This window comes from Canis lupus, chromosome 3 (genome assembly GCF_003254725.2).
Source record: "Canis lupus dingo isolate Sandy chromosome 3, ASM325472v2, whole genome shotgun sequence".
NCBI lineage: Eukaryota > Metazoa > Chordata > Mammalia > Carnivora > Canidae > Canis > Canis lupus.
Window position 1 is genome coordinate 80,153,573 of NC_064245.1, and position 576,716 is coordinate 80,730,288.

Here is a 576,716-nt window from a genome sequence, read left to right on the forward strand (position 1 = left end):
TAAATGAGGAGAATTCTTTCCCTTGTCACTCTGCTAAATCATGCAAAATGTTTTGATTGGTACATTAGCTAGCAGGGGAAAAGTGTGAATATTGGCAGAACTTTGTGTTCAGTTTTTATTCAATCTGAGAACAATTCAATAAAAGTAAAATACTTCATACATGGCTCATCTAATAGTTTTTTTCACCTTCTATTGCAAGTATTACGGGAATTTTGTGATGAAACTTATAAAACATTTGTAAACCATAATGTGTGCTATAAATGTAATGTACTGTTGTGCTAAGTCAAGCTTCTAAGTAATTCGATGAAATTCTTCCAACGAATCAGAATTGGTAGAATAATGAGACCTAAGTCTTGGAAGAAATGCGTGCAACTTTTGTTGGCCTGCTTCCTGTCTACCTTCTTTCTAAATGTATCACTGTGTTTTTACATGTTTGAGGTTTTTAAAAGAATATATTTTTAACCTAAGAATGCAATTTTAGAGTAGAGATAAATATATATTTGTCAAATCTAAATAGAAAATTTAAAACAAGAATACATAGTGATTTCATCTTATGTACTGTTCCACTGACTTAAGTACTGATGTTTGGTTCTCACCATTAGAAATGCAGAAAGCCAAATGAATGCACATATCATTTGTTCACCTCATTACAACTTGCAGCAGACTTTCTCACCATAATTCACTCTTAATTCCTTCTTCAGAGAAGGAAGGCTGCCAGCCACAATCAATTTACAAAGATATCTTTAAGAAAGAATATGCCATTCTATATAAAGTATGTTGGATTTTCATCCAAGGGAGAGGAAAAAACAGAGAAACTTCCATGCAAGGATCTTCAGAATGCCTATTTTCCCACATAGGTAGGTGTTAGCAGTGCTGTTGGGAGATGAGACAAAAATTCCACGGAATCTATTAGTACATGTAGAAAGTATTTTCTTCTCTTAAGTCTCTGAGTTGTATAAAAGAAGATAATTGACCTGTTTGAATAGATAAGATTAAATAAATAAAGAAGATGGCCATTACAATTATGGATATAATCTGATAACAAAGAGTAAGCATATATATATATGTTGGTTGATGGAAAAATATAAAAAGTGGAGAAAGTTTAACTAATGAAAAAAATGAGTATGGTAAAAACTCTATTTTTTGCTTCAAATTTTTTCTCTACATCTCACATGATATAAGGCTTTTTTATGTCTCTAATGTTTCTGTATTCAGCACTATTTTAGATTAAAAACAAACACTTTCTTAACAGAGATACATTTTGACTTAAATTAGTTTTGCCTGAAATGTAAAATTTCTCTAGATAACACATGAATAAATCAATCTTTATATTAACGATGAGAAGTTCTTCTACTGCCCACTTAACATGTAAAAGCCAGCTAGGTAACTATCTTAGGAATTATTTTGATGAAACTGAAGTATCCAAGTTCTATTTTGTTAAAAAGCAAAGTAAGATGACAGCTATGCACGGTGTCCTCTAAATCAACAATTGCTGCAGCATTATCTTCTCTACTCCATCTTAATTTAGCAGAAATCAAAGGATTTTAAATCAAACTGGTACATGCATCCTTCACTTCTCGTCCAATCAAAACTGAATTACCTGTCAACAGAGAAGTACGCTTACAAGTGTGAAACCATTTGACCATGTTATATTTTAATTTGCAGAGACAAAAATGACAAGCAATTTATTTACATAAAACTGTACAAAAGCAAATTAAATTATGTAAAGTATTTCATAAATAGTTGGACGAGTGTTTAATACATTTCGCCATGTTTAGCATAGTTGCGTGCATAGTGACTCATAATAAACGATGATAAATTGTTCTCTGCTTCACTATCAACATCCAAGTAGCAGAACAATAGTCAATGATTAACATTACAAACAGATCAGATCGTACCACATTGAATGCAAGTGCTTAAAATGTAGGAAAAGTTGTCTGAAAGTAAACCCTAGGTAGCTAAAAGAATGAGGCCTTCCTCCAGATGTTGTATCTACCTCTGCCTCAGTCACAACTGACCAGCTTTAGAATATTCTTGATCATCTCCACTGTCCCCCCCCTCCCAAGGACACATTGCATATTTATCATGGATACAATAAAACTAAAACTACTTGGGTCTTCAGCTTTCTCAGGCCTGTGTTTAGGATGGCTTGATTCTTGGCGGTTTCTTCTGGTCTGTGTGCTATTTTATTTTCCTATAAGAGAGCTTCCTAGGGTAGCCTTTCAGCCAGACATCTTCAGTACCATCTTAGTTTCTCTTCCCATAAAAATAATGCCTCCCTTGTTTTCTGAAACTCAGGCAGCAGGCCAGTCAGAAACCATACAGAAGTGATATCTGGAGGTTCCGAATGAGCATTAGATTTTAGACTGAAGCTACAGACGTACACATAAATTTTAATACACATAAATTTATATAGTTACTCATTAATTTATAAATGTGCCCTAATGTATAATGCATGCAAAGTTCACTTGAGAGTCTTGTGTACAGAAAACAAGTATGGTTTATATACTGTACAACCAAAATGAAACAGCAGCTAAAGGAAAAATAACAACGAAGAAGAAAGAAAGAATAGAAATTCGAAATCAATATTTGACCTTGCAAAATGGACTGATTTCACCCCTGATAATCTCTCTCTGTGCTACTATTACAATAAATGCTTTAGCCTTCTCGTCAGAATTCAGCAGCCCATGTTAATGCCTTAGTTTTGTTTTATGAATGAACGATATTTAAGACTGGTCCATTATCTGAGTTTGTCAGAAGGCAAATTTTTAATATATTATTTATTATCTTCAGAAAATAAACATGGATAAATATACAGGATCAAAAAAGTTGGGAATAGCCCATTTTCCCTCATTGTCCAAACCCAACAACCGTTTTTTTTTACCATAACAACAGGTATAAAAGGCACAGTTGCTTGTTTTGCATTCACTCATTTATTTTTTTTGTTTCTTTTTATTGATTTTTTTCAAAAGCACTCTATATATGGAGTGGCACCAGATTTAGCCTATTCAAAATAAAAGTCATACAAACACAAAATATATTTCTGTGTCATGCCAGCTCATTATATAATAAACATGTTATGAGAGCTAATTCTACTAGAATTACTGAGAATACTTACAGTACACTGAATTTTATTCTTTCACACCCATTTTAGTTCTAAAGAGAGGCTCACGAGTTAAATGACAATGACATGGCTGTCTTGAATGTGGTGCAAACGTCATTGGGGAATGTGGATCCAATTAATCCGAAGGTCCAGTATGACCCGTATTAGCTTTCTAGACAACGAAAGGGTTTTAAGATAGAGTGAAATGAGCTATCTAATGGTTTCAAGTGTCTCATGAAAGAAAGAAAAAAAATGCATTAAAAAAAGTTTTTTGAACACCTGTGTTATGCAATTGAGTATTTGCTTTGTAACGTGCAAGAAAAAATATGTATACATTTCATAAGTATCTTTAGAAGCATTTTGTCTTAATAAGTACTTACAGATTATACAAGGCAGAACTGCTTTAATGCAGTTTCCTAACAAAGTACTAGAATTGCATCTTTCCATCGTGTAAATAATAATCAAACATAACCATGTTCAATTATTGATATTTTAGTCCAATGTTTTCGTTTCAATTACATATCTTCTTTCATCCTAACTATTCTACGTAAACTAACATCAAAATGAAAACTCCATTTAAGAAAGAGCAGAAGGAAATGACCCCGAAAGAGTAGCCCACCAAACAGAGAAGTGGTTTTCAAAGATAAACATTTTGTTGACCTACAGTGAGTTTACAACCTCTTGTCCAGGCTGCTTCACCTTATAGTCTAAGAAATTCTGTAAAGAATAAAACTATCCAAAGCTACATTATTTCTACAGTTTGCTAGAGAGCCATCAGGCTATGTCTTAACCAGGTTGCAAACATTCAGTGTTGGGAACATTTGCTCTTTTCCCCTGTTATCCCCTATTCTGTCCCTGGATTGTCACTTTTGTCTGAATGTCCCAGCTCAGTTTCCAATTATGTAAAATCATCCTGTATAGAACAAATGACCCAAGATCTGCATATTCTGGTTTTTTTTTTTACACTGAAAAAACTGCATATTTTCCCACTTTGAGATGTACATACAAGGAGACATATCACTACCCAGAACTCATTTCTTTCATGTTCCATCTGGATTCGTTTTTAAGACATATTAAATAATGTTCAAAATCACATAGGTGACTGATCAATTAGGATGTCACCTTGTTTCAATGTTGTGAGTCTTGAAGTAGTGCTATATTGCACAGCATTCAGAATTAATGCACTTGTGTTATACAGAAGGGTGCGTTAGACACATAAATACAATTGGTAATTTGAAATGTAAATCATAAGACCAGCAAGCATAACCTGAATTCTAAGATGATAATAGTGATCGTAACTTAAAAGACGGTATGCCAACATACACTTCTTTCCCTACGTTCCCACAAATATGATTTTTACGAGTAGAATCTTCCCTGATAATATTTTTTTGAAACTAAACTTGAACCTCAACTAATTGCCTACTATAATACCAAAAATACATCACTTTAGTTTTTCATTTTCTGAGCTTTCAAAGAAAATCCATTTTAAAAGAGAATGCAGGTTTTCGGGTATAGATACAATGTAAAATAAGCTAGTGTTTGTGTATTTCTGTGTGTGCGTGGGTTCAGTTGCTTCTGTTACTTAATGGATTTCCACGTCAAGACCAAATTTGCTTCATGATTTCCCTGATCTGCGGTGTGATCTTTGGCCTTTTAATGACACAATTGTTCCAGTTAGTTGGTAACAGCGGTGCTGTTCTGAAAATATATATATATAATTTTTACAAGTTATAATTTGTGTAATTGATACATGTGGTCAATATTTTGTGTATACTAAGAATATTGGATGAATGTATGGGATTGAAGTTGATACCCCTGTCTTGAAAAGAACAATGTATGCCAATTTGGGACAGCAATCTCCAACTGGGTATTGTCCAGCTGGCAGTCTTTGCTAGAATATTAAAGCTGTGAGAGTCTCAATATTCTTCTTATAGAGTCCCCCTTAATAAGAACTGTACCTTTTCAGGGACTCTATCATTTTGGGGGGAGATTGCCTTTCATGGTGATTAATCATATTCTGATGGTATATCTGAAATACATTTACCTGATCTGGCTTTTTTTGGAGGGGGGTTTGTGGGTTTTTTTAACCAGCCGGATGGCATTCGAAAGAAATCAAAGTGACTAAATCATGCTTCAGCTTAGGGATAATGAGAGTGTGTTGTGTTCTGCTAATCAGGCTTGTTACCATGAAAGAAACTTGCAACCATCTTTTTTTTTTTTTTTTTTTTTTTCTCCTTGGAAGGGGATGGGGAAGAGGGATAGCGGGTGTCGGGAATAATCAGTGAGGGGGTTCAACATGCAAGTAACAAGGATGGTTTCTACATTGTACATTACAATCAGGCTAACAGTATCACTAAAGGCCTGATCTGGAGGCAGAAGTGGCAGGCAAAGCTTTGTCTCTTTGGTAGCCCCCTCTTTTGATTAAACGGTTTTTCTTTGTAAGGTTTTTTGCCCCTTATTCTCCTCATACATGAAAAGAACTTTGCTGTTCTTCTTTATAGCCTACAGGTAAACTTCTCTTCTAGTGAGAGTATTGACAGGAGATGGCTTGTATTCCCCCGTTTTTGTAAGGGGAATATCCTCAGGGTTGGCTTCCTCATTTTTGCTGAAACTAGCTGCACTGAAGGTCTCATAGGACGAGGTCAACTTTTTGTTCAGGAGGTTTCTGTTGCGGTCACCCATGATGGCAGCCTCGCCATTGGCCAGCTTTTCCTGGCTTCCTCGTTCATCAACAGGCATGAAAGTGGAGAGTTTGGGCTGGCTCTTCTTCCTCTCTGGAGAAGTGCGGACTGGCATCCAGCAGGAGTCTGAGTGGCCATATTCATCACACTCACGGGTACACTTCCCAGTCAGGGCTACATCTGGAAGAGGTCTTGAATCTGAAATTCAAGGAGAAGGAGATGTTAAAGTTGGACATTCTGCAACAGGCTGTCCTGATTTTTCTGAAATTGGAAGGAGGGGATATATATATATATATATAAAATATAATATAATATAAAATTTATCATATTATTTTCCTTTTATCAACACCCCAAAGTTCATCATGCCCATAGAACTTTTTCTTATTTCATATTCTATAAAGATAAGGTTTTGCAAAAACATCAAATATTGTGGAAAGAGAGGAATGAACAAATGAATACACTTAAGCATGTAGAAGACAGGTACATATGCATTTGTTACAGGACAGGGACGTGTGTCTATTCTCAAGTAGAAATAAAGCGCATATGTATATTTGTCTGGGTATAAATTTTTCCACATGCATAAGAAAAGTTATTAAATCCAAATAGATAATTTTCTGTATTTATAAATTATCCCAGAAATCGTGTACTTTTGCCAATTGGATTCCTTCCTGCTTATACATTATTCATGGAATGCAAATATGCAAAACCTTATATTTAAAATACATTCTAAAACATCAGGGTGACTCAGAAGTAGGATCTAAATTGACAGCACGTCATGTGGTAAAAAAGTAAAAAAAGCAAAGTACAAATAGGTTATGGGCGTGAACATACTAGCAATATCATCACGTACCCCACCCTAGCCCACACCCACCTCCCACCCACATGTCAAATGACCTAATATGTGCTGTAGAATAATCCCTTAAATGTTCGCATAGAAATATACTTGCCAACATGTTCGCTGAATAGGAATATTATGTGAAATGCAATGTATTGGGTAAATGCAGTCAAGCTCCTAAAGTTTTGATGAAATAGCATGTAGTCCTAATTAATGTTGGTGCCTAGTGGAATGGGAAATATCTTCTGTTACTATGAAGCTAAGTCATATTTAGAGAGTGCTTAGGAATCAGGATAACAGATGAAAATTAAGAATTACCTGTATATGTAAGTAAAATCGTTAATATGCATCTGTCTTTGGAGAAGAGGTATGTATTTTCTTGCTACTACAATTTTTTTTTTAACAGACTTTGTTTTTACTTGAAAAAGAGAGAGAGAGAATAACCTCTGGGGTTTTATTTAATATGTTTTGTAGTCTATTTTATTGCCAAACAGAAGAACATAATATGACTGTGCTCCAATTTACATCGTATGGCATATATATAAATATATATATATATATATTTTTTTTATAAGGCTTTGGATGTAAAAGACTGACAAATTTTAACTTCTGTAAATAAAGTCACAATGACGTAATCAGTGAGATTTGTCTATACATAATCCTGGGTAGATTTGGATTAAAACACAAGAAGGGGTTATTTAAATTATCCCTCAAATATTTATACACTCTGCTTTTGTCTTAACACACTTTCCTCTGTACTTTAACATAACATTCCTATTTTGGTTATCATTTGTATAGGCTATTTCAGGAGTTTTTCTCTACCAAATCTCCTAAATTAAGGCAGTCCAATGCATACCATTTTTTCCTGCCGTGATGGATAACTGAAATATTGATATTTGTCAGCCCATTGATTTTTGAACCACCATGGCCTGAGATTTGTATGCAGTGAGCGGAGAGTACAGTGAGGAAATACCAGTGTACTTCATAGGAAATCTAGAATGACTTCTTTTGCCCAAAGGTAAAATGCAAAGATAATTATTTATTGTAGTGCACGTGTTGTGCTGCTATCTGACTTCTAAGTGGGAAGACCTTATCTATTTTATCATCAAAAGAAAAAAGGCACTTTTTATTCATTTTTTATGCCAAATTCCCTTTGTGTTTTCCAACACATATTTTAGATGCATTTAAAAAATCAAACTATTGGCAGATTTTATGAATGATTTTTGTAATCTGGTTAGTCTAAATGAGCAGAATGTGAGTTCTTTTGGGAATATTTTCTATCTAGGGATACTCACTTATTTGAAACTGACCTAAATGTCTTGAACAGGAAAAACCCTTATAGAAATGCAAAGTGCAAGATCAGACCTATTTACTCCAAATATTCCTTTTTTTTCCCCATTGCTTTAACAAGTTCAAACTTTTTTGTTTTTTTTTTCTCATGTGATAGTGCTTATCAAAGACACAAAGAAATAATCAGGACTAAAGGTATCAAAATAGGAAAGATCCCTTTGAATGCGGTTGTCATTCCCTGCAGAAAAGATCCAGAATGTTCTCCAATCATCTGAGTTTACTCAAGGCTCACACAATGTGTCAGTTCACGTACACAGTGACTTACAAATTCCCTGATTTTCAGGGATTAATTTGTGTTTCCAGTTTCAAATGTGTAGCATTTTGTCTTTCCTTTGTTTGAGATGCATCTAGAGACAGCTCAGAGAACTGTGTGATATGCAAACAACTCTTCTTACCTGTTGTTTTACTTGTGTACCTGAACTCTGTGTAGCTCATGAGAGATTATATTTCTTTAGATTGATTCAATTTCTCATCAGCTAGAAGTGAGAGACTCTTCAATTTCTTCCCTCAGCCCTTACTTCATAGTCTAGATTATCTCCTGCTAAAATCGGTTTCCTCTTACTGCTTTTAACAAAAGACAACTTGTCTTCTCTGCCATCAGCCACATGTTGGCTGCCACGTCTCTATCCAAGAAGCATGACTTTTAATAAGGATCTCCCATCATTTCCAAAGTCAAACACTTGATTGGGGACCACAGTGGAAGTTGACAAGCCTAATTGGCTTAGACATGTTGCAGTGTTTGTCATCAGATTTAGAAAATAATCAAGAAAGGCTATAAGAGATTCATCACGAGCAATCAAAACTTCCAATCTTGATGACTCAAATGAATCCTCAAAAGAAATGCCAATGATTAACAAATGCAATTTGTATTATGATGCAATTTATTAAGGGAAGGCATGAGTGGAATAGTATTTTTCTGTGTTCTAAATTTTATTTTAATTATGCAAGTCTATTTTTTAACACAAAAGTTATAAAGGGTCTTAAAGAATCATCAAAGACACTACTTTCTCCCTTTCATAAAAAAACAAACAAACAAACAAAAACAACAACAAAAAACCCTCTTTATATGTCTTATTTGGTGGAATTATAGAGCAATTCCAGACCCTGGGATCAACTAGTAACCCTTCGTAGTCTTTCAGTCTTTCACTGAAGATATGGTCTTGATATCAAAGAACATTATTTCATGCTTTAGTTTAGTACTATTTCTTTAAATTTGGACCTGAGTGAAGAAGATTTACTCAATGCTTCTTGTCAGTTGGCATTGAGTAAATCAATAAAAAGTGAAATACTCTATATCAAAATATGGTGGTGTTCTCTATCAGCATTTTCCACAATAAAATCAGTTCCTTTGAGCCCTCCTGCATACCTCCCTGCTTAATAACATCACAGCTTGAGAAGACTGGATGTAGAAATGGTATTCATTAGACCCTATGGCTCCTTTAGCATTACTTGGAGAGTTCTAGTTTTGCTATTTACTAGACCCATTACATCTGTTTGGAGAGTAAAGTCCTTTCTTATACATAGAGTCAGTTTCCTTCTGAAAAAACAGTCTTAAGCCATCATAATGGCAAACTATTTTAGAACAATTTATATAACAAGAAAGTACTTTCCCACACTCATTGCTTTTACTTATCATCTCAGCCAAAGAGAAAGGAGGATGGCAGCCATGGGGGGTCCAGCCTGCGGGAGAGCTGAGGCCAAAGAGTAAGTGTTTTGACTTTCACTTTAGTGTTTCTCATAACACTACAATGCTCCTTCTTAAAATGTAACAGCTGAGTGGTTAGAGGTCAATTACTGCTACCCAAGGCCATAAGAAAGAGTAGAATTACCAAAGGAAGAAAAAAAAAAAAGTGTCTGAGCAGCACAGTGGATAGATGCTGCCAAAATCACAAATTTTTACCACTTAATGCCAGCAATGGTGTAACCTCCTTACATTTTCTAACGCGTAGGAAATGATAACAGATTCAAGAATTCCAGCTCTTTCTCTGAAAAGTGTTATTTGTCCTAACTGGGCTCGGTGGATGAGTTGGTTGCAGAAGATGCTGGTGCAGTAACTTCAACAAGAGGTGACAGACAGACAATATGTGAAATCATCAGAAGTAACAAGGAAAGCTTAGGTTTATGCAGGCATTTCGTGTCTCCAGAAGCTGTCCTATACATTTCAGAAACTGTTACAGACATCTTTATTACAGAAGAGAACTGAATGGTTGAGACTTTTGAAAAGACAGCTCTGCACCAGGAAGGATTCTCACATGCTGAGTTACCCATTCTGCCGGAATCCTGGACACCCACTCTACTCCAGGCCCGTGCCTGGGGGCTGAAGATGCAAGGTTATTTTCATCCCTTAAGAGAAGGCTTGAAAATGTTGCATTTAGTTTTAAAATATTTCCAATGAGTTTTTTTTAAAGCTCAGATATGTCATGCTATATGCATAGTTTGCATATTTGTTTAACATAAGAATTACTTTATTCTCTGGCCATGTGATAAATGAGTAATTGGTCAATGTGTAGATGGTCACACAATTTGTTCTTTACATGCAAACAATGGGATTTTTTTTTTTTTTGAAGATTTCATTTATTTATTCATGAGAGACACAGAAAGACAGAGAAGCAGAGACATAGGGAGAAGCAGGCTCCGTGCAAGGAGCCTGATGTGAGACTCAATCCCAGACCCTGGGATCACACCCTGAGCCAAAGGCAAACACTCAACTGCTGAGCCACCCAGGCATCCCAAGCAATAGGATATTTTTAACATTACTTGAGAAAATTCTACAGTGAAAAATTGTGTTATTCTCTCCTTTTGGAGAGAAAAAAAAAAAAAAACAACACATACAGGTACCTTGTGCTTTTCCTTCTTTTTAAAGTATTTAGTCTTCTCTTTGCATGTCTTGACTTTCTGTAATATGAAGATTTATTTTCCTAAAGGCAAGCCTAAACTATGGTGTAATTTGGTGGACAAAGAAAAAGGGTTTACAAAAGGATTAACAAGAAAAAAGAAAGACAATTGGCAATGGTTTTCCAACAAATATCTTAACTTTACCTTTACTTTCTTAATCCAAATGAAAATATCTTTTTTACTCAAGTGATTAAAGTGCTTTATTTTAAAATAGCTGTCAGAAAATGTTTTACTTTTGCTTTATCTAATATAACTAAGAGCAAATAATTAAATAAACCCTTTACTGGAAAATTGTTACTGAAGCAAATAAAGACTGGTGTAAGGGGATGAAATCCAAAAGGTGTTTTAGACTTTTTTTTTTTTTTTATGTAAATAACCTAAAGATCCCTGCCTTTTTGCCTGTTTGGGGAAGTTGGAAAAACTAGAAAGGCAAGCACATAACAGATAATAGAGAAAGTAGGAATCACTGATGCAAACAAGCAGTTTGCAATCCTTTAAGTATTTGATTACTCTTTGGAAGATGGGAAGATTTATAGTTATGTAAGTGTCACCTAGGGCTCCAGGAAAGGGCTCAATATTTCTAAAATCACTTGACTCAACTAAATTAGAAAAGGACATAAGAATGGCGCATGCACCCAGCCCTAACTTGAGTCTTACCAATGCCACTCCTAAGCAAGTCCTGATGAGACAGTGACTTTGTGAAAAGAGGAGATTTGAGGTCTCAACGTTGTTGAGTGTGATTCTGGGTACATCCTATACAAGCTCTATGACTTTGGATATAATTTCTCTGAGCCTCAAGATCCTCCTATGTGAGATAACAATCCCTACTCCCTTATACGTCATACGGAGGTAAGGATTACATTGTAAGGGATAAAAGAATTAATATATAAATAATACTTATTATGATATGCTATAGATGTTTGGTAAACAGTAGGCCATAGCCCCTGAAGATATTTAAGGAGGTAGATATACATATTTATTTTACCCCTGAAGTCTTCTATAAGTGAAATGTGTATTATTTAGGGAAATAAGCTCAAGAGCTAGGCTTCTTGGTTTCAAATCCTAATTTTGTCACTTTAGTGGGTATATAATTGTGAATGAGTTACTTGATTGATTTAAATTACCTCATCTGTATAAGAGGTATGAGAATAAATTAGCTTTTTAGGATTATTGTAAGGATTAAGTGTGTTCATGCAGGTAAAGTATTTGTAAAGATTCTAGACACACACTAGCCCTCAATAAATATTAGCTACTTCAGGTATGCCATTCCCCACCCACAACTGGGTCATCAAAAAAGCTTTGAAAACCAAAGTGTTTTTTTTTTTTTCCCATGAATTTATATCCCTGGCATTCAATACAAAACTGCTCGTCATCTTTATCTCATGTAGCGTAAATATTTATGTTTTACTGTAGAAATAGAGTGTTTCATCAAGGGCACTTCAGAATCTTAGATTTTTTAAAACAATGTATGATACATGCATGATATTGCCTTTTTTAACATATGGAGGACTCGGAATTTTGAGACATATTTGGCTAAAAGGTTTTCAGATACGTTATTATGGAATTAATACTGAACATCAGCCAAAACGGTGTGAATTCTGAGTTACTTTTCAGTAGTACTAACAGCTTTATGCTGACAGACTGCAGTATCCCAGAGTTACCATTTACTTAGGAAAATACACAGGTTGTTATATCATGTATATTCAATGTCAGGTACTTATTTATTAATACTTTTTTAGGGAAGATGCACTGAGGGGGGCACTTGACGGGATGAGCACTGGGTGTTATTCTGTATGTTGGCAATTGAACACCAGTAAAAAATAAATTTATTATTAAAAAAAAAGGGAAGATGTAATCAAAATGCGTCATTATGGTTGTTCAAAACTAAAGAGGAAATGCTCTATTATTTGCAGTTATCTTTACAACCTGAACAGATCAACCTCACAATGAATTGTTTTCTTTTGAAAGAGATTTACTCCTAAAATACTGGTTGTGAGCTTGCTACCTTGCTTTGCTTGCATGGGTCACAAAATAAGAAAGACCTCCATTTTTAAGATAAGCCAAAAATTAGCAATAAACTAATCTAAGACTAAGAGGTTAAAATAAAGAAAAACAACAAATAATAGCGTAAACATCTAAAATTCAGCATACCCTTCATACATTGGAAATAATGAAACAGAAAGTCATTCAGCAAATGAGCTCTGCAGATTTCATGATGTATGCACATGATTGTGTCAAATTGTGATTCAAGACCAGAAATTCCTCCAATCTCCTTATTCACACTCCTTTGGAATGTGACATCACTGTCCCTATATGATGTAGATTCCATCTCTGTTCCTCTTGAAGATGGGCCAGTTTTGATGATTAGAATGTGACAGAAGTAATAATGAGCTATTTCCACACCAGGTTTCAAGAAGTCCAGCAACTTTCTTTGCATTTGTCCTTGGAACTTGGCCATCTCTACCCCAAGAGAAACCACAATCTAGCTTCTTTGAAGATGAAATTTGAAAAAAAAAAAAAAAAAAAAAAAAAACTCGGCTGTCTCAGCAGAACCTATCCCCAGGTAAGCTCTATTCATTCTCCAGGCAAATGCAGCCTCATGAGCAGGAGAACCACGCAGCCAATCCGCAGAAATGTGAGCCAATCCAAAGAAATAAATCTTTGTTGTTTGAAGCACCAAAATTATGTTTATTTGTTTGTTTTTGTTTCTCTGTGGGGGGAGAGAGTTCATCAATGCAATGATGAATCTCTGAGATAATGATCATAGATTTATTATATTATCTGCTGTAAGTAGCCTGAAGTCTGGGAATAATATACGTTACTTCCTTTATGTTTTCTTATCATGAGTAACCAACTGACCAATATTGCTGAAAGTATAACTCTGCCAAAGAACATTTTCAGAGATGTAAGCACATTTAATTAACAAGTTCAAGCTGAGGGCTACTATAGAAAGCTCTGGGAATTTTGGGTCTGCAATTACAGGATTTCACTGCATTTTATACCTAGGAGTGTTCCAGTTTAAGCTGGCATGCCAAGACAATATTAAAATGTTTAAACATGTTTGAAAGCATCAGCAACTTTTCCCCGTATTAGGCTAAACTCAGTTAAACAGCGATTGAATGTAGCTCAAGAAGCATTTACTGCCCTGCGGCTTAGACCACTGTCATTCTGAATGTGGCATTATCATCTACGGTGAAGACTGTGCATGCCATGTTTCAAGCAGTCTTGCTGAATCAACTCAAACATGAATCTGCTGGTTGGCACATGAAAACCGCACTACAGCAGAAAAATGTATGGTGACTGCTTCGGAGTGATCAATTTATGCACATCAGAGATGTAGTTTCACTTTGATTTCTCTCTTCACACGTGAAAATTGGAGGTGGTAGAGTTTAAGGGAGTGTTAGGGAGCAGAGTGGAAAGACAGGAAGGAAAAGGCTGGAAATGAGATGTCCCAATATTGATCAAAAGAGTTCATAAAACCCAGGAAAAGATTAAGGGCATTTATTTCACAAAGTAGCAATTGATTATTCCACTGAAACCCAATTTTAGTTTTTCAGCCATTTATTGCTTATCTTCCACTGCAAAAATCCTATGTTTCATAATTTTTCTTCTAGTCTCTTGGATTTTCGTATATTAGAAATTATTTACTTTGGGTGTCATAGGCTTCAATAATCAGATGAAAACTAGGAATATTACCTCCTTCCATAAATGTAGAAATGTACCCCCCAGAATTGCATAAAGTTTCAGTGAGGTTCAAGATACCTGAGTTAGAGTCACAGTCTACTGCCAGCCTCCTGGTGGGTGGGAGAGAGAGGATCTATTTTTATACTTGACTTTTTTCCCCCTTTGAGTTCAGCCAAGAGTTGAGATATATTTAACAATGTGACATGCGTCTTCAAAAAATAAAAATTATAGACAGTAAATAAATTACCATTCCAACCTGACAGAAACATTTAAAACAAAAACAAATAATGAAACATTTAGAAATAAGGAAAATAATTGAGGTTTGATTATGTTAATACGTTAATATTTTAGGTTGGTTGTGAAAATGTTCACATCTAAAAGCCTCAATAATTTATAAGGCTTTATATACAGAGTAAAGTAATTTTGGGGCTGGATTTAAGTGATTGCTGATCACCGGTTGGAAAATGTGTCCTTTCCTAAAATCTTTATTCAAAGTTTGCTTCAAATCGGTCTCTTGGATTGCCAGCCACCAGATCCTCATTCACTTACCAGAAGATGGGAAGTGAATTCTTATTATGAAGATTTATAGGGATCCCTGGTGGCACGCAGCGGTTTGGCGCCTGCCTTTGGCCCAGGGCGCAATCCTGGAGACCTGGGATCGAGTCCCACATCGGGCTCCCTGCATGGAGCCTGCTTCTCCCTCTGCCTCTGTCTCTGCGCCTCTCTCTCTCTCTCTGTGACATCATAAATAAATAAAAATTAAAAAAAAAAGAAAATTTATACAAAAGCAATAATGATCCAGATGAGTTTTCTTTTTTTTCAAGTTAATGAAAAGTGTTAGCCACTTTATATTGGTTTTATTGTAAAGTGTGACATGAGTAACATGAGAAAGAGTTGCAAGCATCAACTTAGAGTCATTTTCCATTTTCTGGTCTAAAGTCTTCGGTTTTCATAATTAACCATAAAGTTGTAGAATCTGGTACGCTTGAGTGGCTTAAGGTTGAGCATCTGCTGTCGACTCAGGGCATGATCCCGGGGTCCTGGGATGAGTCCCACATCAGGCTTCCTGCAGGGAGCCTGCTTCTCCCCCTGCCTGTGTCTCTGCCTCTCTCTGTGTGTCTCTCATGAATAAGTAAATTAAATATATATATTTTTAAGTTGTAGAGGATATTCTACAATAAATATTAATACTGTCTTTAGGAATGTATTTTTATTCTAAAAATAGTATATAAAGCTCTAGTAACTATTCAAATATCACCCTTAGATTGTGTTCTTAAAGGCAGTGTTCATTTTATCTTTGCTTCCCCACATAATTCTATATAAATAAAGAAATTTTAAAAAATTGAAAAAGTCCACTAAGGGATATAATTTTCTCAAACTTTCATCCAACATGAACCACAACAAGCATTTTTTGTAAGTAAGTGAGAAATTAACAAATAATTCCTGCAATAAGGAGCTGGCACTAAATATTTAAATACTTAATGCAAGTATGGTATATATTAAAACAAATTAACTCAGTATGTGGTAATGTCTTAAGTTAGAAGAGCATCACGATAGTGGCTATAATGAAATAGAAGATATTTCTGAGTATTTTTTTGTCTTATTTTTTTGAGAAGTCTAAAATAAACTATATTAAAGCTCAAATCATGTATGAAGTAAAACTATAATGTAATGTGATTACTTTTGGCACAGGGGCAAATTGTAGCAATTTAAATTTACTGGAGCAATATAATTAATTTTTTTAATGTGGCACAAAACCATAGTACCCATGCATTTTTCTTCCTCAATGTAGTAACCTTGAGGAACTATGCAATTATTCTAATGATATGGCCATTTCCAAATGTATTCTCAAACTCTGTGCTTAGGATTACTTATTGAAATATTTCACAAGTCAGACAGAAAAGCTCGTCCGACTGGAAGTACTTCTTTAATAACAGCTCTGTTGTAACAGAATCTCATTAGTTACTGTGCTTTGGGACAAAGACCAAAAGGTCCTCCTTTGTGTTCCTTACTAAGGAAGTTTTCACAAAAAACTTTGTTTCGCCGTACTATTGAGAGATGAGGTTCTGAAAGCTTTTAGCAGGAGCTGAAAAACCATTTATGGGGCGAGTTTTAAAACAGCTGGAATGCTGGCTCCTTACTCTGGTCAATAAGTTGATCAGTTGAATCTAAATTTGGCAATCACAATTAGGACCAAAAGAGGGTTGAACAGCCTGAAAGTGCAGAGCAGGTAAATAAAAGGCAAGAGGAGGAAGAAAATGTTCTCTGATGATTAGCAAACAGGACTCAAAGAGCAGGGAATCAATGGAGTAACACTAGATCAGTTTGCTTCATTGATTTTTGCTGCTCATTGAAATGTTTTCCTTTATTTACTTCCTCTTTCTTGAAGAGTGGCAAAGTCTCACTGTTGAACCTCCCCCTGGAGCCTGTGATTGGCAGAAAGGCAAGCCCTGGAGAGCCTCTCCTATCTGCACTATAGCTTTGAATCCACTATTCGAGGATTCAGAGGCACTTCTAATGCTCGGTGTGACACTGGAAGAGCCACCCTGCATAGCTCTCTGTGGTGGGCAGAGCAAAGGCTCCCTCCAAGAACTCTACATCATAATCCCCATGTTATCATAATGACGTGAAAGCATTAGCTTACAGGAGGGTAGGGGAATTAAGGTTTCAGATGGCTTTGAGGTTGCCAATATTTTAAACAGGGGGATTTTAGGGAGTTAGGATACAAACCAAGGAATGTGAGCAAGCTTTAGAACCTTGAAAAGGCGAGGTAACAGATTCTCCCTCCAGCCTCCAGAAAGGAATGTAACCCTCTTGAGACTGATTTTAGCTCGTGAAGACCCACTGTCAAACCTCTGACCTACAGAACTGTAAGAGGATATTTCTTTGTTTTTCTAAGACACTCAATTTGTAGTACCTGGTTACAGTTTCAAGAAGAACTTAATACACACTCCCACCTATTTTCTGGCTAGAGTAAGGACAGTGTAGGATTGATGTATTTGACCCTTTCCAGCCATATCTCACCCACAAAAGGAAATAGAACGGAAGATTTTTGATTTGCAAAGTTTTTGCTGACTCACGTTTACCTAAACTTTGAGCATCTGCTCAACGAAATCCCATTTCTTCTTTGTCCAGGAAAGTACTAAGAACTCACTTTTTTTGAATGACCACTTCCTCTTGCTCCATCCCACAGTGCTAGCTGTCTCTGGGATCATTACCTGAGAGACACTTTAAGTCATTCTGTATTTGGGTGGTGTGATTCCCAAAAACAGAAAGACAGAAAGGGAGAGACAGAGAGAGAGGGGGAGAGAGAGAGAGAGAGAGAGAGAGAGAGAGAGAGCACTTGGCATAACATTGAAGAAGGAGAGGCAGGTACTAGGGCACAACCCTAAAAGGGGTTTCATCAGATTTATGGAGCTTTTGTGACTTCCTGACATTTATTACTTAAGTGTCATTTTTGTGCATGGTTTTGTGTTTGTGTAGCCTGCTTCACTCCTAGTGGGTCTAATAAACATGTCTAATAAAAAAAAATCTTTACCATTATTTTAAGCACAGTAAGTACAGTAACAAGTCTCTCCCTAGTTGAAAACCTTCTTCTGTAAATTTCAGTATACATTTCCAATTCCACGTTTTTGTGTTGTTGTTGTTGTTGTTGTTGTTGTTATTGTTGTTTTTCCACAGAAGGCCCTTCAGATCTGGATCCTGTCTACCTCTTGTCCTTAATCTCTTTCCATTCTTATTTGCTCCCATTTGCCACTTCAACAGACCTAATGGAGTTGCCAATTCCGGAAAGCCTCTTGCTTCTCCATGTGTTCATGATATTAATGATATTAATGTGTTGTGTCTTCTATTAATCCTTGCCTTGTCACCCATCTACCCTAAACTAAACCATTCAAAATACAGTTCCAATATGTCTCCTTTGAGATTTCTTCTAACTAGCCTAATTGTGATTTCTCTTGATTTCTTCTCAATGTAATTGGCCAATCAGAAAAGGTGAAGGGATTCTTCTTTATTTGATATTTGCAGATCTGAATAGACTTCTCTACTATTCACTCTCCTTATCTCCTTTTAGGGCCTGTTTCTCCAGCTGAGATTTGTTTTCTAACAGAGCATTGTAGTTGATTGAAATAATCCATGTATATATTTTTATAGAACAAAATGGAGGCTTCATGCTCAATCTGGGGCAGGGTGGTGGGTTCGGTGGCGGCAGTAGTAGGTGCAAAGACTGAGTCTAATGGGAAAATCCTTTTCTTTTTTTTTTTTTTTAATGGGAAAATCCTATACTTACTGGTCACAAGGCTCCATATGAAAGAATTTGTTAAGCTTCTTTGCTAATGGATGGTGGCTATTTTAGAGTACTTTAGTGCTGCCAGGACCTCTGGCTGGCAGTTATACAAATCTTTCAATAATAAACTTGGAAAATAAAATATATGTTTGGCTTATACACAACTTATATCATAAATGACTATTTTCAAAACAAGGAGTCATGACTCCTTGTTTGAATGGTATTCTCTGTGATAGCAAAACTGAAAAGCAGAAGGTTCTCTTCTGTTATTCTTGTAATGTGGGTGTATTTTAATAAGAACAATTGTAGGCAGTGTGCCAACCTATTTTAGTTCAACAAATTTTATTTGCCATTTAGTAGCAGGCTGATGGGTACATTTTAAGAAGGTAAGATCATAGGGAATTAAGACAAGTACTTTTCTAACTGAAGACCATGATTCACTAGTTTGTGCTTGAACTCATCCAGGGAGTTATAATCTGTTACATCATGCTCACATTAGTTTGTGAAGATTTTGTTACAGCTTTTTATATGAGTATAGATATTTATATGTATATACTCAGTCTTATAAAAAGTGGGATTTTTATTTTAGATCACACTGGAAATGATCGTAAGTCTATAATTTAAATCTATCACATGGAAGTGTGTGTATTCTTGCCTATTCCTGAGTAAGCTATATATTATATGATATCTAATACAAAATACAATTTTAATGTGCACGCAATGTCATGTGAATTTTAAATTGTGCTTTTAACTGTTGTTCAAATGATACTTCAGAAAAGTTTTATCCTTATTAAAAAGGAATTCAGATGATTCAAAAAATAGGAGTTATTCACATCCTCAATAACCACTTCAAGAAATCTACTGTAAATACAGTTTCTTACCTTGAGACGTTCTGAATTTACAGTTAATTCCCTAGATTCCAATTTTCCAGAATTATGTGTAATTGTGATGAGCTTTCTCATAATTCACTTAAATCCTTTGATAGACTTTGATTTATTTCAATCAGCAAAATGGCAACAGACCCTTTCGAAAAGGAGGACTTAATGTGACTTCTTAAAGTCATATCGACATTAAGATGTAGGACACATTTAAGCTGTCTAATTGTACTGCTGGTCTAATGCCTAAGAATTAATCTGTCACAATGTCAAATTACATACATTTAGGCTTTTTTTTTTTTTTTTTTTACTAAAATGTGTCTGCACTTAACAAACTCCTAGTGTAAAAAATTCATGAGTGCAATTAGAATGTCATGTCTTCTGCAGATGACTTAAGAAAAGCATGAATCAGAGCTTAACAGTCCAACATAATTTCATAGTTAATCGTGGTGAAATTATGGTACTGCAACAACTCAAAGGCAATACAGTGAGATTAGCAGACAGTGACGATCAGCTATTTATCCCCACCATCTGCTGTGCATGCTTGTTACTTAAGTCTTTTTCCCCCAATGTTTTCAGTTTTGACTTTGCCAGCAGTGGGCATCACATAGGAAAACAGGTTTCATGGTGCAAACAGATTTTCCCATGTGTTCAATGAATTAGCTTCACTGGCTGTTCTGCAGCTCTCGGGCAGAGAAGGCTGGCTGGAGGGAATTAATTTTAGAAAGCTTTTGTGTACTGGCCAGTGTCTTGTACAACTCAAATGAATATTTCTCTATAAGAAACAAAAAAGATAAAACTACAAGTATTGGAACAATGAAAATCATCACTCTAACATGTGCTTTGGGAGCTTCCTTTAAATGATGTACTTAAAATTTATGTGTACCGTATTAACCATTTCATTATATTCTGTAAGTACTTAAGTGAATCATGTGATGGGAATCTTGCTAATTTGTCAGCCTTCTCTGTTCTGCAAATAAGCTAAGGATTAGTGGAACTAGGGCTTGTTATGGTAGGACAGAGGAACTCTGAAAATTCTAAGAAGGAGAGAAAATAAAAGACAAACTTTACTGAACAAGGCTGGCGTGAAGGTTACAGGTCCCACTAGTGGGGTTACGTAACGTGCAAAAGTGTATTCATTCATGCAAAATATTTTGATATTCCGTGCACTATTCTAAAACCGTCCATCTATTAATTCATTCTCTTCTCACAGCAGCCCCGTGGGAAAGGTTGTATATTACTCTATGTTACAGGTGAGGTAACTGAGGCACAGGGAAGTTAAGTGAGTTACCCAAGAGTCTGCATCTAGTGAGTGATAGAATGAGGTTGCAAACCCAGGCAGTCCGACCCCAGAGCTGTGCTCTCACTCACTGTACCATATTATCCCTAAATAATAACACCCAGACACTCATGTCATGTGCTAGGAAAAGAAATCATCTTTGTCTAAGCTGAATTAAAGCAGAAAAGCACTCTCTGTACAGAAGAAAGTTAGAAAAAATAGTGTCCCTGAATGTCAGATATAGCCAGAACCTCAACAGTCTTAACCTGAAATAAGGGGGACATTTTGAGTTTAGACAGGTAGAGAGGTGAAAACTCAAAAAGCATGTGTGGGTGGAAGTTCTAGGGCCAGAATGACATCGGATAGAATGTGTTCTCTTGGGGTTTTCTCTCTCAGTTGGTCTTCGAGATGAAGAGTTTTGTGTCCAAGTCAAAATAAGGAGACTAAATTACGGTGTTGGAAAAAGCCTCAAACTTCTATTATTAAAACCATATTCAGCTAAGAAAAAGTTTCATCTTCATAATACAGGTCTATTTTGAATTCTGCAAGATAGAAAAACACCTCAATTATGAGGTTTCAGATCATTGTCATTCCAGAGACAGTAAAACCATGTTTGGAAACCACAGTGTGCTGGGATGAACTTCTGAGAACGGGAGATGCAGAACCACTCCTTGGTGAATTGAATGTGAGAAGTCGAAATAAATGCTTTCACAACAGAAAAAAAGAAGTGTGGACAGTTATTCTGGCAAACAAAGCACCAAAGAGTTTATGTAGGATGTATTAATCACAATTGGGTTGGTTAAATTGGGAAAGAAATACTGACTGTATTGATTTCTTAAGAGAAAATGAACACAAGGCAATACTTGAAGTATACTTATCCAAGTTGATTCCCTGTATTAATTAGGGAATCATAGTGGTTAATATCCAAATTTTCAGCTTATTGGGGGAATATATAGCTGCAACCTGTGAAGCTGAGATTTAATCTCTAGAAATGGGGAAAAGCTGTGTAAATTAGAAGATAATGCAAATGCAGTAAAAAGAGTGGTAACTTTAAGAACACTTATATACCTTGTACTTTTTTATAATTGTATCTTGGAGATTAAAAACCAGGGAATCATGCACTGTGTAAACCTTTATTTTCACTCTGTGAAGACCTTTACTTTCACTTCTCTTCATTGGATATAATCAATGAATCAGACTGATTAACACACTGGGATCTGAGCAAAGGTAGCCTGATTTGAGTCCACATTCTCTCATTTACCCATAGTGTAACCTTGAGCAAGTTACTTAACTCTGAGTCTATTTTATTGGGTTGTTTTGATAATTAAATTTTCTAATGCATGTTAAGTGCTTGGTGTGATGATCTATATATAGAAGCACTTGATATATTTTTCTACCATTACTGCTACTATTGGCCTAACTGCTATTCCAGTTTCTTTTCCACACATACATTTGAATGATAGAATATTGATTCTAAATTATTGAAAATTATTATTTTTACTCAATATCCTCTCTGCTTGGCATAAACTTAAAAAGTCAAAATCTTACATTTTTAGAATATTTACCAATTAAGTACAGATAAACAAGTTTTCACACATAAATAGTTACAGATTCATGTCTTTGCATCATAGGTTATAGTGCCAAATACATATCTTAAAACAAAGCCCCAATAAATTTAAAATTATTTAAATTAATGAGTATTAAAATGCATACTACAAAAAGCTTAGAAGAAGAAATGCAAAGTAATTTAATTTCAAAGATTAGGTGTACCTAAGTTAATGATTTTTCTGACAGCATTGTATTTTATAATTACTAGCTGTTCAAAGTTAACTGAAACTTAATCTATTGTGAGTCGCAGGTATATAATAATAAAGGCTATAAATAATAATTAGTACTCTGTCATTTACTTAACTAGGTATAATCTCTCATTTCCCCTAAAGAAACAATTTTCACATAATTACTGTTTTGTACAAAATCACATTTTTTTACTGCTTAAATTCTATTTTTTTTCTATGGGGACATAAGAAAATGGTAAAATTGAGAAATTTAAAAAGTGTATACTTTCAACACAGTATAATATCTAGCCCATTACTTGGGTGGCTTTATAAGCATTAAAAATAATTTAATCTAAAGAATCTTTAAACAGATTAGAAAGTATAAAAGGTGCAGAATTCCAGTTAATGTGCATTAAATTATCTTCAAAAAGAGGGGGGAAAAGTTAAGAAACGGCTTTCTGCTTTGCATATTAACTAGCCTAAATAATGCAGAGCTTAAGTGCAAAAGCAAGAGAATTTAAAAGGGAAAACAAATATCTTGAGACAACTTGTCTTTTAAAGTAACTGTCAAGGAGAACTTGCCTCTCTGAATAAAAGTGAGCAATGACTTAAGGGATTCATTTATCCTTTAGGGTGTATTAAGGAGTGTCATTTAACTATTAAAAATGTTGTCCAGTCAAAATAAGGACTAATTATCTGCTCATGATATGCCTATATGGCTTCCAAAGGACACACTGGGGATTTGGTATGATTAAATGCATTTTGAATTGCAGTCAGGTTGAGGATTCAGAATAAGTTGATCTGAGAAGTATGACTAGTCATACATTATTCATGAATATGGGAAACTAGTAAAATAAAATATTCTGCTTATGGTGTGTCCAGATAGGGCTAAATATTTCAAAATAGTCAGCATCAGACTGGATTTATCTTCTCTGAATTAAAAACAAAACAAAACAAAAACAAAATCTTTTGAGTAATTAGAGAATCAGATGTAATAATGATCATATTGAATATTTAACCCCAGGGCTACCAACCAGGAGAAGTACTATAAACTTTTTCCTTCTGGGAAAGTTATAATTAAATCTGCTATCTTGTGGATAACTAAAGAGATCCCCCCGCTTTTTTTTCTTCTACAAAATAGAAGTACGTAGAGGTGAATCACCAAGCAAGCCATTGTCACTAGGCTAGATTAGATTATTTTAAACTAAGTTGGAGTAACTGAAAACAAAAGAGTTTTTATGAGAGATATATGTTTTTTTCCCTCCCCTGACCATTGTTGCAAAGTATTCAATGGCATTCCTATTTGGAGTTTGGGAGTGTTTTTCTCTCTATATAAAAAACTAATAACAAATACAAATTCTCCATTAGTAATTATATTTCCCTGACTGTATTGAAAAGATACAGGGACATAAAAAGTCTATGAGATAAATTATTTCAAATGGCTAAGCATCCACAAAATATTAATTATATTGCTGCTTGTTGCAAATTGAGATATCAGTATTATATAAATTATTCTTAAATCAATTATTTAAAAAATTTTTACAATCTTTAACATGATAGCCCTTCTAATTTGTTCCTTTACAATTAAGGAAACAAATTATAGTCATGGATACTTCTCTTCTACTCTTCCTTCCTTCCTAGTGCTATTCTATTATGTTTAATTTTTTTTTTTTTTTTTTTTTTTGCCTGCTAGTTCCTATACACTGCCTTCTCTGCTCAAAATCTATCTGCTGAGTGAAGTAAGTCAATCGGAGAAGGACAAACAGTGTATGTTCTCATTCATTTGAAAGGGAATATAAGGGAAGGGAGAAGAAATGTGTGGGAAATATCAGAAAGGGAGACAGAACATAAAGACTCCTGACTCTGGGAAATGAACTAGAGGTGGTGGAAGGGGAGGAGGGTGGGGGGTGGGGGTGAGTGGGTGACGGGCACTGAGGGGGACACTTGACAGGATGAGCACTGGGAGTTATTCTGTATGTTGGTAAATTGAACACCAATAAAAAATTAATTTATTAAAAAAAAATTTATCTTTCTGGGACTCCAGGATCATGCTCTGGGCCAAAAGGAGGCGCTCAACCACTGAGCTACCCAGAAGTCCCTCAAAATTTGTCTTAAATGAACATTTTATTCAACCTGAGTTGAGTGTGGTTAGAGATACCTTTTTTTTTTTTTTTTTTTCTTATAGCACCTGGATGTGAAAATAAGGACAAAGGACATAACAGCCCAAAAGAGGTCTCTTTGCTTTAATATGGTCTTGTGAATAGTGACCATGTGCTGATTGTACTTGGCATACCAATGTTCATTAAGATAAATAGCTAAGCTGTTATTATGAATGGCAGGCATTTATCCATGCAGTGGCAAGGATAGCTGTGGACGCACAAGGCCATATTAAGTGTAAGCTACCAACATAATAGGAATTGATTTATTAGTGCCTGGCATAATTTAGGGCATCTTTCTTACTGAGTGAGAAGAGAAAAGAGCAAGTGTCATTGTGTCCATTTCCCAGATGTTAAAAGTAAGAAACAACTGCTAAGGGATTTGTCAGAAGAAAAAAGGAAATCTAGAAAGTGAAAGAGGTATAAAGAATTGACTAAGCTAGTAAACATCTGCTTTCTTATCACTCATTCTATGAGCATATACAAGCTAATTGACACACTGAAAAAATAAACATGACTCTGTGCCTCAAATTCTTAGGTAGATGCAATAAGAAGTTTTCAATATATATGTGCTTGAGAAAGGAAAAGGTAGGAGTAAGGGAAGAAAGGCTGAATCCTCATTTTGTCATCTATTTTCTCTATTCCCTCCTTTATACCTAACTAGTTTTCAGTGAACATATGGTAACTACAACATAGAGACTGAAAAAATACAAAAAAAGAAAAAAAAACAATTAAAAAAAGACTGAAAAAAAGAAAAATGGTGGAAAGTTAGGGAAGAAAAAGCAGAAGTGATAAAAAAATGAAGGTACACATGGAACGAGGCAAGAGGGAGGAAGGTGGGAGAGTAAAGTGGAAGGAAAGAAAGGATGGAAAGAAAAGGAGAAAAGAATATGAGGTAAGGAGGAAGGAAATAGAAGGCAAAAAACAGGAAAAATAAAAGAGAAACATAATGAGTCTCAGCTTGATGTGTGACTTGTGGAAGAATTTATATTTACATTAACATGATACAGATTTTCAGCTCTGTTTTGAGGTATAGGGTGAGGATTCATTATCAATATTGACTCTCACTGGTCATTGATTTATGACAAATTAATCTTGATTAGAGCCACAAGAAGCTCCATTAGAGCCAGAACTCCCCTTCCTTCCTATGTGTCCGGGCAGGCTGGAACATAAGGCTGAAATACAATTTAAAAAATGACTCTACAGGATATTAGCACATCGGCATGAAAAATAACAGAGAATGAATGAGTTGATCAATCATTTCCTATTATGAACAAAGAAAATGTACAAAAGCCTATGAAATGAATCTAAAGCTGGTACATGGTAGACAAGTTAATAAAAAACTATGGCCCAGCAAGAAACAAAAACACCGTATTACGAGAAAAAAAAGTGTAGATCAATGATGCAGAACCGTGGAACATTTTGTATTACCTACTCTTAACTTCAAAAATATTTTAGTATGACTCTTAACCGTTCAAAAAAGAAGAGTAAGCTAACAGGAGCTGTTAAATATAGAGAGAGATTTGCATTTTTTTCCTTTCATTTCTGTTTGATTCTTGAGGATCCAATCTAGAATTTTCTGGATGTTTTAACTATTTTGTTTTTTTGTTTTGTTTTTACTATGGTATAGAACATACACTTTAAGTTCTGTTTAATTTTAGTGTTTTACATATTTTAAGTAAATATCACTATTGATCAGAAGGTCCTCACCCCCTTTACCTTTAGTTCTTGTTCATTTGCACCATCAGTACCCAAATTATGGCTTTCATTTAAGGGCAGAACCACCAAAAACAGATTTTAAATTGGACACTACTCAGGTTGTTGACATCCTGTTCTTTTTTTTTTTTTTAAACTAACCATTAAACCTGCTTTCAACTAAAATCCTTTTTAAACTAGAAATATGATGGATTAGCTTCCCAGGAAGGAAAAACTTCCAAATGACTTGGCTAGGCAGAGGCATATATTTTAGAACAACATTAAAAAATGTTATTTGAGAATTGTTTAATGTTCCAAAAGAAGTACAACTAATGACCTAAAATTAGTAGAGAATTTAGAATGTTCCCAGTGGCTGATTTCAATTCCCTTTCAAAGTAAATCTGAGTGCTATAATGACAGCAGAGCTCTTATCATAATTTACACAAGCTTTGCTACTTTCTTGCAATGCTGGACATGGATTTAAAAGAGAATGATGGGTTTGTATAAGTTTTTGAGGGGTCATCTGACATAAAGGCAGGATTTTACAGTAATTTATTCAACAAATAGTCAGTTGGTATTCCCTACCAATGGATTGTGGGGTTAATTTAAACATGGATCCTGCCTTTAGGGTACAGAGCATCTAAAAAAGGGAGACAAGTACATAAGTAACTTTAATCTTTTTAGAAAGCCAAGACTTCCATAAAAGAAATACAATAAGTTATGTGAAATGTAAAGGAAGAATAAAATTTAGCTTTCGTCATTGAGCCTGTCATTAGAAATGGCAACGCTGGTTCACAAAGTCCCTACGTACTCTTCCCATCAGAGGCTGACCTCTACTTCCACATCCTTCCAAATATCATTACCCAGTATTGGATGAAAGATGAAACCTTTTTTCCATCCCTGAATATGGTGAAAGGGAATTTATTTCTTGTAAATTTCAGCCAATTATCTCCATCTGTCATTCTATTCTATAGAGAAACAGATATAGCTTCATCCAAACTGGAAAATTTGTGTTTTTAGCAATATTATAATGATGCTAATATACTTGCAGGAAAAAAAAAATACCATATTGGCTTGATAAATAACCTTCCTAGAAAATCACTTGGCACATTTTAGGTACATGATGAACAGTTGTGGGATACATGAATTACTGGCTACTAAAATATTAACTGTGTCTCAGCATCATAATACTTATTGCTCTATTAAATGCTTCAAATATGTACAGGAATCTTGAATGTTTTTTATGAAAAGCTCAGAGCCTTTAATGGAGCTTGAGGAAATGGAGCTAGCACCAGTTGGTGAACTGAGTTGGAATCTATGGCAGCATGTGAGAGTCTAACCCAGGTTAGTTCATTTACTGAATTTTTACTCAAGACAGACTCCAAAGTACCTTTAACTTTTTTCTAGTTGGCTAAAAATTAAAACACAATTTAGAAAACATGAGATACAATTTACAGATTTTCAGTCAGAATGCCATATAATTTATGGTGTCATTGATGCTTACACTTACCTCGGTTTACATATTTTACAATTGTATTAAGGCTCACTCTCCCCCCCCCCATTTTATCCTACATAGCCTCCTGTCTTCAACTTTCATTTGAAACTTTACTGAGAGAAAAGAGTAAGGGGCAAGATTTATCCAGGGATGACAAAGTCATCAAGAATGGAGTTTCTAAAGCAGCCTCATAAGTGACTTGAGCAAACCATGGTGCCGATGCCATGACAATGCTACATTAGGGTTTAAGACACAAACTATGTCCACCCCAGTTCTCTCACATGCGGAGTGATGACATCAATACAGCCTAGCTAAAGCTTTCGGTACATTGGTAGGCTTTCATGATAAGTTTCTATGAAACACAAGATGCTCATAAAAGTAGTGTTTTGACGAACAAGGGATAGTGGAAAGGGAGGTGGGCGGGGGGTTGGGGTGACTGGGTGATGGGCATTGAGGGTGACACTTGATGGGATGAGCACTGAGTGATATGCTATATGTTGGCAAATTGAACTCCAATTAAAAAAAGAAAAGTAGTGTTTTGGTTACTGCCTATAACAGCCAGGAAAGTCTATAAACAGTGTTTATGGACCTTTCTATAACCAAACCGACTTTTGATAAACCAAAGATGTCTCATGCTTTTCCACAGAATTACTACTGTAAGGGTAGTAAATACAATAATGCCTGCAGGGTTTCAAAAAACATGGTAAAAAAAAAAAAAAAAAAAAAAAACATGGGAGGATGCAAGAGATTTTGAGCACAAGACGGACTGTCCCAGGGTCTGAGGCACTTACTTATAAGAGGGGTTAGACATCTTAAGATCATTCCAGTTTCCTCTACTGACCAGGCCTGGTCTTATAAAAACCTTTTGAAACTGCATTTAGAGAGGGATTTTTATATATTCTGCTTCCAGGAATAAGAGAATGAAGAGTTGTCACATCATTCTTTTTTCTAGGTTCTTTGTAAATAAAAGTATTTGGGGGAAGAGAAAGCGAGAGAAGCCATTAAACTATACCTAAGGCATTTGGATACAATGGAGGTATTTCTTATGCATTTTGCAAGAAAAAGAATAAATGTGAATTCAATAGTGATAACAGACTGAATTCTCTGAGCTGGCAAAATGTATATTTTAAACTGATTTTCTGTTGTGTGAGATCCAATTACTTTTGTTAAACTGCTTTAAAATTCAATATCACTTCCTCCTATCCATGATGATTAGAAGGAAGGAAAGCACAGAATATGTATTTTTCAAGAATTCTTCTCCTAGTTATTCAAGTCATAATAAAGAATCCATTATATTATACCGGCGTAATTATTTAGAGTAAAATGTAAGAAAAACAAGAATCCTACAGTTTTTCAGGCAGTGAATGAATGTAGCTTATACAACATGAGAAACATTTAAAAACAAAACTCATGAGATGATCACACTAGCCTTAGAAAATTAAGAAACGAGCAGAAAATAACAAATTCATACCAAAGATCAGTATGTATTTCAAAAACAAAACTGGGAAGTTATCATGTCAATCATCTTACCAAACTGCTTTTTCTTTCTCAGCTGAATATCTTAAGGGAAATAAAGATTATCCCTAATAATAATACAGCAAAAATTCAGAGGATTGATAATACTACTTAGCACACTTTAAAAAATCATTCCCTACCCCAAAAAATCATCAAAATATACTGTTTGTTCATAAGCTTCTTTGAGTTCTTTGTTCAATACATTCAATTCTGCTAAATTCAAACTAAACATGACAACTTAATTTGTGATGTGCTATTTATTTTGTACTATCTTATGCCGTGTATGGTGTGTCTCCTGTTTGTAGATTTTCAGTAAGTGAAAGTGGAGGAGGGAAAGAAAGGGGTCAGAACGGACAGCAAAACTGAATCAGTGCATCCCATGCCAATGAAGTAATGAAAAACCGCACTGTTCTTACAGTGGCAATAATGAATATAAATAGACAAAGGGCGTTGAATAGCTACTGGGAAAAAAAGAATGAAGCATCCATTTCAAGAAAGAACCTTTTTCTGCCATCACAGATAGCTTTGTGGACTGGCTAAATTAGGATGCCATATAACCATTTCATGCTTTAAGAGAAGTCTTTGAAAGACAGCTCTCACATATTTTTTTTATGTAAAGAATCTGATTTAATAATAGGAATTTTGCTTGTTGTCAGTCGTACATGTTCAAGTCTCTCTTTCTCTCTCTCTCCCCTCCCTTCTGACCCTCCCTCCTTTTCTCCCTGTTCCTTCCTTTCTGATTTTAGTAAGGAGTGAGTGTGTGTGGTGTGCATGTGTATGTGCATGTGTGTATGTTTGAGGTGGCTGAGTTAGAGATGAACACTGCCAAAATAAATCCACTACTTTTATGCTTTCATTGTGAAATTTCATGGGAGGCCTCAAAACAAGCCCAATTTTGTACTATCAGAAGAGTATTTTGAGCACAGATTGTGGATGATATATAGGCCAATATCTATATTATGATAATTTTACCTAGAAGGCAGTGTCTCAATAGATTCTGGACACTTTAACTTAGAGCAATAGACTGATTTATTATTTACCCACAGATGCCTCACAAATATGTAATAATTCTTCAGTTAAATGTCAACAGTAGTAGTATATTTGTAATTATATTACGTGATTTCTGTTGACTAGGAATATTTTTAGTTGAGAAATGAAGACAGAATAATATGAAAACCATTTCAATGGTAGGTGTATGTACTAAAAAATGTCTAAGTTGAAACTTTTTAAATTTTCGGTAAGTTAAGTGACAACAAAATAAGAATATGGCAGATCGTGACTAAGAGTTATTTTGTGATTTTGCAAAATGTCTCATAGTCATGTAGTCAAAACTCAATACATAAAATATCCTGTTTTATTTCTGAAAACATATTAAAAATAATCCTTGAAACCCTGCAAATGAAAATAAACTTATTAAAAATTTATTAATATGTGACACATTGTACAATTTTGGATTTGCTTCTGCAGTATAATACTATAAATGGATAATTTACAGGATCAGCAATACAAGATGCTAAATGCTTAGCTCCCTCTTGTTAAAAAAAATAATAATAAGTTAATTTATGTAGAAGAGGAGGAAAAAATGTGTGACATAGTCCTTGGGATGAGGATTTATTCTGGCTAAATAAAGTTTTTAAGACATAATATGCAAGCATCACTACAATTAAAATAAAACAAAATATATTTAACATTAATAATACAAATAATCTGATTGTCTTTTAACAGAAAGTCAACTGAAAAGATTCCTTCAGCTTGCCACGTGACTTTGCTGATGTACAATTGATTCACTCTGAAGAAGGAATATATAGAGAGAGTTATCAAATATTCCATATAAAAATAGAACTTCTAGAATTTATTTATATCAGAAATATTAGACAACAGACTTGCTAATGAAATGCTGGACAAAAAAAAAGCAGTCATAATTTGAAAAAAAGTGATTTATGACAACTCAAAAATTTTCTAAAAAACAATTTCTGAATGCAGACAAAAGAAGGTCAATTTTAATACTAAATAGCATTTTTGCTCACAATGCTAGACCTGTTTGCTTAAAAAAGAAGAAAAAGGGGAGTATAAAGGAAAACCTGAAAAAAATAAATCCGCTTTCATCTAAACAGGATCTGAGCAATTATACTGAAATTCATGTAGTGTAAAGAATAGGAGTCCTAGACAGTAAATCTGACTATTATCCCAAATAGCATAATTATCTTCTCTCTACTAAATACTCTATGATCTTTTCAAAAGGATGGGCAGAGGGACTAATTCTCTGTAGTTATGCAAATCCCGCCTAGAAAGAACACTATCGATAATAGCCATAGGTCAGTTTATTTCAAGATAATATACCAGGTGCCCACATTGTCAAAATACCTGCATTATAATTCCAATCCAGTTGCTGTTTTTAATTATGAAGCTCTTCTCAACAGGAAACAATCCCACAGAGAACTGAAACAATTTATTTTAAATACTGTAAACAACAGAGAGGCTCTGCTTCATGGATTTGAGATTCCTGTTCACCCTGAGAGCTCACAGCATGTTATACCAACTGAACATACAATATTGATAAAGATAGATTCTCATTTCAAAATGTTTTGCCTCATGAAAGACCTTAAGTAGAGACTGAAATGGCTCTTATTCTTAGTAGTAATTACAAATATTATATTGTTCTTTGCTGTCCTAATAATAGTTTTCATGGAAATACAAACCATTGTATCAATCAAATACATCATAATACATACATAAAACATCAATCCTACCTCTTTGGTACATGAAGTCCAAGGAAAATATTTGGATAAGAAAGAACGCAGAACACAAGCCTTCAAAACTGTGAATAACTAATTTTTAGAATAATGAAATGTCTCTTAAGTTTCCCATACCACATACAAGCAACAAAACCTTATCTGCTTAAAAAAACAAACAAACAAACAAAAACCTTATCTGCTTAAGGAAAGATAGGTAAGATCATCAAACCTAATCGGTTTAGTCAACTGAGGGAAGTTTTCCATTGTTTCTTGCAGGTTAGTATACGAAAAGGCAGACAAATTGGATTTAAAGAAACTGCAGAAAAATAAAGATCACAGTTAATTAGCATTTGTCCCCATTCTGACTTCCAGAATTTACAAGAACAATAGTCATACAATGCTGATTGCCAGTCATGGTTTTAAATGTTTCATTATTAACTCATTTAATTTTTTATCCTCATTTTAGGGATGAGTCCCTACAAGGTTAAGTCAATTGCCCAGATAGCTGTGCTAGTAAACGCCCAAGCCCACGTTTGTACTCAGCCTATCTTCTGAGTGTATGACGTACAAAGAATAAAGTTGAAGGCGTTAGGGCATAAGAGAAAAATACATAAAAATCATCGCATCGCCCTTTGCAGGAATGACATGATACTGGCGCAATTCTGAGCTAATTATAAGGGACATTAAGTTTGGGAAGTGTCTTATCTTCCACTACTTGCTCCCAGAGTGTCTACAACACAGAATTGCTTATTGTTGTTAGAATATATCATGTTTTACATTTCTGTGCCTCCTGGAGGAGTTATTGTGATTCTTGTTTGTCTATTTTATAATAGGTGGAGGCCATGTCCACACATGAAAATTTGGAAAAAATACCCACATTATTTAAAATAGTAAATTACTAGAAAATGTACTGAAAATTACAACGTATGCATTCGTTCATATCTAAGGTATGTTGAGAATATTTGTTTGTAACTTGTAAGAATAAGTTAATATTTAAGAATAAATATAAACCATATATTTTTGGGATTGAATATGAAATCACAAATATACTAAAACTAAACCTCAACCACAGTAGAGTAGAGCAAAAGAGATTCTATGATATCTGTAATGCAAGTCTCAATATGGAATTCTGTCCATAAGTGTAGAGTTAAATTTAACAATGATTTTAAACATACAATGGCAACATTTCCTATATTAATGTAAAGACCCTTAGATAAAAGTTGTTTTTGGTGTTCTAAGCTTTAGGGTTTGTTCTCTCGTATCCAAAGACATGAACTACTTAGTCAAAAGAAAAAAAAAAATCCTTCAACAATATCTTTTGCGGTATACATGTGTTGAAAAGCTACTTTTAAGTCATTCAGCTTAATCAGCAAAACTCATTTTGTGTCTAATGGAACTTCACATCTTGTAGATTTCATAATTGAACAAATAAAACCTTTGCAGATGCTTTTCAGGAAAAGATGAGAAAGTGTAAGGGTTGCCAACAAGTCATTAACACAATCCAAAACTTGCAAGAAGGTATCAGACATACGATTAGCCTTTTCTTCTCTTTCCACTAAACAACCTAACTGAACTGAATAAACACATTCTATACTCCATATTTCTTGTTCAAATTTCCAGACATGGTAAACTTCAATGGCAGTAGAGAGTCACTAATTGAAGTTAATCTTGGTCACACATAAATGTCTGGCATCAGTTTTCTTGGCAAGAAAATACTAAATAATTAACAACAAACGACCGGTTTCATAAGTGGTTATTTGTAAGGGGAGGCAGTATATTGTGGATTGTGAGAGTGTTTTCACTTTGGAGCCAGAGAGTCTGTATTGGAATGTTGGAATCATAGTTCTGTCAATAAGATTTGTGGCCTTGGAATATTTTTAATATTTTGCCTCGGTTTCCTCAGCTGCAAGTTGTACTAAAAATAATACCTAGCTCCCACGGTTGCTGTGAATACTAAACGAAATAAATAATACACAAAACAAAGAGCAAGCACAGGCAGCCAGGCATGTTTTATATATTCAGAAAACAATGCAATTCTGACACTATCCTCTGATATTATATCTATATTCTTCATTTCTAATAAATAATATTGATCCTTTAGCTGGACATACCTTTGGGCACCAGTAAGGTTATCTTTTTTTTTTTTTTTTTTTTTTTTAGGTTATCTTGAAGATAAAAATTTTAGAATGGCTATCAGTGAGTATGAGGTAAGAGTGTAATGGAATCTGTGATTTATAGAGAATTGGATTTATGAATCTATCACTTACATTAACAGTATCAGGTAAAGCACTGAATGTTCCTACCAATGGCCATATCTGTGTGAATGGCAGAGTACTCATATCTATATTTAGTAACACATATTTAAGAAAAAAATACACGTCTTCCATGGTTTAAACTATGGAACTATCAATTTGGTTAGGATTTTCAGAGATAAGTCCCTGAAATTGTTCTACTTGAGAAGCACACAAGAGTAACCATGTATTTTTCCTGCCCTCTGCATTTAAAACAAATAAGTATAACATCTGTTCATGATAAAAACTGCCAATAAAGCTCATATGTGTCAAACCTAACATCATACTGACAACTAACATCATACTAAGCTAACATCATACTGAATGGTAAAAAAAAATGAACACTTTCCCTCTAACATCAGGAATAATACAAGGGCGTCCACTCTCACCACTTTAATTCAGCACAGTCCTGATGGCTATAGCCATAGCAATCAGACAAGAAAAAGAAATAAAAGACATCCAAACTGGTATGGAAGAAGTAAAACTGTCTCTATTTGCAGTTGACGTAAAATTATATAGAGAAAATGCTAAAGATTCCATCAAAAAACAATTAGAATTAATAAATGAACTCAGTAAAGTTAGAAGATACAAAATCAGTATAGATATCTTTTGCATTTCTTTTTTTAAAAGATTTTATTTATTTATTCATGAGAGACACAGAGAGGTAGACACAGACAGAGGGAGAAGCAGGCTTCCCACAGAAAGCCTGATGCGGGACTCGATCCTGGGACTCTGGGATCACACCCTGAGCTGAAGGCAGATGTGCAATCACTGAGACACTCAAGGCATCCCATCTTTTGCATTTCTATACACTAATAACAGACTAGCAAAAAAGAGAAATTAAGAAAACAATCCCATTTATAACTGTACCATAAAGAATAAAATATGTAGGAATAAACTTAACAGAGGAGTTTAAAGACCTATACTCTGAAAACTATAAAACACTGATGAAAGAATTAAAGCAGCCACAAACAAATGAAAAGATATTTTATGCTCATGAGTTGGAAGATTTACTATGGCTAAAATGTGCAATTACCCAAAGCAATCCACAGTCAATGCAATTCCTATCAAAATACCAATGGCATTTTTCAAAGAACTAGAATAAATAATCCTAAAATTGGTATGGAATCACAAAAGACGCTGTAATAGCCAAAGCAATATTGGGAAAGAGTAACAAAGCTAGAGGTATCACAATTCCAGATTTTAAAGTGTAGTACAAAGCTATAGTAATCAAAACAGCATGGTACTGGCACAAAAATAGACACATAGATCAATGGAACAGGATAGCGAGCTCAAAATTAAATCCACGCCTATATAGTTAATCTATGACAGCAATGACAAAAAGAGGCAAGAATATCCAATGGGGAATAAAGAGTCTTTTCAATAAATAATATTGGGAAAACTGGACGGGTATATGCCAAAAAACAAAACTGGACCACTTTCTTACATCATATACAAAAACAAACTCTAAGTAGATTAAAGACTTAAATATGAGACCCGAAACCATAAAATTCCTAAGAGAAAATGGAGGCAGTAATCTCTTGGACATTGCCTTAGCAATGCATTTATAGATAAGTATCCCCAGGTAAAGGAAACAAACCATGAGCGACTCCTAACTTTGGGAAACAAACAAAGGGTTGCAGAAGGAGAGGGGGGCGGGGGGGATGGTACTATAACTTATACACTGTTGGTGGGAATCTAAGTAGGTAGAGGCACTCAGAAACTAAATGGGTGTCATACTACATGTTGGCAAATTGAATTTAAATAAAATGTATATTAATAACACCCACAGTGGGATATCACCTTATACCTGTCAGAATGTCTAGTATCAAAAAAAGACAAGAACAAGTATGGATGAAGATGTGGAGAAAAGGGAACCCTATACACTTTTGATGGGAATGCAAACTGGTTCAACCCACTGTGTACAAAAGTATGGAGACTCCTCAAAATATTAAAAAATAGAAGCATCATACTATCCAGTTATTCTGTTACTGGGTATTTACCCAAACAAAACAAAACGAAACAAAACACTAATTCGAAAAGATACAGGCATCCTTATGTTTACTGCAGCATTATTTACAATAGTCTAGATGTGGAAGCAACCTAAGCATCCACTTATACACGAATGGATAAAGAAGTGATAAATATATAATTAATATATATGTTAATATATATTAATATTAGTCAACTATAAGTAAGAACTAGATTTTACCATTTGTAACAACATGGATGGACCTGAAGGGGATTATACTAAGTGATAGAAGTCAGATAAGGAAAGACAAATACCATGTGATTTCACTTGTATGTGGAATCCAAATACGCACAACAACAAATGAACAAACAAAAAAACAGAAAGAGACCCATAAATACAGAGATCAAAATGGTGATTGCCAGAGAATAGGGGAGTGGCAAATGGGCAAAAATGGGTGAAGGGTATTACAAATACAGTTTTCTAGTTGTGGAATGAACAAGCCATGGCATAAAAGATACAACATGGGAAATATAGTCAATGATAGTGTAACATCATTGTATGATGACAGATGGTAGCTACTCTTGTGACCACAGTATAATGCACAGAGTTATGGAATCAGGATGCTGTGCACCTAAAGTTAATGTATGTAACACTGTGTGTCAAATATACTTCAATTAAAAAAAATGACAAGAGACAACAAGTGCTGGTAGGTATGTGAAGAAAAGAGAACTCGGTGATCCCTGGGTGGCGCAGCTGTTTGGCGCCTGCCTTTGGCCCAGGGCACGATGTCGGAGACCCGGGATCGAATCCCACACTGGGCTCCCCGTGCATGGAGCCTGCTTCTCCCTCTGCCTGTGTCTCTGCCTCTCTCTCTCTCTCTGTGACTATCATAAAAAAAAAATAAATAAATAAAAAAAATTAAAAAAAAAGAAAGAGAACTCTTGTACACTGTTGGTGGGAATCTAAGTTGGTAGAGGCACTCAGAAACTAAATGGATGTGCCTCAAAAAATTAAAAATATGGTCCAACAATTCCACTTCTGGATGTATGTCCAAAGGAAATGAAATCACTAGCTCAAAGCCACAACTACACGCCTATGTTCATCACAGCCTTATTTTCAGTAGACAAGACATGGAAATAACCTAAGTTTCTATCCGCAGATGAATGAGTAAGGTAATTATGATATATATATACACATGGAATACTCAGCCATTAAAAAAAGAAGGGAATTACTGCCGTTTGCGACAACATAGATGAAAGTTAAAGGCTTTATACTAAGTGAAATAAATCAGACAGAGAAAGACAAATACTATACAATCTCATTTGTACGTGGAATCTAAATAAAAAAATAATGATGAACTCATAAAAACAGAACAAATTGGTTGTCAGAGAAGAGAGAGTGGAAAGTGGAGGAAATGGGTGAAGATGGTCAAAAGGTACAAACTTCAGGGGGTGCGTGACTTGCTTTCAGCTCAGGTCCTGATCTAAGGATCATGAGATCGAGCCCAGCATCAGGCTCTGTGCTCCACATGGAGTCTCCTTGGAATTCTCTCTCCCTCTCCCTCTGCCCCTACGCCCTGCACACACACTCTCTCTCTCTCAATCTCTCTCTCTCTCTCTCAAATAAATAAATAAATCTTAAAAAAAATGGTACAGGCTTCTAGTTATAAGGTTAATAAGTTATAGGGATGTAATGTACATCATAGTGACTATAGTTTGTAATACCTTATTGTACATTTGAAACTTGTTTAAAAAGTAGATATTAAAAGAAAAAATATATATATAACTGTGCAAAGTGAGAGATATTAGCTAAGCTTACTGCAGTAATAATTTCACATTACATATATATCAAATGATTGTATTATATGCCTTAAACATATTCAATGTTATGTATCAATTATATCCCAATTATATTGGAAAAATGCTAATTATAGAAGTACTCTATAGAATTATAGCAATGAAATACATTTAAATCTAGAGGTAGGAAGGAGCTAATAATATTCATTACAGTATTTTTACCTTTAAATAAATAAATAAATTTCCATCTTGTAAAATTTTAACAAATTTGATCTTACGTCCTTGATAAATTTGCTGGTTTTGTGGCCCATTATTTCTTGCTTTTTTGTTTGTTTGTTTGTTTGTTTTATGTGGAAAAAAGAATTGAAACTGACAATCCTATATCAATAAAAGTGGTTAAAGAGATTCCTAAAGCAGATTTATCAATGATTCTTTTTGTATGGTCTTCATGTGAAATTGCTAAAGTAGCCATGACTTTCTGCTCTGCCCTCCTGGGTACCCATCCCTATTTTGCAATGTGCAACTTCTCCCATCACATTGTGGTCTACTTCCCCACACTTTAAATCAGGTCTGACCTTGGAACTTGCTGTAGTCAATGAAACAGGGTGGGAGCAACCCTGCAATGTATCCAATCTTGGGTGTTCCTGCTCTTGTTGTATTTCTGCCATGCCATGAAAATAAGCCTGAGCTAGCCTATTGGGATAGAGTTGCCCTGTTGTCCTAGCAGAGAAAAATGGAAGATTCCAGCCGAGGTCAGCAAAGCAACCCCCAGGCAACCCACAGTGAACCACAGGAGCAGACTGAGCCCCACCAATGACAGCTCACCATGGCCCAACTGCTGATAAATGCTGATTAACTTAAGCTACCCAAGTCTTGGGTTGGTTTGTCATTTAACAACAACAATAACAGACTGTCAGCATCTTCTCTCCACACTTTATTCTTTCTCGTTATGTGACTAATATATAGAATGCTCAGCATGCAATTGTGAGGAAAGTGAATGAATCAATCAATATTTACTAAGACATTCTATCTATAATTTATTGCACAGTTACTTTGTGCCAGAAATATTTCAAACATTTTACATGAATTATCTTAATTTCCTGCCCAGTAAAAATAGCAACCGTGAGCCCTTTTCTGGCTATGAGGTTGGTGCTTATGCAATCACAAAAATAGGGTTTGTCTCTCGTGAAATTTTTACTGAGGATGGTGGACATCTATTGGCATAAACACTGAATCACTGAATTAGCAGTTAACTTAGTTAAGAGGATTATTCAATGACTTGGCACCCTTTCCCCCTCTCTCTTTCATATAATTAGAGAGTGTATTTTTTACTGGATGCCTTATGTTACAGTCTTCTGTGGTAGTAGCTCTATGTTTAGAACATCAGTATATATCCACTTAATTCTACATTTTTCTCATTAGTAACTTTTTTCAGAAGTCTCCAATACCCTGGATTTAATATGTAAAAAGAAAAGTTTAGTTTTTAGCAGGATAGAACATAGAAGTAGAGTGAATATTTACTGACTTCATACTATAAATATGACTGTGATCTCTTCTAGGCTTTGAGATTAAGATAATTTTAAAATATGTTTTCCTTTGGCTGACATCGGTAATATAGAAATTTCCCTTTCTGTAGTTTTATTTGGAAATATATATTTATGTTAGACTTTTACCTTAAATGCTGGTTCATTTTGCTAGCATAAAAACTAGTGTTTTTTTTTTTTTTTTTGGTTGTCCCATAAGTGAATTTAATAGCAGCTGCTAATATAAATTCTTTGTTAAGCTCTTCCATGCAAAGGCATTTTACATATATTTAATTATAAATACATACAAAATTCCTTTGAGAAAGGTAATTTCATGCCCATTTTAAGGAATATAAATTTCTTATTCAAGTTAACATAAGAAAAAAAGCCTAGAAAGTCTTTAATTTTACTGACTTCAAAGACTATATTTTTCCCACTGGATTATAAACTACTTTTAGTTCTCACCATTAAGAACTGTGAACTTTTAAAAATATATATTGATATGGAATCTATTACCCCAAAGCCCAGAGTAAAACTGAAGCAAAGAAAAAGATTAGAAACTCTAGTCTCAGATGCCTAGCTCAGTGGTACCTGACTCAGAGGAATATTATACTGACATCTCTTATCATTTTGACTGATGTCCTGTTTCTGTCTCAGAAGAAAAGAACATTTTCCTTCCCCTGTCATCTGTGCAAGCTAAAGCAGGCAGGAGATTGCTTTTGACTCATTCTAATTATCAAAACTGCTTTCTCACTCTCATTACATGGCTTTGGTCTCTCTGCTGAACTACATTGCTTCAGCGATTTTGTATGCCAGTTAATGGGCCTTCTATCACATATACTTGTATCGCTCTTACCCGATTCATTGTGAAATATTAAAAAAAGTGCAAATGCAAAATGCATCTCTACTGCCATTTAGACTTCAATTTACATTCTATCACCCATGTATTCATGCCATTACTTGTATACTTTAGTGCTTCATTATAAAAAATTGTCTGGGTAATTTTATCAGATATAGATATAGTTATAGATACTGCTTTAAGAATATATATAGATTATCAATAGGGTTAAGTTTTGCAAAGAGGAATATTATAGAAGAACAATTTGCAAACTAAAAAGAGAAAAGGAATATAGAAAATAAGTAAACGATATTAGTTTTCTGTACTATACATAGTTATCTTAAGCGAATAACTATACAAAAGCTATGAGAAATTACAATTACAAGTAGGATGAAAACGTTGAAGGAGTAAGAAAACCATAATGGATTACTAAGGAGAGGCTGGAATGGTCATCCTGAATTAAACATCTTAATCTATTGACTAATGTCAAGGATGAAATCCATACTCTATCATAAATGACACTGCATGCCACTTCTGAAAAGCGAATACTATTCTAAGCGGGCCCTATTTCTGAATTAGTAGGATAAGTCTACATGAGGTCGCTTAAACAAGAATGTGGCCATTCTACCCACTATCTTTTTTTCTTCTATTACAAATAATTTCATGATAACGGATGTGAAATAAATAGTCACACTCTGGCTTTCTGGGACCAGGAAGTATGGTTAATAATGTTAAATAGGAAGTATTATAGCATTCATATTTTAGCCCAAAGGCAGATCCACTTTTAGCCTGGATCCCAATCAGGAAGTGATTCTTCTGTCTAAAGTAGCAGAGTATAAAACCTTTTTTTCATCAACAGAGGACACAGGGAAGTCTCACTTCATCAAACTCAGAAGGCTCCATGCATACAGCAAGAGAAGCTCTCTATTCCATGTGTGATATGTACCTGGTGGCTAGCATACTGCAGAGACTAAAGAAAGACAAGCAGATCTTTCATAGAAGCACTAGAAAGATCCTGTGTTTTCAGGGAATTTTTGCACAGTCATTTTTGCACAGTCATTTTTGCACAGTCATTTTTATATTTCTGATAAAAATGTCGAACATTTCTGCAAATAATGTTAAGGGTTTGACTCCAGAAGGCCACTTCCCAGCACAGAACAAGATCAGAGAAGGTGGGAAGAGGAGGGACATGCAACAACCTCAGGAAAACAAGGATTCCCCGCTGGACTGGCAAATGGTGGGTTGCCTTAAGCAAATGTGGTGAAGTTTTGTGTTTGTTTGTATTAACTAGTTTCCATCTTAACATAAAATCAAGGGATCCCTGGGTGGCGCAGCGGTTTGGCGCCTGCCTTTGGCCCAGGGCGCGATCTTGGAGACCTGGAATCGAATCCCACGTCGGGCTCCCGGTGCATGGGGCCTGCTTCTCCCTCTGCCTATGTCTCTGCCTCTCTCTCTCTCTCTGTGTGACTATCATAAATAAATAAAAATTAAAAAAAAATAAAACTTAAAAAGAAATAAAGAAGTATCTTTATAAAAGAAAAAACATAAAATCAACATAATACTTCTACCACATTTCATTAGAAGTACTAAAAATCTATATTCCAGGCTTGTGCTTAAATCCATAGAATGAACTCTGTAATTCTCTATTAATAATCTTTAGAGCACCAAGTTTAATACACACACACACACACACATTATAGGTAGTGTTATCAAAAGAATTCTGGAATAGCGAACCCCCCCTTTTCCTTTTTCATCACAATTAAGGTTGCTGCTCCCCAGAGTGACTAGAGTAAGTTTCTAGAACAAGCACCTCCAGAGAATATAGTCCTAACAGGAATATTCCTGCCAGGGAGTTTCTCACTCTTTTACTTAACAGTTCTCATGCATATTTGAGTGGTTTCTAGGAAGTTCTCTTGTTATATCTCTGACTTATACCCAGGCAGATTTTAACATAGCCATCCTTGATTTTATGAGTCACCCATATGCATTATTTTAAATATAATATTTTATTATAGTCATTCATATGAGCCAGATTTAAAACCTAAGTTGTTGTTGTAAACCTCATAAAGTAATTGTTATAAGACTGGGTTATTAGCTTTATATGAAAAGTGCTATTTATACATAAAGTGATACATGAATTATGACGATTATTCAGTTAGAGCACCTAGTGCAATTCAAAGCTAGGTTTCCCATTGGACTCTGCCCACGAGCAACTTCATTTCCCATCCCACTTTGTATATGAAAGTGGACATTGTTCTTTGGGCCAAAATGAAACTCTTTTCCATGTTATTAAGTACCACAAACTGCTATCTTTGAAATATCTACAAAATACCCTAGATCTCTCAAGGTACACTGGTATCTTTATATTAAGGAGCTTGTCTCACCTTCTCACCACCTCCCCCTGCCAAATTTCGCCAACCCAGCTCTGCATACAACTCTGACTTCCCTTTAGGTTGGCGCAATTCTTGTTTGAGCTGGCACTAATCGATCAATACGCTCATACTTCAGCTGTTCAAGCAGCAGCTAACCAGGCAGCCACAACAAACACAATCCTGGCAGCTCCTAATGTGTGTCTCTGCCTGTAATTCAGATGCTGTTTGCAAAGAGTTTACATGTAGACCACGTCGCTCTTAGAAAGCTCAGTGCTAGGATTTTCAACAGAAAGCTTATTAGGCACACAGTCCTGCAAATTAAATCATTATAAGTAGTTGCTCAAAATAGTTTGGGAAGACAGAGTGCATGGTAATGTATTTTTACACATAAAGACTAACATTTTCTCGGACAAGACCAATGCTATAGCAAATGATAACATTCTGGCAAGAAGCATTGAGCATTGATTCAATTAAGTAGTATATCATTTACCTATAAGAACAAACTGATTTCTTCCCAATTTAAATCACGGAAGTTGAGGACATAAGATGTGCGTATGAGACAAATAGATTTTTCCCCCACTTGTTATAAATGTTTTTTGGTGGAAAATATAATTTAGTGCAATTAAAAATGAATGTATCATCTGTAAACCTCATGTACAGTTCATTTTGTAGAGCGAGAACTCTCTTTGAGCATATTCAATACACAGTCACTACTCCAGGTCCTGTAATGGTAGACGTATAAGTAGAATTTGATGTTTGCACTGGAAGAGCTTATAATATACCAGATAACACGAATATTGAGAAACTGTAAAAGCACAAGGCCCTATACTATAGGAGCCATATCTGAGGGAGGTTTTTCACCTAAAGAGTTGACATTTAATCTGGATTTCGAAATGATCCGCTTTTACCTACTAAGGAGTGGGTGAGGGGTGATGAAAGCACTCCAGTAAATGGAGCAGCACAAGTTAACGCACGCAGACATGAAATGATATCCTGTATTTGAGGTCCTTAACGTGGTCCAGATGGATAGTTCAGATTATAGGAAGGAATAAGTTTAGAAGGGAATGTAGTTAAGGTTCTTTACTTCTATGCTAGTGCTAACCCCAATGCTTCTAAGTCACTAATGTTTCTAAATATGTAGCATGTGGTATGATGAAATAGATTTTGGGAAGAACATTCTTACTTCACAGAGAAGAAGAGGTTGGAACAGCTAAGAGGAAACTCTAGTAATTCAGGTAAGAGAGTGTTGGCAGCACAGCTGGAAAGGAACAGGAGATTGGAAAAACATTTTTGAAGATAGAAATTGGAAACATAGAGAGTAAAGTAGAATAAAGAGTCAAAGAAGACTTTAAATCAAACAGTTTTTTTGAAAGTAAAGGAATGGTGGGGTGCCACGGTGGCTCAGTGGGTTAAGGGTTAAGTGGCTGACTTTTGATTTCGGCTCAGGTCATGATTTCAGGGTCCTGGGATCAAGCCCTGCGTAGGGCTCTGAGCTCAGCAGGCAGTCTGCTTGAGGCTTCTCTCTCTCTCCCTCTCCTTATGCCCCTACCCCCCAAATTAATAAATATATATTTTTTAAAAAGTGAAAAAATGGTAATATGTTAATGGTATTTAACTGGTACAGAATTGAAAGGACTATACAACATTTTCTCCAAAAGAAAAAAATAATATTCACCGTTATCTAAATTTTCTAATTATAGAAATATTACAAAAATATGAGAAAATGGATGTGCAAAATAACATTATATTTCTCAAGTGATGTAATTATCAAAAGGTAAAGGTCATTGATCTGGCGATTAGTCATACGCCTCATAAGGAGACCTTTATTATAGCTAATATTAAATATTTCACCATGAAGATTGTATTGTGGACTTTTTTTTCTGTCTGCCACATGATGATACAAATATAAGCATCAAATTAAAAAATAAACTTATCCCCAAACATTAACAAACCTCCAGTGATTATACATTATCCAAATTAAATCAGATTTTTATTAGATAATTCTATGTACTACATAATGGATAAAAAGTCTGTATTATTGAATGTGAATAATCTAGATCTCATGATAACTAAATTATATCTCTAAAAGGCAGATTGCCATTATTACTTCTAATATTTAAAATCCAATAAAGTCACAGGAAAATGAAAATCATATGCTCAAATTATGTATAAAGATACACACATGTGGCTTTGTGTGTGATACCAGACTATCACTCTAATATCCTTTTCACAAGCCCTTTTCACTTTGCTTTTGATTACAAAAGTTTTTCCTCATTATTCTACTTTCAGAGTCAATCTTCAACATCCCGAATGCTGATGCTCCCAGGAATGTCGCCTTTTCCTGTTAATCTCCATAGCCCCAGAGAGGCTAGCAAAATAAAGCCTTTCATTTCTACGTTTTGCACTTGACTTGGCTTAGACTGATACCAGGTGACATTATTACTTTGGGTTTCAGATGTTTAGGGAAGAGGAGAGTAAACTAAAGGATAAAATTATCATTTCAAAGTGGCTACATTTGGGGGCCACCATACCTACCAGTTTTCATTTAAGGTAACGACTCTTAAGGATGGTGACTATTGCTAGAATTCTCACCGTCTCATTACATTTTTAAATAATTCTCTGTGACTGGCAGATATGAAAACATTAATAGGGCTTGAGAAACGCTCCACAGGGGTAATATTTAAGTTATTAGGGTCAGAGCCAAGAGAAGTTTCTCATGCATAAAGAGATGAGTTTGTTACTACAAAGTATTCCTACCATGTCCTTTCATTTGTAATGGAGAATTATGGTTGGTTCATCCATATTTTACTGGGCGAGCGTACAGATGCAATGTGCACACACAGGGACCATCTCATATATCTTCGAATCGTTCAATATGCTTTGCAGGGCCTTGCATTTATAAAAAGTATGCTCGATGCATTTATGTAATATGCTCGGTTTTTAAATATTTCACTTGAAGGAGAGATTTAAAGGTCAATGCTTACTCTGCTAAGATTGGACTTTTCATACTTAGAAATAATACCCCAACATGCAGAAATTCAACACTCACATATCGTTAGGAATCTAAATGATAACAAAGAGTAGTAGGATTTCCAGAACACCTAAACATATAAGATTTAAGGCACTTGCACTTCAGCAGACTTGACAGTTGTTAACTGCTTTTCCCATGCATGCTTATTACAAAGAGGAAAGAAAAATGGGTTTAGTTGTGCCACACACACACACACACACACACACACACGCTTCCCCCAAATCTTCTCACTAAAATGCATGAATACCTGAATTATACTTACAAGTATAATTTAAAGTGATGCCTAGAATAAGTTCTCTGAAAAATCTTTTTTTATTAAAAATATCATTTTAGATATAGCAGTTCAAAACCCAGTACATAATTAAATACATATGATGGATTTTACTGAGTGCTTAATGCATGTAAAATTTCCTTTGACAATTCAAATTTAAACTCACTTTAGTTCTTATAAATCTTGCAAGAGTATAATTGACTTAACATTTTTTTCCAAAACAGCTAATACATTACTTTCATTTCTATCTGGATTTTCATACAAATGAGAAGGAGAAATGGGGGAAAAAAAAAAAAAGCTACCTGCTAATAATCAACAGAGAAGCAGCTTGGGAAAACCAAACGCATTTTTTTCTCCTCTCCTGTGCAGTCTTTTGTACAAGGTTTTGGTGATTTTGAATATGATTCATTACAACCAACACAGTAAATAGGGTAAAATTAATTTTAGAGTTGCAAATATTCTGATAGGAATCTGCAGAGAGAACGCCTCAGGCAGAAATTAACAATTTTTCTCTGGAGATTATGAAACCAATTTTCCACATGCCAAAGATATAAGTAAATGCATGTGCAGAACTATCTAGATAAAAGACTGTTTTTCTGTAACTTTAAGTACAAACAATTTATATTAGGCCATGTTCTATTTCCCTGACTCATCCACTCACGACTTGAACTGAAATGGAAAAAGCAGGGAAGAGGGAACCAGAGGATGAGACCCATTTCTGTTGCTTCTCCAGAAACTTGAATTAGCCAGTGTTATTTCTCTACAGCTCGAAGTCTCTCCAACGCATGGATAAAGTAGATTATCCCTAAAGTATCCAGGAGCTCGAAAAGTCTGCTTCTGGCTTCCAGTGCTAACCATATGAGAAAGCACCAGTCTCTTGCCTGATGACAACCTGTTTTCTATCAGGATTTCCCCAGCAGCTATACTTCAGAAACCAAGAGTGAATGTATCACATACTCAAGTAAAAGAATCATATGATAGTACATTTCATCTGGGATTGATTAGCTCCTCTCAGTCCTACTGAAGTTCTTTGCCTACAGAAATGCTTAGCCTTTTATTTACATTTTTGTTTGATAACTGACGTAACTCACCTCCCACTCCTGCTCTCCAAACCTGTTTCAGCCCACTCATCTCCTTACTGCACCCTGTATATCAGCCGCACCATTCTTCTTTGACAAACTATCCATCAAAACCTACTGTCGACCCTCAGTTACAATTTTTATCTTCTCCTTGGGGCCTTTTTTTGAACTAAAGCAATCTGAGCTATTACTTGATCAAACTTCAAGCTGTAATATGTATGAATTTGTGTGCATTTGTAGGGCAGTTGTGGTGGTATTAGGGTATCTCCACAGCATAGCAGTGAGAACCATAGTTAGCCATCTTCCTTCCTTCCTTCCTTCCTTCCTTCCTTCCTTCCTTCCTTCCTTCCTTCCTTCCTCCCTCCCTCCCTCCCTCCCTCCCTCCCTCCCTCCCTCCCTTCCTTCCTTCCTTCCTTCCTTCCTTCCTTCCTTCCTTCCTTCCTTCCTTCCTTCCTTCCTTCCTTCCTTTCTTCCTTCCTTCCTTCCTTCCTTCCTTCCTTCCTTCCTTCCTTCCTTCCTTCCTTCCTTCCTTCCTTTTCTTCCTTCCTTCCTCCCTTTGTTTCATCCAGCATTTACCTTGGTCTTATCATGATACAGGCACAGGATTAAACACTATTAGTGTAAAGATGAATCCATCACATTCCCTTCCCACAAGAAGGGACAGGTACATGTCGAAATAATTACGATACGTTACTACAAATGCTAACAGAGACATGGGCCAAGTAACCTTTTTATATTTGGGGTTATCAGTCAGTTTGGTGAGTGAAAGCATGAATTTAGGAAGGTAAAAAACAAAAACAAAAACAAAAACAAAAGCAAACACCTGTCTACCCTACTCACTAGCTGTTCAGTGTCGAAGAAGTTTCTTAGCTTCTTAGGTGCTCATCTTCTCCACAGGTGAAATATGGAAAATAATATTCTCTTCCTCAGCCTTTAGTAAGAGCCAAACAGATCTTGAGGGCAAAGCCTCTCATCCTCATCCGTTATCATTAATTAACCCTAACACATATCTTGCATGTATGGATACCTAATAAATACTTGAACACTTTACTACTTAGGATACATACATGTCTTTGCAAGTTTCCTTGACATTTTTCTGAGTGTGTGATCTGCCCATCTGACCAAGGCAAACAGCGTTAGGCAGATTCCCTCTGCAGACACATGCTGCCTGAATAAAGGAAATCTGCTTCACCCAGAAGGCAGGCTGAGTTCAACTCAGACTCACAATATAGGGAAATAGTAATTTCACCTTTGCCTCTCTCAGGCTGCATAACTAATGTAATATCTATGCCATGTAATGGAGTAGTCCAGCATTATCAAGACAATGCCCACGGCAAATGAAATAGTTACCTCTCTGTGTGGATTAGGGACAGAATTGTGTTCTCCTCTAATTGATATATTGCAGCCCTAACCTCCAACATGACTGCACTTAGAGGTGCTTCCTTTAAGGAGATCATTAAAGTTAAGTGAGTCATAAGAGTAGGGTCTAATCAATCAGGCTGATATCCTTCTAAGAAGAGAAAGAGCCACCAGGAGTGTAGTGCACATGCCCAGACAGAGGCCGTGTGAGGACGCAGGGAGAAGGCAGCCGTCTGCAAGCCAGAGAAAGAGGCCTCAGGAGAAGCCAAATCTTCGAACAGCTTGATCTGGGACTTCCAGCCTCCAGAACTGGGAGAAAACAAATTTCTGTTGTAAAAGCCACTCGGTCTGTGGTATTTTGTGATGGTGGCCACAGCCAACTAATACAGTCCGTATTAAAATACGGACCAGATATGTTTCACGCTAATCTATTCTATTTTAGAGGCAGGTCAGACTGCTAGAACCCAGGTTAACTTTCCTGATAACCAAAGCAAGAAAGAGAAGCAACATTTACATGCTACCTACCTGTGAGGTAAGTTTGCAATAATCATAAAGCTAACGTGACCAAACTGATGTGCACAAGGGAAGCAGTCCGGTATCAGACCCCCCTGCTGTGACCACAGCACCCTCGCTCCCACCAGTTCCTGCAAGGTAAGCTTTGTGGGTCTGGAAAGACTGGTCAACCTCTTTGAGTCCTTGCAGACTAAGAGTAAAAGTGCTTGCACCGTGGAGTTATTAGGAAGATGAGAAATAATGTATATAAGCTGGTAAACACCAGGTGCTCAATATAGGATAATGATTATTATGTGGTGTTTTCTAAATGCTGAGTCAAGTGGTGCTACAAATACGTTTCACAAAAATAGCCTATGATTAAGCCTGACTTTTTCCAGTGGTCAGTTATGAGAGCTAGAAACTGAAACACCCCCAGAGATGATAATAGAGTTTAAATGTGGGAACAGGAAAGCTAACTGGTGTCCCTAGCCTGCTCAAGCAGTGGGCAGTGACATCACTGTGTAGGGGAATCAGCAGCTGCTGGAGGATAAATCCAAGATCTTGATTCATTTTTATTTCCCCTGCGTAAATGGGCAAAGAAGCAAGCCTAGGGTTACCTAAAGAGAAGTTTATGAAGAATTTGGGGTTACAGTTCTACTCTCAAACACATCCCTTTAGGATAATCCATGGTCTGGAAGACTTTTCCTAGAAAATCATTCATTTGAATTAAAAATTACATTATCTTAAAATATAAATTTCCTTAGTTGGAGAAAATAATGGTGCCCTATACCTTCAGTAGAGAATTTTTGCCCCAGTTTAAAAGAAATCTATTTCATTATTAAGAAAAAAGCAAGTACTTACAGTTAACATTTGAAAAGGGGAAAAATATACATATAAAGGTCACAGGACCTAGCCTGCCTTTGAACAAGGCCAGCAGTTTTCTTCTTATACTTTTATTATACTTCCTGAATTTATCAGGTAGATAACAACTTGAACATAAATTCATTAAGCCTCACTAGGGAAATTATAGGGGAAAAAAAGACCAATTATATATTTTTGGAGAAAAAGAAACACTCATAGCCACACAATCAGCTCCTATGCATTACTTGAGAAAATAAGTTTGTTTTTAGTTCTTTAAAGATAGAAATATTTCACTGTGTGATAGTATAAAAACTGGCAGGCACATATCATCTATATGACATAGTTTAGTGGATGGCAGGATAAGAGACTTGGGAAAATTTGCTTTATCTAAAACAAAAGCTACATCATAGTGGTATAAAATTCTTTCCATTCCCTTTTCCCTCTCTAATGGAAAAGCACATTCATAGATACGTTGACCAAAAAACCGACTGATAGAAAAAAATTAATGTATTTAGTTTTTTATTAATATTTTCACAGTGATCAATTGTACACTTGAGAGAGAGAGTATACTTATGTTTTTTGGGGGTGGGGGATGGGAGTAGAAGTTGTTTTTTTCTTCTAGGGCACAATAAACTCAATAACAAATTTTATGACCCAAAGAGAGCAAGAACCATAGAATCTACTCATCTGGATTGCTCATTTCCTCACACTGACAAATGTCTAATGTTTGAGGCAAGCAACATGTCTCTGGTTGTGTTTTACATTGAGAAAAGGTTTTCCTTGTCCATATGTCATTTTATGCTTGAAAGCATGAGATTTGATTCCTCCTACACCATCACCTAAACTTTTGCCATGAAATGATCTGTTTTTCTATTCTAGATATAGATTTGAAACTCACCCTCCTGAGGCTGTAAATCCCACAGGTTGATTATATGCTACAAAAAGAAATTCTAAATCTGCTACCCTTTAATTTAATTGAGTGTGTCTACTATTACCCTGCATTTTGGGACAAGGTGAAAAGGAAGTTCTTCTCTGGGTCCTTTTTATATTTCTCAATTACTTCCTAATTTTTTTTCCTCCAGAGGAAGTGATCCAACTTTCTATTTTCATGTAAGCTTGATCACACCCCCCTTCTATATTCGAAAGGTGACTCAAATCTTAGAAAAAGGTAAATGCAAAATATATTTCCTTGAATATTTAAACTAAATACATTCCAAATAGCAGAAATAATTCTATCTGCCTGTCCCAAACTTCTCATAGCAGGAGATCAATTTTATACAATGCAAATAACTGAGAATATTTTAGGACCTAGAGAGCATCTTTTGCATGATTGGCCTTTGTTGCATGCTATGTATATATTATTAGATAAGTTATGTAATGTAATATTTAAATACTTATTAGGGGGTTGAAATGTTAGGCAGGTTATTTCCATACAACAGTTTTCTATTTATCCTGGGTCACCAGCACCATGTAAAATGGAGCATCCAATGATGGGAGCACCATAGGAAGACTGCTTCAAGCTTAATGAGGTAAGAATGTAAAATATCCTGCTTAAAGCTAACAAAGCAGCAATATATTGGTAAATGGTCAAGTATGAGACAATCATTCTATAATAATTATTAGAAAAAATACCAAACAGAGGAAGGTTACAAATTAAGAGAAAATTTCCTAAACACTACAGTAGTGTACAGAGCTTCTTATTTTTTTTCTACTTTAATGCATATTTTCCCCTTGCACAAAATCTGTGGATGGGTTCACTCCCAAGCCTCAACCCACCAGTACTTGGCTCTCTGTCAAGATGAGGCTTTTTTTTTTTTTTTTTTTACCTTTGGAAGATATTTTTATATTTTGGATATTTTTAGCAAATACTTATTTTTTGATGATTTTAATAAATATTTATACTGAAGTCAACCTTTAAAAAAATCAGAATGAATGATTTCTTATAATGCCCCATCGCAAAACAGGCCTAGACAAAAGACACCAACCGAAGTTACTTTGGAAGACAGAACAAGTACAGATAGAAGAAGTATAGAACAAGATGAGCTACTCCCATCCTCTTTGGTTCCTATCCTTAATCATCCTCAGATTCAATACTCTAGGGTTAAGGTGAGGGTGGCAGGGAGGGACTCACTAGACCAAAGAAATGTAATTTAAGCTCGGTACAAAATCTACCATGGGACTAATCCTTATAACCATAATTAATAGCCTAAGATAAAAAGAAAGAAAATGGCATCGGGGGATATTTAAAGCTAAAGCTTCAACCATAAAAATACCCTGCCTATTAGCTCTATAATTCAGTTCTTTATTATATCTCTGGCTTTCATACAGGTCAAGGTCTTTCTTGTGTCCGAAAATACCTAACTACTGGATTTGATTTTTCACCTCAAAGCTACATCTTCACTCGAAAGATTACTAGTTTGGCTCTTACTATTTAAGATCAAGGATCCTGTTTCTTCAAATCATAAAGGAACTATATGGCAAATTGACATTTGATGCTAACTCTGAGTAACTTGTCCCCGAAGCACAATGTTTTTGGTAAAATTGATCATAAAACTTAACTTGAATTTTTGGAGGATTTAAAGGAAAATGTGCATTGGTGGCAGACAATGTTTTGGAGGAGCCCGCCTTCAGCTGAACCATGCATTTGTTGTTGTTGTTTGTGTGTTCCTTATCAGTGGTATTTGGATGAAAGGCAGGAATTTCGCTAATGCTCTCTGCAGTTCCATTTGCCTCTAACAGACTCTGTGAAACTGCTCCCAGTCCCACTGCTGGTTGTGGCTTGCTGATTTGCTTCTGTTTATCAGAAATGCTTTCTGTTATCTCAGTATGACCTGTTTGTGATTCTTCAGTGTAAAGTAAAACATTTCTTACCAAGGAAAATGCACATTTTTCCTCATAATCCGTGGTGAAGATTTTTCAGTCTTTAAGACATGACTTGCCGATTTTGTAGCCTTTCATGGATTTGTTTTAACATGTACTTACATAATGGCTGGCAAAACGATGGTCATGCAGCCATCTCTCTTTTTAATGCAAAATCTAAATGGACTGGTTCAGCTCTGTTTCAGGATGCCCGGGATGTTTCTATGCTAGAGATCATTGCAGATATCTGCACAGGTTCAAATATTTGGTACTGCAGATCAAATTAGCTTTGATGACTTTATTTACCAAGAGATTTTCTACAGAGTGGAACTATCCTCTCATTTTCTCTTTGGCAATGGTAATTTACCAATGGTTTTCACATTCATTATTTCACTCAACCATTCTTAAAGCATTAAAGAGGCAGATATTATGATCACTATTTTGAGAATGCGGAAATTGTGCAGGTGGAAGTTACAGGATGTCCCCCCTAAAGGGGTGGCAAATATAAGCCTCAAATTCACATCTTCTAAAGACACACCCACCATAAGTGGGGGAAAAAAGAATGGAAGCGGGAAATTCATTTACAATTCCAGTTATTAGGTGCAGATAAACCCAAACGACTAATAAAGATTTATAAACACCTTCTATATGGTCTTGAGATCTTTTGTTTACAATAGGATTTTAATGTTAAAATTAAATCCCATTTAATCTTCACAACCTCGGGAGGAGGGAGGGAGGGACTCTTTGGCTCACACTGTGGCCTTTCAAAGTCTCAGAAGTATAACTCATCCAAAATCACACAGTTATTAACTTGGTTATAGGAGGAATCAGAGATGAATCACAGTGTAGTGGCTGTATCTGCAGTGATGCTTTTAAGAAAAGCTTATGTTTGAAATGTGAAGTTAAATGATTTCTCTTCCAACTAGTATACAGATAGAAATTTCACTACATCTTGCAATTTCATCTTTATAACTTCCAAAGGAATCTGTAGAAGACAAAAAGTTTTGCCATGTGGCTCAGGAAAATTCTAGCTCTGTAGAGTAATGTACCATCTCAAGAGATGAGCTTGGTGATGGATGCTTTTAAGGAACACAAAGATTTGGGACAAGCCTGAAATCATTTTCTCCAGACCAAATTTCACTGAGCATCTGTTTTGTTTTGTGTTTTTAACAAAAGTGATACAAATAGTACAAATAGTACTACATGTCTTTTGACTATTACTCAGAGTAAGAGGGAAGCAAGCAGTGCCACAAGGACACCTTCATAAATTTAATTAAATGAATATAATGAAATAGATCTTCCTGAAATTTTTAGTTGTCACAAAGCTCTTATTCTAAGAGGTGCAGAATAATTCCTTGAAGTTTATAGCAAAAGACCATTCCATCCTGGCTGAAAATCAGGGAAGTAAGAATTCTGTGGGAAGTAAGAATACAGCACCCAAGTGCCTGTCACTGGGCCACAAATTCCCCACTGTACATTATCCCTTGGTGGAATGACACAGAAGAAACCACACTTAAAAGATGGGTGGGACAGCCTACTTCAAAGCTCTGAAACGGAGATGTGTGTCTTCACACACACACACACACACACACACACACACATTTGCACAAGAGAAGGACCAAATACTTTTCCCCCTATAAAGACAAAATTAGGCAGTGAAACTGAACGAGCCACTGATGGAAAGTGGAAGTTGCTTCCACACATTTCCATTCCTATTTGGTGACAGAAATAGAAAAAAAAAAATAGCTTGAGTGGGAATCTGTTTGGGACATCATCTGCGTGGACCTGGAGAGGTATGGAAAGGTCAGTGGAATTGGCATTAAGGAATCTGGTTCCTCTCTTGGTCTCTAGTTTACTCAACTTATTTATAAAATGAACCATGCACAATCAGAGGCTCCTAAATTGTGTCTATGGGTTGCCTGGCTTAATGGAAATTCCTGGAAAGGTATGCAGAATTGTACAAAACCGTGATTCTAGGCAAACATGTACTTTTCCAATGAAAAGGTCTTTACCCATGGTAATATTCACAGAGTGTCTCGTAACTCAAATCAGTTAAGAACCACTAAACTAGATGATCTGTTAGGGCCCTTTTAACAATGTTGTTCTCTGATTTGAATACAACAAATGGTTTCAAAGAAGTGTAACCAAATGTTTCTGGAAAACAGAAATGTTACCACCGCTGATAGATTAGAACCCAATCCAAAACATACCTCGTTTGCAGCTTTTTCTAATCCACTTTTTTTTCTTCAATGTCTCTCCCTATGAAATTCTTCTAGTTTCATTTATTATTTCATCTTCCTATCTAACAAAGATGAAGATCTGACATTTGCCTTTTTATATTTATTTGGAAAAGGATAATCTCATTTCTTAGAGATACAGAAATATGTATATTTTAGAGTGTGTATCTACGGAAAATATTTGTACATCACTTTTTTTTATTCATAAAGAAACCTTATTGCACATCAACATTGTACCAAGCATTCTAAGAACATGGAATTAGGCAGTTTCTCATAATGTGAAGTATGCAGAAAATTTGAACACGTGCATGGGGAAAGAATAGTAACTCCATCAGGCAAGAGATTACTGAAACGACCACCGGAATGGAAATCATAGTACTTCAGATTGAGCCTGATTATAATTTCACAATTCAACCATTATAAATACTTCTAATTTTTCATTTCCTTTAATCATGCAAGCATTTAGCTACACTCTTTAATTATATACATCCAGAATCTCACTCTCTGTGTTGCTAAATTGTGAAATTCTTCTTGAGTTAAGTGGAAACTTTATTCACGAATGTGTAAGTGGAACTTTATATATATATATATATAATATATAAATATATATTATATATTATATACATTATATAATTATAATTATATATTATGTTTTTGGTTGAGTAAACCTTCCTCAAAATGATTGTGAGAATAAATGGGAGTTTAACCAGGATATAAAGTTATCTTTTTCATCAAACTCATTGTTATTTTTTCATTTTAGTAATATTTATTTTTTTAATGTTTTTAAAGATTTATTTATTCATGAGAGACAGAGAGAGAGAGAGAGGCAGAGACACTGGCAGAGGGAGAAGAAGGAGCCCGACGTGGGACTCAATCCTGGGTCTTCAGGATCAGGCCCTGGGCTGAAGGTGGTGCTAAACCGCTGAGCCACGCAGGCTGCCCTCATTTTAGTAATATTTAATACTAGAATTCATTCAAAATACAGACCATCAACCAATTACTGATTAATAAATGCTTGAAAAATCACTGTGAAGCTACATGTTAAATAGAATGACGATAATCTGTTTTCATACAATAATCTATTTTCATATCCTTAATCTCAACAAGCTGAATTTAAGTTATTTTTAATTTAAAAAATATTTTCTGTAACTATTTTTCTATTTTTTTCTGCATAATCCAAAATAGTTGAAATCCATAAGCATATATATAAAGGACATTTAGAGATTTGAAATTATTTTCAGGTAAGCAATAAGCTAAATAATGTACATTTTAAGTGTACTTTAAATTATGCTTTGATATCTCCATTGGTATTCTTAATATGTTTGATGCAACTATCGGTGAGTGTAGGCATTTAATTATTTCCCACCGGTGGGTCATAACCCATCAGCAAACTCAGAAAGTTGCCTTCAGACTTTGGTGACAGGATATAATAACGGCATGTCCAGATTTTTTTCTAGAAAATAAGAGTTTAAAAAAATGAAAGCTAGAAATGAATGTTGAAAATTACCAATCATAATCTCATTGAATATTTTCAATATTCAATTTTGAATTGAATTGATATTAAGTGATAAACTCTAATAATGCTACTTGTCAAGTATATTTTAAAAGATTTTTTTTTAACTGAACGAACTTTGGATTCTTAAACATTTTGATATATCATGAGCTTTGCGGAGGCATAAAAGTAGATCTAGATAACACTTCTCAGAGATAGTCTCAAAAGGAGACATGGAGCTAATTTTTTATTTAAGCATTCATCAATGGATTCGGAACAGAAAATAGGAAAGAATGGATGTGCAAATAGAATGTTTCTCATCAATTTGTCAGCCTCGAAGACTAAAAAATAACCTCATATACCAATGTAGATGTTCTAGAGGGAAAAAAAAAAACTTTCTTGGCAGCCTTAGAGTATATATCCACTTTAGGGTAACTGTAAATATTCTTCCTGTTTGAATTACTTTTTTAGAATTTGTTAGCATTTAGATTAAAGACAGCTTTCAGGAATCCTTCCTCGCCCTCCCCCATAAAGGCTTTCAGAACAATGCGCACATTTAATGCTTGCACACATCAAGGACCCTCCTCTTGTTAGGCACATTTGGCATAAGTTCAAGGACGTGAATAAACTGTGAACTGGCAGGTTCCTCCTCAGGGCTGGTTCTTGGCCTGCACTTGGCATTTAGCCACTCAAATCAAAGGAGAGAAAGGGTGATGACTCGTGGTTTGCATATGTACATGACATCTGAGTCAGGTGTTTTTTAATCACATCTTTAGGGGTAATTATTAGGTCAAATTACACTTGACAAGCAGCTCTAAAATCTTACTAAGTTATCTCAGGCCTGCAAAAGAAAATTAGCTCACTTTACTCAACAAAAAATGCATGAAAGCTAAAATGCTGAGCTCATTAACATAGCCGCTTTTAGGATCTTCCCTTATTGTGAGACCCTGATAGTTAGTTGATGGTTCTCTGAAATATAATGTTACTTCTCCATTAGCTAAAATTACTATTCAAAGAGCATCATTAAGTAGAATTATGGGGAAAAATGAAAATCGTTATAGGGAGCTTCTGTAAATTGCTTTAAAGAGATCCTCAAGTAAGAAAACATATCCAAATATGTCACTATTCTAAATTTAACCTTAATATTTCCATACTGGGAGTCGAAGAATGTGAAAACACAGTTATGATTTAAGCTGTTTTCTGATATTTCATACACAGCATTCAATACAGCACCTAGCAGTACAGAGATTAATTTGTAATCCTACTCAACTTCACACACCAGTAATGCCAAGAAAGGGGAAAAAAAAAAGAAAAAATTTTCTTGGCATTTCATATTTTGGTAAAGTAGCCAAAAAATCCTTAAATTGTTAAAATAGCAGGGTGGCCTTTAAAAGACATATATTTTTTTCTGTATTTATTACAAATTATTTTTCTGTTCCTAAAATACATTATATTGTGTTCCATATAAAGTATACCATTCTTACAGTTTAAACTATAAAAATAGTATTTTGAGGACATGGTCCAATTATAATTACTAGCATAATTTTGCCAACTTTTGCCAACAACATGATGTCACTACAGTGTGGTCATTTTCCGTGTAAGAGGTGATGAATGACCAGGAACTCCTTTATCTAAAGCAAACAAGTGGTACCCTTAGCTGTTTTCTGGCTGAGTCAGAATTACAAGATAACGTATCTGAAATAGTTCCAAAATGTAGTGCAAATGCACCATATTAGGAAGTAAAGATAGAATACTTAAAGTGTAAGATATTTGGGGGTGTTACACATGATAGTGTATCATGTAACTAAAATAGGTAGTGGAGCAAAAAGCCATATTTTAATATTATCATTGAAATCATTTAGGGTTCTGGAAGCTTTCCCTACACCTTACTTGGTAGGTGAGAAGAATTATGACTACTTATTTTCAAAAGTTGACATTTCATAAGTCGATCACATCGAAAAGATGTCAGACATGGGTACAGAGATTCTAAGGGAGCAGATGTGCTTTTTTGTTACCCTCTTTAACAAATATGCCTTTTAAAGGATTCAGCAATAAGGTTTTAAGTCAAATTGCAATGTAAGATGTTCTTTTCATTGCTAATTTGGGGAATTATCCCTGATAGCCCCGTCTCATGTCTTTTTTTAACTAGCAATGGTTGAAATTATAAAGATCATCAAATAATGACTCCTTCAAGAAACATAAAAAGAGAGAGAAGGTATAAATGTTAAACACGAAACAAAATTTATGGCATGTATAATATATAAAGGAAGGTTCGGGGAAAATCAAGAATAAGTCCCTCAATATTCTTTAAGTGGTTGTTTTTTTTTAATCTGAATTCACCTAAATAACCCCGCTGATTTGGGGTTGCTTGTGATCCATTAACAGAGAGGCACTAACAGGAATTCTTAAAGTCATAGGCATCTCTCAAAATTATGAAGCGTATGTGCTTTTCTGTTAGATCTCTCTACATAAATAATAACCGGGCACTGCCCCAATAGATATTCTGTCCAAGTATGAAGACAAACAACCTCATTATAAATATATGGTCTGCTATGGACCTAAAAATAATACATTTCATATACACTACACATTATAAGGATACCATGGCTTTTTGAAAGGTGGTTAGGAGCACAGCATCTGAAGAGGGATGGGTTCAAATCAATTTACTAACTGAGCAACTTCGGCATTTTGCCTAGAACTTCTGCCTCAGTTTCTTTACAGAAACAGTTGGGATCCTAACTGCATCCACTTCTTAGAATTGTTTTGAGAATTAAATGAGTTTATACATATTAAAGTGCTAAAAGGGGAGTTTTTATTAGATCACCCACCATCTGAGTTCCTCCATCGACTAATCATTGAGCACCTGCTATATGTTAATAATCATTGGCGCTTAATAGCAATCGATGATGCTCCAGGAAACTGAAGGGAAATACAGAAAAAAAAAAAAAAGCGTATAATCGTTTGAATGAAAAAAAAGTGATAAGAAATTCTGAATTAATCAACATTGTAGTCTCTTTCACATTGATTTTTAACTTTTTTTCCATAGGTCTAGTTAAAGGAATCAGGGTCCTTTCATTAACATCTGTACATCCACTGTTCTTTCTCCTGCCATGTTTCTATCTGCTGTTCTATTCCACTTCTCACTAGCATAGGTCATTCCACATCAACAGTCATCGATCTCTAGAAGCCAGGTCACTTCCCTAACAGAGATGCGGGCTCATTCTAGCAAGGGAAAATTTGATATAGATAGATAGATAGATAGATAGATAGATAGATAGATATGAGTCTTTTTTTCCCTAAGAGTACCAGATTCAAATATAAGGCATAGAATTGTGTCTGAATTTTACCTTAAGGACAACTATCATTCATCGATCTTTTTTTAATATAAATCCTCCCATTGAATATTACGCAGCCACCATTCCATTATCTTTATACAGCATAATGAGTGACAGGGAGCACAATGAATTCTGAGTGAATAAAGGTGCAGACACCACATATGGCAAAAAGATTCTGATCTAGCCATGGCTAGTAGTTGACATACTGATTTAGAAATTATTTGAACAGGGTGACTACCTGCCGTACATTTATTTACTACCAGCATCACAAACCCTGCCATGTAATTAATCACGCTCTGCACTAGCAGTAAGGAAGTCTGCTCCCCACAATGCAGTGAACAGTTATTTGCTTCTCTCACACTTGGCGTTTCTGCAACCCTATTGTGATTTTGTTTCCAGAAAGACTTCTGTCCCTGCTGTTTGGGGAAATGTATCTATAATGTCTTGATCCAAGAATTTCATATTCAACAGATGGTATTCTTGGCTATATGTTCATTGTGCTTTCTCTGAGCAGAGCTGAGGGCTTAATATTGCTTGTTTTCTGCCAATCATCTCTTAGCCTACAAATGAATTTTGATCAAATCTGTATTATTCCTTGTGCTTTAGCTCTGACCCTTCTGGAATTCTGATCTCTAGCGTGAACTAGGAAGATAGCATTCTAATTTTTATAAGAATGTATTATTCTATGGTCCTGTCTTAAAAGATATGCTTAGAATTATAGGTTTTATAGGCACAGATAAAAATATATGTTTACTTACAGAGACAGAAACATATACACATGAATATACACATGAATAGTCCTACAAGGACTATTTTTTCCTGAAAGTTAAATGTTCTCAACTATTTTTCTATATGCAAACAATACTATATATATATATATATATATATATATATATAGGGAATTGAATATATATATATATATTCAATCTTGAAAACCAAAGCAAGATGCTTATTATGCATGGCATTGTATTTAGGATTAAGCATCCCTTTTTTAACCTACAAATCCCTGTGAGTATGGACAATATGTCTGTATATATAATGGCAGGAAGTAGAGACCTACACATATACACACTGAAGGAGAAAACAGACTTCTTAAAAATACCTGTGGGAGATCATCATCTGAAAAGTCTTTTGAAATGTTCCAGGTCAAGAATTTTTTTTTTTTTTGCAGCAATTTTAATTTACTTACTTAGAACCAATAAAAGCAATTCTCCTCTGCATTCTTCCTTCATACCTCTGGATGTTAAAAGACGAATGAATGGCAGGAGAAAATGATGGGCACAGTATAGGCTTTGCAGAAAGCAGAAACTCAAACTTCATTCATTTTTCTGCCTCATCTAACAAGCTTCCACAAGGCTACAACAGAAAGATTCTATTTTTCCAAACAAAGCAAAGCCAAGAGTGAACTGGATTAACTGATTCAAAAGCCTTCAGTTTCCTGATGCTTTCCTAGCTGGCAAAATCCACTATTTTTCTTTTCAACTTACTTTTTTTTTTTTTTTTTTAACTTTCTGGCATTCTTTAAAGAATATCTTCCTGTTAGGTATTAAATCTGCTATCAGCAGATTTGACATGGTCATCTGAAGACAAAAGCCTGTGATTTCTTAGTGAAGTGGGAAAGATGAAAAACAGCATCGGACAGGTAGGCTTGTCACAATACATTTTTGACTTTATAATCAATTTAGCAGTTGCCAAGTCAAGATATTACATTAATGCTTGTAGCCATCAATTGTATAATTAGAAAAGTTGATGAAAATGCCCTACACTTGTTTACAGGAAACCCAATGATTGCGTTCAACCACAATGCTAACTTCTCTATTAACACAGCTCCATGATAATACACTTAACTAATTTCACATCTCAGGCTATTGATGCAGGGAAATTAAATTCCTGTCCCTGTAAATGGATCTATCATATTATTTCTCAACTTTTAAATATTTCCCTGCAATCTGCCTACATATTCATTATTGGAAACCAAATGGAGGCTTTTTTCCCTCATTAGTATTTTATGTACCTCTGATATAGGCAGCTCAGCTTCAGTCTACTCATGTCAGAGAGTGTAGTGGTATTTCTTAATAGCCTGAATCAAAACTATGCATGAAACCTTTAGATAGAGTTCCTGGATAATTTTATTCTTTGAGTATAATAAATATAATGAATAGAGTAAATGGCAAAACTATTGGTTCAGAGCACAGTATATGTAATAAATGATTATGGATTTTTCACATGTACTGTTATTTAATTTCCACCTACGATTTTTAAAGAAAAATATTCATGACATTAGATATTTCCTTTTTATTATTTCAGCATCTCTGAATAAGGCTGGGGAAGACAATGCTACAAGCAAAAGATGCCGCATCAATTCCCTCTGTATTACTTAATAAATTAAAGGCAGTCACAGTTTGACACAGCTGACTTCTTTGATGAGGTCAAGGACTTAGAGATTGAGCCCCGCCCTGCCCCACTGCTGAGAAATGAGCATATTGAAGACAGGTTGGAGTGCTCTTAGAGACACTGCAGTCTCTCTCCTTAATCCTGCTGGAACATTTACAACATCGCGGGATGTCTCCTTTGAATGTCAAGATTAAGAACGTAATCCTTTAAAATTTGGCTCAGACACACACAAAAGTGAAGTTCGGTCCTTCACTTTATAAAAAGGCTGGCAAAAAGATACTCTATAGGTAACTTTCAAGGAAAAGAGGATTTTGAAAGCAAAACAATTCAAGTGGTGTGTCAGAAAGGTAAAAATGACTTAATTTAAATCGTCTTTCTGAAAATTGATTATAACAAGTTATATAGATCATATCTACATTGTGCAAAAGATGTCACAAGATGAAGAATAGTTTCTAAATACCAATCATATGTTCTATTGAAACTAAACTAAAACTAAATTCTGCTACTGCAAGATGTGTTACAAGACTTGTATATTTGCTGTTTTAAAGGCTCTTTCTCATCAGTATCTACCAAACATTCAGACACTCACACTTTCAGTTCCAGGTTTAATTCCATCTAAAAATTAGTAAATATCTGAATTATGTTAGGTATGGCTGGACAAATCCTTATTTTACCGTATTTCATGTATATAATCAGAATAAAACCTATGTTTTATAGTTGGGGAAAAATAATTGTAATGTATAGTGTTTCTTTTTTTTTTTAATTTATAGTGTTTCATATGCACTTTTAGTAACTGGTTCTCCCCTTAGGCTAGTTTTAATCATGGTTACAACTTTGAGTTTTGATAATATTGATTTGTTAGCACAGGAAATTCGTTCTAAGCTTGGACTTTGTTTAGTCTAGAAATAATGTGGATTATTTAAGACTTGCATCTCAAGTCCAAGACTTTCAAAGATAGTTCAGTTAGTTTTACCTACTACTCTGTATCTATTCTCCCAGTTTCCATAAATTCACTCTTAATTAAAATAAAAGGAAAGTAAAAAGTGAGTTCTTAAGTTTTTTTTTAAAGAGATTTGTTACAAAGCTATCTGATTGTTCTGACCTTTTTTTTTTTTTTTTTTTTTTTTTTAAATAAGAAGTTGGGGAATGGGAAAAATGAACCTTGGTAACATTCTTGAGATAAGCTCACATAATCTCAGCTATCTTGGCCAAAAATCATATAAGGAAACTCAAAATAATAATGTTGCAATATTGAAAGAGACAGAAATATGAGCCATTGTAGAGGTGTATCACTGGCACTTTTAGTGAGGTTCTAAGCAAAAGAAACCTAAGGGCCATATTAAGAAACTATTGTATTATAATGCTTCCAAATCTATCACATTTCCACTTATAAAATAGCATATAAAATATCAAAACATATAAATATACATAAGGGCTTCTTCATATAATTAAATGATCAAGTGATCAAATAATATGAGTTTCAGTAGTACATTTTCAACTCACTAATGACTTCTCACACTAATTTTCTTTTATTTATAATTAAAATATAATGGGTATTGTCATTTTTAAGTAATCATGAAATTCTAATAGTTTCATCATATTACCTATATTAGTATCTTTAAAAATCAAATTAATTAGTCAAAGATGGGCCAGAGATGAAATACTCTAGTTAAACACTTTCTAAGCACGATAAAAAATATCTATAGATTTTTGGGAAAGAAAGGTAAAGTCAGGTGACACTTCACAACTTGAACATTTAACAGTATTCTTTAATGAGTCTTTATCCAGTTATATATAAATGTTTCCAAATAATTATAGGATTTTTGGAATGCACTATGCAAGAAAGGACAAGGTACTTCTTACACAATGCTTACTCTTAAAACTTTTTTATACGATATTTTCTTTGTATTCTATTCTTTTTCCTCATCCTTTTGTATTCTTTTAATAATCATTCCTTTTTCTGGCAACATGTAACATCCTCTCTTCTATTTCTAGGTTCATTCTTTTTTTTAAGATTTCATTTTATTTGAGAGAGAGAGCATGGAGTGAGAGAGAGAACACAAGCAGAGGTGAGGGGCAGAGGCACAAGCAGACTCCTTGCTGAGAAGTGAGCCCAATGTGGGGCTTGATCTCAGGACCCTGAGATCATGACCTAAGCCAAAGGCAGACACTTAATCGAATGAGCCACCTAGGTGCCCTAGGTTCACTCATTTTAGCTGCAGTAGAATATTACATTGTATGAATCCACCCAAATGCACTAATCTAGATTTCCTTTTTTTTTTTTTTTTTAATTTTTTAGATAGAGGGAGAACACATGTGAGGTGGAAGGCAGGGGCAGAGGGAGAGAGAGAGGAAGAGATACAATCCCAAGCAGGCTCCCCAGTGAGCATAGAGCCCAGCACGGGGCTCAGTCTCAGGGCCCCGAGATCATCACCTGAGCCAAAATCAAGAGTCCCATGCTTAACCGACTGAGCTACCCAGGTGCCCCAAATGTACTGATCTAAGTTTCTGATAATGGACATTTGACTTATTTCCAAAGTTGTAGTTCACATTCCTGGGCATATCTCAATGCGTTAATGCCTAGGAGATTTTCCAAGGTCTATCTAGGATAAGAATTAGTGTGTGATAGGCTATGGATATCTTGAATTTTACTATCTATTGTCAAGTTTTTCTCTAATGTGATTCTATAAAATTGAACTCCAAACTGTTATTTGTCAAACAAATAGTATTTCTCCACATCTTCATCGTGCTCGTGGTATTACCTACATATTAGCCTTCTTTGGATTTTGATCGTTGTGAAATAGTATTTGAATATAGTTTCAATCAACCTTGACTTGATCACTAGTGAGACGGAGTCTCTTTCCACATTTATTGGCTATTTAAATATCTTCTCACATCAACTGCTATTTTGTCTAGTTTTAACAGTTGATTAATACATCTCAGTTTTGCACATATCTTTTCTCATCCTCTGTGGCATTCTTTTTTCACTCAGCTTATGGAGAAATTTAATTGTATCGAAATTTCTAATATTAATGAGGTCAAATTTATTAGAAACTTTCTTTGCAGCTTGTGCTTTTAGTGTCTTGTTTGAAAATAAAATTGTCATTCTGAGGTCATGTTTTCCATTGTAAGCTATAAGTTTTTCAGGTTTGTCCTTAAATGCAGGTCTTTAATGTACTCAGAATCTATTTTGTGAATTCTCTGAGGTAGAGTTCTATCAAACACTCCCACCCCCAATTTTCCTAGGATCATTTATTGGAGTCAGTAGATCATTATTATCCACTGACATCTAATATAGACATCCATCAAAGATCTTGAAGATTCGATTCCAGGACACCGCAATAGAGCGAGTCAAATGCATTTTTTTGGTTTCTCAGTACATACAAAGTTATATTTACACTGTACTGCAATCTATTAAATGTGCAATAGCTTTGTGTCTAAAAAACTCCCCCATATGTATACCTCTGTTAGAAGAAATACTTTATTGCTAAAAAATGGCTAACCATCATCTGAGCTTTCACAGAGTCATCATCGTCTTGCCTTGATGTTGATGGCTGCTGACTGTTCAGGGCGGTGGCTGCTGAAGGTTGGGGTGGCTGTGGCAAGTTCTTAGAGTAACACAACTATGAAATCTGTCATATCAATTGATCCTTCCTTTCATGAAAACTATCTCTGTAGCATACTGCTTGATGCTGTTTGCTAGCATTTCACCCACAGTGGAACTTTTTTCATAATTGGAGTCAGTCCTCTCAAACCTTATCCCTGCTTTATCAACTAAGTTTATATAATACTTTACATCTTTTTTTTTTTTTTTGTCATTTCCACAGTCTTCACAACATCTTCGTCAGGTGTAGATTCATTTCAAGAAACTATTTTCTTTGTTCATCCATAAGAAGGAACTCCTCCTCATCCTTTCAAGCTTTATCATGAGATGGCAGCAATTCAGTCACTCCTATCTTCAGGCTCCACTTCTCATTCTAGTTGTTTTGCTGTTTCCACAACATCTGTAGTTACTTCCTCCACTGACATTTTGAGCCCCTCAAAGTCATCCATGAGGGCTGGAATCACCTTCTTCCAAACTCCTGTGAATGTCACTACTTTGGCCTCTTTCCCTGAAACATGAATGTTCTTAATGGCATCTAACATGGTGAATTATTTCCAGAGGTTTTCAATTCACCTTGCCCAGATCCATCTGATGAATCACTATCTATAGCACCCATATGAAACATATTTCTGAAATAAAAAGAGTTGAAAGTTAAAATGACTCCATGATCCATGGGTTTCAGAATGGATATTTTGTTAGCACATGAACATGAAAACAATAATCCTGTTGTACATCTCCAACAGAGCTCTTCGATGACCAGATACTCTGTCAGTGAGCAGTCATATTTTGAAAGGAATCTATTTTTTTTTTTCCTGGGGAGTAGTTTTCAACAGAACTTAAAATATTCAGCAAACTATGTTGTAACCATGTGCTGTCATCTAGGCTTTGTTGTTCATTTACAGAGCATAGGTAGAGTGGATTTAGCATCATTCTTAAGGGCCTAGGATTTTCATAATAGTAGATGAACACTGGCTTCAGCTGAAGGTCACCAGCTGCATTAGCCCCTGACAAAAGAGCCAGACTGTCCTTTGAAGTTTTGACTTCTTTCTAACTATGAAAATCCTAGATGGTATCTTCTTCCAAAGGATGGCTGGTTTGTCTACATTGAAAATCTGTTACCGTTACAGCCACCTTAATGAATTCTCTTAGTGAGGTCTTCTGCAGCTTCTGCATAAACACTTTTTACTTCATCTTGCACTTTTATGTTATGAGATAAAAACCTATGTTTTAGGTCTCTTTCCTAAACCCCATGAACCAACTTCTGCTAACTGCAAGCTTTTATCTGAGCTTCCTCACCTCTCTCAGTCTTCACAGAATTGAAGAGAGTTAGGGCTTTGCTCTGGATTAGGTTTTGGTTTAAAAGAATGTTGTGGCTAGTTTGATCTTCTATCCAGACTTCTAGAGCTTTCTCTATACAGCAATAAGTCTGTTTTGCTTTGGTATCATTTGTGTGTTCACTAGAGTAGTGCTTTTAATTTCTTTCAAGAAATTTTTCTTTGCATTTATAATTTGGTGAATTGTTTGACACAGAAGGCCAACCTTTCAGCCTGTCTTGGCTTTTGATGGGCCTTCCTCATGAAGCTTAATCATTTCTAGTTTTTGATTGAAAATGAGTAATTTTTGACTCTTCCTTTCACTTGAACACTTAGAGGCATTATAAGATTATTATTTTTTCTTAAAGATTTTTTTTTTTTTTTATTCATTTGAAAGAGACAGAGTGAGCAAGAGCATGGCAGGGGGTAGGGTCAGAGGGAGGAGGAGAAACAGACTCCCCGCTGAGCAGGTGCCCAATGTAGGGCTTAATCCAAGGACCTGAGCTGAAGATAGAGGCTTAAACAACTGAACCACTCATGTGCCCTGAGTCATTGTAAGATTAATTGGCTACTTTCAATACTGTTGTGTCTCAGGGAATAGGGAGGCCTCAGGAGAGGGAAAGGGACTAAGGAATGGCCAGTTGGTGGAGCAGTCTGCTCCACCACACACAACATACATACAATATATACACAAATACACATGTTTATTGATTAAGTTTGCCATCTTATATCTGAGTGTTTCCTCCGATCACCATATTTGTTTTTAAGATTTATGCTGGCAAGTCTTGGACCTTTTAATCCTAACTAAATTTGGGGACTGGATTGTCAAATTATCTGACACATACATTCAAGTGTTTTATTGCTTTATATTTAAAAAAATTCCTTCGAGAAGAATTGTCTTGAGCATGGCAGATGTTCAAAGTTGAATCTATTGTAGCATCTTTCATTAATTCCACATTAGCTCTCTTGCTGGATCCCTGTCTTTCTACAACTACTATGATATAAGTAACACATCCTTTCTTTCCCATTTCTACATCTGGCCTTAGCCACTAGTCTTCCAGGGTGGTACAGATTCTTACTCTGTAATATTCCATCATTTGGACCCTTGTTGAACAGAAGTAAAAACAGACACAAGCCAGCTCTCTTTTCCTTATGCTTCACATCTAATTCTTGGGATTATTTATGTTTAACCTAAACAACTTTGGGATGCAGGTTGATCCTAAATCAGCCACCTCATTTTAATTCTTCCATCAAAGCAGCTTGTTGGCTCTTCTCTCTTGTTCTGCAGATTTCTGTCTAGGACTCAGCCAGTGGACAACATGCCTTCTACATATCAGGGTCATAATATCAAATTCTCCAAATAGGATCATTAAAGACTTTCTTTTGGGGCTTCTCAGCATATAGAATGTGTTTCCTTATCAATTCCACTTTAGAGGGTAGATAAGAAGCCCATATGTTATCAGGTCTCACCAGAGCTAGCTTGTAACAAGTCTGTACCATACCACAATTCTCTTTCAAACCTTTTTCATAAACATGTCATGGCAAAGGATATTCATAGACAGGCAATAAATCATTTTGAATGTTTCCTTTGAAAATTTGTAATTGATTTGTCTACTGCTCTCTTTGGTATCTGGTATCTGTTGTCTCTGCAACTCATTCAAATCTTATAATTTAACATTTTTTTCCCAAAAGTCTTGCATAATGGCATTACATTTATATGTATGTAAATGCAATATATATATGTCAACAGATTAGTATATATAGATATAGATAGATAACATTTTTAATCATTACATTTTCTTTTACTTTTGCACAAATAGTGACCTCTAACAAGATTTATTGAAGCAGTGATAATGAGCATTTTTGGCCACTTTCAAATTTTAAAAGAATTCTTTCAATGTTTCAGCACCAAATATAATATTTCATAAGGATTAAGGAAATTCCTTTTTATTCCTAGTTTGCCAAAATTTTGTTTGACATAAATGAGAGATGTTTCATTATGTCTTGATATGATCATTATTTTCTCCTCCTTTAATCTCTTAATGTGATGAATTACATTAATAGACAATTGGTGTAATAATGTTGCATACTAGATCACCCTTAATGTTTTAGATCATCATAAAGTAGTATCTCTAGTATTAACTGTGTTGAAATGCTGATAAAGTGCAATTTTGGCTTTTTCCTTTGGCATATAAATAGTTTGAGAAAATAAGAATAAAATGTATCTTATTTGTTTGCATAAAGCATAGGACTCTATATAAATATAAAGATACATAAGCCAATTTAGGTGTGAAAACATTCATGCTAGCAATATATTTTAGGTAGTACCACTGCTTCAAATTAATTTCTTATTTGTGTTTTAAGAAAGTGGAAAGAAACAAGTTTCTATCTTTAAGATTTTCCTTTAGAAAATCTTTCTTTATGAAAGAAACATTTTTAAAGGTATTTCTTATTTATACTAATAGGCCACAAAAAGCAATTAAATAAAATATGAATTAAAACAATCCTTTTTGACTACCACCAAATCCTTTTGGTGCTACCACCAAAAGTTAACATATTGTATCCTGGATGTAGGATTAATTGACATAATTTATTACATAGTGAGACAGTTGGTAACATGAACTTGTTGATGAGTACGCCAGAGGTGATCCCTCAGACATACTGTGTCACAACAGATACCTTCATTCCACTCCATTCTAAGAGCTTTAAAAACAGCATGGCTTTCAGGCTTCAGCTTACACAGGGACAAGCAAAATAACTGCCTTAGTAGACTAAATTATATATGCCAAATATTATTTGCCTGCATTTAACCTTGTGGAGATTTTAGAGATACAAATATTCCTATGAGGTCAAAACACACATTGGAACACACACACTTAATTTCACACCTATGCAACTAAGCCAGGGCTTGCTGGAGTATGTGGCAACCCTTTGAGTTTAAACCTCTTTGCATTTTGCTCCTGGGATACATGGAGGTGAATCGAAAAAAAAAAATTATGAAAAAGTGGAGTTGTGAAACTGAAGCTCATTAAAATAGCTAAAGACAGAAAGAAAAGAAGGAGGGAATGGAGGAAGGAAACTTTGGATATAAAAAGCTATTGACAAGTATTAGTCCTCATTGAATTTAATGTAGTTACAGATGCCTCTGCTCCTGAGACACAACAGGGCCCAAATCGAGACAGTCAGACACTGACTTTTGCTCACTCTTGTGAAAGAGCAACCGTTACCTAAAGAGAAACAGAGTTGGCCACCTGCCCTGAAGTTCTCCAGCCATAATCCAGATCTCCGGTTCACAATCTCAGTGCCTGGCTCAATTACCTATGAATCTTTAATGCAATATGCATAACTCAGATATAAAGAATCCAAATCTTCATTTAGGTTATACATGTTTTACTTTAATTTGTGAGGGAAGATGCTATCAAGGCAGAAATGAAGACTCTGTGAGACTAAGAGACATACACGCCCAGAGTCCAAGCTGGCCAGGTAGCAGAACAAGCTGTGTGATCTCAGCTACTTTCTCCTTTTATTTACTCTTAATCTCTAGCTATTTCTAACCTAGCACACTGCTGATCTATAAACAGCACTATATCATCGCTATAATTAGTATCACCCCATGTAAAAGGAGCATTTCCAGGCAAATGCAAAGGTCTTATGCATGATTATAGAACAGAACTGAGTAAATCAAACTAAAGCAACAAGAATAATAAAAGCTTGTTGATGACAACATATTGTTACAAGGGGATGTACATAACAAATACGATGCCATCACTTTTATCCACATCTGTCTCTGTTTGTGAGAAAGGGCGAGGTCCGAACAGTCATATAATTTCTTTTATGCAGGCTCCCTTTCAAAGTCTTTTTTGGTAGAGCCTTAATAAGTAGTCTGCAGAAGAGAAGGACATGGTTGATTACATACTAGAGCAGGAGGAGAAGAAGAAAGGCTACTAATGTTTCCTCCTAATTCCTATTAATTTTCGTGGTACAAATGATGAGCAATGTACCGGTAGGAATAAATCTCATATGTAGTAGAGTGGCATGGCTAGGCCACTGAAATAGATGAAACTTTTTACCAAACAACCTTTGCACAGTATATAAAGTAGTGAGGTATAAATTGTTCTTTTTAGCCAAACCAAAAAACACTGTACTCATTGTCATTAATATCATCTTTGAAAATAGTGATCTAAGTATATGGGAATGCCATATGTTCATTCATTTAACTGAACACCTACTGTCCTAGCCCCTCAGAAAACAGTCATGAGCTAGATGGGCAAGTTACTTTTGTCATAATTTGCAATCTAGAGTGTATGTTGGAGAGGGGACATGGGAGGAGTGGGGGTTAGAATAAATGTAAATAAATGTATAAATAAGGAGATAAATGGAAAGGTTTCGAATAATAGGGGTGATGTCGTTGAGGATGGCTAAGTCTTTGGAGTTGGGGACTGTAGCTAATTTAGAATAGATGGCCAGGGTGGTGGTCTTTGGGCTAGGATCTTAAAGACAAAATAGTCATGTGCATCTTTGGAAAAAGAATTGGGCAGTAGAAATGGCAAGTGCAAAGAGCCTGGGGTGCTGAGCTTGATGTATTATAGGAATACACAGAAAGGTAAGTTGGCTGGAATACGAAGAGCCCAGGAGAGAGTAAAAAAAATGAAATCAGGAGTTTTCAGGGTACTTGGTCATCTATAAAACATGGCTAGGTATTTAGATGTCTTTCTCAAAGATATAGATTGGAAATTTGGTACAAAGAATTTGAAAATACATTGAAAAGGGTTTCAATTTAAATATATTTAAATGTTTATGTAAATATATATATAAACTTATATTTATATATATATTTATATATACCAAATACTATATTTTGTTCTATAAGATAATATATGCAAACAGTGAGACAGTCCCTCCACGTAAGCACTGTATTTCATTAAGTATTGAGTTTGATATGAGGTGGGACAGAGGTCAGAGAAACTATTATTTTACTATGTATAGCAGATGTGCTTCTTTTTAGATTCCTATATTCAGAGGGCTTATCTTTCATCTGGCCATTGAATTGCTTATGACTTTTAATGAGTTATTATCTTTTCAGGTACTCTGTTCTTGAAATTAAGAGGCTCATTTCAGACTGAGTAAATAGTGATGAAGCAATTGGGCTAACAGGATAGCAGATGAATACTTCAATTCTTTTTAATGATTGACACATTATAAACTTGACCTAAGATATCAGTATAATGTAGAAGGTACTAGATGTCAGTGGGCTGGTTCACAGTTACGCTGTGTTTTTGTCTATGTATGCTATAAATCAGCACTCACTAGTGGTGATAAAATTCAGCTAAGGTCTTGCACTTCTCTACTCAAATTCTTGTAAAGACTGTAGGGCTATGGAATAAAGTCCAATCCCTTAAGCACAGCACTCAAGCCTTCCATCTGGACCAATTATGCCCTTCTATACTTGCTTTCATTTACAAATATTTACTCTATCTGCTTTGTCAATTCATCTTACACTCCCTATCCACCCTAATATTTACATACCCTTCAGGATCCAGGCCAAATGTCTGCTTCTCAGTCAAATTTTTCCTAATTCTCTCAAGTAGATTTAGTTGATGCATGTGTTTTACTCCTACTATACTCTGTGAAGGCTCCAATTGAAGAATTTATGACATTTTCTTGTAATTGTCTGTTTTTATTTCCATACCTCACAATAAAGAATTATTCCCTCTTGGACAGGCATTACATTTTAGTCACTCTTTTCTGCTTTTTAAGTTTTTATTTAAATTCCAGTTAGTTAACATACAGGTTAATATTAGTTTCAGGTGTACAACTTAACGCTTCAACACTTACACACAATACCTGGTGCTCATCACAAGTGCCTTTAATCCCCATCATCCATTGAACCTCTAACCCCACTCCTCCAATCTCATAACCATCAACTTCTCGATAATTAAGATCTGTTTCTTGGTTTGCCTCTCTTTCGCCCTCCATAATTAAAATAAAAAGCTTTTGCACAGTGAAGGAAACAACCAACAAAATTAAAAGGCAACTTACAGAAGATATTTGCAAATGACATATCTGATAAATGGTTAGTATCCAAAATTCATGAAGAAATTATAAAACTCAACACCCAAAAAATAAATAATCCATATAAAAAGTGGCAGATGACATGAACAGATATTTCTCCAAATACATACACATGGCCAAAAGACCCACGAAAAAATGCTCAATGTCACTCATCATCAGGGAAATAAATATCAAAACTACAATGAGATACTACATCATACCTGTCAGGATGGCTAAAATCAACAACTCAGGAAACAACAGATGTTGGCAAAGATGTGGAGAAAGAGGAACAAGTAAGAGGTTATACTGTTGGTAGGAATGAAAACTGGTGCCACCACCCCGGAAAACAGTATGGAGTTTCCTCAAAAAGTTAAAACTAGAACTACCCTATAACCCAGCAATTGCACTACCAGGTATTTATCCAAAGGATGCAAACATAAAGATTCAAAGGAGCGTGTACACCCCGATATTCATAGCAGTATTATCAATAATAACCAAATTATGGAAAGAGCCCAAGTGTCCATCAACTGATGAATGGATAAAGAAGATACGGTATACATATAATGGAATATTACTCAGCCAGCAAAAAAAAAAAAAATCTTGCCATTTGCAACAACAGGGATGGAGCTAGAGAGTATTATGCTAAACGAAATAAGTCAGTCACAGAAAGACAAATATCATGATTTCACTCATATGTGAAATTTAACAAAGCAAATGTTCACTTTTTTTCTGAATTTATTGTTAGTGCTATGCCAGTGACTAACTCATTGTAGAAACTCAATGACTTAAATGGATGACTGAAGGAATGGATGGAATGCTTGTCAGCTTATATTTGATTCAACCCCCTAATGTGTAGCATGATTAAGGTAAAACTACTCCCTGAAATGGCTTCAGATTTCTAGCCTTTGTGGTTTCACTCAATGCTGTTCCCTTTTTCTTTCTTTCTTTCTTTTTTTTCTTTTGTTTGTTTTTGGTTTTGGTTTTGGTTTTGGTTTTCTTTTTAGATTTTATTTATTTATTCATGAGAGACACACAGAGAGAGAGGCTGAGACATAGGCAGAGGGAGAAGCAGGCTCCCTGAGGGGATCCTGATGCGGGACTCAATCCCAGGACCCCAGGATCATGACCAGAGCCAAAGGCAGACTCTCAACCATGAGCCACCCAGGTGCCCCATCCTGTTCCCTTTTCTTATAGTTGCCTCCTTCCACTAACAACACTTCCTGTTAAGTCTTACACATTTTCCAAAACCCTTCTGCAATGGTTACTCCTCCACAAAGCCTCTCCTGGCTCCTAATCCAAGTGCCATCCCTCCCTCCTCTGTATTCCTTCACACATTGTGGGCACTTCCTTTGTTTTTTATCTTTTTCTACATTGTTCTGTTTACGTTAGATCCTTGTTCTTTGTGCACAAGTATGTACACTTGCATGTAATTATAAGCTTTTCAAATGAGCTCATATGTGATGTTCTTTATGCCACTCTCTTGCATGCATAGGAGTACATATCTTAGGCAGTGCAGCAGCAAAACTCAGCAAAGAATAACTGATGTAGTAATATATTTTACCCTGTCTGCATTTTTTTCCAAATAGGTTTCACATCTTATTTCTGCCAGCAAAAATCTTCACTGCTTTGGGATTTTATTTGTTTAAAGGATTTCCTAGAATTCTATACCATTTTTTTGTTGCTGTTGTTGTTGTTGTTGTTTTTTAATCTAGAGGTGTGCTAATGTGCCTCCATATGTGTGTTTTTGGTTGTTCCAATACTATCTTCCAAAGAAAAGTAGCTTTGTTACATTTCTAAACTTAGAAGAACCAAGATAGTAAAAGTGAGTCACAGCTCTGACACTAGTTTAGAACGAAAAGTAGTTATTTATATGAGCTAATCTAAAAGTAATAACAACCAAAGAAAGTGTTCTCCCTTTTTTTGGAATACACAGGACTGAAGATATCCTATTATGGGCATCCACTATTAATTACAGAATTTCTTTTACACTGCAGGAAACCATCTTTCTACATTCTGTATTATTTTGTGTTTTAAAAGAGCAAAGAGAAAAAAAAAAAAAAACAGTTCACTTAATATGACAATCCTAAGTGAAAGGTGAGGGATTTATGCCTGGGAAGATAATGGAAGTATGTTCTCACAAAATCAGAGCAAAGACTCTGCAGATGAACCAAGGTGGGTGGGATAAATGCAATGAATTGAGCCCTCGCTGCAGACTTACCCCATTATTTTAGCACTAATGAATTGATTTGTCAAACATCAAAAGCCGAAAGAATAGAACTGAAATTTATCCACATTTGCTAAAACCTTCAAATCTTTTCTGTAATTCCAAAGTGTCATTCTGATAGGGCGCTCTGGGGAAAGATGTGTTCAGCACTATGCAGTTCATACACGCTACCTCCCAGAAAAACACACCATATATCCTACCAGTAATTTTTTCTTCCTGGTGAATAACTGATTTTCTTTCATATGCACACAAATAATCTTGTTTGTAAATAAACAGTCACATAGGTACACAGTAAGCACAGAAGAATGTAAAACGTAGCTCCAGAGAGCTGATGAATTTTCAGCTTTGGGGAGAATAAAGGCCTCACAGTGAATTAATGCTATGCATTTTCTCTATATATTTTTCCTCCACCACAGACATTTAAAAAAGAATCTGTTAAAGACTATTCTACCTATGAATGAGTTTTGAATTACCTTTGCTCCTGTCAAAGCCCATTTATCAACCTGACAGTGTGAGTCTCTAAAAGCAAATAAGGGCAAGAAGGGGCCCTGCACTCTTGCCTTGGCAGAATGAAGCTTCTTTTCCACAAGGGAAAGGCATCCTAGAGACAGCTGTAGTATTTTATACAAACTCAGCAAAACAGTACATAATGTCTTTTTTTGGGAGCACTCTATATAAATTGTGTCTGATATGATTCCAACCTTGCAGTAGTGCATTAACAAATACATGCATTTGTGCATCTCCACGATCTAGCGCTCTCAGTTTTAAAATTGAAAGGTCAGAAGAAAAACAAAACTTACTCTGTTTTCTACATGGTAACTTCTGATTACAATTATCAGAGTATATTTGACATTTTTATGTATGGTCTCATAGTTTTTATAGAGAAACTCAAAATGACGTGATTTGGTATTATTCAAGAAATATTTTTTTACAGGCTACAGTGATTTTAAAATTCTGATCAGGTCCATGGAGGCCTACGTTTAACACAATGGTCATTTCGTTAATACAAAATGGTTTGCTTGAGCAAATGCCTACATATAAACATTCAACATCTCCACACAGATGTCTGTATTTTATTAGCCAATGTCCTTGAGAACATATCTATGTAACTCGAGCAACTCCCTTTTCACTAATGGAGTGGAACGTTGTAGAGAGAATTCTATTAAACAAAAAGTCAGTCTTATTATTGGATCTTGCTGGATCAATGATGCTAAAAACATTACCCAACCAGTTTGAAAAGTATTCATCGTCAGATGTCTGCCTAAATAATTATGGCCGTTTTGTTTAAATGAAATAACTCAAAAATTATACTGTTAAGTGATTTTGTGTGTTGGCCAATCGATAAATCATACTACAGGTCAAGTGAACTCTTGAGAACCCAGAGGGGGAATTGGTGGTACATAAAAAGCATTCATTTTCACACATGCGTGCGTATTTCCCACTTTTCCTAGAATTCACTTTGTATCATTTCTGTCTTCAATGGAAAGGAAAATTCACTTTAGGCTTGGGCTACTTTTACCTTTTTAAATTAAAATCTGACTAGATCAGTTCAGTTTCAGACCGAAAACCAGTTCAGTTACCTTAAGTATTCCAATGATAGAGTCAGAGTATTGGGGCCATGAAAGACTACTCCGTAATGTTTCAGTTTCAGGTGGCCAAACCTCAGAAATTCAGCTCAGAGCTGATTTGCTGAGAGAATTGCCCACTGAAAATAAACTAAAATCGAGGAAATGTGATATTAATTTATATTCTTAGAAAATACACAAAATGCTTGAAGGGGATCAAAGTTATAAACCTCTCATTGTAAATTAAATAAGGTATGGGAATGTAATATGCAGCATGGTAACTATAATTAATAACACTGTATTGCATATTTGCAAGATGCTAAGAGAATAGATCTTAAAAGTTCTCACCACAAGGAAAAAAAATGTATCTATGTGGTGATGGAGGTTAACTAGCCTCATTGTGCTCATCATTTTGCAATATATACAAACACCTAATCACTATGTTCTACACCTGAAACTAATATAATATGTCATTTATACAACAACAACAACAACAACAACAAAAACGGAAAGAAAGAAGAAACAATGACAGAAGAACAAATACACCCTCCCGAAAAATAGCTAATGCTATCTCATTGACAGATATAAAGAGTTAACATGAATATAACCTTGACAAAAATATTAGAGGAGCCCCTGGTGGCTCAGTCAGTTGAGTGACTCTTGATTTCAGCTCAGGTCATGATCTCAGGGTCCTGAGATCAAGACCTGAGTCATACTCCATGCTCAGCAGGGAGTCTGCTTCTCCCTCTACCCCTCTTCTTGCTCTCTCTCCCTTAAACAAATCTTTAAACAAAATTAGAAAAAAAAAATGCCCACTTGACAGATGGCCCAATAAGAAAAATATCCTTGCCTTTTATTCACTTAGAGTTTTCAAGTTTAAGGAGACTTTAGTATAGATAAGGAGACTTTAGTATAATAATATCTAAATTTTATTGTCACTTGCTTGGCAAACTATGCAAAAATAAGAGGTTATTCTATAAGAATTCAAATCTTTAAGGTATCATTTTTAAGGAAATATATTGCAACATTATTTTTGCTTTCCTTAAACATTTTTTTATGATACATATAAAATGATGCACATTTCTTCTGAGATTTAACTGCTAATTTTTTGCTTTAAAAAAAAATCTTTCAAATTATCATTGAGAATGCCCTAAATTCCATGTGAAGGGAAGGTGTTTTCACAAAGAAACCTGAGGCAGGAGGTACCATGGAGACTTGCTTATTTCAGCAAAGTTAATGAATTGGGAGAAGTTTTGAACCTCAGGTTGAACTAAAGGAAGTGAGTCCGCCACTGTTCAGTATTTCTGAATCAGAAGGGCCTCTTCTGCAACAATTGGCAGAGGGCCGCCTTATGGTTAAAGCAAACTCCTTTTTTTTTTAGAAGTTCCCATTTATCCCTAAAAATAAAGACCGAGGAGGAAACAGTAGAGTATTTTCAAGGCATTTCTGTTGTGAGTTCAGCCTTCAGTGCAGACATAACAGCTATTTCGATTTGTAAAAATGCACACATACTAAGAAGTTACACGTACTTAAAAGAGGTCATCTTTTCTGTTGCCCCAACATTTCTAGGACTAAGTCAAGAAGTATCTGGAACCATACTTAAAAACAAATGTTATTCACTGAATTATAGGCCTTATGTCTGTTCTGGAAATAGTAGCATGGCCAGTGTAATTACGGCTTCTATGAGTCATGGAGGCTGCTCTAGGCACTGTTCGTCCTATTTATACTCTAGCCCCAGGACAAATATTCAAAAGTTAAGGAAACGATGACAAAGAACTATGTCAGGTAGAGTTCAATGGCCACAACCTCCTTTCTTGTAACTCCAACGAATCTTAAGTATCCCAACAGATAGGTTAGGGAGACATTCTGTCTCCCTGGAAGCCCTCAGTAGTTATGAGGGGACATGCAGATAGGTCACAGATTCGTTTGAGGTATGACCTTGCTGGGCTATTATAGAGAATTGGATCCTACTGAAAAATTTGGCCATAGCAATTTTCTCTACAGCAAAATAATTCACTTCACAAGAGAAGTGTCAGATTATTGAATTCTTTGTGCTGAAATGTGCAGTGTACAAGGGTGTATATATTGGACCCTACAAGCAAAATACAGTTCCTATACATTCTGTCTGCTTTCAGCTTATAAGTCATCTTGCTGTGTGGAAATTTTTATACACCAACAATGTATTAGTTGAATGTCTCTTAATATTTTTCTCTTTTCTCTTCAGTTAATAGAATCAAAGGAAAGAAAGAAGACCAAAATTATGAGACTTGTAGTTTCAAAAATAGGAAAAAAAAATCAAGTCCCATTTGCCCATAAGACAAAACTAGCAATACATTTGGAATGTCCTGTCTCCATATTCAGTCTCTCTGTAAGTAAGTATATGTGGCCTGTATCAAATGTACGCTCATGGAAAGAAAAGACTATTATTAAAACTGTCATGAACAATTAGATCATTAAAGAGTGGATAACAAATACTGAAAAGCTTCTTTTGGTGTAAGAGAGATCGTGAGGCTTAAAATATTCTTTCTTTCAGAATGGAAGGGTATTTTTGCTGTTCTCATTATTTCATTGTATGTGTTATTTATTTCTAACAATTTAATATCTTTTGCTGTGGACAATCTTCTATTATATCTTAGAATGAACTTATCAAGATTCCCCACAGATCTTAAAAGGAAGAAGCCTGTTTGTTCTATTGAATTTTTCTAAAAAGGCATTGTAAGCCCATCAAAGAATGAATTAACCTGGTGATATAACGAAAGCTTAGCAAACATTATTTTATTCCGCACTCATTTCATATGCTTACATTTCTTTCTGTTCCCTGATCATATTTCATTAGTGGTCCCGTCACTATTTTTCTCTCACTCTCTATGTCCCTTTAGCCAATATTTATGGACACTATGCAAAGTACGGGAATATCTGCAATAAGTCAATGGAGGCACAAACTAACAACTATTCTCAGTTTTCCGAGAAAGAAATTGAGTCTCAACAATCTAAAGTCCTTCCTCACAAGGCAGGTATACAACAGAGCCCAGACTGAAATCCTGGGTCTTCTCATTCCAATTACAGACATTGTATCCCAGGGATGACATTTCTCCAAATTAGACTTTGAGAGTCCAGTCTGTTGAACTGAAATAGAACTTAGAGATCACAGGAAAAATCATTCCCAAATCTTGTTGTGCATCTAAATCGCTGTGCAGTAAGTAAAACCCCACAGGTTCTTGGGCACTGGTCCTAAATTCAGATTCCTCTGGAGTGGGGTGGACCTGTGGTGTTTATGGCATCTTGAACATGCTTCACTGAGGAATCCATGCACAGTGGATTTGCAAAGCATGAATGTCCTCTGGGTCTTTATTTAGAGATGAGATGACTGACACTAGTGACTGTGATGATGAGATGGAGAAAGCCCAGGCTTCTGACCCTCATATCAATCTTTTACTCCATCATGGGCAGCAACTAGTTCTTGTGCGTAGTGACTGTCCCTGGGGTTTGCAGAATTGTGATTTTATTTCTCTTGTGTTGCCTTTAGTCATTTTTCTTTAGGAAATTGTGAATGAAGTTAAGGCATTTGTTGGGAGATACCTGCCTAAAATTGTTCATACAACACTGTGCTTTTGCTATTCTTATTTTTGTTAAAGGAAATGGACGGATTGAACCTTTGTAAAAAAAATAAATAATACCACAGATGGTACTCTCCATATGGGAAAGCATATTTGGGTTGTTAAGAAGTGTGTCAGTGGCCTGACCAGAACATATTAAACCCCATTTAAAATCAAATTTCAAGTCAAAGCACCTTTAAAGAACAATTGCAGAGTGAAATTCCAAAGGGGGAGTGCACAAAACAGGTTAATAGAGCCCATTAGAAGGTGTTTGAGACACTGTTACATTTTGAGAGTGTTCCTTTGGTGAGTGAGAATGGCTAATAATGATACCCAAGCTAATTTCCCACTTGAATTCTCAGTTTGTTTATATGCCTATATTAAATATGAAGAGAAAAATTAAAGGAATGTGAATTTTCTGAATGCTTTTTAGTGTCTGGGCAGAGAAAAATCAGACTGTAAATCTTTGGTGGGGGGGTGATAGTTTATGAGTACATTCATCTCTTCATGGAATAGATCATTAATACTACATTATAGGACTCTTCATATTTAAAAAAATATTTAAGCCACACTAGCTCTAAGCCCTTCCTTTAACATGGAAGAAATGGAGCATTTCCTTCTAATTATTTGCAGGTATCATCTCCTAAATTAGATAGTGAATCTTAAGGAAAAATAGCCCCATGTCACATTGCACTGTAGTATCACAGCCCCTCAAGTGGTGAATTACTTGAATTAGATGTGAATATTCACTGAGCGAACAATACGGCTGTTCGGCCACTGGATATTGGTCAATAGTTAGCATGGTTTTTCTGAGAATAGAAGAAACACTCACATAGGAGATAGAACTCTCAGGAGCCCTATCTTCATCACCATATATGGTGAATCTCCCAGTTTCACCTCCTATCATCAGTGGAACTCTTTTTTTTTTTTTTTCTTGTTTTTATTTTTTTTTTAATTGGTGTTCAATTTGCCAACATACAGAATAACCCCCAGTGACCGTCACCCATTCACTCCCACCCCCCGCCCTCCTCCCTTTCTACCACCCCGGAACTCTGTTTTTAACTCTGATATTGTATCGCACAATCAAAAGTGTCCTGACATAAAGTAATTTTTGTTTTTCCAGTTTCAGAAGATTCCACAGCCATAGGAGATTTCTGTTAATAGTATGATGAACCTTAGTGGGTAATAATAGCTGTTAATTCCACCTTGATAGACTTTTCCATTTTCTTAAGAGTTCAAAAGATAAAGAAGCAGAAGCAAAGAAAATAAGGCAAATTGCATGCGATTACAAGGACAGATCTTCAGTGACTTACTACTCTGTATCTGCTGATTCGTTTAATAATCATTTGTCACACCCCTATCGTATGCATGGTTTTGCTTCCAACGCCACATATGTTCTAAAGGCCTAACCAACATACTGCACGTCACATTGCCTCTCCCGCTGCCCGCGACATGCTTTGTAATTGGAGAAGCATTAATTTTACCCTGAATGTGATCTCTTAGCAACAGGTAAGTGAAGGAAAAGAAAGTTGAAAATTGCAACCCTGACTCCAAACTACAAAGTGAAGACAATTTTCTGTAAAGTCCATTTAATTTAAAATCTCTTTTCTGCCTCTCAGACAGCCTTACCACTAAGCACTGCTATTAAAGTGTTGCTCATTCCACCTCACCAAGAATTGCTCTCCTGGTTGTTACAATGACTCAGAGCCAAGTACACTACACTGAACTGCCACATGGATCTTATATTTATTGCCAATATGCAGGGGGAAGGATGAGACTAAGTCAAATGTCTAGTGTTCTTGCATTGCTAGAGGAAAATAATAACACACCGGGTTTACACAACGTCCCTCAAAGAGGTGTCCTACTTCCTCGCAAAAGCACCCTGGGGTGATAAAATACATTACCGCACTATTTGACAAATGAAATTCTAAATTAAAAATCTTTAACGACCACAGTCAAAATCAAAGTAAGTCAACTTGAGAACTGTAATCAAAAGGTAATTATCTTAATTAATGTCAGTGTGAGTCATTCACAATAGACAAGGAGGAAAAAAAGCTATGAAATAATATGTAAACTGAGCTTCTAATCGTGTTCATATCATTGGTGTATATGAGACTACAGGGACATGTGCCAACGTTACAAGTTGATATCTCTGTGTGATTGGAGGGAAGGTGACTTTTTGTTTTTGTTTTTTTTTTTTTTTATTTTTTTTGGAAGGTGGCTTTTTGAACACACGTTTCCAAATTGTCCTTATTATATATGTAATTCTATTGTAATAAAGTAGGAAGTAACAATCATCATAGAAGGGCTTGTCTTAAATGTGGAAAAGGGGCAGAAACACAATTTAATCTGATTTTCTTCTATTGATGACTTACATGTCTTGGTACATCACACCCTAACTTTTCATTTTGAAAACAGTACTAATACTTATTACATGGCCCAAAACATACTGTTGGGCCTTTTTACCGGCTGCTTGATACATAGTATACTGTAGTCGTCACATTAAAAACAAAAGCAAAGAAAGACATCTTAAACTGTTTTGATCTTTCAATACATTTTTATAGACTTCCTGCCAGAACAACATCAAGCTTGATAGTAATATACACTTTTCAATTGGAACTGGGTTGAATCTCTTCTCCAGTTACTACCAGCTATTTGATTTGGGGCAAATTCCTAAGAGATTCAGTTTCTTCATATATAAAATTTAGACATTTATTTACAAAAGAAACCTATACTCCCTGAGTTGTCATGATGTATAAAAGAGATAACATATGGGAACTGCTTAGTTCACTATCCAACTTATATCCAATGAACTTATATGTTCATTAAGTAGTAGATATCATTATACTCTCTAGAGTGGGAGAATCAATTTAAATAATGAACATAATACTTTGAATATCTAATCTTTTGTCATGAAGGAGGAAACACCATTCTTTAAAATCAATTATCCATCACTTGAATATAAGCATTGCCCTTAATTTGTGGTCTTTTAGCAGTTACTTACGCTGAGAATCAGTTTGCTCAACTATGAAGTTGAAAAAAAATACCTATTTCATTTGAGCAGTTTTGGAATAATAATAATAATGCTAATAACTACTATTATATATTGAGTCCTAATAATGTGTTAGGCCCTAGATTAAACACTGTACACATTGTAGCATATTCAGTTCTTGCAAAATCTTTGCAAATTATTTTGAGGAATAAATCCCTAGGGGTTAAATATAGGAGAACCACATGAATCTAGTGGAGTAATTGGCTGGTATAAGAAAACAAGAAATATTATGTACCTGCTTGAATTATACTATCTTCTAAATATCTAAATAAGCCTTTTGAAAGAAAAGATATACATATATACTTCCTGCCATTACAGTGATCTACAGAGTCCACAGCTGTGATAAATGTTTTGAATAAGTGAATACATTCACAAGTGAGAGAACTAATGAGTGAATAATAATGTGTTTAGTGGTATCTGAATTTTCAATTAGCTTTAAGATTTGTAGGCTCACCAAGGTCTTTCTTTTTAAAATTGCATTTTTTAAAAGATTTTTTTTATTTATTCATGAGAGACACACACAGAGAGGCAGAGACATAGGCAGAAGGAGACGCAGCCTCCACGCAGGGAGCCCAATGTGGGACCCAAGCCCGAGATTTCAGGATCACGCCCTGGTCAGAAGGCAGGTGCCAAACCACTGAGTCACCGAGGTGCCCCTAAAATTGCATTTTAATCTTTGTTCTCTCAGTTTCATGTTAGACATCCATTAAGGATTAACTCAACAAATATATATAATTATACACATACACATACTCTCTATATGAATATACCATACAGGGTATATAAGTTATATGCAGCCTCAAATTTTATGCAAAAATAACAACCTATCAAATAACACTTGATAGTTACTTCAATATTGTATGAAAACATGATTTTTTTAAAAATTTTTGCTTAAAGCCTCCCTGGTACTTCATACCGATCAAAAGTGCTCACACACACACACACACACACACACACACAAATCAGGTTTCACGGGACGTACACATAGAAACACAAAATTACATTTTGTATGGCCCTGTGGCATTTTGACAAAATGGTCCTGAAAAGAATATGAAGAAAGAGTATGAGGAGAGGATCATGAATGTAGAAAGAAATTGTTTTTATTGATTTTCATTGGCAGTACAGTTCATAACATGAGGACTAAATTTATGAAATCAGTTGATTTGGCAGTGAGAAGCAGGCTACCTTTACGACTCAAAAGTTTGGCTCTCATATCCTTGTGATTATTAATTTCTGACTCTCAGGCCTGTTTCTGATGTCCAAGTGATAAGAACCAGGATAAAATAACGGATACTAGGTATTTTAAATGAACAAGAAAACTATTATTTTTTAGAAACATCCTGTACCAAGATCTTAGAATCTATATTGGTTCTTTTATATATTATTTAATTTTTTCCCATACAATGCTACCCTGTTACAACAATAAAAATTTGACTTGGAAACCTAGAGATAAAATGTAATATCCTTAATGCATTCAGATTTATCCTATTGTTCTAGGATGCACTCCATTTTTTTTAAATGTTGGAAATTATACAGTTCTAATAGATGGTTATCACACTGCCATTGGCTTTTGGTTTTCTGATAACTTTACAAAAGCCAAATTTCAGATACCATCTTTAATATAACAAATAAGAGTAACACACAAACTATATGAGAATCTGAAACGATTTGTAAGGATTGTTTCTTTGGATGTTAAACAGTTGCAGAATCCACTGTTACTCTCCCTTGTGTATGGTTCTATTTCCATTTGCTTTCTGACACATTATTAAATGCAATCATAAAGCAGAGTGTTTCCTGGAGCAGAAGAGAAGCAGAGGGAAATTATGTTACTCAGAATATCCTAAATTCAATAAACAAACTCTCTGTGTATATGCACAACCAATTTAACCATGTTGACTCAATTGGTCAATCAATTCTAATTTAAAGCAAAGGTCAGCTCAGTCAAACCAGCAATCAATTCAAAGAAAATCAGTAAAAACTTTCACTTTCAATTTGTGTGCTTTGACTATTACAGGTGATGCAATTACTTACTGTACAAAAGAAGAAAAAAAAAACACTCTAATTATGTAATACTGAGTTTTAAGGTTAGTGAGTTTTAGATTTGTTTTGTAAAAGATTCTTTTTACTCCTTCTTGTCTCAGGAGATATAGATATATAGATATGTACATATATTATATTTAATATCACTGCAATATTATATATATATTATTTTACTGCAAAAGAAAAATTAATTCAAGTGCAAGGAGACATACTGACCTTTGAGAAAAATCTGGATAAGTTTTATAATGAAAGAAAACAAGTATGGTTTTATATTTTCTGATCTCAGATTTTATATTTTCTAATAGTTACAGTCTCAGACAAAGAAAGATAAGATCTGTTAGGGAAAAAATAACCCTCTAACAGAAAATAAAACCTATAATCTTTGGATTTTTGCGTCATCATATCACTGTCTGAATACCATTTACAATATATGATTTAAAAAAAAATCAAATAAGCAAGTAAAAAAAATTCATTACATGAAACTTATATGATTTTAAAAAATCATCGAATAAGCAAGTAAAAAAAAATTCATATTGGTCAGAGACAAACCTAATGCACCTGTTACCACCAGTTAGCTTCTGCTAAAATAGATTTATAATAAAATCACAAATATGCAGTCTAGGGGATACAACAAATACATAAAACACAAACTTGCAAGATAACATGAAAACTGTAACTTAATGCCTTCTTGGAAACTATGCATGTTTTAAAAATTTACGTTCCATAGAAATCAACCTGACAATAAATGAGTATCAGTGAAGAGCACAGGCATGTTCTTTCAAAGAAGTTTGTACTGTGACATGGTTACTGCCTGGACTTACGTCTGGACAGAAATCAAGATTTCCTCTTTTTTTTTTTTCTAAGTAGGATCCATGTTATGCATGGATCCCAACATGGAGCTTGAACTCGCCACCCTAAGATTGACACCTAAGTTGAGATCAAGAGTCAGATGTTTAACTGAGCAACCCAGGCGCCACCCGCCCCCCCCAAGATTTCCTCTTTTAAGTGCCATACACTTGAGCGAGGCATTTAACAGCCTGTCTTGTTTTCCTGAGAATATGAAAACTTTCCCTAAATTTGTAGTGATCTTTAAGCAAAAATAATGTGTGCCATGTACTTATTTCAGAGAATGTTTTAAAATTGTCATTCAATAAAGGATAGCTATTATCATTAATGGGACATTATGTAAGTTAAATAAATCAACAGTTTATTAACATGAAGGAGAGCTCTTGTTCTTCTAAGAAAACCATAATGAAAAATACTAATTAAAAAATTATAATCAGATTATAAGACGAAATTACACATTAGCCTTCAAATATGCTGACATTGAATATTTTTAGGTTTTGGAGATGGTATGAAATGCTTGGCCCTTGGGGAGTTTTTAAAACTTAAGGCATATGGAGAGTATTAAAAATATGCTAAGAATTAGCTTAAGTAGATGGCAAAGACTTGGTAAAACAAGCTCTGGCATATATCCAATAACAAATCATAAAAACTGTCCTCTCAAGGGACTTTAATTAAATGTTTGGCCACTAAGGGCTATCCAAACAATATGGCATTACACAAGACAAAACCATTTAAGAACCTAATGGTACTGAGAGTTCTTTGGAGATTCAAGAAGTAGGGGTTTCTTTGAAAATTAAATGCTAGCAAAAGTATAATTAAGTGACCTTGAATAAATTAACTCTCTGTGGGTGGGCTCTTGGTTATTTAAATGTTAAGGGAAATAATTTATTATCATAAGAAAATATCTAGTCCCATAACCAAGTTTGGAACCTGTGCATCCACAAAAAAAATCTACATTTTATCTCTAAATCTGAGCAAAGGCAAACTGAACTTGCTAGCAGATAGGGTGGATTTATTCTTGACAGAATTTAGCCTAACCAGTACAAACCCTTAAGGAGTCCTTTGAAAAAATTAAAAAAAGATTGTATTTGTTTATTCATGAGAGACACAGAGAAAGAGGCAGAGACACAGGCAGAAGGAGAAGCAGGCTCCCTCAGAGGGGAGGGAGGGCCTGATGCAGGACTCCATCCCAAGACCCTGGGATTATGACATGAGCCGAAGGCAGATGCTCAACTACTGAGCCACCCAGGTGCCCCTTAAGTACTCCTTTTAATGGAAATTAACACAATCCCTACATTTTTTGGTCCCATATGCCTGACCACACGCATGTGCTGTTATGATCACAGAAAGGCAAGCTGATTGTCGCATTCATTATGCCTGAATAATTGTGTAGTTAAGTTTTTTTGCCTTGCAATTCCTCAATCTCTTCAATTTCTAGAAGAAACCTAGTATAAATGATCTCAAAGGTTATATTCAGCTCAATATATTATACATGTAGGAAAATACTAGCTTCCATAGTAAATATGCAGAATGATGTTCATGTAAATCCATGAGGATTATGTTATTTTATTGTATATTCAAAAAACTGTTCCATTTATATTGTTTTAAGAACAGACTACTTAAGTTTTGAAAGTCATATGGATGCTAATTGTGCTCAAGGACTCATGGGACATTTCTTCTCGGATTGAAGATTTCCATCAAAATTGATTGCCATTTCAAGTTAATTCAAATATATATAACCGTAGACTTCTAAAATAAAAATGAAAGCAAGCAAATACGAAAATGGTCTTAAAGAATAATGGCATGATATGTAAAGTCAAGACAAACATCTCAATTTTCAAGAATAAATTCTGAGAGAAATTTGAAATGTTTCCTAATCATTGCACTCCTCTGTGTAAGAGAAATTGTTTCACTTTCTATTGATTCTTGTACCAGGGCCTATGTTATTTGCCCAATAAAAATGGAACAAAAGTTCTCAGTCTGCAGCAAGTTACATGTGGCAGTGAGTATCAGGCCACAAATAGCTTCACAATTCTGTGCATCACTGCCTCTGTTGATTCTTCTACTTGAATTTGCTTATTCTATTGTCCCCCCTTGGAATGACTGTATCTAGACTCCTCTACTCAAAGACTCTATCATTATCTGAAGCACATTTGTCTATATGAGAGAGTATTTATTAGGTTTGCCACTAGATTGCCAGCACAGTTGGTGCGAAAGGCTGCCAGGCAATTAACTTCATTCAGTAATTTTCAAAAATATGACCTAGATTATAATAAAGTCTTTTACCTCCTTAATTAAAGCACTTGTCAGATTATATTTATTGTCCTCAGGAAGGTCATTAAAATAAAAGCAATAAAAATTTATAAAATCATCTTTGTAACTAAATGTCATATATCATTTACTTCTCAGGTAAAGGCATTCTGCTTAATGAGATGATGGTTATCCATTTGCATATTGGATTTATAAGTTTTTGGTTAAAATTTGTTTTGAAGGACTGGCACAGGTAAATGATATCTAGCAAAAAAATTAATATTACTTACACAACCATCAACACTATTTGGGATGAACTCCAAAGAACCTGACTGTTGGGAATATTCTATGAAACAGAATAGATCAAAACAAATACAGTAATAACTCTTTAAGTGAAAATTACATAATTTCTTGCTGCAGGTATATGTCTCTTATGGAATTAATTTGTGGAAGTTTTTCTGTCTTTTTTTTTGTCGTTTTTTTTTTTTCTGTGTGTGTGTGGGGAGGGGTGGGTGGAGGGGATTTCTGCTGTGTCACAGCAAGCTAAAATTTCCTTTAGTGCTCCTATACAAAAATGTTCAGTGCTGCAAATTCTTGTTTCATGACAGATTCTTGTTCATAATCTTACTGCCTTCAGTTATCAAAATTCATTTATTTAGGTATTTAAATCCTAATAATTTCCTGTGAGTATTTACTAGATTTCTCTCTTCTTTAACTACTTTCATCTTTTCTATGATTCTTAGGGGTATTTAGAAAATTTAATTTTCGGGGGTGCACCTCACTTCTGAGTGTAAGGACCCTTCCAATGGTGTTCATAGACTTCACCATTCTGATTCTATTTGTGTTTTCAGTAGGTACTGAGTAGGTACTTCCTAAAAAAAAGAAAAAAAAAAAAGAATGGATGGAGAAATAACTGGTTGCAGTGATGGATATATATATATATATATATATATATATATATATATATATACAAGTGAATTTACTAATGTGACTTTTTCATACAAGAATTCTTCTAAACTGGGATCCCTGGGTGGCGCAGCGGTTTGGCGCCTGCCTTTGGCCCAGGGCGCGATCCTGGAGACCCAGGATCGAATCCCACATCGGGCTCCCGGTGCATGGAGCCTGCTTCTCCCTCTGCTTGTGTCTCTGCGCCTCTCTCTCTCTCTCTGTGACTATCATAAATAAATAAAAATTAAAAAAAAAAAAAAGAATTCTTCTAAACCAAGCAAAAATTTTAAATGGTGGATTTTTTCTGATTGTTTTAGTTTTCTTTTAGAGTATGTGTTGTTACTTTGGTAGTTGAATTCAGTGACAGCATTGAATTTCCACAGAGCAAACTGGCCTGTGGACTTCACATCAGAGGTGAAGGTGTATCATCAGAGCTGAACTCACAGACTCATCAGCAAAGTTTTATTTGCTGATATATTTGCCATCAACACAGAGGAGCTAATATATGTTTATGAGTAGAAATTCATGCAATTAACCCCTGAATGCCTGGGTTCTCTCTGAATCAGTACTGTTAAAAATGACAATGTTTATTCACATTTGGCTGTGCTTTTATAAACGGGCTTAACCAGAGACCAAACTCATTATTAAATAACTTTTTTTGTAAATACTAAATTTTTCAAAAATAAGCAAATTCTTAATATATAAATAGATAAATTGGGATAAACATTTATAAGGTTTATCTCATTTGGATTTTTGGTTAATGGACAGAAAGTTAAAAAAATGTCACAGATATTGAATAGAAACACCTAATGTCTGTAAAGATGAAGATGACATCTAAAATCTGCATGAAATACATGTCTCCTCTTTCCACTTGAGCTCAGGTATATTCCAAGTGGGTGAATTATCTCCAAATAGAGTCCCAGTGATCACTAACATGAAAAATTAAGTGGAAATCTAACTTTCTTTTATAAACAAGACACAACAAAAACATTGGATATCCTCTTCATCTCAAATTCGTCTACCTTAAAAATAATGTGAAATTTGCAACTGAGTAAACACATCTTTTTGATTCATTATTTCATTAGTTCATTTAGAGGATGCATTCTTATCCTCAAAGAAAAAACACTAGTGACTATAACTTAGTTCTAAAATGTGAAAATTATATTACAATGCTCTGCCAATAATTTGTCTAGTGTTTCCTCTTTAACAAAGGTAAGGAGGTGCCTCTTGTACTTAAAGAAAATTATATTTATATTATATTCTTAACATTGTAAGGCTCAACTCTAGGACCTGATATGAATCCCGATGTTTACTGAGGAAATGAAACAGTTGCCATTTGAGATTTTTAAGAATGTGCTACTGTTCAAAGCCATTGCAGTCCATAATTAGATATTTAAAAACCTATCATCAACCAAAGATTTTTTTTTCAGCCTCAAAATATACAGCTCTATAGAAGACATCTTAAAAATAAGTATTTGTAAATTTTGAGTTTAGTATCTCAATTAGAATATACTAATTTCTCTGAAATTAAAAAAAATTAACAAAGAAAATGCTTTATGCACCTGAAAAATATTGTGTCTAAAATCAAAGCTAACACTCTTTTATTTATTTATTTTTTTTTTTTGTGGGAGGAAGGTATAAAAACAATATTTCACTTGAAGAAGAATCACACAAAGGAAGAAATTAAAAATATCAGTTAAGGAGAAAAGTAGCAAAAATGTGAATTCAAAATTAGTGGGTTTCTATGTCAAATCCATATTTGCTACTATGAAATATGTGTTTTGTTATTCATATGTTTCCATGGCATCTAGGGACAAAACATGTAGAGATACTTCCATATTTAATAGTAAGAAAAATAGCCAATATAAGACACTGATAGAAGTAAAATTATGGCAGGTTTATAGAAACATTTGATAAATACCTTACACTCCACATTTTAAAAAATAGATAAAAATGTTAAATAATAAACATAACAGAAAATATTCAAATGAATTGCAGATGTAAAGAGAAATCTGCAGATAAATTAGCTTAATTGGATCAACAAAAAGGCACTGAGGGACATATCAGTCCAGATGCACCCATCTGGCACCTTTCACCATTCTGCTTTGCTGATATAATGGCAACTAAATAGAATCTTTAGTCTTGCTGATCTAATGGCATTCAAATTATTTCCTTTATGTCAATCAAGCTTCGTTTTTCTGTTATTTTCTTATCTCCTTACACAGAACAGTGGCACTGAACATTTTAAAAATATATTCGAAGCACGGGACCTCGATATTTATAAAGCAAATCAGCTCCTTACAAAGTTGATTTAAACTTTGGTTTAAACTAGAAGTCTCTCTCACTTTTTCAAATTTCTACCCATTACAAGAGGTCAGTCTGTATCACCTTGCTTCTTGTAACTTCAGCTGTAAGATTAATAACCATCAACACTTTTTTGGACATATTAACCTGAACATGTTTATCTTCACTCCTCATAGAAGTTAAATTTACTGTGGCTATTTTCATTTTGCATGTTGCTCCCAAGAAATCGTGTTTTGATTGTTGGATCAAAAGCTGTTCTAGTGTTCTTTCGGTTCCAGGTGAAGATTTTATTATCAGTACCGCTGAAAGTAATTTCAAATAACGAGTACATTTTAATTGGACAACCTATTATTTTTTAAAATACATTTCACTTAATGGCTCAGAGGGGGATCAACAAAATTATAAAATGTATCTACCAACTCTTAGGGAATGAAATTCATTTGTAGGGACGGAACATGCTTACATGGCAGTGGGATAGTCATAGTCGGTAGGTGACAAACAGCAAGTAAGTGTTAACCTACAGAGGGCCATTAAATTAAAATAAAAAGAGAGTGCAGTGGCTTGAGGAAAGCAGGGAAATACCTCCAGAAGGTTAAGAAATCAAACTGGATTTTGACATATACAAAGGATCCAAGTCTGTAGTGTCGAGAGGATGGTGTAGGATGGGGAAAGATCAGGAATGAATGCAATGAAGCAAAAGAAGAGTTATGACTGGAGGACAGGTTAGAGTTTGGAAAGATAGGCTGGGAGAGTCCGAAGGACTACATACACGATGGGGATTGCACAGCACCCATGAGTGAAGGACTTTGGTAAGGAGTTGCTCTGTGAAATGGCAATCGGTATGCTGAGTTGGGAAACTGAGAGGAGGGGGTTGTAGGGAGGCTACCTGGGGGACTCTGAAAGAATACATGTGGTCATCGGGCATTGAAGGGCATGAGATAAAACAGAGTGTGTGGCTTCCTTTTGGCTCTTACCAAACATATCTAGTTTTTAGAATCTATAAAGAAAACCATAAATTGCCAATAGAAAAAGTTTCTTAACTGTTGCAAAGCAAGGGATCTGACAAATGATTTAAAAAAAAAAAAAGCTATTAAAGCTCTCCTAAAAATATAACTCAATTCCTGAGGAATAGATAACAATCAAAACATAGTATTGACTACTTAAAAGGAAAAAAAAAGTTGAGGTAGAAGAGGAGAAAAATCATTAAATATAAATAATTATGAAATATTTATCTTTATTCTTAAGGGACATAGTTTGATGATATTATTTTCATTTTTTTTCTTTTCCTTTAGAAGAGCCTGAAACTGAGTCTAATACAAGGGATCACTATGATAAGCCACACAGTCAGTTGCTAGCATCATCAGAAGCTCATCATATTCAACAATGTTTACAGTGTGATGGTAACAAAGGCCCCTTTGTAATTGCATTATATATAGATTTTTCAGAATCACTCGTGCTTGTTATGGTTTTCTGATTCCTGGTTACCTAATATATATTTTTGTTTCTTGAAGAGCCTTTTTATATCTGGCAGAGTGACTTGAGGCAAAGAATAGAATATTGGGACTCTATGTCCTTCAGGAAAAAAATATATGTAATTTAAGTATTTTATTAACAAAATGGTTTTTAGATTGAATTCATTGCATTATTATCTACTATCTCTCAATAAAGGCAAAAAAAAAAAAAACACGAACAAACAAGAAACTCATCTACATTGCAAACTCCAAGGCAATAGTCTATGAAATTCTTGATGTTCAAAAGTACAGTGATAAATTCCTTTGTGTAGTTCTGAAATGTTTAGTGGTGAGGATGATATTGCTACTCAAAGGTCGATGCTACTGAGCGTAGAAGGAATTCTGTATCAGTTTAACAAAAACTCAAAATATTGGTCCTGGGATGAGGGCAAGGAAAAGACACTGTTGATCAAGCTAAGGTTGATAAGGGACTGGCATGAGGACACTTTCCCTCCTACACCAATCCAACACTTCTCTAGTGTCTTAAACACAAAACTGGCAGTTGTATTCAGTACCAAGGCACAAAATTCCATTAACTTCCTACTAGTATATAAAACAATAACCTTCACACTTAGTTTATATATTTGTTGAATTAACAGTCATCTCTTTATAGGAAACCATAGAAAACCGTGTACTAGGATACCACTGATAAGCCAATTAATGTCATAATAGTAAAATACAAGCATCGCAGAACTAGAGGTCATCGGTTTTCTGCTGAAAATATATCACATGAATGAAATTTCATGGCTCCTGTCCCCCTCATCGCCCCCCCCCACTCCAGACACAAACCAATACTATAGTTTTATAACAATCAGATCTGCTCCTACTTAGGACAATAAGTAAGATTTTTCTTTAGAGGACTGTGTACCCGATGAGGTGTCAACTCAAGGCTGCTATTTTTGTGCAGTGAAGGTTTAAGTTCTGCTGCTATGCAGGAAAAACATGTGATTTAGTGCTGTTTCATTGTACTTGTTAAGAATTAAATTTAAAACAAAGGCCTTTATCTCCAGGCTTTATTTAATATCTAGATTAAGAAATAGAATCACATTCTAGTATAATTCTGGGATGGCAACTTAACAATATGAGAAAAAATAGGAAAGAAGACCACATATAAAATTCAGGGATTATTGCATGCTGGCTAAAAATTAGATCACTCATCTCTCACTTCAATATGCTCCAGCAAGGCACTCATATAGCTTTGGGACTCTGTCTTCAATACATATGGTTCATTCATTAATTCATCATATGTTGATTGTTGAACCCTCAAGAGACAAACTCCTGGAGTACAGGAATTGGGGATGCACAGATGCATAAGACACAATCTCTGTCTTCAAGAAACTCACAGCTCAGGTGGAGAGACAGTCATGTAAACAAATCATTATAATAGAGTGAGACGTGCTGACAGATGCTTGTACAATAGGTCTGTGATGATAGACAAGGCACATTTGCTTGGGGACTCAAGAAGCCTGAAACGGAATAGTGGAGTGTGAGCAATATTTTGAAGAAAGAATTAGAGTTTCCAAGGCCAGGTTCAATAAAAATCAATGAAAGAAAATGATAAATAGTTAGATGAACTAAGTGACCAAGGTTCGGTGCGAGTCACAAAAAAATATCCAGCCTGAAATATAATAATCGGGTGAATAATAAAGGAAGGGGACGTGAAGGCAAAAGACTTGGCCATAAATGCAGGATGGTGAAGTGGCCCTGGAAAATTTATATAGCCCCATTTTCACTTTCTAACATGTAGATTAAATATTTGGATGCACAGGGTTCCTGAGGAAAGTATATGAATCTGTTCTGTGAGTTCTGAAGCACCTTACAAATGTTATTTACCTAATTAGACTCAATTTTGTCTAGTGAGTGTTAGAAGCCATGGTCACTTAATTATGAAGATGTGCTTCTTAGAAACAGCAAGGCCAAGAGGCAAATTTCACAATTCTCTTTTAACATAAGTATTATTTCAGTAAAACATGAGGGTCACAAAGTAACGTCTCTTCATATTATGTTATTGCCATTAATACTTGTGAAGCTAATTAATTCTTGAACAAGAGCAATTCAGGATAAAGCGTGGATCACGTTTAGGAGATATCATTTACAACCAAGTAGCACCTGAACAGATTATCATCCCTGCAATCTAATTTGGTACATATATTTTTCTTTTTCCCGGACTTTTATTTTATTTATGATCTTATGCCTTTGTAAGCACAATTATTGTATCATGTGAAAATTATTTTTTTATGCTTACTCCTACCCATATACAGTCAGTATAACAAATAATAACACTGTAGTCTACCTGACGGAGAGCAAGAGTGACAAAATCAACACCCAATTCCATATTCTATTCTAGAAATAGAATATTTCTAGAAGATATTTCTTGAAACTGATGCACAATGAATCTGACACAAACCCAGCATTTGGCAAGAGCCTGCCTGAGGGTACTTTTCTCTGTCTCCATCTTCCTGAAACATACTCTTGAAGCCACATCGGAGACTGAACAAGAGAACTTCAAGAGAAAATGTTGAGCACCTAGTGTCACAGCCAGAGGTGGTCCCTCACGGTAAGTATGGATTTATAGACCAATGTAGTAGGGATTTGTTGTGGTTTTGCTGCCGGCAACCACTTCCCCTATTTTTAGGATGAATACACTATTCGCTGTCAGATTTTAGCCCATGCTGTTTCTGTGGGGTTAGTTCCATCCCGAGTTCTTAGGTAGACACCGGACTCAGGCCTAAACCACCCAGAAGAATAGCACTTTCTGCCATTCATGTGAGGGGTTCAGGTAGGTCCATGCGGCCCTGTTGGGGACAGTGGGACTGTGCTGGAAGGCTACAGGTACTGTTTGAATTGCAGAATGAAATGATTTGTCTGAGGATGGAAACAGAGACCAAGAGATGGACAGTCAAGGAGGGCCCTAGGGACCACATTTGACCATATATATCCAGTTGAGCGAGGTCAAATTCCAAACTTTTCAGATACATAAGATGATGAACTTCCATGCGATTGAAGCTAATTTGGGTCAGTTTTCTGTCACTTACAACTCAATTAACAGGTACACTCAAAATTGACAATTTAGGTTCTAACCCTGTTACAAGCAAGAACAACAAAATACGTTTTTTTTTGTTTGTTTGTTTTTTGTTTGTTTGTTTGTTTTTGTTTTTTTTCTTGACGGTACCTTCCCTGGCTACCCTGAATTGTCTGAGGCCCTCTTGTGTCTCCACAGCTGGCTCCTCCCAACTGCAAGCCCATTCAAAGGCCATCTCCAAATTGCTTCATCCTGTGCTGACAACGAGTGATGCTTATCCATAACTGGTCTTTCATGTGACCTGACTCAGAGTTACTCATTTTTCCTTTTAGTTTGCTTGCCTTGAAGCCCCTTTCAAGTGGCAATAAAAAAAAATATGCTTTTAAATTATACCCACGCCTGCTTTTCCATTTCTAGTTTAAAGATGTATTATAGGGATCCCTGGGTGGCGCAGCGGTTTAGCGCCTGCCTTTGGCCCAGGGCGCGATCCTGGAGACCCGGGATCGAATCCCACGTTGGGCTCCCAGTGCATGGAGCCTGCTTCTCCCTCTGCCTGTGTCTCTGCCTCTCTCTCTCTCTCTGTGACTATCATAAATAAACAAAAATTAAAAAAAATAAAGATGTATTATAGCATGTCCTCATTGTTGTCTCTCCTCTCACTAGTATTTTTGTTCTCAAAGGGTATTTTGTCTTTTTACCTCGTGGAGCTCTGTTAGGACAACATTCCGGTATGGCGTTTTTTACTAGATCTTTTGGAAGAAAAGCTTACAATGGGTTAAGTGCATTTCCTTTGTTGAGTGTCACCAGCAGTCTTACTTAAGGAATTAAGCTTATCCTTGTTTCTCTTTCTCAACGGCACCAGTGGGATGCTTTCTTCTGAAAAACTGAGTCTCCGGCATATGAAAACATCAACTATTTGTAGTAAAAGCTTGAGGCTTCTGACGATGTTTGCGGGCATCCCATATAAGCTCACTGGGTTGGAATTAACAGGTCTTTTCCTTACATAAGTGAACAGAAAGTCTACAAAGTAATTCTCTGCTAATCAGAGAAAATTAGTCTTGGATTCTACTGACATGGAAAGATTCTAACTGGCATCAAGCCTAAGGACTAGTAATAATTGTATTGCTATGGATTAGAAAGTCTCACTATGTATATTCCTTCAGAAGATGTAATCTTTATTAAAAATAGAATAACTGAGTTATACCCAATATTGTAATACTTTGATTATCAGCATGCTTTTGGACTTGATGAATATACACTTTCCTAACTGGAGACTCAGCTGTAGTTAAAAAAGGCCAGAAACATTTTCCATTAATACCCCAATTTTCAAAACTCCTGAGATATTCTTTTACCTGTCATTTAATGGTGTTTAGTAATTAGCAATAGTTTTGTTATACAGCTATTTATTTAAAAATGTGTTTATTAAGCACCCATTACTACCACCAATCTTGAACTGAATAGTATAAATACAATTATGTGAAAGGGAAAGATAGGGTCCCATTCCTTATGGAACACACATTTCCAGAAATGCTCACACAGATAATTGCCTAAAGTTTAGAGGAGTTCAAATACTATGCAACTATATTTATTATTGTTAAAATACATAAGCAAGTCACAAATCACCTATGCTGATGAAACTTTAAAAATGTTAATTGGAGTAGTTTAAATATTTTACAATTAAAAATAAATAAATATTTTACAATTTTGTCAACAAATTTGGGTGGGAGGAATTCATCTGAATGGTTTTTGACTGAGATAGAGTAAGTGGTGTTTCCCACCACATCAGGCATGATGGTATAGTCCTAATCAAGCATGAAGAACCCAAAGCATCAGAGTAAATCATTAAAGAGGGATGGCTAAAAGCAGGAAAAAAACAAAGTCTTATTTACTCTTCCTTCATAGCGCTGACAATCCCTGACTCTAGAAAACCTGGGGAAAAAAACACAAAACAAATATGGGGTTGTGGTGCCACTTCTTTGAAAGCAAGATTTGTCTCAAATATAAACTAACATGTAAAATATGGGCCAGAATGAAAACCCTATATATTAAAAGATATTCAAGTGAAACAAAATATTACATCAATATGTAATATAGAAATATATAATAAAATAATTAAAATAATTGAAGAACACTACACATATTAAATTGAACAGACTTTCTATTGAATGGGAACCTACCACTTGTCTAAGAAAGTCTCTTGGGTTAGTTCTGAGTGCAGAAATAAGTACCAGCCTTAAGGAAAGAAATGATCAAAAATGAATGAAGTGTAGGTAAAGACATCTGACACATTTGCCTTTACAAATATGAGACATTCAATTAAGTACAACTAATTTAGAACTTGATAAAACAACGTTGTTTTCCAAATGTAGAAATGATGAACTCATAAAAGAGGCTCTGAAATCAATCAGCCATCCAATCAATCAATACATTAACTGAGCAGTCTCACTTCTCAATTGTAGGGCACTTCTCTTTCGATATAGATGAGTGCATTTTGAGAAGTGAATTTCCAGAAAGGAGAAATGACAATTGTTTGACTCCTTTGGAGAAATAGAAATTAGATAATTGGGGAAAGGCAGAGACAGTTCTTCTATGACAGTGAGCATTTGTCCAAAAGATGCAGCTGTATATGCCCCACGATTTGTAATCCCGAAATTAAAAAAAGAAAAAAAAATGTAAGCGATGACCAAGGTTTGAGAGCACTGGTTTGCATTTTGAAGTTTATAAATTGGCAATCATGTTCTAGGATAGTGAACAGATGCAGGGGAGATTGGCTTATGAATATTTGCCCTCAACAACAGCTGAGGAGAAACCCACGTGAAGTGATTCATTAGTTTAATCTTCAAGAACATTTCGAGTCCATTTCATCTGGTTTTTAAAACTGTTGTAATGTAGTATTTGTATAATCAGAGAACAAAAAAGTTTCGACAATTTGAAGATTAAGCATATCTTTTTAATTTTAAGTGTATCAGCTAACTCTAAACCATTAAAATCTGACTATCCACATTCTGTCAAAAGCTAATATAAACAAGCATTATTGTGTACAGAAAGTTATAGCAGCAACTGTAATCCTTTCATTCTTTATCTCTTTTTATCAATTATTAAATAAACAATCTATGTCTGTGCTTATAAATTTATGTTGGATTTATAATGTATGAATTTATAGCTGTTTCTGTGCAAAACTAAAAGTTATGTTAGAATTTTCTCCCTATTATATACCATTTGTAAAGGAAATACTGTATTGTGATGGATATAATTTAAACATAAATAATTTCAAAATGTTTAATATTTTATGCTTTGGAATACATAATTCCCAAGGGGTTGGTTTGCTTTTTAAATAACTACATCTAAGTCATTTTAGAACAAAATCTCCACAAAACTGTGTGCGTACGTACATATATATACAGTTATATATACATCATATATATAGTATATACATAGTATACATGTGATGTGTATGTACTTTTAGAAATGTCTTCAAAACTTGAGAATATTTTAAGTCTATGCCTAAGTAATTAAAAGCACTGTATAATAGTTTGAAAAAATAATCAGCCATTTCAATATTGAGACTAACAACACTTTACACAAATCACAAGCTTGATTTGAGTTATGGTAAGGGCAGTGGAGAACCTTTTAAAATATATGATATTGATGAAATTAGCTTAATACAGTACAAATATAACTCATGTAATCCTCATAACAACCCAAAGAGGAGTCATTTGACTATATTCACATTCTCTAAATAGTGGTGCTACTATTTAAACACAAGAAGTCTGATTCCAGAGTCAAGCATGGCATGTGTATACGTATTACGGAAAGTAAAATCGTTTACAAGCTACATCCTAATAGAAAAGTGGGGAAAAAATCAATGTTAAGTGGGAATGTTTCAAAAGTACCTTATGAAGCAGGCCTACACTGGACTATTTATTCTAGTAAACCCTCAAATTTCATAAACAGAACTGAACTACCTAACCCATATCAATTTCACAAATAAATAGAAAAGGTACGCAGAATACACTTTTTGATTAGTTGATAGTTAAGATTTAAATAGTCTTCACTATCTTGATAGGTTGAACGATCTACAAAATGTCACCAATAAAAAGCCAGTCAAAAGTTTCTAACTTATTGATACACAAGTTCGCCTATGATATGTAATAATGGATAGACTGGGGTGGCTATAGATGGAAGGATCGTGTCTGATGTATAGGATACAACATTGCATTTTAGATAGAAATAGATTAAAATCACTCTTCAAGTATTGCAAGGGGTCTTATCAATAAAAGATACACATTATAAACTATATAAAACAGGTGATAGTGCCCTCTTGAGGACACTACTGAAATCTGACACCGGCTACCTATTCAAGAATTCTCCAAGTAAATCGACATTCTTTTCTATATCATGGAATTGCTGCCTTTTGTTCTTTCCATTTTAAGATTATACAGCACAATGAAAGAACTGCTCACACTGGTTCTTCAAACTTTTCATCAAAAACCAGACTTTGTAACACTCACTATCAAATTTAATGCACGGATACAGATGGTATAGTTTTCATTTCCATAACTATAGGAAAGGTACATTGGAATAATTGAACATAGAGAGAGCAGTATGTCTCAGTACTGAGGATTTCAACCAAAAATGTTTTATCAAATATCCACGCTAAAAATGTTAGCAAATCAGGGACTGTATGCAACTAAAGATTCCAAATATGTTACTTGTATTTGCCTGCGATTCTGTTTATCATGCTATGATTTCTAACAGGAAGAAGGTAACAGCCAGTGTGAATGTTTTGTGAAACTCTTAGTTCTTTGGTCTAGATTTTCTATGCCTCCTGCATAGGAAGTGAGTGTACCGCGGCTCTCCATATTGTTGCCTGGACACACACACACACATACATACACACACAATACTGTTCTTCCCTAAATCTGGTATCATAGAAGGTTTACAATCAAAATACAAATACAAATGAAATAACTTTGGAGTAATCTAAAAAAAAACTGCAAAGAAAAAAGAGAAAACAAAAAATAAAAAGCAGTCTCAGATGTATCAGAAATACAGGGATTTAGAGATTCCATTGCGGGGAAAGTATCAGAAATTAAGAAGCAGGGAAAGAAACTCTAAAATTCAAGTGGATCTTCTTTCTTAAAGTCACCGCAATTCCTGTGTGTCACCTGTTCTAGAACAATTTCATAAAATGCGTGCAAATTACATGTCAATCATTTGTAAACTGGCTTACTTCCTGAAAAATCTAGATCTTTACCCAGATTTCTTCTAGGCCTTGGAAGAGATATGAAAGAGGTGAAAGCTAAACCAATATGCTTGGGAGGAACTCATTCTCCAAACCTCGGTAGCTGGGCATCAAACCTGAGGCAAAGAAGCTAAAGGCCAAAAAGCCACTGTGTTTTCTCTGTTCATTGAATTTCAATGCTGGAAAATTGCTCCAAGCTCATTAAAAAAAGCCAATTTATTATCTTAGAGATTCTTTTATTATCATGTCTTAAAACAGCAAATTATATTGCTAGGAACACTAACATATTTTTATGGTTTCACCACTTAGTATTAGGAATTACTCAATAGTTTACAAATATGGTAGTACTTCATTATCTTGGGTTTAATAAATGATTATTATATTTTAAAATCCAGATAAAAGGGATCCCTGGGTGGCGCAGCGGTTTGGCGTCTGCCTTTGGCCCAGGGCGCGATCCTGGGGACCCGGGATCGAATCCCACATCGGGCTCCCTGCATGGAGCCCGCTTCTCCCTCTGCCTGTGTCTCTGCCTCTCTCTCTCTCTCTCTGTGACTATCATGAATAAATAAATAAAAAATCTTAAAAAAAAAAAAAAAAAGTGTTCCCTTTAAAAAAAAAAAAATAAAATAAAATCCAGATAAAATACATAAAATTGAGAGTCTATGGCCCCCTAGCCTAAGGAAACATAAAAATATCAAACAACAAAATATGGAACAAGTATCTTGATAGTTTTTTTTTTTTTAATTTATATGTTTGGGCTGCTGCTAATTAAATTAAGAAAACAAATGAGAAGAGAGGTAACATGATATATTTTTGCCACATACTTCCTATTTTTATAGAAATGTGGGATGTGAGATTGATAATATATTGATTTTTAAAAGTGCAGTGTTTAAATGTTGGTCAGTAGAATTATACCTTTTGGCTTTTCTCTGCACAGCCTTGAACAAAAATTCTGGAATCCTGAGAACATCCGATCTTCTGCACAACCTGCTAATTTCTTGCCACTCCTAAAATATGGAATCTGTTCTAGTCCATGAATCTTCTCATTATTTTGTCTCAATGACAGGCACTACTATTATTATTTACTTACTTACCTATTTATTTCTTTATTTAAGTAGGCAGAAATTGTCTATTAACGAACATGCAACTTTCAGGCCTGGTTTCAATAGAAACTGCATCTTCTTTCCTTCCCCTGATCAGTAGACATCCTGAAAGAAATGTAAACTTCATCCCACAATCTCCATCTTCTCATGTCTCATACAATTTTAAGCTCTTTACCCTTTGACCTTTGCCTTATCATTGCCAGAGTTGTTCCCTTGAAGGTTTACAAGGATCTACTTTATAAATTCAATAGTTAAAAAAAAAAATAAATTAAAAAAAAAAAAAAATAAATAAATAAATTCAATAGTTGTTCGAGTCTCATCCCCTCTTAATCTCCTGAAAATATTGAAAGAGATGAAAAATCCTTGGCCTTCATGACATCATAGTTTCCTGATTTTCCTTCTTTGAGTATTCCTCTTGCACCAGCGCCCATCTCTACCCACCGGACACATACTCTAAGCTTAATTCTTCTCTGTAATATTTCTTCTGTTCTCTATAATCATCATTTTAGCAATGCTATAGCTTCAAACACTGCTTCCATGAAGAGGGTTTGCATATCTATATTTCTAAGGTATCTTTTGAAATTTTTAACAATATTTTTTAATTAATTAATTAATTAATTAATTACTTTGACACAGAGAGAAAGCATGAGCTGGAGTAGGAGCAGAAAGAGGGAGAAGGAGAGGCACACTTCCCGCTGAGCAGGGAGCCTGACCTGGGGCTCCATCCCAGGACCCTAAGATCCCCACCTAAGCCAAAGGCAGATGGCTTAAGAGACTGAACCACCCAGGTGCCCCTCTAAAGGTATCTTTGTCTTAGATTTTAATTCATTATTCCCCATCCTTTCCCTATTCTTCTGATGATCTGTCTCTGCTTACAACATGCAACATACATGTTGTTACATGTTACAACACACCTCAAATATTATATCAAAAGTTAAATACATCAAATGCTTCCATAAATCAGCCCTCTATTTCCTGTTCTTTTTTTTTTTTTTTTCTTCCTGTTCTTGAAATGTTTTAAAGGCCATCAAAACACCAAGAATTTTCTTGGAAATTTCCCTTTAATTTGTCATTCTCAGATGAGCTATCCTATTTTGTCCATGGTATGTTTTTTACTACCTGTCTCATATGTAATTTCCTCTTACCTTGTTACTGTTTCATAGTCTTCCCTGTGTTCTTCCAGAAATATTATAATACCTTCTAAATAGCCTTCCTTCTCATGTTTTTCTTCACTCCACTCTATTTCGTCTATTATGGGTGTCAGATTAGTCTTTCTAAAGCTGAGAAATGTACAACAACCTGCTATTGCATATAAGTTAAAGTCCAGTTGTCTTTAAGCTGACATACAAGATCTTGTATAATCGGCCCCATTTTACATTTTCAATATTTTGTATGTCCTGCGATCATGCAAAATGTAATATCCGTTGACACAAGTTCAGTGTTTTCCTTTCACCTTTGTTCATCTTTCCAAGCTTCCCCTGACTATTGCAATGCCCTTCTCAATGTTCACCTATCCTAATTCTGTTTTTGTCTTGTTTTGTTTTTTTCCTGCAGGTGAATGCCACGTACGCTATGAAAACATGTTTAATTCCTGCCGTAAAAGACAATGCAAGTTACTCACACTACTTTAAGCATTGCACAGTAAGTTTTTTCTGTGCATGTTTTATTGAAAGCAATCTCATTTTTCTGTTATCCATAACTGCATATTATCCGTGCTTTTCTTATGGCAGTTATTACACTTTGCTGAGCATCACATTTATTTTTCTGTGGTTTTCTCTCCCGATAGAATAAAATCCTTGAATCAACATCCATATATTCTCTTTCTTCAATGCTTAGTGTAATGCTCCAAAGAAAATAGACTTGGAATTAATTTACAAGTCTCTACTTATTTGAAACAAACTGCATAAACTACTAATAAATATGATACACACATACATGTATGTGTATATATATATGTGCACCTATATTTACATACATATGATGGTTTTGATGAATTACCGCAACATTGTTCATTGAAAAAGTCAAATATGCTTCATGTCAGTGTAATTAACAGTCTTCAATGCAATATACAAAGATTGAAAGGAAATTAGACACTTCTGTTGGGAAAAGACTTATTACTCTTACTCTAAGAATTTAATGATTACCAGGGAAAGCATTGCTAGGCTTTGCATTCTTCTGTTCCTACCTAAAAACAGAGAAGAGAGAAAATGACAATCACTCAAAAATATATGAGTAGAAAAGAAGCCTTGCAACACTTACACATATTCAAATGCTATGAATAACTGAACACTCTACCTTTCTACATTACTGAGAGAAGCCTGCACACTTAGCTGGTGGAAACCTCCGAGCCCTAACTCACTAAACAGTCTGTTGATCAGAAATGCTAAAAAAAAAAAAAAGAAAGAAAGAAAGAAAGAAATGCTAGTGTCTAGTTGCAGTGAAAATGCTGCCTGGTTACGCATGATCACCTTTTGGATTAACTTTCCTATACTCCCCTTGCTACCATTTGTCCCACACAACTCTTGAAGGAAAAAAAAAATAAAGACTTCCACAAACAGAAAGCTTTTATATTCTTGGTTTATTTTTATGCCCCAGGGATGGCATTTATTTATTCTTTAGAAATATTAAAATATGCATTTATAAAGCAGAATTACCTTTCAAGAAATAGCTCAAATCACTCCTGGGCATTTCTACATCTTCTTCAACATGAAGAGCCACATTGCTTGGGTTAAAAAGCTGCAGAAGCGAATTGGAACTGCTTGTCGAGGGGAAATTTTCCTGCCCTAGTGAAAATGCGAGTAACTAACAAAGCAATGCCAACTGAAGCAATGGTCCTCTTGGGGGCAATTCTCTTCTTTGCAGGACTGTTCCATGCAAGGGCCTGACTGACTGGACTTTAACTTATATGCTATGCTATATTTCTTCTGGGATTTTCCTAGAATCACATGGCTTCCAGTACTCAAGACTCCATGAATTGATTTTCACTAGTGAGGTTAAAAATTGTAGCTGTGATAATTAGCAGTGACTGGATTTCAACATGTTAAAGAAGGAGCTTGCTCTCAAAATGCCCTAAGTAGGAGAAAGTGACGTGAAGAAAAATAAAGTACTGGTGTCTGAATACTAAGTCAATGTTCTGCTAGAATATTGTCATCACTCCTAAAGCACACCCAGAAGAATAACCAAACAAACCATAGTAATCTTAGCTAGATAGTCCCATGCACTAGGTAATCCCCTTGTGAAGAAACACATTTCAGAAGCAAATGTATATTGCATCTTCTTTCAGCAGCATTTGATTTTAGAATTTCATCCTACCAGTCATATAAATGGATGAGCAAACACAAAGCAAATTCCCCACAGAGTTGTTGTTCCTAACTTGTTTAGCATTATGGAACTTCAAACGTTTAATCATGGATATTATAACGTGAGCCCTGTTAAATGGAAGTCCATACTACCAAAAATCTCTCTTGAGGTTTTCCTTTCTCAGAAAAGTGGAGATATTCTTTCCAACCTCACTCCTTATCCCATGTGCTTTTCTGGTCCAGGGATATATTCATATCACACATGTTATCCAAATGATGACTCGGGAAAAATGCTTTTCCTTACTAAGTGGTATATAATTTAGTTTCTCTTCATTTGACTTTTCTTTTCTTTTTTTTTTTTTAAAAGATTTTATTCATTTATTCAGGAGAGACACAGAAAGAGAGACAGAGACATAGGCAGAGGGAGAAGCAGGCTCCCTGCAGGGAGCCTGATGTGAGCACTCGATCCCAGGACCAGGGATCACGACCTGAGCCAAAGGCAGTCACTCAACCACTGAACCACCCAGGTGCCACTGACTTTTCTTTTCCAAACCAAAAAAATATACAGGAAGCTATTTATCTGGGCAATTTGTGTGTTTAATGACAGTAGTTTAACCTAAGTGATTCAGATTATGAGAATATTACCAAATTTTGAGGACGATAGAGCATGAGATGATAAAGACCTACCTAATGAATTGCTGAATGGCTACACTGTTTGCCTTGTTTTGGTTTGGCCTACTTAACTCAAGAAACATTTCAGTTTGGGATTAAAGGGGTATATGCTCTATGCACTCAAGTGAAGCACTTGGTCATTTTTTCAATTAATTCAATATACCAAAGTGACTTGAACTAAAGTGATTTAAATAAAGATACAGGTACAAATTTTAAGTGAATATATTTTTATAGCAAAAGGCAATTAAAAAGCATTCTTTCTTTTTATGAATGCCATACACAATTTCTTTAGTGAAAAAAAAACCAAACAGTTTACATAAGTATGCTTCCATTTACCCAAAGTTCCACAACAGGAGAACAGATACAACTTGTAGATGGTAATAAAACTTACAATAGTGACTGTTAAGATTGGTGAGAGACCTGTGGAGAGGGACGGAGGGGAGACTGCAAAGAGGCCGTAAAAAACTCCCTGAGGTGATAGAAATATTCTTTTTTTTTAAGATTTTATTTATTTTTTTAATGTTTTTTTTTATTTTTTTTATTTATTTATGATAGTCACAGAGAGAGAAAGAGAGGGAGAGAGGCAGAGACATAGGCAGAGGGAGAAGCAGGCTCCATGCACCAGGACCCCGACGTGGGATTCGATCCCAGATCTCTAGGATCACGCCCTGGGCCAAAGGCAGGTGCTAAACCGCTGCGCCACCCAGGGATCCCCAAGATTTTATTTATTTATTCATAGAGACACAGCTAGAGAGAGAGAGGCAGAGACACAGGCAGAGGGAGAAGCAGGCACCATGCAGGGAGCCTGATGTGGGACTCGATCCCAGGTCACCAGGATCACACCCCGGGCTGCAGGCGGCGCTAAACCGCTGCGCCACCGGGGCTGCCCTGATAGAAATATTCTGTATCTTAATTGACTGGTGGTTATATGGTATGTGTATTTGTCAAAACTCACCAAGACATACAATAAAAAAAATCTGTGCATTTCGTTGTATGTTATGCAAATTACAACTTAATAAACCTGATTTATTAAAAAAAAAAATCCAGCCCTGGCCATTTGCTGTCCTGATACTGAAGGCAAAACCATATAATACTAGAACCCTTTTGGAAGCTCTGCATATATCTAAGCCAATGATTTTTAAACTGAGTGCAGATTCTAGGTTAGAGGATCATGACCTTAGTCTGCAACCCCTTGCAGACCTGTCTGTTGGCTCCTGCATTAATGTATGTACCTATCCTGCTTTGAGGATAATCATCCGACTGTTGCTTCTAATTTACTTTCTTTGCTTAAAAGGAAATGTGGCTGAATTTTCTCTTTCTTTCTTTCTTTCTTTCTTTCTTTCTTTCTTTCTTTCTTTCTTTCTTTCTTTCTTGTTAGGAAGTATGCTTACATACACACACACACACACACACACACACACACCCCAATCAGCAAAACATGTAGAAAAAAAATAAGCCTTTCAATTACTCTTCTAACAAAGATTGCACAGAGTCAAGGACTTCTTTTATGTTGTCTCAGAAATAAGACTAAGGGTCAGAATGTGGAAGGCAAAGAGGAGGTAAATTTGGGTCTGTCGAGAAGAGACATCAGAGCTATAAGCTGTGGACAACAGATTATCCTCCTTCAAGACATGTCCCCTCTTCCCATGGGGGAAGAGCCTTCAACTGGCCCTCAGACTTTAAAGGCTATAATGTTCACAACCAGAGAAAGTTGTGACGAACTCTCAAATATCCTCATACTTTCACAAAATATAGTGACCTCTAAAAAACTGAAGACAAATGCTAAATTGACTTTATGATTTTGCTGCTTCAAACCACACTGAGTACAAGAGCTAGTATCTGCTGATCTTTAGGATCACTGATCCACAGGGAAATGTTATCAAGGTTTTGAGGTAATACTACTCTTGAAAGTTAATATGTGTTTTGCTCTTATGAGCAGGTGCTGTTCTAAGTACTTGGTATGTAGTATCTAATATTTTTCTTTGCAAAAACTGTACGTAGTAGTTTACTCTGATCGTTCGTAAATAACACACAAGGAGTATGCAACTCAGAGACATTAAGTAGTTTATCCCCGGTTTAACAGGAGATCTGTGGTGGAGCTGGGATTTAAAATGTATGGGCCCTGAATACTGTGTAAGAGTATACATAGGAACATTGTTAGTTATAGCAAAAAAGTGGAATAATTCTAATGTCTGTCAATAGAAAAGTTGATAAATTCTCACATAGGCCTTCAATGATATGTGACCCACAACTGAAAATCAGTGAACCACAGCTAGCTACCCTTAACAACATGGATTAATATCACAAAAAAAAAAAAAATTTCTGAAAAAAAAATTCTGGTGTGTAAATCAAGTCATAGAAGAATATGTAAAAAAAGAATATGTAAAGTATGATAACATCTATATGCAATTCATATGTGGAAAATGTAAAACAATGTTTATGGATGTAACTATTTGTTAAAATTATAATGAAAAATATGAAATCTATAAATATTATCTTTTTCCATATTGTAATTTCTTATTCCATCCCAAATAGCCCCTCGGCTAGCTTTGTGTTCATTTTGCTTATATGTAAGACTTTCATCACTAAGAAAGAAATGATATTTGTTATTTTCATCTCTTATTTTATGATTCAAAGAGTATATTTTAATGAATGTTTAGGAATGAGTAACATGAGTGATAATTACAGTAAAATTTTAACAAACTATCAGAAATTAAGCATGTGGGACAATGTTTAAAAACGGTATGTGCCAAGTTCCTTTGTTAGTGTCAAAGCCTGAGATAGAATGATTTAGTAGACATCAGTTTGCTCTAAATCTTTCCCCAGGGTCAAGTAGTTTAGTTAAATCCTTGAGAACTCCCTTCTTTTCCATATCTTATAATTTAGTCTCTACAGCTAGATCTCTGCTTTGACCATATTTCCAGAATGGCAGGTCCAAGCCTTGCTCTCAGAAGTCTTGGCCTGGGCCCCAACCATCTGCTGCCAGACATGACTGAATCCATTTACTTGCTTCCCCAAATTCTGAATATTGCTTGTTGCCATCTACTTCTGTGAATGAAATCTGATCATCAGCTAAGAAACACATGTCACCCTGTTTAAGTCACTGTCTCCTTTTATCAATACACTATCATGATATTATAGTCCATCTAAGTTTCTACCATTTAAAGCAAAATCTACACTGCGAATGCAGGGCATATAGCAGAGAAATGGTGGGAAAAGTGACAACTGCCTAAATACTCTCTGAAGAGCACTCTTCAACAGTTCTTCTAGAAAAGAAGCAATAAGCAAGAGAAAAGTATTGCATTCCATATGAGAAGGTAGAAATATTCCCAACTAATGACAGCTCTAGGTAGTTTTTTAAGAGCATTTCTTCAGTCATTTAATTAACCAGCATTTAGAGACTCTTGAATGTTTTAATCATTAAAAGTTCTGAGATGAATAACACTAGGCCCATTCTCTCAAGGTGCTCATTAATAATTACATGAGAGGAATAACGTGGAACTTGGCTAGAACTGCCATGAAAGTATGAACACAGCACAGTGAAGACCTGGGGAGATCCCTTCCAGGAGAGTTTGTGATATCTAAGCTGAATCATGAATAATACCAACAGTGGCAATAAAACTTGCAAATAATTGCTAACTAGTATTTGTCAATAATTAAGTCAAATAATTTTTAAATATGATTTAATTCCCAAATGATTTTAAGGTTGCATTGTTATTCCCAATATGCAGGTGAAGAAAGTGAGTTTCAGAGATCAAGTAAGAGTTTTCAAGGATGGAAAACAGGGTTTGGGATGGCGCAGAGAAGGAGTTTGCAACAAGGAAGAAAATGGCGCCAAGATAATTAAGGACTAACTAAAGTTAATTCAAAATGAGAGGGATGACGTAGGGGATGAGAGGTAAAGATGCAATGAGTACAGAATTTTAAAAGTCTAATTTTGAGTTGCTACGGCAGGCGAGTGTTTTGCATGTAATTCATTATAGAGAAATATTTTTAATGAAAGAATGAGTATTACATGGTTTGCTTCCTAACTCAATTTTCTTCTTTATAATTTAACAAATTTAATATATATTAAAATGTTAGTTTCAAAGTCTTTTGGAGATGGAATCTACTACTATTGTTACACTTTAAGTACTATGATTTCTTGCTTCTAAGTTAAGTAAAAAAGACCAAATGCTATGGAGGAAAATACTGATTAAGGGGTCATTTCAATTAAAACCATAATATCACACTGCACATATTGATGCCAAAGATATTTGTAATACCTTATAAATAGTCCATCTTAGTACTTCCTAAGGCTTTTGCTCAACTTCAAGGAATGAAAAAAAAACATATCAATCCAGATAGCACTTTCCCTCACAGTAAAAAATTCAAAGGCAAAAGTCCACTTAACAACTTTTATGTATCTATGCCAAGGAAACACTTATCACTATCATAAACATTTCACTAAATATGCCAAAAATAATTACTCACAAATATTTTAAGATCATCTGTATGCCCCCAAAAATGCTTCCACACCCTCAAGGAAATTTTAAGAAAATACATCTCAAGATAATAAGCTGCTTCTCATTTTCCTCTATTAAATGATTAGGTGATGTCAGATACTGGTCACTTAGTCCCTTAATTACAAGGCAGCATCACCATTTGGGGAATTCTAGTCTAATGTCATGCTCACCTAAAAGTAATTTGCATGGCAGCTGCTCTTTGGCTCTGTGGATGACATCAGCCACTGCAGAAACAGAGGGGGGTGGTGTCATTAGGAAGCATAGATGTTCTCTGAGGTCATAGTGAATTGATGCTACAGAATAAGCTAAGGACAAGCACATCTCTTACTGGAAGGGATGCGATCACCATGTTTTCTGCCACAGGAGACACAGATTCCTAAAGAACCTCATCGATCACTTAAGGAAAAGTGACCTGAATTCTAATTTTCTTCTCCAAGTATCTGCTTTGAAATATCAGAAAAGCTGTTGATTCTCTATGGCCCAGCCTCCCTGTCTGAGTTGAGGATACAATCTCCCACATTGCAAGGGTGTAATTAATTAAGGTGTAAGCATTTTCCAACCTGTGGATGAAGGTAACAGGTGCAAATTACCATTTGAAAGAGTGATTCATGTCACCAAGACTAAATGCTGACTAGGGAGGCTTAAATCAACCCTATTTGAAGTTCTATTATTTTTTAAATGCTGACAGAGAATTCACACTTACATACCGCATTGCACAGATAAGATATGCTCCCTGCCCTCTGGGTCTGCCATTTCAGTGAAACAGATGGTGAGATTACAGGATGAATGTGGAAGCAATGGGCAGGGAAATGACGATAGATTTTTACAACCCTAAAAAAGTCCGGGAATAGCATTACCAGTAGGTAAATGAGACTTAGATAATGGCAATTTCTAAATTCAGATGTTTATCTGCATTTTTGAAAAGGCACTGAGCAGCGAGGCTTCAGTCGCCCTCATTCTAAAAATGTGTTTTTAAAATAGACATCATCGCTCATGCGGATATTTAGAATAAAATGTGAAAGTCAAATACCTAAATGTTTTAATGCACACAATTGTCGTTTACATCATAACCGTTGTTAACATATATTACTAATGGTGAGTAATTATTTCCCTTCTTAATTAAGTAACTCTGTTTCATCCCTGAGGTTGATTACGAGGGGAGGTAATTTTCTGGGAAGAGATGCATTTTAATGCAGTACCTTTGAAGTCCAGGTGTCCAATCTGGTGTGAAAAAGGGAAGGAATAGGATGAGAAAGGGAAGGCATGGAGCATTATGGTAAATTGGGACAACTGATGAAAAAGAAAGGAATTCCCTTAAACTGTAAAGATGTCCTTTACAAAAAAGGAAGACATATTCAATAGGCTTCTAAGGGGAAGGCTTGAAAACTCAATTGAAGTAGAACAGAGACTTAAAAGTCACACTTTGAGGAGGGAGAAATTGATTAGGATGAGGACTACCAGGGCAATAGAGTGGAGTTGGGTTTTTGCTGGATGGGATAAACCTAGACAGGTTTTAATATAAAAGAAACAGAGCTACAGAAAAGCTAGCAGCTGGATATGAGAGTGGCTATAAAAGAGGAGGTGAGACCTCTAGGAAGCATAGACTGTGGGAACAAAGGATTGGATAAAAAAAATTGCAAAACATAAAGGGCCGAAATTAATGCCTATGATTGTTAAATTGACGATGCACATAAGGGGGGATAGATGAATCAAAGGAACTGTAGAAAGTTTAAGATCTCATATAGAGTTTTTGAAGCAGATGTAGATTCCAGCAGTATAACACGATGAAATTCAACGGAGCATCCACAGCAAATTCTACAGCAAAAATAATCCACTCTGCTGTGTCTCCCATTCCATGGTCCTTTTCTACTCTATTTCTATTTTTTAAATAAAACATGCTGAAACAGGGGCAGCCCAGGTGGCTCAGTGGTTTGGTGCCACCTTCAGCCCAGGGCCTGATCCTGGAGATCTGGGATTGAGTCCCATGTCAGGCTCCCTGCATGGAGCCTGCTTCTCCCTCTGCCTGTGTCTCTGCCTCTCTCTCTCTTTCTCTATCTCTCTCTATTTTTCTCATGAATAAATAAATAAAATCTTTTTAAAAAATAAATAAATAAGCATAAACATGCTGAAACATTACTTGTATTATCAGAGTAAAGAGTCTCCAATCTTAGTATTTTTTTTTCTCAGCACTGTTGTAAAAGACATAACTATGAGCAATATTTCATAGCTCTATTATTAGGTTGCTTCACATGGTCTGATAGATCTATTAGTGATGCATGTTGTTTGAGTTATCATCATCTGAGGCCCATCACTAATACATTCAGTTACAAACACATTTCTGTTGGCTTTCCACAGCATCAAGTTGAAAAATAACTAAGTGAAAGGGGACTAATGAAACTTCAATATCATTATTTTGCATTTAATGTTTACACTTTGCATTTTTGGGAAACTGCCTTTTGAAAAAAAAAAAAAAACAGATAACATCACTTTAAATTATTTATTCTGTAAACATTTCTGAATGTCTATGAACACTAGCTATTAAATTAACCATGCTTCCTATCTTCCAGAGAAGACAAGAGAGAGGAATTTCAAAGGAAAATAATAAATACTATTATGCAAATAAATATCTAAAAAGGCACAATCTTGTTGATAGGAAGCATATAATCTATTTGTTATTTATTACTGTCTATTCTTTTATTACTGTCTATTATGTAGAGTCTAAGATAAAACATTTTATCTTTTTTTAACATTGTATTATTTTTTAACATTTATTAATTTTATGGCAAAATTTAGATCTTTCAATCTCATTTAAAAAGTAGATTGTTTCAACATTTAAATTTTAGTTTTAAAATAATTTATTTTGATTTAATAATATGTATGAAGATAAATGTTCAAAATGACATGTATTATTTCCTAAATCTCATCATACTTATATATTGATAAAAGTCATTCTGTTTTTTGAAAGAGAATATGGGCCATATGAGAACTTTCTAGATATATGATATTATATATAATATACACATGCATAATTCTATAATTAGAGGCCAAGCCATTTAAGAAGACTGTACATCTGATAAAAAGTTTCTCTGATCTTCAGAGACTATTTATCATAATTTGACACATACAGATAATCATGAACAAATAATTTTACTAAGGCGGATATGGTAAAGCTTTTTTTTTTTTTAAGTTAATTGGAAATGAAACAAGTAACTATACATTTTATCTTGGTTCTTTAGAGATTGAGCAACAAAACTAGTTAGCCCTGTATAGATACTACACACTACTTATGTATAATTAAAATAATCATGAAAATGTTATAAAAAACAATTAAATATTTAAGAGAAGAAAGTCATGCCACAATCATGAAAGTCTTAAGTTAGATTTCTAGTATGTATCTGAGGAAACAATCTCTTCTTCGTAAATAATTTTGAAGGAAACTGGCACATAATATCAGTATTTTTCCAAGGAGGTATTTGACCATGTTTCCAAATGCCTTGTTAATTCTTTACACTAAGAAAGGAAGAAATATTTGAAAATAATGAAGTCTATTGAATATTGGAAATCATATTTAAAAAATAATGACAGATAATATTTTGCATTCTATCAGATGTGAAACATTTTCATCAGTGGTGCTGGAAGACCAAGAACTAAGAAATTGAAATGCTTTAATCTGGCATCAAGTTTGTTCACATCTGGTAGTAAGGAACCTTCCCGGACTTCACTTACCTTAAACTATACATACAGTCTACACTTCAGGCAAACTAGACCACTTGTGATTTCCCAAAGTTCCTAGTCCTACTACCTGGGATGTTCTTTATCCCAGGGTTCTCAATCTCAGGATATTGAGAATTTGGACCTGGTCATTTTTTCTGGTTGGGGGGCTGTCTTATGAATGATAGGATGTTTAGTAGCATTCTTGACCTCTACTCATTAAATGCCATGTGCAATACTCCCAGTCGTCACACACAAAAATGTCTCTAGACCTTGCCAAATATTCCTTATGGGAGGGGAGAATGTGGGTCAAAACTGCCTCCTGGTAGTAATCACTGCTTAATCCCTTGGTACATACTTATTAAATCTTAACCATCCTTCTCCTTCCAGACCAAGATCAAATATGGTTTTCCCATCCTCCTTATACTACCTCCCACTTGTACCTTATTCTAACTTTCCCATTCTGCCTTATGTTACAAGTATTTATGTACAAATCTTATCTACATCATTAGAACAACATCTGGTTGAATGTTGGGATCACACATTTTTTTCCTTGGTACCTCCTAGGAAGCGATTTCAGAATAAGGCCCTATACCTCGTAACTGCTGAAAAATTGTTGAGCATTTATTCTATAGCAGTCAATATTATTATCACCAAAATATTCTGAGCCTCTATGTCACTGTCTGTACCCTAATGTTTTTTAATTTTTTAATTTTCTTTAGTAAAGCAAAAAAGTTTATTAAGCAGAGATACAGAGAAAGCTCTTAGAAGTAAGAGGAGTCCCGGCAGGATTGCAACTGAGGGCTTTTATAGGAAACTGACCAGGGAATGTACCATAGATTTTGAAAAAGCAGAACATTATTAATATTAACCAATCTAAAGAATGGTACAGGGAAATTCTATTCCTTTTTTTTTTTTTTTTTTCTTAAAACTGGAGAGTAAGTCATTGCTGTTGAATTCAGTAATGGTCTTGTGTCTTTTCTCTGCAGATAAAGTTCATTACTAAACAAATTAGCTTTTCAATTACTGCTGCTAAGCCATAAGTAATTGGAATTCACTGAAACTTTCATAGTCTTTTTTTCCAGTTGTTCTTTTCTAAGCACCAACAATTTAAAATAAGATGAAATTATGCTGCTCATGATTAAAAATATATATATATGAATAAAAAATGAAACATGGCTTTTAGCCTGAAGACAAATAATTTCGATAACAAACTTCATTTTCTTTTCTTTCTCTCTTTTCTCTTTTCTTTCTAAGTCTGTGGTTAAGCCTGGTTAGTGCTTGGATAGATTTCTTAAATACAGAACTTTGGCTTATGATAGGTCGTAGACCAGATAACTCATTTCTTGCTCTATTATTTGTGAAGAAACAACATCCTAGGACTAAGATCTAGGCAATTGCTGAAATCAGGTTAAAGGGGGAAGACAGAGAATGAATGAAGTTTTGAATCAAATGGAAATTGAAAGGTTAGGTAAGTCTTTTTTAAAACAAATGAAGGAACCAGAAGAGGGATGTTTTCAGCCCCCTCCCTCTATGGACATTGACACAGGTGAAGGACGAGTGGTTTCCAGGTTCTCTAGCCCCAGGTGAGAGCCCCAAGGAAGACAAAGCAATTTGAGCATACAATGAAGGATTGCTGGTAAAATACAAGTCTGGGGTTTTACAGAACAAGTGAGTACAATCAGCAATCTTGCCATTAACTACCCACCTCACACATGCCCAAGGAAGACTCAGTTTATCCTCATAGTCACAGCCACTTTTACTAAATTTCAGTTTGCCACTCAGATTGGGTCTTTGGGGGAGCTGATTCATTCATGACTAGACAACAAAGCTTTTCTTTTTTTTTTTCAAGAGTTAGTATAACCTACCCCTGGTATAGTAGTTACCTTTGTATTGTATTGTTTTGTTTCAAAACTACTTTCTTATTAGTCTTTGTTTCTCTTTCTTTATTCTCTTAAACTACCTGGATACCAAAATCTGCTTACACCAAGATATGACTCCAAGGCGCTAAGTTCTTGTACTTGAATCCAAGCCCAGTTCTTATCTGCTATCAGACCTATCTGCCTTCCTGGGGTTTCCAAGTTTTGCCTAGGTTCCGCATCCCAGCATTGTACTGATTTATTGGAATTCTGAACCACGTCATATGGAACATAATAGAAATTAAGAGTGGCAGATCTTACGTGCAAACCCAAATATACCTGAATTCAAAGTTCTCTATAAACTTCCTTGCTACAGCTAGGAACCAAGTCTTGTAATACTAAGAGCCTTGTAATACCCAAGGGCTGCTATGTTCTCCCAATAATGCTGGAGTTGTGTCCCCTCAAGACCCCCAGCTATGCTTGCAGATATCAAGTCTTCACACAGCACCCAGGATCCACCCTAGTCAAAGGAACTTCCTGTAGATTCCATTGGCTCCCATCTCTGGAGATCTCACCAGATGTCTGGATGTCTAGGACACTGCTGACCCTGTTTTCATATTTAAGACACACAATCTTCAGAAGACTACCATTTTTACTTTATGATCAGTTAATGATATGTTAATTAAAATAGGCATAGCATTTCTACACCAAAAAAATTGACTTGCATGCTTTTACTTTTGGTAAAGTTGTTTTTTCCTGGTCACAAAAACACCAGTGATTAAAAGCAAAATGAATTAGCTAGGCCTTCAAAATCAAAGATATATTTAATATTTGCTACATTTCAGAGGGTAGAAGATAAAATTTTGTAATCATCTATGAAAATTACTGCCACCTGTACCAAATTACAACATTTCTGCAGACTTGCTTAATTAGCTGTTCTGGGCATAGTCAATTATCAAAATAAATCAAAGCCACACAACCAGTTTGGGGTTGCTTCTGATCACCAGCGTAGTTATGTTTTGTGACATAAGGATTTTTTCTATTTTTTCCACACCCATTACACTTCCCAAATCTTCAGATTATTCTTGAATAAGCTGTCTTAGCTTCTTTTTTTGCAAGATTAGCGCATTTCTCAATTTTATTTATCTCATGTGTTTTCTATTATGAAGAACTGTAGTTGAAGTAAGGCTAAAATTAAAACATGCCAGTTAGACAACTCTATTATTAATCCTAAATTTGGGGTAATTATGAAATGAAATATTTATCTTCCTCTCTTCTTATTTAAAAGAAATTTTCACATTTAAATAATCAAATTTGAGTGTGATGTACTGCAAGAGCATTGAAACAAAGAAACAAACAGGGTTTTTAAAGACTCCCCTTAAACTCTTTTACTCCAAGAATGTCTCTATGTATAACACTACGTATGATATCAAATTTTTATGTGTCCTAATATACTCGCCATGTTAGTGGACATTATGTTAACCTACTCAAAGTCAATATCCTACAATATAAATAATTTGGCTGGACAAAGAATACTGTCTAGAGTACTTCTCTTATACTTTAAAAGAAAAAAATTAAATCAATACTAAAAGGAATAAAAGATATAAAAGATTATGGCCATTATTATATCACCTAAATATAAAAAGAGTCACTATACCTAAAATTCAATTGGATAATTTAATTTCCACAGGAAATTCAAGCATTTCTTCAGTTAAATTGAATCAAGGTAATGAAACACCAATAAAGAATAATCAGGATTGATACAAAGCAAGTTTGGTAACAATGCAAAAAGTTGTAATGGAGCTTACAGTCAGAGCCATGGTCACCTTAATAATACACTTTAATGAATGGAAATACATATATATATAAATAACATACATTTATAGTGAATGTATATACATATATGTATTTATATATATATATACATTCATATATATTCATATTTATAAATGTAAACCTAGGGGATTTTTCAGAATTTTTAAAAAGAATAATATAGAATACAGTAAAGAATAGTGTAGGATACTATATCAACACCCAAGTAACCAAGGTGTTTGATGGAATGCAAAGCAAAATTTTCTTCACACAGAATATAATGCCTATTTGTGAGAAGGTCCCAAAGACGCTCAAGTGGCAATAAAGGATTAATTTAGTTACTTCAAGACTCAGCAGAGAGGCTCTGAGCATTGAATCTGGAAAAGATAACTGCATCTTAAGGGTCAGCAAAGCTAGGGCTGGGTGTCGTATGGCAAATCATGCAAGTTCTGTGTGACTTGGGTCGAGGATTGCAGCACCATAATCACATTAGCTTCGCCTTTTTAAAAAAGCTTAGGGATTAGCTGCTTACTCTCACTTTTATTTAATATTCAGTAATTTGAAGCTCTTGTGAGAAGGCCATCAGGCAGATTACTTTTATTAATTAACCAAATTGCAAATCAGCCCAAACCAATCAGCTCTGTGGCATCACTGAATGCATTTTTTTTAAAACACTGTGGACGTGCAACATCAGGCCAAGAAGTGAGAACACAAATCCACAGGTGTGTGTGTGTGTTTGTTATGTGTGCATGTATGTGTTTTTACTTCTCCCCCCACCCCTCAAAAAAGAAGCCAAATAATGCAACATATTTTCCCGGTGGAAATAAGAGGTGTTACAAGTATCAGCAATGTGTAGAGACTTTTTAATTCTGTGGGATGCCAAGGTAGCAGAATGTTGTGTCCCAAAGAAAGAAAACGAGGCAGGCAGCACGGCACGTATGCTAATACATATTTGCTCACAGACACATGCACTTAGAGCTTTAAAGGGAATACATAAAAATTATGCTGCAGACAATGTCTTTATACGAATTTATCATAGCATCTGTCAGTTCCATAATATGTTCATAAAACGAGGAACACGTGTCTTAACAGCATGCTCACTTTGGTGTGCCCACCGCGGTTATCTCGACTTCTCTTGCTGCTAAGCCTGGCTGTTGGCTTTCAGATCATAGCCTGAGGAATTCTTGTTCCTGCACTTTCACATCAAAATGAGAAGTTTAAATTTAAATATATCAAGGGTACGACTTGAACAAAGTAGAGGAGGATACAACTGTACTTGGAAAGCAAATTCCCACAAAATGGCTAGGATTAGGAACAAGAAGACTCTCCCGCAGGACCGGGCATAAAGGGAAATAGCAAATATTTTGGTACAGCCAAGTCAATGACACCTCAATGCTACTTGGATTTTCAATAATGTCAGTGTATGACACGTCACATAACAGTGCTTGATAGACTACTTCATATATACTATTGCCTTCAACTGTATGAATTTCTAGAAACCTGTATACATTCACAAGAGGTTGTCTAAGAATATCTGTAGCTCACCTGTTAAACACCATTATTTTTTTGGAGTGTATGGCGTGAAAACTTTTAGCATGCTTCCCAAAGATTTTAGCAGATGAAAGATTTGGGGAATATTCAGATTTTCAGTGGTGCCACAGAATATATTGTTGTTTTACTTAAAGACTGGACTTCCAAAATCCAACTATAGGGAATCCCCGGGTGGCTCAGCGGTTTAGCGCCTGCCTTTGGCCCAGGGCGTGATCCTGGAGTCCCGGGATCGAGTCCCATGTCAGGCTCCCTGCATGAAGCCTGCTTCTCCCTCCTCCTGTGTCTCTGCCTCTCTCTCTCTCTCTCTCTCTCTCTCTGTCTATGATAAATAAATAAATAAATCTTTAAAAAAAAAAACAAAAAACAAAATCCAACTATAATTAAAATTCACTGGGTTTACAATCTATGAAATTATGGGGAAAATGTATCTTAATTTATCTGGGAAATAATGACTTAAAAATACATATTTGGGGCTGTATATTATTGCAGGAATAGAGACATTTAGATATTTTCTATTACATAGTAGGCGAATGAAAACATTTCTCCCTCATTCATCTGCTAACGTGCTAATCTAATAATTAGGAAATAAGTCATCCACTACCAAAACAATCTTATAGATTTGCTTGGTATTAAAGAACAATACGACACTAAATCCTAGCTAAATGGGATCAAAACATTTCAGCTGAATGACAAGCAAACAAAAATTCCTCCAAATCCTTATATTCTTTGCCAGAGTCGAGATTTCTTCCAACTCTTTTTTTTAATAAAAGATTTTATTTATTTATTCATGAGAGACACAGAGATAGAGAGAGAGATAGAGAGAGAGAGAGACAGGCAGAGGGAGAAGCAGGCTCCACGTAGGGAGCCCAATGAGGGACTCGATCCCAGGACTCCAGGATCCCAGGACTCCAGGATCATGCCCTGGGTCTAAGGCAGGCGCTAAACCGCTGAGCCACCCAGGGATCCCCACTTCCAACTCTTACTAGAACTACATTGAGAAACAAGTCACCCTTCTAGTGCTGTTTGCACGCTAATAGCCATTTCATTTAGCTTCTCATGGCTGAATATTAAGGGCAGATGCTATGCAAGATGTTAAATGCAATGTGTCCTGTATGTGAGGCATTTTCTCTGAAAATTCTGTGAAATTTATGTTACACTCTTTCCTTGGATACCTCTTGACAGAAAAATGTTCTCAAATTGTGTATTTCATTAAACTGCCCTCCCCAAAGGACAAGATACTATCAGCATCATAAATAATTTTTTAGCAAAATTATTTATTATATAACAAGATCTATAATCACAGAAAGCCAAAGTACCTACTAGAATTTTCTTAATAATTATTGAGTAAAAGCACATATCCTTCCTCTGAGTAATATTGCTTTGGTGGAAAAAAAATATTGCTTTGGGATAGTTTCAAGGCCTAAATGCTTTAAGAGAGTCCAGAAAGTAAGAAATATATGTGATAAGATGGAAAGAGTACAAATATTTTACTCACATAGGTTTGGATTCTGGTACTGACTCTGATATTTACTGGTGTCATGATCTTGGGTTATAAAGTTCTCCTAAGCCTCAGATTCTGTTTCTTAAACAAGAATAACATGAATAATTATAAAAACTATAATTTATTGAGGAGAACCTAATATGTTTCAGCACTATATTCAGTGCTGTGCATAATAGACTCGAGTTTTTTCAATAAGCCTGTTAAATAGGTATTATTATCCTATGTTTTTAAACAGATGTTGAAACTGAAGCTAAGAGGAAAAAGGAAACTAAAATATAAACAATATCTACCTAGCAGGTTTTTTTCAAATTTTAAAGGAAATTATGTTTTTTATTCAATGACTGATAGTGCCCCCTCCTCCAAAAAAGTACATGCCCTTCAAATATTACTTTTCACAGTTCTCCACACCACTCCAATTTTCTGCAGTTTATCTCTCCTAAAACATAGAACTTTCCTCTTCAACTGACCACCCATCCACACCGCAGAAATTATCATTTCAAAGTTTTAATGGTCTTCTTACTGACAAGCATCAATCCATGCTCTGTCCAAATGGACACCAAGGTCTACAAAGCTACTGACAGGGCTTCCCTTTAAGCCATGCCTCATTACATTCTGTGACCTTGATTTCTAAGACATTATCCTTGCTGGGTTTAGAACTCTCTGCCTTTTATATGTCTCTGAGTATTTCTTCTGTACCCGCCTCCTGCTAAATCCCATGTACGATTCCTAAGAGTTTTGCTTTGGATTCAGTCTTTTGTTACTGTAATCTAAGGCAGAGAAAACCTGTAGCATATATTTCACACATGGCCATTCTTCTGTAATTCCAAAAAAAAAAGGGGGGGGAGGGAAAGAAGGCAGGAAGGCAGGAAAGAAGGAAGGAAGGAAGGAAGGAAGGAAGGAAGGAAGGAAGGAAGGAAGGAAGGAAGGAAGGAAGGAAGGAAGAAAAAAAAAAAAAAAGAGCCTTGTGAAAGTAGGCAAGCAATAGAATGTGAAATTACTCCAGAACGCCTTTGTCCTTATACTGTTTTGGTTTGTTTCTTGCACACATACATATTATTTCACTTACTCCAAGCAGCAGACCTGCAAATTAGGAATTCTCCTCAGTTTTATTTAAGAGTAATTTTAGGCTGAGAAAAAGAAATGTTGAAATATACGGTTAATTTATGATAGAGCTGGCATTTGATCCTGATCTGTCCCCTAAACTCTTACTCTTGCCAATTCTCTTAGAAGCGGGAAGGTGAGATGTCAGGATAAGAATAGAGATGATGAAACATACACTATGTGCAGGAGCCTCATCTGAGTTCCATGGTCTGTTTTTACAATGGTCAGAGCATTTTGAACCATGGCCAGCTTCCATGCAATCAGTGACTCTGGCCTTGCCAATAATCAAGTCTAAATGTGAGAGTCCAAGACTCTACTACTTCTGACTGCAACAGCCTGATCAGTTCACTCTCTCCTGTTAGACCTTGATCTCACCACCCAACCCGCTGTCTCCTTAAATTTGTACGTGTTATGCTAACATTTCCTAAATTTTGTTCCAATGTCTGTTGCCAAACTCTCTACTTTCTGATTTGCATTTGCTTTGCCTTACTGACTCAAGCCCTCTGTTCTAAGCAAAGATGTTTGACATTATTTTCCTGATCATCTTACTTTCATTTCCTTGTCACTTCAAACTTATATTTTCTCTCAAATGTTTTTTTCCCTTTATCTTCCCAGCCTTTTATTTCTTTTTAAATCTTTTTAAAACTTAATTAATTGAAACTTAATTAAAACTTTTTAAATCTTAATTGATTCTCTTCATTCTCCTTATCATATTCATCATGTCTACTTTGCACCACACCTTATGGTGCTTATATGTTATTTCTACTACTTTTGAAAGGCAAGGTCCAAGTTTGATTCCGTATTGTATTTCTCTCAGGGCCTAACGTGATAGCTTATGCCTAAATTTGCAGGCAATACTTACCTAAATATATAGATAAATTAAGTATTTACATGTCACCTTCTGAGAAAAATTAAGCTTATGAATGGAAGAGAATTGAAAAATTCCACTTCTCAAACTGACAAACTATAGATCTATTTAAAGATTAAATATTTGGATTGCAATCACTTTAAACATCCAGGTGGTCTACCTTTGATCCAAGAGTGTGTTTTTATGAAATAAACACATAAGAAACATACAAAATATTCAGTCATGCGTTATTCTTAATGTATTCTTCTACTTTCCCACCATGCTTCAGAAAATGTTTTGCTTCATTACCTAAATAGATTTAATTATATAGTAAGCAAAATTATGTACAATAAAACTAAACACTAGGAATTTTAGAGCTTATAGTGTGAATTTTCAAAGTCATTACGTACTCTACCATTAGAAATAATCAGACATCAACTGTGTAAAATCACAAAATCTCTGCAGTGCCAAGAATACCCTTATCAGTAAAGCTAGGAGTTATTTTCCATGCAGAACACATAAGACCTGTAAAAATTATTATTAATACCCAAAATGCACCTGAAACAATCAGTTGTAAGCAGAGTCTGTCACTACAGAAAATCAAAGACTTGTTGCTATTAACTATTAAGAAGCCTTCCCAATTTAAACAGTGGCTTCATAAAAGGTAATTCAAAGGAAATGTTCTGTATTTCATATCTTTATATAAAAATAATTATCCCCCAAACATCAATTAAACAAAATAAAACATGTGAGATTCCTAATCCAAGACCCATGCACTTTATAATTTTAAAACAACTAGAGATATACTTCATAAAATTAAAAATGTTTTTTTTAATTTTGTGTTTATTTCCTTAAAAAAAAAAGTAAATAACTTTCTCAAAGAATTTTCTTTTATGATAGCAACTAATTAGATGCTCACCCAACCATTTTTTTTTTTTTCCTCTTCCAGGGCTCCAGACTAGATCATATGTCCCCACTTCCCTTGAAATCAGACATGGGCATATGGTTGACTGGCTAACGAGATGGGGGGCCTAGAGATGTGTGCCATTTCCAGAACTGACCCATTAAAAAAAAAAAAAAGCAAGGGTGCTGCTTCTCTTCTCTTTCCTTATCTCCTTGAGGAATAAAAAAGGACTAAGATCTTCAGGGAGGCTGGAACTACATGATGGAGAGAGCCTGGGTCTCTAAACCCACTGAAAAGCCACTCCCAGAATATCAGCAATTATTATGTAAACAAAGAATGAATGTCTATTGGGTTAAATCCCTAAATAGTGGGACTGTTTAATACAACAGTTAATCTATGTTGACCACTAAAACTTCAGAAATGCTTTTCAAAGGCATGCAGTTTTCTTATTTGATGAGGATTTTTTTCCTAGTCCATTCTGATTGTAGATAATTTCCTGAAGAATGTCTGAAAGGGGAATGGGCAAATTACAGGTTTTTGTTTGAGCTGCAATGGATCTAGTATATGTTAGTCATGCATTTCCCTAGAGGCTGCATGAGTCCACTTAGGAAAACAATTCAAAGTGTCTTAATGAATTATAAGGAATGACATCTAATTCTCTGGGCCTTGTGCCATTGGACCCCTTGCTCATGCCCAATACTTGTCACACAAAACTGGCAAATTTACATCGAGATTTTGTTTTTCTTTTGCCATGCATGGTTTTATCAGTACAGCTTGATTAAATGTGTGTGAGATGTTTGTTGTTCCCTGCATTTCTCAGAATCATTTTCTATTGAGTTAATTTATTATTAAATGTAGCCTTTCTAGATAAATAATGTTTTCGAAGAACGCAAATACCATCCTTGAATCCTACCATTCAGAAGGCAAGATAAAGGAAAGGAGGAGGGGGAGGAGGAAAAAACCCAATCAATTTGGATGAGAATATTTGCACACTATCAGTGGGTAAAAATCAATGTGAATCCTAGTCAAACATAGATTTCACAGTGGGAATATATACAGCCCGCATTCCTCAAACAAATGGTTAGCGCTGCTGTGAACGACTGTAATGAGGCCCAGATTACATCTGTATTAAAGCGGACAGAGTCCTACTGTTAATTTACTAAACCAAGACTGCTGGGGTCTTACAGGTGGTGCCACTTTATAGCCGATAGAAAATGTAGCTTCTGATTCCACACCTCCTCTGCAAACCTGAAGTATTTCTCGGCCCTTTCATTGCTATCTTTGTTCTAAAAGGTAGCCCTGGAAGCTGGAGAGAGAGCTCAAGGGCCATGGCCAGCTGCAGTGCCTCCCAAGTTCACTGTTAAATGATGAAATGGAGCTTGATTTCCCATAGCACCTTTGGAAGCTACTTTAATATCCATAGATAGTGTAGTTCCCGAATGAGAAGATCCGCAAATAAGAGAGTCCATTCATTCTGATGTGTGTTTGGACCCTCTGAGGAATGTCACTGTTGATGCTCACATTTGGTCAGTTTTTACCACGTTGAAATAACGATGTAGATTCAGAATTAACTTCCTTCTTGTTTGTGTTTTTGGGATGCACAGAACCAATGAGGCTTTGGGAGCCTATTTATAGTGTTTTTACATGTAGACAACATATATCATTCTTCTTTTTCTTTTTTCTTTTTTTATAAGAGAGAAAGAGAGAGGTTATGTGGGGGGGCAGAGGGAGGGGGACAGAGAATTTTAAGCAGGCTCCACACCTAGTGGAGCCTGATTTGGGGCTTGTTCTGAAGACACTGAGATCATCGCCTGAACCAAAATCAAGAATTAGACTCTTAACTGACTGAGCCACCCAGGTACCCCAACTTTTACCTTTCTTCTTTATGTTTCTTTTTAAATCTTTATTTATTTATTTTTTAAAGTTTTATTTAAGTAATATTTACACCTCACATGGGTAAATATTTACACCTCACATGACCCTGAGATCAAGAGCCTCCTGCTCTTCCGACCAAGCCAGCCAGATGCCCCACTTTTCTTCTTTTTAAGTCAGCACCAAGCTGGAGGTGCCTGGGTGGCTCAGTTGATGAGTATGGACTTTTGATTACAGCTCAGGTAATGATCTCAGGGTCCTGACACTGGGCATCACTGGACTCTGGGCTCAGTGGGGAGTCTGCTTGAGATTTTCTCTCTCCCTCTACACCCACACTAAAATAAATAAATAAATCTTTAAAAATTTAATTATCTCTGATTTTAATAATACATTATATCATATTGTTTACCAAACCATCATCAAGATGAACAATACTTTTCTGGTTATAAATACAATCTGTTCTCACTATTGAAATGTCAAACACCACCGAAAGTGTTTTCAAAGTGAAAATTATCAGAAATCCAACTCCCCATAGAGGTCCTATTAAACTTTAGGTAAATAGTCTTCCAGAACTCCTCCTGCCATTACCTTAGTTTAACTTTTCTCCTGCTGCACATCCACCTTCATTTTTCCTTCTCTTGTCAGGAGCTCAAGCTCCCTGTTCCTAGCATACCATACGCTATTCTTCTAGGCACTTATCAAAATTTTACTCTTAAGTTAAATTGTGTTGTGTACGTGTGAGAAACATATGTTCTTCTAGTTAACTCTGGGCTCCACAAAAGCAGAAGCCCTCATTTATCTTCTGGTACAAAACACACACTGTCCACTTTTTCCCCAAATTTTTATTTAAATTCTAGTTAGTTAACACACAGTGTAATATTGTTTTCAGGAGTAAAATTTAGTGATTCATCACTTAGGTATAAGACCCGGTGCTCATCACAAGTTCCCTCCTTAATTTCCATCACTCATTTAGCCCATCCCGACCCACTTCTCTCCATCAACTCTGTTTACAAAACATATTATTTGATACAAAGTAGAATTCAATAAATATTTTTAATGACTATATTAATGAAATATAATTAGTTGTCTTTTTAAAATTGTTAAAATTTTTTATGTCAATAAATACAACTCCAGCAAAATTTAAGATTGTATAATTCATTTGTGGACATATTGTGATCTATTTAACAATGCTCTCACATAGACATTGATTTCTTTATTTTTTTTTCAGTTACTAACAACTGGAAACCAGTATATATATTCTTGAGCACTTATCTCCTTCTTAAGATAAATGACTCAAACTGGAATGCTGTATTAATATTCATACATACCTACCTGTGATACATATTTTTGAACTATCCCATTAAAGGTTGTATAGATTTATACATTCTCACCAACTATAAATGAAAGTGCCTATATCTCTTTAGTTCTGATGTAACTGGAAACTATACCTATTTTTGCACCTTTGTTATTTATGTGGGAGAAAAATCCAGATTTACAGATATTCAGTTATATTCCTATACTCTGCAGCATTTTCTGAGTTTGTGTGTGCATGTGTGCACACGCATGTATGTGTGTGTGCTTGCAGATTACTTTAGCTTCAAAATATATCCTGGTCTTTTCACGAACTGGATAGGAGATACAAGAAAATCGTGGAGAAGCAAGTCGCAAAACCAAATTCATAAGGAATCAACTGCCTCAATTTGTGTCAGGTAACATATGTGATAAGTTAACTATAAGTTTCAGTGAATTTAGAGCCCTTATGTAAGACTCCTGGCTGGCTGCCGATATTGGGTCAAATTTCTAATTTCACCAAAATACACCTAACTTATCAATACCCTAGCTCAAAGGTTATAGAAATGTAGAGAACAATGGGCACAGTTTCAAGGTTTTACTTTGGTATCAGTGAGATTGCAAATGAGTAAAACAACAGAAGAGAAGGCTAGATGTCATCTCTAGGTCCTGAAATGAAAGATGCTAGGTCGGGTCATGGTATGGAGACAGGTGCATGACAGTGAAGCTGTTGTTGAAGAGTACTAGAGGAAACGCTGGTAGTAAGGAAGAAAAAAATGTTGAGAAGAATAAAAAATGTTATCTTGAACAAACTTAGTTCACCTATACTTGTGATTTGCTCTAGGTTCAGTGACCTTTGTTTTCTAATCGGAATATTTTTTCACAAATTACATTGGTGAGTATTTTCCTTTTATTGATTCAGCTGAACTAAAAATAAACTGAGATGACTGATGATACAGGAAGAAACCCAAGTCAGGCTAAATATATCAGAATTCTGCAGAAGAAAATTTTCATTATCCTGTCAATCACCACATGCTGATAATCTTCTTTTCCAGCCTTTTCACCAAGTTAATTAAGATTTCCAAATATTCATAAATGCCAAAGGTTTAAAAAATAAAGTTCCATGCTTTGATGTTACAAATCTGGGAATTATTAAAACTGTCTAATTTCTAATTAAAACAAGACTAAAACTGGCTTTAACTTACTTAGGTAAATGAAAAGTTGTATTGTTGTAACCTTATTGGGTAGAAACATCATTGTATTTATTTTGGGTAAGAAATAAAGTCTCTTGTAATAGTAATTACACTTTTGAACTGCCACCATTACAAGCTTCTTATATAGAGATCAACATTGTACCTATATTCAAGGACAAAATCAAAGTGAATTCAACTCTAGAAGAATTCTTATTTGTTCCCACTTTGATCTAAGTATTATTTTATATCTTTCTGTTCTATATTGTTTTCATCACAGCAAAAAGCCACACTCCATGTGCTGTACAATTGTTGTATGGTGGTGGTGATGGTGGTGGTGATGATGATGAATGTGCATACTGTTGCATTTTTATGAAATATATTTGTGTGTGTGTGAGAGAGTTCATACTTAGGGTGTCAGGTGACATGCATTACATAGACCTCCCTCATCATGTGTAATTGAGTCTATCTATCAATTAACTGATCTATGTGTATCCATATATATTTATTACATATGTGTTATATATTTATTTATATTATATATATATATTTTATAAATATATATATTTGTTAAATGTATCTGTATACCATAAGCTTCAGGAAACCAAAGATACTCTACTTAATTTCTCCTATTCAGAATACCTTCATTCAGTCAGTAAGTGATTCTAAGTGCTGACAATGCAGCAGGTGCTGGTAACGGTTTATATGTTCCTATACATACCTGTGTATAGAGTGAGCACAGCTAATAAAGTCCAGGCCCCCATTGAGCTTACATTATAGCCCTTACAATTCCATGCACAAAACGCATTTAAATAATTTAAAAATAATAACAATCACAGTTCAATTTTTCATTAGCCACATAAATAATCTCTCCTGCTAAATATAATTCAAAAGATAGAATTAAAAGTAGAATTTTGGAGGATAGCAACATCTAGAAAATGCCTAGAAGGAGTAGGTGCATAATAATGCTTTCCTGGGTAGTTTTTACACTGTGTTCAGCAGCCAGCCCTGCTTTCTTACATCCTAAGTCCAGATTTCTAATCACTTTTATTAAGTGGACTTTCACATTAAGTAAAAGTGACAAGCCATACACAGTAGAGAAGAGCTCAGTGTTGTAAACCAAAGGAATATAACACACACAAATACACACACACACACACACACACTCCCACATATCACAAGATAAACCTAATACTCAACTATTGCCTTGAAACACTGTACGGAGATAGTATATGTAAGAGTTTTTTTTCATCTAAATTATCCCATAGATTGATTCCAAGGTTCTTAAATTTAATTTGACATATGGAGACAACAAAATAATAATTTCCTCAACAAATCCTCCCTATCTTATTATACACTACTCATAATAGCTGCTCACTTCTCACTGAAGTCACTGCACTGTATGGATCCAAGGGTGCCTCTAGCCTATATAAATAGCATCCCTTGGAGCTGTTTAATGAACAACCTATAGGTGAACCACAGGCTCAAATGATGCCCCTTCTCTTGGGGCCCAATTCAGTAGTGGTACTCTCTCAGCAGCGGCTGTCTTTTCAGTTACTTGTTTTGCAAGCTCCTATAGTAGATCATATGCTTATAAAAATACCAGCAGTCAATTTATAGAAAGTATTATTTTAAAACACCCAAAAGAATGTTTCAAAACCCACTTCTTATTCAAATCACTCTCTCTATGAAGTGGTTTTAAAAAACCATATTATCTTTGCAATCTAATATGTGTAGATATAGCATTACCAATTATAGATATACACATACATATATTTTCATTCGGTCATTTGGGAATTTAAACATGTTTTGCACATTAACTTGAACTTGTAAGAAAAACTTGAACATTGGCTTCTACTAAGTTTTGCTTTAATATCCTTGGAAATTTAAAAACCACTTCATTACATTTTTGTAATAATTGGTTGGAACTGGCAGGTGGAATGCTAGCCTGGAGTAGTTTAATTGCACAAAATATAATGGATTATGTTACACCCACCATTCCAGGTCCATTCTTTCTGCTGCCATAAGCTTTGTATCTTGGTAACCATAATCACACCACAAAATTAATCTGGAGAAATTAATGACTGCATATATGAACATAATTAATAGATTTTATTGTAAAATAAATGTAAATTAGATTTTGACATTTTATTTATTTATTTATTTATTTATTTATTTATTTATTTATTTATTTATTTTAGATTTTGACATTTTATGCTTTAACTGAAATCTGTTCTTACACATGTGATCCATAATTCAATTAAGTATTTCTAAAGATCTTCCTATGGATAAGAAATTATGTGAGGTAGCTTTAGAAGGGCAAAGATTAAACCAGCACAGTCACTACATTTAAGGATTTATACTACCGTGAAAAGGCCTAGTTTTACAAAAAAACTCATATATTAATAGTTTTACTCTACTAGAAAAGAATGTGTTAGGTGATATAAGGCAGACATAGATGAAGGCTTACGTGGGAGTTGAGAGACAGATTCCAGGCAGTGTAAGATTTTAGAAGAATTAATGGAAGAGGTGAAATTTGTACGGGGTCTTAATGGATGCCCATGGATTTTCTATGTCAAGTTTGAAAAATATGTTATCATATGTGTATTTTCATGGCAATTCTTGATTGATAGGGACAAAGTATTGCATGGTTTGTGTTGGGCATTTGTGTTTGACAGACATATCATTTATTATGTCAATAAAATCTCCAAAACACACTGGAAATCATCACCTGGGCATTCAGAGTACACTTCTCTAAGATCGTATTATACAACTGTCATGGATTTGGCATTTCATCATAAAGTGCAGATGTGAATCCAGAATAGCCAGATTGTATTTGTTTGCACAATAAAGCAACTGGTAGTTTGCTGAGTTTATGCGTTCTGATTTTCTGGCATTAAAAGATAGGACATGAAGTGGAGCTGTTGCCGTACTGAGGAAGAACAGATAGGAAACCTAAAAGAACTTTCTCAACACCCATCTGGAGAGTCAGCCATCAATGTGTATTCAGGTACAAAAATGGTGTCAAGGTACCAGCATCAATTACATGGCAAAATGCATCTTTATTGGAAAGGAACTGAGTCAAATTTTGAAATATATATTTATTTATCTTTTCCATTCATTCAATAAATATTGATTGTCTTAAATGGGCCATGCAGGACAATTTATCTCCTCTCATTAGCCTACATGCTAGTAGTGGACTCATAAAAAATACACAAATAAACAAATATTTACCAGGTAGTGATATATTCTTTATAGAAAGTTAAAATAGGGTAACAGAAGCCGGAGAGGCCTTTTTATAGTGATGTTTACTTAGCAACTAAATATCTCTGTTTTGTCTATCACGTAACTTTCCTGTGAGATCACCTAAGGAAAGTATATGACTATGTTTTTAAGAAATGTTACACTTCTCAAGTTTTACAAACTTTCTGAGCATCATCAGGAAGTAATAGAACAAAATGTATTCTCATTTAATATTTTGGCCATATATATATTTTTTTATTTTATTTACTTATTTAGTTTAGAAAGAGAGAGAGTGTGTGCAGGGAGAGAAGCACAGGGAGGGAAAAGAATCCCATGCAGACTCCATGCTGGGCTCAGAGCCCACGTGGGGCTCCATCCCATCACCCTGAGATCATGCCTGGAGCCAAAACCAAGAGTCAGACCTTTAACCGCCTCGGCCACCCAGGCACCCCTGGCCATAAATTTTTAAAGATAAAATGAATGTAGAGTTGCAAAAGAAATGTGTGATTCTTCCACTAGTTTATTGCTGTTATGTCTTCCTTTCCCTTTCCTCCTCTCTCCGAAAGCCAGCAACTGCCTACCTCTCCCCTCTCCTCCTCACTTCTCTTCTATTGTTTTTTGTACATTCTTCTTTTTCTTGTTTTTTCCTCTCTAAATATCTCACTAGGCATAATTCAAGCTGCTTATACTAGATTTGATATAAAACCACAAAAATTCAAAATACATTCGTATAAGCCTTTTTGGGAATTGGTACAGAGATGATTTCATTTGCCTCCTGAAAAAGAACCAAGTATATATCACTATTAATGTCCCTTTTTATGATACAGAAGTTGAATGTCTCTATATGTATTTTACTAATACATAATAGTGGCATCCCAAACATTTTTATAATTATGCTTTTTTATTCCTTTTTTTTTCCTGCTCTTTTCCCCTGGCTAGATTTTTGCTCTAAAATTTAAATAGGCCACTTCCTCTTTTCTACAGCAATGCACATTTTTGCATCAATCAGGATTTTAAATGAATTTAAACTATATTATGTGCTTTAGTACTGAAAACAAAATACCATCCCCCATATCATAGTTAAAATAACCATTTTTTAGACTTTTTCATACGTTTTCTTTGCTCTATTATTCCTTTGCAAATATTGGCTTAGAATCCTGAGATAATTAGTTGCAAATAATAGCCTAAACTGGAAAAACTCAGGAAACAAGCTATTTAGCTTAAAAGAGGTCATAAGCAACATGAGTACAGAAGTAACAATGAAATTTCGTGATAGGGATACTTTTTAAAATCTCATTTATTCTATATGCAAATTATAAAATTCCAGAATTATTCTTTTTCTTCAGGATAGGGTCCTCCCTTAACATATATCCATGGTAATTATAAAACATGTAATAGACATATAAAATATATGTGACATATTAGTCATAATAGCTTTTTGTGTATATTTTAGTTTATTTTCCCAGTGAAAGATCATAATATATATATATATGTGTGTGTGTGTGTGTGTGTGTATATAAACATATCTCTCACAAAGAACAAAGTCTAACAAGAGACTGTTATCCAGCTCTTAATCTACTTTTGAAACTTCAAATGAGAACTTTGAATTTAATACTGTAAACTACAGTTTCTACCAAGACTGTCAGGTGATGGTCAAATGTTGTGAATTCACTTCAGGCATGAATAAGGTATAGGCTATTCTTAGTAAATGCTTATATAATTAAAGTATTTAACTAAAGGGCAAGAATGTTATCATAAAAATGATTCTTTCTTTTAATTCAAATGACATTATCATTGGAAAACGGACCTCAAGAAATCATTATATAGAAGGTATACTTCTCTCAAGAATTTAGGAAACATGTTGTATTTTTTCCAGATATGATTTGCAAATTTCCTTGACTAGCAGAGTCTCAAAGATTAATTTTAAGAAAATGAATCATGTCTATAATTTTGAAATGTGGTAGTTATTTGAAAGCTAATTACTTATAAAGTCGAGAGTTGACTAAAATGTGCTTGATTATTCATTTTTTTAAAATTTCAAATAATCCATTTATGCCCTATTCTCTTCTGTGGTTCTCATTTCATGGTTCCCACCTCCATCTGCTATAGAGTTTCTGATTTAAAATGAATTCAACATTAGAAAATGCCTTTGTTGAGCAGAAGGGAGAGGAGAGCAAAGAAGAAGAGGAGGAAAAGAAGTAGGTCTTAAGGCCTAGGGCTCTATTAAAAGTGTCAGTTATTAGCTTGTAATTCAAGATACTTTACCAGACACTTTCATTCTTGGAAAGGAGCCAAATATCAGGAATAAAAGATCCCTGTTGAATTTTACAAACAGACCAAGTTCCAAGAATAGTGTCCATACTTCAATTGACATACTGAATGAAAAAGCAGTTTGATACAATTTCTTATAAAAGCCCAGTTCTTTAATACATTCTTATAAAATGGATTAATGCATTTTTTATCTTCTTATTTGATTTCTTTGATGGATTATCTATCAATATATTCCACACCTGCCTCAAAACCATGACCTTATGGTTGCCCTTGTCAATCGAACCTACTACTTGCTCTTTACCTTGACTTATTTTGACCACAATGGTTAACAGAAAGATATGATATATTTTATAAGAACCCACAAAAAGATAATAGGATTGGTATTTGTGCAGCTTCAAGAGAGGAAAGAAGTCAGCTATTTAGATAGAGAGAAAAAAATTTCCACATATTTATCAGGGAAAGAGAAAGAAATTGGTATTTATTTTCTCTCATGTCTGTGTAATATGTTTATTTCCAAATTGCTCTAAAGGTTAGAATTATCATCCTAATCTTTTTATTTATTTAAATATAGTTGAGAAAAATGAGGCTTAAAATTCTCAAATTATTTTCTCCCCATTTTTCTTATTTTTCCTGTCAATGAAAGTCTCATTAAACATGCTTCTAAGCTACACTGTTTTGAAACTATTACATCTATTTAAAGCATGTGAAAAGAGTTGAAAACGAGACGGTTAGGATACAGACAAATTTTCTTCCAGATTGCTTATGAATATTGCTTTTACATTTAAAGAAACACAAATATGTTTTTAATATAAAAGTACAAGCTCTTAGAGCCCTTCTAAAAATGTGCCTTTAACTTCTAACTCACTGTGTCAAACAGTAGAGATAATCAAGTTCAAGTTGATTCTTACTGATGAACCTCCCATAGCCTTACAGATTACAATTAGACCTGTTGCAATCATTAAGTAAAATGTTGACTTAATTTACTTATTTTAATTTTAAAAAGTAGAAAAGAACACTGTAAAGATGTACAGAAAGCACAAAACATGTAAATAAATTAAAAACTCCATTAGGTCCGGACAAAAGGGAGTTTGCACAAATATGTTCTTTACATTTAAACCTTTGACTTCCTGAAGTTTCTAATGCTTAATACAGTCCCATTGTAGAAATGCCAGTTTGAGAATTCAGGAAAAATGCTTATAGGGTGCTCATCCAGGCATGAATTTCAAAACCCTCACAGCTTTATAAATGTGAATGTGGATTGCTTTTGCTTTCAATACATTTTTCTCAATACAATAAGGAGGACAATATTCCAAGTTTGAGGTTTATACCACAAGGCGTTTTTGAATTTTTCAGGCAAAAATGTCTTATGGTTTAGTAGGGAACTCATCTCCCCCCACCCCCCCTTTCTAGCATATAATTCAAAAGTGGCAAAGCTAGCTTTATCTAAGCTCCTAAAAATATTCACCTGTGGCCTTATGTCAATAAAGAAGTTTTACCTCCTAAGAATTGCTCTCTGGAGTTTTACTGGGAAATTCATCTTTACCTCAGCAGTCAATGAATATCAACTATTCAGCTCTGTCTTTACCATCTGCCGCAATATAATTCGGGCAAAACTAAAGGTGGGGTTTGTTTCAGGTCAGAGAAAATCTTTATGGCTAGTTATTAGGGAAATCAGCCAAATCAAATTATCTGAAAATATCCTAATACATATTTGCTATGTAGACCAGGAGTGGAGATGGTAAATATACATAGATGTAGGAAATGACTTCCTTATAACAATGTAATTAATTCAAATTAATGACTAACCTCCAATTCTCAGGATATATCTAATTTAGTGATAGGAATTTTGCTCAATTAGAAGTTGCTGAACTTACTATCACATTGATAGTGGTTTCTGCTATGGCTCAAGTCAGGTCTTGTGCAGAAATTGTTTTCTTTATACTAACAAAGATACATAATGTGTGTGTGTGTGTGTGTGTGTGTGTGTGTGTGTGTTTGCATGTGTGTGAAATTTTAATCTTCATATGAATCAATTACTTGCTTTCAACAAAAATAAAAATATTTCTCTGACTTTGCACACAGCTGCTTCACTATTTTCACTAATTGAAGTGAGGTTTTCCAATATCAAAAAGTGGAAGCAACTAGAATAAATACCCTAAAAGAAATGTTGTCTTGCTAAAATGTGGTATGTTTGACAATTTATTGCTTAAGTTGATCTGCCATTTTAAATCTATAAGATATTAGACATTACACAACATTTCAATGTTAACACTATTTTATATTTTAATTGCACAGAATCAGTGTTATAGAAAATTGGATTCCTTTTCAATGACTCTCAGTTATATGTCAATGATTTTCCGAAATACCTCTTTATTTTGATTATTAAAGCACCAAGATTGAACTGTGTCATTGCTACAGAATGATTTAGTATCTTATTTGATGGAATGTAAAGTGTGGCACAGTAGGTAATGGTCAATAGACTTACCTAAAATTATATAACTCTCCAAATTTGAGAATGTGGGTGGAAAGAAGTTAAGTGCTGAAGTTGAAAATAGAAGAAATACAAACTATATTAGCTTAAGGGAAACTTTTTCTTTAAAATTACTTTTGGAAAGGATTTCCCTTAATAGAAACTTCACTGTAGAGCTGTAGAAAATAAAGAGGATGGACAAACTAGCATGGGAAACCATGGGTGTAGGACTGAGTAATAAAACACTGTCCATTCAGTCATAGGAAATAAGACAAATAGGTTAAATTGGAGCTTCAAAGTATATTTTATAGCTGTTATTCTATAAGAGGAAATCCTGTAAATTAACAAGAGAAAGTCCGGAAGGGAAAGAAACACTAGCATTCATTTAAAAACTGTACTACTTTTATTTTCACCATATTGTCCTGGAAATCTAGCTTACGACATAAGAAAATGCACCCTGAGGGTTAATTCATGGATTTATAATATAAACATTTGGACGTGATTTGTGAGAATGTGATTTTTAAAAGTAAATCATTTGAGTTAACCAAGTTAAAATCAGGCTACGTTTTATGAAACATGATGTCATTTCCTAAATTAATCACTTGAGTTCCATATTCTTCCCCAAAAGCTAAAATTCAAATTGCTTTCTTTTCATAAGTAACACACTGACCAGAACAAAACAAAAGAACCAACTAATGAATACATCTCAAAGTCTGAAAAAAACCAATAGTGTGAAGAAAATGTTAGCACCTCTCTGGAATTTGATTTCAATTTTTTTTTTCATAATTCATTTGACTAATGCACCTTTTTCTGCTCTCCAGCTGCTGTGCAGAGTGTCTGCCTTCTGTCTTAATATCTCATCATCTGCCATCTCCCACAGGTAATTTTCTGACTGTTTCTGTTTATTGTCAACTTTTCATGACATTCCCCCTCCCCAGCCCCATAACTCCCACCCCATGTCACACCGCAGTGATGAAGCTGTGTGCCAAAGTTGTAACAGGAAAGTTCCTTTTACAATGAGGTTTCAAGGTAAAGCATGTTCAGGCAGTAAAAGAAAAGAAAGCTGATTCTGTAATTCACTTTTCAGAGAAGCTTCAAGGGTAATCATGATGTGGTTGCCTTTGAGTCCTGAGGTCATATACTAAAGCTATTACAAATGATTTAATAAATACATATTTAATTATTGAATCACTTTAAGTGCACTATTTAATTTCCTTACCACAGATGGCATGCAATTACGAGATTTACTCAGGTTTCTCTGAGTAATTTCCATTAGCATACATTTTCACTCTCTTCCTTTTTCCCTGAAGTTGAAAAACTCTTCAGACAATTATCCCAAAGTGTGCCCAAATATTAAAAAATAGAAACAAGACAACAGCAAAAGCACATAAAACCGTATCCTCTAGAAACTGCATGAAAACACAAGAAATACTGCATCACGTTTCTAGGAAAAATATGAAAATTAAAACTGGGTTTAAGTTCTTACAGTTGAACACTAAAGTTGTACCATGTATTCTTTTATACTGTGGTAACTTTTACAGTGCAGACATTGACAAAAGCCTGCTTCTTCACCATAGTTTCGGGAGGAAAATGAAGGAAGAGCAGAATTAAGAGAAATCTCCAAAATCATAATCAGCCATGCTGACTTGCTAATATTGAATAATGGCACGTATTGCTTCTGCACTATCACGCAGTCTGCCTTATTAGCATCAGTTAACTGTCCACAAAAGCTCACAAGAATGTTACATCGATTATCTCCATTTTACAGATAGGAAATTGAGATGCAGATAGAGTAAGGAGTCTTCCAAGTTCCTCATCTTGGAACCGAGGAGAATGATTTTGTCCAAGAGGACCCTACACCCAGCGCTGTGACCACTGTGTTCTACTAGTTCCCACGTCTAAGCTGATATTTCAGATTTCCCCAAGCTAATTTCTGGTAGCTTTCCCCTAGGTGATGAGTAGAACCTATTTATTACATTTGCTTTAAAAAAAAATCCATGAGCAATAATAGATTATTAAAGTAGTTCTGTGTAATTGGATTTTTTAATAAAGATTTTACTTATTTATTCCTGAGAGACACAGAGAGAGAAAGGCAGAGACACAGGCAGAGGGAGAAGCAGTCTCCAAGCAGGGAGCCCAGCCCAATGCGGAACTCGATCCCGGGACTCCAGGATCACGCCCTGGGCCGAAGGCAGGTGCTAAACCGCTGAGCCACCTAGGGATCCCCCAATTCTTTAAGGTTTTGTTACTGATAAATAAATCAGATTCACATCGTGAAAGTGAATGTAACTTTGAAGCTTTCCTCACCTCTATTTGGATCTTAATCACAATTAAAATAAAAGAAGTTAAACTGACACTGTGCCTAAACAGACATCTTTTGCCCAGAGCTACCAGCAGCCTCAGTAAAGATTTGTTGTCCAGTTGCCATAGCTTCCTTCAACTGTGGTCTTCCATATTAGCCCACCTTCATCATCTATTCTTTTTTTCTTTATAAAATTAGGTTACTCAGTTCTTTTGTATTTGTCCTTGAGAGATTTTTTAGCATCAAATATCTTTCGAAAATGGGCACAAAATGCATGAATATATGAAAGCAAAATGTGTTACCACTAAACTTTATAGGGCCTATTATCTTATCAATTTTATTTTATTATTTTATGTATTACATTTTCTAGAGAGGAAGAAAGAGGGGGAGGGAGGGGCACAGTGAGAGGGAGAGTAGAGCCTACACAGGGCTCTATCTCATGACGTAGAAATCATGACCTGAGCCAAAATCAAGAGTTGGTCACTTAACCACCTGATCCATCCAAGTGCCCCTATCTTATTGATTTCAATCCTAAAATGCACAACTGATCCTTCTCAACCAATTAATGATACATCATGACTCCACAATACATGATAATCCCTAAAAAATAATAGCCAACATGTATTAAATGCTTTGTGCTGCACACTGATACCTAAGTATTACACACGCTATCTCATTTAATCCTCATGGCAACTACTTGAGATAGGTTTCACCGTTTTGCAGATGAAGGATGACGCTCCCAATGAACTTGACCAAGGTCGCAATGCTAGTAAGTGATGAAGTTTCACTGAAGCCCAGGAAATTAGATTCCAGCTTGATCTGTTAACCTTAACTCTATACAAAGGCCATCCAGTAAGAAGGTTCTGCAGTGATGAATGCTACAAAATTTGTGGCTAGTGTGACTGAGGAAATGAATTTTTAATTGCATTTAATTAATTCATAAATAATAGCAGTATGTGGGCTCGTGTTTACTACATTGAACAGTGCCATGACACTGTTTGCTGTTTTGTTTTACACAAATACATAGATTGGGCCCGTTTTTGCTTCTACTAGTAAAATGGTTAAAGTTCTGCATCTGATTCTTGACAAAACAATGTTAACATAGTGGGGAAAATCTTATGTCTTTGAAATCATGTCATGCTGATAACCTTACAGAATATGTTCCTAGTGTGGAAATCCTTAAAAATCATTGCTTCCCTAGCTTAACTTTTGTTTTTTTTTTTCCCATATTATTTGGGAAACTTATTTGGAACCTGTTTTTTTCCCTTCCAAAGCTTATCCCTCCTTGAAGAAAGGGCAGTGATGCAGTAATGGAGGCAGGTCCCTTACGCGTTTGCAGAAAGACAGCTACCACTCCCCTGCAAAAGTGGGAGCCTGTGGCACCTCCTCCATTCCTGTGTATTTCCTTCCTTCCACCTTACTTCCCCTGTTAAACCCTGTGACAAGGGAGAGGTTCATAGCAAAGAAATGCAAAAGAGTGTGGCTTCCAGCTTCCCAAAACTTCTCATTATAAATAGTCCAAGCAACACTTAGTTCCTCATTAGAAAAAAAAAAAAAAAAAACAACTTCAACAACAGATAAAACAACTAAAATCTGCAGAGCAATTTTATCCAGTACTCTTCAAAGACCACCCATCAGAAAGCCAAGAAACCCTGCAAACAGTAGGCCAAATATGATTAACCAAACTCCTCTTTGAGGTGGAAGTCACACTCAGAAATTTGAGTTGCCCAGTTTTCACAGAAATACTTCCACATGGTGAAGTTACCAGTAAAGGTTTAAGACGGTTTTGTTTAGTCTTGCTTTTTGTTGTTTCACTTTGACCCCTCCTTACACTAGGTCATCCTGTGTGCTCTGAAGCTAGACTGTCTGGTTTTTATTATTTCAACCATTTAGCTGAGTGACCTTGACAAAGTAATTAATCACTTGGAGCTTCTGTTTCTTCATCTTTAAAATACAAAAGATACAATTCCTAACTCATAAAATTGCTAAGAATATTGAGTTAATAGGAGGTACATCCAACAGAGCCTGACATATAGTAAATGCTCATCAAACATTGGATATTGCTATGGCTTTTATTATTCTTATTAGTCTCACTCCTTGTTTTATACCATCATACCCCATACTCTAGTAAATAAAGGATACTCTGCCTTGCATTGGGAATTAGCTACCATGGGCAAGTATGATTTCTTGCAGCATTTCTATTTTAGGCCAGAGTTCTGCCATTTATTATTTACTTACATACTGTACAACTTAGTATAATGCAGCACATAGACTATAACCACCAATTATATACAGAGTAAAATTAAATGTGTACAATGTGCCATTTTTTTTTATAGATGGAAAGATTTTCCTCAGCCATTAGGTAATAGGAAATGTGTTCTTGGTAGTTCTGAAGTAAAGCTTTAAGGCTAAAAAGAAATTCTTCATTCAAAACATTCTCAAGGTTTTTATATCTACGCTTCTGGGTCTCAAATGAGTTTGAGGAGAATAGTATTTGCCTATACAACCCAAAATCCTAGTGCTGGATCTGAAAGAAAGAAAAAAAGGAAGAAAGAAAGAGAGAGAAGAGGGAGGTAAGACAGGGAGAAAGAAAGAAACTATTTTGATGAATGTTACCTTAAAGTGAAGGAACTGGTTTAATATAGTTTATGGACAGTAAAAAAAAAAAAAAAAAAAAAAAAAAAAACAAATCGGTTAGAAGTTGAAATTTCTAAATAAAAACATTTAACATTTTTTTGTGGTGAAATGTTTATTTATAATGTGGAAGCTTCTTTCAGGTGTCATTATCGCCCTAGACAGAAAAGTTTCTTAGTGAGGCAGATACTACTATTTAAGATTCACTTTGTAAGTATTCATTGTCCTTAAAAGTAAAATCTTTCAGCTGGAAAGGCTGCAAAGAAAAAGAATCTAAAAGTAGCACATTTAAATGAAAGTCTGCTTCTGGCAGGGAGGTTGGGAGGTGATCAAGAGGCTTAATACACATAAATACTCTGTAGGTATTGTAAAAGAAATTTTAAACAAGTATGACTTATTTCTTCTTAGAACTATGACTTTTAAAAAATGCTACATGCAAATGAATAATGTGAAAATAGTTATTACTTTAAAAGGGGTACATTTATTATGAAAGTGTTATAGTTTAAGATAAAGTCTTCTACTCAGAGCTAAAGTTTAAACTAATTAAAATATATAAATTACTTTTCTTGTGACCTCAAGGAGAGAGACACAGGCTGGCAGCAGCTCGAGCTGTGGTCTCAGCAGGAGAATTATGATTATAAATGGATCAGAGCTTCTCATATTACAGGAATGCACATGTCAAAATATTTGGGGCTACAACTAGAGACAGAATCAATATAACAGACACGAGCATCATTCACCCCCTTGATTTTTCTATTAAGTTGAGCTGAGAACACCTCAAAGAATAATTATTTCATGCCAAAATTGCAGTAAAATTTGCATTAATTAGTAGAACATTGTTTCATTTAAAGAAATATTCTACTTTAATGAAACTTTGTTATTGGCTTAGTATATTTTCCAGTTTTCTTGGATTATATCTCTATTTCTATTCAAGTCATGCATCAGAATTTTTTTTTTTTTTTTACCATAATTGCAAATCTTGGCCTCTATCCTCAATACCCATCTAAACAAAGCTTATAACTCTAGCAGGCTTATTTATACCAATTTACTTTAAAAAACAGGTCTAAGTTAAATATTGGAGTACTTTCAAAGGTGCAGTGAAATCTCTGGGCTTTTCAATGATATTCAATGGTGCACATTGTTTCTAGTAGGTACAATGTGACTGATTTGAAACTGTGTGAATAGGTCCCACTGGTGAAATGTACACTGTGCCCGAAAGCTTATCATCTTATTGTCTTGAGAGGTTAAATAACCCCAGAATTAAATTTTGACCCAAATCATGTGTATTCTTTTTGCCTGTATAGATCAAATAAAGACTATCTCATTTATTTTTCAGTTAGCATTTTAAAAATATGTGTATTTATCAGTGTGTGGATTATTCTCTATTAGATGAAAAGCCAAGTGAACAGAATTTGCAGGGGTGGGGGAGGAGTGGTTTGCTAAGGTTGTTGACAGCAGCAAAGCAGCTTGCTCTACATATTTGAAGAAGCTATATTCTATCATACTGGCTCAGTGTACTTGATTTTTTTTAGAAGTTTATAATTAGTTTAAGTAGTACAATCCAAACAATGCTTTTGTTGTTTTATTGTTGTGTACAGTTGGTTAATTGGATTTCAATATTATACTTGTTAAGAAAATAATTACTCTGCTGACCAGAGAAGCAAGGGTAAATATTTCTGTTCCCAACATCAAATATGAACATATTACTAGATGTTTCCCTTCACTTATGTAACTATTCTCAACAATAAAAATAACAACAAGAAGAAGTTGTTCCAAATAGCTTCTCTATAATCAGAAGACTCCCTCTTTCTTCACTTCGTAATTTAATTGATGTGGGAGACAAAGGCAAAAGAAAAATTGAATTTCCTTACTACCTTCATTGACAAGTCCTTGAAACAGGCAGTGACATTCGTCTAGGGACTCAACTGCCTGGATGTTGACACTTTGCTAAGAGCTAAAGGCAGTCTTAGCCAGACCCTCCAGGATCCTGAGATCTACTTTAAATATATAGAAATTAAATATATAGAAATTCCTTTGGAAGCTCCCTTTATCTCTACCAGCTTCCACCTCCAAATACTTGTTAGGAATCATCCTCAAAGCGTAAGGCCCACTGATAAACATCTGAAGGGTCTCAGGACTGAGAGTTTACTAAATAATAATAAATGACCTTTCCTAACAATAGCTAGCCCCCTCAGAGTCCTAGAAACCTTGTTTCCAAAATACCTTGGAGGTTTGTTCTGGCCCTAACCCCCTTCCAACTTGCAAGTATATAACTGGCCACTCCTCCTGACCCCAGGGCAGCTCTTTCTGCTCTTGGGCTCTGTCCCCAAGCTTTAATAACACCACCTTTTTGCACCCAAGATGTCTCAAGGACGGGGGTTATGCTATATGTTGGCAAATTGAACTCCAATAAAAAATATACAAAACAAAACAAACAAAAAAACAACCAAAACGAAAATCTAAAAAAAAAAAAAAAAAAAAAGAAAAAAAAAATAATTCTTTCTTGGCTGTTGGCTTTGAACCCTAGCATCTAGCCTACATCATTAATGAATGTGTTAGTAGGAGTGTTTTTTAACTTCCTTTTAAAATGTAAATCCAGAGGGAATCCCTGGATGGCTCAGCGGTTCAGCGCCTGTCTGTGGCCCAGGGCCTGATCCTGGAGACCCGGGATCCAGTCCCAAGTTGGGCTCCCTGCATGGAGCCTGCTTCTCCCTCTGCCTGTGTCTCTGCCTTTCTCTCTACATCTATCATGAATGAATAAATAAGTAAAATCTTAAAAAAATTTTTTTTAATAAAATAAAATGTAAATCCATACTGGTAAATGTGTGTGCCAACTGTGTTTGATTAAATAAAAGTGTGTGAATCCCTATATATTTGAAAAGTATATATATGGATGATTCTCAAGCATATCAGTTATGTATCTATATACATAAAAACATCATAAAATTAACAAAATTTGAGGTCCAATTCAGTGAAAGCAAGCACTCCTTAAGTATGAGTGTAATTATACATTGACTATATGTGATGGTGTGTGTGTGTGTGTGTGTGTGTGGTGTGTATGGGTATATATGCACGCACACACATATATATATATATATACATATATACACATATGCTCTTATTAATCTCATTATGTATATACAAGTGTGTGTTTAATGTTTTATCATGAGAAAATTAAACTAACATTTAAACCAGTTTTAGGGACGACTGGGTGGCTCAGTGGTTGAGCATCTGCCTTTGGCTCAGGGTGTGATCCCGGGGTCCCGGGATGAGTCCCACATCGGGCTTCCTTGCGTGGAGCCTGCTTCTCCCTCTGCCTCTCTCGCTGTCTCTCATGAATAAATAAATAAAATCTTTAAAAAAATAAAAAAGAAACCAATTTTAAAATATATTCTAAAGAAAATATTAGAGCTTGTATTTATAAATACACAATATTTATATTATTATTTTGTTTTTATAATCAAAATATATTATCTGGCTTTGTCTAATTTAATATTTTTTAATGAGAGCATTTGAGTCAAGCTGTAGGATTTTTTTTTTACCCAAGGATATATATATATATATATATATATATATATATATATATATATATATTTTTTTTTTTTTTACCCACAGGCCTCTTTTATAAGTGGTTTTATATCTAGCCAATTTGTCTTTACCATAAACCTTGAAATTAGCAGCTTAGGGCAGCCCTGGTGGCTCAGTGGTTTAGCGCCGCCTTCAGCCCAGGGCCTGATCCTGGAGACCTGGGATTGAGTCCCATGTCAGGCTCCCTGCATGGAGCCTGCTTCTCCCTCTGCCTGTGTCTCTGCCTCTCTCTCTCTCTCTCTCTCTCTCTTCTCTCTGTGTGTGTGTGTGTCTTTCATGAATAAATAAATGAAATCTTAAAAAAAAAGAAAATAGTAGCTTATATTGGGTTTACAAAATTATTAGACACATGTTTTAATCATCAATGTGCTTTTGTTCACACTACCACTGCTCACAGTCCTAGCTTCATCTAATTAATATATTTTCTGGTTTCATCATATTCAAGAAAGTGTATATATGTGTATACATAGACTCCACAAAACCTAAAATACACCATCACAATATAAAGATTGGTCAAGACTGAAGACAACATTAGCACCTCCATCTCGTTACCATTTTGCTGGGTAGAAGAAGAATCATCTTTTAAAAATACACCATTTTCTTGTTTCAAATTCAATTTTACTGGATTTTATGTAGATGGACCTTGTGCTATTTCTTTTTCCTTTATTTTGTGTCACATGTTCTTCTGGGAAAATGGAAAGTGGAAGGTAAAGAGAATGGAAGGACAGAAGGGAATGAAAGTAAGCTGGAAAGTACTAGAAGAAAGCAATGAATGGCTGTATATTGCCATCTCATCGACCGTACACTTATTTTAGCCTTTCCTCTTTCCCAGCAAAAACCAAATCACATAATTAAGTCCCATATAATGTTAGACAAGCTGAAGTCTTCAGAAAATAGTTTTCCAGGATCCTAGATATTTTAACTGCCTATGTTGGTAAAATATAAAAATCAACTGGTTGTGTTTAAGATAGAAGATGTTAGGGGCATTGTGAGTGAAGGCAAATTCACCTAGATATGAACCAGATACCTATCTATATTTGAGGACCCTCTTAGAGAATACCTTTGTTCCAAATTGAGAACCCTTTTTCAGGATGAAAAATACATTCTTCTAGAATATATATATACCTACTAGCCTTTATTTTCTAAATGTTAAAGTTGACAGCAGAAATCTACTGCTGTCTTCTGTAATTCCATAAAATCTTTGCCCACTTCAGCCTTCTCAATTGCAAAGTTAGTCCAGATGGAACCATGAAATTTTTGCAGCAAGTTCTACAGCACATAATTTTGTTCAATAAAATCATTATGCCACACACAGCTGTATACTGCCATATAAATGAGCACATGTGCAATCGAATTCTTGTATTATAAGTTTTATAAGACTAAAATTGAGATTATACAGCCATACACAATAATTTATTTGAAACATCAACATGTGCGTTGCTCTAGGGTTACACAAATGGTGCCATTCCTTTTCCAAGAGAAAACGTTTGTCATTTAATATTCAGTATTAACACAAATGTTTTCCTCAGAATTATAATCTAAATTAGGTGCTTTAAAATGCATCAATATATCATTAACTTCTTACTTTAACATATTAGATCTATAGAAGAATCAATTCTCCCTAACAATGGTGAGAGAACCTAATCACTCTCTAAATTTACTTTTAATTAGCATCATCTGCATTAATTGGTGTAGCTGATAGCAAAACATTACAGTGCATTGCTATTTTATATTTGAAATGTAATACATCTTTTGGTCTCATGTCTCTCCAAAAGAACCTTAGCCATTTTTTTCTGCAATCCCTTAGTAAATATTTTCAGATGTATTGCTCAAGAATTTTCTTTAGGAAAATAACTATGTGAGGCTATATTAAGGATGCACTATTCAAATACGTTTCTGATTAACTATTTGGTGTTGAGTTCCTGTGAATGTTTGAGAATATCCTAAAAAAAATATTTATCTCGCTCCTCCACCCTTTTCTTTGAAATTCACCAACTCTTGACTAAATTTTGGGGTGATGCAAAGGACGTGGTATGTCATTGCCAAGGAAGAAGAAAGGAATCTACCATTTATTAAATGTCTGCTATGCCAGTGACTGAGTTGGTTTCACACACATTATGTTTTCATAGTAATTATGAAAGACAGGCAATATTTCCTTATTTTTCTGATGGGAGGAAAAATGAAATAAATAAATAAATACATACATACATACTTAGAGCTCTGAGAAGTTTAGTGTCTTTCTGAAGGTAACATAGCTAGCGTTCACGTTCACATCCAGCTAGTGTTATAGATGTTCTAGGTCATAACCATAGTTCAGGTCCTCTGACCCCAGGTCCGAGGCTCTTTCCTCTACACCATTCTGATGGTGTTACAGCCTCTATCCAGCCATTCTTTGGAGAGGAAAACTATAAACAATTTATAACAAACTTTCCTATCCAGTGAAAGACCAAAAATTGGCCTAATCAAGATCAATTCCTGGCATTTGACCAGAGACCCATAATTTTGTGGGGAGAATAACAGCTTCTTTAAAAATTAAGTATTTTCAAAACTACTATTTTTGGCCTAATCTGACTTTCTTTTCATATATCATTTCTCATTCAATGATACCACTCTCCATCTAGTTGCCTATAAGAGAAATTTTAGCTGTTCCTCATTCCTCCATCTTCCTTATCCTCAAATCATATCAATTCCTCAATTCTGGGGGTTCAACTCTGGAAATATATCTTTAAGGCAGCTCTTTTCAAATATTAATGTGCTTTGGATTCCCTGGGGAACTTGTTAAAACATAAGTTGCTGGAGGTAATAGATATGTTTAGTACCTTGTTTGTGGTGATGGTATCACAGGTATATTCATTTGTCCAAACTTAGTAAGATGGATACATTGAACATATACATATTCTTCGCATATCCGTTTATGACTAAAAAATAAGTTGCTGGACCCCACATCAGAAGTTAGATTCAATAAGGTCTGGGATGATTCCCCAGGCATTTGGCATTTTTGTCAGGTTGCCAGGTAATGGCTATTCTGGTCTGAGAACCACATGTTGAGAACATGCATTGTTCTAGGGCACCCTTTCACTCCTGTCCACAGTATCACATCATACTCTCATCATGTCTTGGCCAGACAACCACAAAAAACAATCATCACCTTTCCCATCCCCGTCTCCTATCCATCTTGTACAACTTTACTACATAAACCCACTAATCTGATAAGTTTAGCCAACTAATTTACATCTCTTGAATCTCTCCAATGGTACATCACTGCCCAGAAAGCAAGATGATCGCGTTCATTTCATAGTTTTCATCTACCATGCTCTTCTGTTTGTCTAGGATGTTTCCCTTGCGTAAAATGCTCACCTTAGTCTCATTCCTACTTACCTTTCATATTCTCTGAGGACTATATCCAGACTCCCTTGGCAAAGTTCATAATGCCCTACACTGATTTCCTACTGTGCTTAGTACTAGTTCAGTTGAATCATACTGTGTTTAATGATCACTTTGGTCCCTTTAAGGATTTTTTTTTTTATGTACCTCATCTTCCACTAAAAAAAAAAAAAAAAATTAAATTTCTTTGGGTACTTTATGATTACTTCTGTCTCCCATTGCCCAATAAAAGTTAGGAGAAAAAACAGATCAACAGATCATTTGTTTGGCCTGCTGACTTTCCTTTATTAAGTGTTCTTTAAAAATGTCTTGATTACAAATATATCATTCAGCATACATTATCACCTCCAACACTCTATGTTAATGCAGAACTGTACTGAGGAAAGAGTTCAACATTATCTGCATGATTTTAGAAAAAACAACTTGTGTAGGCATGTGTCTCTGAGGCGCAAATATCTAAATCAATAGACAGTTATTTTTGTGTAATTTAAGTCACTGTCTTTTAATATATACAGATTTTTGTCTTGATCAGTGCTTCAAGATTTGGCCTGTCTACACCCTCAGTTTTAAGATTTTTACCTGATATATGAATGTGTCAAATTTACTGCCATCCACATTTATACTTTACACAATATAGGCAAAGTCTGAACTCTCAGTCTATCAAAACACATCTCCTATACTAAATGCATTTTTAACCTAATGAAAGCTTCATCCAACCAGGGCTTGAAATTATTATGGACTAAATTTATAGCAAAAATAATTTCCTTCCATACCACAACTTATTACTAATATTACTTTTATAATTTAAATAATATTTATAAAAAGATAAAAAGAATGGTATAAGTTACAGAAAACTGTAAAATAAATTTATTTTGTCTTCCTCGATCATTTAATTTTATTATATCTATCTTTAGCTGGTACATTTTCCAATAAAAGTTACCTGCATGGAAATAATATAAAGCTTTCAAAAATAAGGTTTCTGAAAAACTGCTCTTTCAATTGATCTGGCTTGAAGAAAAAAAAAAAAAAAGGAAGAAAGAAAATGCCCTGCATGTGTTTATATCATGTAAAGTTCACTAGTTTTATTGTTATATGTCTGTGGCAATTAGCAGCCATTTTACCTTTGTCCAATATATAGTGTAAATCAAGGTTTTCTAAGTCCAGTTAAACCATTTTCATCATCGAAAAGAGGAAAACAATTTACGTATTTCAATTCACAGTGTATCTTAAAAGATGGGTTTGATTTAAAACTCCAAATCATTACCTTTGGAAAAGTCTTTGAGTTGTTTCATGTAAATACACAAACAGCCAAATTCTAACTCCTAACCACTACGCTCATCTCTTATCTTAAAATCGAGCTGTGTTACTTCCTGATATTACAAAAGCAATGGTGAGAACAATGTCTAATCAATTATATTTACAACTAAGGCAGAATCTTTCTGGTATCTGACAAGGTGAAAAGGTGTTACCAAACCTCTGCTATGTTTTTAGTTTCTGGAGCTACTCTTCAACTAACAGTGGCATGGCCCAAGATCATCTCAAAAGGTCTGAGCAGGTGTGTTAAGCTAACGAAGTCTCTTGGAGAGGCAGAGAATCGCCTTTCCTCTTTCCTTTATTTGCTTTTGTTTCAGAGCCTTTTCTTTTTCATGAAAGTTATCGTCTTTCTATCCATGCCGGGGGGAAAAAAAAATGGACAGGAACTGAATGCCTTTCTTTCTTGTATGGCTGCTGTGTTAGTTAGGAACATAGCAAATGATTCCAAATTCTGAGGAGATGATCCCTAATTATAACCAGCAAATTAAAATGAACAGCTCAGTTTTCCTATGTCATTGTACACTGGCTTTTGGCTAAGACTGTTTGGGTGAGGTGACAACTATATGAAGTTTTTAGGAGACTTAAGTGATAGGAAAATGTAGTACTAAGAGGAAAACAAAGAGGGGGGAATCTAAGGAAATACATTGATTTGTGCGTGTGTACACACAGGCATGTGTATGTGAAATGGAGAAGACAAAGATAAACAGGAGGGTAAATAGATTTTTGCATATTTATATATTTCTTTAAATACAAATATATGTATACATACACATTGTGGTAGGCAGACTAACCAGGTCTAATTCTAGGAATCTGTGAGTACTTCAGGTTAATGGCAAGAGGAGGATTAAAATAGCAGATCACTTGACTTTAAGATGGGGAGATTATCCTGGATTATCCAGATGAACCCAAAGTAATAATAATAATGTCTTTTAAAGTGGAAGAAAAATGCAGAGAAAGAATTAAAGGATGACAGCCTTAGAAGTATTTGGCAACATTGCTTTGAAGATGGAGGAAGGGGCCACTGGCAGAAGAATGTGGGGAGTGGCCACTAGCAGCTGGAAAAGGCAAGAAAAAGGCTTCTACCTTAGGGTTTCCAAAAGGCATACAACTTTGCTGATACTTTGATTTTAGCCCAGTGAGATCCATTTTGGGCTTCTGAACTCCAGGACTGTAAGATAATACATTTGTTTTGTTTTAAGACATTAAGTTTGTAGTAAAATCTGTTAAAGCAGCAATACTAAATTGAACATACGCATATGTACACTTGCCTCATTGTTTACTCATTTGTTTGTGATTAAGGATAAACACTGAATTGATGTTGACCAACGCAGATCACCCATAAAAGCCACAAACATAATTTAAAATTTTCTTGTAGCAAATTAAAAAAAAAAAATAATAAGGGGAAATAAGTAAGATTAATACTAATGTGTTTTATTCAACCCAATATATCCAAAATATTATTATATCAATATGTAATCATGATTGGATTATTAATGAGATATTTTACGTTCTTTTTATTTCTACTAGGTGTTTTGAATCTGAAATGTGTGTTATATTCATATCACATCTGAATTTGAACTGGCCACATTATCAATTGCTCAGTTGTCAAAATTGGCTAATTGCTGCTGTATTGGACAGCACAGATCTATAGAGAGAGATGTTTTAGCTTTCTGAAGCCAATTTTGGTGATGGTTTTGAATATATCAATATAATTAAAACTACAATTTTAATAATGTATCTGTTATTAATAAAAGATAGTGACTTTTTATATGTTTCAAAGTGCATGCACTTTGACTTTTGTCCAAACATTGACAAAATGCTAACAGGACCATCTCAAGCTATGAATTATTTTCAAATAACTAAGTAGGAATTTATGGTATGCATTTAGGTGAGCATGCTGGAAAGCAGATCTTTGAGTTTCATTCAAATTTGTTTTTTTATCACTTATCTTTTCCAATTCGAATTTCTGTTTACCTACTCTAGTTTCACTCTTAAAACCTAGAAATCACATTTTTTGTGGCACAAAATAAACTAAAATGAGATGAACTTGCTTCTTTATATCTACTTCTGAATGGCCGCTTATTCATATCACAGCCTTGCTGCCACAGAGCTGTCATGGGTCATGGTGTCTATTCAGAGAGACGAAGGTATTCAGAGTACTCCAGGTGAAAACAAAGATACTTCATCCTCTCCCATGGCTGCTAATTCCACAGATTCTGAATCTTATAATGTGGGATAATTTACATAAAGACAAAATGCATAGTTTATTCTTAGTGAGACTTTAGACATTTTACAAAAAAAAATAGTAATTATAGATTATGAGAATTGATAATCCTTCTGAAGAATTTTATATCAATGGAAGCAGGTATGAGGATTTTCCCCATTTTGCTTGTTTTTCTAAATAGTGCTGATACTTCTACCAGCATCTTATTTTATTTTATTTTATTTTATTTTATTTTATTTATTTTTAAGATTTTATTTATTTATTCATGAGAGACACAGAGAGAGAGGCAGAGACATAGGCAGAGGGAGAAGCAGACTCCTCCCAGGGAACCGGATGTGGGACTCCCGGACCCCAGGATCACGCCCTGAACTGAAGGTAGTCGCTCAACCCCTGAGCTACTCAGGCGTCTCTCTACCAGCATTTTAAATAATTCTACTAATATTTGAAAATATCAGCCAGGTAATGCAATCTTTTTCACTGCCTATGTATACATGCTATCCAAATAACTAGCAACCTAGCATTTTTTTTTTACCTTTTCTAGTTTCCGTATTTAAAAATTTGGGGTGATGTTATAAGCTGTGAACATACACCCACACAGACACACCCTCTTCTAAACATTTGTTGGGCAGTACAGCTGTTTTTTTATTTCAAGTTTATCCTAATCTTCTATTTAATTTGCAATGAACTAAATCTTCCTAACCTTAGACGTTTTTTTTTTCTAAACATCATCACTATTTGACAAAACCCTTAAATTGAAGGTGCTCTTCAAAACTCTTAAAATATTTTCTCTTCTGTAAAAATATATTAAACTCCTACATGGGTTTTTGTTCTGGTTTGGTTTAGTTTTCTTGGACCTGGCTTTAATTTGCTTTTCTTGTAAAGCTGTAATAATATCTAAGCGTGTATCTGATCCCCAGATACGGACATGCTGTTTTTTGACAATTGTCTAATACACGTGTTAGGAACAGGTTTACCCTACAATTAAGAAAGTATTACACTTTATGAATGAGGTCATTCATCATCATTATCAGTCTCCATAGTATTTCGCTATTTTGATGGTTCCTTTTCTCTATATATTTTAATTCAGTCTAGATTATGGATTCATTGGACACTGAGCACCATGACTAACTTTGGAAAGGCAAAACATCACAACCTGATTTCGAAGTATATGAACACCTTATTTCTTAGATTTACTTAAAAAAATGTCAAGTAGTTTCTATCCATGGTAAATGTGGAAACTCGGGTCAGAAGAAGCATATGCTGGCCTGTATCTCAGCTCCTCCATCTTTACACACAGATGAAGTGAGCAGAAGTGAACATCTTAGAAAGCTCTGAATCGCTGTTGGACACCTGGGGATTGTTTGTTCAAAAAGAGTGAGACAATTGCCCTCATTGGGCATTGACATTAATGACAGAAGTTAGAGGAGTGGGAATGAAATACATATTATATGTGTTTTAGGGTTAGTCATTTTTTCTTTTTTCTGTTCCAGTTGGAAATGGTCACATCCTTCCCTTTCAGCTGATGTGACTTGTAAGATCACAGTTTGAAGCCCTCTCATATCACAAGGACTGTTCCCTAAGTTTGGCTATAATAAAGAAATTGGTCCTATCTGAAAGCCAACGGGGTACATTGCTCAACAATTTTACTACTAAAAGTGAAAACTAGAAGCCCAAGAGGAAGCATCATTGTATTAAATTCATTTCTCCTTCTTTGGGACAATTCTTTAAATACTTGAAAATAGTATCATTTTCCCCAAACTGTACAAGATTGTTATACTGAAGCAGCCTTTAAGATCACCCTGTATCTTTGTGTAGGCTGTGGAGAAGGAAATGCTAAAACCTACTGGCACTGATTTTAGCTGGGTTAGGAATTTTTAGCCACCTAAAAAAATTTTCCTTTTGAGGACATGTACTCATGACCCTTTATATAGCATTCAGAATGAGACCAGCTGACATGCTGACATTTACTAAATAAACACCACACTCCATGCTTTCTATTACTGGCTCATTTAATCTCCACCACAATTCTACAACGTATAAAGCATTATTATCTCTAGTGATAAAGAAATGGAGGAATTAAAAAGCTTATTCACCCAAAGTCACTCAACTGGTCAGAGAACTGGAACTTGGTCCCATGTCTGTTTGACTCCAAAGCCATGGTCTTAATCCTCATACCAGAGAAATGTTAAGGACAGTTTCATGGCTAATATCAAAAAAAAAAAAAAAACCCTTATAAATTTTTTATCAAAATTCCACTAAGAGAGAAAAGTTGTAGATACATATAATTATACACTTCTACATGTATAAAATCCTAATTTGAAAGATGTATTTTAATTACGTTCACTGAAGGAGGAGATTAAAAATGCAGAAACCAATATAAGTCATCTGGAATCAACAGAAGGAACACTGAATCTCCAAAAGAATGATGACCAGTTTTATTCTTTGGGGTTGATTTCAAATTCACTAAATTTGAAACATTTAATATTTCCCTTTTAAAGTAAGATAAGAATGTGTCTAAATCCATACGAATATAGAATCCGCCGGCCAAATGTGGCTATTTAAATTTAAAGTAAGATAGAATAAAACTTTTATTTATTTTTATTTTTTTTAATATTTAATTTATTTATTCATGAGACACACACAGAGAGAGGCAGAGACACAGGCAGGCTCCATGCAGGAGCCCGATGTGGGACTTGATCCTGGGACTCCAGGACCACACCCTGGGCCAAAGGCAGGTACTAAACTGCTGAGCCATCCAGGGATCCCCAGAATAAAACTTTTAAACATTAGTTCTTCAGTCATACAAGTGCTGATCCAATTGGAGCAAAGAACTAAGAAAGTAATGCTTTTATCAAGGATGCTCTACCCTATGTCTCTTCCCCATGCACAGTCTCTGTCCTCCTACCCCCTCTCACAGCTACGCCCTTTGGAAGAAGATAAACTGTTTGTCATTTTCACATTATCTTTAACAGGATCCAGTCGACAAGTTGTCTGTTCAAATGAAGATAAAGGCTGGCAAAATAGGAACTGACATTAAAACTTAAGGGTGAGGACTGGGGCTCTTTTAACATCAGCCAATGGCATATTTCAGGAGACATCATTGAGAACACATATTTCATTGGTGACTTGAGTGCTTCCAGATTACATGGGAAGAGGAAAAGTTTCAAAACAGACAGCTTTTTGAAAAGCATGACATCTGAACTGAAAGAAATACTGTGAGGTAAGAACAAGATGCAGAGATGAACAAAGCAATGAGAATTTACATCTATAAAATCTGTTTGTAAAGTGAGGTAAATAGGATGGCTTCTTTCCTTATTCTACTCAATCCCAATTTTTATTATACATGTAAAGAATTTTAGATAATTATTTTATACCCATTATGAAAACAAGAGGATGGGATTATTATACTTCACAATTTCTATAAATGAGTTATAAAGGAGTTTGCATTTTTAAAATGGGAGGTTGAGCAAGATGGTAATTTAGATTGTGAACCCATTAAGCAGGAGTAGGCTCATGTTATGCTTTGTCCCATTTTTAGGAGTTGAAAGTGGTTTCAGTGATAAAGACTGGTATCAGTGGCATCATTATTTTAAATAGCATTAATGATTTTGATAATCACAATAACATTCATCAACTCTAATAAGGCCTTTGGAGTTTGCAAGTGGTTTGCTTAAGTCTATTTAATATCTACCTAATAAGGCTTTTGTGCAAGATGTTTGACTTAAATTCTTTAAAAAACATTGTATAGTATATTAAAAATTTGTAAAATAAATTTCAAAAAAATATTTTGTGTCTATTTCAAAAGAAAAAGAAAATTGGCTATTTGGAGGTGTGGGTTAGAATGTGTGAGAATTCTTTCTTTCTTTCTTTCTTTCTTTCTTTCTTTCTTTCTTTCTTTCTTTCTTCTTTCTTTTTCTTTCTTTCTTCACATGGAAGTTACGAATATTATGTCAAAACCACAGCACGCTGGAAGAAATTATCTGCTATTAAGGGTTTTATGTTAAAAACATTTCTACAGTATGTTTGTGTGTGTGTGTGTGTGTATAAAAATTGCCCTACTACTTTGAGGTTATCATTGTATACATTTTTCCTCCCTCATACACAAGTTGTGAACTTCCATAAGTGCGGAATAATGCCTAATGCTTGATATTTTTTAATTGACTACATTTCATGAAAATTCTATTATAATTATAAACAGAAAGAACCAAACAACATTCAATATTTAATCCTTTATATAATTAACTTTGTTTATGATCTGTTAGCCTATTAATCTCTATCCATCAACATTATAATACCTGCATTGTATGTTCATATACTACATACACTATTGAGAAACTTAAAAAAAATCACATAGCATGTGTATGCATTCTAAAATATTTCTCTAGTCATATCTTGAAGAAAAATTTGTGATGATTAAGAAATAATGATTGATCCATTATCTCTCAATCTCTCTTTTTATATTAAATCTTTTTTGTTTTTATATTGGCAAGTTGATTGGTAGTGTATTGGAAATATACAACGTTTGCCTCATTCAATTATTAAATAGTCCTCTATTTCCTTGGTCACAAATGTCTAACTCATTGATTGAGTGGCCTCCAAAACATTGCCAGGGGGTAGGCATGAGGAGAGGTTGAAACTGACATATGTGCTGTGCATTGCCTGTATAAGTACTGCCCATTCTTTTAGTACCTGCAGTTCCTTGGAATGGTGCGGCACCTGGAAAAGGTTAATGAGCATAGAGACTTTCAGGCATAATGCAAATTACAGACAGACACTACACAGACATCGATATACAGACAAGCAACATGCACGCTGCAGGCACACTACAGGTGGCAGATATTACTGCAGCTCTAGCATTGGCATATCTTACAGAAAAATATATTATCTATTTTTTTCCAACTTAGTGAGACACCGTTTTCAAGTACTATTTTTAAAAGAGGGAGAAAATTGTTTTTCAACAGTTTTTAGGTATCCTAGTATATATTTAGCTTGCATTGCAACCAAATATTTATATTATCCTTTTTGTTACAAGTAATTAGAAATCTCCTCAACTTTATTAAATAGATAAATAGATCAATCAATCAATCAATCCTAGTTCATTTTCTCTAAAATAATTCTTTTTAAAGAAAGCCTGATTCACTGCCATCCAAAAAGTATTGAATGCACATTTCAGGCACATTGTCTCCACTATATTAGATAAACATCTTTACTGCTAAAAATAAATCATGATCTAAATCATCTGCAATAAATATTTTAAATAGATGCAAACTCTGAGTTATTAAAAAGTAAATGAGGACTTTTTGATGAAATCATATTTAAAGAAAAAATCAAGTTGTCAAGTTTTCTAAAAATCCTAAATTACTTGCCTTCAAAATTGCATTCATTGCTCTATGAGAATCGTCAAGCATTAATGTACATGCATTAATACTACCATCATTGCAGAGGGCCTGCAGAGAAAGAGTTCTTCCATTCCCAGTTTCATTTTTTAAACAATATCTTGCTATTTTTGTAGCACTCAACACTAATACAGAAGTAATCAAATTAGAATTAGAGATTCATGTTGCAAACTTCAATTTGTATTGCTACAACATCAAAGTAAAAATATTTGCATATCAAAAAGTAAAAGAGGTGGGATTTAAGTTAATTTAGGGTCTTAAACAAAATTAAGTAGGCCTTGATGGTAAATTAAATGATAAATAGTTCACAAATATCAAAATTAAATATATTTATATTTTAAAAAAAATCTCAAGGCCTATGTACTAAATGCTAATGAAAAATGAATATCAGAAAAAGAATGGAATATGACAGTGCATATGGAAAATGTTGGGTTTCTCATATTCTGAGAATTGTTTAAATTTAATTCAGACTATAGTGTTTACAGCTATTTATAACCGAGAGTATGTAGGTGATAACTCAGAGTATGTAGGTGATAATTCTATATCTATCTATCTATTTTCTATCTAGCGCATAGTATTTTGAGCCTAATTATTCTCAATATTTCACCATGTGGGGACATATAATGGCTTTGAAATCCTTGTGGGGAGAAACATGCCAAATTAATGTGATTTCCAAAAAAAGGATTCCTCCTTTTATCACAGAGATTTTCATGAAATTTCCATCTGCTTGTCACAATGACTAAGGTTTTCATATTCCTTACTTGTGTGGTAATTCATATGGCCAAATTGGGAGAAACACAAAATTTTTATGAATGGATATTTTTGTGCAGTTCATGTCTATGTGCTTTCTAAGGAATAACATGTTTTCAAAGCTGCAAATCTGTCCTTTAAAATAATTCACATTCATGCTTTCTTTTAGCTCAGTCTCATCTTGACAGTGATTTAGTGAATGACCATCACTTGTAATATAATGCCTTCCCGAGAAATTAAATATTCCCTAATGTATCTAGGGGGCATTATGCTCTTTCTTCCCTGGCATACACTCCTAAATTACCCTAATATGTATGAGAAGTATTTTCTAGGTCATTAGTAAATAACTGTGCACTGATATTTTACTTTGTTGTTTCATATTCTAATATTTAAACTAAAACATATTCCTATGGTACTACTTTGAGATATATCTAAAAATAAAATAACTAAATGTATTCAGATATATTTTATTTTTTAATATTATGTGTGTATTTGGAAAAGAAAGAAAATGCTATTTTATGAGCCATTCTCATGGTTTTAAACTATGTAACATATAATTTGAGAAATGCTAATGACAAAATTTCCCAGAGATACTATAAATAGTATCCATAACATTTTATAGCTACTAAATGAGGTTCATGGAGCTAATTTGACATCTATAATTGGAAACATTTGAGGTACTAGCCAGGTGTTCTTACAGAAAAGAAATATCAGAAATAAGTAAACAAGAAAAAGAAAGGATTTTCAAGTGGAAACTTGGGACAAAATAGATACAGTTTATCACCTTCTTCTAACTTCCAGTTTTCAAGTGCTCTGTAAGTTATTAAATAATATTCAGATGGATAAGAGGGCAAAATAATGAGTATTACTTTCACTTATTAATGAAATAATTTTATCCTTTGATTAAGTTTTGTTACTATTGCTATTGTTTTTTGTTTGTTTGCTTGCTTTTCCCAGTGAGTTGGAAAAGGGGAATATATGGGGTTTTGGTAGAACAACATTAATTAGTTTTCTCCATGACAAAATCAGAAAGGAATGGACTGAAGGAGTCAATCTCTCTAATCTACAACCTATGAGACTAATTTCCATGTAGGTGTGAAATATCACAACGTATTATGGAATTTTAAGCCCAAAAACAAAGATATTCTCAAATGCATTCTGACTATATTAGAATAATTTTAAATTTTAGATAATAAAAATTGAATTGTTCAAGGATCACCTTTGTCATTGCTCAACCATTTCTTCATAATGATATAAAATTATTTATTTGTTTGTTTTTTAGCAGGAGGCAAGTAAGGATTGTCTATACATTTCTCACAGCTTTTGATTTGATTTTAATATAACAGTGATATTTGTTTGTATGCTTTACCTAAGACCCTCATGGCTACCAGCCCTTTTTGTGGGAGATAATAATAATTCTATTCTCAGGGATATGAAGACAATTGTTTAAAAAAGACCAAAATTGACCTTTTGGGAAGACAGGACGGAGATATGCATATTAATGTAATCAGTAGCTGTCACTTAGAAGACAAGGAAAAATCCACTGCAGGCCAAACAAAACTGAAACTTAGATGTCTACAACTCAATAGAAATTATTAATAATAGAAGGGAAATTTCAGCTTTTAAAGAACTCAATATATGAATTAAATTTTCCTTGTTTTTAGAAAGATTAAAAATACCCATCTCAAATCTCTTGACTATTCCAAGAAGAAATTATGAAGTTTTTCAAGCTGATTCTCACATAAGACTAAGCTTTGGTTTAAAAGGTTACAATAATTAGTACATTCTTGGATGATGAAGTTTTGCATTGAAAACCATTGTAGTTTATCACAGGATAGAAAAATGGTAGTACATTCATTAGTTATTTAAAAAACTAAATAGACTAGAAGAAATAAAAATTAGATGACAAGGTAATGGACTATTTAAGATTAGATAGCTCAAACTTTCCTTTTGCAAAGGAAATGAAAGCCATAATAGTTAATGCTTTGCTCAGGGCCACACATCCTACAGCAGAGCCAGGAATCAATCACAGTTTTACTAATTCCAAGAATAGGGAATTATGCTTATTTTGATATGAGAATCAGTAAGCTGAAGGAAAATCAACTGGGAATGGGTGATGGTCTATTCTGTGGTAGGAACTATGGTACAATGCATTTCCAAGAAATAGAAGATTCAAGACCAAATCTAGAGTTCTTAATCCAGTACGTGTTGTTACAACAGCAGGGGTAGGAAAACACTCCAATGGCAAAGATTCCTAGATGTTTATAGGCGAGAAATGAAGGCCAACCTTTATCCACTTCAGAGACTTTTCTGTTTCAGTGTAGTCTCTAGTTACAACACCAGACTCTACATTAAAACTAACCTCTGCATATTGATCCCTTCCCCTCAGCTCATCTCTACCTCCCTCAGAGTCAAGCAGTTATTTTGTGTATTTTATATACTATTATCAATTAATGTATTTGAACTTAAGGTGTGTTTTACTGATTCCCTTAGTCCTCGAGCTCTGTAAACAATGAACATAATTATTTTCTTCAAGTCCAACAATCTCAGCACCATAGATACTAGTGCAAGATCATTACTTGCTACCGTAAGAAGCCTTTGTATAGGCAGTCTCTTGAATTTATTACAGAGCAAGTGGAATGCTTTTTGTTAAATCCACGCAAAGACTTTCTTCAACTCAGTGGTGTGGGGCACCATGACAGCACTGAATATCAACAGACAAATGGAAATATACTGTTACAATGCTATTATTAGTATTTATAACAGCTCTAGTGCTCTTGATAAATGAAGCCACATTAATTAGTTTCAAGATCTTATTCTCACTTTGGCATATCCACTAGCACTTCTGAACATGCAATTAAAATATTTCAAAATGTCACTTATGTTTCCATTCTACAAGAAATGCATACTGATTATGGCCACTTGATTGGACTAGGTCAGATATATACATTTAGAAATAAAAATATGTTAACAGTTTAGTGGTTAAGAAATCTCACCTACATTGCTTGCAATAAAAAAAAAGAAACTGATGAGAAATAAAACTATCAATGATCATCCAAATGTACAATGACAATATTTTTCTAAATAGAAAATGTTTCCTGTTATGCAATTTGTCTAAAAGTTTCATCCTGGTAAGTTTGCTTTCCTTTTATTTTGGAAAATGTAAAATCAGTGAGGAGTTTTGACGACACTCAGTGACAATGGACAGTTTTTGACATTCCATAAGTTAAATTACCTCTTTAGGAGACAAACAGTATAGTTGATTTGAAGGTTTGATGGTAGCCCATGTACTGACTTTAGAATTATCACTGGCCCTTAAATATTTGGAGATTAGTTTTCATCTTTGTCCAGTGAATACCAAACATATCTAGGTTCATAGAAATCATAGTTTAAAATAAAACTGTTACTTTTTTTCCTTTCCATCGAAAATAAAACTAAATTATAGACTAGACAGATGAAGAGAGAGATGAAAATATACATGCATCCATACAGATATCAGTGTGTCTATAAGAACTGTTGTAATCTTTTTTTTCTAAGTTACCTGGCCAGTGTAAGTCCAACTTGACTTCTTGGGTAGAAGTAGTCAGAAATGAAAGTAAAGCTACAAAAGGGGCACCTGCAGCTACCTTCCTGATCCTAGCAAGAGGCAAAAGATGTCTGGATTAAGTGTAGAGGCAGGAATGTTCTAGGTGCTTATCAGAACTAGACTCAAGTGTTTGTCCAATCCTGGAATTGTGAAAGATTGGAGAAGAGATGACAGTAGGGGAAGAGCAGGTGAGGGGAAGTTACTGTTAAATGTGAGTGAGGTCAGTAAAGTTGCTGGAAAAAAACAACAACCCAGAAATGCTGACACCCTCCATGGCATCTTACACATTACGTAGAGCATGTCTTACACATTAGGCAAAAGACGAGGAGCCATTTTGCTAATTAATTTGAAGAGGAGAACATTTGAAAAGCAATTCCGGAATTAGAAGTCTGAGTAGTAATGAGAGCTTCCACAGGAAGATCAAATCTAACCTCAGGGTCAGGCCTGAATGGGACCAGGGTTCTGCCTCAGCTGGATGAGAAAGTACCAAACACCCTCCTAACAGAAAACACCAGAGTGTTCGTGGACCCACCAGGAAATGTGACATGAAGGAGAGATATGAGCAGAAATGGGGAGAGAAGTTGGAGGTGGAGGAGCTTGCTGGAAAAGCTTGTGAATATTTCTAAGGAGAGGTGTTCATAAAAGGGAGAATGACTCGACCTGCCTCTCCAATTTTTCCTCCGCACACTCCCCTTTGCTCTGATGCCCCTGCATTTCTCTGTTTATGCACCAGCAATAGAAAGAGAACAGAGCCTGGCCCACAAAGGTGAATGCTACTCTAAAGTGCAAAAGATATGAATTCTGACTATCTCTATGCTGGGTATAAAATGAATGAGAGTTAACATTTAAAAAAAAGAAAACCTCAGTGACATAGAGCACAAAGCATTTTCCATATCAGATTGGCATTGGCATCAGAAGTCTTCACAGAAAGGATCAAGGTTAAGAAGGGTGAAGACTGAATCCTTTATTATTCTTGGATGCTGTATTATAATACATAAACTGATATATTCTATTAATTTAAAAGAGGATCTTTGAGGAGCTTGTACTTTATTCAGTGATAGAAGACGGGCTTTTTATTGTCTAAAATTGATTTGATTTCTAATAAAATATTTGCTTCAACCTTGGGCAGCAAGGCAGCAGATAGTTCAATGTGAGACAGTAATATTATGAAAAATTGTGGTACTTTTTCATGCAGCTCAAAGCCTCCCATGTTATCCATCAAATTCATTTCCCTTGTAACTAAATCTGTCATAAATCTAGGCATCCAAAAATGAAATATGTTTCCTAACAATAATCTACTGTCAATAAACTTAATAAAGCCTTCAAATGATACACCACTTTCTGGTGGTTTTAAAATGCTTCTCAAATAAATTATTGATCTTGGAAGTTGAAGATGATAGTAATAATAATCTACAAATAGGAAGATGACGTACGGGGAGGATTAATTTGTTCTAGCCATTGGAATTCTACTTTTCTTTTAATCTTTCATAATGATAAACAAACAAAATCATGGGTAAATGCACATTCTCTTAGAATTTTTTAGTCTACACAAAATTAACCAAAGTTGATTCCATTTTTAAACAAAATTAAGAATTGTTGAAAAACTTGAAGTAACTTTTAGGAATGAGAAAAAAAAAAGCAGTTTTAACTACAATTATGAATTTTCCCCCTCACTCAACAATGAATGAATCGACTTGTATCTGGGTGACTATGGTACCCCATTCTTTTCTCTACAAGCCTTGTGTTTTTTCTCTTCAGAATCCATTGAAGAAAATACAATATGAATATTGAAATTAGGAATAAATCTTAATGTTCACGTTTGGCTTCTTTTACATCTGTCACTATCTATTGCCTAGACTACATTTTGTGAGGCATAGAAAGAAATCCCATGTTTGTCCCTAGTAGCTAAATATATTCTTCTCAGGAAAAAAAAAAAAAAAAAAGAGTAAAAAACTATGCATTATATGTGTTATAACATCTCAGTTTTAATAATGATCTTGTGAGTTTCAGATTAGCATGTTTGAATTATTAGTCTGATACTTAGGAAAATATGTATTTTGTTACCATAAGGCTCTAGTGTAAATAGTCATGTTGAATACTTTTAACCTACTGTTATTTTACATGAGGCTCATAAAGTGTTAAGTGAATATTAACATCCCATATTATCTTAAAGCCAGAAGCATCTTTAGCCTCTATATGAGGAAACAAAGAAATCAGAAGGACCCTTATTTCTGAAAACGAGTAACACTATTGATCTAATAGTCCAAACACAGGAGGTACAGTTGTTACAACTGTTAACATCACTGTGGCAACAATTATCTTTTATAGCAATGTTCCAACATGTTCTCAGGGAGGGGGCCGTTATGCCGTATCAGGGTATAGGAAAATAAACATCATGGGACTGAGGGTTGTGACTAAAAACTTGCTAGAGGGTAGCAGGAGAAGCAGTCTGTGTGGAAAGAACATTCTCTACTGAAAAGCCTGGTCCAACAAGTACTAAAGAACATAATTCATTGTGTGCATGCTTATGATCAGATACTGGGAGAGATACAGAGGTAATAAAATAGTGCCTGACTTCGAGGGCCTATCCATCTAATTGGACACGAAGTGAGGAGGAGGCAAAAATATTAGGCAATGAGACTAAAATCAAGACTGGAACTCCAGATCATACGATACTGCCTGCCATACGGTATGTACCAGGAGAGTATTGTTTGAGAGCGAACAAAGTCTCTGGTGCGATTTGGAACAGAACACATTTTTCTATTATCTAAATAGAAATTTATATTTTGTATTTCGATTACGTTAAAATACAAAACTCAAACCATTTTTGACCTCTGATTGTGATACTCAACCAGCACTGAAGTTTGTGACATTGGTCATCTCATGATCAATTCTCAGTTTTAACATTTTCTTATTTGGCAATAGTATTAAACAAATTATCAGTCAAAGATTCAGCTTTCAGGTGAATCTGAAAGGGATTTTACTTTTTAAGGGATCCTTCATTCCAACTATTTGATGATGCACTGATCTTTCCTCATCCATAAAAACTAAAGAGTCCCAAATATTAGACATAATTTGTTTTGTGCTTTTGCTTAATAATGAAATTATTTTAATTAATACTGGAGATAATTTCTCTTGCTATATTTAAGACTGGCTTTTCATCCCTTTATTTAATTTCCATGAAAGCTGAGTCTTTATAATTTATCAAAAAGTGAACAAAATAGCTTGAATTTTTGGCAATCATTCACATGTCATATATTAATTATTGATGTATTTTATTACAGACATTGCTAAAGCAAAAGAAGTATATGGACATTTACTAAATGCTAGATATTATTGCATAATGTGATTGGTACTTTTAACCCTCACAACTTTGAACATGCTATTATTCCAATTTTTTGGCAGATAATGAAATCAAAGCTCAGAAAGATTAAATAACTTGCCTGAGGTCACATAGCTAAGATTTGAACATAGGTAACTTTGAACCAAATCATCATTTCTCACTAAATCACAGCACTTTTCAATACAAGAATATTTTATTTTTATTTCAAAAATTGTGTTTGCTTATTTATTTATTTATTTCACAAAGAAAGAGAGAGAGAAAGAACAAGAAGGGGGAGCAGCAGGCAGAGAGAGAGAGAGAGGGAGAAGCAGGGTCCCTGCTGAGCAGAGGGCCAGACCTGACCCAAAGCTTGATCCCAGGACACTGGGATCATGACCTGAGCTGAAGCCAGAACTTAACCAACTGAGCCACCCAGGATCCCTCTATACAAGAATATTTTCATAAATAAAAATGTTTATATTCTTCTGACAGTGCAGTTGTATCAACTGTCAAACCCAGTGCTAAGGTTCTTGAGGTTTGAAATACTTCTTACCATAGAATGTGGTATGGAAACGATATTTGGAAAATAATCAGGGATCTACAGACATTCATTTCATTTTACAGATGAGGAAATTCAGGCTCAGAAAGGGGAAGTCTGTTGCTCAAGGTCACAAGTATTCTGGAGGCTGAGCCAGAGTTGAAAACCAGTTCTCCTGGGTACTAATAGCTGTTGATAAATTTAAAATACATTTTCTTATGCATTCATAGGATAAGAAAGTCAGAGCCTGTGAACTCAGATTTTTAAAAGAATATCCCTACTATATATATAAATTGGGCCATATATGTAACATTTAGTTCAGTGCAGCATTATAAATGACCTTTGGATGATGCTCATAAAATACAGCCAATCAGCAACAAAAATTCAGAGTATGCAAGAGAAATAATGAGCTAGAAAGTTTTATATTTACATGAAGATAAGAGGCACATGCATGTCTCCATCAGTATATGTGCAATGGTCACCACCATATTATTTAAGTACCAAATAATACTCATTTCAAAATGGTTAACATGGGTCTTTAAGAGGGAAAAGACAATTGTTCAAAGTTCTTAATACATTGAAAGCATCTGATTAGATAACTTGCCAGCAATACTGACAGGATCAGGGAAGGAGGAGAAAACCAGAATTTAGGCTTCATGATAAAGAGCCACAGGCCTCCATGAAACCTCCCTGCCTCTCACTGTAATGAGGAAAAGACAGAATGAGTAACTGGAATCCTGAAGTGGAATTCAGATAGAGACATTCTGAGAACAACACAGTGCTGGCAGTTTTGCATTTGGTGATATGTCTTATCTCTTATACTACTCCCATATTCCAAAGCTGGCTGAAACTCAAGTCATAATTTCCAAACACACGCACTCCACCCAGATACGGGAGGCAAGGAGAGAGAGGAAGAAGAAAAATCTTGTCTCCAGAAGAAAGTCTTCCTTTGTTAAATGAGACTGGTCCTACCCTGACTTCAAAACACCTAACTGGGGACGCTACAGATGGCAGTGGGCCAGCCAAATGACCTGGGGAACGAGGTAGGGGGACAGGAGAGAATAAAAAGAGGGGCTAAGAAGATTTAGGACAAATACAAAGGTGACAAGGAGAAAGGAACCTAGTGTCAAAGAATCTGGATGCTAGTTCTAACCCCTACAGATACAAAAACTGATCTCAGTATTGCTAGGACTTTTTTTCATATCCGTGTATACTGGAGGCTATTAAAGGAAAATAGTGGTGCCTGCTTACTTACCAATATAATCTGTTTCATGAGGTGGAGGTCTTTAAACTTAAATTTATCCAGATAAAAGTAAAATAACCACACATTTTCATTGGCAATGAAAACTGACACAGCGTGTATTTAAATAACTTGCTATTACTTATGAAACAAAATTTAATAAATTGACTTAGTTTAGCAGTTACTCAGTTTCCAGGTGAGCTATTAATGATCTTTAATGAAATAAAACAATTCTTGAAGATCAAGCTCTAGAATTGCTTTTCTCTTACTTAACAATGACTTTTGTTGTAATTCTAAGAATGAGATTAGATATCGGCTATAGGACTTTGTCAATGGCAACCAAACATTTTCCTATGGAATTGTATTTACTGGCTTTCCCTTAGACATTTTATATTAAAAGTAGATATCAGCCCTCCTGGAGGTGCTACAAATCAGTGTGTGATTTAAGAGATTGATTTTTGGAAATGTTAGATATTAAGCCCAGAGATATTGCTATTGCGTTTGTTAACCAGGGAAATCCTAATTGCCAGGTGATGGGCACTTATGAATAAACACATTATGAGGGTCATAATTTTTTTCAAAGTAGGTTAAATGCTCACCTGAGCAAGTAGGGATTGACCAAGGCTGAAAGGGTTTGAAAGACTAGTGGAAATGCTGCAGGGGTGGTGGGGGTGTGTGGCCAGAGACCATAGGACTGCCTGGGAAGCACTGAAGTTCCTATCTGGTTTAAATACACTCAGTGACGTGTAGGATGGGGCAGCTTTAACATTTATAGACAATAAGCGTTGATAAATTTTAAAATAATTGCAGTTTCAGGCAGGTCAAAGGGCATTTTTCACGATTGTGACATGAAAAGCAAATCAATTCTATGGTGCTATCAGAGTATGAAGTGTTCAGTAGCTAAAAATGAATGAATGAACAAGACAAATCAGGAAAACTAGGATCATCTTCTTTTGTAAAATACATGTAGCTTAAAAACATAAAACAAAGAGGCACAGGTAATATTATCACCTCCAAGGAATGTCTGCTGCTGATTGCGTGGACAGTTAGTAGACTTCCTGGGCTATAGAAAAACGCTGAGAGTATCGGGGGGGGGGGTTGCATGAGTAAAAGTATTCTTAGACCACAATGATTCCCTCCACTATCACTACCTGTAAAGAGAGGGCCTGTATTTTTATTAGTAATCACGGAGAAAAAGGATTTGAGTGATTTTGAATATGCAGTAATTACTCATTTTTTTTAGAGCATGCCAAAGGGATACGTCCTCTCTGGGAATCTTCTTCAGGGCTGTTTTATAAGCCAGTCTAGGAGTGGTTTGAGGCAGTCAGTGTTTTAAGTGAACTTTAAGCCTTCTCCAGTTCCTGGTGGGAGGATACACACACATACACACACCAGGGGGAAAAAGAGAGAGAGAGAGAGAGAGAGAGAAAGAGAGAGAGAAAGAAAGAGAGAGGGGGGGAGAGAGAGAGAGAGAGAGAGAGAGAGACAGGCAGGGGTCAGGTAAGGGAGGGAGAGTGAATGAAAGGGAAAAAAAACCAGAATGGATTTGAAAAGTGCTCCTTTGTCTCTCCACTTCTCCGAGGATTGTTCTGCTCCTTGAAATCTCTCTGCTGACAGTCAGGCTGGCTGACAGCTCCAAAATCAGACAGTCACAGGCTGCAGAAGTGGAGTGCAGCTGCCTCCTTGCCCTGATGATCCTTCCTGGAGAGATAGCATCTCTGTGCTGAACTTAAGCTATTAAGAGCAAGAAAGACTAGGAGAGAAATAGAAGCCGACTAAATACAGGGACTCTTTCTTGTGTAGCTGTTACTAATTCCTTCCAGTTTCCTGTCCTCCACCTGTCCCCCCTAACCCAACAGCTCTGCCTCCAAAATAGCCCCCATAAAATATCATTAAAAAAGAGTGATACTCCAGCATTTTTTTACAGGTTTGCTTACATTAAATGCAGCCCCACTACAGAGACTTCTGAGTGGGCCTCTCCTTTCCAAAGGAGGTTGTAAAATACTAACTCACATGCTTAATTTGCCTTGGCACTCCTGGATATTTTGGTTAATTATCAGAAATTAGCTTGAGGGAAAGATTAATCTTTTTACTTAGCCAACACACAACTGGTCGTTTCTAGTTAGGCCAGCCCCTTGACGGCTTCCACTACTTCCTAGCATGATCAAGGAAAATGGGAAGCTTACGAGGTGAAAGCATCTGTGAGCCAATTTAGTTCATTAGATATCTAACTTTGGCTGTGAAATAAAGACAGCTCGAATTTAAAAAAAAAAAAAAAAAGAAATCTTTCATATTTAGTGAGAAAGTATTAAGCTTTAACGGAGAATTTCTGTTTTGTTTTCCTCCCCAGCTGACCTGAAGTTATATTTCTGATGACCAGAAGAGAGGAGGCCACATTTAAAAAACAAAGAAAGAAAGGAAGAGTGCCAGGATCAGATTTCTTCCACAGACACCTGAACTTAGGACTTGGCTGGAGAAACAGAAGGCATGTAGGAGTGTTTTTTCTTCAAAGCGATTGTCCAGGACACTTGGGTTAAGTGACAGGGGTATCTGCCACAAGTTTGGACCTTCCACCCCCATAGACACTCCTTGCCATTGCTGGTAGGCTAGAGATTGAACAAGCCTTGCTTTTTCTTTCTTTTTTTTTTTTTTATTTTTTTTTTATTTATTCATGATAGTCACACAGAGAGAGAAAGAGAGAGAGAGGCAGAGACACAGGCAGAGGGAGAAGCAGGCTCCATGTACCGGGAGCCCGACGTGGGATTCGATCCCGGGTCTCCAGGATTGCGCCCTGGGCCAAAGGCAGGCGCCAAACCGCTGCGCCACCCAGGGATCCCCAAGCCTTGCTTTTTCTAAAAGACAGATGGAAAAAGCAATGTTTTCCAGCAAATTTCAGGTGATATTTATTACTTTTTTTTTTTTTTTTTTTTCTTAGAGGGAAAGTAACTCAACCTATTTGGGTAATTTTGCCAAGGCAAAATGGAGAGTTATTTTAATAGAAATTACTAAAAATCTCCACCCTCAAGTACAAACTAGATACAAGGGGATACGAACTAATCTTTAAGAAAAAGAGAGGGAGAAAAAGAGAGAGAGAGAGAAAGAAGGGGAAGGAAGAATGGGAGAGCTGACCTCCAGTACCACAGGGATCCTGGTAAATCTTGTTCAGTGCAGTTTGTTCACACTTACATCCTTTTACCCACTACCCTGCTGCCATTACCACCACCAGCCTCCCATTTAGTACATTCAATTTTTTGTCTCCCTCCTCAAGTCTCAATTATGATTTATGTTTCTTTTGGCACGCAACGAAAACAATCTGCCTAAACTTCCAATACGATAGTGTTCTCTGCAAGAACTGCAGGCAGTCCTTCATCAGACTCAAAGTTAATCCTCTTGCTGTCCTGTGAAGGGGTCTAGGTTTTAATTCAAACACATTTATCCAAACTCATCTCCCCAAATACTACTCTCTCCAAACCAATCTCCCCTCTTATTCTCCAATATATCAGAGTATTTCACCTGCCCCCCGCCCCCCAACCCAACAGCTCTGCTTAGACTCACTCTTTGAGTCCCTTCCATTTAACCTTTCACCTATCCAACATCCTAGCCAGGCTGTTTCTGGCATTTCCCACCATCTCTCCCTACACTTGCCATCCTTTTTAATTTTTGTCTCTATCATATACTTGGTCACTTAAGAGCAAATTTACTAGGAGTTTCATTTGTGGCCAAGCATATGCCCCCTATATTTTAGGGAATTTGTTGCTGGGTGTCTTATTTTCTCAATCATGTCATCTTTTGAGAGGTCAGCAAAGATTTCAACCATTTCCTCACATCTTGTAGTCACACCGAATATTGATTTCTCCTCTAGCATGTGTTCAAGAAATACTTGTAAGAATGAAACTATCTACACTAGGACGAAATAAACACGATGGCACACAAGGTGGTGAGAGGTACATTTTAGAATTAGTTCATTTGAAGAGGAGTATGAGTTTATGCTGTCAAGTGAGTCCAACTCTGTGGGGTGGGGTGGGGTGGGGTGGGGTGGGGTGGGGTGGAGCACAGATGAGATAGAGGAGGCCTGATTGTGCCTAAGTAATTATATGTCATGCTAGGTGGTATAAAGCTTTGGGTGTGGGATGATGTGGGTGAGGCCAGTGATTTTATGAGCAAAATAAGATCTGTGAAGTGTAACAGAGTTTTAGAGATAATTTGTGCTGTAGAGGGCAACTACATTAAAAATAGGCTGGGTATTATCATAGTTTTGATTAGCTCATTCTCTGTAAGAGTCATATGCTCATTGGAAGATCTGTTGAATGTGTTCCTGACTTTAAACTTTGGAAGGGACTTGGATAGGTCACACTAAACTTTATTTTCTAGATGACAGGTGGCCTCCCGATGTTTACCTCTTACAGTCACCATCTTAACTGTGGGAGAGACTTAGAATGGAAATAGCCTCGAGGACCGGGGAAACAAACTTACACACAAAGTATTAAAAAACCAAATAAAACCAGTACAAGCGTACCTTGTTTTCCTGGGTTTCTCTTTATTGCATTTCACAGGTACTGTATCTTTTACAAACTGAGGGTTTGTGGCAACTCTGCATTAAGCAAGTTTATTGGAGCCATTTTTTCCAACAGCATTGCTCACTTCATGTCTCTGGGCACATTTTGGTAATTCTTGCAGTATTTCAAAGTTTTACATTAATATTAAAATTGTTATGGTGATCTGGGATCAATGATCTTTGATGTTACTATGATAATTGTTTTGGGCACCATGAACCATGTCCATGTAAGATGGGGAAAGTAGGCAATAGATGGGTATGTTCTGACAGATAGACTGTTTCCCTATCCTCCTCCTTCTCCCCAGGCTGCGCTATTGCCCCAAGATGTAACAATATGGAAATGAGGCAAGTTAATAGCTCTAGGATTGGCTTCTAAGGACTCAAGTGAAAGGAAGATGGTCACACATCTCTCACTTTCAATCAAAAGCTAGAAATGATTAAGCTTACTAAGGGAGACTTGTCAAGGGCCAAAACAGGTTGCAAACTAGGCCTCTTGCCCCAGTTAACCGAGTTGTGAATGCAAAGGAAGAGCTTTTAAAGGAAATTAAAAGTGCCACTCCAGTGAACACACAAATGATAAGAAAGCAAAACAGCCTTCTTGCTGATATGGAGAAAATCTGAGTGGTCTGGAGGGATCACATCAGACACAACAGGTCCCTAAACCAAAGCCTAATCCAGAGCAAGGCCCTGACTCTCTGCAATTCTGTGAAGGCCGAGAAAGGTGAAGAAGCTGTGGAAGAAAAGTCTGAAACTAGCAGAGGTCGGTTCATGAGATTTAAGAAAAGAAGCCGTCTCTAGCATAGAAGAGGGCAAAGTGAGACAGCAGGTGCTGATATAGAAACTGCAGAAGATCTAGCCAGGATCATTCACTAAGGTGGCTGCACTAAACCAGCAGATTTTCAATGTAAATGAAACAACCATCTACTGGAAGAAGATTTCATCTAGGATTTACATAGCTAGAGCAGAGAAGTTAATGCCTGGCCTCAAGACAGGCTGGCTCTCCTGTTAGGGGCTAATGCAGCCGGTGACTTTATGTTGAAGGCGATGCTCATTTACCATCCTGAAAATCTTTGAGCCCTTGAGAATGATGACGAATCTACCGGGCCTGTGCTCCATAAATAGAACAACAAAGCCTGGCTGACACATTATAAGCAAAACACATTTGCTTATAGCATGGTTTACTGAATATTTTAGGCCCACTATGGAGATGTACTGCTCAGAAAAAGAAGAAAGAAGAAAAGAAAGAAAGAAAGAAAGAAAGAAAGAAAGAAAGAAAGAAAGAAAGAAAGAAAGAAATATTTCTTTGAAAATATTACTGCTCCTTGACAATGCATCTGGTCACCTATAAGCTCTAATGGAAATGGATGACATTAACATTGTTTTTATGCCCACTAACACAAAATCCATTCTATAGCACATGGATCTAGGAATAAATTTGAGTTCTCGGTCTTATTATTTAAGAAACACATTTTGTAGCTATAGCTGTTGCAGGCAGTGATCCCTCCAATGGATCTGGGCAAGGTAAATTGAAAAGTTTCTGGAAAGGATTCACTGTTTTAGATGCCATTAGTGACAAAACATGAGAGACTCCTAACTCTGGGAAATGAACAAGGGGTAGTAGAAGGGGAGGTAGGCAGGGAGGATGGGGTGATTGGGTGACGGGCACTGAGGGGGGCACTTGATGGGATGAGCACTGGGTGTTATACTGTATGTTGGCAAATTGAACTCCAATAAAAAAATATATATATAAATATATAAGAAAAGAAAAAAAAAGAATATTCATGATTCATGGGAGGAGATCAAAATATCAACATTAATAGAAGTTTGGGGGAAGGTGATTCCAACCTTCATGGATGACGTTGAGGGGTTCAAGACATCAGGAAGGAGCTGTAGTGGAAACAGCAGGAGAATAGGAATGAGACGTAGGGCCTGAAGATGGGCCTGGATTGCTGTCGCCTCATGATAAAACTTGAACAGATGAGATGCTGTTGCTTATGGATGAGCAAAGAAAGTTGCTCTGAGAAAGAATCCAATGTCATTTCAGACAGCAGAAGATTTAGAACATCACACAAGCTTAGTTGAGAAAGCAGGGACAGGGTTTGAGAGGACTGACTCCAGTTATGAAAAAAAGTGCTGCTGGGGGTGAAATGCTATCAGAAGCATCCTGTGCTCCATGGAAATCTTTCCTAAAAGGAAGAATCAAATGACACGACAGATTTCAGTGTTGTCTTACTTTAAGAACTGGCCACAGCCACCCCAAGCTTCAGCAGCCGCCACCCTCATCAGTCAGCAGCAGCCATCAACATCTAAGACCCTCCAAGAACCTCCACCAGCAAAAAAGATTATGACTTGCTGAAAGCTCAAAAAATGGCTAGTATTTTTTAATGATAAAGAATTTTTTGAATTGAGATATGCACATTGTTTTTAGACATAATGCTATTATGCACCGAAGAGACTATAATAGAGTGTAAACATACATTTTTATGTACCAAGAAACCAAAAAAGTTCATTCAACTTGCTTTATCGCAGGGGTTTAGAACCCAACCCACAATCTCTCAGGTATGCCTGTAAAGTTAAAAGCTATCTGTACCAAGTCAGCGAACTGACTCATATCAAAAGAAACGCTATGTTAAATTGCCTTAATAGCCCACAAGTTTTAGCAACCACAAATGAAATATTGGTATTCAGATAAAGGAAAAATTAGAACACTTTTCATTTCCATAATAAGAATTCTAACAATTACAGAGAGAATTATTTTAGTTATAAAGAGATCTTTCTTTTATCCTAAAAAAGTGATATGAGAAACATGTATTATCACAGAGACTAGGGCTTCTTAGATTTCCCATAAATGTTAAGCAAATTATAAGTAAAGTCATTTCAATATTTTACTAGCCAGATGAACTTTGTAGCTTACTATTTTAATCACTATTGACTTTTAATGGGGAACTAATGGTTCATGGGGCTGCTGCCAGGCCATCATTAAAAGGAGATATTGACCTAAAATGTACCACTTACTGGGCATCTTGGTCAAAAATATTTAAAAACCACTGACAGGGATGCTTGTTTCAACAAAGAGAAAGAGACAGATGGAGAGAGATGGGGGGCAGGGAGGAAGAGAGAGACAGGGACAGATATTCTGATTCAAAATTTGGGGGGCCCAGGGATCTACAATATTAATGAGGTGATTCTGATGCAGATGGCCTGAGGACTACATTTAAAAAAGAAAAAAAAAAAAAAAACACTGATCAAATTTACAGTAGTTACCGATAAAGCTGGAATGACTGAGTCACAATTACCTGGGATATTTTAGAGAAATAATCCTGCCTAAACTTGATTTACATAAACACACAGCAGGTGTTTATTTTCTTATTGCTTTGCTGCCAGAATTTGCAGAGTAATTGGAGCCTTGGCTTCAGTCTACTTGGGATGTTGTTTTGTTTTGTTTCCCAGATTAAGAGACCTGAATATCACCTCTGCTTGTCCTTTCTTAAGGCTTCTCTGACTATATATGCATTTAGTTCATACAAAAAAAGTTAAGAAACTCAGAAGCAAACTTTCTTTAAGAGCTATCACCCGTCAACTCCACACAGTTGTACCGTCTAAATCAGCTCTAGCTGGGGATTCTTTTGAGTATTTCGAATAATGTGGATCTGATAACTTTAAAAAGTAGATAATTCTATATTTGGATAACCTGAATAATCCTAATGAGGAGCATGTAATATTTCTTCCCAGGACTTCACCTACCAAACTACAGGACCACTGACCTTAGAGCTAGAAATGTCATTTGTGTTTGAACCTACTCTACATTTTACATATGAGGAACCTGAAGCTTAGGGAGATGTGATGACTTTCACTACTTCACAAAACACTATCTAAAAACCTGGACTCTTAATACTTCATGCTACAATGACACCCTTTTATATAGTGCTCTGTAGCTATAGGAAATATAATAAATCCCTCCTCCACTTGACAAATCTAGTTAATGGTTAGAAATATGTTTTGTAAAGCAGTGTCGAGAGCCTGGGATACAGAGAAGTAGTAAAGAAAACAATGCTTTCTCCTCAGCTTCTAAAATGCAATAGGGGGGGGAAATGTCTAGCACTTGGGGTACCTGGGTGGCTCAGTGTTTGAGCGTCTGACTTCGGCTCAGGTCATGATCCTGGTGACCCGGGATCGAATCCCGCATCAGGTTCCCTACAGGGAGCCTGTTTCTCCCTCTGCCTGTGTCTCTACCTCTCTCTTTGTGTCTCTCATGAATAAATAAATAAAATCTAAAAATAAATAAATAAATAAATAAATAAATAAATAAATAAATAAATAAAGTCTGGTACTTAAAAGGTATCATTCAACTCATGGGAAGTATTATTTGTGCCAGGGAAAAAAAGTGAAACTACCACTTTGTCACACTTCTGTGCTGCGTAATTTACAATAAAATGCCTGGGGCGTAATAAATCTATTTCAAAATTGTTATTTTTAAAAACCCTATTTATACAACACTTACTATGTGCCAGGTACTGCATGAAAGACATGTGTGCGACTCAGGAGCAGGGAAAGCACAGACTCTGTGGTCTGACCACCCGGGGTGAAAATATTTGGCAGGTGAAGGAGGCAAAGTGAATAGGCCTCAGTTTCCTTCTGTGTAAAATGAAGACAATACCATTGTTGTGATGATTCCGTTAATTAACACGATTCAGAGGGCAAAGTCTAGAACACAGGAGGTGATTGATAATCAGTAGTTATCTTATTAATTCGTGCAAAAACTATCTGTGGAAAGACATCCTTAGGATGGTCATTTAAGTGTCTAATGACACTCGGCTTTGAGCCACAAGAGATGAGATAGGAGCAAGAGTCCGTTTGAGTCTAATGACTATAATTTTAATCACTATTGGTACTTACAGCTGGAGAACAAAAACTTTGAATTTTGTTCCACACACGTTGGTGAGAGATAATATACAATAAAACCACATATTTCAGAGTTTTTAGCTACAGGTACTTCTTCTGTCTGTCTCTGTCTCTCCCCTCTCCTACTCTGACCTTCCCACCTCTCCCATCTTTCTTCCCAAGCAGTCTTGACTTCATGAGACTCAACATAAATTCAGCATATGCTCTTAAAGATGAGGCTTAGGAAATGGCTTGCGAATGTGGACGAGCTTCTAGATCCCTGCATTTTTTCAATGCGTCAGTCTTCACTGAAGACTCTAGGTAGAGGCGCCCACGCCACTTCCTTGGGGTTTGTCAACATATTTCCTAAATTGCTTTCTCCAAGTTTCCTTTGGATCCTGAAGGATTCACAGTACAGGAATTGACACTCCTCTGGGGAACCTCTGAGGGGAAAAAGTGAAACAAAACTAAACTTTCTTATCTAAGAATTGGGGGAGCTGCAGTACAGCTTCAAGGACAGAAGCACGAATGGCATGTCTGAAAGTGTCCAGGGACTCTTTATGCATTGCATGGGGCGACATTCAAAATATTTAACAAACTGGTAAAGCAAGGGCACGGGGCATTCAGAATGGACACTGGCTGTAAATAACCAGCAAGTCTATGCTCTGCATTCTGACCTAAAACAGCCCTGTCTGTGGGGCTGAAATGACTCTTTGTTTCTGGCACAGTGCTTTAAACAAAACAGGCTCTCAGTAAATATTCCTTGACCGAGATGCATACCAAATGTTATAAAGAGAAGGGGAGATTATCGTTTTTATGCAGGATCCTGGAGCTGTTACATAAGTTTGTGGGAAGAGATAATATTTGTGGACATTAATGTATGAATAGGAATTGTCCAGAAAGAACCAGAGAAACACTGTAACAGGGCAAAGGAAACACAGAGGTATGCAGGCACACACAGGCTTGAGAAACTTGGAGTTTTCTTGTGACACCATAGACTATTACATGCCATTTTTGGTTTTACCACATTTAATGAGAATTATTTTAACCCAGGTCACATACTTGTTCACACAGAGGCATAATAATTTTAGGCAATTCTTACGAAAGCTCAATGTAACGTCACTGGTGAGTGAACTTCTAGCCTTTCAAAATCCCTGATTAAAAAAAAATTAATGATTCTTTGTGGAAAAAAAAAGTATACATAAATATGTGAATAGGATATTCAGGGTGAGAAGTATGGGGCCTAAGGGTTATTTTAGGAGATTAAAATATGAAAGAAGCAAAAAGATGATGCTTATGTGTTTCCCCATCAAAAAGTCTACAAACCCATTGCTTTTTTACTGTCATAATCTCCTTTCTATACATTTATGATCACATCTTTTTCCTAATAACATTTTTTATGTTTTCTTCCCACTGAATCCTGAATTTGCACAGGACAGGGACTCTGTAATTTTTTGTTTTTGTTTTTGTTTTCCTGGAGGCTAAGTGATTCTTGGAACCCAATGTCCACTCAAAAAATATTTGCAAAACAAAGTCAAAGAGGAACAGTAAAGACTGTATAGAGAATAATGTTCTTTTTGTCCTATATTTGTTTTTTAAAGTCAATTTTTTTAAAAGATATTTATTTAACAGATGGAGAAAGAGAGAATACAAGCAGAGGGTGCAGCAGGCAGAAGGAGAGGGAGACGGAGGCTTTCCACCACGCAGGGAGCCCAGTGCGGGGCTCGATCCCAGGACACTGGGACCATGACCTGAGCCGAAAGCAAATGCCCAACTGACTGAGCCACCCAGGCACCCCTTTAAAGACATATTTTTTAAAAAGAATCAAGGAGATGCATCTATTCCTCAAATGTATATTGGGACTTTTTAGGATCTTCTAACTATTAGAATGTGATGTGAATGAAGGAGACAGGGTATCTTCTCCCAAGGTTTTCAGTCTAATGCAAGAGTCAGACACACAGACCAAAGCTCATCTGAGCTGTGATCTGGGCTTTGCAGCAAGTATGTTTAAAATGCAGCTGTGCGGTTCACTTCATTGGTTCTAGGACAAAAGTCTGCAACAATGGGTTTTCAGTGGGGATACTCCTATAAATTAGACACCGAATGTTTGAACTCAGAGGATACTGATGCCTCATTTATTAAATTCTTTGATTCTTGGGTTTGGGAAATGCTACTCAAAGCATTTGGCTCTGAAGGCTAATATTAATTAATTAATTAATTTATTTATTTTTAATGTATTTATTTTTAATGTCATTGTTAAACGGTTCAGGTTGAGTGTGTGTGTGTGTGTGTGTGTGTGTGTGTGTAGAGAGAGAGAGATAGAAACAGAAGAATATTTAAGAATACTGCTAGGATCTTATGAGCTTCTTTAGGACTAGCTGTTTTCTACAGTTGAAAGTACTTTGGTTTATACAATTGTCTGTATTTTCTGCCAATCACAGCCTGTGTAGTTTTCTTGGTAAAGCATAAACTATAATTTTAAACACAGAGAAAACAAAGTCAGAAAGACTGTCCATTGAAGAGAATAATATAAACCATAAGAATTGCTAGATTATAAATGTGAAGGAAATTATATTTGGCCCAATTTTTGAAAATATCTATTGCCAGCTATTAGGCTCTTTTATGATTGGTTTTGAAAGTACAGTCTGAAATTACAATTCAAACAAAACCAAAAAAGCAAGAGGATAAAAATCAATTGCGTTTATGGCTTAGACATATTTTTTTTTCTTTTTGTAATGTCAGTCATTGCTTTCTCTTGCAGTTTGACATTCTTCTCAGTCACAACCCTTATGTGGATTTAAAACCGCTTTAAAATTATTATAATTTTTTATGATAATTTTTTCTACTTTAAATACGTACACTATTGGCTAATTTAAAAATACACAGCACATAGAAAAATGTCAAATTTGAAACGAGGTGGATTTTACAAGTCTTTAGTCCAATTCTGTAATTTCACAATATGGAGATTGAGGGATAGAGAGGCTGATTTATTGCCTCGTTTATTTCCTAAGAAGGATTAGAATGAAGATTCTTAGTTCCCATTTTGTTGCTCTTCCTACTAAATTACGTTCTCCCACAGGAATAATAGGATTCTGTCCTGAAAGCAATTTTGATAACCTGGACTTTTATTTCAGCTTTAACATAATCTCCAAGTACCCTTTGCTCCCTATTTGCAACAGGGTCAAGTCTCAACATAGGGTACCTCGCCTTCTTTTTCAACAACTAATGACACGAGGCCTTTGGGAGAAGGTTGATGGGGATTCGATGTGTGATTTCTCCTAGTTTTCCTTGAGAGATGGAGGCAAAACAAAACCCAAACCAAAAAACCTGCTTATCCAACCCTTATCCCACTCCCCTCAAAAAAAGAAAAAAATTAATAAACAAAAGACCAAACCAAACCTTTACTGTCCAACTCAAAGAGGTCCTCAAGTTTTCCTTTCCTTTGAGAGTGTTTCCTCTACGTTTGAGGGCTGACATGAAAACAATCATGAAACTTTTTATGGATATGAAATCCTATCACAAAAACAATGACATTTATCCCCAGTGGGTAACTAGGGAACTCAAAAAAGTGCATTTTTGTCCTAAACACCATTATAAAATGGAAAGGATGTAACATGCTTGTAATCCAGTAGAGATACTGAATGAAGCACATGTGACTCAAAGTTCAAATGACCGAGGTATAACTTCAATAGAAATTCTGACAGTGTAATTCCGGCTCCGCAATAATATATGCTGATTGAGAACAGTACTTTACAATTACTTAGCAAGTATCTTCCAAGCTCTGACATCTCGCCAGCAACAGTCAGGGATCTGCAATGAAAATCTTTTGATTAAACCAGTTCTTGCTTTGGAAAGCCTGATGAGTTATAGTGTTGATGGTCAGAAACCATGTACACGGTTAACACGACCAGATTATCCACCTAAATCATCTGTGTACACCACAAAATAATTGTCTTGAAAGACTCCAAGGGGGGGGAAATGCATTTTTACTCCACACTGATACTTTGGGTGAAAATGGTCATCCTGTCTGGATATTGCTTGAAGATTATCCACAATAATTTGGTCGTGGCTGCTTCTGAATTTAGGATAAGATTATTTTTTTTCTCTTTTTAAAAATTTTCTTCTTGAAGTTCCACAAAACTTCAAAGATTATTTTGTTTTTGAGGGAAGGATACAGATGAAAGAACACAAAAGGGCAGAATATTTAACATGACTAGCTCCAACTGGCAAGTTCTGCACTTTCTTCTCTTTAATTTTCTTTCAGGGCTGGTGTAGAATGAGGAAGAAACCTAATCTGCATAGGAAGATTCACCAGCGTGAGGTAACATTGCTCAGGAGGGAGAAATGCTTAGAATTTTGAAGATCTTTGGTTTTGCATGATTGGTGCAAGGTGATTTGATATCTTATGTGATCTACAGAGGTAATAGCTTCAGGTAAAAGGAGAGGATTGATAAAATACTCTAGTCAAACACATTCAAAATAAAACTATTTTGGTGACAGTCATTTGTTGTACTCCAAAAAGGCTAGAAAAATGAACTTTCATGTTTTTTTTTTCCTCAAAATTAGCCATTGATTTTAAAGATGTCAAATTATGGAACTACAGATTGCTGAATTAATTCCCGTATCTGTGTGCTTTGGTGGATCCAAATTACTTATTGTTTTCCACCGTGAGTCAGGATAGTCAAACATAAATTTACATTGCAGAAACTACCTATTGTATTTCATTATTCTACATATACTCGTATATAAATAAAATATAAATGTCTGTACCTTACAGACCACCTACTAAATATACCACACAAGGATTGCAAATTATATTAGAATACCAGCCAAGGGAAACTAAGAGTTGTTGAATTTAAAATAGCTGAATATAAGCTAATTAACATATATTCCTTTCTTATAGATTCTAGAGAATGCCTCTAGTCCTTTGTGGGGAAAAGGCATGGCATAAATATGAATATAAAAACAAGCACTTGAGCAAAAGTTAGAGCAGTAACTGAGTATCTCTCAATTTCCCTGAAAGGGAATTTTAGGCAATGGGATGGAAAGAGCCCCTTTACTCTCCATCACTGGGAATCACATTAAGAAACAAACAAAAGAAAAAACAAACCCTTCGCAGTACTTCATTGAAAATGTGGAAAAGGGAAAGGCCTTCCTAGTTAGTGCCTAAATTGCCGGAGTTAGTAGACATGGGGGTAGAACAATGACATTTTAGTCTATGATAGTCTGGGGCTCCTAGTACTGCCACGTTTGTTGTGCAAAGCTGAAACTGCATATCTTCTACTGTTATTTCTGCTTACCCCAGGGGGGTAGGGGAAAGAAAGTACATTTGAGGTTCTTCTATGCAAATATATGAAAAATGAAATGCAGTAAGTCCCCAAATAAATATAACTATTGCCACTGAAGAAGCTTAATATGATCTGTCGTTTCTCCTATGGCAAACTAACACTGAATGAGACGTTCCCCAAAGAAAATGAAGTCTGAAGTACAGGGTAGACTCTGCTTTACACTGTTATTGGGAGAAGATAATGTGTAGACAATTTAATGTTAGTTGAAAATTGACTATTTCTTATAAAGCCAGAATACAGGCATTTGCTGAAGATCCACCAAGGGACCAAGATAAGACATATGTGTTTGAGATGGGAAGGTAATATGTTTGTGTCTAATATATTTCCGAAATTGTCCTGCTGTGGTTCATCCATGTAAAAATATGGCCCCTCTGATACTGTCACAATCCATAAGACTCAGAGTGATCTTCTGAATTAAGTTTGGTTTGCAGAGTTGAGAAAGGTTTTCATTCACGTCAAAATTTCCCTAGGCCTAAAAAAAATTACTTTGGAAATGTGAAGAAGGGGTACCTTGCTTGGTTGTGCAGTTTCTTTTTTTACTCTTTTCTGGCATTTCAGTCATATTTGGCAAGTATTCTAAATTCTAAAATGCACTATCTGTATCATTTTACCATCTATGAACTCTGAAAAAATGCAGGAATAACCAGCCAATCCATTTGTAAGAAATAGAAAAAAAGGGAGGGGGTGGAAGGGAAATAATATAAGCAATAGAATGAATCCTATGAATTCAATCTAGCGCGTAGCACAGATTAGGCATAAAGAAAGTATTTTATTCTTGTTAGATGTATTTAATTACCAACATTTTTGAAAAGGCATATCATTGTAACAATGCAAATGTATTACTTGGTCTTAAACAATCACCAAGAACTGGGAGACCATATTCACAATTTAGGGATCTCAAAGAGTGATAGGTTGCATATATATGAAAGGTGACAAAATTATATTATCCAGGAAAAGAAACTCAGCAAAATTAAAAAGGCATCGGAAATCTCCAATGACTTTTTAGCCTCAAAGCATATGCTTAGTCACATATGGCATGATATTTTATACTCAGAAGGCTTTTTTTTTTTTTTTTTTTTTTTTTTTTTGGTTGACCAGATTTAAACCAAAAGCCAGAAGAATCTGTTAGTGAGCTCCTATCAGATCTTCTTGATTATAGCTGCCATTAGCCAAGGTTTGAGTTTCATATGCTGGTTTCAATAGTGGGCCAATGGCTTACCTCTCCTGTGTTTCTCACCCTGCCAACAGCTATAACATCCTACTTCCCCACTTCCCATGACTGACAAATACCTGAAATGTAAGTGGTAAGAGGACTTTGTTGATTAGAACACTATTGATGATACAACTTGGTCTGCAAGCTTATGACCTGCACAGTGGAAGTCCAGCTGAGTGGCTACTGCTTAAGCAGAGACAATGCACAAGTGGAATAGCTACTGAGAGAAATACTAACATGAAGTCAAAACTCTCAATGCAATCTCAAGTCTCTTACTCCCATTTACACAGAATGACTTAACTGAACACCTTCCTACCTCAGTTGGAAACATACATGCATGAGTGCACAAACATGTGCACACACATATACATCTTGTAGATCTTTAAGAACTTGAAGGCCAATAATTTAAGAAAACAGTGACTTAGGCTGTACAACCTGAACAAGTCTAGCTGATGTCCCTTGTCACACACCTCTGGTGCTGTCATTAACCCAAAATCATAAATTTCCCCATCATTTTGCACACTTTTTCAAATTCTTTCAGTTAGAGAGACATCTGTTTACTAAATATTTTTTTAAACTGCAAATATCTCTATTCCAGTATCCTAAGAGTCTTTCATATACAAGAAGGAATTCAGCTCCAATAATTTGTTTCCTCCAAGAGCCACTCGAGTTGTTCATAAACCAATGTGCATTTGTCCAACTGAATTCTGTTGTTTCTGGCACCACATAAATGTGTGTGCTGACTGAGGAAAGGAAGACGCAAATTACCAACCCTGGAAAACAGATTACGTTGTGGGTACAGAGGTGAGTGAGGGAGATTAGTTAGGTCAGAGAAACCGCTTTAAAGCCATTGAGACAAATTTTGAAACAACACCCTCTGGGCATGTTCTATTTGACCAAAGTAGCGGCAGACATCGTATATATATCCTCTAGGACAGGTGAGTTGGTTTGGTTCTTTTTGCAGTAGAAAGATGACAGTAAAAACAATGAGATAGTATCAGGTAAGGATACTAAAACATAAGTTCTATAGAAGCGCAATACATTTCAGTATCAGTTGACAACACTCTTATGTGGCGAGCAATCGACATGATTACATTTTCAAATTAAGAACAAGACATTGGGGGAAACAGGGGGTGTTTTTGGTAGACTCAGATATGTTTCAATCATAATGTAACTATGACTAGTTGTCAATATTTTACATTTAAATTATCTTTTGAATAAGATAGAATATGAATGAAAACATCAATTTAAAAGTGTTAAGAATATAGTAAATATTTTATAAAGGATCTCATAAAAGACCTAATAAGTGACTATTCATTTGGCAAAAGAAGATCAGTTGAAAGATAAAACAGCCCACCTAGAAGACCTATAAGCCCATATATTTTCATTTTAATGTCAAATCAGAGCTATGCATTCTTTTTTCCTGTGGAATCAACTCTAATTTTAAAAATTCTATATTTAAAAGGGGCTCTAATTCAGTTTACTCAGATAAATACATTTTAAACATAAATTTTATTTCCCTTTCTTCAACTCAGTAGAGATAGTTTCGGTTTTATTTACAGTCCAACTGTGATTTTCTCACTTTATATTGTATAAAATCATGTGACTATATCTGCAGTCGCCTTAGCAGCCAAAGTTGATTTGCATCAATAACATCCAGTAAATCCAAAGACAGAAAATGAGATGAAAGAAAGATAAATGACATTTTAATTAACTGCTATCAGAGAATTAACAGTTCTCACCTAATTTTCAGCCTCACATTTACATTTTTTTCTATTTATCTATATTTGCAAATTATTTGTACCCCAACATTTTTCACACTTGATTTATTTTCTTTTATCCAGAAATAAGCAATCACATGTGTAAGGATTGCTCCTGTAACATTTAGCATGAAATTCATCCTGTAGTTTCTTCGCCAGATCTTTTCTGTAACTATTGTAAGAATTCTCCAAAAAAGGTGGCCACGTGAAAGGGGTTCCACCTATTGTTAGCAGTAGAAGTAATGTTACAGGGCAGCATTTTGCTGATTCATAAACTGCTGGCTTACAGGTGTGAATAGTGCCTTGTTACGTGACCTGGCCACAGCTAATTCTCATTTTCCAATTCATTCTAAAAGCATTTCTCAAATGCATCAAATAGAGATTCATTTTTTAATTGAAAAATATTCTATTATATTCTATTATATGCATTTTCTATGCCCTCTCCACTTGGATGCAACCTCTCCAAATTACACTGGGGGACTGACTCTTTTATATATCAGTAGGAAATCAGTAGAAATGTATCTCTCCCTCCTTCCATCCTTTCTCTTCTCCCTCCCACCCTCCCTCCCTTCCTTTCTTCCTTCCTTCATTCCTTTCTTCCTCCTTTCCTCCTTCCTTCCCTCTCTTCCTCTCTTTTCCCTTCTGTCCCTCCCTCCCTCTCTTTCCCCTTCTATCCCTCCCTCCTTCCCTCACTCTCTTTCAAGCCACCTATATAATGCCCACATGAGCTATTGGGAACTTAATGTATATCGCTATGTTATCATTTGACAGGTGAGGAAACAGAACATGGAGTAGTTAGACTGTCTATCAAAATTTAATAGATGACAATTCAATGCAAGTGTTTCACTCTGTCAGCCAATTTACTCATAAAGTCTATGTCTCCTTTCACTTAGAATTTGTGCTAAATAAAAAGGAAACTCTTAATTATTTAAAGTAAAAGAGATAAATAACCACTTAATAAAATAGATAAAGGTACACATTTTTAGCACCGTAAACTATTTCAGATAAACAACAACTTCATTTGTAGCTTCTCCAAGAGTTTCACTGTCAACAAAGTAAATCCTTAGGTGCCAGGGTCCTAAGCATTAGAGCAACCCACAAACACTTGAAAATTGATTTAATGCCACTAGAGTTCTGGAACAATAAATATATATTTTTCCCTTATAAATACATTATTCATACAACTACAGGACACATGCTTTCATGACAGAGTAAACTCTGTAACACTTAGCAGTAGTAATTTGTGCTTTTTTCTTTTCCCAAAAATGCTCTGGCAATGAGTAGTTACAAGGTTTATTCTATTTTTTTAAGAATGTAACTCATACAATAAGACAGAATAATTTATATCTCTGACATTTGGACTGTACGAGAGCCCTGAAAATAGTTCATCATTTTAATTACGAATGGTGCTGTATATATCACATATTTCCTTAGAGAAAACCACTTTGAAATCTCACAGTTATTTATAATAAATCCTTGGTATATAAAAAAAGAATCCCATATTACAAAAACGCTCGCTTTAGTGGCCCTCAATTTATGAGTAAAATTCAAAAAACATAGTCATTCTCATTACTGAATCTCATGAACAAACTGCAATTGGAGGTAAAAGCAGAATGTATATGAAGGCATCATTGCAATGCCTGAATAAATGACATATTTGGAAAATGTGATATTTATACCACATTGTAGATGATTCATTACTTTCTTACACTTTCTGAACCACTAATTTTACTAATCTAATGCTTTGAGCTTCACACTCTTGAAACAGTAAGCAGGCTTTTTTATCCCCTAAAAAAAAGCAAACAAACGTTTAAATAATTGATATCTTTTTGAAGTAGTGTTCACTCCGAAGGATTACATTAAAATAAAATGGTGAGCATATATAACTTTGCTTGGAAAGATATATTATTATATACCTAGTAAAATACTTTCATGGTTTATCTGTTCATTATACTTTTTCTTTCTTAAAAATGTATTCTTAAATTAGTAGTAAAATAATTAATTACCTTCTTTGGCCAGTCATTATTTTAGAGATAGTGATGATTTTTTATACAAAAATATTGATATACTTTTTCTTGATTAAATGAGATAAACATAATTCTCTCTTAAAAAACAGAAAAAAATGCTATAGTCATTAAAAGTACTATGATAGCTCATAATCATTTATTCAATTGTAAACGATTTCACTTGCAGATGGAACTAGTTTATTTTGTTAAAATATTATTAGAACTTTAAAATGCTTGGCCAAAATTACATAATTTTTTTTTCTCTCATAACGTATAACAAACTCTTCTGAAAACTGAATCAGGCTTGTTAAATGGAATATTACTCAGCCATAAAAAACAAAATGGGATCTTAACCATTTGCAATGACATGGACAGAGCTAGAGAGTATTATGCTAAGCGAAACATGTCAGTCAGAGACAGACAAATACAACATGATTTCAGTCATCTGTAGATTGAAGAAACAAAACAACTGAGCCAAGGGGGGAAAAAAAGAGACGCAATCCAAGAAACAGACTCAACTACAGAAAACAAGCCGATGGTTACCAGAGGGGAGGTGGGTGGGGGGATGAGTGAAATAGGTGATGAGGATTAAGGAGGGGACATGTTGTGATGAGCACCAGGTGCAGTAGGGACGTGCTGAATCACTACGTTGCACGCCTGAAACTAATACTACACTGTATCTTAACTAATTGAAATTTAAATAAAAAAAAAATAAAAGAGGCTTGTTAAAAGGAGGCTTTTGTACATAAAATACATTTCACTTTCTAAATTTTCATTATTTTTTAAATCCAAAATAATGAATTGTAGCTTTAAATATCCATGGTTGTATTTCTTTTTTGATATATAGTACCTTGATACCACTATTAAGGCAACGTGGATGGTCATAAATAGAGTCCATGTATTTTATAGATATTCGATATGTTGTTATGTTTATATAACACTCACATATCCAAGACATATATTCTGGAAATGTGAAAAAGAGCCTTTCTGCCCAGTGAACCATAAAGCCATTGAAGAAGGATCCTTGGGCAGGTCTGACAGGGTACTAGAAATTTCCTTCCTCCTTCACTTAGGATTTGTTCCACGCACATGTAGTTTGTGCTGCTGAATCTTAATCTGCCTCCTCCTCTCCTTACTTTCTTATAAAAATATCTTCTACCTATCACAGTTCAGCATGTTTTTAGTATCTGAGGCATAACCACATTTTTTTTTAAGTTCAATTGTTGGAAAACATAACCAAATGATTTGATTCTTGCTTCTTTTCTCACTCCTACTGAAGCCAAAAATATTTGGATATTCTCCTCTCACCTAATGCAATCCAGCAGAGTTTGCAGTAAAGCAAATTAGTATGTTATCTGAAAGTTACTTTTCTGTTGATTTCTGTGATAAAATTAGACTTTAGTCTTTCAGAAGAAAATGTCTTCTAGATATACTGGAAGATACTATGCAAAACCTTTTAAATTCACATATTTAAAGACTTATATAATGTATGCCTTTTTGATAACCAGCTCAGAAATAAGGAGAAAAGTCACTGATAGTATGGTGACTTGTTGGGAAAAGCTTTAAAATAAATAATCTAGGGTCTGATCCTGGAGACCCTGGATCGAGTCCTGTGTCAGGCTCCCTGCGTGGAGCCTGCTTCTCCCTCTGCCTATGTCTCTGCATCTCTCTCTCTCTCTCTCGTTCTGTGTGTCTCTCATGAATAAATGAATAAAATCTTAAAAAATAAAAATAAATAAAATAAAATAAAATAAAATAAAATAAATAAATATTCTAAAACACCTTTGTAAAGCCATCAGACCTCCCAATCTCATTTTCTTGTTCTTGTTATAAATACAGAAATCAGGGATCCCTGGGTGGCTCAGTGGTTTAACACCTGCCTCTGGCCCAGGGCATGATCCTGGAGGCCCAGTATCGATTCCTACATCGGGCTCCCCACATGGAGCCTGCTTCTCCCTCTGCCTGTGTCTATGCCTCTCTTTCTCTCTTTCAATGTGTCTCTCTTGAATAAATAAATGAAATCTTAAAAAAAATACAGAAATAGTAAAACTAGCATAATGATTACATTTTTAATTATCTCACAAGATTGGCACAATTTCAAAATTAGATCTACATTTTTTGTTATTTTAAAAATATTCATTCACATTTGCTGTATTACTTGAACACACTGATTTATCATGGTGCTAGCTATGCTCAACAATGATCACAAAAAATTAAATCCTGTGCAATCTGCATATGGTGTGTAAGAATATCCCCCTCCCCTGTCAATTAGCTAATATCACATTACAATCAGCTAATGTGGCTGTTAACAATTCTCTTTATAATCAGATGTTGTATTTATTTAATTGATGCCTGTTGTCCTGATTAGAGTGGACAGGCAAGCTTAAATAACGATAGTTGAATTTGGTTAATGCTTATGATCGGAAATCTTTGGTAACTTGCTCTGCTTTATTGACTATAAACTCTGGGGATGTTGCATTTTGTGGTGTCTCCAGCCACAATATTGTGGTGATAAGATCATATTATGCAGCTCCTGACTTTAAGTTGGAATATATTTTTGACCGGGTTCACTTCTGGCAAAAGTTGTTAGTCGATTACAAAGAATGTTTGTCATGTCAAGCTTTACAAAAGGATGCCAACTTCCATGCCCCTCCAGGAACACAGCAGGCTACACTACCTAGTGTTTTTCTGTTTCTTATAAATAAAATTGTGTGTTTGCTTTCCTATTTCATCCTGCTGATTCAAGATAAGTAGTGCATCTAAGGACACAAAAGAAAGTGTCAAGTCACTAAGATCTATACTTTTAAGCAAGCTATTGCAATAAATTTGGTTGCCTCCATACTGGAATTCAGGAAACCTGGATCACAGCTCTCTCACTAACTGAATGACCTTGAAAAGTTACTTAGTTTTGGATTTCACAATGAGGAATTTTCAGAGTCTATTCCAGATAAAATAATTTATGATTCTATGTGAATGCTTTATGTTCCACACCTTAATAAATTGAAAACAACAAATCATGAGATTACTTTTGCAAGCTGTCTTTATTACAATTTTTATTATAGCCAGTTACATTGCAATAAGGAAACAGCATCCACAATAACGATAGAAGGTAGAGTCTCTGGATACAAAAGAAGTGATGGTTCCACAAATAAAAATTAGTGACTTTCTCTCCAGAATACTAGCACTGGCAAGATAAAAGCACTTCTCTAGGACACTACGGGCATTGGCTGAAATTACAATGAGTTGTACTGAAAATTCTCAATCATCAACTCCAGTGAAATCTTTGAGACTCATGTTACTAAGTTCCAGGACAAAGTTATCAGTATTATTACGTCTGATGATTATCATGTAATCACAGACCATTAGCATTGGAATTCATTTTGTCTAATTTGCTATCTTATGAATGAGTTCCTTTAATAATGGTTTTGAGAGGTTAAACATGCGACCTAAGTTTCAACATCCTTAGTGATACAGATTTCAGAACACGGACTATTCTATGGAGCGGATTTTATTATTTCATAAGGTAATAAATTTCATCCTTATATGGAAGCAATTTTCTCCCATTGAAGCCTACTGGCATTCTTTCCACCCTCAAAAATCACGAAGGTTGAGTTCAATCCTTTGTCTCTTTTTTGCATTAAAGTCCTTCAATGATCTCAAGTGGTGGTCCTCTCTTCAACCTGTCTTCCTTAGAACACCAAACATTTTCTTGGATTCGTCTATTTTTAAAAGCACAATTATCAGAATCATTCTCCAGAGAAAGCTCCAGAAAGAAATAAGTCAGAATATGTTAACCTTAAATATTACATCCCTGATTTAACTTGGTCATTGTATTTTACAGATGAGCAAACTGTATCTTTGGGAGGTGATATATAGTTTATTGGCAAATCTAGAACAAAACTCTAATTTCTAAAAATTTCTTGTCTCCCATATTCTGTAGAAAGTTGGAACTTACTTTAAAAACAAGCTAGTCAAATTCCTCATTTTAGTGAAGTACATGAGGTCTTGAGAGGTTAAGTGATTAATTCGAATATCCTGCATTTCACTCTCCTCTTTCTAAAATACTAGAAGACAGAGTGAAAGATATTAAATTGGACATGTTGCACATAGAATACAATCTTCAATAGCAGCGATAGACAAAGCAGATAGAGGTTTTCTGTTCTTGAGAATATTGCTTAAGAATCTTACATATAATCAAATAACCCAAGGATATTGCTTTGGGAATTGAATCTAAGAAAAGCAGAATGAAGGGCATATATTCATACAATTTACAAAGCAACATTTAGTATTAAAGAGAAAGACTTTATATGTAGGCACCGGAGCTTCTGAGAATATAAAGTCAAACGTTATAATTACCATATGGAAAATGTTCAAAGATTATATAGGTTCATAATATATGAAGCACATCTGAAAATGGAAATCTTGGGTAGGGTCAGGGAAAAGCCATGTGGCATAAAAAATATTCTCTGCCAGCAAATTAATTAAATTTCCAGGTTCTAGTAAAGGCCATATATTCTGTGTAGGCACTCACTGAAAGTCAGATGTGCAGGGCCTCTGAGAGACTGCCATAATCTACTCATAAATAGAACTCACCAAGGAACATTGACAGCAGTTTGGCATTAAGGAACACTACATAAATGAAAAATTTACTTTGCAGTAACTTTTATTAGGGAAAGTCCATATCTGACAGGGAGTCCTTTATACATCTTTCAATCTTATTTTGTTCTACTTTGACCTCTGTGTAACCTATTGTTACATGTTAGCACATGTTATTAGTCAATAAAATCAACAATTTTTGTTGTTTTGTTTTGATTTTGTTTTATTTGTCTTTTACCTCTACTGATCCACTTATATTATTATCCACTTAGGGATTTTTTTGTGTGGGGGGGACAAATTTATTAGAATGCGGGACAGGTTTTTCAGGTTTTCTATCTCAGGCATCAACCAATATATATTCAATTAAGAATAAAAAGACTAAAAAAAAAAAAAAGAATAAAAAGACTGAAAAGTCTTTTACCTTCATCAAATGTTATTTTTCAAATATTAATTCATTTTCCTATCTTTTTCCAGCCCTTTTTATACATAGTGGTATTTATTTTATTTTCATACAATACTATACACTATCCAAGCCTTTATTAATGTAAAAATTCAGGTCAAAGCCATATGGTGTTTTAAACTGCACCTCTCTCTTTTTTTTTTTTCTGAAGGTATTTAGAGGGATTTTCTAGGCTCTTCAAATTGACCAAATATGAGAATCTAAACTGTGGGTGCCTATCCTGAATTCCTTGTTTTATAAAAAAAAAAAAAAAAAAAAAAAAAAAAAGTATTTGCACTAAATGAATGCTGAAAGGATTTGCAACCTAGTAACATAGAGCAATTAGATGAACTGGGGCTTTAATCTAGGAAATAATATATAAAGAGACACTATATATGTAGACACTCTAACTGAGGACCTGTCTGAATTTATGTCTTGGAAATACTTTCATTTGGAAAAGGAATATAACTTATTATGTGTTTTCCCAAGGAGGAAATCCAGGATAAATGGATTCAAGTTACAGGAAGACAGACTTTGACTGAAAATAAGAAAAAGCTGAGAAGTTAAAGATGTCCCAAGATAGAGTGAGCTACCTCTGGATTTTGTGTCACTGGAATTATTAAAGCAGAGATGAGTGATCCTTACAATGGTGTTAAGGGATGCATGCACAATCTAAGGCTAGACTGGTTGACCATAATCTCTCTTAAACGCCCATGAATTCAGCAAACACTTATTCTATGTTCTAGGCACTCCACATTAAAAGAAAAGAAAAAAAGATAGAACAATATTCACAGAACTAATAGATTGATATTAATTCCATGATTATCTTGTTAGAAAGTATGGTGAGGAAGGATATTTTGACTTGTATTCTAATTTTCTATCAAGCTTTGACTCAACTGTATTCTCTAGGCACAATCTTTTTAGTTCTAAATACTCCAAGCTAAGGTTGAAACCCTTATCTTGCTCCCAAAAGCACTAGAAAAAAGTGCTATAAGTATACAGTGTTCCCAAATCAATGTATCTTAACTTGCTCTTTTTCTTTCCAGCACTTTTACTTCAAAGGATTTTCTAAGGATGAAGGAAATACAAATTCATAAATAAAGGTCTTTTTCTCTTCCTGCATTGATTTTGTTTTCCCTCCTAGTTTGATTTCATATTTTTTAAAGTTCTCTCAATGTCTGTGGTTTTCAATGATATGTGTTCTTCAATTTTTTATTGCTTTTCAATTTTTTCATTTTTCCAGAATCTTGTGGTTTATTTTTTCTCAAATTTTTTTTCCTTCATGATTAATCCTCTAAATCTCATATATATTTTAATCTTTACTTTTTTTTCTTTTCCTTTTCTGGTAAACTGATAAGGTGCTTACCTATATGATATGTATTTCTTTCATTTTCCTATAATGTAAAAAAGAATTTTTCTGGTTACCTTTCCACAAAATCTTAGAATGTGTTGGTTGATTTTTTTTTTCTTTCCATATGAGATACAAGTATATCTACACTTCTTATCTCTAGATTTGGTAAATTTTATAACATTTAAATTAGCTTTTTCCTGCATTTGCAATTGTTTAATATTACTTGGTTTTTAATTATAGGTCCCAAATTTGGAAGAAAATAATGAATTACATTGTATAATATATTTCTTACAATACATTGTGAGTAATCTGTGAGGCTAACAATGGTCAAGAGGCACATACTAAGGGAAATAAAAACAGAGTTGAGGGAAGTATGGATGAGGGGAAGCATCCATATGCAGGTAAAAAGGCTGACTGTTTTATAAACATTCACTCATTTGTCCAATATTTAGTGAGTAGCAAACACTGTGGACAAGAAGAGTTTAGAAAAGATAAGATGAAATCATTGCCCTTTAGTAATTCAAGAGTCAAGTGTGAATTAGAGCCGCAGCTTTGCATGGCAGGAATCAGGAGAAATTACAGAAGGTACATCCCACTTCCGTCAATTCTGAGTGATCCTGACCACATTCGATTTCTCCGAGCCTCATTTTTTTTTCTATTAGATATGGACAATGATAATAACATCTAACTCTATGTTCCTTTGTGCAGATAAATTAAGAAAATGGAGATTAAACTCATCAACATGATGCCTGACACACATTAAACTCTCAGCCCATGTCTGATATTACTGTTGTGAGTTTTCCAAACAGACCTGGGAAAAAGGCCCTCCAGATGGAGAGACCCAGTTATGTGAAGGCCTGTGGACATGAAAGACAACACCATGTATAAAATAGGATTATGAAGGACAGCCAATGACTTCAGAGCTTTATCCAAAAAGAGACTATACATTCTTGAATGAAGATTAATGGCTCAGCCTCCAGTGGCAAAGGGTCTCATTGGTAAAAAGTGCTCGTAAATAAAAATGGTTTGTTTTGTTTACTGACACAAACAAGTCTTAATTATGCTACCACTTTAAAGAACATCACAAATAATGGTGCCACAAATGCACACCTAGAGACACCCTTACTATCTTAGAGCGTCTGCCAATAATTTTCCTAGCCCAAAGGTAGTGTTCTAGTCACATGTCTCAAAAATCTGAGAGAGTCACAAAAGTGTAACGCAGAACCTGACACATCCCCAAAACAAGCCCCTGCAGGAGCTAGAAGGACCAGTTCTTCTAGTGAAAAAGGAAATCAAGAAGGTAGGTGTTTCCCTGTGATGAATAAGTGTTTATATTTTATAGGTTATGACTCTGCTGGAGTTTGCGCCCTGAGGGACCTAGCTCCTTTCAAACTACAGCAACCTGAACAGAGGTAATCCTGAGACTGCTAGAGGAAACCGTTGCCTTCATCTCCTTCAAATGCCACCAGCTAGGTTGACAATTTTTTTTTTTTTCAGAAAGCGATTAGAATACATTTGGCTCTCACATCTGAATGACATGGCTTTGTGGGGCTTTTAGACTTATTTGATCTGGCTTATATCTCATTTTCTATAAGCAAATGAGTAAGCATCATTCATGTGCATGTGATTTTGCGCAATGCCTTCAAAAATCCAAATGTGATAATAATTGAATTCTGAGTTAAAATTCACACAACATTCTCATTTTGTACTTTTTAAAGGTATGTTACCTAACAATTGTTTGTAGAAGGTTGAAAGTAGCATACACATACCAGTTCCTTTTCTTTCCTAGATAATCAGTTGAGGAAACTGTGTAACACCTTTCTCTGAAAACTGTATCATCAATTCTGCTGTAGTCTTTACATTAAAAAAAAAAAAATTCTAGCTGTGCAGGGAATTCTGAAATGCATAGTATGCCGAAATGGGTAAAGATATATATATACTCAAGTTTTATAAATCCTCCACATCGGTAGACCCTGTGTAGTGTATAAATGCATCTTCTGAATGTCAAAGAGTCAGACTCTTAATGAAGAGTGCAGAAGAGGGGCAGCGGTACTGCTTCATGAGAACCACCATACCTGTTGATTAATGGAGAGGCCTTAACAGCACTCTTCTTCCATGCGTCTTGCCATGAGGAAAGGGGAGGAAGGGAAAGGTAGTGATGGCAGCAACACCTGGGGAAGGGAGACGGGGAAAGATGTGAAGGGAAAATCAGCAGCCCCTACACAATGGTGACCATCCATAGATCTGGCCAATAAAACAATTTCCAAAAACCCTGAGCTCGGTTTCTTTCTTGCCTTTTTAAAAAAATCCAGATGCATTTCAAACATAATTTATGCAAATTAGGTATTTCGGAAGTTGTCAATACAAACATTCTTACAACAAGAATCATCCAAATCTAGGGACACAGGGAGCTGCTACACATAATAAGCTACTATCTTGGGGCACCTGAGTGCTCAGTGGTTGAGCATCTGCCTTGGCTCAGGTAATGACCCCAGGGTCCTAGAATCAAGTCCTGCATCGGGTTCCCTGCAGGGAGCCTGCTTCTCCCTCTGCCTATGTCTCTGCCTCTCTCTCTGTGTCTCTCATGAATACATAAATTTTAAAAAATCATAAAAATGAGCTACTATCTTATTCACATTGGGATATACAGGTGTAGGCATAGATTTTTTTTAACAATATATTTAAGAAAAAACTATGTAGGATAAACAATACCAAATATATACGTATTTTGCCCCCCTCCACAACAGGATTATTACCATTTTCTTGTTCTTTCTCTACCTCCTTGCTATATAATTGGCTCATGATACACTATTCCTTTTTATATTCTCTTAAGGGTATGTAGCTCTGATATCAAAACAACTTTCACTTGGTAAGTTAATAAAAAAGAATTAAATGTAATAGATTTAGAAAGAGATCAAAGTAATCAAACTTGCAAAAAAGCTCATGTTCTAATTATATGTTCCCAAGACATGATTTAATCTAGATTATATGTAAATTCTGAAGAGTGAATATATAGAAATGTATAAAAAGAAACAGAATGAAAATGTTTAATAGTTGATAACAGTATATGATCTGAATCTTAATGATCAACTGCTTTAATAATATCAATATATGAGAGGATAGCACACCTAAATACCAAACACTGCTACCTGATTTTGCTCTTAAGTATATATTTTTGAAGAAATTTTTAGCTTTGTATATTTAGATTTAGATATAAATTACATAGGAAAAATGATGGTTTGCACTACCTAGAGAAGCTTATAAAGCTTATAAAAGTGGAAATAAACTTATAAAATATATGTATATTTTATGAGGAAAAGAAGAGGTATGCCACTGTTTGGGGGATGCTGATAACAGGGGAGACTGCGTGTGTAGGGGCAAGGGTATAAGGGGAATCTCTGTATCTTTCTCTCAATTTTCTGAGCCAAACTCCTTTAAAAATTAAGTCTTAATAAAAAATAGTAAATAAATAAATATTGGAAAATGTTTAAAAATAAGTGGGAATTAATTTTTAAAACATCTGACCCCTCATGCAATATGTTTCTCAGTGTATTATTTATGGACAGGCTGGGACATTCTTGAATTTTTGTTTAAAGACAGGGATTTTTGTGAATACATGTTTGCATTCTGAATGTGATTCTACCCTTTAATCCTGATGTTTAGGAATGCAGCTATCACAACGATCTTTGGGGTTAGAAGCATGATAATCCTTTTGGTCTTGTCTTAATCTTGTTTAGACAAGATGTCTCAAATTTTTCCAATTTCTCAATTCCTCTGGTCTTTGACACACTGCTTACTATTAGCCATCATCTCTGTTTAAAATAACATGACCCACCTAATGCTTAGGCAACAGTATTAGTCAGCCCTTGAGAAATTTAGAAACTAATTGGTTATCATAAGAGATTAGGATCAAACAATTCTAAAGGCATATGAAGTCTAGGCCTGTTGAGATAAAAAGAAAGGCAATTCAAAGTAGAAAACTTAATTTTTATCTGATACGATTAAACGTGATATTTTATAGCTTTTTATTTTTTATTTTGTATTTAATATTTAAAATATTATTACACATAATATTTTAAAATTTAAATCCCCCTTTAAAATTAAAACCTACATATTCCAGTAATATCAAAGTAAAAAAAAATAAACCTAATTATTCCTATATTTAAATATTCCTGAGTGAGCATTTTGGGATCAATATTTTGTCTTTGGAAGAATCACATGTGGGAATTTTGCAAGACAGAAGGATAAAGATCTACATGCTCTTAATTTGGGACAAGATTCTTGCATCCAGCATGAAATACAGTATTTTTTTTTTCTTTTTTGTATATGGCTCCCCAATATCCTAAGGATTTTATATATAGTAAATTCTTCCTTTGACCTTAAGAAGGGTAGATTGTTATGATATTTGAATATCATAAATTTATTTGAAAATTAATACTATATTGTGGGAGAAAAAAAAATAACCAAGGGTATACTTATGAAAAACTTTGGAAAATAAATACACATACATAAGACACAGAAAAATACTAATAATACAATTCATCAAGATGTAACAAGTAATATAAAATGATTTTATAAATAGCTGAGTTTGTAAATAACTGAAACAAAATAGAATAGTCATCAAAAAGATTAAATTAGAATTTTAAAGAGTTATGAATTCATGGAGTGGAGAACAGAACTTTATGGATTAAGAAATATGAAATTAGAACATATTTTTCCTTCAGATGTGAATGGTAAAGGCCAGGATAATAAAATGGTCCCTGGTACTACAGGGGTATATGGTAGGAATCTGCTTATGGACAATGATGTGAGCTAGATTTTCACCTGGATAAAAAGGGGGGGGGGATATAATACATGAAAATGAAAAGCGGATAGATTATTGTTGAACAGCATTGACATTACAGAGTTTGTAATGAATTTGGTTTTCCAAAAGGATAGGAATTCTCTGTCATGTAGATGAAAGGACAATGATATCCTAAAGAAAACTACTGGTCTACCCATTATAAAGTCAGACTCTTCTAATTTCTATTTTTGGAAAAATGCATAATCAAGGTAAAGCTGATATGAAGCTACAGATACTAAAGGTTGTGTGATTGAGTAAAGTAAGCACAGAACACCCAACGTTGAACTGTCACACAGAAGAATAAGGCTCAAGGCTTGCTTCATTTCCCAAAAGATTACAATCTTTCGGTGGGGAACCAAAGGAGGGGTCACACAGTGTAGTGCTTGGAAGTTACAAGAGAAGAGATGAGGGGAGCAGTCTTTGACAAGACACATACTAAGCTTCTTCTCAACGACTGAGAAGGAAATGGGTACAAGAAAAAAAGAAGCAGTTTGCAGAAAGGGAAGCTGATGCAACCTAATGCAGGATGGTGGCAAAGAGGCCATGGAGGGCTGGCAGGTCTGAAGTGAGTCCAACCAGAATGGATTGTGCGGTGGAAGGAACAGTAGAAGACAGCTGGGTGTGTTGAGGAGACACATCAAGCAATATAAAGAGAATGATTAGGCCATGATACTGCTGTTCTCTACTTATTTAATGTCTTTAGCCTTTCTCAAATGCCAGTGTGCCTGGTACAAGGACATAGGAGAAAAGGCTATTGCCACATTGCATAAACATTCCTGATAATAGTACTGCTTTCGTTATCCTATTTGTAAGGTCCATCCTAGAAGCAGATTTTCTCTAACAATTAGAAGACATATTTTAACTCTGAGTCTGGCTCTAAAGCTTCCCAATGTCTCTCACACTCATACCTAGGGCCTCACTGAAGATGAGCCATCCAAGCTCATCCTCGGAGGAAGCCTTACTCCAGGCAATGAGATGGGTCTGATTTTCTATCATCGTCCTTCTTGCTAAGAGTGGCTAAGTAACGATCAAAGGGGGCATTTTGATAGTCACGATATTAGCGTCCATAGTGTGGACGGGAAAGGCTGGAGTGTAGAGAGGTTAACCTGGCTATGCTAAGTCTTCAGTGACAGGATTAAAATCTGCCCTGGTGGCCATGGAAAGAAGTGGAACCTGGGAACTTTTACAGAGAAAGGAAGCCTATGTGTTCTTACAGCACTCGTGAGACTGCACCACTGCAAATAGGACATCGCCCAATGCACTTTTTAAGTATACGATAAACAACCATATAAGCCCTGAATGAAGTTATTAGTCAAACTTAACTATTGAGACCACAAGGAAGGAAAAACCAGAAAACATGAAGGGGAAAAATGTTACTGTGTAAGTATCACCTGAAGCTTTTTTTTTTTTTTTAATCAGTAAAAATCGTAAGTGATCTAAGATAAAAGAATAGTTGTTAATCCTTTATTCAGCTCTCATTAGTAAGTGCTAATGATGTGTTTCTAGAATCCTGCATTATATTTTGTACTCCTAAGATTTAAAGGCATAGACTGTATAGCTTCGTGGCAATCAAAATCACCTAAGTAAAAATGTTTACTATTACTAGCATCTAGCTTTGGTAAAATGATCGTACAATGAAAAAATCAGGAAATAGCATAAAAAATTTTAAGTGAAAACCTTACCTACTAATACTGAAGTACATTTTTTTTCTGAAGTACATTTTAAATGAGTCTGATATATATGCTTTTAAAGTAGGGTATATTCATGCTAGCATATGATGTGTAAGTTTTCTTAACGCTAGAGTAAAAATATGAAATATCCTTTTTTAAATTTTTAAATGAAAATGCTCATTGATTTATTCAATATTACACTCTACTTTCTACAGATTAACTATGACAATTAGAATTTTGCTATACACAGATCTGGAGTTGTGATACACTTTTTGACAATTTTATTAAAATTTCAATATTTAGTTTTATTAAAAACATTTTATAGAGCTTCTAGCAAATCTATAATATTTTGCTTATTTTCAAATTTCCAATGTTTTACAGATCTGCTGTCTCTAAAACTGTATAATAGCTATAATAGTAGGATACAGTCAGTCCATTAGACAAGGTAATAGCCTCTGAATACCTGGTTAATTGTTGATTAATGCATTGAATAATGCTCACTTACAATTTTAATTTTAATTAATACATGATTTCATTCCATTGATATAACTAATATTCAGTTTACTTTTTACTTAAAATATATTTTAATGTGGATTCTGTTCATTCTCTTCTTGACTTGTAATTGCTTGGTCAATTTATAAAATTATAGAAAGACTAAGTCCTCATGCAAGACATTTATAGCCTCTGCAACTGAAGGTTATCGTATCAATTTGATAATTCAATTTTGCTCATCACATATTTCATGAGTGTTCAATCTGTGCCACTCACTGATTTAGTCAGTGGAACTTAAACACTGAGTTTCAGGACTTCTTTAAACTCTGAAAAACAGAGGACTCAAAGTGCTTTTTGTCTTTATGTGAAGTATATCATCATTGATTCTCATCATATCCAAAATCTAAGTTAAGATACTTGAAAAATAATTAATTGTAAATATATTGCAAAGTACCCATAAGAAGTTGACATAAATAAAATATTTTTATGAAAAAATATTACATTTTTTAAAACCAAAAAATCCTCCATAAGAATGACACTGCGATATATGTTAATACAGATGTGTGATACACAATTGAGCTAAGGATGAGAGAGCATCAGCAAGGCCTCACAGAAGAGGTCATAGTTGCAGTCAACTTTAAAGAAAAAAATTGGTCCGTAGGAAAGTGATGCAGATGAAAGAGATTAAGACCATTTCAGTGAAAGAAGGGCACGGCTAGACACAGCAGGTTGTAATAGAAAAAACACACTGCTTTTGTTTGACAGATTTTCTTCAAACTCTATCTCAGCTACTTGCTGGCTGTGTGACTTTGAGCAAATCACCTAATATCTGTGATGAACCAAAATTTGCTCCCCTGTGAACTAATAAAATCTATGTATTAGGAATGTTCTAAGAATTAAAAGATGTATTTTCACGTGTGGCAGTTAAGTAGCACACTAAGTAATATACCATTTTTTGTTGTGTATTTAAGGATAGTGAATTGGTTACCATGCAGAGAATATAGAATACAGTGAGGTGAGGGAGAGAGGATAGAAGTTTTAAACAAGAGTGAAAGGGGCAGCAATGAAGTAGAACCATTACACAGGTTCAAGGTGGACATAAATGACTTTTTAAAAAACCCAGAAATACAGTGATACAAATATAATTACCTTGAAAACTTCAAAGAGAACCACTTTTCATGCAGACTTTTCAAACCCATCAAAAATCTTAATTTCCGCCCAGTCTTCCTAGCCTCTCCTGGGGGTGGGGATGGGGGGATGAGGGAAGGGGGGGAAGTAAAACAAACTGAAATTTTAGAAGAAAAACCCATATTCCAGCATCTTCATAAATATAGAACGAACTATGTAAAGAATAACATAGATGATAGAAAATTTACTTAAAACAGAAATTTAACCAGAAATTTTATCTATGGCTTATAGAGGTGTCCTTGACCTGAATTTTATAGTTGTCTTTGAAATCAGATTTCAATTATATTTTAGTAATAAATGAATGAATATATAAATAAAAATATAGCTAATCCCATGTGAGAAATGTATTAAGAATTTGAACTAGCAATTGTGATGTTCTCAACTTTCAGATGATAATTAGCAGATTCATAAAGTCCACTAATTAATGTCAATTTATCTAGAAAATACTTTTATTGAGTGTGGTATGTAAAGAATATTACAATTTTTCCCTATGTTAGGTGTATACTTTTTTTTAAAATTTTTTTTTAATTTTTATTTATTTATGATAGTCACACAGAGAGAGGGAGAGAGAGGCAGAGACACAGGCAGAGGGAGAAGCAGGCTCCATGCACCGGGAGCCCGATGTGGGATTCGATCCCGGGTCTCCAGGATCGCGCCCTGGGCCAAAGGCAGGCGCTAAACCACTGCGCCACCCAGGGATCCCTGTTAGGTGTATACTATCCAGATGCTATCTTTGATGTTCAAGATGGCTACAAAAGAACAATTTCTCAACTACAAAATACAGATTTCTGTTGATACACCTTAGTTCTATCAACTAGGACAGAAAGGAGAAAAAATATACTTGGAGAAGTATGGCTATGAAATAAAGAATATACTCTTCACAAGACCCAGGTTTAGGTATTTTTATTTTTTAAGATTTTATTTATTTATTTATTTTTTATTTTTATTTTTTTAGATTTTATTTATTTATTAATGAGAGACACATAGAGAGAGAAAGAGAGAAAGAGAGAGGCAGAGACACAGGCAGAGGGAGAAGCAGGTTCTATGCAGGGAGCCTGATACGGGACTTGATCCCAGGTCTCCAGGATCAGGCCCGGGGCAGAAGGCGGTGCTTAACCGCTGAGCCACCGGGCTGCCCAAGGCCCAGGTTTAGAACTTTACGAAAAATAATAAATATCCTATCTCATGTATAAATACTACCTGTAGTACACACCGATGATCAGTAAGAATAATATGAATTTTAGGTGAGGAGGTTTATAATACTTTACAAAGACTTTATGATTATCCTGTCTCTTTTTAGATATGGTATGCTTTATACTACTCATTTTGGTTGATTTCTTCAGCACCACAGTTCAGTCCAGACCTTTATCAGAAGAACAAGCAAAGAAAAAGCATAAAATCCAAGGTAATAATGGAAATCATGGGTAGACCTTGGCCCAGAAAATATCAATATATTCTTTAATTAATTTGGTGAATATTACTGAACATCTACTCTTTTCCAGGCGCTGCACTAGTAGCTGGAGATACAATAAACATGAAAACATGGTCTTTGTCCTCCTGTAGCATAAAGTCTAGATGGTAAGATATTCACAAAATGAATCAGGAAAGAAAGAAAGAAAGAAAGAAAGAAAGAAAGAAAGAAAGAAAGAAAGAAAGAAAGAAAGACCTCTATTCTACTCAATGCATATATAAATAATTCTAGAGCTTACTTTCAAGATAATTTTGTAGCAAAAATCACATATCATAAAAATTAAACAATGTTCCTATAACCTCTCAAATCCTAACTTTGTAAATATAATAAAGCTCTGTATCCAAATTGGCAGGTACCTAACTCCACCTAGCTCTCATCATCTAAGACCTATAAATGACCGTCCTAATAGCTGAAATTAAATAATAGATGATAATTTTTTACCCTCATTTCCTGGTATCACGTTTGTGTGCCTGTATATAAGGGGTTGATATTACCAACTTTCAGTGATAACTAGAGTATAAAAATCTCCCTACTTAACCATCCTTCCCTACAGCATGATTTGCTAATAATTTACTCCTTGAAATTTTTTTTTTCTTTACAACTCATTTTTGCTATTTCTCCCCTTTTAGTACCAACTACCATATTGTAACCTGGCCAAGTCAAGCAATAGTTGTCAATTCTGAGTGAATTTGGCCACATAAATGTAATAATCTACTAACAATCAGGAAATACGGGATGCCTAAGTGGCTTAGTGGTTGAGCATCTGCCTTTGGCTCAGGTCATGATCCCAGGGTCCCAGGATCAAGTCCCATATCAGCCTCCCTGCATGGAGCCTGCTTCTCCCTCTACCTGTGTCTCTGCCTCATTCTCTGTGTGTTGCTCATGAATAAATAATTAAATCTTAAAAAAATCAGGGAACGTTTTCTGTCAAAAACCTTCCAGTCTTGAATAAAATTAGCAGAAACTATGCAAGCCATTTTGAGTTTACTAATATGAACATGAAAAAAAGGATGATTTCCTTTGGAAAGTTGAAATAACTCCACTCTGTAGTGTTATTTATAATTTTGAACCTCAAGGAATGATGATTCATAGATATGTAGAATGGAAGGAAAATAAAACAGTCTGTTCACCCTATCCTTTATTCGAAATACTTGCATACGGTTCCTAATGTATTTTAATTTATTTTTAAAACACAAGTTGTTCTTTGACTATGAAACATTTCAGACGTTTGCAAAAGCCTTCTTTCTTTTTTTGTGGTATTTTCTTTTCAACACATTCATGTACAATCAAAGAGAATTCAGTTAATACATAAGAACACCTTTTTTTTTTAATACTGTCATTTAAATGACAGGATGTAAAATGTCAACTATGGATAATGCTATTCCCTCAAAGCATATATCTTGTTCCATTATATATGGGTGAATTCATAATGTTTTAGTTCAAACCTATAAAATACGGTATACTCTTGAGAAATCTGACAGATGATAAAACTGCATGAGCAGTACATGTGCACATGTTTTCATACTTCTGCAAATTTATGGATTTCTTTTTATTTCAATCAGCTCTCTGAATTGGTTGACTAGTATCAAATTCAATAAACAGCATATGGGTCTGCTAATATATGTGAAGAACCTGTTCTTTCTTCCTCACCTCCAACATATATGCTCTTTTATATGTCAGTTAAGTAATACATTTCCTGGATAGGAGGGGGACTTGAAAATAAACCATATACCACAAGGATTTTATTGTAAAAAGCATAGCTATGTTTATTTTAAGAAAATTGCATAAAAAGAAACAAAATATTTATTGTGGTGCACTATATTTGTATATAATGCACAAAATATGCTTTTGTATTTTGCTGTTGGATATTTTTTCTGTTTATAAAAATACAATTTTATAAAATCTTATGTTGTGTGGCTAAATCTTTTTGGGTCTTTCAAATACTCCATTAATATATCAATTAATGGGGGTTCATTTTAAGAATCATGAAATCACTTCTTTGAAAGTTAAAATTTTACTGGCCAAATACACTAAACTTCTCAACAGAGTTTCACTCAAAATCAATTCAGAAAATGTGATGATGAAAACTTTTTAAAAGTTTAAGACAAAACAAAATATAGTCTTAGAAATGTGGACTAAAACTTTTAAAGTAATTCCTAGGAGATGAAGAAAGAAGTTAAAGATATTTCGCTGTGACAAATGTACTTCCAGAGCACTGGTTATAGCCCTGAGTCCCTCTTGGCCTACAGGCCAATATTCTTCATTCTGGGGTAATCATTGGTCTCAAATTCTAGGCTTGTGCTCATCAACCTTCATCCATTTTTCCTCTCACATAAATCCAATTAACTTCCTACTCTTGGGTGACCCTTCTACTCCTTGCCAATAAAAGAAACAGGTAAGGGAATACAGTACATCAAAAAAGAGGAACATATGAATGGTACATTCTGTGGGAAAGCAAGTATTTCCAAAATAAATGCATATTCTAAATTTTCCTACATCAAATTTAGATTTGCAAAGTCAGGTCGTGCATGATTAGAAATGCTGAAGGCATACCTCTATAGTGGTTCATGCTTTTGAGATTTCAAATTACAACACCATCCCATTTTTACAAGGCATTACTAGAATATTCTCCGATGTGTATATTAGATTTCTTTATAGAGACAGTCATGTTCCTACAAGCCATAAATTTAATAAATCACCAGATATATAACTTTCATTCTCACATTTACATTACCAAGTATTTTATGGAGCAATTTTCTTAGTCATAGCAGTGAGACTGTTCAATAATATAAATAAATAAATAAATATGATTTCAACATAAAACCCTTAACTCCTAAAGAAAATAACTATACTGGAGTCTCACAAGAATACAATTCACTACTAAAGAGAACTCCATTATCAGTAGGATCTATCTTGGATTGCCTCCATGAAGGTTTATTACGAGTAGTATCAGAAGGACGTTATTTTAACAAGCACTGCAGAAGCCAAGGACAGTTAGGGCTGGCTTCTACTGCAGAGAGAAAGAGCATGAAAAGCCTAATATGCCATAATGCTGAAATTGTTATTATAAATAACTGGTACATTTACATCATATTTCCATACATTTTCAACAGAAACTTGAAATACAAATTCCGTCAGCTCCAGTTAGTCTCAGGCACAGTTTCTTGTTGAGACCTGTGGCTCAGTGTTAGCGATGCCAGGCCTACGTGCTCTTTTAGGCTTATAAAGAAAACCGGGCCTTTAGGTATAAAGGATAGTTTGAAATGATGAAATATTTGAGCAATCCAGTGAAAAAACCTTGAAGCAACATTTGAGAATACCCTTAATTAGCATACAGCTATTTTAATTTAACCAGCGCAATCCATAAATTCCTATTGTGAAAACATAGATATATACCTTATTCTTGCGAGGAGAAAATCAGTAGAAGGCATTAGAAAACCATAGCCATAAGTTAACCTTACAGTCTTTTTATTGGTTATTTTTAAAAATATTTTATTTATTTATTTATGAGAGACACAGAGAAAGAGAGAGAGAGAGAGAGAGAGGGAGAGAATGAGAGAGGCAGAGACACAGGCAGAGGGAGAAGCAGGCCCCATGCAGGGAGTCCAATGCGGAACTCGATCCCAGGACTCTAGGATCACGCCCTGGGATGAGGGCAGGCACTAAACCACTGAGCCACCCAGGGATCCCCTTTTTGTTGGCATATTATTTAAATAATTATATTGAATTCCAGGTTGGCATGTTAAGCAGTGAGAGAAAATGATCCAAACTATAAAAACATAAGTACTACACACTTTCTGTTTGCAATTTAATAAAATTTACTTTAATAGAGAAAATATTATTCATTTTAAAATACAAAATCTCAATATGTTAAGAGTTTACAACTAGTGAAAGCATTGACTTTAAAAGAACATTTTTAAAATAACATCTTCCTGAAGGCATAATTTATTATTTAAATTATCTCCAATATATGCTTTAGCCTTCTCAGCCCCGCATATCAAGGATAATCCGTGCATATGCATGAGTGTGTACGTGTCTGTGTATGTGTTTCCCAAGCGAGGAATGCTGAGATTTCCTAAAGTCTGCTTATAAATTTCACAATGAGTATCTAAAATATACAGTAACTGGGAAGTCAAATTCTCCACATGTGGAGCCATTAAGTAAAATATTTGTTCTCAAAATAGTTTAGGAAGGCACATGAGGTAGAAGGTAGTTCATGAAGCTCAATCAATAAGGAGACTAGCTAAATGAAGTGCAAAAAATATTATAATGGATCCTTTTGCTCTTTGAAATCAATGATAGTAACCTGCGTTTAGAAAGAATGTGTGTCTGAGCAATAACATGCAGCAATATTTCTTGAGCTGCTCAAATGAAAAAAGCTCAGAGGCAGGCATCTCTCCATGTAGCTATATTACATCTCTGTCCCCTATCGAGGCAAGATAACTGCCTTAACCACTTCAGAAATGTCATGGCTTCTTCCCATAGAAGGAAATGAAGGCCATGGTACTGATGCTAAAACATATATGATAATTAAAGCGAGCAGCAGGGGCAGCTGGGGGCTCTCAGTTGCTTAATGACTAGGTCAATTATTAGGGAACTACATATGCCATGACTTCTCAGTGAAAATAGATAATTTTACTTAATCCCACATTGAAATAGGCACCATCTTTTATGCCTAGATATTCCTAAGTTCATGAAGTGACTCCATATGTGAAATTAAGAATTTATACTCTATTTTAGTATAAAAAACAAATTACAATATTGTAAATGCCAGCACCAATGGAGTCCTTAACCTACCTTTGTAAACCATCTCTTCTCGCTACTATTGAAAGATTTAACAGGGTATAATACTTGAGTAGGAGGAACTTGGAAATTCTTTCTTGCAGATGATATATATGCCCTTTAACTTGTTATGCCAGAGATTTCAAAATTCTCTTCCAATTTATCTTAATTTGTTACTGTACCTAAGAAACCTTCTTATTCTTAAACAAGTTTAATCAAGTTCAATAATTTAGAGCAACAGATAAGCATATTTAAGATAAATACTCCCTATGGAGGCAAGGGGCTTGTGTTGCAGTTAAAAATATGTGTGCCCAGGTCTTGAAAGAGCTAGGATACTTTCTAATTTGATTATATAATATACAAATCATATTTAACACAATCTAATAGTTCGGAAGGTAGCAATATGGGTATGAAAGTATTTTTTCCTATATTTATTCTGCAGAGAGGACATTAAAAAAAAACCTCTGAAAGTTTATGCATTTAGTGTAAGATTTTAGCTTATTTTGAAATTTCCAACATTACTAAGACAATAATAAAAAGTATTAAACATCTTTTTAGTGCTTACTTTATTGAATGGTTTGCATAATTAAAAAGTTAATTGCTTGGGACGCCTGGGTGGCTCAGTGGTTGAGCGTCTGACTTTGGCTCAGGGTGTGATCCCGGGGTCCTGGGATCGAGTCCCACTTCGGGCTCCTGGGATCAAGTCCCATATCGGGCTCCCTGCATAAAGCCTGCTTCTCCCTTTGCCTGTGTCTCTGCCTCTCTCTATCTGTGTCTCTCATGAATAAATAAATAAAATCTTAAAAAAAAAGTTAATTTGCTTGTTTCTACAATCTTTGGAAGTCATGAGATCAACTCATGTGTGTGTGTGCACAGTCATGTGTATGTGTGTGTGTGTGTGTGTGTGTGTGTGTAGAACAAACTACCGATGAGATACAAGCATAAGGAACAGGACTATCAAGTTTAACCAGAAATAGAGCACCTCGCATTAATCCTTACCCTATTTTGAATACTGTATTTCTTTAAGCAGCTCATGTTATTGAGTCTATCATTCTGTTATTCTGAAGAGAAAAAAAATAATAATCTATTAGCCTTTTTCCTGACTTTTATGATATAAAAACTTGACTATGTCACTATTTCACAGGTCTCAATATTTATGTCAAACCATGATTTAGAGTGGGTTTTAATGATGAAATATGATGTTGCTTTGCCAAAATTACAAAAGAAATGCATTGTGTTTTATAAGTCACACAAATAAAGAGAGAGATTCTCTTAATGTCCCTGAAAATTGGGTAAGGAATGGCTTTCTGCCTGCCTTAGATAATAACACAAGATCAATGATTTGCTCCACACTACATTATAAATTAATGCTTCTATTAAATATAAAACTAATTTTCTACTTAAAGGTGTTTTTGAAATAGAAATAGTTATCATAGCTGCAACAGGTCTCAGAAACTTTGAATACCATCATGCAAAGATAGCCCTGTGGAGCTAAGAGCAAAAAGCAAGAATGATAAATAATAAAAGCTCCTATGTATTGAACATCTAGTGTTATCAGTTATTAACTATAATTTTACATACCTTCTTCCCAGTCTCATCATCTATAAAATACAGATAATATTTCCTCAGTGATTCTACAAAGCAAATATGTAGAACCCTCAGGTTAGCACAAATGTACCATAAAAGTATGTTTATTATTTCAATTTTCCTTACCCTTTTTATCATATTTTAGATACTTAATAAGGATATTGTTTCATCATTCCAATAAACCTTAATGTAGGTGTAACACCCACTTTATGGTAGATTGTTCTTTTCTGGTGTTTCTTGCTTTGTGTGTTTATGTGCAAGAGGGACTGAATAAGTCTGTAATTCAATTGTCTCTGACATTAGAGATACTTCATGATGACTTCCCTTTAAAATCCTTTCAGCCCTTTATGCCTGAATTGTATTGTAATCGGGGTGTTTTGTACTATACTTTGAAAATGATCTCGAATACTCCATTAAAGTTGATTTCTACATTTATAAATATATTTGGCTTAATTAGCAGCTTAAGTGAAGAAGTGAATAAGTGCTATGAATTGGTGCCTAATTAGCAGAATCTATCCATACTCTGATTGGCGATCATCTTTACAAGGCTTTTCTTCCTGCCATGAATATTTGAGAGTCGTCTGTAATCTCAGAGTTTTGAGAACTGTTCTGCTGCTGGGCACTGAATGATCTTTAATAATTATTTGATGAATATCTCTGTGAGTTACTGGTTTCTGTCATTTACTACCCTTTCACAATAAATCCAGGAAAATATATGCAGGCCTCTTAAAGACAGAAGCCATTTAGCTGCAGAAATAAATTTGAAACTGTTCCTAAGTTTCCTTTGTCTATGGTTTTCACAGAACCATATTATAAATATTGTCATTTATTCACAGTACATAGAGAACCATGTGCTCTTAACCTTAAAAACCGATACGGATTTCAAAAAGGGCCAGGAAACAACTTACCTTTGGGGCAAAATATGTGAACATTTTTGTAGGAAGAAAACAATTACGTACTTAGTAAATATTATGAAGATTGCAAGTTTGACATGGAAAAGGAAAAGCTGTAGAACCAGAAAAAAACTATAGAGTATACATAAACAAGTGAATATAGTAAATCGGTAACTTGATATAACTTTATTAAATTCTAACTACTTAAAAATAAATGTTCATGCATAACTGTACAACGACTCTTTAGGAAAGACAGAAGAGTAATTATTATAATTCTTGTTCCCATTTTATCAGTGAGTGAGATATATGTGTATTGATCCAGGTTTCCTCCCTGAAAATGTGGTGGAGCTTGAACAAAGACTCAAATTTCTGGCATCTATCTCTGCAAACATATACATACATATATTATATACACATATATAAAAATTATATATAATATTGACATATGTATTATTATTTATGATTATTATGCATTACATATTATAACATAGAAGAATTAAGTTAGATTTAGCAAGGACATTTTAAAATTGAGAAGTGATAAGACAGACTTTTCTAAAAGCTATCCCAAAAGGAATACAAAAACTTGGTAGTCTGAAATGACTCAAATATAATGACTTTCGGTAGAGAAAATGAATCACTTGACCCTCAAAATGTCATGGATGAGGTATTACAATGGAGAAAATGTGCATGGGATGGTGAAGTTGAGAAAGGCAAAAGAAGTAAAGTTATTAGAATGCATAAAATAATAATAAGAAAAAGAAACCTCAGAGTCAATCTGTGGGACAGTCCTTTAATCCTCCTTTAGGAATGAAATGTCAGAGAAACTCAGAACTTTTCATTTGGGTAAAGAAGAGTAATGTATTTTCCCTAATATTTTCAAAAACATAAAAGAAAAAAGCAAAGGCTAAGTAATCAAGTCAAAAGTCCTGTACTTTGTGCTCTGAAATAAAATGTAGTTACTTAAGAAAAACACACATGGGGACCTCTAAACCCATGGACAATTGATAGAACTAATTTAATAGCTACTTGATCCTGGGGACATAGGTAATACTCAGACATGGGCTACAAAAGAAAAGCATGTGGGTTCGATTTCACAAAAGAGGATAAAAACAGTCTGGGGCTGAAATAGGCAGGAATTAGATTTTAGATCTTCATTATTCCGGGAGAAAGAGATGAACCAATGTTGTCCAGGAGACTAGAAGTGCCTCTCAAAATTGAATTCTCAAAGAACTAGTGAAGGCTGAACACAATTGATCACACCGAATAAAAGGGAGGAAGCTTAAGGCGAAGAGCTCTGATAAAATATGGTTCTGTGTGAACATGTTGCTCCCAATCACCTATTTAAAGATGATGTATGGTTAACATTGCTCTGACCAAAGTAAAGGGAAAAAATAAGGATTGGTCCCTAAAACTCAATTTCCGCCAAGTAGCTATATAATTGAAGATTGAATTTATTGTAAGTGAGAATCATCTGAGAAACTATGAGTATAGAAATAACAATGTTAAATGTTAAAAATTACGTATCAGTCTGGGAAATGTTTTTGTTAGACATTTTTCAGTGTCAAGTATCAGGCATGCAAGAGTAACAGCAAGTAACAGTCTAGGTAAACAATAGACCTGATGACTAATTGATTGAACATTTAGTAATGCAAAGACATATTATAGAATGGACTAGAAGCCAGGAGGGGAATGGAGTCTAGCTATATAAACATGCTTAAAGTTGATATTGGAAAAATAAGTTACATATTCTAAGAAAAGATATGCAAAATCCTTAAGAGATGACCTTAAAGAGAAGAGAAAAAAAGCAACAAAAAGAACAAACACAAGTTAGGGGCACAGGATCTTAATTAGTGCCCAGTCTTAAAAGATGTTCTGAATCTAGGAAGCCAAAACTATCTCTTTTTTTTTTAGGAGATGATCCATCATTCAATGGTGGATGTGTTTCAGCAGACTTCATCTGGCCTCAGTGGGTCTGGATGAAGAAGTCCCTCTTCTACCCTCACCAGGCAATTTTTAAAGAAATATGCTATTTGCCTTGGTAGGGAGAAGAAGCAGGAACTTTCCTTTTTTTGAATGGGATACTCTCCTGCTCAAAATTTAAGAAACTAATGCTCAAGTTTGAAATGGGTATCCTGCAATATTATTGAGAACTGATCTTGTCTCTGTACAATCATGTGCACTGATAAATTTTTGATTTTTTTTTTTTTTTGAGGAAAAAAAAAAGTTCCAGGTACCACCTAGAGTCTACCTGGTAACCAGACAGGTAGCCTTCTCTTGGCACACTCTACATTTCCATATACTCTATGCAAAGCTTCAGGACAATGGAGAGTGCACATGCCAGGCCAAAAAAAAAAAAAAAAAAAAGGTTATTTCTAGAGATATCTGGTAAACCAAATAAATATATGTGTGATTAAATAGGAGTTGGATTTTTATTTGGAAATTATTATGCAGCAACTGGTTAGATTATCTTGGGTTGAAAGACAAGTTTTATCAATAAAGTCTTATTCATAATTCCTACGAAGCAACAATGAACACAGAGAAAGGAGAATAAATTTGTCATTGACCGTTGACCTTCCTTAGATAAAAACAATGTCAAAAGTGACATCTGCCTGGCAAATCATTATTAGTAAGTCTTTGCACATAATATATTTGGAGACATTTCTTCCCTTGCGTGGTGTACCAGCTGTGGTCAGCATCTTTGACATTGAATTTCTGTGGTATTTTTCACATACAAAATAAACTGGATTTAGACAGTCCTTGTATTATGTTGCTTGAATTTATGTGTCAAGCAAATTCTATTTTCATTACTTTTCTGTTTTGAAGCATATTTATTTGCACAGTAGTACCAACAATTGATAGCACTCTTACAGTGTCAGGAGTCCTGTGATTACAAAATAAAAAATTTTGATGACCAGGAAAATGTGATCAATTACCAGATCTCAACAAAAGTGACACTAGTCAGATACTTTAAATTTCAAGCCAATGAGATGGACAAATGATGGCCTTGTACAAAGTAAAATGTAAAAGTCTTATTACAGGTCAAAGCTCATTTAAAAGAGTAATTAGGGACCCCTGGGTGGCTCAGTGGTTGAGCGCCTGCCTTCAACCCAGGGCATGATCCTAGAGAACTGGGATTGAGTCCCACGTCGGGCTCCCTGCATGGAGCCTGCTTCTCCCTCTGCCTGTGCCTCTACCTCTGTGTGTGTGTCTTTCATGAATAAGTAAATAAAATCTTAAAAAAAAAAAGAGTAATTAATAAATCACTCAAGGAGATATAGCAAAAGCTATTACACAAATTTCAGACTTGGTAGGACTTTCAGTAAATTTTGTAAAAATAAAATAATAATTCTGAACAATGGGAGCATAGATGATTAGAAATTCATTAAGGGACATCTGTGTGGCTCATTTGGTTGAGCATCTTATTCTTGGCTTCAGCTCAAGTCATGATCTCAGGGTCCTGGAATTGATCCCCACATTAGGCTCCTTGCTCAGCACAGAGTCTGCTTGAGGGTTCTCTCCCTGTCCTCTCCCTCTACTCTCTTTCACTGTCTCTCAAATAATAAATAAGTCTTTAAAAAAATTCATTAAGGGAACCCTGGGTGGTGTAGCGGTTTAGCGCCTGCCTTTGGCCCAGGGCGCGATCCTGGAGACCCGGGATCGAGTCCCACGTCGGGCTCCCGGTGAATGGGGCCTGCTTCTCCCTCTGCCTGTGTCTCTGCCTCTCTCTCTCTCTCTCTCTGTGACTATCATAAATTAAAAAAAAAAAAAAAAAAAAAAAAAAGATTGTTCTCAAGGGATACAACCATGCCCCTCCTTTGATAATGACATTATAAGGGCTTGTTTGATCTGAAAAAGTTTTTTCAAGTGTGTTTTTTTACACTATATTTACTGGTATTCAGCTTTCTCAGTTGCTTACTTCTACTGAATCTCTATCAGAAACATTGGATCCTTAGACCATGAAACTAAATTCAATTTTTTTTTTTTTTTTGGATACCTCTGTGTAGGGATTATTCCAGTTATATCATGCAATGGTGAACAAGTCAAAGGCTCTGTCCTCAAACAGCTTACAGCATCATAGGAGAGAAGAATGTAAAAAGCAGTATATCTTTCAGTTGGGTCTTCTGGGTTGTTATTGTCATTTTTTTCCCCCTTTCAAGATCTGCATGATCATGTATCTGCATCACTGGACATTTGATACCCACTACTTTCCTAATTCTAAATTTCCCCTCACCCTGCCACATTATGTTTTTGCTTTTAAAAAATATCATTCTCAGGCACCTTCACTGTAATTTACTTCTCTGTGTTCTTTTATATATATATATATATATATATATATATATATATATATATATATTTTTTTTTTTTTTTTCGGATTCAGTTTTGGGAATCATCTCTTCTTAGTGGCATAGGCTTCATTGCTAATCTCACTATTCCCAAGATTTCATAATCACTAGGGTGCTAATAGCTTTTAAAGCTATATTTTCACTATTTGTGTATACTCCCCAGTTTCCGATGTCCATTTTCAATGGCCTGTAGATATTGTCTGATTTTTTCAAAGGTATTTTAAACTCCACATATCTTAATCAGATTCATTTTCCTGGAAATGTGCTATTCTTTCTGTTTTTCCCAAGTTGACAAAATAGTACCATTCTTTCCACACCCTCTCAGATTGGTCTCCTTGGCATCACTCACTAGTCTCTATAACTATCCATAGTTCCCTTATCAAATCCTTACTTACCCATCCTTCAAAGCCTGGTTGTGGTTTTTCATATCCCCAATTCATCATCCTGTGGTTCTGGTAGCATTTAACCTTTCCATAGAGCCTTTACTTTTAAATATCTAAATATCTGTACACATCATTCTTCATGATATTCAAATGCTTAAGAGGCAGAAAAGATGTTTCATTCACCTTTGGATCCTTCATGGGAATTTGCACAGAGTAAATGCTCAACAAAAGGTTATTGAACTCAATGAATTCTCATAGTAGTCCAAATTTCCTGTTCATTGTATAAAGTTTTCAGCTATGACTGCTATGACCTTTTGCTACAAATGCTGGGTTGGTGAAATGCAGCCTCATACTGAATAAAAACAATGGGCATAATTCAAGGCTAGGCACTATGGCTCATAGGAATGTAACCTCAGAGAAGCATACCACTCTCAGATCATATGTGGGTCCCCTGATTACCTCATCAGCATAGATGGTAAGCATTGTAGAGCAGAAATACTTTTTTTTAGAAATAAAATTTTTAAAAATATATCTTACAATAGAAATTAATGAGTAGATAGTTTTTAAGCAGCAAGATACTCTTCTACTATCTTTTATTACCAAAACATTTTCTAGCACTCATCACAGTTTCGTCTGAACACCCATGATAAAAAAATTCAGGTTTTTTTCAAGATTATCATATTTAAGTAGTTGAAAATCTATCTAAAGGAAGCAATTAAATTTACATGTCTATCAAACATATTCTCATTTTGTAATAAACTTATAATTCTACTTCCCAGAAAGTAATGAGAAGGTAGGCAAAATAATGAGAATAATGTCAAAAAAAAAACAACAACACAAAATCAACCTGCATAAATTAAGTAAAAATTTATCAGAAATGAGATTTAAAAACAAGGCAACCTACTGTCTATATTTCAGCTAGGAATGTGAGATAAAGACAAATATCCATGAACTTAACTTGAATCTTAAAATAGAAATCACAAAAACAATTTGCAACCACAACACAAGGAATGTATTAGTTTTTTCTTTAAAGCATAGGAATGCATTAGTTTTGCAAAAATAAAACTCATCTACTCCAATCTCCTGTAATCTAGTCTAATCATCTACTCAATGTAAGTAATATAATTGGTCTTCTGAAAAGAAATAACAATAACTTCAAAAGATTATTTATAGGTCCTTACTAAGTTTGAAAGGCCTTATTTAAAACATATGTATTTTTATTAATTATCCATATTTATAAGCAGAGAGAGAATAGAGACATAAAATTAATCTGTTCTATAGTTTCAGCCTGCATTTAGTTTGCACTACCAATTTCATCGCTGATAAATTGTAGAGTTTTTGAAGTAATTATGTTTAGCAACAACAACCACCAAAGGAAGATAAAAGAAAAAAAAAACAATTAGTTGATAAGAAAATTTAAACAAATAATTTCACTTTATTTAGCTTAACATGAAGCCTGATCAATTTCATAATTATTTTTAAGTGATGTAGAGAATGTGTCGGTAGAGTAAGAGCATATGATGCAGACACCATTTCAAGGCCTTCTTTCAGTGCAAGATATTATTTATAATGGAAAAATTTCAGTAAGTGCCTTTAAAATCATTTCATCTGTATAATTTTCCTCTCCCTTTTCTGTACTTCACACTGCTCTAAACTTTTCAAGTGAGTTTTCTCCTTTTCACATTATAGTAAATGTGTTGAAATCAAGGTTGTATCTCCTCAACATAAGGACTTGCACCAGCAGGGCAGAGACTCTTCCTCGTTCACTTCAACTTCCTCAGAGAGCCTCAGTCATATTTTATTTTCAACACATGTTTGTTGAACCAAATGAATAACTGCAGATTTGTCAATATATAATTACCACATTAGACAAGAGCCAGGAATAATATTATTCCACCTTCTTTTACTTAAGATGAAAGAAAGAAAGAAAGAAAGAAAGAAAGAAAGAAAGAAGAAGGAAGGAAGGAAGGAAGGAAGGAAGGAAGGAAGGAAGGAAGGAAGGAAGGAAGAAAGAAAGAAAGAAAGAAAGAAAGAAAGAAAGAAAGAAAGAAAGAAAGAGAAAGAAAGAGAGAGAGAGAAAGAAAGAAAGAACGAAAGAAAGAAAGAAAGAAAGAAAGAAAGGAAGGAAGGAAGGAAGGAAGGAAGGAAGGAAGGAAGGAAGGAAGGAAGGACGAAAGAAAAAGAAAGAAAGAAGAAAAATCCCTGCAGTAGAAGAGGTAACAGTATGGAGTGTTTTATCCTCAAAGAGGAATATTGCAGTAAAACAGTTTCTCAAGTGGACTAACCTCTGACGCTGAGTGCTAACTAAACTTTAAGAGATGAGTTCTAGTGTTTCTTTACCACATAAAAGATGGTTAAGAGTGTTGTCATATTTCAGCAACACTATTTTTTTTAGACATATCTCTAGAAAAACCTCAGAGAAGAAATGGAAGTATATAGAGTCTATCGGCCAAAAAAGAATGCAAAAAATATGGAGATAATACCCTAACTAAATAAGGAGCTAACCATAGAATGCATTATCTTACAAGTGTGCTGAAATTCAGATAAGCAAATGATTTGAGAGTCTGGAGGCAACAAAGCCACTAACTGACCCTGCAAGTCACTTTGAGATTTGATGAGAGCTCATTCTGTCCTCAAATGTCATAAGGGTTCAGCAAAATGATCTAGTTTTAAAGGACCAAATTAGAATAAAAGGGTAATATGGCCACACATTTTATCAGTGTTAATTATTAATACTGAGATTAAAAAAGAAAGGGCTGAGGGTTCGGTAAGCATACTAATTGGAGACTTTTTCAGCTTGTTTTCCCTGTCAGTGTGAATATTTTACAGTGATTCAAAGGGAAATATATACCTGAAGAGTATGCATTCAACTAGAACCCTGAGTATAAATATAAAAACATTAAAAAAGTGAGAAAAGAATAAACGAAGGTAATGGTGTCTCCCCACCTTGAATGACAGCACAAAGAGTAGGGTTGATTTGATCCAGAAGATAGACTCTTCTTTTCCCTTCAGTTTAGATCCTCGATATATTTAAACATATTTGTTACTGGGTGCTACCCCATGATGCCACCCAAAAAGGAGAAATTGACTAATTGGTATCCAAAGTGAGAATACAGTTCCTACCGCTAATTTTGGAATGGCTACCTTTCTGAAACTAAACACTTTTATGATGTTTTCATCACTGTTACTAGGTTATGTCAAATCTACCTGAAGTTAATGACAAAATTACTTATCATTACTAGTTGAATATAGTAAATAATTCTATCATCAATTAATATGGTGAAATTATTGCTACTCGTTTTTTATCTATAAATCGTTAGGTGCTATTATTTCATTTAGTTGTTTCCCCAATGATATGCGTTAGTAAAAGTGGGGCTAAGAGAGGTCAGAAAGTTGTCCTGCTAGTAAGAAGAATAACCAGGAATCAAACCAACGTCTTTGGATTTCAAAGCCTGCTTTTTAAACCACTATATTCTGTCCACAATACTGCCTCTTCTATAGGATAGTATCTTTTTTTTTTGGATTCTTTCAGAGTGTTCTGCTCGTGGACTGGAAGACTGCTACAGCTCACATTCTGACTGGAGACAAGCGCTCTAATTACTTTCTATCTCTAATCCCCATGAAGAAGCAGAAGTGAGGAAAGCCCTCTGGAAGTGGGGACATGTGGCCTTGGGAATGCTTAGGAAGCACAAGGCCATTTCACAGTTGGCTAGAAAAGTAGAAAATGGAGTCTATATGCCATGCTGAAAAGCAGAACCATAGAAATGAATCCTTTTCAGGGTATGTTAGTCTCTTCCTGGAGAAATTAAAAAAAAAAAAAAAAAAAAAAAAGCATTTGCAGGGCACTTATCCTGAGGTATTACACTTATACCGTGAACAAGTGTTTGAGCATCTTTGGAAAGATGAAAGACACAATCTTGCTACCTAATTCAATCTAAATGCCAACAGTACAAACCCATAATGACTAATGGCAGGACCTTAAAAGTGACTGTTGGAAATTAGGTAGGTGGGAGGAAAGTAGAGAGAGAGCACCCTCCATCCCACACAAAATTTGAGTTTTGTCTCCATTCTCATTACTCTTGGTCATATAAAAATGGTGCTTCATTTCCAATTGATATTTCAATTATATTTTTATTTCTGAAAGGAGTGTGAAAAGTCTATGGCAGAGACAAAAATGGGTTCATGATACCATGTTTTAACCCTCAAAAAAAAAGCTTACTCTAAGCACTACTGAATGTGGAATGAGGAAAATGAATAAAATGAATAAAACAATGATCAAGCCTAACACATACTTCTGAAAATGTACGAATTGGGGGGCTCAGAAATATGAGTGTATAAAAATCAAAATTATCTTTTAAATATCTGAGAAAATCAATAGACATAAAAGTAACTAGGCATTTAGAGTGGCCAAATTTTTTACCTCATTTAACTTTTTAAAATTTGCCTTACAGATCAACTACTGTTTTCCAATTTTAATTTATTTCTATATTATACCATTTGGAAGTTTATGTAGAGGAAAATATAAACTGTTTTCTACCCTTTGTTCATTTTTACTGTGGCCAAAGTTTACTCTGTCAAACAAGAAAATAAATATGCTTATTCTATTGTGAGATCACTTAATTACAATTAATGTTTTTGAAAGGCATTACACCCAGGGCCAGATCAAATCTATAGACTGCTCATGGTGTAACTTGAAGGGGGCTCCAAAACTATCTCCCACATGGCTTGCTGGGTGCCAACCATTTTCTCCACCTCACCAGAAATCACACAACTTCATTCAGTCCACTTCTTATATCATACATGCATTATTTACTACTCAAGTGTACATATGTTTTGCGGATTGCAAGGAATGCCTAGAATTAATAATAATGTCTAGAATTAATGTGTGCACATTAACACATATTATCAAATTCATTCGCTATCTCATTAATAGACCCAAAGTTCTCTTTCTGATTAGAATATATAGGAAAAATTGGATATAAAGAGAAAATCACTGATTGTTGGATCTGAATAAAATTTTAGTTAAGAGCATTAACTGCCTTATAGATGATTAGAAGCAGATCCAGAGGAGTAAGTGACCTACCCAATCCCAATGGCAAAATTGGGATTGAAGGGCAAGTGGGCTGTTTCTTATATTTGAGTTGTTAAACACTATATATGGTTACATGATACATAGCAAAGCCAAACTGGACTTGCAAAGGTAATTCAGGGGGTGACTGAGAAGAATAAGTAGACTATGGCATGAACTCAAAGGCCAAGATAAACACTGACAATAGAACTAAAGAAACTGTTAAACACCACTCCAAGAAAAAATCTGAAGACAACTGCATGATGTAGACAAGGGCAAGTTCTTGCATAGTCAATTTATGCCCTTAATGTGATGATGGTGTTAAGCTTAATATTTGGTTTTCACCTGAATTATAAATTCATTGCAGTAGGTTTCAATAATTTTAACATTTTCATTATCAAATATTCTATCATTATTCAACTTCCTACCATGAACAAGTAATTTAAAATATCTCTTTGGGTCGGGTTATGATCTCAGGGCTGTGAGATTTAGCTCTACATCAGGCTCCATGCATAGCATGGATCCTGCTTAAAATTCTATCTTTCCCTCTCCCTGTGCCCCTCTCTCTATAATAAATAATAAAATAAAATATCTAATCCCATTAGGTGTATCTTATTGAAATAATAAATAACCAATTTCCCCAATCTTATCAAAGAATCAATACAATATCATAATATTGATAAGAATTAATGAAGAACAAAGAAAAATATTAGTGATCTTTTTCATGAATAAATGTTTGATTCATAAAAAAAATTCTTAAAATATTTTTTTAATGAGATCATTTCCATTACTGCTTTCCAGAAACCCATGGATGTAAGTACCCAGATCTGAAATTATGAAAATGGTGGGACTCATTCCAACGATTAGTTTCAAGTTTCATGAAATTATGTTGATTCTTACAATGTATTCTTTTTCCTAAATTAATAAGAGAATAAAATATCATTCATCATCTGGCAGTAAGGTGGGTTGGAATGTAGGATAAGGCTGATTATAAAGCTTATTAATCCACAGGCCCTCATTATGGAATTGTGTTTATTATGCTCGAGTATAGGAAGCAAATAAAGCTTTTGTAAAACATAAGTGCATTTCACTGCTTATCTACTTAAATTTTCCTTTTAGTTATTTTAGTTATTTTTAGTTACTTCTTTACTACAGAGTCTGTGACAACTTATTTTTATCATTAGCTGTTCTAACGTATACCCAGGTAGCATTGTGACATTGGGATGTTATATTATTGTACTGAAAATTACCTTCTAAACTTTACAATGGAAGTTAATCCAAAAATCAGTTATAACTGCATTGTTTCACACAGGTTAAAATTCAAAGAAAATATTTGAGGTAATAATAATTAGGAACTAGTACAGCATCCAAAATGGTATTTTCATGGAAAATCCAATACAAATCCTGATTAAAACCTAACCAAGCAAAACGCTGCAGATTACCTGGATTCCAATTAAATGTGACAAATGAATACTTGACAAGTTTCAATTCCAATTCTATTTATGTCAGAATGATCCATTAATATTGAAGATGAAATTACCAGAATTCAAGCAATACAATTGTACTTTATGGCTAGATAGTAGTCTGAAAACTTGGACCCAACAAAACTTATTCAAATGTCAATTGCTACATTTGGATCACCCAAAGTGAATCACATCCCCTTCTGTCATTACCTATAGATTAGGGCTAACATGAATCACAGCTAGCAGATGACAAATGATTATATAAAACTGAATTTCAAGTGTCAGTCACATACAAAATCAGAAAAATCAGTTCTATTATAATAGTCTTTGCTGTTGACAAGACTGAAAACATGATTATCAAAAATAACTAAAAGCCTTATTTGGGAAATGCTTCTCAGTAAACTTTCTAATTTCCTAATGAGCTCACCTATTAAGTTTACCATGTATGTTTTCCTAAAAAGTAACCAATATGCATTTGTCATATATAATTATGTTTATAACTCATCATTTCTGACTTATTTTAAAAGTGCTGAATCCCCTCTAACTCAAAAAAAAATGAAAAAATAACATTAAAATGTGATTATAATGTCAATGATACAAAGTCCTTTCTGTTAATATAGCTGACAACCAAAAATAAAGCCTTAATTATACTTTACATTGTTTATTGTGAGATAAATAGTTTTTAAAAACACAAATAAAATCATATTAAATCATTAAAAGGTATAGGAATGTCCTTAAATTAGATCAATCTTGCCTTCCTAGGGGTGTGTGTGTGTGTGTGTGTGTGTGTGTAATATTATTATACTATTTTAACTTTTACTTTGGGGCAAAGAATTTCAAACATATTTGCTTTAGAAATATATTCATGACCAATGCAATTCATTCCAAATTTTTAAACAGATACTAAAAAGCTTAATTCTTAAAAACCACATCAAACTCCCATCCACATATGCATACACCACCATACACACAAATAAGCATGCCTTTATAGCCATAGGGCAAAATGCCATTTGAACTCTGGATTATTAATTAATAGGGATTTCAATCATCAGACCCTGATATCACATCCTCTCACCCAGATAACAATGTGGAAAAATAATTATTTAACATGATTTAGTTTAGCCATAATTTCACTTGAGGTCATTTATAATATATTACTCTCTAAGGTTGGATTTTAATATTCATAGGTAAACTTCAAGAAAAAAAATCAGACTTTTCCTGCATTAATATGCTCTATTTGCATACCATCACTAAAGAAACTGTATATAACAGAACGGTAGAATGTGTTATTTCATTTAAGGGACAGGACAGTGAAAGACAAATCCATTTCGAGTTTTCACTAGAGATAAAATGTGTGCAATTCTCCTTCCTATACAACTGAGTCTCTTTTTATACTTGAGATAATAATAATAAAATTAGTATGAACTTTACCATTCCATTATTTCACACAAACCTACTCCTCAGGCATTTCCTTATAACCTGAAATCCAAAAAACACATCATTTAATTGTTTCGGGGATCATAAACAAATGTGAAAAGATTTATAAATACTGTTTGCAGTCTAACTTTATAACTTAAAAGGAAGTGTACAGGAGGCCAATTGTTGTGGTCCTCATGAGAATCATTTCACAACAGGATAAGAACATAAGTACTAAAATTGGCTTTCTTCTCTTCCCCTTGCACAAAAATGAGGGAAAAAATATCACAACATATACTTAAATGAGAGGGGAGTTATAACGGTATTTACAATATATTTTTGGAGAGTAAGATAATACTGTTCTCCTCGTTTGACTCCATTTCAGCTATACTCGAAAGGAGAAGTTCGAAATGCTTTAATAAATACCTAGGAAAAGAAAGAGCTGGGTATTCTTACTGCCATTCCCTTTCACTAAGCCTGGACAATCGCAGTGGAAGAAATAGTTGCATGACAAAAATGAACAGAAGAAACCAATAACACAAGACCTTTCTCAGTTGCTGTTGTTTAGGTATTATGAATTCATTTAGGGTTTTGTTGTTGTTGTTTTGTTTTGTTTTTCATAGCAGGTACTACTCTGATTTATTGGGCAATGTGTTTATTTCTGATCAGGCTGTTTTAAAATGATGATGCAAGTTTGGTGAATTTTATCTCTATAGTTATGTTCCTTTAGTTGGCATTTCTGTCCTTTAGCAACTATTTATTTATTTATTTATTTTAGATGAACTTGTTTTAGTGTCAGCTGTTTTATTCGGGTTTTAGACGGACCCTTGCGAGTCTACTCCTGATGGCTCGCTAGCGTGATTCTGTGTGTGGATGCTGTGTTTGCCCCTACCATTTTCCATATGCTCTGCCTCACCAACACTGCCATCCGGCGTGGTCCTCTCATAGTTGTCCTCTGGGAGTGGAAGGGCACCCAGCCTTGGCCCTGATGAGCTCTTACTGCTTGGTGTCTCTGACTCCTCCAGCCCGCTGTCATAGCAACTCTGCAGTGACCCCTGATGTGGGTCCTGAGGCTGACTCACAACAGAAAACGTCACTCTACGAAATGGCTGCAAAAGAAAAGATTCTGAATGTCACTAAAATATAAGACTGTAAACGATCTTATCAAAAAAACACATCAATTACATACAGTATCAAGGACTACTGACGACTAATACAATACCAAATGCTTAGAGGATGCTGAAAGCGAGGCAGTTAACTGCATTATCTGTGGCAAGGCCTGGAACTGTGATTTCAGTATGGAAAAAACCCAAAAATTCCCCCTCTGAGACAGAGATAAGAAAACAGCAATTTCCACTCAAACACCCATTGAAGCCAATGTTAGTACCATATATTCAACCATTTTCTATCCTGTAGTCTTCGCTTCAAATAGACTCTCTAAAACAAGTGTCACTGATTTCAGGAGGCAGTAAATATGGATGTCATCTTTGTTAAGAATTCATTTTTTAAAGACTTGAGCTTTAAAAACTTTGTCTGGATGCGATAATGGTGTTCAAATAAATGCCCGTACAGTTGACTTAAGCTATTAAAGGTACAACTGATAAACAGGAATGTAGATGCAGTGCTAGGAAACAGGAATATATTTCTTACTTTATTCATATGAAAAATATTACCCTTGACCTTGAAATTGAAAGGGTGGTATTAAAATAACAGATAAAAGTTTCTTTCACCAGGGAGTAGAAAATAAACCAAAAAGCATACTTGTATGCACTTACTATGACTGTTTATATTCAAAAACAAAGAGTTACATCATGTACTGTCTTTAAGTTCTATCTTCAAACTGTTGCCTATTCTTAACCAGTTGGGTTTCACAAATTGCTGTAATACTGAAGTTGGCTGCACTGAAGATTTACTATGTATGGAATTTACAGATTATTGCAGCTACAGAATAAATTAAATAAATTTAAAACTTTAGACTCACTAAGGGAACCAATGTCATGCATTGATCATGCTACATACGTAGTATTTGGGGGAAAATACAAAAAGATTCTGCAATATTTGTCTGAGATTTTTCTTGGTGATAATTATATCCATTAAAAACACTTGGATGATTCAAAAATGCCATATGTATTTTTTAAATCTATAATTCAGATTGGTTCTTTTTAATATAAGGCATAAAACTAATGTTGCCAGAAAATAGTGAGAAAGCTAAAATAGTGCATTTTTATAACTTGAATACTAATGGTACAAATTACTAGTCGTAACTGGGACCAGTCTGTTTTTTAAAGTGTTAAGGATAATCTACACAGGTAGGCTATTAAAGGGAAAGCTAAGAAGATTTATGGAATCTCCCCCAAATTTATAAACTGGTGCTGCTAGAGAAAAATACACGCTTCTGCAAATCTTCCTTTTATTTTGTTTCAGAAGACTGGTCAGGGATAATGTCCACTTTTGGGATTTCTAACTCAGTACCTTACCCTCCATGTACTTATTTGGCATGTACAGTCTTTATAAAATCCTATCACTTATTCTAGTTCAAAATCAAACTTCTAAAACCACTGAATCATCGTAAAAGGAAAATATTTAAAGCATATTCTCTTCTTTATAATGTTTCACTGAATTGGAGGTGCAAATAGTATACACATCATGGTCCCAAATTTACTGGCGATAAATTCTAGAAACATGACTGTTATTTCACTTATAATTCTCACATTTGTTTACAATAGTATGATGTTTCATACATAGATAAGGAAGTATAGAAATCAGTTTGTGTTTACTATGCTTTATCTTATGTGCATATATTTTTAATTTTTTCCCTATTTATCACTCCCAGCATATTATCTGTATTTCTTCAGTCTCACCTCGGAAACAAGGCTGCTGATAGTTTTCCTAAAACCACATTGTTCTGCCCAAAGAAGATACTCAGTAAATACCATTGAACAATGAGCTTTAAATAACAATGCTGAATCTAGGAAAGAACTCCAATGGTCATTCAGACATATCACTTCAAGACATAGCAATGGTTTAATATATATATGAACATATTCTTTATATATACATATACAAAGAAAGAGACAGAAAGCAGGGTCACATCCTGTCCTTGATTCTACGTCAGTAATTCTCAAATCTTTTAGAATCAGTCTTCATTAACCCAAGAGGAAAGATCAAAAGGAAGACAGAAATACATAATTTGTACTAATAAATTGACAAAGGAAAGTATATAAGAAATTATGAGAAATGTTCTGATATAAAAATAGAAAAGAGGGTGATGTTTAGGTGAAAGTAGTAAACTTAGAATCTATAGTCAAAAATGCTGGTTCCACCAGAAGTTGTCATAGGACAGCACAAAGGTGATTCATCCATTGGAAGGTCATCGTCGTTAATCTTAAAATCTCTAAAATCTCTAAAATCTGGAGAATAATTCTATGAGATTACAGTAAATAATGTAAAAGATCGATTTGTCAATTTAAGGGGAAATGGAGCAAGTGGGGACAGACTACTATTTTTTTTTCAGACTACTAATTTTTAAAGCATGACATAAGAGAGAAGTAGGATTGCGGTTAAAAGAAAGAGATTTGCATAAAGAGTTCTATTTAAAAAAAAGAGTTCTATTTATTTAAGCTTATTTGTATCTTTCTTCATTGTTATTGAAAACATTTGTTTTAAGATAAATATTTGAAGACACAAGCAAAAAGCCTCATAACATAAGGTGCACTGGGAATGAATGAAATCAGAGAAGATAAAAGAATTAAGAGAGAAATTAAAAATAAAATTATAAAGGTAAGGTAAACAGTAAAACGTTGAGTAATTGCATGCATGGTGTGTGTGTGTGTGTGTGTGTGTGTGTGTATGTGTGTAATGAGATAAAATGGTATGTTAGAAATAATAGGAAAGGAAAGGATTTTATTCCAAACCACCCTCTAGATTTCCTCTCGGTTGACCTCAGAGAAGTTAGCTGACCTTTGGTTCTTGTGCCGTAGGCTCAAGGTCTGTAAAATGGAGCTAATAATACTTGCCCCTCACTAACTTAAAGTCTCTGAGAAATAATGAGATAGTTTATAAAAAGAGCCTTAAGCTCCCTCAAAGACATATACTATAAAAGGTATCATACCTCAGGCCACAGCTATATAACTAGAGCGATATGTCCCATTATGTTTTTTTTTTCTTATGTTTGTGGTTTTTGTTGTCATCATTGTTGTTTTTAATATAGAGCTGGCTCAGTAATTCACAAAGTTTCTAAATGGAATTTTTAAAATTCGTATGAGATTTCAGACCTAAATCTGTTAATGCGGTGCTTTGATTGTTCTACATGCAAGTTATTTGTAAAGCAAATATGTGCATACAGTGACGTCAATTTTTCAAAAAGCATTTGAATCTAATCATCTGTTGGGCATGACTATCTCTACAGTCACTTATTTTGGATTGTCATTTATCAACAATGTTTTGTCCCCATTATGAAACAGAGGAGAGTTTCACTTGAAGACACACCCCACTATAGGGACTTCTCAGATATTTTAGAGGTTGTTACAAATATATTCAAAGGTAGCTTCAAATAATATACAATTCCTGGGGCATTAAATGTATCTTCATTGTCATCCTAATCTCCAGCGGACAGAAGTACATTCAAATTGGCTTCTGTATGTTGACAAATTGAACACCAATAAAAAATAAATTTATTAAAAAAAAGTCCTACAAATAAATAAATAAATAGATAAATAAATAAATAAATAAATAAATTCCTACAGACTTAGGGATGCCTGGCTGGCTCAGTGGTTGAGCACCTGCAGAGCGTGATCCTGGAGTCCTGGGATCGAGTCTCACATCGGGCTTCCCTCTTCTCTGTGTCTGCCTGCTTCTCCCTCTGCCTGTGTCTCTGCCTCTCTCTCTCTCTGTGTCTCTCATGAATAAATAAATAAAGTCTTAAAAAAAAAAAGTCCTACAGACTTAGAATAAGCACTCCCCATTCTTGTATAATTGTATGCATCTTATTTTCTGAAAATTTGGAGGTCACATGGGAAATAGGCAGAAGTGTTGATCGGGAGGTCTTCTATCTTCTATTTGTCTGCTGAGGAGAGCCCAAGATGGGTGCCCCTTTTCTTCTCTCCCCCATTCATTGGAAATGCTCCTGAGCTTCTGTTTTAAGAGATGGATGAGTGCAGTGAACATTTCTACATGAAATTAATCTCACAGACTGGAAAAGACAAACACAGCAAATAAGTATTTAAGTTGGGTGCTGTGGGGTACACAATGCAGTATATTCAATCAATGCATTTGCTCACTAAGATTTTTGATACTTTTTTTCCCCCGGAACTGTGAACAGAGGCAAAAACTGATAGATCAGTACATTTAGGATTAGGAGAAAGATAGCCTGCTGGATGAGGAAGGGAGCTAGACTATATCTTAGTTATAGAATAAGGCTTATAATCTATATGACATTATGAGTAAAGGATTCACGAAGGGAAAATGTGGTGAGGGTTTGATTCATTATTCTTTTTTATAAAATTGCATCTCTTTAATTGATAGTGCAAATTACCAAACAGTAAACTTAAATCTAGGCAGTCTAACAGGTTTACAGGTCACACAAGATGTTATCACAATTTCTATTTCAAATATGAACTACTATCAGATTTCATCCTGCTCGTATTCAGAGGGTTCCAAGGAGGTCAAGTCAATACATGTCAGATTCATAAGAGAGAGGACTGAAGCAATCTTCTAAAAGAAAAAAAATTATCTAGAAAGCATATGTCAAATTTTACCATAAGTATAACTGCCTCATTTTTATTTTATCTTGCAGGATCATTATTTTTTGTTTAATTTTAAAGACCTATAAAATCACATCTTTTTGAAGGTATTGACATGAGAACATGCACTATTTATAACCTGAAACTTGGAGAAAATTAATTTTGAAACTAATGAATATGCCATTCTGTTTTCAGAATATTATCATTGCCGAATATATATGATATCACTAGGTGCAACCTATTTTAAAAAAAGTCTTCATGAGGAAGTCCACTGATAGTTTCTAAGAAAAACAATAGAGACCACATGCATATTCACAAATATATGGGCAGTAACAAAACTTTTATTTTTATTCATTGTTTTAAAGATTTTATTTACTTATTCATGAGAGACACAGAGAGAGGGATAGATGCAGAGGGAGAAGCAGGCTCCCGATGAGAGCCCGGGATCACGACCTGTACCAAAGGCAGATGCTCACACTGAGCCACCCAGGTGCCCTGTTTTTATTCATTCTTGTTAGATTGATTAAAACGGTGACTACCACGCCAGAAAAAAAGCATATATTACGTCCCACAATCAGACAGATTTAAAACTCTTTGCCTTCTATCTGCAAAATCTTCCAAGTTACAACCCACACAATAAAAACTTACTGTTTTCTTTGATTAGAAGGTGAGCTTCAGGATAATCCCATCATAGACTCTACTTACAGTAAAAGGGAAAACACAGCATTGGGGTAAAAGTGCAGAAACTTTCCCCTTGCAGTTCATTTCTTATAACCTAGTGACACCACGTTTGTGGGGATTTTATTTGCAAGAGGAAAGGACCCTACAGAGAGATGCCAGTGCAAAGAACTTCAGGTTAAATGTCTTTCATTATTGAATACTGCTCTGTGTCTTACAGACAACTTTATTGAGAACTTTAAATCTGCACCTTCCTTTTTAGCTTCAATAGCTTCTTCATAAATCGTCTCCTTATCTGGAACTCACATACAGCTGTCTCCGTCACATCAATTATTTCTGAATGGGCTGAAAAGGCTTTTTTATTTTTTCCAATTCACTTAGTTACGTCCATCAAACAGACTTCTAATGACTCTCTTTGTCAGTCATAAAGCCCTGAAACAGTCATGCAGCAGAACATTGCAGCATTCACGAGAAACACTACATTTTCTTTTTAAAGAGGACCTATCTAAGACTGTGAGCTCTTCTTTTGCACGGGCACAGGTAGTTGATTAATCTGCAAACATTTTCAACTGACGTCAGTGGCTACCGTGCAAACATATCTAGGATTCCAAAGCACTTAAGATGGAGCATGTCTGGCAGGACCTTCAAACAAACTTTAATCGGGTCTTTTAAACTTTTTAGGGCATCTTCTTTTGCTCACATCTCCACATTTTTCCATACTTCAAACAGTTTTCCTTTCTTTCAAGTCAACAGCAGATGAAAGGATATTAAAAAGAAACATGTTGAAACGTTTGGACTGGTTAATTAAGACACTCATTTGGGGAAAGAGAAGGTAACTAACTGTATTTATTTCTTTTGACTGCGTGCAATTTCATGTTGGACATTATTGTGTATATTTGTTCCACAGAAAACTAAAAATGCAAATGATACTTGGTAGTTCTTAGTCCAGTAGATTACAGAATATTTAATGTCACAAAAAAAAACAAAACAAAGGTTATCAAATGGTACCCAAACATCAGCCACAATGTACTAGAACAGTGCTATTTATTTTACTTATGCTGTCACTTCTCCTCATGCTATCTTTATGTGGGTCCTATTGTACTCTGATTTAGGGAATGAGAAAAAATAATGAATTTCAGTATTTATTGCAAGACCTCCTCTAGCCTTAAAATATAAATGGGTCTCCTATCTGCCCCCCCACCATAATGAAAAACATCAGCAAACAGAAGAGCCAGAGCCTAAAATTCTTAGTAAATGTATGCAAACCTTCTTTTTCTAAAACTCTGAAAATAGATATTATGCTCTAAAATACAAATTGTGGGTCCCCCATACTGCAGACACACTTGCTTGCCCTATCTTTTGCTCTGTTTGCTGCCTTCTATTATACTTAGCCCAGAATTAACAAACCTTTTTTCTGTAAAGGGCCAGAAAGTAAATATTTTAGGCTTTGTAGGTCATAGGTCTCTGCCACAACTACCCAACTCTGCTGTTGTAGTGCAAAAAGAGCCACTGAAGATGCATGCATTAATGCGGATGGCCGTGTTCCAATAATACTTTACTTATGGAAATGGGAATTTGAATTTCATATAATTTCCCACTCTGCGAAATGTTCCTTTTAAATTTTTTTTCGAAAAAAAAAAATAAAAAAAAAAAATAAATTTTTTTTCGACCATCTAAAAATGTAAAACATTAAATGTAAAAAATACAACTTTGCTGTTGTAGAAACGTTTTTAAACGTCATTGTAGAGTTTTCAACTAGTGTGTAAAGGCTTCATGAACACTCATTACCCATTATACCTCTGTTTCAATGACAGTGCCTTGAAAACAGTTTATATTTGTTGTCATTTATGAACACGCTTTGATATTTCTTGTCCTTTTTGGAAATAACTGAACTGGGGAATCAGGAGAACTGGATTCAAGTACTGGCTCTGATAGTAAGTGTGAAATCTCGGGAAAAGACTCATCTTTCAGCTTTTGCATCTTCAACCGTCAAAGGAAGAAGTACCACAGATGATATTTAATATCTTTTCCAGTTCCTTAATTCTCGGAAACTGTAAGAAGATAGGTGTATTGGATCAGTGAATTAATGGCTGAAATCAGTGATTTTAAAACAGTCTCTGCTCACCCATTAAGGAATTCCTTAGAACACTGCAGGCAAATACTAATGCATATTGGAACGCATTTACTCATCGAATAAAGATCATGAACAAAAATACGCATAATAATCAAACATTTTAGTCAATTACCTTAATGAAAAGCTACAAAGATGGTTTGGTTCCTTCAGGCTTACCATTTTTGTGAAAAGTAGAAACATTCATTTGAAATGTCAGCTCCATGACATATGTTTTGGCCTAATTCTTCCCTATCCTCTGAAACCACCTCTTTTGTGATTCCTTTCACTGAACCACGTGAAAATGATGAGTTCCAGGGCACCTCAGTGGCTCAGTCATTTGAGAGTCCAACTCTTGATTGTGGCTCAGGGCATGATCTCAGGGTCCTGAGATTGAGCCCCAGGTGGGGCTCTGGGCTCAATGAGGAGTCTGCTTCTGTCCCTTTACCTTTCCCCTTGCCCCTCCTCTTGTTGGTTGGGTGCACATTCTCTCTCTCACTTCCTCTCTATAAAACAAATAAATAAATCTTAAAAAAAAAAATGTTGCATTCCTACCATGTGCTAAAGGCTGAGAGATCTCGCTCATCTCTCAAATGTATAATTCAGATGGCAGAGGTTAGCAAGGTTGGTACGAAATAGGATGGTGAAGGCATGCTGGGCCCTGATTGGATTACACCTCCCACTTCATTTGAGACCCTACCTAGACCCTTGTAAGTTCCTATGTTTACACTCACAGAGAAGCAGGAAATCAGAGGGAGTCCTAGTTAGGAAAAGAGAATATTGACAAGCAACTAATGAGAAAAATACTGTCTTCACAATGACATTCAATCCAACAAAGACTTATTAAGCACTTGCTTTGTGCCTACCACTGTGCTGAAAAATCTACATGCTTCAGATTTCAGGCATTAAGCTCAGTTGGGTAAGTGTAGATTAATCACGCAAAAGCACTCAATACAAGAAAAAAAGGTTTCTTTTTTTTTTCTTTTTCTTTTCCTTTGCTATTGTGATAATCATCAAAAGCTCAGCTCACATGCCGCTCAGTTGCTTTGCATGACTACTCTACACACCCATGGAGTTCCAGAAGCAGCTGAATGAGGTCGATAAACCTATGTCTTAGACTACGCAGCTGGAGTTAGTCTGTAGCAGTTCAAGGGAGCAAGGCTGAAGAACCAAGTGGAACTGCAGGAAAACCGCCCAGGTTTCCACCTACTAAAACACCACAAAATGAACAAATAGACAACAATAACAAAAATGAAAAATAGCCTTTCAAAAGCTACCTTCTAAAATACACAGATGCTTAGAAGCGCAGATAGAAGCCTGCCTCACGAGCACCCGACTCAGTTCTGAGCACCCAGCTTCAGTTTCCTGGGCTGAAGTGAAGGAAAATGAATTGTGCATTTTCTGATGCACTCAAACAGATGCTCCGGATTCTTGTCTCTTTTTTTCTTTTCCATCTTAGACATTTCATCCAAACTGCACCTGGCAAATCGGGTTGGGAAACTCTATACATTTAACAACATTTACTTTTTCCTTTTCTACAGAATGAAGTTTTGGGTCCTAACGTAGTTTTCCTTGGTCTGGGTGGATTAGAAAGTCTGACAGGAAACAAGACAGACAAATGGAGTAAGGCTCTGAAATGTTACTTAAACATTTAATTATTAAACTGAGTTGAGACCTGACGCTTGAGCCAGAATAGTCTGCTCCACAGGTGAACCTTCTGCTACTTGGGTAAACCCATTTTCTCTGCCGTTCCTGCCAGCTTACTTGTTTTATCTTGATTTGTCTGCACTTTGTTAAAAAAGCAAAACCACCTGTGTCCATAAGGAAAAAAAGTATTCAATGGCCAGTATATGGTAATTTTCATTCCTCAGTACAAGTCAAATGATTACAGAAAAATCAGTGGAAGTGGGTGTCGTGGGCAAAGAAATATACCCTAATGGGCCCTAATCCCTGGAACCTGTGAAGAGGTGACCTGATGTGGAAAGGGGTATTTAAAATTGTAGATAGAAATAAGGTTGCTAATCAACTGACTTTAAAATTAGGAGATTATATTGGATTACCTGGTGGGCCCAATGTAATCTCAAGGATTCTTAAAAAATAGACAGGAAAGGCTGAAAAGGAGATCAACAATTCAGTGGGGAACTGTCCTCTCCTTTGACAGCTCTGAAGAGAGAGGAAGGGGCTACAGGCCAAGTCATACAGGTGGCCTCTAGAAGCTATTAATAAAGCAAAGAAGGGAAAAGATTGATTTTCAGTGTCTCCAGCATAAACACTACCTACCAACACCCTGATTTCTAGCCCAAGGAGAAACATTTTGGATCTCTGACCTGAAAAGCTATAAGATAACAAATTAGCACAGTTTCAAGCCACTAAATTTTAGGCTATTTGTCACAGCAGCAATAGGAAACTTAGAGAGTTAACCATGACCCTGACATATGGTGGGTGGGGGGGAAGTAGAAGTGAAGCATCAGGGCCTCGGGTTTACGTTTATGAAAGAGGTTAGACTCATAAGTCAAATGTACATCGGTGTTCTATTCCTGGATCACCCCACCTATAGGACCACTGAGAATTGGCATGTCATTCTAATAATTATACTTATTTTATAAAACACTCAAATACACAGTGTTGCATATTTTATGTTGAGAGGGCTCAGTAAGGGTAAACATGATAAAATTATCTTAACCCTATTTTCACATTTATCATTCTTTGATTACAGTGAAAATACCAATACCAAACCAACAAATCAAAAAATGAAACAGGGATCCCTGGGTGGCGCAGCGGTTTGGTGCCTGCCTTTGGCCCAGGGCACGATCCTGGAGACCCGGGATCGAATCCCACGTCAGGCTCCTGGTGCATGGAGCCTGCTTCTCCCTCTGCCTGTGTCTCTGCCTCTCTCTCTCTCTCTCTCTCTCTGTGTGACTATCATAAATAAATTTTAAAAAAAAATTAAAAAAAAAATGAAACAGACTAACTCCCTGTCCACTTAGACATTTGGGGGGAAACCACTTCAAAGGATGATCTCTCTATTTTAAAGATGCGATGAAGATCCAATTTCATCTCCTATGTGTAATAGATTTTGTACCATAGAATGTGCTCATAAAGGATAATGGTGAATGAGCCCAAAATTGTGAGTAGGCCAAAGATTTAGGAGCAGATAGGGGCACTAAAGAAATCCATGAACTTGGAAGAAACAAATGCTTCCCACCATACTAACATGAGAAAATAAACTTGATAATGGACATCTTGACTTTCAAGAAATCACCTTAATCTACAAGGGAAGAGTTAATAAATCCTAATTGGTGCCAAATTGCAGTTACCATATTTGTAGACGTTGCCTCTTGTCTGCTATCTTCTTTCTTATTTCCTCTTTGTTTTTGTGTTTGTATATTAAAGAAACTTTTTAGGAGGTTGAATTCTTTCTATAACAACTTAAGCTTTTCAGAGGAAGGGAAAGAAATGAATTCACCAAATAAGTAATAAGTTAGCGTGTTGGCATTTCATGACTCCTTAGGGGAAATGAAGATACTCACAACCTGACCCTAACAGAAAGCTTCAAAAGTAATTCTTATGTAGTATGACAGGTTTTCAGAGACACTAGCAGGAATTTAATTTTTAGGCATAATTTGAGAATGTAACCTAGATTGTCCAATATTCACCATATATAATTTTAATGTTACATGCCGCAAAACTTATTTCATTTACTGCTTTCTTGAGAAAATATGACTTAATTCTTAATCTTAGGGATAAGGGGCATTTTTAAGTATGAGAGAAAAACCAGCAAGTTCACAAGACAAAAATGTTATAGCCCAATCATATTTTATTACTACTACTGTTTGACTTTCTAAGCATTTTTACATTTCATATTTGGGAGGTACTTGTTGAGCTATATCAAAATTAAAATGTTTTTATTGCTTTTTTTTTAACCTTATGATTTTTTCTAATCTCTGACTCTTTTCCTCTCACAGAGGTTTATATACATTGCCATTTTGTACACATTGCTTCAGTGATTTCTTAATTTTCACTTTAGAAGCGCCAAAATGATTACATCTGGGGCACCCACAGTTTGTAAAATACATTATGGTATATTAAAGTGTTCAACTCACCAATGCTTCTGCTCCTTGGATCTCATTATATGCATTCTATGTATTAAGAAATAACAATAATGAGCTATGTAATTGAGTTAACCCATATCCGGGGAGAAGCAATACAGTTTTGGCACCTCTCTTTCTCTCTCTCGTTTCAGTTTTTTAATGAATAAAAAACTAGTTATATGGGAAGACTGTGAATTCACTAGGGATGGCAGGTGTTATCTTTGCCCAGTTTGACAGAGAACCCTGAAGTAAAACACAGCTGAGCAAGAGACTTACAGATTGCAACAATTGATCAGTAGAAAGAGAAACCCTTCTAGGGGGTAATCAGTAATTGGTAGCAGTCATTTTCTTCAATAAATTGAAAGAAGGCAAAGCCTCCTTAATGATTTAGTTGATAAAGTAAGTGTACTTAAAATGCATAGTGATTGGAACTGAGGCACCTGGGTGGCCTCAGTCAGTTGAGCATCTGATTCATGGTTTCAGCTAAGGTCATGATCTCATGCATCATGGGATCAAGCCCTGTGTCAGGCTCATACTCAGTGGGGGAGTCTGCTTGACGATTCTCTCTCTTCCTTGCCCCCTACCCCTCCTCAACCCGCTCTCTCAAGTGAACACAAACACACACACTATCTGTCTCTCTAAAATAAACAAATCTTTAAAAAGATGCATAGTGATATTCTCTAACACTCATTAATTGCTTACTATGTGCCCATTAAAAGCTTATTTAATTGTCACAATAGCACTGAGGAATAAATGAGGAAACCAATGCCCCTGGAAGTAACTTGCTCCTAGTCGCACGGGTGCTAAGTGATCCAAAGATTGTTTCTTACTCACCAAGCAATAGTTTGGCCTTGATGGAATCGGAGAAGTTAATAAACAGACAATGAGACTTCTGCATATATTGACCAGAGCACTGGTATAACTAAGCATAATCTAGCACAGATAAGCTAATTTTTTAAAAGATTTTATTTATTTATTCATGAGAGACACAGAGAGAGAGAGAGGCAGAGACACAGGCAGAGGGAGAAGCAGGCTTCATGCAGGGAGCCTGACGTGGGACTCGATCCCAGGACTGTGGGATCACGCCCTGAGCTGAAGGCAGATGCTCAACTGCTGAGCCACCCAGGTGTCCCCAGATGAGCTAATTTAAAAGTAAACCTGGACTACCCAAAAAATAAATCCTCAACAGAATAAAAAATTATTTAAGCCACTTCTGATCTTGGTTTTTCACAGGTTCCTTAGGCTCAATAATTAGACATTCAGATTTGAATCCCATTGGACATCCTCTGTAGTTCATTGTTGCTTTTAAGCCACTTCAAAAGGAAAAGATACATACTTTACCTTTCACCATGTCGGATTAAGTCTATTTTTTTTAAGTACAATAAACTCCTTCCTTGTCCTACACAGGTCAACTGTCCCCTTCTCTTGCTGCATATTTGAATTCTCTGGGAAATTTAAAGAATTTATGCTTGAACTACATCCCAAAATTATTTTGTGATAGAGCTTGGTATCTATGTCAACAGGGTTGACAATTCACTCTGATCCTAAAATATAATGGGAAATCATCCTACTTTCCATCTGCTTTGGCTGCCAGGAACCTCAGTACTCAGTTACCATATATTTATAAGCTTAAGTAGGATAGGTATATTTTCTTATTCACTCTATGTGGTTTCTGAGGTGCTCATTCTATTTTAATAATCTCATTACATGTTTTATCATAAAATATCTCAATATTTTTGGAGGCAGATAACCTACATTTTGCAAACGATTATAGAAAAACTTAAAATGAGTTATTTTAAGTTTTTAAGTGATCATTCACTTTGGCAGCTTTGGAGAAAAATGGCTTGAGTGTTACTTTCTTTAAAGCTATATTATATTTTAGAGAAAGTAATTTGTAATTAAAATCAGCCTTACTTGTGGTTTTATGCAGAAAAAAAATTGACTAATAGAGTTTTATTTATTAGTTAGTATGGGAATGACCAATATGCCATTAGAGACACAGGAAAATTCATCTTTATGAAGTTTTCTAACACTTATCATGAGATATACAAGACTTATTTTGCTCCTCAATTACCAATTAGTCTTGTATGACTGGTGATAGCTCTATTTTTCATCATCATGTTTCAAATGTATATTGCTATCCATGACTTTATTTCCATATGATTATATATTAATTCTTTCTTTAGCACTAGGAAATCCTGAGACTTGATGCCATCACTAGGCAGCATTATGAAGTCTTCCTAAAACCATGTCTTTACCGCTTTTTCCTTCTTTCAGCATTTCTTATGCCATTTTTTTTCACTTTCTTTTTCTCCCATGTAGCTTAAGTCATTCTGCTGATAAACTGCATCAATAATCTAGGACAAATCTCTGTTCTGTGATTTCCAAGATTTCCATGCACTAATTTGTGAATATCTATGGAAATAATAACCAGAATATTTATATTGCCTTATAGATAGTGTGTTGTTCCCCTCAGATAACACAGTGTCTTAATCTAATTAAAATACTTGATGCCTGAAGAAAAATCTTTCATTAGTGGTATATATTTCAAGAATTGTGTATATTAGGGTTGGGAGAATTTGAGGAGGTAGATGGAACTCCTCAAATCATAATTATTTCACCTATTCTTTGTTCAACTGAAAATAGCACTGGAACGGGAGTTGACACCTAAACCTTCTCATTTCAACAGCAATTCGGAAGTGTTTCTTAGATCTCTACTTTGCTCACACTGGCTTTACCATTCATAAGCTCTATGATATAAAGCAAGATCCTTAATTCCCCTGAGTCTGGTTACTAATTCCCAGTGTGGGAGAAACCTGGGAATACTTATACCAGAGGATACCCAAGAGATTTAAGTTAGGCAATCTAGTGAGTTCTACTCTTTGTGTGCATGGCAATCTCTTAGGAAACTGTTCAGTACTCAAAACCTGCTGCCCCACAACCAGAGAATCTGGTCATTTGGGTAAACAACCAAACAAACAAAAACCTAGATGATTGTGACACACACCAAGTTTTGAGAATCACTGATATAAATCATGTAAAACACTCATCCCATTATTTGTTTTATCAGTATTACAGTTGCTATCAACATCATCGTTATTACGGCTAACACCGAGATGCTCCTAACAGCGAGCAAAAGAGGCAGTCAGGGCCACCCATTGCCAGGAAATTTAGTTATGGCAAAAACCGATACCAAGAACTGCAGTCATTGACTGCTCCCTCATCCCCCTCCCCGCCAACACACATACATACAAATGTATGTGGTGAGGAGTTGATGAAAGACAGCAGGGTACAGTGGCATAGCCAAATGGGTTTTAGTCTAGAAAGATTCTGGAGAAAGTTAGGGAGACAGATGTCAAAGGATCTAGTCAACAGCAGAGGCAAGTCCAAAACAGAACCTCTTGGAAATGACCTGATGACTAAGCCTTGTCCTGGAGGACACACTATTGCTTCCTACAGGCTGAAAGGCCTAACTGAAAGCAATGGCAGATGAGAGAGATCCTACCTCACATAGGGCAGGATCAGATGGGATTTGCTTTACAAGAAGGACCTACATATTGTCATCTAAGGAACTGAGGATCATAAAGGCATGGGGAATTAAGCAAGGAGTGATTATTTAAACAAAAACAATAAAAAAAATTTACATCTGTACAAAATACACATGCCAGGAAAGTCAAAGTAAAAATACTTTTTATACTGTAAAACCTGACATGCTGTAATGTCTCAAAGACTTCTCTTTAATAAAGTGAATTTGGCTATATTCAAAGTGGGTAAGGCAGGAATGTCTGAGAATTTGCATGGTTTTAGATAGCCATTTTCAAAATCTATAGTGTAAGAAAACCCTGGAGTAGCGGCTTTCAAAGTTTTTTTTTGTTTTTGTTTTTTGATCATTACCAATAGTAAGAAATACATTTCACATTCTTATCCTGTACACACACACACACACACAGGGGAAAGAGAAGTATCATATGATATTTTCCTTTACTTCATACAGTGCACTTTGAGATATATATATAATATATGTACATAAATAAATATATATACATAAGTATATATATATATATGTGTACGTATATAGCCATATTCCAGCTCATTCCATTCTCTAATTTAAAAATACTGGTTAAGATCCACTAAATTAACCGTATGACCCATTTCTGGGTCTTTTTTTTTAAGATTTTATTTATTTACTCATGAGAGAGGGAGAGAGAGAGAGGCACAGGCACAGGGAGAAGCAGGCTCCATACAGGGAGCCTGACTTAGGACTCGATACCGGGTCTCCAGGATCAGGCTCCAGGCTGAAGGCGGCGCTAAACCGCTGAGCCACCGGGGCTGCTCCCATTTCTGGGTCTTTACTACAGTGTAGTAAAAAGTGGCATTTGTTAAAAATGGAGATTTCAGCCCCAGCTCCGTCTCAAATTAGACATTTAACAGTCCTGGGGTAGGAGTCAGGAATGTGCATTTTATAAGCATCTCAGGTGATTCTGATTTCTAGAAATACTGTGACCTATAGAGTCGAAAACTGCATTCAGTTTAAGCTGATTTCAAAGGTGATTTCACCTTTGCCTGCAGCCTTCCATCTTCCTGTTCCTATATGCTTCTCCTCTACCATAAAACAGAACTGGAGCCAACCTTAGACCTAACTCAACCCCATACCTCACACCATCTTTAACAGATGAATAAACTGAGCCCCAGAGAGAAGTCCTGGATATAATGTACAACCCTTTTCAGAATCCACTAGTTTTTAAATTCTTTCACAGATCTCGATAATACACTAAACAAAACAAAAGCAAAACCAAAATCTTTTCAAATGCAATTTATGATTTACATCATGCAGAGTTTCCCTGGAGGCCACTTCTATGGGTAGCAAATAAAAACATGTTAAACCAATTTGACCAAACTGTACTTTTAATGTATATTTATCTCACCACAAATTGGGAAACTTAACTTCTCCATTTTCTTATTAAAGTTCAACTACAAATGTACCTTTGGGGGAAAGAAAGAGCATTTCCAGTGTACTCTGGAGTAGTATCAAGTAAAGGACAGGATTATAGGGCTGGAGAAGTGATTGTACCACAAGTTGTAAAGACATTTCCTATTACTGCCAAAGAAGCACATATATTGAACTAATTGGCTAAAATTTGAAACAATTTCTCAAATAAAACTACAAGCAATTTTGCTACCATTCACATATCACTACAGAAAAGTAAATACAATCCATTTTATTTGTGTACAATATTGATATTTATGATTTTAGAGGGACAAACAGCTAATATGTGTTTTAATCAGTTTAGCTTGCCTGATTATATATACTCTCTACCATCAAGAACAAAATTATGAACTCACATAGCTTCTGTTAAGGAATTTAGGAAAATAGGGTTTATCCGTCTATTGAAAGTCTGTAATTGACAGAAATATACGCAACTAATATCTAAATCAAATAACTTTGAATGGTCTTATTAAAACATTTAGATTAAGCAGTTATTTTATATGAATAATTAAAGGAGATCATTATGTAGCTGAAGAAACATTTTACACTGGGAGTTCTTTAGAATCACTTTAAAATCGCCACAAAATTTGGCATAGAGAAAATATTTAAAATTATTAAATCATGGTCATGATTTAGTATGCTGTACCACAAAATATTGTTGAATGAATGAAGTAACAAGTGAGAAAAATGATTTTTCAACCTCATATCTTCTAGCACTTTAAACATTTGCAATATCTATTTAAAAGGAGTTTGTAAGGCAATTTAGTGGCGCAAACAAAAGGACTGGTAGAGAGCAGAAGTGGGAAGTGTTTGCATACTGTTCAAAAGCATGCCACTGTCCGTGTAGGGTCAAAGATATGTGTAAACTGCAATAATCCACGTTTGCTTTAAAAGGTAGGATCCAAATTCAGTATAATGACACCTAATTATCTATTACTACAAGATCTAGTAAATATTTTGAAGAAATAAAACTTTATTTAAAACTTCTTTATCAAATTTTTCACTTCTTCATTAAAATTTTCCACACAATTAGTCTGAATTAGTGTGATTTTGCTATACCTAATTTGTTAAATTGCTATCTAAATCATTCATCTGTAAGACTTGAAAAAAAAATCATTCTTTGTTCCAGTGATAACATTTGTACTACACATTCAAAGTACAAGATAATTCATAACATTTATAAAAATGGTATTTTGTTTTTTTTATTATCATGGTGTGCTTTAAAGCCCAAGAGGAAAAAAAAAACATTTATAGAAATAAGCACGCTGAGAGGTCAGCATTGGAATAGCTGTCCAAATCAACAAACACAATTAAGCTGCATTGGAATAAATAAAAATTTCAACAAACAGTATTTTATTTTTTGTTTAGTTTCCAATTTCACAGTAGGAATTTAGTGCTTGTTCAAAACCATATAACTAAATTGTAAATTAAATGCTCTCTAGACATATCAAATTTGCAGTACAAAATGCAAATATAATCTGATTTAGCCAGAAATTTGTTATGATACAGTGAAAGGCGAAAAACGTCATTAGGATATTTAGAGTTATGTCATGGAGTTCGGAAAGAAACAATAACCCTTGCAATTCCTTATCACTTATGGATTAAAAAGCATTCTTGCTTACAAGATTGGATGAGACCCTTTGAATAGTTCTCACACTGAGCCAGAGTTCCACGTAGGGTCCCTTATGGCAAAAATAAAGCCTTATAGGGTTTTGAATTCATGATATATTCATTGCACAAGGCAGGCATCTTCATTGCCCATCTCCCTTCATGTGCTCAGTTTCACTCTGTCATTTAGATGTGTTTGTCATATAAACTCAATCTGAGTAAAGTGACATCTAATGAGGTGCCATAGCCAGTCCTTAGGGCGACTAGTATCAGTTTTCTTACATCTTTCTTTCTTTTTTTCTTCCTTCCTTCCTTCCTTCCTTCCTTCCTTCCTTCCTTCCTTCCTTCCTTCCTTCCTTCCTTCCTTCCTTTCTTTTTTTTTTTTTTTTGTGAGTGGAGTGGGGATTGTATTTTCCAAGGTAGTCTGGGGTGGTCTGCAAGGTAGCAGGACAGAAAATGACTTCCTCAGATTTTTGCCAGTGGCTATTTAAAAAAGAAGTGCTGTTTGCCTCCTCTTGGAAGCATAATAACTAGGGAAAGATCACATTCACAATGTGAAAGTAGGTGGGAAACTGGTTGAGATGGACACTATTGTGAAATCCAGATATACTATACCACACCTTGGAAATGCATCCTGTGTACTTACAGCCAAACTATTTCAAAGCATTATACTGATATTTAAAATAACACTTGCATTTTCTGATTACTTTACAGAGGGTGCATAAGTATTTCTATTGCTCTCCATAGCTGAGATCATGTTATGGATACTACAGATCAATGCGAAAGAAGGTACAGTAAAATACTGAAACATACACCTGATTATGTAATATATGTCCTCCTGAATAGATTAAGATTCTCCAGAAAAGATTTGTCTTCTTTTGTATCCTCCACCACCATTGGCACAGAGTTAATACTCATTGTTTTTGCTGAAATGTTCATGTTCATATTGAAAATCTGTTTAAACTTAAAAATATATATTGATTTAAAATTCAGTAGAGAGGATATATATCACCCCTTAGTATAAGAAGACAAAATTGATGCATGACATAATACTATGATAAAAATAAAATAACAATATAATAAAAATAAGTATAATTTATTTAGCACCTACAAACTTGCTAAGTATAATGCTAGAAGTTTTACATGTCACTTCGTTTATTTCTCACAAGAACCATATGGCATATGAATTATTACCTCCATTTTAGAGGATGAATCTGAGTTTCAGAGAAGTTGGATAATCTTCTTAAACTGAAGCTGAAAGGGGCAGGGTCAAAATGCAAGGATAGGTTCTGGATCATTCCACCTTTGAAGCTGGTCTCTAATCTGGCAGCAGTTATGTGGTCCATATAAAAAAAAAATCTGTACTTTTTCATCAAAGATTGCTAGTGACCAATGCCCACATTAGCAAGGTCATATACCTGGATTAAATAATAAGATTATACCCTCAAAACACAGGATCTTCTTTTCCCAAAGGCAGCTGGTCTCTAGGTCATGGCCTTGACCTCACTAATATCACATTCTAATCAATTAAGTTTCTCTGGGAAGTTGAAATTTCAGGGAGACTGATAAATATTATTCACTGGTGCCTACTTTGCCACAGACATTGCAAAGAATTTCTCCTGACAAATCCACACCTGATAAGACTTTAACCTAGCAGAATTGTTCTTCGAGGTAAGAGTTACTCCAGGGTGCTGTTTTCTGCTTTGAGGGCATTCCAAAGCCTGGCTAAACTGGCTGCAAAGTAAACTTCAAACATCCTGCACTTCTGCTGGAATGATACTTTAGGATGCTGAGGCTCATTTTCTTGAAGTTATAATTTCTTTAAAACAAAATAAAATAGCCCAGGCAGTTAATAATTCATTACCAAGACTCAAAGACTCTAGATCCAATTCTCCCAGGGAGCATACAGATGTCTGCTCAGTACCTTTCACTGTCACATAGAAGAATATGACTGGCTTTAGCCATCAGTGGCCCTCTTCTACCATATTTATTACCCAAATCTTTAGTTACAATGACCTAAAATTTACCACTTCCTGGACACTTAATCTAGTACATTCAGCCATGGTGACACAAGCAGGTATATGTAAGCAGTAGAGTCCATTTTTCATATGGAAGTTAATTTTGCCTCTTTCTCTGCAATGAGAAATAATACGTGGAGGACCAATTAGTGGAATAAATAGTACATTTTATTGCAAATGAAATTCACCTATGGTTTTAATCCACAAATGGGATTATCATTTCTGGAAGCATGGTAGCATTTCTTTGCTAGATATTCATACTCAGCTAAATGAGCCTTATCTCCAGGAGATGAACCTTCCAGATCACACATACAGCAAATCACATTTCTGCAGGGTATTAGCTCACATATCTGCAAACCTGAGTATGTGCTAAACTGCTAACTTTAAATCCAAAAATGGAAGTAGCCCTAAGTGAGTCAAGAATTTGGAAGATAGATATTGCTACCTCCGTTGCAATCTCCTGAATGCTAATACTTGGTAGTACTTTGAAATTTAATAGTGACTCAAGTAACTTTAATATGTGTATGTGTGTGTGTGTGTGTGTGTGTGTGTGTGTGTATATATATATATATATATATATATATATATCATTCCAAATATATACATGTAAACACACACACACACACATCAGGATAAATAAATGCCAATTCCTACATGCTTAATTTAGGTTAGATTTTGTTTTGGGGGGTGGTGGGAACCTATTTATTAAATTATCACATACTTTGGAAAACAGCAACAATAGCAGCTAGGAAAATATAAAATTATTTTTTAGACAAAAGTATTGTCTATTTCTTTTGTCATGGTAAACAATCTAGCTGAAACTTTCAATTTTAGGACTATATAGGATGTAACATAGAACATACAGAATGTGGAGTGCTGGGTGGCTCAGTTGATTAAGTATCTGACCCTGGATTTGGGCTCAGGTCATAATCTCAGAGTCAGAAGATCAAACCCAGCTTCAGGCTCCATGCTGAGCACAGAGTCTGCTTGAAATTCTCTCTCTCTCTCTCTCTCTCTCTCTTCCCCCAACTTGCACATGCCCTTTCTCTTTCTCATGAATAAATAAATAAGCAAACAAACAAACAAATAAATAAATAAATCTTTTTAAAAACAACATCCAGAATGTAATAAAATATAATTTTGTATAAAGAACATATAAAATGTATTCAGAAAAATGACTCTACAGTACACATATAACATTTTAAACAATGATAATCACACTTCAATAGAATAGTCAGATTTGATGAGTAGGAAGCAACCAAATGGCACAGAGTGATTATTTGTGGGAAGAAATGTGTGTTGTTTTTTAAATCGTGGCAAAAAGAAATGGTTGAGGTAAAAAAAAAAAAAATAGCAAATCAGTGGGAGAGGTCAGTAATACTGTTTAACTGACATTTGTTCCATGTCCTAATCTATGAAAGGGCCTATCAGATATGTTTCCTCCATTTTGGGAAACAGGATATAATCATTAAATAAATAAACAAACAAACAGACAAGTTCTGTGTTATTTCATTTCCTACACGTATATTCAATATGAAGAAAAAAACATCTGAATAACATACTAGGATGTGATTATTCATCTCACAAAATAGATTCTTCATTTACCACTTATTATCTGTTTAAATTCATCAGAAAAAAAATTACTGATGAATATATACTTCAATATATAATTTCTTAAAATATTTAATTCCCCACAAATCTATGCAGTACAATTTATTGCATAAAAAAAGCTCCACTTCAGAATTCTGCTTAGAGTGACTATTTTTCTCGGTTAGCATTATTTGATTTGGTTTCTAATTCACTGTGAAACATTCCAATAAGTTTTAATACCTTCTCAATTAATTGGGGAATAGCTGGATATGGGATCACTCTTCTGAATTTTCTTCTCTTTTCAGGTACACTGCATCAATATGCAGTTCAGGGAGCCTGTCTTTCCACGTAGTCCATTTTACAACCAACAGTTAATAATTTCTGTATTTTGCCTAATAAGATGTTTTAGGGTAATACCAAATAAAAAGCCATTAACTTCTTCAACATTCACAGTTGTTTAACAGAACCTCTCTCTTTTCCCTATGTAATTCCATGTTAAGGGCAAGTCAGTCCATGTAAATTGTTGGGAAAATTTTCCCCTGAACAAATTGACTGAAGGTCTGAGAGTTCACATAGGTACAAAATAATAAAATCACCCCCCGAGTTTTTCTGAAGTAATTTATGTGCAGGAAACTGGAAAGTGCAGTTTAATTCTTAATAAAAATTTGCCACTATAAACTGGAAGGGGGAGAGGCAGGTACACAGTCCACCAGCTGGTTACATGTAAGTAGTTAAGAGTTTCATATTAATCAAGTGACCTTTGGTCATCTTTCCTCCTTTGTAAAGTTTGTTGCTGCTGCAGTTATTTTACTCAGTTAAAGTTTAAAAAACAGTGGATTTGGATCAGACACTATGGTGCTTTCACTCACAGGGAGTCATCATTTCTTCATTATGGGGGAGAGAAAGTCTACAGATGCCAAGGGCCTAACCAATCATTCACTTAATCCACAAGTAACTCGGTGTTCTAATTATATAAATTATTCCACATATTTATCTGCAGTAAATGGCTCTCTGGCTTAGGTCAAAAGCGGGTTTAATATTTCTACACCACAATGCATATTGAAAAATGAAAGACTGAAATTACAGCACCAGAATCCAGATCCTTTCAGAGAAAAGCAAGCAACACTCTCAGTCCATTTAGTAAAGAGCCTGCTCCTGTTTCCTGAGTGGCTCAAAACAGTCATCATGCCTCCAAAATGTAATCAATGTGTTCTCCTAGCCCTGGTAAGATGGAGATAATTGTTTACTATATCATGAGATTAAACTAACTTAGCAACCCAATTAACGATTGTAATAACTAGAGAGGGGTTAATAGAGGATCCAAAATGACAGTTGGTAATTATAGGCCTCTCTCTCATTTAAACAGAACTAGAGAAAGTGATTTAAAAAAAATGCAGGCAGAGGATGTACCAAGTATGGACACAATGAGAGCTTTCATTTTTCATCAAGCATTTGTGGAGCAGCCACTGTGAGCCTATGCCTAATCTTGAGGAACTTTCTATCCATATTGCTTCAGTGTGATGAGTAACATGGAGGCTTCCACATAACTGGCTTGCTTATAATAATTGTAAAAAAAATGTTGCCTCTTTTAGGGGCATTAGTGACTTCACTTGGTTATTACTAACACAATATTGATAGTCATTTATTAAATAAGGTAAATATAAGGTTTTAAATCTATCCTTAGAAATGATATGATTTTGAAAAGAGTGTTTGTACCATGCACTTCTACATAAATATGTTGTGCATCCCATTTTTCCAAGAAATCTATCAGATTATTGATTCCTTTTTCCCTCTGACCTTGAAAAACCATTAAGATAAACTAGTGACTTGAACTCCATTAATGTGCATCAAAACAGATTATCTCTTTTAGAAGATTCTCAAATGTACAGGAATAGAGTTGATCATGTATTTAGGGCTAAGTGTTCAAAACATTTGATTTTCAGCAGTCAATATTGACTACACAATGATTAAGAAAAATAACAAATGGTGAAATCTAATGCAATTCTATGTTTTAGCAGACACATAAAACAAAGTGCATTATAAATCAAGTGGTAGTCTGAGTATTTATGTTGAGCATGCAATTAAAATGAAAGTATGTTAAGTGTGTAGGACATTTTTTTCTATCACCTCAGCTTCAGAATTCTTCAAATTAAATGAGTATGAATTGCATTAAATGAAAATCAGACACATTTGGCATATAAATTATAGCTCTCTTTGACAGTGATTTTTATTTTGTGTGTTTTAAAGGATATCCCTATAAATACTGGTCAGTGGCAAATTTTACTCTAAAGTTTTTATTTCTAAAAGTCTGCCAACAATGTCTCCTTAGTTTATGGTTTAAATCACCACGAGCAAAAGCTGCACATATAATATAGCAAAAAACATGTAATATTTTCTTTGGTGTCTATATTAATACTCAAGCTGCATTGATCATGCCTCTATATTCTATACACAGCTCTATTACTGTACTTATTCATTGTCTTGCAATTATTTATTCATCATTTATCTGCCCACTATGACTTTTCATTTAGTAAAATTAGGGCCGTTTTTTTATCTGCTGCTGAACAAGCACAAAACAGATATTCCATTTTTTTTGTAGTATAACATTATGAAGTTTATTAAAATGTCTTTAAGTCTCTTCTGTTAAGCATCGTTAAGAAAGTTCTCTTAGTATTTTTAATATTTTAGATTCCAAAAATTTTGTAACGTGGTCTAAGATCAACTTGCCATAGGTTATTCACGTTATTTTTCCTTTGTAAAGAAACCAGTAGTGAAATATATTGCCTTTATTTTTCCCAAACCACCTTTACTTTATTTTATCAAATACCTGGCTACTTTCAAACTACCCCGTGTTTCATTAAAGTGTTGTCCCTTTTAAATTTATTAAGTCAAGTCAATTTAAGATGAAACTAAAACCCTAATATTCTCAAACTTGTTTTACTATGGATAATTTCAAACATTGTAAAATTATTATACAATTTACAACAAAATTGTATAATATGCTCCCATGCATACACTGGCCAGTCCCTACAAGTGTCATCTCAAGAGCACGCCTGCCCTAATCTCTCTTCTGTACACTTCTCTTACTCGCAACGACTGGAAGCAACTCTCAGATACTTCATTTCATCCATATTTTACTACTAGTATCTATAAAATATGCACTATTTTAACCAAACCACAACACCATTACCACTCTTTAATAATTAACAATAATTCCTTAATATCATCAAATTTCCAGTCCATGTTCACATGTCCAATTGTGTCATATATGTAATAATTTGCTCTATGTTTTTAAAGTAGAACCTAAATAAATTCCATATGTGATAACATGAGAATTTATTGCTATTTCTCTTTCAATTATAGGTTTTCTATCTCTATTTTTCATCCTGTCACCTATTTTTTAAAGAGAAACAGATCTATTATCTATCTATCTATCTATCTATCTATCTATCTATCTATCTATCATCTATTTATCTATCTATTGGTTAGTTGTTGTATTACCTCATAGTCCAGATTTTGCTAATTGCTTCTCATGGTCAAGTACCACATTTACCTCTACTCTATGGATATATAGGCTTATCAGATCATGTGCATGTTTTATAACATTACTTAAGAGGAAGTATCAACAATATTTCCAATGTTTGAATTTTTAAATTGTGGAGAATCCATTACATAAGTCCATTTAGAAAACTTCCTTTTTGCTTCTATTATGAAAATAAGATGAGTGCTACACGAATGTAGATTTATAAATTTTATTGAATGCAAGTTAATTTTCTACACATTCTGGCATACCAAAACTTTCATAGGCAAGACTGAATCTGCACCCAAAGTGTTGAAAATGAAATTAACAAAATTATTTAGACCAAATCATAGTAACATTTAAAAATTTTTATGGTGATAAAAAAAGTTCCTAAAAATGGACGGAACGCCTTTTATGTATTTCATGAAGTACTACGGCAAAACATGGTGTATTTTAGATAATGAATATGTATCTCACTTTTTCTATAGCCTTCAACTGCATTTGGCACTTGACAATGTGGTTCATTACGTGAGGGGCAGGACAATAGCCATTTATTGAAAGCCTACTGTATTCTACTGTTCTGGACTCTGAGAATATAAAGATGAACTTGAGAAGTATTCAGTATAGTATGAAAAGAAATATAAACACATGAATGATTGCTGCAGACCTACTATGGTATCAATGTGCTTATAACAACCTCAGCTTCGAAGATTCAGGTTGAAGAGAAACAATGGTTATTTCAAGAAACCTGATATTCCTGCTATCAATAGAGGATTATTATTTAATCATAACTACCTTATCATATTACTGCCTTATTTGCCAAGAATAAGATTTTAAACTATTCATGGCTCTTAAATCTGATACACACACACACACACACACACACACACACACACCTCAAAAGAGGATAAAATTCCTTGAAAGAGACAAGAGACAGAGGAAATAATAACACTTACATATGGCTTATTGTGATCTATGTGTTATTACAAGTGTTTTGCCCCTATTAACTCATCTAATTTACTGAACACAATACATATCATGGTACAAATTACTGTATATAAGAAAACTCAGTTTCAGCAGTTTGTCTGACGTCTCACACTGATAAGAGACACATTTTGGCAATGTGACTGCAGAGTCTGTGTTTCAACCACTATGGCACACTGCCCCTTAATCACACCACATAAGTGAGAAACAAAAAAGAAACAACTAAATGTGTCATCTGGACTGGAGTCAGGTTGGCTGGATTCTGGCTCTGTGACCTTGTGCAATATACTTCATGTCTCTTTCTGTCTGTAAAATGTGAATGTTGACAGTACTTGCCTCACACAAATTCTGTAAGGATTTACAAAAACGGTGTGTATAGTATTTGGCAAGTAGTGAGGTGTTCAAAAATGCTAGCTATCATATTTATCATTTTATGCCCAAACATAGGTTACGGTATTTAGAATTTGTTCCAAAAGAAAGCAGCCACCGTATGTCTCATATAATATTAAAATAAATAGAAAATGAAGTATTCACAGGGAGATATTTCTTCTCCTTCCTTCCACAGGAATAAAAAGTTATAAAAGGAGAGAGAAAATGGTAAAGAAAACCAATTTGTCAAGAGAGAACAAAGTGGGGCTTTTGAGTGGCTCAGTCTGTTAAGTGTCTAATTCCTGATCTCAGCTCAGGTCTTGATCTCAGGGTTCTGAGTTCCAGCCCTAAGTTGGGCTTCACATTGGGTGTGGAGCCTACTTTAAAAAATTGTTAAAAAAAAAAAAAAAGGGACAGTGTATAGAATATTGGCGCCTTTCACAGCTACGGCTCACTTTAAACTTACAACAAAAGTGTTCTCGCTCCCACATTATACTCAGGAAAACGGAGTCTTGTTGATTATTCAAAATCACACAGTCAGTAAATGGCAAAACCAGGCAGATCTGAAACTATATCCCTGATATCACAGCTTTTATTCTCTCACTACACCAGTACTTTTCATACTATAGGTCACAAGTTAGAGAATCATAAAATCATTTTAACAGATTGCGGCCAGGATTTTAAAAAAAACAGAAGACAGGAGAAAACATTAGTGCGTATCACATGAAGTAAAAGCAAACGCTATTTGATGGAAGTGTTGAACTCATGTGCATGTGTATATCCATGGGTCGACTGAGTTGCCATGGAAATTGCATTTCTCAATGTCTGCAGCATTCAAAAAATTTAGAAACAGATAGTATCATGTCCCATCCCTCATGTTGATAACAGTCAAACAGATATTGGTTGGTGCCCAAACTACTAAGGTCACGATCCTATAATTGCTTAAACCTGTACAATTTCTGAAAGTATCTCAAGAAAAAGAAGAAAAAAAATCAAAATATGTACAGATAGGTGCACATACAGGCGTATACATAGTGCGTAGCTTTCTGCTCTGCCTCACATTCTCAGGAAGTATGAGGAAAATTTGGCTTGATGGGTTATACAGTCACTAACAAGCTGAGTGGGTTGATACATCTATTAAATTTTATGTTCCTTGAGTTTTTCCTCTATAAAAAAAGAAGGTAACAATTCCTTCTTTCTAATTACCTCCATGGGACTCTGAGCTATTTAGGCAAAAGTCAGCGCAGTGATTTAGAGAAACAGTCAAGGGAGAGGTATGAGTGTATGCGTGTGTGCATGTGTGTGTGTGTGCGCACACACAGGCTTAATGGGAAGACACCAATGCTGACAAGAAGAATGGCAAAGTGTATGATAACAAGCCAAAGTTTCTGTCACACTGAAAGAGAAATCACAGCTTCGTGAGATCGTGAGATATCCCTTCATCTGGCTAGACTTGTGGACAGCAAGAGTCACTGGTAAAAAACTGGAAAATACGAACTGCTTGTGAAATGAGGTGGTCCCCACAGGTATGGAAAAATATTGGTTGCCAGCTGAGAGCATTGCCTGCTAACCTCTGGCATGGGTTCACTCCTCAGTAATTGCAGCTCTTGGAAGGCAGTGACTTCCGTAAGCAAAAGTTTTACTTCGTCTTTATCTTCTTTCAACTCTTCAAAGACTAAGCATGCAATGAAAGATTGATTTCCCCACATGACTAAAGCTCAGAGAGGGTAGATTCACCAAGTGCATATTTTATTTATTTTACCAACTGCTACAAAGAAAAATGGTTTCTAGCTAAAATCCTCTAAAGCAATGGAGAATAAGCATTCCCAGCATTGTTGGCCTCAAATTTCAGCCTCCAGAGTAACTAAGGTCTCCATTTGGTGGCCTCTAAGTCTATCCTTCTGCTTTTTGGCCAGTTATGTTCCTGGTGTTAAAAAAGTTTTTATCAGGGGAACCTGAGTAGCTATAGTTGTTTAAGTGTCTGACTTTTGATCAGACCATGATCCTGGGGTCCTGGGAAAGAGCCTGGTGTCGGGCTTCCTGCTTTCTTTCTGCTTATTCCTCTCCCTCTCCCCGCTCCTGCCCTTTGTGCTCACTCTCTCTCAAATAAATAAAAAATATTTTTTAAAAAAAATTTATGTTACTTTATACATGATCCATATTTATATCTCAGCCTTGTTAAAATAAAAAAAAAAGTAAAAAAAGATGAGGGAAAACCACAATAACTTTAGATTCAAGAAAATGTGCAAAAACCCAATCCCATCAATTAAGGACTATTTCTAAAGAGTTTCAAACACACTGCTAAAAAAAAAAAAAAAAAATGTGAAGGTGAAAAGTACAAGTCACATAAATGAAGATTCAATTTTAGCCAGTTTTAACTTAATATGAGAACAGCAGATGGTGTGACTTATTGAAAGTACTTTTCAATTTTCTGGGCAAAGCAATTTCTTAAATGAAAGGGCTCCTTTAGGCACACAAAAATCTCTTTCCAAAGCTGTTAAGAGACCTAACTGCAGTCACAAAGCTAGAAATGGAGGCAAAAGACAACTAGAACTCAGAGAAATTGCCTCCTAATTTGGGTGAGGGTTAACACAAATCCTTCAATGATCTGTGGTTGTTGTAAAATGTGTATGTTTATTTCCACCCGTGGGTGGAAGGTTGTTCTTTTGACTTGCCCCACAGCCATCCTTTTTGTTCTGGTACAAGACCTCGACCACTCCTTTCCTACTCTCTGGGCCTGCGGTAATGTTGCGCTGATCCCCGTAGCACCCCCAGGATGTACAGCAGCACCTGTCCCTCTTTCCTTCCCATCCCCTTTGCCACAGTGATTAGTCTAGTTTGAGGAAACGTCCTGCTAATCCATACTGATCTTGCTCAAATAAATTGATCCAGAGAAGGTATGTGATCTGCGTTGGTTCAATGAAAGCTAATCTGATGGTCTGGGAGTTGAGGAGATATAAACCTGGGTTTATGCACACTACCATGGAAGAGAGATGGAGAGGCCAACACGGAGAAGAGGAGGAGAACAGAGAAAGCTGCCACGTCTTATGGGTATCCTCTGTGTCCCCACATCCAGCCAACCTGTGGCAAGATGGCCTCCAGACTTTCATTTAAGTCTGCCAGTCAATTCAACGAGGTACCCTCTGTGTTTGCTTTATACTATTCTGCTTCTCCCTCTTCGGACTGTTGTTATTCTGTTTTTCCCTTTGTTACTCAAAGAGTAAACTATTTGCTTGCATCTTTGCTAAAAAAGGATTGTTTAGCCTATGAGGCTTCAGGGAACTTAAGGAAATAAGCAGGGCAATAAAGGAAAAATACAGAAACAAACTTCTCATGAGATAAAAGAGCTCCTGCTCTCGTGTTTGTTTTGTTTTGTTTGCTTCAAGTTGTATGACACAAAGCAAATGATACCTCAGTGGATACAGAACTTTATTAGGAATTCAATGTAGAGGTGTTTATATTGAACTATGCTAATACTGATTTCACTGTTTTTCCATGAATCACAGCTATGATACCTCTGTGTCCCATAACAGTTACACAAATTCCACATATGGCTTTAAAACTCTACATGAAGATTTGGTTAGTTAGACTATTTTAATTAAGCTGTTTGTATGAAAAGTCCTTTGCAATATTAACTTTCTATAGAGCTCTTAAAAGCTGTTTTTTTTTCCTACATAGTTGTCTTTTTCTGTACTATGGATGACAACAATTTACACATTAGACGCCCTTATAGTGAACCACGTATAGACCATCTTTTTTTCACTGACTCTTTTAGCATAGTTAGTTGAAACCTCAGCTTTTTTTAACTAGTCCTAGGTATTACATTTTGCCAAGAGTTTAAAATTAATCCTAAAGGGCATTCGAATATTCCATCAGTCAATTTAATATATTAAGAGTGGGGGTTCCCAACTTTAGGTTTTGAAATGGAAATTATGAATCAGGCTTCTGGAATATGTTAACCACTGAAGTCGTATGAAAGATATTTCAGAACGGTATGCCTGGTCATCCTTCCTCCTCCGGGCCCCAACGCCAACACCCCACCCCCACCCCGCCTGCTGGCCTAGGGAAAGATCCTAGCATTTTTTAAACTCTCAAGGTCTATAATTAAAAAAAAAAAAAAAAAGTTATTAAATAGGAGTAAGCAGAGGAATTTTGATCTTTAAAGAGAAAATCAAGGGGAAAAGGAGGCTACAGTTTTCAAGATTCCCATTTTCTAGTTATCTTGTGGAAAACCAGCTTTAGTATAATGTCAGTATCTGCAGGTGGCAGGGTTATGAATATATAAAATTCACCATGACATAATCTGCTCAATATTGCATATCATCATGGCAATAATTGCTTTATTGTTCAGTGGTCAGGGTCCCTGCCAGGAAGCATAATCCAAATGAGAATTAAATGCAAGAAGCATATCTCCATGATATCACAATTAAGCTCAGTATAGATAGACCCGAAACTTTGAGACCAATTTATAAACTTTCAAGGATATTGGCACATAAATGGTAAGAATCCAGGACTTGAGGATGAAATTTTGCAAAAACACACTAGTATGACTTATGTGATTATAGTTCTAAACTTTAAAATTAGCTTATATAAAGATTTTCCTCTTCATGGGCATTCATTTATGTTAATCCTGGAAAATAATCCCTCTTGGTGTTTTTATGTCTTGAAATCAGGGTCAGATCACTGATTCAAGTCATTTATTGAAGAACAAAAGGAAAAAAAAAACAGGATGGGAGGAAAGAAGGAAGGAAGGGAGAGACAGACAGAGGAAGGGAGAAAGGAAGAGAGGGTGGGGAGGGACAGGGAGGAAGAAGGAGTTGTGGAGAGAAGGAGGAATAATGGAAGAGAGTGTATTTTATATTAACCAAAAATTTACAGAGAAGCTCCCATCTCTTCTAAGCTTAGCTGTTTTACTTTTGCTCCCTTCTCTAATTGTCTTATAATATTTAATATACTTTACTGATTATTGTTAAAGGATATACGTTTGATAATTTTGCCCACCTAGCTATGGTTAGTTAGGACCCTAGTGACAAGGCCACTGAAACCAAAACCAAAACCAAACCAAACCAAACAAAAAGTCGCTTAAAATAGAAAAAAAATCTATTTGTTTTATATCAAATTCTAGAGGTAAGTGATCCAAGCTGGTAGCTTAACTCTGGTTCAGCTGGTCACTGGGTGCCCAGATTCTCCTACCACACCGTCCAGAAGCTTGATTTGTGTCAGGGCCCCTGGCTGTCCTTCAATATCCATTCCAGTCTCTTCTTTGACACAGGAATACAGTGAAAGGTCAGAAAGACCTCATTTCCCAACCTCCCTTGCAGGTATGTAAAATCATTTGATTAATTTATGGGCAATGGCACATTTGTAGACGGGATACAAGATCACTGGATCATGCTTCTAAAGGACCAGAGGTACCCTCCCTTGCCTTTTACTCTATTACCCCTGGCTGAAATACAGACATCATAAAGAGCCATGAGATCCACAGCAACCCAATATAGGTGAGGAAGCATCAAAACAGGAGCCCACTGCCTACCATCATAGGATCAAGCAATCGTACCAGTATATTGTGTTTTTCTGTGAGAGAGAAAGAACATTCTACTTTGGTTTAAGCAGACATTATTTGGGCATGTGCCACAACAAATAAGCCTATATCCTGTTGCATCAATATAGTATTTGCTGCCCTTCCTCACACTGTCTTCCTTCTAATGCGAGCGAACTTCCAAGCTCCAGTGATCCCTTTTATTCATGTTAGATTGTCTCTGCTATCAGCAAAATAAATTAAAGCACCTTAGACATTTAGAATTTCCATTTCCAAATAAATAATTGTCTCCAAAATTTTACTTATCTAATCAACCGAATTTCTGTATCCAGGCAAGAATTAGCAGTGACGTATTTCCATCCCCATGTATTGATTCCAGGGTAAATTGTCTCGAAGAGAGAAATTTTGCCTAAAGCTGTACGTACTGAATTTTCTACCAAATTCCACGTAGCAACCAGCATAAAAATAAGAAGAATGAAATCTTTAAAAAATAGATTATGAGAAAGGGAATAGGATACCAATATTAAAGCAATATTCCTGAGTGCTAGTGTCCAAGATTTACATTATGTGTGTGGAGCTACAATAGTGGACAGAGGGCAGGGCCTGAAGAGACAGAGACCACTGATCTGTCTTCATCATTGGCTTGCTGCCTAGTTTCTTTCAGGTCAAGCTTTATTTTATTTTAGTTTAGTTTAGTTTTATTAAGCACAAGCATTGTTGCCTTAGGCATATTTTTCTTTGATACCTACAACTTCCTCTTCTTATCACTCATTTCTCACTAATCAATACACAATGAGGTGCCAGAGTAATTTCCTTTTTATAAGACTCTTACCACTTCCTGACACTTTTCACATTTCTTCCCTAATTATTTTCTGATTTTGACACAAGATAGAGAGTTCTTGTCCTCGCTAACAGGCGTTTGCTTTCCACACATTGGTCCAACCTCTTCTGCTCAGCACTGGCCTGTCAAGCTTTTCTTTTCTTCTTTTTCTTTTTTTTTTCTTTTTTCCTTTTGCTTTTATTCCTGTCCCCCTCCCAAAACTATATGCTATAGTCTGTGTCTTCACAAAACACTTCTTAGACCTTTCAAATATCCCTCAATCATTACTAAGGAGACTTTATGAAGGAAAGAAACTGAAAACAAGAAAACATTTATATCTGTCAGAGGTGGTGCAGAACATATTACAAAATATGCATCACATGTAAATGACGTACATCTCTATCTTACGTTTTGCAAGTAAATATCTGTTCTCTGGGGTCTGAAGTATTTTTAAACTAAAGCTCTTAACAAATGTACCTTAAAATTTGCATGTAATATTATAATGCAAATGTATAGTATTATAACAAGTTATCCTTCCAAGTGTGTTAAGCATAATGGGCACATCTACACTATTATCAGCTACACAGTCTGTAATATATTTTTGGATCTTAAATATCAAAAAAGTAATAATAAAAACAGTTGTTTTGACTTCTCACATCCTATGTACATTAAGCACCAAATAAGTATACATTTAATATACTACACACTTAGCATATGTTTACTGCAAATTCGCCTATAAATCATTTCCGTTTTATTTTATTTTTTTAAGATTTTATTTATTTATTCATGAGAGACACAGAGAGAGAGAGGCAGAGACACAGGCAGAGGGAGAAGCAGGCCCCATGCAGGGAGCCTGATGTGCGACTCGATCCCGGGTCTCCAGGATAAGGCCCTGGGCCGAAGGCAGTGCTAAACCGCTGAGCCACCAGGGATCCCCAATCATTTCCATTTTAATGTGCTTTCCTAGTATTCCCTAGATGATAAAAAATAAGGGTGTTAATAGAATAAGTCGATGTTAATGCATATTGCACTCTGTTACCTTCTCTGGCTGATAAATATGTGAAAGGCCAAGGATGAGGTGGTTTGAATTTCAGATGACTGTCATGTTTCACAGACGTCACAGAAGCACCGTCAGTACTTAGGAATGTTACCTAGGTTCTTGGTTAGAAGTCACACACGCTCTTTGGAGAACAATTACAAGCTCAGAAACTACTTACATAACTGTTCAATAGCATGCTACTTAAAACCAGTGAAACTAATTTTCACCCTATTTACAGAGAAGAACATATGACAGAGGAGAACATTCACAGGCCCTGTTGAAATTAAAAGCCTAATGTCTAGCCAGCACCAGGACTACTGGCTTCTTAATAAATCTCTGCTGAATGAATAAAGGGTAACTATGCGTAGAAGATACACAGGGAATTGGATTAATGAATTCTTTAAGTAAGAATCTTAAGCTAAGAACCCACAAAGCAAATGTAGATCCAAATGACCCTCAATCACTTTTATATAAATTCAAAGTTACCTGAGTGAGTCTTGTGCTGAGAAGCCCTCAGTTTTGAGTAGAATAGACTGATACATTAATCTGTGAGAAGGGCAACATAATGTTCTGGAAAGTGTAAAAATATTGGAGATTCTTATTCTGATTCACCCACAAACAGAATGTGTAAGCTTCAACAAGTCAGTTAGCTTCTCTCATCTCATCTTTAACATTGAAGAAGTAGATATGGAGTTTTTGTTGTGGGTTGAATTGTGTCTCCCCTAAATTCACGTGTTATTTAAGTCCTAACCCCCAGCACCTCAAAATGTGATCTTTCTTGGAAATAAGGTCTTCACAGGGGTAATCAAGTTGAAATGAGCTCATAAGGGTGAACTGTAATTCAAAATAACTTGGATATTATGTTTCTGTCTTTCTCTATGTGTCTCTCATGAATAAAAAAAAATAAAATCTTTTTAAAAAGCTAAAAAGGGAAAAAATTAAAAAGGGAAATTTAGGGACACCTGGGGGGCTCAGTCAGTTAAGCACATGCCTTCAGTTCAGGTCATGATCCCAGGGTCCTGGGATCAAGCCCTATGTCGGGCTCCCTGCTTAGCAGGAATATGCTTCTCCCTCTTCTCTGCCCCCCATGCTCTCTCTCTCTCTCTCTCTCTCTCTCTCTCAAATAAATAAAGTCTTTTTAAAAATGGGAAATGTGAGCGCTGAGAGATATATATACATACATGAATGGGAAGATGGCCTTACAAATCAAGGAGAGAAACCCAGAACAGCCCCTTGCCCCAAAACCTTCAGAAGGAACCAGCCTTCCATTTCAGATGTCCAGCCTCCAGAACTGTGAGAGAATAATTCTTTGTTATTTAAAACACCCAGTCTGTGGGCACCTGACTGGCTCAGTTGGTGGAGTGTGCAATTCTCGATCTCTGCATTGTATGTTCGTGCCCCCACATTAGGTGTAGATATTTCTTAAAAATAAAATATATATATTTTTAAATTTAGAATGCCCAGTCTGTAGTAGTTTGTTATAGCAGCCCTAGCAAATTAATGCATTCTCTAACTCTAAAATACTATGGTTCAGGAGGAATTGAGATTTCAACAAATGGAAAGAAAAGAAAACAAGAAACAATTGACTGCAGACTAGAAAAAAAATGGGTGAGGATGGGGGGATGTGTATGATATACTAAGTCTGAGAGCTAACACAAGCAATAATATATATTCAAGAGCCACAGTCAACAAACAAATGAACAAATAATATAAATGAATTAATAAAAAGCTCAAATGACCATAAATGAAGAGCAAATGCTAAATGCTCTTAATGAGGCCAGAGTAGCCAAAAATTGTGTCTGCTGTGATAGAAATGGGGAGATGCCTTAAAAAATCAACATGAGAAGATAGCTAAAGAGTCACAAATTCTCCAAACAAAGTAAACAACAGGTTTAATATTTATTTTTTTTCCAGGTTCAATATTTTAAAATTTACTTACTACAACTAAAACAACTAGGGACCTTCTGAGACATCAATTTATAGAGAGCTTTCAAGTACTATTAAGATGAATCAAACTTGTATTCCTTTTGTTTTTTTTTAAGATTTTATTTATTTATTCATGAGAGACACAGAGAGAGGCAGAGAGAGGGGCAGAGACAGGAGAAGCAGGCTCCAAGCAAGGAGCTGATATGGGAATGGATCCCAGGACTCCGGGATCATGCCCTGAGCCGAAGGCAGATGCTCAACCACTGAGCCACCCAGGGGTCCCTCAAACTTTTATTCCTTAATTTTTTTTGTAAAATCCCCAAATATAAATAAGTAGCAAGAACACAAAACTGCATATCTATGGATTTAAATTTATCTAAAACAGTGCCAGGTGGATCTATATTATGAACATGGGTCATATTACATGTCATATTCAACAAATAGAAACAGAAATATTTTATTTTAACCTGAACCTCCGATTGAACAATAGGAAATATGTCCAACATTTCCTCTCACTTTAAGGAAAGTGAGAAACTAGCTAAATGATCATCATAATTAGTTCTCTGTAGGTAGTTCTCATTATTTAGAAATATATTTAGAAAACACTATGGAGATAGCTCAGAAAATTAAAAATAGAAATATCATGTGATTCAATAATTCCACTACTGATTATTTACCCAAAGAAAACAAAAATACTAATTCAAAGAGATATATGCACCCCTAAATTAATTGCAGCATTATTTACAATAATCAAGATATGGAAATAATCTGTGTCCATCAATAAATGAATGGATAAAGAAGATATGGAATATATATTATATTATATTATCATATTAGACAGAGAAAGACAAATATCATATGATTTCACTTATTGATGGAATCTAAAAAATAAACCAAATTAACAGACAAAACCAGAAACTGACTCATAAATAGAGAGAACAAACTCATGGCTTTTAGAAGGAAGGCAGCTGGGGTATGGGGAAATAGGTGAAGAGAATGAAGAAGTACAAAATTCCAGTTTATAAAATAAATAAGTCACAGGGATGAAAAGTACGACATAGAGAGTAAAGTCAATAGTATTGGAATACTGTTATATGGTAATGGATGGTAACTACACTTGCCTTGATGAGCACTGTGTAATCTACAGAATTGTCAAATCACTGTGCTGTGCACCTGAAATTAATATAACATTGTATGTCAACTATTTTTCACTAATAAAATTTTAATTAGATGAAATCAAATTTTAAAGGAAATACATATCTCTATATTAGATTTATATTTTTATTTTATTAATATCAAATTTTACATTTTTAATCAGCAGTTTTCTGATTTATTGCTCTCATTCTAATTCTAAATTATACCCTAATTCTTCTGATAAATCTTTATCCCCATTTGTTTCCAATAGAAGAAGGCAAGCTTCTGAAGATCATTAAGTCAACATAACCAAGGAAAATATCGTAGCTGAGAGGTTTATCTCTGTCATATATTCACAAAGACTTCTCAAGTATACATTAGTAAAATTTTATCCAACTTCATACATTTGTTTTAATTGAAAGGACTTTAAAATGGCATCAAAATCCTCAGATAATAATAGATAAATACTGTTTTAAAAGTTTTCGTGAAAGGAAACTTCATTTCATTGAATTCCATTTTCCTTTAAATCCTTATTGTAACACAAGGGAAACACTTCAGGCATCATGTAGCTGGAACTCAAAGTGGTTGCCTTAACAGTCTAATGCCTTTATCCTCCCTTGTACAGAAGTAGCATAGAGAATAAAAGAGAAACTATTCTTTCATTGTAATATAGCTGATAAATCAGAAAAACAAAATTACTTAAGCCCCAATAATCATCATATAACCAGTGAGTTCACTCTTTGACATAAATTCAACAAAAATAAAATTCAATAATGCATCCTATAGCTGAGTGACAAGGGATGCCAATTATAACAATGATGGCCAATATGAGCAGGTAACATTTACTGAGTGCTTATTAAGTGCCAGGCACTGGTCTAATTGCTTTACATGTATTAACTCACTGAATTCTCACAAGCAAGCTAAAAGGTAGGCTCTATCATTATCGCTATTTTAATAATGAGAAAAATGAGGCACCGTGGTATAAAAGAACCTGCCCAAGATCAAACACCAGAAAGGGTCATTCTGGCTTCACTGTTCTTGCTTTGTATTCATTTTGATATGCTGCCTTCTTTGCAGAGGAAGATCTATATAGATGGCTACAGGTGAATGCCTCCAATGAGTTAGGCAATATGTAGATGATTTATGCGAATTGTCCTCATTTTATTGATGAAGGATGGGCTGACCAAGGTTAAGCCTTTCAGCTATTCAATGATGGCTGGAATCTGAATGTATGTGTGTCTGAATTCAAAGCTGGGGTTCATTTCACAGTGTTCACAGCAGATTATAATTGACCAGAGTCTGGTTCAGGGGTTTGAGAACTACTGCCCACCTGCCAAATCCAGCCTACCACCAGTTTTTGTAAATAAAGTTTTATTGAACCATATATAAACCATTCTCACTTTGTTAGCAGTCTATGGTTGCTTTACATAGCAGAGTGAAGTAATTGTGACAGAGAATATATGGGTCACAAAGCCTGTTTGGATGTGCTGTTTGGATCTTTACCAAAAAAAATAATTTGCTGACCCTTGGTCTAGGATGTCACTGGTTTAGATCCTGGCATAAATGAAAAGAACTGTGTTATTATTATCATCACCATCTTTTATATGTAGTTTATTAGTAGGCAAAAATTGCTAAATAAATGTTTATTTTTATATTTTTAAAGATTTATTTATTCATGACAGACACAGACTAAGTCAATCGGAGAAGGACAAACATTATATGGTCTCATTTGGGGAATATAAAAAATAGTGAAAGGGAATAAAGGGGAAAGAAGAAAAAATGAGTGGGAAATATCAGAAAGGGAGACAGAACATGAGAGACTCCTAACTCTGGGAAACGAACTAGGGGTGGTAGAAGGGGAGGTGGGAGGGGGGTGGGAGTGACTGGGTGATGGGCACTGAGGAGGGCACTTGATGGGATGAGCACTGGGTGTTATTCTATATGTTGGCAAATTGAACACCAATAAAAAAAATAAATAAATAAAAAGAAAAAAGAAAAAAAGAAAAAAAAGAGAGAGAGAGAGAGACAGAGACAGAGATTGGCAGAGACACAGGCAGAGGGAGAAGCAGTTTCCCCACAGGGAGCCTGATGCCGGACCCAATCCTGGATCCCGGGATGGCGACCTGAGCCGAAGGCAGGTGCCCAACTGCTGAGCCACCCAGCCATCCCAACTAAATAAATTTTTAGAAGAGGAAACAAAAGAGCCAAATATGCCTATTATGGGTTGAATTATGTCCCCCTAAAAGAGATGCTTAAATCCTACACTCCCATACCTATAAATGTAACATTATCTGGAAAATAGGGCCTGTGCAAATGTAATCAAGTTAAGATGAGGCCATTAAAATGAAGGAATCTAATCCAACATGGTGTCCTTATAGGAAGAAAACACCATGTAAAGACAGAGACACAGAGAGGGAATGTCATGAAATTGTGGAGGGGAAGATTGGACTAATACAGCTACAAGCCAAGGAACTCCAAGGATTGACACTACCAGAAGCTAGTAAGAGGCAAGGAAGGATGCTATCCAGAGTCTCAGAGGGATTATGATCTTGAGACACCTTGATTTCAGACTTTTAGCCTCAAGAACTGCTCTATGAAAATAAATTTCTGCTGCTTTGAGTTACTATTTTTGTGGTGGATCATTATGGTAGCCCTAAGAAACTAACATAAATGCCCTCTAGGAAAGGTAGAGACAGCAATAGCACTACCTTACTTGTTTTAAACCCTTTATCAAAGGGTTGTCAGCTACCCATCAATAATTTGTATTTTTCAGTAGACTCATAATAAAGAGGTGGCTTCCCAGCCAGAGATTATCTGTGTCTACCGCCATTGACTTTACCCAAGGCCATGTAACTCACACCCGTCAACAGAGGATTAATGGGAACAAAATGGTCAAAGCAACAAAGAAAGCAGTCTACTTTCTTCAAATTGGATGCAGAAGATCTAGCAGATGGATCACCAGCCCTAGGAGTGGCGGAGTCACAAGGCGAAGGAGCCTGGACCCTGAAAATATTAATAAAATAAAACTCTACTCTCTGCCAACTGGTCCCTATGCAGGAGAAAAGTAAACTTCTATTAGTTTCAGCCCCTGAAATGTTTTTACGTTATATCAGCTAACGTTACTTCAACTATATTAACTATGAAACAGAAAACTCAGCTTCTCATCATCTCAACTTGAACTCTTCTTAGGGATTATATTATGATTGCCCTACAAATATTTTTAAAACCAAATGAGGACGAACATGGCCAATGTAAGTTCACGAGCATAATAACCCAAGTTGAAGCAACAGTTGCCATCAATAGAAACCCCGTAGTGGAGCCAAATAAAATACATGACAGATGAACTGCTCTATGGTGAACAAAAAACTGAGAGCTCAGAATTTTGACCATCGGAGATGTTGACCGATACCATGAAACTCAAAAGCCAGCAATATGACTTAGCTGTGGACAACTGAAAAAGAAAGGCAGCCCAAAGATCAATGTGATGCACAGCCAAGACTGCTTGAAACCAGTGCTAGACAAGAGGTGAGGATAAATGAGTCACAGACAGCTTCCTCTTCTGCAAACAATGGCTTCCAAGTGATGCCACCAAAATGTGATCTTCCCATGGGTGTAATGGGGAAACGAATGGATGCTATTTTTGTACTTCCTAGACGGAATAACACACTTAGAGAGCAGTGTCTGTCAAGGATGGGTCTTTAACCTGCAACTCCACAGAAGCTACTTAAGATTAGAAAGAACATTTATCTGCCTTGAACAAAGGAAGATGAGATGCCAAATGCAAACATTTCCAAACGAGATATTCTAAGTTTCGATCTTTTTTTAGAGTAAGTCAACTTGATTATTTTCTGAATTTGCATAGGCTAAACTACTATTTATCAATTGATTTCTTGATAAGATTTCCCTTGCCCTTGGTGACAGATTTTATTTTTTAGAATAAGTCCTAAAGAGATGACAGATTTATATATTCCTGGGGAGGAATGCCGCTGCAGAATCAGCGGTTATACTACCACCCTGGAACTGGCACAATATCTTATAATATTTCCGTGCTATCTGACAGAAGGAATCCAAGATTATCATGTTGTTCTCCATGACTAGCTGGAGGAAAAAAAAAAAAAAAGTTGCTTAACATCCTTGGCTTTCTTCTGATTTAGTATATTTTTAATTCACTGTTTTTCTTTTTTACTAATTCTTTTTCATATGGGTGAACTATTTTTTGCAGATAAAACCTGAAAAAGTAAAGAAAAAAAAATCTTTGAGTGGAAGTCACACTATACATCGGGAAGCCAGAGCTCCAGACAAAAACATCTGTCAACATATGGCTATGCAGATGCATTGCAACACTTTTGGGTTTGACAGCTTTACATTGGATGTGCTCTTGAGTAAAAGAACAAATTGCTTTTGTTTTCTTGATTCTAAAACAACAGGCCTATGCTAGGGATCAAGAATTTTCAATATTAGATACTGGCTTTCATCAGCCTCACTTACATAAGCATAGATTTCTCTTCTTTCCATCAGAGGGTTTATCATTCAGTTTTATGGTTTAAATACACACAGGGCACAAAAGGATAGGGGAAAAAATTAACCACAAGGAATTGTCATTACATGAACAGAGGTATTTGACTAAGCATCATAAAATAGAAGGCACCAAAGGTAACTCCTCTAAGTAGCTAAATCAGAAAATAGACAATTCCTGCCCCTATGTTCTCAGGAAAAGGCCGACAATTCAGCAAGGAACTTAAGTCAACAGTGCAATGTTTAAAATTGGGGTTTTGCAAGCTGTACCATTTTGTAGGATCCTAACATGCAAATGAACCTAAACCACCATTTCTTCATCTTTAAAATAGCATTATAATAGAGATTAAACGAGGTGATGTATGTAAAACACTTAGCACCATGCCTGGCATATAGAATTTCGCCAGAAATGGTAGCTTTAAAAAGTGAATATTCATAACAGTTGGTATCATTAACTGAAGTCTTAGTTAGTAGCGCATGAATTTTTATTTCTGTCAGAGTACATTTCTGACAGCACTAACTGAAAAGTAGTGAAAATGATGGATTTTACAAGACATGTAATGATGGATAATAACTATTAATAATAACTAATGTGGCTTCAAATTTGAGCCTCCTTTTGAGAAAGGTTTTGTGACATCCTCTTATAGAAACACCAGCATGACTGACAGCCCTAAATTTTAACATATATTAAAAATACCATGCAATTTTTAAACCGTGTCCTAATCTGGGACTATATGTTACTTCCTCAAAATGTGAATTCCATCCTGATAAAATTCAAACGGCCTTTCTCAATAGCCCTACAATCGGACTAGAAAATGAATGTTATTTTTCCCGCAGGTGATCCACATGGGTGATGGGGGAAAATGGGCATATTCCACATCCACCCCGTGCATTTTGTCTTTTCCTTTCCCACAAGGAAAATGGCAATACCAATGAATCACCAAACCTTCTTGGGCTCCCACCAAGCGGAAGGCACTGTGCCAGTCTCTCAGATGGATACACGGATGTATAAAATGTGCCTTTCCTACCCCCACGGAGCTTAGGTGATGAAACCCAGGAGAAAAACATGAAAAGTATGAATGCAAAAGCTATCAAATATATCATGCACCATATCAACAGAGGCTCTTCCATTGCTCTTGTTAAAACAACTGTCTTATTGTTAGGTGCCCTGGATCGTGTGACAAATGTTCTAGATAATCACAAAGCTTATCACAAACCTTATATATACATTTTTTTTCTCTCCCTGCTTTGGAAGATATTCTTTAAAAATAAAACAATTTCCTGGAGGGGGGCCTTTGGGAAAAATTAAATTGGCCCCTCGCCTCCAGCCCCACCTTTTCCTACCTGAACACAAAGAGGCTAATTCTACTTGGGATAAACGAATCAAATCAGAACTGAAAGTTCAAACCGGCAATAATTCTCAATCTATGGTTTGTGTTTCTGGAAAGCCACAGAGCTCTGATCTAGGACCTGCACAGACAGCCTGGGTTGACATATCAATTTGATCTCATCACCCTAGGCAAACAGAATCTCCAGTTCCATCTAAATAGCAGCAAGGAAAGGTGCTGAAAAGAAATTTCCCTTTTCTACCCCATGGATCTTAGTTTTAACTTACACTTAAGGGCAGGGCTGTATTTCTTCCTTGTTTCTCTTTTTCTCTAGCTCTCTGTTCTGGTGGGGGAGGAGGGACAACCAGTTCCCTTCCTATCAAATGATGGCCACATGCAGAAACATCTTTATTGGCCACTGATAAGGGCTGTATTGGCCCTTTTCAAGCCCTCTTTCTCTGGAAGCTATTGTCTTATTCCAGTTTACCATGTAAGGATTACAGAGAAAGGAGTAAAAACACATCAAAAGGAACAATACTTTTTTTCTTTTTTCTTTTCTTTTTTTTTTTTTTTACCCAAGATTCTATTTGTGGAAAGCATTTTCCTTTTATGGTCAAGGCTAGAAAGCAAATTATTGCTTCGCCAAGCAAAATACCCATTCACTTCATCTCACAAAAATGCAACCTGAAAAATTGAACAGAAACGTTAGAAACTGCAGCAAATTTGCTCTAACATTATACCAATCAGCCTAAAAATGTGTCTATTAAAAATGCCTAAGTCTAATAAGGAAGGCAGCAGTGTGTAATGGAAAGCACATGGACTTTGGGATCAAACAAATCTCAGTTTTTCTGGTTCAGACTTAGCTCCACAAACCAGCTAAGCATCTATTACCTTAAATTTACAATGTTAGTAATAATAATACTTCTTTCTTGGGGAAGTTTGAGAAGTTAATGAAATTATTTAGATTTCTTAGGTAGTAAGTAAACCTGTTATGTAATTAGTGAAATTAAATTTCTCAACCAACCCCTCATTACCAGCATATAAATAAAGTTAAGCTTCCTGATATAGTCCTTCAGCATGGAAATAGCAGCATCATTCATTGTACCAAGTAAAGCAATGAGGGAAATGGAAGGCCCGGGAAGGAGACATGTGATAATGGGGAGAAATAGTTCAAGAGTACCTGCTAATAAGAGAACTTTATTTCTTTTAAAGATTTTATGTATTTATTCATGAGAGACAGGGAGAGAGGAGACATACAGAGGGAGAAGCAAGCTCCCTGCAGGGGAGCTCGGTGTGGGACTCGATCCCGGGACTCCAGGATCATGCCCTGAGCCAAAGGCAGATGCTCAACCACTGAGCCACCCAGGTGTCCCAATAAGAAAACTTTAAAAAGACAAGAGTAGATATTACTTAGCAAATGGAAATTTAGATATATGAGGTCAGAAAAAAAAAAGAGAAAGATTGGACTGTGTACAAGATTTTGTCCAATATTCCACTGTGTGAATATATATCGCCCACATGAGTGAGATGATAGAAACGAATCTGCTCTTCCTTCAGTCACCTTGCTTCTATCCTTTGCCCAGCACGAGAGACTCTCTCCATGCCAAGTGTGATTCAGTTGTCAAAAAACACATAGTTTCATGAACTGTATTTTACATGTATGCCAACTACTTCAGCTGGTCCCTAACTGGAGTTATTTATTCATTACTACAGAAAATAATTGGTTATGTTGGAAAGATAGACGATGTGTACATTTCTAACAGTTCTTCTTCCATGAGGTGTTTTGTTTGTAAGATTTTATTTATTTATTCATGAGAGATATAGAGAAAGGCAGAGACATAGGCAGAGACAGAAGCAGGCTCCACGTGGGGAGCCCGATGCGGGACTTGATCCCAGGATCCCAGGATCACACCCTGAACTAAAGGCAGACACTCAATCACTGAGCCACCCACGGGTCCTCTATGAGGTTTTCTAAGGTAATTTTCCTCAAACTATGATGCCTTTGTAAATCATTAAGAATATTTATAAAGTACCATTTGCCTTCAACTATTGTTTCATGGTCTAATTTTTTTCTAAAGATTTACTTATTTCAGAGGGAGTGCATGAGCATGAGGAAGGGCAGAGGGACATGGAGACAGAATCTCAAGCAGACTCCTCTCTGAACGCCTAGCCATATGTGGGACTCAACCCCATGACCCCGAGACCATGACCCAAAGCAAAATCAAGAGTTGGATGCCCAGTCAACGGAGCCACCCTGTCACCCCTCATGGCCTAAATTTCATGAGCTCTTAGGGCTCTACAAGATTACAAGTTGATGTTTAATATCACTAAAGCAACTGTTGCTCAGATGCTCAAGCCCTCTCTGAGACTCATTGAACCTCAGTGGTAGGCCAAATGATAGTCCAGCCTCTGTTCAAAATCCCTAAGGGATGGGCACTCACTACTTGCCAGGATTCCCATTTCATTTTTAGATACGTCAGATTTAAATGCTCTAATATTGATCAGATGATACTCTTCTTATAACTTTCTATTAGTATCCAGCATACTAGGAACTAATTCTTCCTGAACATGACAAGTCTTCAAATATTTGAAATTCAAACAAATGATGCCTTATAAACATCCCAAGTTGTATGTTCTCCAAGTCAAACATTAACATCTTTAATGTTTCTTTGCATGGCCCTTTCACCACTTTGTTTTCCTACCTCTTGAAAATAATTCCAATTTTTGAATGTATTATATAATTTGCTACCTGAGATCCTTAAAAATAAGCACCATTGTTAGCTTGATAGCTCAGGAGTTTTCCAGGTGAAGTTTGTAAACTGGCCCCCATACATGGAGGGCTGACAGAGTTGAAAGAAAGATGCAGATCACTCCAGGTTGGTGGGCGATGGGTTTAATGAGTAAGGGAACCTACATATGAGGCATGTCTTGGGTTGACACAAGACAAGTAGATCTCTGCCCAGAAAACCAGAATCTTAAAAGTTTATGCAGAGGCCTTGCCTGGGCTCAATCCCATATTCCTCTTGATAGTCTCAACTATGCATGGTTCTCTCAAAGCTATATCCGTGAAAATGGCTTCTACTATGGAAACAGCACATCACGCATTCCAAGGACAGGAGAGGGGGTGACAAGTCTCATTTCCTGTGCCTAGCTTGCAAGTCAAGCAGTGGTCATGTGCTCTCTATGACCTCTAAAAACAATACATCTAGTAGGATGTGACCAGTATGGGACCACTTATCAGCGTCTATTTCTCATGTGCTATCATCTCAATCAAGCAGTCTAAAATCACATGAGCTCATTTTGTGGCGAAAGCTACACTCAGTGCTAATTTGTGTTATATGGTCCTATGAAGTTCTGAAGATTTTTTCATACATGTTGCCTTTAAAGTTTGTCTCCCTCATTCTTCATTTAAACATTGCCTCTAAAATTTTTTTCCCTATTATCCATATTAAAGAGCATCTTGCAAGACTCCACCCCCATCCAGCCTGTAAGAACTTTTGTACTTGTTCATTTTGAGATGTTTTGGACCAAGCCACAGTTACTAGGTACCCTGGAATGTGGAGCATCAGGAGTTTCCTCAGCTGAACTTGGAAAATGCAAACTTTTCCATTAACAGTGAAAGACGGCTGCTTGAAGAGAAGAATACAAAAGCACCTGATTTGTATGGACTGATTGTATTGTGCAATAAATAGCCTGTCATCTGTTTAAGTTTAGTATACAGTAGATAGCCCACAGATTCAAGAATATGAGAAAAAATTAAATCTCACTATTTTCTCCAGCAAACTAAGCAGCTGCCTTGGCAACGATGTGATGTCACGTGTGTGTGTGTGTGTGTGTGTGTGCGTGTGCGTTTTCCAATAATTTGTCTTTCTAATACAGAATTAAAGGATTTCCTCAGCGTAACTGTTTATTAACTTTGAGCCTACGACTTCCTCTTTTTTTTTTTTTTTCAAGGAAGGAAGAAAGGGAATTAAGATTGCACTTATGGATTTATTTACGTGTCTGTCTCTCATTATGAGCCTGGAAGTACTGTGAGGTGAGGGGACATGTTTTATTGGTTTTTGTTTCCAGTGTGATTAATATGCTCCTAATGTAATTAACACATGCCACTGAATGAATAAATATATAAATAAATGAATGAAAAGGTCATATAATTCAAAATCAATATGGGAACAAAGAAATGGTCTTGGAATAATTAACCAACTTCCTCTCTGGTTGCAGAATTCCTCTGCCAGTCTTTTGTGCACTGTGTTGAGCCGATTACAGATTAAAGTAATTACAGTGAATTCTTGATTACTGGCACGCAGTCCAGCTATTTTGTGGATTACCTATCACAACTAATTCCAAACTTATCTGCTGCCACCCAGCCTAATGTCTGAGTTTCAGGCAGCCTCAGTGATAGCAGCTGCCCGCTTCAGGAAAGCACATTTATGTTGATATTTCTGTACAGAATATGTAATTATGAAATCCATTCTGGTGGGGGTTGAAGAGAACCACCAAGCATTCCAAAATAAACTGCAGAGTTGGTTTTCCTAATTCCCAAAGAATATGAGACGACTGGGATAGAAAGTTTCAAACAATTGAACTTAATGTAGCATAATGAGCAGGAGCACGCAGCTTCTTTCCCACTCTGAGACCTGCCTCTAGTGCCATTGATAACTGATAACACGTATACGTTATTAATTCAGTCTTTCATCCAACAAGTAGCTTTGAGGTGCTTCATTCTGCTGGGCCATGGGTTAGGTGTCGGACATCTAGCATGGGCAAGACAAGTATGGTTCCGGCCCTAAGGGAGCTTAAAATTTACTACTGAGGTAGACCCTGGGCAGGCGGACGGGTCCCCCAAAGATGTCCCTTATCCTTGATACTCTTGATCATGTGATGTACATGTCAGGGGGGAAGTGAGTTGCAGATGGAATTAAAGTTTCTAAACAGCTGACCTTACTGACCCTACTATAGGCTGATGATCCTGGATTATCTGAGGGGGCCCTATGTAATCTTACGGGTATTTAAAAGAGGTAGACAGTCGCTTAAGTGACAGAACCAGAGAGGTGGCATCAGAAGGAAGACTTGATTGGCCGTTGCGGCTTCTGAAGATGGAAGGGGCCACGGCACAGAATACTGGAAGCCTCTAGAAGCTGGAGAGACAAGCACTGGATTCTCTCCTATAGCCTCCAGAAAGAAACACAGTGGTGCCGACCTCTTGATTTCAGTCCTGTAAGACACATTTAGGCTCTCTGACCTACAGGACTGGGAAATAATAAATCTGTGTTGTTTTAAGCCACCATGACACTTGTAGTATTTTTTTACAGCAGCAATAGGAGACTAATACAAACCTTAAATAGGGGCACCTGGGTGGCTCAGTGGTTGAGCATCTGCCTCTGGCTCAGGTCATGATCCCGGGGTCCAGAGATCCAGTCCATCGGGCTCCCTGCAGGGAGCCTGCTTCTCCCTCTGCCTCTCTCTCTCTCTCTCTCTCTCTCTCTGTGTGTGTGTGTCTCTCATGAATAAATAAATAAAATCTTTTAAAATTTAAAAAAAACCCTTAAATCATCAATCTGATTAGACATTCATCACAATTGTATAAAGTAGAATAAAGACTGCAAGTAAATGTTATGTGTGTGTACTTAGGAACACTTTTACTGAAGTGGCAGTGTTCTGGAAAAGTTTCCCTGACATTTTAAACTGAGATTTGAAAGAGGAGAAAGAGATTTCACACTAAATGAAATGAATGTGGAAGAGATTTGCAGAGAGAGAGAAGAGCATGCGTGAATGATCCGAGGAGAGAAGAAAGCTGGTATTACTCACAACCTGAACAGCCAGTAGGCATGATGCAAAGTGCTTCTGTGGAGAGGAGGCCTAAGGCAATGATAGGGAAGTAGCTGGAGATCAGACTAAATAAGGTCTTATAGGCGATATTACAGATTTTCACCTTTATCCTCTGGTCAGTGGCACACTTCAGAGGGCTTTATACAGGACACAGATAGAACCAGATTTGCATTTTAAGATCATCTGGGTTCATTTCTGGTTTATGAATTGAATTGAGAAAGAGCTGTGATGGACACGATCTCTCCCAGTGGTACAGATGGGAGGAGGTATTGGAGGCTGGTACTAGGGTAGATGCAGAAAAAAAAAAATGTAGAGAAAGGGATGGATTCAGGATCATTTGGAAAGAAGAGTTCTCTAGGAGCTGGTGATTATTTCAAGGTGGGATGAGAAAAGGGCTGGCAGCAATGACTCCTAGTTTCTGGTATGAAGAATGACATGGGCAGTGGTTTCACACATGTATGGAGATGGAAAACATGTTGGTGAAGCAGCCAAGAAAAAGATCAGAGGTTCCTTTTTGGATCTGCTCAGTTTGAGATGCCCATGAGAAATTCATATAGACATAGTCTGACCAAACTGAAACACTAGCCTTTTAGTCTCCAGCAAGATGGCACATACTTAGCATGTCTGCTGACACTCCTTCCTAATAAATTTGCAGTTGGCCTCAGAAATCTTTTCAAAATAGCATACCCTGTAACAATTGCAGAGTGAAGGAAGTTGGCATTGGAAAATAAGCCTACTTTCTATCTGTGTTCTAGACTATAAGCAGTGGCAAATATTAAATTGTTGAGTGGAACTGCTAGTTAAAAGGAAAATGCTAGTATGGGAAATTTTAAAACCCTTTAGTGCCTCTTCCTATTTTTCTATTTGAATTTGATTTTAATGGTCCTCATCAAAGACCCCATCATAATGGGGGAATTAATCTATTTAAATAGATCTGTGCAAGCATCACTCATTTAAAAATAACAACAACAAACCCTCAGAATGTAATCCAGGTCACTTTACTATCACCACTACCATCCACCTACATACAGGCACACATACTTGATAAAATAGAAAAAAAATCAATTTCATTTCTCTTTTGGAATTTCTTCTTCCGGCATCAGTAACTTAATTGTGCGTGTGTGTGTGTATGTGTGTGTTATTTAAATCTGAATATTCTGTACCTATAGTTGTGCAAAGCTATTAAAAATGTCTGTTTATATGTTTCTGTGGAAAAAGACACATTTCCTTCCACAATTATTTTTTTCTGGCTACTAGAGATCATGGCCTTTTAAACGTAAGAAATTGAATAATTCCTTTACGCCATTTCTATCTCTTTTTATTTATCATGTGATTCTCTAAGAAATTAAATAATTCCTTTATGCCATTCCATCACATTTTATTTATCTGTAATTCTCATGTAATTGGAAGGAGCCTGTGGTGAAAAGTCCAAATTCCAGAGTCCTGGTTCCAGTCCCTCTACTAAGTAGCCATTTCCTTTTTGGCAAGCCACTTTTAATTTTCCCCTGGGTTTCCACAATAAAATTAGAGTATTGTGCTAATTTACTCATAAGTCTTTTTTATAAAGCCTTAAAATGCTATAATCATATTATATGATAAAATTATAATGTTCTAGGTAGTCATTATGAAATTAAACACTACATATTAAATGATTCCTCTCCCCATGCATACATAGATACTACATATTATTAATCTATGGCTGTAGAAGTACAGTATTGAATTGGAAAAAAGAACTAATGACCCTGAGGAGATGAAAAAAAGATGATCTGAATAAGGAAAATAAGAAAAAAAAAGCAATGGTCTACACATGTGGTCAGAAGGTTCCAAATAGGTCAGTAAGTAAGTTGAGCACAGTGGAGATTTATGTGGGGAAGGGGGGGTTGATTGACATAAATCAAGTAATAAATGCCCCTTATTTAACATTAGCTGTTGTGAAACCAAGTCACAGTGACTAAGCCAGTGTTATCACAGCAGAATCAGAAAGGCTTAAAACAACGGAAGCCTGTGAAGATAATAAAACACAAGCCTCTTTTGCAGTTAAATTTCTATCTAAGTCACTGACATTAAAGTTGGTTGGTTTGGTTTTTTTTTAGTTCACAAGTAGCGATGCATTCCTTGTTATACCTAAGCTGAAGTAGGAAAAAGGACTGTTTTGCTCATCTTGCAGTATGATCATGTTTATATGTAAAGTCTAAAGCAATGAAAATGGACAATATACAGCTGAGCTATACATAAGTTGGATGAATCTCACAGACATGCTATGATTTTGAAGCAGAAAACAATTTTAAGACAGGAACATTAGTATTGGAAATCAAGATGGCAATTACCAGTGGAGAGGAGGTAAGATGTGGTGTTTGGGAAACATTATTTATGGGAGGCTGACCTCATTTATATGTTGGTCTATGGAGTAGTTCAATTGATGTGTTCATTTTCTGATGCCTTAATGACCTGTACACTTAAGGTCTGTGCAATTTTTTTGTGTGCAAATGTCAAAATAAAAGTATTACAAACCTCACCAATGAGTATGCGGAGAAAAAATATAAACACAAAACAGTGAGTCGGACTTATATCTGAGAGTCATTCAACATTCAATATTCACGGAATGCCTATCACAACGAGAATACTTCCAGAAGCTGAAGACTACTCCTTGACCAGTAAAACTCTTACAAGCCAGTTGAAGTGACACACATATAAACAAATTGCTGTGATACATTACGATAAACATCAGATCAGGCTTCTCAGCCTCCACACCACCGACATTTGGGGCTGGATAATTCTTTGTTGTAGGAGTTTGGCTTGTGCATTGTAGGGTGTCTAACAGTATACCACTCACACAATGACAATAGCACCACCCTTGGTTGTGACAACCAGAAATGACTCCAGAGATTGCCAAATGTTCCGATAGGGGTACAATCAACCCTGGTTGAGAACCATTGCCTTAGAGCCACATATAACAATCTGGGGTTACCAAATAGAATACCTAAGTGTATAATGAGAGAATGAGGCATCATTTTCCGGGCAGGAAACCAATACAATATCTTCTTCATTCCATAATATTTTGGTGCAAGGGAAAGTTATTCCAAAACTAACAGGCAAAAGTCCAATTTCTCTTAGTGGCACTCTGATCCCAGAATACATATAAACCAGAAAAAAGCTTTGAAGCTACAAAAGGGAGATATGTATTGATAATGTTAAAGCTTTCAAGCCAAAAAAAAAAAATCTCCTCAAATTGGTTTTAATAAATATGAAAGAATTTCTTTTACTTTAGTATTTTCCTCTTGTATAAGATCAGAAAATTATTTTTTTTCTTCATTCCCTTAACTCACTTTAGGCAGTAAATTCTTATGATCAGAATTATGTATCCACAATCATGTGGTTCAGGGCTACACTAAATCACCCTCATGGTACTATATTAAACCTTTACAAATGTAGTGCTGCAAACATCAGGATGTCAGGAGAACAAGTATTTTCATTTCAAATAAGAAAGACTAAATCAAGTGATGCACCACCTGGTATCACTTATGACCCTTCTGCTGCTTAGCTGAGAGAAACTACTGAGGAAAGAGAGCAAAAGGCAAGATTTTTCCCACTGTTTTTATTTAAAACCTGCAGTAACTAAAAATTCAGTGGAAGCAGCAAACCCTAAAAAGATATTTGCAACTGGCAGTAAGTTGTTATCTTGGTGAAAACACTGGACAAAATACACTCTTAATTCTGACATATAATTCTGTGATATCTCAGTATACACACACTCAAAAAGGACTATTAAAAAAAAAAAAGGACTATTTCAGAAACGAATTTTCACATTTCACAAATGGCCAAGCCATTGGGACATAACCCTCTGCCTACATGAAAAGGGGGCCCTGGGCACCATTTTATACATTGTGAGGCATAGGTTGTAAATGACAAGGACGTTATAAGTGGGGAGAATAACATGCTTCTGAGAATTCTGGATCCTATAAGGGAAATATGTTAAGCTACAGAGAATTTCACACTGTTGGCATTTCTCTCTGAAATTCTTGGAGAGCACAGAGCAATTTTTGGCTTGCATCACTGCTAGGCATTTCCACGGGGTTTGTACACTAATCATCATGAACACCTAATTATTAATTATTTCCCAGTTTAAAGAAACGTATCCTGGATAAACTGGAAGACTAAAGATTAGAATTCAGAGGACTCAGGAAGCCAACTAGCAGTACATTAATCCTGACCTCAGTTTCTTTGTTCATAAAGTGAGGAGTTAAAAGCTATCTATCATTTCCATGAACTTTTTCAGCCTTACTAGCAGATAGAAGACCACACTCCTTCAAGCGCCCTTAATGAGATTATGTTTCCACGCTCAGAATTATACATTGCTTATCATTTAAACTAATATAAGTCAAAGTGAATCGGAAGTTTAACTTTGAAAAAAAAAAAGATATCAAGTAAAACCCAAACAAAACACTCCACTTCCATGTTACTTAAACATGACCTCTGGCTAAAATGTGATTCTTTTCTACCATTTAAAATATACCAACTACAAATAATTCAGGAAATGTTATTTTGACATGCACATCTATCCAAAGGAAATGCTAGCATTATTTTCTAAAGAAGAACAGAAACGAATACAAAAGTTCCTAAAAATATTAAATAATATAGGGCTTCATGAGAAATCAATGAGTGGAAATTAATCTATTAATTAAACTACATTGAATACTTTTTTTAGAGTTTGAGAATAGTAAAAAATTATCTAATTTAAATCCCTCAGCTGTTGGGTATGACACAAGAGCTACACAGCAGAAAATAGGGATTTTTTTTTTTTTTAGTCTTTTTCTTTGACATTCTGTCGCTTTTTCAACATCACACATATATATGGCTATTTTGCCAAAGAGGTGATTATAACATAATGTGAAGACAAAAAGCATGCATGCATTAATTGCTCAGATGCACTGTCAAGAGAATCTAACCATCACCTGGCCAGTGATGTTATACTGCTTGCAGTATATCACTAGGGAATCAGAACCAAGAGAGTGGGGATGAATCAGAGGAAAAGTAATTACCTCTACCGGAAAAACAACTCAAGATCGTGTAATGCTGATGTTGAATCATTAGAGGCATCATCCTCACATTCAAAGAACAGCACTTTAAGTGTATAAGGTGAGGCTGTCATGTAATACAACTGATTCAGTAGACCACCCATGAATGTCTCTTGTCTCTCTTGCCACTTTGCAGTCACCTTTTCTAAATCATCACGAAGCAAGATCTTTTAGCCACAAACTCCAAAGGTCTATCTAAACCCGGTGCATTTAATATACTGTATAATATGTAGATCACCAGAGGTTTTACATTAATGATTTTGATTCCGAAAAGTGTTCTATTTAAACACCATCAAAACAATTCAATTCAGAAGCAGATGGCAACATATTGGGTGCTAGAGAATCAAACGAGTATAAAATGTTTACTTTCTTCCATGAGCCTAGAACCTAATAATCAAAACTGCATTTAGCCTGCATCCTGAACTGTGAGTCACATGTTAAATTTTGAAAGGTTAAAAGAAAAAGCTAATACATTCATATTTATTGTCACATAAAATGTTTGATACAGATTTTTATCTCTCAAAATTTGAATATTAAAAAAAAGAGCAGATGATACTCATCTAGGGCCTGAGATCGATTGAACAAGAAGGTAATCACTTGGGAAAAGAAGATTCTGGACAGATAAGCAGAACATCATAACATTTGGTGCTTGTTCACGTGGACTCCCAAAATATGTGAGGAACGATACATAATCTGAAAATTTCCATGAATAGACACACCATATTTGGGGAATGTAACCTGAAACTTTCCAGTTTGAAATATAGGTGATACTAAAACAAGGAAACAAGTAAGAAAAAACTAAGTGATCATTCATTTACACTCATCAATGCCCCCTCCTAGTATCCTAAAGAGATTTTTTTTCCCCTCCTCAGGAGTACACGCTTTAACAATCAGAGAATTTACCAAACCTGTTTGTTCCCTGGGAAATTTTGTTCTTTCTAAGACTTTCGGTGGAGACAAAAAGGTCTTGCTTTTGAAATCAGAGAGGCCTGGTACTCCACTACTAACCAAACACATTGCAAAATATTTGACCTCTTTGACCTCAGCTCTGACCTCGGATTTCCCCATCTGCAAAATGGAATTAGTGTGAGCCACCTTTTAGAGTTCTAAGAATCCAATGTCTTATTCATATTTGTGCTTGAGAAGAATCTAACGCATGCTAGATGCTCCAACAAATGCTAGCTCTCGTTTACTAATTTTAGTATTTACCATCTAGAAAACATAAAAGATTCCCAGCTTCAGTCACATCTTCATAAAAAGCTTACTTTTTGTTGTTTTTTCTTCTGAACTAGCAAAGTACCAACTCATTGTGAGACTTCTTTCTCTTCTCACTGAGCTTTACTCAGCCTTTACACACTTTCCTGTATCAGGTGGAAACAAAATCCTGCTGGCTTTTAGCTTCCTTTCAATGATCTAAAGTCTTTGTTTTTCTAACCAGGAATGATTTTGCCTTCTAAAGAATCAGAGCCCTCTTCATTGCATAGACAGAGGAACAAAATTAATAGTATTGTTTTTATTTTTTTAATATTTTTTATTTATTTATGCATGAAAGGCACACAGAGAAAAAGGCAGAGACATAGGCAGAGGGAGAAGCAGGCTCCATGCAGGGAGCCCAATGTGGGACTCCATCTGGGACTCCAGGATCAAAAGCTCAACCACTGAGCCACCCAGGTGTCCCAATAGCTATTGTTTTTAAATATCACACACTGAGAGGGCAGTCTGCAAGTACTAAACCAGATTTATTGGCGTCATCTGATGTCAATGTGATCTACTAATTGTAACCAAAAAGTTGATAAAATTTTTAAATGCTGAATCATTATTACACATTAACCCTTCATGTTTTTGTTACTAGCATTCAACTTTACATCACTGGTTTTGGAAGGAGCCAAGGATGAAAACAACAAAGTTTTGGATAGGCAAAAAGAAAGTCCTAAAAAAAAAAAAAAAAAAAAAAGAAAAAAAGGAATAATAAAAACAAAATTACTTCACTACACAGAAGTAACAATAGTAAAGAATGAAAAAGAAAATGATAAATAGGAAAATTATTGGTAGGAAGCATCAAGACCTATAAGATATAGGGTTCAGCATGAAAGACACAGAGCACTCACACTGTTGGCCAAACCTACCTGTGGCAACTGTCTTTTGGACAAAGCACAATTCCTCTAGGCAAATGATGCTATTTCCACTATTCGATAATAAAATTGCTTATGGTAAGTTGAAAGAACTCAATACAAGAGTTTAATATATTCAGCTCAGAAACTACTCTCACACAGGGCACACTTAAAAAAAAATCTTCACGTGGAGTATTAGCACAATAACAAGATAAAGAACTAAATGCCCAAGGGATACTAACCCAGTTGTAGGAAATCAGTAAACAGCTAATTAGCCTGGTTACCTATACTTGGACATTTGCCATTTTTACTTAATAAAAGACCCTCTCCTTCTAACAGAGATATTAGCAATATTACTTACACAGATATTTTTAAATAATTTATGGTATTATTTACTATTAACCTGCTCATCCATAGGCCTACCTTTGAATACAATTTCAGGAATTAATTACCTGCATGATTTACAATACTAAACTTTGTCTTCACTGCAAAGGAAAACTTACAATAGACAGCAACAAAACAAAACGACAAACACAGAAGACCAAAATCAAACAAACAAATAAAAAATCATAACCAGCTGGAATGTTTTTTTTTAAACTGAGAAAAATATTTAGAAAATATCACATATATAAAGTAAATAGCCTAATAAATAAGAGATATTCCAAGACAATAAGGACTATAAGAACAACAGGGTTGTGCCAATAGAAATAAGAGCAAAAAGGCATGAAATGGTGATTGTAAAGGCTTCTGTTGAGGTACAATTAAAAAAAAAAAAAAGAAGAAAATAAAGATTTTTTTTTCTTTCATGTAGGTCAGAATGGTCAAAATTTTAAATATTAACAATATGAGACACGTTAAAAGAAACTGCTCCGCTCCCTCAGGCATTGGTGCTGTATCAGGGTATGAACCGGTGCAGACAAAATTTCCTATGTACATAACTAAGTAAATCTTTGCTTAGTAAAGATATGACTGACTGTGTTGGCCAAAACATTACCCTCCGGTTGGAGTGACTGGTATAAATTTCTATTCATTTTTAGAATTTTCTTCATTGAAATTTGTAACATTTTTTAAAAAAGATTTTATTTATTCGTGAGAGACACAAAGAGAGAGTCAGAGACACAGGCTAAGGGAGAAGCAGGCTTCCTTTCTGGAGCCTGATGCGGGGCTCGATCCCAGGACCCCAAGGTCACAACCTGAGCCAAAGGCTCAACCACTGAGCCACCCAGACACCCCTGAAGCTTGTAAGATTTTAAATCTATACTCAAGTATGTATCATTTTCACAAAAGCAGTAATGCTACTTGTATAATGAACTGCAACTGTTCTTGTTAGAGTTCAGCCCAAATGAACCATGGCACAAAGCAGAAGACTGAGCAGAAGGCTGTGATTCAACATAAGCAAAAAAGCAACGGTCCGAGAACAAAAGGGCTAATAGAAATTACCTGGTTTTCAGGGTCTCAAACTAAAGTTGCTGGTACAAAGGTGCAAGATGTGGAAGAGGTGAAACGCTCTATGAAATATTGGCATACTCACTACCGATCATAATTGACCTTGTTATGATGATGCTACCCAACAGGACAACCTGGGCTTCAGTTCCCTTATCTCTGAAATGAGGTGTCTGGGCTCCATTCTGTTGCATAAGGAGCTAAGACCCCCAAAACACCTATTCATAACCCAGCCAAGCTTTACTGACGCGACAAAACCCTTGTAAGTTTTGCAGGAAGCACAGCAGACGGAAATAAACTGAAATTATAGTGGAAAACAGCTCCACATAAAAAGTTAACTTGGTGAAACCACATCCTTTATAAAGGTTAAGAGGTTGTGGTCTTTAACAAATAAGATGCTCTAAGTGAGGGGAGATAACTTCCCAGTGTCACCCTCAATAATAATGTTAATGACTTGATGAAAACAGCATCCAGACAGTCTAAAATGGTTAGGTTTCCACAGCATCCCTGAACTGAAGCAGACAGTGAAATTAGATTTCTAAAATATGCCTATTAAATGAAAGGCATTCAGAAAACACATCCCAGAAGAGAAGTCACTGTAAAAGGTAACAAGGTTGCCATGAGATTCAAACAAAAGGGGAAAAGAAGTTATGTTTTGACAGTGGGTTTGAAAAGGTTTCATTCAAACATCACCATTAAACTTGTTTTCTAATTTCAGAAAGTATTTCATTACCTCTCGATTTCAACCTTCCCGTTGACTCACCACCACCACCGCTGTTCTTTGGCAATTGAAATACCTGACAAAGTGGAGTCACTTGAAAATTTAAAAAAAAAAAAAGCTCCTAAAATTATTGTTAAGAGTCAGATATACAGTTGTACAGTCAAATATCGCAAGATTTTTAGAATTTAAATCGAATTATTTTTTCTTCCTAGCATTAAAAATCTGAGTTTTGAGAGTCATTAGGCTCATGTTTTCAGCAAGTCACCCACACATATATGTATAAACCTCTGTTTAATCTTATCATGTGAACAAATTATAGTCCTGGTTTACCCCGGTTTAAAACATATAGATCAGAATATAGCAAGTACCTACAAAACGACCTAAAATTCACCTCACTTATAATTTCTCGAGCATTAACAGAATGCATATACACATATGCATCAAATTGCTATTTCGCATTTTTTAAAAACAAAAATGTGTTACCAATCTTATATTGGTAGATGACAACTGCAGAATATGGGTTTTGTCTTCAATATCCGACTTCTAAGCTTTGGGAACATCTCATAATCTTGAATTATTTAAGAAGCTCCAAATTTAATCTATAGTTTCTTCTTTACCTGCCTAAATTCTCAGCCTAAAAAAGAAAGAGAATAAAGTTGCTTCGAGCAATATCCAGGATTAATACAACTCCTCTGTATCCATGGCAGGGGAAGAACTCCACTCTGTTCAAAAATAAAATGTAAATATTCCAAAAGATCACGATAATAGTGATTTTAGCCCAAAATAGAAAGAGAGTGCTTTGAACCTTGTAAAATTACTTTCTTCTTTTTTTTTTTTTTTCTTTTGGTAATCTGTTCATTTTTCTTGGCATGACCTCTCAGAGGGACTAAATTTAGGTGTAAGAGTGAGAAACATTTTGATTAACTCTAACAAAGAACTCACTGTATTTACTAAAAATGTCCTCATTCCATCAAAAGCAAGAAAATGGGTTCAAGGAAAAAAAAAAACAAACAAACCAAGAGGGTGAAGTTCTCACTTGGTCCTTCAGTAAAATTACTTGTCACTGCATTCCGCTGATGATTACCCAGACAGTGCCCCTTACATTAACAATGCCGACAGATCGGACATTTTACTGATGGCAATGGCCATCCAGCAGATTAAAGCAGAATGTAGATTTAATCTCCCCAATGACTTGATAGCCTCCAATGAAGGATTCTCAAATTTCATGGTTCTGACCTATTCAGGGTGAATAAGTGTATAATAAATTACCTGTCCCCTAGCTCTGTAACAAGAAAAAGAGCCAGATTGGACTATCCCTGTGCTAACTCTCATGTATTACCAAGTTTACCAACATAATCTGCATGCCACGGAGCAAAAGATCATGCTATTTAACAGATTTCAAGAAATTAACTTGCACTGATATATGACCCCATCTGATGCCAATACAGTAAGGTGGTAGCAGCAGGTTACAGAGAGGCCAGATTTCAGGAGAGGCTCATTTGACTGGTGATTAAGGAGAACCTGCAGTAAAAGTGATTTCTCATCAGGGAGGCAGAGTGTGGTTGCTGCAAAAAGCAAAAGTGCCCACCGGCCAGCCAGACTGTGAGTGACAACCACACCAAATGTGCGGGTCACAGTCATGCTGGAGCGTCTGGCTAAAGAGACGGCGGGTACGATGGGTAACGGATGTCTTAGGAAAGGACAAGGGTTGAGAAACAGACACAAAGCCCAACTGTAAATGAAGAAGCAGCAGGTCTACCTTGATGTTTTGTTCTGAGCATGACAAATTAAGCATCTTTAGAAAGCTTTCCCTAACTCAGGCTGATTAAATTAGAATCTCCATTATCCAGCAATAGTGCTGCCTATGCACAGGCACCTCACCGACGTGCAGCTTCCTGTCCTTGTCAGCAGACCCAGAAATAACACAACAGCAGATTTCGTGGACGGTGACAATCAGCAATGAGCCTTCCGGCTTCAGAAGGCCAAGGCTCGACCTCCACTGCTTGAGCAGAAGAAAAGAGGCTTGAACCCACGTAATGGCTAGATCATGATTTTAGGTGAGTCCCTCACCTCCCAACCACAGAGATCCTAATCAGGAAGGTATAACTGATGGTACTTGTTTTGTCTGCCAACAGGTATAAGAACTACAAACGTTACATAAAAGGCAATTCTTTATTTCTCGAATGTTCCTACAAGTTTATTATCCTCCTCCCACCCACTTACACCCTCCCACCCTCCCCTTCTACTTCTCTGGATTTCTTCAAACACATTTCCATGGTAAATAAGACCTATAAAAACCCAGACTCCTGGGTGACATTCATAAAAAACCTGCACGGCTCCAGTAGTTTTGCTTTTGCTGCACCAATTTTAACCTGTTTCTTCACAGACCTTTCTGTGTCACCCCCAGGACTATCCCCAAGGACTTTCTGACTCTGGAACGTTGTTTTATCTTTTAAGAGAGTGATAGGAAGATCGAACCACAGAATTTTAGAAGTGGATGAGACTATTCCTCACTTATTTAAGTTGAAATCTGGCCCAGAGAGAATAGGTAACCACAAAAAAATTATACAGTTAGTGGGTGTTAAAGCCAATGAACGGTAATGTAGTTCTCTTAATTTCCAAATCAGTGCTTGCTATCTGGAGACATTTTTGGTTTTCACAACTGCTAATGGTAGGAAGGAACAAATTGTTCCTGGTATATTTAGTGCATGGAGTCCAGGGATGCTGTGAAATATCCTATATGCCCACAAGAAAAAAAAAAAAAAACACAGAAATGTGAATAGTGCCAAGACTGAGAAACTCTTATCTAGACTATCAGATGGGGAAATTGAGATTTTTTTTAATAGAAGTTGTAATCAAGTTTAAATTACATCTTGAAATGTCAAAGCTAGTGTGTTAACAATGGTTTTCCTTTCAAATTTCCATTCTCTGCCCAAATACACCATGAAACAGAATATGTTTCCAATTCTGAATAGAACTGGTATTTACTATCATCACATTTCATTTACCTTGAAATGTTAATTGCAGTACAGCAGGGCTCCATGGTTGATTTAAATTTACATTTGCTTTTAAATTTGATTAATCTAGTCTCTTAGGAGTCCATTCTTCCATAGCTCCTCAGAGGGAAAATAGGCTTTTGAGTACACAATGATTTAGAAAAAAAAAAAAAAAAATCTTGGCTGATTTGGTAGTTACACTTTTACATCTAAAGTGACTTTTAACTTTAAGTCAGGAGAAAAAAAAAAGAATGCTAATAGAAGAATAAAATGTAACATCATTTACACTGGATATCTGTCCTGAATATCTTAGGCATTCTGTGACACAGAAGAAAATATAGCTTCAACTTTTTGTCCGTATTCCAGAAAATATGCCTCGTATGAGTATCCATGTTTGATTAAAAAACAAATATAAATATATAAAACGTGTACCAGTCCTCTTAGAAGCCAGTATGGTGGCTGACATGGCACCATGTAATGTGTCTAATTTCTGGCTCAATTTCCAACTAAGCCTTCTGGGACTCTCAGATTGGACACTACTGATACCGACTGTAAGAAGGGTCTTGTGGTTATACCTAGAAGAGGTGGTCAACGATAAATGGAAGAGAAATAACATGTCTCAAATACCTAATATTCACCAAGCACTCTCCTAGACATTTTATTTCTAACCCAGAAATGGCAAATACTGGCAGGCATCCACCCCCTCCCATTTCAAGGCACATCTCTATAATCACTAAGATAAATTTCCCAATAATAAGGATCCATCATAAAGTCCTTCTCAGTGTAGCCACTTGAGAGGCCATTATGAATCAATCCTTATGAAGCAACAGGTTGAATGAAACCTATTTGCCATCCCTGAAAAACATGAGAGCATAAACGAGGAACACTTTGCTGTTCAGTAAGGCTGAATCAACATTCTTGAATAGATTTTTTTTTTTTTTCCTTGAGATCGGTAGACCAGAGTTTAATCTCTGGTTCTGACTGTTCCATATTAATTTCTCCGAATTGCTTTACCTTAGCCTCCCACTGAGTAGCCTCTAGTCTACTCAGGCTAGAGTAACTGGAATTCTGTGAGGAAGTTATACGAATTTGGAGGGCACTTTATTAAATGTGTTTCATGTGCAAAGTTTCAAAATCCTTCCTCCTTTGGGGATTTTTTCAGAAGGACTATTATGATTCAATAAAGATCATCAAGTAGTGCTGTTTGATTTGATCACCAAGAGGTTTTTCTACTCTACCACTGTTTTGGTTAACATACTAATAACTTGCAACTCCTTCAAGGAGTATCAAGAGATTAGGATTCCAGCTGATTAGATCAAGTGATATTACTGAAGGAGAGATTCTCCTCTGACGTATCCGAAGCCCTTAGAAGCTTGGGCTACGGCCTCAGGTCTGGGAATAATTATTTTCCCATCCTCTGCCCACCCCAGCCTCTCCCCCACACCCAGCCAGCTTCCCTGACTTTGACACAATTGCTAAATTGCATAGTACATAAATCTGCATATATCTACATATAAACAAATAGCTGTAATTGCATCTGACAGGACTCTACAACTCGCTAATTCATGTATTTTGTCATAGCCTCTTAATATAAAACATTAAAATGGCACCAAGACACCCAGCTCCTTGGCCATAAATCGAGATGCTTACATCACAATCCTTTTTAGATAGGCAAACACTATTCTTAGGTGTTCTGTTGAAGTAAACAACATAAAATAGCAGAGCAGAAATGGCAGTTTCTGCATATTTTATCTACTTTCCTTATCTCATTTACTTTCCATCACAAATCTCTTTTCCTAGATTATAACTTAGGTTTTCTTTGAGGGAAAAACACTAAATTTCATTACTTCTAGGTAATAACGGGTAACTGCATACCATGTAAGCTGATTTTAGGTATATCTGAGTGTGAGTTTTCAGGAGTAAACTCTTGTAATTTACCATCCCCATCTAAATATCTCTCAGTAGTGATGTATTTGATGTCAGTGGCCTCAGATTGATCACCTCAACGATCCAAAATTAATGTTACACCCTGCTATGATCTGAATGTTTGTTTCTCCCTCAAAATTCACATGGTGGAATCCTAATGCCCGTGGTGATGGCATTAAGAAGTAGGGCCTTTGGGAAGTAATCAGGTCACAGGAGTGGCACTTTCATGAATGGAATTCATGGTCTTACAAAAGAGACCCCACAGAGCGTCCTCACCCCTTCTACCATGGTAGGGTACAATGAACAATCTGTGACCCAGAAGAAAGTCCCCATCCCACCATGCTGGCACCATAATCTCAGACTTCCAGCCTCCAGAACTGCAAGAAATAGATCTCTGCTGTTTATAAGCTACTCATTCTGGTATTTTGTTACATAGCAGCCTGAACAGACTATGACATCATCATTACTTATAGAAAACTCTACCCTACTCAGGTTCCTAAGATGGAGAGAAGGTAGAATGATAGTGCTACTACTGCTATTTCTAAAATGTATCTTTCACATGCATGATCTTATTTTAGCCATACAACTATCTTTACCTCAGTGGTACAGCTGAGGAAACTGGAGCTTAGAGACATTAAATCATTTGACCGGGTGCCTGAGTGGCTCAGCCCATTAAGTGTCTGCCTTTGGCTGGGGTCTTGATCCCAGGGTCCTGGGATTGAGAACCACATTGGGCTCCCTGCTCCGGAGAGAGTCTGCTTCTCTCTCTCCCTCTGCCCCTCTCCTCTGCACATGCTCTCTCTTTCACATAAATAAAAAAAAAAATCTTTAAAAAATAACATAATTTGACTATTCAGCCTTTAATCATTGACCTTCAGGCAAGATAAAATCCATTTGCCCTTCCTGCTAAAGACAGAAAAACAGGAACATTCCCCTTGTCAGTTATGTTGAATGAACATTGTGAAGCAGAGAATGTGTTATGCATGGTGAATAAAAAACAAATTTTAGAGCTTGGTAAACCTGTGTTTTAATTCTCACTCTGGGATTTAATATACAACTTTTTTCAGGGTCAGATATTTAGTAATTAGAAGAACTCATTTCCAAATGAGGTGAATCTGATCCCAGGCCCAAACTTATTCCATCATACCATAATGCCTTCAAAGGAATTCCTCCAATGACATACATTTTTCTTTAGTCACTTTTGTGGTATTTGAACATAAGTGTGTGTGCTCGCGCGCGCGCACACACACACACACACACACACACACATACTTTCTCAGTCTCAGAAGAACTGAAGGAGAGTTGCAAGATCATGAAAAACATGTTCTTCATTCGGAACAAGACTGCACGTTCCAAAAGCAATCTCAAAGTCCCTTTACAAAAAGAATTTCCAGGGAAGTCCCTTGGTTTCCTTCTGTTTCTTCATCAGTTAGAACAAGAGATAAATCAAAAGTAGAGACCGGAAATACATAATATTTCTCTTGAGCAGGCAGTTGGAGAGAATTCAGAATTCAGAATTCAGGAAAGGAAGCATGGTATCTAAGGTACTGTGGCTGGTGATACTGGGATAAAACCAAGAAGGCCTCATGAAGCCCACATAGAATTACCAGGAAGGGAATGTCCACATACTAGAAGTAAGGAGGCAGTGGGCATGAGGTTAGTATAGTGCCTGGTGGTGAGTACGCAACCATGGGGTAGGGTCCTGCTATAGGCTCCCTATTCCTCTGAAGCTCAGAATGAGAAAAATCATGCATCAAAAATACATATCAAAGGTAGCAGCCTGGTTAAACAACTAGATACAGCACAAGGATACAGAGCTAGAGAGGATAAGCAGTTAGAAATGCTAGTAATAAAACCAAACCAAAAAAACCTGATTTCTTGACTTGACTGAATGGGTTCAGGACAAATCATTTAGGCTCTCTGAATCTCAGTTTTCTCATATATATATGAGATAAGAGCAAATTATCCCAAAAGCAATTTCTAGCACTAGTCTATGACTTGATCAGAGGAATGAGGAGAAGAATAGTTATTAAAATTGAAGGTAGAATGAAGGTATCAAAGCAGACTCAATGCTTAGCCATCAAGTTGAAGTTTAAAAGCCCATTCCCATTTTTTTCCCTGAAGACCGAGCACAGACATCAAGATACAGTAAAACTATGCCCTCCAACCACAAATAATATGTCCATGCATCTTGAATACCTTCTCAGTTGAAGTCTTCACACTCAAAAAAGTGTAACTTAATTTTACTTATAATAATCCAGGATTATATAAGAGGAGATGATAGTGTCTATGGAGAAGGACAGTTGGAAACTGTGTGAAAACAAGGTAAGGAGAAAATAAAGAACCTGGAAGAGAAGAACTAGCCAAAAGAACCAGAGGAAACTTGCTCTTTCACACAGTAAAAAACACTATGCTATGGGCAGAGTAATACTGTGGACGAGACTAAGAAGTCTATAGAATTTTAGCTTTCAAGACAATGATTCTAAATTGAAGCTGCAAAGTACAGATCTAGGTCCCAAACTAACACAGACACATCTGTGCTCACAGAAAGCAGAGACCTATTCTGCTTAGGGTTCAGGAATGAGACATCAACAAAGAAATAACTGGAAAGAACAGTGACCTCAAGTGGTTTGGGGCTTGAGGAGGAGGAGCCTCACATGGAAGGGTATGGTTAGTGGAAGAAAATTATCAATGCTTTGAGTTTAGTAAATTAGATCTCTCAGTACATTCAGCAGGTTATATTTTACACACACAGGAAATGAAACCAAAAAGGTAAAATAAGGTAACAAAATTATGGAGCCAGTTTATTTTGAGTAAGCAGGAGTTACACACCTAGAACTAATCTAATTCGTATCACTGCGCACCTGCGTGCCTGCACACACACACACACACATTATAGTCTAAGTCTGTGTCTATCATTAATAAAATAGAATCCTTTAAATTGCTGAAAATCTGTCCTATGATACCTATGGCAGTCAGAGGGAAGGCGGGAAGTAACATGAAATGGAAAAAGATAAAGCCCTGAAGCACCAGAGGTTGTATTGAGAATCAGGAAACTCATATTATGATTTGACAGCTCCTATACCATTATCTGCGTGATCTGAAGGAAATCGCCTCAATGTTAAAATGAGGAAGTTGAACTAACATGATTTTTCGTTATAAGAGCCCATGATTTCCCCAAGCATGGTGTTTGGAAGGTCAGTCCTCTCTGGTACACACGCATGTGACTGCCAAAAGGCCAAGTGCCATCTAAGGCACACTCTCCAGGATGGCAGTTTTACATGTGCCCCCTTGAGTTACGAAAGCATAGACATCCCCATGCCATCTTTTGCCACCCACGAACTACAAATAAATGAATGATTTTAGTTTAAAGGGTATATCCAGGGCCAGTAAGTCTTATCAACAATGCAAAAAAACGTTTCAACAGCTTCATTTTTAAATCTGTAAAGACCCTTTAATGTGATTTCTCGAGAGGATTCAGCCCCAGTAGTGTGCTTTTCCATTTTATAAATAGTAAAAAGAAGAGGTCTTGAGGAAAGAAAATAGTATTTTTTTTTTTTTTTTTTTTTTTTTTTTTTTTAGAAAATAGTATTTCCAAAGCCCACAGTGAGGGCCAGTTTATCACCTAGCAAGGCTACTGCAATTTTAATTGCATATTTAGGTCATTGGCTCTAACTGCCGATGAGCTGTTACCATGAAACATCCTACAATCATTAAAGAAAATGTTAGAGGGAGAGGGAAGTTGTAAATGGAAATGTTAAGAGATTCTTAACTATGCTGTCTTAAATGCTACTGTTGGAATACAAACTGAACTTTAAGCATGATTTAACAGAACTATGAAAAGAAAGACCTCTAAACCCCCACGCTTATTTTCAATTGTACTGAAAGCTAGCAGTGTTGTGTTTATGCCAGACTAATTTAGTAAAAGTGTTCATTTAGGCACACAGCCCTCACTGCATCTGTCCTCATCTGAAAAGAAGAAAAACTAAATAAAAAAAGGAAGGAACGCTCTTTGTTACAGAAATCTTTAAAAATGCTCAAAAATCACCATTTAGTATGCCCGCACCGCGATAAAGACACATTAAAAACATAATTATCCAGAGAATACCTGATGATATATCACCTTAACCATTTCTTTTGTTTTCCAATCGGGTCGTATCGTTGTTTCTACCGAATACCTCAAATTTTAAAATGTTATTAAAGTTGCTACCTAGTCAAAGGTTTAGCTCCATGCAACGTTTTATGTTCTACTAAAGATTTCAGATTGGTGCTGCTACACACCCTGAAACTATTTCAGAAGGCAGCTGATGTGAAGAAGGTAATGTGAAGGCACAATTGTGTAAGTTTGTGTGTAAAGCATATGCAAATTAATCATTTATATACAATCGATTGGATGTATATTTTATGGGACTGAAATTAGTATTGTTCATTAAAGACAAAGCAGGCATATGTCAAGGTAATTCATTAAATATATATTAATAGTAGCAGCATGGAAACAAGTTTGCATTTCTATCTTGAAATTACTTTAAAGTAATACATATACAAGCTTTTTTGGGTCAGCTCCAAATTTCAAGTTCGTATTGATATATCACTACCTTTAAAGATTCAATGGTAGAAATAGGAGCAAAGCAATAAATGAAAGATGGGAGACAGGAAAGACTAAGAAGATAGGAGAAAAATTAGAAAACTCTCTGTAGAATACATAATGTAGTTCCAAAAGAGAAATAAAAATCATATGGTAGTTTATTTATAAAATTCCTTTGCATTATTAAAATCCACTATAAGATTAATTTAGAATTATATTTTTTAGCAAATGTTAGCTAATAATTTCCATCATTCTTTTAAAAAATGGTTTAGTAAACTGTCTATCTTATATTTATATATGGAAAACTTCCAAGTTCACTTGGTTGGCTCAAGAAGTGATAATTTAACAGTATACTCTTCACATTCGCATTGTGCCTTTGTCTATGTGAAGGCAAACAAACATTTTGGCAAGTCATACATTAATGCATGTGAGTGTGGGCAACAGTTCTTTCACAGGACAGCTGGATGAGTCCTATAAAGACTTTTCAGCCAAATGTTTATTCTAAAGCCTTCTGGTGTGAAGCACAAGGGGAGGTCTGCTGCAAAAGTAGCTTGAATCAGCCCCTAATGCAGGAAGCTAAAACTACTAATGAGAAGTGCTCAGTTGTGTATATTGTTTGAGCAAGAGGGTACAAATGTGTACCCATTCTTTGTTAATTTACAAAGAGAGGTTAAAAGCACATAATCTGAACAGTAGCATTATAAGCAGTACTGTTTTTCTTTTCTTTTCTTTCTTTTTTTTTTGTTTTTAAGGTAAGCTCTACGCCCAACATGGTGGAGCTTGAACTCATGACCCCAAGGTCAAGAAGTCACATGCTCGACTAACTGAGCCAGCGAGGAACCCTTGAGTAGTAGCATTATGAATTATGAACAAAGTAAAGGAATTTCCTTTTTATGTCTGCACTCTTGTTTTTGCAAAACCTGATTTATACACTAAGAACTGTGAAGCCAAATACACATACACATATGTACACACTACATATTTTGAACAACAATAAAATAAGAGTTGTGTACATTTACCTTACAAACAATGGTTCTTGACAGAAGGCAGTTTCCCCTCAAGTGACATGGGCAATGTCAGGAGACAGTTTCGGTTTTCCCAACTTGGGTGGGACTATTGACATCTCATAAATAGATACCAAAGGATGCCACTAAACATCGTATGATACACAGGTCAGCCACTTACAAGCAATAGATTTATAATAGTAAACAATAATTTATAACTATGAAACTACAGTAAACATATTCAGACCTGTAGTGTCACTACATCCGCAGTCAAATGCTCTGCCCCTGAGCTATACCCCCAGGTACTGTAGTGTCACTACATAAGTAAAAATTTAGTGTATTGATAAATGTTATGTCTGCCAACTCAATTATCATTTAAAAGATAATTTCAAGGGACACCTGGGTGGCTCAGCAGTTGAGCGTCTGCCTTGGGCTCAGGTCATGATCCCGGGGTCCTGGGATCGAGTGTCTCTGCCTGTGTCTCTTCCTCTCTCTCTGTGTCTCTCCTGAATAAATAAATAAAATCTTAAAAAAATAAATAAATAAAAGATAATTTCAAGATGAAAGTAAAATTTAAAAAATACAGCATTTTTAAAGCATAGCGTTGAGTCAATTTCAGGGTTGAGTCAGTTTCTAATTTTCTAGTATTCAGATAAGAAGAGATGGGAAATCTCTCCTTCCGTTTTAACTTTATGTAGACCTGTTTTTTTTTTTCTTTCAAAAAATAAGATTTTATTTTTTAGAATGGTATTAGGTTTACTGAAAAATTGAGCAGAAAGTATGAGATTTCCATGTATCTCCTGCCCCCAACACACAACATGCCCCATTATCAACAACCTCCACCAGAGTGGTCTATCTATTACAAATTATGATCCTACATCAATGCATCATTATTACCTAATGTCCATAGTTTATCTTAGGACTTGGTGTCGTACATTCTTTGGGTTTTGACAAATTTATAATGGCACATATCCACCATTAAAGTATCACACAGAATAGGTGAACTGCTTTAAAAATCCTCTCTGCTCTGTTTACACATAATTTCCTTTTGAATAAATAGACCTGTGTTTTTAAGTTTTAAACACACCACAACCTAAGTGGCATAATTTCATAATAAATTCACATATTAATTAGATGTACCATGAGGTTGGAATAGTTTTACCAAAAGAACAATAACTTTGACTCCACAGATGATAACAAATTAATAAATATTAAACAAGTAACTTGCAAATTTCCCAAGTTACAGTTCTGCGTCAATAAAAACATCTTACACTAACATTCACAGTAAATGGGAGAGACAATATTTCCATCACATGCAGTATCTGAAAAGGCTTAACCTCCTGTTAGAAGAACCAATATGCTTTTAATGTGTTTCACCTTTTGAGACCAATGTGTAATAAAACCCTCAAATTAAGTAGATTGCATTTTAGCTTAGATAAACTAATAGCACAATTAGAGCACCACATAATTCACCATTACTGCTCCAAGGGAAATCACTTAAGTATTTAAGCTCTTTAGAAGGACTTCTCTGATAAAGTAATGACTATCTACAAAATTCTCCCGAAGATTAGTAGTATTGGTGCCCGTGGTAGGTGAAAAGAAGGAGAAGGGGGTAGTTCACATTCTAAGATGCACTTTTAGTGGCCAAATCATACACAGATTTTGTAAAGACATCTGCTGTGCTTCTAACTTCCATGCAGAGGTGGCATGGATTTCAACCCGCTGGAACACAGCTGGAATGACTAAATCTTAGTTATATTAGATATAATAATTTTCACTTTTTTCCAATATTTCCCATCATTACTCCCAAAAAAGTTTTCCTATTTCATGATATGCAAATTTAAGTATGCTCAAATTATTTTTGAAACAAAGGATATTTTGGATAGACAGACACACACATGCAGTTAATGTGAATCATATGAATACTTGATTTGAGGAAAAAAAACTTAAAACTATAAGTTCCCAGAACTTCTTTCCCGTTAGGCTTTATAAAGTTAGGAAGGGCCAAGTGTGAAATAAAGAGTAGCCAATGAAAATCATGAAATTCAATACATACCTACAATCCAGAGTTCATAGATAATTGATTAAAATGTAACTATTTGAAAGCTTATTTTTCTGATAATTATAGACAACTATATAGAAAAAAATTAATTTGTTTATTATACTCTGATTACTCCCACAGTGGCAATTTTGCAAAAATAAGTTTTTTATTTGTGTCTCTTGGTAATGCTACAAGACTCAGGAAACTGTACACAAATTATTAGTTTTTTGGGGTGCCTGGCTGGCTCAGTAGATGGAGCATGTGACTCCTAATCTCAGGGTTGTAAGTTCAAGCCCCATGTTGGGCGTGGAACCTACTTAAAGACATATATTGGTTTTTCAGATCATATTGCCCATATTTAGTTTATATGTATTTATCTGCTAAGAGCTAACAAATATGTCTGCATACTACATGTAAGAATCTAGTACTTGGGAACCATCCACAATGTAGACTTATCCACAAAATGAGCCACGTTTGTAAAGAAACTGATTTTCCCAACTTTCCAGCTAAAAAATTCCTAGACATTGAAGAAAATAGAACCACACAGTGCAGTAATATTTTTTAAATATTTTATATTCATTAACGAGACACAGAGAGGCAGAGACATAGGCAGAGGGAGAAGCAGGCTCTCTCCTCTGGAAGCCCGATGTGGGACTCGATCCCAAGACCCTGAGCCAAAGGCAGATGCTCAACCACTGAGCCACCCAGGCATCCCATGCAGTGATTTTTAATAGGAAATAGAATTTGGTTGTCAAGATCATTTATTTGCTTCTGGACACCATGACTCCTTTTACCACAGAGACCTGCAAGAAAATCACCATTGTCAATTGCTTCCTGAGGTTTTAAAAGAATTTTAAATGTCTAAGCACAGAGAAGTATTTTTGCCACCAGAAGGAAGTTCAGTTCACGTAAACTTCTATAAACAGATTTTTGTACTGGTAAGAAGAAGCTATTCTAATCTTGATGAAAGGGAATCTCAGCCCAAATGTACCACAAATCTCTAAAGAAAAACATTCAGGGGGCTACAGGAGCAAGCCTGTTCTTTAGATTATATGTTAAAATTAGCTCAGATAGCTAATTTGTTTGTTTGCTTCTTGTTTAACAGAACACAAAGAAACATGAAGACAGAAATCAGAAACTGTGACAGTCTTTGAAAATAATTGCTATGTCCTCAACTGAAAAAAAAATTATGCCTATTTTATTTAAAGTGCCAGAGCTTAAATAAATAAATAAATAAATAAATAAATAAATAAACAAAGTGCCAGAGCTCCTCACCCCACATCCAAAAAATGGAAAATAGATTAAAAATGTGAATATTCAAGGGCCACCTGGGTGGCTCAGTGGTTGAGCATTTGTCTTGGACTCAGGTCATGATCATGGGCCTGGGATCGAGTCCCACATCGGGCTCCCTGCAAGGAGCTTGCTTCTCCCTCTGCCTGTGTCTCTCTCTGCCTCTCTCTCTGTGTCTCTCCTGAATAAATAAATAAAATCTTAAAAAAAAATGGTGAATGCTTAAGAAAAGGATAGGCAGAAATAAGATATACAGCTCAGCTGATATTTAAAAACTGTTCACTATGTTCCAGTTAAAAAAAAAAATATTCACTTATTCAATAAACATTAATTGAGGCACTACCTTATGCCAGTAGCCGTTATTGCTGGGGCTACAGCATTTTTTTTTTTTTAAGATTTTATTTATTTTACTTGACAGGGAGAGAGGGGGAAAGAATACAAGCAGGAGGAGTAGCAGACTGACAGAGGAGAAGTAGGCTCCCTGCTGAGCAGAGAGCCCTGGGGCTCCATCTCAGGATCCCCAGGACCCCCGGACCAGGACCCCTAAACCAAAGGCAGATGCTCAACCCACCGACTGAGCCACTCAGGAGACCTTGGGGCTATCGCATCTAATGAGACAGAGACACTATCTCTTCTCTGATAGGAGGATAAGCAGGAGTTGGGGACAATAAGTGTATAAATAAGCAAATAACAGGGAGTAGAAAGTACTAAGAAATAGTAATCACTGCAGGTACACGGTCAATGTGCTTCACGCTGCCATCATTCTCACAACTTTTTCTCCTCATAACCTTCAAGGTGGGCGCTAAATCATCAATCTCATTGGGTCACATTCCTGCTAAAATTATTCTATTGCCTCCTACAGAACACAAACTAATACCTAGAGTATCCCAGATGCTTCATAAACTGACTTTCCTACCTGGTCCCCTTCCAACTTCATCTTCCATACGAAGTGTACTGTGTCACATAGTATAGAACTTTCATTCACTCATTCATTCATTCCTTCCTTCATTCATATATTCACCTATTCAGAAAGATTTTTATTGGGATGTCTGTATGTGCTGCAGACACATGTTAAGTATAAATATTCATGGTTCTTTCCATCACAAAAACTTACAATCAGGTACAGAAAACAGACATTAATCAAATCCCAAAGAAACTACCAATTGTTGATGTGAAAAGTCTTTCAAAAGAGAAAAATGGTATCATCAAAATGAATAAAAGGTGATACGACCCTGGAAGAAGTGACAACTGGGCATCTGCTTGCATGTATCTTAATATAACCTAACAATGTGTTTCTATGTGTTCAATGTTCGATAAATTTCTGCACTCAAAGGCAGGTTATTTCTGGTTCCACAAAGTAGTACATACCACACTATATAAAATATTACAAATGATAAGGAAATAATTTCCAATGGCTTTATAACATCCCTAATATATTATAGGTAGCTGAGATTGCTGCTAAAAGCAGAGGAAAAAAAGAAAGAAAGAAAGAAAGAAAGAAAGAAAGAAAGAAAGAAAGAAAGAAAGAAAGAGCAAAGCCTAGCTTTTACTATTGTCATGTTTGTTTTCCATATCACAGCCAACTCTTTTCCAAAGACACAACCAATGGTCTTTATGTCTTCCTTCCAATGTTCCATGAAATTCTTCCTCAGACTCTGCATTCCTAAAGGATGTATTGTTGACACCTCCTCTAGGGGTAAAAAAGGATGTATTGTTGACACCTCCTCTAGGGGTAAAAGTCATAGATGTATAGATAAGAAGACTTTCTGTCTGGCAATAGAAAACTCTGGAGACTATTAAACTCACTTCACCCCCTTTTGTGGGAAGTGGCATCTTTGTATTTATTCATCCCTAGATGGTGGCCAAGATCCACTGGAAATTATAGGGAGACAAAGAGAATTTGGTTTCAGATTACGAGTTAGATAATCTGGACCTGGCCTGATACGACATTTGTTTATATTCTGATATTCCTGGGTATATATATCACTTTACATTTTCACATCTTCAGAGGGGTAATTCCAAACCCACATTTAGAGGTCAAACACTCAAGCTATCACCTACTTCCATCTATTTGTGTTTAATGCTTAAGGCTGAGAATGTTTCAAAGAGATCATAAAATCACATCATGTCAGAGAAACAACTTTCTTAGAATGTCTGGAGGGTAATGTTTTGGATGGATTAAACTAAAACATCATATCAAGGAAGTTGCCGGCCTGCAAAACATAATGTTCTTTTTAACTAGAAAGAGCACAGAATTGCTGAACGAGAATGGCAGAGACATTTAATTTTTTAATGTATAAACAATTTAGCTCCATGAACTCATTATACCATGATGAAATTTGAGAAATCATTTTTCCCTATAAAAACCTCTGGAAAAATCTTACGAGGAAACAGATTGTGAAATCTTAAAGTAAAATATATAGCTTCTTTCATTGTCTTCCTTTGTGCCTGTCTTAATCGAAGATTGTTATCTTGAAAAGAACCAAATTATAGCAGAAAATTAATGTTTCTATCTTCAATTTAATTCTGTTTCTTTTCAGGAGTACATTAGAGCAAGTCTAAAGTATTCTTGGCAGGTGCGGTACTTCAGTGTGTACATACCAAGATCAGTTGCATTAATTTGAATTCTATGTTCATGTTTTAAACACATAAAATGCTTATTTTTATTAGTCATTTTAAATGTTTTAGGAAAGAAATTCTAATTCCCCAAAACCGGGTCCTTATGCATGGCAGTGCTTTCCTACATATGAGAAAGCAAACTCTTGATTTTGCAGAAAAAAAAAAAAGGCCAAAGAAATTATATGAGAGCAACTGTATGTCCTTTTACAGCTAGAAGTTGGCTTTACACATTCCACGACTCATAAATAAACAGAAGAGTTCTGTGAACTATATGCAGATGGCTGGGTCTACACTGGGAGCCTTTTGTGATGACTTTGGTTTGCTTCCCTGTTTTGCCATCTCTTAAAATATCTGCAAAAAAATTTTTTTGCTCTGCTCCTCAGAAATAGGACAAGTAAAATCCTGTAACTTGAGAATGTGCCCTTTGCCTCATTGGGCCTTTATAAACTTTGGAGAAATCCATTTTTCACCTCCTCATTTTTGTTCATATAAAAATATCTGCCACACAACTGAAACTAAAAAGGCTTTACGTTTTAAATATTTATTGTTTTATTTTAAAAGACAACACAATAATGGAAATACAATGACAGAGGTGAATCTACAAGGGGGTAGAAGGAAGTAATAAGCCCAAATGGGGGGGGGGGAATCCCACAAACCACATAAAGGAAGAGATGAGATCAGCCACTTAAGTAAGCGAGTTTAAGCTTCCCACACTGGCACCGAGCAAAAGTGTTCCTGCCAAGCCCAAAGGAGGAAAGGAGTGGGACGAATGAGGGCATCTGAGAGAGCGAGGCAGGGAGACAAGGCACCAAAGTCAAGTGGAAATGCTAAGACAGCATTTTGTGCCTTTTTTTTTCCCTTCACCTGATTATGGCACAGAAATTTTAGCACACTGGTAAGAACACTGGATATAAAAAAAGAACGGAAATAATATGCATGACCGTATTTATAATCATTTAAATGTTCCAGATATTTTATTCAATCATCCCCACACCTCCACACACAGACACACTAGCACACACCCAAATACACCCCCTGCCCTATCCCCATCGCCGCCGTATCAACGATGATTTGCTTAGCTAATCATAAAGCTGCTTTCTGAACAGCAAAAGCCTAAGGGCTTTGGCAATGTAAAAAGTATCGACATCTCTCTGATGTAAATTCAAAAATCTATATTACAATTCTTTATTCAGCATGCATGAGTCAGCAGAAGATATACTGTATCTTTAAAAAGGCATGAAGGTTTCCAGTCAAGCCTTTTAAGACCTTACAAATAACATTTCAAGAGGGTTGAGAATGCGGACGAAGATAGCAGATGGCTTTTAGTACAATACTGCTCCAGGATCCTTTGATTTTATTACTTTTGCTTTTTGATGGTGTTCTTTTCTGGTTTGTTTTGATGACTTTGTGGCCTAATGGACTGAAATTAGACAGGGAAGCTGAAAACCCTTAAGTCCTAATGACAGAGAGTGACTTACTGGGTGACCTTGAGTAAGTGTTACATTTCCCTCATCGCAGTTTCTATGGCAAAAAATAAAGATTACCCCGACCCACACCCCTAAGGATGCACTGAGGAGACTAGTAATTATCACTCAATTTGCATAATATGAAATAGTAATATTATCTACCATTTATCAGGCATTTCCATGAGCCAGACTCTATGTCAGGTCCTTAGCCTGTTTTGTGGCTTTTAATCCTCACCACAAACCATACAAACTCTGAATAGTTAACTTCGTCTTCTAGATGAAGAAATGAGGCTCAAGAAGTTTGAGGGGCATCTGGGTGGCTCAGTGGTTGAGCAACTGATTCAGTTCTTGGGGTTGAGTCCCCCATCGGGCTCCCTGCCTGCTTCTCCCTCTGCCTCTGTCTCTGCCTCTGTGTCTCTCATGAATGACTAAATAAAATCTTAAAAAAAAAAAAAAAAAAAAGAAGTTTGAGGACTTGAACTGGGATGGGCCTGACCACAAACCACAAGTCCCTTTTTCTTTCCTTGATGCAACTGGATATCTGCTAGTAAATAATTAAGATCTAATAATTAAGATCAAGATGTTTATAATTCTTTGGTTATATTATATATAGTAGCTATGTACACTATATAATATACAGCGATTACTACATATATAGTAATTATATAATCCCACATGTAACATACACATATAAATTATTAATTGGTGATACAATGTTGTAAATCCAGGCTGGTCCTACAGCACTAGTTTCCAGTGCCACTTGGTTTTATTTGGTCTATGCCTATTGCTGTATCACTTGAAAACAAATACCCAGAAGAAAGAAAGGGAGGCTGCTTTGCTCCCACAGTCTGTAAGTTACTGTTAGATCTCTAAAGGCCTCGATGACCAATTCATTTGCCAGAAAAGTTGGCCCCTGATTTGAGAGTACACTCCTGGATGCTAGACATTATTTGATGGTCCTTTGTTGAATTTTCCCCATAAGTCACTGTTCTGCAACAAAAAATAAGATCCACGGTGCGTTACAGTTCCAGGGAGCATATAAAGAGAAGGAATCTGAATCTTTGCTAAAGACAGAAAAGAACGGAGGAGGGGAGGGAGGGAGGAGGGAGGGGGAGAGGGAGGGTAAGAAGGAGGAAAAGAGGGAGGGAGGGAGGGAGGGAGGGAGGAAGGACAGAGGGAGGGCGAGAGGGAGGGAAGGGAGAAAAGAAAGGATTCTTGGACTTCTTGGGCTGCTTTACTCAAGCCAGGGACTAGCTTGTTAAATAAGTGTAGGTTTTTTTTCCCCCAAATGAGCCTTCTGATGGATCCTCTCCATGCAGCTAAATGCATTTTTTTTTTCTGTTTTTATTTAAGACTGCAAAGAAAAAATAACTTTCAAATGTTTGAAAAATGGTGATAACTTAAGAATGAAGCAAGGAGTCTGGGATGATCACAGCACTTCTGAAAGTGAAAGTATCAAGAAACTGCATTATTTCTATCCATCTCCCAAGAGTTAATTCCAGAAAAGGAAGGATCTAGTTCTTGAGTCTCTTCAAACTCCCTAATTCCGATGCCTGGGGAGAACCACATGCCTATGGTTTCTTTAAAAAATATGTTTTTCGTTTTCTTTCCTTTTGCCTGCCATTCATCCAGCAAGAGCCTCAAAGCACATTAGAACATTAATTTATAATACTTATGCATATGTAGTGGAATCCCCTAAGATTTTAAGGACTCACTTGCCAATGGAAAATAGGCCATATGGAGCGCCCAGGCATTCAGAACACAACCGAAGTCGATTATCTCCCCTAGCCCCCAGCCCCAGCGTGATGAAGAGGATATTTGGCTACAATATTTTGGAACCTAAGATGCTCTCATGGATTGTGGATGCCAAATTGGAACCGAATTAGTCTCATCTAAGACAGTAATAGAAAAAAAAAATAAGACAGTAATAGATTCGAACACAATAATGTTATACATACTTCTTCTAATCAATTACCTTTAAAGTCTGCACTTCGTTTTAGTGTCTTGCATTCCAGCTTCATTCATAGAGACATTAACAATAGAGTGAGAATTAATTCGTAGAATTTTGAGATAAGAAGTTGTCTCCTGGCAAGCATACTGGATTCACCTTATATAACGGTGCCTCTTCAGAGAACTCAGGCAAGTTTGCCAGGCTGTCAAGGACAAACTGCACAACACCTCCGAGCTTATCAATCTGAAAAACTGATGGACATTGATGAAATGAACTCTGCCCACCCTCAAAGAGTCTACAGACTCACGTATGTCTTTTCTTAACACCCTTCCCCCTTTTCCATTTTATTTCTGATTTCCTTCCTTGTGTAACACTAAGGTCTCCAGTGTCACAGTGTGCCATATATATTTTTTTTTTAATGACTTAACATTTTCCTGGATAAAATGGTGGGCAATTATCTCTGGAATGCTGCAGAAAAGAATTCCTTAAGCCTCTGGCTAGTTCCAGAAGGGCTTACATTAATCACTCTACCCACATGCTTGTCTCCTCGTGGTAATGTCCAATGTCAAGTCAGACAGTCCATGCAGGGCTCCTGATAGAACGTTAAAAGGGCATTACCACACACTGCAGGTGGCCAGCAAGAACAAAGCCCTTGGCCCCGAGTAATTTTAATAATTTCTGTACAGGTCTAATCCGCTGCTTTGGGGAGTATTTGTTGCTGAAATCCTTGTTTCACTACTTGCCATACAATTGCTGATTCATCACTTTAAAAAATTAATAAAAAGTTGCAGTTCTTATATTCCCAACCATTCTAGACTTTGTGTGTCTGTCACTTGGTTGTCTCTTTTCGAAAATACTGACAACCAAAAAGGCTAGTTTCTCGGTGTTAAATGTGTTGTGTGTCCAAGAGGAGCCTAGCATGCCCCACCGTGCTAGCCAGCACGGCTGGGAGTGAGTCAGCTACCATGAACGCCGAGGCACTCGGGGCAGCTCCTGCAGTTAACCTGCGAAGAAACTGGACATGTATTCAAGGTCACAATAATGTAAATGGGTGTATTCTTTAGCGATTTTCTCTCTGGTGCTTGAGACCTGCAAGTATTGCAATACCATCTTGAAATGATCTGAACCAGCGAGAGCTAAATATTTTTTTTTCCATTATCATAACCTCCAGGCCATGGGTTTTTATCATAATATTATTTTATTCCTGGATCTACTGATCACGTTTTCAGAACTATTATTCTTCACTATAAAACTTTCAGGAGAGAAATGTAAATTTTTACAAACCACAGTAAATGTTGCTACGAAAGAGTTCACTAATACGTATAATCTCCTGGGCAGCATTGGTTATTCCTTATAAAATAATAGGAGTTTTCAATCACATGATAGTACCTTCCCCTACACTTTCTGCTTCTTCTACACTGCTTGATTTTAAACTGTTTTTTTCTTACCACAAGTACATATATATATAAAATCCAGATTGTTGGTTATATACATTTCTAGTTCATATGCTCACTTCATCCTGTGAATCTCTGTAGCTTTTCCATAGCACTTAATACGGTAAGTTGTGTATGCATGCATTTTGTCTCTGTTATCGCCAAGTAGACCGTGTTCTTTGTCAAAGCATAGACTACATCTCATTCATCTCTGCTTTACCTGCAGTACTTTATAAAAAATAAATACTCAAGAAGGTGATGAAATAAATCAAATAAGTTGGCTTCATGTTTTGGCTTCTCTATTATCTGAGTCAAGCAAATGTGGATCACATAAAACAGTAAATCAAGGATTAAAATAAATTAGCACTGCTAACATCTTCAATCTTTTTGTTTTGGTCCAATAACTATCTGAGTCAACCAAATGTAGATTACATAAGGTAGTAAAGTAGGGATTAAAATAATGTAGCTGTGCTTCATGTGAAATAAGGCTTCTCTTTTTTTTTTTTTCATATTTTGTGATGTTATTGCCCGTGTCTTATTCAAAACTATACCTAGTGAAAGAAAAAAAAATGCCTCAGTTTAACATCTACTTCCTCCTCCCTTAAAAAAAATATATATATATTCGGGATCCCTGGGTGGCACAGTGGTTTGGCGCCTGCCTTTGGCCCAGGGCACGATCCTAGAGACCCGGGATCGAATCCCACGTCGGACTCCCGGTGCATGGAGCCTGCTTCTCCCTCTGCCTGTGTCTCTGCCTCTCTCTCTCTCTCTCTCTCTCTGTGTGACTATCATAAATAAATAAAAATTTATAAAAAAAAGTTTTAAAAAAATATTCAAGATGCCTTCATATTCATGGGTCCATTTAGTACATACATCACCCCGTGAAATAGGTAGAACAGATATTAGCCCCACTTTATAGATGGTGAAACAGAGATAAAGAATGGCTATGAGCTGCCCAAGTTGACCTGTGTTATCAATGAGTAGAATAAACATTAAAAAGTCCAAGTCCTGGCCCAGGGCTCTTACCATATCCTCTCTTCCAGCACTTGCATAGACTCTGTGATGAGACCTCTGTTTGATCGAATCTCTCCGCCCCTGGGAGTCTATGCTCCCTGAGGATGACTTTTTATTGTTATTACTAATAAAATGATCACTAAATTTCCCTCACACAACCTAGCATGTGGCACATAACAGACCCCGGAAGATGCATATTAAATTTATTGGAAGCCTAACAACCAACAAACTCTCTCAACTGTACCTCCCACCTACTGGTTTATTATTATATATGTCTTTTCTGTGTCTCACCCTAATGAATGTACATGTAATTACACTTCTCAAAGTAATTTTATTAATGGATTTATATAAAACCACTGTTTCTAAGGTCTAAATATTTTCCCCCGAAGGTCTAAATATTTCAAGGATAAATTAGGACAGCGGTGAAATGCTGCTTTTTGCAGTTTTATCAGATTTCTCCAGAATATCTTGCCATATAAATCTAATAAATAATAAATAATGGACCTTGAACAAGGGAATATCCTTAGACAGATGATTATGCAAAGGGAAAAAGCCGATTTGGGTCTGTTTGAACAAATGCCTTGGAAGAATTTCAGGATTTTTTTTTAACTTTCATCTCTATTGAAAATGAAATGAATATTTTTACCAAAGCCCATCAAATATAATTCAATTCAACAGGCACTTAGTGAAAGCTAACCATGTAGCAGACAGTGGGTCACAGTTGGGAAGGAGACATACTTCGAAAGACATTATCTCTGCCTTCAAAGCAGCAGGAATTGGGAGTGGTTCAGAGCTCATCCTCCTTGGGGTTCAAATCTTGGCTCTCCTGCAGACTAACAGGCTAACTTTGGCAAGGTAGTCCTTCTGTGCCTCAATTTCTCTTCTACAGAATGTTGATAATAATTTTATCTAGTGCATTGCTTTGGTGCAATGAACAGAACCAACTACATCGTTTATGGGGCCTAGTGCCAAATGCAAATAAAGGATGCCTTGTTCAAAAATGATCGATGAAAACAGAGAATTAAACCAGGTAGAGACCCATCTCAGTATGGGGCCCTGTGTGACTACTCAGCTGATGCCTAAGCAGCCAGCCACCTGGTGATAAATAAATGATTAATATACATAAAACAGTTAGAAAAGTGCCTGGCAGGGGTGCCTGGGTGGCTCAGTCGGTTAAGCCTCTGCCTTGGGCTCAGATCATGATCCCAGGGTCCTGTGATCAAGTCCGACATTGGGCTCCTTGCTCAGCAGGGAGACTATTTCTCCTTCTCCCTCTTATGTGCGCTTGACTGCTTGCCACTCCCCCTGCTTATGTTCTCTCTCTCTCTGTCAAATAAATAAAATCTTAAAAAAAAATGCTTGGCACATGATGAGTGTTATAATGTAGTGTTAGTTTATTAATATTGAAGAGTTTCACTGAACATGTACAAAATATAAAGAAAAATATTTTTTTTTAATGCAGGATAGATCTCAATTTTGAATGAGCTCTAAAATTTTTAACAATGTTCTCATCTGCCCTGGATTTGAGGTCCCATCACCAAAAGGGATCACTTCATATTTACTTCCCAGAGGTCATTCTGTGTCTGTCCTTCACATCAAATGCACACAACATGAGTTCCATCCTTTTTCTATGAGATTTATATGACACTCTCCATGTTTAGCTGCATGATTTTGGTCTCAGCATAGCACACGGTATATGTAACAGGGAAGTTTCTTAACAAGAGATTCCAAGTCCTGGTCTCTCTACTGTGCAGATAGGAAGTACTCTCAGTTCATTGCTTCTTATTTTTTTATTTTATATTTTCTCCCTAATATCCAATCCAGAAGTGTACAAAAAATACAGTTCTGTGGTATCAAAATAGAAGCCCACTCAAAGATGTCCACACCATAAGCCCAAAATCCATGAATATGTCATGTGGCATTATCTGGAAGTTGGGGGTAAGGTAATATTAAGGTTGCAGGCAGAATTACGGTTGCCGAGCAGCTGACGGTAAGAGGGGAAATTACCCTGCATTACCCAAGTAGGCTACTGTAGCCACATGGTCTCCTCCATATGGAAAAGGAGGCCCAAGACATCAGTGCCATGGCCATGCATTGTCCATTACTGATTTCAAAGATGAGGAAGGGGTTCTGAGCCCAGAAATGTGGCCAGGAGCTAGAAGCTAGAAAGGCAAGAACAGATCCTCTCCTAAGCCTTCAGAGAGGAATCCAACCCTTCTTGTGCCTTGATTTTAGCCCACTGAGACACATTTCAGACTTCTGACCTCCAGAATTCTAAGATAATATATTCGGGATGTTTTAAGATGCTCAATTTGTGGTAACTGTTACAGCAGCAATAGGAAAGCAACAAAACATCTATCCATGTATATCTGCGCATGCACGCATGCACACACAGCCACACACACACACTCCAGACATACTTCTGAGCATTGAGAAAGGCAGTCCTGAAGGTCCAGTAAATACCCTCATAAATGCAGACTGCCCTCGCTTCAATCAGTGAGGAATCACCCTCCTCGCTAGATGCCAACAAGCTTCCACCTTTAGGCTACAGAGACATTGTGGTAGAAAATGCAAACAGTCTGCTTTTCTTGACCTAGACTGAAAATGTTGACCCTCCACACTGGTTCTACTGCACTGAATCTACTTCTCCATTACTGTGTTGATCACATTAGGTGATGGTCAACATCCTTATCTGTTTTACGAGACAGGGATAGCCTGCAGGAAAGGAACTGCATCCTTATTCATATCTTCATATTCATGGCATGACAATGCCTGGCGTACAGCAGACTCATCAATATTTCTTGATTTAGATTAATGAATGGAGGGCTAGAAATTTCTTTAAGCAGGCACATGTGTGCCCACATATACATCAGGGCAAATTTATACTTTGATTTTATTTATTCCTAACAACAATGTTATGAGATAAGCACTATGTTAGTCAGTAATGGTAGCAGTGGGTAGTAAAGTTAGATTCAGAAATATTAGGCTTGTGACCAGGAATCATTAGAGCTTTCTAATCACAGTTTGAACTGATCAATTAAAGAGCAACAGGCTTCACTGCTCTTAGTTAATATAACATCACATTAACCAAAAATCAGCCAATGCTCACAAGATACCTAATTTCAGGGTATGCAGGACATACCTGAGCATGTAAAAGAAAGGAAGAAAAAAAATATTTTTCAGGAGCCTAAAAGTTAGACACTGTTCCTACTGCATGTAGATGGATAAGTGAGATAAAATTCTCCAACAGTAGAGTTGCAGGATCTATTTTTATGTTATAGGTTGTATCATTTTTAGCCAAAACCCAGTTTCATTCAGCCACAGCAAAAACAAAAGCTCACAATTCTGCCTAGACTTGTGATGCTGAGCTCACTTCTAGGTGTGAATAAATTTGTATTTTCTCCAAAAGAAATTTAACAAGTCCCATTGAGTCATGTGTCAGTTACTGTGTTTTTTTGAAGTGCCACTTTTGAGTGTTTACTAAAATGACAAATCCCTTAAGTACTGATTCACATGTGGCTAGATCTCAATGAGGGAGCATACATTAAAAAGTTTTTTTAAACATGAAAATTACAAGACATCTGAAATAGGAACCATCTATACGACTTTCATTTTAGGGACAGAATTCATTAGCAGAAAGAACACTTCCTAGCAGAGCATGACAAAGACATTTTATTGATGGCTGTATCAGTAATAACCCTATGGATAGGTGTTTCATGGCCTTTTAACACAGATGAGACTTGTTCCCACAGGCAGGAAGGAAAATGGGCCTTCCAACAGCCTACTATTTACTGGGTAAACTGTCGCTGAGTCTGACTCCAATTCATTTCTTCTTGGTTCAGAGTCAGCCTGAGGGAAGGTGTTCACCATGAGTGGAGGCCCTTATGCTTTTATACTTGTTTTTGTTTTCATCAATCAATTAAGAATAATCTTATCAAATGCTGAAATGATGGAAGAAAATTTGTTTTTAAAATCGACTGGCATACTCATATCCATGACCCTATTGTCACACCAGGAACTTGAGCCCAGAATTTTACAAAAGTTATTTACCTCATTCAGTTTAAAACTTGTGTTACTCCACACAAAACCATTACACCCGTTTCACAGAAGAGACTTTAATCCCACAGCTCCTAAATGTCAGGATGAAAATTTGGACTCAGTTCTTTGAACTAATCAGGTCCATACTCTTCTTTCTTTCTAGAGTAGTTCTTAAGATGGCAGCATAGAGCAGAAGCATATCTCATATGACTAAATTCCAATTATGGTTCTCTTTGGTTTTTTTTTAATTGCTCAGGCACAAATGGAGGAAGCTTATGAGGGATAAAATCTGGTCAGTTGGAGAGGAAATTGAAACATCACAGATAACAGGATGGATGAACAAGAGATCCAGCCGTGCAAATGAGAGCAAAGAAAAGTGCAGTCACTAACATAAGGCTGCTTGTGGGAAAATGTGAGATAATGGGATGCCTGAACATACATACACTTTCAGAAAGATGATTTGATGACATGTTCTCACTTTGCTAATAACGATGACACTTTTACTAAATACAACGAAGTTCAACAATCTAGTAAATACAGAGAAAAAATGAAATGAGTTGAAGCAGAAGAAAGTAGTGACATTTTGGAGGCATTATGAGGAAATAAGAATTAGAGTGGAATATATTAGCTAGAAGAAAGTTATGTTGGAATACATAAAACATTTAGAAAAATAAGAACAAACAATTTTTGAGAAATACAAGAAATTCATAGGGATGTTGAAAAGAGCATATATAATATTCATTCTGAAATGGCTAGAAAGCTAACTAAAAGCAGAGAAATAACCTCAGTGACCTCTGAAATCCCCCCAGATCTGGGCCCAAGATTTTTATTGTTATTATTTAGTATTAGTGCTGCAGAGCAGGAAATAGTAAAGAGAAATGAAGAAGAATAAGTCCTACCTAAACTGAGGAAATGAGAGCCAGAAATGGAAGGAAAGCAAAAAAAGCATGAAGGATGATTTTAAAAAGGAACTAAAATAAAGAAAACATGTTATTTTATTTTTATCTTTTTTTTAGCCCAAAATAATGAAATAGAAAATGTGCAAAATGTGGTACCTAAATCCATCAACAGCAGGATGTACAAAATTATAATGTCTCTATTACATCACCATATGTAGTACTTTTGATTGCTAATTACACTATCAGATGTATAGACGTATGTGATATGAATAATTTATTTTCTGGGTTTTTTTAAACCTAACTTTGGGTCTTGAATGCATTGACAAGATTCAAGTCTACAACATACATAATGTGGAAATGTAGTTTCAGGCAATTATGATATAAGTATACACTTTTCAAAGCATTCATATTTAATTTAAATAACGTGCATTTAGGTATCTTAGTTGAATTGGATTTGACATGCAGTGCATTTTAAAATGTCTCAGGATGAGAGTCTATTAAAGAAAAGATTGCTATAAAACAGAGACTGATAAAGAGAAAAATGAAAGGAAGCAGAATAAATAAGTTTAAAAAAAAAAATTAGCGTGCCACGAAACCAGGGCAGATTCTGATTGGCTAGACATGCAATCATGATTTACTAGCCTATTTGCTCTGCTAGCCAATAAATAACACGGTGTCAATGGAGCGACTGTCATATCATAAAGAATGCAGGCCATAAAGTGGCCCACATGACAATATATCTTCAACATGTTTCCATCCCCCTTCTATTTTAGAGCAAACTGTGTGCAATAAGATGATAAAGGTCGACATTTTAGTAGCCATATTTCTAAAAACTGGACCATGCAACATTATTTGGTTCTTTTTTTTCCTCTCAGTTTATTAAAAACTAAGGTTGGTAGTATTGTAATATTCTTGCCTATTTAAAATTATGACACGTGGTAAGATTTCAATCTAGACACCTGGATGTAGAAGAATTACTCTTTATGGCTGTTGAGAGTTCTGAGCATGTTTCTTAATGGTTGGCATTTGAAGAATTACTTTGCGCACATCCGTTACTTTACTGTTTCCAATCGCTTCATGAAATAAAGCTGTATCTGTGGGCTCAGGTTGTTGCTTCCTAATATGGATATGCTGATACTCTGTCCACCAACCACTTTACTTCTGAAGAGCAAATCTGATTTATTAATCGAAATTTTACCCTCCAGATTTGCTTACAATTTGGAAAATGTGAAAACCACCCCGGAGCTTCCTCTCTGCCCATCCATACCATTTACTTTCTCAATCTATTGTATACAACGGGGTTTTACTTTTGGTGCTAGGAAAAACAAAGGGATTATTTTCCATACTCATAAATTTATATATATTTAATTTACATCAGATATTTAACTAATGCTTGTGGGATGACGTGTGGAATTATACATTCATTCTTCCTGTCTATAATGGGGTTCCCTGGGTAGAGTCCACTCCGCTTCATCACATACAAATCCCACTATCAGTTCCTCCCAACCCCCTTTCCCTCCAGAACTAAATAGAACAGAATGGTGGCTGGACAGATTACTCCACTTTGAAAAGATGAAGTAACAAAACAAAGGGCAGATACACGCGCATCTGCACACATATGTGGGTTAGATCAGGATTAAACTCAGGCATCAAGCTCCATGTCCAAGCTAGTTAACTCCCCCCACCAAAAAAAAAGTCATAATGGCAATATTCAAAAAGCTCTCACAAAGCCATTGTGAATGTTTATAAAACATAGATGACTATTACAAATGAATAAGAAAGCTATTGATATCTATGGTATAAAAAATGCACAAAGACTCTAGAGTTAAGGGGTACTTGTGTGGCTCAATTGGTTAAACATCTGCCGTCAGCTCAGGTCATGATCCCAGAGTCCCGAGATTGAGCCCCATATGGGGCTCAGCAGAGAGTCTACTTCTTCCTCTGCCCCTCACCCTGCTAGTGCTCTCTCTCTCTCTCTCTCTCTCTCACACACACACACAAACACACACATTCTCTCTTCTCAAATAAATAAATAAAATACTTTAAAAAATTCAGGGTCAAGGTAAAGGGACTGAGCCCTGTGAATGCTCGGCAAAGCGGGAAATATCTTGGGTACCCACAATTTTACCTGATAGCAAATGTGTATATTGTGCGTCAAGGAAAGTGAACAATCACTTTAAAAGAGCCACTCTACTAGAAATCCATGCTCTTGCAACTTTAGTCAGCAATATTAGTCACTTATTTTTTTCCCTCCATGAGTTAATTCAGAGAAAAACACATCTATGAGCCACATCTTTTTCATTGTTTTCTTTCACATCGCTGTAACACTCCATGATGAATACATGTATTTTCAAAATGTAGATTAGCTACTTAAACAAAAAGAAATATATAAATGAGATAATTGGCATTGCTTTCGAGCCACTAAAATGTGAATAACTGGGCATATCTCAAATATTGACAATGGAAATTAAGGTCATTGAGCCACATTCCACTTGAGAGTTTCTCTTTATTGTTCACCAAAAGCAAATTCATGATTGTGGCTTCTGCAAGGATATGTTCTGTATTTACTCCCGTCTCTGTAGCTTATGCACATGACATTTCCTCTGCTTCCAATATCTTTTCCTGCTTCTTTGCTTCAGATAATATTTATTGAGGTGATGTTTACTGAGTACTTACTATGTGCCCGGCATTGCTCTGAATACTTTATACACATCAACTCCTTTCATTCTCTCAATACTAGCAATAATCATATCTATCTAGTACTTTTGAGAATTCAATAGCTTACAATTTGGAGAGTGCTCAGGACACTACACAGAACATAGAGATTGCTATCTATGTACGTTTTTGCCAAACAATCATATAAAATAGGTTGTATTTGTTATTCGCATTTTACAGTTGAGGCAATGGTAGCAGAGCTAGATTAAGGAACTCATGAGCTAACACGTGCTGGAATTAGACTTAAAAAACTAGCAGTTTAATTCCAAAGCCTACCTTCTTAACCATGCAAACATGCTTTGCCATTTCACAAAGATTTGCATGGATTTTCCTCCAACAACTTGATCCTAAACACCTCTTCCAGAACTTTCCAGAATTTATATCTATATACATACTAGACCAGAGGCTTCTTGAGTACACAAACCATATTCTGTTACATGGTCTTCTCTTCTAGGGTACTTCTACACTGATCCGCACACAGCAGACACACGGTAGATACACAAATGCCCATATAGATTGATGATGGTCTTGTGAGTATAGTGTAAAATGATAATGTTCTTTAAAAAGAAAAAGATTTTATTTGTTTATTCGAGTGAGAGAAAGAGAAAGCATGAGCAGGAGAGAGGGGTAAAGGAAGAAGGAAACTCCCCACTGAGCAGGGAGCCCCATGCAGGATTCGATCCCAGGACCCTGGGACCATGACCTGAGCCAAAGGCAGCCGCTTACCCAACTAAACCACCAGGCACCCAAAAAGATAATGTTTTAACTTTAAAACTTTAACATACATCAAATATTTTATGCTTAACCATATAAATATCCAGTTTAATTATCCTCTTATTTATTTATATTTCTGAGTAGATAACAGCTAGATACCAATGACCACTCTTTCTGTACTTACTATTCCCAAAACTACTCTTTAAAAAGTGCCCTGATGATCCTATATTCATATTTTTGTACTTTTTGAAAAATAAATACTGCCACCTTTACTGACTTGGTTTGTGCTGCAATTCTAGTAACGTGAGTGGTATTAGCTGTGTGTTCTGGAAAAGCCACTTAACCTCTATGAGTTTCAGTTGCCTTAGCTTTTTTTTTTTTTTTTTAATTTTATTTATTGATTCACGAGAGACACAGAGAGAGAGAGAAGCAGAGAGACAGGCAGAGGGACTTGATCCCAGGACCCCGGGATCACGACCTGAGCCAACGGCAGACACTCAACCACTGATCCATCCATGTGCCCCTGCCTTAGCTTTCAAACAGGAATTCCAGAAGTTACTTATAAACTGTTGGGGAGGAATAAATAAAACAAAATAATAGTGGGCAGAAAGTAAGCATCATATAGTAAGTGTGTTAATTGCTTCACAGGCTTTTATTTTATTTTATTTTATTTTATTTTATTTTATGTTTTTAATTTTACTTATTTATGATAGTCACAGAGAGAGAGAGGGGGGGGGGGCAGAGACACAGGCAGAGGGAGAAGCAGGCTCCATGCACCGGGAGCCTGATGTGGGATTCGATCCCGGGTCTACAGGATCGCGCCCTGGGCCAAAGGCAGGCGCCAAACCGCTGCGCCACCCAGGGATCCCACAGGCTTTTATAAGGAAATGAGATATAAATTTAAAACCATTAAACGTGTAAACAAAGTTTAGCTATAACTTTATTTGGGCTGGCTATGTGAATTTTCTCTATATTTTTATCTTTGTAATACTAAAGTGGAAATGTATTTGTGTTGCTTATATACACATTGACCGTTAGAGGTGGGACACATGAGAGAAAAATCTAGAGTAGCACCAGGGCATCAAGTTGAAAATTAAAATTTCCTGAGAATAGCCACTAATCAGATAACTGGACCCCTAAGATTTCTCTAATGACGTCCTCTTCTAAGTGGCATGGTCTGCAGCGTTTGGTGATTCGCAAATCTCTAGATGTTCTTAAATGGGATGGATCCACTTCTGGGTACAGGTCCAAAAAAAGAAACTTTCTGATTCTCATTTTCAAGAGTGATGCTACAAGTCAATATTGCCTAAAGAGGAGCATGCCAGGAATAAGCTCCGGAATGGCTTTTAATATACTAGATATGCTAGAGTCTCAATTGCACTAATGATGGATTATTGACAAACTGTATTACTGTGATGCATTTTTAAAAGCGTACGTTTACTCCTATAAGGTGCTGTTCCAATTTGTCTGAATGTCGGTGCATTTGTTTTATTTGCGTATATGATCCCTGTCCCAGAGACTCCTGACCACAAAATGACACGATGTGCTGACTTACTATGAGTCCTGCTTCCCTTCCAAAAACTCCATAATGAATATTTATGATTCTAAAACTCAATATAGGTCCTCAAAATAAATAAATAAATACATGATAGTGCTTCCATGCCTTTAATGAGGTTATCAAATGGAGTAGAACTTAAGATTTGCCATTAGGTTTTAAAGAATGGTCAGCTCAGAGCGAGGCCCTCTATGGGGCATGAATAATGAGAAGGATATAAGAATAATGCTTGAAGGGAAAGAAAGAAGAAAGAAGAGAGGGAGAGACAGAGGGGAAAAAAAGAAGCAGGATGGAAGATAGAAGAAAATAATAGCTTCTCTAGTCAGATACAAACCAGAAGCTAAATTAGAAGAAAATTCTATCTTTGCCCAAGCCATGTGCCCTATTATTTTAAGGTGCTGGCAGCCACTTCATCTTATTAAACATTAATTCAAAAAGCCAGTCAATGCTTGGCTTAGTCTGACCTGCCATTTTAGAATTAAAAAAAAAAAAAGAGAGAAAAAATAGCCACACAAAAGCACATTAATATTGTTTGATATGTTTGAAATGATCCAAGGGCTTAAGCGCTTAAACCACTGTCGCCCTTTCTCAAAACTCCCAACAAAGTTTTGGCATTTTCCTCATTGCTGCATGTGTTCTTTGGGCTTCTGTAGAGGAGCAGCTACTCAGAGCCACCCCATGGCAAAGCAGCAGTTCAAGAAGAAGCACCAGCCACAGCAAAACAGATCTGACATGTTTTCTTTTCCCTGGTTTGCTGCCAATCCTCAGGAAATGAAACACGTGGTTTTGATGAAGCAGTTCCTCAAATTTTAATACAGCATTGGACTATCTTCGGGTTCCTAAAGGTTCCTGGGTGATGCACTAGGAGAGAACTCATAGCTGGGAAGGAAAAGCCAAAGGAGGGCCTAGTATCCAACTAAGGGCTCACTTATAAACATTCTGTAAAGTGCAAATTAGAAATTGGGCTACTCTGCATGTAAATACAACATGGTTGAATAGTCTTTTGGTTCTTATTGCAGATGCTCCAAGTCAACATTAAAAAATGAATCCCATGAATAATATGCCTTGCCCATAGGCCCAGACATGGTTCAACCAGGTCAAATAAAGAGATGGAGAAAGAAATGTACTGGTAATATGACCTAGTGTCTGACGTGGTCCTCTTCAACTCGGTTATTGGCATCACCATCTGCTCCATCATCCAAGATAGGAACCACAGAATGACCTTTATGAATCTGCCTTCATGGACACCACATATCCCCACCCACTGCCCAAACCCCATCCAGTCATCTTTACATGTTGCCTGTGTGTGTCCCCCTTCACCTGTCCCTCCTTCACCATTGCCACTAGATCTGTTATGTCACTCACCGTCTGTCTCCTGTAGCCTACTCTAGTCTCTTTGCCACTAATATTAGTCCTCCTAACCCATCTGCTGCCAGAATTATCTTCCTAGAACACACACGTCAAATATTTACTCTTTCTAAACTGTTGATGACTTCCTGTTTCCTGCAAGATAAAATCAAAACACCTTTTCATGGTACTCAGATGGTTCCCAGTTACCTCTTGGTCTCATCCCCAATACTGTGACCTACACTTCAGCTTCCTTCAGCACCACAGAACACTCAGAGTTCAAAACCATTTCCCTGCTCCCAAACCGTGTTTCTATTATTTCCTCCGACTCTGTCTTACAAAATTTCACTCATGGTCATGGTCAAGTACCCTCTCTTCCTCTCTTCTCTGGAGCAGACCTCTCCCCCAAGGCAAGCCAATAGCTCATGACTGTCCTTCAGTAACTTGGCATGTATCTCTATTAACAGGGTGTGGTAGGTTTGGGGAGCTTCATCTCTGACTTGCCAAAGGAAGGTACACCACCCTTACACAAGGAGTGCACAATTTTGTTTATTCATTTTTTTAAGGAAAAAAAAAGTGTCTCTGAATTGCCTTCACTGTATATCTGAAGAATACCGCAACCACAAATCTGAGGCTTTCCAGAAGAACGGTAGGTTAGATACCAGAGCATGTAGTGTCATACTGTCCACTCTTCGGAATGGACAGAGAACACACATACCTTGGTGGGCAAATGACCCAGAGAACACTTGGTGGGCAATGACCCTGAGAAACGATAATGAAGGCTTCTAATGCTGTCGCAGAGAAGAGCTAAATGAGAAACATTTCCCAGATGGTGAAGGAGGAAACATGTATATGGGGGAACTAAAAAAAAAAAAAAGAAAAGAAATCTCATTTTAATCACACAGGATCAGACAGGCAGCCATCAAGAGAGGTGTTGCCTTTGCTGTGATTGAGCTTTTACAAGAAGTCTCCTGACTTAGGGGTCAATCCAGATTCTAGGTTCTTTACTCCAAATTTGCTGAAGAATAAAAAGGAATCTGCCGCTGCTGCTGCTGCTGCTGCTGCTGAGCAAAACAAGAAGAAAAGTGAGATCGCTTTTGGAGAGAGATGGAGATGATAATCCTAAAATTAGAGAAACTGAAAATTCTCATTTTTATTTGGGTGCTCCGGACATCCTGCAGAGGGAGCACTCTCAGACCTGTTCTGAGTTAGCCTGTCCCGTTCTGGGATCATTGGGGGTATGTTAGGTTTTCAACTACTCTACACACCAAGATCCTGGCTCCTGATATTTTCAAGTTAATAGAAAACAGGAGTTTCCATAATATGATTTCCAGGAGGCTCCATCACATTCTGTTCTCTGAGTGTCATTTCTTCAAATGGTTCCTGTTATCAAAGACCCCCATCCACCCAGGTGGCATCATATTTAAATTTGCAGGGACTTTATTGTAATCTCAGCAGTATCTGGCTGTCAGCAAGAAGGTGGTATAATGGACTATAATCATTTTGCACAGAGTAAGGACAGGTCTAGCAGAAAATGTTTAATTCCAGGTGATGGCTCCTGCAGAGTCAGTAAAGGGCACGTACTAATAAGGAACTGCAAAAAAGGTACCGGTGACGCCATGCTCGTTGGAAAAGGCAAGCTCAGCAGATTCACTGCAGCTAATAGAACCATTACTGCTGCATGTCAAGCTATGAAAAATACCAAAGGACAGGAGCATCAGAGTGAAAGGGAGGAGAAGAGAGCAACCACACAATAAAAAGAGATAAATCAGAACACCTGAATCACGCCTCCACATTTTTATTGGCTGAAAGTTAAGTTAACCATGTCATCAAATCTAACACAGTTAACTCTGTTAACCGTCTATCACACCCATCACACAGGAGTGTGCCAAAACGCTTGCTCAGGACAATCACCACATTTAATTTGCTACAAACATCACACTGTGCAACCAAATTCTTCACTATGTGACTAGCAGGCCAAGGCTCATTTCTAGGCATGCCTGCTTTGTCATCTGCTCTGAGGCTCCCATCTTTGTTATGTAATGCTTACTTTTCTTGCTTCTTCTTGCTCATGTAGAACACGTAAAGCCAGGCAAGTGAAGGGAAGGATAATGCATGAGAAAGATTCTGTTGCTTTTAAAGGGGGGTTCATTCTTCACGCTCTTCCTAAGGGCTCCCACTGCTGCCACTGGAAGAAGGAGGATCACACTGGTTCTCTGCAAAACTGGGAGCCAGACCAGGAGTAATGCCAGGATCCTAAAGCCTCGGGTTATCTTCACGTAGGTGCTTATCAGCACTCCCCAGAGTTGCACTCTGTAATAAAGCACGGTCCCTGGGCAATGACCACAAGAAGCACCGATGCCTAAAAGCCACGTACTTGAAATGTCTCACTGAAAATATAAATTTTTAATATAAAGAAGTAGAAGCACAAAACAAGTAAACCGAGATGGATTCATAAAAATGCACACAGTATCCCCACAGGAATGCAAAATAGCTATTTAAGGCTTACAGTACCATTTATCAGCCAGGAAAATAATAACACAAACAAAAGATGAAAACACAACACCTGACCTTTTACACAGCTCACTGTTAGTCTGGGCCAGGCTGGGGCTGTTCGATGCAACACAACAATGAGAAAATGTTGCTGGATGTGGCGGGTGACATTCCAAGCCTACCATTCCCTGGACTGCACCGTAAAACATTTATAGCATCCAACCCCCCCATTAGGCACAGCTTCGAATTTACTCATCATTGTGAGCAAAAAATGAAATTAAATAATAGAAGATTCCTGCGAATAAATGTAAAAAAAAAAAAAAAGGGGGGGATGCTCTTTGAAAATGGATTTGCTTAGGTTGGGAGTGGGGGTGGAGGGCACTCCCATGACCTCACTACCAAAGAGTTTAATTAATCATGCCTGGGAGAGGGAGGACACTCTCGGGTTACTGGCTTGCCCTTTAAGAACTTACTCTGTGTTATCACCCGATATCTGAGATACTGATCCTTCGCCTTCATCAGTTACTATGCTGTTATGTGATGGGGCTTAACTCGATTTCTCTAACTCTTAATTTAACCGTTAATAAAAGCTGAGCATCAAGGAACATAGCTCACGAGGTTCGGAATAGTGCCTCTGGGATACACATTTTATCCTTCCCACTGTTTCTATTCTGGTTACATCAGTATGCAGAAGCCATTTCAACTGAATATTCCTAGACACAATAACACTGTACATAGAAAGATAGGTTTGGGTTTAAATCAGGAGTTGCAAATTCTGGCAATTCATACATGCGTATAGCACCAGCACAGGGGAAACCGTGGGCATCCACGAACACAGGTCATTTGTCACCAGAGATTATGAAGGAAATCCTGGAGGAAACACAGGTGTCTCTTTGTTTCAGTTTAAGAAGACAAGTGTATTTGCAGCAGAGGACTGTTCCCTTATATGTATTTCAGGCGAACCTAAGTGGTGGAAATCTTCAGTGGACAGGGTTATCTATGCCCAGCCACAGTCCTTTGCTTTATCTCAAAACCAGATTAGCCACATTCACATTTTCTGGACATCTGGCCAAGCTAGAGACACACTAAACACCATGAGTCAACTGCACAAGTGGAACTGCACGTCCCCCTCTCTGGTACCTAACCTGGGCTGACCCCTTTCCTCTGCATGGTATCACCCCCGTTGGAAGCCCGGAACTACAAAGAAAGGGATGAAAGTCTGATTTTTGGACGAGGGCTCGGCTGAGAATGCAGAGAAATCCCTTTTGGTGATTTCCCAGTATCTGCAGATGTCTTCGCCATCAGACAGACCTGAGTTTGAATCCACCGCTGCAACTGACTAGTTCCAGGCTGTAGGACAAGTTACTTAATGTCATCTGTAAAGTGGGCCAAACAGTGCCTATGCCACACTGTGACAATTCAGGGGTCCTAGCACGAATGCCTGCTCAAGGAATCTGCACTGTCACGAGGATACTGTAATATCAAAACAAGCATTGGTCCACTCATCTTTTTTTTTTTTTTTTTTTTTTTAATGAGGCCTAGAAATACATCGAGTTGTGAGGAGAGCAATGATGGGACCACATGCTTAAAATACCCTGCAAAACTCTGTAATGACCTCTTGACTTTTCTCCACTGTTGTTCCTTTTTATAAATATTGCATCTCCCTCAAGTGTCATCTCCAGTAAATCCCCGTAGTCTGTTGTGTTTTTGCAAATGTGCCAAATAATCAGCAGATCGCATTTCAAACACAATTTTCACATTCACATTATAATGTGTCCCTCCCTCCCCACAACCCCATTTAATCTGAAATGAACTGTATATTTGATATTCTTATGCCATTTTTACATAAGATGTGTTGATTGTGTTGGCTCTAACCTACATAATCACAAAACTTCTTTATTCTTAAAAAAAAAAAGAAAACAAAAACTAGTGCTGTTTACTTAGCATAGGTTTTTTTTTCACAGTAATACGCTCAGTTTCTCATCAGAATAATATTACTATTTTTAAATCAATTTGAATATGATCTATCATATTTCACATGTTGTTGCCCATATGTTATTCATAGGCAAGTGCTGGTCAAATACAGGACTCCTTATAGAACAGACTCTTTTTTCAGGGTCAGACTTAAATAAATATGAGAAATCACCGGGTTAATATGTCCCTTTTTAGATATTCCTCAGGGATGCAGAAAAGAACTGTTTTCATTTTTTTAAAAAAGTACCTGAGTCAAAAGTATGATAACAAAGATAAACTAGGGACTTGCATTTTTTTTCTGGGACTTTTTACACATGGAGACATTCTCGCTACAGAAATGTATTGCATTTTATTATTTCTTTTGCAACTGTTTTGAAAGTGCTCGTATTATTTTACATTTTTCTCTATTTTGTGCTACTTTATTTGTTATTATGCTATTGCTGCTGCGGTTTTAAAGATTTATTTATTCATTTTAGAGAGAGAGAGAGAATTGGGGGAGACAGAGGAAGAGAGATTCTCAACCAGACTGCTCACTGAGCACAGAGCCCAAAGTGGGGCTTGATCCCATATCCCTGAGATCATGACCTGAGCCAAAACCAAGAGTCAGACACTTAACTAACGGAGTCACACAGGCGCCCCATGTCACCATTGTTTTAACAGAAAGATTTTCCTATTATCAAGCTACCTAAAATTGCTAAATGAAATAAATCCAAGAGTATTACTTTATATGTTAATTATTAACCTTTTAGAACACTTACTATTCTAATTGTTCTGGTCAATGTTTTTAGAAGTCAAGATGCCATGAACGCATTTGGAACACCTTTAAAAGACAGGGCATGTCACGTATGGATCCTGTGCCTCCATGCAGGCCCTATTCAGAACTTGTTTACGATAAACTATCTCTGGTAAGCTCACTGCAAAGCAAAAAAGGCCAGATTACCCATTTTCAGTCCCAACCCCTTCCAAAAATCTTCCAAATAATTTTCTGGAGGACTTATTTTCCAAAAAGAGATGAGCTCTTTGGTCAAGCCCAGTTATAGGAATTTATTCATCATACCTTGCTTGAGAAAAGTTTTATATACTGAAAATTATTTAAGCAAAATTCACCAAATAAATTATCCCATAACCAAGTTTAACTTCATTAGTCAAGGAATTATCATAACATAACGCCCCCATCAAATTAATGGCAGGGATAGACAATCCGAAGATGAATCACTTAACATATCCTTAGCCAAATAGTAATGGAGTCTATTTTTACTTTATCTATTCAATTTCCCCCTAACAATGTGAAATTCCTGTACAAGCACAAAGCCATCTGCACTTAATCAATCACACAATCCACCCAAACATCATCAGATCCCAGAAGATGAAAAAGTGTGTGTGTGTGTGTGTGTGTGTAATACATATACACACACACTTAAATAAAGTCTTCATGCAACACATTCAAATCAGGGCATATCTAAATGATGTAGAAAAAGAAGCACAGCCCTGCCAACCAGTTAAATCTCTAATTTCAAGGCAGCAGCACAGCCAGCCAGACATAGACTCCCCATCATTCCTTTTATACTCTTGATACTGATTTTGCTCCCTAGAAAACAGTTTACATTGAAGGCGTTGGTACGAGTATGATGGGAAATTTCTAAAAGAGCTCATGCATGATGAGGCGTGGTTCCTCCATCTTCATAAAGAACAAGAAACACATCACCTTCAGAAAAAAAAAAAGAAGACAGAAAGAAAGAAGAAAGAAAGAAAAGAAAGAGAGAGAGAGAGAAAGAAAGAAAGAGAAAGAAGAAAGAAAGAAAGAAAGAAAGAAAGAAAGAAAGAAAGAAAGAAAAAGAAAGAACCACTCATTAGTGTTCTGTGGGCCATCACTCAACCACCTCTGTCTTATCCTGTGACAACAGGAATGATGGACTCTGAAAAGTATCCTTCCTTTTCCAGTCAGCATATAGAAACCCAAAATGGTTAGGAATAGAAATAATTACAGTAAAAATCAATAAGAGTAAGTTTTACGACTATAGGCAGAGGGGAAAAAGAAGAGGTTATAAATCTCGCCATTGGGCTCTATTTTGCAATCTCTCCTGAAATAATTTTTTGGTTTCCAGGTGTTGACATCTTTCCTTATTAGTCATGTTATTCCTTCAGGGCTCCTTGGTTCCCTGGGATCATTAAGCTACGAATATTGAAAAGAACATTGCCCTGGGAACCTGGTGTTCTAGACTCTAATTTCAACTCCCCCAGAATAGTGGGTATGTTTGAGACAGGGGCCTTAGACATATACTTCCTTAAGTTTTTATTTACCGGTAAGGAAATCCTGACTTGGCCAGGTCTGTGGGGTCAATTGATAGCTTACACTGGCTATCTGGTGACATATACATATATATGAAATTAATGATGACAAATGCAATTGTTGGGTTCTCCTCAAAGGGAAAGGGCTGCTCTCTCATTGCAGAAAGAAATCATCTGGTGTTGGGGAATTAACAAGGGACATACTTCATACTATGGAAAAATAAAAATAAAAAAATTAAAAATAAAAATAAAAATAAAAATAAAAATAAATAAAATATAAAAGCTCACTTTGTGAGTTCCAAAGCATTCCTTAAGTTGATATAAAAATGGTGATATGGAGACTTCAAAACATTAAATAATTTTCCTTTTCAACACAATACTTACTAATCAGCTCTTACTCTCAACTAGGTACTGCCATGTATATGAAGATACAGCAGTGAAAAATAATACAAAAAATCTTAAACTGCTTAAACTTTCATTCCAATGAGGGAGAGAGAAATAAGCCAAACTTATTTTGTAAATATTCTACACGCACACACAGTACATAGACACATACTCCCATACATGCGTACATACATTCATATCCCAAGCGGGATTGAAGGGAAGAGGTGAAAGGTGGGGTGTCTGGGACCAGGAGGAAAGTGCTATTTAAATAGGGTGGTGAGGGGATCCCTGGGGGGCTCAGCGATTTAGCGCCTGCCTTTGGCCCAGGGCGTGATCTTGGAGACCCAGGATCGAGTCCCACGTCAGGCTCCCTGCATGGAGCCTGCTTCTCCCTCTGCCTGTGTCTCTGCCTCTCTCTCTCTCTCTCTGTGTCTCTCATGAATAAATAAATAAAATCTATAAGAAAAAATAAAATAAAATAGGTGAGGAAGTCCTCACTCCTCACTTGACCAGAAGAAGAAAAAAGGCTGAGGTATGTGGGAATTTGGAAGAAACACCCCAGGAAGCAGGGCAGATTTAAGGATTCGGAGCAGCGAGTGAACCTGGCCTTGCTGCAAGAAGAGGGAAGAGGTACGTGTAGCTGAAGCTGAATGAGAGGAATGTGGTCAGAGATGTCTTTAGAGATGTGAGTCAGATCATGCACGGTCTTGAAGTTTTTGGCTTTAACTTGAAGTAAGATGGGGAGTCGCTGGAGGCTTCTGAACAGAGGAGCAGTTTGAATCATATTTTGCAAGAATTACTCTGACTACAGTTTTAAAAATAGATTGCAGCAGGGGTCAGGGTTAGAAGCAGGGAGACTAATTAAGAGTCTTTAGACACTTTTTGCCATGTGGAAGAGATAGCAGAAAATTAAACAAAACAATGCAATAGCATGCATGCCCCTGTATAAAAAAAAAACAAAACAAAATAACAACAAAAGCTGTTTAACAAAAATCCCCAGCATCCTGAAAAATTGGAATCACTGACCAGTTAATGTTCTCATGGTATGAATACTCATATTGAAAGGGAAAAGGCAATGCAGATTTAAAAATGCAAGTTCTTTAACAGATGATCTAAGTCCCTAATCCTTGATTTGATTTATAGCATTCCTACATATATTTTTCTATACCTACATAATGAAATTTATAAAACAGATACATGCAGACAAAAGGGAAAATTGAAATCCAAATGCTTCTTTATGTATAATGTAGCCTCTCGGGTCTCAGGATACACTAATAATTAAAGTAAGAGTGGAAGGGGAGGAGGGCGGGGGGTGGGGGTGAATGGGTGATGGGCACTGAGGGGGGCACTTGACGGGATGAGCACTGGGTGTTATTCTGTATGTTGGCAAATTGAACACCAATAAAAAATAAATTTATTATGAAAAAATAAAAAATAAATAACAAAATAAAGTAAGGCCTAAAAACTAAATTTAAAATATGAAAATCGTATGTAACAACTCAGTGTACTGGAACATAAAGAAAGGATGTAAAAGTATTAAGCACTGTGAGTAAGAGTCTCAGGATCCATACTCCACTGAGCCCTTGCAAAATCCTAGAAGACAAATAGAGATGAGAAACCCAAAGCTTCAAGATGTTAAATAACAGAGCAAGTAAATATCAGACATTGATTCAGATCCAGGTGTCTAATTCTAGATCTTTTTTTCTTCTCTTATATCACAGCTGCCATGGTCTTTCTAAAGGAATTTTTTTTTCTATAAGTTTTCTCAAAGTAGAGATTGCACAGCCAAACAACCTAATATCTAAGAATGGTCAGTACTGTCCATAACTGGCTTTAATTTAGCCAATCTGTATTCTATTAGTTTGTTCATTGTATTTCAGGCAACGTGATGCAGGAACAGAGGTTCTTCTAACTCATGATGAAGCGGGCTGATGAGGTTCTTCTATATTTAAATGCAAACTAGGGATCCCTGGGTGGCGCAGCGGTTTGGCGCCTGCCTTTGGCCCAGGGCGCGATCCTGGAGACCTGGGATCGAATCCCACGTCGGGCTCCCGGTGCATGGAGCCTGCTTCTCCCTCTGCCTGTGTCTCTGCCTCTCTCTCTCTCTCTCTCTCTCTCTCTGTGACTATCATAAATAAATAAAAAATTAAAAAATAAATAAATAAATAAATAAATGCAAACTAAAGGCCATTAACAAAAACCTTGAAGAGAAGCTCCCAAAACGTCCCCTTCTCCAGTTTTTCTGAAGAATGTCCTATCCGTTAGTATCTTTTTTTCTCTTCTAGCTCTTTATAGTAAAATCCTGATTTATATTCACTTAATTGAAACTTATCTTGAAAGGCAGGTATACATTTTTGTAAATTTTCATGGTTTGGAGAACAAGCATTTTGTCTTCCACTACCTAAATGAAAAGATAAAAAAACAAAAAAACAAAAAAAAAAAAGTTTCAAAAATAATGCTGAGGGCAGCCTGGGTAGCTCAGCGGTTTAGCGCCACCTTCAGCCCGGGGCATGATCCTGGAGACCCAGGATTGAGTCCCAAGTCCGGCTCCCTGCATGGAGCCTGCTCCTCCCTCTGCCTGTATCTCTCTCTCTCTCATTCTCTCTCTCTCTCTCTCTCATAAATAAATAAAATCTTTAAAAATAATGATAATAATGCTGAATTCCCATGATAGACATAGGCTCTTCCCACTCCCCAAATCTTAGAGAGGTAAAATAAATATCATTCTAAAATTTTACTTTATTTTGTAAAAGAATTGCAATAGAGATTTAATTTAAAAGAAGCAACGTAATTAAAGAGGAAAGTCCCTGCTTATGTGTTTTAAAAGGTCAGTGTCAAAACTTGACACAAGAAAATGTGTTTCAAATTGCACCTTTTAAATTTAAATTCCTCTTTAACCATTCTCTACAAAGTCAGTCACTGCAGGAGAGGAGTACTTCGGGGATTTTAGAACTGAAAATATATCTTAAAGCAAAATAGGCTACTAGCAGCATTATACAAAAACTCAAGAGAGAACCTGACATCATTTGAATTTCTTTAAATGTGTACAATATATTTTAAAATACATTTGAAGACCATTTGGCAAAATTAAACTGGAAGTATTTTTTCTGAGTTTACTATAAAAAATACAATATTAAGGGATAAAACTGATTCACCTACAAAACATTGCAAATTAATAATTAATACTTAATCAGGACACTGCCCCTATATAATTTAGAGATCTGCTTAGTAATACATTTAATGAATCCATTTGCATTGCTTTAATACCTTTTCTCAAAGTTCAATCTGTAGTGAGATCCTGCATCTATTTCCCTAACTTTTTCATTGTATTTTATATATACATACACACACACACACACACACACATGCATTTTTATGGTCTTCATATAACTTGCAATTTAGGTTTATTCTCTTTATTACTGTAGTGCTATTTATTTCATACTTGTTAATCTGTCTCAAAGCTGTACTCTCTAAAGCCCACCTAGTACAGAGATAGAGTCTTGCACTATTTTTTACATTCCCATCACGCCAAACATAATACAGGAAAGCAGATGCTAAATTCATGAGTCTTAATTAACACATTTGTTTTAATAAAAATTATGGAAAAAATAGACTCTAATCTACTCTTTTACCCTTGCATTGGGAATTAAATTGGGAATTAAATGTGAAGAGCTAGTAACTTATTCCAAAACCTAAAGAATATATTTAGCTAATAAATTCACATAAAGTTTATATCATATTTTAAGCCTCAGATATCTTTCACAAGGAGTTAGGATCCACGTGATTTGCTTCCATATGTCTTTGTACCAGCTATTAAGCGCAGTGCAATGAATACGAAACAAGAGTCAACAGAGATTTCTAATACAAAGGGGCTTCTTCATGTAAAAAGAATTAAGTAGGTAAAGGAAATAATTTTTGTATGCCAGAACAAAGCAAAAGTACCACCAACAATTATGTTCAGAGAAGAAAGAATAGAGAAAACTGAATTGTTGCTGCATTTCACACCGTTTTAAAACAATTCACTGAATAATGAAACTAAAGGAAATCATAACTAAATGAGTCAACAATAGAAAGTCATATGATGAGTGAAATTTTTACTGTGGATCTTGTATGAAATTAAATCTCACAGAAAAATTTGGAAAACCATAATGAAAAAATTTTCAAAGTGTAGTTCAAATGTCATTTGCTTTCTCTCTCTCTCTCTCTCTCTATATATATATGCATATATATATGCATCACACACTTAATATATGTATATAGCCATAAGACCTATATGTGTAAAACTATATTGGTAATATAGATGTAAATATAGATATTTACATACATATGTAAACAGTAGCCATATGTAGTATAAGTAAGTTTACCTACGTGAAAAAACAGGTAATAAGAAACTATGGCATTAAAGTACATCTACTTATCCAAATATGAAAAATAATATATAGGAGAGGTTAAATTTTTATGCTAAGTTCGGACCTAGATAAATCTAGTTATGTGACTTTGAAAAATTTACCCAAGTCTTTAAAAAAAAATATAGACAGAGTGAAATTTACTTCCCTGCTCTATACACCTCAGTGCAGTGTCTCTTCTCGACACTCTAGGAAGCAGCACTAGTGGTATTCTCCTAGTGACGTCCACAATGTTTCCATTGTGCTCTGTTTCCCCTACTGAGGTTATGAACTTCTCGAAGGCAGGGATAGTGCCTTACACAGCCCTACACTCCTTATCTCTAGTGTAATGTTTTACTATGTCCATACTTTTTTGGGAGTAAACAAATGACATTACTTAGAGGGAACCAGAGACTGATAGAATTCTTGCAAACTTACTCAGTGAGTGGCATCCCAAAATGAATAGTTCAATTTTTTACGAATGCCTTGGTCTGCCTCCCTTTTAAAAATTTCAGAGTTGCAAATAAATATGTAACCGATGAAAAGTAATGTTTTAAAAAACTACATTTTTCTCCATGTTTAAAAACATCAATTTCAATAACCAACAGTCCAATTACTTTTTCATAGGAGGGGCTAGTATCCTTTAGGCCTGAAGATGATGCTACCACCTACCATAAAAATGGCACAGCCTTTTGGCTCCCCTATACACTCAGTATGACAGATCTGTAAAAGTTCTATTCAGAGTAGAACTAGAATAGAAGATTCTGATTGAGTTGCCTCATCTTAGATGTGTTCACCACCAGTAGCCCAATATATCTTCATAATGCTTAGAATTATGTTTCCTTCATTTTCTAATTAAGAGCCTGATTATATTTATGACAGAGAATTTAATATGTGCATGTGTACTTAGTCGAAAAATGAAATTCATCAGCTCACATACTATTCACTACCACTTTTATAATAATAAGAAAAATGTAGGTAGCCTTAATGTTATTCTCTCAAAATAAATGAGATGAATAATGTTTTCCCTTCATTACATGAGAGGAGAAAGAAAAGAGAGCACAGAGAATAGGGTATAGAGAATGAGGGGAGAACATACCTTTCAAGGAACTAAGTAAAACTGGAATGGAATAAAAACAATAGTTTACAGCTTGATTGAAATTTTACTTTACACTCTAAAAGTTTGAAAATAGCTTAACAGAATTTACCAGTATGAATTATGATAGGACTCACTTGTCGAATTTGGGTTTTGAATTTGCCCTAGAAAGTTCATTGACTTATTAGCAAACACTGTACACAATATAAATAAGAATTCATATTTTGACTAGAGCGTTGAGGTAATTCTGATTGAATTTCTGGGGCAAAAATGATTTCATTACCTTAAATGTAATTTTGAGATGCTATATTGTTGGAAATATTTCCAAAATGTATATGGAGAGTGATAAATAGTGGTAAACTTATAGTTACTGATATGTAAAGACTTTGGGCCTTGAAGACAGTCTGTAAGCCATACTATACCACCCACCCTACTCGCAAACAGATGTCACAGAGGAGACAATTGAGAATTTTCCAATGATAGACGTTTAAACAGTTGTATTTGCTTTAACCATCTAGTTCTAAAGCTTTAATTCTCAGGAATCTTAAAGATTTAGAAGCAGGTGTTTTATTCCCCATTCTTGGAATAGGCACATGTCTTCTCTTATGTAAGTTGTCCTTTGCATATACCTGCCTCTGTCCACTGAACTGAAAACATTAATTAGGGGACATGATTTGTGCGCCTCTTAATTACCTCACTCTACTCTTTTGCAAGTCTGGGCCTTGGCTTTGTCTAATCTTCCTCCTGTCCTCTTCCTAGTGAAATGGTCCTATTATTTTAAGGTCCCCTACAGGTGCTCTGAATCTTTTCCTGACCCCTTTCTGACTTCCACTTGTCTCCAAAGAGAGCCATAGTGGGACTTTCACAGACCCTCGCTCTTTTGCCTTTGTGAAATACTTTCATCTTTAGAAAATCTTACAAATTACATATTATGACTCTGTGGATATAAAGATGAATATGCTAATATTGCATATTAAAACATTTTATTTGACCCAAGAAGTTCTTGTTTTCTTATGATTTTAAAAGAAATTAAATTGGGACACCTGGGTGGCTCAGCAGTTGAGCATCTGCCTTCAGCCCAGGGTGTGATCCTGGAGTCCTGGGATCAAGTCCCACATCCGGCTCCCTGCATGGAGCCTGCTTCTCTCTCTGCCTGTGTCTCTGCCTCTCTCTCTCTCTCTCTGTGTGTGTGTATGTGTGTCTCATGAATAAATAAATAAATTCTTAAAAAAATAAATTAAATCATCGTCATGGGTTTTTAAAAGTACTGTGGGTCCAAATATTGTACCTGCCACGCCCAAGGAAAGACACCTCAGTACATCCCTCCTGATGCCAGAGTTAAAGATTCTACACGACGTTATCCCCAAAGCACTTTATCAGTACTCAGAACAGTGCCAAGCCAAGAGTAGCCCCTAAGAAATGTTTGTTGAATGTTGATCAATATTTCACCCTTTCTTAATAGGTAATGATTATGTCTTACCTCCCTAAAACTTCTAAGTTCCGCAAAGAAAGGGCCAAGGCCTTATGCACTTTTGTATATCTACAGACTCATAAATTATTTGGTATACAGTAAATATCTGTTGATTCAAATTGAATGAAATTGTGCTTATCTCTGCCAACTCCTACCAGATACCGCTGACTGCCACTCTGAAAGAAATATTCTTTCAAGTAGAGAGTACAGCAGCCTTCCCATTGAGAGGAATGTGTGAAGTTTCTGGTTGTCATTCAGATGTATTCAGTTGTCCCAACCCCAGATTTGACTTGAAATGGCCGAACAGCTAGAAATTATTCCTAGCTACAGTCCATTACAGAGTCATCATTGGATTTTATGAGTCACGTCCTTATATCGCCATAGTGCCTTCACCTTGACTGCTAAGGGTTAGCCATAAGTCTCAAAACAAAAATACAAAAAAGAAACGACAGAATGAGAAACTGTCTTACGACTTATAATTTACAAGAGCTTGCATCAATTATTTATTATATATTTATGTATTCATTATAATAATAAAATTTATTTTTATCATTTATTTCCAATGATTATAAAAGCACAAAAAATATTGAAGAACTTGTATGTGGGATATAATAGTAACTGAAGATCTAATTAACTATGAGCTATTTAACATTGTCCTATATCAACTTACTACTTTAAACTACACAGGCTCCTGGGTGGCTCAGGCGGTTGGGCGTCTGACTCTTGGTTTGGCTCAGGTCATGATCTCAGGGTCATGAGATTGATCTCCCTCATGGGCTCTGTGCTCAGCAGGCGGTCTACTTGAGATTCTTTCCCTCTCCTTCTGTCCCTCCTGCCACCCATGTACTCTCTCTCTCTCTCATAAATAAATAAATAAATAAATAAATAAATAAATAAATAAATAAATAAATATTTAAAAATAAAATAAACTACATACATATCCTACTTGTATACTCATTCATTTAACTGACATGTAATAAATGCCTATTACAGATATCATAGTAGGTATGAAGAATTACATGTTACAGCAGATCTCAATCCAGTGAAACAAGCAGTCCCTTGCATTACGTTTTGATAATTATTAGGAGAGGTGAACATTTGTGCCGGAGAAACATGAGGAGCTCCTAACTCTGATTCAAGTTGCCAGTGAGGAACTTCAGGTGTTTTTTGCTGTTGTTTTTTTCTTCCAAAACCATCAAGTTTGTTTGTTTTTTTAAACCATCAAATGACATTTCTGACTATAAAAGTCATGAAGGAAGAGCTAAAAAAGCAAAGTATAAAGAAGAAAAAACTTGTCACCTAATCCCACCATACAGACTTGAGCTACATACTGAAGAACAATGAAAAAGAGATATGCATTCCAGGCATGTACAAAGGCAAATAGACAAGGGATGGCATCACGAAGCCAGAAAAGGTGCTGGAACATTAGAGCCAAGGGCACAGTCGGCCTCATATATAATGTAGACCAGATCCACCCACTCAGCCTCTGTGGAGCGGGTCATTCCGGGATCAAAGCAGAAGGCAAGCAGGAGAATTGGTTTCTCCCTGTGGGTCTGCACAAAAGCCCCCCGTGCAGCAGGAGGGGTGAAGTTAGTGAATATTCACAAACTTCCAAGGGACCAAAGCTCAGAATAAAGCAGAGCTGGAGCAACTCTACGTCTTCTTCCTCTTCGGTGAGAAGATATTTCAGGAGAGGCGGACGATGAAGATTGTCCTATTTCAGCAGGCCGCGTGTGATAACTCTCTCTGCCTTCTGCAAGGGACTTTTACAAAATACGTCCACATTTTTCATTTCCTTAATTCTTCATGTCAGCACTAAAGACCAACAGAGAGGTCATTTCCGGGCAGCAGGTGGGGGGTGGGGGGTGGGGGCGAGAGGCCAGCGGCCTGCAGAGCAATATGCCTAAATTTTATTGTGACTACTGCATCACATACCTCACCGTGAACCTCCATCTGTGAGAAAGACACACTGCAGTGGTAGGAAACACAAAGAAACTGTGAAAGACTACTGTCAGGAATGGATGGAGGAGCAGGTGCAGAGCCTCATCAACAAAACCACTGCATTGCAGCAGGAGAAGCTACCTCCCAACTCCATTGCTGCTCCTCCTCCTGCAGGGGCAATGATCCCACCTCCTCCCAGTCTCCTGGGTCCTCCTCACCCTGGTATGATGCCAGCACCCTATATAGGGGGACTTCCCATGATGCCAATGAAGGGCCCTCCTCCCCCTCGGATGATGCCAGTGGGACCTGCCCCTGGAATGAGGCTGCCTATGGGAGGCCATATGCCAATGACGCTGGAGCTCCCAATGATGAGACCACTCCCCTGTCCCATGATGGTGTCCACCTGGCCAGGAATGATTCAACCAGACAGACAGAGATGGAACCTCTTTATATCCATTTTTTTAAAAGATTTTATTTATTTATTTGAGGGAGAGACCAAGGCAGAGCACCAGCTGAGGGAGAGAGAGAGGGAGACGGAGAAGTAGACTTCCTGATGAGCAAACACCCACCCCCAGCTCAATCCCAGGACCCCGGGGTCACGACCTGAGCCGAAGGCAGACACTTAACCAGCTGAGCCACCTACACACCCCAACACCTACTTTATATTATTTGTTCTACTTCACCAGGAGATCGTGGTGTTATAGCCTTGGGTGTTTTCTAACAGCATGACAAGGAAGACTTGTTCCCCCTTCTTATCAAAGAGAGAACAATTTTTTTCAGGGAAGTTGGCAGGATCGAAAAAAAAAAAAGCAATTTTCATTTGTATTATGAAATGTGAAGATAAAATAAAATGGTCAACTGCTCTAGTTTAAAAAAGTAAAAGTTCAAACTAATGAAGACTAGCAGAGAGATTCATCCCACTTGACCATCACAGAAATGAAGTCTCAGAGAAGTGCAGAATTTGGCTAGGGTCAGAGTTTCAAACTACCAGGATCAGAACTAGCATTTCCTTTTCCCTCTTTTCGGTGCAGAGACCTTAATATTCAAGGCCTAAGAGTCCTACAGTGGAAAACTCAGAGAATTGGAGGCCAGGGGGGAGCTGATACTGCTCCCCAAATTACTAATTTTGAACATTCTTTTTTTGTCTTAATTTATTTAGATAATTCCTTTAATCTTCCATTTTGTTGAGTATATGTAGCTACATCATTAATCCAATTTGATTTTTTCAAAGGTTAGAGGCTTAATAGGGAATGAGAAAAGAAATGATAAACTCTATTTTTCCAGATACATTTGTAAGCTTTTCAATAGTGAGTCAAATATGAATATTTCATAATTGCATATTTTCTTTTTGGGGGCCAATAGCCATTTAATATAGAAACCATTAATAGAATTACCAGATGGGTGCTTTATTTGCTTTTAAAGTGGTTACAAATAGTAGCAATTAGTCATTGATGAAGACCTCTAAGTTGAGAGGTTTTTCATAATTCAGCACTATGGTAATTTTTGGTATCATCTGCAAAACAATAAATACAAAAACGTTTGTAAAAAGCAACATATGTCTTGACAATTTTCTAATTATCTGTGTGTAAAACACTCAATTTCTTCTGCAGAGACGGAACTTCTCACATGACACATTTGTACTCCAAAGCCTACAAAAGATTATTAGAAATTAGTGAGGCCATATTTCTACAATTTGTTTTTATCTCATTCTACCCAGTTAGAGTCCAGAGTTGTGTTTATTTTTCCCACAAAAAGAGGTAACTGCTTTTATGAAAAACAGGCGGAGGATGGGTGTTGAACTGAGAGCCTGAGTTTAGTCAGAAATAGCATTAAAAACTCGATTCCACACTTTTCAGCGAAAATAAAAGGGGAAGGATGCCAGATGGAAATCGGCCAAATGGTGTTCTTTTAGGAATTGTGCCTAAGTTATCCTGAAGGGGAAAAAAAAAAAAAACAATAAGAAGAAAGAGAGGGAGACTCCAACAGGATGCCCTGAAAAAGTTTTCTGCTTTACTTGTCAATAAAGAAGCAGAAAACAGTTCTAATTCAAACTTCTCAACAAATCTATAAAAAGAAAAAAAAGAAAAGAAAAGAAAAGAGAAAAGAGAAAAGAAAGGAAGACAAACAACTACTGAATATTTTAGACCAGTAAATACAACTTAGAGTGACTTTTTTGTGATATTTGAAATCTATCAATTATTCTCTCTCTCTCTCTCTCTCTCTCTCTTTCCAATCAATGATAATTGCATTTAACCTCTTCTTGATATGCTTATTTATTTCTTCAGTGCTGGCATCTCTTCTACCCAACCCACAGCCCTTGTCCATGTTTGGAGCTCACTCAATCTTCTGCAGACACCAACACAGAGACGTGCCTCCATGTCTGCCCACCTCTCTCTCCCACACCAGCTGAGAAAAGAAACCACCCTGTCACTGTAGGCTCCCCAGGGGGCCCACTGTCACTGCACATGTTTTTGTCCTTTGGGGGAAAAAAAAAAAAAAAAAGACCTAGGTTGAGACCTTCCTTGCTTGTAAGTCTCCAAAAACTTAGGCTCTAATTAGGCATCTCACTCTGGAATTTACAAAATATTTCAGATCAGGAAGCTTCTCTCAATTGGAATTTTGAAAACGTTCCAGGAATCACCAAATTTCCTTTTTCACAAATAGATTGGAGATTGTGACAATATGTGCTGGGTAAGGCCTAGGAATGCAATATTTAGTCAGAATGCTTTGCTTCATCAGATTTTTAAATAAACAACCAGAATCCAGATATATAGCATTTGTGGTTTCAGATTCCATTTTGAAAGTCTAATTCCACATTCAAAGGCTTTGACAGGGGAAATCTTTTGGCCTGTTGGAGTGACAGAAGAAAGAGTCGGAGTGGTTCTGCTGACAGTGGAAGACTTGGGGTCTCAGAGGCACACTGCGTCTCAACCAGGGCATGCTTGCAGAACACTTTGGGAGATTGGATTTTATTCTTCTTGCAATGGAAAACCACGGGAGAATTCTAAATAGTGGAAAAATAAATTTACATTGACACATTAGAAGGATCACTCCACAGGAGACTGTATTGTGGCCATTACAGTAGAATCGGAGACACAACAGATGTTGGTGACTTGAGCTACAGTTTAGAAGCTGAGGTGGTGAAAAGTGATGAGATTTCATATAGGTTTTTGAGGTGAAGGTAAGAGAAACTACTGAAACTATAATGCCAATGGGGTGGCATTATAGAGGGAAAAGAACAAAAGATGATCTCTGTGTTTGTTTGTTTGTTACCCTAAACAAAGCAAGAGGATATCAGTACTATTCACTCAGAAAGATTTATGAAGAGAACAAATTAAGGTATTTGAGGGGAAAATGAATGGTTCTGCCTTTGTTGTGTTGGTGATGACATTAATAACTAGCATTGGTGACACCTGGGTGGCTCAGTGGTTGGGCACCTGCCTTTGGCTCAGGGGATGATCCCAGAATCGAGGGATCCAGTCCCACATCGGGCTTCCTGCATGGAGCCTGCTTCTCCCTCTGTCTATGTCTCTGCTTCTGTGTATGTGTGTCTTTCATGAATAAATAAATAAAATCTTAAAAAAAAAAAAAACTAGGGGATCCCTGGGTGGCTCAGTGGTTTAGCGCCTGCCTTTGGCCCAGGGCACGATCCTGGAGTCCCAGGATCGAGTTCCGTGTCGGGCTCCCTGCATGGAGCCTGCTTCTCCCTCTGCCTGTGTCTCTGCCTCTCTCTCTCTTTCTCTATGTTTATCATGAATAAATAAATAAATAAATAAATAAATAAATAAATAAATCTTTAAAAAAGAAAAAATAAACTAGCATTGGTTGAGCACTTATTATTCTAAGTCAAGTGGAATTACTTATAAATATATATTACTTTATTATATTATAAATATATATGTATATATATATATATATAATTTATCGCTTACTTATTTAATCCTCCCAAGGACCCTGGGAAGTAGTTATTGTTATTCTCATTTTAGACATAAGAAAAGGAAAGTATGGAGAAACGTGCCCTAGTCAGCCAAGCAGAATCTGGTGCCAGAACCTACTCTAGAACCACCACCTAGAACTATTGTAGAAACTACTGCCTTTACCAGTGGAAAATCCAAGTAGGTAGCTGTGCCGAGTATGGATCCCAGAGAGAAGTCTGGGATGGTGATATATGTGAACAAAATCCTGGAGTAATGCACGATTTATACATCTCATCGAAGCAGCATAGGGCACTAAGCAGCCATAGTCCGCAATGGAAGAGGAAAACCAAGTGAATACGGTGATATGAATTAATCAAGGGAGAGGGAGTGAACAATGGGTTCAAATGCCAAGATTTAGACCGGGAGACTGAATTGACCACCGGATTCAGTACAACAAATTCTGATGAACCTGATAGAGCCCAGTCAGTGGAATGGAAAGACCGGACACCCATATCATGGATTTCAAAACTTTCCTATGTGAGCAAGTGGGGAATGACCATGTGGGCACCACTCTGACAAGTTTGGGTGAAGGAAATCAGAAACTAACTGGAGGGGGCACCTAAGTGAGAGACTGGTGTGCACGTGTGTATGGTTACTTGGCTTCTTTATGTTTAAGATAGGTTACAGCCACATGTTTAAATAAACATCAGCATGACCTAACAGAGGAGAAGAAATGTATCTACTAGAACCTATCTTAGGGTGAATGCAAATTAAGTTTCCGATGCATGGGAATTCCATGTATAGGAGTGTTAAGTTTTATTCACGTAGATTTCACTACATGCTAGAACACTGTTGAAACCCGTAATCATCTTCCTATCTCAGGCCATAAAAGAAAGAGGGGCATTTCCTTGAACTTCCCCTTCTGTTCTGGGACTTTGTTCTATTATCTTAATTCAATAAGCCCTATATCTACAAAGCCCCAACAATCAAACTGTCTAACTCTCTTCAAAATCTTGTTATCTACAAGTATTTCATCAATTCACTTGATTAATTTGGGGACTGGCTTGTTTATGGGTTTTTTTTTTCCCCCTTCTATCACTTGTCACTTTGCTAGATAATTTGGATGACTCACTCATCTATTTAGCTTCAAAATTCTTTTTCCCCTATATTCTAGTGACAATCATTTCTGCTCAGCTTTGACAATCCACACCCATAGATACAAAATGGAGTGTTTCTACACAAAAAGTGTTCCACTATGACATGCATAATTGTGAAATTCTCTCCTCTAATCCCCTATCCCACTTGCTCACACCCACAAAAGCTCTTCATAGGCTTCAGAAGCTTTGCCTCTCCATTTTCTGGCAATCTCCAATTCTTCCTGGCTTGACTGCCCCAAACACCATACTTTCATGGGTGCAATTGATTCTTCCCTTCTTTGACCTCCTCTCACAGCTGCCTTGCCAATCCCATTACCAAATCATACCACCATCTGTTTGCTCTCCTCCTCCTCCCAGACTGCCAAGAGTTAGTGAGAAAATTGAATAACCACGCTGATCGACTCTGCTACAAATTTATGATTTCCACTGTCAGCTGAACTCTTGGTGCTCAGCAGCCCTGTTACTCACTCCTACTTGGCTGGCCTCCCCATTCCACAGAGCAGCTGTTCCCACCACACCCTCATCAGATGCTCCCCTTTCACCCTCACTCCCCTCAACATCAACACACTATTTCACCTCCTACTGCTGAGAAGATTGTGGCCATCAGGCGTGAACCCCCTCCATTTCCGTCCTCTACTTCTCCAAATTTGCCTGCATCTTTACTCATTGGAACTTCATCTTGCAACTCAGAAGAATCCTCCTATTTTATCCATTTGACCTTTTGATTTCACTCCTTACTGCCTCTGACAGGATCTTATCTCATCACCGGGCTTTCTCTTTTCTGTTCAACCTATAAACCTCTTTCTTTCAACCTATAAACCTACCTACATTTCTCTATTTTGTTAAAAAAAAAAAAATCTTTCCTCATTTCTTCCACCACCAAATTGCTGTTTCCTTTTCCCTCCTGCAAATTTCTTGGCAAAATACCTTGCATTCAATGGTTCTGCTTACTTAAAACTGTCTCCATGAAACCCGATGTACTCTTACCTGGCTGCCATACTGGTCCATCTATTAGAAATGCTGTATTAGGAGTGTTTTCTCACTCTTCAATTTTGTCGTTCTGAATGCTGGGAGTTTGGTTTTAATATCAATTCATTCACGTACTAATTGCTTAAAGTTGGGCAAGGTATTTAACTTCTCTAAGATTTACCTCCCTCATTTTTAAATTAGAGATGCAGGGGTCACTTTTAAAGATAGCCAGGTTTCCTTTAAGCAAATTACTTTTTACCCACTGAATTCAGGCTAGTAAGACTGTTATTCAAAGTGTGTTGCCCTTCCTTAACCAAAGGGTTGATAAGCCACTCCAAAAGGACATTTTGGCATTCCCTCTTTGGAGCCTGAAAAGTAAACATAGTGATGAAATACATTAGCATAATTGGCTTTAGGCCATTCCAGGAGTAGTATCTGAAAGAGAGAGTTTACCAATTCCTACCAAACCCTGAATTTATCTCCACCCTCATTTTCCGGAGCATGTTCCTTCATCCTCCATTAGTACCATTAGAGGTCCATCTCATTGTTCCCAAAGCTATCTTTGGTTTAAAACATTAAGTTCTAAATTTGGTTTCTATTGCTTGAACACAAATTGTGTTATTAGTACTATACCAACTGATCTGTGCAATATTTTTAGTGTAAAATCCAGGGCCTAATAACAGGTAAGTCATTTTTTACTATTATTATTGTTTTTGATATTGCTATTAATAGTATGTCTACTCCACTCATACTGAAACATTTTCCACCTTGGCTTTTCATCACACAGTTTCTCCAGATTCCACATTTACTTTGGTTCTCCTTTATGAGATCCTCGCTATGGCTCCTCAAGATTGGCCCTTTGCCTCCTTCCGTTTTCACTCTCTGCCTATATTCCCCAGGACACTCATATACTTGTATGGAGTCCCCTGTCCCTAAATGTACATAAGCTTTTCAACTTTTTCCCTTCCCAATCTTACCTTCCTACATTTCAAATTCCACCTTTGTTTTTTTCAAATTCCACTTTTTAATTAAATCGTTCAAAATGAAAATCTGAAACAAACTTCTCCATCTTATTTTCTCTCTTCTTTCTTCTCCAACCTCCAATCACATACCAAATACTGTGTATCCTTCCGTACCACACACATCTTGAGCTATGTCCACAGCATGCAACAGAATCACATGAGAGGCTTTATCCAACTGTACTAGTCCCTCAACAAGTCTCTTTTCTCTATCACTTTTATTATAAACTGCCCTCCATTCCACCAACAGTGCCATCATTCTAAAACACTTACTGTGTTATATATACCTTGGCTCGAAAACTTTCAGTGACTTTCAAATACTTATAGTAGAAACCCACACCGCTAGACATAAAATTCAAGGCTGTTCTTCAGCTGAATCTATTTGCTCTTTCCAGTTCATATTGAGTCATGCATCCCATGTCTCCTACACTCCAACCACACTGGGTTATGTAACTTTACCAAATATACAAAGAATTTTGATGTTTTCATTATTTTGTTCCTGATATCTTCTCCAGTTAAAATGTCTTTCTTTCCTGCTTAGTGTAAGTGAACTATTAACTATTGAGGGTTCAACTAAATAGGTTCTTTTTTTAATTTTTTTAATTTATTTCTTTGAGAGAGAGAGAGAGAGAGAGAGCCACCAAGAGAGAGAGAACACAAATGAGGGTGAGGGGCAGAGGGAAAGGAAGAAGAAGACTCCACGCTGTGCATGGAGCCAGAGGCAGGGCTCGATCCCACTAGCCTGGGATCATGGCCTGATCCGAAGGTAGATGCTTAATCGACTGAGCCACCCAGACATGAAATATGTCCCAAATGTCTTCACTTTCTCTCTTAAACTTTGTCGTCCTATATGTATGACACATCTAACTCTCTTGGTTTGTTGAAAGCATAGATAGTATCTTTCCCATATTTATATTTCCACCCTCAAGCACAGTTTCTGGGCTAAATCATGTATTAAATAACTACTATCAAGTCTGGTGATCTTCAGAATAGAAAAATACTTCTGAAATATACATAATGCATATTCAAATATACATTTGAATATATGGAAGGTGTATGTGAAGGAAATATATGTTTCAAAATATTTTATATAGATAGATATCTAAATAGATAATGTGTGTGCATCCAAAATAATCTAACACTTTTATACCTTTATATTCCATTGGTTAATGCTTCTGCTAATCAATAAGTGACTAAACACAGACATTAGTATTCCTGATAGACATTACTGATGATACCAATAAAGGTTATATTCTGAATTTGCAAACCAAGCATTAAGGAAATCCTAAATTGTACCCAATGATAAGATATTCTGACAATATGTTATATCAGAGGTTGTACCCTTTCATACTGATATTAGCTAGAAAATTTTAAATTGTCACACCATAGGTGACAGCAACATTAAAGGCATGATGGCATTCCTCCTGAAACCCATCAAAAACAATAAACATTTCAAACAAAAATACCATCTCTTGTAAAAAATTATATGATAAAGTATACCGAATGTGATTTATACAGGATTTTACATAAATTTCATGATAAAGCATAAAACAGGTATTTTGAATATTGTATATGACAAATGTGGACATTTATATATAGAATCACGGGTTAAACACTTTGCATACATACATTATGTGCAACCTCTGCAATACGTGGAATATTAATAATGGCTTCAGCAACACAGAATGACTTTACAAGACACTTTTCTTGAAAGATTTAACAATATAAGTACCACACATTAATCATTATTCATAGATCAGGGTTTACTAAATTCTTGAAACACTAGATAGCCCCTGGCAGGCTCTGGGCCCTTTCAGCTCTAACAGGAGGCAGCTGACTTTCCTTGATTGCAAGTCAAAGACCAGAAAGAAAACATCCAGGCAAAAAGCATCTAATCTAATAGAATATCTTCTAATTGGAATTAAAGGTGAAAAGAGAGAAATAGAGGGAAAAAAAAGAGTAACTCCACAGCCTGTGCCCTTCAATATTGATGATCCTTAAAATTTCACTGTCATGGAACTGCCAGAACTGTCTTACTACAAATGAAATCTTATGATTTTTTTTCAAAGAAAACAGCAAATCCCATAAACTACAAGACTGTGAAAATCATATCTGCACTATTTGTGGCATAAATTCTTTTTTTGTAATGCTATGAAGCACAAAAGGCAAACAGAAATCATTGAAAATACTTTAATAATGTGCCTGCAAAATAAAAAACAAATAAAAATACTTCTGGATACGGTGTGAAATAAATCCAGCTTATAACTTGGGCAGTGAGTTCGGCAATGATAGAGGTAAACACAGATTCCATAGATTTGATGAGTGACGATTCTTTTGCCTTCCGCCTCAAGATAGCCTCCATGGCATGACTTCATTTGAGATCATAGCTTGACATCAAGGGAAAGTCTCTTTTGACAGTATTAGAGAAAAATAATTTATGTTAAAATCATGCTTTATGTCTATCCTGAAATATCATAGAGACTTGGCATATTGTCACACATAAACCGTTCAAGTTGAACTGAACTCCATGTGCAAAGAATGGTTCTGTGTATACTGATTTTAGAAACCATGCATTAAAATGTATTTTGTGGGCTCCTGGATAGCTCAGTCGGTTAGGCGGTCGCCTTCAGCTCAGGTCATGATCCCGGGGTCCTGGGATGGAGCCCCACAGCGGAATCCTTTCTCAGTGAGGAGACTGCTCCTCTCTATCTCTCTGCCTGTTGCACCCCCTGCTTGTGTTTTCTCTCTCTCTCCATCAAATAAATAAATAAAATATTTAAATAAATAAAATGCGTTTATTTTGATATTAATTCTACTAATCTCTCTACTACAGATATAAGTCTCTAGGGTAGAGCATTATACTGTTGCTAAGAAAGGCTCAAAGAGAGCAGTAGTCTCCACAACTTCATATTCCACATAAAGTATGGCAACTAATGGCACAGCATTCCAAGTCTAAGAGAAATATCTTTCAGTTAAAGTGCAACCAAGTCCCTTTAGGTTTATTCTGGGGCTCCTTCACACTGCTTTGAAAGTAATTTCCCTAACAAATCAGGATCTCCGCACCCCTGTCTTTAAAGAACTCAGCTGTTGGACTCCAGTTCTCCTCACATCAAGTTGTATCTCCACAACATGAATCTAATGCCTTATACATTTTGATCTGTTTTCCAGCCTCCTTGTATACCATCCTGCCTTGGCACCCGCTCGTTGTCCACCAGAGGACATGCCTTCCTTTCAGCACCATGTAGTTCTCACATCTGGGAAACACAAATTTATCTTGCTAGCAACAGAGTTCCTGCAATAAAGTAGATCCTGGGTGACGCAGAGGATTGCAAGCTCTAACAGTGTTCATGTGATCTGGGATATATGTAGGTACATATAAATGTGTGCATATTACCTCACCTGGGTTATGCAGCATTTAATATTTTGTAGTAAGGCAATATCCCCACTACCTAATCTAGTGTAAGAACTCAATAAATATTTATTGAATGACTAATAGTTATACACTTTATTGAATGCCTTAGAATCACATAAAATTCCCATTTATAGTATCAAATGAATTCAATCAAGCATCTGCTAATCTACTATAAGCAAGGCACTTTGCTAAAAACTGGAAGGAGACAGTAAATATGAATCAGACTTGAACCTTCCCAGTGAGGAGATTATAGCGTAGGAAAGAAATATGCATAAGCACAAAATATTCCATCATTAAAGACAGGAAGAGTCAGGTAGCGTAAAATCACAGAGGAAAGTGGCTTAAAATTATCACTAACAACTTGCTCACCAGGAAAAGAGGGAAGGTAGGATTCATGCATGTAAAGTTAGAAAGCCAGAGGATTGCTATAGGAGTAGTAGTATAGGTTAAGATAAACTAGCAGGAAAAAAAAAAAAAAAAAAAAGATAAACTAGCAGGAAAGCATAAAGCGGGTAAAGTCACTTGAAAGTCACCAGGCTTAGCTGGAAAATAGGGTTCAGGGAAAGGATGAATGGAAAGTAAGAATGGGAGAGGAGAATTAGAGTCAGAGGAATATAATTCTAAATTAAGGGATTTGAAATTTAGTTACTAGAAATTTATAGGTACTTAGTGTTCCTGAGCATGGCCTAAGAAGCAGTAAGTTGTCCTGTCCTTGCAAGACATTGGGCAGCAGTGTACTCAGTTCTTCAGCCTTCACTGTAATATCTCAATCCGCTGTGTGTAATTTGTACACAAATATGAATAAGACTTCAACTATACTTTCCATGCCTATCCATGATCTATTTTATTTTATAGCCTTGAACAATTACTAGTAGCACACACACACACACACACAGAGAGAGAGAGAGAGAGAGCTTTTTCTTTTTAAATACATATTGTTATGATCCAATATTGCTAGATGGCACAGTGAATGGGATAATTTCTAATAACAGTCATTAGGGTGTATCAATTTCAAATTCAACTAAACAATGAGTAATGGCAACTACTGGAGGACAGTGGTAGACCTTACAGCCACCTACATGAAAAGTAATCAATTTTAAAGATCCAACGGTAACATATCTTTTAAAACAAGTTGAAAGAAAAAAAAACTGCAGGAAAATATTTGAGGAAAACTGAAATAAAGCATTCCCAAACCTCACAGTCAAACAAACCGAATGGCAACACAACTGACGTGGCAATAACCTAAAAGAGCATATCACTGTGCTAAAGGTGCTTCCCAATGCAGCCTGACACCGTGGATTAGTGGAATTCCAAACATTCAAAGACAGTGGACGTGGACGTGGGATTATGAGTTTACCTAAAGACTCCACTGCAGTTTACTAGAAAATAAATAAACCTGTTGCATATTTCCCAGTGTTTGTTTTAATGAATCCTCTCTAAATCCAAAGAGATACTTAAAGAACAGCTCAGAGTATTCATTGATAATAGATCCTATTTTAAATTATATTCTCATATGTTATAAACTGTCTGCATTTTCTAAATAATTCCAAAAACATCTTTTCAAAGCCACACTAAACAGAAAGCTTGTTCATAAAAGTTGTAAAGTCTCTATCAACAAATAGTCCTAAAATCAAGTTTAGATTCCTGCAATGTTTTAAGGAAATCAGGGTTTAAAATCAGACACATCTGCAATTTGGCTCCTTAGTCTAACTTGTGACTAGTATAAGACATCTGGAAAAACCTATTTGTCCGTTTTTAATAGCAGGATAACTCTTAAAGACAGCCACTATGTGGCAGGCACCATCCTGTATTGCATTAAGACCACTTCTAGGATCTTAGTTCACTAGTGAAAAGCTATGTGACCTGTGTCTCATTTCTGAACCTTTCTTTAATAGTAATGTAATTTACACTGGCTCACTTTATGCCAGGTAGTTGCAGCAAATGGTATACAATTTTTAAATAAATGGTGTATCTTATTATATGACATATAACTTCCATAGCATATTAATGCATCCTCATTGCCCAATAATGCTCTGAGACTATTATCTTCTTTTAAATGCAGGAAAGGTTAAGTAAGTTATTCAAAGTCTCAAAGACTAGTACATAATTGGTGTCCTTTTAATTTATAAATGATATATACCTTTAAATTGTGTATTTTCATAGGAAATCCAAGAAGGGACAAAATGGAACAAATCAAATCCTTAATGAATACATACAAACTAAAAGATCACTCAGATCAGATTATTACCAGGTAACTCTCAGAGCAAAAATTAAATTGTAATATTCTGATCGCCTGAAGACATACTACTCGTACAAAAAAAAAAAAAAGAAATAGAAAAGTTTAGGAACATCTTAGGAACACTATTGCTGAATTATTTTGCACCACAACTACAAATTTGTCCTTATTTTAGAAAGTAGAAGCTACCAGTGATTTTATATTATCAATTAAAACTCCATAATTTATATATGCTTTCTATTCCATTTGCCAACAATTTCTACTAAATGAAAAAGGAGCAATTTGAATTGATGTGTTAGACGAGAGAATGAGTCAGGGTTTCGAAAAAAAAAATAAAACTTAAACAGCTTTCTCTTTATAAGGTTTTGCATAACAGAGACTTTAGACTTCCATAAATACTCAGTTCTGTGTACAATAAAATATTTGTGAGCAACATAATAACCAGCAATGTTCCAAATGGCATCCATACATTAACTGCCAAAAGAGGCTACGGAACAATTTTTGAAAGGGAAAAAAGAGCCCTCTGGACCTAGTGTAGTACGCAAGCTCAAAGGAAACGAATAGCCTAATTATATAGCCATGAAAGAAGCCAACAGATTTCAGTGATTGGGAAAAAGAGCTTGACAAAATCTAAGGATATTAGTCAGATCCTTAAATTATTTTATTTCTCTGTATGTTCTGAATTGTCAGCAGTATAAAATGAAGAGAAAAGCACCTCCAGAAGGTTTGTTGTGCTTTATAGCCCCATATTCATAACAACTGTGCCCATTCTTCACAGTGTTGTTAAAAGGCAGAACCAATCTGCTGCCGGATGACTGTCTTTGGCCCCGCAGAAACTTTCATTTTATGTGATAAAGACAAACACACACAATCTGAATATGTTCTCACTGGGGAGGGAAGAAAGGATGAGAGACCCCTTTCATGTCATGCACTTGATAAATTATTTCTAAGATGCATATTTTTTTTCTGCTCGGGCCTGTCCAAAGGCAGAGTTCCATTGTGGCTTTCCAAAATGCAATCCTTTGTAAGTAATTTCAATGGCCCTTAATAGAATCCTCCGAATCACATTATATATTCAAAAATATGATCACCCTAATACATATCTTTTATGTTTGCTCTCAAAATCGTGAGAGGTACTTCTGTTTTATCCAAGTGAAGCCTTTAGGCAGTTATTTGTGGTCACTTGCTGCTTAAAATGTAGTTCATTTAATGCTATTGCACATTTAGTTACTTGATACGCCTTTAATTCATGTATTTCATACCATCGAAATGCTTAAAAAAATATGTTCTGAGTAGAGGGGGAAAAAGTATATGCATATTCTTTTATTTTAAAATGAGGAATTTTTTTAAGCATTAAAAAAATACCCCTATTGTGGGGCTCCAAGTCAAGACTCCAAGATCAAGAGTTGCATGCTTTACAGACTGAGCCAGCCAGGCATCCCTAAATGAATTATTTTTAATTCTGGTGCCATGTGACATAGCCATCAACAATTCTGAAGCTTTCTTCTTTCCTTCATTGTCTCCATTAGACCCACGGGGAGTACAATGGCTTAGGTCACAACATGAAACATCATGCTAATTAAACTGCTAATTAATTGGTATAAGCAATATATCACATGAAATAGATTGCTGTATTACACCGTTTTAACTTTTGTGCCATTTCAACTTGGTAACCACTAATTTAGCATCCTTTAATCATGTTCTTTAATCCAAATGTTAATCTCAGAGGACAAGAGCACGTGATTATTAGGGAGGTCTTGGTACAAGATATGTGTTGCATTTCTTCCTGGTATTGAAAATGGTTTCCTGAAAGGTAAGAAGATCTTATGTTTATAGATCCTTGATATGCATTTGAATATAACCTCTCTTAAAGTAGGACTAATTGGAAGTCATCCTCATAAACATTTTCACAAACTTCTCCAGTGTGAATAGTAAGGCATTTATGTGACGAGCCATCATAGAATTTTGATTAAAAAGGCTCATGGGAAAAATTGTTTCCTTAACACTATTGGTGTCTTTCTTAACACGGATTTTTTGTTTTTCAATTACATGACTTTAACAATCAAGTTTCAGTTTGGGATTCAAGACAGGGCAGATTTTTACGTAATAAATATGCAGGGACTTTAAAAAGTCAACCAGCATAAAGTTAAAATGCACTATATTCGCTTGAAATGTAATATCAGGAGGCAGCCAGTTTCTGATCTTTCTAGAATGCATATACGAAATATCTGCTGCTTTCATGAGCCTGACACATAAGAGGGGGAAAAAAGAATCCTTCCAGACCCGCCTTTTAACAGCTAGACACAGAGAGAGGAAGAAAGATGAGAGACCTGGGTCCCCCTCATGAGCTACTGAGACAGCAGAATTTCCACTGACACTGTTGGGCTGTAGCAATTAGAAAACAGGCTGAGCTGGACCTGCTCTCAAAACTCCAGTCTCTTAAAACAGGACATGTTCATTTCCCACCTAACATCTAGGGATACAATCCAGGAAGGTGTTTATTTTTAATTACATTAATCTTAACTCTCCTTACAAATGCACAAAAAGAAGCATGAGGTAGGTTATTATGGCGGTATTAGCATCCATAAAACTATAGAGTAGCCCGCCCTTTCATGAAAAAGGTAAAATCATTGAAGTATATACCCTAAGAAAAATCTGTAGTTGGCTTTGTTTCTTTTCAGTTGCTCAGTTCCTAAGTTGTGAAATAAAATACAACTTCCTCATGTTTTCACAAGCAACTGCTGTGTGTGCCCAAGAACACAGAGCTGTTTCTGAGGTCTAGATTTTTCCTGTCACAATTGGTATTCGATGCATTTTTATCCAAAATGCAGTTTCAGATGGGCAAAACAGCATTTTCAATGATAGTTTATTTGTTTTATTCCTCTCCAGTATGCTTAGTTAGCCAATTACAATGTTTAAAAATGAAAGCCACTGACTTTCCAAGTGTTAAATATTATCCAGTTCAATGTAGCCAGTGTTTATTTGGTTTATAGTTCACACATCCGAATCCCATCTTTATTATTTATTACAAAGCACATTTTCTGCTTAATAAAGGACTTCGAAAATAAAACTCTCATCATATTTAATAGATACTTATTAAACATTTGCAAAGAATAACAGCCACTTATTTATGGATTGGGTATCAAAATCAACATCATTCTTAGTTCTTAGGATAATCTGACAAATACTTTATCATTCTTAAGTTTCATAATTTTTAAGCTACTAATAATTGGGGAAAATTATACTCCCTTATGATTATAGATAAAGTGATCCTTCAAAAATTGTTCTTTGACCTTTTAGCAACTTTCATCATTGGATTGTGACAGGTTTGATTTCAGTTTTCACAGCTTCCTTTCACTTGTCTATGCTTGAAAAAAAAATTACAGCTCAGAGAGCTCTAAGATTTGAATTGTAGCAGACCAGTAACTGATGAATGCCCCTGGAGAACCCATAGCTGCACAATTTTGCTGAGCTTCACGCCATAGTATATGAAGTATGTCGAGGGCTTGGCACTGCTTTTCTGTGAGGTGCCTTTTCTTTCATTAGTGACAGAGATATTCAGGTTATTTTAGCCCCTGAACATCTCAGTCAGGAGCAACTACACTCTATTCGTATGTTAATTATAGGACAACAACAAGGAAATTAACAATTGCCAGCATTTATTGAGTTCTTGTCGTGCCATAGTCACATTACCTGGCTAATTCTCATTTAATAATCACAATCAATGTATGATGGAGATACTGTTACTACCTTTATATTACATCTGAAGAAATGGAGGCAGAGTGGAGTAATTTGTTCAAAGGCCAGTTTGTAAAGTGTCTGAATCATGGTTCAAACCCAGGCAACCTGGATTGCAGACACTGCACTCTTAGCCACTATCATAGTCCTTCACGTAGCACATGGCATTGTAATAATTAGCCTGTGTGGCTGGAATTCCCATTAGACCGTGAGCTCCTCTTGTTCAAAGAATGCAGTTGTTATTGGCCTCAGTCCACGGCAGGCTTCCTTTTCAAATAATGTTTGATGCAAATAGGTAGTAACATATTTTAAGCCTGCAAAGCAAGTGAGTTAGAAAAGAATTTCTTCTCCCCTGAAACCAGTATTTGAAACCAACTTTCTATCACAGATTCCATCCGTATCCAGTACTTCTATGTGCTAGAACTTCGGAATGCCTTTCACATCCAAGCCATGCATGTTGAATCTGCCTCACTCACGTTAACAGGTGCGTGATCTAAAGAACTAAAAAATCCACCTCTGTACCTTGATATAATTCCAGGACCTAACTTGTACCCCCATCTTTTACAATGTCTGGCCTGAAAGCTCCGTGATGCACCTGCCAAGTGGAGCCTCTGCAACCAGAGTGGCAGGACTGGGAGCCCAGTTCTACCTCCTGCTGGTTCTGTATCTTTGCAAATCTACCCAAACTCCCTGTGCCTAATTTCCCTCATCTGTAAAATGGATGGTATGACAATAATGATACCTGCTTCATGAGGCTGATATGAATATTAAGTAGAGCAATTAATATATTATCTGCATAGAGTCAGCACTTGGTAACACAAATCGGGTGAAACAGGTGAAGGGAATTAAGAATCCACTTATCTTGATGAGCACCGACTAATATATGGAACTGTCGAAGCGCTATTTTGTACACTTGACACAAATATAACTGTTTTTTTAACTCCATTGGAATTAAAGCCAAACGTTAAAAAAATAATTTAAAGCTAAGTCATCAAAGCAGTATTAACATCAGTTCAACCAATTAATATTTATCAAAACCAGGAAGTGGAATAGTAGCCTACCAAAAAATAATAGCCAGAACAAAACAAAAAGCAAGTCTTTTAATCCTCAATAATATTTTTGAAAGCTTTTGTTATGTTTCAGTGAAATTTTTATTTATGTGAGTCCAATCTGATGATGGATTCTGAACATAACTTTCAGATGGCAGTCGTTCACAGTTGCTCCACGCGTCTCTTGAGAACCACTTTCTTTCTTTATGCTTTTTTTGTCTCTTTGATGGGAACAGTCAAAGGCAAGAGTAAACGTTTTATTTAAAGAGAGTGGGTCATGGGAGATGCTTGGTAGGTAGTCTCCCATCTAAATTTCTAATCTCTTATAACAAAGAATAAACTGGCAAAGTTAAATTTTATTACCTAAATCTGTTCCAAAAAGACCAGAAGTTTCATCAAAATGAAAAAAAAAAAATGTTCAGTGTGACCAGTTCTTTACATAAGGATTCCTGAAGTTCATCCATGCCACCTTTGTGATTTTGAAAGTGACACCATCTTGCAAGGACGGATGTGCCCTCCTCCCCAAAACTGACATAGTGTATATGCTCTCATTTTGCTTCATACCGTTCCTCTGACCTTTCCCAGTTGGAGTAGCAGTGGGAAACTGAAATAAAAGCACTGTTTTTCTGCGTGAGGCACTTTGTGACTAAACATTAATCCCGAAATTATAACAGTTGCAAGACTCCTCTGCCTGTTGCTTCCCCCAAGCAGAGGACTATAGGATGAAAGGGCCCACAGCAGTAAATATCAGGGGCTAGGGTTTCCTTCTCTCCTGAACCCAACCAGGCAGATCCAAGTCCAGAATGCCTTTGAAGTCAAAGAGAGCTTCATGTGCTGATCAATCCTTGGGGGGTAAAGAGCAAGAAAAACTGGTTCTGGCACTTTAACAATCTGCCAGGGAAGGCATTCAACTCAGTGCAGAACAAAAAAGGATTTTCTCTGTTACAAATTGAGTGATTTTGTACTTGGGTGCCTCTTGGTTCAATTAGCTTAGAGATACCTATTGATCCCAGTACATGATTATTTATACTTCAGTACATATTTCCATTAAGTCAAACTAAGGATGAACAGTAACAACTGTAAATTAGTATCCTCCCTTGCTCTAAAGGCACACGTTCAGCTTTAGGTCACTTGGAGTGGAAAACAGCATGCCATTCCCTTAATACTAATGATCACTATTGAGTATTAATATGATCCGTATTAAGTGTCGCCCTGTAATGTTTCCAAGCTATCAAAACCTTAGGGGTTTAGAGTGAAAATGATCTAAAAATTGACAGCACAGTCCAAATCCATCCTTTATAGATAAGAAATCCGAGCAACCAAAATAAAATAAAATAAAATAAAATAAAATAAAATAAAATAAAAATAAAAAAATAAAAAAAAATCATCAGATCTGGTTGTTTAGTGGTAGAGCAAAATTTGACATCAAAACTCCCGAGTCAGTCAATACAGGGTACTTTTCTTCTCACACCCTTGAAATCATCTCTGTCAAACCTTTTAATCTAAAGTGGCTAAGCTCTTCACTCTCAAATTGTGAAGATGAGGCGACTATATGCCAAAACCCAGCAACATGAGCCTATTTTATGTCACACTATGTTTTACGAGAGTATTAAAACAGGACATAGAGTCATCTTATAAAGCAGGATTTTTTTTATTATTTTGGTCACAGAAAAATATTCAATACCATAGAATTATACAGTTTATAGACTTATAATTTATTATAATAGCATAAATAAAGACAAAAATCCCTGTAACAGTATAGAATGGGCACCAACTTCAGGTGATTGTCACATAGAAAGAAGAGGTAAAAATTTCTACTATAAAGTTAATCAGCAAGATAAAGAAAAATGAATACAAATACCGGGGAACAATAGTTCCAAAACTATTATGGCACATGGTGACTACAAAAAATATGTAAATCTGTTTTAAATATTTACTGTCTTACCTATGTTAATATATGATTACTTGTTATTAATTTAGGTTGAGGAAAAGTGAAAAAACTATAACCTATAGGTAGGTTAAAAAGTTAGAGTTAAAAAATAAATATTTCCCAAATCTCTTCTGTAAGAGCATCCATGATGCACATCCACTGTCACTGAGGGAAGTAGCCCGAAGGAGTATCACGGACTTTCTAACTGTCTTCAAACTGATTTCACAGGAGCCTACTCTCATTATTTTCAGACATTGGAACTGTATTAATTGAAATGGCTCGGTGCTCATAAATATTATACTTGATTGGAGAGCCTTTGCAGTAGCCATTCTAGGTCAGAATGGCTTTGTTTGTGAATAACTATCTTTAATAATGATACCACATATGAAATGGCTTAAGACAGTTTACTCTACCTCTTTACATTCTAGGTAACAAACCAAAGTGCAAATGTCAACCGTTAAATTTTACCTCCTTCCACTTACATATGCATCCACACAAATGCATCCACATACATTCACACTCATACAAAAATTAGACTTTATACAGTATCTTCAGTTGAGCAAGTAGCTACAATGCAAAGAGGTACTTCCTGCATGCAATCCATCCTTAACAAAACACAAAAGCCCTTCCCTGCATACGGGAATGCATAGGACCGCACATTTTAAAGGCCAGTTTCCTATTGATATCATGGCCATACATTCCTTCAACATGTACGTGGTTTACCCTAAATTCAAGCAGAAATTGTGTAAATTGTCTGTGAGATATATTGGGATCCATCCTTTGCATTTACACCATAATAAATTATATTTCAGCAAGTATCAGAACGACCTAAATTTTATCTTCTTTCCTGTCCACTAGTTTCTACTTTCCCTGACTGGCAGTAGTATTTTTCCTTAACGCCTTATTAAATAGCATTGAACAGTCTAATTTTCCCGGAATTCAGTCCTGAGGTATACATTTCCATTTTCTTTGTTGATCTAGCACAGGCTCAGGTGATTTCTACATAATGCATCCAATTAGTTCAAGCAAGGCAAACGAAATCACATCTATACTAATCTCCACATTATTAACTATAAACAGTAACAGGATACGTCTCCACTCTTAGCTTGAGTCCATTCAAGTGCAAACTGAAGGAAGAGGATTTCCTGTTCTTCTTTTCACACTCCTGAGTATGATGATATTTGATTCTGCTTCTCCACAGTAATTGATAAGATTGCAAAACCTCTCTCACATCCCTTCTTTATTCCATATTGAGAGCTTGATTTTTTTTTCAGTTTGTTTGCCAAGTATAGTTTGATTCCTTTGTGCAGAGATTTTATTTTAAGTCCATTTTTGTTTTCTTCAAAATCAGAGCTTCGTTTTAATCAGATAGTGGTCCTGCCCCTTGGGAATCGATTTGTTTTTACACAAGACAATTCAGGTCTATTAGGATCCAACACACTGAGTTGGAGCATTACATGTATTTCACTTACGAGCATATACATTCATTTTACACGATTCCTCAATGTGGCCAGAGGGGGTTCGTGGTCTGCACTGTATCCACCTATAAAAAATACAAAAATATATGTCTGCTTTACAGGGATGTGAGTAGGGTTTTGCGAGCCTAGTTCCAAAGCTTGGGTGCACATCTTGGCTGACAGTATTCACTCCTTCTTTAAGATGTATCTGCAATGGCCATCACCTCTGAGAAGTCATAGAGACAGAACAGTTCCCTAGAATTAACCACCCTGAGGTATCTAAATCAACACTGCTGGCTAATCTCAGGGATGCTATCTCTGACTAGAGATATTTGCATGGTAAAAGAAACATTGAATTAATTGTGTTTTCAGGTTTCAAGCCTTTCAAGGCTATGAAAATGTCACCAGATGAGGGGTGGAGGGCTAGAGAGGGTTGCTGGCTTTGTTTACACTACAAATACAAAGAAAAATGAAATGGTAATATTGTTGTCACAGCTTTTACAATTTGCAAGTCCTTAAGATCTCTGGGATGTGCTCTTGATCTGAGTGTTCACACTCTTCAAAGTAGCTCTCTTGTCTCCAAACACAATCTTTAGATAGTTCAGGGTCTCTTTACAGAGATCTGAGCAATTTGCATGGTATCAACAAATGGTCTGCTGATATCAGGGCAAGGATGGGTTAGTCTCCCCTTCAAAGTCCTGACCCTAAAAGGACAATGTTTTCCAACTTTGTATCTAGCTGCACAAATAAAAGTGATGGCAACATTCTTTCAAAATATTTTGGTGCTTATGTGAGTTTTAAATAGTGCTAAATATTTCTCTGAATTTGACCATTAGGCTGATTTCTGCTCTCAGCTCCAAAAGGTACACAGAGTATTGTCTTCTAGTTTGATGGTACATTTCATGTTAGTAAAATCTCTACTAAGTTTGAATATTGCCAAAATAGATAATAAATCACTTCCATAGAATAAAAATGCTACTGTCCACTACTAAAAGTATATACCTTTAAGAATTAAAATCAGTAAAGAGAAATATTCCACCTAATTTCCAATGTAATAATGCATCAGGACACAAGAATCAAAGTTAGAAAAGAAGTAAATGATCTATTTCAATAATAATGGACCAATTCACTTTTGAAAAAAAAAATGGTGTAAAAAAAAGCCAAACAAGTGATGTCTAATCTTGAAATAAATTGTTCAGATTCAAGAGCAGAAAATATTTAAACATTGCTCTAATTGCAGATGATCAATATTAGCTGTATAAATTTAAGCAGCTTTAAAATGTGTTAATTTTTAAAATTAATTTTTATCTTTTCCTAGAAATGATTTTTTTTTTTCTTTCTGTAGCAGCTCTAAAAGCTAACATCACTTGGGATGCTCTGGCCAACTACACAAGCAGCACATGTTTACCAAGGCACACTGATAAGTGAATCTTCATAATTTGTTATAAGTTTAAAATAAACATAGTTTATCTTATTTTACACACGCGATATGATTGCATGTTTCATTTCAGAACTGCCTATAAAAAGTGAAAGTTTAATATCTGAAAGTTTCAGATATTGTTTTTTATACCCAAACCAACCACAATGATGTAGCCATAATGCATGCCAAGGCTACATTAGACCTTCCTGTGATGTACTTTTACTGTTTGTGATGTTTTGGGATAGCATTTATCAAATATTTCACTACTTTCATGAAGTCCCTCATTTAATTCTCACATCCTATTCAAGGCTACGATGTGCTCCCTGAAGGCAAATGTCATGTCCATTCTGTTTATCGCTACATTCTCAGTGTTGGCACATGGTTGGCCCTCAGTGAAAATTGATTTAATGAATGAATGCATGTTTGAGAATAGCTAATTAAGGAAATCATATTGTCACATCGTAGTATCGCATTTTCTAATTTTAATATTTTGAAGTCATGTGGTTATCATTGACTTTCTATTCTTTGTCATATGATTATGGAACAGATCTTTCTTGAATTGCAGCCAATGCTCTTTATTTTACTAGCATATTAATTTTCCCATTTTTCTTCTATAATTCTGTCTTAAACTGTTTGTCCACCTAAAATTTCTAAAATTTCACTACCTTCTCTTTTCAGTCTTTCCCATATTCTTTTCTTTTCTCCAAGGAAATATACTACATAAAATTGCTTACAAGGTTTTTAATAAGTAAATACACAGGTAAAACAATTAAGACAGACACTGGAAATCAGAAGTATCAAAGTGTTTTGTTTTCTGTTTTCAAGACCTGACATACTTTTAACTTAAAAGCACACCCAAGAAATAGAATGCACTGAAGTAATAAAGTCACCATAGAGCCATGCAGCCTAATGAAATTCTTATATTAATATGTCATTGAGGAATAATGTTTCATAAGTTTCATTTCATAAATTAACTATGTAGGGGCAGGTTTCGTGTTCTTGTCGTTTTAAGCTTTGATGCACTGAACAAATGCATCTGTGCACTAATATTCACCTGTCACTGAAGCCAAGAAAAATGGATTCTTTCCTTACCATTAAAGATTAATGTTTAAAAGCAAAGGTGCATACTTCAGATCACTTATTGAGTTCGTGGAGAACTACTTAAGAATCAGCATTCTGAAAACTGTCATTGGTGAGGGTCAGAGTAGAAATGGATGTTACCTGGATGTATTTGTTTTGATTTGAATCAGCTAATTAAAATGGCCCTGGAAGCGATTTTCAGATCCCTGCCACTGAGGAGAGAGGCTCTAGCAAATCCGACCAAACCAACCTTTCAGTCAGGTCCAATTCAGATGAAGTTGTATAGACATAGCCTTTGTCTCTGCTTCTCAACCTTGCTCCTCAATTTGTTCTATTACCCAGGCAACAAGTCTGCAAGTCTGTCTGTCTATCTCTCTCTCTCTCTCTCTCAAACACACACACACACACACACACACACACACACACAGAGCAAGATGAAATCAAGTTATTCTGGAATATGTTCTACAAGGCCATCCTTATATCTCGCTCAGTTTCCATTTCCTGACCAAAAAACACTGAAATAAGCTGGGAATTTAATTAATGAAATTTATCGGTAAAAAGGCAACTTATCAAAGCTATGTTCTTTTTCAGACTTCCCAACAAGGGCTGACTAGTGTGCTAGGAAAAGGAAACTGAATTATGCAGAGAATAAGAATAAGGTTCAGATTTAGGTTCAAGAGTACTCTCAACCCTCATATATAGGAACTGACAGACATGCCCTTATTATTAAAAAAATACAAAAAAAATAAAAATAAAAAATAAAAAATAAAAAAACAAGCATTTCAAAACCATAAGGAAATACATATTTTGAAAGGAATATATGTCAGTTTTTCTATTCATTTTTATTAGATATACTTCAAAACTAAATCACACACCTATGTAATTGGTGAGATTATGTACAAGTATCTGTTGAACTTGTTTGCGTATAGTTGGCGATATGTAAAAAGGTGCTATGAATATTCATGATTTTCTCCTTCACTGCTGCTCAAATCTGGAGAAAAGAGAAAGGTATCATAGGAAGAGCAGAATCTATATCATGGCATAGAAAGCCGACTGATGGTAGTTTCTGTAATCCAGGAATAGGAAGTTGATACTCATATTTTAGAGCATCAATGTACATCATAGTAGTTGAATTGGGGCACAGCCACTTAACGGCACTGAAAGTTTTTCTGTTACTTTTTAAAAATATTAGAAAATCATTTGATACAGAAAATGGGACATAACATAAACATGGGTTTTGGTGAGCGTGGAGGACTATGAGAAGGAAAATTCTGTACATTATTTTTGCCTCTTACTTCCTTTTGATTTTTATAAGTGATATACCTAAACCAGAAGTTATAATAATTATTAGTTACTGCAGCACCTATAGGGACGTTTATTTCCAGATTGCCCTTAACTAATTTTACTTCGCAAAGTACATGTGAAGTAGAAATTGTAATTTTGTACATAGGAGGGAATTGAAGTTCAGAGAGCTTAATCTTCTTACAGAAAATCACACAGATAAGAATCAGGGCTCTAAACCAAGACTTTTGGTGCCTAATCAAATATTTTTTTCCGTACATTATGTTTTCTCATAATTATTTTTTTTTTTTTTTTTTTTTTTAAATTTTTATTTATTTATGATAGTCACACACAGAGAGAGAGAGAGGCAGAGACATAGGCAGAGGGAGAAGCAGGCTCCATGCACCGGGAGCCCGACGTGGGATTCGATCCCGGGTCTCCAGGATCGCGCCCTGGGCCAAAGGCAGGCGCCAAACCGCTGCGCCACCCAGGGATCCCTCATAATTATTTTTTATACGACTTTGAATCTTTTAAAAATACACAAGCTAAGTTACAACTGCAAATGTCTCCAGTTTCGCCATGGTGTAAGGAATAATAAGCAAACTTATGTAAGCTTCCTAAACTATGTATTTATCATACTCAGGATTCTATCATAATTGTTTAAATTTATGAACACGCAAGAAACCACTTAAACACACGCAAAAGTTATCTAAATTGCCAAAAAAAATTGAAAAAGACAAACAAGATAAATTCTATCCAACCAAAGGAAAGCCTATACCCATTTACATGTGAGAACACACACACACTCACACACACACACCACACACACATAGGCCATTCACTAGCCCTGTTTGAACAACATGCTTAAGAACAGAAGCCTCTTCTACTGTGAGTCCACCACTGAACTGGCCATGGAAGGAAAGGGGATAGATACTTTCGTATCAATTCTTCTTCTACGCACTTTGCCCTGACTTCAGAAAATGGATGATTTGGGTCCTAAAAAAAGAACGCCTTAGGTTGGACGGCCAAGGAATCAATATTTATTGACTGACTGCCTGTGAGAATCATGGAATCTCAGAGTTAGGAAGAATGCCAGGGGTTACAGAGGCCAATCACGTAAGAGGCAGTATGGAAGATGTGGAAAGAAATCCAAAGCAACAACCAGCACAGTCTTGGTTCTGAGGCTTTTTTTTTTTAATTGAAGAGACATACAAACACATACATAAAAAGATTACTAGCAGTGGGAGGAAGAGAGAAGAGCCAAGGAGGTAAAACTGTGAGAGCTCCGAAGAGTGAGAGGGGGCAGTGGTGAGGGCAGTAGGCAGAGTGCTCACTGACTGACTGAACCTAAACTTGGCCTGTCAGGAAGGGTTAGCTTAATATCTACACAAGTGAGGGAAACTGGTCAAGAAGAGGTGGAGCTGTGAGGCAGATACCCGTGAAGTCAGGAGAGAGTGAGCAGATTCCTCTGCCTCAACCCTGGAGATTTCCAGAATCCCACCCAACTCCATTGTAAGGTATTTTCTCTACTTTCTTTACCTAAGTCTTCATGTAATGAAGAACCAGTTTGGTAACTACAAAAACAAATGACAAAACTCTCTAACAACCTAAATTAGAAACACACAAACAACCTAAATTAGAAACACACAAACAAAAGAAAATCATAAGGAAGAGAAAATACATTTGCAGTGCTGTACGGCAAAAACATGAATGTAAGTGGATCCACGCAGTTTAAACCTATGCTGTTCAAGGGTCACCTGTATTTACACCTGTTTTATATATATACATTAATTGTCTTTTGGGGGTGGAGTTGATAACAGATTTCTACATTCTAAGATACACATTTCTCTACTTAAATTGTTATAACAACTGTGTATTACTTCAGTATTCAGAAAAAAAAGTTTAAAAATAAACAAAAAATAAGTAAATAAGTAAGCAAATAGAAATTCAGATCCCTGCTGTGAGTTGTAAAGAGTCTTGGAGAGGAAAAGTAAATGTATATTGTCTGCAAAGATGTCTTCTTTATAAAAGCCTCCTGCTAGCATTTTAGAAATAGTTACGTCATCTGAGAAAAGGATGACGACTATGCTTGACTTTACCCACTAAAGAAAAAGATAATTCGGGTAGTTTTTAAAAACTTTTATTTATCTATTTTAGGGAGTGACAGAGAGTGTGTAAGAGAGGGCAGGGAGGTGCAGGGGGGCAGGGACAGGGAGGGGGGAAATAATCTCAAGCAGACTCCCCACTGAGCACAGACCTCCCAATGCAGGACTCAATCTCATGACCCTGAGATAATAACCTGAGCCAAAACCAAGAGGTGGATGCTTAACCAACTGAGCCACGCAGGCACCACTAATGCAGTAAGTTTTACCAGAATAATTAAATGTCTGACTGTAAATGCAAATTAACTGTATTAAAATATATATAATTTACATATCCCAAACTTTAGATGAAAGGTCCATTCACAGAAGCAAATGTAAAAAGGAAATAAAATCCTTAAGTTGACTGAAAAAAAGAGAGAAACACACAAACTAAGTTAACTGTCAAAAGCCAGAGTACGCAATTAAAACAACTATTTGTTAAAACTAATTACGTATTTGAGGATCCCTGCTCTAGAATAGCCTATTCTTAAATGTTAAATCCTGTGTGTCTTAATTTGTTATTTTATTTTTTCTTGTTTTTCTTTTAAATAAATATATTTTAAAGAAACACGTTTCCTAAACCAGGGAGCAATAGAGCTCAATACAAAAAATGACTACTAGAGAAGCAAAAACACTAAAATGGAACCCAGCTTCACAGTTCCAATTACATCTGGCCAAAATTGAGCATTAATGCATTTCCATTCTTTAAGCTCATAATAAAAATGTAAAATGATGCAAACTTAAGCCATCATCATTATCCTCTTCAGACCATAATATTGGCCACCTCTGGAAACAAGAGCAGTACTGGCTAGTGTTCGTGTGCCAAAGCAATAAGCTCCCTGGACAGGGACTAGATGTTAATGAGAAGATGAAGTGAATAGCAAACTCGGCTGTTCTTAAATGCTCCTGAAATTGCAATCGTGCGCCTGAAAAATTGAGAGCTGCTTGGGGAGCCTTAAACACCCACAGAAAGGAGCAGAAAGTAGTCAAAATGTTACCAGGTGATGGATAAACTCACTGAGAGTTTGATCCACTAACAAGGAAATGAAGTAAAATGTCCAAGGAGTTAATTGAGTCTTGAAAAAGTAAATGTGAGATAGGACAAAATTACAAAATCCAGCCATCCAGTTTCCTGCTTATGGAACCTACGTTGAAAGTGTAAGAATTGGCACAGTGATTATGCGGTCCTTTGGTTAATAATTGATGAATTTCTAAGTTGAATATAATTCTCTTTTAATATTATTTGTGGTTGACCAGGTTCAAAATTTTACGCTTTCTGGTAATTGGAAATTTCTAAAAATGTTTTCATAAATACTTTTGTAAATACTAAGTCGCACTGATTTAAAAACTGATATGAGCATATTAAAATGTTGACTTTTAGTACACAGAAAGACATTTCATTAATAGCTAATGTACAAATATAATTGCAGAGAGAAAGAAGTCACCTGGAATCACCTTCTACCAACTGCATTTTACGAATAATAATCCTGAGGCCCAGAAGGGTGACAAGACACATTCAGGATTATGCTGCAGGCCTAGGATTAAAATTAAATGCCCTCACTCCCAATTCAGCGGTTTATTTCCAATTAAATTATGAAAATGACAACTTAAAAAAAAAGATTTTGGAATGAGATTATTTAAAGACCAAGTATCTCTAATTCCACTACAATTCAGGTGTGAAATGCAGGGAAAATATATAAATTGCATAGACATCCTTGTAATTCACACTACACTTGACATTAAGAATGGCAGTGGGTTCGTCAAAAAGAACAAATGGCAATGCAGAGAAAGCCAGCAAAATACGTTAAATACCAAAACTAAATTCTCTGTAATAAAAACATGTGCTAAATTTGCAGAATCTCTTTTTATTTTTTTAGACTCTTTTTATTTTGAAGAATTTGAAAATGCTTAAGAAATTAATAAAAAATTAAGCCAAACTTTTTTATGGTTTCATTTCAGATTTTGGGGGGTGTGGTCCCAATTCCCATTATACAGAACTTTTTTAATATGCCTTGTATGAAAAGGACAGTAAATCTTACCCTTTAAAATAGGTCACACGTCTTAAAGCACTTAATCAAAAAGCAATATGGTGTTTCCTAACCGAATAAAAAAAAAAGATTATTTGCTTCTCTTTTGCTCCTTTGTCTTATAAGTGCAGTGTGATGTATTAGTTTAATTAAAGTCTACCAAATTATCATAAGGATTTTATGTGCTGCAAATAATTGGCTTTTTGTTCCCTGCTCACTTTTTGTTAATGGAAGCAGAACACTTTTTTTTTTTTTTTTATGATACTTAGTATAAGATACCAGAAAACTACAGAGAGTAAAGGCAAATGAGGTGCCTAATGAAGTGACCTTTGTCATCTTGGACATGAAATAAAATTCAGCCTGCACTAATGCAATGAAAATATGTCAATGTTTCCAAAGAGTTAAGAGGATAGGTAATATTATGGCACAGAGCCAAACCATACTAAGAATCCTACGATATATAAAAATGACAATCCCATTAATATGAAAAGCTGATAGGCCCTAAAATGAAGTAAAATGTATAAATAGATCATGTTATAAGTTTTTTTTTTTAGTGTAAAGCATAATGAATCGATCTTTTTTATGGGCCAGATTTAGGTGATAATCCAGATAAAGTATACTACTAAGTATCTCTTTGATAAGAGACAAATTAAGGACACAATGAACAGAGAATTAATAAATGTATCATATTAAATGGAAGTTGTTTCAGGAAGTAACAGATTAACATAACGTTTCTTGCAAAAGTGAGCTGGAACAAATAATAATTAAAATATGCATTCATTTACAAGACATAACCACCTCCAACATAGTATAACAAAAACAGAATAACCTGTGAACGTGAAATCAATTAACTAATTTTAGAATCTAAAGATGGAAATTACCAGGATTTTCTTACAGTATAATTCCTAAAGTATGTTATAGAATATGTATAGGACATAAGTGATAATGAGCAGTGCTTCATTTGCTAAAAATAATTTAAAAATGTGATCACTATTAATTATGACTATCCTAAAATGAATATAATCTATATATTACAGACTTCTGGAAAATTGAACTTAAGTTACTGAATTGCATTGTTTTAAAAATTTCTGCTTCTATTCTTGGACTCATAACATTAAAAGTTTTTAATTACTAACAATAACTAACATTCTATTGCATGTTTATGAGATCTCAGGCTAACTGACACGGTCCTAGGAAGTAGATACCATCATTAACCCCATTTAACAATGAAGGGATTCAGGAACTGAGAAATTAACTTGTTCCAAATTATAGATCTAAAAAAAATGGCAGCAAAAAAAAAAAAAAATGGCAGCATTGAAATTTTTAAGCCAAGAAGTTTCAACCTGGTATCTTGCTCTTAACTAGACTGCACTCCATTGTCTCTCCAATTAGTGATGACGTTGTTCTTAAAGCAGGCTTTGTCAAACTTGCTATACTTTTTCAAATTCACCGAACAGCATTTTATTTTAGGTAGAGAATATTGTCAAATTTTTACTATATCCATAAAAAGTTCAGCATCTAATCAATCTTAGGTTTATTAAAACTCCCTCTCACTTGTTCTCTCTCTTAATCTCTCTCTCTCACAAACACACACACACCACAATAAAATAATAGATTATTACATTTCTGAAGAACCCCCAATATGTGTAATGCTATACTCAGTGTTGAGACTATGTTTTGCTCTCTTATTAAAGGCAGATCTTATGAAATCTCATTGATCGTCAAAGGTGCCAAACTAATCATTAGGCCGAGAAAATGATAGTCTTCCAACCCATGATACATTTTTTTGAAGAGAATTCTCATTGGTTCCCTCTAAAGAAACACTCCTAGGAAGTGCTTCCTCTGTGAGTGCACATGTATGTTGTGAACAGATACACTTGATTTACTCCATTTGTTTTAAGCCAAAGAGTGAAAGGGAATCTTTGACAAAACTGTCATCTTTAAAACACGGTGATATTTCATTTTCCCCTCTGCACTATTTAGATTGCCTGGAACTGAAATGCTTCCAGCAGCTCCTATGTCCAATTTTTCAAAGCTGTCACTTCCTAGCAAATCTGCTTAAGCAAAATACTTATGTTGTTAGAAAACAGAACAAACATACATTATAAAATACATTCTATTCTTTTTTGCAGGTCAAAGTCTCATTCAAGAATGGGAACTTGGAAGAACATGTGGAAATAAATTAAAAGATGACTATGATGGATTGGCTTAAGTCAATGAATCTGGTGCACTTCCGATTAGTTTCCAGAGATACACTTGGACTTAGCTCAGTAGAGTTTTCCACACAATAATCTTATAATCAAAACGTTATTTTCATTGCATTCACTAAAGGTCATTAAATTGAAAAAGAACAAATTCAGAGGAAAATGGGACATTGAAAGATGACCATGGATGCTCTTCCTCAATTCATGTCTGTAGCAGCTATTATAATGTACTTGTCAACATTCTCTGTCCCAGGGGGTAACAGAAAATCGCCAAGCATTACACTTGGAGACCTCTAGCTTTTCTGAGTTGTGAGCATAATTTAGATCCTACAATATCTAAGTGAAAACACAGCGTAGACAAAATGCAAAATAATGATTCCAAAAATGGTTTAAAAGACAAGAAAACTTCAGTTATTACTAAGCAACTTCCAATATGTGAGAAGAAACATGTGTTTAAAAGATTCAGTCATACTGACCTGAAATACGACTCAATATTCTTAACACAGAGTATGTTTTCTGGATGCACACATACATTTTTTCAATTGTGTATATTTAGATATGTAGCATATATATTTATCACAGGTGAACCTTTTTCCATGTGTGTATGATTACACAATTCTGGCTTAAATTTCTCTCTCCAAGTTTATGCAGTAAAAATTACCTAAGACTTTCAATTCCTTCCATTACTTTAAAAATCTAGTCATAAAAAAAAAAAAAAAAAAAAAAAAAGCTAGTCATGTCTCAGCAAAAGCCAAGACTGCTTATGGTCTACAATCTGAAACCGGTTCTCTCTTGGCACTTTAACACTAGATCTGTCACCCTTTAACACCACAAAATCAATACCCTGGAATGTCATGGTTCTCTGATGGCCCACAAAGTCAAGGCATGATCAATTTCAACTTCCTTACTAGACAGAAATAGACTTAGACAAATAAAAAAAGATTTCATTCAAGTTAAATTCAATAAAACAAAGGAATAAAGGTAGAGAAAGGCAAAGTTGTTAGAATTCAGTCCAATGCATTTACACTGAAATCTAGATCCATTTGTAAATCCAACTAAACTTCACACTCAGTCAAAAGGTACGTACCAGAAATTAAAAACAAGCTTAGAACTTGCCCTAATCCCCAGATTAAGAAACACTATTAATTAATTTTACGTGCGTACGTGTGTCTATGCTTCCTTCATTGCATTAGTTAATAACCAGCAGGGAAAGGATGGTTTCTGACTTCTTTATTGTGTATCCCTAGAAAATAGGATAACTGTTGGCTTCACAGCTCAGAATGAGCAGGAACCTTGTTTTTCTTGTTATAAACTATATACCATGTACTTAGAATGGACTATGTACGGCTTACATAGAGTAAGCCCTTAGTATGTATTTCATTAGCATATGAAAATCAATGAATGAGTTACATGTAATCTGGTACCTAAACTCTATTGAAGGCAAAGGCTTCTACTTTCGTGTTCACAGCTGTATCGTGGCTTCCACGGTGCCTCACACATAGCAGGTACTCGATAAGCGTTTGTTTTGAATGAATAGAGAATGCCTCCTGTTTTACTAGTCACTTTCTCGTACTCTGTGGAATTGCAAGTACAGAATGATGATTTCGAAAGGGTTTTTTTTCTGTAATATATACTTTATATATCAGTGGTTTTATCTTGCTCCTAAATTCTGACATATATAAGCACAAAGACTTATTATTTTGTAAAGCTTAGAAGAGCCAGGTCTGAGTCAGGAGACATGGAGTGTAGCTCAGGTTCACTAAGTTGCTATGGAACTTTGCCTCTCCAGACCTCTCTAGTCACATCTATAAAATGTAAAGGAGGGATATCGAGAGAACAGGATGGTCCTTGGGTACACTCTTGGGAATATGTATGTATATACCCTCTTGGGTATGTGCAGAGATACAGACTCAAAAGAAATCAATGAAAGTGGCTCCACAGGTCAGAGAAAAGCTAGAAAGCAATCTTATTAAAAAGAGTTAAAGGAAATTGCAGTTCTTCAGTTGAACAAAGAAAACACTGAAAATGCCCAAGTGAAGCAAACTAGGGATGGGGGTCTTACAGGCATGTGGTACCGAGACCTGAGTTACTATTTCCAGTCCCACTAATGCAGACAGTACAAGTTGGCTCACTCCTTGTCTTCCTATGGTACTAAAAAGAGAAACACACTCCCATCCAGCTTTCCCTTAGAGGAAGCTGTGTGACAAAATTCTGACCAATTAAGATACAGAAAAAAGTCCATATAAAGGGAATCTCTCAGGCGATCAAGGAAAGTTTCTCCATTTCCTTATTGTACTTCCTCCTTCTCCCTGCCTGAAACAGGGACAGAGTGGCTAGAGAGGCAGCAACCAATTTGGGAATTCAGGAGGGAAATCCAAAACCCAAGGATAGTGGAACAGGAGGACAGCAGTATCATGACTGCTCAGTAGAACTTTCTGGCTGATGACTTCCTGAATCTTATTATAAGGGAAAAGTAAGCCCCTCATTTGATTATGATGAATGTATTACTTGCAGCTAAGTGCATTATTAAATGATATATTTGCTTAAGAAAAAAAAAACAGAAGGATTAGAAAAGAATAAGAAAAAAATATGAAAAATATGATTGTAAGGCCCTTGATATTACTCTTAGATACCAAATACAAAGCTGTAGGTGACTTTGGTCTGATCAACTACCACGTTTCACAAAATTTTATATCACTGATGCTCTGCAGAAAGGAGGCAGCTTTTCAGCGTAAGAAGCTTTAAACCAAGAATCAGAAGATATGGATTTTAATTCTGGCTCTGTCACTTAATAACTCACTTAACTTTTAGCAAGAGTTTCTGCAATATGAAATGGAAGTCATAGCATTTAGTTGATAAGGAGATTGTTAGGATTAACAATACAAAGTGTGCAGAGACAACTAAGTGCTTTGCCAGTAGCCGTTTATATGAAATGACATAAGTAAAAATACTTAAGTCTGAAACACAGTAGATGCTTATATATTATTATTATTATCACTCTTGTTAGGATTTCACAGTGTCTGTGTATATTATCTTCTTTTCTAGAATATCTTGCCACAGAAGCAGACCCTAGCCATATCCCTTCTGCCTCATGTCTCTGGCTCATGGTTGATTGAAGTAAGAGTCAATTCTTAAACTCGGCAGAGCCAGAGTTTCTCTCTCTGGCATTTGAAATTGGTACCCAGAAAAAGTACTAGTCTTATTAGTAGATGAGGGGGGAGCATGCGCATTCAGGAAGTATGGAGTTGTCGGCCATGGTTTACAATCAAGAGTAGAAAAAAAATAAAACAGATTATCTCCAATGCAGGGAGAGAAAGTGAATGCAGAGACATAAGAGATGCAGGGTCAGGGAAAATTTTGGAAAGCAGGTGCTCATGGAATTGAACCTCCAATTCGCTTCTGAAGATTGGGTCCCATGTATTCTTCATGCCACCATAAAATATCTTGAGCTAACTTCTCCTACTGGCAATCAAGGAGTTGCTAACTAAGTAATACATTTGTTTTGGCTTTTGGCATTGAAATGCGTTGCCAAGTCAGTTACAAAAAATCTAAATCTATGAAAGCTTTATAAGGTCACACATAATTCCTTTCTGTTTCTACGATTTTATGTGAGCTCTATGATTTTGATTTCATAAAGAATTTTACTAAAAAAGACATATACGATATGAAACAGAAAGTACTTTCAGATTTATTTGTCATCCCAAATGGCTGCAATCATTAAAGAAAATATGAGATTAGTTAAAATCCTGAAGGTGCGAAGTATTGCCTTGAAATTTCTAATCCGAGTGTCTTCTTGAGAAATAAATCAAACAAAACCACACTTATATATACAATTTTCCACTTTCCTCTCCTGTGAAGAGCAAGCAGCCTGAGAAAGAAAATAGAGATTTTAGGTACCAGAAAAATGGAGCTGACCAATCCAAAGCCCTCCCTGACTATTTCTTAAATGGTAGGATCCTCTGAGTACACCTTGGTATCCAAACTCTAGAATCAAAGTATGGGTTTTCTGAAGGTGAGCACAGCCAAACTGTTAAATGCTTTTGGATGGAGTCCCAGAATGTGAGGGCTTATGTGTATGGCCTTGTTTTGTTTTGTTGACAGTGAGGAAAAACTCTTGGGTTTCACCATAATCCTACTTTAACAATAGTCATTTTTCAGATGTAGTATTGGTCAAATATGGGCAGCTTTATGTCACCAGAACAAAATCATAACTTTGTTCAAAATAAGAAGTACATATTAAATACAAAAAATGTGGGGAGATATTTCCATCTGGTGACAATAAACAGATCAAAGAACACATATGTCCTGTTTAAGACATTTGGGTAACTTATTCTGTCAAAGAAATATTAGCTTCCGGTGGGGAGAAGTTTTATGACACGACCTTCTTGAAACAGAGAAGACCCATATTTAGTGTGTTTACACTCACTTTCAATTGTCACAGCTTAGATCTAAGCCACCTGCTCACTTTTGGGATTCAGTGGCAAAAAAGTCTAGCGATATAACAGAAATCTTGAAGCTTATACCTTGCATAGCTTCTGTAATAATCAATCTTGACGTGTATACCGATTGTTTCTCAAAGACAAATGAAAGACAAACTATCTTTGTTTTTTTTTTCCCTCAAAATTTGGTTCGTTGCATAATTTCAGCAATAACCGATGGCATCTTGTGCTAATTATTCAATAAACCTTTTGTTCAATTTTCCAATTGTGTTCTTATGTATTTAATAGCAATTTTGACAGTCTTCTAATTTATAATGATCTGAAGCACAGATTACAGCTGTAATTATAACTTCTATGGTAGAGAAGTAGTTAGCATGATACAGACACTCAATTAGTATTCATGGGGTGGATGACTCTATAAAGAGAGAAAAGTAGTACCCGCTGTCACTGAGCACTATATTCCCACCTGAGTTTCATATTTCTCCTCCGATTTACTTCACCCCAAACAGTTTCCATAACAAACACATTGGGTAACGAGGCTAAGACAAACAGTGCTAGGTCCTACTGTGAAGAAGCACGAAGTCATAAACCAGTCTCAAACTGCAGCCCATAACTAAGGAAATCTGCCCAAATAGGTGAAAACAGTAATGATTTATTTCTTGAAAGAAAAGAGAAGCTAATGGACTATTTCAAGCAAAGACAAGTGGAACTGCGTGCATTAGCAGGATCTGTGGGATCTACTTTTAGAACAGATATTCCTTGTTTGAAAACAGCGTGAAATGGTGTTAATCTGCAAGTGGAGGAAGCTGTTTGCAGCCGTCTAATCAGAACATGGAGTAATCATATCACCCATTCTTTCATTTTTCGACTCAGATTATCTACTAAACCTGCTCCAGTGACCATTATAAGTGCACCACGCTTCATAAATTCAGTGGGTGTTTTGCAGGAACAAAACCTTCAGGAATGGACCTTTCAGGCTATATTTGCCATGCATAATCAAGAATATCGCTGCAAATGCCAATTAATAGTACAAAGCACAAATAATAAAACTTCAGCTATCAAAAAAGCCCTTTACGGACTAAAAATATCACCTAGGTAATCCACCCCTGACTCTGCAAGATGACACACCAGAATATTAACAATCAAAGCTATCCAAATAAATCCTTGCTGAAAAGTAAATGCTGCATGAGAAGTGACCTCTGGGCTGCAGAGAAATATGCAAGATCAAGGTGAAGTGGGGAAAAAAAAATTGCCATTATATATTTAAGTCCTCTCATTTTGCGATGACTACGCTTCAGAAAAGCACACACACCTTGCAACGTGGTAGACTGTCACGGGTTGAGATCCTCAAAATGGGACAGACAACATACAAAAGGACCCGAGAGGACATGAGAGAGTGCATCTCAAACCTAAGAATCCAGAAATAATAATGAACAGGACGAAAGGGAAAACACACCCAATGGAGAAATTTCATTTTGAGTGGAGACCTGGGAAGGCAAGTCGGAAAGCCAAACTGAGGCTTAAGAGACAAATATATGCATGCCAGGCAGGCGGTGGAAAAAAAGCCTTGAAAGAAGATCAACACAGATGGGAAGGAGAGAGCTGACTTGCAGGAAACCATGCGGAGTGACAGCTCGGCGGTGTCTCCACACCTGACCTGGCAGCAGGGCCTACGGGGCCACGCCGCAGCCAAGTCAGCGGGGTCCTTGGGCAGATGTGTCAGGCCCGGAGGCGTGCGCGGGAAGTCCTGGGCCCGCAGGCCTGCAGCTCTGCAAGTGGGGCTGCGGAACCACGTAAAAAATCAAAACCCGCTACTGGACTCCTCGACACTTCACTGGATGCAATTTATATTCCTATTTGGGGGGAACGTAACAGAAAGGCAACGTCTGCCAATAGTTCCTGTGAAAACATGTATTTGACCCGGATCCACGTTGCTCACGAGATCCAATTCCTTTAAATAATATCTGAGGGTGGAAATAAGCTCATTGCCAATATTAGATTCGTTTGGCTGCAAAAAAAGAAAAAAAGAAAAAAAAGAAACCTGCATTATTTAAAGCCACCTGAAACTGTCATCACCTCCTAAACATGATTTTTTTTTATAAATTTATTTTTTTTTGGTGTTCAATTTGCCAACATATAGAATAACACCCGGTGCTCATGCCATCAAGTGCCCACCTCAGTGCCCGTCACCCAGTCACCCCCATCCCCCCGTCCACCTCCCCTTCCACCACCCCTCGTTCATTTCCCAGAGTTAGGAGTCTCTCATGTTCTGTCTCCCTTCCTGATATTTCCCACTCATGTTTTCTCCTTTCCCCTTTATTCCCTTTCACTGTTTTTTATATTCCCCAAATGAATGAGACCATATAATGTTTGTCCTTCTCCGATTGACTTATTTCACTCAGCATAACACCCTCCGGTTCCATCCACGTTGAAGCAAATGGTGGGTATTTGTCTCTTAAACATGATTTGCTCCCCTAATACTTGATTTCAGAAATTTTTGTTTAAAATGATGCTTTATTTCAATTTGTTTTCACAGCAAGTGTCACGGCCCCACTGGTCCAAACTTGTGTGGCTAAACACAAGTCCCTCTAAGAGAGGTCTCTAGATGCTTTTAAAGATACATGGGAAGGAGCAGAATAACAGAAATTGAAAATCAAGTCATGGGTAGGATGGAAAAAATATATATAACCCACCAGCATCTGGTTAAATATATTCATTGGCATCGTAAAAAGCAAAATAGTGTCTGTAAAACACTTTTCTCTTACTTGAAAACTTCCTACTCTGAAACTTTCACTTAGTTACGATATTTATTGAGCCCAATTTCCTGCTTTAGGATGACTGAATTGCAGGGAGTTAATCTCAGATTCAGGCTGAGTGAAGTCTTCTGTTCATATCTCCTCTGCAAATGGAGCTTCCCGGGGAAGCTGAAAAAGAACCAAATGTTTCACAGCTGAGGCTGTTCACCTGACCTTCTTTTGGTGACAAATTGTATTCGCTTTTCTTCAAAGGTTCCCATATTTCCGCATTTCCAGGGTTAAGCAAATAAAAGATGCAGATGTCAACATACAACTTGTGATAGCCAGTAAATTTAGTAAATGCATATCCAATTGGGGCATGAAACAATAAATTCAGAAATCAAATGAGACAATTGCTGGCTCTTTAACCGCTCATCAGTTGATTGGTGCATGTCATGAGATTTATTGTAATGGCAGCCACATATGTACATCTACTAAGACTGACTTATCCAAAAATAAGGTAAAAATGTACTGTATATTTTTTTCATTATTCTGTTTAGTCTTTCTGATTCTATCACATTGCCAGGGTACTATTATTAGACAACCATCTCCAACATAAAGCGGAAGTAAGTATCAATTTCGACTGATGAACCTAAGAAGAAAGAAGGATTGGAGATGAGTTACCCAAATTGGAAATTTGCCAGCTCCCTTAACGGTTTTAGAGTCTTACAGCTTTAATTTTCCTTTCTGATGATGTGTCTCTCAGTAGATGGGCGATGAGAAGATTTTTCTAAGAAGTTTAATTTTCTCGAGTTTCCAGTTCAGTGTTCTAAGTTGCACGATAAATAATGAATCCTGTCTTGCTGGTAAGCTCTGATTTTGCTGTTTTACTTACATTCCAAAACCCCTTTTCACTGAGTGCCTCTGGGAGAGTAAGGGTTTCCTGGCTGTTGGCAGAGCGACTAAAGATCTGTAGCTCCAATGAAAGGAAGATTTTCATCAGAGTCTGACTTTTTACCAACAAACCTTCACAGCTCATGTTACCATCCCTTTCCCTTTTAAAACTGTACCTTGGACTTCTGCTATCAAAGGATTTCAGATGCGCTGGAATATCCAATAGACACTACCCTGTGCTGTGAAGTTACCCGTTCAGTATTTTCTCAGAGGCGAGTGTGCCACTTGATAAATCATTAGCATCACTTCCTGTAGCACTGAAGTTTTCCCTAGGGGTTCCTACCAACTAAGGGCTAATCACCCGTGTTTTTATTTAGCTCTTGAGTTCCGATTAGATCATAGTTTAAAGTGGATAACTGCAGTCTGCTAATTTTTACCTGACAACATAGTGAACAAAGACTACATATTCAGAAGTATGTTTTATCTTCCCTTTGAACAAATCTATACCTTGCTATTGTATCATTAAATGTGAAACCATGCTGAGTTTAGCTGTTCAGGGGAAAGATACTAAAAAGATTTCAGGGGCCATCTGTGATTACTATGGGAATTCCTACTGGCTAGGCTATTAACAGCCCACTACCACTACTAATTTTAAAACTTGATGTGGCCTTATAAAAATGTACCAGCAGCACGTTTATGTCAATAACAGTGTATTATGGGCCAAACGCACCCAACAAAGATTTTTAAATAATTTATCGAATATTTGAGAGTATTAAACACCATCAAAAATATTAATTTCCCTCTGTGTGTGTGTGTGTGTTTCTCATGAATAAATAAAAAAAATATTTTTAAAAAGGTCGGGGGGAGGGGGGGGCAGACCGGGTGGCTCAGTGGTTTAGCGCCGCCTTCAGTCCAGGGCCTGATCTTGGAGACCTGGGATCGAGTCCCGCATAGGGATCCCTGCATGGAACCTGCTTCTCCCTCTGCCTGTGTGTGTCTCTGCCTCTCTCTTTCTCTCTCTCTCTCACTCTCTGTGTTTTTCATTAATAAGTAAATAAAATATTTAAAAATATATTTCTTTCCCACTTGTAAATCCATCCTTTAAAGTCTTTTTGACAGTACATTTTTATACATATTTGTAAACTGAAATAGAATTCTACTGGTTAATTCCAAACTATTGTAATGTGAAGAGAATGTGATAAAAATGGCAATAACTGCAATACAAATAAATCAGATGTAACATTCTAGAATATGCCTTTTTTGCATATTTTAATTGAATACACGACAATATGGAAGACAATTTTCTGCTTGCTCTTTCACATGTAAATGGGTCATTGTTTTACTAGTTTACCTATATATGTGTATATATATATATATATATATATATATATATGTCATCTATATATATCAAATGTGTCCTCTGAGATTTTAGAGAATACAGTAATTTTACAAAAAAGACATTATTATATGATATTTATAAAAACAAGTATCTCAGTTGGGTGGATCTCAAAACATGTGTTTGCCCTTCACACACTAATGCAGTTATCATATAATTAAAATTCCAAATCATGTATTGTCATTTAGCACATCACAACTCCTGTTAGATCAAATCATTTTGCAAGTCAATTCTTACAAAAGAAAAAGAAAATAGTAGCCAAAATTTGAATTTTAGTTGCCTATTTTAAAATTGTATAGAAATACTCTCTCAAATTTGATAGTTGTAGTATGAGATCAAACCTATAACACAGGAACATTTTATAATTAAAGGAGGTCATGAAAATTAGATTCATTTTTTTTTTCTACATGTAAAGGGAAAGATCCCATTGGTATGGAGTCCCCAGCTACTCTTTCTGGTGACGTCTTTTCCAAGCCCACTAGTGTCTTTTATCAGGCGTCATTTGTTTCTCTTCTCTGTCTCAAAGGAGTTGGGCTCCTCCCCATTCCCTCCCAATTATAAATATGCAGGTTAGATAATTGATCTACCCCCTTGACTCACATACTGACTAAATGAAACAGACTATCTTCTAGTAAGCCACAAACAACAGGTGGGAGAGGAAGTGCTAATTAATCAACCTCAATATGTGAGTTCATTATTGACTCAAATCCTTGGGTACCTTTTTCAACTCTCTCACCTATTAAAACACCCCCACCCTCTTGCCCACCTGCACACCCCACACTCTCATCAGAGAGCATGGTACAGGGTTTTAAAATCGCATAGATTTTTCAGATAAAATACATGTGCATACACACATATATAACCGACTTTTTTTTCCCCTTGGCAGCCTAGATTTTACCATTGGGCCCTCTGTTTTAAACAATTGTAAAGTCTAGAAAATGCAATTGTGGTCATAAACAAAAGTGTGTTCCTTTGGTTCATGGAGTATCTGTTCATTCCAAAGTCTCTGCTAGAACAATAGAAGCCCCTTAAAACACATAATCAGAAAGAACAGAACCATGTACCAGACGTTCTGAAGAATACCTAAAGGTGCCAGAGGTTATGAGAACCTAAAGATAACTATCAAAATGCAAATAAATAAATAAATAAATAAATAAATAAATAAATAAATATTTCAGAGTGCTAAAAATAATAGAGAAAAATCTCCATGAGACAACTGATAGCCTCTATTTCAGACCAGAAGGCTATGATTGTTACATATAAAACCATCAGATGCCATTGACAAGAGGCCATTTGCTCTTCAACTTAAAATGGAAAAATGGGATTTGAATATCAAGATTGGAGGCCTTTTCAAGTTGGTTTATCCAATACCTCGACTTTAAGATTATCATTCCAGATAGTCTGCAGAAATAAGATGCAGGAAAGGAGACACCTTGACTCATAAACACCACTTTACTATGCTTCTTACTTGGACTCAGGTACTTGAATCCAGTGTATCTGCAGACCACTCTTCTTTTCCTTAAGCCACCTCTTCTTAATTGCAAAAGAAATTCCCTGAGCTGATCATACATGCAAAAATACAGATGAAATAAAAAGACCAACATTAAATCTGGTCGACTGTGGCCATTTAAGTAGAATTAGGACTGCAGTCTTTGTCTCGCATGACAATAAAAATGTGGTGAAACCTAAGGCCAGTATTTTAAGGCTGACACGTTTCACTCACACACTTCATTTCTTTCAGTTTCATATAAAGATTTAATGGTGACATTTACTTTTACATCTTTGAAAAATCTTCAGTCACCAAGTGGTTGGGAATTGTTGCATAGATACATATGTTAGAGTAAATTATAAGCTATAAACATTTTATGATACTAAATTCTTGAATCATTACTTAAAATTAGATATAAGGATAGACCATTGATGCTCATGAAAATTAAGTCTATATAGTAACATAGTCATTGAACACACATTTAACTATTTTGGGTGAAATTTTTCCAAAAGCTGTTCCATACTGACCTGAATTCTTATAGGATACACGAAGACTCCATGATCATTGTAAATCCTAACTAAACTACCTGAGTTAACTTTATCACACATCAATGATAATATGTGTGACTTTACTTTCTGGATCAGATAAAGATTCCCTCTTGGATGCCATTTATTTTCTTTACATTTGAGTGTCATTTACTACTGATGTCATGATACATGTATGCATTATGAATGTCTCTTCATTTGGATTATAACTGGCTACCTTAACCAAGTTAGGAGTGGGAAAAAAAGTAAGCATATTTGGTACAAGCCTGGATTCAGTAAATAGTTTCCAAGTGAGGACTTAGAAGTGAACTACAAGAGGTTTCCCAAGTACATTTGGTAGCACCTATTTTTAATTACTCGGTGCTCCTTCTTGTTTTTTTTTTTTTTTTTTTTTCCGAAATTTCATTCGTATTCCAAATAGTAAAGGGTTATGTATAGTGAATTCATGTTAAAAATGTGTAAATTCACCAGAATGCAATAAGTATTTGTAGCAAAGCATGAAGAAACTTAGATTGCATGCAGCTAGGATGTGAACAGCATAATCTTTCTTTTTCTCTTTCCAAATGGCAGCTTAGGATATTGAGACCCTATTTCATCATTAATGAAAAGGGATTTGAGAAATACCGGGATAAAAAAAACAAAACTGATCCTGAAATCCCAGGCTAACAGAGCACTCTGGGATTATACTTCCTACTTCTGACTAGACAGCTATACCCATGAGGTAACAGGGGCACTTGATGTAACACTGTGATTTACTGACTCTGTAACAAATGCAGCCTCAACATGAAGAAAGGTTTCGAAGCCTCCACATTCATGTTATAGATTGGTAGATGATTTTATATGAACAATTTAAGAAAGCCATTGATATCCGCCATAGGATTGTCTACATAGGAGCGATCCCCATTATGAATCACATGAAAAAAAAAAAAAAAAAAGACGTGGAAGTCGAGTTTGACTTCCTCTATATTGGTATGTTTCTAAGAAATCTTACTCATCTGCCCGATGACTCTACAATCAGGATTAGAAAATGAAAACTGAAAAATGATATGCCCATTTTAGGCCCAATATAATATATTTAAATCGCTATTTGCCAATTACCTACGCCCTTCTTATTAGGGAGAATAACGAAGTTTGGGATGTTATGATTGTAGGTAGGTTCATTCTAATGATAGATAAGTACAGATCCAGAAGGTTGATTCTGCCTAAAATGACAGCGAGAAATAACAAGCTTGTTAGATTGTGTGTTTACTTTAATTTCACATTTTACAACTGGTTTTAAATTTTCAAAGTATTTGCTGCCTTAATCTGAAGATCTAATGCAATCCAGTCCAAGACAGTAATAATAGAAGACTAATGTTTTCCATTTAAGATAATATTTTCTTTGGTCTTTGAAAGTCCTCGAGGGGTAAACTATTTTAATTTAATAGCTGCAATTGATCTTCAAATATTCAGCAATATTAAAAGCAAAGAGAGCCTTTTTTTTTAATCAACCAAGTTAGAACTAAAATAAATGAAGATATTCATAACATGAGTTCAGGAAGCAAGGGAAAAGAAGAGTAAATAACTTTTGACAAATAAACTTCTTTGAACAAATGATGATAGCATGCTGCCCTTTAAAAGCTGTAGCTCTAATAGTTTTATTACACATTGGCCCCATCTAGTTATTTATTTGTTCATTCATACATGTAAGATAATGAATAATTATCAGTAAGTGGCCTTTGATTGTAATGTCCATTGATTATAATGTTTCCTATTGCCCCCAAATAAAAAAGCCCTAATCTTAAAAAAATCAAAATTCTTAAGAAAAAGCCACTCATGTAAAGTTTTGGCATTTTTGTAATACATGGTTTTTATGTCCTGTTAAGTTTCTCTCTTTTCATGTTTTCTAAGTTCTCCTTACCATCCCATGCCAAAGATGCTTATTCCAATTCTGGGAGGTTAAGTGACATGAAAGATTAATATATAAGTATAACCCAGTTACCTCTGAAATCTATTTTATGATATACGTATAATGCACAATACCTTGAACATGTATATCTAAGACTTTACTATTAGAAAGAAGCCTGTATTTCATTTAATTGTGTAAGAAATCAGCATAGTGTGAAAGGGCATGCTTGGGGGGTTAGCAAGTGTGCCCTGAGATCGTGTCAAACTGATTCTGTTTCTCACCTCATTCACAGTTTTGGATGGACATATCAACCTCTGAAACTTGAGTACGTTCTCTACTAGATAGGTAAAATAGCATACCCAACTCACATTTCTGTTGCGTGAATTTTATATGATGCATTTTACGAACTTAGCTTAGAGCCAACCACATGATAAGCACAAAATAAAGCATACGCTTATTTAGTATCACAAGCTTATTTACTAGATATGAAAGCAATTCTCTAAAGCAGTGTTGTCCGATATGGCAGTCATTAGCTCCATGTGGTTATTGAGCATTTACAATGAGGCTAGTCTGAGATGAGATGAGGCACTGTCATTGTAAAATACACACCAGATTTTTAAGACTTTATTTTTACAAAAAAGAATGGAAAATATCTCATTAATAGTTTTGTGTGGATTAAATATTGAATGATAATATTTGATATATGGGTCTAAATCAAACATAAAATTAATTTCGCTTCTTTTTTTTAATTGTATTAATGTGGCTAGTAGAAAATATAAAATTACATGTTTAGTTTGCATTCTATTCATAGTGGACAATGTTGCTCTAAAGTATTTTCCGGGATCCCTGGGTGGCGCAGCGGTTTGGCACCTGCCTTTGGCCCAGGGCGCGATCCTGGAGACCCGGGATCGAATCCCACATCAGGCTCCCGGTGCATGGAGCCTGCTTCTCCCTCTGCCTGTGTCTCTGCCTCCTCTCTCTCTCTGTGACTATCATAAATAAATAAAAATTAAAAAAAAATTAAAAAAAAAATAAAAAAATAAAGTATTTTCCATAACAATGACCCAGGATACTCTTTTTTTTTAATGTAGGTGCATTATCTGAGGTCCACAAAAATGGAACTGCATTTCCTAAAAACTCCCTAAAAACTGCAAAATTTTTGCAGACAAAAATTTGAAAACCATTTCTTGAGGTTTTCACACGTTGGATGTTGCCAAGATTCCAGCCTCACCTAAGACCTACCTAAGAGTCCTGAAAGATTTGACTATTCCTACTTAATGTCTAATGAGTTTAGGGTAAGATTCAAGTCAGAGATGTCTATTGAATCCTCTAGGCAGTTCCTCTAGGCAAGTACCCAATCAAATAGTCAACCTCAAGGTTAAGGGGAACTTGAAGACATCTCATTTTACAAGTTAAGTTGAAATATGTGGATCTTTCTTAAGATAGGGCACAAACAGAACTATAATAAGGATAAAGGGATCCCTGGGTGGCTCAGCGGTTTAGCGCCTGCCTTTGGCCCAGGTTGCAATCCTGGAGTCCCGGGATCGAATCCCGCGTCGGGCTCCCAGTATGAAGCCTGCCTCTCCCTCTGCCTGTGACTCTGCCTCTCTCTCTCTCTCTCCCTATGTCTATCATAAATAAATAAAAAAATCTTAAAAAAAATAAAAAGAACTATAAGGAGGATGATAGGGAAGGGGCAATGTTTTTTCTTTTCAGTATGATCCCACGTGATACGTTCCTGGATATGTTTCCGCATAAGACACATGGTTGAGCTGTAAAAGGAGGTGAGAAGAGTCAAAACAAATAGATGCTGTAGGAGTTGTGATTCTTACGTGTGCTTGGTTGGGAGGGTTCGTCCGTGTCACTGTCCTTTGAGGAATATCCTAGTATAGTGAAGTCTTTTAGAAGTTAATCTAATTAAGAATAAAAAACAATTTACAGGTAAAAAACTAATATATTAAACTTGTTCAATTTAAAATTGTATGACAAGCATTATGTGACAAGAAAAGGTCTCAGTTTTTCCAAGCAAAATACAAGTTTGCCCATTGTTTATTCAATTTGTATATTTTATTCTCTCGTGTGCCAGAACCAGCAAAGAAGTGATAACAGGCAACAGAAGCCTAAACAGAATGTATAGAAGAAAAATAAAAATTAAAAAATATATATTCATTATTGTTCCGGTAAATTGAAAAGTAGTATTTTTTAGACATAGAACAGCTCAGTCTAATTCCAGACACTATCAGAACCACCTGCCATCAACATAAAGAGACACAGTCACTGATCAAGAGAGAAGCCAGCACATTCTCCACATTCTCTCCAAGATAGTCTAATGGTAGCCAACAACTTCTTAGATTCTTGGAAAGTGGAGAGAAGACTGGAGACAAGGAAATAAGAATCCTGGGAGAAAAGAAGAGTCACAACTCTCAGGAGGCTGTGCTAGCAGAGTGGGGTGATGGCACGGGGATGCTAATGTTGACATGTGTTTTGTGAGTGGAAAACCCCTTTCCCAATTTCTCTGTTCCTCCTCTTAAATGTACCACCCTTTCAGTAAGAGCTGTAAAATAGACATCATGGGAGGAATTTTGGCAAAGGGAGAACCACAAATATGTAGAAATGCTGGGGAATGCTGACCTTGAGAAGGAAACAATGGACCTTGACGCTTAACTGATCTACTTCTTGAGTTTGTTTGTTTTTTCTTTTCAGTCATTAGATATACTGTGACCATCTATTTCTCCTGCAGAGAGGGGATGCCAATGTTTTCAAGGAAGATTTTAATGAAAAGATAGGCCTAGGTTTCATTATGGGGGATTCAGAGAGTGGGTATTAAATCAAGGGAAATATAACCCTAACCTTTTGAGCCACTTTATGATCCAAAAATAACATGTAGGATAGATCTGTTCTTATTTTTTTTTTAAATCTGTTCTTAGAATGTAGACTTAGGGGCGCCTGGCTGGCTCAGTTGGTAGAACGTGCAACTCTTGATCTCGAGGTTGTAGGTTTGAGCACCATGTTGGGTGTAGAGATTACTTAAAAATAAAAGTCTTAAAAACAATGCAGAGTCATATGTCACAGATACAATGATGGTACTTTTTAAAATAATCTAGCATTTACTCATTACCTCATATAAAAACGTTTCATCTAAATTAGATTATACCTTTTCAGAAAATCATCTGAAATCTATTCTTTCTAGGTGTATGTATTTGACATATGTACATACAACTATACTTTATTTTAATGCATTTAGTTATATTTCAATAAAGCTATAGTTAAGACAACAAAAAAATTACAGTTCATTTTTTTTTCTCTTCACAAAAAGATAAACCTCTAGTACCTAATAATTTCACATTCAAGTTCTATCTTTTGACTCTTCCTAGAAAACAGGAGCTTTATCTTTCTCTATAGAACACAGATTAGCATAAAGTTGGCTGTTTGATTGGGTATCTTTTGTCTTTCAAAGAACCTTTACTTTCAGAATTTCCTAAAAGCTGGTCCATCCAATTCTAGGAAACTCAATATCCTCTGTTTTATCATAAAAATGTATGACCTCAAAGTAACTATAAAATTGCAACAAGGAATCAGTATAGAGAATAAATGGAATGATTTCTGTACCTATCCATAAAGAAGAATGCTGACATCCTTGATATGATCACCTCAAAAGCTCCTGCCAAAGAAATAAAACAAAGGAAAGCAACACAGATACAAAAAATTTATCTGAATGTGCTAGAGTTTCTAAGATAGACATCTATCAAATTAATTAGAATAACTGCATCTATAACTTCTCAGATAGCATGCTCTCTTCCCTGCAAGTTAAACAGCATATGAAAGAGCAGGAACCAATCCACAGCTGCTAAGTCACGCCAGTGCAATCCCACACACTCCCAGCCATGCTTTTCTCCCTTCCTGTGTCCTCAGAAGCAGGCAGGTGCATTTATCCTATCTGCCCTTAACTACGCACACAGCTGTCATGCTCTTGCAGATGGAGATGTGGTTTTTACCTTTGTGAATATTGGCTTTCTTCAAATATATATGTGTGAGGATAATAATTGCAATATCAAGAGCCTTCAAGGCAATTTTCACAACCAATGTTGCAAATTTACCCGCGGTAACAGCTCATAATGGCACTGTAAGATAAATGTTTTAAATTCTTTTAAGGTATCCCACTTGTCTACCAGTCGTCCAGTGGCTTCCTATGTACTCAGAGTAAAACCATCTAGCCTCTGGTTCTCTCTGACCTGATCTGTAATACAGCTTCTGCACCCCCTCCGCCCCCACTACTCCCCCTTTCCTACTATCATGGTCTCTGGTGCTATGCCTCAAGTATCCTATGCATGTTTCTAAACTACCCTTGATGTTCCCTCTGCCTGGAGAGACCTTCAACTCTTAAACAGTGTCCTCTCTTTTCTTCTTTAGGTCTTTCTCGAGTATGACTTCCTTTTTTTAGGCCTTCACTGACCATCATATTGAAAATGACAGCCCTCCCTCACTGTCCCTTGGCATTTCTCATCTCTTGCATCTGCATTTTTTTTACACAGTACTTGCACCATCTAATTTTACACTTTATTTATGCACATCTTAATAATTGTCTGCATCCCTCCAGTAGAATGTAAGCTGCAGGTGATAGCAGCGATTTTTATCAGTGCTTGATTTGCCATATCTCTGTGCCTTCGGTGCTGCCTGGCACAGAGCATGTTAATATGTATTAAACGAAAATGTATTGCTTGCATACACACAGAAGGTCACACAAACCATTCTATAAGCTTTCACTCAGAGCCTAGTATGTAGAGGGCTTTGTGTAGTCAATAATAAATTAGATATAATTCCTTTTTCCTGCAAAGGTCACATTATTGTGGGAATAGGAGTATAAAAAATTAATTGCAAAGCAAAGTGATTAGTGTATGTTGAATAAAGACCAAAAGTAGAACAACTCATGAAGTGTGGGAGGCAGGGAAAGCATCGCATAGGAAGTGACATTTGAGCTGAGTCACTGAGTCATGAATATAAGTGTTTCTGAGGAATAAAGAAGGATCAAAGGACATTGTAGACAGAGAAAAAGGAATGTACCAAGGCTCGGATCTGATAAAAGGAATGTAGGATGGGGGCACCTAGGTGGTACAGTCAGTTAAGCAACCGACTCTTGGTTTAGGTTCAGGTCATGATCTCAGAATCATGAGATCCAGTCCCTCATCAGGCTCTGTCATGCTCAGCACAGAGTCTGCTTGAGATTCTCTCTCCCTCTCCCCCTGTCCCTCCTGCTCATGCTGTCTCTCTGTCTCTCAAATCAATCAATCTTTTTTTTTTAATATTTTATTTATTTTTTCATGAGAGACACACATACAGAGAGAGAGAGAGAGAGAAAGGCAGAGACACAGGCAGAGGGAGAAGCAGGCTCCATGCAGGGAGCCCGACATGGGATTCGATCCCGGGACTCCAGGATCACGCCCTGGGCTGAAGGCAGGCTCTAAACCGCTGAGCCACCCAGGAATTTCCCCCCACCCTTTAAAAAAAAAAAAAAAGGAAAGTAGGACAAGTAGCAAATAGTTTAGTGTGACTAGAGCAAAGAATACTTGGGAAATAAGAAACATAGATGGATTACTTCATTTGCTAAAAATCTTTTTGCTCTGCTCATCAGTGTTCACTTTATTCAATAGATGCCCCTGGAGGATTATACACAGAGATGCTACCTGAGTGATCCAGAAGGCAAGATCTCTTTTTTGGAATGATCACTGTGAGGGCAGCATGAAAGATGGACGGTCTGTGGATGGACGCCAGAAAGAGAAGCAGAGGTGATGTCTGGTAAAGGAAGATAATGAGTTCAATTTTGCACATTTTACATTGAGACCTGAGGGACAGAAATATAGAAACCAATTGTCATTTGAAAACAGCTCTTCTGGTAGGCAGTGACTTCTAAAATAAAGCATGTAACCCTTCATAGAAGCTTTGGCGACAAAACATGAAAGGGCTGAGAAAGATGAGGAAATGTCCAGGGACGTCTGGGTACACCTAGCATGTAGTGACAGCTCTTACTGTATGCTCTCAGGGTAGAACTTGATAAAAACTGTGGTCCAGCAAAGTTGAAAGGCACAAACTTCTCAGGTAGAGGTGGCTTAACAAGAAGAGTTGTAGGAGCGGGGGTTAGGGCATAAACCAGAGAGCAGTGAGCTGACAGGTGACCGCTGAAAGGAAAAAGAAGAAAGGAATATTATATGTTAAAGATTCTATTTTATGAACAGAGGGATATGAAGAAGTTGATACTATTTAAGATGTTAGACATCTGGTCACATTTACAAGTAGAGGAAAGAGAACTAATGCGGAGAGAAAGAGTGAATATAACTCAGGTAGAGAATGATTAACGAAGCAGTATTGGAGAACAAATAGAGAGGGTGGCATGACATACATGGATAAAGAATTTAGCTTTAGCAATTTTCTTTTCTTTTTTTTTTGTGACCTGATATGGGAATATACAAGGTAAGAAGAGGTTGCAATCATTGAGGTTGTCTGCATAGCGTAATGGTTAAGATCCAGGTCTCCAGCATCAGATGCTCTAGGTTCAAGTTCCATTTTTACCACCTCCTGGCTACAGAGGTATTGGCAAGTTACTGAACTCCCTGTGCCTTAGTCTCCTCATCTGCTCTGTGGGGATGCCAAGGACTCCTTACTCATTGGGCTGTTATGAAGAACCTGAGAGTCAGCCCCCTCCCTGTAAAGTTCTTAAGACAGTGTCTGGCACTACTTCATCACTATCTAAGTATCTATTGAGAAAATAACTTAGGAGGGCGAAGGTATTTTAAAGGTTCAGGCCTAGAAGCCTCTCTTTTTCCTGTGAGGAACAGTGAGGCAGGAATGTGGGAAGGTGAAAGCAGCATTCAGGGTCTAAGGGGAAGCTTATATGTAACAGGCTTTCATGTCTAAATTCCTCTCCCTATAAACAATCATAGAGCGAACCCAAATGGTGCCATCACCTCCAGCCACCAGTAACAGATGGGGAGAATGGTAGCTTGGTGTAAAATTAATAAAAATAAATTTTGCTTTACACACAGACACAACAGAGCCTTCAGATTCTTACCAGTTTAAAAATAGAGACGCATTTGTAATTGTAAACACTTGGGTTGTTTAGACTTCTCAGATCAAGTACATTTGAGCTTTACTACCCCCATTGTTGTTACGGATGAGTACAAATACTGTCAAGTGCCATGTGAGGCCAGGCACTAATTTTAAACCGAGGGAAGCTCTGAAGTCGGAGCCCTGGGCCTCCAGTTGGGTTCTCTTCCTTACTAACTACATGACCTTACCAAGTTAGTAAACGCTGAGCTTTAGTTTTTTCACCTGAGAAGATGGCACAAAAATAATATCCATCAGCACCATAAAAATGAGATGACCTGCTCAGCCTCAACACACGTGGCGTAGTGTCTGGTACGTAATAGATCCTCTGTCAATGTGGATTTCCCTAAACGATCATTGTAAATAAAATTGTTGAAGCCATCTGAACACCACCAAACAATTAAGGACACCATCCAAAATCCTGACCAGCCATCTACTTGTTAAATCACACAATTAGATAATGTAAAAAAAAAAAAAAAATACATATGGGTTTCTAAAAGGGTTGACTTAAAATATTTAAATACCAAATCAAATCAGAGATAAAATATTGAAATCTTTTAAAAGAGTATCTGTATGTCATATGAAAAATGATGAATCTCTTTAAATGTCTTACATACTTCCCTGAATAGTATTATCTTGTGACCTTCATTTTTTTTACAGTAATAAAAGTACCTCGATCCTGACAAGATTTATTGTTTCCAACTAATATCTCCTGCGTTGGGTGTGAATTTCCTTCCCATTAACACCTCACAATTTAGGGCTTTTAACACGTAATTTTTGCAAGCATAAAACACCTTAGACCCTAAACAATCTAAAGTAAATCAATATATCATGTTTTGTGCAGAAGAAAGGGAAAATAATAAAGCGATACATTTCTCCTACATTGCTAGGGCTGCTTGGATATGACAACCTTCTTCCTTTTCACTTGATAAACGACTAGGGAATGCTCAGTCGCTTGCCTGATAGGGAGCTAAACTTATTTCAGGACATGTTCTAATGAGTCATGGTAGAGGCCAATAGTAACCCTTTCTGCTACTGCATCTTCTCTCTGCCCAGTATTTGCATCAGATCTTGATGGTTTTGAGGAATTCAGAAGGGTTAGCAGCTTGAGGAGATTTAAATTTAAGTTAACACTGACTGCCCAACCTGACTGATTTGACAAGCCTGTAGATAGAAAGGCGGTCAATGTAGCTTACGGAAATGTTTTTCTGAAACAGAGGGCTGTTAAGTTTAGTAGTTTCTATTATCAGAAACACTTTCAGAAAAAAAAAAAATCAAGGTTTCTATCTCTAAATTTCCTAACAGTCAAATTTAATTCAGACCTTATTTTGAATTCTAGATATCATGATTTGTCTTTTCCAATACAACTCCTTATTTACAGGTTCAATGAAGTCAGCACGTACTAGTAATTACTCCTTTGGGAAGAATACTTGGAAGAGGCTCCTTCACAATCTTTTTTTTTTTTTTAATGCATCACATATGTAATATTTTTTTATGTCTTCATTCTAAATTAGAATATAAGGGATGGGCCCCAAAGAGTGTGTTTAATAAATATTTGTTGAATGATAGAAGAATCCATTTGTCTTCTTTTTTTTTTTTTTCTAAGATTTTATTTTTATTTATCCATAAGAGACAGAGAGAGAAGGGCAGAGACATAGGTAGAGGGAGAAGCAGGCTCCCTGTAGGGAGCCTGATGTGGGACTCAATCCCAGGACCCCGGGATCATGATCTGAGCCAAAGGTAGACAGACGCTCAACCACTGAGCAACCTAGGTTCCCCATTTGTCTTCTAACAGAGCCTAGAAAGGTCATTGTCATGGAAGCCCATCTCAAACTGAGCCTGAGCCCTGTATTAAAAAGCCAGAGGTCGCATGGCACAGGGGATGCAACCTTGGCTAGTGTCCTGCTGTTCTCCCCTGTATTAACTGCCTGCCTGAAAAAATGTCCCTGTTTGCCTACAATGCACTTACTCACATTAACTTAGCAAAATTTGTAATTTATGTGAACACATACTTCTTACATGATTCTCGTTCACATAACCATATTACTGCTCAGGAAAATATGCTGTTCACAGATTACAGCAACTGTGTATAAACTGAAGGACTTTCCTTCTGCTGCCTTATCAATAAAAGAGGGAGTTAGAAAGGTTATCTCTCTCTTTACAGTTAAAGATACTTGAAAGGAAATGAGATATGTACCAGAAATAAAAAGAATCTGTATGGAAGAGTTAAGAGAAATGCTCTGACCTTGTCTTTTATGGTGCCCATTATTGTTTATAATGACTTAAAGAGTTGCTCAGGCATGAAGCTGACATTTATGGTATTTTATCTTCCATACCAACCAGCTGAGAAATCTTCCACTTTCATTAATATATTTTAATCAGAGATTCCTGGAATCTAAACACTTCTTATTCCTTTCAGAACTTCCCAAAATCCATGACACCAAGTTCAAATGCTCCCATTCTGAAGCCCCAATATTTTCAACTGACTTACAGTAAGATGTCATTTACTTCACCCCTTGCAAAATAAATTACCATTGATTTAAATAACAACAGAGTGTGTGGGGCCAAACATCTTCATTCACAAAATTTGTCTCATTGATTTCCAAGTATTTTCAGCCCCAAACAAGAAAGCAAAATGTAAGAGGAAACAAGAGACTAGTTTTAGAAGCATCTGGGTCAAATTTCTGCAGCCACCAGGGATCATCAACATTCTGATCTTCACTGACAGACAAGTAAGAAAGATTTGCAAAAAGTGTCAACAGCAAAGGAGGAGCCCACATCTTCTAATATTTATTTGCATTTTTAACATTCCTCACTTTCAGATCAAAAGATGGGTTTGAACATTTATTATTTTGAGAAGTGGACATACTGAGGCTAATTACTCAATTGCAAGGATTTTTTTTTTCAAGTTTCAGGTTCCAAAATAAAGAAGAGAAAGCAGATAATTGCTGCTACCCTCTCACTCCTGGGGTCAACCCCTGGTTTAGAGACATTTGAAAAAATCAGTGGCTCTGCTCTATTAGGCCAAGAAAACCAACCAACACAGAAAACAAGGTAAAGAAGGTAGCTGGAGAGGAGTGGAAGAGTAGGAACTAACTAAATATACTCTTCATCTTTAAAGAGAATCATGTTATTTATTTCAGTTATTTCAGTGTCCTCTCTAACATAAACTACAGAACAAACCATATTCTACCCTCAAAAATCCTTATGGCCACAGGTTCACCATTTTAAAACAATGAAAAATTGCATTTTAAAAATGGTAGTGGGAAGGAAGAAAACAACATGACAAAAATATATTCCTCAATTTGCCCCCCCTCCCAATATTTGCTTGGGCAAATGGGGGATATACAAATAGATATCCTATGGGAAAAAACGTAGAGTGCTATCTAAAGATACTTTCTAAATGGAAGCTCCTTCACTATCTAAATGTTTCCTGAAAGTGGTCTACAATGTTAACTCAAAAACATTTTTTTTTAAAGATTTGATTTATTTATGAGAGAGAGAGAGAGAGGGAGCATGCACGGGTGGAAGGGCAGAGGTGGGGGGGAGAGAATCTTAAGCAGATTCCATGCTGAGCACAGAGCACGACATGCGGCTTGATCTCATGACCCTGAGATCATGACCTAAGCCAACATCAAGAGCCAGATGCTTAACCCAGTGAGCCACCCGGGCACCCCAGGCAAAAACATCATTTAGTACCAACAAAGCATCTTCATTCACAAAATGAAGTGCTTAGTTCTGTGAGGTACACAATGCTTAACAAATTTTATACAGACCAAACAAAACAGATATGTACTCATATGTAAATACCATCAAATTTAGGAGCATCCACATAATATAAAACTAGGGTTCTAATTCTATATCTTATAAACTTTCTCTAAATATAATATTGATTATTAGATTTATGATTATTTCACTATGATTATTTCACAACTTTCTAAAAGACAACGATGTAAGAAATATTCCCCAGCGCGTACGTGAGGATTGAAGGGATGTTAATAGTTGAGAAACAGAAGAGGGACTCTTATGCTCAACATATTTCTGAGATCTTTGATCCTCTAACACTCTAATCAGAATAGTCCAGCAAAGGACATTTGTTAAGTGCTCTCACTTTTGAACATCAAAATGCCTCAGTAAAATCTCCACTAAATTAAGCTTACCCAGAAGTAATTGAATCTGTACAGCATCAATTTTAGGATATTATTTTAAAAGATTTTAATTTAAAGACAAAATTCTGAATGGCTTATATCACACAAGGGTATAGAAGTTGGAATTTTTTTAATTAAGTCAGTTTGCACAAGCATTGCTCGTATAGCCAATGATTCTCGACTACTTTGAAGTTACAGCGCCAATATCTTAGCATGGCATATGAAGTCCTTAGAAATAGAAACGCCACCTCATTTAATTGCTCAGTGTTTCCACTCCATCACAAAGGACACCTCTAAGTCGTATACTAACTGTTCCATTTCCCTGTCCGGAAAGCACCTTCTTAGCCTTGAAGACTCTGTCAAGGTCACTTCTCTGCAAGCTCTTTCTACGTTCCAGGAAAAATTAGTATCTCCCTTCTCTCCCCTGCTACTTTCTACATAAATGTCCCAAGATCCCAAGAGTTGCAGCCATTTGTTTATAGGATGGTGTCTTCTGCTACATTCAAAGCAGCTTCTGTAGTGGGCACATTTCATACCTATTTGTTGTACTTTCTGTATTAGAAGCAATACCTGGCTGCATGTTCTCAACTTGGTAAATGAATGAATGGACATAAATAGATAAAGGCATATCATAGAAAAAGGCAAAAACGGATGCTTACTGTGTTTTTAATATGATGGACAAACACAAAATATCTCTGGGGCAGCACGTAATTGCAGATGTATTTCTGAATTTCCCTTCTCTCCAAATTTGTACCCATGGCTGACTTGTCCGTCTGCATACAGATGAACCTACTCACAGACATCGTTTCCTCACGGACTCACAGATGTGAATACTAATTTGAGACAGCAATTTATGGTTGGGGTTACATATTTTCTATTTTTTGCCCCTTACCCACACACCTGTTCCTGTCCAGTCTCGTCCTTATTCATTACGATCACGCTCCATACCTAGGAGGTTGAGCAATGCTGCTTGCATTCACAGAACAAATTTTTCTCTGGTTTATAGCTACGTTTGACCAATGGGAATTCCTGGTCCAGACTAAAGAAGGGAGAACAAAGTCAGAGTATTCATTCTCCCAGCCTACAGGACCACTTTGGGCGGGAGCTCTCTACTTTGACATTATTGCCAAATTGGGCACCATATTTCAATACCGTGAGAAGCAATCTTGTGACCTATAGGATGTCTAGTGGCATCCCTGGAATCTACTCAACAGATAGAAATAATCTTTGTATAGCAATTTACAACTCACAGATTACTTTCACCTATTCAATATCACTTGAACTTAATAATTCTTTAAAATATTATTAGAATGTTTATTTTGGGGGGCACCTGAGTGGCACAGTCAGTTGAGCATCTGACTCTTGGTTTTGGCTCAGGTCATGATGTTAGGATCCTGAGATGTAGAATCTGCATTTACCATAGAGACTGCTTGAGATTTTGTCTCTCCCTCTCCCTCTGCCCCTCCCCCGACCACAATTCTTTCTCTCTCTAAAATAAACACATCTTTTTTTTAAAAAAAGGATTTTTTTTTACCAATGAGAAAACCCACATATACAGTAACTAACAAACCTATACCTAAAAATCCTATAAAGCAATAATAATATGCACAGAATTTCTTTTATCCAAGTCATAATCTCATTTCATACTCGCTTTGAACTAAACATCCTTATATTACTACTTGTCTAAATTCCAGGCATCACTAGGGCCATTAAGTTTCATATGAAATGCAAAAGTCATAATGGAGTTCTCTGGCATTATATTAAATGTGAGTCATATAGTTAGCCATCTATTATCCCTTTTTCTTCTGCTTAGATGGATAATGTTGCAGTCATGTTGTATTGACAATTGGAATCTTCTTCAAAGGTAATGTATTCTGAACCTCTTCTACAAAAATGCCCACCAGGATTACAATAGAAAAATAACTCCCGGCATGCTTACATATTTGATCATTTTATGTTAAATCAAGAAAGATGCTAAATGCATTTTCGAGTTTCAGAGACTGCTTCTATCTTTCCTGTCTTCTGCCCACTACTACTGCTATTGTAGAAAACTTGGACCCATTGAAATTTGCTCATTCAGAGACAACATCTATCTGCTATTGGACTTTAAGAAACTAAGTGATGTTAGCACATATGTGCCTTGAGAAGTTTAGACATCGAAGGAAGAGGAGGTAATGTTTCCATTAGGATCTCAGGGAGTACTGATTTCTTTTTTTTAAGATTTATTTATTTATTTATTTATTTATTTATGATAGACATAGAGAGAGAGAGAGAGAGGCAGAGACACAGGAGGAAGGAGAAGCAGGCTCCATGCCAGGAGCCCGACGTGGGACTCGATCCTGGGACTCCAGGATCGTACCCTGGGCCAAAGGCAGGCGCTAAATCGCCGAGCCACCCAGGGATCCCCAATTGCCGAGCCACCCAGGGATCCCCTCAGGGAGTACTGATTGATGAGACTGGGTGAAACCAAATCTTTACTCCAGAGTCAACTTTTTTTTTTCCTCTTTTTCCTTTGTCTGTCTTTCTTTCTTTCTTTCTTGCTTTCTTTCTTTCTTTCTTCTTTCTTTCTTTCTCTTTCTTTCTTTTTTTTTTTTTCTTTTGGAGTGGGACACTATCTTGGATTCACAATCTCCAAAGAAAATACATATAGAGCAAACTGAATGCATGTAAGCTGTGACTGAATGGTCTTTTTTAAGTCAAAACTTATCATTTCCTCTGTCGATAACTACTAGTCCAGTCATAGTTAGTATGGGCTCTGCAGTCCAACAGATCATAAGCCAGGGTAGTTAGAGAGAGAGAAATTATGACCAGTGCCAGATATAATTACAACCTCCTGCCCTCAAGATAGCCCTGCTTTCATGTTGTCCCTCTGGTGGCATCACTGTCAGGTCAGATCCTAGAAAGTAAAGTCACTTTCCTTTGTTGAGTTCCTGTATGTCCCAGGATCTGTGTAGCCATCAACTCATTTAACCCTCACAACGTCCTTACAAAGCAGACATTGGTATCCTCCAATTACAGATTAGGATATCGAAGTCCAAAGAAGAATCAGGTCTATTCTACCTCAAAACTAGTCTCACCCCTTCACTGCCTCTGGTTGAGTAAGTCAGACCCTACCTATCAACAACCGTAGTATTTGTACATAACAGACACTTAATATGTTGAGTAAATAAACAGTTTGAAAAGTTGCCCCAGTCTTACGATCCTATTAAAGTTAAGAGCGAAATCACAAAATTGGGTATCATATTTTTGGCCACATCTGAAAAACATGATGGCTCTACTTATGAAAGTAAGCTTTTCATCTTACCGAAATAAGAAAACTGATCATTTCAGCTTTTTCTATTATGAAACTTTTTCAAATACAGACAAATTGTTTTTGGGGAAAATTAAGATATAGCAGAGGTGATAATAAAATATCTGTTGGGTAATAAATAAAACGGTTGAGATTACACAAAGAAAAAAAAGTCGAACTAGAGACCGCCCAAATAATATTTTGTGGTTTATAAAATGTGGTTATCAAATTTTTGGAATGTTTGCCAATCATTCCTTCAGTGAGCACAATGATTCCTGCTCTCCACTGCATCCCCTCCCCACAGTTAAGGTGTCCACATCCTATCCTGTGAATGTAGGAATAGGTTGCCTTACATGGCGAAGGGGAATTAAAACTGTAGATGGAATTAAAGTTTTAAACAACTGACCTTAAAATGAGATTTTCCTGGATTATCCAAGTAGCCCAATGCAATCACAGTGCCCTTAAATATGAAACAAAGGCAGCACAGTGTCAGAATGGTACGGACATGAAAAAGACTACCAGCTATTGCTGGCTATGAAGATGGAAGATGGTCAAGAGCCAAAGCATGCAGGCCGCCTCTGGAAGCTAGAAAAGAAAATAAAACAGCTTCTCCCCTCCACATTCCAAAGAAGAAACGGAGCTCCACCAACACATTGATTACAGCGTAGTGAGATCCATTTCAGACTTCTGACCATCACAGCCCCAAGAAATAAATATTTGTTGTTTAAACCACATGTTCACCATAATTTGTTACAAGGATAGTGGGAAACTAACGTTACACTACAGTAAGGCCTGGAAGACACCTGGAAAATTATGATTAGATACATCAGCCAACATCCCAGGGGACAGAGTTTCCTGGTTAAATTGTACCCCAATGCCTCTGTTTTCTTCGACACAGTTTAAAGTTAACTATATAAAATATATTGCACCATTTTATCTTTATGCAGATGGTTTTAGCCAACACTTTCTTAAAAACCATAATATAGATTGCCATAATGGAGAAACACTAAAAAATGCATTGAAATACTTAAAGTATTAAGACACATCATATATCTTGTTCCAATGATTAATTATACTGCTCTATTATGATTCATGAAAGAATCCACCATGATAGCAACGGTATAAATGACCCAGTGATAAAAATAACCTGGATTATTAAATCTTCAAAAGTCTACTGCAACAAACATCTATGTATGGTTTGGTAGACTCTACCCAATTAAAAACTTGGAAAAAAAGTGAAAAAGAAAGGGAAAAAAGAATGAAGGAAAGGAAGGAAGGAAAAGAAAAAAAAAAAAAAAAAGGTGCTTCTTCCTTCAGCCAGACTTAGATAGTTGAAGTAGCCATTGTTAGCTGGACTGTTTTTGCAAGTGAATTAATTTCCAATGCCTACAAATAGTTGCTATTAATATTAGCATATTAAACCACAAATCCACCAGTGTAAATGTGCTCTTAATAGAATATGATTCTGCAAGGTTTTGTAGAAAGTAAATGAGGTAGATTTCAGGAACAGTTACTGAAAATAAAGCCTCAGGAGACTGGAGAAGTGGGTATCATAGAACTTTAAAACACTATGGAACAGAGATGCCAAAATGTTTTTTTTTTTAAGATTATTTATTCATTCACGAGAGACACAGAGAGAGAGGCAGAGACATAGGCAGAGGGAGAAGCAGGCTCCCTGCGGGGAACCTGAGGCAGGACTCGATCCCAGGACCCTGGGATCACAACCTGAACCAAAGGCAGATGCGCAACCACTGAGCTACCCAGGCATCCCAGAGATGTCAAAATATTAAAGGAAGGATTAAAACCAAGGCTAACTCCTACTATAACCCTCAACCATACTATAGTATAATTATTCCTTGGCAAGTCTGTCTCCTTTACAAGACTCTGAGTCCCCGCCTTTTTCTCAAATATAACGGGACATCGATAATCGGGTATTTTTTTCTCCTGTGTTGCCCATTCCAGAACATTTACTCCTGTTTTCTCTTTTCATGCCGCAGGCCTCACAACTGAAGCTAATTCCCCCAAAATCAATCTGGTTGTTCTTCCAATAAGTAACTTCCTTTTTGGGTCTTTTACTATGAGGCTGAATGAGGACATTTTACAAATGTAGTCCTGCTGCTCCTTCTTTCTAATATTCTTTAGAAATGATAGAAATATATTTAGAATTTTTAAATTATCATCTAAGTGAGGGTTATCAGCCTCTCTTACCTCCTGGAGGCGTGGTGCTTCCAGACCAAAATTTACCCTAGGATTTTAAAAAAGCACTATTATTTCTTTGGAGGAGAATAATTATCTATGTGTATATATTTATGTCTATGTTCATATTTATATTTATGTAAAGTGAGTATATATACGTATATACATGAGTGTGTAACTTGAACCTGAGTATCTAAGTGCCATCAGCACTAAACAAGGACTATTTTACTGTCACCTGGACACAAAACCAGAGGTCTGTTGTAAAGTGACATCTTTAAGAGATCAGAGGATCAAGAATGATAGGAGAAAATTCAAGCAGGGTCGTTTAGTCTTCCAGTGTTCTCCTCTGTATTCTGGATAGTGTCTCATCCGAATCTTTTCATTAGAAAGCCTCACATCACGCATTTTGTTCATCCAGAATCCACCATGATTAGAAATATAACTTGGAGAGGCAACATCTTAAAAGCTGTCATCAACCAGTCACTTAACCATGACTATCTGAAAGCCAGTTGATAACAAGTACCAGTGCTAATAGAAGACATGAAAGGTGCTCATGGAAGAAGGAGACCATGAGAAGAAATAAAAAGGACCTAAAAATAATTAGAAATTGTAATAAAAAAATCATCATGATTTTTCTTGGGAGATCCCAGGGCTATGACACTCTGATAATCAATGCATAAAATAAATACAAGGTATAAAAATACAAGCTTACATGACTATTTTTAGGAAAATATGACTCAGATGAGTGGCTGTATTTTTCAAAGTTGCCTGGAGAGGGTGTAAATATTCCAGTAATGTTGCCGTGATTAAAAGCATCTATATAACTCCTCTTTTGGAAATCACTTGGCAGCCTGTGTCTCTTTTCTTTCAATCTCCTCAATGATAGTAATAGTTCCCATTTGAAGGTGATTTGACATGAGCAAATTACTAAAAGTCATTCAGAGCCATGTGTGAAGAATTCAGAGTGAACAGTACAGTGAATAAGTTCGGTTTTTGGTCAAAGTCGCAGAAAGACTAAAAAAGCAGCAAGGCTAACTGAATTGCTCATTAAGTGGTTCTAATTTTAACAATCAAGGAAAAAAATCCATTAGAGATGCATCAAAAGCAAAAACCTGTTGAAATGTAAAGGAGGATGGGGTGTGGAGAAAATGCATTCCAATTCAGCTCCAAGGGGAATAGTTAAGGCCTTATGGCTGAGGTTGCAAGACTTGACGCAGGAGAAATAAATTAAAGTGACATTATAACCTCCTTGTGGGGTCCTGGTCAATTGCCAACATCCCCAGGAGTCGCTACATCCTTCCCAGGGTACCTGTAGCTCCTACTATAACACTCAACCATACTACAGTATAATTATTCCTTTGCAAGTCTGTCTCCTCTGAGTCCCTGCCTTTGTCCCAAATATAATGGGACATCAATAATCGGGCATTAAATAAATGAATGAACAAGATTCATTAGGACATGTAACTTCTGCTGGTCTTACTCAACATCCTTCATGATTTAGGATCATAGACGTTGGTGGGAATACATCTTAAGTAAACTTTGAGTTCTCTCTTTGCTTTTCAAATTTTTTTAATTTATGCCATCAAGGAATATTGCAAATCCCAAATGTGTTAGTCCTTTGTAGCTTTCTCAGTGCAGATGAGATACAAAAACTTAAAAAAAAAAAAAAACACTCAGTTTTTAAAATATTCTTATCACTTCTCTGCCTGGTACTTACTGACATCTGACTTCCTCTGAGACAGTGAGAAAACTCAGCCTGCTTGGCGGGGAAAATGAAGATAGAGAAAGTGTAAAAGCTCAGGATGCCACTGAGGAAAGAAAAGAGCAACATCTCAGATATCGTAAACTGATTCTGCTGTAGAGGATGCTAAAGGATGGAGGGAGACACAGATTGCCTGCAGTCTAGTGTCTTCTAGGAGACGGCTGAGTACAGAAAGTCCACTTCCCTATCATTATTCTAGCAATCTCCCTCCACAACTTGAAACCTAGTGAGATGGCTAATAACTTTTCTTTAAAAGCATCTTTCTAAAACTCAGTATGCCCTCAAAATTTCAATGGTCACTGAACTATTATTATCATTATCATTATTTTTATTTTTAGTTTGCAAAGATAAATGTGTGACTAATTTAAAACAAAATAGCTTGACTTAGTGAGGGTATGCACTTGTGCACTTCTGAGTGTGTGTTGGGGGGGGTGAAGGAGCACAGAATGTTATCTTTTACTCTCTAGCACTTTCCTCAAAGCTTGGTATTTTTTTTTTTCCCAGAGCTTTTCAAGTATAAATTTAAAGAGGCATTGTAGACAATCATGGAAGTACAAAAAGATACAACTTCCTATCTCTAGTCCATTCATACTTTTATTTTTTTACTATCCTTTGATGAAAAACTTCCTCCCCACCCATTTTTTTTTCAATCAGTCAATAAACGGGACCAATAAGAAACCATTTTAAATAAGAAATCAGCCAAATATTTTTTGGCCCCCTGAACAAAACCCTCCTTTTATTTTTCTTTTTGTACCTTGAGGCTTTCCTCTCCAGTTCTGAAGTATGTTTTTTCTCCCGGCCTCAATAGGACATTTCTACTTTTACTAAACCAGATAAAATAATATGTCTTCAATTCTCCTGCAGTTGAGTGCTAGGAATAAAATGACAACATAACACTTATTTTTGATAACAAAATAGTCTTTAAGAAAAAAAAAAACTAAATTTTCTAAGAAAATAGGTTGGCTGCAGCTTTTAGCACCATCACTTCATTTTTGCTTAATCTCCCTCCAACCTCCTCAAAAACAGTTTGTTTGCTGTAATAGGTAATAAAAATTACGTTCACCCAATAGCCAATGATTCGCTGTTTGATTTTTCCAGTGTCTTACATTTCCCATGGAGTGATAAAGAAGTTAGAAACACAACATAAAGTTGAGTGATCGGCTCAAACTCAGAGATCAAGACCAAAATAAATCTTATAAAATCTGCATCTGCCTCTCAGCCAGATTGCAGCCACTAATGCGGAGGCATATTGTATGGTAAGGCATGCTTTTAGATGTGAGGATCTTTCTGGATTTCAATGTCTCTTTATAGGAAGCAGAATGTGATGAATAGTTTCTTTCTTTCTGACCCTTAACAAAAGCAAAACTAAATTCACAGCTCAAATGGCAGCACTCTTACTAATGCTACAAATCCGAAAAGCACCACGCAGGTCAACTATGAACACAAGGTAAGTTGCACAAGCATGCAGGACACAACAATTGAGGGCTAGAAATGTGGCTAGATTTCCTTTGTTTAGGTTTCACACAAATCTCTCCTTTTCTTTGCATGGCATCTCTGTACCTGAAATACAGAACTGAGCATTGCTGATGTTGAGGAGAGAAAGGTATACAGACATATTTATGTAGATTATAAAGGCACTATGTACAAGTGAATTTATTTTATAAGCCATATCCGTTCTTCTTCACACTGAGTATCTCTATGAACTGCAATGTGGCACAGTGGGGACATAAGATACTTTACATTCCTCAAGGATGTAACATGGTCTAAGGATTAGAAAACAATAGTATATGTAATATTTGAAACTAGAAACATACAGGAAAACAAAGTTCTACATGAAACCACTTCTCTGGCTGTTTAGAGCAGTTGCATGATTATAAATGCTTCTTTGCCATTGGAAGTCCCTGCTTCGTGCTGTAGCAACAATTGCTCTTGTTTTATAATAATAATAATAGTAAAATTAAAAAGTTAAAAATTAATGGCAGTGAATTCTCAAGGACACATAAACACACATTAGTATTACTTGCTTACTGTTTAAAGTAAATATTCATACTATTTAATCCTGGACACTCAACACAATCCTCATTTGTCTATGTGAATAGAAAAGAAAATCACAACTCACAAAGTGTATCCAGGAAACATTTTTTAGAGTGATGGCATCATATATAGAATTTCTCCACATTCTTGTAGTGTGGTTATGGTCTTTTGTGTTTTCTTCTATTTTTCCCTCCCTGAAAGTGTACCAATATCTACATTGATGTTTATAGATTTCATAGCTGATTGTCTATTTTCAGACACCAAATTTGAAACAGCTTTCTAGCTCAAACCAAACTGTACCTACCTTACTTATAAGCTATTGATGTCGTAATTTTAGAATGTACTAATGATGCGGACATTCAGTAAGCCACTAACAAGCAGCGACTAATTTCCAGAGTAGTGCGGCTTTAAGTTGGTTGTTTCCTTTGGAAGAGTGAAGCTTTTAAGAGAATGTTAAAGAGGCGGTCTGTTGGGTTCAATAAGAATTCAAGTGAGGCCCAGAAAAGATGAGGTGAATTCCTTCCCATTGCATCCTACTTTCTTTCCCAAATTTATTTAGAAATAACTGTAATGTTGGCAATATTTTTAATACCTATTGTTGATGAAACAAAGTCCTACGAATTTTTAGGTTAGACTATGGAAAGAAGCACCTCAACAATTTGCTTCAATAGTTTTTGAAGCTTAAAAAGTTTAAATCATTCCAGTAGTATGCAAAGATCATTTCAGAGCATAAGATACAGAATTACTATATAACAGAACCCAGAATTAGAGTATAAAGATACATGTTCAGAGACATTTATTCAGTTGAATAAATATCCTATAATAAAAATGTAATCAACACATTAAGAAAACACTGTTATAGCAAAAAGTTAACACATAATTATTTTCATAAAGAATGTATTTCAAATGGGCTTTGGTGGTACTCACTCGCATTTTAGGGGACTGAAATCATATTCCATAAAGAAATAGGATAAAAATATATTTTAAAAGGAAAACTATGACATGATATAGGTCATATTTTAAATGAATGTTTAATAATGAGCAACTAAGTGGAGGAAAACCAGAAAAAATTACCAAAAAAAATTTTAAGGAATTCACTTCTACTTTGCTGTCTTTTCAACTGTTGTGAATATTTAGAAAACACAAACCAAAGACTCAAAATAAAAACACGTCCTTTCTTTCTGGTAAAACGGAAATAAAAATGAATATTTTACAAATCCTCTAAGGTACAATTTTTTTCTCTGTAAAAAGACATTTCCTATCCTAAATAAAATGGCAATTTATAAAAATAATGAGTTTATGTTTCTGCTTGTGTTAATAATATACAAAACAGACTACGTGAATACTGAGTGAAGTGAAGAATACTAAATAACAAAAAAGGAAAACATATTTGTGAGGTGTTCCCAAAAGCAGAGAGTGGGTAGAAGGAAGAAGCACCTACTAGTCTAAAATCTACCTTCCCATATTTTGATTTTAACTTTGATTAAGGCATAAGATGGTACTGTTAAAAACATTGGACTGAGTGACCTAATTTCACAAACATAGTATAAAAGGTATTAAAATAAGAAGGTTGAAATATCACTGAGGACTTTATGAGAATTAGGTGAATCCAATTTCCTTCTCTGAGAACTAGTTGACTCTAAATTAGACGTGTTCGGGGTAGCCCGGGTGGTTCAGCGGTTTAGCACCGCCTTCAGCCCAGGGCCTGATCCTGCAGTCCTGGGTTTGAGTCCCACGTCGGGCTCCCTGCACGGAGCCTGTTTCTCCCTCTGCTTGTGTCTCTGCACCCCTCCCCTCTCACTGTGTGGCTCATGAATAAATAAATAAAATCTTTAAAAAATAAATAAATAAATAAATTAGACGTGTTCACATATACGCAGTGGTTGAGGGTATGGCCCCTGTGGCCACACTGTCTGTATTTGACCCTCTGCTCGGCCACTGTACAAACTGTTGATCACTCAACCCTGCTGTATGTCCCTTTGCACATCTACAAAATAACAATAATTAGCTCTATCACCTATTTAACAGGTTAATATATGTAAAATATGCTGACCCGTGCATAGGATATGGCATGCAATGTAAGTTTAGCTATTATTATTTATGTAGTATCCCACTGAAATTGAATCACAATGGGGGATGATTTTTGCCTGTTTTCATTACTGTTGCTTTCTCCCAGTGTTCAGAACAAGGCTTTGCACATAATTACATGATTGGCATACAGTAATCACTCATTCAGTGTTTGCTCTGAAATGGTAACCGCATTACCTCTGTGTACGCACATGTATAAATGTATATACATAGGATACGCATGTGTACATGCACAGAGATGCTAATTTCTTATTAAAGGTAAAACATTAGAGAAAAAGGCAAGAAGTTTTTGTAATAAAATAAATTAAATGTCGCTGACCTAATAGTGTGTGCACTGGTGTGGAAAAAATAGGTATTACCATCTTTCATTCCTAATGCCGTATAGAAATGCCATCTCTATCTAAAATTGAACCTTGTGTTCAACAGTTAAATTCAATCAAAAGTAGATTCAGATGCAATAATAAAAAAACCTTTAAGTTCATGCCATAATTATTGTCATTTTCCTGAAAAAAAGGACTGATTAATCTGACATTTTTAATATAGGAGGTCAAATGTAAAATTAGCTCTAGAAGCTTAGAAGGGTAATTCTTAGAAAAAGTCTATTCAGCTGTTATGGTCCACTGCCTAGAAATTCCGACCAAAGGGCAGAAAAGAAGGAGTTCCTTTTCCCAACTTTTGATGAGTTTACCCTGTATTACACTAACAAAATCACCTACTTCCTACATCTCACTGGACATATATACAGTTCCTAGCCTGCTCATTACAGATTTTATCACATGAATTTTTAATTTTATTAGGTAAATAAAAAAGCACAATCAAAAAAAAAAATCCTCAATGTGTCCATGGATTGTGTAATGATGCAATGTATTGGATGCCTACATATCAATAGTTGGTGAAGAGTCACTCAGAGTGTGGTGCCAGCCTCAGTACCTGTTTGGCAGTTTCCACAGGCCATGAGAAATCAGACCCACTGGGTCTTTGTCAGACCAATTATGCCACTGTGCATGAAAATCCACTGAGACTGTTCTTAGAAAAGAAAGATTATTAAACCTACATTATTATAGTTTCAACTGACTCCTTCTCCACTTAACTCCTACTGCTTTTCACTTGGATCTTAATGCTGAAAATACACTAGAAATTTAAGACTACATATTACGATCATCATTAAAAAAGACCTCCTATATTTGTGGAAAAAATCTTGGACTTTTCAATATAAATATTATCTTACCTCAATTAATACACCTAGATGCACTTATCGATTGGCAAAATTAAAATAAGGAAGATGTTACTTAATAGCTCAAATCCCTGTGAAAGCTGAAAATTGCAGAAAGCATTCAAAGATATGCATACAAAGTTAAAGGTTATAAGCTAAAAAATGAACTTCAATTGTGTCCTCCCAAAATTCATATGCTGAGGCTTTAAGCCCCAATGTGACTGATTTGGAGTTATGACCTTTCTGGAGGTGATTATGGTCGCATGAAGTTGGAAGGTGAGGCTCTCATCTGATAGAACTGGTGTCCTTAGAAAGAGGAAGGAAGGAAAGAAGGTCGTTTGAGGACACAGTGAGCACATAGCGGCCTACAACCGGGAAGAGAGTCCTCATCAGAAGTGGAACTTGCCAGTACGTTGATCTGAGACTTCTGGTGTTCAGAATTGTGAGAAAATCAACTTCTGCCATTTAAGCCATCCAGTCTACAGTATTTTGAATGGCAGTGCTAGCAAGCTGAAACGGACTCTCTTTTCAACCTGCTAAGAATGCATAGGAGGTATTGTGGGCTAGACTACAATGCAAACCACAGCCTAAATATGTACATTAAAATCTCTCAGGGAGATTATCCTAATAAAAATTCTCAGATTTGGAGAGAGCAGTATGTTGGAGGGGAAATGACTTTAAGTAGTTAGCGAACCCTGTTGTATGTAGAGTGGATGGGATCTAGAAGTTCTGTTTTGCTTTTCCCCAGTTACATATGTCGCATGGAGACAACAATAGGACCCGCCTCTCAGTTATTAGAAAGGGGTAAATAATATAATGTAGTATACTCCTTAGCAGAGTGATTGCCAGAGAATAAAAGCTCAGTAACTCGTGGCTCTTAGAGACTGGGTGTGATGTGTGAACTAAAAATTCCCAGGAAAGATCGCACGGAAGAAGAAATAACTGAAAAAATGATGGAATCTTTTTTAAGTGTCAAAATGGATAATGTCAGATAATATCAAACTGTTACAAGCCATTCCTAAACCACTTGCTTTACAGCCATGAGCTATTTCTGTTCCCCCTTCACCATCAAGACCTCAGCAGGCACCGAAAGCCTTTCTGATTATCTACAGGGCCTATTGCCATATGTTGCACCTTGATCGGGGATCAGTATAACTTGGAAGAAATGAATCAGAGCAAGAGAATATGAGATGCCTCAAACAAGCAGTAGGACAAATTAAAACAAACAGCACCCCCGCCCCCCCACCAAAAAAAAACAAAATGAAGAAACTTTTCAATATAATGGTACTAAAAATACTCCAAAAGTGTAAATGCATCTTCAGAAGGTGTAGAGAAATTCATGGATGACTAGAAATATTATCTTAAATTGTGGTAATGCTTTACAAAGCCCCAAATGTTATTTTCTGTGACCTCCCCCCCCCCCCCCCCCCCCCCCCCCCCCCCGCCCAAACCCTGTCATGTAATCAGTGCAGGGTTGTTATGTTATGTAAAATGACAAGAGGACAGTTTCAACAGGTTTCCCCGGACTCCAAAGGCCTTACACAAGGTCACACTGGCCAATCAGGGACAGAACCAGGGCGAGAAGGCAGATGTTCAGATTGCCTTATCCAGTTCATTTTCTATTTTGCCAGAGGCCTTCGAGAAGTGTACTATGAAACAGAAGTTAGGAATTTCGGGGGCCCTAACCCAAAATTGTTGTAGCTTGACCTACCATCTGTAATCAGAATTGAGGATGGGTAAGTGTTAAAAATTCAGGTTTCTGGGCTATAGTACAGACCTACTAGGATTTCAATTTCTAAGAACTGAATGAAATTATTATTATTTTTTAAAGATTTTATTTATTTATTCCTGAGAGAGAGAGAGAGAGAGAGAGAGAGAGAGGCAGAGACACAGGCAGAGGGAGAAGCAGGCTCCACTCAGGGAGCCCGACACAGGACTCGATCCCGGGGCTCCAGGATCAGGCCCTGGGCTGAAGGCGGCGCTAAACCTCTGAGCCACTCGGGCTACCCGAATTGAATGAAATTAGAATAAGAATCAACTACACGTCAATAATGTGGCCACTTTTTATTATTATTATTATTACAGTAGTCTAATAATACTAGGGAGGAGGAGAGTATGTTGCTATGCAGTGGTTATGGGTTTTCTTTTCCTTTTTTCCCCCTTCTGTGTTCTTATCTTTCTCTCAAAAGTAGGGGAGCAGCAAATGAATGGAAACAGAGGAGTTGGACATGATGATATTCCGGACTAAAACCAAAATCCAAACCAAACCAAAACACCTGGTCTAAATGGAAAGAAGTAGATGTTTATTGCTTTTTGACACTAATCTTGCAATCATATAGAGCCATGTACCACTCTTACAGTTACCAAGGCCTTGGGCCAGAATTCAAGGCCTCAAACATTTGCTTTGTCAAACTTGAAATTCCTTTTTCTGATATAATCTCATTATTTCCTGGAAGCCTAGCTAGGGTTGGAGACACTTGGTGCCTTAACAGAGCTCTGGGCTTTGAAACTACTGAAGGCTACTCATCCTTCTCCAAGGCCCTCAGCGCAGAATCTGCATTTCTTTAGGACTGGTGATCTTTGTGAGCTGCTGACCTAGTTACCTGCTTAAGCAATTTACACCAGGGTGTGACAAAGACTAAACCCAACTCCTTCAGAAGATTGCAATTTGCATTTGCAATTTAAAAGAGTGGTCCTTCAAATATGGGCTCCTAAGGTGTTGTGGGTTTTTTTCTTTCTTCTTTTTGTCCTCCTCCCCTCCCCCTTCTCTTTTGTTTGCTTGTTTGAGAAGAGTTGACACACAATGTTATAGTAGCCTCATGTGTACAACATAGTGATTCAACAAGGAGTTGTAAGACATTCCTCAGCTCCCACCTCAGTGCCTGCCACTCCCAAGAGCAAGCATATTCTCTCTTCTAGATCTCTTTCCCTAGTAAACCAAGTGCATGTTTCTCTGATATTCTAGGCTCTCACCTTTAAAAGTGATGCTCACCATGGGCTTTCAGAATAAAAATGGAAATGTGAAAATGCTCACCCTTTATTGGTGAGCAGGGGTTGGTTCAGTGAATGGACAATATCTGCAAGAACATATAAACTGACAGATACTTGCACCTGTGCTTGGGCATAAATGTACCTATTTTTTTTTTTTCCCATAAGGAAAGAGACAAGAAGAAGGATAACAATCTGGAGGCACCTGGGTGGCTCAGGTCATGATCCCCGAGTCCTGGGATAGTCCCATGGTGGGTTCCCTGCTCAGCGGGGAGCCTGTGTCTCCCTCTCCCTCTGCCTCTCCCCCTGGTTTGTGCTCTCTCTCTCGCTCTCTCTGTCTCTCAAATTAATAAATACAATCTTAAAAACAGATAACAATCTGTAGAAGATTAGAATAAGGATCTCAAGACAAAATACTGAAAACCAGTATGTTTGCATGTGTCTTCATACCCCTTCAAAATATATCAGAACCCTACTGATTGGCCAGTACCTCCCTTACTTGCCTGGCATATTTGCTTAGTAGTTTAATTTTATCTTTTTTTTTTTGAGGGTTTGGTGTTAACAACACCACCAAGGAGTAAGGAGAGGAAATGAGCACTGCTCATTTGCTACTGAAATGAGAGTCATACCCACACAGAGAGGGCAGGGACTCTAGCCAGCACCACAGGTAGCCTTTACGGTGGAGACATCCACCCAGCAGGGAAAGAAAATAACAATTAGGACGCCCAGAGTCTGATATAACAGTGGAAGTACCATAGTCCTGTGTTTCAATATGAAGGGATCTTCAGGATATTTAGCACCAAAGCTCAGGCCTCTTGTTTGTCATTCAACAAATATTTATGAGTATCTCCCATGGGCTCCTAGGAGTATCTCTACTAAGCACTGAGAATACCATTGATGGACAAGACAGACTGGGAGGCAGGCCCCGTGGGTTTCATGTATGTATCTTGCCTACTTTGCCTATTTTTTGCACTGGCCTATCTATAAAGAGACTTGTTCCAGCCATCGTTTTAATTACACCCCAAAGCCTTGCACTGTGTATTAAAGATAGAGCAAATGAACACAATCTCTATAAAAGGAATGGAAAAAAACCTCACAGACATCCAAGAAACGTGTTTTGCAAAGTTATAGATTGAAAATCATTCCCAGAGACATATTTCAAACTGCGGAATTACTTCGTAAGGGTCTTGAGTTTTTCCAGAGGCTATATATTTCCAGCCTCAAAAATATAGTTAGGGTTAAAGTGACTTACTCAATTCTTAAGGGATTTGTTTGTTTTTAAATCACATATGGGGTTATGTACAAATCCAGTTAATTAATTAGATCTGCACGTTACACCCACAGCTTTTTGTTTGCTTTGGTTTGGTTTTGGTAGTATTAAATTGCAGTTTATGACTGCAAAAAAGTTTGAAAACCTGAGGCATATCCTAAGGAGTTCTTCTGAGGTGATTTTACCCAGATAAATCAGAAAACAAGACTGTATTCAAAAGCACCGATTTCACAACTTCCCCCAAGTGCTTGCAGTACACTTGAAATCTGACCTGATATTTATTCAAAGACTTTATAAAGTTCCGAAGCTAATTCCATCAGTCATAAATAAGTTGGTTCCTTATTTCAGTTTCCTCACCTCAGAAATAACAATGGTGCTTTTCCTCACAGATTGCTGAGGAGCAAATGAGCAAACATGCAATCAACGTTTTGAAACTTAAGAAGCATGATGCGAATATAATCTATCATTTTCTGCTCCCTAATCTTTTATATAATATATTAATTCCATGAGGACAAAGACTGTATCTTATTACTTTTGGAATATTCAGTACCAGTGCTGATAGTAGATGTGTTGAAAGTTATTAAGCCAACCTCTAACATTCTCATATTTTTTCTTTCGATTCTGTGATGGAAAATAAATTATTATCTTATCATTTAAAACAAAATGTCCAAACGCTGAATTTATAGGGTAATAGATAGTTTGTTCTGAGTCTCACTCCATCTATCCACAGGCACATCCCTACGCGGTGAATTCCAGGAATTACAAAGGAGACTTATCAAGAGACCTGAGGTGGATGCCAATTGGGAGCAAGAAGGTGGAGAAAGAAGGGAAGTCTGTGCAAAATAGGAACATGGTGACATGTTCAAAGAATAAAACACACAGAGAGAAATGATAATAGCTTTTTGCTGTTGATGAATCCTGCTGTAACAGTTGCTGTTGATTATTCGGAGTCAGCTAAATAGTACATCAAAATGTTTGGGAATGTTATTTTTTTTGTTTTGATTTATTATGCTTTTCCAATAATAGCCATAGTTTCCCACCCCAAACAAACTGCAATGGTGGTTCTGAACCCTTTTCAATTGCTTCCGCAACAAAACACATTTTTTCCATGGCAACCAAGAACAGGAACACACACACACACAACTGAAATCGGGATTGCACAGGACAACATTTACCTTACGGTACGGGTGATGTACTTGGAATGGTTCTGTTTCATTTCATATTTTTCTTATTGTGGTGAAGATGCTCTAAATTGATTCAAGCCTCAATAATGTGTTGCAACCTAAGTTTTCAAAATGCTGCCTTAGAATGTTCTTCTTTCCGAAAGTATTTATGTATCTCCTCTCTATGTGGTTGCACTTAGACTATCTTAAAATTCTGGACTTTTTCCCTCTATAATTTTGAATTGATATGATTTGTTACACGATTCACACTATAAGCACACGTAAGGAAGTTAACTACTTTTGATAAGGAAACATGACATCTTCAAGAAGCAAAGAGTGGTAAGGATTCTTTTGCCAGCTTCTTACACTGGTACTTGTGCTCAAAACAAATTGAGAAGTTGAGGATAATTAGGTTTTATTCAGGAATTTCACTACAGTTTCAATATTTCTGAAAATTTCATTTTTGCAAAATTAAACGGCTAATAGAATAAAAATCTTGAAATATATACATTAGAGATTTGCATGGGTTAGAGTACATGTCCTATCACTCTATGTTTTAGTATTCTTCCAATATGTATTTATTTATTATTTTTGAGAGAGATGGAAAGAGAGAGAGAGCGTGTGCATGTGTGCGTGTGGTGGAGGGTAGGGGAAGACAGGGCGGGGAGAGAATCTTAAGCAAGGTCCACGCCCAGTGTGGAGCCCAACATGAGGCTCTATCTCATGACCCTGAGATCATGACCTGACCTGAAAAGAAGATTTGGACGCTTAACCCTCTGAGCCACCCAGGCGCCCCAGTATTCTTCAAGTATTTATTTTTATTAAAGGGCTCTTCTATTGACAATAATTCACCGAAAGAAATCCCAAGAATCTGGTATCCTTAGTATTTCAAAAATTGTGGAAAACTTAGTAGGGCAGATGATGTGGTAAGTGTATTATAAATTTATCAAACTTTACACACGGAACACTTATGTTTAGGCGCAAAAACACATACAATAAATAGAGACATAAATATATAAACATAGAGAATTGGAGGGACCACCCAAAGGATTGCCTGACTTACCTAGAATATTACTTACAAAACTAAAATTCAGCCACTCTCTCTCTCTCTCTCTCACAACAATATCTAAATTCTGAGTTCTCGGAAGTAGCTTGAATTTATGTTATCTGACATCAAATAGAATAGCCTTCAGATAAATGTACCACAAAAACAGAAAGCCACAAATTCCTTCTGAATGTGACTACAGTGACTTCAGTAAATCTAACTGAAAGATTCCAAATTTTCTTAAGGGATTCAACAACAACAAATTCTATAGATAGTACAGAATCTTTGGTCAATATCTCAAGATTAAGGAAAAACCAGTCCATTGGCAATAAGTGCTTAATACAAAATTAATCTCTCAAATTTGTTTTATAGACAATAGTTTTTATAAATATTGTTCAAAGTCCTTGCATATAGATGTGTAGGAACACACACGAATACACACAGTGACATTTAGGAATACACACACAGAATGAGCAAGAGACACTGTCTTTTCCTCTAACACACTATCTCACTGGCTTGGAAAGATTGTGGTTCCACCGTCCTTAATAATGTTGTTCAATTTAAGGTTTTAGCAAAAGTCAGTATTTAATGTACTACAGACAAACACTCAATAGACTTAATTTTCCTGGGTCCACACAAAGCTAGAATCTCAAAATAGTTGTTGAAATGTGCCTTGGGATATTTTTTTTTTTTTTTAATTTCTGCTAACCACTTCTTTGAGAATGGAATTAGTGGTGACTTAGACATCCATTAGTAGCACATTTCTTTATTAATACTGTTTCTTTTATAAGTTTATTTATTTCAATAGTATTTTTCCTTATATGAGGAGGGAAAAAAAAAACCTTGAAAATCAAATGTACAACAAGTGAAACAAGCAGTGATTGGCTGACACCCCACGGCCAAGGGCAGGCTCCAGCAGGTTTCGTAGTAGCAAGGTCATCAGAGTATGGTGCATAATGGAGCATCATATTAGAGTGGAATTCAGCCAAACACAGTAATGTATGGATGTAGACGCATCTGAAAGAAGGAAAATAAAGATTTATGCAGGTAAAAAAAATGTGCGATGAAAAATTTCTCCCCAATGTCTTATACCCAATCAGAATGCTGTAGTAGAAGTTCTGGTGCAGAGAAATTTTTTTTACAAATTATGTGTTTGTAAATAATAAATATGCTCAGGGGGAAAAAAATAAGTTAACTTGTCAGATGAATCCTACTCGGAAGCTTTAACAGTTTTTTTTTTGTTTGTACACAGCATCAGAGTTCAATACAAACATCACCAAATTCCTGAAAATAAACCTTTATTCCGCCTTTAAAACATTAATTCACCAGAAGTGATAATTAAGATTAGTTTTAGTGGTTTCAGCTCAATTCTTCTTGGAATGTGATTTCTCCCACAACACTAATGCTAAATAAAGCACTGTGTAATGTTCCGAAACAGAGTCCTTACTTTAGAAAAGATTCTAAGGGCTTTTAAAATAAATAAGAGAGAAAAGTAAAACTGACTCAAGATCTATATGAACAGATCTTACTATTTCTATAGAGCCATAGTAAATAAATGGATGGGGAACCTTGCTATAGCCTTGGAATTGCTTACATACAGCTTAAATATAAAGCTCTAAACAATTATTATATCAAATTTCCAACATAACCTCCACCACCATCCTCTCCCAGGAAAAGAAATGAGGGTAAAATATCTAATAGCATTGGTGGCTATGGTGAAGCAATGGTTTCGTCACGTTATATTGTTTTTAAAATTGTTCAAATTTGATTCTTGAAATTAATAAACTCAATCATTAGCATTTTTATTTTTATCACTATTTAAATTTAAAATATAATACACCAGGAGGCAATCGAACTGAAAAAATTAAAAATGTCACCTTCTTTTAAAAATTTGCTAGAAAACAAATTAAGAGGAAAAATTAGTTCACGATTGTGTGGTAAGGATGCTGTGAAGGTAGAGTGCGCCTGCAAAGCTGGCAAAATGCAAAGGAGCATAGAAGCCAAAAAGAATCATCCATATTAATGAAAAAAGTAAAAAAATTATCCCAATTAGAATGCATATAAACTTTCCTACACATTTTATAGAAAACTTCTATTAATTTCCATTCAAATTATGTTTTTATTGAGGATATACTAATCCCAGATAGGAGCTTACATTTGTTATCATGATTCTGCTAAACTAAAAATCATGTCAATTAACTTGTTGCATACATGTTCTAAAAAGTGTTAAGTTACTTCAGTGTGTCATCAATTACTATTTTACATAGGGGAAAAGAACCATCAATTTCTTTTGAAAATCTGTAAAATTTGAATTATAATGTCCCCCGCAATTTACAGATAAAAGCTAGAGCCCAAAGCAGAATTATAATCTCTTACAAAAACTTCAGTCTTCATAGCCAAATATATAGTTATACTTACAAAGGTAAATCTCAACAGATTTTTGTCTCTATTGAAATACATACAAAGTTACATAAATTCAATTTTATTCCTAGAGGTAGTATGATCAAAACCAAAAACAGTGGCTTCTGCATTCCAGGACTTGGATCCACGTTGTATCCTCGATAATCTTGTGATCTCAACCAAATTACTTTTTCATAAAGGCCTCAACTTCTTAAATTTCCTTGCATCAGTCAAGGTACCAGCAGACGACCAAATTTACATCCCAAAGGTTCAGGCAGAGAAAGGCCTCAGTCTCTCTTCATATAAAATGAGGAAACTGGTTTGAATGCTATCTTTTAATTCTAAAATGTGATGACTCCAGTGATTTTAGATACAAACACTGAATGACTGATGACATTTTATTTCAGTTTTGAATGTGTTTAAAGTTCAAATATGTTCCATATGTTAATGTATGAATATCACAATGAAATAAAAATCTAAAGGCCCCATCGTTGGTTTATAAGAATATATCTGTATGTGTTTGTGTGTGTGGAGAATGAGAAAAAGAGATACCAGGTGTATACTTTTCCACATATAAGATATGTAATTACTCAAAAATAGAAATAGATGACACGAGAGAATGATTTTGCTATATTTATCCAACTTGACTTGGAGGATTGACTTAAAATCTATAAATTGACTTTGTGGTCTCATGTCTAAGTTATTAATCGACGTGGGATAAGTTTGGGATAAGTTTCAAACTGTTATACCTGGTCTTCCAATGTGGGATAAGTTTGGGATAAGTTTCAAACTGTTATACCTGGTCTTCCATAAAAAATGTCTATATTCAAAGTAGATCAAATCAGGCGGATGACCCCTTCCTTATTCATAGACATCAAGAGATCCAGGTAATGCTGCTTTAGTAGATCTCTCCTGACTCAAGACATAACCCTTCATCGGTTTTAGCCTCTTGTCTATTATCAGGCTGAATGTAACAGAAATTCCACCATATGCAGACTGACTGTACCTCTTGAGAGTGTTTTTGGTTATACACAGAAGGATCATATTGTAGAAATTATGCTTATCAAATTGAAACTAGAAGCTGTAGCTGGCATCACTCTGCAGATGCATTTCCACTAGAGTATGTATGGTGTAATGTATGTACACCAACAAACTGATACTTAGTGTTCTCAGTGCTGAAAGCTCTAATATTTGATGGCAAGTCATCCATTTGTTTCCAGACTACAAGTAATTTAAAAAATAATTTCTGCCATATTTTTTACAAAGTATACAATGACTATATTGGGTACAATTTGATCAATTAAAGAGAACATTATTCAGGCTACATTCTACAGTTCCAAAGAAGCAAGGGAAACTATCACTGGACTTAATATGAATTTTTCTTGAGTATTTCTGCATGAGCTACAAATGGATTTTTAAATTAATGTTTATTCAAGCTGTATCTTCCCTACTCTTGCCAAAAATAAAGTACTTTACTTTCCATTTACTAAATACAATAAAATTTTTACTTGCCAGTGCATTACCTAAATAATAGCATGGCATGAATAAACTCAGCAGGACCTGAAAACGATAAAGTAGTAACTATACTTTTATATGTTTATCAATCTTTTAGAATTACATCGTTCTTTAAGAAAATTGAAAAATATTTAACACATAGTGAAAGTTTGAAGATTTAAAAATAAATAGAAATATAGAATGCCTCTGTCTTTATTTTACAAGTCAAATGCACTATTGTACTTTCAAGTCACAAAACTTGAGCAACCACTAAGACCAGGCAAAGGAAAGGTGGACACTTAATCTCAATAATGCTGTCAATGATCCACATTCTGCTCAACTGGACACATTACTCAGTTGAGAGCAAAGACTTTTGTTTGAACTGCAAAGGTCTGAACTATGGAAACCTGGGTTATATCATCACTTTTACTCAGGTGTGAATTTCAGAAAAAAAAATATATATAGCAACTCTGCAACATACATCTACATTCTGCCAAGGACTAAATACAGAAGCTTGATTTGAAAATTTCTAGATCCTGTGAAAACAAACCAAAAAGGGGGGCGGGGCAGTTTTTACAAACTTATTTCCCCAAAGCTGCTTAATTTATTACAATATAACCATTAACAGGATTTAGGAGCAACACTTTGAAATGTCTAATTCTCGTAAGGATAAGAACACTGTAAACAGACGCCACTTCCATTATATCACAAGCAAAGAACTATGATAAGACAATTCAAGAAAATTATAAATAAAATGAAGTCTTTATGTCAGATGAAATCTCTGATTTTTAATTAATCCCTACCATAAGGAATTAAAAGATGGCATCCCTCAGGGTTTTCCCTAGATAAATTCAGTATCAAAGGGGTGAATTATAACAAAACCTCGTGTTCTTTATTTTATCTTATAACAAATTTAATCACAGAAAAAAAAAACATTCTGGTAGTTTTATAACACTTTATTTTTAAAATAAAAATAGAAAATCATCTACTAATGGTACAAACAAAAATCAGGACAAAAAAAGATCCTGTTTATTATGTCAGATGTCTAAACAGAATGTAACTTTGTAAATGGATCCCTTGTCCCCTGACAGCAATATTGAAGAGATGAAGAGTATCAATTACTATTACTAATCACATTAAGGGGAATGTGTTTCATTCTCCTTTATTTTATTTTGGTTCCGCTATTTATTATGGTTAAAACTTTACACATCTTTTGAATACCTAATGACGACACGTAAGTTGTCCAGTTACTTTTGGCAAACTGCATGATGTATAATGATGGCTTTGCAGGTTTTCAATTCTGGTATATGAACTTCTTTGCTCTGTGAAGAGCCTAACACCATACATTAGTTTATTTATAAGCATATCACTTTGCCTTTTAAACAGCATGCCACAACAGTCTTGATATTGGCTGTCTTAAATATTCAGAATATAGAGCCAACCTCCTTTGATGAGCCAAATAAAGCTTAAGTGACAGCACAGAACATATGAGGTGGTTGTATAAAATATCTATAAATCTGCCACTTGATACGTCCGCTCCAAAGTTTAAGATTACACAATTTAGAATGCAAATGTCATTCAGCCACGGGACAAAACATCCCATTAGGCTGACTGTGAAAAAGTAAACATTCTGCAGAAAGATCTCTTCACACACTTTTGCGCTACAGAATTTTCCAAGGACATTTCTATAGATCCAAATTTATTTGTCTGTGTTTATAAGTCATCTTGGAAAAGTAATATTATCGTAACTAGAAGGGTCCTTGTTTACCAGACCAATAAAAGTACCAAAACCAAAACAAAAATCTCCTCCTAACTTCAGGTAAAGCAATAACACAACAGATATAAACCCTCCAGGTAGTAAATTTCAGGTTAAAAGAAATAAGTAACTGTGGCTCAAGGGCATCACATATTTTCGAAAGCCATTTAATGAAGTCCGAGCCTGTATTTTCTCGGATTGCTTTGATTATTGGGTATCAAATCATGTTAGGTCTCTTTCTCCTTATCCAAATAGCTACAGTAGAGTACTCTAAGTACCAAATATTTCTTTAGGAAATTGATTTTTAAAAGTATGAGAGCAGTAAGGATTTAATATCTCTTTTCTATACCATCTTTAATGAGCCCATCAATAACATCTTTAATGATGCCATAAAACACGTTTTTCTTCTGCTTTAATTCTTCTCAGATTGCACATGTCCACACGCAAAGCACACTTAATAGAATAACTATTACTGGATATTATTTGACAGTCATAAAAGTGTTTTTTTGAGATGGGTTCTCTTGATAAGATATATGTGGTATTTTATTAATGGGGTTGCTACAGCATCAGACACAGCAGTTTCCGAAAGATTTTACTTGCTCAGGGTCAGACCTTGGTGGGTGTGAAAAGTGAACTCTGTGAGCATTACATATATCACACAAGCAAAACTTCTGAGAATAAATTTTCTGTTTTCTGAAGTTCATCTCAAAGTTCATATGCTTTTTTAAACCGTTTCCACATTTCACTGAGAGACAACGGTATCAAATATTCCATATCACCTTCATAGCGTCAGGATATCACAACGCAGACCAAAATTGTCTTGCACACAGTGCATCAAACACTTCTGTTGCTTGGACTTAAATAATAAATGGGTCATGCACTTTACTTTTGCTTACAGACTTTTAATACCAAACCCGAAGAATGCGAGTGCTAACTGTATATCCTCACAGAAGTCTAATTGTTACAGAGAGCGAAGTATTAAAAATGTAGTTTTGCATGGTATTTGCATATCATCAAACATCTTTAACCCAACATTTTTTTGTCAAAGTAGTATTTAAGTATCTCAGACTTGGTACTGTATTTGCATGAACCAGCCTCCATGATCCGTAAAATCCTACGTAACACATCACATAGCTAAAACTTTTAGAGTGTCCAATTTGCACAGGCACCTGTAGTAACTTGGGAAGTTTTCTCTCTGGATGTAATTACCCACTAAGCAGCCACAGAACACCAGTAATTTCGGGTTAAAGCTCACCATCCAAACAATATATACACATTTATCCTGAAAACAGAAAACTAGGATGAATTAGTACTGGCAAGCACAAAGAGATGTGCAAAGACACTGCCTGGCTTTGAATACCCTGGTAGCTCACACCGGTCTGGGAACCTGCAAAATACAGAGGTGCACCTCGCGTAGATGGCTCGTACCCAACTGATGATCTATGAATTAACGTTAAATTACCCCTATTAAATATGTACGTGATGGCTTTAAGGGAGAGAAAACAAAACTTCACAGAAGATGCTCTGTCTCAGAGTTATTAGCCTTTTTCTGGGATATTTAAATATATTTGGAATACATCTTACCTGTTTGCTGTACTTGTTATTGGTTTGACAGCTGTATTCAGAGCAGTGATCTGATCCAATTGAGATGTTGTCTCCTGCTCCCACAAATGTGTTGGCTGGTGGTAGATCTTGTACGGCCTGGTGTTTTTTTCCTGCAGTTGGTGACTGGGGGTGAAGCTGGACAGTAGGCAACGGAGAACTGGACTTGTAATGCCTGGCCAGGTCAGGACTGCCAGGCCCACCATTCACGGATCGGTATCGCCCCATGCTTGGGCTGTCTGACAGCTTCTCGTTCACACTATCATACCTCTGTCCATTTGGTTTAGAAGCTTCCACAGTGACAATGCTGCTGTAGAGAGGCTGCTTAGATTTTTTGTTTTTCTTGTCCTTTTTAGGCTTTTTGGATTTGTCGTGCTGCTGGGGTGTAAAAAAGTCCTCGTGGTCCTTTTTGCCAGCTTCGTACCCATTTTTATTTTTGGACCGGCAGTACCTTGCCATCACTACAATTAGGATGATCAGAATCACTGTCATAATTCCAGCAACCACCCCAATGACAATACTGAGTCTCTGTTTGCTGATTTCATAACTTGGGTCACCGGCTATATCCTGGGTGAGCGGGGTGTGCAAACTTCTGGCTATCTGGGAGTCAATCACAGTCGCGTTGGAAACACTTTCATTGACAAACACATGCACCAGAGTCGTGGTGGACTGGGAGGGCTGCCCGCTGTCATTCACTTGCACCACCAACCTGTGCAAGCCGTAATGCTTTTGGGTGAGCTTCCCCACCAAGGAAACCACACCACTGGTGGGATCAATCTCAAACAGCTTGAAGGGATTCCCTCCCACAATGCTGTAGTTGAGGTCTGCGTTGATGCCATCGTCGCTGTCCGTTGCCAGCACGGTGGCTACCACTGTCCTGACATTACTCGAAGGTGGCAGTAAAGTGTAGGAAATGTTTCTGGGAAGGGTGACTGTGGGAGCGTTGTCGTTCTCGTCCATCACAAAGAGGGAGACGGTGGCCGTGGCCGACCTGGGAGGATCTCCCCCATCCACAGCCTTGACCCTGAACGTGTATGTGGTCTGGTGCTCCCGGTCGAAGGACATGGTGGAGTAAATGGTCCCCGTGTCGTTTTCGATGGAAAAAATGTTACTGTTTTCCTCTATGTAGAGGCTCATCTCTGCATTGCGCCCCTTGTCAGCATCCATCACCGTGACCATCCCCACAGGGCTGTTGGGCTGCAAGTTTTCCTTCACATAAAAGGTAAAGACGTCCTGCATAAACTTAGGGTCATTGTCATTCCTGTCGGCCACCTGCACGATCACCGTGGTGCTGCCCTGCAGCACTGGGATGCCTTTGTCTTTGGCGTTAACTTTAAACTCGTACCTGTCGGTCTGCTCGCGGTCCAGCACGGTGTTGACCAGGATGTCCCCAGAATCGGGGTCGATGGCAAAGGTCCCCATCACGGCGGAATCCAGAGAATAGGCAATCTCTGCGTTCTTCCCACTGTCGGCGTCGGTCGCCAGCACCGTGGCCACCCTCTCTCCGGGGACGTTGTTCTCGGGGAAGTAGACCTCCACCACCGACTGGCCGAAGACGGGCGGGTTGTCATTGGTGTCTCCGACCTTGACGACCAGGGAGTTGTTGCTGGAGAGGCTGGGGCTGCCCGAGTCCACCGCCACAATGACCACGTTGAATTCCCGGGTGGTCTCGTAGTCCAGGGGGGCCGAGGTGTGCAGGAAGTACTTTTTCTTGTTCTGGTCGCCCTCCGTGTCGCTGGCCGGCTTGAGCTGGAAGGGCACGTCCCCCACCACGGTGCAGGTGACCACGCCGTTCTCGCCTTGGTCGCGGTCGGACACCTGCACCAGGGCGATGGGGGTGTCGACCAGCACATCCTCGGCCACGTTGGCCACCCCGTCCTTGAGCGGGATACGCCCGATCTTGCGGATCTCGATGGACGGCACGTTGTCGTTCTCGTCCTTGATGTTGAGCACCACCGTGGCCTTGTCGGTCTTGGGGGGCTGCCCGCGGTCGCGGGCCATGACGGTGAAGCGCAGCTGGTTCACCTCCTCGCGGTCGATGCGGTGCAGGACGCTGAGCCAGCCGGACGTCTCGTCGAGGCGCAGCAGCCGCCGCACCGACTCGGTGGCCGCCCCGAACACGTACTCGATCTGCCCGTTGACCCCCACGTCCAGGTCGGCGGCTCGCAGCTGCAGGATGGGGGTGCCGGGGGCGCTGTTCTCCGCCAGGTCGGCCTCGTACACGCTCTTCTCGAAGCGGGGGCTGTTGTCGTTCACGTCGGTGATGAGCACCCGCAGGATGGCCTGGGAGGAGCGCGGCGGGTCGCCGCCGTCCCGCACCCGCAGGGTCAGCTCGTAGGAGTCGCGCTGCTCGCGGTCCAGCGCCCCCTTCACGATCAGCTGCGGCTGCTTCTCGCCATCCGGGGTGTCGGCCACCTGCAGCTCGAACACGCTGCTGCGGCCGCCGGGGCCGGGGTTGGGGCCGCCGCCGCCGCCGCCGCCGCCGCCGCCGCCGCCCTCCGGGGCGTCCGGGCGCCTCCTGGAGCCCCCGGGGCCGCCGCCGCTCGCGCCGTTCCCGCCGCCCCCGGGGTAGGGGGCGCTGTCGCCAGGCCCGGCTCGCCGGCCCTCGCCGCCGCCGCCGCCGCCGCCGCCGCCGCCGCCCCCGGGCTCCTGGAGCAGCTCGTAGCGCTCGATGCCGTTGCGGCCGAAGTCACGGTCGGTGGCGGTGGGCAGCAGGTAGAGCGTGCCCACCGGCCGGTTCTCCTCCACCGTGAGCGTGAGCACGGGCGACGGGAAGGTGGGCGTGTTGTCGTTGATGTCGAGCACGATGACCCGACCCTCGAACAGGTCCACCCAGCTCTGCGAGGGCCCGATCACCGACACCTCGAAGTCCAGGAAGCACTCGTTCTCGTCGAAGATCATCTGACACTGGGGCAGCTTCTCGCGGTCGATGCGCCGCTCGCTGGTGCTCAGCTCGCCCGTGAGGTTGTCGATCTTCAGGTACTCCGAGCCCGACTCGAGGCTGAAAGTCACCTCGCCCGAGCCCGTCACGATGCCCAGGTCCGAGGCGACGTTGCCGATGCGGACGTCCGCCGGGCCCTCCTCGGCCAGCCGGTACCGGAGGAGTTGCTTGGCGGCCGCCAGGCTGAGCGACAGCGGCAAGAGGAGGCAGCAACCCAGGCACCAGCCGCGCGCCCACCCCGCGGTCCGCATCCTCAGCATCTTCTCCTGCTGCTGCTGCTACTGCTCCTTCTAGGCACGGCCCCCTCGGCGCCCCCCTCCTCCGGGGCCGGCCGCCGGCCCTCCGCCCGGTCCTCTTCTGGCTCCGGGAAAGGAGGAAGGGAGAGGAGGGAGGGGGCGAGAGCAGCGTGCGGAGTCGGCCGGGCGCGGGGGGCGGGGGGGGGGGGGACCGGCGACAGATCCTTCTTCTTCTTCTTCTTCTTCTTTTTTTTCTTCCGCCTCCTTCTGCTTCTTCCGAAAGTTATTGTTTCATAATTCATGCAATGGGTGCTAATCGCCCGCTCGCCGGCCGCCGTTCAGTCGCAGCACTCACAGTTCACGGGACACTGCGCGCCGCGGGCTCGGCGCCCCCCCCGCCCCCCTCCAGAGTCATCCCCGCGGCGGGCGGAGGATCCCGGGCTCCCGAACCCCCGCTCGGCCGGATGGGGCCGGAACCGCTCCGGCAGGCGGGCGCTGGAGCCGGGAAGCGGCGGGGAGCAAGCTTGCAGCCTCCTCCCCCGCCTGCCAACCCCGTTCGTCTTTGCTGCTACTCGAGTTGAGTCCGATTCACGTTTCAGCCACTCACTCCAGACCCAGCTCCTGCTCCGGCTGCCCAGGCAAACGTGAGTTGCTTCCTGCACGAGGCGCTGGGGCCAGCAACAAGCCGGTCTGAACTCTGACTCCGCTCTGGCAGCGGGGGAGCCAGGCAGCGGATCGAGAATGAAACGGTGGGGGGAAAAAAAAAAAAAAAGAAAAAGAAAAAAGAAAAAAGAAAAAAAGAAAAAAAGAAAAAAAAAAGAAAGAAAAAGAAAGAAAAAAAAAATCCCTGGCAGGTCGGTCGCTTCGGGCACCGTGCAGTGGAGACCACTCGCGTCACACGGCGGTCCGCGTCCGGGTCCCCCCCGCGCGCCGAAGAGCAGCCCGAGCCATCTTCAGAGACGCCCGGAGAGTCAGTCCCTTCTCACCCCCAAGAGCTCGGGTTTCTCTTTTTTTCTTAACAACTCTGCGCAAGGTCATTAGTCACGAAGCCGCCGCCTGAAACCGCAGCAGCCGTGCGCCCGCGGGGGCGAAGGCTGAGCCGTGCGCACCGCGCGGTGCCCAAGTTTGGGTTCGCAGCCGCAGAGTCCGTGCCTTTCCTCACCTGCATTCGGCCCGCAATTCGGAGCACTGGGATCTGCAGCGCTGTGCGCGATTCAGGGAGGAGATTGCAGCCTCTCTCTCTCTCTCTCTCTCTCCCCGCTCTCTCTCGATCCCTCCCCTCCCTCCCTCTCTCTCCTCCCTCCTCCTCCTCCTCCTCCTCCTCTCTCTCCTCCCTCCTCTCCTTTCCCCTTTCCCCTTCTCCCACTCCCTCTCTCCTGCACGCTCCTCTCCTTCCTCCCAGTCCCAGTGCTGGCAACTCGAGCTGAACTTGATCCCTTTGCAGTTCAAAGGTGAGCGAAGCAGGCTCGGTGCTCAGGCTCAGGCGACGCTGGCCTGGCGACAAGCCCCCCGGGGCCGGCCGGGCTCCCCCAACGGCAATTAAAACAAAGATGCCCAATGCTGTCCGGATTTCCGAAGAAAAGCCCAAAGGCACTGGGGAGGGAGGGGGGGGCGGGTTGAGCGGGAGGTGGAGTCAGAGACAGCTGCCAAGTAGCTTTAAAAAAAAAAAAAAAAAATCCAGTTTGCCAAGGGGAGAAAAAGTGCCAGTCGGTTGTTGCCTCGGAAGTGCCCTGGCACGGCGGGTGAATTCCGCAGTTGTCTCGTCCCCTCTGGCGTCTGGGAGAGTCTGGTGCGGGCGCGCTCGCCGCCCCTCGGGCTGCCCGGGCTGCAAGCCCCCGAGCGGCGAGTGGGGAGCTCCCGGTCGCTGGCCGCGAGCCGGAAACCCGCAAGTTTGCCCAAAGTGGCGGTTGCTGCCGGGAGCTCGCTGGCTGGCTCGCGGCTCGAGCTGGTCCCTTAAGCGGCGGCGGCGGCGGTGGCAGCAGCCTGGCCGCGGAAACTACACGCTCCCGGGGGGGTGGGGGGCAGGCAGGGAGCAGGCCTGCGGGGAGGCGGGCGGGAGGGGGTACTGGCCGGCCGCCCCGCTCCGGAAAGCCCAGCATCACCCCCGGGGGCCGGTCCTCGCGGGCGCAACCCCAGCCGGCCCCGTCCGTCCCCCTTGCACCCCAAGCCCTTCCCCGTCTCCCCAGCGAGCGCAGCCGCCGTCTTCCCGGGGGACTCGCTTTCCCTCCCCGGGGCTGGTAAATGTCCTCGTCTCCCTGACGGATGCCGAGTGCGCGCCCGGGAGCGCAGAAGCGGGTGCCGGGAAAGGTTTCTGTTTCTCCTCTCCCCTCTCAGAAGACATTCCCCACCCCCTATCCCTCCCCCCCTCCACCCCGGGTCTCCGTTTCGCGATTTAGCATCTCGGTTAGGGCACGGTTAACGCTGGCTCGGGGGATCCCGCGTGCGCCCAGGGAGCCACGCTGGTGTGCGGAGACACCATGATGGGCTGCAGTGGCCAAGAGAGAACCTCAAACTCCGGAGAGGAGAGGGATCCTTTTTTGGGAGTGCGGACTCCGGAGGGCTGGGGCTGGGGGGTGGGGTGGTGCCTGTCTTTGTTGAGATGCTTGGCATTCCTGGCTCCGCGCTTGCCTTGGGGGTGGACCGGGCGTGCGCGCGCGCCTGGGGAACAGACACATGTTGGAAGCCTCGGTGTTATTTTCCGAGCAGAAACCTGCAGCCTTTAGTAACTGGCAAAGTGTAGCGTCACCTATCTGGATAAAAGGGAAATAAACTTTAATGGCAACTTTGTGTACCGAAGTGTCCCTAGCTCCGCGTCTCTCCTTCTTTTGACTTTGTGCCACTCGGTCGTACACGGTATCCCTCCCCCCCCCCCCCCACGCGAGGCTTCCCCGGTTTTCAGTCGCTGCCACCGCAGCCAGCCTCAGCAGATCTCAGTTCTGGTTGTGTGTGTGTGTGTGTGTGTGTGTTTTGTTTTTAAACTGTAGCCATTTGCTCATCCTTTTATTTCAGTGGCCAAGGGGGCCCGCCGGGGTGCAGGGGCCTGAGGCAGGCAGGAGATATTTGGGGACGCTCTGAGCATCTCTAAGGAGAAACCCGGCTGCCGCTGCGATTTGCAACCGGTCCTCAGCTCGTCCGCCCAATCTATAGGCATCCAAGGGCCTCCCCTTAAAGGAAAATTTAAGACGAAAAGAAGAAAAGAGAAAGGAATCCGTCCCCAGTGGGTACTCCGCCTTTACGAGACCGGTGCGAGGAGGCGAAATGATTTAAACAAGACAAACACCAATAAAGTCTACGAGCAGCTGTAGCGCGCGGTTGTTTGGGCGGGCGCAGCCGGGGGGGGGGGGGGGAGGCGGCTGAGCTTCCCAAGGTCTCCCTGTAGGGGATCGTGGAGGCGCGGGGGATGAAAGTGCCAGCGAGCGAGTATTTTCCAGTCCGCTAAAGCAGCTGCGCTCGGGGCGTAGTGGCCTCTCCTCGGGGCCGGGCCAGGCCCGCGGCCACCCCCACATCCCCCAGGCCGGCCGCCTCCCGAGCTCCCGAGCCTCCCGAGCCTCCCGGCTCCAGATCTGCAGCATCAGCGAGAAAAGCCCGGCGCGCAGACTCAGTGCGCACCGCCGCAGTCTGGAGCCGGGGGGCGGGGGCGGGCGCCGCAGCGTTCTCTTGCCCGCCAAGTGGCTGTAGTGCTAAATCCCCTTCTATTTGGAAAACTCTGGTTTATCAGAATCCTTGCCTCCCGCGACACCCGGCCGCCCCCCACCTTCTTCTTCTTCTTTTTTATTTTTATTTTTTTCTTTCCACGGTGCAAGGCGAACGAGGGAAGCCGTTTCTCCTCCGCGGCCTTGCGCCCGTGCATTCCGATGCGCGGCAATATGGTGCAGTGCGCTCCCTCCCCTGCGCGCCCCGACTAAGATTCTGCAAAACTTCTGGCAGCCGCGTGGGCAGAAGCGTCGTCCGCTCCCCCTTCCCTCGCCAGACCGCAACTTGAGCAAGCCCCGGGGCTCGGGGAACGCTCGCCCCCCCCCCCCCGGGCGCACCCCCGCGAGGGCGCAGGAGTGGAGGCTTTCCCCCCAGCGCCGCGGATTTCTTCCCAGGGGGTGGGGGTGGGGGTGGTGGCGCGGGGGGTGCAGCGCGTCCTTCACAGTGGAGTGGTTTCCCCCTCGCGAGCCGGAGGCGGTCTCCAGCCCGCCCTCCCTACTCATCCCTACCAACTCCGCCGCCGAGCCAAGCCAGCGTGGGAAATGGGTCCGACGTGTGCGGCATGGCGAGCAGCGCGCACGGCCGCGGGGGCCGGGGAGCCCCGGCTCTCCCCCTCCCCCCGCCGCCCCCGCCCGCGACCCGTCCGCGGAGGCGACCGGCCGCCCGCGGCTCGGCCCGGGGCGCGATCCCGGGGCAGGGGGTGGGGGCGGGGCGCCCCGGCCGCGGTCGCAGCCCCCGGTCCTCTTCCGCCCCCTGCCTGGGGACTGACGCTCGGCTGCAGCCTCCCTCCCGCCGGCGCGGGGGATGAATGGAGGCGAGAAGCTGTCGCCCCCGCGCCCGCCCCATTTCCGCAGCCTTTACAGCTTCAGTGTCACAAGCGCTCAGCAGTTTCATTAAATGCGACTGGGGGGGGACTCGGTCCCCCCGCCCACCCCCCCGCCCCCGGGTAGCAGACCTCACCGCGGGAATGTGATATCCGGATTCGCTCCCGCCCGCCAACCCCGCCCGGCTTTTCAGACTCGAGGCGGCATTTATCTTCTCCACCTGGGAGGAAGGGTTCCGAAGGAAATGGGATCGAAAGTGTAACCGGCTGCAATAAATTAAAGAGCCCGCTGCGGCGGCGGCTGCTCGGGCGGCCAGAGCCCAGGAGGGGAATCGAGATCACAGTTTGCTAAAGCCGGAGTGGATCCGGGTGCGAGCTCCTCACCGCTTGCACCAAGCCAAGTATTTAAGAGAAGGTTGAAATGTTGGGCGTGTGTGTGTGTGTGTGTGTGTGTGTGTGTGTATTTTCTCCTTGTCGTTGCTTTTTTTTTTTTAAAAGAAATGCAAAGGGAAACGACCCCCTGCAACCAAGATCTGAAAATTAAAATTGATCGAAATAGAAATGCTATCTATCCCCCGTTCTTTTTTTTTTTTTTTGTTGTTGTTGTTGTTGTCTATCCCCCGTTCTAATAGGCATCTGATCAGAGCTTGGCCAACGATTCTTTTTTTTTTTTTTTCTCTGCCAAATATCCTGCCCTATACTCACCGTATTCGGTAGTTTTCCTGTTGTTGTTTTAAATCTACCTACTAACCCTGCCATCTTAAAACTGCTTTGCAGTTGAGAAATTTCGGTGACTGAGCTGAAAAACAGCATTCAGGGTCCGGGAGGGTAGTTTAAGCCTCAAGAAGACAGGAAGGCAAGAAGGGACGACCACAAAAGTTTATGGGTAAGGATATCAAGAAGTAAGTGCCGGAGATATTATCTCAGGGGGGCTTTCATTTATTATGGGCGCTGTATTCACAATAGTACAAGAAAAAGGTTAAATACAGTAAACATGATAGCCAGTTCTGGAAAGAAATATAAAGCAGGTTGACGGGAAGGGAGAAAGTGACTCGAGAACTCCACCAAGGGACAAACAGAGGAAATGACACTCCTAGATCTGCAAATCCATTGACCTTTAGTCTTTTTTAAAAAGGGTCCTCTGTATCCACTTGCACGTGCATATACGTTTTTGAGGCCTTTGTGATCAATCGTTTCTCCACTACTTTTGATAAAGTTGATACTGTAGTCTCCCTTTTCCAAGTAATTATTAGAAGTTATTGTGCCTTACACATATTTGAAGCAGTAAACTATAACTGCAAGGCTATTGTCTTATAGCAAGTTTGGTTCTGATTCTTGGGGCTCTGAGAAACTTTGGGCAGATTTTGCAGCCTTAAATCCATTCTTGTAGTATTAAAATGAGTAGCAGACTGAAAAAGCTAAATTATTCATTGCAATAACAGACTTTTTGATGGACATTAAAACTCAGCAGTTTAAATAAGGAAACCACAGATTTCCTTTTAAGCAGGTAATAACTGCTTGCCTCAGTGGTTATTTAATTGGTCTCCAGCCAAGAAAGAGAATCAGTTGTGCTGTTTAAATCATGCAATCATGTTATGCGAAGCCATATACAGTATTACAACGTATTGATAAGAGACGACATGAGAAGTAAACTAAGTTGATTTATACCATCTATTGGATAACAATAAAACATTCCTAAAAGGACAGTATAAAAAAAAAAAAACTTCGCGGAGAATAAAAAAACTCAAGAAAGTAATGTTTTAAGTGTTTAAGTACTAATTCATAGGCTCTATGATTAGCCTGTTGAAGAGAATGCCTTAGTTTTTAAAATTCCACTTAATAGAAATGATTTTCACTTTTTACGCACAGATTAATGGTTGATTTTTATCGATTTAAGTTTTAAAATGCCAAAACATAAGCAGCATAGCTTTGTAGTTTATATGTAAATAAAAATCTAGTCAGTTACGATAGCTGGCAAACACATGGTCTTTTACAAGACGATTTGTGATTTTTATCCCAACTTTACACTAATTTCTATATAGTCACAAAAATCCAAGTTTGGGAGGAAAATACAGTATTTTGCAAAATCTGGGTGAGTTCTGGGAAAAAGACCCTGGGTGGGTCAGGACCATGCATCCTATTATTTGTGGTCACCTAAAGCTCTTCTGTCACTATCTACGGTAAAATTGAACATTCCAATGCCCTTTGCAGCATGAACTTGAGACATTTGGCATTTCTTTACTACCGTGGCAGGATATATCAAATGCTGCTGTGAATAATGACCTCTAAGCTAGATAATGTATTGAGGATTTGGGGGGGAAATCTCATTATAATGGCTTATATGAATATAATACTCAAATAAATGGCCTTGCTTGTAGGAAGAATGGTTGAAAATTATGAATTAGCTTTGTAAGTTTTAGCCCCTGACTGCATTGACCTATGCTAACAGATCACGTCTTATGTTAATTACCAATACCAGGTGGCACAAAACGTTCATTAGTCAATCAAATTGAACCCATTGCATTTAGAAAATTCAAAACATGAAATGTATCTAGAGTAGGTAATCTCGTGAATTTGACTGACTAACAGCAATGGAATTTTCCAATGATAGATGTTGATCCGTACATGGTGATCATTGGACCTTTCCCCAGATATTTCCAACTTCTGGACCTAGAGTGGGATTGCACTTCCTGGCCCCCTTGTGCCTTGATGAGGCCATTGACTAGGTCTGGGCAACCGGGAGTAGAAGCCTACGTTCGCTTCCAAAGGGAACATGGATGCCTGAAATGAACCATTGTTCAACTTCATCAGTCGACCTGATTATTAACCTGACCTAGGACCAATACCTGGAACCCATCAAAAAAACTTCAGACTAATACTCACTTTTGAAGCTAGTGGTGTTTTCAATGCCATTTAAGTACTTATTTGATGTGTTATTCAAGTAAATCTGATTGAAAGGCTTACAAAGTAGACAATATGTGTTTCAACTGTAAACCCTACAAATCAACAGTTGTGCTATTTAGCCAGGTGAAAATACAGTTCCATCAGCAAGGCAAGCTCTTCATAAAGCTGTATAAATTTGTATCTGGTGATTCTTAATATTAAAAAAAAATACTTTGTTTTTGTTTTTGTTTTTTTCCCCTAGTAACTGGTGTAGCGTTATTTAATGCTTTGAACAGGACTTTTCATAAAGTACTGTTGACTTGCAGTGAGATGGAAAGATAATAACTCTTCTGTGTATTTATGGTTATTATATCCTGTTTGGCTACATAAAGAGATTATCATCATTGTCTCCAAAATGACCGGATAAAAAACCCCTCTATAAGGATGTAAATATAAGCTTTTAACTCTGCTAACTTATGTATAAAATATTAAGTGTTTTGATGCATTATGAAGCTAACAGCCATGATTAGTAACAGTACATATCATCAATAGTGTATATCTGAACTCCACACTGGGAGGTTTACTAGATTTTTCTGTTTCCGAGTGTTTCCTTGTTTCTCTCCAGATTTTAGCTACAGCCTAATCATGTTGGCCTATTTGGAAGGCAGAGATAGTATCTACCCCTACCTTTTTTGGTGACATCTGATATAAAGTTTCCCTTTTCAACTAACAAAGAGGAAGCATTGCTTCTATCTTGCTGGTCAAACAGATTTATTTAAAACATAAGAGAGAAGGTGAGAGAAAAACACAATAAACTTAAAAAAAAGTAGGGCCAAACTCAAGACATGCCCCAGTTTCTGTTTTGTTTTGCCATGTAAAATAGTACTTGCCAAAGATCTATAAGCCGATATCACCTTCAAAGACCCAAAGTTCCTCTCTATTGGTGTCCTGATCAGTGCTCTTTAGTTTCTGAATTACTTTCCCAGGCAGGCTTAATGTGATGCTGATGAAGCTTAAGCTTTCAGGGTCTCTTTCCTTTGATCAACCTCTTCCAAGACCTTGGGGTGAGGAGGAAGCAGTACTGTGTTTGCACAGCGTCATGGTTTTGAAATTTGCAACAGTCAGAATTGTAAGTGCAATACGTTCAGAACACTGCCCCATCCACTCCAATTTCCTTGATCACACTTCTCCTTTAAATGGTGTCCGGGTGTCCCAAGCACGTTGGGGATCTAGTTATGGGGAAATTCAGATGGGGATACAGAGTAGTTAAGGGGAAGTTAAGCTGGGGCTACATCTAATTTGGGTGTGTTAAGGTGTATTTTTGTGGATTCAATCTCACAGTCATAGCTGAGTCATTGCTGACAACCAAGGCTTCCAAGAATTTGCTCAACATCCACTGTACTGGCACAAAGATGTGATGCCAGAGGTTCTAGAGTGATAGAAGATTCCCCCAGTGTGGGTTCCTGGAGGTATAAGGGTGGTGAGGTGAACTGGCATCGAGGCTTACGTGTGTGCAGTCAGAAACAAGTCTGTAGAAGAAGATCTTCCAATTACAGTTATCCGCAGTTTTTCAAAGTTCCAGTTATACCACTTTGCTTTTATGAAAGACCTACATTAGCCCTTCTTTTCACTAACTAAAAGAAATCCAGGGATCCCTGGGTGGCGCAGCGGTTTGGCGCCTGCCTTTGGCCCAGGGCACGATCTTGGAGACCCGGGATCGAATCCCACGTCGGGCTCCCGGTGCATGGAGCCTGCTTCTCCCTCTGCCTGTGTCTCTGCCTCTCTCTCCCTCTCTCTGTGTGACTATCATAAATAAATAAAAATTAAAAAAAAAAAAAAAGAAATCCAAAGAGGATCTTTGCCTTATAAAAGAAAGCAAAAAGAGTTGAGCATTTGTTTTTCAGCAAGCCATTCTAGAGGCAGCATGTGAGAGTGGCACCACCAGCATCCTTCCCCAGGAACTACACTCTCAGCCTCAAGCTGCCATAGCTTTGAACTGTGTCGGTGAGCATCTGTGCTTTATTGCAATTTATTTTGTGCATCCATTAGTGAGATATGTCCTAACGTATCAGAAAAGCCTAAGAGAGTTTATTTTTTGAGGTTAGGAACATTCAGAATTCTTTCCAAAGAAATTAATGGTAATTGTTTCTTCACTTTCTGCCTTTCGAGGTTCCAAAAGCTTTCATAGGAACACACTACTATTGGATAGCAGGGAAAACCTGCATTAAACATGTTAAATCCCAAGCGAAGAATATGCTTCTCACTCAAGTCTCATCAAAACGAAAATACGCTCTTGTGAGGAATTAGTTGATAAACCACAAGACACACTTGAAAAATATTATGCTTTTGAGTCATGTGCGTGCAATTTCTAAACAGAAATTGTGTAAATACAGAATTTATCAGCATACCTGCGTTTGAGGGCACAAATACATAGTAGTACTGCAAAGTGTGTGTGTGTGTGTGTGTGTGTGTGTAGTGGGTGACTTACAGCCTTGTATATTGGAGTTAGCACATAGATATCTTTTTCTGACAGTCTGGCACTTTGCTATAAAATGACACCCTATATCCACCAATGCAGTAAAGATATCCTAAAAAACAAAACAAAACAAAAAAAACAAAAAACAGTGTTTCAGTGGCACCCTTACAACTCTTCATAAATAAGTCAAATTATGCTGTATTTACACAATTAGGAACCTGGCTATGGCGCAATGCTTTAAAAGCTAATTCCAATTGCTCTTCTATACATCTTAGTTTCAGATTGAGTCTATATATCTTTTTTAAGAAGTGTTTCTCACACCAAAGTTCAAAAAAGGGAGAACTATAGAGATGTGTCAGTATATTAATTAGGAAATTATGACTTGGGAAAGACATTTGATGCTTGTTTTTTAATTGGATTTTTTTTATTTTTATTTTTTATAAAAGATTTATTTATTCATGAGAGACAGAGAGAGACAGAGAGAGAGAGAGAGGCAGAGACACAGGCAGAGGGAGATGCAGACTCCATGCAGGGACTCGATCCTGGATCCTAGGATTAGGCCCTGAGCTGAAGCAGACACTCAACCTCTGAGCCACCCAGGCATCCCTAACTGGATTTTTTAAATGTGAAGTTTCTTGTAACATTTTTACGATTTTTAAGTAGGTATTTATTTTGTAGTTATTTTTCTATCATGTTTCATATTCCTTTTCTTAAAAAAAGGTCAACCAGATTATATAAACTTCAGGCCCTGCAAAACCTGATTCTCTCCTTGTGTGCAACAATTAAGAGGTTATAATGAGTAAAACGTGGACATCAAAGATTCCCCAAAACCACAAATTAAATTCCACAAAATTAAATAAATGTTAAGACTTTACACACCATAATTTATAAACAAATACTGCTGAATGATATTTTCCTAAGGATAATAAACATATTGCTATAACGAATAATTATTGAACCACATCGTTGGTGCTAGACCTCGCGGAAATGGCAGTGGGGTGAAAAAAGATGGGTGCAGAATTGGGAATTGAAGAAACTGGCTTTGAATTCCAAGATCTTCATTTTGGACCTCTATGATTTTGATAAATCTCCCTAAGACCCCATGTTTTATCATTTAATTCAATTCCTCTAGCATGTATTTAAATTCTATTTTATATCAGACCCTGTGTTAGATTTTGTAAAATCCAAATCCTTGTCCTTAAATAACTAGTTCATATTTTAATTCTATGTATATAATGGGAATAATAGGTCACTTTTAAAGTTGTTGTGGGTAGTAAATATTAAATATATTAAAATATATATATTTTTTAAGATTTTATTTATTTATTCATTAGAGACACAGAGAGAGAGAGGCAGAGGGAGAAGCAGGCTCCATGCAAGGAGCCTGATGTGGGACTCGATCCTGGGTCTCCAGGATCAGGCCCTGGGCTGAAGGTGGCGCTAAACCGCTGAGCCACCCGGGGTGCCCTAAATATGATAATTTTATAAGAGAACCTAACACTGCCAGAAACAAATTAAATTCTTTTTTTTTTAAATATTTTAGAATTATTTATTTATTTATTTGTTTATTTATTTATGATAGTCACACAGAGAGAGAGAGAGAGAGAGAGGCAGAGACACAGGCAGAGGGAGAAGCAGGCTCCATGCACCGGGAGCCCGACGTGGGATTCGATCCCGGGTCTCCAGGATCGCGCCCTGGGCCAAAGGCAGGCGCCAAACCGCTGCGCCACCCAGGGATCCCAGAAACAAATTAAATTCTTAATGAAAGTTATTTATCCTCAACTCCTCCCAATGGTCTTCTGCAGACTTAGGGTCAAATGTCCTAGACTTTGTAGGATTTTCCTATTTTGTGTGCATTTTTATAGCTTAGAATTCCACTTATTTACATTTACACTGCTCTTCATTTGTTCAGGGTAAACAAACTACAGCCTAGAGGCCAAGTCTAGCCCGTGGCTTATTTTTGTATGGCCTCCTAAACCATGAAGGTTTGGTGTGTGTTGGGTTGTTTATTTTTAATTTCTTAAACACATTTAAAACGTCGTTAAAAAAACAAATAATATAGAACTGAGGTCAGGATATGGTCGGCAAAGCCTAAAATGTTTACTATCTGGCCCTTAACAGGAGAAGTTTTCTGACACCTGCTTTGGAATATCAACTTCATGAGTATTGTGACAATACTGAAAAATGCAGTAGTTCATTGTTACCTGTGAGGAAGGAACTACTATGACATGCGAATGCACAGATGAAATATATGTTGTTAAGCTCCGATGTACAGCTCCAGATCCACTAAGCTCTAACTCAAGTATACCCCACATTACATTACATAACCCATATATAGTGATATGCTGCCTTCATTACGACACAAAGAACCTATTGTGTGCCTTGTAATGCATTAAAGATACTAATTCTTCCCACAGACAGGTTGATTCTCTCTCCCTTTGAATGTGGACAGATTCTGCGACTGATTTTATCAATTGGACACAAGGGGAGTAACACTCCGCCAGTTCCTGTCTGATGAAACATTCTCATAGAAGCAGTGCACTGTCATACGAAAAGTCCAATTACACTGTGACCATCATGCTAGAGAGGAGAGGTCCCATGGCCTATATGCATGGTTGGTGACACTCTCAGCTGAGCCTGGCCTTCTAGTCATCCCCTCTAAGGCACTAGACATGTGAGTCAAGCCATCTTAGACCTTCTGGACCAGTCCACCTGGCAACTGAATACCACTGAGTGTTGATACTACAGTGAACATCATAGAGAGCCAAAGATCACCTAAGCCCTGGCCAAATTCTGACCCACCAAATACGGGTAAGATATAATAGGTTATCATTATTTTAGGCCCCTCTATTTCAAGGTTGTTTGTTACCCCACAATAGATAGCTGGAACATGAGTTTCTGTTTGAAAATTTAATGGAGGCTGAATGTCAGTTCTAGATTTAATAATGATAATTGCTATTGCGTTGTGGCTCCTCTATGTACCAGATACCATTCTCAACACATTTCATAAGGTTATCATTTAATCTTTGAAGATTATCATTTAATAACCCTATGAAGTTATTACATTATGGAGATTATTTTGTACGTGGCACAGAAGAGGAGATGGAGACTTAAGGAGGTTAAGTTCCTAATAACCCTATGAAGTTATTAGATTACAAGGATTATTTTATCCATAGTAAGATGAGGACACTGAGATGTAAGGAGGTTGAAAAGGTTAAGGAATAAAGAGATATCACAGTTACTAAGTGCCTGAGGCTGGGGGATCCAATTCAATTCATTCATAATGAAAACCCTGGCTCTGATCTATTATAAATAATACCTAACATTATAATGGGGAACTGATCTAATTAGTTTATGCAGTTTTACCCGTAAGCAGATGCACCAAACGTCTTTCTTGTTTATATTACTTTATTTAATTAATCTTATGCATTTGTCTTATAAAAATCTGTCTTCAGTGGAGCTGACTTTAACTGACAATCTGCTCAGAGTTCTGTGGACTGAAACCCAGAGGAGGGCTGTATTTAAATGCACCTATCTCCTTTATGTCAGATCAAAGAAAATGTGCCATTTGTCCCTAACTTTCAAGGGCACTGTACTTAATTCAAAATGTTTTAAAGGAAATACTCAATCCAAGGAGCTTTATTTCCAAAGATGACACGCAATCAATGTTTATGGAAAAATGTCATTCATTGGTATTTCATTTCAGCCTTACTGTAATGTTTTCTTTATCTTTGTGATGATCCATGCCACACAAATAGTGTTATAGTGAGTTCTCCTGGGATTTTTCAAAAGAGCCTTTCTTTAAGAGGGTTACTGATAATCTAATTTTTGTCTATAGAGCACCATTTTGTAACAATGATAAGAGCAATTGGCAATATTGATTGGACACGTAATATACCAGGGAAAATTCTAAGTTTCTTGTTTTTTTTTTAAATAAGTTTTGGGTTCTTTTTTTTTTAAGATTTTATTTATTTATTTGAGAGAGAGAGCATGAGCCGAGGGAGAGGAAGAAGCTAACTCCCCACTGAGCAGAGAGCCCTACATGGGGTTTGATCCTAGCACCCTGGGACCACGACCTGAGCTGAAGGCAGACATTTAACCCACTGAACCACCTAGGTGCCCCTTAGTTCTTTACATATATTAAAATATTTAATAAAGATACTAGTGAATTAATATTCATAGGCCTTTAATTTGTATGTACCTTTCTACTTTTTGGCCTCCTTTTGAGTCCACATCTTCTGTTATGGTTTTGACCTTCATTATATGCCTGAAGGATAGACAAGTAATGTGACAGGAACAGTTGTCTACGGCAAACCAGGAATGTCTTATACGTAAGTGGCCTAAATTTCCATGCTAGTCATTATTCATTATACTCCAAAGTGCATTCCTGACTATATTCAAGCATAAGAAGAAATAGAGTTCCAGATATCTAGAAGTCAGTGGCCATGTGAATTGCTCTGGTCAAAGCTAATCTGAACAGAAATGATGTGGATCTCTTCCCAGCAGAGATATTTAAGAGCCAGTACACCCCCCGCCCCCCCTTGCCTCACCACCTCAGCGGCTGACGTAGGGTCATATACATACATGCACACTTCTTGTGCTGCAGTAGAAGGACTCTGACCCTTCCTCTGTGGCATCAGAAGTACTAAAATGAGGACACCTGCCTGAAAGCCACTGATATACGTGCTTAAGCAGAACAAAAGAACTCTTGGGGCCCCTGAGTGGCTCAGTTGGTTAAGTGTCTGTCTTTGGCTCAGGTCAAGAGCACAGGGTGCTAGGATCGGACTCCAGCCCTTCATCAGGCTCTCTGCTCAGCAGAGAGCCGACTTCTCCCTCTCCTCCTCCTCCTGCTTGTTCTCTCTCTGAAAACTAAATAAATAAAATTAAAAAAAAAAAAAAGGAACTCTTCTTGAAGCAGAAACAGACATATATTCTCACACATGGCGATACATCTGGTATGGGCTGTGTGGGCTCTTTATCTCTTTGTAAGAAGTGTTTCAGGCCCCAAGGCCCATTTCTATGTGACTGAGCAAGTATAGAGACACTGCACACATGAAACTGCCTTTCCAAATAAGTAATATGATAACACCACTGGATTTCTTGAGCATGTACCCACTGCCATACTTCACTTGCTGTGAAGTGAGTCCCAGATCAAAAGCATTGCTGCGTGGATCATATGATGGTGGGTAAGCATTCTGTACGATGATGGATCATAGTTTTGGCAGAAGCACTGTGTGCAGGGAAAGCAAATCTGTATCCAGAGTAACTGTTTGTTCAGGTAAGAACAAAACCGCACCCCTTCCATGATGGAAGCAGTCCAATGTAACCCTGCTGGTAGCCACAGAACAGGTCATCTTATCCACTTGATTGTCCAAATCATCCTCCAATGATGTCACTTTTTGGTGAGAATTCATATGGGACGCAAACATTTTCTTCATTTTCTTCCTCTTCTCTTCTTCTTCCTCTTTGCTGATTCAGAGATATCTATCCACACACCTCTTCCTCAGATTTTCTTATTATAGTTTTCTAGTCATGTTCCTTCCAAGTCTGTGACCATTCAGCTAACCCTTTGGCCATAGCTCATGAATCAATATAATCATACACTGGGCCATTTCTTCTTCTGTATCAAGTGAAAAACAGGTGTTCTTCTTAACATTCTGACCACTGGTTAGATTTCCCTTCACCCTTCTCCCTTAGGAATGTCCCATAAGGGGTTGTAGTTCTATAACCACGCACTCTCAGGTGGTGCCTGAATTTATGTAGAACCGTTTATAAATACCCAAGTTTTCTCTCCCTCCGTCATCTGATTGTAGGGAACCCCCTATAAGGCTAGAGATGCAGACTGGGAGAGAGAAGGTAAGGTGACAAGAGTGAGGATCAAGGGCATTTGGGCTACTTCTTTATGTAATTTCTCTATGCCATCAGGGCCTGCTTGGACTTGATTACATATTCCATTTCTTTTTTTTTTTTTTTTTTTTTAAATTTTTATTTATTTATGATAGTCACAGAGAGAGAGAGAGAGAGAGAGAGAGGCAGAGACACAGGCAGAGGGAGAAGCAGGCTCCATGCACCGGGAGCCCGACGTGGGATTCGATCCCGGGTCTCCAGGATCGCGCCCTGGGCCAAAGGCAGGCGCCAAACCGCTGCGCCACCCAGGGATCCCTACATATTCCATTTCATTTGATGATAGAGTGTTGCTGTATGCACCCAGCTTTATGGCTTAGTGGGTCAGGTAACACTTAGTTCAATCTGGCAGCTCAGGTTACATGGTAACTTGGTGGCCCGTGGTCAATTGTTCAATTTCTACTAAAGCCCAATAGCAGGCCAAGAGTTGTTTCTAAAAAGGATAGTAGCTATCTGGAGATAATGGCAGGGCTTTGCTCCAATATCCAGAGGGTCTGTGCTGTGATTCACCTATAGAGGTCTGCTAAGGATCCAAGCAGTATTCCTATCTGCCACAGATACTTCAGTTACCACTGGATTATATGGCCCAAATAGCAGAACAACTTGTACAGCAGCCAGGATCTGTTGCAGAGCTTTCTTTTACTCTGGGTTCTACTTAAAACTAGCAGCTTGTTGGGTCACTCAGTCAATAAGCAGGAGTAACACACCCCAATTAGGAAGTTGTTGCCTCAGAAATCCAAAGATGCCTGCTAGGTGTTGTGACTTTCTTGGTTGTAGTAGAAGCGGGTGCAACAACTTATCCTTCATCTTAAAAGGGATATCGTAACATGCTCCAAACCACTGGACCCCTAGAAATCTTACTGAGGTAGAAGACCCATGATTTTTGTCAGATGTATTTCCTACTCTCTGATGCACAAATGTCTTAATAATAAGTCCAGAGTATTTTCTACTTTTGGCCATTAGTCCAATCAGCATAAGAGCATCAATGTAATGTACCAGTATGATACTACACGGAAGGGAAAGATGATCGAAATCTCTGAACTAATTTGTGGCATAGAACGAGAGTTGTTATAGCTCTGAGGTAGGAGAATAAAGGTATAATGTCCACCTCCCCATTCTTGCCAGCTCCATTGATCACCTGACCTTTTAAGCCTCTATTCTGACTGTGAACTGCAGTGATGTTTTGGGTCTCTTGAAATGTATGCCAATTCAGAGCCAGTGCCCAGTAGTCCCCCAAAGTTCCAATTATTTCCTTTTTCCCAGTGAAGAACTGCCCTGGTAAAGGTCATAGGTCCCTTTGGAGAAGGCTGGAAGAAAAATTAACAGCACATATTTTTTTTTAAATATTTATTTTGTTGTTTGTTTATTTATTTAGGGTGCAAATGGGGATAGGGACACAGGGCAAGAGTCCCAAGCAGACTCCCTGCTGAGTGGGAAACCTGGCTTGGGGCTCCATCTCACCACCCATGAGATGGTGACCTCAGCCAAAACCAAGAGCTGGATGTTTTAACCAACTGAACCGTCCAGGTGCTCCAACAGTACACACTTTGGGTGGTATAGTGGGTCCTTCCGCAAGGGGACCCAGCTGTCTGCCATATAATTCAAGTGGCTCTGGGTTTATTTATTTTTTTAAAGATTTTATTTATTTATTCATGAGAGGCACAGAGAGAAAGAGAGAGGCAGAGACACAGGCAGAGGGAGAAGCAGGCTCCATGCAGGGAGCCTGACGTGGGACTTGATCCCGGGTCTCCAGGATCAGGCCCTGGGCTGAAGGTGGCGCTAAACCACTGAGCTCCCCGGGCTGCCCTGGTTCTGGGTTTATAAACTAGTTTAGGTCTGGGGATTGATTGAGGGGCAGTTACTCCCTGTTTTTGTGATTCGTGTTTGGCTTTTGCTCACTTAGAACTTTTCTGTTTATACAAAATAAGTAAGAATTTAGTAAGCTTCTTATTTCATTTCTAGGAATCCCAAAATCAACTAGCCAATACCTTAGGTCTGAGTGAGTCAGACTATTCTGATTGCTGTTTTGATTCCCCTGTCTATTACCGTAATTACTCCCACCTTGCCTTTGACAGTTGAGCACCGCCACTTGGCCCCTGTCACTGGAAGATCCAATTCTGATATTTGCATTTAGGATTCCCAATCCAGTGACCACAGTTCCAACTGTAAGGTCTGGCCTGCAGAGAAGAGTAATGATAGAGCTCTATAATGATAGTCCCCTCACCTTACTCCAAATATTAATGAAAAGGATGTCTTTTGGACCTTTCCATTGTGGATGAGTAGGTCTTAAATGACAAATCCACTCAAATAGCCCAGTCTCCCTAAGTCTTACATTATATCAACTGATCATGGGATTTAGAGATGAAAGACTGAAAAAAAAAAAAAAAAACCCACATGCATGGGGTTTTCAGTAGTACCTAATTAATTATAGCCTTAGTAAGTTATCTAATATGGGTGTCTTGGATAGTCAGGCAAACTTGAAATACTTTTTGTAGAAATGGGAAATAAACCTTTGCTGTTTTACATTCTTGAGATTTAGGGTATATTTGTTTCAGGGGCATGATCTAACAAATTCTGATGGCTATAATCTTTTAATCTGTAAGATGTGGGATTTTAACTACATGTTTCTAAGGTCACTTACAAAATTTGCATTCGATGATTTTCAGTTTCCCAAATTCAAAAACAGAAACTCAATCATGTGAGAGCAAAACAACTATACCCAAGGCCACTCAGCTCATTAGATGGAATTCTGGGGCCAGAACCACGGTTTTCTAATTATCTACCTAGTAATCTTTTCCATTACACTGACTCATGCTCTTTTAAACTCAGCCATGCTTCAAAACAAACGTTAAAATATAAAGCTTATTTGGGAGTGATTTTGATTTTGAAATTAATTGATTGTTACGGCAATGTTTAGGGTGTATCATTTGAAAATGCCCGAGTAGCTGGTCAATAGTTTCACACATAAAATTCAATCTAAATTCATGTTATTTACCTACTTCGCACCTAGAATTTAGCAAAGAACTATAGGACATATGGAAGTATATCATGTGACTTAGGTAATTTCATTAATTTTAACTTAACTAGCATGGGATACAGTCACACAGAAATCACACATTTAATTTGGTTAATATCAACGAATTCATACTTTGTCTTCTTATTGGAGAATAGCACTCCTCTAGGATAGGGCTAACTAAGATATCAATTATTAAAGACTGCTTCTTAAGAACTAGCAAATTGGGATCCATCATCTCTTAAGTCAACGATTCAAATTTGTCATTTGAGAAGTTGTGCAATTACTCCTATGACACTGCAAGTGCTCTGAGCATTCTTGGATTTCCTCTTCAGAGTACTTGAGGCCTTTTTGTGACTATTGCTTTCATCCTTTGAAGGTGCTATTGATTACTAGAAATGGCCATTCAGAGTCTTTTTATGTGAATTAAAAATGTAATAGAACTGGACAAAAAGAAAGAGAACTGGACAATATTGCATTTATTCAAGTGATAAGTTGAAATCTTATTTTGAGTCTTTCATGGTTTGTAAAAGTGGTTTTGAAGGTAATCATTAAAAGAGTATCCCTTAGGAATGTCAAATTATATCAGAATCATTGGAATCACCTATAGTATCCAACAGACTATTTATGGTTAATCATCTAAAGATTGATTTAACTGTATGTGTGCATCTGAGTGTATATAGAATGAATGTTGTGTGCGAGTATATGTGTATATGAGAGAGAGATTCATTATTTCATACTTTATGAAAGGTGTTATCTCTATTCTCAAAGCATTTTGATTTGACTTGAGGAACCAAGAGAGAAATATATACAAAGCAAAATATAGGGAAGCCTGAGCCACCATACTGCTGGTATTGAACCAATGTGGTATGACATCAAACAAAGAGGTTTCTTTCTTTAGATATTTTGTTTTATTTTTTAAAAGATTGTTTTACGTATTTATTTGAGAGAGAGAGAGAGAGAGAGAGAGAGAGAGAGAGAGAAATCATGACTGGGAGAAGGGGCAGAGGGAAGGGAGAAACAACTCACTGAGCAGGGAGCCCAAAGTGGGGTTCAATCCCAGGACCCTGAGATCATGACCCAAACCAAAGGCAGATGCTTAACCAGCTAAGCCACCTAGATCCCCACCCTCCTAGAGATTTTAAAGAAAACAACAGATGGATATTTATTGGTTGACTTGTTTTCCTCTTATTTCTCTTTTTCTTTCTTTCTTTCTTTCTTTCTTTCTTTCTTTCTTTCTTTCTTTCTTTCTTTCTTTCTTCTTTTTGGCTATAGTATTGCCTGGAGATTAAAAAATTAACAAGATTAATATGAGGTCCTTTCTACATCTCTAAAACTTTCTAAATGGGACAAATGAAAGAGTGTTATGGACTTGCCTTGGAGAGCAAGTGAAGGGGAAAATAGAAGGATTCCATGTGATCATTGACTGTACTCCATTAAGAACCAATGTCCTGGAGAAGGAATAGAGGGGCTACTCCCTAAGAGTGTAATTATGAGGATTTAATGAAATCATGTATATAAAATGTCCAGCACAGAAATCAACATATGACTTATGCTCCATAAATATTAGTTTTATTTCCTCTGGCCATTTCACAAGTTTGCTGATTATTTGCATAGCTGTGGATATAAGATGAAAATGAATAATTTAGCATTGATGTGCAGTATAATGAGGAAAGAAATAGAGAAGAGATATGATCTAATCAAAATGAGTTAGTCATAATCCCTTGTCTTTGAAAAATAATAATATAGTAAAGTCATATTTATATCAAGCTCTTAACTTTTCATATCTATGATTTTTCTTTTATCCCTTGAATAGCCCCAAGACTTTGGTCAGGCAAGTTATTATCATCAAGTACTTGATGAGAAAATTAGTGGCTGTGACTTACTGAAGTCATAAAACTATTTTGTACCAGAGTCTAAATCAAAATAAAAATCCCATGATTGGTGGATTGCCTGAAAGAAACACCCAATTATCCTTGCCTCTTGGTATTTATGTCCTTCTATAGTATCTTCTTGTGTGGGCTGGACCTAGTGACTCACTTTTAATAAGCAGATTATGGTGAAAGTAATCAATATCACTTCCAACATTAGGTTAAAAAGAGACTGTGCCTTTCATCTTAGACTCTCTCTTGTTCTTTCCTTTGCTTTCTCTGAGGAAAGCCTCTGCCATGTTTTGAGTAACCCTGTGGAGAGGCCCATATGAACATGAACTATTACATCTAGCCAACATCTAGCAAGAACCTTAAGACTGCCAACAGTCACATAGCTGAGCTTGGATCCTCTGAGCCTGACAAATGTCATGTGAGTGAGCTTGGAAGAAGATTGTTTCCCCGGTCACACCTTCCATTGAGACTAAGCAGAGTCTTGATTGTACTATTGTGATAGATCCTGAGCTAGAGGCAGCAGCTAAGCCGCTGCAACATTCCTGACTTGGGGAGATTGTGAGATGAAAAAAATTTATTGATCTAAGCCACTAAGTTTTGGGGTATCACGTTATAACAGAATGAGACATCTAATATATAGGACTACAAATTCTTTATACTTTAGGCATCTAGTTCATACAGTAGATCTTAGTTATTTTTAAAAAGATTTATTTATTTATTCATGAGAGACACAGATCAAGAGAGAGGCAGAGACACAGGTAGAGGGAGAAGCAGGCTCCTCACAGGGAGCCCGATGTGGGACTCGATCCCTGATCCCAGGATCATGACCTGAGCGGAAGGCAGGCGCCCAACCCCTGAGCCACTCAGGAGCCCCTAGATCTTAGTTATTAACCAGTTGTTGAAGCTCTGGAGTAGAGTCTTCTGATACTTAACTTTGTGACTTTAGCCAATTTTCTCAACTTCTCTGTGACTCAGATTTCTTATCTATAAATGGAAATAATAAATATAGAAACTAGCCACAGGACAAACAAAAAATAAAATCTATATAAAGTGTGTAGACTTGTGCTGGCCCATTGACAGTGCTCAATTCATTTTGTTATTATCATTCTATCACTAGCATAGGAAGCACAACTGTTATTGGAAATAAACGAAGATAGAAAACGAATTAAAAATGCAGCTGTGAATATGAATTAGTGATACTAACAATATACACCGACAGAAGAACAAATATAAGGGATCATGTGGCAAGTAAAAGGACTGATTGTGAACTAGAAGTTATAAACCAGAAAGGTTCTGGCATATTTTAGTGTGTTTTGATTTCTTTTTAGAAGACAGTATTTTTCTTTTGAATTGTATTGTTTGCCAGCTATCTTTTTTTTTTTTTAGATTATTTATTTATTTATTCATGAGAGACACACAGAGAGAGGCAGAGACACAAGTAGAAGGAGAAGCAGGCTCCATGCAGGGAGCCCGACGTGGGACTTGATCCCGGGTCTCCAGGATCACACCCTGGGCTGAAGGCAGCGCTAAACTGCTGAGCCACCCACGTGTCCCTGCCAGCTATCTTAAATTAGAAATTTCCTTCTGTGTCAGTTTATGGGCAATTTGCCACCTAATTATAGAAATGTTAATATTTTTATAAAGATATTTTGTTGAATTTGTAGTACTTAGATACACCTAAATATATATACATATATTTATTTGTGAATATATTTAAGTGGGGAAGTCTCAAAAGTATTAAATACTTACATTTGGAGGAAATTATGTCTAGAAGCAACTGTGATGTATGTTATCCCAAACAAGGAATGGAGTAAAAGAGCCAATGATACTTTTGAACATCATATAAGAGACATTACTAAGAATAGAAAGAACCCTTAGTCACAATATCAACACTCTGACAAGGACAAACCGGGAGTATCATAAGTAAATATTGAGATACAAGATAGGACTTAAAATATGTTGGAAGCATAATTTGATTTAGAAACTAAATCACATTTTAAAAAATTAGTGGAACACTAATTACTACTGTTGCTGTTTTCATTTTTTAGAGCATTTAAAAAAGTGAATATAAGTAATAAATATATTTGTGGAAATATATAAAGTAAAAATATGAAGAACTATACTAAAATAAGCATAGCATTTACCACTAGAATTGTTTCTCAGCATTTTCTAGCCTGCATCAGAACTCTTGATTCCAAAAGATCTATAAGAACCACATGTGTTTGTACTAAGGAAAAACTCCTAAGGACTTTTCTTGGAAAAGATGAAAATAAAAATTACTTGTATCAAATTTATTAAATAACACTGTATGTTAATATTTGTAAAAGATGGTATTCATATTTGTGCTAAAGAAAAGATATTCTTTTTTTTCATATAGTATCTAAAATCACTTTCCAGATAAAGACTTTTCTACACCTTAACATTATAATGAAAAAAAAAAAAACATTTAATGACACAGTATGGTTAATGCTTCAAATCTGCAAAAGCATACTTCTAGCTTATTTTTTTTGTAGATATTGTGTGTGTGCCTGTGTGTGTGTATTGCTTTGATAAATAATAAGCCAATTGTTATTGTAGGGATGCTTCAGAGAAAATGAATGCATATTAAGCCCGTCCCTTGTTTCTTTTCTTTACTGCCTTTGCCATTTTTAAGCGCAAAAGACAGACTAATATTTCATGATTTTTAAATATCATCTAGGGGTGAACAGATCTAATGGGGTTGAGATTTATGACCAGCTACCAAATTAGCTTCCATGATGGTCCCCTCTTATGGAAACCTATTGATTGATTTAAAAACCAAGTGCTCATGTGTTTAATTTCCAGAAGGAATCTTGATTGGAATTTGATGTCTCTGATGCCATGAGTGTCTTTCTTCAAGGGCAGTGAAATGCAGAAAAACACTTGCCACAAAAAGCAGAAGTACTGTTTGACAACAGCAGAGTAAAAATGCAAGATTATAGGTATGGTGAGGTGTCCACAGTAGCTGAAGCAAATCTTCCCAAAGTGAAGATCACTACTAGATGTTCCTCTTTCCTCCTGACAGTCCTAAGTGACTCAAAGTGCATGATCTAGCGCTGAGTTTTTCGGACTTCACTTCCATTCTATTTTAGGCCTATCTTGTGATATTTCTCTTATCGTCTTCTCCTGCTGTTCTTTATTCCTTTGCCCTCATCTCTTTTTCTTCTCTTCCTCTTGTTTCTTTTTTTTAAAAAAATATATTGGTTTTTTAAGTTATAATACTTTCTTATTGTCAAAGTCCAAGAATACAAATGTATAAAATAAAAATAAATAAGTAATATCCGTTTCTCTTCTAGTGTCATCCTCTGAGCGAACAAATGCTAACACATTGGAGGTATAGCTTTCCTCCATTTTATTCTAATTTCATACAAACATACAAGTTGTATATATATATATATATATACACACACATTCTTATTCTTTAAAAAAATAAATTGTATCAAACACTGTGCTCAATAAAATTCCTTCTTTGCTTACAAATGAAACTTCCTCCAAGTCAATATGAGCTGCATAACTTATTTTATTATAGTGTAATATGTGTAATATTCTATAGTCTGGATGTGTTATATTTTATTCATTCTACATACAAAAAGAATTCAATATATTGGTAGGATTTTAATGCCAGAAAAAATGCTTACTTCCATACCAATATATTGCTAGTGCTTTTACTTCTGTAGGATGGGTTCCAAAAGTGGGAGTGACTAAAATATAGTAACAATTTAAATTTTAATAGGTATGTCAGATTAATTTTCAAATTGACTTAAACAATGCACATTTCCTCTATAAAAATCTAAGAATTCCCATTTCCCTATGTTCTGTTTTGTATATTCTTTATATCTTTGTTTGCTAGTATATTATTGCATGAATATATTTTATTTTAAAAACTAGGATTTTTTTCATGATATCATTGCATTTTTCCTTCTCTGAAATCTCTGCTTTATTTTCTCCAGTTTTTATTTTTAGTCATTTGCATTTTGTTTTTGATTCTAAGATGTTTGAGGAAATACACTGATAATCATGTTTCCCAGAAATTGTCTTTTAATTTTACTTATTCTACTCTTTGTCATAGATTAATATATATCTGATCAAATCTCAATGTATTCTTCAATTGATTTTTCTATCTTGCTTATATCACTTTCTTTTCTTTTAATTTGAAGTAAATTTAAAGAAATTAGAGTGATTAGCCCAGATAAGAAATGTCAAGGACACTAATAGTTTATGAATTATGATATTCAAATTACTTTGATAAATTATGAATCTTACATATATTATTTCATGTGGCTCTCATAGGAACTTTAAGAAGGATAATTTTTTCTTCTGTGTTATACATGAGGGAATGAAGAGATCACTACATAGAGGAATGGAATGAGCATCTAAGCCTTTGATTCTAAAGCATTTTCATTCAACTGCAACCAATTGTTTCCCAAGAACATTAAGTGATGTCAGATATTTAGGTTCTCACCAAATGGCTTGGGGTCAGAGAAAAAGTAGGAGCTATATAAATAATTAGCACAGCAGTAGGTAACCCATTTTCCTTTCTAGGTGCCAAACACTAGGCAAGTGACCATCTCTATCACAGAATATTAAATTGGAATGTTAAAATGAAATGTATCAAAGCACCATATGTCAAAATGTAGTTTCAGACCATGGAGTACATTTTCAAAGGAGGTATTCATAGATTTATAGATGGGATAATCCATCAAGAAGATATAAATCTTTTTTAAAAGATTTTATTTATTTATTTATGAGAGACACAGAGAGAGAGAGAGAGATGCAGAGACACAGGCAGAGGGAGAAGCAGGCTCCATGCAGGGAGCCCGATGTGGGACTCGATTCCAGGTCTCCAGGATCACACCTTGGGCCAAAGGCAGTGCTAAACCACTGAGCCATCAGGGCTGCCCAAGAAGATGCAAATCTTAACAACACATAGGCATGTACCTAAGTCCCCAAATAGAGTGAAATGATAGGATTGAAGAAAGAAAGAAACAATGTACTAATAATAGTTGGAGATGTCAATATCTCATTTTTTAATATCTCATTTTTAATAATGAATTTAACTACTACTATAGAGAATATCAGTAAGCAAATAGAAGACTCCAACAAGACTAGAAAGGAACTATACCTGATAGATATCTGTAGAATATGTATAGAACACTACACCTCAAAACAGCAAAACACTTTTTCTCGAAAGTGCACATGCACATGGAACATTCTCCAGCATAGAACCTGGAGGATGTTTTTATGTCAAAGCCATAGGAAAAAGCCTTAATAAATTTAAAAGGAATAAAATCATATAATGTATGTTAGAAATCAGTAAGAGAAAAATTGGGAAAATCACAAATACATGGGAATTATATAACACAATCCTAAAAGACCAATGAATCAAAAAAGGAATCACCAAGGAAATCAGATAATACTCTGAGACACAAGAAAATTAAAACACAATCCAAACTTAGGAAATGCAATGAATGGAGTTCTTTGAGAGAAATTTAAATCTGCAAGTATCCATATTAAAAAGGAGTATCTCAGATAATAATTCTACCATTAGACACTGGGAAAAAGAAGAAAAAAATAAAACCTAAAGCAAATGGAAGAAAGAAAATAATATGGATTGAAGTGAAAATGAAGAAAATAGAATTTAGAAAAGTGACAGAAAAAATCAATGAAAATGAAATTTGTCTCTTTATGAAGATCAAAAAAATTGACAAAACTTTAGGTAGACAGACTAAGAACAAAGAAAACACTCAAACTACTAAAATCAGAAATTAGAGTGACATTACTACCCACCTTACAGAAATAAAAATCAATGTTAGAGAATCTTAAAAGGAACTGTATGCCAAAAGAATGAGATAGCCTAGAAGAGATGGACAAATGCCTAGAAAAGTACAAACTACTGTTATGAAGAAAAGATTCCCAGCAGCCTTACTCTCAGTTTCAAAGGGGAAAAAAGATTTTATTGATATTATAAAGTAAAAACCTAGTGGAAATAGAAAGAAGAAGAGAAAAATCTACACATAGATGAGGGCAACAGTGAGCAGTGAAGGAGAATGAGACAAAGTTACATCAGATGGGGTTCTTACCACCTCCAACCTCATCAGCTGGGGAAGCCCCGAAGAGACAGCCAGGCTGAGGTCCCTATGGAGAGCCCTTTGGACCATCCCCATCAAGGCCGTACTTATAGAGCAAATGATGGAGTCCAAAGTTAATCATGTATTTGCCTACATGCAGTTTCGAGCGAGCTGCATTCCTATATTATCATGTCTTTATATCTTCAGGGAGTCTGAGCTAGATGTGTTTGCCTTCCCCCCTTCCCACCCTCTGCCAGGATTCCACTGGGGGTGGAGGGGTGGGAGGGCAGCCCAGCCTGGAGCTAGAGGAGATGCAAAGCAAATTTTATAACTCTTGGCATCCAGATCAGAAGGGCCAGTTCTGACCTGGCAACCCACTAATATCAACTAGCCAGGTTCCTGATGTCACTTATGTGGCCTGTCTCACAAACAGCATGCTTTAGCCTTCCTGCCTTTGTGCAGGTTGGGGTGCTGGGTTATGTAGGGTAAGTCACAGAAGTCCCCATGCAGACATTACAACTACAAAAATCAATTTACAAAGAAATAGAAAATGTGAATAGACCTGTAACAAGTAGGGAGATTGGTAATTTTTTTTTAAGAAACCATTTTTTTAAAAGATTTTATTTATTTGAGAGAGAAAGAGCAAGCACGGGGTGGGGGGAGAAGAAGAGGGAGAGGCAGATGCCCCACTGAGCAGGGAGCCCAACAATTGGGTCCTCCATCCCAGAACCCCTAGATCATGATCTGAGCCAAAGGCAGATGCTTAACAGACTAAGTCACCCAGGCACACCAGGAGACTGGTAATTTTTAAGACTTTTCATAAAATATTCCAGGCCCAGATGGTTTCATTGGTGAATTCTACCAAATTTTTAAAGAACAATTAATATGAACTCAACAAACTTTCAAAATATAAAGAAGAGACTACTTCTAAAATCATTCCATAAGATCAATATTATTCCAATATCAAAACCAGACCAAAAAAAATTACAGAAAAGGAAATTACTGACAAATATCCTTATTAACATATATGCAGAAATCCTAAGCAAAATACCAGCAAATCAAATTCAGCAACATGTAAAAACGATTATACTCTGTACCAAAGTGAGGTTTATCCCAAGAATGCAAGAGTATTTATCATCTGAAAATCGATTAATGTAATGCATTATATAACAGAATAAAGCAAAAATAACACATGATCATTTCAATAGAAACAGAAAAAGCACTTGACAAAATCTGATGCTGTTTATGATTAAAACACACAACAGAATTGGAATAAAAGGATACTTTCTCAACCAGATAAAAGGCATATATTAAACACACACACACACACACACACACACACACACACAGTAAGCATTATACAACCTGATGAAAGTCTGTGTGCTTTCCCCCAAGGAAACAAGGCAAGGTACTCTGCTCTTACAACTTTTCTTTAACATTGTGCTAAGGTTCCAGCAGGGTAATTCAGATAAATTAATGAATTAATGAATCAATCTATCCACCCATTCATCCATTCAGGATGAAAGGACGAAGGAAAACTATTTCTATTGGCAAATGACATGATCTTGAATATAAAAAAAAATCCTTAAGAATGCACAAAAAAAAGTATTTGAAATAATAAAGGAGTTCTGAAAGACTGAAGAATGCAAGATCAGTATGCAAAAATCATTTGTTTTTTTGTACACTAGAAAAAAACAACCAAAACATGAAATAAGAAATAGTCTCCTATAAAATAACATCAAAAAATAAAATGCTTGGGAAAAAATTCAACAAAAAAATAAATATAAAATATGTATTCTGAAAACTACAAAACATTGTTAAAAAAAATAAAAGAAAACCTAAATAAATGGAAAGACTTTCCATATTCCTGGATCAAAGAACCAGTATTATTAAGATAGTAGTATTCTTCTAAAAAATCTACAGATTCAATGTATCCCTATCAAAATTCCAATTTCCTTTTCTGTAGAAATTGACAAGCCATTTCTAAAATTCACATGGAAATGAATAGTCAATGTAATCTTTAAAAAGAAGAACAAAGTAGGAGAACTCACACTTCCTGATTTCAAAACTTCTTACAGAGTTACAGCAATTAAGACAGTATGGTACTGGCATAAGTACAGACATATAGATCAATGAAACACGATTGAGGGGCCAGAAATAAACTCTTATATTTATGGTCAAATGATTTTCAACAAGGGTGCTATGACAATTCAATATGGTAAAGGAAATAGTCTTTTCAACACATGGTAGTGGGACAACTGGATATCCATATGTAGGAGAATGAAGTTGGACCCCTTCTTTAAATCAGATACAAAAATACCTCAAGATGGATCAAAGACCTAAATATAAGAGCTAAAAATATAAGACTCTTAAAAAAATTATGAGTTTATCTTTGTGACCTGGGGTTAGGCAAACCTTATATATGACACCAGAAGCATAAGCAACCAAAGAAAAAGTAGATAGATTGGACTTTGCCACAACCAAAACTTTGTGCTACAAACAACATCATCAAGCGTAGAAAGACAACACACATCATAGGATAAAATATTTGCAAATCGTGTATCTGATAAAGGATTTATATCCAGAATATATAAATAAAACTTTAATACATTTTAAGAAGATAGATAAGTAAATTTTAAAAAAATGGCTAAAGGTTCTGGATAGACATTACTTCAAAGAAGATATGCAAATGTCCAATAAGCAAATGAAAAGATACTCAACATCACTAGCTAAAAGGGAAATGCAAATCAAAACCACATGGGGTACTACTTCACATTCACTAGGGTGACTATAATAAAGACAGATCATAAGTCCTGACAAGGATATAGAGAAATAAAAATTTTCATACGTGGCTGATCAGAATGTAAAACAACATAGATCCTTTAGGAAACACTTGGGCAACTCCTCAAAATATTAAACATAGAGTTATCATATGACTCCACAACTCTACTTCTATGTATATTCCTGGGAGAAGTGAAAACATATGTCTTCACAAAAACTTTTACACCAATGTTCATAGCAGCATCATTTATTATAGGCAAAATGTGGAAACAACCTAAATGTCCTTGATAACGGGTAACAAAAATGTGGTGCGTCCATACAATGCAATATTACTTGACAATGAAAAAGAATGGGGTATTTAAGCATCCTATCATATGGATAAACCTTGAAAACCTGATTAAATGAAAGAAGCCAGTTACCAATGACAATATATTGTATGTTTTATTTAAATGAAATATCCAGAATAGGGAAATCTGGAGAGGCAAAAGTAGGTAAGTTGTTGCCTAGAGCTGGGGCAATGAGGAGGAATGGAGAATGAATACCAATGTATGCAGTATTTCTTTGGGGGTATGAAATGTCGTAGAATTTAATACGGTGATGGTTGCACAAGTCTCTGACTACATTAAAAATTATTGAAGTGTATACTTAAAAAAAGAGGATCTACTCAAAAACCCTGTTAAATGGCTTATTAACTATTCTGAAGACTTATTAACATGTATCTCCAGGATTTTGGAGGACACGGTGGGCTGGGTATCTGCAACAAGTTCGTTTAATCTAAAGGATGAAAAACTGGCTGGCTAGCCACTCTGATGGTAAAAATATCCAGAATAGGGATATTCTGGAGGAATAGGAGAGGAGAGCTTGCTGCTTTATTTAGTAATTGAAATTGCCGGAGTTTATTCAGGGAAAAGGATGTGTGAATGTCTCCCAGTCTCCTAATGATCAGAGGTTAATCATGAGCATGAAGAATATGATATAGAATAATCGCTGGCCTTATCCTAGTGAAACTACCTTATCTGGAGGGGCAAACAGACCTCCACAGAGGAAATGGGGCCCTAGTCACACTCCTAGGAACAAAAATGAAAAAGTTATATCCCGTCCCCTCAACTCATGGCATAGATATGTATTGGACCTTCCTTGACAAAGGAGATGTAGAAATGTCCTGAACTATGGGGAAATCACTAGAACACCTATAGAAATGTCAAAGAAAGTACTCTTAGTTCAGTCTGCTGAGACAAAAATATCATTAACCGGGTGGCTGATAAACAACAAACATTTATTTCTCATAGTTTGGGAGGCTGGGAAGTCCAAGATCATGGTAGCATCTGATGAGAGCTCACTTCCTGGTTCATAGCTGGTGCCAACTGTAACCTCACACAGTGGAAAAGCGGAAGAGGGGAAGAGGGGAGGGAGCTTTCCTCAGCTGCTTTTATTAAGGCACCAATCTCATTTATGAGGGCTCCACCCCATGATCTAATCAACCTTCCAAAAATTCCACCTTCTAATACAGTCATATTGAACATAGCTTTCGACAGATGAATTTTGGGGGACACAGACATTGAGATGTAGTAGACATGTTATCTCTGTTATTTTCAACCAGCTGTTATATTCAAGTTGAAAGAGGAGGAAAAGCTGTGCTAAGCAGAGGAAAAGGAGAAGCCAACCAAACTCCCCTTATCACATAACGTCTTTCTGCCAACTATAGGCCTAAACCCCAACAGGGGAGAAGCCTCAACATTTATTTATTTATTTATTTATTTATTTATTTATTTATTTAATAATAAATTTATTTTTTATTGGTGTTCAATTTGCCAACATACAGAATAACACCTAGTGCTCATCCCGTCAAGTGCCCCACTCAGTGCCCATCACCCATTCACCCCCACCCCCCCGCCCACCTCCCCTTCCACCACCCCTAGTTCGTTTCCCAGAGTTAGGAGTCTTTATGTTCTGTCTCCCTTTCTGATATTTCCTACCCATTTCTTCTCCCTTCCCTCCTATTCCCTTTCACTATTATTTACATTCCCCAAATGAATGAGACCATATAATGTTTGTCCTTCTCCGATTGACTTACTTCACTCAGCATAATACCCTCCAGTTCCATCCACATTGAAGCAAATGGTGGGTATTTGTCATTTCCATTGGCTGAGGAATATTCCATTGTATACATAAACCACATCTTCTTTATCCATTCATCTTTCGATGGACACCGAGGCTCCTTAAATCAACATCAGAGCTTTGGTAATTACTTGGGATCAGAAATTCTAGTTATTGAATTGATACTGTGTTTTGTGAATTAAGGTCATTGTCCAATTTTCTTAGAGTGACCAGAAAAACTAGTCTCAGCTTTCACATGGGAGATGAGAAAAATAAGAACAGCCCCACTGAGTGTATTTAGAAGATAATGGGAGATACAATTTAAATTGTTCAGAATTATGTCCCACTAGTCATGGGTCTCCAAATTCTGAAATGGGAATAATAATGGCATCCCATCCGCAGAATTGCTGTAGTAAGTTTCTCAACTGCCTAACAAATAATGAGTACTTTTAATTAATGTTATTACTATCACTTTGCTTTTACAGTTGTTCACATATCTTCTAGAATGATATTGTTGAACCTAAGTTCTGTAGATAGGAATGTTTTCTCTTTCTTTCTTTCTTTCTCTTCTTTCTTTCTTTCTTTCTTTCTTTCTTTCTTTCTTTCTTTCTTTCTTTCTTTCGTTTCTTTTTTGATAGGAATGTTTTCTGTACTGTCCTATGAAGTTAGCCACCACCAGCCTCATTCAGGTTGGTGAGCACTTGAACTGTGGTTAGTGCAACTGAGGCACTTCATGTTTTATTTCATTGTAATTAATTTAAATCTAAACACAAATAGCTACATATGACTAGTGGCTACTGTATTGGGGAGCTCAGATCTAGATGCATAACAAAGGAGAAAGATACGGGTCAGAAAAGTGGATTGTAAATTCAAGCCTAACTTCAGCCAACAAGGAAGACTGTTCCAAACCAAATTATTTCCTTAGTGTAAATGGTGATGCTGGGAAAATCCTCACAGTGAAACAGAAGCAAGTCGGGTTATAATTTATACACAGATTAATTAGGCTTGTGGGCAACAAGAATAACAAGTATATATACACCAAAATTTGCCAATTGCTAAATATACTCGAGCTAACTTTCTTGACATCTAGCCTGGTTCATTAGTATGGATAATCACTGGCTGGTGGAATTTAAACCAGCTGTTTTCTAACAATGCAAATTGTTAAACATAGTATCTTGCTAAGAGAAGCCACATCATCTTATTCTTTACGAATCTTGCATAACGAAGATGTGTGTCCATCTGATCAGAACATGCAAGCAGCCCAAACCTGTGAAAGGTTGGCTGCTGTTCCTCTGTACTATTAGGGAAGGTTACAGCCTGGTAAAGAGGACATTTACCTGCCTTTGGTAAACGTCCTGACCTACTCTGATCTACTCTTTTCTCTAGCCGAGAGGAAAGTTCACTTTAGTAAGCAAGGTAAAAAGCCCTAGAATGAGAAGGCCAACTCAGCAGGGCTCTGCATTGAAGTCTGCAGACTGGAAGAAAAGACAGAGCACATGTAGCCTCATACTCAAGTCATGTCGGGTGCGGAGGGAAGTCTTACCTAAATTAGGCAATTATGGCCTTATTCTAACTCAATACAGAGCCAAACATCTGTGTACAGTGGTATTGACTATTGTTGTCACATTAAAGATTGGTGCCCAACTGTGGCATCTTCGGAACAATGGGTCTAAGAGCTTAAATTCATTTTTTTTTTATGAGTAATGTTTGAAATTGCTTTTGCCCTCCCCCCACCCCACCTAACCCCATTCCACCCCCATGTGCCCACTGTTCCTTGTACAGAGCTGTCAGGACAACCTCTGCCAGGGAACAGGGCAGCTGTGGAGAATTTACAATATTCTAGATGTATTCTAAGCGAGAGACTGCCTGCTACATGTAGCCTGAACTTGGCCAGATGCTGTGGTAGCAGATCAGAGAGGCAGGCGTATTCTCAAAACAACGTTAAATTAGAACTGCTTAAGAAGGTAAATGGCTGTTATAAATATATATTTGTACAGCACATCCAGCATTTGTAAAGCGCTTACTATATATGTGGCACTTTATATGAATTGTTTCTCATAAATATCTTTATGAGATAAGTGATATTTTAGTCCCAATTTACAAGGAAAGAAACCAAGGCTTGCAAAAGCCTAAGTAATAACACGCTCAAGGGGACATAATTAATTATTGATAGAGGTCCTGAGCCATTTGTTAAGCACAATGCAATGTGTTCCCTCCGATATAGAATAGAACTCTCCCTATCAATCAAAGTGAAAGGCGGTGCCATCCTCTCCCTGGGGTGGTAGTGACCTCTGATATATGGAAACAGTGTGCTGCTCTCTATAAATATAACTCATATCTAACCTAAATGCTCTTCTCATCTCCTCTTTTTATTATAATGAACGTAGAAGCAACTGTAGGAGACAAGATGAACTTGCTAATGCTGTAACTCTGTGAGGTCCTTATTGGAACCCGATCAAGGGAGGAGGAAGGAACATCCATGAGCATTTGAATCAAGCACTCGAACTTTCTGTGCCATGGGCACGTGGACCCCAGGAATGGGATATTCCGCAGTCGAGTGAGCAGAGATGCATTTCTTTCTTTTTTCTATGGACACAGGTAATTCTGTGGCACCCAATACCTGGGTCCCAGCATCCTAGGTAATATCTCTTCTCCAATGCCCCATCTGATAGGAGCTGGCACCAATCTTCAGATACAGCCACACACATTCTGACAAGGGGCTGTGATGAACAAAATGACACATCCAAACATCTTTAATTTATATAGATTTGAGTCTCCATAGAGAGCTCAGGAACTTACCTTGTACTTTAAGAAAAAAAAAAAAAAAGAAACAAACAAAAATCAACTCGTTTCCTCATTACCCACATTTTTGGGTCTTCCCTTTGAATGTCTTTCTACTCATTTATTGTTCAATCACAGAAAGCCGTCAAGTAATTTGGGATCAATAGCAGAAACCAGGCAGTTTTCTCTGGAGCCCTAGTTGCTCCATATTGAGCTCACCTCAATGAAAGAACTTGAAGACGTGATTCTTATTCAGCTTGAACCCGAGCAAAGTAGATGACCCATGGGCAGCAGAAAGAAGAACGCCAACCACGAGTCACAGAACTGGCTTTTGGTTCCTGCTCTGTGTGAAGTCCATGGAAGTGCTTCTGGCCAAGTCATTGGATCTCTTTGATTTGTGGTACTTTTAGTCCATAGAACAAGAGTCTAAAAACTAGGGCAATCACTTAAATCTTTTAAGACCCCAACTTTCCATGAGTTTAAAATCTTAAGACAGAATGTTTCCTCAATATTATGTCCTGAAATCATGTTTTTCACGAACCAGTATCCACCTTTGATCCATTAGTGCTTCAAAAGCTAGGTCAACAGCACCTCTTTTATGAGGCTGTGTCTGAAAGTCAGTCACAGGGTTCTTTGCTATAAACTCTCTGCTGGCTACATCAAGCAGACAAATATATTAGGTTTAAGCAGATATATCTATCAGGTTAGAATTTCCTGGAGGGCTAGAGCCAGACTAGGAAGTTACTCCTCTATGACAGATGCCAAACCATGAAAGGAGAGGGCATCGGTGGAAATGGGTAGAAGTAAGGTGAATGGGGGTGCAGACTTCTGTAATCCAAAAATCGGCTGCCACTGTGTCTATGCACTGAGGATATGGGGACTGGTCCCCAGAGTGCTGACACCCCCACCCCTGCCACTGCCATTGCAGGAGATGGAGTCTGTGTGGAATGTGTGGTACTTTTCTGTTGCTCTCCTCCAAATCCATGTCTCTATGGGGCTTCTAATTGTCAGCAGCTTGATCATATGCTTGCACCCAGCTACAGAGGAGCCTAAGACTTAGATTCTGACTTGAGCTTTGGAACATCAAGGGTTTGTTATACGAGATAAAGGACCAGGAGTAAATGAGGTATGTTATTCAGCCACAGTGGAAGACTATTCTCTATAGCTGTGGAAAAAAAAAAAAAGTCACTCCTGACTTCCTCCTCCAGACTGAAGTTTGTTTTTAAAAGTGTCAATATTAAGTAAACATAATAAACATGGAAAACTTCCTTAGGTACATTAGATGAAACTCTTTCTTTTGAAAGAGAAGGTGGCTACACAAAGTACAAACTTTGCCTGGTGACATGAGATTTTTAATATAAATTCAGATATTAGGAACATGATTACATAGTATAAGGGAGCTGATTCCTCATTATCTGTACCCTTAAAGGGACCAGTCACAAAAGAATTGATCATTTTTATTTTTTTTTATTTTTTTTTTTTAAAGATTTTATTTATTTATTCATGATAGTCACAGAGAGAGAGAGAGAGGCAGAGACACAGGCAGAGGGAGAAGCAGGCTCCATGCACCGGGAGCCCGACGTGGGATTCGATCCCGGGTCTCCAGGATCGCGCCCTGGGCCAAAGGCAGGCGCCAAACCGCTGCGCCACCCAAGGATCCCGAATTGATCATTTTTAAATCTGATTTCATTAGTGGACCTTCTTCCATTTCTAATTATTGTGGGGGTTATGAAATATCCTGGAATCAGATATATCTAGGTTCAAACCCCAGCAGAGGAGCCTTGGGCATTCTAATAACATTTCTGATGGTTGTAAGAGATGATGAACGTTAACGTGGTTCATGGAGCCTGATGCATTGTAAGTACTTGTTGAATGAGAGCTGGTGGTGTGATACCTGCTTTCGTCTCCCTGACTTTTCATCAGCCTAACGTTACTTTTTCTAATCATGTCTGCCTCTCAACTCTGTTAGCTTAAATTCTTCCTCTTTGCTGCTTCTGCTCCATTATGAGATTTCCTTTTGAAGAACATTAGGTTAAAGCTCGTTAGTTTATTGATTACTCAGTTCCAGATTCCGTACCATTCCTGTGTGTCAGGGGAATGCTGTATGGGGAATGCTCTAAAGGAATCCTATGCCTTACCAATCAGCCTGCATTGTGCTTGACTTCTTGATCTCAAACCTTAATTTTTCATCACTTCTGTTTGGGATTTCTGGAAAGGCTAGCCTGCCTTGAAATGCTTTGGAGATAGACTGTAATGTATAACTAAGCATCTTACTAAGCAAAAGAACAATAATTAACAAATTTTCTCTCCTCATTAGCACATAAGAAGGGATTTGGAGCCCGAGGAATTTTTCATCCCTAGCCAACGCATTCATGACTCAAGATCCTTAGGCAAGTTGACTAACTTCTTTGAAAGATTTTCTTGATCTGTAAAATGGGGGTTCAATTGCTGACTTGCAGGGTTGCTGTGAGGATGAGAAATGTGGCTTTCCTAGGGCAGCACCTAGCATGGAGTAATGTCGCATGAACCCTTGCTGTCCCAGTCATTGCAGTTCCAGCAAGCCAAGGGACAGCAGTAGACTCCTAAGAAGTGGATGCTGATTAGAATGAGGTGGGAAAGACACCCCAGAGAAAATTTCGTCTGCTCCTGCTCAAGGTCAGCCCTGTCAGCCTGCCAGGAGGCAAAGACCTTTAATTTCATGGTGTCATTTTCCCTTCCTGAAAGTACAGTCTGACATATATTTGCTTTTTAAATTGAAGGGAACTAAAATTAATCTCATTATGGGAATCTGATAGTCCTTAAGGTACTTGGAGACTCCTGAGTGTCACAAAACTAGGATCAAAAACCCTGGTAAAATGCCAGCAGGAAAGGCAAAGGCAGCTAAGTGGACGGATGCCTGTGGGGCCGGGGGTGAGGGGGCAGGGGATGCTTATGTATAATTTGACTCCTTTTGACACTTTGTCAAAATATTGTGGCTCAAACAGACGTTTAAAGCCTGATTATTTTTGAGAAATCCTTAAAGACCTTCCTTGTTGTTTCTTAGTGGACAGCTTATATTTTTGAGAGCCATTTAAATGTTATTTAAATTTTATTTAAATATTCAGTAGAGGGCCATTATTAAGCACTAATTTGCACACATACCTTGGGCAACCATGGACTCTGGAGCTGTTCCTGGAGCTTGATGTATACCTGCAAAACATTAAAGGGCAAGAGATATGAATAAAGTATGACCTGGGCTTGTTGTGCTCTCCAGATGAAAAAAGTCTTTGCTTTTTCGTAAGAATAGGGGTTGAGGTGTAGCCGCCTGTAATATCGAATCCTGGAAATCTACTTTTCTTTCTGTTAAGACCTTCTCTGTGTGATAGTTTCCCCGGGTCAGACTATCTGCCCCCTGGTTTCCTGGCTTTTTGATTTTCAGTGGATGGTCTGCTGTCTGCTCTGATGTCCTGAATCTCTGTACCCTAAATCTGTGAATGTGGGACACTCTCTTCCTCATATTTTGAGGGGTCTAGAGCTTCCTGGGGAGGAAGCCTTTAAGAATGACACTTATCACACACTTTAAAATATTTATGTAGCAATTTTGCTTAAACATGTCTATAACTGTGGCTCTGAATTGAAGCCTTCTGTCTTAAGTTTTGTCATTTTCATTTCCTTGACTTTGAGAACCACTGCCACATCTTGACCCCACAGATACAGCTCTTCCCAACGATGGAAACTAGGCTCTTCTTTTCTGTACTGACCCTGAAGATTCTTTGTGTGTCTTGTCTCTCTTGCTCGTGACATTCTGTGGTACAAGGGTTCCAGACATCACTTACTCATTCGACACAGCACAATTCACCATATGTATCCATTCCTTCTACTGGAAGACAAAAAGAACATGGCTCCTCAGGGCAGATTCCCAAGGTGTGTTCCTTGTGATCCCTGTGTGGTGTGATCCTTGACAAACCACTCTAAGCCTTGATATGGTCATCTGTAAAAATTATGATCTCAATAACGTCCACCCTAGAGATTGTGATGATTGAATGGCAGTAATCCGTACAAAGCAGATACAACCAAGAGGGAACCGAATTTGGCCTGAGTATATGGAGAACAGGGTGGAAGCATCAGGAGATAAAGATCTGCACTGAGTCTTCCCTATTTGAAGATTTCCCTCCCTTGACATGCTTACTTAGTGCTCAGTGTATACCAGACACCAAGAAAAGTGCTTTAAAGACTTGCATCTGGGTCTGACACCACATATTGTTGACTTCTATATTAATCACCTGTGTCCGGGGTAGATCTATGGATAGAGATTTAGAAATGTTTACCAATAATATTTATTCTACTTACTGTTGGCTGTTCTCATAGGCTGTCTGTGCCCTGCCCCATGGCCTGGAGCTCTTTAATTACATGGGGCCTGCCGACCACCAGAGAGTTTTCTTTGACTTGGAATTCTTCTATTTGTCCAGGGCAAGCTAGAGGTGCTGAAGAATTGATAAATGACCTGCCACATCCTTGGAGTCTTCCCTTTGTGGCTGACTAGAGTTGGTGTACAAACACCCTAGTTCTCTTGCCGCCTGTATGAGTTGTGTAGGATAACCCTGAAGTACAATCCTCACTGACTCAGAATGGCTCAGTGGGATTACACTCCAGTTACCCATTATGGTAACACACACTGTATTTCTTGTATTCCCTTCTTATCTCTCCAACCCACTCCACTGTTGGTTTTCCCTGAGACCACCTTCCAAAGGAAAGACTTGCACACAAATCCCTTGTTTCAGGGTCTGCTTCTGGGGGAAACTGAACTAACAACGATGCTATGAAAAAAAAAAAAAAAAAAAAAAAAAAAAAAAAAAAAAAACAACGATGCTATGAGAACACAACTTATTGTGAAAAGGTCACAGAGAGTCAGCTCCTGGCACATGGTACATATTTGTACATTTCTTTCTTTTTTTTTTTTCATTCATTGATTCATTTTTTGAAGTTAGTAGGTCAGTGTATCACTTCACAGATCCACAGGGTTCCAGACAGCAGTCCAGCAGGCTGGCTAAGAGCAGCACAGCCCTGAGAGCTGCAACTGTTGATGAGAAAGGAAGCTTTCTGGTGGCCTCCCTGTCTCTGGCTACCCACTGCCACAGCACAGGCAGTGCCAATGTTTTTATATTTTCTTTTTAAAGATTTATTTATTTATTTGAGAGAGAAAAAGAGAGCATGAGCAGGAGGGGCAGAGGGAGAGAGAGAGAATCTCTGAGTGGGGAGCCTGATGCAAGGCTTGATCCTATGACCCTGAGATCATGACCTGAGCCTACACCAAGAGTTGGCTGCTTAACTGACTGAGTCACCCAGGTACCTCTGATTTTCTTCTTCTCCTTCTCCTCCTCCTCCCCCTTCTACTTCTTCTAATAATAATAATAATAATAGCCTTTCTCCTTCTCTTCCTCCTCTTCCTCCTCCTCCTCCTTCTAATAAAGGCCTTTCTCCTCAGAGTGTACTGAACTTGCTTCCTTCTTCATAGTGACAGCATGAAGTGGATTTCTTTCTTTTCTTTTTTTTCTTAAAGATTTTATTTATTTATTTATGAGAGAGAGAGAGAGAGAGAGGCAGAGACACAGGCAGAGGGAGAAGCAGGCTCCATGCAGGGAGCCTGACATGGGACTCAATCCTACGTCTCCAGGATTATAACCTGGGCCAAAGGCAACAGCGCTAAGCCCCTGAGCCACCCAGGCTGCCCCTGAAGTGGATTTCAACTAGGAATGACTTTGGTCCTAGAAGATATTTGACAGTTTCTGGTGATATTTTTGACTGTCCAACTAGGAGGGGATGCTACTGGCATCTAGTGATGGAGACCAGGGATGCTGCTATTAAATATCCTACAATGCACAGGACAGCCTCTCATAACAAAGAACGATTCAGCCCCAAATATCAATAGTGTTGAGATTGAGAAGCCCTGAATAGGGAAAGAGAATATGTCATTCTGAACTGTAACCTTTTGAAGAAGGATGGGAGTTATTTGTTTTTGAAATAAGCCCTATTCCATCAGGTAGGAGACTAGTAGTTTCTGACCAAGCAATTCAGTCTATTGCAGCACTGATGCAGGGGATTTATGTAAAGAGAGAAATCTATACCTAGACTGTCCAATATAGGAGTCACTAAACCCATTGGGCTATTGAACATTTGAAAATGAGGAACTGAATTTGTAATTTTATTGACTTTTAATTAGTTTAAATATAAATAGCCACACATGGCTAGTGAGTGTTTGACAGTGCAGGAGTCAGAGAGACCTGAGTTCAAATTGTGACTCTGCCATTTACTTAGTAGCTATATGACCTCGAGCAAGATATTTGACTTCTTCAAGCTTCTGTTTCATTATCTGTACAGTGGAGATGAAATTGGTACATCCCCTGAAATACTATTGTTAAAGATTAAGGATAAAATATATAGCACAGTATTTGCATATATATGTGTTCAAAGAATTATTGTTAATTTTATATGAACTGTTAATATTCACTTATGAGGCTTCTTTCTACACGTCAGCCAGCCTTAGCAACAGGAATTGGAAACCAGCTAAAATAGCACACTTTCTTCCTGGAGTCCTGAATTCTCAACCCTATTTATGTCTGTTTTTTGGATATAATTCCAAGTCTATTAGTCTACGTATGTATGAATGTATTCATCTACCTATTCATCTATCTATCTAATCTATCATATATCATATTTTAATTGCAAAAGATCTATTCCTAACGCCCCCACACACAACAGTCCCTTCTATTTTAGTTTGACTTTATGTTTGAACCACACTGCCAATTTGCACTCCACTTTAATATATGATTCTGACTCCTCCAACACTGAGAACCTGGCGTGCATTTTGAGACCTTGGGTAAAGCTCTTCCTTTTTCCTCCTCCTGACACCTGCCTCCCATGGAACAAAGCCATTTGTAAATGTTTTCACACAACTGACCATGACATTTACCGATAAGGTTTTAGAAAGGCTGTTGGAGAGTTGCATTTAGAAAGAGTAATTAAATCAAAACTTTGTCTAGAGTTTCTTAACAATTCTTGATGCTACTTGAGAAAAAAAGGGTCATCCTCGTTAATTTGAAATATATCTATTTCATGTGGCTTTTATGTATCTCATATAGTGTTCCCATTATTCAGAAAGCAAAGGGAATGAATGATCATTCAGAAGACACCATAAAACAATATTTAAATGTATGTAATACTTTAGCTTTACGTGCACATTTATTAGCTTGCCTGTGAATGAATATGTGAGGGAGAAAGAAATCAAGATGGAGAGAATGTTTTACTTTTGGGAGTAGGGGAAGGGAATAAACCAGTATATTGAGTAACAGTACATCAGTTCATTTACTTTAACAGACATCAATAACACCATGACTTCCGAAGAATAAGGCATCTTATAAGAATGATGCCTTGAATACCTGAGTCATAATAAAACTGGCTGCCTCCATGATGCACACTCACACAGATACACACACAGAGATACACAAACACACATACACACACAAAAAAAACACATACAAATACACTGACCCACATATCATACAGGCACCTGCAAGTATATTTGAATAAACAGTAAAAGAGAAAAAGAACACAGGGTTCAAAGCACAGATATTTTTAAGAGTCAGCACTAGATGTTTCCACCATCTCTTTCTCACAAATTTCCATTAGGATTGCTTTAGTTTTAATATTTAACATAAGTTATAATTATATACTGTTTTTTTTAAGTGAACACTTAAAATTGTGTTCTTCTTACTAAAGATATCCCAGGGGATGCCTGGGATGCTAGGACATTGTGGGTGTCAGTATGCTTAATAGTTGCTATAGGAAAAAGAAAATGTTTAGCATATAATGCACAAAATCAAAGCTATTGAGTAAAAGGCAACACTTGCTATTCTTTGGGGGAAATTGGCAACATCAAAAATACACACTGTGCACAATTAAAACCAGGAAATATGTTATTGGTTCCATTAAATTTATTCAAGAACCAGAAGAACAAGTATGAGATTAACTGCATGTGTAAACACTATTTCATAATGAATATGGCAATTTAGACAGACAGTCCTTTAGCCAATTTTTACTTTTGAATCATTGCCATTGTTAATCAATTATCCAAATTATGATCAAAACAAAACATTTTTATTCAATTTGTGTAATACTGTGGGCATACTACTGAATATATATATTCTTTAAGTTTGGATATTTCTAGTTTTTCTTTCTATCTTCTCTTTCCTATAGTAATAATTTAACAAGAAATATTGATTGAGTACTTATGGTCTACCAGTGCTATTCTAGGCACTGGGAAGCGTTGATTTGAAAAAAACCAAAAATATATATACTAAAGACTATGTGTGTGTGTGTTGAATAGATTTTTAGAGCATTGAATTGAGTTTATTTTCATTCAAACATCATGAGTGGTTAGGTGGGATATGATTTCTTTGGAGACCATTGTTAATGTTTTATATACATTTCTATTTACTGTTTCGTATCTGATGAATTACCAACCATATTTTTATTGCGATGAAATTTCACTACTACGGAAAGTTCCTGAAGTAGAATGGAGGCATAAGTAAATAGATGAATAAAATTAATAAATAACACAATAGTATATATTATTTAAGAAGTATAAACCAAAATGTGATTTCAGATAAAATTTCATTTGGCATAACGACAAGAACAGAGACATTAGAACTTTAAATATAAATGAAACTGATATTTATTTAAATATCTTTGTCAATTCTTAACAAATCTTTAATGTAACATCAAATATATTTAGTCGAATTTTTATTGATGGCATAAATTTTTATTGATGTCTCCTTAAGTGATGTGACTAGAGGACAAGAGAATCTTGGCTCATTAAATTTTCATGGAAAATAAGTATTTTCACATTTATATAAGGAAACAGTCTAGACCAAGAGTGTTACATGGTTTGGTTAAGATGTGTTCTTCTCAACTCTCTCATACCTGTGAGATTTTTGGCATTGTAAACATATCATCTACTACAACATAAACTCTTTAAACAACTATCATATACTTCCATTGATAGCACGGTGCTTGAACAAGGACTGGTCATAACTCCTTATTAAAAAAACTAGGAGGTAGGACAAAATACATGTAACTGCTATTTTCAGGCTGTCCTTGAAAGAGAGAACACATAAGGTATGTTCTAGTATACATTGGCTTTCTACTTAATAGCTTTTTGAAATGTAGGATGAGGGAGAGTAATCTGAAAGTTCAGTGAATTTAATTGAGAAGACGGGCATCTGAGCACAGGGAGGCTGAGGTCACTGTACAAGCTGCAAGCCAGAGTTTTGGAAAAGAGACCACACAGCACATTGGTGGTCACTTAGGGCAAGGCAGGGGGGTGTTGATTGCTTGTTTGGTAAGGAGCAAGGGAATGTTTTAGGAATGATGATATCTTTCTAATCTTGATGGTGATTGTGTGGGTGTGTATTTTTCAAAACCCAGCAAAATACACAATTGAAAATGACACAGTTCATTGTATATACATTATACTTGAATAAATTTGATTTTTAAAAACACTAATAAAATTGGCAAGAAACAGTTGGAAGAGTAAAAATATTCAATTTTAGACTCTGGAAAGATTTAATTCATTTTTTAAAAATAACTAATATCCAAATTGTATAGGATAATAATCTTAATAAAAACCTTACATTTACTGACTGCTTACCATCATAGATGCTTTGATTTAAATATTCGGTATGCAGGAGCTCATTTAACCTTCAGAGGAAACCCATAAAGTAAGGAATAGAATGATTCCCATTCCATCAAAAGGAAAATGAGCATAGGAAGTAAGCACAGGAACTAACCCAAGACTTCACTGACGTTAAGTGATGGAGTCAACATTCATTCTCAGGTATTTTGGCTGTTTTCTTAACACCGTGTAAGTACATAAAATGTGCTGCCTTATTAGGTGCTGGGGAGACAATGCTGAGCAGAAGCAGATGTAAAATTGTGAAGAAGGCAGCGATTAATTGATGAGTGAAAAAATATATGGGGAAATGTCACCTAGGTAGTAAAAAATCCATTTTAAACAAAATTTAAGATACTATTTTGTAAATATGGAAACATAATTAATGATAGCAACATAATTTTGGTCAAAATTACTGTGTTAATCACTGCCCGTGACATTACTAATTAGAACTGTTTTTTTTTCAGAAAGCATTTTTTTGCAACACATATTGAAATCTTAAGTTTTAAATTAATTTATACCCAGTTATTCCATTGTAAGGAACTTAGCCTAAGAACATATCAACTGGGAAAGAAAGAAACTCTAAGGATAAAGTGTTCATTGTGGTTTTTCTATGACAGTGAACAATTATAAGTATTGTTTTACTCTGCCCAGAAGTATAAAACATTGTATATCCATTAAAATCATAGTTAGAAAGATAATATAGAGAAATGAGAACAGACATGATTTGCTCACTAATGCAAGAAAGATATTGCATGTGTCAGAGACATCATTTTACATACTGAATGTAATTATATGCTTGAATTATGAATTGAATTGAATTATGTGCCCCGGCCCCCAAACTTATATATTGAAGTCCTAACACCCACTACCTCAAAATGTGACCTTATTTGAAGATAGAGTCTTTACAGAGGTCACCAAGTTAAAATGAGATTAAAATGGATTAATGTGGGCTCTAATCCAATAGGACTGATGTCCTTATAAAAAGGACAATAGGGATCCCTGGGTGGCGCAGCGGTTTAGCACCTGCCTTTGGCCCAGGGCGCGATCCTGGAGACCCAGGATTGAATCCCACGTCAGGCTCCCGGTGCATGGAGCCCGCTTCTCCCTCTGCCTATGTCTCTGCCTCTCTCTCTCTCTCTCTCTCTCTGTGTGTGACTATCATAAATAAATAAAAATTAAAAACAAAACAAAACAAAAAGGACAATAAAGTTCAGTTTAAACAATGCAGTCTGTGGTTCTATCATGGCTGTTTTAGCAAATTAATAACACGTGCTTGGTATTAACAGCTACTGATGGTAGCTGTTGATTGTCATGAGTGCTGTTCACCAAAGATTTATAGCTACCCCCTTCTGCCACATAAAGGATTTGACTTCCTTTCCTCTTGAGGATAGTCATGGCTATGTGGTTTCTCTGGCATTGAAAGTGGAGCAGAGATAACATGTGTGTCACTTCAGGGAGATGTTTTATGAGTCCTATATTTTACAGTGGCATCTCTTTTCCTCTGCCATTACAGCTGGTGACCTTAATGATGATGGTGACTCTGCCACTAAAAAGTGCGTGAAACAAGGCCTCCAGCTGACCTATAATGCACAGATAGTGTGAAGAGGAAATAAACCTAGGTTGTCTTAGCTCACCGATATTTGGGAATTGTTGGTTAATTGCAGCCAGACCTGGCTCATCCGAAGTAAACACAACTAGCAGGGCAGAGGCTTTTCTTCCAAGAATTTTAGTCTGTGTGAGAGCTGTAGAAATAATTAGATGATTATGACTGAATATTTAAAAAAATGCTTTGATAAAAGTATGCAAAGAATTTTAAGGGTGCACATAAGAGAGGCACTTAACCTGGACTAGGAAAATTTCCTGAAGGAAAGTGACACATTAGCTTAGTCTTGAAAGGCAAATAGGAGCCAGTCAGCAGAAGAAAATGAAGCCAGAGAGACGACATGTGTACAAAGGTGAGAATTGCAAATTTCTCATTATGTTGGAATGTAATATATGAGGGTCAAATGAGTAGAAGTGACGTTTGGGGAGGATAAGTTGACAGGACCCTCGTCCCAGGAATTCTTTATACCATGCTTTGAAGGTTGTAAATTCCTTTCTCAGATACCTTCCCTCGTCATTGGAAAGTTCACAAAAGAGTGAAATAATCAATTTCAAATTACACTTTGAAATTGAAAAAAAAAAAAAGAAAGCATTGCATACACAGTGACTGCAGTTATGTAAAATATAAACATGGAGAATTGCAAAGTAATATGCAAAAATAGTTATATGAGAAAAGCAAGAACATAGGTAAATCTGTTGCCGATTTAAAATGTGACTATATAGTTTGTTCAGTTAAGAGAAAATGTGATATAATGGTCTGACTAGGTAAGCAAAATAAGCTAAAAATATTCCCCCTAAATCTTAAAAACTTATGGGAAATGAAAATATATGTTTATGAATACAGTTAAAAATCTGATGGGAAAGGACTTATTAAGATAAGCAGCCCAAATGCAGATGAAATGAGTTTTCTGCAGCTCACCTGCTAGGAAAATTAACTTATATGAAAGGCAGCATAAATATTTTAAAAGGCTGTATTTCCGGATTGGACACTCAGAGAGGGAAAGTAAAGAGAAACGAAAAAGAAATTCAGGTAAACAGAATTTTAATATGTGTTCTCAAGTTTCCTGTTCTCTTGTTATTTAATCAAACATAATTCAAGTACTTCTGTGAAGGGAGTTTTCAGATGGAATTAAAGTCCCTCAACAACTAAAATATTCAGATTAGTCTAGGTTATCCAGGTGGAGCCAATGTAGTCACAAGAGGTCTCAAAAGTAGAAGAGGAAGCCAGAAAAGAGAGAGAGATGGAGTGGAAGAGAAGCAGAGGAGAGATCTGAAGTGTGAGAAAGACTCTTCATTGGTAGCCCTTGAAGATGGAGAGGGAAAGGCCAGGGCTGGTGGGCAGCCTCTAGAACCTGAGCAGAACCACCAGCTGGCAGCCCACAAGGAATAGGACCCTTTAGTCCTGTACCTAGATGGAATTCTGCTAACAACTTGATTGAACTTCGTAGATTTATCCTAGAGCCTCCAGGAAGGTAGGCAACCTCATCATATCTTGATATCAGCTTTGTAAGACCCAAAGAAGATGGCCCAGCAGAACTCACCAGATTTCTGAATTAAAGGAATGTGAGATAGTAAATTGGCATTGTTTTAAGCTGCTAGATTGTGGCAATTTATTACAGTAGCAAGACAACACTAATCACTTGTTAACAAAAAGTGTCAAATAATATGGTAAGGAGATAGCAAAACACATGCTTCAGTCTTTAATCAATTAGTACTAATATACTATAGTGATCAAAGCTGAAGATTCTGGAGCTGGAGGGCTTGGGATCAAATTCCAAACTCATCACTAAATAGTGTGACTTTGGGCAAGCTTCTGTTCCTCAGTTTTTTTTTAACTTGTATAAGTGGAATAATGATAGTTCTTGCCATCAGTTATTAATAAATTATATATACACGTTTCTTAGAACATGTTTAGTATATGGAAATGTCTATGGAAGTGTAGCCACCGCTGTTTAATTTGTATCGGCTAAACTTTAACCCACATGTGGGCAAGTCCCTAACCTACTTTGTATAGGTTAAGAGCTAGGAATGGTTTTTGTAAAAAAATATTTTCAGACTCATGGGTTAAGTTCACCTATTAATACAGACACTTTCAAAAGATTTTTTAAAAATTAAAAAATTAAAAAAGAGAGACACTTTCAGTTGGGTAAACAAGAACAAAAATTTAACCTTATAGGGGAAGCCCGGGTGGCTCAGTGGTTTAGTACTTGCCTTCGGTCCAGGGCCTGACCCTGGAGCCTCGGGATCGAGTCCCATGTCGGGCTCCCTGCATGGAGCCTGCTTCTCCCTCTGCTTCTGTCTCTGCCTCTCTCTCTCTCTGTGTCTCTCATGAATAAATAAATAAAATCTTAAAAAAAAAGTTAACCTTACAAGAAACATGTCTAAAAAAAATGACAAGATTGTTGGAAATAAAGGATGACAGAAGAATTAACAGGGCGCCTGACTGGCTCAGTCAGAAGCGCTTGGGACTCTTGATCTTGGGGTTGCAAGTTTGGGCACCAGGTTGGGTGTAGAGGTTGCTAAAAATATAAATAAACTTAAAAAAAAAAAACAAGTAAACAAAGAAATCAACTGAAGCAATAATATTAGAAATAAAAGATAATGTTAACACTATTTTAATGGATAAAGAATGACAAAATATTTTTTTAAAAATATGATTGTGGTTATCAAATACAATTTTATCTGCTAGATTGCTATAATTTGCTTATGTTTCTATTATTGAACATTTAGTTTCTCTTTCTTCTTTTCTTTTTTCTATTTCAGATAAAGCTACATAGGACATCTTTGTGCATAAAGCATTCACCATTTCACTGGATTGGATTCTTTCTTGAGGAAACATTCCCAGAAGTGTAGTTACTAGGTCTGAGAGCAACTGTTTTAGATTCCCGAGACTATTACCAAGTCAAAAAGGTTGTACCAATTAGTACTCCAACCTCATAAATTAATCTTAAATTTTATTTTATTTTTTTCTGAAATGCTCATTACTGGCGCATTCTCTGTGAGAAGTTAGATATATTTTAACTTCCTCCTAATGTTTGAGAAGAGTGCTTCTCAAATGGCAATGTGCATAAAAATTACCCTGGATTTGTGAAAACCTAGAGCCTGATGCAGTACATCGGGATGGAGCCTAAGACCCTGTCTGTGTTCTAACAACCTCCCAAGTTGTTATGCTGCTGATTTGATCCTGCTGTGAGTAGACTTAAGCTGTGGTAGAGAAGGGTGTAGCAAAGTCTTTCCTGAGTTTTAAACATGAAGTAAGTTAAAAAAAAAAAAATCTCACTTTAAACCAATGTTTCAAACAGCGTAATCTCCCAATATTGTCTAATCAGGAAAAGAGGGCAGCAGTCAGGGAAACAAAGGCTTATTCAGCCTTGCAACAGAATTTTATTCATCTGAGGTCTTGCACTGGCTCCAGTCTGACTCTAGCTCCAACTCTAGCCAGTCTCTAGATCTAGTGTGGATCAAGAAATGCTGAAAATCTGAAAGTTCATAACGAAAAAGCCATGGAACTGGGGTCCAGGATCTGAGAGGGACTTACCCACCACCTCCAGAAGCAGTGAGATAGCAGAGAGCTCAAGAGGCTCAGCAGATCCCTAGACCTGGTTGCTCGTTACTCCTGGGGGTCGTCGGGGTCTCCTTATGTTACCTCTTCTGATACCAGAACTGTTAAACGGTTAATCAACTGAAGCACATTACAATTAAAGTTAATTTGAGCAAAAATGGACTCCAATCAGGCAATGCCAAACCAGAAGTCGTTGGGAGTACTCCCAGTTGTGACTTTATTCTGTCCTTCATTTACTTTTGTAAGGTTGTATATTATCACTACTGATGAGCCGTTGATAACACCAATTGGTTAATCATCTATCTTGTTTTGGAATATTTTCATCTTAAACTTTCTGCTTTTTCTTATTGATTTATGAAAACTTACTTTATAGTAATAGTGTTAGGTCTCTGCCCAGAAAGTTGCCAACTTATCTTTACATGGTTGAGGATTGTCTTTTTTTACTCTGTTTCTGATAGTATTTGATCTAGAATGTTTCACATTTCCTAGATATTAAAAATCTATTCATCTTTTATACCATAGCTTCTTCCTTATTTTTTTTTTTTATGTTTAAATGTACCTTCCTTTTCATCCAAACAAACAAATAAAACATCTATTCTTTCAAGGAGGTAATGATTTTCATTCTTAGCATTTCACGTTTTATATAATTGAGGTGATGCATTTACCTTTAAAAAGTTGCCAGTTGTCTAAGGGAAGTAACTTTTGTATTTGAAAATTCAGCCTATCCCTATTGATTTCAAAATTTTCTATTTATCTTGTTTAAAATAAAACATTGGATTTTGAAGTACTTTATGTAATTCAACAAAATATATGTATAATTAATTTTTAGTTAAAGGGTATAGATTGAGGTTTCTTAATCTCTCCAAAATATGACTTTTGAATTAAAAACAGCTTCTCTATCAGCTTAAAAAATTGAATAAGATCTTGTATACTGAATGATTTTGCAAGTGGTTATAAGAGAAAGTCTCACTTTTTGAGTCATATTTCATATACTAGCTATTGTTCTTGCATGAATTTTTGTGGCCTTACAAAATGTACATTTTTAGTTTTAAGATACACTATTTTGATTAAGGGGCAAATACATGAAGTTCATGTGCAAGTTTGAGAGAACTTTTTTGTTTTGTTTCCTATAATAAAATTCACCCTTTTTCCTTCTCAAAGGATTTAAATATAGCAGTTTTCTCCTGAAGCCAAAAAGTCTACTTAATTTGCACAGCAAAAGATATTTCAATTAAAATACAATAAGATATTTAGCAAATATTGCAATAACTAAAATGTTATTTTTTAGTTATAGAAAAATAATTCATCTATTAAAATTAAGTTTTACAGATTAAAGAGATATATATTTAACACCCATTTTCTAATAAAAACAAACAAGTTTTCCTCTTTTACTGGTACCCTCATCATCCCAAAGAAATACATCTGAATTTGATACATTGATTGGTTCATTGAAATTGAGCTCTTCAGTAGATGATGTTTAAATATCAATCACCTTATGAATATTTAAATTCAAGAAATGTCAAATTAAAGGTTTGCTCATCTTATTTACTTTTAAGAGTTCTTCAAAAATATCAGATAAAATGAGATCATAGTTGGTAACAGTTTAAAACCTTTAAAAGGCTGATCTTTGCATAGTAATACTCCCAAATATTCGGGAGGAAAATATTCAAATATAATATAACCTTTAGATATTTTAAAAAGCTTCTTGGATCACAGCAAAACCTGTTCTATTTAACTTCAACATTTTCCACTTAACTCTTGATTTGATACAGTGGACTTAATTCTAAGATGATGCACTGGAATGAAAAATCAATTAAGCAGTTTTATTGTGTTGTTAAAGTAAGGAACAAAATAGTGGTTAGTTTTGTCACATTGTTTCTCATTGATTACATTTAACTTTCTGAAGAACCCAAAGACACTTTTATTATATTTTTTTGCTTCTTTTCAGAAAAATATTTAATACTTTGAATTTTGAACTACATTATATCTTCAAATTAAATAATACCCACATATAGACAATATAACTTAATGGGTAAAATTTTGTTTTATAAGTGTATACTCTCCTAAGAAGGGATTCCATAGAGTCCTCAGAAAAGCAATTTCTCCTTTTGCATTTAAGTGCAATTTAATTCACCACGATGTTATATACACGCCTAAAGTCATTTGTTTACAAAGTTTATCCACTGACTGACTATACAAATATTGGTGTTCACTAGTTTATACCAAACCCCTTCTACCTTTGAGTTTAGATTAAGGGGGGGCAGGGTGAGTACATGTACGAACAGCATAATTGCTTCAAAGGGGCTTATTGAAAATCCATGTTTGTAACTTGTTCTTTATAGATAAATAAACCTACTTGAAAATTGCCAGAAGCACTCTGATTAAATTCAAAGAAATACTTAGGGTCATAAAACTTTCCAGAGGCAATTTGGTTTTGTGTATGAAGTAGGGCTTGAGGGTTAACTTATTTAGGGTCATGTTGGTTGTCTAGGACAGTTCATCTGTCCAATGTTAACATCTCCTACATCCTCTCTACTCCTCCTCCTTCCTCCTCCCATACTGTCTGGAATTACCTTCAACTTTTGACTCGGTTAATCTGTTTGACTCTCCTTTTGATTTCTAACATTATATCTCCCTGATGCTCGCAGATCATTTATTTCATCACAGGTCTTCAATCCTAGACTTCATAAAAGATATGCATGTCATCTATCTTGCTTGGTTTCTTTCTACCTCTCACCTTTACAAATCGCAATCCATCCTTCAACTTGTCCCAGGACTTGGGTTCCCACCATATCTGTAATTAGTCTCTACAGATTTTTGACAAAGAAAGAGGTAATCATCATGTCAGTCTTTGCCAAATTAAAATATTTTTCCTCTCTTTATATGATTATCTAAGCAGTCATCAAATTCCTAAAGTTTGAATTTAAGTCTTTTCTAAAAGGACTCATTGTCTTTGTTTTACCTTTTTTCTTTTAAATACAAAGTATAAAGCATACTATAAAATACCTATGTGTCATTTTCCTGAAATTAACAAATGTTAGAACATTGTTCTCAGTGTTTAAAAAAGAATAAAGCATTTTACATGAAGTTGAAATCCGCTATGAAACTTATCCCAGGCCCCTTCCATTCTCTCCTAGACCTATTATCTATATTTGATGTTCATTCTTTTATTCTTCTTCAAACTGCTCCTGTTAGGTTTCAACCCCCCATCATACACACAGCTTCTTTCCAAGGTCACAATAACTTCTAAATCACTAAAGCCAGTAAGCAAATCTGATTTTTTTTCCACAAAGTAATCTAACAGCATCATTTCATACATTTGATCACACCTGCCACCTTGAACACATTAATTACTTAGCTTTCAGCATATCACACACTATTTGCTTTTCTCCTGTAAGCTAAATCTTGCTTCCTTGTTCATTTTCTTCTCCTGAATGCCTCAAAATTGGCATGGCTTTGTCATCTTTTCTAATTAATCGCCCAAGTTAGTGATTTCATTCAGTCTTATGTTTTAAATAAAATTATAGGTTGTAAACTCTTACATCTTAACATTTTCCTTCTTCCCTCCAAACTTCTATCCATGGATCTCTAATTTGCCATCTCAAACTTGCATGTTACCGGAACTCCTAATCTTCTCCCCGAACCTGCTGTGCCCACAATCTTTCCCATCTCAGTTAATGACAACTTCTTTCCATTTGCAAGTTAGAAGCTAGATCTTGGATCTAACTTTGAATTTTCTTTCTCTCACATCCCGTATCAAGCCCACTCAAAGACCTCATGACTCCTCTTGAAAACATCTGACCATATCTCAGTACCTCCATGTCTGGTACCATGGTCTAACACATCACTTTATCACTTTGATAGAATATCCTTCTACTTCATCTCCCTACTAAGGCCTTTTGTCCATTTCCATCTCGTCATAGCAGCTATAGTGATTCTTTTAAAATAAAAGGTCATGTCACTTCTTTGCTCAAAACTCTTCCTTCACTCTAAAAGCCAAAGTCATTACAAAGCCCACAAAGCCCTACGAAACCCTGCTCCTTCTTTTCTCTGAGTTTTACTACTTTTCAGCTTGTCCACTCTTCTCCATTCACACTGACCTCCCTGCTATTCCTTGGGTACGACAGGCCTATTCCCACATTTTGTACGGTTCATTTTTTCTGAAATTCTCTTGCCCCAGACGTCTGCATTGCTCTCTCCCCGTGGCAGACTGTTAGAGTTGCCAAATATTTTCTGCTTTAATAAGAAGGTATTTTGCTACTGCATTTGGATATGTGACTTGCTTTGGTTAATGAGATGAACAGAGAGTCCTATATGCCTCTCCCAAACTCAAGCTTTAAGAGCTGTTGTATAATTTATCTTGGATATTTTCCCTCCACTCTGAGATCAGCATGATCCAGACAAGGGCTGCTCCTTCCATCTAAGGCCTGGTATGAAACAACAGGGAGCAGAAGAAACAGATGACCCATCAGATACTTGTCACACAAGAGAGAAATATTTGTTGTTTGTTGTTGAAAACCCTTGAAATTGGGATTTTTGCTACTGTATTATACTTAATAAAAGTTAACATAAAAAGTATTACCAAGCATTGGGGTGCTGATTAAACAAACACAATAATGCTTCACATTGACTTTCCCTGTTACTAGTGGATGCCCAGAAGACTATTATAGGAGTCTCAACAAGTAATTACAGTGTTATGCCGTGGTGAAGCATTTGGTAAGAAACAGAGTATTGCTAGGAGTGCCTTGGTTGGCATTGGCTGCTTTTATCTGGCAATGTTAGCAAAATATGAAATCAGAAAATAATTGGCTACCCTGCCAATAAAAATGAATGGGGATATAGAAAACTCAGAAATTCCCAAAGCGTCCAGGTTCGGAAGCTGGCACTGTTTCTCATTTCCATCAGATAAGAAAGAAAAATAAAACTGGGAGAGCCTTTGAAAACAAAGGCTAATGTAAATTCCTTCTCTTCTGCAAGAACTAAATTAGAATCATTGTCCTTAAACACTTTGTTAAAATCTCCAAAATGATTAGAGTAGTGCTTAATAAAAATTTTTACGTTGGACAGAATGGCTCAAGGGAAAAAAAAAAAAAAAACGATTAAGGCATGGCTTTCCCATCAAAACTTGGGAAGTTCAAGGTACCTACAATTAAGTCTGGATAAGAATAATTGTGGCTACGCGGCTCACATAGAAAGCTGAGTAATAGGAGAAAAGCTAACTAAACTTTTCAAAGAGTTGTCCTGCCAAAGGAGTCATTAGTCTGGATTTAAAGTACATTGTGACTCCTTGAGACATAAAATAAACTTCACAGACAGAAAGAAAGAAAAAAAAAAAAAAGATGAGAAAACTGTGTGGTCCTCAGGGAGAACATACTCTCCAATATCCTCTTTAGAGGAGACTGAGAGGGAAAATAGAAAAGGAAAGATCTCCCAGAGGGATACCGGCTACCAATAGAACAGGGGACTGAGGATCTACTCCAGGGGAACAGAAACAGAGCCTAATTGATAAACATTCTCTTCCTTCAGGATAAAGGTCCTTGGCAGTTTCTCTCTGGGGAGATTTCAGGGTCACTACAGATCAGTGAAGACTGTGTGTTTCTCCTTCTCACCCTTTTTCAAGGGAATATTTATCAGTTAGCCTGCGTGTGGTATTTTTTGGACAAAAAACCCTGACTCTTCAGTGCTTAGATCTCTGGATCAAGAAAACCACGTATGGCCCTGATCTAGACTATCACGATGAGGTTGTTTTCTTTTGTGTGGGTGGGGCAAGTGTATTTTATGTGAGGAAGGGAGGGAAAAAGGATAATATTATTTCCAAACACACCCTGATACTCCTCTTGAAATAAGTACTCTTAGAGGATTGCTATTCGGTTTGATCAAATCACGTGCTTTCGCCAATGCAAAATGAAGTTCCGGAAATGACACATGTCATTCCAGGAAGAAGGACATTTAAGGGCATTTTGTGATTCCATTTTTTTGTTTTGTTTTGTTTTGTTTTTCTCTGTGACATGGGAATGACATGCCCAGATAGAGGTGGCTGCTTCAATCTGTTTCCTGGATTGATTGATTGATTGATTGTTTTATAAAATTTTATTTATTTATTCATGAGAGACAGAGAGAGAGAGAGAGAGAGAGAGAGAGAGGGAGAGAGGGAGAAGCAGGCTCCATGCAAGGACCCTGATGTGGGACTCAATCCCAGACTCCAGGATCATACCCTGAGTGAAAGGCCGGCGCTCAACAACTGAGCCACCCAGGCGTCCCTGTTTCCTAGATTTAAAACCACTTAAAGTGGTTTCAGAGCTGGTCCATGAAGGCCTTGAAGAATACACTCTAGCTTTTCTAAATCATGGTGACTTGAGGGTTGTTAATACAACAAAGCTCAGTGAAAACTGAATAATAAACCATGATATTCTTTGAAGCCTTTGCTCAAATGTCACCTCAGTGGATGTCTATTATGTCCATTTAGGACATTTCAAATACCTTTCCATTACATTGACTCTCCCTTATCTCACTCTATTTTTTCTATACCACCTATCTTCTACAACACTAACACATTATTTTTTTATGGTCTGCCTCTAACTATGGATTCCATGAGGCCAGGGATTTTTGTCTGTTTAGTCAGTGATGTTCCTGGCATGTAGCAGCCCCTTAAAATACATTTGTTGAATAAATGAATGTTGAGTTATTTTTTATCCAATATAATTTATATAGCCTTTATTATAGTCTAAGTGATGGTGAATTTTATATGTTAATTTGGCTAGCCTATCATGCTCAGTTGTTGGTTGACAGTAGTCCAGACATTTCTGTGAAGATATTTTGTGGATGTGATTAACACAATCAGTTGGGTTTAAAAGGAAATTACCCTTAATAATGTGGGTGGATCTCTAATCATTTATAGACCTTAAGAACAAAAACAGGTTTCCTGGAGATGAAGAAATTATTCCTCAAGACTATAAAATAAGAACACACCCGGCCAACCAGGGCTACAATTTTAGACTTAAGACTGTAATATAACTTGCCTGAATTTCTGGGCTGCCATCCTGCCCTACCAAGTCCCATCATCACATGAACTAATTCATTAAAATAAATCCATTTGGAGAATATATCTATATCTCTTATTGGTTCTATTTCTGTGCATATAACTTTATATAACTGTGTGTAATTTCTATATATAATTATAAATTCCACTTATTATTTTCAATATTTATTCAAAATCCAGATCTAATTCATTCATTAGAATGAATCCTCTTTGCTGTGTATCTCCTCTTTGCTGTGGTAAGAATATATTGTAATTTATTTATTCATTCTCCTCCTGATAGACATTGTGTTGCTTGCAGTTTTATTAGGATAATGCATTGTTCAATGGTCAGTTTTGCATGTTTCCCTGTATACATTAGAATAATTCCTTTAGGATATTTATCTACAAATTGAATTGCTTATACAGTGTTTATCCTTTATTAACACAAATGAGAGCTATAACATTTAGTTTACTATTTATAATTTCACAAAACTCATTTTGAAAAATGTTTTATCAATAAACGTTTTATATACAATAAAATTAGTAAAAGTTATTAAAAACAAATATTAAAACAGAATTTTTTTGTAAAAAAGAATTCTTAATTTTTCATCACCTAATTGAATCATACTTAACATTTTGGTGCATTGCTTTTCATTACATTTTAATGTAGTTAAAAAATTTGTAAAAGATTTTATTTATTTGTTCATGAGAGACACACAGAAAGAGGCAGAGACACAAGCAGAGGGAAGAGCAGACTCCCTGCGAGGACCCTGATGTGGGACTTGATCCCAGGACCCCAGGATCATGACCTGAGCCAAAGCAGATGCTCAACCAGAACCACCAGGTGCCCCTGTAGTTTTTTTAATTTATTTTTGTTTACATCGTTGATGACATATATACTTCTTCAGCCAAATTTCAATTGATAGAAATATTTTCGATGTAATGAATTTTTTCTAAACTTAACTTTCTGTAGTGTGGTTTTTGATGAATTAGAGAAACTAAAATTCACCTGGTACTTCACTATTTTTATATACTTAACTTTTTAACTTTTTTTCAATTTCAGTAAGAGTGCTATCTTTAAATCCTCTGTGTAGAGTACTTTTCTGTAGTTAGGTATATTTCTTTTGGGGTAAAATGTGTGGATATTTTAATGTTCTTCAATACACTCAGTCTGGTTGCTTTCCAAAAGTGTTATTTATAAATTCACCCTCCCACAAACGATGTACTTTGTACAATTGGCATTGTTCATCTCTCTTTAAATGTAGATTGGTCTGAATAGATGTTTTTTATATCAGGTCTTGCTATGAGATGTATTGTGTTCCCCCTAAAAATGATACATTTAAGTTTTCATTCTAAGGACCTCAGAATGGGAACTTAATTTGTAAATAAGGTCTTTGCAGAAATAATTAGGACAAGTTCATACTGGAGTACAGTGGCCCCTAATGCAACATGATTGCCCTTAGAAGATGGTCTTATGAAGACAGAAACATAGAGAATCCCAATTGGTGACAATGACAGAGATCGAGAGTTAGATAAGAGCAAACCAAGAAACACCAAGGGTTTCTGGCAAATGAGCAGAAGCTGAGATGACAGAAAGGATTCCCCCTGAGTTTCAGAGGACCTGTGGAAAAATAGCTCAAGCTCTACCTTTACTTAAATTTTCTCCCCTTTCGCTTTCTACTCATCTGAATGAAACTGTTTTGATTCTCTACACATAGACATGGTTTTCCTCACTCCTGCGCATTCACAATACCATCAGTTATGCCTCTATCTTTACTGTATAATCTCCTGATATTGTTAGGGGTTTTGTTTTGCTTTGTTTTGTTGTTGTTGTTGTTGTTGTTGTTGTTGTTTTCATCACAATGCTATTGTTTTCGCTAGTTTGCAAGACTTGGGAAGACAGAGACCATTTTACTTTGTATTCTTAAAGTGCCTGTTAGAGTGCTAAGCACATAGTAACAGCTTAATATATTTATTGAATTAAGTTGGTTAAATATTTTTAAAGGAATAGAAACAGCATTGTCAATAACATTTCTTTAATAATGAAAAAGATTTGATGTCCTCGGTGACTCTTCTATGGACTCTGCAGTTGCCTTTGTCAGATTCACTGTGATACCCTCAATACCTACCATAGTGTCTGCCACCTAATTGGTACTTTAAGAATATGGGTTGAATGAAAGAAGAAATATCAAAATAAAAGTGAACTGTCCTTGTCTCATAAACCATGTTATATTTTTCTTAGCTAATTTATATGCTTTTATTGACTTTAAAAGAAGTCACTTAAAAAAATAAAGGAAGTCACTTAACTAAATTTGTCTATTCAAGTAAAAAAACTTAGTACAAAAATTTTGCATCAATTTTATTTTGGGAAACAACATATTACATTATTCTTATCATAATTAAACCTTTTTAATATAGACTCCGTCACCATGGAGTCTGTAATAATTTTAGTAGTTGCAATTTGGTTTGCTATTGTTTATATAAATATTTTTTTCTTTCTTGTGAATTTGTGTAATGTTAATACTCCACTATTTTGTAAAGAATCTCAGTCTTATAGAAAATCTCTAAAATGAAGAGTCACTGAGTATCCCTTAATGATGACAAAAATAATTTATACATTTATAAGATGAACCACTAATAGTTTTTTTACTAATAATTTTATCTATGCGGAAGTTTTAATATTTGTAAATAAAATATTTAATAGTTACTGAATAATACATAATAGCATTAGTAGTATTGCTTCTAATTTTAAATGGGGATAGCTGTTACATTTTTAAAAAGAATGTTATAATTCAGATTTTGTAAATTTAGGTTAATCTGTACCAGCCAACATGAATGAGATAATGTAATAATATAACTCTACTGGGTTTCTTAGACTAAGATCAGAATCTTAGAATAAAACAAGATGTTGGAATTATGAATAGTGAATTTCTATCTTTGTCTCTAAGCACATACACGTGTGTTATACAAAACATGCACGCATATGTGTACATGTACGTATGTGCATGGGTATGTACACATTTACTTGGAAGGTGAAAACCCAACAAAAAAAGAGTAGTTCACATAGATTTTTTTAATAAAAACTGAGTATGTATAATAGGTATATGTCTAAAAGTATATACAAAATATATTAAAATGTATTAGCCTAAATGCAATTTCTACTGCTGCTGGTATCAAGTACTATTGCAAGTGCTATTAGGCCCAGCTAATACTTAGTGGGCACTTTTCTGTCTAACTGGCGCAGTGCTAAGCACATTACATATGTCCTCACAACAACACTGTGAGGTAGCTCTCATTATATTCCCCACTGTACAGATGAAAAAACTGAGACACTGAGCATTCAAGTGGCCAAGTTCCTACAACTACTAAGTGGCTATGTTTAGATTTGGACTTCTCCTGTCTGATGTCATCGGTCCACGTTCTTCCCTTCTGGAGATACAGGATGTCAAAATGTCTTAGAAGTCCATTTGATCTCCCATGTAATTAGCATCTCTAATGCCTTCCTTCAGATAATGAGGCAAACGCTCTTGAAAATCCAAAGAGAGACTGGCATATGGTAGCCTTTCAAATTTTATTTAGTAAATGAACAAATGGGGTTATGAACCACTTGTTTTAGTCTGAGGAAAGTAGAATTTAATAATTTTGAAAGTCAAATTTGATTAGAAAACTGTACTTTCATATCTTAAGAAATTAATTCAAAATGTTTATTAAATGTGCCCTTCAACTTACTGTTGTCAGTTCATATGTTCAACTACTCCTAAGTATTTTAGGAGCTTGTGAGTTTTGTTTTCAGCAGCTTCCTAAAGGAAGTAGAGCTCATATTAAAAATAAACCTTTGGAAAGTGCAACCTGATGCAGGGAGAATGTTCATTTTATAGAGAACAACCTGACAAGTTAGAGGTCTCTTTCTCTAGACATTGGGCTTCATTAAATCAAGGGTAATAGCACAGTCTAATGCTTGACAATTTGCATCTTTCATATTTAATTTGAATTTTTCTGCACCATCTATTCCTACTGGTGTATAGTTATTCGATTTTCTATTAAATGAAAAGTGTGAGCTTTTAGTCTCAAGTTCCAAAGATCAGGCATTATGTTCTTTTCTAACACAAATCTTGAGGTGTCAACATTTTTCAGGCTGATTAAACCCCTTGTCACATAACTAAGTAGTAAAACATAGCCTGGTCGTATGACTTGAGTTACTGTATAGCATGTTTTCAGTGAAGTACCTCTGAGGGAGGAAAAATACGTACATTTTTACATGGTGCAGCCTTAATTTGTATTCCTCCAGACTACATTTAAAGTTAAAAGTTTATAAAAATTTAAAGTTTTACAGGCATTGCTTCCTACAGGCTTAAAAGCCTAGCTGACATTTATGAACAAATAAATTTATCATAGAGCGAATATATTTTCTAAACACTTATGGGTGTTCTCCAACCTCACAACATCTGCTGACCATGAATGACAAGAACGCTTTTAGTTTTAAAGAAAATATGTAGTTAAGTATACTAAAAAAGGTGAACAAACCGGTAGGTGGGGGTCACTTAAAGGTTTACATTTATTTCATCAGTAAATGCAGCTTTAGTTTGGGAACTTCATGTAAAAGTAGGAGCATATTGTCACTTTCTACAATTAAAGAAGTGCTCAAATATGTAAGTAGGGCTAAAGTCATACCATAAAATATTTTTCTGAATTTCCTAACCTGTTGGACAACTGTTCTTATGTTGAACATCGAGACAGACAACTCCTTTGCCTCTGGGTTCTATGAAGAAAAGACCAACTAAGCTTCCCCCAAAGGGAAATTCTTAGCCTAAATATTTGGAAGATTCAAGGCCCATATGGTTAGAAAAAAAGGTTGGTTTGTCAACAAACCTGTGACCAAGCTTGGCCTTCTCCTCCACTTTCCCACATCTCCTTTTTTCATTGGTCAGTACTTCTAATACCAGTTTACTTTTGTCATTTCTTCAAATCTGTAAAACTCTTAGAATCTCGGGCTTGGATGGAGATTTTATTTTTTTATTTTGAATTTCCCTGGAATGCTAAGAAATTGACATTTTGTGAGCACACGGGGAGGAAGGTAATAAGTTTGTTCAGGAATCTGGAGTCAGAAGGGACTTTGAGAGAACCAGTGAAATCACAAAGACATAAGGCTGTTAAATGGGGCTCCTACGGCCAGAAAGAGTTAATCCTTCCCTCCACACACCACAGATTTGCAACCCTATGGGGAAGAGAACAAGAAATGGAGGAGGGACAGAGATTAACATTCAAGAGGGAAAACACTACTTTTTCCCTTACCTGATACATCATGTGTTTAACATGTTGTGTTTCTCCAATAACAGTTGGCATCATTTGCATACATTGTACAGAATGCAGATGGTTTTCTGCTGAGAATGCAGTAAACCCAGAGGTCACACTGGGAATAACTAGTTTTAAACTTACCCTCGTGAATGCTATATATATATATATATATATTTAATATAAATATATAAATAAAATAAATATTTATATATTTAAATCAAGGCCTTATTACTTAGCACCCCACATATTTTTTCCTGTGTTTAAAACATATGTGCTCTTGACCCACTTAGGAAAAAATGGGAAAGAAAAAAAAAAAAAAGAACCAACAACTCAACATCCACTAGTAAAGCAAAGGCTAGTAGCATAAATGATTGAAGTGTCTTTAAAAACACCTTCCCAGGAGAACAGTCTGCTATTGAAGTTCAGATCAGCAAATATACTTGCCTCATTATTTTTGCATGCCTCACATACCTGCTGCTTTTCCAAACTTCCACATGTTACTTTCTCTCTTTACAAGTGTTATGCTCTCATCTAGTATTTTAAGAAATAAAAGAATCTGAAAACCCTTGAAGAGGTGGAATATTTTAAAGTGTATTACTGGGCTAAATAATGAACCATAGTGTAAAGATTTGCAAAAATTGGCCCCATTCATATTCAAGTAAAATATTCACTTTCTTTTTAAAACAGTGGTATCAACTAATAAGAATGGATGTACTTGTATAATGGCATTTTGGTTACTAGTCACTTGATTGAACTTGAACTGGAGACAAGTACTTAATGACACTGAGAATTAGGGAAGACAATTATGTCTAACTTATATGAACTCTTATGTTTCCTGAAATAATGTACTGCTATCGAGTATAGGTGGGTAATCTGAATTTGTCAGACCAGAGAGAAAAAGTTGATTTCAAATGAGAATCATTTCTTTGATATTTTAAAAATGTATTTAAAAACACATTCATGTGTTCATTTATAAAGCATGTCTTTTTAAAATATCTATGATAGAAATGGCGCTGTGTGGGCATTTTGCATAGATATAAGGATTGCTGTATATATGATTTTTCCTGTATGTTGACCTCTTCCAAGAATGTATTCATAGATAGAAAACATATTTTAAGTAAGTGTGAAGTCATTTCAAAATATAGATATCAAGATTGTAAAGAAAGCAATATGCTAACATACTGATTTCACACAATCAAACACTAAACAAATATATTTTAATAATTCCCGGCAGTGATGAGTGTTATGCAGCTATATAGGGGGAAGGATAGGGAAGGAGTGGAGAGAGGAAAAACCTGGGAGGGAAGGTTGTTTAAGGCAGGCTTGCTATCTATCAACAGTTGAGCAGAGGGAATGAGCCATAGAAAGATCTGGAAGACTAGGAGGAAACCAGATCGTCATAGAGGGAAAAGCCCTCAGATGGACATCAGCTTGAAGATTGAGGGGAGAATGGTAGCAATGAGCTGGAAATGGAGACAGAGCAAATTTATGTAAAATGATGGCCAAAGTTATGATAAGCAGTATAGATTTTAATATCTTGTCAAAAATACAAAAAATAGCAAAATTAAAACCACTAGAACAATAAAATAGTATTTAGTGAGAGTTCATTATGTATATAAGAACTGTTCATGAACTGGGAGCTTTAAATTCAAGACTGATGTGAAGCTCAGAGGCATGGTGTTATAAAGGGGCTTACAAAGTGAAAATAAATGGTGCTGGGAAAATTGGACAGCCACGTGCAGAAGAATGAAACTAGACCATTCTCTTAACACCAGACACAAAGATAAACTCAAAATAATGAAATATCTAAATGTGAGATAAGAATCCATCAAAATCCTAGAGGAGAATACAGGCAACACCCTTTTTGAACTTGGCCACAGCAACTTCTTGCAAGGTACATCCATGAAGGCAAGGGAAACAAAAGCAAAAATGAATTATTGGGATTTAATCAAGATAAAAAGCTTCTGCACAGCAAAAGAAACAGTTAAAAAAACTAAAAGACAATCTACAGAATGGGAGAAGATATTTGCAAATGACCTATCAGATAAAGGGCTAGTTTCCAAGATCTATAAAGAACTTATGAAACTCAACAGCAAAGAAACAAACAATCCAATCATGAAATGGGCAAAAGACATGAAGAGAAATCTCACAGAGGAAGACATAGACATGGCCAACAAGCACATGAGAAAATGCTCTGCATCACTTGCCATCAGGGAAATACAAATCAAAACCACAATGAGATACCACCTCACACCAGTGAGAATGGAGAAAATTAACAAGGCAGGAAACCACAAATGTTGGAGAGGATGCGGAGAAAAGGGAACCCTCTTACACTGTTGGTGGGAATGTGAACTGGTACAGCCACTCTGGAAAACTGTGTGGAGGTTCCTCAAAGAGTGAAAATGAAGTTTTTTTAACCTTTAGAGTGATTGGTTATTACCATGGGGTTTCTAGACAGTGGGGATTGGATAAAAATGATTATTTTATATCATTTTTAAAGAAGACTTAAGTTTCTTTTGAGTATCAGGGGCATTTATAAGAAATAACCCAGGGAGCCTAATGGTTCAGTCCCTTAAGCAATGACTCCCAGTTTTTTTTGTTTTGTTTTGTTTTTTGACTCCCAGTTTTGACTCAGGTCATGATCTCAGATCATGAAATTGAGCCCACATTGGGCTCTGAGCTCAGCACAAGTCTGCTTGAGATTCTCTCTCCTTCTCCCTCTGCTTCCCCCCCTTCTCTCACACACTCTCCCTAAATAAATAAAATTAAGGGGAAAAAAGAGAAATAACCTAACTTTTGCTTATGTTTATGAAATAAAAACTAGATTTAACTCTGCTTACATGGCTTACATTGTTTTGCCTGTTCAGGGAATTTTCAAGTCTAGTCTCCATTTTACCTTTTATTTTAATACTACGAATGATTAAAAAGCCATATAGGTATGAATGTGTAACCGTGAGTTAAGAAAGCAAGTGGCCTGAGTTTCAAACCCAGTATCTCAGTTACCAGCTATGATCTGGGGGCAACTTACTCATTTTCATCACAGGAAATGGGAAAGTAAATGTAACCCTCTTATTGGGTTGTGAGAAATAAAGGACCTAATACATAAAAAGGATTAATTGTTCATATTTAACAGTGATTGGGATCCCTGGGTGGCGCAGCGGTTTGGTGCCTGCCTTTGGCCCAGGGCGCGATCCTGGAGACCCGGGATCGAATCCCACATCGGGCTCCCGGTGCATGGAGCCTGCTTCTCCCTCTGCCTGTGTCTCTGCGCCTCTCTCTCTCTCTGTGACTATCATAAATAAATAAAAATAAAAAAAAATTAAAAAAAAAAAAACAGTGATCACTCTTGCTACTCATCACAACTAGACCACAGGAAGCCAAATAGGAAACAAGAAGGCATTTAGGAGGCTGCAACATATGGAAGTCCATGCCAGAGACAAAGGACCTCCGGGCCAGTGGTTAGTGTTTGAAGTGTTGAGGCATGATCAGATTTAACATACATTATGACAGAGCATGTCAGAGGACTGCCATAGATCAGATGTGAATTATAAAAGAGAAAAAGCAGAGATCACACTTGAACAACTGGTTCAAGAGATGTGACAATTGCTGAAATGGGGAAGATTATTGGAGGAAATGAGTTGGGTGGGATGGGGAGGAATCAGTAGCCTTGCTGGGATCTTTTAGGGCCATGATCTCTATTAGGCATTTATATGGAAGCTATTCAAAACTAGTAAAGCTGTTGATGACTAGAGGAGTAACAGATTAATATTTAAAATCCTGGGAATGAGCAAGTGGATACAGGCGAGAAAAGAATAATGTCAAGGATGAAGACAGGGACATTACAATACCTAGACTGAATAGGAAAAAAAAAAAAAAGAGTGGCTAGGGAATTGAAGAGAATCAAGGAGACTGCAGTTTATGGGAAACAAGTGAAGAAAATACTTGAAGGAGCAGGATGAGAAATGACAAATAACTGCTCGGTTTGGCATAATGTAGATCAATGGCCACTTGATAAGAACAGTAACCATGATCAAAGTAGTTTGAGAGGAATTAATATGTAAGTTCCAGGGTGAGTCAAGAAGAGCTGGGAGATCAAGATGTAGAAATGCATTAATGAATTAAAACAAATCTCAGAAAGGAGCTAGAAGAAAATAAAACTGAATATTTTTATTTCCTTGGTAACTTCCAAAGCTTTGAAATGTTAATAGGAAATACATTGAAAAACATTAAAATGTTTGAATATGTACATAATAAAACCTCTGTAGAAAGTAAGCAAATTTAATAAAACAACAAAGAAAAACACTGAAACATGACAAAGCATCTAAGATAAAGACAATTACTTGTAAGTAAAAACATTAAGCTCAAAATGCAGAAATACTAATGAATGGGAAGAGGTCTTCATACCAGACAAAGTACAGGTGAGCTTGACAAGTGAATTTTAAGTTAAAAGTATTAGTAACCATTTTTGAAAGATAACAACAAATAATAAATAATACATTTAACATTAGTACATTATACATTAGTTAAATCATTGTACTTGGAGCAAAACTTTTTGAGTGTATTTTAAAAATGTATATTTAAAGCCATACAACTGTTCCATTAGTTTTACCTATTCTGCTCAAAGAAATAATGAACTAATTTAATAGATTAAAAAAACCCTATATAAGAAAGACAACAACTGTCATTGCTTAAACACTTAATATGGTATATCTATTATTGATAATCTACAAATACTTGAAATTTAATTCATAAAAGTACTTTGAACAGTATCTTGCCCATAATAGTCATAGACATGAACAAGGAATGGAATGGAAGCTGTCAAAATGAATGTCTGTGGTTGTCTTGTTAGATTTTCTTTAATATTGGTATTTTGTGTAAATAGGAAGGGGGGGGGAAGAGAGGAATGAAGAAGAAGAATCAGTGACTCAGTCTTCCTCAGTTTTACTTCCACATTTCCACCAATACTTTTCTTTACCTCACATCCATTTAAATCACTTTTTTTTTTTTTTTTTTTTTACAGATGACAGTCTTCCATCTTCATGTGTCATCTTTCCTGTGAATCTCTGTCTACACATGGCTGTCTTCTTATAACATCAGTCATAGTGGATTAAGTGCTTGCCCTGCTGCGACGTGACCTCATTTTAACTCATTACATCTACAACAATCCTATTTCCAAAATGGTCACATTCTGGGGTTTTGGGGGATAGGACTTCAACATATGTTTTCTTGGCCCAATATTAAACCCCCCCCAAAATAAAATAAACCCAAAATAATGACTTAGGAAAAGCACAGAGAGGCAAATCATGATAAGTAAGTCTTATATGGAATGCTAAGTAATTTGAGTTTTATTCTAAAGGCAATGCAAAGATTTTAAAGAACATGAGTGGAATTGACATTTTTATAAAGATATTTCAATTCTAGTAGCTCTATGGAAAACAGATTTATGAGGGCAGAAAAAATAGGGTGAGTATTAGAGAATTAATATGAAGGCAGGGCATAAATTAGTTACTATTACAGTAATTCAGGAAAAAAAAATGAAAGGATGAATACCTGAATTTGAACAACGACAAAACAAAACAAAACAAAACAAACATTAGTCTTCTCCACTACCACTATCACTTTTTCCAGAATCTTGTTACTTTCTTAGACTCAAGCATCTTTATATCTCATTAGGATAATTAGCCTCTTAACTGGTCTCCCAACTTCATGGGGTTTTCGATTCTAATCCTACCTACATTATTACTAAAACAGCTAAATACAATCCTTTAACGACTAACCTTTGGCTGTAGAACATATTACTCCACTCAGCCTAGCATTTGTTCCAGTTGCTTTTGGCAACAAGGAACACTAAACTCAATTCGTCCCAATCAATGAGAAAATTTACTATCCCAAAAGGAAGTCAGAGATAGAACAGAAACCAGGGTTGGTTGATTCAGTGGGTCAGTTACATCATCATCTTGCTGTTTTTTTGCCAGTAATTCTTTCATCCTCAGGCTGTAATAATAATAAGCTATCTTGTATGGCCCCAGACAAGGCAACATAAGAAGAAAGAAGTGACTATCTCTGACTCTGTTCTCTTCTCTCATCCATAGGGAAACTTTCTCCACAAGCACCCCTACTACCTCAGGTCTCATTAAACAAAAATAATTTAGGACTGCCTATCTATGAATTCATCACTGGCAAGCAAAAGGTATCTAATTACCATAATTGGTTAAGATTAATCATACAAAGTAGAATGTAGGTTGAGTTGTCAAGACAATGTCCTGTGTTTTATATGGATTAATTCAATTAACCCATTTATATTATTAGCTCTAACTTATATGTCCAGCTTTGTCTTCCACTACTTAGCTTATGTGATGCATTATTGAACAAGGTACCTGTATTGCATTTTACGGTTGACATAAGAAAACACTGGGTGGTTTAAACACAGTAAGTTTATTTTCTCACAGTTCTGGAGCCTAGGAGTCCAAGATCAGGAGTTGGAAGAGATGATTTCTCTAGAACCTTCTCTTCCTTGTAGATGGCCACCTCCTCACTGTGTCCTTGTGTATCGTTTTTTTCTGGGGGTGTGTATCCTCAAGTGTTTCTCTAGATGTCCAAGTTTCTTGTTATAAGACACCAGTCAGATTTGATTAGGATCATTTCAACAGCCTCCCTTTAACTTAATTGCTTAATTTTTAAAGGCTCCATCTCTAAATACAGTCACATTTTAAGGTACTGGAGGTTAAGACTTCAACATAAGAATTTGGAGAGGAAAAAATTCAGCCTGTAACAGTATCCATGAACATACTCTGAGCATTTTCATCTCCATACCTTGGTTCATAGTTATTTCACTGGAAATATTCTCTACCTTATTACCGACTGTCAAAATTATTTCATTTTGTTCAGAATCTACTTCAGTTGTCATCACAACTAAAGCTTTTCTCAGCAGTAGCTTTTAATATCCTCCCAGAATTTTTCATGTACTTTTCTTCAGGAAGCTTCTTCATTTTCTTTAATATTACGGTCATTTGTACAATTACTTTCTATCTCCATTGGATTGTAATATTCTTGAGAGCAAGGACTATATCTTTTTTTTTTTTTTTTTACCATAGTATCCCTCTAATAGTCTCTTGGCCATAGTTGGTATGCAGTATAAATGTGTTAAGAAAATGTCTACAGAAATATAATTCATTTATAGCTTCATGATAGGAATTGAGTGGAAGATGAAATTATGATTTCTTAGGTGATAAAGGGAATATTGGTGGATGAGTTGAAATTTGAAACAGAGCTTGAAGTATCAGTAGGATTTTGATAAATGGAGATCTGACAAAAAGAAAATCAGAGATTAGGTTAAAACTCCATTCAAATCAGAGTAAAGAAATAGCACAAGCTGAACTCAGAATCTAAAAAGTATATTTCTGTGCAATAACATGTAGTCAGTTTGACTACACCATAGAGTTTTGCCTTATAGTTGTGAGAGCTAAATCTGGAAAGACAGTTTGAGACTAAGTTATAAATGATGCAAATGGCATTTTAAAAAGATGTTGGAATTTCTTTGATAAGTGATGGTTACTCACTGAAGGATGTCACATATGGGAATCACATTTACCAAAGAATCGGTTAAGGAAAAAATATGTAGACTCTAGAAGTATCAAATTTTATTAATAAAGATAATATGAGGATGAAAAGAAGATTTGAGGATGGAGAGATGATGATGAATTTGAAAATATGGAAGGAAATCAAATGAAAATGTCCAAAGGCCAGTGTCTAAATAAGAAGATTCCAAAAACAATTTGTCTTACTTTCCAGAATGAGATAAATATTAGAAAGTAAAAGGTATTTCAGATATTTCAATATATTTACTCACTTATGTAATAGTGACTAACTACACATTAATGCTCATGTTTGGGATCTGTGCTAATTACGTATTCTATATCAGGGAAATGCAAATTATTAATCTTTAAGACTTTTTAAAAAGCATTTTAGGGAATCCCTGGGTGGCTCAGCGGTTTAGCGCCTGCCTTCGGCCCAGGGCGTGATCCCCAGATCCGGGATTGAGTCCCACAGTCAGGCCCTTGCATGGAGCCTGTTTCTCCCTCTGCCTGTGTCTCTGCCTCTCTCTTTCTGTGTCTTTATTGAATAAATAAATAAAATCCTAAAAAAGCAAACATTTTAGCTTGCTTTGTCAGATATTTAAAAACATATCAATGTGAACAAACTTAAATAACATATGATACATACGTCTTTTTAAATATCTATCTTCTTAGGTAATTCATTTGTAATTATAGCATGTATATCAAACAAAATGCTTCAGATATTGCTTCATTAATAAATATAAATATTAAATCAGCTTAACTAAATTTTATTGTGCTCTGTTTTTCTAGCTGGTGAAATTAGGTAACAGTTATACTGGATTTTCAATTTTTAATTAAAACCCAGACTAATTCATTGCTTCAATTACTTTTCATTTGAAAGATACTATTTTTCTTTGACAAAGTATTTTTAATGAGATACTATAAATTAGTTCACATTTACCTTTTGTCTATTTGTTTCCTATAACTAATTATAATGACCAGCAATAAACTGGAGTAACTATTAATTTACATGACCAAGTTATTGGCAGTATTTGCCCTATGTTTGTTAAATTGTCAGAATATCCAACTATAACAATTTTAAAAATAAAAGTTCACATTTATCAAAATTATTGTTATAGTTGAAGGTATATAATTTATTGAGAAAAATATATGGTTAGGGCAGCCCCGGTGGCCCAGCGGTTTAGCACCGCCTTCAGCCCAGGGTGTGATCCTGGGGACCCGGGATCGAGTCTCACATTGGGTTCCCTGCATGGAGCCTGCTTCTCCCTCTGCCTGTGTCTCTGCCCCTCTCTATCTCTGTGTCTCTGATGAATAAATAAATAAAAATCTTTTAAAAAATCTACCATTAAAAAAAAGAAAAATATATGGTTAGCATTTAGAAAATAACAATATATATGTATATATGTAAATATACATACACTTTTATTTTTTTATTTTTTTAAAACATTAGATATTTTTAAAAATTTTTTTTTTATTTATGATAGTCACAGAGCGGGGGGGGGGGGCAGAGACACAGGCAGAGGGAGAAGCAGGCTCCATGCACCGGGAGCCCGATGTGGGTGGGATTTGATCCCGGGTCTCCAGGATCGCGCCCTGGGCCAAAGGCAGGCGCCAAACCGCTGCACCACCCAGGGATCCGATACACTTTTAAAGTAGACTATGTATTTGTAAACATAAAGTAGAAAAATATGCAATAAATCAGAAACCTAAGTTAAAATAATGTAAATAGAACAATGTTTTAAAATTGTGCTGAGGAGACACTCTTCAAATAGCCTGAAGAAAAAAATTAAAATTGTACTCTCCTTGACCACCCAGCTTTATGGTGCAAAGTGTGATTTTGTTTTTATTTTCTTGTGTTCCTCAGTGATAGTTTAATTATTAGTGCATTGGTTTTCTTCACCTCTTTTTTGTGAATAGTGAGTATAGCATGAGTAGAATACACATGATGTATTTTTTCCCTTTTTCCCCCCATTCCCCATTTCTCTATTTAAAATAAAGTTTTTATATAGTGTTTACACTATCTGGGTTCAGGGACTACAGTAGTTTGATTCCCCTCAACTTATCCCATCCCAGGAATTTGGAAATGGATGAAAGATTAATTTCAGAGCATTACTCTGAAAATGTAATCACTATATACAGAAATGAAAAATACCAGAAAGAAATATAAGGTCTCTTAAATCAACTACTGTGGGCTGCAAATAGAGAGAAACAGTGCTATATGAAAGAAAGAACGTGTGAGTATAAAAAGAAGTGGAAGATGAACAATAATGGATTCATAGAAATAGAGTCACAGGGAGAATAGTTTAATGCCCATTTGAGTATGTTGGGGAGACAAAAATGAGCAAGGTCTCATTCTAGTCTTATCATATGTTCATAGTGAGAAAGAAGGAAAAATCAACTGAAAATAATAATGTAAAGCATTAACTACATGGTAGAGAAACAAAGTGAAGGTTGTAACATTGTCACAGCCTAGGGTAGGTTCAATAATGCCTAAATGAAGATGAGTTCTTAAGTGAAGAGAAAAAGGATATTTGTGGCTAGTGAGCCAGCATAAACAAAGATGCAAGAATGACAAAAGTACAGTGTAATCTAGGGGGAAAAAAAGTAGTTTGGTCTGAAACATTAAAATTTAGGGGTGAGATTAAAGGGTAAGTAGGGGTCAGCCTATGGGGTGTTTTGTGAGTGGTGCTTTACCCTACCATGTGTTTCCTATTCCCCTTTCCTTGATTTCTATTTTTCTCTACAGCCCTTATCATCTTCTAGCATATTTACATATTTTGTTTATTTTTGTCTCCTCTACTAGACAGTTTGAAGAGACAGATTTGAGGAGCTCAAGCCTAGAGGTAAATGAAGACTTTAGTGGCCTTCTGAGAGAGAAGCAAGAATCAAAATGGAGAGATCTATGATTGGAGTAAAGAAGGACGAGAGTCAGGTGGGTGGGGGGCCAAGGGCAGGCACTCCTGGTGATGAGTGGGACTGGAAGGTGAGAGATAATGACCTCTTGATTCACTTAGTTTAGGAGGTGGTTGGATACATGGCTTTTAGATCCACAGCAAGTTTTGTGGTGGAGATACAGATCTAGGAGTGACTGACATGGTTTGTAAGGAAACCTTAAGATGGATGAGATCCTCTAGGAAGTGCTTATAGAGGAAGAACAAAAGAGTTTTAACAACAAAACCCTGAAATGGATGGAGGGCCAGGAGGCTATACAGGAATAGGGAAAGGTAACAACATGTAAGATCCCTCAAGAGGGATGCCTGAGTAGCTCAGCTGGTTCAGCATCCCACTCTGGATTTCAGCTTAGGTCATGATCTCAGGGTTGTGAGAACAAGTCCCGTGTTGAGCTCCATGTAGAGCTCTGCTAGAGATTCCCTCTCCCACTCATGCTATCTTTCTCCCAAATAAATAAATAAATCTTAAAAAAAATCCATCAAAGGATTATGTGGATAGATTAAGAAGTAAGTTTCAATAATAGTGAAATGATTAACAAACTTCAAAACAGCAGAAAATTTTGGTAAGCTAAGCAATAAAATGTGCTGTTTTAATTTGGCAACATATCCTGTCCCTATGATCCTTTCCTGTTTCCTGATTTATTGGTCATTGACTAATAGATCTGATTATCTGTCATTTTACTCCAAAGTGCTTTGATTTTAAAAATCAAGTTTCTGGGGAGCAATAACTTGAAAGACAAAACATCTCACAATAAGCAATCAGGTTACATATAGTATAATACCCTGTGAACGCAAGCTGAGATACCACTGACACATATCAACCCTTCCTGAACTTTCCGGCCCCTTTCCCTAGCAACACAACACTCCCTTCTCTGGGTCCTCCTCACCACTTTCCCAAGCCAGTCTAATTCACAAAGATAGCAGTGATTTAGCAGGCAGTCAATAGGTACTCAGCCAAGCTTAGCAAAGGATTTTGCTTCTTAGCTTTTAGGCCATGTCTCTGTAGCATGACTAAGTTGGTTCTGGATTGCTTGATTTATTCTTCATTTTTGCCTTGGATGTATTAATAGAACAATCAATCAGATCTTGGCAGGGATCAGAACTGGGTTTTAGAGAGCCCAGTACAATGAATCGTGCATAGACTTGCCTCTTTTTTGGGTAAACAAATAGACCTGACCTTGGTTGTGCAAATGTTACAAATAAATGCACTGTACGGCTTTTTATTACACTTACACTACTACTTACACTATCTACTTTTCCAAAGCATTAAATGAGAATCTTTCTGCTTTATAATCCTTCTGAAAAAAATGGTGCAAAAAAGCTGTTAAATATGCAGTGTAAAATACACTTCCACAGGTGGTTCTATACCCCAGGTGCTTCAGGCATTTATTTGGGCTGACAATCATTTAGGCAGCAGCTGGAAAAAGAAATGATCAGAAATGTCATATTTGTTGTAGTTTTTTAAGACTATGTTTGTCTTTGAACATATTTTTCCGACTTTCTATTTTTATTTATTTATTTTAAAATATTTTCTGTATTTATTTGAGAGACAGAGCATAAGCAGGGGGAGCGGCAGAGGGAGAGAGAGAAGTAGACTCCCCGCTGAGCAGGGTTGCAGAACTCCATTCCAGGACCCTGGGCTCATGAGACGAAAGCAGACACTTGACTGACTGAGCCATCCAGGTGCTCCAACATTTCTGACTTTTTAAAATGAATGTTATATTGTTTTACAATTGGGAAAGGTGAGGTGTGTATTACATAAACTAAGAAAATAGGATGATTTGCAAGGAAAAGGAAATGTTTTAAGTAAGAGTTATTTATTAATTTATGTGGGGACTTAAGACATGAGGTGTTTTAGGGGTGCCTGGGTGGCTCAGTCTGTTAAACGTCTGACTCTTGATTTTGGCTCAGATCATGATCTCAGAGTCATGGGATTGAGCCCCGCATGGGGCTCTGCTCTCAGGGAGAGTCTGCTTGGTATTCTCTTTCCTGTCTCCCTCTGCTCCTCTCCTAGCTTTCTCTCTCAAATCAATCAATCGATCGATCGATCAATCTTTTAAAAAGAGAGAGAGAGATGTTTTACAAATGTACCTATGCATCTGTAAAAAGGAGTGAGGCAATATAAGGCCATGCAGAAGAGAAAGGAAATAGCTTTTTTTTTTTTTTAAGATTTTATTTATTTATTCTTGAGAGACAAAGAGAGAGAGAGAGAGAGAGAGGCAGAGACACAGGCAGAGAGAGAAGCAGGCTCCATGCAGGGAGCCCAACCTGGGACTCCATCCCGGGTCTCCAGGATCACACCCTGGACTGAAGGCAGCGCTAAACCACTGAGCCACCTGGGCTGCCCAGGAAATAGCTTTTTGTTTCAAAGTATATTTGGATCACAATTTTAAGAAAAGTTATGTATATGCTGTAGGATCAATAAGAACTGAAAAATTTTTTCCAGTCCTATGTTTATCACCATGGATTCATTTCATATATATGCAAATACATCCCTAAGGAATCAATGAATATGGTTGATTACCTTCGTTTTTTTCACTTTGGGCATATCTTGTACTCCCACTAAATGATGGCTTTGAAAGGCATGAAGTTTTGAGGGCATTTGTTGAGAGGGAGAAATTCTTTAGATAATGATAATATATACCTAGAATGTTCCATCAATTTTGTCTTCAAGGATAACCTTGATGATCATATTTAACCAAATTTTCTTATGTTTAACCAGTTCTTCACAGTATAAAAAATATTGGTGTGAACGAGATATATCTTATGTGTTTTTCTGATCCGGATCCCTTTATATCAGGACATTACTGCTTATTGGGATTTCCAAGGACATTTATCTAGTTAAAAAAATAATGTAAATCTCTTCTGGCACCATTCTTACAACCAGAGCATCTGCTTAAAGCTTGTGGTTTCTGCTCAAGGTTCAAGTTACCTTAGTTTCTTTGGAGCTACAATTGGATATAAAAAGAAGGAAGTGTTGTCTAAAAATAAAATTGGTGAAGGGTAAGGGGAATACTATTAGAAATATTCTTTATCCAAGGTATTTGTAAAATGTTACTCATCCCTTAAAATTGTTGAGTTTTGTATTATATAACTGGGTATAAAAGACATATATGAGTGACTTTGAAATTATAATGTATGAATTAAAAGTTTAAAAAAAAGTTTTTATGATATGTTGGCAAAAAAGCTTGCTACAATTTTTAGCATTATTTTACTTGCATTTATTTTTCCCTTTTCCAATTCTTCTGCTTACTTCATATTTACCAAAACTTTCTCTCTCTTTTTGTTTTTTACCATTTGTTTCTCATGCAAATTTATTAGCAGATTTCCTATTATAAATGTCAAAAAGGACTCTGGTGAGTTTAGAACTTGTGACCCCGCGGTGTTAAAAGAGCATTAAACACTTAGAAAAGATCAACCCTAATATCAGAATGGGTAAATGGCCTGGTCTCTGGGAACTTTCTGTTTGTTTGGTTTCTTGAAACAGGTGAACTAATAATACATTCTTCAAAATTACCCTGAGGTATAAAGCTTTACATATGTAAGATGCTTTACAAATGTTAATTAATGTTAATACCGGCCATATGGCAAAACTAATTTATGTTTGGATTCAGACTTGCAAAAGTTCCTAATAGCTATTTCCAAAATATGACCATCTAATTTTGGAACCTTCTCTGGGCTGTGTAGGCCAGCTCACAGGATGAGGTGGAACAAGAGTGTGCAAAGATGATTGTGGTAGTGCCTAAACTTATTAGCTATGTGAACTTATACAAGTTACTCGGCTTCTCTGTGTCATAGTTTGCCTATTTGTTTTGTTTTGGTTTTCTCTCTCTCTCTATTTTTTTTTTTTTAAGATTTATTTATTTATCCATGAGAGACACAAAGAGAGAGAGACAGAGGCAGAGACACAGGCAGAGGGAGAAGCAGGCTCCTCGGTGGGAACCGGATGCGGGACTGACTCGATCCCAGATCCCAGGATCATGCCCTGAGCTTAAGGCAGATGCTCAACCGCTGAGCCGCCCAGGCGTCCCAGTTTTGGTTTCCATTTGTAAAATTTACTACTTCATAGGGTTGTTATGAGGATTGAAATAATTCCTATATGTAAAGCCCTTAGTATAGTGCCTGGAACATAGTAAGGGCTCATTGCCTGTTAGCTAATGTCTCACTATTGAGCATTTTAAAATTCCAACTGCATTTAGTGGGCACTTCATAAGTTTAAGAACGTGTAGCAATATCATAGGAATCTTTTAATTAAGACTTTCTGGTTAATACCTGGATATTACAATTCAGCCATTGTTTAAAGCACATAATTGTTGCTTTGTCTTCTGGCAATAACATTTTGTCCTCATTCAATTAAATCTAGAGTTCAAAGTGTTCAGTTGTTAGGTTGGCTAATTTAATCTTAAGATTTAGTGCCAAGACAATTACTCCTTTCTGCATTTCTGATTAACTGTAGTTTAGATCCACTTATTTTGAAATATAATAACAATTATTTTAGGGAAAAACAACATGAATCCTCCATCAAAGAAGGGAAAACAAATAGCTGGTTTTTAGCCAAGTAATAAATGAAGTTCACATAGAATCTTCCAGTACCTAAATTGATCCAAATGTTCTAAAAATTATATTTAGGGTTCAGAGATGTCTACTTAATTTCAGAATAACAGAAAGTTAGTATTGAATGAGGCCTGATGCAGTGGCTAGCACAGCTGCCGACACCTAGAAGTTTCTGGCTTTCTTAAGACCACACATTCGGTAATGGAAGTGAGGTCAGTAATGGAAGTGGAGTCGGAAAGCACCTCTCTTGATTGTCGGGACAAAAGGATTACTGCCCTGAGTGCCACCTGTTTTTCAGGCATGACACAGAGATGCTTAATAAGAATTTATGGACTTAGATTCAAGACTATTTCCATTATTTCTTGGTATCTATAACTTTAATATCAATCTAGGCTCTGATATTAATATAAATTAGGGTCCAGGCCTGAACTATATAAACTACTCTGGTTTAGTGATCCTTAGGGGAGAATTCTGGCTTAGATTCTGAGTGTCTTTGTCCTCACCACTTGGTCATTTGTGTCCTGTTTACATGTGATATGTCCTTCTTGGGATAACTCAAATGACCAGCTCCTAGGTAACTTCCATGTACCCATCAGTCCCGGGAGCTGCAATTCCATCTTGTTCCTTTTACCCTTCCTGTTACTTGACACCCTGCCAAGTCTCTTCAGTAATGCAATTTTCTGGGCACTTTTCTCCCAGTGATGGGATTCACTATTTTTTTTTAATTTTTATTATTTTTTTATTTATTTTTTTTTGGGGGGGGATTCACTATTGATAGTTTTGCTGGGTGCACCTTCTTGTCTATTCTCCTCGGATCTCCTTCCTCCCTTTTTGAAAGATAATCTGCATTTTTTTTTTTTTTTACTTGATTGGGAACATTTGCTGACAGTCCTCTGCCTATGCCTTTACCAGATTCTTTAGCTGCTTTCTAAGTCCTTATCACTCTAGAGCATCTTAATCTAAGACCTCTTTCACAGAAGTTATTTTTAAATAATTATCTATGAGCTGAGAAAAAAGTGAGGCTAAAGAATCATCCAAGAAATGGAGACTGAGTTTGAGTAACCTGTGAAAAGTACAGTTTACGTGGTAAAGGGAACATTTCATCCTTTCTAGACTTAAGGAACAATAACTATATGTGGATAAGGAATAGTGAGGTGGTGGTCATCTTCTCATTCCAGCTGCTATAGCTGGTATTGTCTATACTGTGTCCAGCTCTGAAAAACACAAACCTCTACTGGTAGGGCTGACTACACATGCGTCCACCTCCAAGCTTTCTCATGGATGAGACTCATTTTTTTATATATCACAACCACTTGATTCAGAGAGTAAGTGGTCAATCACGACATTGACTGGGAACTCTCTGGAACTTGGAACAGTGTCTCTTCTGTAGTATGTGGCTAATGCACTGTCTGATTTGTAAGGTTATTGTGATGGTTCATTGAATGAATACATGTAAAGCCGTTAGATCTAGGCCTAGTGAATGATAACTTCTTAATAAATATTAATTATAATAAATATTAATTTATGGGACAAAAATACCTAGTTGAAATTAATTTTTTCAGCTTATTGGCTTAAGAAGCAATTTTTCCCACTGAATCAACTTTAACAGTCACTAGAGAACATGTAAACACTACAGCATTTTTTTTTTTTTGCACTTTGTCAAAGAACTTGCCCCCATTTCATAAGCAGAATAAAGTGATCATGTAATCATGTGCCTGGGAGTGTGTGGCGAGACAGGGCCCAGTGTGTTATGACTTTAGATGTTGCAGATTCAAGTGGCAATGTTGTTTGCAGAAGTTGCTGATGCTCCGTTGAATCATTCCTAGCCCGTTTCATCGTGTACTTTGTCAAACAGCAGTTGAAGCAAGAAAATTCTGGGCAAAGAGAAGGGGGCTAGTGAAAGGCTAGGTGGACAGTCAGGGGAGAAACAAAAGGAGAAAAACCCAAGGATTATCAAAAACTTGCCAGATAAAAGGGGAATAAATGATAATATAATAGAGGATTCTTGACTAACAAATGGAAGAGTCAAAGGAAAAATCATTAGTTCTCAAACAAGTGAAATCTCTTAGATGTCTGTAGAAAAGGTAAATTATCATTGCACTCATACATTCTGCCCTTTTGGGAAGTCATCAAGGTAGCATCAGGCAGCAGTGGATCTTCCCCCTTAAGCCCTTATGGCCAGTCAGCTTTTTCTAGAAGTCTGTGATGGTTACTTTCATGTGCAAACTTGACTGGACTAAGGGATGCTCAGATAGCTGGTAAAATATTATTTCTGGGTGTGTCTGTGAGGGTATCTCTGGAAGAGATTAATAGCACTTCATTAATCTCTTCCAGATCTATCTCACTTGGTAGACTGAGTAAAGATCACCTTCGCTGATGCAAGTAGGCATTGTCTAATCTGTTGAGAACCAAATAGAAAAAAAAAAAGGCAGAGGGAGGACAAATTCATTCTCTCTGCGTATGCTGAGACACCTATCTTTTACTGCCTTTGGACATCAGGCTTTCAGATTCAACCATGACCTATACCACTGGCCCCAAGATATTTAGTCCTCTGGACTCAGACTGAAGACCTAGTCCTTTGGACTCTTGGCCTTCATAACTGTGTAAGCGAACTCCTATGACAAATCTCCTCCTATATCTATGTATATCCTATGAGTTCTGTTTTTTTCTGGGGAGCCCTGGTAAAGGTGTGCGAGGTGGATTGCAATGGGAGAAATATTCAAAGCCACTTTTACGGCTGTACAATGGTCATTATAGCAAGAATAGAGAGGAGGTCAGTGCTTAAGTTTTTCTGGAAAAGAATCAGTACATTTGGAGGTTGATTGTGTTTGTGAATGAAGGAGAGGAAGAAATTAATTATTACATGAAAGGTGGCGTAATGAAAATGATGTGATGTGAAAAGATCAGATGGATTCAAAGTCTAGAGAAATGCAACCTGATTTACAAAGACTCCTAAAGATAGTTACGACTTCTTTCACTACTAGCAGCCCCACAGAGGAGGAGGATAAGCCAAGGCCATGCAAAATTTATAGTGCATGATGTTTGTACAGGGGATGTAACACCTAAGAGAAAGTTCTCCTTCAAGCGTATTTGTTGCAGAACTTTTTTTCTCATAGCAGTGAACTCATTTTTCTCTATTTCATTCATAGCATATATAAGCAAGTATGGATCTTTGGACAGTATTCTTTAAAATACTCATGTCCTTCTCCTATCACATTTTGTATTATAAGCAAATGGTTATTGAGTTGCAGGGAACATAAATAACAGCTTTGAGAGGATTCGGGAAGTTAGTGAATAGTACTGGAAGCCTATTTGAAGTAACTAGAATTATGGAATAAGAACCCATATTTCCCGTACAATAAGAGGCCACAAAATAATACTTCACACTTCTCAGGGATGAACATTTTGCCTAGGGCTTGTTCTAGAACTGCCAAAAAAAAAAAAAGGCATTAAAATCTTCGCATAGATAAGTGGAATATCTATGTAATCGATCAATAACAATTTATTGACTGTCCATACTATGCTCACCACTAGGCAGAGATTGTTGCATTATCCTATACCTCCCACATTTTTATTCAGAGGAAAAGGCAAAGTTCTTACACAAGCCTAGAAAAGGCCTACATGATCTCAACGGTTTTTACTTCTCTGGCTCTCTCCCTGCCCTGCTCCCACCTAATATGCCCTGATACTGCTGTGGGCCTCCTTGCTTTTTCTAACATGTCTCATGTTATTCTAATGCAGGGATTTGGGGCTGGCTGTTCCCTCTCTCTGAGATGCACTTTCCCCAGATATCGAGAAGGCTAATTTTTTACCCTTTGATAAGCCTTTGCTTAAATGTCATCTTATCCACAAGAGCCACTCTGACTGCTCTATTTCTTTGTCTCCTTAAAGTTTTTATTTATTTATTCATGAGAGACACATAGAGAGAGGCAGAGACATAGGCAGAGGGAGAAACAAGCTCCCTGCGGGGAGCCTGATACAGGACTTGATCCCAGGACCCCAGGGTCACAACCTGAGCCAAAGGCAGATGCTCAACCACTGAGCCACCCAGGTGGCCCATCTCTCTCTCTTTCTTTAAACCACTTTACTGATATATGATTGTCATTCATTGAAGAGATGATCCTTTCCTCATTGTGTATCTTGGCACCTTGTCAAAGATTATTTGACCATATATGCATCGGTTTATTTCTGTTCCATCAGTCTGTCCGCTTTTATGCCAACACCGCACAATTTGGTGTTTACTATAACTTAGTAATACAGCTTGAAATCAAGAAGTGGGATACCTCCAGCTTGGTTCCTCTTGCTCAAAATTGCTTTGGCTATTCAGGTTCTATATATATTTTAGAATTTTTTTTCTACTTATGTGAAAAATGCCATTGTGATTTTGACAAGAATTGCATTAAATCTATAGATGGCTTTGGGTGGTAGGGACGTTTTAACAACATATACCTTTTATCAAACTCTTGAACATGGAATGTCTTTCCACTTATTTGTCTCTGCTTTAATTCTTTCTTCAGTGCTTTATGGTTTTCAGTGTACAAATCATTTACTTCCTTGGTTAAGTTTGTTCCTAAGTATTTTATTCTTTTTGATGATATTGTAAACGGAATTGTTTCCTTACTGTCTTTTTTAGGTATTAGTTTGTTGGTATATAAAAGTACAACTTATTTTTGTTTTTGTTTTTTATACATTTATTTTTATTGGTGTTCAATTTACAACTTATTTTTGAATGTTGATTTTCACAGCCTACAACTTCATCAAATTTATTTATTACTATTGCTTCTTTGTGGAGTCCTATTAGAAGGGGAGGAGGGATAGTAATATATCTTCCAACCTGACAAGGCATTTTGAGACCAAAAAGCAAAGCAATCCACTGCATACTGTTTACACAGAGTTTTGTTCAGAGTAAGTTCTTGATGAGGGGTGGGGATGGGGGTTGGGTGGATGATGATCCAGGCACTGGTCAGCAATTTTCTGCCAAGTCTGGATCTCAATCCACAGATTTTATAGAGTGAAGGGAAGTGCATAGGTCACCGTGATGAGGAAAAGGGTTTAACATTTAACAAACATCATGGGTCCATCTGTTCATCAGATAGGAAGGAGGGGAAGAAACTGTTATCTCTACTCATTATCTAAAAAAAAAATTTAGAGAGAATCAGAACAAGCCCTCTCACAGAATTATGCTGAATTCAGTTTGCTAAGATTTTGTTTAGAATTTTTGTATCCATGTTCATTGGGGATATTTGCCTATGGTTTTCTTGTGTCATCTTTGGCTTTGGTATAAGAATAATGCTGGTTTTATGAAGTGAGTTTGGGAAGGTTTCCTCCTCTATTTCTGGAAGAGTATAAAAAAGATTGTTTTTTTAAAAATACTTGTTTGAATTTACTTATGAAGTCATAAATGGTCCTGGACTTTTCTTTGTTGGGAGATTTTTGCTTACTGATTCCTTATTTATTATTGCTCTGTTCAGGCTTTCTGTTTCTTCTTGATTCAGTCTTGCTATGTTGTGTATTTCTAGGAATTTATCCACTTCATAAGTTGTCTAATATTTTGGTATATAATTGTTAATAATATTTCCTTATGAGCTTTTTTATTTCTGTAGCATTCATTGTAATATGTCTTCTTTCATTTCTAATTTTATTTGAGTCTTCTCTCTCTCTCTCTCTCTCTCTCTCTAACCAAGAATTTTCTTGGTTAGTATGGTTAAGAGTTTGTTGAATTTGTTTATTGAAAAAAAGTCTCTTAGGTTTTTTTTCAATTTTTTCTAATGTTTTTATATACTAATTTATGTATTTCTGCTCTAATCTTATTTTTTTCTCCTGCTAAATTTAAGGTTAGTCCTTTTTATAGTTCTTTTAGTTATAAAGTTAAGTAATATATTTGAGATTTTGTCTTTTTTTTAAGATTTTATTTATTTATTCATGAGAAACAGAGAGAGAATGAGTCAGAGACACAGGCAGAGGGAGAAGCAGACTCCTTGCAGGGAGCCTGATGTGGGACTCAATCCTGGAACTTCAGCATCACACCCTGGCCGAAGGCAGAGGCTCAACTGCTGAGCCACCCAGGCGTCCCGAGATTTTTCTTTTTAATATACGTGCTTGTTGTCATAAATTACCCTCTTAGTACTGATTTTACTGTATTCCATAAGTTTTGGTATGTTGTGTTTTAATTTTCTTAAGTAATTTCTAATCTTCCTTTTGATTTCTTTTTCAAAGCAATGGTTGTCCAAGAGTGTATTGTTTAATTTGTGGATATTTGTGAAGTTTCTCATTTTTCATTGTTGTTGTTTTTGTTTTTAATAATGTGGCTAGAAAAGATGCTGAGAATAACTTCAAATATTCTTAATGATTTAAGATTTTTTTTGCTAAACTAACATATGAGTTATCCTGAAGAATGTTCCATTTGCACTAGAGAGGAATGTGTTTCCTACAGCTTTGGGGTGAAATGCTCTATATATGACTTTTAAGTTTAGTTTGTCTATAATGCTCTTCAAGTGTTTTTTTTTTTATTGATTTTCTGTCTGGATGATCTGTTCATTATTGACACTGGGGTATTGAAGTCTCTTACTATTATTGTATTATCTATTTCTCCCTCAGATCTGTCAATAATTTGCTTATATATTTAGGAGCTCTGGTTTTGGATATATACACATATATAATTATTATATCTTCTTGTCGAATTTATTCCTTTTTAAAAAGGATTTATTTATTTATTTATTTATTTATTTATTTATTCATGAGATACACACAAGAGAGGCAGAGACACAGGCAGAGGGAGAACCAGGCTCCCTGCGGGGAGCCCCATGCAGGACTCCATTCCAGGACTCCAGGAATCAAGACCCCAGCCAAAGGCAGACACTCAACCATTGAGCCACCCAAGCATCCCTGAATTTATTCTTTAATGATTTTGTAGTGATATCCTTTGTCTCTTATGACAGGTTTTGACTTAAGCCCTATTTTTTCTCATATAAATATAGGAATCCTTGGGGATCCCTGGGTGGCTCAGTGGTTTAGCGCCTGCCTTTGGCCCAGGGAATGATCCTGGAGTCTGGGGATCCAGTCCTACATCAGGCTCCCTGCATGGAGCCTGCTTCTCCCTCTGCCTGTGTCTCTGCCTCTCTCCTTCTCTGTGTCTCTCATTAATAAGTAAATAAAAAATTTTAAAGGAATCCTTGGGGTTTGGGGATACTATTTCCAAGGATGAACTTTTTCCCCACCCTTCACTTGAAGACTGTGTGTTCTTAAATCTAAAGTGACTCTCTTGTAGACAACATACAGTTGGATATGATCTACTTTAATCCATTCCATCATGCTATTATCTTTTGATTGTTGAATTTAGTGTATATACATGTAAAGTAATTATTGGTAGGTAAGGACTTACTATTGCCATTTCACTAATTGTGTTCTGTCTTACAGTTTTTTGTTTTTCTCTTCCTCTCTTGCTGTTTTCCTTTGTGATTTGATACTTATTTTTAGTGATACACATTAATTATCCTTTATCTTTTTTCTCTACTATAGGCTTTTTCTTCGTACTTAGAATAGGACATGCATAAAAATTTTTGTAGCTATAACTATCTTAAATGGATAACATCTTAACTTCGATCACATATAAAACCCTACACTTTTTTTACTATGTTAATTTGCCTAAAATAAAGGCAGCTTTGTCATCTATAATACCAGTCTCTCCTCGCTCACATTTTATATTCAGTTTTTCAACTAATCCGCTTATTTTACATTCATAATAACTCTCACTTTCCCACTCTTTCAATTTCCATTGCTACTTTCTGAATTGTCTGCCCCCCTTCATGATCATGAATTATATAAAATAGAAATCCGTATTATTCCACTCCAGGTTTCATATTTATTTACTTTTAACCTATAGAATAAGGTACAAACTCCTTGTTATTAAATTCGATACTTTGAAATCTGTTTCTATCCTATCTTTCAATAGTAATCTTTTTAATCTAACCCACATTTTCATGTACTCTGAACATTCTCACAGCTATACATTTTTGCCCATGCATGCCATGAATTTTCCTTCAATATTGCCTTTTCAAGCATTACCTTTTAACTGAAAATACTTCTCCTGTCTGTAAAGCTTCTATTTATTTACATTAACCAGGATATACAGGTTATGCTGCAGTAACATGCAACCTCTAAACTCATGGCTTAATATAATGAAATAGTGATACTCAAAGTATAGTCTATGGACACCTAGGATTACCTGAGATCTTTTCAGTGTATTGGTAAGGACCAAACTAGTTCCAAAATAAAGATAAAATGATATTGCCTTTTAACCTTATCGACATTTGCACTGATGATGCAACATTGTGGATAAAGACATTTAGCATCAAACTGAGTTACTAGTAAACGTTATATTTTTCACTACTCTTTGCTGGTAAGAGGGGGAAAAATGGACAGTTTCACTTAAAAATGTCCTTGATTTAGCAGTAAAATGATCAATTGATTAAATTTTGACCATTAAGTACATGTCTTTTTAATATACTGTATGACACAATGGAAAGGATGCATGAAACATTTCCACTGCACACAGAAGTATGACAGTTGTTTCCAGGAAAAGCACTTGTGCAATTGTTTGAGTTGTAAGCTGAATTAAGCACATTTTTCATGGAGCACCATTTTTTACTTGAGTGAATTACTGGCAGAAAAAAAAATATGCTTGCTTAAAATTGAGTATTAGGAAGACATTTTCTAAAATAAATTAATGAAGTGAGACTTTCAATGCATGGGAAAAAACTTACAGCTTTTATGACCAATGATATAGTTCAAGATTTTAAATGAAAGAATTCTGGAAATCATACCTTCCATAGTGAGCTTGAAAGCTCCCCAATACCTAATGATTTTGCAGGTAAGGTTAGTGGTGATATGAACAATTGTTATTTTTAAAATATTGAATAAAAAAGTCACAAACTGAAAGACCTGAATAACTCAGTAAACCCATTTTTTCAGGTGACCAATGCATGATATTATAAAATTGTGTCTCAGTAAATGATCCATTCAAGTGCAAGACAGATAAAAAATTTTAACATAATTAATATGGCTTTAGATTTCCTACTGCAACTAACCTTTGAGAAACTATAACTTATTGAGTATTTTGCTCTAATATCAAATAATAAGATTAATACTTATCTGAAAAGCCTTGGAACACCTGCTCTCTTTTCCAACTACATGTACAAGGGTAGATTTCCTTTTTACACTTTTATTAAAACAGCTTGGGCACCCTGGGTGGCTCAGCTGTTAGCGCCGCCTTCAGCCCAGGGCCTGTTCCTGGAGACCCCGGATTAAGTCCCACCTCAGGCTCCATGCAGGGAGCCTGCTTCTGCCTCTGCCTATGTCTCTGGTTCTCTCTGTCTCTCTGTCTCTCATGAATAAATAAATAAAATCTTAAAAAAAAAACAGCATGGCTGAACGATTGAATCTAGAAACTGATAAGAAAAATCAGTTTTGTTCTATATCTTCAATTATAAAGAACTTGTAAAAATGAAAATAGATGCAACTCTTCTCATTAATTTTATTTTTGAAACATTTATTTTACATAAAGTATGTTATTTTAAGTGCATTACAAATTAAATGTTTAAAATTTAATAAATTTCTGTTTTAACTTGAAATATAATAATTATTGATAGGTAAAACATACATAAACAAATTTCTTGGAGTTCTCCTCAGTTGTTAAAGGAGTTCCGAGAGCAACATGATCAAAAACTACTTCCATTCCTTCCTCATTCATACTACATATCTGATGCAAGAAGATAAAAGACTATACTTCAAATTGATGTTCAGTGACCCAGGATGACAAAGTCTCTACTACCTTGAATTTGTTAATTATAAATCCTATTAACAACACCAAGAGGGACGCCTGGGTGGCTCCACAGTTGAGCGTCTGCCTTCTGCCCAGGGCATGATCCTGGAGTTCCAGGATCCAGTCCCACATCAGGCTCCCTGCAGGGAGTCTGCTTCTCCCTTTGCCTGTGTCTCTGCCTCTCTCTCTCTCTGTGTCTCTTGAATAAATAAATAAAATCTAAAGAAAAAAAAAAACACAGCAAGAAAGTAGACATATGACACACACAGCAACATCCTAAATTTTCTGCAGTGGTTAAAAATATCTAGAGAAAGCCAGTGAGGGAAAATGACATTAAGGAGTTTTAAGCAGGAAACGGCACTTGAATTGGATGCACAATAAGTGACTGCGTATGGACAGGTTGATGGTACAGGAAGAGTATTCAGAGACAAACAACATTAAATAGGCCATGCCAGATTTGTCACAAATTGCCTTCTTGGTCATGAGGAACTGATCTCAACTTTAATGGAAAGTCTATATTGGCTTATAGAAGGAGAAATATATTTGGAAACCCATGTAAGATTTGATTGCAATGGATTTTTTAAATGAAGCCAAACAGTTTAGACTTGATTTACTAAATGCAAGGGTGTGATTTGGGGGAGGGGTGTGATGATTGTAGCATTTGAGAAAATATAGATTGGTGTTAAATGGTTCATAGGATGGTTAATTGAATGTAGCTGAGGCTAAAATCAGAAAAACCAGCTAAGGATTTTTTAACTGATTGTAAGCATTAACAGCATGGATTTGTAATTGGGGGACAAGGGAGGGAGAATAGAAAAGATTAGGAGAGGACACATACAAGGTACAATTCAAGGGAAAAATAAATTGGTTTTATTGACTGAATATTGGGAATGAGATATCTGCCTGTTACTAGATATCCTTTAATATGTATTCTTCTGTACGGCTTTTCTTGACTCTTCAGCCATTCCTCTACTGACAAAGCATCCCTACTAGCACCGTATGCCCACTCCTAATTTTTTCCATGCATGCAGATTTTGATGGGCAAATTTAAAAAGTCGTTAAGATAATTTCCATGTACCAGCCTAACACAATGATTGTCACATGACTAGTGTTTCATTGATATTTGTTGAGTTCCTGGTAGTATTGTATGATTAGTGTTTCTTTTTTTTTTTTTTTTTTGATTAGTGTTTCAACTCAAGAAGAATCATTTATTGATTCATCTAATATTCAGAAATATGTGGATGAATGACATTAAATAAAGAATAGAAAGTATGTTGGTCAAATTTTTCATTTTCAATGTGGACCTACTAAATTTTAAAGGCAGAGCTGGAGTATACATAGTGTATGATACATAGTATAACATTCTTCTTCCCTCTCTATGTTATTTAATATCATGACATATGTTCCTTGAAAATATCATACTGTAAGTCAACGTGAGAAACTCAGACAAAATGATGGTGAAAAAAATGTAAAGCAAGATATAAACCTACACTTAGCACCAGACATTTGCTAGATATTTTTCTAACTGCTTTCTACATATATTCATCAATTTAATCCTCAAAATAGCCCTATTATTTCTGCTTTCTACATAAAGAAACTGAAACAGAGGATAGCTAAGTAACTCAATGTCACATATATGTATCACATATGGATGTGGAACAGACAGTATTTGAGGCAGCCTGTGCTCCTCACTTCTGTCTTTGGAACTGAGATTTTCTTAGTAGGACATTATAGAGTTATAAAAATCTCATAAAAATGTTATTAAATCCTGGGGCACCTGGGTGACTTAGTTAATTGTCAAACTCGATTTTGGCTTAGGTCATGATCTCAGGGTCCTGAGATGAAGCCCTGTGTCTGTCTCTGTGCTGAGTGGGGAGCCTGCTTAAGATTTTCTCTTTCCTTCTCCTTCTAGCCCTCCCCCAGCTTGCTCTCCTTCTCTGCTTCTCTCTCCAAAATAAATACATAATTAAAAAAAAAGTCATTAAATCCCATAGGGAAATGTTTTACTGTTGTAAAGGGTGTGTTTTTTGTCTTTCAAGAAAGAGCAGATTGGCTTTTCTCAAATAGAAATTATCTGAATAATTCACAATTGCTTAGAAAACCCTATGTACTTGTGATATAAAATAATCAAATGCTTATTTTACAATAACATCTTAAGGATAAGAATTTAAAATAGGGGAATAATAATGCAAAATTCTACTATATAGATTTAGAAACTTGAGTTTGGAATACAAATGCGGAATTGGGTATGTAGATGATCCAAAGCCTATGTGAATCTTGGAAATAGCAAAAGCCTCTTATTAAAAGAAAAAGCAACACATTATATGCTAAGAATTTCTCAAAAATGTGCATGAAGGAGAGACTAAAATCATGAACACATCATCATTATTATCATTATCATCATCATTTTCATCAGTTGCTATTTTTTAAATATACAGGGTTCATGATTCTGAATTAAATGCTGCAAATCCATAATTTTTTTTTAATTGCAAAGGAGCTTAAATAATAAAACCACTGTGGTGTTACTAGAAACATTAAATACTGGCTTGTTTATTGATAAAAGATTAACACTTTCCAACAACCAAAAATGTGACATTTATTATTTTTCAAATAATTTATATAAGAAGGAAATCCTACATGAAGGAGTTAACAGAGACTTAAAATTATCTGCAATCAGACTCTGCTGAATGTTGGAGAATCTGACTCAATATTTGCAACCAATTAAGTTTTCCTATATATAGAGTTGACATTTTTTGCTTAAAAAAATCAAAGTGCCTTTTCTCTTTATTGTTTTGCTGTGGGTAGATTTATGATTTTTAGATGGAAACTTCTTTTTTTTTTTTTCACAAAAGAGTTGAGATTTGAGTTGGAGACTTGAAGTCAAAATGACAGCCTTAATATATATAAATATACAATCAAATTCAGTGACATATTTGTTTATTTGAAAATAGAATGAAAATGTGCTCTTTAAAAATAAGTATTCAGTTCACATTTTACAAACTAAAATTAAAACTAACAAAAGAAATCAAAACACAGTTGTTCTGATCTTAGTATGTAGAGCAATAAATTAGAATTAAAATAATTATTCTGATTTTTTTCTTAAGAATCAGTAGAAAATAATAGGTCAGTCCTCAATAAACTTTAAAAAATATGATGCACAAGTATCCTTTCTCTTAAATATAAAAAGGATATGCTTGAAAATTTGGCAGGTATTTAGTTAAAATTTTTGAAATTGAATTAAATTTCAATTGGTTAGATGAGGTTATAATTAAAACAGCCCTGGTCTGGGCAGCCTGGGTGGTTCAGTGGTTTAGTGCTGACTTCAGCCCAGGGCCTGATCCTGGGGACCCGGAATCGAGTCCGCATCGGGCTCCCTACATGGAGCCTGCTTCTCCCTCTGCTTTTCTGTGTGTGTGTGTGTGTGTGTGTGTGTGTGTGTGTGTGTGTCTCGTGAATAAATAAATAAAATCTTTTTTTTTTTTTTTAAATGGCCCTGGTCTAAACAAGTGTTTTTAATTTTTGTATATTGAGAATAATCACTTCATATATTTGCTTAACATAGTGTAGCTGTGTGTGTGTGTGTGTGTGTGTGGTGGATAAAATTAGACTTGAGCATATACTACTCATTTTAATATTCATTTGAATTATCTTTATTTTTAGGAACTAAAAATATTGCTTAAACATTTGAAAAAATAGACATCTTATGCGAAGGTGTCCCTTTCTTTAAAAAAAAGAGATAAAAATCTGTTCTCTTCAAACATTTAAGAAGTAATGATTTACATGTATAAACCACCTTGAGTATTATTAAAGTTGGTGATTTTTCCTGATAAGTGTCAGAATCACCTAATTCAGTTATTTGAGATTCAACCAAGGTCCTCAAGGGATGCTTATGCATATACTCACCAAAAATTCTTTGTTTCATTGCATTTCAAATGACCCTGATTTACAAAAATTGTGTAATAATATTTTATGGACATTTTTGGATTCCCCTGGCATTGCTTCTAGAACTATTAGACACTGGCTTGCTGAAAAGTGACTCTGCTCCAGTCCATGGGTTCCACTAGCTAGCCTGGCTAGCCTCATACAGAGAATTTTTCTAAAAACAGAACTACTACACAGTTTTAATTACTATCACTTTCTAATATAACTTGAAGTTCAAAATTATGATACCTCCAGATACATCTTTCTTTTTCAAGATGACTTTGGCTAATCACGGTCTTCTGCGATTCCATACAAATTTTAAGATCATTCTAGTTCTATAAAAAATACTGTTAGTATTTTGATAGAGATTGCATTAAACCTGTAGATTGCTTTGAGTGGTATTGACATTTTAACAATATTTATTGCTTCAACCCATGAGCATAGTATGTCTTTCCATTTCTTTGCATCATCTTGAATTTCTTTCAGCAGTGTTTTAACATTTTCAGAGTACAGGTCTTTCCCTTCTTTGGTTAAGTTTATTGCCAGATATTTTATTTTTTTTAAAGATTTTATTAATTTATTCATGAGAGACACAGTGAGAGAGAGAGAGAGAGAGAGAGAGAGAGAGAGAGAGAGAGAGGCAGAGAGAGAAGCAGGCTCCATGCAAGGAGCCTGACATGGGACTCAATCCCAGGTCTCCAGGATCCTGGCCTGGGCTGAAGGCAGCATAAACCTCTGAGCCACCCAGGCTGCCCAATATTTTACTATTTTTGCTGCAATTGTAAATGCTATTGTTTTCTTAATTTCACTTCCTGATGCTTCGTTATTAGTGTACAGGAATGCAGTGGGTTTCTATACATTGACTTTGTATCCTGTGACTTGACTTCATCAGTTCTAATAATTTTTTGGTGAAGTCTTTATGGTTTTCTATATATATCATGTCCTCTACAAAGAGTGAGTTTTATTTCTTCCTTACCAATCTGGATGCCTTTTATTTATTTATTTATTTTTGTCTAATTCTTGTGATTAGATTTCTAGTACTATGTTGAATGAAAGTGGTGAGAGTGGACATCCTTGTCTTTTTCCTGATCTTAGGGGAAAAACCTCTCAGTTTTTTCCCCATTGATGATGATGTTAGCTGAGGGTTTTTCATATATGGCCTTTATTATGTTGAGATCTGTTCTCTCCACACTTACTTGTTTAGGGTTTTTATCATGAATGGATGTTGTACTTTGTCAAATGCTTTTTCCTGCATCTATCGATGATCATATGGTTTTTATCCTTTTATTGATGTACCATGTTGACGGATTTGCAAATATTGAATCAGCCTTGCATCCTGGGAATAAATCCCATTTGACTGTGGTGAATGATCTTTTTTAATATATTGTTGGATTCAGTTTGCTAATATTTTGTTGAGGATTTTTGCATCTATATTCATCAGAGATACGGGTTCTGTAATTCTCTTTTTTATTGTGATGCCTTTATCTGGATTTGGTACCAGGATGATACTGGCCTCATACAGTGAATTTAGAAGTTTTCTTTCCTCTTGTATTTTTTTAATAGTTCGAGAGGAATAGATATTAACTCTTCTTTAAATGTTTGGTGGAATTCACCTGTGAAAACTTCTGGTTTTATATTTTTGCTTTGGGGAATTTTTTGATTATTGATTCAATTTCATTGCTGATAATTGATTTATGTTCAAATTTTCTATTTCTTCCTGCTTTTGTTTTGGTAGATTATGTTTCTAGGAATACTCCTAGGTTTTTATTCAAGGGAGATTATAATGTATATCTGTAAAAGCAATTGTGTAAATACATTTTAGCAGATTTATATGTAGTATCTGAATACTGCCAACAACACAAGTGCCTAACAACTTTTGTTTTTTTCTTTTTAAAAAGATTTTATTTACTCATGAGAGAGAGATAGAGAGAGAGAGAGAGAGGCAGAGACCCAGGCAGAGGGAGAAGCAGGCTCCATGCAGGGAGCCCAATGCAGGACTCGATCCTGGGTCTCCAGGATCAGGCCCTGAGCCGAAGGCAGGTGGTAAACCGCTGAGCCACCCAGGGATCCCGCCTATCAACTTTTGAATAGAGAAATAGATTATGCTTTATCTATGCAATGTAATACTATTCAGCAGTAAAAAGTAATGATATCTTATTGCAGGTAATAACTTGAATCTCTGAATAATTATACCGAGTAAAGAGACAAGATTATAAAATAGAACATACTATGTTGTTCCATTTTTAGAAAATTTCTAAAAATTAAAACTAATCTATGGTGACAAAGCAATCAGTGGTTGTCTGTGGACAGGCAGAGGGGTGGCAGGACAGGATGTGGGGATTATGAAAGTACACAAGGAAACTTTTGGAGTTGATTATTATGTTCAGTTATTTTGATTTTGGTGAAGATTTTAGAGATATACACATATAACAAAATTTGTCAAATTGGATATTTTATATATGCAGTTTACATTATCCAATTATACTTCAATAAAGCTATAAAGTATTATAAATGGATCAAATGCTGCTATTTGTATCTACTAATTACCTATTGGTATGTAACAATACCAGAAATTTAGAGGCCTACAATGACTTATACCTATACCGCAGTTTCTTTGAGTCTTCCGATCAGGAAAACTTGGGTTCTCTGCCTCAAAGTATCTCACAGGCTGTAAATCAAGGGGTTGGCTGGGCAGTACTCATTACAAGGCTTGGCTAAGAAAATATATACTTCCACACTCATGGGAGATGCTAGGATTCAGTACACAGTCAACTGTTGGATGATGGTCTCAATTCTTTGCTGTCCGTTGTTGATAGGCTGCCCTTAGTTCCTTCTCATTTGGATTTCTCCATAGGGTGCCTCAAAATATGTCAGCTTGCTTCATGAAAGAAAGCTAGCAAGTGAGAAAAATGAAATACTAAAAGATACACACACACACACACACACACACACACACACGCACGCAGAAAGAGAGAACAGGACAGGAACCACAGCTCTTCTTAACCCAATTTCTGAGATGACATTCCACCTCTTTTGTCATATTCTATTAATTAGAACCAAGCCAAGAGAAGAGGATTACACAAGAGCATTAATATCAGGAGGGAGAAAGATCACTGGGAACCATTTCAGAAGCTGCCTAACATCATTTCGGAGAATTTAATAAAGAATATGGGAATAGAATATACATTAATTTATTGTATAATGGGACGCCTGGGTGGCTCAGTGGTTTAGCACCTGCCTTTGGCCCAGGGCATGATCCTGGAGTCCTAGGATCGAGTCCCGCATTGAGCTACCTGCACGGAGCCTGCTTCTCCTTCTGCATGTGTCTCTGCCTCTCTATCTCTCTGTGTCTCTCACGAATAAATAAATATTTTTTTAAAATATTGTATACTTAGTGTCTGACATGAAAATAGTAATCATTGTAAAGGACTTTTTTTGGGAATTTTCCTTAAATAAGTATTTTGCTGTAATAGTATCATTTAAAACCATTTTCTTTGGATATTGTTTCATTGATGTCTTGGATGATGATATTCATTTGGGCCCAATTTTTTATATGTATATTTTTTTATTGGAGTTCAATTTGCCAACATATAGTATAACACCCAGTGCTCATCTCGTCAAGTGTCCCCCTTAGTGCCCATCACCCAGTCACCCCATCCCTCCATGCACCTCCCCTTCCACTACCCCTTGTTTTCCAGAGTTAGGAGAGAGGGTGGGCCCAATTTTGATCCAGTCATCAATCAGCCTACTATCTCTGTTTGGTGTATGAGGTACGTTGTGATTAAATATTAAAAAAATAAATAAAACAGGTGTTTTGTCCTCAAGGAACTAATGATGTTGAAAAGCAAACCTATAAAATGTCAAAAAAAATGTAAGAGGGACTTAATACATGTAGATGGTAAACTGAATGATACTGACTCAAAGAACCCGAGGTTAGTTTTAAGAGGAAGAATATAAGTTGAAACATGTAGGAAAGATTTTAGATAGGAATTGAGGCTTAAGCTGGGTCTTGAAAATGTGAGTGCATTTGTCATTCTTTTGACCACAAATATTCAACCTTTATTCTTAATGTTCGGGGAATTTTTAATTGTGTGTTTTCTGGCAAGAAGAAACATCCTAATTCCCAAAGCGCAGATTATTTCCATGCCAACTGGAGTGCCTCTGTCTATCAAGTGTTCTTATCTAGAATTTTTCATATGCTCAAATTAGACAAAGATGAAGTAAATTCCTTTGTGGTGGTGATGGTGGTGGTGTGGTCTCAGTCTCGTTTTCCAGTCTCCCAGTGTCTCTGAACTAATAATCAATTCTTCTTTGGCTTAAAACAGTCAACATCTGTTGAACCTGCTTACATTCGATGACTTAGTTGACACAGCCAAATGTCATGTATGTTTAAAACCATGCTGAGTTTATTTTAGATTAGGGAAACAGTGTGAACAAAGGACTGTGGACTTACAATATATTACTGGTATCTTAAAACAATTTAGCATTTTTCAGGATAATTAATAACTTCGATGTGTGTGTCTGATTTGTAAGCATATCTGCGACAAGAACAATGAAGTAAACAGAGAATGCTAATTAGACAACACCTGTCTCTGATAAAGATGAATGTGTATATTTTCAGTCTTAAATTTCGAAAAGCCTTTGTACGACTTCATGGAATTAGGGACTGGAAGAAAGTTGTATTGTCAAGCTTGCAACGATAACAGAATTTCTACCTATTATACAGGCAGTCTTATGGGCAGTAGCTTCTGTACTGGAAAATGAGAGTTATGATAGGGAAAATATCAGCAAGAAGAATCAGCTTTCTGTGATTTTGGAGTATAGGGTTAGAAAGCGGGCGGATGCAACTGGAAATTTAATTCAACACTCAGACCAATTTTCTTCTTGTTCAATTTGCTTTTCATAGGAGAGGCATGAATCTGCACAATATGTGAGGATGGAAAACCCCTTGACTTTCCAAAAGTTGTCCTGTGTCTAGACGGGTACTGGCACATTAGAAATGTAACTATTTGATTTCTAAATTTGCTAAATGCCAAGAAGTTTACTCTGGGAAGATAGGTTGCTTGCTACTACTGTATTGCAGCAACAATTAAGATCTTAAATATTTTTAAAAATATACTTTTCAGTTAATAACTCAATCTTTAAAAATATTGGAGCTACATGGCTTCATGATGGACTATAAAACCAATAAAGCATTCAGCATAGCATCATATGAAAGTCAAGGTAATACTATTTTAATAAACATTTAAGTCCATCTAAACCCATCTGTATTTTTAATTAATTTTACCTCTTTTTCAGACCTTGCTGACCTGAAAGGGAAACTCCTAGAGTGATATTAATTTTTAGGCTATTATTGACCAGTCAGCTTCTGAAATTTGTGGAATGCATTTCCAAAGTGAAAGCTGAAGTTTTAATGTGCCTCTCTTAGCATTCTGTTTCTGCTAGGCCCATAAGTACTAGAAGTGCAGAGTTAACAGTGCATTTCACTCTGACTTCATCATTTACTAGTAAACCTAAATAGCATTTTCAGAAGGGTACATAATAAATGCATTCAGACACTGCAGCTGTTTTTTTGTCTGTTTTCCAAACACATAATGTGCTAATTTGGAAAAAAATCAACAACAGCTGCAAATACATGTCAACAGCAAGGTCTTCAAGGGAAGGCCTTAATAGGTTTTGTTAATCAGTGGTGAACCAGGTGTGAATAAATAATTAACACACTTGATAACAGAGCCCTGTTGCCACTAGTGCTGTAGCTAAAGTTCTGATAGCCTTTCCTTTAAGTTCAGGATTTACCAGCAATATTTAGAGAAAAATACTTAATGGCAACTAATTCAGGAAAGCTAAAGTAAGATTTTTCTCTTAAAAAAAAAGAGAAAACTGAATATGGGTATTAGGAAAAAACCTCACATAATCTAGAATGCATTTTAACCCTATAAATAAAAGCAGATGTCTAATAATCCATTTAATTAGCATACTTTTTAAACAAAGTGTTGCTTGTTGGTCTAGAAATAATTAAGCAAAATTGACCTAATACAGAACATGTCAAGGTATTTCCTAACATTCAGATTGTTATATTTCCCCTGTGAGGATGGGGCATGCTATAATATAAAAGATACAGTTTTAACAGCGAGTGGCATGAAATGCATGCCAGAACTTTTGTAGTTATAGTCTTAAATCCTGTGTTGTGTCAGTAAACCTACATGCATTTTTAAACACCTACTGTGTAAGGGAATAGAAAGAAAGTATAAGAGACATTAATTTCATGGAGTATAAAATATAATCGATTAAAACTTAACTTTTGTGGATATTAATAAACCAACATGACAGAAAAGTCATCATTTTATAGGAGAATGTACTGTGCACTGGGTTTGGAATATGCTGGTCGTTCTCGAACAGTGGTCCCAGGATCACTGACAGCAGCATTGCCTAGGAAACTGTTAAAAAGGCAAATTCTCAGGGTTTACCTCAAACCTACCCAATCAGAAAGGTCAGGGTAGGGACCAAATTTCTATGGATTAAGATGCCCATCCAGGTGATTTTGATGCTTGCTGACATGTAAGGCCAGTTGTGCGTGCTTGTCACTAATTCCTATTACAGAGTAGTGTTAATTGCCAAGTGCATGGTTTAAGGCCCACATCTGGGGACAAAAGCTGTTTAGTATCCCACACACTCTGTCAGATGAACCACCAGCTGTTGGTGTCATGTCTCTGTTAGGCTTGCTGAGAGAGCAAAAGAGTCACTTGCCACTTAATTATTTTTCTCTTGATATAAGAGGGCTGTATGGAAGAAAGGTCATCTGTGCAGTGCTTCCAAAGGAAGATTGTTTCCTCCTTTCCACACTCATGGGTGGTGAGGAGATAAGGGGTATTTTGCTGTTCAAAGTTAAAAGTGGGAACCTCAATTCACATATGAAGTTACCATTGCCCAAACGCTCACTTCTCTACCAATAGAGGGATTGCTGTCGACCGGCCAACGGATTTGCAATCAGCAGAGTGCCTAAGGAGATAGTGGCAGATGCTGCTGCTTCACCAAGCCTTGAAGCCAGATGAAATGAACACATCAGAAAAGGCTCAGATTTGAGCCATCTTCCCTTTTCTCACACCAGTGGCATTTTTCTAGAATTTCACAAGGGGGCCATTCATTAATGAGGTGGATAACTAGTAGTGGAAGATGAGGAGGGGAGGAAGAAGCCAAATGAAACCATCAAGAGAGGTTCAGTCCCTGCCCAATAAAGGCTCCCACTCCCCCAAACTAGCTGCTATGAATTCAATGTCTGTGTTCTCACAAGATTAGTAGGTTGACGTCTAACTCCCAGTGTGAGGGTCCTTGGAAATGGGGCCTCTGGGAAGTAATTAGGGTTAGACGATGTCATAAGTGTGGCACCCTCATAGGATTAGTGTCCTTATAAGAACAGACACCAGAGCTTGCTCTTTTGTATCCATGTGCATGCTATGATGAAGGGCCATGTGAGCACACCATGGAACAGCTGCCATCAGCAAGACAGGGAGAGAGCCCTCATCTGAACCCAACCAGCCTCTCACTTTGATCTTGAACTTCTAGCCTCCAGAACTGCGAGAAAATAAATTGCTGTTGTTTGAGCCACCCAGTCTCTTTATTTTTGAGGCCCGAGCCTATTAAAACATTAATCCATCCTTGTCCCTTATTCATAAGGATTCTTTTGGCTTTGGGGACAGACGGAATCCCCCCCTTTCCTTCCATCTTCAGGAACATTTAATTCTTTTAAAAGGCAAACTTTTTTTCCCTTCTGGAGCCTCATGTTATAACTAAAAGGGTGAGGATGTAGTTGTGGAAGAGCACTTGCTTCTAAGCCAGCTTTATGGGGAAGTGGCTGGTTGGTGGTTCTTTCAACTTATTCCCAGCTGGGCAGCTTTGTCCCCCAGTTCAACATTTGATACTGAAGGGCATGCTGTTATATTCATTATTGGATCTTAGTTTGTGAATGTAGGCCAGTCAAATAACTGTTCTGTTTCTTCACTTTTAAATATAAGTTGTTTGAGTAAGTCAATGATAGCCTGATATATAATAGACACTCAATAAGTATCCTTTAATGAATCTGAAAGAAATTAATTGACAGACTTTGTTAAAAGATGTGCTCAGTCATAAAGAGGAAAATGTGGTCCAAAAGGCTATAATTCTTTTTTTTTTTTTTCAAAAGGCTATAATTCTTAAGGAAGTTGTCTTTAAGTGAATGGATACAAGCTAAGTTTTGGAAGGCAGTAAAGGCAAATAAACATGATTTTATTACTTTTCTAATCTTTGTGACAAGAGGAGTTTTTGTCTCAAAATAGGAGAATCAAAATTAATTAATGAAATTATAATTCCATGTTTACTGAGAGAGCACCATGTGAGAGGCCAGGGATTAAGCTCTAACATATCTGTAACCCTTCCAACCGCCCTGAAGATGGGTAGGTACTATTAATGTTAGGAGCTAAATTGTATTCTGCAAAATTCTTTTATAAAAGTCTTAATGCCCAGTACCTCAGAATGTGACTTATTTGGAGATAGCATCTTTATAGAGAAAATCAATTTAAAATGAAGTCATTAGGGTGGGTCTTAGTCCAATATAATGGTGTCATAATTAAAAAGTTAAATTTGGACAGACAGGTACACAAAGAAGTCACTAAGTGAAGATGAAGGTAGTGATTGGGGTGATGTTCTTAGAAGCTAAGGGATGCCAAAGATTGCCAGCAACCCATCAGAAGCTAAGGGAGATGCTTGAAACAGGTCCTTAAAACCCTCCAAAGGGGATAACCCTGCCAGCATCTTGATATTGGGTTTCTGCCTCCAGAACAATCCAGTTCTGTTATTTAACAGACAATTTATTTAACAGACAATCCAGTTCTGTTATTTAAGCCACCTAGTTTATGAAGTTTTGTTAATAAAGCCCTGGGAACTAATATAATTAATATCCCTATTTTATGAAAGGAAACTAGGTCTAAGAACTCAGCAGGGAGTATGACAGACTTGCTCCAAGGTGGTTCCCAAGATCCCTACCTCCTCAAGTTTATTCATGATACCTACTCCTTGAGTGTGGGTGACACCTGTAATTTACTTCTAACCAATAGAATATGACAAGGATGATGGCACTTCCATTATTGATTATCCATACTGGATTATGTTACATAGATTGTAAGAACCATTTTACTAAGTGACCCTCTGTCTTTTGCTAGTTTTGAAAAAGCAAGAGGAAGACCCAACTCAGCCATGCCTTCACCTTTGAGTACTGAAACTGGGGTAAAAAATGTGTGTTGTTTCAAGTCACTTTTAAGTTTATCACTTTTGAGTTTGTGTGTGTGTTTTTTTCAGCACTAGATGACTAATACAGGTGGTATTGCCTTCTTAAAACTGTTGGAAGGCAGATTCCTACCCAAGCTTTTATTTTTATTTTATTTTATTTTATTTTATTTTATTTTATTTTATTTTATTTTATTATTTATTTTATTTATTTTATTTTTTTTTTTCGCAGAGCGACTGAAGGGAAATTCTAGAGATTTTTTTTTTTTGAGAATTTTTTTGAAACAAGTACTTTGATGTGAAGACGAAATAAGGATTCTAGATTTATAATCAGAAAACTTGATTTTAAACGCCATTACTGGGATCCCTGGGTGGCGCAGCGGTTTGGCGCCTGCCTTTGGTCCAGGGCGCGATCCTGGAGACCTGGGATCGAATCCCACGTCGGGCTCCCGGTGCATGGGGCCTGCTTCTCCCTCTGCCTGTGTCTCTGCCTCTCTCTCTCTCTCTGTGTGTGTGACTATCATAAATAAATAAAAAAATTAAAAAAAATAAAGCCTTTAAAAAAAAATAAACCCCATTACTGCTACTGTGACAATGGGACTTTCAGTAAATTTCTTATAATTTTGTCTCCTTTACTATAAAACTGGGTTAATATTGTACGTTAGAGAATTCAGTACAAGGTACAGCTTATAATAGGTATTAATAAATGCTTCTTCTTTTCTACTTTTCTACTTCTTTTCACTCACTCACTGAGCTAAATGGGCTATGAATGTTAGCAAGAAGCTCTACATAACTCAAGGCAAATGGGTCAATGATCTTTGGGTGATTTGAGGTGGTGGTTAAACTTCCAGTACCTACATGAGATTCAAGGTGAAAGATATTTGGGGATTCACACCAGAAGATGGGTCATGAAGATCTCTTTGAAGTTATGTAAAGGGAAGCATGCTGATTTTCTCTGTAGTTCCGGAAAGATTTATTGCAGTTGAGTTTCAGAAGAACTAAATAAAGACTTATTGTTCATTTGTGAGAGTGTGCGATTGGTCAAGCAATCATTAGGTTTGGAGTGTTCTCTTTTCCCCCTTCGTTTCTTTCACAAACAAACACAGCCTATGGTCTGGGAGAAGGAGGCAGGGAAGTTCAGGCCTTGCATAAGTTGGACCATAAGTGAGGTAAATTAATTAACAAGGGACACAAGGTATTGAACCTTGTCTTAGTGACATTACAAATTACAGCACTTTATCATATATCTCATATAGCTTCATGGCATTATTTTGAGCCTGTTCAAATCTCTGACTGTAAAGTATGTGTTTATAGCTGACTCTCAGCTGGCACTTTGTCTTTTGTACATATTTATAATATATTGTATATAAATAATATATATCACATATAATTTTAATATGCATATATAAATTATATATATGTTACACATGTATTACATACATATTATTTATATATATTATTTTTTCACAAATAATACTTTCAATTTACTGGTCTACCTCAAAGCTATACATTCTGTAATGAGCTTGATGTCATTTTGACTATATAGCCATAATGAAGTGAAACTGATAATTTTGGGATCAGAGTTGGTAGACAGTAGAGCAATTCTGTGCCAGATACTGGAAACTTAGACGGGTTAATTCCCTGGGAGGGCTGAAGTTATAAGGAAGTAAGGAAGTCTTTATAAGTCTGAACTAGGAGGTAAGTTAAAGAGACAAGAAAGGCTCCCCAGTCTCAGTGAAGAAGACCCCCAACATTTCTTTATAGGAGGGGGTTAAGATTCTGGCAGTGGGGCAAAAGTCATAGGCAGAGGACTTGTTTTTGAAGCTGTGTTGGCAAGGAGATTTATATTAGGTTGAAAAGAATCACTTGTTTACACTAAAAAGTGGTGGTTGGTAGGGAATGGAGAACTAGTGTCTAGAAAATTCCTCTCTTGTTAGCATTCTTTTACAGGCTGTGTAACCTTTAGTAAATCTCAGTTCACTCCTTTGCACAATGAAGACAATAATAGTATATGCCTTATAGGATTGTTATAAATTAAAGCAATGCAGATTAGATGCTCAGTATGATACACTGTATATAGTAATTGCTCAATAAATTGTACTTTTAAAATATGTTATTGATCAAGAATCTAAAAAGTGGTAGTTTATCAAATGAGCCACCACTACATGTAGACTGAACATAATATTTAAGAACTTAGCATTCTCTCCCTGAAAAGTTTTATATTTTTTTATGGATAAAGTGGGCTTCTATGCCAAGTTATGTTCTAGAAATAATTGCTAGTAGCTGGCAATATACAGGTATCTTTTGTTTCAACAAAAGCATGTGTTTTGGAAGATGACAGGGATGTTTATATTTATTTTAGCCAGTCTAGAGATATTCTTTTTTCTGATTTTGTGAGTGGAATCTGATTGCTTTGTTGGTTTCCCATCAAAATGAGACAGATTTCAAAAAAAAAAAATGAGGCAAATTTCAAGTTCCCATTTATTTTTAAAGGCCCACTTACATATCTTGTCTTTTTTTTTATACATCTACAAAATCTAGTTTTTGAAAAGTGCACATGTGCATAATATTGAGCTAAAACCATCCATCACATAAGTGATACTTAGCAGATAAACAAAACACATTAACATTTAAACAAAAATGAGTTTTGCCCCATCATGTTACCTACTTCTGATATAAGAGCAATGAGAAAGAGGCACTGAACAAAAATACCTATTGGGAAACATGATTGAACCTGCAGTAAAACTGGATTCCTGTGATGGGGAAATGTTTTATAATGAGGTGTGACTGAATTAAACACCTGGTGGTTGCAATATCAAATTAAATCACCCCTTTTGAACTCAGTTTCACTTATGAAGTAACTGTATTTTTTTTTAAACACACAGAGAAAATAAACTCATCAACCATAATGGCGCTAAAGTGGTGCTAAAGTAAGGGGAAGTTGGTTTCAGAAAGGCCACATTATCATCTCTTCCTAATTAATAAGGCCACATTCCATCTTCATGTTTATTAATCTCCATAAATTAATTTTTGTAAACTATTTCATAATATCTGTCTTTACTCATATACTTCTAAGTGAGAGTTACCAATTTATATGGTATTTCTTCTTCCACTCAGTTTCTTTTAATGGATAAGTGTCTTAGTCCATTTGAGCTGCAGTAACAGAATACCAAAGACTGGGTGGCTTATACACAACAGAAATGATTTATTATAGACCTGGAGGCTGGAGAGTCCATGATCAAAGCTTTGGCAGATTCATGTCTGGTGGGTGAGAGGCTGCCTGCTTCCTGGTTCATAGATGGCCATCCTCACTCTGTGCCCTCACGTGGCAGAAAGGGCGAGGCAGTTCTCTGGGGTCTCTTTTATAAGGCACTAATCCCATTCATGAGGGGTCCACTCTCTAGACCTAATCCCCTCCGTTACTGCCTCATACCATTATATTGGGGGGTTAAGGTATCGTATGAATTTATAGGATGTGGCATAACCATTCAGTCCATAATAGTAGATGATCAAGATTACATTAATCATAGTAAGCAGTACTACTATGAATAATTATAACTAACATCTATTAAAAGCTTTCTTCATAGCAGGTATCATCGTAGCTCTGTATAAACATGAATTCATTTCATAAGGAAGACTCCATATGTTGCTTACCTTTTTCAATGTTGATAAAAACTCCCACTAAACCCGCCCTCAATGCCTCAGCATAATGGAAAATCATCTGGCTGCCAAGAATAATAGCATTCCCTGAGATGACTGTGTTCTTTTCCACCTCTGAGCTTTGACCTTTGCTGGGAACTCTCTTTATCCTCTTACTTCAGTTTTAATAATTTCTTGGAACTAGTTTTAGATATCACTCTCTTGAGGGAGACTTCTTTAATCCTCTAAAACTATAATGCAACCTCCTTCTTTGAACCCACATAGTGAATACTTGACCTCATCACACCACTTACCAGGATGGAAACCTCCTGGCATATGTTATGCTCTTTGATAATCAGGACTACATCTTTTTTTATCATTTGTAGCAAAGTGCCAGAGCACAGTGGAAAGCCAATACATATTGGCTTAAACAGTGTATAATTAGATTTATGAGGTTTGTAATCCCATTTGGATTATTTTCCAAATAATTCCTGGGTTATAAAACAACACATATAGGAAAGGGAAAGAGTATAACAGGGCAGGAATATTCAGACAGTCACGAGTGAATGATTTGCTTCTTGTGAAAATCCTGGGTAAGTTCAAGAAAGGATGAGGAAATAGATCCCAGAGAATCAGACAGTTAATTCTAAGGATATTGACTTTAAAATGTCCTTAGTCAGGGTTTTATTTTGCCCTTTTATTGAGGGATTTTTAAGTTCATTTAAAAAGAATTGCCAAAAACATATCAGTATGAGTGGTTTAAAGCTAATGGTAAAAAACAGGATGAACAAAAGCCAGAAACAAAGAACAACTTCAAAATGGAATAAAAATGCAAAATGATCATCTGAGCTGCATGAGTCTGTTGAGTGAGCAGTCAAACTGCTTACATTTCTGCAAGATATATTTATCAGTTTTGTAAGAGTGAAGTAATATTAAAACTAACTTTAAACTTCCTTGTTTTTAATGGGTTTTTGATGATTAATAATACCTCTTGTTTGAATGCTTTGAGGACTGATATTTAAATAGGAATCAAGTTGTGTTTAAATAGCAAACAAATTCTGTGAATATTTAATCTATGGCTTTCAGAAATCAAATATAGAAATAACCATATATATTTTTTTCAAATAAATATTGAACACAAATCAAAATGATGTGTGCTGTAAATGGCATGCATTATTTATAGGATCGATTACAATCAGAAGTATTACATATGCACGTATATCAATTATGTTAAATAGATTTCAGATATTTAATGACTCAAGACTTTCATAGCAGCCTCGGAACTAATTATAAAATGAACAAGCTATTATCCATCTTTCTAGATGTTTCTGAAATATCTTGAATATTTAGCATTGTTTTGAGCAAGATGTTATATATTAGCTTTATACATTTGACAGCAAATTAAATTTATTAATCAAATAGATTTGCATTCATTTTGTCACTAAATCATATCTAGAATGATTCAACTGTAGAATTATAGAAAGGAATTCCCTCAAGATGACTGAGACTTTGAGCCTCTGGTTCTGTTGAAATACTAATGCTTTGAAAGTCTTAGAGCAGCAGTTATTCCACATGTATATTGTGTTCATATTTCAGATGATTGATACTGGGACTATGATAAATAATGAATAAGACAAAGTAAAGTTTGTTTTTTTTTTCCTAAGTATCAGGGAAAAAAACAAATACAAAATTATTCTTTTGAAATTTGAAATTGGTGCTTCTGTTTACCTTCTCAATATAAAGTTGTTGCCTTTTTAAAAATTAGTATTGAAATGTAAGTTCTTCATCTTTCTTCCCTCTTTGTATTCTGTGATTGGTGTTAGGAGGTTATTATGGTGGTAATTAAAAATGTGAGCTTCATTAATGGTGTCTGACATAATGCATGTGCTTAAGAAATATTTGTTGAATGGATAGTCAAATATCTCCCACTTATCTGTGTCAAGTTGGGAAAATACTTTGGCTCTCTAAACTCCAGTTTCTTCTGGGAAATGAGGACAATAGTTGTGATGTTTGATGATCTATTATATTTGGGATGTGCTTGTATTTTTAATTTTTTTTTCTTGTTGCCACTTCCCTGTGGTCCCAGGTCCTTGGCTTAATACGTGTGCTGAAAGCAGGGAGTTTTTCTATGGAGAAGAAACTGCATCATGGCACAGTTTGCTGGTGGTAAAGCATCTTAACAGCAACTGGCTATAAACCATCCTTATATGAATGTGCCTCTCTTCGAAGAGTGAATTGCTCTTGACACTCCATGAAATCAAGCATATTCTGATGATAAACTTTCTCTCCAAAGCTTACTGTGAGAAACTGCTCAAGATTTCCAGAGAACTGAGCCTCTGGGGGTGCTTTTGGAAGGGATGGAAAACTTAGCTAATCGGTTTATTGGAACACAAAAATTATATAAAATTGGGGTAAAAATATTAGTCATGTCAAAAGATATCCACGCGCTATGCCAAAATGTTGCGTAACCTACATACATAATGATAAGAAACATTTTATTGTTAAACATAGAGATTTCTTAATCTGAATATCAGCTAATAAAGTAAATCTAGGGATGCCTAAGTGGCTCAGTGGTTGAGCGCCTCCCTTCTGCCCAGGGCGTGATCCTGGAGTTCCAGAATCAAGTCCCTCATTGGGCTCCCTACATGGAGCCTCCTTCTATTTCTACCTGTGTCTCTGCCTCTCTTTCTCTGCCTCTTACAAATAAATAAATAAAATCTTTTAAAAAAATAAAGTAAATCTAAGGATGCCACAGCAAATGATAAACTAAGGTCAGATTCAGATAGTTTTTATTTCTCTTTCTTTTTTTCAATATCATTTATATTAAATTTTTCATGCAAGCATGAGGAATTACATATTAAGGTAGTTAAAATATTTCTGTACTTAGGTTTCAGTAGTTCATTTTAAAACAACTATTTAAAAAATAAAAAAAATAAAACAATTATTAATCTGTCAATTTTTTTTTTCTGGAAGTACCAGCATTTTGCATTTTTTAAATGAGGCAGATCCTTACTCATTGCTACTAAAAGGCAGAAGTTCCTTCCACTCACTATATTTATTATCAAATTGTTTTATAAGCAAGTTCATTTTTGCAAAGTTTCTTAACTTCTCTGCTTTTCATCATCTGTTATCTGTTATAAAAAACTATAAACAATTTAAAACATGTTAAATGTAGTACCAGTCCCATTGAAAATGCCTAAGAAATAGATATTTGAATTATTATATGACCTTGATAAGACAACTGGCCCTGGTTAAGAATTTAATTGGATGGTATGAACAGAATATGTTTTCATAGGCAGTTAATCCATCAAGGTGGAAATAAATACTAAAATACTCAAATGAAAAGAAATCATCTGGAAAAAAAAAAAAAAAAAAAAAGGAACCCATCTGATTTTCTTGGCATTGCATGGATTCTGTTTGGAAGTCACTCCAAATTTTCTGATTTAGTTTTATCTTTGCTAGTAATGGAGAAACTGACTTCTGATGAGGTGAAAATACCTACACAAAACGAAGGCCTTATTCAGAAATGTGGTTTCCCACATTTCCCACAAATTTCCACATTTCCCACATACCTTTAAGATTAAAGGTATGTCTTTCCTGTATAGAGAGATGACCAGCAACTACCGAGCTGCCATTTATTGTGGCAATAATTTTATGTACTTGATATTATCTAATTCACAATTCATTTTTAAATAAATATATGCCTTTGTCTATGAGGGTCATAAATCTCTGAGAGGAAATAACTATCCCAAAGTCACACTGATGATGAGAGATACAGTTAAGCACTGAGCCAAGGTGTACTCACTCCAAGCCTGTGTGGTAATGATGGTGCTATCCATCACGTATAATTCACAAGTGTTTCTTAGAATATATACTCGCATTCCCTTTTGCCGACTCATTGCAGAATGCCTCTGATTAATGAAATTCTCCATATAGGTCTTACAAATGAATGTTTCAATGCCACATAATTGCTGTGTGAAAAGGGCATGGAGCTCTTTCCTTTTCCTTTCCTTTCCTTTCCTTTCCTTTCCTTTCCTTTCCTTTCCTTTCCTTTCCTTTCCTTTCCTTTCCTTTCCTTTCCTTTCCTTTCCTTCTTTCCTTTCCTTTCCTTTCCTTTCCTTTCCTTTCCTTTCCTTTCCTTTCCTTTCCTTTCCTTCTTTTTTTCTTATCTTTTCTTTTCTTTTCTTTTCTTTTTTTTCTTTTCTTTCTTTTCTTTTTTCTTTCTTTTTTTCTTTTCTTTTCTTTTCTTTCTTTTTTCTTTTCTTCTTTTCTCTTCTTTTTTCTTTTCTTCTTTTCTCTTCTTTTCTTTTCCCTCAATAGAATAAACCAAAAAAAAAAAAAGAAGAAGGTTAAATGTCTTGGATTAGGGGTGCCTGGGTGGCTCAGTCTGTAAAGCATCTGCCTTCAGTTTAGGTCATGACTCAAGAGTCCAGGATCGAGTCCCTTGTCTGGCTCCCTGAAGAACAGGGAAGCCCACTTCTCCCTATGTGTCTGTTTCCCTCTCTCTCTTTGTCTCTCATGAATAAATAAATAAAATCTTTAAAAAATTCTTGACTTAAATACCTCTTCTTTCAGCAGAAAGCTAGTATCTTAAAAATTGAGAAAAATGTTAAGTAATTATCCCACGCATATTTATGCTTCAATTTTCAAGCTTGCTTGCTTTGTTTTGTTTTGCTCTGCTTTGTCCTGTTTTGTTTAAAGTCCTCAAGGTCTCCTAGCACCTTGTTGCTCTCTAATAGGCTGAGGACCAGCATCAAGGGCATTTTCTCAGTGCATTTTAGAAATGCAAACCATTAGGTCCCATCTAGACGTACTGAATCAGCACCTGCCTTTTATCAAGATTCTCAGGTGATTCATAGGCACATTAAAGTTTGAGACACACTGCCCAAGTATGTCATCAGAATGCTTTTAAAGAATTTTAAGAACGAGGGAGGAGATACATGGGTTATAATCTCTCAAGGATCAACAACTCAACTCTATTTCCATATGCCTCTGCTTCCAAATGGAAACAGAAGCAATTTCATAAATAATCGGCCATCAGTCCCACTGTGGTTCACCCAGCCTCGGCAATTCCTCTTCCCCTGTAGTTGAAGTAACTTGGTTTTCAACTGTATACCTTCTCAGCTTGCTATCTGGGGTCAACGCTTATCTAAGAAAGGAATGGCTTAGCAAGTCCAATTTTGTACTCTGAAGCTGAATCTTAAGTCACCTCCAAGTGCTTCTGGTTCCTGAGTTTATGAAAATTAGCTTCAGCCTTGTTCATGGCACCTCTACCTTCTGGCTGGTAGTGACTTGTATCAGCATCTTTCTCTCTCAAGATCTCTCATTCCCTTTCTTCTTTCCATCCTTTCTGGTGCCTGGTACCTATTGACCTATGGTCCTGCCAAGAATTAACCTCTTGGCTCTTGCCTGCTCACACATTCTGTCGTTTGGCTTTTATATTACAATTTTGATAAATTATGCATGCATGGATTTAGTGCTACACTTCTCCCCAAACAGAATGACAAATACAGATAGTGATTAGTACAGTAATAGTTATGATTGATATCATTTTTAAAATGTACAGATTGAGTATGAACTTGCAAAAATTACATGGCTCACTTCCCTGTAACTCTATACTCGGTCAGTTTTTTATGATCCAGAGTTTGATTTTCCAAACAGCAGAACTTAGAAAAATGTGGCAACTTTGGGTATTATAGACATTTTATTCAGAATCCACTAAGAGCAGAAGATATTATTAATTCATTACGTGAAATGGAAGTTTTGGCAAAAACAAAATATATGAAACTTCAGAAAACAAATGATAAAAGTCATTCAGAAAATTTATCATTTATACTTAGATAAAGATTTAGTGTTAGGCCTGTTATGTGAATGGCTAGGAAGTAAAAATCAACCGTAAATCTATGCTGCCTGGTCTTTTTCCTGGTACAGGGATGTTACCATCTTCAGAACACCCAGATTTTGATGTATGTGTCTATCTCAAACTGTCTGCTCCAGGTTTTCCTAGAAACCTACTTCTGTGCCTGACCTTTCCTTTACTCTATGCTTTAGGACTACCTGAATGCTGCCTGAGGCCTAACACCACAGGACGAAAATGCATCCATTTCTCTCCGTCATGTTTCTTCTATCATCAATTACTTCTATTGCCAGTATGGCCTCTAGGATTCACAAAATCCTCTCCTTTTCTTTCTTTCTTTCTTTTTTTTTTTTTAAAGATTTTATTTATTTATTCATGATAGTCACAGAGAGAGAGAGAGGGGCAGAGACACAGGCAGAGAGAGAAGCAGGCTCCATGCATCGGAAGCCCGACGTGGGATTCGATCCCGGGTCTCCAGGATCGCGCCCTGGGCCCAAGGCAGGCGTCAAACCGCTGCGCCACCCAGGGATCCCAATCCTCTCCTTTTCTACCAAAAACCAAACAAGACAAAATGCCCCCAAAACTAACAATAACAATAAAAAACCCATCCTCTGCTTTGATTGGTACAAAACTATATTGCTGTCATCTGCATCTAACTGGTTTCTCAGTGTTGATTTGTCCTGTCTCCAAATAGTTCTATGATTGGCTTTAGATCATCTAGAATGGTTCCTGCTCCAAGTGTGCCTGTTTCTTCAGTGAAGTTATCAACTTTCACAAAACAGAAAATCACTTCAAACTTCTCCACTTTATTAATAAAAAAAAATAAGTTTAGAATTGAAGATTTTATGTATGTACACGTGTTGGTGTGTGTGGGGGTTTATGATCCGTCTGTCTGTATATATCTGTACACACATGTATAGGGAAGTACCTATTGTTATACAGATTAATGCATTCTCATAAACTGAACACAATCATATAACTAGTTCCCAGATTGAAAGAGAGAACATTTTTGCACACTCCTTATAACCACTTTGTATTAAGGCTACAGCTTTCTTCAGGATTTCCCTTTTGATTGTGCTCAACACCCCTATCAGTCATGATGGGTGGATTAAAAGATTGATTTTTTATCATTCTACTGCCACATACAAATCCATGTGGCCATTGCAGGTCTACTAAACTTTACCTTTATTCATTATTTTAATTTTTTTTTTCATGGTAAGAGGAATGAATTATGGGGAATTACATTCAGGTACCTGAAAGCTTACATTGTTCATTTGCTTTTAACCATTTCTCTGTCTTCTACCCAACCCATGTATTTCCTTAGAATTGGCCCAATTTTCTAGTTTACAGCTATTGACATTATTATCCTCAACTTAGTGCTATTGATTGCATGCCTACTATGTATCCAATACTGTGTGTAGCCCTATAGAACAAATAGTACAAACAGGAAATATGGATTTCACCCAAGGGGCATAAAATCACATTGGAAGATATTGTGGGGTTTTTGCTTTAGGCTACTTTTCCCTATTTATTTGAACTATACTTTAAAAATTGCATTCAGAGGTTGTACAGAAGTTTTTTTTACCCACTCTTGAAGTTTCTCTCTCTCTCTCTCTCTCTCTTTTTTTTTTTTTTTAATAGAATTTTAAGGTAGCCAGAAATATTTCTCAGGTCTTCAATTGTTTTATGTGTCGTATCTAAGACATTTTGCCTAATCCCCATTTGCAAATATTTTCTCCTATATTTTCTTAAAGTTTTATAGTTCAGGTTTTACATTTAGGTCTATGATCATTCTGAGTTGCCTTTCATATATGAGATATGAATATGAATATGAGATATTAATAAAAATTCTGATAATGATTTGCATATGGATATCCAATTGTGCTATACCAATTTGTAGGAAAAGCTATAATTTTCTACTTAATTGACTTTTGTAGTTTTGTCAAAAATCAATTTTCCATATACATGTGGGTCTACTTCTGAACTTGATTAATTTTGTTTTTTGTTTTTTCATCCTTCTATCTTTATGTCCAAACTGCAACTTCTTAGTTACTGTTGTATTATAATAAGCATTAAAATCACATAATGTCAATGTTTCAAATTTTTCTTCTTTTTCAGTTTTTAAGCTATTGTAAGTTCTTTGCACTTCTGTGTGCATATTAGAATCAGTTTGTCAATTTCTACAAAAAAAGCCTACAGTGATTTTGACTGAGATAACATTGAATGTATGTATGTATCACTGGGGAAAACTTATATCCTAACAATATTAAATATTTTTTTATATTATTTTTTAGAGGAGTTGAGAGAAAGAGAGAGAGAGAGAGAGAGAGAGAGAGAAACTTAGGCAGGCTTCATGCTCAGCGTGGAACCTGACATGGGGCCTCCATCTCACCACCCTGTGATATTGAGCCAATATCAAGAGTTAGACACTTAAATGACGGAGTCACCCAGGCAACTTTATTAAATTAAATCTTTAGAACGATACTTCTTCTTTCATTTGGGTCTTTAGTTGATCTCTACAATATTTTCTTCCTTTCAGTTTAATAGCTTTGCATATCTTTAGTCAGATTTGGACCTGCATATTTCATAATTTTTGACATTAATGTAAATAGTGGTTTTTTTTTAAAGATTTTATTTATTCATTTGACAAAGAGAAAGGGAGAGAGTACACACATATGCAAGTAGCAAGGAGGGGCAGAGGGAGAATGAGAAAGAGACCTCCCACTGAGCAGGGAGCCAGTCACTGGGCTTGATCCCAGGACCCCGAGATCAGCAGCCAAAGTTAGATAGCTAAACGACTGAGCCACCTAGGTGACCCTGTAAATAGGTTTTGTTTTGTTTTTTTTTTTCAATTTCAAATAACAATTTGGTATTGTTTTTTTTTTTTTAATTTTTTGGTATTGTTATATTTAAGTGGTAACTTTAAGGATTCTAGTATATAACTTTATTACAGTCTACTAAGTGATATTATGCTACTTCTCAAATAGTATATGAATCTTAAAAAAGTATATTTCCATTTCTATCTCCTTCCAGCCCTCATTTGTTCCCCCAATCCCAACAACAAAACAAAACCCTGGTCACTTTTGGTACTTTGTCTTGAGAACTCTATTGGTCTTTTTGGTCTCCAGTTTTGTCTTTTCAATTCAATATCACAAGGCTCCACTTGGCTTTCCCTTCTTCTATTCTTTTAGGGAAATGTCTTAATAAACATGGAGCCTAACCTCATTTGTTTTCTGACGTAGGCTTAATAATTAGTCCCCCAAGATGTCTACATCTGAATCTCCAGAACCTGTGGGCGTTACCTGATGTAACAAAAGGAACTTTGCAGGTTTAATTAAGATAGGAATCAATCTTGCAATGAGGAAATTAGCCTGCTTTATCCAGGAGGGCATAATGTAATCACAGTGCTCTGTGTAAGAGGAATTGAAAGAACCTTCAGAGTCAGAGTAAAAGGCAATGAAATGTTGAAAGCAGAGAAGATGGGAAAAATTCTGAAGATAAAGTCAGGAACCACAGCCAAGAAATGCTGAAGACCACCAGAAGCTGAAAGATGCAAAGAAAAATGCATTCTCACACAACCTCCGTAACAGCAAGCCCTGCTGGCCCCTTCACTTTAATTTGGTGAAATCAATTTCAGACTTCTGATCTCCAAAACCATAAGAGAATGCATTTTTATTGTTTGAAGCTCCTAAATTGGTGGTAGTTTATTACGGCAGTGATGGGAGGTTAATACATTTCACATCTTTCAAGGATCACTGTCTTTTGATGGCCAATGTCCAGTGCCTCAAACACCATCATTTTATGTACTGTGTTTGTCTGCTTTTGGCTACTCCAGGTTGGAAGGTAAATATGGTTTCTGTTAGGCCATCTGTACTGAAAGTGGAAATTCAAATACGTTTTGCAATTTTCAGGGAAGAATGCCGGAGCAATTCTTCAATTCGTTGAAGATCCATGCATAGAATTTCTTGTTTATTATTTTTATTTATTTATTTTTGAATTTCTTGTTTTAGGGATAAAAGTTACTTTAGTATTCTAAGGTGTATGAATTTTGTGGAGTTGATAAATTGACAGTAGGTAAGATGAGTAGCATAAAGATGGTATCTTCATCTAATTGAAAAAGAGAAGAATTCACACTGTTATTTAGTGGAAGTAGCTTCCTATGGTGGAAAGGTGAAGAGCTTTGGAGTTAGACGTCGGCTTAATTTCCTGATCTCATTCCTCTGTGAATGAGGCAAGACATTACTCTGAGCTTGATTTTTTCTGTCTATAAAATAGGGACAATGTTCTGTGTTACAAATCGTGAATTTAAAGGACTTAGACTGGTGCCCAGCACATAGTAAGAGTTTAATATAATGTAAATTTCCCGATTCATGATTTCTTCTAATAAGAAAGTTGAAGTGTTAGGCAACAGAGGGATTCTGGGAGCTGGCTATCAGCTGCTCTTAAAAAGTGAGCAGGGTCTGTTTTATGGTTTGCCTCTCTCTCTCTCTCTCTCTTTTGATCCCTTTGCTCATTAGTATTGCTTCTTAAATTCCAAATATGAGTAAAATCACGTGGTATTTGTGTTTCTCTGCCTAGCTTATTTCACTCAGTATCATAGTCTCTAGTCCCATCCAGGTCAATGCAAATGCCAAGATTTTTTACTTTTTCATGGCTTAGTAATATTCCATTATCACATCTACCTTTTTTTTTTTTTTTCTTTTTTCCCCTCACATGTAGGGATGGGTTAAATAGGTGATGGGATTAAGGAGTGCACTTTTGTATTACGTACTAGGTGTTGTATAGAAGTGTTACATCACTATATTGTATGAAACTACCATAGCACTGTATGATAACTGAAATAAAAGTAAAACCTTTAAAAAAAGTGACCAGGGAGGGGGAAAGTGTAATTACATGCCCTGGGAGTCTTGCAAGGGGCTCTTCAATGAACACGATAGTGTTAAGGAAGAGATTGTAATCTCTATATGCGAAGTGATATTCTGTAGTTAAAGTTGAGACTTGAGCTATTCATAAGAGTTTTTCGAATTGGAGCTATCCTTTAGTTTCAAGGCTGGGCTAGAACTGAGCCAAAACTGAGAGCCAAAATCTTTTGTTCCAAATAAAATACTTAGAATGATTTGGTTAATTAACTTCAAAGTAAATCCAAAACGGTTTGACCTGATCCAGCCCCCTGTTGGAGCCACCTTCTCCCTAGTGAGCGCTGGGCCTCACATAAAAGGAAAACAATGTGTACTGAACTCAACGCCCAGCATTGATAATTTTAGCTCTTGAGCCACAGAACTTCACAAAACTATACCTTTCATCCTGAGTTTCCTTCTCCTATCCTCTGACCTCAGCTCTGCCCATCTGCCACTGAGCCATTGCTTTTTATCTTCTGCTTGCCTCTGTCATTCTACACGTTGATCCCGTTGGTAATTTTCTGCCTATGTCTGTCCAGGGACTTCTCCTGTCCTTTAGAACTTTCCCGAAATCAAAGGAGGAACTCACACAAAGGTTAACTTACAGAATTAGATAAAATTGAAATTTCATGTCCTATAACTTTCCTAAGATCTAAAAATTTTAGGTTGTAGGCTTAGCGATAAGCTATCTGGTTTGAATCCTTGCCCGTTAGTTTTTTACTTTGGGAAAGTCGTTTAATGTTTCTTAGCATTAGCTCTCTTATGTGGAAAACAGATAATTATGGTACCTCCTTCATCAGATACCTGTAAGAATTAAATGGCTAAAATATGTAAAAGCACTTATAACTGTGTCTGGTGCATAATAAGTGCTAGACAAATTTATAATTATTAGTATTTCAAAATGTATGCAAATATATTTTGATACTTAAAAAACTACATTCTGCATGTATTACAGTGCAAATTTACATTTAAAGTGTTAAAACACAGAAAACAAAAAAAAATACTGAATTTGGGGGCTTTTTTCTCATGAAAACCTAGATATTTTACCCATATAATACTTTTTTAAAAAGTTTTTATTCATTTATTTTTAAGAGAGAGAGAGAGAGAGAGAGAGAGAGAAAGTGAGCATGAGTTGGGAGAGAGGCCGAGTAGAAGGAAGAGGGAGAGAGAAAGAATCTGAAGCAACTCCAAGCTGAGCCAGCAGCTTGATGTGGGGGTTTGGGCCTGTGACCCTGAGATCACGACCTGAGCCAAATCCAAGAATTGGATGCTTAACCAACTGAACCAGTGAGTGCCTCTTCCCTTTTTTTTAAAAAAAGATTTTATTTCTTTTAGAGAGGGGAGGAGGGAGATTACCCATATAATAAACCCCTTTTGATGCCAACATCAGAGACCTCGGAATCATAGACTTAGTGGCCATTACTGAACTGCATTTTAGACTCAATACACCAGAATACAAACAGGTATGGGTCAAACAGTTCATGACTTTTGAAGCACTGGTTTATATTATTTAATTCATTAGGATAAAAGTAAGTGCCCATAGGAATAGGCTATGTAAAAAGTATGTGCTGTTTATTTATAAATTAAGATTCCAGAAAAACTCTAGCACTGTTCAAAATATAATATGCCTGCAAACCTCTCAGGAACCTTGTGAAAAATGCAGATTCTGAATCAAAAAGCTTTTTTATTTTATTTATTTTATTTTATTTTTTTTATTTTTAGATGGGGAGAGGCAGAGGGAGAGAGAATCTTAGGCAGGCCCCATGCCCAGTGTGGAGCCTGATGCAGGGCTGAATCTCAGGACCTTGAGATCACGACCTGAGCTGAAATCAAAAGTTGGATGATTAACCAACTGAGCCACTCAGGCACATGAATTGAAAAGTCTAGAGCAGGGCCTGAACTTCTGCAATTAAAGCCAGCTCCCAGGTGGTGTGTCTATGCTGCTGGTTCTTGAACCATGCTGTGAGTAGCAAGGTTATCAGATATGGGGAATTAGAGGTGTGAGAAGCTAATAATTGAAGCTCATTAGGTATTTTGAAGTCCATTATTGGTCACCAGGTATATCTCTTACACACATGTGAGATGAACATATTCTGTTCTTTGAAGTTCTTTATAAATTATATCAGTAAAATACATCTCTTGAATGTCCTGTTTCTCTTAATGTTGATTTCATCCCATTGATCATTTCACTTATATAGCATATGCTAAGTTAGAGGTAAGCTACTGAATGTATATCCATTAGGATTTAAAGATAAAGTCGGCAATATTCTGTTGATTTTTTTTGTATGATCATTACATGAAACTACTGAGTGAAATTTTGGTAATTTTAACAATTATTAAAATAATCACCTATAAAATAACCAAGTTTATGTCCTCTTCTTCCTATAATCCCCAAAGTTGTAATCAACAGATCAGATCTGTTAACATAGTTGATAATACATTCAAATATATGTTCTCTAAAACACAACAAAAACAGTACTGGCTGAGGAAATATCTGAGCCCCCCCAAATCTCTGAAAATGTAATAACTATAATTAGAGTAAATCACTAATACTGGAATTTTTGTATTTTTAGGCAAAAGATTTTGAGGAATAACAATCTTCCAGTTAAGTTTCATTTTTAATTGAAAAATATGTATCAAAATATTTCTCCTATAGAAGAGAATCAAATGTCCCTCAGCAGTAAAATTCCAAGAATAATTACTTTTGAAAAATTCACTTTTCATCTTTTTAATGAATAATTTACTTACCTCATATGGGCAGGCATTCGACTTCCAAGAGATCTTGTTTTTATCCAGCTCACATTGGTGTTGAATCTGTTTATATTACTGTTCTTCAGATTCTCTATTCTGCTTAAAGTTAAGATTTAAGATACTCTGTTCTAATGAAACACTGACTAAGGTTTACAATGTTACATGCTAATAGAAATTTATTTTCAATAAGGGGTTTTAAACTAAAATAAAAGGATACACTTGTTTCTTAAAAAAAAAGTATTTTACTTTTTACAGAATTGAACTTCGTTGTCTGTTATTTCTAATTACCAGAGAACTTTGCATTTGGGTCTCACTACCTTTATATACTGTACTCTCTTGCAGTGTTTATGTATGACAAGGTTGAAAGTTACCATGGAAATCACTCTGCTACCACAAATTTTACATTTTAATTTTGATGTAATATTAAGGTGATTATGGATTATAGTTCAAAATCTGAAAGATTTAGTAATAAGATGACAAGGAATAAAATTTTAAACACTCAAAGGTTAACAGATTTATGTTACAATGTGAATGTTTCCAAGGTTCTTTTCTCTGTTATGAATATATTCATTAGAAAGAATAATATAGTTTAATAACCTTTAAATATATGAAGTTGTCATTTTATTACCAATTAAGCTCAAAAATGATTTCTTCAATGGGAAGAGATTGGGTTTACTATCTTTATAAATGGAATCAATTAGGTCAAATAAGTATAAAGTCACTTGCCATCTTTATAAGATTTATAAAATCCATATTCTTGATTGTATCAAATTGGTGACTTTCCAATACCTCTAATTCATTTAATGTGAATTCATTTAGCTTCTAACAAGTGCCTGAAGGATGCAAGTGGCTACAATAGATGTAATTTATCTGTATTTTAATTATGTGAAGGACAGTGATCTGGTTACAGTGATACAGGGTAGAAGTTGCCCATTGCCCTGCTAATTTCAGGAATTCATTAAAATGACACATTTTGGCTTCAAAAAGAAAGACCCTTTTAATATCAGAATAGCAGAAACCTTAGTGAGCTAGTCAAATGCTAGCTCTTGGATAGTAGATTGTTTCCCATATGTTATTTTTGGAGAAAGGAGGGAATCTCTAAATAACTCTTTATGGAACTATCATTTTGACTTCATCATTTCATTCAGCTCTCTGCTAAACCTTCACATCTTAAGACAGCCTCCCCTGAACATGCCATGTAAAATAGCAATTCCCAACTGCTAGTATTTACACAACATTTTTTCTTCATAACTCTGATTAACACTTAGGATTGAATACCTTTTGTTTTTGTTTTTATTTTTATTTTTTTATTTTATTTTTTTTTAGCTTTCGTTTTTAAAAAAAATAACATGCTAGAACATAGTTTCAGGATTCTAATATATCCACTGGAATACGATTTTCTTTTTTTTTTTTTTCTTTTTTTTTTTTTTTTGGAATACGATTTTCATGAGGACAGAAGCCTGTCTATTTTGCTCATTGCTGATTTAACATGTGGAGTAATATCCGGTAAATAGTAGGTGCTCAATAAATATTTTCTTGAATGAATAAATATATTACTGTGGGCATTGCTCGGCAGCAAAGTATCCAATTACATAGTTGACACCACTCTTAGGGTTATGGGGAGAAACATAACTGATTTTTTAAAAAAATATATTTATTTATTCGTGAGAGACACACAGAGAGAGGCAGAGGCACAGGCAGAGGAAGAAGCAGGCTCCCTGCAGGGAGACCAATATGGGATTCGATCCCTGGATTCCAGGATCACACCCTGAGCTGGAGGCAGACCCTCCACCACTGAACCACCCAGGCGTTCCCAGAACTGATTTTTAAAGGATGACAAAGTAGGGAAGGGACAAGTCCATTGCATAAAATAGAACATGGATGCACCTTTTTCTCAGGAGTCGGTTTTTAATTTTATTTCTTGATTCCAATTTTTTTTTGTCTTACATATTTTTTCCCATACTAGTCTTCTGTTTGCAATTCAAAATAGATTGATAAAATGTGAAATGGGTACAACCAAAATAAATGAATCTTTATTGTATAATGCTAAGGTTTCACAAATGGTTAACAACAAGAAATGAGGGAAACAGATAAAAGAACATAAGCGAGGTAGTTCTAAGAACATTTAATTCTCTTTTCTTTACCCAATATGTAACATTTGGGAAACACATTTAGTAGACTGTCTTGTTTATATTCAAATCACTGTTGCCAGAAAAAAAGATGAACTTTTCAGAGTGCTGTATTTTTTTTTATTAAAACTACTTAGTTTCAAAATATTTCACAAGAGTTCTTTAATACAAGGGTCCTTGCTGCCCAAATGGAAGTTTGTAACCATTGCATTAGGACAAAGGGTAAATTCTAATAGAAAAAACAAATTTTAGTAGAGAACGATCTTCCTGGATTTGTTTTCCTTTATTTATGTTTCTGTCCATATATTGCGTCATTGCTCATATGCCTCTGGGTACTGTTAGAAATGATCAAGACAATATTAACAATTGATCTTCCACATCTAACTCAGGATAAAAGCCAAACTAAATCAATAGTTTTACCATTGTACAACACTTTGCCGTAATTTACTTCTAGGGTAATTTACTGTGTATATGCATGAATGAGTGAGAACTTTATCCCCCAGAGTGTGTTCAACTCAGCCTTAGAGCACAGTAACGAAAATGTCATTTTACTCATTCCCATATTTTACCTGCCCTGGACAGTTATTATTCTGGATCTACTAACTACAATTAATTTCTGCACCTTTCAAAGAAGAGAATGTGGTCTACAGGTGTCATTTGTATTCTTAGACTAACTCATAAACTTAGGGCTCTGTATTGGATTTACAGAAAACCCAGCATGAGAAAATCACTTTATAATCAGCTGGAGATTCCCAGGGGGTAGATTATTCCCTGGGAATAAATGTGTGACTGTGTGAAAGAGATAGATTCGGGGCTGAAAATTCACTTGTCCGTTTCACTACAGCTTGGCTAAATGACTAAGCGATGTGGTGAGAATATGAAAAGAATTTCCATTAAGAGAATCTCCAGGGGGTTTCAAAATGAATCTTGTGGTTACATGATGGGCTCCTCTCTGCCCTGCAGTTCTAACTGGAGTTGGCTATTTGGGCACAAGTCTTAGTTTTTCTTGGTCATTCAAGTAATGATAATGAGTCCTGATCTCCACCAAAAAAAAAAAAAACCTACTAAAAGAAAAATAGAAACTCCACAAACCCTGACTACCTAGAAGTAAATCATTTCTTGGGTGAAACCAAGTTCTAAGTAAGGCTGAATAAGAAATATGAGTGTTATTTGTGGATGGGGCAGGAGACTCCAAGCAATGATTCTGATTCTGCCTCAGGCTAATTAAGTTACATTAAACAAGTCATTTGACTTCTCCAGTACTTTATGGGTTTCCTTATGAGTAAAATGGAGAAGGTGATTCTTGTCTCAAAGTATTGTTAAAGCAATAAAATGATATTCTGGATATGGAGGTACTTAGAAAGACTATGAAAATGCTTTGTGAATAAAATTATAAATAAAATGTTTATGAGGATATAGGCTTGTGAACGTGTTCATACACATATAAATTGGTGTTTTTACATCAGGTGTCTATATAAATTTTTCATTATTATCCAGCTAATTAAGCAATTTTGAAAAAGTTAAGACTTGCATAAATATTTGTGGACGGGTAGGTCACGAGAATTACCATAAACTTGACCAAGTCCATTTGGTCATTTGTAACTATGGAGTGGTTTTTGGTAGATAGGTTTCCCATAGTTAAAATGGGTGGAAATTTAGGTTCTTCTTCACAAACTTACTACCAAATGGAAATGAAGGTAAATCTCAATTTCGTTCTACTTCATATGACAAAGGAACAGTTAGCTAGAACATACCTAGTTTTATAAAGCCTCAACTTTCGCATCTTTTGGGCATTTTTGATAGTATCTTTATTTAAAGCCTCATAAAGCTACATGCAATAGTATTCTAGCTAAATTTCATGAGTGAATGCTGCTGTAACTTTCTGGATACTTTCTATCAGACTGCTAAATTTTGGATGCTGTCTTAAAGTCTAGCCTATGTAACATGTTCGATTCTTATAGCTTTTTTGTGCAAGGAAGTATCTATTGTATTTCTTGCTATTTTACATGTCTTCTACATAGTCTACCAACATATATAATCTCTAATACCTATTCCTATTATGTCAGTTGACAAAGGCTCAGTAGGGATTTTGATCAGTGATAAAGGTAATTGAAGCAATAGTATCTCTGAATATGGGTTTAGACTTCGAGTATTTCAAATCAAAACCAACCATCTTTGTTATTTATTTATTTATTTATTTATTTATTTAAAGCCAACCATCTTTGAAGAGCTCTCCCTGATTGAGATTCTTCAGATTAGTGACTACCAACTGACTGTAGATGAAAACAAATTTACACATGCTTGTCACTTTGCCTATGTTGAAGGATTGTAAAGTAAATTACTGGCAGTATGAGAGCTCTATGTGCAGATTTATTGGTATATTTCTCAGTCCTAATCAGTATGGGTCAGTTGATCAATTCAAAATACTGTCATTTCTTCTTTAACAGTTGTTTTGAAAATGCAAATGTATTCTGACATGGCTGATATATTAAGGAACAATTTGGGTGAAACATTAATTTCACATTTACTTATGGGCAATTTGGTCCCCTAGAAATACTAAATGATGCAGGATACTGTCCGGAGATGAAGTGAGCCTGGTGGGATATACAAACCACACATATGCACATACCTCAGACATCTGTTACACCAGGTCATAGGGTGAGAGATGATCCATACCCATGAACTCCTGGTGTTACAACTCTCCGCCTGATTTCAGATAACCCTTCTAGCTTCTTTTACCATTTTATGATCAACACTTTTTTCCAATAAACTATTTTGTGGTATTATAGTATTGATACAATTCTTAATCACTTAATGTATAGCATTTTACTTTTCTGGGTTATTTTGGTTTTTGGTTTTTAAATGTATCACTGATGATATTTTGTATACAGTGCCATAACCAAATTTTCCCAATAAATTCCATGGTTGACTTATTTTTTAGGGCCGGATTTTAGATAGCCCAGTGATTTCTAGGAACACAGATGAGGCTTTACTGCAGAACTATGTTCACAATGAAGCTTCCAACATAGTATTTTCAGATGTCTGTAGTGCTGGCCAGAAGTGCAAACATTATATTAGCTACTTACCTGTGTCGAATCTATGCTACCTTTTTTTTTTTTTTTTTTTTTTTTTTGGAGAAGTAGTTGGTGACCTAGGAATACCTGGGTAGAAGTGTGATTCTAGATAAGCCATGGGGCTATTTGGGGGGGAGAACTCATCTGTTTTTTTGTTTTCTTTTTCTATCATTTAAGTTGGAATTTGCTCTGATTGTTAGTTTTAGTTTCTCCAGTCCTCATATCACATATCTTACATGTATCAAATTCTTAATATTGAGTGAATAAATAGATGAACTGTATAAATACCTTCAAAAGAACAGCTAGGGGGAAAAAAAAGAACAACTAGAATTTTAAACCTAAAAATACTAGGGACAGAGCTAGCATTATCAATGTGTAATGGTGACATTTGCCAGGGAGGAATGGATATGAATTTGCCAAAGTCATGGCCAGTTCATAGAAACACCAGCTACTTTTTTGCTGAAAACAGAATATAGGATCTGCTTTTCAGTTGTTCAATTGGTACAGTGATAATTGTGTCATTGTATTATTTAAATTGAAGGGAAATAATTTAAAATACTTTTCTATCTTATATATATTTACAGAAACAGAAAAAAATAACAATGTTAAAAATATAGTCTAACAGTTGAATACATTGTGATTTGCACCAAGTTCCAATTTACCAAATAGTACCCCCATGAATGCCTTTAAGTTCTATGCTCATTGATATCAGCTCAGCGTGTATTCCACACCCACTGGTTCTTAGTATCACTGGGTACTAGTAGAAATAACAGGCGGAGAATTTTAACTATTTTCCAGTCAAGGAGTTGCATTGTTTCAATGACCTTTCTTCTTTGGACAATGAGTCATTGCCTAAAAGCTTTGTATCAGTAGCCATAGAGCTTTTGTAGTGTTCAAAATGAGGTTTGTAGTTATACTATTTCTAGGTAAAGCAGATTTCCATTAAACAGAATTCACACAATTAGAAAGCTTTGTCAGAATTTTCTTACATGTATATATGCACCTTAATTATTTTTGTTTAAGTAGATGAACCTGAAATTCCATAAAATCCTAAATTGCCTACTGAAATATCAGTATTATTTGAAGTAATCAGTATATTCATATTCTACTGAATGCAAATAATTTGAAAATGTGTGATACATGGATTATTTATATCAATGCTGAAATAAATCATTCAGTGAAGCAGAGCTCTTTGGAATGGAAACCTCCACACCTTTGAACCATTCAGAGTTGAAATAGGGTTTGCCAATTACCTATCAGTTTTGTCCTTTTATTTAAATATTACAACCCTCAGGATATTCATATATAAAATTGATATTATTATGCCTACCTTACATGGTGGTTATAAGAAGGAGATAATATTACTATTAAATACCAGGCATATGCATCTCTGTACAAAAATATTGGTTCTCAATCTTCTCTTTAATTCTGATTCTAGTTTTAAATGGTATTTTATGACCATTCAATAATTAATGTCAATTTATAGGCTATCTTTGATTTCTAAAAACATTTTTATTAAAAGAATTGATACTATCTTCTAAGCTATAATATAAGTTGGATATAGAGCAGTAACACAATACTGCTGCACAGTAACTTGATAATATTAGTAATAGAGAATCTAGGCTTTGTTAAATCTTGTAACTGAAGCATAGCCATAAAACTCCCACCAAAGCTTCTTCTTGATATCACAGTGGCTAGCAGCCCCAAATTTTCCACAAGATCAGCAGAATTGTAAAGTCTCCTTCAATAGAAAGAGGTTTACATGGTTGGCCAAACAGAGTAATTGACAATGAAATGTGTAAATTAATGAAATGTTCCAGAGAAGTTGAAGCACTATCCTTATTTGGATCTGATAACCAGCTTTTTTTCTTCCTAAGTACACACTGAGAACAATGTCTTGGGAAATAAGACAACATTGTGATTGTTTACATGATGTCACTTAAGGGACGCCTTAGTATCTTATTGGGGAACAGGGGTTTGCTTTCAAATTTGACAGATAGGGTTGTGTATGGAACACATGAGAATAAATTATCTTATGATCACGTAGTACCTGTATCAATGACGTGACAAGAGATTGTGGTTAATATCAAAATAATCAAATCTACAAAAGCCTTCTTAAATCACTGAATGTCTTATATGTAACTTCCTTACAACAGTGTTGTCTTGAGATTTTATTGAGGCACTAGAATAAGTAAGAGTCCTTATTTTTTTATTCTTATTTTTTAATACTTAAGGTGTTACATATTTGAAATTATTTTGTCACTGGTTAACAAAGTCAACAGTATGAATCCAATGTCATTAATTCATTAATCTTCCTATTTTACCAAAAATCTGATTCTGCTGACTTTACACAGAGATATTTAAGACTACCCCTCCCCCCAAATAAATCTTTAAAAAACAGGGGGTAGCTACCTGGGTGGCTCAGTCAGTTAAGCATATGACTTTTGGTTTCAGCTTACATCATGATCTCAGCGTTGTGAGACCGAGCAGTACATCGGGCTCTATGCTCAGCAAGGAGCCTGCTTGGGATATTTTCTCTCCATCTCCCTCTTCCCTGCTCTCTTTCTCTCTCTTTCATTCTCTCTCTCAAATGAATAAATCTCAAAAAAATATGAAAATAAGTGTACCGTGTTATAGAGAATTTAGGATTCTTTTCCTGAACAGATCAAGGAAAATGCTTTTATTTTGTTTCAGGTTAATTGTTCAGATCTGAGATATCCAGAATATTTCCTTCAATTTACCTGGCAAACACAAGGGGCTTCATAAACTACAACTTTGGATTTGAAAGATTTCCAAGGAAGGGTGGCCTTGGTAAATTGCCCAGCCTTTGGATTGAATTACCAATAGGCTAAACCTTTGAAGTGAGGATAAACTGGAAATAGGCTTTCACAGGGACTGTTTTAGGTTTGAATGATCTCAAACTGCTTGAATTAAGGTATTCTGGGATTGCTAGTTTGCTTAGCACAGTCATTTATCATAGGTAGGTGTAAGTCCTCTCTTACAAAATAAAATATTAGAGAGTTAAATTATCTTTAGAATATTTTAGAAACAATTTCTAATATTCAACTAAAAATAACAAAACCTCCCAGGAGTCAATTTTACATGACTGAAAAGCAAGAGAAACAATAGGCAATAAAAAAGAGACCTATAGAAAATCAAAATAATGGAGAAAACCAGAGAAAATACAGGAAAGATCACTGAGATTGGCATTAAACTATAAAATATTTTTAGAAATATAAATACTTGTGAATATCAGTGAAATAATGTAATTGAATTTAAGAACTCAGTGGGTAAACAATAGGTGCAGTTAAAGAGAGAAAGTCTAATCAGAAAAATGGGTCTGAAGAAAACATGAAGACCAAGTTTGAAGAAACAGAGAAAAAAACAAAAGGTCAAAATATGCATGAGTAAGATGAAAATTCTAAACTGGAAGAGTTTTGAGAGTAAAAGTTGAGTCACTCAGTTAATAGATATTAATCTCCATTGGTATACACTTAAACTGATTGGTCAAACTACAACACATGATCACTCTACACAGATACCATTAAAAAGCCAAACATTCTGGAAAGCCCAATTCAAGTCGCTGAAAGGGATAATTGGGAAAATGGAGACAATAAATATTTATAGAGATAATATTAGAAGAATTTTCCAAAATCTAAAGAATCAAGCTAATGAAAGCCCTTCAAGATTATGATGTTCTTCAAACTGTCCAAACTTAAGTCCACTTTTAATAAGTATTAGACTTCTAATAAATCATTCAAATAATTATTCACTCTAAGATACATAATGACTATCTGATCTAATGCAGGCAGATCTTGTTGTGAGTGACTATCATAGTGTGGATTTCACATTTTTGGTGACTAACTCTGAAAGGAAAGCCTGGTCCTGTTTCTGGCTAGAAACACAAAGAAAGAAACTCCAGGCATGGACCATAGAGAAAAGCCCAGAATAGAGAGGACCAGAGAGAACACTTGGGAATCAAACTTAATGTATGATCTCTGCCCTTATGTCTACCTAACTTATTACTACTAACAGGCACGGTATACAAGACTTTCTAAACTGAGATCCAAAAAGTTGCACCTTTCAGACATGACGAAATTTGTACTTTGATCTTTCCCAGTTAATGTCAGATAAAATGAAAACACCCTTTAAAGCTATATAGCAGAACCCAGAGAAATATGAGGCCAAGGTCAAAGAGAGTAAATGGTAGCCAGAATGATAGTGGAGCCTCTGTCCTAACATAAGCCTAAGATGCCTCAGTGATCACACCTGCTCTTGTCATATCTATCAGTCTATCAGCTTTTCGGCTACAAAAAGGCTGATGTTGCATCAATGATACAGTATCTGGAACAAAATCTCAAATGGTTCAACATGAAAAGCCAGAATAAAAAGTAAAAGTGAAAATGATCATTTTAATATGTGCAGATAAATTGAAAAAAGGTCTTGTGCGTTGAGAAAAATTTTGAAAAATAATAGCAGAGAACTTTACCAACTTAATGAATGGCAAGCATGGTAAAACTTTCAGATAATATCAAAGCAAGCAAACTTTCCAGCTAAGAATTAAAAAAAAAAAAAGGTAAGGATATTTTTTTCTCAACCATTCTAGTTTTCTAATCTCCACCATTGTACTGGAAGTGATAAATATTGCAATTTTAAAAATTAAATGAATATACTTTATTCCAAAGTATACAATAGATTGATGTTTTTTAAAAAAATTTCTAACAGTCACCAATATCTGTAAGATGTTATGAAAGAACAATGAATCTTTCATAAAATCTAGGCAAATTATGATAAGACTGCTAGAAAATAAAGAAAAAAGAAACTCTTAAATCCAGACTAAGAAAAATAATGGGATTAATTTATGTCCTGTATTGTCCTGCAAGTGGTATGATTAGAATGAGTCAAGGAGGGACGCCTGGGTGGCTCAGCCGTTGGGCATCTGCCTTCGGCCCAGGGCGTGATCCTGGAGACCCTAGATCAAGTCCCACATCGGGCTCCCTGCGTGGAGCCTGCTTCTCCCTCTGCCTGTCTCTGTCTCTCTCTCTCTCTCTGTGCGTCTCTCATGAATAAATAAATAAAATCTTAAAAAAAAAAAAAAGAATGAGTCAAGGATATCTGTTGCAATCTCTAGAGAAACCACTGTAATTAAGAGTACTGCAAGATTGTATATATATATAGGTGAAAATTTGAAGTAAATACATTGAAAGTTGCCAAGTAATGAAAGAGGTCTACACTGAGACAAATTAAATATTAATAGTAAATTAGCATATTTAAATCCAAATGTATCCATTATTATACTAAATATAATGATTAAATGGCAAAAACAGAATATTTTTAACTTAAGTATAGTTGACATACAGTGTTATATCAGTTTTGGGTGTAAACTTAGTGGTTTGACATTTGTATACATTCTGAAATTCTCACCACATTAGGTGTACCTAGCTATCAATATACAAAGTGGTTACATTATTATTGACTATAATCCTATGTTACACTTTTGATCCCTGTGACTTATTTATTGTATAACTGGGAGATTGTACTTCTAAATACTTTTCACCTATTTCACCCTTTACCCCCCCCACCACATCCGGATAACCATCAATTTGCATGTATATTTATGTCTATTTCTGTTTTTTTCACTATTGATTTTTTTGTATGTTTGTATTTTAGATTCCATATATAAATGAAATCTTACATGTCTTTCTCTGACTCATTTTACTTAGCATAATACAGTCTAGGTCTATCCATGTAGCCACAAACAAAAAAAAATCATCTTTCTATGGCTGGGTAATATTTCACTGCATATATATACCACATCTTCATCTATTCCTCTATTAATGGATAGTTAAGTTACTTCTATATCTTAGCCATTGTAAATGCTGCAACAAACATTGAGGTATATATATTTTTGAATTTGTGTTTTTATTTTCTTTGGTTAAATATGTAGAAGTGAAATTACTAGGTCATATAGTATTTCAATTTTTATTTTTTTGAGAAACCTCCATACTATTTGCCATAGTGGCAGCAGCAATTTACATTCCCCAAAACAGTGCACAAATGTTTCCCTTTCTCCACATCCTCATCAAGACTTGGTTTTTCTTGTCTTTTTGATTCTAGTCATTCTAACAGGTGTGAGGCAATATCTTATTGTGGTTTTGACTTGCATTTGCCTGATGATTAGTGATGTTGGAGCATCTATTCATGTGTCTGTTGGCCAGCTGTTTGTCTTTTTTGGAAACGTCTATTCAGGTCCTCTGTTTTTACACTAAATTGTTTGTTTGTTTGTTTATTCATCTATTTGCTTATTTATTTATTTATTTATTTATTTATTTATTTATATTTATTTATTTGTGTTGAGATGTGTAAGTTCTTTATATATTTTTGGAGGTTAACCCCTTATCAAATATATCATTTGTGAATATCTTCTCCCATTCACTGGGCTGCCTTTTTGTTTTGTTGATGATTTCCTTTGCTATACAAAACTTTTTATTTTGATAGAAACCCACTTGCTTGCTTTTGCTTTTGTTTCTCTTGCCCGAGGAGACCAATAAAAAGAAAAAATGCTGGACTAATGCCCAAAAGCTTAATACCTAAATTTTCTTTTAGGAATTTTATGATTTCAAGTCTTACAAACTTTATCATTAAACCATTACGAATTTATTTTGTATAGGTTGTAAGAAAGTGATCCAGTTTAATTCTTTAGCATGTAGCTGTCAAGTTTCCCCAGCACCATTTCTTAAAAAGACTCTCTTATCTCCATTTTATATTTTTGCCTTCTTTGTCATAGACTGAGCACATAAATGTGGTTTTATTTCTGAGCTTTCCATTCTATTCCATATATATATATATACCTATTTTTTGCCAGTATCATACTCTGTTGATTATTATAGTTAGTTTTATTATTGTATAGTTACAATAATATACTACTATTGTATAGTTACAATATAGATATATTGTAGTCTAGCTTGAAATCTGGGATTGTGATACCTTCAGCTTATTTTTTTTATTAAGTTTTAAAATTCTTATCCTAGTACAGTTAAAAAGTGTTTATCAGCTTCTGGTGTACAACCTAGTGATCCAACAATTCTATACATCTTGCATTGCTTCTGCTCACCATAAGTGTACTCTTTAATTCTTCATCACGTATTCTATTCATCCTCCCACCTACCTCTCCACTGATAATTATGTTAGTTCTCTATAGTCACAAGTGTTTCTTGGTTTGTCTATTTCTCTTTCTTAAATATTTCCTTTGCTTTTTCTGTTTTGTTTCTTAAATATCACATATGAGTGATATCATATGGTATTTGTCTTTCTCTGATTGGCTTATTTCACTTAGCATTATATATTTTAGCTCTACCCATGTTGTTACAAATGACAAGATTTCATTCTTTTTTTTATGTATGAATAATCCATTATATATAGGGACGCCTGGGTGGCTCAGTGGTTGAGCGCCTGTCTTTGGCTCAGGGGGTGATCTGGGTCCAGGGATGGAGTCCTGCATGGGGCTCCCTGTGGGGAGTCTGCTTCTCTCTCTGTATGTCTCTGCTTCTCTCTGTGTGTCTCTCATGAATAAATAAAATCTTTAAAAAATACATTATATATAAAAATATATGTGCAATATATATTAATATATATTAATTAATATATGTAATATGTATATTACATATAATTTATTCTTTATCCATTCCTTAATCCATAGACATTTGGGCTGCTTCCATAATTTGGCTATTGTAAATATTGCTGCTATAAACATAAGGGTGCAGGTATCTCTTTGAAATATGCTTTGTATTTTGGGAGTAAATACCCTACCCAGTCATGCAGTTACTGGGTTATAGGGTATTTTTATTTTTAACTTTTTGATAAACCCCCCTACTGTTTTCCACTGTGGCCGCATCAGTTTGCATTCTTACCAACAGTTCAAGAGGTTTCCTTTTTCTCCATATCCTACTCTACACTTGTTGTTTCTTGTGCTTTTTTATTGTAGTCATTCTGGCAGGTATGAGGTGCTATCTCATTGTGGTTTGGATTTACAGTTTCCTGATGATAAGTGGTATTGAGCATCTTTTCATGTGTCTGTCACCCATCTGTATGTCTTTGGAGAAATTTCTGTTTATGTCTTCTGCCCATTTTTAATTGGATTATTTGTTTTTTGGGTATTGAGTTGTGTCAGTTCTTTATATACTTTATATACTAATCCTTAATTGGATATGTCATTTGCAAATATCTTCTCCCATTCCATAGGTTGCCTTCTAGTTCTGTTGATTGTTTCCTTTATTGTGCAGAAGCTTTTTACTTTGACATAGTCCCAGTAGTTTATTTTTGCTTTTATTTCCCTTGCCTCAGGAGACTTATCTAGAAAAATGTTGCTGTGGCTGATGTCAGAGATATTATTGTCTGTACGTTCTAGGATTTTTTGGTTTCAGCTTTCACATTTAGATCTTTAGTCCATTTTGAGTTTATTTATTTATATGGTGAAAGAGAGTGGTTCAGGTTCATTCTTTTGCATGTAGCGGTCGGGTTTTCCCCAACATCATTTGTTGAAGAGACCCCCTTTTTCCCACTGCATATTCTTCCCTCCTTTGTTGAAAATTAACTGACCATATAATTGTGGGTTTAGTTCTGGGTTTTCTATTCTATTCCATTGATTTATGTGTCTACTTTTATGCCAGTACCATACTGTTTTGGTTACTATCACTTTGTAATATAACTTAAAGTCCACAATTATAATACTACAATTTTATCTTTCTTTTTCAAGATTGCTTTGGCTAAATAAGGTCTTTTGTGGATTCATGCAAATTTTAAAATTGTTTGTTCTAGGTCTGCTAAAAAAACACCATTGGCATTTTGTTAGGGATTGCATTAAATCTGTAGTTTTCTGTGGGTAGGTAGTATAAACATTTTTTAAAAAATATTTTATTTATTCATGAGAGACAGAGAGAGAGAGAGGCAGAGATATAGGCACAGGGAGAGGCAGGCTGCATGCAGGAAACCTGACGTGGGACTTGATCCCGGAATTCCGGGATCAGGCCCTGAGCCAAAGGCAGATGCTCAACCACTGAGCCACCCAGGCATCCCAGGTAGTAAAGGCATTTTAACAATATTTGTTCTTCCAACCCATGAGTGTGGTATTTCTCTCCATTTCTTTGCATCATCTTGAATTTCTTTCAACAGTGTTTTATAGTTTTTAGAGTATAGCTATTTCTCCACTTTGGTTAAGTTCTTTCTAGATATTACTGATATGGGTGCAATTGTAAATGGGACTGTTTTCTCATTTCACTTTCTGCTGCTTCATTTTTAGTGTATAGGAGTGCAATAGATTTCTGTGCACTGATTTTGTACCCTGTGACTTCGTTAAATTTATCAGATTTAGTAGTTTTTTGTTTTGTGTTTGGTAGAATCTTTAAGGTTTTCTATACGTAGTATCATGTCATCAGCAAATAGGGAGAGTTTTACTTCTCCCTTACAAATTTGGACACATTTATTCTTGTGGTTAGGACTTCTAGTACTATGTGTGGTTAGGACTCCCAGTACTCTGTTAAATAAAAGTGGTGAGAGTGGACATCCTTGTCCTTTTCCTGACCTTGTGGGAAAACCTCTGAGTTTTTTCCCATGCGGATGATGCTAGCTGTGGCTATTTCATGTATGGCCTTTATTATGTTGAGGTATGTTCCCTTTAGATCTCCTTGGTTGGGAGTTTTCGTCATGAATGGATGTTGTACTCTGTCAAATGCTTTTTCTGCTTGCTTGAAATGATTGTATGGTTCTTATCCTTTTTCTTATTGATGTGACATATCACACTGATTGATTTGTGAATATTGAACCACCCTTGAATCTCAAGAATAAATCCCACTTGATTGTGGTGAATGATTTTTTTAATGTATTGTTGGATTTGGTTTGCTAATATCTTGTTGAAGACTTTAGCATCTATATTCATGAGAGATATTGGCTTTTAGTTGTCTTTTGTGTGTGTGTCTTTATCTGGTTTTGGTATTAGGGTGATGTTAGCCTCACAGAATGAATTTGGAAGTTTTTTTCCCCCTCTATTTTTGGAATAGTTTGAGAAGAATATGTATTAACTCTTCTTTAAATGCTTTGTAGAATTCACCTTTGAAGCTCTCTGGTACTATACTTTTGTTTGTTGGGAGTTTTTGATTCCTGATTCAATTTCATTGCTGGTAATCGATCTGTTCAAATTTTCTTTTTCTTTCTGTTTCAGTTTGGTAGGTTTCTAGGAATTTATTCATTTCTTCTAGGTTGTCTAATTTGTTGACATATAATTTTTTTCATAATATTCTCTTACAATTGTTTATATTTCTGTGGTATTGGTTGTTATTCCTCTTCTCTCATTTGTGATTTTATTTGGAGTCTTCCCTCTTTTGAATAATGGTAACTAGAGGTTTATCAATTTTGTTTATGTTTTCAAAGAACCAACTCCTGGTTTTATCCATCCTATTGCATTTGTTGTTGTCGTTGTTGTTTGTTTATATATGATTTATTTCTATTCTAATATTTATTTATGTTTTCCTTCTGCTGGTTTTGGGTTTTATTTGTTCTTTTTCTAGCTCCTTTAGGTATAAGTTTAAATTACTTGAGATGTTTCATTCTTCTTGAGGTGGGCTTATATTCCCTATAAACTTCCCTCTTAGAACCAATTTTGCTGCATGCCAAAGGTTCTGGACAATTTTGTTTCATTTTCATTTGCTTCCATGTAATTTTTTAATTTCTTCTTTGATTTTTTTTGGTTGACTCATTGTTTAGTAGCATAACATTTAACATCCACGTACTTTGTTCCCTCCTGATTTTTTTCTTGTAGTTGACTTCAAGTTTTATAGTGTTGTGGTCAAAAGAGATTAATGGAGTGACTGATCTTTTGAATCAGTTAAGACTTGTTTTGTAGCCTAAAATGTCATCTATTCTGGAGAATGTCCCATGTGCACTTGAAAAGTAAGCGTATTCAGCTGTTTTAGGATGGGATGTTCTGAATATATCTGCTAGATTGATCTCGTCAGTATGTTATTCAAAGCCACTGTTTCCTTATTGATTTTTTTTGGGGGGGTTGGGTAATCTGTCCTTCAATGTAAGTGGGGTTGTTAAAATCCCATACCATAATTGTATTACTATTGGTTAGTTTCCTTTATGTTTGTTATAACTTTTTTATGTGTTTGAGAGCTTCTAGGATTGCAAGAGAGCAAGATCTCAGTTGGTAAAAGAAAAAATAAGAACAGGGGCACATAAATGGCAACAGCTTCATGCATGTGGCAAAAAACAATTATTCCTACCATCTGTAGGTACTGAAAACAGTACATGCTGAAAACAGCAATGATGGTGGATAGATAGCCAGACCTGCTAAGGTCAGTTCTCCCATCTCCTACAGCCCCCTAGTTAATGCTTTTCTCTAAGACTTTTGCACATAGTCCCATACACAGTTCTTGTCGCCCCTCACATGACTGGTTTCTTGAGTTGTTTTTCCTTTCTTGCTTCCACATACTTTACATTCTATATTAATAAAACTGAGAGCCAACCCAGATTTGGGGCTTTAGCTTGGCACCTGCACTTCTTGGTGGTGCCTGATGGTGTAGCCCTTTCAGGCCTCTCTTTGTTCCAAGATATTGGACTCTGAGTAATCATTTCGTCTCCCATTGGACCATGCCTCACAGCATATGAAGTGTGCATAATTATTTACAATTGTTTTATCTTCTTGTTGGATTGCCCATTTTTATTATTATATAGTGTCCTTCATTGTCTCTTGTTACGGTCCTCGGTTTAAACTCTATTTTGTCCAACGTAAGTATTGTTATCCAGGCTTTCTTTTAATATCCATTTGCATGATAAGTGTTTCTTTGTCCCCCCACCTTCTATCTGCAGGTGGGTCTTGTTTCTTTTAATCCACTCTGTCACCCTATGTCTTTTGATTGGGGCGTTTAGCCCATTGACATTCACAGTAATTATTGACATGTATCACTGTTTTGTTACATGTTTTGTAATTTTTCTCTAATCCTTTATTCTCTTTCATTGTTTGCTGTTTTTTTCTAGTGATATACTTGGATTCCTTTGTCTTAATTCTTTGCATATCTAGTACTGATATTTGATTTCCAGCAATTATTGTGTTTCTATATAACATCTTCTGCATATGGCAGTCTATATTGCTTATGGACATGTAATTTCAAAACCATTCTTTACTTTCCATGCTCCACCCCCTTACATTTTAGGAATATGGTGTCATATTTTATAACCTTTATTTTGTGAATCACTTGACTGATTTTTACAGAAACACTTATTTTTACTGCTTTTGTGTATGTTTATTTCTTGTTTGTTTCTTTGTTTACTTTTCATACTCTCACGGTCTTTCCTTTCTGCTCCAAAGGTTCCCTTTAATATTTCTTGTAGGACTAGTTTAGTGGTCATGAACTCCCTTAGTTTTTGTTTGTCTCCGGAACTCTTTATATCTTCTTCTGTTCTGAATGATTGCCCGCTGAATCCCACTTCATCCTGTCTGCCTGGATGTTTTTCAACCTGTTGCTTCCACATTGTATCTATGTGAGCTGCTTGTTGTGCTGTCTCTTTAAAGTGAGGAACTACGCTTCCTAATGCCTTCCAGGCTCTCCCAGAGCTGAACCTGAATATTTTTAAATTTCCAAGTGTTAAGTCCTGCTGGTTGTAAGAATTCACAAGATTTGGCCCCTATTGCTTGCTTTTAAAGACAAATATTATGGGGATTCTTCTACCCTATGTGGGCTTTCCCATCTGAAAGTCTGTTTTTTTTTTTTTTTGTCCTTCTCCACACCACTGGCTTCATCCGCCCCTATGGATGGCCATGGTCCCTTTAGCTCCTAAACAGTCTTCACCCCCGCTACATTCTTTGATGTAGCCTTTTCTCTGCCTTTAGTTGTGGAATATGTTCTGCCAATCTTTGGATTGCATTCTGAGCATTTACACTGATGTGAGTGTTATCTAGTTGTATCCATGTGGCCAGGCGAGCTTATGGTCCTCCTACTCCACCACCTTTCCAGCCTCCCTAGTGATCCTTCAGCTTTACTTTCTCAAAATTGCTTTCATTGTTTAAGGTCTTTTATAGTTTCATATACATTTTAGGATTATTTGTTCTAGTTCTATAAAAAATGCTCTTGGTACTTTGATAGGGATTGCATTGACTCTACAGGTTGCTTTGGGTAGTATGTACATTTTAACAACACTGATTCTTCAAATCCATGAGCACAGTGTATCTCATTTATTTGTAGTGTCTTCAATTCCTTTTTTAAAAGATTTTATTTCTTTTTTTTTTTAAAGATTTATTTATTTACTTATTTATGAGAGACACACAGAGAGAGAGAGGCAGAGACATAGGCAGAGGGAGAAGCAGGCTCCATGCAGGGAGCTTGATGTAGGACTTGATCCCGGGACTCTGGTCCGGAATCATGCCCTGAGCTGAAGGCAGACGCTCAACCACTGAGCCACCCAGGTGCACCTGTCTTCAATTTCTTTAGTCAATGTCTCATAGTTTTTAGAGCATGAATCTTTCATCTTTGTTTAAATTTGCTTCCATGTGTTTTATTCTTTTTGATGCAATTGTAAATGGGATTGCTAAACTTTTTTCCTGCTACTTCATTATTAGTTTATACAAATGCAACAAACTTGTATATAGTTTGCATCCTGAAACTACTGAATTTGTTAATTGTAATGTCTTTTTTTGTGTGGAGTCTTTAGGATTTTCTACATATAGTATCCTATCATCTGCAGATATTGACACTTTTACTTCTTATAAATTTTGGATGCCTTTTATTTTCTCGTCTGATTGTTGTGGCTAGGACTTTCAGTACTATATTGAATAAGAGGAGAGTGACTGTGGACATCCTTTTCCTATTCCTGATCTTAGAGAAAAAAACCTTTTATCTGATAGTTTCATTACACCAGCTTTTTCCCCTCCTCTATTTGTATGGAATATCTTCTTCTATTCCTTTACTTTGAATCTCTATGTGTCTTTACGTCTGAAGTGTCCCTGGTAGGCAGTATATAGATAGGTCCTAATTGTTTATTTTTATCTACTCAGTCTTCACTTAAGTCTTATGATTGGAACATTTAGTCCATTGACATTTAAAGTAATTATTTGTAGGCATGTACTTATTGTCATTTTGTTTTCTGTTTTTTTTTTTTTTTTTCAGTTCGTCTCTGTTCTTTTCTCTTGATCTCCTCTCTGTATTTTGATGGCTTTCTTTAGTGTTATTTGTGGATTCCTTTCTCATTTGTTGTGTATCTATTACAAGATTTTGGCTTATGGTCACCATGAGGTTCATATAAAATGCCATATATATATATATATATATATATATATATATATATATATAAATACACACACACACCAGTTTATTTTAAATTGACAATTAAATTTGGTTTAAACACATTCAATAAACATTACATTTTTATTCCTCTTTCTCATGTTTTATGTATATAACATCATATTTTACATCTTTTTTTTGCATACCCCTTAACTAATTATTAGTGATATATTTAATTTTACTACTGTTATCTTTTGACCTTCTTCCTAGGTTTATAATGAGTGATCCACTACATTTATAACATGTTTGCTTTACCAATAAAAATTTCTCTCATATTTTTTAATCTTTTAGTTATAAACTTTTCTGCTTATGGGAGTCTAATTTATCACTTCTTACAAGTCTGAGTTAGCATTGATAAACAACTTTTAATTTTGTTTGGGAGATTTTTTATCTTTCCTTCAATTCTGAATGCTAAACTTGCCAGGTATAATATTTTTGGTCAGATTTCTTCCACTCAATGCTTTGCATATATCATGCCAAGCTCCTCTGGCTTGCAAAGTTTATGCTGAAAAATCTGATAGCCTTATGAGATTTCCCTTGCATATAACTAATTGCTTGTATCTGGTGCTGTTAAGATTCTCTGTCCTTAATTTTTGACATTTTAATTATTATGTGCCTTGCTGTCGACCTCTGGGATTCATCTTGTCTGGGGTTCTCTGTGCTTCCTGAGCATAGATATGTGTTTCCTTTTCAAGGTTTAGGAAGTTTTCTGTTCCTTTCTTTATCTGGAATGTGAATATTTGTACACCTAACTTTTGTCCTAGAGTTTTCTTAACCTATCCTCATTTTTAAACATTATATTTTACTGTTCAGCTGGATGATTCCACTGTCCTGCCTTCCAGATCACTAATTTATTCTCTGTATCCTATAATGTACTATTGATTCCAACTAGTATATTTTTTAATTCCATTATTGTATAGTCAGCAGATGGTAGTGGCTATGCATAAAGGCATTCTGTGAAGCCCAATATCCCCTTGTCACCAAACCCAGATATTCCACAGATGTCCCTTGTGTGGGTTGTGTGCACCATCCTGTTATGGCTGGGTTGCAGCATACTGTTGAGTGGTGTTGTTTCCTAGCTCATTTGACTGCAATATCCAGCTGCAACCATTGTGGGCACAGTGGTGGGCAGTCCTGGCCCCAGAGCAGTGGACTAAGATATTTAGTTGTAGCTGCTGTAAGCAAACTATTGGATAGGTGTAGCTCCTAGGTCTGAGAAGCCCCACCAAATCTGTTTCAGACATGCTTTTTGTTGGGTTTTGGCCTTCCATCCCCAGGGCAGAAGTTGCTATGGAAGGGTACTAGTCTTGGCTGGGCCTGTTATACAGGTGTGGTGGGGTGGTAGCTGCATTGGAAGGGCACCTGCCAGGGTGGGTGGTTTGAGAGGGGCATGCCTTCAGGGGAATGCTGGAAGGAGGATGTGTGGTGCAAGCAAGGTAGATGGAGAGTGTCAGAACTAACTCCTGTTAGCATCAGATCAGCTAGGCTGATGGAAGGGGAAACATGATACCTGCTTGCACTTCTGTTCCTGAAGAAAGTTTCCTGAGATCCCTGTCCTTCTGACACATGCTCTAAAATTAGTCAGTGAATCTCCTTCATGTATAAGCCAGGTGCTTTTCAAAGCACTGCCTTTGAGGGACCTCAGAGTGACTTATACACTATGCTATACTTTTAAGAAAGAGTCATTTTCTATAGTCCTCTGGCTCCCCTGGAGTTAAGCCCCATTGATTTTTTTTTATTTCTTTTTTTTAATTATTTATTTATTCATGAGACACACAGAGAGAGAGAGAGAGAGAGAGAGAGAGAGACAGAGTGAGAGAGAGAGAGAGGCAGAGACACAGGCAGAGGGAGAAGCAGGCTCCATACAGGGAGCCTGACATGGGACTCCCTCCCAGGTCTCCAAGATCATGCCCTGAGCTGAAGGTAGTGCTAAACTGCTGAGCCCCGCTAACTGCCCAGCCCCATTGATTTTTAAAGCCAGATGTATTATGGGGGTTTGTTTTTCCAGTGAAGATCTGTAGGGCAGAGAGGGCCTCATATGAATCTTGATTCCCTCACTACTCAGGGAAGGACCTCTATGCCTGTGATATTCCTTCCATTTGTGGGTTTCCTATCCAGGGGTTTGGTTCCTGACCACATAACCCACCCTTCTTGATGTAGCCTTTTTTCCCCCATTGCTTTAGCTATGAAAGAACTGTTCTGCTAGTCTTCAGGTGGTTTTCAAGGTGAGTTGCACTATATATAGTTGTAGGTTTGATGTTTCTGTAAGAGAAAGTGAGCTCAAGATTCTTCTACTCTTCCATCTTCCTAATCACGCCTTTCAGAGAATAGAGTAAAAAGGCGATTATATGCTGCTTAAGAGACATACTTTAAAAAAGCAAAAAATAGACTAATACTACCTAAAAGAAAACTGATAAAATTTTTAAAATATCAAAATAAGGTAAAGCCTTTTGTTAAACAATGATAATAAGTTTTGGTCTGCCAAGTATACATAGCTATTCCAAATTATAAGGAACCATTAAAATTTTTGAATATATAAAAAATCACCAAGAGCTACAAGAATAAATAAATACACAATCATATGTGGGGATTTTCAGATAATTCTCTTAGTAACATATAGAACAAGTAGACTGAAAATTAGGAAATATATAGAAAAGTTTAACCAAAATGAAGTCAACAAACATGACTTAATTATCATATAAACAACATTACACCCAACGAATGAAGAATAAAGATCTCTTTAGATTGCTCAAAGATAATTTACTGAAATTGAACATATGCTGATGCATAAAGCAAGTATCAACGATTTCAAGAATAAAATCATAGAGGGTATGTTTCAAACCTAGTGGAATTAAGATAAAAATCATAACAAAAAGAAAGTTCAAAATCCTGCAGATAATTTAAATTCATATAGCACATTTCTCATAACTTTTTGATTTTAAGAAAATTTTTACTTAAATGGGAATGAGTAAATATGATATATCAAAAGTTGGGTGATGCAGCTATTTTATGCTAACAGGAAATCTGGAGCCATAAAGGCATACATTAAAAAAAAGAGAAATATTTGATCATCAATGAACTTTAAGACTATACTAAACAAAGTTATAAAAATATCATCAAATTATACCCCAAAATAGCAAAAGATAGAAAACAGTAGAAAAATAAACAGATATTACAAAAATTGAAAATGAACTTGTGATGGAGATGATTAACCAAGGCAGAAGTGATTTCTTTGTAAAGACCAATACAATTGACAAATACTTGAGACACCTCATAAGATTGATGAGAGAACAGTATAACTGTAAGTAACAAATATCCTGAATGTGAAAACATATTACTATATATCTAATTTTAGAAACTAAAAATATTATGGGAGTTATTTATTATGAACAAATTACCTCAATAATTTTGAAAAACTAAATAATAAGTTCTAGAAAAATAAACTTACCAAAGCTCATTAAAAACAAAACATTAGAATTATTGATACATATTTAATATTAATATTTTTTTTATAATTTTAGGTCCAGATTGCTTCACTGGATAAATTCTACTAAATATTTAAGGAGGGAATAGCATCCATGTTTTAAAAACTAATAATGACTAAGAAAAGAAACATTTCTTAATCAATGATTCAATGAAATTTGCCTCACTTTTATATCAAACTTAAAAGGTAATAATGATAGAAATACAAGTCAATCTCATTCATGAACTTAGATGCCAAAATCCTGGGGGTGCCTGGGTGGCTCAGTAAGTTAATGTCTTCCTTAGTCTCGGAGTCATGATCCCATAGTCCTGGGATGGAGTTCATTTGTCTCCTTGCTCAGTGGATAGTTTTTTTCTTCCACTACCTTTATCCCTTTCCCCACTTATGCTCTCTCTGTCACTCACTCTCTCTCTCTCTCTCCCAAACAAAAAAAAAATCTTAAAAAAAGATTTAAAAAAAAAAAAAAGAAGCAAAAATCCTAAATAAATATTATTCAACAAAATCCAATCATACAAAGAGTCTATTATATCAAGAACCAAATGGGGAGCATTTCAGGAATTCCAGAATGCCTTGCTATTGAAAATCTCTCAATTTGTTCAGTACATTAACAGAGTAATTTAAAAAATCATACAATTTTCTCAAAATATTCAGGAAAATCATTTGATATAATCTAATACCCATTCACAAGAAATTTTTGGATACCAATAGAAGAGAATTTAACATGATAACATTATGACTGGAAGAACCCTCAGAGTATATCACACATATCTGTGAATTAGAAAGCAAATCCTTTATTCATGTGTTATTCCATCTCATTAGGAAGTCATAAGTTCTGTTTGTTTGGGAACTGTGTTATACGATTAATTTTTTATTTGTCTTTGCCATTGTACTGGAAAAATAATACACACTGAGTTTAATTCTAAAGTCAAGGTTTTTACATGTCTTTGCTTGGAATTTTGTTGATCCATGTCTTTGTATAGCTAACTCCTCATTATTCTGTTTTACTCAAGGTCCTCTTTTCAGAGAAGATTTCTTCACCATCCTGACTAAAATGATTCCCTAAGGTCTTTCTGTTCGTGTATTCAGCTAAGTTACCAGGGATACAACCAAATGATGTGGTTGTGCATTCATGCCACAATGTTGAGTGCTTCTGAGGGCCAAAGGTTCTACAACATATCAAGGATAGAATAGTGGTAAAAACATAATCCCTGATCTGCTTTATTTTGAGAGGAAAGAGTTAAAATAGCAAATATTAAAACATTAGAAAATGATAAACAATTGATAATAAATCATAGTAGCAAATGTAAAACAGATTGTTGTAGTACTTTTTATCCTTGGGTTCCTTCTGTCAGTGGCAACACCTAAGATTAATAATATATATTATGTAATTTAACAAAATACATAGTGATTATTACTTTTAGCTTAAAGATATGTGCTTCCAATCAAGTAGTAAATGTAGATTATATTAGCAAAACAAGATTATATTTTTATTATTATTGTTATAATTAAATTAAAAATCAAGTCTGCGTTTTGATTAACATTTGGAAACAATGTTTTTAGTACCACACATTGGGGATGTTGAAGACTATTTTTCATAACTGTTTTTATTTTATTTATTTTTTATTTTTTTAATTTTTTTAATTTTTATTTATTTATGATAGTCACAGAGAGAGAGAGAGAGAGAGAGAGAGAGAGGCAGAGACACAGGCAGAGGGAGAAGCAGGCTCCATGCACCGGGAGCCCGACGTCTCCAGGATCGCGCCCTGGGCCAAAGGCAGGCGCCAAACCGCTGCGCCACCCAGGGATCCCTCATAACCGTTTTTAATGGATTACTTAATAGAAGTTCTGTATTAATAATGTGACTTTTCCTTTCTTCTAAACTCCAGAATTTATTCTCCAAATTGCAGAGCATATACTTCTTTTTTTATAAAGCTGTTGTCATTCTGTAGTGGTGCATTACTAATTAGACAATTATTTCCATACTAGTGAAACATTACTTGGAGTACTTATTATAGCTCTTTGAATGTTAAAGAGTTACACAGTTATAAATTGCTTACATTACATCAGGTGTCAGTTGCCACACAGTTCAAAACTGCTTGTCCTTTCTCAAAGCAAGTGTTGCATAATTACCGCTAGTGACTGCAATTATAAATAAATAACTTTTAAGAATGACATTTATTGACTTAATTGAAATAAATTTGGAATGATATTCTTCAAACATAAAATTAAGAAATATTGCCCTTGTAAGGGACCTCAAGTACATAAACTTTGTAATCTGTACATCATGTGTTCATTTGCATTTCTTTTGTTTAACAAATTCTTTTAGAGTATCTAATATATGTAAGGAAATGTATACATGAAAGTCAAAGAGAAGTAACAATATGATGTAATGGGTGTTAATGAATTTGTCAGGCCAGTGGAATCTGTTGCTTATTATCAGAATAGAAGTCTGAATATTTCTGCCCACAGCACTTTCGTATCACAGTTGGCAAGGAAAACAATGCCATCATGGGACAATGTTTTACTTACATAGAGTAGAGACAAAGCAAGATCAGCTTCAGTAGTGGGCATTGGTGTCCCATTGCAAGCCAGTCTCTCCCAGTTGCTGATGCAGGGCAGTTAGCGTCCACATAGCCAACTCATGCTACGACAGAAGGATCCTGTCCCATCCCTACAGAGAACAGATATAGTAGTAGAGTTGGCCAGTGCCATGTGACACACATGCTTAAGCAAAACCAGAGTATGCATTGAGTCTGAACAGGGAAAGATATCTCCACACCAGGTGATAAATTCAGCACATGCTGTGAGGACTCTCCAATAGACATATATTGAATTCATTTCCTGAAAATGGGGTGTGAACTTAGTTTTCAAGGGCTCAGGGAACTTTTTAAAACTTTAGTTAGAATAGAAACTTTAATAACTGAATCTAAAAATAACAGTCATCTAGAAAACAAGAACCTCAGAAATATGGACATTAAAAAATACAAATTTTAAGATTGATTTTATTTTTTGCCACAAAATAATCATATACCTTATAAATAACAACACTTCATGTCTAAACTTTTGGAAATTAAAACAGCATTCAGAGGGATATTTGTAATTGAAATATTTACATTGCTTATCAAGATATAATTAAATTATCTAATCATTTAAAAGGATTTGAGAAATAATCAACAAAACAAGGTACAGGAAACTAAAAAAAAAAAAAAAAAAGGGCATGGTGAAGTAAGTGCACCTAGGTCCATGTCCCATATGTCAGTCCTTTCAAGTCTAATCTCATTGCTATTTAAACTGTTAGAATTGAAAAGAGGGAAAATTACAAATCAGTTTTACAAAACAAGGATAATATTGTATCATTGTGTCAAATTTCATAATATGCAAAGAAAAATAACACACATTAGCCTCACCTTTGAAACAATGCAAAAGTGCCTTAAAATATTAACAAATAGGGGATCCCTGGGTGGCTCAGCAGTTTAGTGCCTACCTTCAGCCCAGGGTGTGATCCTGGAGTCCCTGGATCGAGTCCCACATCAGGGTCCCCGCATGGACCCTGCTTCTCTCTCTGCCTGTGTCTCTCATGAATAAATAAAATCTTAAAAAATATATTAGCAAATAGAAATCTAAAACACAAAAGGAAAAAAAATGTGGAATTGATTCTAATAAGATGTAAAATGTATTATTAGAAATAACACAAAAAAATCTCTATAGATGCTTAAAAAGCAGTTGATTAAAAACTAACATCCATTTCTGATATTCTTTCTGTATATATATATATATATATACACACACACAAAGCCACAATTATGCATAAATGTGAAATACTAGGTTATTACCATTAAGGTCAATGATGCCCAATATTGCTGCTATTTTTAATCACTTTCCAGCAGTACTTGATGATGCAGTTAGGTAAGAAAGTCATAATTGGCATAACATTGGGGGGAAAAAAAAAACCTAACCATTATTGCAGACGATATGGTTTTATACCTGGAAACCATGAGAAAGTCAAATGAAAACCCACATGAGCAACAGAAGATTTCCATACGGGAGCTTTTTACAAGAGTAGGATATAAAAAGCAATAGCTGTCTTACATACACATTATAAACATTTAGAAAATATTGGTGAACTCCCTGCAATTTAAGTGTTGAAGCAGAGATAAGGCAACCATCTGTCAATGATATAGTGGAGGGATCTCCCTGGATGGGAGCACAATTATTCTGGATGAATACTAAAGTCCAGTGCTGTGATTCTATAATTTTGGGGAATCTGTATGAACAAGGGCCTTCGACAGTAGTGGCATAATTCCTATGACCAGGTTGCTGCAGGTCGTGCATCTATTCTAACAGTTCTTGTTTGTGCCATAAACTCTTGCTAAATTCCGTCATTTTGCACTCTGGGTTTGGTGCCTGAGTATCTTCTTGGATGTTGGACCTTGGCCTACTGTTCTGACCTGTCCGGTGTACATATTTTAATTTCTGTCTCTCCTTGTTAGTGATTTGAACTTGGCCTGATCCTAACAAATAGACCATCCAGTTTTTAGCACGTGTTAAAAAATCTGCACATAATAGGCATTAACCACTTAATGAATACTTACTTCCTGGTTTTCTACACAATTCAGATTCACGTATTTGATGTAAGATGAAGACGTTCCCCAATTTAATCTGCCTAATTGCTTCTAGACTTCGGACCCAAATTTGACGTTTGGGCATTGTTCCTATTATTTTATCCAAAATTATTTCTTCTAGAGGCTCTTCACTGCGGATACCTGCAAGCCCGGGAAGTCTATTGGAAGGATTCAGTGTTATTTCGCAAGTACCCCAATCATACACAAAAGCTTTTGTATATAAAAAAAAAATTAAAAAAAGCTTTTGTATATTATATGCATATACTCCTATTTTCCTGGAGAGTTCATAAATTTTATCTCAATTATTTTATGTCTCCTTTTTTGTGCTTTGGTATTTGTGCTGATCCCACATCAATGCCTTCTAATACTAAAACTTAAATTGGAAACTGGCAATAGTATATTGTGTTTTATAATAACATATGTAGCTGGATGTCAATAATATTTTTTCATTGTGTGGAGGCCGTGCTGAAGATGTTTTTCTTTTTGGTACACTCTACAAAAAAACAGTATAGCATTTACAAGTAAATGTTGTATATAAAAAAAACAAGTAAATTTTATAAAATATTTGCCACAATAAAGATGTATTTTCTGCAAATGATAAACCCCATGGCCTATTTTCTTCTTATTCTCCATGTGGTTGATCTTCACATGTAGTGATGGATCAAACATTAACGTAGGCCAAAATACTTATGGTATGATTAAACAGGATCTACTTGATCAAGCAGGATCTACTTCTTTAGAAGATTTTGAAATTTTCTTTCCTTTTTTAAATTAAAAATTTTGCTTTTGGAACAGCTTTAGGATCACAGCAAAATTGAGAGGAAGGTACGGAGATTTCCCATTTACCCCTTGCTGCCACATATGCATAGCTCACCCACTATCAACATCCCTGCCAGAGTGGTCCATTTTTTACAAGGAACAAGCCTACATTGACACCGGTTATCACTCAAAGTCCATAGTTAAACTAAGGGTTCCTGGAGAGGAGGTCAGTCAGGGGATGGGGTCACTGGGTGGTAAGGAGGGCACATGATGTAATGAGCACTGAGTGATATAGCCAACTGATAAATTATGGAACATTACACCTGAAACTAATGATGTACTATATGTTGGCTAGTTGAATTTAAACTTAAAAAAGAAAAAATACAAAAAATACAATTTAAAAAAATGTCCATAGTTTACATTAGGGATCATTCTAGGACAGATTCTAAGGGTGTTGGCAAATTGATGATGACATGTATCCACCACTACGATATCACACAGAGTAGTTTCACTGCCTGAAAATCCTCGACGCTCCATATATTCATTTTCCCTTCCCCTCCTAAACCCTGCTAAATACTGATCTTTTTACTGTTTCCACAGTTTTGCCTTAACTAGAATATCGCACAGTTGACATCCTACAGTTCCTGCGCTTTTCAGATTGCCTTCTTTCACTTAGTCATACACGTTTCAGTTTTCTCCATATTTTTTGTGGCTTAGTAGTTCATTTCTTTTTAGTGTTGAATAATATTTGTTGTCTGAATGTACCACCCATGATTTGTCGATTCTCTTACTGAAAGACATCTTGTTTTTTTCACAGTTTTGTCAATTATGAATAAAGTGTTACAAACATCCGTATGCAGGTTTTGTGTGGACTTAAGTTTTCAACTCCTTGGACAAATACCATAGAACTTGATTGCTGGATCATATGGTAATAGCATATTTAGCTTTGTAAGAAATGACCAAACTCTCTTCCAAACTAACTCTACCATTTTGCATTTCTACTAGAAATGAATGAGAATTTCTGTTGTCTACATCCTCACTAGTATCTGGTATCATCAGTGCTATGAATTTTGACCATTCCAACAGATATGTAAGCATATCTCAAAGAGTTTTCATTTCCCTGATGACATGATCTAGAGCATTTTTGCATATTCTTATTTACCATCTGTGTGTCTTTTTGGTGAGGTCTCTGTTAAGGTCATTGGCCTGTCAAAATGGAGAAGGTAGTCTTTTCAACAAACGGTGCTGCAACAACTGGGTATCCACATGCAAAAATAAATCTGGATATAGACCATACAGCCATTACAAAAATTAACTTAAAATGTATTATAGACCCTAAATGTAAAACACAAAACTATAAAAGTCCTAGGAGACACATAGAATGGAGCCTGGATAACCTGATATAGGACAATGACTGTTTGGATACAGCTCTAAAGGCATAATTTATGAAAGAAATAATTGATAAGCTGGACATGATTAAAATTAAAAATATGTGCTCTGTATGAGACAATATCAAGAGAAAGAACAGGGCAAGTCATACACTAGGAAAAAAATGTTTTCAAAAGACATGCCAGATAAAGTGGTGTTATCCAAAATACATAAAAAATCTTAAAACTCAACAGTAAGAAATCATACCCAAATTTAAAAAAGGGCCAAACATGCTCTTAAGTTACAGCTCATGATTCCTCACTGGCACTGGTTTCCATGGCAGTTTTTGCATATGAATTTCTGCTCTGCTAAGCAGTGTTTACCTGTTTCTCCAACCTTAGCAGTTCCTCCTATGTCTTCCTTTCCCTTAAAGATTCGAGAAGAGGAGTCGATTTTTCAGTTTGTTCTTGTCATTTGCATGGAGTGGTCACTATTAAGCTCTTTATGTGCAGTGCCAGAAACTGGAAGTCTATACCATTTTTTTTTTTAGAACAAATTTATCTCCTGGTTATTAAAAAAAAAGATGGCTCTGTGTTCAGAACAATGTTATACTATAGGTTGGCAAGTTGAAATTTAAAAAAAATGTAAAAAATGAAGCAGAAACAATGTTCTAGATATCCTATTTTTTTAATTAAGAACTATATTTCAGTAATCTTTCCATATATGTTAGCAGAGAGCATTTTTATATTACTTTAGAGCTGTATTCCTTTCAATTTTATGTGGATACCAAACCCATTAGGAAATATTCAGAACTTTTTCCAAATACTTTTTATGTCATTTGCATATATATGTATATATGCGTATGGGTAGGATAGATATTGATACATAATTATCAAATTGATCCTCATAGGAGTTGCAAGAATTTACATTTCCATCAGCAATGGATGAGAAGACTTTTTGCTCTACAGCATCACCAACAGTGAGGCATCAAATTTTGGATTTTTGCTAAACTAAAAGTTAAAAATGGCATCTCAACATAGTTTTTAATTTTCACTTCTATTTCTATGATAGTATGTTTGAACTCATTTTTAGTACATTTATAACCAAATGGCATCATATTTTCTTTATAGACTCCATATCCTTTGGCCATGATTTATAGGAGCTTTTTCTGTATGAAAACAATTAGCCTCTTACATATGTGATGAAAAGACAAGTTTGTCATTTGTATTTTCACGATTTCACCCTTATTTTTTCTCTTGTTTAATAGTATATTTGTGTTGCATCTGCACTGTTTCTTTATTGCTCAAAATGAATGATTTAGGATTTCCTCAATGTCTATGAGATTCCTAAGTGTTATGGTGGAAAGGAGTAAGGGATTACATAACTAAATTAATCTTCCATGATGGAAGGTTTTTGCCATCTCAAATTCTCTACTGCTTCCTAGAGATTGTATCCTGCAAATATGACTCACTTGAGTGATTCTTTGTGTTGACCTGCCTCAGCTACATTTCTGAATCAAACCAGGCTAGAACGCTTTCTTCATGTGTCCTATCAACACACTTTCTGCAATTATTGTGGTACCAAGAGTTGGAATTTTGCACTTCAGAATATGCTTCTTCCCTTCAAGAAGCATGTTTTAGGGATCCCTGGGTGGCGCAGCGGTTTAGCGCCTGCCTTTGGCCCAGGGCAGGATCCTGGAGACCTGGGATCGAATCCCACGTTGGACTCCCGGTGCATGGAGCCTGCTTCTCTCCCTCTGCCTGTGTCTCTGCCTCTCTTTCTCTCTCTCTGTGTGTGACTATCATAAAAAAAAAAAAAAAAGAAGCATGTTTTATTGCTACTTTCCCTAGATCTGCTATAACTGGGCCCTCTTGTCACTGATAATGCAAGTACTATTCATTCTTTCTGTATGGGACCTGCCTAATCTTAGCGACTCTTTGCCTTTTACCATGTTTTAGAGATTGAGGATTATATTCCTTTAGAAATACATTTCTGTGATTTTTTTTCATGCTTTTACTTGACATCCAGGAAGTGAAGAGAAATTTTTGAAATACACATCTTTTCATACTCAAAATATCAAGACATTTTAAAGCACATGCTCACATGTGATGTTAATCATCACATGAATCTAATCTTCTTAAGATTTATGTTAATATAAAATTTTAGAGCTTTGTTAGTATTTACTACTTTAGTGTTGCATCACTATTAATTTTGTGGCTAAAGCTAATATGGAATCAGTATATTAAAAGTTTGACAAGCCAACAATTTAGGAAATGCTAATCTTCATATACTTGGATCTAAGAGCATGTGTCCCCAGAGATAATACATCTAATATTTTGACCATAATTGCCAGTGATCTATGTGAATGATGACAATCATATTTGGTATCATATAGGGTAAATGGTGTGTGCTATTTTTTTTAACCCCAGTATATTACATGATACTTAGACTACATAATCAGGGAAAATACTTTTTTTTTATGACAATGAATAAATTACTCAAAGAGTGAATGGATCCTAATGGGACAGTTAACTGAGGATAATCTTTTGATAAACAATACATTTAACAATATAAAAACAAGGGAAAATAATTATTTTGCTGAATAAAGAATGCTTAGATCTCATGGATTTTCACTTGGCTATTTTAAGGCTAACTAATCTAGGATAATTATAATTGAGAATGAATAAGACAAGAGGAGATGGTTTTAACAGTTGAAATATGTTAACTTTAATTCCTGGGAGGCATTTGCTGCCACTGTATACCTACACAAGCCAAGTTAAAGTTTGAGTTTTGGCCTAATTATCTTCTTCTTATTTGCTACTCATTTTGCTACTGTGATCTAAGCTTTAGGGAAAATATATCTTGCTAATTATTTTAGTCTCAATATTTAAAATAATAGTGTATGTGTGCCATGTATTAGAAAGATAAGGAAAGTTACCATCAGGACAATCTTTGAATTTTGGTCCTGCAGGGTGCACCAACCACCAAGGGGAAACCTCTGTTGGCCAATCTTGAGAATAGGAAGCCAAAAAGGAAAATAAGAAAACTCAATTTCTTTTACCATATACTCGTGAGAGCAAAAGTGATAGTAATGCTAATACATGAGCTAATTTTCATTCATCAGCTCAGATGTGCTATATATATTTTTAAGATTTCGTTTATTTATTTTAGAGAGAGAGAGAGAGAGGGAGGGAGAGAGAGAAAGACCATGGGGAATGGGGAGGGGAGGAAGAAGACAAGAATCTCAAGCAGACTCCATGCTGAGTGCTGAGCCTTACATGGGGCTCAATCCCAGGACCCTGAGATCATGACCTGAGCCAAAACCAAGAGTCAAACACTTAACCCACTGCATCATCCAGGCACTCTGATATGCCATATATTCTTGAATACAAAGTAATTTTGCCTAAGTAAAATACAACTGAATAAGAATATATTCTGTCTTCCATGACTTAAATTAGGGAAACCACTGTGGGCTTCCACCAGTGAGTCCTTTAACACAGTCACTTATTCTGATCAAGATGAAAGCTTACATATTTTCTAATCTTCAAGGATTACACAGTTCCAGATAAAAATGTTATTAGATTATGTAGTGATATGTAGTGAGAAAAATACAAAATACATTTTAAAAATAGTTTATTTATTTATTTTACAGAGAATACACAAGCAGGAGGAGCAGCATACAGAGGGCGAAGGAGAAGCAGACTCCCCACTGTTAAGGGAGCCTGATACTGGGCTCTATCAACCACCCAGGGTGGTTTATCTATCCCAGGGTCCTGGGATCATGACCAGATTCTCCTGCATTTTTGATAGTTTGAACACTCTGCTTTCCATATTAAAAAACAATATGGAAAAAATTGCCATAATACAATAGAGCTTTTTCAAGTGCTTTTAGAAATGAGGCAAAAAATGAGTTATAGTTTATTGCATTAGAATAGCATTTATTGGGCAGCCCAGGTGGCTCAGCGGTTTAGTGCCACCTTCAGTCCAGGGCGTGATCCTGGAGACCCGGGATCGAGTCCTGCGTCGGGTTCCCTGCATGGAACCTGCTTCTCCCTCTGCCTGTGTCTCTGCCTCTCTCTCTCTCTCTCTCTCTCTCTATCTGTCTCTCATGAATAAATAAAATCTTAAAAAAAAAGAATAGCATTTATTCTGTAAATGTCTATAATGTTAAAATATTGATATTCACTTATTTATAACTTATAATTCTTAAGTCCAATTCAGGTTTTTTTTTTTAGTTTTCTTTAAAAATCCAATTTTATTTTTTAAAGTATCTTAATTATATAAGCATTCCCTGAATCTCTGAGATGTTATGGTATCCTGCATCAGATGGACTAAAGCTGAATAGAATTTAATCCTGCTTTCTATCAAAGAAACCACTGTCTAGTCCATAAGACAATGAATATAAAGGTAAAAACATAATCATGACAAAGATTATGATGGGTCTTATAGCAAACATATTAATAAAGTGCAAAGAAGGCATGTATGTTTAAGTTTTTTCATGATCCATTGATTTTACAAATTATATTGAATTTTATACTTCTAACAGACAAATATTAATAAGTACAAGATAAATAGAAAGTTTGAAACAAATTATGTTTCTCCTCTCAGAATTAGATTTATTCCTCAGTGGAAGTTTCAACCTGGTACAACAAAAATTTTCGAATGTGGATACCTTTCTGTAATAATTATGATTACACTGACTTGGACTCTTCTAGCAGATATTAGGAATGAGATGCTCTTAACAGTTAGCTGTGTGAAATTGGCTCATTCTTTTCTGGACTAGAGGAAAAACTTGGAAGAATTGATTAAATTTCCTTTTCCCTGAAGGAGGTTGACCAACTAAATGGTCTTTGTCTGAGACACGATTCAGTCAGTCACATTTTCATCTTGGATGCAAGGGAGCAGTGATTAAGAACAATGACTCTCTAACTGGGGCAGGACCAAAGTGAAGCAGAAAGGAAACTAAGCACCATTATGCAAATTGAGGTTACTCACTACCATTTTGAAAGAGTTTACAAAGAGTTACAAGTTTATACTGATGTAGAAGTCTCTCCTTCACCTTCTTCACCAAATAGAGGTGCACAAAATGAGTGTTGATTGTGGGCTTTTAAATTTAACAAAATCCAGGTTTTTGCTTTCCCTTGAAAAACCAAAAAATGTGCTTACAGTCTCCATTTCCACAGTGGAATGATCAATTGACTCTGAGCATCAGCTGCCTTTCAAACAGATTGCTCACTCCTGTTTTCCAAAAGTTTTCACTGTCAACCCAGGGACGACCCTGGGTGCTGGGTGCAACCCATTTAGCCATTGCACCATTTAGCCATTGCATTTGTGTCATTGTTTGTCTTATGCTTATCCTATTTCATTCATTTGTGGCAAATTACCTTTAACATACTTCCGATCCTAGATTAAATGGTGAAAATATAAAATAAAATCGAAAAATCAAAATATTTATACATTATACATGGAGACAAGTTACCCAAGCAATTAGCTTGTGTAAATACTTTCTCAGTGGATTATTTTGATCTCCCTTTATTTCTAAGAGCTTATTTCAAGTACTTTTTTCATCTCTCTCTCAGCTTATGAAATTTGTATCCAACAGACTGCTACAGATATCTATATTTCCTAAAACTCTCCAGTGCTTTGCTCACTCTCCAGATTAAATATATACATACTTCTTCATTCATATTCCATCCCCTTTCCCCAGATACTCTCTTTGCTCTGTTCCCTTCCATCCTTTGTTTAGATTCTTCTCCATATGTTCTTTCATACCCCAATATTTTCCTCTTATTGTACTCAGCTTATACTCCATCAGCATTAGTATGCTTCTCATTCTCAAAATAAATTTGGGAAACATTTGATGAATTTTTTGCTTGGACAGAGTGATGGACAACGGTATGCAATTACTCCTGAAATTTCTAGATGTGAGGAAGAAATTGTAGTTATGTAAGAAAATGTTTTTATTCCCATAGATGTATAAAGAAATACCATGAGGGAAATGTCAGTTTGTAATTGATAAAAAATAATACTACAGAAGAAAAGCCATGTGAAGCATATACTTCAATATATTAACTTAAATCTAGATGATAGGTGTATATGTTTTCTCTATAACTCTGCATCCTTGAAATTTTTCAAAATAAATTTTGAAAAGTGTGCTCATGGTTAAGTGCAGAAATATACATGTTTCAGAGAAAAAGCATTATAATGAGTGTTCTTATGTTCAACCTATTATCCCTACTATGTTCTTTTTTCCTCTCTTATTGTATACAGTTTAGTGTCTAAATTATTTGAGGTCAAGAATCTAGCTTATTCTAAATTTTAGGAATAGATTTTGTATTCGGCATACTTACATCCTCTCTCTTTTTATTTATTTATTTTTATTTATTTTTTTTATCCTCCCTCTTTAAAAAAAATCTATTCTGTATGAATCACTCAATGATACTCTGGAAATAACAGCTTACACCAGATTTTTAAAAAGTGTATGTCTCTATTAATGAAGTTTGGGTATAGGTGGTCTGGGACTGATATTATTGTTCTACAAACTTCATCCTGCTCTATCTTCATTCTAGAGAGCCTCATTCCCTAATGCTGCCTTATAGACCAAATACCTGATGAGGGTCCAGCTTTCCTGTCCCTATAGGAGATACCAGTGAGACAAAGGATAAAAAAAAAAGGCTATACCATATATCACGTGTCCTTATCTTTTTTTTTAATTTTTTTTATTTATTTATGATAGTCATACAGAGAGAGAGAGAGAGAGAGAGAGAGGCAGAGACACAGGCAGAGGGAGAAGCAGGCTCCATGCACAGGGAGCCCGACGTGGGATTCGATCCCGGGTCTCCAGGATCGCGCCCTGGGCCAAAGGCAGGCGCCAAACCGCTGCGCCACCCAGGGATCCCCACGTGTCCTTATCTTAAGGAGCCTTCCCTGGGATACCATCTAACAACTTCCCCATAAATCTCCTTGACCATGTCCAGTTGGGAGGAATATTGGATGCATTGCTACTTTGAATAAAACTTTGTGTTCCTAAGAAAGAGAAAAGTGGGATAGTCAACTTACATTCTTTATATAATTTTGGTTGATAATAATAAAAAATTCTTACTTTCACAAAAATTAAATTTGGGAGGGAATAATAATGTTTACCTTTGTAAAAAGATAGAAACATAAATTTACGTGCAAAGATAGTAATAGTGAAACCCATGCTTTGAAAAAGTTTTTTGAAAATCTTGTTTTATGGAGAAAGCTGATGTTAGTGAAGAAATGTATTCATCATCTTATTTCTTCCAAATAAGCTTCATAATGCAGCAGATATGCTTCTTACCTTTTCCCTCTAATGTTCCACAGTTGTTACTATATTGTTGTTTTTGTTATGAGACCATAGATCCCATGTTCTAACATAAATATTAATAGCAAGAAGGAAGCATGAAAAAGAAAAACTATCTTCATGCTATAAAATGCATTGTGTCTAATGATTACTAGTCATCCACAAAAATGGTTGTATCTTTGCTTTTGTCTCAAATGCATAATCTGAAATGATTTCTTTAACTTGAGCATTTTTAGTCTATTAATGGAGGAATCTTCAACATTTAAAAAAGACTGACACAATTTTATATTCTTATATCCTTGTACTTTCAACTGCATTACTGATGCAATTGTTCATTCCTTGTCCCCACTCTCTCTTCTTTTTTTAATTTCTTTTTTTATAAATTTATTTTTTATTGGTGTTTAATTTCTCAATGTATAGAATAACACCCAGTGCTCATCCCGTCAAGTGCTCACCTCAGTGCCCGTCACCCAGTCACTCCCACCCCCCGCCACCTCCTCTTCCACCACCCTTAGTTTGTTTCCCAGAGTTAGGAGTCTTTCATGTTCTGTCTCCCTTTCTGATATTTCCCACTTATTTTTTCTCCTTTCCCCTTTATTCCCTTTCACTATTTTTTATATTCCCCAAATGAATGAGACCATATGGTCCCACTCTCTCTTCCTCATCATCATCATTGAATAGCCTTTTTCTTGTATTCTATGAATAAAAAAATTGGAACCCAGATATTATTTATTAGACATGACAGTAAATGAAGGAGAAAAGGAGAACTTCATTGTTAGTGGATTGATGATGATGTAGATCCTCAACATGTCCATGGCAAGTGAATGAATAAATGGAAAGCTAATCTTAAGGCAGAAGGCACAGGGCCTTATCTCACTTAAACATAATATGAGGCCTTAGGCCCTGCATGTTTTGTAATTGTCTTTGTAATTCAGCTCACTGATAATATAGACAAAATGCTTTTACTGGAAAATATCCTTTTCATCTCTCTTTCATCTCTCCTTAACTGTTCTGGTCTAGAGCTCTGGACAATCCTTCTATACCTGTAGAATTGAGAACCACTTTTAAGCTCAATGGTTCTCTTAGTGTCACCTGTGGTGTTTTGTTAAAAAATACTGATGTCATAATTCTTCTAGAAATTTACCTTTTTTTAGTCATCCCGGTTACTTGTGATAAAGGTAATACAAGAAGTAAACCTGGAAACATTATTAAATTGTTATTTTAATTAGATATAGTTAGTGAACTTTGATATTTATTCTTTGAATTGTATCTAATTTAACTTTGCACTCTGAGTTACACATTTGTTACACCAGTGGTTACTTCAGTTGATTTTGGCAGAATTTGCATTTCATAAGGAATTGGAACTAACACATCAGGTGTGGGAATTTTAGTTCTGGTTGTTTATTGCAGAGTAATTGGTAGAGATTAAATTGGAAACATGCTATAATCTTTGAAACTGATCTTTGATCAGATTTCATATCAGCAAGATTTCTGGCAAGCTTTACATCTTCACATTTATTTTTCCAGAATTTATTAATGCCATTATTTTCCTTCTTTAGCATTAGCTGCAGCAAATAGTAGATTTGAAGTGACAAGATTTGAGTTTGTTTTGGAAAGTTCTAAGATAAATCATTAAACATGGTTCCAGATTAGTCTTTCCAGAAATGAGGTCAGTAAATGTGATTACCTTTTATGGAGGGGGTGTATGAAATGTACAAAAAATGTACAAAAGAACTTAGTCCCGAGGCACCAAATTTATAGAATTACCAAATAAATATATTTTCATTCTTAAGCCAAGTGTATCAATGAGGAAGACAGACTAAAAAAAAAAAAAAAAAAAAAGGAAGGAGTAGAAACGTGTCCTTATTTTATTTTAATATTTATTTTTTTACTCAGATTGGCAGTGCAAATTGTCCTGAAATCACGGGGTAATTAGGCAACCTTCTGCATGGCCCTGAAGCAGCAATCTTGATACTACATAATTAATAATGTTCTCTTCAAAGTGTGAGTGATAATCTCTTGATTGAATGTTCCAGTTTCATTACATTACTAAATAAAATGAAACAATAATTAGAACAATATGCAAGGTAAGGGAAGTCCATATCATTATGTGTTTATATGTAGGAAAGCAGAAGAATTAATCAAATGAAATGTGAAATTATTATGGATAATTGCAGGCATATGGAGATGATCAGCTTGCTTGCAATCAGAATTTTATAAAAGGACAATACATGGGCTTATCTTTTGATAATGCCATGTAAATTTGGGGTTGCAGCTGAGTTCTAGTATCTAGAATTACAGTAAAATCTTTATTCTTTTTATAGATCTTTGAGAGGTACCTTTTGAAAATTTGAACACTTCTTTTGGGTTAAATTCTTTTATTCTTTTCCCAATTCCCCCTGTGAAAATTACTTTTCTTTCTTCAATTCACTCCCATATACCTTCTTTATATTTTTTCCAGACAATATTTTTTTAATATAGGCTAATTTTATCCTTATCCCATATTCTTTTATCACCATCAATCCCTTAAAACTGCCTTGCATCTTTTTTTTTTTTTTAACAGAGACTGCAAGCAGAGAGAGGGGTAGAGAAAAAGGAGGAGAGAGAATCTCAGCCTCTGCACACCCAGTGCAGAGCCCAATGTTGGGCTTAATCTCATGACCCTGAGCTGAAATCAAGAGTAAGACACTAAATGACTGAGCCACCCAGGCACCCAGTAACTGTCGTATATCTTATTAAGTGTGATCTCTCCCCACACTTAATACTATGAGCCACACATATTTTTCTTCAGTTCAGTGGTTGATAATGCATGAATACAAACATGAAAAACATTGAAGATAAATAACGAAAATAAAACTATGGGTTCTAGTTGCTAAGGATAATGATTGAAAATTAAACAAGTTATATATCTAATGTAAAAATTTAAAACTACTTTTATTGATTCATTTGATAAGTAGTCAGTAATTATAAGATATGGATAAGGCACTACCAGAAAACTCAATGCAGTGAATGAAGAGCTAATACTTGGGACATCAGAATAGAAATTCTTTTAATAGTAATCACCTGCCAAACTCCAGTTCCATGTTCTCAACTGCTGGCGGAACATCTTAGTCACTTTTGAAAGAAACGTTCATTAAACATACATTTGTATAGAACTATGCTGTATATTTTCAGTGGTTGCGCATCTGCCTTCAGCTTAGGTCATGGGCTCAGGGTCCAGTGATCAAGTCCTGCACCAGGCTCTCTGCAGGGAACCTGCTTCTTCCTCAGCCTATGTCCTGCCTCTTTCTCTGTTTCTCATGAATAAATACATTAAAAAATCTAAACAAAACAAATGGCCATACAAATTGTATATTGCCCAACTATAGGAAGAGGGAGCTTGATTTATTTATACATAGAATTGTTTTAATTTCTTAAAAGTTTGGTAGAGTTCACAAATGAACCCATTGGAGCTTTGACTTCTCTTTCAGAAGGTTATTAATTATTAAATTCCCTAAACACACTGTACTCTTCTTTAGGGACATAGCCAATTGAAGCTTTAATCTATGATGGAGTGACAATTAAGGGGTACTGCATTTTTATCTTTTAAAGAATTCCGCCTGTCATGACACATATTTTATTGACCAAAGTATATGGTCCTACCTGACTTCAAGGAAGAGAAAAAATGTAATCCTATTATATGCCTACTATGTGCCTGAAAGAAGTAAAACTATAAATATTGGTGAGTAGGAATAATAGATACCTCATCATCGACTTAAATGATCATGAACACCTTCACATGGCATTTAAATATTTTAAAAATAGCTAGAATTTGGACGAAAAAATAAGTTACAAGGATGCTAGGGAGAAAAATGGAGAACCCGGAAAGTTATGGAAACAAGAGGAGCTTAAAGAACTCAATGTGAGTTCAAACCACCAGTATGAATTACCGCATATCATAGAGCCTGCATGAGTTATCTCCCACCCACTGCCATATCCTTTTCAATCTAAGATTTTCAGGCTTGAAAATCAGACTTATTTGAGAAGCACTACTAACATTTATAATAATTGTTTCTGTGTTGTTTTAATTGCTTCTTAAATGGTCTCCCCAAATCTAATATTACTCTTTTTGAATATATTCACTAACAATGTCATTTTTTCTAAAATATTTTTGGTCACTTCCATGCTGAAGAACAATGCTGATTGTCTTTTGGGTCAATTTCTTAGTCTGTGTCAAAGAGCCTCAGTATATTGATTATTTAAACTATTTAAATTTATTTATGCACCATTTTCTATAGCCAAAGAGTTGGTTTCCTTATTTTAATAACAAAATATGTTCATTAATAGCTCTTTTATAATGTCCTTCACCTGGAATATCCATTTTTCCTTTTCACTAGTACATAAAATGATCCCATTCATATTCTACCCATAAAATAATGTTCATATTGCCTCAATATGTTTCATTTCAATTGTATAAATAATAACAAAGAAAAAGAACTTTAATGAATTGAATGCTTGATATATATTAGACAATTACAAATATTATCTTTGATTTATTTTCATTTGAGAAAAGAGAAATCGGAAGTTTAGAATCTGAACAAATACCCCAAAGTAATAGAGATCATATAGCCTATACGGCATTTAATTCCAGGCCCATGTAATGCCCAAACTTGATTAAACACTGTAACAGCTCCTAATTTTTTTTTAAGTATATGGTCTGTTTCTGAGATTTCTATTCTGTTCCATTAATCTATGTGTCTCTTTTTATGCCAGTACCATACTGTCTTGATCATTATAGCTTTGTAATATACCTTGGAGTCTGGACTTATGTCTTCAGCTTTGGTTTTCTTTTTCAACATTACTTTGCTATTTGTGATCTTTTGTGGCTCCATATAAATTCTAGGATTGTTTTTTCTAGCTCTGTGAGAAATGCTTATGGTATTTTGATAGGGATTACATTAAATGTGTAGATTGTTTTGGCTAGTATAGACATTTTAACAATATTTGCTCTTCCAACCCATGAGAATGGAATGTTTTTCCATCTCTTTGTGGGTCAGAGTTCTCTTTTTATATTTGGTCAGTCCATTGTCTATTTGTACATTCAGTTTCTCAGCACTGTGTCTAATCATTGAGAGAGATTAGGAGACACTTAATAATTTTAATTTGGCTCTGCTCTAAGGAAGATGAAATGAACTAATGATGCCTTGTAGGTTTTTGCATGCATAGGTGAAATAGCTCTATTCTATCCTTGATTTTTAATGTGCTGGCTACAGAGTTCATCGGGTATGGTTTCTTCACTGCTGGATCATTTCTTACCTCTTTGAGAAAATAAGAACAGGGATGGAGAAAATCTGCTTGGAGAAAGCAGTTATAATGGTCTTAACAGGTCAATTTTCAAGTTGAACTATCTAATTCCAATCTTGATCCTGAATCTTACATGCCATATTATTTGAAACTAATCACTAAATATCTTTCAAGCTCTATTTCTTTATCAGTACATTAGAGG

The 576,716-nt window shown here is 36.2% G+C and overlaps 1 protein-coding gene, 1 long non-coding RNA gene, 1 other non-coding gene and 1 pseudogene across 20 annotated transcripts; 3 read left to right on the forward strand and 1 right to left on the reverse strand.

Moving 5' to 3' along the window:
* Positions 1-1,632: 1,632 nt before the first annotated feature.
* Positions 1,633-419,118, reverse strand: PCDH7 (protocadherin 7). Of its 17 annotated transcripts, none has more exons than XM_025438647.3 (5): positions 414,112-419,118; positions 391,525-391,578; positions 224,359-224,467; positions 157,468-157,494; positions 1,633-5,982 (listed from the first exon to the last, which is right to left on the reverse strand). In XM_025438647.3, exons 1-5 carry the CDS (start codon positions 417,328-417,330, stop codon positions 5,606-5,608), a joined length of 3,786 nt encoding a protein of 1,261 aa, XP_025294432.3. In that variant the 5' UTR covers positions 417,331-419,118; the 3' UTR covers positions 1,633-5,605. The 17 variants fall into 17 exon arrangements, with proteins under 17 accessions (XP_025294432.3, XP_048964673.1, XP_035570666.2 ...); XM_035714776.2 differs by lacking the exon at positions 157,468-157,494 and adding an exon at positions 195,835-195,930 and having other exon boundaries at positions 5,929-5,982; positions 224,251-224,467; XM_035714778.2 differs by lacking the exons at positions 1,633-5,982; positions 157,468-157,494 and adding exons at positions 190,388-191,092; positions 195,835-195,930 and having other exon boundaries at positions 224,275-224,467.
* TRNAQ-UUG (transfer RNA glutamine (anticodon UUG)) lies at positions 208,815-208,897 on the forward strand. The gene has a single exon. It is a non-coding gene; the product is annotated as a tRNA-Gln (tRNA).
* On the forward strand, positions 288,874-303,221 carry LOC112654168 (uncharacterized). Of its 2 annotated transcripts, XR_003132842.3 has the most exons (4): positions 288,956-289,112; positions 291,713-291,795; positions 296,192-296,395; positions 301,815-303,221. It is a non-coding gene; the product is annotated as an uncharacterized LOC112654168 (long non-coding RNA). The 2 variants fall into 2 exon arrangements; XR_007409970.1 differs by lacking the exons at positions 291,713-291,795; positions 296,192-296,395 and having other exon boundaries at positions 288,874-289,112.
* On the forward strand, positions 332,119-332,588 carry LOC118354317 (U1 small nuclear ribonucleoprotein C-like; annotated as a pseudogene).
* Positions 419,119-576,716: the final 157,598 nt, after the last annotated feature.

Bases quoted from the DNA above. Each gene is read 5' to 3' on its own strand.
- PCDH7 (XM_035714769.2), bottom strand. From the start codon at position 417,330: ATGCTGAGGATGCGGACCGCGGGGTGGGCGCGCGGCTGGTGCCTGGGT. The intron at 391,579-414,111 runs GTAAGATGTATT...TTCATATTTAAG, and splicing joins ATAACAAGTACAGCAAACAG to GGCACTGTGATTGCATTGGG. The intron at 224,468-391,524 runs GTCAGTTGTTTA...TTTCTTTTGCAG, and splicing joins CAGGAAAATCTCATTTTAAG to CCATTTCGTAGAGTGACGTT.